The sequence below is a fragment of the Dasypus novemcinctus genome, chromosome 17, assembly GCF_030445035.2.
Source record: "Dasypus novemcinctus isolate mDasNov1 chromosome 17, mDasNov1.1.hap2, whole genome shotgun sequence".
In the NCBI taxonomy this organism is placed as follows: Eukaryota; Metazoa; Chordata; class Mammalia; order Cingulata; family Dasypodidae; genus Dasypus; species Dasypus novemcinctus.
This window is the reverse complement of record NC_080689.1, coordinates 66,490,290-66,954,002: the sequence shown is the minus strand read 5'-3', so window position 1 is coordinate 66,954,002 and position 463,713 is coordinate 66,490,290. Positions and strand designations below refer to the sequence as shown.

General features: G+C 41.4%; 2 protein-coding genes, 1 long non-coding RNA gene, 1 other non-coding gene and 2 pseudogenes across 9 annotated transcripts; 4 read left to right on the top strand and 2 right to left on the bottom strand.

Annotated features, from left to right (window-relative positions):
- Positions 1-23,878: 23,878 nt before the first annotated feature.
- ALMS1 (ALMS1 centrosome and basal body associated protein) lies at positions 23,879-339,003 on the bottom strand. 6 transcript variants are annotated; one of them, XR_011646196.1, is made up of 23 exons: positions 338,594-338,908; positions 267,215-267,337; positions 237,258-237,453; positions 236,079-236,196; positions 232,812-234,924; positions 222,727-222,886; positions 197,300-204,031; positions 195,143-195,276; positions 172,364-174,207; positions 146,002-146,243; positions 137,838-137,963; positions 125,392-125,562; positions 102,332-102,469; positions 92,353-92,523; positions 66,347-67,464; positions 54,872-54,965; positions 37,510-37,630; positions 32,264-32,470; positions 31,696-31,931; positions 30,835-31,018; positions 29,874-29,937; positions 25,292-25,391; positions 23,879-24,243 (listed from the first exon to the last, which is right to left on the bottom strand). XR_011646196.1 is itself a non-coding variant. In XM_058278919.1 (22 exons), exons 1-22 carry the CDS (start codon positions 338,888-338,890, stop codon positions 24,199-24,201), a joined length of 14,640 nt encoding a protein of 4,879 aa, XP_058134902.1. In that variant the 5' UTR covers positions 338,891-338,908; the 3' UTR covers positions 23,879-24,198. The 6 variants fall into 6 exon arrangements, 5 of the variants coding, with proteins under 5 accessions (XP_058134902.1, XP_058134903.1, XP_058134905.1 ...); XM_058278919.1 differs by lacking the exon at positions 54,872-54,965; XM_058278920.1 differs by lacking the exons at positions 54,872-54,965; positions 267,215-267,337 and having other exon boundaries at positions 338,594-339,003.
- Positions 80,666-81,359, bottom strand: LOC139436768 (acyl-protein thioesterase 1 pseudogene; annotated as a pseudogene).
- On the top strand, positions 138,038-140,163 carry LOC139436802 (four and a half LIM domains protein 1 pseudogene; annotated as a pseudogene).
- LOC111766984 (small nucleolar RNA SNORA51) lies at positions 191,000-191,134 on the top strand. The gene has a single exon (XR_002798895.1). It is a non-coding gene; the product is annotated as a small nucleolar RNA SNORA51 (small nucleolar RNA).
- Positions 339,004-339,131: 128 nt separating the features above from the next.
- Positions 339,132-340,818, top strand: LOC131274020 (uncharacterized). The gene is made up of 2 exons (XR_009181222.1): positions 339,132-339,539; positions 340,483-340,818. It is a non-coding gene; the product is annotated as an uncharacterized lncRNA (long non-coding RNA).
- Positions 340,819-444,916: 104,098 nt separating this feature from the next.
- EGR4 (early growth response 4) lies at positions 444,917-447,521 on the top strand. The gene is made up of 2 exons (XM_004465475.3): positions 444,917-445,277; positions 445,681-447,521. Exons 1-2 carry the CDS (start codon positions 445,142-445,144, stop codon positions 446,997-446,999), a joined length of 1,455 nt encoding a protein of 484 aa, XP_004465532.3. The 5' UTR covers positions 444,917-445,141; the 3' UTR covers positions 447,000-447,521.
- Positions 447,522-463,713: the final 16,192 nt, after the last annotated feature.

Here is a 463,713-nt window from a genome sequence, read left to right as displayed (position 1 = left end):
CTCTCTATGCTTTCCCACCCTCCTCTGTCCTGGGAGGCTGACCTGTACATCCCCTTGCTCCCTGGCCTCCAGAGCACGGAGGGAGGAAAGGGCTCCAGGGGAGCTATTCCCGTGGCGGGCCCTGCGAGTTCCCCTGGCCTGGCTGTGTCCCCAGACGCCTCAGGGCGGCCGGCTCTACTCAGCACCGTGGTCAGTTCTTGTAGCCTCTCTCTCTATCTCTCTCTCTCTCTCTCTCTCTCTCTCCTCCCCTCCCCCCCCCCTCTCCCCTTGCTCCAGGCTTCTGAGCAATAACATGCCTGGTCTCTGTACCATCCTTGTTCCTCAAAACGCACTCATATTTCCAAAATTAGCCCCTTTGATTGTCTATAGCTATAAAATCTGTTCAAATTATCCTAATTTGAGTGTTGAGAACTGATACCTTCTCCCTTTCTTGAGAAGTTGTTAAAAGTTGGGTTAGTAAATGTTTGTTCTCACTAGAGCGGGAGGCATTATCCTAGGATTTCTGAACATTTTGCCAAGGGTGACCTATCTGACTACTTTCTTCCCTCCTGAAATGATTTGCCATAATTTTTCTTCATTCATTGGGGTCCTGATCCGAGGCAGGGCAATGTTGAGAGATCTGATTAGAAATGGGGGAGACGACATTCTTTCCAAGAGCCTGACTTGAATGAACCTGAATTGAATTTTCTCTTTCTCTTCCTGAGGTTTCCAGAATGTACTGCCTCTTGATCTTCTACCTTCCATCTCATTGGCCCGTTTCTGGGCAGCAATTTAGGCTACCCCAGGTCTGATAAGGAGTGTTATTCCTAGAGGCAAGCATGGGATTTCATTGGCATGCTCCTTTCAAATCCCAGAAGTCATGGAATAATGATTCCAAAAGCATACTTAACTGCCTGAGATAATCAAATTCGTACAAACAATAGATGAATAAAATGGTTTATCAGGACACTTGTAACTTAATGTCTAGTCTAATTGTACCAACACTTTCTAAATAAACAAATGACAGTAAAGGGGTACTTAGGGAGACAGTGCAAACAAAGGCTGCTCCAGACGTCAAAGGTGGAACAGATCCACCTGGGAGTGACCACAAGTCTTTCTCTTTTTTTGACCACAAGTCTTGTTGAAGCAGGCAGCACTGAACTAGATCTTGAAGAAGGAACAGAACACTGGCCACATGCTGGAAGTTAGCCAAGTATTGCCTGACTGCTGCCAATAGGATGGGCACGATGGAGAGCTGGGCACCCAGAAATAGGCCCGCTCCTGGGGTGAGGCAGGGCCTCGGGGCAGACCCACCTCTGCGTGTGGGGAGTTTCAGTCCTGCAGCGCGCAATGCGTCTCCCAGCGCAGGACAGAGAGCAGTGATGGGGAACTAGGGCCACAAATGTCAGCAGTGGATAAGAAGACATATGGGCTGGGCTTGAGTTGAGGAAAACAGCTCAGTCTTGGGAAATAGTAAGAGCAAGACAAAGCTTCATTCTTAGGCACAAGACAAAAGCACTTGGCAGGGGGGTGGACGTGGCTCAAGCAGTTTGAGCGCCTATTTCCTACATAAGATCCCGGGTTTGATCTCCAGTGCCTCCTAAAAGCAAAAGAAAACAAAGACAACAAGCAAATATATGGAAAAAAAAACAACTCAGGGGAGCCAGTGTGGCTCAGTGGTTGAGTGCCAGCTTCCTTCCCACACATGAGGGCCCAGTTCAATCCCCGACCCTGGTTCCTTTGGGGAAAAAAAGAGCACTTGGCAGCAAAGGAGAGTTTGTGGGAGAAATAGGAGAAATAGGAAAGAGAGGAAACAGTATGTGCTTGTTTGGTGAACTGGTCATCTAATTCGACTAGCAGATAAAGGAAAGGATAAAAGATCTCATAGAAGAATAAATTAGGAAAAAAGAGAAAAAATTGGGATTCAAGAATCCCAATTCAGTTCAAGAATTGGTATCAAGGAACCCCAGCATGCCAGCTTCTTGATGTTCAGATCTGCAAAAATCCACACCCCAAGTGAATCCTTGTTTTAATCTTTGCTTACAATTGAATTAGCACCTACTGTGGAGCCTGGCACATCATATGTTTAATAAGTACTCATTAAGCAAATAAATGTTGAAAAACCAAAATGAAGCAACATGATTCAAAATCATTTTTAAGGCAAAAAGTCAGAGCCAAAAATACTATAAAATTTTAAAAAGCTGGTGATTGTTGAACATGATGTGCTCTGTTAAAAGAATATCCAGTGACACAGAGAGGTAAAAGATATATCCATTCAATGGAATATTATTCTGGCATAAAAAGGAATAAAGTTCTGATACATGCTACAACATTGATGAACGTTGAAGACATTATGCTAAGTGAAATAACTTAGACACCAAAAGACAAATATTGTATGAGTCCACTTAAATAAAATATCTAGAATAAGCTTGATATTGAAAATTCAGGGAAGCGGATTTGGCCCAATGGATAGGGCGTCCGCCTACCACGTGGGAGGTCCAGGGTTCAAACCCAGGGCCTCCTGACCCGTGTGATGAGCTGGCCCACGTGCAGTGCTGATGCATGCAAGGAGTGCCGTGCCATGCAGGGGTGTCCCCTGTGTAAAGGAGCCCCCCATGCAAGGAGTGCACCCCATAAGGAGAGCCACCCAGGGCAAAAAAAGTGCATCCTGCCCAGGAGTGGCGCTGCACACACAAAGAGCTGACGCAGCAAGATGATGAAACAAAATGAGACACAGATTCCAGGTGCTGCTGACAACAACAGAAGCGGACACAGAAGAACACACAGCAAATGGACACATAGAGCCGACAACTGGGGAGGAGGGGCAGGGAAGGGGAGAGAAATAAATAAAACACAAATCTAAAAAAAAAAAGAAAATTCAATATCACACTGACTTCCCACATACAAGGTCCGGGGTTCAATTCCCATGCCCCCTCACCTCAAAAAAAAAAAAAAGAGATTATAAAAGAATATTTAAAGGCACAGAAAACGTCTCAGATAGACTGTTATATGAAAAGCGTGGATGCCAAAATCCAAATGTGCAATATGACCCCAACTGAAAAGAATAAGTATTTATACATTTTAAAAAAATACGAAGGACGTCTGGCGGTAATTTGCAGGTGATCTCGCTCCTAGGTACCGCCTCCTGAGGCCGTCTTTTCCTCTTCAATGTGGACGGCTGCCCTCTAGCCTGCTGCCGGGCTGTCCCATGAGGCTTCTTTTCAGTACCCTCCTGAATTGGGCCCACTTTTCCTGGGTCCCTGTGGCTTTTCCTCCTTAATTTACTCCTTGTTTTGGTGGAATATCTTTAAGTAATTTCTAAAGAAAGGGACTGTGGAATATCACTTTAATTCCTCGTGAGGCTGGATAGAATAGGGGCCTAAGGAGGAGCGCAGAAAACCTAATACACTTCCACATGAACGCCACCCAGTAGAAAAACTAAAGCAGGCTCCTGTGGGACTCATGCAGGCAGGCGACTGGAAGGCAGCCAGTGCCTGCTGACATGCACAAGTAAGTTCTGCTGACGTGATGGGAACGCAGTTTATATCATTCACCCATCAGCTGCGGATACGTCAGCAGTGTGTGCCCATTGACTGCATAAACAAGTCATGGGAATGCAGCTTACAATGCCCACCCAGCAGAAGAAAAGGAGAATAACAGGATATTGCCATACTACCTACCTATTTTCACAAGCCGTTGTGGAAACAATAACCAAGAACCAATCACCACCGCATAGCAATCCCTAGCCCCAAAGAGAATCAAACAACTAACCAAGCTCCCCTGCTTTGTCTCAGATATGCCAATCAGAGCAGACCCTGGAGTCCTGTAACCCATCCCCCAAAAACAGGGATCCCAGGACAGAACTTTGCATTTTCTCTCTTGAAAATGCTGACCTTATTATACTCAAAAGGCCTATTTCTGTTCTCTTGCTTTACCCTCCAATAAATTCTCTTCTTGCCTGAATTTGTGGCTCATCCTTGAATTCTTTTTTGAGATGAAGCCAAGCCCTAGATACTGGATCTGCTAACATTGGGTGTCGGAACTATCTTTATTTCCTGCTAATAGTTGGCAGGATATAGGTTTTTAGATTGAAAACCATTTTCCCTCCTGTCTTAAATATGGTATCTGGTATTGTTATTGAAAAAAAGAAGGTTTGATTCCAATGGATTCACTGAACTTTGTGGGTGATTTTTAAATTTTGATTACTTTATAGAACTTTTAGTATCTTTTCTTTGTCCTTGATGTTCTGAAATCTCACAGCAATATGTGTAGGTGTGGCTTTCTATTTACCATGCTGGGCACCTCTTGAGCTCCTTTAAGCTAAAGATTTGTCTTGCATTTTGGGAAGTCTTAAATCATTGCTTGCTCATTTTCAGCCTTCTCTTTTCTCTTTCTGGAATTACTATTAGAGGAAGATTGAACCTCTTGGATGTACTCTCATCTGTTTATCTTTTCTCTTATATTTTTCCCTCTGTGTTTTTTTCCCCCTGCATTCTGAGAGACTTTTCAAAGCCAATCTGTGAATTGTCTCAGCTTTCCATGGGATCATTTTTTCTGGTTTGTTATTAATTTTTTTATATTTCAAAGTTTCCTCAAATATTTTCTGATCCTTAATCATATGTTCATTTCCAGGAACACAGGCTGTAGTCCCCCCAGCTGTCTGCCTTGAGGTTGGGGGTGGGGATGGTAGGAGCTACACAGAAGGGTGAAATGCACTGATATGGGCCAAATTTACCAGTCTCTTTATCCAGCTCTCCCCCAGATGCTGGAAGTATTCTACTGAATTCAGAGCTCCAAAATAGTTGATTCAAACAGTTGTAGCCAATTCCAACAGCTGTTTGGTGGAGGGACGGATTCCTGAGGCTTCCTACTCTGCCATCTTCCCCTGGCCTTCTCCTACTCCTCTCATTTGCCTGAGGTTATTGAGCCTCCAGGGCTGTAGGGTTCCAAAGGCTGGACTGGCCTTGTTTTAGTTTGCTAAGCTGCTCAAAGCAGATACCAGGAAATGTGTTGGCTTTAACAATGGGCATTTATTAGCATACATGCTTACACTCTAGAGACTGAGTAAAATGTGCAAACCAAGGCATCATCAGGCAATGCTTTCTTCCCAAAGACTGCTTGCCAGTGATCCTGAACTCCTCTGCCAAATGGCAAGGCACATGGCGGTGTCTGCTGGTCTCTCCCTTTGCTTCCGAGTTTGTAGCTTTCAGCTTCTTCTGTGGCTTTCTCTCTCTCTGTCTGAATCTCATTCTCTTATAAAGGACTCCAGCAAGAGGATCAAGAGCCACCCTGGGCCATGCCTTAACTGAAGTAACCTCATCAAAAGGTCCTGCTTACAACGGGTTCACACCCACAGAATGGATTCCCTTTAAGAACATGGTTTTCTGGGCACATACGGTTTAGACCACAGCAGGCCTCCCTTGGCTGTGGTCTCTGCACTTGAACTCCAGACTTCAGGGAGTACCTCACAGGGGCCTCCTGCCCTGGCTTCACCCTCTTCTCTGGTCCAGCTCCTCCCTTCCCACAGTCCCCTTAGGTTCTGCACCCCCTTCTGGCATCGCCAGCTGGGGCTGCAGAGCCAGGGCACCCCCAGAAACAGCTCTGCCAAGTAAGTCTCCAGGCCAGTAAGATGTTCCTGATTTGAAAAATCAGAGGTAGGCTAGAAGCGTCAGTCCATTTAACAGTCATGGACTAAACGCACACGTCTCTGAAACGTGCTCGCTCAGTGCCAATCCCTTCCTGATGGATAAGGCACGCCCCTGCCCTAAAGAGCCTCGGGGATGGGGGGGAAACGGGCACAGACAGGTCAGGGGTACCCTGTGTGAGGGCATTCATGGTTTGGCTGTTAGATTCCTGCTTTCCTTTTAGATAGAAATTGTCAAGCAAATACAAAAATAGAAGAGCGGAATGAATCCCCAGGTATCCATCGCCCAGCTCCAGCAATAGTCAGCTCCAGCCAAACTTGTTCAATCGCTCATCTCCACTCCCACCCCTACCTCTAGGGCGTTACTTTCAGCAAAACCTGTGTATATTTCAGTGCCATCCTCCTAAAAAGCAAGTAAAACCTCCTGCCGCAGTACCCTTCTCCTGCCCCCCGGGATGCCCACGGTGCCGGGCGTGCTCAGGTGCACAGTCAGGATTCCCCCTCCCGGGCCAGGGCTGTGGTGGGGAGGCTGGATCTCAGCTGAGCTGCGGAGCTGGGACTCAGGACCCGAGCTGCGCCCTGACGCCTGGGCAGGAATCAGCCAATCGCAGGGCTAGTGGGAGAGTGGGAGAAAGGGCTGCCGGGATGGCAGACGAGACTGGCGGGGAAAGTGCAGGGAACTGCAAACTATCACCTGTTCTTGGACCAGACCAAGCCTGGGCAGGGAGAAGCCCAGCGGTGGAGGACGCTGTGTGCCAGGCAAAGCCTTGGGCCCTGCCCGTGGTGACAGAGCCAGGGCGAGGGGTGCGCTCCCCAGGCTCCCAGCAGCTGTGGGGGGCCGGGTGGGGGGGACCACAGACCTGGGCCTGCCAGCTGGGAGATGCTCGGGGTGGGGACCTCGATGGGCCAGCGGGGGGGAGGGGTGGCAGAGCTTCCCAAGGGCAAGGCCCCCTGTGCTGTTCCAGACCTGCCGGCCCCTCTCGGCTCACCTCCCGTTTGATAGGGTTATGAGCTCCAAAAATAGATATTGGATTATGCTTGTAATCCGGTCTGTACCTGGGCATGACTGAGTTATGACTAGGGCTTTGACTAGGCCACATCATTAGGACATGGAGTCCCCACCCCTCGGTGGGTGGGGACTCACAGGTAACAGGCATGGCAAAGCACAGAGTAGAGGGGTTTTGATGTTGGAGTTTTGATGTTGGAGTTTGATGCTGAAGCTTTGAACTGGAGCCCCAGGAAATAAACACACAGAGGAGAGAGAAGCAAGCCCCAGGAAGAGAGGAACGCTGAGCCCAGGAAAAAGTAGGCCCTGGGAAGAGAGGAACAATGAACCCAGAAAGAAGCAAGACCCGGGAAGGGAGGCGCCCAGGAAGCCTGAGCCCTCGCAGGCATCGGCAGCCGCCTTGCTCTACCGTGAAAACAGGACCTTGGTGAGGGAATAACTTATGCTTTATGCCTGGTATTGGGCAAGCTCCTACTCCAAATAAATACCCTTTACAAAAACCAACCAGTTCTGTATTTTGCATCAGCGCCCCCTTGGCTGACTCGGGCACCCGGATCACACGGGAGGGCGAGGTGGGCTCTGGCTCCCTGACGGCCCAGCCCTGGGCTCGGGGGCGCTACCGGCAGGCGTGGTGGCGCTGCCGTGAGGGGAGCAGCATCTGCAGAGGCGGAGCGGGGCCTTTGCACCGTCTCTCTGGTCAGAGGGCTGGGGGCGCTCAGGGCCCTCGTGGCGGCGGGGGGCGCGGCCGTGGCGCAGCGGCGCCCCCGGGGCGGGCCGGAGCCCCTTCTGACCGCAAGGCGGGGCCTTCCTGGGCGCCGGGCGCTTTGGGGCGCCCTGAGGGCGCGGCCTCAGGATTCGCAGTTGTCGGGAGCGCGCCTTTGCTGAAGCCTGCGCTTGGGGTCACGGGTTTCTGTGGCGTTTGGTCCCCGGGAGATGACCACAGGGCTGGGGACACGTGTCGCTGGAACACGACGCGCGGCTGCGAGGGCCAGGAAAGGGGGGGGACGGTGGAGCGGAGCACGCTGGGCACGGCGAGCGCCGCCTTTGTGCGCCCTTCGCGCGCGTGTCCATCAAACGCTCACGCCCCGCGGCAGGGGTGCCACGAAGGGCCGAGGGCAGCGAGGCGCAGCGTCCCCGCCGGCGGCTCCCCCCGGGCACTGACCTGCTCCCTCCCGGGCAAAGGCCGAGAGGACCCCCGAGCGTGGCGCGCCCGTTCGTGGGAGGCAGGGGCACAGGCCCGGGGGCCTCACTCGCGCTTCTCCTCCACGGGCTTCCAGGAAGGGCGCCCCCGCTGAGAATTCCGACCCAGAGGTCTCCTCAGGGCTCCTTATCCCGCCCGCAGACAAGGGAGGGTGACCGCAGAGGGGCCTGGGCTTGTCCCCAGGGCTGGCCGGGCACGGGCCGCCACCTGCTGCCACGCGGGAAGCTGCCCCCGGGCCCCGCGCTCCTACCCGGGCCCCTCGCCCTGCTCCGGCTCCGGGCTCCCGGAGCGCGGGCGCTCGGCCTCGCGCTGCTCGTTGCCCAGGCTCCCTGGACCCAGCGGGAGGTCAGGACTTGGCACGTGGACGTGGCTGCGCCGCCGAGTCCTCCTGGGGTGCGGCTCCTGCCTCTGGGCGCTGCGCCCGAGGAGCCGGCGCTGGGCCGGGGGGGGGGGGGCAGGCGGCCGCCGGGAGTCCCCGCGTGTGGAAGCAGCAGCTGCCCCTGCTCCGCCTCGTGGTGTCCTTGGAGCGCCGTGGTCAGCACTGTCTTCCAGCCCGGACCAGGGCCGGGACGGAGCCGTCCTTTGCGGCAGCAGCCTGCAGCCCTGCGCCCTGCCTCGCCCAGGGCCTTGGCTCTCAGCAGCTGCACCAGCCCTTCCTGTCGTGGCTGGAGGGCGCCGCGCCTCAGTCCACCTCATCTCCTGTCTGCCCCGCTCTGGTCTGTCACGCAGGGAGGAGGCCCGCGGCCTGACTCCTTGTGCGTTAGCCGTGACAGGATGGCCTCTGCAGCAGTGGCGAGCAAACCCTACAATCTCAGCGGTGTTACTCAACAAACGTTTGTTGCTCATTCACATCAGAGTAGCCCCATGTGGTTGCTGGGATGGCAGGGAGCCTCTGCTCCATTCGGTCTTTTGGGGTTGCCTCCGTTTCATTTATCTAGTACCCACAAAAGTGCTGCCTGAAACACAACCACAAAGCAGTAATAAACATTTAGTTAGCTTGGAGATAAAGCCCCAGTGCAAACAAAACAAAACAAAATAAAACATTTAGTTAGCACACGAGTCTGCTGGTCAGCAACTTAGGATGTGTGTGGCTGGCAGGTCTTTTGGTCACAGATAGCCTTGCTTGTATTCTGGGGGTTGGCCAAAGGGACGGGGCGACTGGGCCTGTCTCATTTTCCACCAGGCGAGCTCAGGATTGTTTTCCTTTTTTTAAAACAGGGAGACAAACAGTCCGTTTTTTTTTTCCTTTTAAAGCAGTTTTATTGAGATATAGTCACATACCATACATTCCATCCAAAGTGTACAATCAATGGCTTCAATATAATCACAGTGTTGTGTATTCATCATCACAAAAAAATTTAGAACAATCTTGTTACTCCAAAAAGAAAACGTCTCACCAGTCACCTCTCAGTCCCTCTGTCCTCACCCAGCCCTGCATAAGCACTAATCTAACTCCATGTTCATAAACTGATGTGTATCATATCAATGGAATCATACAGTATGTAGTACTTTGTGTCTGGTTTCTTTCTCTTAGCATAATGTTTTTTCCTCTGATATTAACATCTTGTAACAATGATATACATTTATTCAAGTTTCAATGAAAAACAGTCCTATATGCAATTAAACCAATATTAATATTTCACATGAGGTTTTTTTGAATAAAAACATACCTTTCTCAATTAAATGTACTGGACATATAAATTTTTTTTGAAGCTTACAATAGGCTACACAATACATTTGTTTCATAGTAATGCATACAGTATTTATCCTTTTGTGTCTGGCTTGCTTTGCTCAACACAGCGTCCTCCAGGTTTATCCATGTTGTCCTCTGCTTCTTTATTTCTTCTTATAGCTGTATAATATTCCATCGTATGACTAGACCACAGTTTGTTTATCCATTCTTCTGTTGATGGACACCTGGGTTTTCCCAGCTTTTGGCAATTGTGAATAATGCCGCTGTGAGCATCGGTGTGCAGATGTCAGTTCGTGTCACTGCTCAGTTCTTCTGGGTATATACCCAGGAGTGGTATTGCAGGGTCATGTGGCAAGTCTATATTCAACTTCTTTAGGAACTGCCAAACACATGAGGTTTTACTATGCTATCCAGTCCCGCGTATATTTTTATGTTTTCCTTCTAGTAACATACATGACCTTAGAGTTTCCCTTTCAGCCACTGTCATACCCATGTAATAGCTCTGCTAGTTACAAACACTATGATGTGCTTTCGCCTTTTCTATTCATTTCCAGAGATTAATAAACAACCTTTTCAATTCTGCACAGATTAATCCTCAGCTTTCCATTCCCTAGCCTCATTCCATTTTCTGGTGACCCATACTCTAGTTATTAACTCCATGAGATTATACAATATATTTATTTCATAATATCACAATCATACAGTATTTATCCTTTTGCGCCTGGCTTACTTCTCTTTCCTTGATGTCCTCCAGGTTCATCCATTTTGTCATATGCTTCAGGACTTCATTTGTTCTTACTGCTGCATAATATTCCATTGTGTGTCCACACCACGATGTTTTTATCCATTTATCGGTTGATGGACACTGGGCTTGCTTCCATCTTTTGGCAATCACGAATACCGCCGCGATGAACATCAGTCTACAGCGTCTGTTCCTTCACTGCTCTCAGTTCTGGGTATTTAGCTAACAGTGGTGTTGCCAGGTCATGTAGCAAACCTATATCCAACTTCCTTGGGAACTTCAGGCACATTTTTAAGGTAATTGCAGAGGAGCAAAAATGAAAGCAGAAACAAACAAGTGCTTGTTCCAGCCTCTGCAGATGTCACATTTGCCAACATCGCAGGCTCAAGAGGGCAGAAATAGATGCCACCTCTTTAGTTAGAGGTGCTGCAAAGTCAAGTAGCAAAGGGGAAGGGATACAGGGAGGGGAGAAGAACTGGGGCCAGTGGAGCATCATTTACTAAAGCCCTCGGGGCTCTGCCGAAGGGGAAGAAGGCGGGCCAGGGACAGAACTGAGGTTTGACCATGGGCCAGGCCTGGAAGTGCTGGGACCATGCTGCCACCATCCCGCTGGCTGGGCCCGGGTCACGGGGCCCCAGTAGTCCTGCAAGGGAGGCTGGGAGCTCGGTCTCCTGAGTGCCCAGGAAGAAGAAATGGGATTGGAGAGTTTCCCAAGCCTATCTGGGACCCAGCCTCTATTTCCCATGCTCAGAAACTCCCCATTTTCATAGGTGTCACCCTGGCCTCTAGCACACTGGAGAGTTGGGGCTCTGGCCCGTGTGCCTCCCTTACTGCCTTCCCTTTCCCAGTGGGCCCACTGCCAACACTGAGGCTGCCCGTGGCAGTCCAGAGCCTTCCCCTGGGTCCCCCCAACCTGGAGGCCGAGCCCAGGATCCGGTGAGTCCCCGGTGACGGTGTGAGTCCAGACGCCTTTCAGATGGCAGGCCACACGGCAGTGTCCTGCACCTGCTTGTGGCTCGTCCCCTCTGAAGGGCTCAGGCAGGCCACATGCTAGGCCTGGTCCTGCAAACTGGTATTATCACAGGCCAGTGTCTCCTAAACAGACACCGCACCAAGTGCCCGAGGAGCGGCAGGCGTCCGGGGTTGGCGGCCTGCCCCGTGGGCCTCAACTCCATCCCACAATATTTGGTCTCTTTTCTCCCTGGCCTTGTTGGCCACCACAAGGGCATCTGTCTCTTTCCTACCTTCCCCTTGTGCCTCTCAGAAAATTCAACCATCCAAAGCACCTGATAAATTCCCCCGTTAAATCACACTTCTGTTGCTTCCTGAGTTGTGGTTCCAGCTTTTTAAAAATAAGAGATGTTGTAGGTTTGCAGAAAAATCATGCATAAAATGCAGAGTTCCCACCTACCACCCTATTATTAACACAGCGCATTAGTGTGGTGCCTGTGTCACAACTGATGAGAGAACATTATTATAATTGTACTTGTAACTGTAGTCTGTGGTTTACATCAAGGTTCACTGTGTTGGACCGTTCTCTTTTTTTTTTATTCTAGTAACATATGTACAACCTAAAATTTCCCATTTAATCACATGCAAACATATAATTCAGTGCTGCTAATTACACTCATACTGTTGTGCTACCATCACCACCATCCTTACCAAAACTTTTCCGTCCCCCCAGATAGAATACAGTTTAAACATTAACTCCCCATTCCCTAACCCCACTCTGGCCCCTGATAACCTGTATTTTAGCTACTGACTATGAATTTGCTTATTCTAATTATTTCATAGCAGTGAGATCATACAATATTTGTCTTTTTGTGTCTGACTTATTTCATTCAACATGATGTTTTCAAGGTTCATCCATAGTGCTGCATGAATCAGAATTTTATTACTTCTTACAAATGAATAATAATATTCATTATTCATGATATACAAATGTGATGTGTGATACATATGCTCTCACCACATTTATATATTTCTATACCATATAAGTATATAGCACATTTTATTTACCTCGCAACTGTAAATAATGCCAACATAACTGTTGGTGTTCAAATATTTGTTTGGGTCCCTATTTTCAATTTTTGGGGGGTATATACCTAGAAGTAGGATTGCTGGGTCCTATGGTAATCCTTTACTCTTCAGAGGATCTGCCAAACTGTCTTCCACAGTGGTCGCACCATTTCACAATCCCACCAATGAATGAGTGTTCCTATTTCTCTATATCCTCTCCACACACTTTTTTTTTTTTAAATAGTAGCTATTCTAGTGAGTATGAAGTGGTATCTCACTGTGGTTTTGATTTGCATTTCCCTAATGATGTTAAATATCTTTTTATGTGCATTGTGATCATTGGTTAATCTTCTTTGGAGAAATGTCTATTCAAGTCTTTTGCCCATTTTTGAATTGGCTGTCTGTCTTTTTGTTGTTGCACTGTAAGAATACTTTATATATTCCAGGTATTAAACCATTATTGGATAGGTGGTATCCAAATATTTTCTCCCACTGAGTAGGTTATCTTTTACCATCAAGATGAAGTACTATGATGTGGACCATTGACCATGAGGTGCAGCGATGCCCAGAGATGTACTCACCAGATGCAATGGATGTGTCATGATGATGGGGGAGAGTGTTGCTGTGGGGGGAGTGGTGGGGTGGGGGCGGTGGGGGTGAATGGGGACCTCATATTTTTTGAATGTAATATTTTAAAAAACTGAATTAAAAAAAAAAGATGAAGTCCTTTGATGCACAAAAATTTTTAATTTTGATGAGGTCTCATTTATCTGTATTTTCTTTTGTTGTTTGTGCTTTGGTGCAAAGAGACCTTGCCTAACACAGGGTCCTGAAGATGCTTCTCCAGGTTTTCTTCTACGAGTTTTATAGTCTTAGCTCTTATTTTACGTCTTTGATACATTTTGAGTTAATTTTGTATATGAGTGAGGTAGCGGTTAATGTTCATTCTTCTGCATATGGATGGTCAGTTTTCCCAGCTCCATGGGTTGAAGCGACTATTCTTTCCCAATTGAGCGGACTGGACACCTTGTCAAAAATCAGTTGGGGGAAGCAGATGCGGCTCAAGTGATTGGGCTTCTGCCTCCTAAAGAAGACAGCAGGTTGTCATGACAGGCAGGTACGGCAAGCTGACACAACAAGCTGATACAACAAGAGACCCAAGAAGAAAAAACATAATGAGAGACACAACAAAGCAGGGAGCCAAGGTTCCTGGTGCCTGCTAAAGAGGATGAGCAGGATGGCGAGCTGGAGCAGCAGGCAGGTGTGGCAAGCTGATGCAACAAGATGATGCAACAAGAGACACAAGAGGAAAACCACAACGAGACACAAAAGCAGGGAACAGAATGAACAGGCACCTCCCTCCCACATCGGAGGTCCCGGGGTTGGTTCCCAGTGCCTCCTAAAGAAACAAAGAAGACAGACAGACATAGCAAGTGCAAAAAATGAGAGGGTGGGGAGAGATAAATAAAATAAATCTTTAATACAAATTAAAAAAATCAGTTGACTGTAGATATGAGGGTTTATTTCTGAACCCTCAATTTGATTCCAAGTCTTTATGCCTATCCTTGTGCCAGTATCATCCTTTTAGTATTACTATGGCTTTGGGTTTTAAGATCGGGAAGTTGAAGTCCTCAAACTTCATTCTTTTTCAAGATGACTCTGGCTATTTGGGGCCCCTTATCCTTCCATATAAATTTTTTTTTTAAGATTTATTTTATTTATTTCTCTCCCCTTCCCCTCCCCACCCAGGTGTGTGTTCTCTGTGTCCATTCACTATGTGTTCTTCTGTGTCCACTTGCATTCTTGTCATGCAGTACGGGAAACTGTCACTTTGTTTGTAGTTGTTGTTATGTCATCTTGCTGCATCAGCTCTCCGTGTGTGCGCTGCCACTCCTGGGTGGGCTGCGTTTTTTTCGGACAGGGTGGCTCTCCTTGCGGGTGCACTCCTTGCACGTGGGGCACCCCTATGTGGGGGACACCCCTGCATGGCACAGCACTCCTTTTGCTCATCAGCACTGCATGTGGACCAGCTCACCACATGGGCCAGGAGGCCTTGGGTTTGAACCCTGGACCCTCCATATGGTAGGCAGACTATCAGTTGAGCCACAACTGCTTCCCCTTCCATATAAATTTGATTGGCTTTTCTAATTCTGCAAAGAAGGGTGTTGGAATTTTGATTGGGACTGGGTTGAGTCTGTAAATTGCTTTGTGTTGAACTTACATCCTAGCAATATTTAGTCTTCAAATCCATGAACATGGAATGTCCTTCCATTTATTTAGGTCTTCTTTGATTTCTTTCAGGAACGTTTTGTAGTTTTCCATCTTTGTTTACATATACTTCTAGTTATTAGATTCTTTTAGTTGCTATTGTAAATGGAATATTTTTCTTGATTTCCTCTTCAGATCATTCTTTACTAGTGTATAGAAACACTACTGATTTTTGTGTGTTGATCCTGTACCTTGCCACTTTGCTGAATTCATGTAATAGTTCTAGTAGCTTTGTTGTGGATTTTTCATACGGGGATCATGTCATCTGCAAATAGAGAAAGTTTTACTTCTTTCTTTCCCATTTGAATGCCTTTTCTTTTTCTTGCCTGATAGTTGGGGCTAGAACTTTCAGTACAATGTTGAATAACAGTGGTGACAGTGGGTATCCTTGTCTTTTTCCTGATTTTAGAAGGGAAGATTTCCATCTTTCATTATTATGATGTTAATGGTGGGGTTTTATATATGCCCTTTACAATGTTGAGGAAGTTTCTTTCTGTTACTAGTTTCCTAAGTGTTTTATCAAGAAGGTGTGCGGGATTTTGTCGAATGATCTTCTTTTTAAATGGTGGGGCCCTCAGGCCCAGCCTCTCTGAGGTGGGGCAGGAAGAGGGAGAGCCAGTCTCTGCTGCTGCTCTCACCAGCTCCCCTGGACAAGGAAGGCCGGTGCCCATCCCGAGGCGTCTCCAAGTGGGCACTAGGCTGGCACTGGAGATGAGGGAAGTCTGCAATGGTCCTGTGCTTTGAATTTTTTTTTAAGGCAGTACCAGAAATTGAACCCAGGACCTCATACGTGGGAAGCAGGTGCTCAACCACTGAGCTATACCTGCTTCCCCATGAGAGTTGGTGTTTTTTTAATCCCCCACCCCCTTTGCAGCTTTTTTGCTTGCTGTCTGCTTTCTGTGTCCATTCGCTGTGCATTCTTCTATTTATTTATTTATTTATTTTTATTTATTATTTCCCCCCTGGCTTGCTCGCTGTCTGCTCTGTGTCCATTTGCCGTGCATTCTTCTGCATTTTTTTTTTGTTGTTGTTGTTGCTTGTTTCCCTTTTTGTTGCATCACCTTGCTGAGCTGCCTCTCTGCAGTGCTTGCGGGCTGGTGGCACTCTGCAGACCCTGGGCTGCAGGTCTCTGCAGCGTGCGGGCGAGCCTGCCTTCACAAGGAGGCCCCGGGATGCGAACCAAGGGCCTCCCGTATGGTAGACGGGAGCCCACCTGATGGAGCCACAGCCGCTTGCCGAGAGTTGGTTTTGTTCATTTGGTTTTTTGTTTTTAGGAGGTACCAGGGATCAAACCTGGGAACTTGCACATGGGAAGCAGGCGCTCAACTTGAGCTACATCCACTCCCTGAAAGTTTTTTTTTTTTAGGAACAATGACTGGTTTTAGTAATCACAGGCATAGTCCTCCTGGGACTCATAGACTAGAGGGAGGTGAGAGATGGAGGAAGGTGCAGGCACGACAGGGTCATAGTGCAGCCCTGGGGGAAGAACACTGCAAGGCACCCGCCATGGGTGGAGGGGCTCACCTGAGAGCACAGGTCTCTGCTCCTGAAGACTGGGAACTAGGAATGGAGCTTGTCTGTTACCTGCGCTCATCCCGTGTGCACTCCCACCGCGCCAAGCTTCTAGTTCCTTCAATAACCTGCACTCCTTCGGCCTGAGGTCTTCGCACATGCCGTCCCCTTTGCCTGGAATGTTCTGCTCCCACCTTGCCCCCATCCACCCCCTTTGTTGGGTCCCTCCAGCTTTCAGCTGAGTGGTTGGGTTATTGGGTTGGAAAGATAACTTCTGAGTGGGAGGAAGCAGGTCATTCTGGGTCAAGATAGTGGTGAAGGGTAACAGCAAATTAAACTGGAACTTCAGCCTGAGGCATCAGACATGGTAGTAAGAAATTTCACAAAGTGAAAATTCCAGAGGCGGTCAAGGACCGTTTCCAGTGGGTGCCAGTGGCTGGGGGCTGGGGTATGGGGAGTGATGGCTCAGGGCTTCAGGGCATTCTTGTCGGGTCATGGGATGTTTGGGAACTTGACAGAGGTGGTGGCTGCACATCGTGAATGTACTGAGTGCACAGGTTGTACAGTATAGAATGGTTAACTTTATGCTAAGTGAATTTCACTTTAAAATTCTTCCCCCAAATAACAGTTCAAATGGCTCTAAAACCCAGAAGGAGGATATGAAAGGTTGGAGAGGGCAAAGATGTTGAGACATTTTCATGGAGAGAGTTGCTGCTGCGCCATGAGTTTGCTCCCACCCACCAGAGGGTGAGTGGGAAGGGGCCCACGGACAAGGGGCCTTGAGGGCACTTCCTGGGCAGCTGGCTATTCATGCCCCCTTCTGCTAGGTGGCAAGAATTCTGGTGTCGGAGGACTCTAATCGCCTGTGGCTACTGACCTGGGATTTTGGCAGAGGTAAGGAATGGCTGCTAGCCTTGGGAAGTGCCTGCAGCCTCTGCAGTAGGCCAAAGGGACACGGACCCAGCATGTGAGTGAGAAAGCCGGGCCGGGGCAGGACGCCCACCGCAACAGGCATATTTGTGGGTTGTGCAGAGATGCTTCTGGTCAAGTGTAGGAGACAGATGGTTTTCCAGCAACTAGGAAGGAGGAAGGGTGTGGCCTGAGATGATGTTAGAGGTCAGCAGGATGAAAATCTAGACTGCTGATTCCAACCCTAGCTAAGAAGCAATTAGTTTAATTTGAAAGATGAGAATTTGTTAAAATTCTGAAGACACTGAGAGTTCCTTTTATGTAACAGTGTACTCTAGACTCTTGTTCAACTAGAGTTAATTTGCTTTTTTTTAAAAAAATTTGTTCCACCCCCCCCCTTGCGGCTTGCTTGTCTGCTTTCTCTGTCCATTTGCTGCATGCTCTTCTGTTTTTTTTTTTTACTTGTCTCCCTTTTCTTGTTGTGTCGCCTTGCTGAGTCAGCTCTCCGCTTGCGGGTGGGCGGCTCTCCACGGAGTGTGGACGATCCTGCCTTCACAGGGAGGCCGCGGGACGTGAACCCAGGGCCTCCCATAGGGGGAACGGGACCAGCTGATTGAGCCACAGCCGCTTCCCTAATTTGCTTTTATTTTTTCTCCCCCTGCCCCACCCTTCCCTGCTGTTTTGCTGTGTCCATCCACTGTGTGATCTTCTGTATCTATTTCTCTGTCTTCTCATCTTTCTCCTCTAGGATTTACTGAGATTCAATTCTGGGGACCTCTGATGTGGAGAGAGGTTCCCTATTAATTGCGCCACCTCAGTTCCTGGTCTTTGCTGCGCTTCACCTTGACTCTCCCCTGTGTCTCTGGTTGCGTCATCATCTTGCTGTGTCACTCACTTGCACAGGCACTGGCCTACTGCGCGGGCACGCGTGTGGGCACTCGGTTTGCCACGTGGGCATTTGTACGGGTACTCAACTCACTGTGTGGGCACTTGGCTCACCATGTGGGCCGTTGTCTCGCTGCACGGGCACTTGGCTCACCACGCGTGCACTGGCTCGCCATGCAGGCACATTTTCTCTTCTTTTTCACCAGGAGGCCCCAGGGTTCGAACCCAGGTCCTCCCGCATGGTAGGCAGAGGCCTTATCACTTGAGCCACATCTGTTTCCCTAATTGCTGTTAAAACCAGGGGTGGGGGGGTTCATTTAAGCTAAAATGGGGACATAATTTTCAGTTGGGGGCGTCATTTTAGGGGAGTTCATGAGTTACTTTCTGTTAAGTGCTGAACAAAACCAGTGTGAAAATGTTCGGCTTTGTGTACTAGGGATAATTTAAATTTTGCTAAATATGGCTGTTGTTACAAGAAGTTTATTCTAGGAAAATCTGTGCAGGACATACAGGCTTCTGACCTGGTGGCAGTCTAGAATTTAAAAAATAACAGCTGCCTGGACAAAATGAGAGGCATCTACTTTAGGCATTAGAGGAAAATAACCAGAGCACAATGGGCCAAACTGCCTAAAGCCTGGGCTAGAGAAGGACCTGGAGAGGTTCCTCTTCAATGTCTCCCCTCTGGGGCAGAGCTGGAAAGGGGGAACCTTACCTCAGTGGGGTGTGAGCCAGGGAAAAGGGGCACCTGTTGCTCAAAGTGGCTGCTAAGTGAGCTGGGAAACAAGCGTTAGAGCAGCCTAGGGGTGCCGGCAGGAGGCTGCGCACCCAGGAGGGGTGGCTTGGCGGGAAGGTTAGCGCCAGGGCGGCTCGCACCTTGGGGCGCTCTGGGGAGGGGAAGAGGAGGAGGTCCGTTGGGGGCAATGGGGCATTCTCCTGCCCCCAGCCTCTTAAGGCTGGACTGACTTCTTGGAAGCACTGAGAGGTGGCTGGAGCTTCGCTGAAGACATTGGGCAACTGGGGATGCCTGGCCTTGAGCTTCACGTGGGCACGAGGGGCCCTGGAGTGGGGGGAGGCTTGCAGGGCTTGCTGGGGTTCCTGCGCCACCCACCTGCACACTCTTAGGAAGGCCATTCCTTGCCCAGCTGCCCCCGACGCATCACGCCTTTCATTCCCTTCCTTGTCACACTGTCAAGCTGCTGTATTGCTTTCCTTTTACATGATTATAAACTTAATGTGTCCTCATTGTGAACAGTAGGCAGTGTGCCTTTATGAATTTTTAGTTAAATTACTCTTTTCAGACTTCCTGCCCTTGCATTTTTATCCCCCTCCCCCTTTAAAAAGTTTATTATAGGTACATCACCCTGGTCTCTACACTCCTGGTTTCATTGTACCATTTAAAATATTTTTATTCCTTTTTAAAGTCATGCTTTTTACATTTTCTTTTCTGTTGGCATTCTAAATGTTTTTTAAGGTTTTTCAATTCCAAGTTGTATTTTCTACATTTCTTAATGTCTATGATTTTCATTTCTTAGAATTCCTTTCATTATATTTCATTTGATTCTCTTTTGCCCTTAACTCTCAAAGACTGTTCTAAAACATTGATCTTGTTGGATTTTTATTTGCATTAATTTAAAAATTGTTATTTTTGTAAGTGATTTTGCTCTGCAGTAGTAATGGGGTCACCCCGTTTGGAGGGCTGCCCTCCTGCCCTCCAGCTCTCTTTGAAGTTGCCTGTTAGGTACTCTTCAAAAGATCTTCTACCCCTTCACAGCTGGCTTTCAAAAGAAATCTTCTAGCTGACTCAAGAGACATTAAAAATCTTTCCCAGGCAAAAAGGACTCTCCTCCCTGCACACAGCACCTGGTGCTGCCTCCTTCTCCAACCCGGGGGCCTCTCTGGGCATCTTCTCCCCCTTCACGGGCAGCGTGTCTCTAACCACACGGCAATTGGAAGGCTGCATCCTGCCGTATCTCCTGGATGCGTCCCAGCTGCTGGGGGCTTCAGCGTAGACTGCAGCAAGATAAAATATGGGGTTTCTCAATACATTTGATTTTACATAAGAAATGGATAATTTTTTTAGTATAAGCATGTTCAAAATATAACATGGGACAGACTTAGAATAAGAATTGTTTATCTGACATTAGATGTAACCGGGCACCCTGTAATTTATTTCTTAAATCTGGCAGTCCTGCATGGACACCACCCAGAATTCCAAACTAGAGTGCAGCCCACAGGCGCCCACCCTGCTCCCCCGATGTCCAGGCGGCGGCGGGGCCAGGCCCTTCCCCTGTCCCTGCTCCCCCAGGCTCTAAAGAAAGTCCCCGCGGACTGTTCATTGACGATCGTTTATTTTCAGAAAGGATTACAACGTGGCACACCCGATTCCAGCTCTCGCTGACCTGGTGACTCTCTCTCGACTCTCACGAGGGAAGGCTCCGGGATGCGGGCCTCTGCCACCTGCACAGCTTGACCCGCATTCCCCGAGGCTGGGAGGTTCGGGGACTGAAGCAGAACTGGGCCTGACCCATGCCGGAGAAGCCCCGAGGGTGAGACGGGACTCATTCTGCTACACGTAGCTTTGGGGTTGGCCTGTGCTCCAGCTTTCACAGGGACACAGGATGGGCGAGCACTGCCCGAGTACTGGATTTGGGACACAAGTGCACAAGCGAGAGTGCTGGTCTGGAGCCATCTCAAATCTGCTCAAGAAGACTCTGTGAGTCTCTGCAGAGTGGCTGCTGGAAACCAGGTTTGGGGAGGAGGGCAAGCAGCAGGAGGAAAATTATACCACTGGAGTGAGGTAGGGTCCAGGATTCCAGGTGGGGGCCTCAGAAGAAACCTGAAAGCATCCAAGTGAGTGAAAATCCACTTGAGACAACTGCCAGGTGCAGAGAGCAGGAAGCCGTGCTACGGACGCCTCCGCCTTGCACCTCGAGACACACACAGCTGCACAGAGGTGAGCGGAAGCCCCTCCGGACCCTCTGGGGGAGGAGGGAAGGTCAGGCAAGGACAGGGGGAAGGACTGTGTTCCCTGGGGCAGCAAACAACAGGGCCCAGCCAGGGAAGAGAGCTTTTGGTTTTTTAGTTACTGGGGGCCAGGTATTGAACCCGGGACCTCGTATGTGGGAAGCCGGCCCTCAACCACTGAGCCATATCGGCCACCTGAGTTGATTTTTTCGTTTGTTTTGCTGGCTGTATTTTTTTGTATATTTTTTAAGGAACCTCCCATGTGAGAAACAGGTGCTCAACTGCTTGAGCCACATCTACTCCCTGCAGGTTTTTTTTTTTTAAAGATTTATTTATTTATTTAATTCCCCCCCCCCTCCCCCGGCTGTCTGTTCTTGGTGTCTATTTGCTGCGTCTTGTTTCTTTGTCCCCTTCTGTTGTCGTCAGCGGCTTGGGAAGTGTGGGCGACGCCATTCCTGGGCAGGCTGCTCTTTCTTTTCACGCTGGGCGGCTCTCCTTACGGGGCGCACTCCTTGCGCGTGGGGCTCCCCTACGCGGGGGACATCCCTGCATGGCAGGGTACTCCTTGCGTGCATCAGCACTGCGCATGGCCAGCTCCACACGGGTCAAGGAGGCCCGGGGTTTGAACCGCGGACCTCCCATGTGGTAGACGGACGCCCTAACCACTGGGCCAAAGTCCATTTCCCTCCCTGCAGGTTTTTAACTCTTACTCAAGTTGGGAGTTTTGATCATTATTTATAACTGGACACTTTTACTTAACAAATTGAGACTGCATTTTCAACGAAAAATGAGCACTGAAGGATATAAAATCCACAAGTGATGAGAAGAGCACGGGGGTTACCCGGGCTCGCAGGGACAGCACGAGGTGAGGAAGAGCCCGGCGGGCTTACAGGGCAGTGGGGACAGCTGGTCCTGACGCGCACTGCAGCACGTTCACAGGCGCTACGATCACGTCGGGCTCGTTAGGAGTCCGCTTGTTCAACAAACTGCTTATTGTAGGAGTATAAAATGTTTGTGACACATAAAACATCTTACATAAACGACAATGCATAATAAAATGAGCGCCTATAAGTTAACCACCCAGATGAAGAACAAGAAAGGTCTCAATATTTTTTCTATTTTTAAAAAATTTTTCAATATTTTTGACAAGACTTTTGAAACTGTGTCTCTTCCTCATCCCATCCAGTGTCTCCTTCAAGAGGTAACCACTATTTTGAGTTTTTTTTCATCTCTTTATCTATCATTTTAAAACCACACAGGTATTTATGTGTCCCTGAGCAATGTTAACCTGGCTTGGTTTTGAACTTTATAATGAGGATATCATTAACACTGTTTCTAAGATTCGTCCACTGATACGTGTGGCCACGTGTTTTAGTTTCCTGGGCTGCTCAAGCAAATACTATGCACTGGATTGGTTTAAACAACAGGAATTTACTAGCTCACAGTTTTGAGGTTAAGAGAAAGCCCAAATCAAGGCATCATTAAGGTGCTGCTTTCTTCCCGAAGACTGAAGTTCTGGGGCAGGCTGCCAGCGATCCTTGGGTCTTGGCTCCTGTCACCTGGCTATGGACATGGTGGCCTCTCTGTTCTCTTCCGGTACCGCTGAATTTCAGCTTCTTTCAGTCCTGTGGTTTCACTGTCTGAATTTTTCATTCCCTTATAAAGCACTTCAGTAATAGGATTAAGACCCATACCGGTTAGGTTGGGCCACACCTTCACTGCAGTCACCGCATCAAAAGGTCTACAACCACCCTGAGCTCTGGGGGCAGAGCAGATTCTGGGAGAGGGCTAGGATCCTCTGTGAGGCTGGCTAGCCTGTGTTTCAGGAGGTGCTTGGATTCTTGGGGCAGCACCCAGCCAGTCTATGGACCAGAGGGGAGGGAATGCAGACAAGACAGAAGATGCTGTTGTGAGGCCCGTCAGGTACCCCCTCCCCATGCTGTGCTTTGACCTTGCTCTTGACTGTGCCCTTAGCTGGTGGCCTGCGAGTCTGTAGATTTCCTATTTAAGAATGCAGTGGAGGAGCTAGCAGTTACTCCTAGTGTTCCCAGAGAATTCCCAAGGAGGTGTGTTCCAGGGGGGCTGGGAGGGGCTGGTCGCCAGCTGCCATCTTTGGCTTCCCAATCCTGAACCTAGATGCTCTGGGAAGCCATCTGGAAGACAAAAACCTGGGCCTCAAGTACTCCGCGCACTGTTCCTAGTCCGACTCCACCCCGCCCTGACTCCCTTGCAGATCCAGGTTTAGAGAAAACTATCACTTTCCGTTATTTCTCTGAATGATAACATCCCACAAGACTTGTAAATAGTCACAGCATTTTAGAGTTAAAAAGGGCATAAGGTACTGGACTTTTCATTTTCCAGGTAAGCTGGCCCAGACTGGTCAGCCCCCTTGCCCAGCGAGAAGGGAAGCTCTAGAGTGGCCCTCCAGTGCTGCGGGCTCTTTTCTCTGACTCGTCTGCACAGCCTCCTCCCGTGATGGGAAGAACCCGGGAAGTATGATTTTAAGCTCTCACCTGCACTTGGCAGCAGGGCCTGCCTTTGACTTGGGCCTCTCAGAAGCCCTCTGGGGAAGCAATGGGCTCCTGCCCGAATGGTGAGTCTCTGAACTTGGACTGAGGGGTGCTTAGCATCTTCCCCTCACCTTTGGGCCTTAGCTGAATTCCAGGCCAAAGGAAATAACATCCTGTTACACTCTGATCTAGGCACTGGATTAAGAGCTTCCTATACGCTGTCTCATTAACTCTGTTTTTCAGAAGTTGCTCTCCAGGCATATTTACTATGTACGATAATGAACGGCCTAAGGCTTCGGTCCTCAGGGAAATCCACTAGGAAGGCTGGCTGCTCCTCGTGGCGCAATGCAGGCGTGAGGCTGCGCGCTGGCCCCAGGCGCCTGTGACTGCTGCGCGTCCCTGGCCTGCGGGTGGGCACCCTCACTCTTTCCACAAAGCCCACCACGACTGGGCTGGTTTCTAAAGAAACATGCCGCATTCCCTTCTCTCAGCCCAATTCCTGAAGACTGCTTTTAGACAGGAAAGAAATGACCCTCTGCTGCTTGCTTTACTACAAGTCAATAATAAGTTATTTATTTTCTAAAAGTGTAAAAACACATACAAAAAGGGATTCACTTTAGGCTAGAATTAAGAGGCAATATCTTTGTAAGGACACAGTCATGTGGGCAAGGCCCCAAGGAGAAAGGATTGCTCCCGCCACCATTAATCATTCTAATCACCACTCTGCCCAAGACTTTTTAGGTTATTTCTGAACTACTCATGGACAAAGAGCAAGTTTTATTAAATTCAGACTCAGAAAAGTAAGGATTGTGTTTCTCCAGGTTCATAAAATATACTTCCAGGGCTCTGAAGAAAATAATTTTATGTCAGTCCCAGGGAACTTTCCTCCCCAAGAGTCGGTTGGTTACTTTCTGTGGAAGAAAAGAAAGGCAGGAAAGAAATTAGACACTCTTGCCTTCAAAGGCAGTCACGTAGCTAAAGACTGATGTGGTTACTCAAATCCAATTTATCTGCCTCAGCTACAGAAGCAACAGCTATACGTTAAAAACAAACAAAAACCTCCACTTCCTGAAAGGTTTAGGAAAGATGATTTAGAATCAATCTCCATTATTTCCTTATGGATGGAGATACTCTACATCTTTGTAGGTTACCAGATCCACCAGGTCCCAAACGCACCGGGCTGAGGAGAGGCCCCGGCTTGTGGTGCTGACATGCCCACGGGAGGGAGGGAGCCAGCCCGGGCCACGGTGCGTGCCAGAAAGCAGCAGTTCTCCAACCCCACACCGTGCAGTGAGCGTGTTGGGAAGGAAAGAAAAACAATGCTGGTTTTGCAAAGGATGTGGCCTTTCAGGCCCAGCAGCCAGTTTGGTTCCTAAGTGAATCAAAGCAAAACCCCTGGACTGTGAGGGTCTTGGATTTGAGCACCTGTGATTTCACTGTGGCTGTGGGCAGGAAACGGTGGCAGCTTGGAGGCTTCTGACTCCTCAAGATGCCAACTCTTAGGCCATATGGGGACATTTTCCAGTTCATTCTAAAAGCTCTGGAGGTAGAGGATGATTTCACCCAAAAGGGGCACAAAATCATCATTTAGAAATCCAGAATGAAAACCTAACAATTCTGGTAGATTTGGACATTTCCACCATGATATCTAAATGGACCCCTAAGTATAAAATTTGGTTTCATTCCAAATGTATGTATGGAAGATACCTTACATAATTAAGACTGAGGGGTCTGAGAAAAAGCATGGCTCTTATAGCTGAGGGGCTCTGATTTGAAATCTAATCACGGGCACCATTATTTTCCAAATGTAAGCAGTGCTATAAGACACTGCAAGCTTGTGTTTATTCCAAAGACTTGATGAAATCTGAATGAGTGCTCAGACAGGTCAGAGGTGTTTCTCTGTTTCTCTTTCCCTTCATAAGCTTGATCAATCCTGCTCTAGACAGAGGATCGACTGACCTTTTTATACAGCTGGGCTCGCAGCCAGTTTGACTTATATTCTGATCTCCTCTTCTCTTCTTCTCTCTTTTTCTGCACTTCTGGAAGCTGCTCATAAATGCTTAGGTGGGAAGAGAGAAAGCGGGAGGTTACGGGGGTTTGGAGGCACAGCCCCGCTCATTAGCGCTTTTCCTCACGCTCCCCACGCTCAGCCAACATGAGGCACTCGTGGCCTCGGCAGAGGCGCCCTGGACCCTGGGGTGCACCCAGCTTTGTGCTGACCTTGGGACACAAAGGTCCTTGGCCTGGGGTGTCATGATCTAGAAGGAGGGATGGATAAACAACATTACAAAATCCTGCTAATAGTGGTTACTTCTGGGAGAAAAGTGAGATAAAGGGGGCAGAGGTGAACTTCTGTTTTTACCCTATATGTAGAGATGCATTGTTTCAATATCAGATAATGAACATGTAATACTATTGTGTTTTTAAGTGCAAGGAAAAATAATGGGAAGGAAAGTACTAAAATGGTCTTTGGAGAAAATGCTACATTTGTTGGAGAAGAAACAACTTATTCTGACTGGAGGAGGGTCAGGGAACAGAGCCAGGAGATATAGGCTTGAACTGGGTCCTGAGGAGTAGTTAGGAGCAGGGAGGGAATGGGAGGAGAAAGGAGAAGGGGCACAGCACTTGATTTAGGGAAAAGTGAGAATGAAGTCACAGCTTACAAGAGAGGAGTGGAGAGAAATAGGTGGGCAGTGGGGGGGAGAGGGCGGCAGGGGGCTCTGGAGGGTTTCACAGCCAGATGAAAAACTTGGACTGTCCTGTCAGGGAATGGGTGCCTCTGATTTTAAGTTGGAAGGGACATGATCATATGTGCATTTTATAAGGATATCTAATTAGAAATAATCTAAATATCCAACAAAAGAACAGTTAGATTGGAAGCATCTAACTGTAATAATGGAATTATTACAAAGCATAAAAAAGATACTTTCAAGGAATTTTTGAGAGCATGGGAAAATGTTCATAATATAATGTTGAGAAAAATAAAGCAAAATACAAATCTATAAATACAGTCCAATCCACAGTTTGAAAAAAAGAAAAAGTATATGTTAATATAGATCTCTGCAACAACCCCCACACTCCTGACGGAAACAAAATTAGTTAGTTACATTTAGAAAGAAGGATTATGTGTGATATTTCCTTTCTTTCTACTTTTCTGTTTTCCAAATTTTTCTATGATCTGAAAAAAAATCATTGAAAATAATGCAGAGGCTCTATGGAAAACATACTAGAGAAGGTGAAGATGAGAAGCAGGACTTTGAGCGCAGAAGTGAGGAAAGTGGCTTCCACATGTGCGGGTGCTGGCTGGCGGTGCGTGTGGTGAGCAGTGAGGCACGAGGAGGTGACCCCATCCCAGCCTCCTGGCTGGGTGCATGGTGGCCCCTGCATGTGTGCGAGTAGGGAATGGGGAATTCTATCTTGGACACAGTGGAAATGATTAAAAATTGGAAACACAAAAGTGGAGGCCAGAAAAGAGACCAAAGAGAAACAAACGTACATTTTTAAAAGTAGATGTTGGAGAGGGGATAACAAAAGCTCTGGAAAAGAAGAGTTATTCTAAGAAGATGCAGTATGAAGAGAAAAATATGCTTGTTAGGCAAAAAAATTTTTGTATTCTAGGGCAGGAAAGCAGGGAGCCAGGCTAATCAGAGTAGCCAGAACTTATATTTTAAAAAAAAGGTTCCTTGAAAGCACTTATTACATATTATTACAGTTTCCTGTCTGCCCATCTGCTTGTGGTCTGGAGTCAATATATTTTATCCCTCATATACTCAAATCCATGTATTAAGAAATTATAATGAAATATCTTCTCTTGAAGGACACTCTTGGAGAAATGCTTCTAGATAAGTCAAGTTTTGTCTTCTCCAAATCCTCTCTTTTCAGTAGTCTGTAAACATCTTTGGTACGAGTAGGTGATAAGAAAAGCTGATAAGTAACACAGAGCTTCAGAAGTACAGATGTGGAGACATGGTACAATTGGAAGAATACTAGATGAGGAGCCCAAAGACCTGGTTCTAACCCCTGCTTAGCTCTAACTTGCTGGATGACTTCTCCCCTCTGGGTTGCAATTTCCTAAAAACTAGGAGTGGATGAGATGATCTCTAGGATCCCGTTCAACTATATGAGTCTCAGATGGAAATGGCTCACTTCCTTGAAGGGGGGGCCCACACCAGATATAACAAAGCATTCTAATATGTATCAGTTTAAAACTCGAGTCTTTTCCCCAGAAGATGGGTACTTAAATCTATTCCTACAAGTATATTTATATTTTAAAGCATTTATACAATTATGCCCCTGCCTGTCTTCCTGTAGGCAAGCTTCATAGTTCCTTACAGGAAGACTCCACTTGTTCAGGTGAGTGTAATTAGGTGCCACTCAATGAATATTGCATGACTTCCTCTAATTATATTTTGTGGCAGGGTTAGAATAAAGAAAGCAATGGTTCTTAATATTTTTGGAATCAGAACCCTTTGACACTTTTAAAAATTGAGGACTCAAATGTGAATTTTATCTATTGATATTTACTATATTAGGAGGGAAACATAAAATTTAAATGATCTAATTCTTAATTAAAGATAACAATAAGCTAATACATGCTAACATAAGTAACTTAATTTTTTAAATGAAAAAGTATATTTTCTCAAAGAAAAATAATTTTAGTAAGAAGAATGGCACTGCTTTACATTTTTTGCAAATTTTTTTAATGCCTGGTTTACCAGAAGAGAGCTAGATTTTTAATCTTTTTAAACTTTTGTTTTCAGTTCCTCAAAGAACATTTTTACATTTGCACTATTAACTACAATCATCTATACTAGGATTCACTGTGTTATACAGGAGAGATGGATTTTTATATCTGCTTCTATATTATTTCTGTTGTTAAATGTTTTTCAGGTTAAAGAATACATTACATAAATTCAGCTTATACAGATACGCAATTGGAAGAGATGGGAGTATTTTTTAAACACTTTATAATAGAGGAACATTCTTGTATTTATATTATTAACCACAATCCTCATCTACCACCAAAATCACTGTTATAAAGTCCCTAGATTATTCTCTAGCTGTCTTCCAATGAACATTAACGTCCCCAGACTACTATATTAATATCTTTTCAGATAATGTTGATCATCATCTTTGATATTACCCCAAAATTGACAAATGGTAGTTTCTTAAAAGTTAGTGTCAATGTGGAATCTGAACCCCTATCAATCAAATTTGTCTTCTGTTAACATAAAAATTTATCAGTCTATCTTGTACTTTGAATGGATCTTTTATCCAATGTCTATATCCTCCTAAACTATCAAGGACATTCTTAGGTTAGATTATAGATTCTGTTTTACACTCTTAGTACATAGCTGTGAAGAATACAGGCCTACTAGACATATACAGTTTGGTGTCAATATCTTGACAAGTGAGTGCTAAAGCACCAGAAGTTTTATCCCCTGTGCCCCCCAATCACTGCTTTGCAAACATCAGTACAAATGTCAATGCAGGGAGAAATGCATTTAGTATTATTAATATTAGTATTAATATTATTATTAATACTTAGTATTATTCAGAAACTAGTTTTGACCTTGCAAATTCCCTAGAAGGGTCTCAGCGACCTCCAGAGGTCCATGGACCATACTTTGAGAACCAATGGATTAAAGCATCCCTTTGGATTACCAATAAGGAAAAGGTTTACTAAATGGAGAATAAAAGCAAGAGTTCAAGAGGAATGCTTGCATCACTAAGATAAATTATTTTCAAGGACCATTACTTCAGAAGCAGTATGGTGTCTATAAAACTGTTCTTATTAAAGCCTCCAATGAATACCTAAAAGGTAACCATGGCATTCTCATGATCAAATATGTATAATTCTGATTAACTAATCAATTGATTGATTAATGAGTAGCTAACACAGGAATGGTACAAAATGCAAAAACTATAAAAGAGTAAAAAATCAGTCTTTCTCCTATCTCAGTTCTTTTTTCCAAAGGCAACCACTATTACCAGTTTTTTGGTAATCTTTCCAGAGATATTCTATGCATATAAAACTATATATAGAAGCATGAATATACACTTTTTAAAAGGTCACAGATGGTAGCAGTGTACCCACATTCTTGAAACTTGATTTTTTTCAAAAGCTTAACTTAATGTATCTTGGAAAGCATTCCATTTTTTCTCTTTCTATTACATAAATTTCTAGAAATGCGATTCCTAAGTCAAAGGGTATGGCCCCAAAGTAAATATTTAATTTTACTTCAAAATATTCTTTATTTATATTTACTTATATTTAGTTTTCTAATTAAGATGAGCTAGATTGATGCATCCAAATTAGTGAGGATTCTTTGTAGCATGTGTAGATAAGTCATTCAAACCACGATCTGCTAACTTTTTTAGTGCCATAAGTGAGAAACAACTTTTACAACTCATTTTCTCACAATGCATTTACTAAAGCAAAGAGCATTTATCCTGGGCAATGAGGGAAAAACCAAAGCCCCTGAGCACTCGGTGGTTTGATTTATACTTTTATACTTACTCTCTTTCTTTTTGGTCTTACCGTTTAGACCTCTGAATCATTTCCTTCTTTCCAACAGGTCTGTTCTTCTGGCCAGCCAGGAAGCCTAAGAAGAAGGGATTTTCAGTGGATAGTGACTTAATAAGGAAGGGTTTAGTATTCAAAATGGTCTCCACTTCTCCTTCTTTGCAGAGCTATGAGAGGCAGCTGCTAGGACTTGGTGGTGAGCAATGGCCAAGCCAGGGTTAGACGGCAGTGACTGTGACAGCAGCCTCAGGCTTCTGAAGACACACAGTCTGTGGCACATAACAGATAATGTGAATGCGTGAATGGAGAACTGAACAGTTCATAGGTAAGGTTGTTTCATGAACATTGCAGTTTTCACAGCTTTTGTACATATTATTGCTATCTTGGCAGAGTGTACTTGTTTTCAAATCCCAGCTCTTTCACTTATTAGGTGTGAAGTCTTAGGTGAGGTTCTTAATCTCTCTGTGTCTCAGTTTTCTTATCTGTCAAACTAGTATATTAACAGTACCTATACCTCAGAGTGTGAGGATGAAATGAGAATAGCGTCTGGGCAAGATGTAAGGGCTAATTAAGTGTTTGTTGTTGTTATCGCCTATCATCATCATCATCATCATCATCATCCTCACCACCAACCTGTGAGATAAGCAAGGCTGGAATTAGCCCCCTCTTTAAAGAAATAAGCATTATATTTTGGAACCAACTTGCTCACAAACACAGAGCTGGTCTATAAAAAAGCCCTTTTCACTGCACACTCCTGATTTTAAACCGCAGTAAGAGAACTAGGGTAACTGGGTTCACTCTGATTGCCAAAGTGCCGAGAGCTAAGTTGGGCAGGTGCTCAAGGTGGTTTGAGTCTCAATAAGCAAAAAGTTACTTCTGTCCACTTAGCTGGCCTGGCATTTAGTGGTGCTGGATAGCACAGAAGCAGACCTGCTTTTTCACTCCAGGGGCAGGAAAGAGAACAAGTGGGGTGTACCTCGCACATGTGGAGGATGCACAGGATTCTGACAGCCCTGCCATTCTCTCGCAGTGTTGAACAGTGCATCCCGCTCACTCTGTAGCACATTCTGTAGCTTCCTCTCCTGGACTATTAACTTGAGGCGCTTTATCCGCTCCCCAGAGCGGAAGATGAAGTCAGGTCTATGAAACTGAAGTGACTCCTAAGGAAGAGAAAGAGCCCTCGACCTCACATTAATGATACAGCCTGTTCTAAAGCTTGTTGCTATAGTGCAGAAAATGTCTAGATCTAAATATCCTCTAACAATTCTCTGTGGGGAAGAGATCCTGCAGGGAAATCAAGGGGAGCAAAGAAATGCCTTTGGAATAAGCCAAGAAATGAAGACTGTGACAATCACAAACCCCTCCCCACCCAATATCAACGGGCTAGAGCTCAGCCCATTGTGCTAATTTTAATTTCCCTTTACACGAATATATCATTAAAGAACACCTTCTTTATTCTCCAAGGAAAATGTAAAAAAGGAACTTGGTGTCTCTTAAATCCTGGGTTTAAGCAGGAATGGGAATTATGTATACAAGGCTGCCACAAGCATAAAACCACTGAAGCATGCAACACGCAGGTACTGTGTCGTAACACACTCCCCTCCACTGCTTTGTTGCCAGATACTGAGTTTGATTCAGAATGGTTAACAATAAGCAGCCTCTGATAATGATGAGAAACCAAGCCCTCCTATAATGAAAATAGGTATTGACCTAGGAAGAAGGGTCACTGTATGCCTGTCTCTCAGATTGCCAAGTCACAGATTTAACTCTTGTCTTGCCTCTCCCTCCCCCCACACCAAGCGTACGGCTAAAATTTTCTAACTCAATGTCACTGTACCTGTAGGCTTGCTCTCACAAACGGTCTCAGTGGAACCTTGTCAAAATCTCTGCCTGGACCTGCTAGGGACCCCTGACTATCCATTTGCTGTCCTTGCCAGTTCTTTTCCCGTAGTGGCTCCCGCCAGGGTTTGGTGTTGGTTATTGGTTCAAACCAGGAGACACCAGGGCCACAAAGCAGGTTTTCCTTCTTATATCCAGACTTCAAATTTTCAACAGGAATAAACCATGAAACTCCTACAGGAAACATTTTTGGAAAAGGAAAAAAAAAAAAAACCAGACTTTGTTTTTCATAGCCAACACAGTTCTCAGCAGAGACATGCACATAATAAATGCCCTTGTGGAAACCACCTGCCAAAGGTCACCAAGACACCCTTGAATTTGGCCTAAGTGCATGTATGATTCTGTAATTGTACTGTTAGATACTGTGACAATTTGTCAAGATGGTGGATGGGGATTAGGTGGTGTTGGGGTCAACACAGAGTCATTCTTAACAAAGAATGTTAGTATTGCACGAGACTTGAAATTCATTGGTTTTTCTGCTGCAGAACCAGAAATTCAAAACCGACCTTCATAGGAATTTGGCTTGTTCTTCTTTAATTTTTTGTCTCTCAGATAAATGGTAAGGATCTTCTTCTCTTCATTTTTTCCTTCTGACCGAGAAGAATTCACATCACTGTCTTCCTCTAATCTAGCTTCACTAGAACTTGGAGTTGGGAAAGTCATTCCAACATCTCGAGTATGTTTTTTGGCACCATTCACAATCTCCAAGTTACCTGAGGGGAAAGATCACAGATGTTTCTGTGAGCAATCTTGAGGCTTAGCAGGCAGATTTATTCAAGTCAGTAAGGGAAAACTTTTTAATGCTTCAGAATCAAAGGCTACTGCCTCCGTGGGGCAGGAAGAGATAGAGTGAGAGAGCACAGAGGGAGGAGGGGAGAAGAAAAGGGAGGGGAGGGAGAAGCAGAATGAGGGAGGGAACAAGCAGTGTATTGGTGGCTGCACCTTACAATCATATGGAAGCCTTTGAAAAATACTAATATCCAGCTCTCACATCTATAGATTCTGATTTAATCAGTCTAGGCTATGGCTCAGACATTTAAAGAATTTGTTTTAAAGCATCTGGATTCTCATTTGTAGCCAAGGGTATGAACCACTTGTCTGATTATCAAACAGAGAGTGATCCGTGAATGATATTTTCCTTAATATGAGTTAAGAGTAGATGTTCTGAGATTTGCTGACTATCAGATTAATCAGTATAGAAATACCACTGGAATGTTTACAACTCTAAGACCTAGGAGAATCACATAAAAAATGGAACCGCGTGCATGATCAGGATAACTCGTGTGGTCTCCCAGTACTTCTGAACACAAATCTGACACCATCATTGCCTGGCAGGGGGCACATCTGTAGCAGAATATCTCAATTCAATTCAAAACCCAAGAGCCCTGGCACCTGAGAAAGTAAAAACTATCTTTTTTTTTTTGTTTTTTTGTTTTTTTTTAATATTTATTATTATTTTTTTAAATTACATTAAAAAAAATATATGAGGTCCCATTCAACCCCACCGCCCCCGCCCCCCACTCCCCCCACAGCAACACTCTCTCCCATCATCGTGATACATCCATTGCACCTGGTAAGTTCATCTCTGAGCATCACTGCACCCCATAGTCAATGGTCCACATCATAGCCCAGACTCTCTCACGTTCCATCCAGTGGGCCCTGGGGGGATCTACAGTGTCCCGTAATTGTCCGTGAAGCACTATCCAGGACAACTCCACGTCCCGAAAACGCCTCCACATCTCATCTCTTCCTCCCGTTCCCCACACCCAGCAGCCCCCATGGCTACCGTTCCCACACCCATTCCACATTTTCTCTGTGGACATTGGATTGGTTGTGTCCATTGCACACCTATGTCAAGTGAGGGCTTAGATTGCACATGGGTACTGGATGCACTCTTCCCGCTTCTAGTTGTAGACACTCTAGGCTCCATGTTGTGGTGGTTGACCTTCTTCAACTCCATGTTAGCTGAGTGGAGTAAGTCCAATAAGTCAAAGTGTAGGAGCTGAAGTCTGTTGAGGCTCTGGGCCTGGGTGTCATATTATCAGTCCAGAGATTCAAATCCCCTACATATATCTTAAACCCAGCACCAACTACAATTCCAATAAAGTAGCATGCAAGTCTTGTGAAAAGAGATCCCCTCTGAGTCCATTTCCATCACGCAGAAACACCAGCTCCAAAGAAGGGCCATCTGTCATGGCAGTTGGGACTATAAACATCTTCCCTGCCATTTATCGGCTGGGAGAACAGATATAGATAAAGCCAGCTGCAAAGTTAACAGGAAGAAAGATTTTTCTCAAGGCATACTACAACTGAGAACATATCATCATCCTTCTCTGAGTGACTGCTTCCTTACTCACTGAAAATCCTAGTTCTCTAAATTGATAATCAGAAAGTTTGCTATTTGAAATTATATCAGTAAGAGTGAAACATTCTACTCTTTTCTAGAGGATCTAAGTCACCTTAACACTTTTACAACCCAGGTGTAGAGCTAACGTAAGAGAATTTGAGATGCAACATTTCATATTATCTTTTTTTTTTCCATTTTTTTAAACCTTAATTTTGGGGGGGGGGGGATTTATTCATTTATTTCCCCCTTGTTTTGTGCTCATTTGTCTGCTCTTTCTGTCCATTTGCTGTGTGCTCTCTGCTCTTCTTCTCTTTAGGAGGCACCAGGAACCAAACCTGGGACCTCCCAAGTGGGAAAGAGGCACTCAATCACTTGAGCCACCTCAGCTCCCTGCTTTATTTTATCTCTCATTGCCTTTCCTTTTAGTGTCTCCTTGTTGCATCATCTTGTTGTGTCAGCTCACCGTACCTGCCTGTCATACCAGCTAACTGTCTTGCTCGTCTTCTCCAGGAGGCACCAGGAACCAAACCCAGGACCTCCCATGTGGTCGGCAGGAGCTCAATTGCTTGAGCCACATCTGCTTCCCCATATTTATCTTATTTGTTACAAGGAAAAAGGAAGGTGGGTCTACTTCATAGTTAGACATGATGTTGACCTCTTTACACACAGCCCTACTGTGCTCTGAGACTATCACAGCACTGTTTCATTTAAATTTCACTTAGCTGACTCCGTCTTCAATATCTTCTACTATCTTTTCCTTTGTTTGGTGAGATGCTCCATAGTTCTTTTTGTGGTTGCCCTTGTTCCAAAGAGTCAATAAACCTTTGTCTGACTACAGGTTTGTTCCTGGGTGGTCTTAGGCTGAGTGGGTTAGAGCATACCTCTCATCAGTATCCTGTGTCCTACAGCAAAAAGCCTTAACTTATGTCCATGCTTCTAACCTCTTTCAAAACTTGACTTATAAGGGGATAAAAGGCAGTTGGAGATCACACAAAGGGTACTCAGCAAAGCAGACAAGGTGAGGAGAAGGCAGACCACCAAAGAGTTTTTATTTCCAGGTCATTCATTTTTATTAGACATTAAAGGGAAAGAAGAATTAACATAGGTAAAAAGTTCTCAGTTCTAATATGAGTCAATGCTTATAGTCCAGGTAAGGAAGAGGTTGACAGAAGTAAAGAGAGGACTTGAGGGGAAAAAAATTAAGGGGAACATTTACTTGTTTACCATTATGAAATAAAAAAAATACAGACCAGCAGGAAGTGAAAAGTCACCTACCCAACTCTGTTCTCTATTTGCTCAATTTACAACCCCAAATGATTCCAGATAAATTTTTTTTGCATATTCAAGTAATTCTCTTTCCTCTTTTAATTTTTAAACTATGTTTAGTAGCATTCTAAGCACATTGTTTTGTCCTTTGCTTTTTTTCCTAAATTGTTTATCTTGGAGATATTTCTGTATTATTACAGAGAAAGCTTCCTCTTTCTATGTAGGATTTCATTATATGGAGGTACAATAATTTATTTAACAACTCAGCTATTGATGGACATCTAAACTGGTTTCAGTCTTTTGCTATGACAAACAATACTACAATGGTTTACTTTGTACATTAATCATTTTGCACAGAAGCAAATATCCGTATGTAGGTTAAATTCCATATAAGCATAGAATATCAAAAGGTTAAACTCCAAAAGTAAAAATGCTGGGTCAAAGTAACTTTGCCAAACTGCCTTTCAGGGGCTGCAGTGAGCCAAACTCCCACTAGAGTGTATGAGTACCCTTTTCCCCAGACTCTTGCCCACAAATGTGGTATCACACTGGGATTTTGTTAATCTGGTAGGTGAAAAACGGCATTTTAATAATCCTTCTAAGGATTATTAAGAATGTTTAAGCCTGCTGTCGTGGTCCCTAGGGGAGCAGTGGTAGTCCCCCAGGTGCAACGGTAAGGACCAGGAAGGAAGGAGGGTCCAACAGTGAGCCCCTGATACTAATGACTATGCTTGTGAGCCTATACGCCTGAAATAAGAACAAGGCCTAGAGCAGCACTGTGCCTAGGAGTTTCCTCCTGACAGCCTTCATGTTACTCAAATGTGGCCAGTCTCGAAGCCAAACTCAGCATGTAAATGCAATGCATTCCCCACAGCGTGGGACATGACACCCAGGGATGATTCTCCTGGCACCGAGGGATCACTACCAAGTACCAGCTGATGATGCAACTAGAAAATGACCTTGAATTAAAGGTTCAAAGCGGACCAGCAGAATATCCCTGTCTACATATAATAACAGGAGTTTAAAATGCTGTTTGACCTAATGTAAGGGGGATGGAAAGGAGAAATGAGTTTATATGGCTATGAGTCTCTAAAAAAGAGTCTGGAGCTTGTCAGAAGGATTGCCCTTATGCACAACCTGAGCAGAGTCTCAGAGACAGATAAAGTAGATACAACCCCAGGTATTGGTTCTTTTGAGGGCTAAAGAGACCCACAGGTTCTATGGTCATGGCAGATGGGGTTCACTGCCATGTCAGTTGGCCCTTCTTTGGAGCTGGTGTTTCTGCGTGATGGAGCTGGACACAGATGGGATCTCTTTTCATGAGACTTTCATGCTACTTTACTGGAATTGTAGTTGGTGCTGGGGTTTAAGATATATCTAGGGGATTTGAATCTCTGGACTGACAATATGATAGCCAGGCCCTGAGCCTCAACAGACTTCAACTCCTACACTCTGATTTATTGGACTTACCCCACTCAGCTAACATGGAGTTGAAGAATGTCGACCACCACACCATGGAGCTTAGAGTGCCTACAACTGAAAGCAGGAGGATTGCATCCAGTATCCATGTGGAATCTAAGCCTCCTCTTGACATAGATGTGCAATGGACACAACTAATCCAAGGTTCACAGAGAAAATGTGGCATTGGTGTGGGAAAAGTGGCCATGGTGGCTGCTGGGTGCAAGGAATGGGAGGAAGAGATGAGATGTGGAGGCGTTTCGGGACTTGGAGTTGTCCTGGGTGGTGCTTCAGGGATAATTACCGGACATTGTAGATCCTCCCAGGGCCCACTGGATGGAACGTGGGAGAGTATGGGCTATGATGCGGACCACTGACCATGAGGTGCAGCGATGCCCAGAGATATACTTACCAAATGCAATGGATGTGTCATGATGATGGGAGAGAGTGTTGCTGTGGGGGGAGTGGTGGGGTGGGGGCGGTGGGGTTGAATGGGACCTCATATTTTTTGAATGTAATATTTTAAAAAAATGAATAAAAAAATTAAAAAAAAAAAAAAAAGAATGTTTAAGCCTGACACAACAGATTCATTTCCTTTATTATGAGTGAGATTGGGTATATTTTCATTTGTTTAAGAGCTAACTGTATTTCAGTGGGGAAGTTTAAATTCAAGTAACTCACCTGCTTGGATACCCTTGTTTAGCATATGCACATTTTGCTTGCTGCTAAGGGTAGGGCTTGGGCTCCAGAAACTACTGACAGAAGATGAAACAGAGTCAGAAGAAATCATATGCTCTTCAACCTGAAAAAATAAGAAACCCTGTTATCTTAACCAGCAATCAATGGCATAGTTCTCCACATGATAAGAAAACTTGCAAGTCACCAAGAGCTCCTTTTAATTTCTAATTGTTGAAATGAAGTTGTTAGGAAGCTTGAGATAATGTGGAACACTCCACCATATAGTTTGTGATAGTGAGAAGAATGCTATTGTAGTTGGATAAGGGCTTGAACTATTTCAAAAAGATAAGACAAAAAAGCTGGTTGTGCTCCCAGCCCAGAAAAAAATCTGAAGAGGGTATTAGTCAAAGATCAGCCAAATGGGGGTCTTTGAAATGAAATTCGATGTGACACAGGGATATAATTTTAATGAAAGATAAAGAGGGCTGGGAATAAAGAAACTGATGAGCTGCAGAAAGCAGTCTCCAAAAAAATCAGACTCAGATACTTAGACAAACACCCAAGAGCCATAGAGCCCCAAAGGCCTTTTTACTTCATTGCAAGCAGAGCCATGAAGGGCTAGTTCACACATTGAGGCTGATGATGGAAAGTTGATGACGAAAGATGATCAAACACAGAACAAATATAGTTTGAAAGTGTTTTTTTTGTGTGAAGATTTATTTATTTCTCTCCTCCTCCCCCTCTCCAATCGTCTGCTCACTGTGTCCATTTGCTGTGTGTTCTTTGTCTCCTTGCATTCCTGTCAGCAGCACCTGGAATCTGTGTCTCATTTTGTTACGTCATTTTGCTGCGTCAGCTCTCCGTGTGTGCAGTGCCATTCCTGGGCAGGTTGCACTTTCTTTGGTGCTGGGCAGCTCTCCTTACGGGGTGCACTCCTTGCACATGGGGCTCCCCTATGCCAGGACACCCCTGTGTGGCACGGCACTCCCTGCGTGCATCAGCACTGTGCGTGGGCCAGCTCATCACATGGGTAGGAGGCCCTGGTTTTGAACCTTGGACCTCCCATGTGGTAGGTGGATGCACTATCTGTTGGGCCAAATCCGCTTCCAAAAAGTGTTTCTTAAACTTGCCTGCTCATAAAAATCTCCTGGGGGCCACTACCCCAGAACATTGAATTGGAATCTTCTAGGGAAGAGCCTAAGCATCTTTATTTTGAATAAATGCCAGATTTTCTATTCAAGCAAGTTTGGTAGAGGTGAAGTGAAGCCCAAGTCAAATGAGGAAACAGAGCATCTTCTCCCCAGAGCTAGATAAACTATATTCCAGGGCCCTGGAAACTTAAAACAGAATCTTGGGGAAGAGTAGCTATATGAGATATCTGGAAACTGGAAATGTTTTGATTTTCACAAAGGTGGCTATAAGGTATGCTTTGTAAGCTAGTATGTTTAACACTGATGGTCTGTAAAATTCCAGAATGGATCAACAATGTGTTTAATTAGTAATCATTTGGAGGTGAAAGAAAAGATCAGTAAATTTCAGGCAGGGCTCAATAAAGTATAACAAGTCCTCTCAGGGTAGCCTTATTTTCCCTATTGCTTGGACTGGAAGACCAAAAGAATGTGTAATAGAGGACACCTAGATTTGAACAAATGACAGAAGTTGCTCAAGGCATCTTTGATAGAGATGGAGTTATACGAGTTAAATGATAAAAGTTGGTAGAACCGTAATTGGTTGAACCAACCTTATCCAAATATTATTGTCAACACAGAAAGAGGCCTCTAAAGAGTAGTACATCTTACAATTTCTTAAGTACCAGTGTGTCAGGCACTGGGTGTAGCTCTGGCTAGGCTTGCTTTACATTTTATATTAACGTCCTGGAGATATGGAAGTCAGGATAATTCACATATAATGCTCACCTGGAAGGGCCTGAATAGCTGACAGGATTCCCAATAATAAAAGGAATGATGGGCCAAATCAAACTAGTAGGGATAATTGTCAAGCCCTGTGCATTAAGAAATAGGAAAGGCAGCAATTGTGATGCAGTGGAGAAAGCTCTGGGTCTGGATTCAAAGACCTAAGACAGTCTCAGTTCTTCCCTTTACTAGCTGTCTCTACTTGAGCAAGCTACAACCTCTCTGTTTTCCCATCTAGAAAAGGGACATTAGCTGTATGTATGAAAGTATACAAGTGTTAGAAAGAACAAATTATTTAGATTGTAAACTGTAAACCAAAAACTATGACACTGTTATGTTAAAAAAACAAAAACAAAAACAAACACAAAGTGTGCAGCACAGAAATGACTGGCAATTCACAAAAAAACACCCAACCATACAAACTTCTGCAATTGTAAAAGAGGGAGAAACGGGAAGCCGATTTGGCTCAACGGATAGAGCATCCGCCTACCATATGAGAGGTCCGCAGTTCAAACCCAGGACCACCTCGACCCAGGACCACCTCGACCCATGTGGAGCTGGCCCACACGCAGTGCTGATGCGCACAAGGCGTGTGCCCCATAAAGAGAGCCACCCAGCACGAAAGAAAGTACAGTCTGCCCAGGAGTGGCGCCGCACACTGATGCAGCTGCATCAAGATGACGCAACAAAAAGAGACACAGATTCCCAGGCTGCTGACAAGAATAGAAGTGGATACAGAGGGGGAAGGGGGAGGGGAAGGGGGAGGGGGGGAAGGGGAGAGAAATAAATAAATAAATCTTAAAAAAAAAAGACAAGAAAGCACTTTAGGTATTGGAATGGAATGACTTTTAAGATAAGTAAAAAATTACAGTGTGTCAGCATTTTTTCTGTGTGAAAAATATATGTGGGTATTTGCTTTTACATATAAAGAAAAGAAAAAGAAAAGAACCCTGACTGGAAAGAAAGATGGAAAACTTTTTATTTGCAGATGACATGATCCTGTCTGTAGAAAATAGGAAGGAGACTACAAAAAAACATACTAGAACTAATAACTTTAGCAAGGTCACAGTATCTAAGATAAATATACAAAAAGGAGCTATTTCTATATTCTAACAATGAGCAATTTGAAAATTAAGACAATTCCACTTACAACAATATAAAAAGAATAACATACTTTGCAATATATCTAAAACATTTATTTTATAAATTTGTACACTGCTAAGGCTTGCACACTGAAAACTATAAAACACTGCTGGGAGAAATTAAAGATCTAAATGAATGACAGACCATCCACATATATGGATTGGAAGACTTAATGTTGTTAATATGGCCATTCTCCCCAAATTAATCTATAGATTCCAGATTCCAAGAAATTCCAGCAGACTCTTAAAAAGAAATTTATAAACTGACCTCAACTTATAAGGAAATCCAAAGGACCCAGAACTGAAAAAGAAGAATGAAAAGGAAGGATGGGAGGACTTACATTTCTTGATTTCAAAACTTACGATAAAGCCACAATGACTAATATAGTGTGGTATTAGCATTAGGAAAGACATATAAATGGATCAGAATTCAAAGTCCAAAAATAAACTCTTACATTTATAGTTAATTGATTTTCAACAGGTAAGGCAATTCAATGGGGGAAAGGAGAGTCTTCAACAAATGATGCTAGGACAATGGGGATATCCACATACGAAAAGATGAATTTATACACCACTGATTCCAACTGATTTGAAAGGGATCATAGACCTAAATAAAAGAACTAAAACTATAAAAATTCTAGAAAAAAATCTAGAAGAATATCTTTGTAACCTTGGGTAGGCAAAGAGTTCTTAGACACGAAAGAAAGCAAAATTTATTAAAAAAAAAACATTCAAAAGCAGACTTTGGGAAGTGGACTTGGCCCAGTGGTTAGGGCGTCCACCTACCACATGGGAGGTCCATGGTTCAAACCCTGGGCCTCCTTGACCTGTGTGCAGCTGGCCCATGCGCAGTGCTGATGCGTGCAAGGAGTGCCATACCACACAGGGGTGCCCCCGTGTAGGGGAGCCCCATGTGCAAGGAGTGTGCCCTGTAAGTAGAGCTGCCCAGAGTGAAAGAAAGTGCAGCCTGCCCAGGAATGGCACTGCACACACAGAGAGCTGACGCAGCAAGATGATGCAACAACAATAATAGAAACACCGATTCCCATGCCGCTGACAACAACAGAAGTGAACATAAGAACATGCAACAAATAGACACAGAGAACAGACAACTGGGGCGAGGGAAGGTGAAAGGGGAGAGAAAGATATAAATCTTAAAAAAAAAAACAACAAAAAAACTTTTGTACTTCAATAGACATTGTTCATAAAAGGAAAAGATAAGCCACAGACTGGATGAAAATATTCACCAATTATTTTCTAATGAAAGACCTGTATTGAAAACTCTTACAACTCCATAAGCAAGCAAATGACCCAATTTAAAAATGGGCAAAAAACTGGAAGAGATATTTCTTGAAAGATCTAAGAGTGGCCAATTGGCTAATAAGAATATGAAGAGATGCTCAACATCATTAGTCATCAGGGAAATGCAAATTAAAACCATAATGAGATACCATTTCATATGCCTTAGGATGACAATAAAAAAGAGGGACTATAGAAAGTATTGAGAAGAATGTGAAGAAACTGGAATGCTCACAACATTGCTGGTGGGAATATAAAATGGTATAGTAACTTTGGAAAACACTGGTAGGTTCTTAAAAAGTTAAACATAAATTTATTAAATGACCCAGCAACTCTACTCCTGGGCATACACCCAAGAGAAATGAAAACATACTTCCACACAAAGACTTTTATATGAATGCTCATAGCATTATTCCTATTATAAAAAAAGTGAAACAATCCAAATGTCCATCAACTGGTAAATGGATAAACAAAATATGGTGTAGCTATGTAATAGAGTGTTAGTAATAAAAAGGAGGAAACTACTGATTCATATTACAACATGGATAAACCTTGAAAATATTATGGTAAACAAAAGACACTAGATGCAAGACTATATATTGATGATTCTATTTATATGAAATGCCAGAAAAGGCAGAAAGCAGATTAGTGGTTCGTTGGGGCTGGGGGTTAGGAGTGCCAACTGATTGCAAACAGGTACAAGGGGCCTTTTTGGGGTGACACAAATGTTCTAAAATGGATTGTGGTAATAATTACACAACTCTGTAAACTTACTAAAAATAAATGAGCACAGATTAATTTTATGGTATGTAAATTTTCTTTAATAAAGCTGTTAAAAAAACTAAGGATGCAGGTACGCGAGACTGGTAATGCTACCTCTGGAAAGGAGAATTAAGTGCCTGGGGGACAAGAGTGGGAGGGACACTTGATGAAATACTCTTATAAATTTGGCATACCATGTGATTGTATTACCACTTTAACAAACGAGAACAAAACGAAATCTTATGGGGATAGGACACTGCAGTAATGATTCAATGGCTCTGGTGAGTTCAAAAGAACTAAAACAATGTTAGGCTATAGAAATGTTCTAGCCACAGAAAGGAAGATGATAAATCTGCTTTGCCAACATGCTTATCACCACCTTAAGTATAACACGCTTAAGTGCAAAAAGATGTTGCACTTGCTTTAAAAATATATCAACAAACTTAACAGATCCATGAAAACTGCCAAATTAGGAAAGAGGAATGGAAATTGCAATCTGTGATGAATGGTTCAGAGTGAAGACCCGAAAGAAAACACTTCAGGGGAGGAAGTAGAGGCCTGAGAAGTAGAAGATTAGACCAATTTTCTGTGTAGAACTAAGAACAGGGATAGGAATTCCAATCTAGTTAGATTTTGGATTTTAAAGAAAAAAAACTTTGGTCACTACAGCTTCAGACAAATGGAACGAGCTGCCCCATCAGCTTGCAGGGTGAAGTTGAAGAAGCTGAGGCTGGTGGCCGTGTTGTGCAGACACAACAGAGATGCTTGTGTCATCGTCGTGGGCAGGACCAGAACAGCTGCTACGATCTGTTCCAATCCTGAGACTGCGAACTTCCCGTACCTCCCAAAGTACACAACCAGATGTGCTATGCACCACTGGGAGTGAAAAACACAAGTTTACATCTGATTAGATAGTGAGCATAATGTTTTTGTTTGTAGTTCAAATCCCTCACTTGGATTAAGTAATTCATGTCTATAAAAAGGTAAGCATTTAAGCATTTAAAATAGAAAAAAGTTTAAAAATAAAAATTCTCTCTCTCTAAAAAAAGTATTTGATAATCTTCTGGGATGACTAAATTCAAAAGGACAGACAATAACAAGTGTTGGCTAGGATAAGTGGAAACTGGAGCCCTCAGACATTAGCGATGGGAATATAATATGTGAAGCTGCTTCAGGAAAGAAATCTCTTAGTTCCTCAAATGGTTATAGAGTTACCATATGACCCAGCATTCCATTTCTAGATGGATTCCCAACAGAAATAAAAACATACATCCACACAAAAACTTGTACACAAATGTTCATAGTTTTGTTCATAACAGCCAAAAAGTGGAAACCCAAATGTCCCTCAACCAATAAATGGATAAATAAAATGTGGTACATTCATACAAGATATCGTTTGATAATAAAAAAGTATGAAGTACTGATAGATGCTACAATGTGGATGTTAATTGAAAGAAGTCAATAACAGAAAGACCATATAACTTATGATTCATTTTATAGGAAATATCCAGAATAGGCAAATCCATAGACAGAAAGTAGATTAATGGTTTTACCTAGGGACTGGAGCAGGGGTGGGAGGTTGGTGGGAATGGGGAGTGTCTGCTGATATGTACAGGGTTTCTAAGTTATTGAGAATGTTCTAAATGTTGATTGGGGTGTTGGTTGCACAACTTGGTGAATATGCAAAAAAAACCCACTAAACTGTATACTTTAAACGGGTGAGTTATATGGTATGTTAAATATCTCCATAAAACTTTAAAAATGTGTTTATTCATGTCTGCAAAAAAATAAATGTGGATATTATGAAGTCTTCCTTGTTTGAAGAAAAAAGATTATCATGCTCCACTGCATCTATTATGCATTTCCTGTTACTGAATCAGGGACACAATAACAAAGGAAGGTAACCAACAGTGTCACTGTCATAAAATTATGGACAATCCTGGAGTATGTATTCTACAAAAATATGGACAATGGATGCTGTTGACATGTCACTACAAACATTCAAAGGCTAGAAGCAAGTGCAAACCATCAGAATCATGCCATATATTGCTGACTTCAACAGATTTACAATAATAAGATTGCACAGGCCTACTCTATTTCCCAATTTGTGGTGAGGACCTGTCATGGAATAGAATATCTTTATTTGCTTAATTTATTTAAGGTGCTATCAGCAAATGACAACAGTCCACTTTCCTTAGTTCCATGGGACAATCCTGGATATCTCCTCCAATGATCTCATCATCCCTCAGGGTCTGGGTGTGGATTAATCCACTTAGTACTCTTGCACTGGGACTTACAAGTCAATCAATGTTATCAGCTACCATGGTTTATCCTATCTGTGCATGCAGTCTAGGAGGGAGATACGTGCTACATGGCTGCTTCTGTTTTAATTTCTATTATGATGACAGCAAACTCACCTGCTGATTGCCTTATGTAACAAGAAAGTAAATGTCACCATCTCAGAGATGCTTTAGGCTTTTTGTTCACCTTCTACTTTAATTAAAATCGAGGTGAGATTTATTTCCATATTTATTGATCATATACATCATCAGCCCCAAAATTAAAAGCTATTTTCACGCGGATGCTCTGGTCTAACTTCTAGTTTAATAAATACAACTTTTCTTCATATTTTGGTCAGAATTAGTTTCCTCTTCAGATCTCTTTGACAAGGTGTCCACAGTTTACAGTTGATTTTGATATAAATTTCAAAGAACTATGTCAATTAATAGCCAAATCTTACAGACTATAAAGTCCAGCTTAAGGAAAGAAAATTAGACTTTTCTAATACATTAATTTATGGATTTTCTTATTCAAAAATATCTTGACAATGAACTATTTGGAAATAAAGTTAAACCTAATCACAGACAAAATAAATTTCATATTGATTAGAAGTTCAGATGTATTGCCCACTTCCCCACCCCTCCCAAATATTTAAAGGAAAACAAGACAATATTTTTATAATCTTGAGGCTGGGAAGACTTTTTTCTTTTTAACTTTATTTTTTAAATAATAGACTTTAAATTTAGAGCAACTGGGAAGATAGCATGAAGAAGTGAAGTTGACTATATAAAAATTGAAAAAGATATTTAATGCTTAAGAATTAACAGAAAAAAACCTTCAGATAAATATGGACAAAAGATACGAAAAGGTGATTCTCAAAAAAAAAGAAATGAGTGTCAACTCCTAAAACTTATTTATAAAATACAATTTAAAGCAACGCATTTTTCCATATATCAGATGAGCAAATATAAAAAGACTGATAATACTCAAGAGTTGGCAAGGGACTGAAGAAACCACATACCCACATACTTTGTTAGCGCTAACATAAATTAGCACAAATTTTCTGGAGGGGATGCAGACTGGTGACAGTTTTTCAATTTCTTTTGCTAGCAGTTTTCTTTTATCTACAAAATCATCCTTCTAGATTTCAAAATACATTGACCTAAAGTTGTATACAACAATCTTTCATTTTAAGAAAATGATTTCCTTGTCTGTGACTATATTCTTTTTCTCTCTTAGTCAGAATACTCAGATTGGTTTATTGTTCTTCTGAAAGAATTAAATCTTGGGGATAATTCTGGAGACTGATTTATTAGTTTATATATTTTCCATCTTCATTAATTACTTATTGTTTTGCTATTTTTTTAGTCTTTTTTCCTAACTAGAATGTTTAATTCAATTATTTTCCAATTGATCTTGCTCAACAAAGATATAATTTAAGGCTATACATTTTTCTCTAAAGTATTTCTCTTACCCTCCCCCCCACCTTGTCTGCTCCCTGTGTCCATTCGCTGTGTGTTCTTCTGTGACCGCTTCTATCCTTATTAGTGGCACCGGAATCTGTTTTTTTTGTTGCGTCATCTTGCTGTGTCAGCTCTCGGTGTGTGCGGCGCCATTCTTGGGCAGGTTGCACTTTCTTTCGTGCAGGGTGGCTCTCCTTACAGGGTGCACTCCTTGCGCATGGGGCCCCCCTATGCGGGGGACACCCGTGCGGCCCGGCACTCCTTGTGCGCATCAGCAACTGTGCATGGGCCAGCTCCAAAAGGGTCAAGGAGGCCCAGGGTTTGAACCATGGACCTCCCATGTGGTAGACGGACGCCCTATCCATTGGGCCAAGTCTGCTTCCCTATATCTAATTTTTGTAAACAATCCATGGGCATTTGGAACAACTGTGGATGTTGTGATCTGGGAATGAAGTTTTATATGGATATTTTAAATCAAGCTTAACACTGCTACTGAAATCTTCCATATATGTATTTTTACTATGTGATGTTAAATTCTGAGAAATGCATATTAAAGCACCCCACTCTTATTGTACTTTTGTCACATTCTATATTGTAATTATGTTTGGATGCATGAACTAATGAATACATTCTCATTGAAAGCATGGCTTTCATTTGGAAGTCTCTAAAATAATCTCCTTTCTTGCAAATTAAGTGTGGTGGATGTGATGTGTATCAATAAATTAATTTGTTTAAAATAAATAAATAAAAAAGTGGTAGACAGGGCAGAAGCTCAAGACAAGGACCCAATGTCTGAAAAACTTATCTTCCCTTGGTACAGAGACTTCCAATCTTCTGGCATAAACTAGAAATTATTGGTAGAGAAGTAGAGCAAGAGGAATTCTCATGCATTGCAGGTAGGAATGTAGACTGGAGAGTGACTTGGTACTAATTAAGGAAATAAAGTATACACATAACCTGTGATGCAGCAATTCCACTTCTGGGTATGTACATCAAAGACAGACTCACACAGGTCCACAAGGGGATATGGACAAGGACAAGGATTTGCATTGGACCCTTATTTGTGGTTCTGGGGGTTGACAGCAACCTGGGTGGCTAGCACAGGGAAAGTGCATAGGTAAACTGTGGAAGACATACAGAAAACTGTATTAGATGTACCTATAGCAATGTAGATGAATCATAAAAATATAATGCTTAGAGAAAATAAGAAAAAATGATGGCCTATACCTTTCACATCCATTGAAAATACATGCACACATACAAAATACACACTTTGTAAGAATTCATGTAAACCAAATGATATTAACATAAAAGGATCAGTTGCCTATAGGGGGATAGGAATGGGGATGGGCTATGGGGATATAATTTTAAAGAGAGGAGCCATGAACTGAAAACACATTAAACAAAACTACTTTATATTAGAATAAAAACATCTTGTTTATAATACTTTCCCAATCCTATTCTTTCACTATACTTATAAAAGGATTCACTATGACTAGAACTGGATTTCAGTCTAGTCTTGTAGGCAGAAACTAGGAAACAATGAGTAGCTCGAGAATTCTCCTTCCTAGCTTATAACATCTTCCTAGCTTATAACTAACATCTCGTGCTTGCTTGATCAGTCTCGCCTACTTCACTCTTATTAATGCTAAGCAAAACCAACATTAATGGTTTATCAGAAAATACATGCTGTTTGTAAAAAAAAAAAAACAAAACTAAACCAAAACATCCTTTTCCAGTCATATAGACATAAGCTTCTATTTTATTTGGGATTATAATTGTTATGTTAGCTTTGCTATTTTGCTTTTTTCCTCTTAAAATATAATGTAATTTATCTTTGGGGTCCAAGATACTGCTTTTGACTTCTAACTTCTTTCCATATATGGTGTTATTGTAAAAGACTTATATGAAATCAGTCTGTGTTATAAAAATGTAAGAAATATTGGTAAACATTTAATTGAACACTGCTAAAGCTCTCATTTTATTCTTTTCATGGAAGTCTCTGGTAGTCAGCTTGTACTGTTCACCCAGCTGCTGTTTCAAAATATGGACAACTGGAAGTAAAGACAGGTAAAAAAAAACACAGAGAAGTCATTTGCTTTCTTTAGCTTTTTTTCCTCCATACACAAAAACTGATAATCTTGACATTTTTCTTTTTTTTTTTTAACTGACAAACTACATCTCCTTCTACCCTCAAGAAGACACAGAGAAAAAGAGATGGGGAAGGGCAAATGGAAAGAAAGAGAGAGAAAACACACAGAGACAAAGCACAGAGGCAAGCACAGCAAGAATTTGAAAGAACAGGGTGGGGTGGGAAGGGGAGTAAGACTCAGAAAAAAAAAGACACAGGAGTGACAGTGAGAAGAGGAGAACACAGGTGCATATTTGCAGGTGATCAGAGGCACAAAGAACACAAACCAGCAGGGAGAAGAAAGAGCTGGAAATTCAGGGATGGAGGGTAAGACTACACAGAGAGAAGGGCAGAAGGAATGAGTCAAAGAAAGAATAAGTGTCATCAAAGCAAGGAGGAAGGAATGGACAGGCAACTACAGTTATCCCTCATGTTAACTATTAAACCTTCAAAATATATCATGAGGAAAAAAATGCCTTGGGTAGACATGTCAGGAAAAAAAGCACTGACAACTAATGAAACCTGAGTTAAAGACAATAAAGGCAGTTCAAAAAGGAAGAAATAGGGAAGCGGATGTGGCTCAACTGATAGAGCATCCACATACCATATAGGAGGTCCAGGGTTTGAACCCAGGGCCTCCTGGCCTGTGTGGTGAGCTGGCCCACGTGTAGTGCTGCCGTGCAAGAAGTTTGCCCTGCAAGGAGAGCCCCACCGCACGATAAAAGCGCAGCCTGCCCAGGAGTGGTGCCGCACACATGGAGAGCTAATGCAGCAAGATGACACAACAAAAAGAGACACAGATTCCTGGTGCTGCCGAGAATGCAAGCAGACACAGAAGAATACACAGTGAATGGACACAAGAGAGCAGACAACGGGGGTGGGGGTGGGGGGCAGAAATAAATAAAATAAATCTTTAGAAAAAAAGGAAGAAATATATATGGCCAATGAATATACAAAAGAAAATAAAAATCTGGTGGGTTTCTGGCCTATCAGATTGGCAAATGTTAACAAGAATGCTACTGCCAAATGTCTGACCTAAGTATTATTGTACATTATTGGCTCAACCTCCAAACAATTTAGCAGCATGGATTAAAATTTTTAATGTGCACACTTGGTAATTCAGCAATTTTGCACTCAGAAATGTATTTCAAGGAAATAGGAAAAGTCATGAAGTGGTAACAAGAATATTCATCAAAGTGCAGATTATGATAAAAACTCAAAATAATCTAAACAGTTGACATTAGGGAACTAATTAGATGAATAATACTAGAGTTACACAATGGAATCCACAAAGCCATTAAAATAAAAATATGTATCTATATTTATTGACATACAAAGAGGTCTTTGATGTATTAAGTGAAAAGAATAGTTTCAAAACAATACACATGGGAGCGGGTTGAGTGCCTGCTTCCCATATACGAGGTTCCATGTTCAATCCCTGGTACCTCTTAAAAAAAGAAAATACACATGATATGGTTTCATAAAATATAAACCTGGAAGGTTATATGTTAAAATGTTAATCAATTATGTCAGGATGGTAAGAATTCTGGGTGATTTTCAGGTCTTTACATTTTCTGTTGTTTGAATTCTTAGTTATCTTTACACCTTTATACTCAATAAAAGAGAGACATTTGTTTTTGACAAAAATATATGGCAGTAAAGAGAAGAGAAAGACATAGCATCAGCAGGAACTATTGTGACTTTCCATGCCCATGATGAATTAAAACTTAAGCAAGGTTCTAGTTGAGAAGTCAACAGAAAAGGAGAAATTGAATTTAAAAAGAGATAAACCTAGAAAATAGACACATAAAATCCTAAAATAGACTTTAGGAAATATGATAGTATAGAGATAGGCCTAATGACACTTCTTTAGTAACTGAAAGATATAAACCAACAAAAGCAAAAAAGGAATATTCAGAATCCAGGGAAAGGCTCAGCTTATACCACAAACTTCCAGAAATGTTTCTAGAGAAACAAATGGGACTAAATTTAAGGAGCCATCACAAAGTTTCTCCTACACAAAGGACCACACAGAAGAGAGAAAGGTAAGTCAACTAAACTCAGAATGTCCCATTTGATAGAAAAGGGGCTGAGGTAATAAGTGGCTCAGGAGAAAGAGATAAAGGTCCCACTTGAAAATATGGTCACCCCCCCACCATCCCCGCCCCCTGCCCCAAGCCTTGTCCCCGTGAAAAGAGAGCACTTCTGCCCTAGCCAGAATGAAGATTTACTCTATATCACCCCCTGGCAGGAAGAAGTCAGGAAAAAGGTCTGTGAAATAATCTCTTAAGTATGATTATCTTCGCTGCAATACAAAGACTTGCAAGAAAAAAAGGCCATTGCTATATCACTGCCCATAAGGCAATGCCACCAAAGCAGCCACCAGCTGACTCTAAAGAAGCACAATAACAGAAACCCAAGGGCATATCTCCACAGAACTAGATAGTTCCTTTCCTCATTCCCACACTTGTTAGGGGGTTTTTAACACAATTATAGAGAAAAATATCACTTATTGTTGCTGTCTAGAGCCCTAGAATTAACCTACTGCCTCTCTGGCTTTCTCAGACTCTGATGGGCAAATAAAATAAAAATAAAAGCCATTCACAATTAGCTCTCAAGCTCAGTCCTGGGAAGAGGATTCAAACAATACTTTGTAAACAGTAAGACAGAATTTATCCACTTTACTAAGGGGCAAGTAAATGGCTTCCACAAAACTAAAGACAAAAGATAGGTAATCTGAGAACAAAAGAGAAGGACCTTAGTAAAAACTCTACAGTATTAAAGTGGAAGAAAAGAAGGGGAAGAGGAAGAATTTATGTTGTAAGAAGGCTTACCCATTTTATTCAATAAATAAATTCACTTTCAAGAAAATAAAAAAGAATATGGACCTAATTAAATAGATTCAGAATAAACTAAGACAGTAGAGAGAGATTAAAAGGTAGAAGATTAAATGGACACATTTAAAAAAATAATTACTAAGTATCTGCTCTGCATCAAGAACCAACACTAGGAACTAAGGAAGAAAACCGAGGACAAAAAATAATACCACTCACGAAGCAGATGTGGCTCAAGCAACTGGGCTCCCATCTACCATACAGGAAGTCCAGAGTTTGATATCCAGGGCCTCCTGGTGCAGGCAAGTTGGCCTGTGTAGCGAGCTGGCCTACGCAGAGTACCGTGTACTGCATTGGCCGCAGGAGTGCTGGCCAATGCAGAGCGATAACACAGCAAGATGATGCAACAAAAGGAGACACAGGGAAACGGACTTGGCCCAGTGGATAGGGTGTCCGTCTACCACATGGGAGGTCCAGGGTTCAAACCCCAGGCCTCCTTAACCCATGTGGAGCTGGCCCACATGCAGTGCTGATGGGTGCAAGGAGTGCCGTGCCACGCAGGGGTGTCCCTGCGTGGGGGAGCCCCATGCGCAAGGAGTGCACCCTGTAAGGAGAGCCGCCCAGCGTGAAAGAAAGTTCAGCCTGCCCAGGAATGGCGCCACACACATGGAGAGCTGACACAACAAGATGATGCAACAGAAAGAAACACAGATTCCCATGTCGCTGACAACAACAGAAGCGGACAAAGAAGATGCAACAAATAGACACAGAGAACAGATAACCGAGGTGGGGGGGAAGGGGAGAGAAATCAATCAATCAATCAATCTTTAAAACAAAAACAGACAGCTATAGAACACACATCCAATAACAGGGAAATTTATCTGTGAATACATATATTAAAAGAATGTCCTCAAGTCTGTAAGTTCAGCTTATACCAAAAGAAACAAGAAAAAGAGCAAACTAAACCTAAAGCAAACAGAAGGAGAGAATAAAGATTAGAATGGAATGAAATGAAATAATTAGAAAAAAGGAGAAAAACCAATGAAATCAAAAGTTCTTTCTCTGTAAATATCATCAAAATTGACAAACTTTTAGCTAGACTGACTATAAAAAAAAAATACTCTAATTTCTAAAACTAAGAATGAATGGAGAGGAGTTGGATGCTTCCATGGTGACTGAGTCAGCAAATTGTTCCTAATTCAGGTTCTTGGATTTGGATTTGGGGTTTAGGGAATATGGGATGCCTCGCCCTTTAAACTTTGCACTGCTGGGAAGAGGAAAGGCTGGATCACACACCTGTGTGTGGCTGGAGAGCAGCTGTTGTCTGGGGAAGCTCCAGGCTGAGGAAGTATTGGCAGTTGCCATCAACCACCAGGCTGTAGCTATTCTCCCTGAAATTTAAGATTCGGAGTGGTGAGAGACTCCAGATTTGAGCATTATCATTCCTGCAGCTCATGAGCAGTTCCCTCTTTGTGAAATGGGGGTAACACCTACACAGAGCTCTATGATAAGCTCGAATGAAATAATAAATGCAAGTGTAGATTAAAAAAAAAAAAAAGAATGAAGGGATATTATTACTGACCAAGCAGAAATAAAAAGTATTATAAAAGGAAGGGGGTGTAGGTCAGTGGTTGCACACCTGCTTCCCATGTACAAGGTCCCGGGTTCAATCCCTGGTACCTCTTTAAAAAAATGTATTATAAGAGAATACTTTGAACAATTCTATGTCAACAAATGAGATAATTTAGATGAAATGGGTGTTTCTAGAAACACACAAACTATTATAACTGACTCAAGAAGAAACAGAAAATCTGAATAGACCTATATTTGAGTAGAGATTTAATGAGTAATAAAAAAATTTCCCACAAAGAAAAGCCAAGGACCAATCTTCACTGTTGAATTCTACTAAACATTTAAAGACTTAACATCAATTCTTCACACAAACTCTTCCAAAAAATAGAAGAGGGAACACTTCCAAACTATTTTATGAGACCAATAATACCCTGATACCAAAATCAAAGACATCACAAGAAAACCACAGACAAATATCCTTGAAGAATATAGATGTAAAGGTCCTCTATAAAATACTAGCAAACCAAATTATGCAGCATATAAGAAGGGATAAACCTAACTACCCAGTGAGATTTAGCCCAGGAATGCAAGGATGGCTTACCTATCGTATATATATATATATATATATTTTAAAGATTTATTTGTTTATTTACTCCTCTCCCCTTCCCCCCCTCCCCCAGTTGTCTGTTCTCTGTGTCTATTTGCTGTGTCTTCTTTGTCCACTTCTGTTGTTGTCAATGGCATGTTGCATCATCTTGTTGTGTCAGCTCTCCGTGTGTGTGGCACCATTCCTGGGCAGGCTGCACTTTGTTTCATGCTGGGCGGCTCTCCTTACAGGGCGCACTCCTCGCGCATGGGGCTCCCCTACGCGGGGGACACCCCTGCGTGGCACGGCACTCCTTGCGTGCATCAGCACTGTGCATGGGCCAGCTCCACACAGGTCGATGAGGCCCGGGGTTTGAACCGCGGACCTCCCATGTGGTAGACGGACGCCCTAACCACTGGGCCAAGTCCGCCACCTCACCTATCAATATTGATCAATGTAATACACCATATTAACATGATAAAGAGGGAAAACTTATGATCATCTCAATAATACAAAAGCTTTTTATGAAAACAAAACAACAAAACAGTAAAAAACTAGGAAGGAAAAGGAACGTCCTCAACCTGATAAAGAGCATCAAGGAAAAACTCACAGCTAACAACATACTTACTGACTAAAAAGCTTTACACTAAAGATCAGGAGCAAGACAAGGATATCCATTTTCACTTTTGCTCAACACAATACTGAAGGTTCTAGCCAAGGCAATCAGGTTAAAAAAAAAAAAAAAAGCAATAAACGACATGAGATTGGAAAGGAAAAAGTAAAACTATTTCTACAGTAGATGACCTAATATTATATAGAGAAAATCATAAAAATACACATGCACACTATATGAGTTTATAAAAGAGATCAGCAAGGTTGCAGGAATGAAGATAAATATTAAAAAATCAGTTTTATTTCTACACACTAGCAATGGACAATTTGAAAATAAGTCAACAACCCTATAGCATCAGTAAGAATAAAATCCTTAGGAATAAATTTATCAAAAGAAATGCTGAATTACAAAGGAATGAAAAATACAGACATCACTGAAATAAATTAAAGAAGACCCAAATAAGTAGACATATACCATGTTCATGGATTGGAAGACATAATATCGTTAATATGGCAATGCTCACAATTATCACAGATTCAATGCAATCTATCAAAACTCAAATTGTGCTTTTTAGCAGAAATTGACATGTTGATCCTAAAATTCCTAAGACCCCAAAATAGCCAAAACAATCTTGAAAAAGAACTAAGTTGGAGGATTCACACTGCTCAATTTCAAAACTTACCACAAAGCTATAGTAATTAAGACTTGTGGAAATGGAATAAGGACAGACATATAGATCAAGAGAATAGAGTACAGAAATAAATCCTTACCTTTATGATGAACTGCTTTTGACAATGGTGCCCAGACAATTCAATGGGGGAAACAACAGTCTTTTCAACAAATTGTGCTGGGATAAGACGATACCTACATGCCAAAAAAATGAAGTTGGACCCTCACAACATGCCATATAAGCAAATCACATCAAAATGGATCAGAGGGAAGTGGACTTGGCTCAATAAATAGCACGTCTGCCTACCACATGGTAGGTCCACGGTTCAAACCTAGGGCCTCCTGACCCGTGTGGTAAGCTGGCCCACACACAGTGCTGATGTGTGCAAGGAGTGCTGTGCCACAGAGGGGTGTACCCCGTGTACGGGAACCCCACATGCGAGGAGTGTGCCCTGTAAGGAAAGCTGCCCCATGCAAAAGAAAGTCCAGCCTGCCCAGGAGTGGCCCTGCACACATGAAGAGCTGATGTAGCAAGATGACACAACAAAAAGAGACAGATTCCTGGTGCCGCTGACAAGATACAAGCGGACACAGAAGAACACACAGTGAATGGACAGAGAGAGCCGACAACTGGGGGGGTGGAGGGGAAGGGGAGAGACTAAAAATAAATCTTAAAAACAAACAACAAAAAAATGGATCAAAGACCTAAATATAAGAGCTAAAGATATGACTTGTAGAAAAAAGAGCAAATTTTTGTTACCATGGGTTAGACAACAGTTTCTTAGATAAGACACAAAATGCAAATCTATAGGGACAGAAAGTAGATTAGTGGTTACTGGAAGTTGAAAGAAGGGGGAAAGATAAGGAATGACTGCTAACGGGTGCAGGATTTCTTTTAGGATTGAAAAAATTTTCTGGAATTAGATGGTAGTGATGGCTGTTCAATTTTGTAAATTAAAACCCACTAAATTATACACTGTAAATGGGTGAACTGTGTGGTGAGTTGTACCTTTCAATATAGAATTTTTATTTTTATTTATTTTTTAAAGATTTATTTCTCTCTCCTCCCCCCACCCCAGTTGTCTGTTTCTATGTCTATTTGCTGCGTGTTCTTTGTCTGCTTCTGTTGTTGTCAGCGGCACGGGAATCTGTGTTTCTTTTTGTTGCGTCATCTTGTTGTGTCAGCTCTCCATGTGTGCGGTGCCATTTCTGGGCAGGCTGCACTTTCTTTTGCACTGGGCGGCTTTCCTTATGGGGTGCACTCCTTGCGCGTGGGGCTACCCTGCGCGGGGGCACCCCTGCGTGGCAGGGCACTCCTTGCACACATCATCACTGTGCATGGGTCAGCTCCACACGGGTCAAGGAGGCCCGGTGTTTGAACTGCAGACCTCCCATGTGGTAGACGGACGCCCTAACCACTGGGCCAAGTCTGTTTCCCTCAATATAAAATTAATATTGACCAACACTAGACATACCCTAGCAAGCTAATTAACCTTATAATTTAAAAATCAATAAGGTTGCTTATATTGTCTTTGAGCTTGACTAGCATATCCTCCATTCCTCACTCCTAACCAACAGGAACTAACTACGGAAAATGGAACCTTCACCCGTTCTCACATTTGCTGCTGCTTTAAACTATTAAAATGGAATTTTCTTTCTTTGCAGAAACAAGGCTTACCTCTCCTACCTTCCAACTGGACAGACTTATGCTCACTAGCCTACATTGCTCCCTCCATATCTTATGGACCTGCCAACCTAGCTCTCTCATTCTCTGTGTTCTTAACCTTTCCTGGCTCATACCACTTTTAGGTCCACTCTCAACCTTTCTCTTTAGTCTCCTACAGGTCCTTTTGTTTTTAAAGCCCCGGCCAGGTTTACCTCTTTTAGATTGGATGCTTTACAAAGCAAATGAATGATCATGCAAGGATGCCAGCCAGTTCCAATCACTGTCCCAAGAGTATCTCCCCACAGCCTCAGTAGAATAGCCATAGAGTTTTACACCCTGCCAGAGAGGGACTACTGCCCCTAACCAGCAGGAAGCAGCTACAGAAAAATGACCATTTGAGGAAGTGGATGTGGCTCAACTGATAGAGCGTCCACCTACCATACAGGAGGTCCAAGGTTCGGTACCCAGGGCCTCCTGACTCGTGTGGTGAGATGGCCCACACGCAGTTCTGCTGCATGCAAGGAGTGCCATGCCATGCAGGGGTGTCCCCTGCATAGGGGAGCCCAACATGCAAGGAGTGCGTCCTGCAAGGAGAGCTGCCCCATGCGATAAAAGCACAGCCCACCCAGGAGTGGTACCGCACACACAGAGCGCTGACACAGCAAGATGATGCAACAAAAAGACACCGATTCCTGGTGTTGCTGACAAGAATGCAAGCGCTGAAAAAAATCAGCTTACCTTTATTTTCTCTGACTTCTAACTGAAAGCTAGCATTTCCTTCATGTATGAATGTATGCAATAAATAAATAAATTTCACCCAAAAAAAAAAAAAGAATGCAAGCGGACACAGAAAAACACACAGCGAATGGACAGAGAGAACAGAAAACGGGGGCGGGGGCGGGGGGGGGTGGCAAGGGGAGAGAAATAAATCTTTAAAAAAAAAAGAAAAAAATCTAGGGAGTAGGTATAGCTCAGGTGGCTGAGCACCTTCATGTACGAGGTCCTGGGTTCAATCCCTGTGTACCTCCTAAAAAAAAAAATCTAGTCAACCAATAAAATTACTTAAATTAACAAATTCAAAAATAGTTAATGAAAAGACTCATGGTGATTAACCTTATATTTATTTTATTATTATTTTTAGAATGTACCGGGGATTGAATTGGGACCTCGTACATGGGAAGCAGGCACTCAAACCACTGAGCTACAACTGCTCTCCTTCCCTATATTTAAAAACATAAGTTACATAAAATTGGTGATTTTGCTTATAAATAGAAGTAAAATGTTATAATTCTTGAAAGTAAAGCTAGTCAATGCAGTAACAGCAGTACTAAAATGAACTGGGACAAAATTCACAAAATACGAAGACTGATAAATTGGAGAAGTATGTATGAGTGGGGGTGGGGTGAGGAGTAAGAGGGTGAAGTAGGACAAGTATAACCAGCTATTTAATTTTCATATCATGGAGTTAACAGATTCTATTTCATATCTTAAGGGAGACAGCTTGAGAAATTAGTTTAAACATATTAATTTAGAGTACGTGGGTGCTAAATTATCAGAAAAAGAACTCAAAGAAAACCAATCATGTAGCAAAAAATAAAAAGGATTAGAAATAGCAAGAAAGAACTGAATGATAGGAAAGATGGTAAAGTTTAAACCAAACATATTTGTTAAACAACAAAGAACTTAGGTGGAATAAATTTATGTCAAAAGAAAACCCTAATATTGAGTGGCAAAAAAGTTAAGTTCAGTTTGAAACTTCTTGCAACTAAGCAATGTAACTTAGAAAACTTAAAAACAAATGGGCAAAGAGCAACTGTGCAAATGAAGTGACGTCAAAGGCAAAATGTGTTAAAAATGTAAATGATTTATGATACAATTCACAGTGAATAAAATACTATCATGTATATTTACGTACCAGGTAAAAAGTTAAAATATTCATAAACTTTCAGTTACCACAAGGATAAAACAATCTTTAAATACACTCCATGAGGTCCTGAACAGATCAAGGAAATCAATATTCAAGAGAGTATATAATTAATGTAATTAATAAAAGTGAGTTACTAGAAATTATTAGAATACTATAATAACCTATACAGAGATTCTACTTACTTTTTAACACCTATGGAACACTTAATCAAATATTAAGTCAAAAAGAAAAATTTCTTTTCTTAAAACAGAAATAGTGTATAGATTCTGATCACACTACATTAAAATCACAAATTGGTAAGTAGTGACAATAAATCCAACCTTATGGAAACAGAACAACAACAACAAAAAACCTCCCCTAAATTCATCTTGGGTCTAACAGGAAACCCAAAGCTGTAATTTAAATTCACCATAGGTAAAAATCTATTGGATATATGTCTGGTTCCCAAATTGAGGATTCAGAGAGCTAGATATAGCATTGCTCCCATCCTTGAAACAACAGAGTGTACGAACTGCAAATTTATGACTTTTCTTGAAGCCATCAAAAAGTTGAGGTCAGAGGGAAGCCAACTGGTCAAAATCTAAGGAAAGCGTGCTGCCTACAGGAGAGGGAGAGGAGACATGGTACCAGATTAACTAGAGATGCAACTGGACACCAGTAAGAAGAGTTCAGCTAGGCTGGAGTCTTGGCTGGGTGGTGAAGCCAAGAGTATACTGGCAAGAGTATGAAACCTTTGGGGGCTACAGAAATTGGGGAGTCCACACTCTCTTGCAGGCTGTTTCTCCATGAACTCCATCAGGAAAAAGACTAAAGAGTTTAAAGAAAGCATCCATCAAAGTACAGACCAGGGTAGAAGAATCATAGTTGTTGTGGGAGGGGCACAAAATTACTGGGAGTGATGTCAGTGAACATGGTGGGGTAGGGACCTCCAGGGGTCCCTCCCTCTCCAGAAATACTGAATACCCTGGCAAAACCCATCAGAATCAACCTCATTGGAACTTGGCAAAACAGTCAAAGATTTGTATAGCAACCAAGCAAATGCTTAACCAAGTGAAATATCACTGAAAAAATGTAGGACAGCTTTATGGAGATTTAATTTAGCCTTACCCCCAACCCCTCCCCGGGGCTGTGGTCTTGAAGACAGTAGCCTATATTCCTGGTAGGGGTAACTGGTCTCAGGGAGAACAGAGTGGATCTTGTTCCCAAGGAATTCTATTTGTTTTGACCTGTATGAGGGTTCTGAAGGACTGATATAAGGACGTTGATTTTATTTTGCCTAAAATGGAACTAAGGATGGAGAAGAGGTTTTGTAAAAGGTGTTCTTTGGGAATACTGAAAACTAAAGGAAGAAGCCACTGCTGTCTAGGGCAAATAATAATAGCTGAGGCAAATAACAGTGATATTGAAATATGAGGAGAAAATCAATAAGATTCTTGGAGGAATAAGGGGTTTTAAAATTTTTCACATATGCTGGGGAAAACAGAAAGCAATGCCCGTGACCAGGAAAGTATATGTGCATAGAAAAGACCTGCGAAGACCATAATCTTTTAATGCTGATAATTAGGCTCAGTACAAGTAGCCAAGAACTGAAGGCTAGGGCAGAGTTGTAAACAGCCTGGCTAAAAGTGCCCCACCATAGAAAATCTGCAAAAACTAGAAATGTTTCTGTTTTTCTTTTTCGGCTCCAGGCATTTAAGAGAATCTGTCAAACAATTAGCTGACTACTAAACTAAAAGAGAAATACAGGATTGATAAAGAATATACAGAACAGTTTAGAAAAGTCATTAAACAAACAACTTTGACCCACAACGAACAGTAACAACAAACTCTGGGGAAGGTAGGGGGAATCCTAATTTCCAGAATTATCACATTATATTATTTTAAAGGCCTGGTCTTTCCAAAAAATTATGAGGTATGCAAAGAAACAAAAAGCATTGCCCATTCACAGGATGAAAGGAAATGAAGAGAAACTGACCCTGAAGCAGTAAAGATATGGGACTTATTAGACAAAGACTTTAAATCAATTGTCATAAATATGCTCAGAGAGCTAAAGGAAATCATGCACAAAGAAGTAAAGGAAACCACGAGACCAATGTCTCACAACGAGAGGGTAACAATATAGATGCAAATTATAAAAAGGAACCAAACAAAATCCAGAGCAGAGAAGTACAATAACTGAAATGCAAACTTCTTGAGAAAGAAGAAAGGAGTGAATATGAAGAGAGGTCAAATTAAATAATCTAGTCTGAGGCACAAAAAGAAAAAAGAATGAAAAAAAAAAAAACCTGAACAAAGACTAAGGGGTTTGTGGGACACTATTAAGCATAGCAATAAATACATAAAGGAAGCCCCAGAAGGAGAGGAAAGGGGCAGAAAGAACATTTTAAGAAATAATGGTCAGAAACCCCTCAAATTTGATAAGACATAAATAAATGTACACATCTAAGAAGCTCAGTGAACTCTCAAACAGGATAACTCAAAGAGATCCATACAAGACACATTATAATCAAACTGTTGAGAACCAAAGATAAAGAATCTCGAAAGCAGCAAGACCAAAGTGCAGAAGGAATCCTCAATAAGATTAATAGTTGATTTCTTGTTAGAAATCATGGAGCAACAGACAGTAGGACAACATATTTAAAATGATGAATGGAAAAAACTGTAAACCAAGCATTCATTATCCAGCAAAACTATCCTTTAAAAATTATGACATCCTAGATAAAAGCTAAGGAATTATTATTATTATTATTATATATTTTTACTAGTAGATCTGTCTTACAAGAAATGCTAAAGGGAGTCCTTCAGGCTAAAATGAAAGTACACTAGACAATAACTTGAAGTCATACAAAGAAACAGAGAACAATGGTAAAGGAAATTATGTAGATAAACATAAATGTCAGTATTATTGTATAAAAGATTTGTAACTGCTCTTTCTTTCCTATATGATTTTAATGACAAATGCATAACATGACTATAAATGTATGGTTTAAAATATAAATGGGCAGACAATCTAAACATGTAACAATAACACTATAAAAAGAGAGGGATGGAGATATATAGGAGTAGAATTTTTGTATGCTATTGAAGCTAAGTTGGTATTATTTCACTGTTATAAGCTTAAGATGTTAATTGTAATCCCCAAACTAAGAAAACAACTGAAAAATATACGGAAAGGGAAATCAAAAAGTATACTACAAAAATCAGTTAAAACTCAAAAGAGGTAGTAATGGAGGAAGTGAGGGACAAAAAAGATAACAGCAAGATGGCAGAAGTCCCTCCTGATCAATAATTACTTAAAATGTATATTAATTAAACTCACTAATTAGAAGGCAGAGAATGGCAAAATGGAAAAAAACCATGGTCCATCTATGTAATGTCTATAGAAGAATCACTTTGTTCTAAAGATGCAAAGGGTAAAAGGAAAAGTATGGAAAAAGACATTCTACATAAATAGTAAGCAAAAGAGAGATGGATTGGTTATATTAAATCTGACAAAAGAGAATTTTAAGTTAAACATTATTACCAGAGACAAAGAAGGACATTATATAGTGATAAAAGATCAATCCTCAAGAATACATCAAAGGGAAGCGGACTTGGCTGAACGGATAGAGCGTCCACCTATCACATGGGAGGTCCACGGTTCAAACCCAGGGCCTCCATGACCCATGTGGATCTGGCCTGTGCGCAGTGCTGACATGCGCAAGGAATGCCGTGCCATGCAGGGGTGTCTCCTGCGTAGGGGAGACCCACATGCAAGAAGTGCGCTCTGTAAGGAGAGCTGCTCAGCGCGAAAGAAAAGTCCAACTGCCCAGGAGTGGCACCACACACACAGAGAGCTGATGCAGAAAGATGATGCAACAAAAAGAGACACAGATTTCCGGTGCTGCTGACAAAAGTAGAAGTGGACACAGAAGAACACACAGCAAATGGACACAAAGAACAGACAACTGGGGAAGTGAGGAGGGGAGAGAAATTAAAAAAAAAAAAAGAAGACATCATAATATAAACATATATGAGCCTAAAAACAGAGCCTCCAAATATATGAAGCAAAAATTGACAGAATGAAAAGAAAAATAGATAAATCAACAATAGTTAGAGGCTTTAATAGTCCACTTTCAAAAGACTATTCAAAAGACAACTAGACAGAAGACCAATAAGAAAACAGAGGACTTGAACAATACTATATCCACATACAGAAGAATGAAATTGGATCGTTACCTCAGAACATATACAAAAATTAACACAAAATGGATAAAAGACCTAAATGTTAGAGGTAAAACTATAAAACTGAAAAATTATAGGGGTAAATTTTCATGAACCTGTATTTGCAATGGTTTCTTAAATATACACCAAAAGCATGAGCAACAAAAGAAAAACTGGATAAAATAGACTACTTAAAAATTTAAAATGTAGTGCATTAAAGGACAATACCAAAAGTGTGAAAAGAGAAGAAAATATTTTCAAATTACATATCTCATAAACATATAGTTCCCAGTACAAAGAACTCTTATGATTCAATTGTAAGCATTCAAAAACAAATTAAACAACAAAGACAGGGAAGCAGATTTGGCCCAGCTGATGGGGCGTCCGCCTACCACATGGGAAGTTCAAGGTTCAAACCCAGGGCCTCCTGACCTGTGTGGTGAGCTGGCCCATGCGCAGTGCTGATGCACACAAGGAGTGCCCGCTGTGTATGGGAGCCCCACACGTAAGGAATGCGCCCCAAAAGGAGAGCTGCCCAGCATGAAAAAAGTGCAGCCTACCCAGGAATGGCGCTGCATACATGGAGAGCTAATGCAGCAACATGACGCAACAAAACGAGACACAGATTCCGGGTGCCGCCGACAAGAACGCAAGCGGACACAGAAGAACACACAGCGAATGGACAGAGAGCAGACAACCGGGGGGTGGAGGAGGGGGAAAGAAAAAGAAAAAAAAAAGACAAACAACCCAATTAAAACGTTGTCAAAATACTTGAATAGGGAAACAGACTTTGGCCCAGTGGTTAGGGCGTCCGTCTACCACATGAGAGGTACGCAGTTCAAGCCCCGGGCCTCCTTGACCCGTGTGGAGCTGGCCCATGCACAGTACTGATGCGCGCAAGGAGTGCCCTACTACACAGGGGTGTCCCCCGCGTAGGGGAGCCCCACGCGCAAGGAGTGCACCCATAAGGAGAGCCGCCCAGCGCGAAGGAGCAGCCTGCCGAGGAATGGTGCGGCCCACACTTCCCGTGCCGCTGACGACAACAGAAGCGGACAAAGAAACAAGACGCAGCAAAAAGACACAGAAAATAGACAACTGGGGGAGGGGAGGGGAATTAAATAAATAAAAATAAATCTTAAAAAAAAAGAACAAAAAACACTTGAATAGACATTTCTCTAATACACACACACATATACCTACACATGGCCAACATCACATTAAAAGATGCTCAACATTATTAGTCATTAGGGAAATGCAAATCAAAACCACAATGAGATACAGTTTCACATCCACCTAATGGCCCTAATTAAAAAAGAAAACAACCTGTAAATAATATGTGTAGGTGAATGTGGAGAAATTGAATCCCTAATAAACTACTGGCAAGACTGCAAAGTGGTATAGCCTGTGGAAAACAGCTTGGCATTTCCTTAATAAATTATACACAGAAAATATATATGGCCCAGCAATTCCACACTTAACTATATACCCCAAATAAATGAAAACAGGTGTTCAAATAAAAATTTGTATATGAATGTTCCTCATACAACTTATGTTGTGAACAAAATGTACATCCTTAAGAAGGAATAGTATTCAGCCACAAAAAAGAATTAAGAACTGATACATGCTACTACAGGGATGAACCTTGAAAACATAGTGCTAAGTGAAAGAAGCCAGACATGAAAGGTCATAAATAGTATGATTCCATTTATATAAAATAACCAGAATAGGCAAATTGAGACAGAAAGCAGATTAATGGTTGCCAGGGGTTGGGAAATCTGGGTATATGCCCTCCACAAATGTTCCTAATCATCCCATTACCACCCCTAGCTAAAAACAGAAGTATAACCATTCCCTTATGAACACATGCTACCCAGTTTCTAACTAAAATAGGACTAAAGAGTAATGATTTATAAAGACTAAATTAATTGTTTTAGGGACACATGTAAAAAAAATTGAACGGTTTTAGCACTAATAATCCTAAATAGAAAATCAATTCATTAAATTCAACTAATTTATATTGCAAACTTCATCAGGAGGTTATACTGGACAAAGTTAGGTATCATTTGGGTGCTTTCCTGAGACTTATTTTACAGTCAAGGAGACAGTTTAAAATATGTTCTAGACTAAGTAATAGTGGTCAAACTTTAAATGCATTGCTTTCTGAGGAAAATTCTGGTCTTACCCTGTATACTGCCTTTGCCATCTCTGGATAGAGGTGGAGTGGGCTTAAGGCATCTATCTTGGTAAGGCCCCTCAATTTTCAAATAAGATGATATCAACCTACCTCAGCTCTAAAGGATAAGTGTTCTTCAAATTTTTTTTTTTTTTTAAAGATTTTTAATTTATTTATTTAATTCCCCCCCCCCTCCCCTGGTTGTCTGTTCTTGGTGTCTATTTGCTGCGTCTTGTGCTGCGTCTTGTTTCTTTGTCCGCTTCTGTTGTCGTCAGCGGCACGGGAAGTGTGGGCGGCGCCATTCCTGGGCAGGCTGCTCTTTCTTTTCATGCTGGGCGGCTTTCCTCACGGGCGCACTCCTTGCGCGTGGGGCTCCCCCACGCGGGGGACACCCTTGCGTGGCACGGCACTCCTTGCGCGCATCAGCGCTGCGCATGGCCAGCTCCACACGGGTCAAGGAGGCCCGGGTTTTGAACCGTGGACCTCCCATATGGTAGACGGACGCCCTAACCACTGGGCCAAAGTCCGTTTCCCTCTCCAAATTTTTTGATCATGGAATTCCACTGACAAAATATTTTTGAGCAGAAATCACTAAAATAGGTATTTGTTAATTATGTTACTATTGTACTCACATATTAATAAAACATATACTAAAATACACATTTTTAAAGGTATATTTTAGTAAAGGTATAAAATGAATATAAATTCTAATATTTTTCTTCCCATACTTCAATGGATCATTATGTAAGCATCCTTCTTTTCAAGAGGTTCTAAATTTTATCTTGGATTAAATAATGGTCTTGCATTTGTGGAACCTTTGAGAACTACCTTTACTGAGCTTCTTAAACTAAGGCATGTCATTATAGACTTATGGGTACTGCTACTGAGCCTATTACAAGAATTTTTTTGAGAAGCCTGTCTGTTACACTGTGGTGCCTTCATTACGAGAACAGAGAAGAGAAAATTGGTTTGTTTTTATATTACCAACTCATAATTGATCACAAAATCTAGTAACATTAACTACTAAAAAACACAAAGGCAAATTTGTGGCTTACTTCTAGCAAGCATATCCACAAGGTATATTTATTTCCCCTCTGGCTTTAACTTTTTTCCCATCACTCAAAATTCTTTATTTTTAAAAATCATGTTGTAGCTTAACCGTGGCTTCAATTTAGTTTTCTGTCATTCCCAATTCTCACTTTTCCCCCCTATTTATATTGTATTATTTATATATATGTGTATGTTTAAAGGGATCTCAAATATTTCTTGAAAGAAGGGGAAGAATGAATAAACAAAAAAAACAAGCAATAGTGTAGAATGGAGGTTATTCTAAACTCGAAGCTCTCCTATGCCAGAGCTATAATTTGCAGATTCTGAAGCATCTAGGAGCAAGACACTTCATCCAAAGGGTAATTCATAAATGAGTGTTGATGAAAAGAATGACAACTCACAATCACACTGTACTACACTTTCTCACTCTTTTCCAGTTGGTCAGAAATGTAATAGTGAGGAAAGGGCAATTGGCTTTTTTCACCTGTGTGCAAAGGTTAACTAAAAAGTCCATGAAAAAGGCAGTTGCAAGCCAGTTGGAATTTGTAGCCATGTACCTGGATGTTTTTCCTTCTGGTGTGCTCAGAAGTCATTTGGAAATGACCTGTATTCACTTTCTTGCTCTGCTTGATTCGCTTTTCAAGGCATCTCCTCTGTTGGTTGGTGATGCTGCTATATAATTTAATTTGCCTGGGTGACAAACATACTCTTTCATGGCCAAAAGCCTGGACCAGTCGGGCAGTGTCAATGGTGGAAATTGAGCTGCTCCTCTCAGGAAGGAGCACCTCTTTATCTGTTTGAGTCAATGTATCTGATTCCCCAGGAGAAGTCGTGGTGGAAAGGATGTTGGTGGCAGTATCTGTGAGCAGCTCACTGTCCTCTGAGGGTCTAGAATCTGAAGAAGTGTTGCTTATGTAATTAAAACCTGGCTGTTTACTCACAATATATTGATCAAACTTAATCTGCTCAATATTTATATGACTGGACCTCCCAGCTTGATGAGGATAAAGCACCTTGGTTTTTTTAAAACCTATGTTTTTATGGCACTTATCTAAGCTTTTAAACCTCTTCTTTTTCTGAAGCTTGTTTTTATGCTGTTGCTGTCTACTACTCCATTCCTTCACACTTCGATCCCCTCTGCTATTATCATATGTACATTCTGATGCCTGGAGGGAATGTGTGATGGGATTTTGAAGAATTTTAGCCAAACGATCAAGTCGCTCCACCAAGGACAGTTCTTTCTTGTCTCTGATCTCAGGTGGTTTCTGTTGCTTCTGGCGTTCCTGATATCTGTTCCAGAGTTCATTCAAACTCGTAGTTCGCCGAGTTGTTGGCTCTGGGATGACCCTATAATCCCTTTTGGGATCATTAGTTTGTCTGTTATATTTTGGATGGTCTCTAGTAGTCTGGCTTTTAGTATTATGCATTGCTTCTTTGTTCCCCACATTCACATTGATACCGGGGCTTTCTATTGTAGTATAATCCATCTTTTCGGCCTTGTCCACATTTTGATAAGGTGGAGAAAGGTAAGAATGCCTCATGAAAACACCCCTTCCCAAGGATTCATGGGAAACATCTTGATCACTTGGTAGGAGCACTGGAGGATGAAAGTAAAACTGAGCTGACCCGAAGACAGAATGTGCAGTATTTTCAAATTCTGAATGACCTCTGGATTCTGAAAAGGAGGAAAAAAAAATTTTTGAAAGACATTCAAACACATTATCATTTCCTTTAGAAATACTATTCACATTTAATTCCTTAGAAATAGAATGAAGATCAAAGGAAAGACAGCTTACATGAAGTTTTAGAAAATTCAATGCCTGCACAAAAGTTTCATGCCTTGTGATTAACAGCCAGATTGGCATGGTAAACTTTTAAAGAACTCTGGGTCAAAAAGACCTGGATTCAGGGCTGGACTCAGACTAACTCAAGGATCTATACACTTTTTCTCAGGCACGGGGGTCAGGGATTGAACCCAGCGCCCCACATGTAGGAAGCTGGCACTCAACCACTGAATTGGTTATTCTGATTGCTTGCTTGTTATTTTTGTTTGTTTTTAGAAGGCACTGGGAACCAAACCTGGGACTGCCCATGTGGGACACAGGCACCCAACTGCTTAAACCACATCCACTCCCTTCACACTTTTTTGGAGTTCCAAGTCATGTGCAGAAGCAAAGACATACATTCAACGAAATACCACTTGTTACTATGGGATCCTTTTCTTCCCTCCCCCCAATACAGTAGATAATTTGCAACTGGAATTTTTACGTTGGGAATCCCTATAGATATTTCCTCAGTGCCCAGTGGGATATATGGGAACTGCTTACTCTACTCCTTAAAGTATAAAAGACTCTATAAAACTTCAGAATTATCTAGCAACATTTAAAAATGCAAAACTTATGCTTAACTTCTAAGGTTCTTGAGATTACAGCTCCTGCATTCACCAAGTACAAGCAAATATATAAACTGTGTTAAGGGCTATGAAGGACAAAAACAAGGCAGTGTGAGAAAAACTTTAACAGGAAGTGGCAGTTAGAGAAGGCCTATCTCTGAGGAGGCTGAAATAAGTAAAAATGAGAACAAAACCAAAAAATGACATAAGAGGAACATTCAGTGTGAAGGGATCAATTATCATGTGTGAAGGCTGGGAGGCAACCCTACCGTGACTTCTGCCAACCTACCTGTACCTACTGCCTTTTTGGGTATAGAGGCAGAACCACCTCGTCTTCTTTTAAGCTTCTTTTAAAGGCGAGTCTCTCCACTGGGGGTATGGAGAGCCCAGTTCATCTCCTTTTCAAGGTCTTGGTTTTCCCCTATCACATCTCTCTCTTATTTTCAGCCTCTCCTGCTTTACTGGATAGTTTCCAAGTATGTCTTAATATATCATATCTTTAGAAAACCCTCCTGTGACTTTCAGATAATGGCCCATTTCTCTGCCTCTCTTCACAGTCAAGCGTCCAAATTGGAGGATACATATTTCCCTCTTCTTTATCTCCTTTCCACCCAATTGATTCTCCAAATTACTCTAATCAGTACAGCCACACCATTGCACCATAATGATTTTTGCTAAGATGATTAATGATTTCATGTGTGGTCAATTCCAAGGGAATATTTTTATTCTATGCTCTTTTTAGGTGATCTCATCTCTCCCTATAGCTTTTAGTACCATCTTCATATTGTTAACCACTCTCAATTTTACATTTTAAGATAACTTCTCTCTTGAGCTCCAGATTCATATATTCAACTAGATAATTGACATATTCACCTGGAAGTCACAGTCAAATTTTAAATGTCCCAAACCGAACCCTTTGTTTTAGCCCCCTCTAAAACTATAACTCAATCTTCTACATCCCTATAAGTGGTACATCATTCTGTTGCCCAAACTGAGTTATTCTTGACCCTTCCCATCTCCCTTCCTTTCCTGCTTCTTTCATTAATCCCTCAACAAACAATGCAAAATCTGTCCACTTCTCTCCATTTCCTCAGCCATAATTCTAGTAAAACCACCATCATCTTTCAGTCTCTAATAGGTCTCCTGTCTACTCTTGTTCTCTTCCAATCTATTCTTCATACATTAATCTTTTAAAAATGTAAATTTGGACCTGTTATTTTCTATTTAATATATTTCAATGGCGTTCTCTTATTTAGAACAAAACCCAAACTCCTTACCAAAGTGTACACAAGTAATATGTAACTTTTCTACCTCATCTTACAGTACTCTCCTCTTTGATAACTATATTCCAAGCATGTTGGCCTTTTCTTTTAATAACACTCTTATTCTCTTGAGCAGTTATAGGTTTAAAGAAAAAATATGCAGAAATTACAGAGTTCCACATACCCTGTGTTTCCACCCCCAAACACTACTTTTTTTTAGTAGTATGGTAGTATGTTTGTTATAACTGATGAATCAATATTATTCTATTAATATTAACTAAAGTCTGTGATTACAGAGTTTACATCAGGGTTCATGCTTTATGTTCTATGGGTTTTAAAAATATTTTTTTACTGTGGTAACAAATATACAACATAAAAGTTCCCATTTTAACCTCTTTCATGTATACAATTCAGTGGTGTTAATTACATTCACAATGTTGTGCTACCATCATTACTATCCATTACCAAAATTTTTCCATCACCCCAAATAGAAATTCTGCACCCATTAAGCATTAACTCCCGGGCGGCGGACTTGGCCCAGTGGTTAGGGCGTCTGTCTGCCACATGGGAGGTCCGCGGTTCAAACCCCGGGCCTCCTTGATCTGTGTGGAGCTGGACCATGCACAGTGCTGATGTGTGCAAGGAGTGCCATGCTACTCAGGGGTGACCCCACATAGGGGAGCCCCATGCGCAAGGAGAGCCCCCATAAGGAGAGCCACCCAGCGTGAAAGAAAGTGCAGCCTGCCCAGGAATGGCGCCGCACACACGGAGAGCTGACACAGCAAGATGACACAACAAAAAGAAACACAGATTCCCATGCTGCTGACAACAACAGAAACGGACAAAGAAGACGATGCAGCAAATAGACAGAGAGAACAGACAACCGGTGGCGGGGGTGGGGGAGGGGAGAGAAATAAATAAATCTTAAAAAAAATAAAATAAAAATCTTAAAAAAAAAAAAAAAAGCATTGACTCCCCATTTTCCCACCTTACCCCCCAGCCTATAATCTACTGTCTCTATGAATTTGTATATTCTAATTCTTTTCTTATATTTGAGATCATGTCTAATTTCACTCAACATTCAACATGATGTCTTCCAGCTGTATCCATGTTGTAGCATGTATCATGGCCTTTTCCCCCCACCTTCATCAAATAGCATGAGCAAAGGTATAAAAGTGGGAAAGCACTGAGCATGTATAAGCCACACATGCTCAGTATGTGTGGTTTATACAATTTATAAAGGGGGAAAGGTTGTTTGGTGCTGAATTCTGCAAAGCCCTGAACACTAGACCAAAAAAGGTCATAAAGAGCCAGCGCACCATTATAAGCATGGGATAACATGATTATAGCTAATTTCAGAGAATACCTCATCCAGGATAAAAGAAACAAATCTTGGAAGGGATATCTAGAATACACTAAAAAATAAAGCAGTATGTAAAAGAATATGGAAATAGTTAACTTTAGTCTAATATATATTTCCTAGTATCCGTATTTTCAATCAAAACAATCCCGCTGGCTAGAAACTAAAGTAAAATGAAGAGTGAAATAGCAGAAAATGAGTAGGATGAATTCACTGAGTACAAAGGGACCTGTAGAAAAATGGGATTTGATAATCACTCTCTCATGGCACTTTATTAAGAGTAACAGTCACATTAATTAAGTCAGTCATCTACTTACTTTTGTAAATGAAACATTTTATACATAGCATTTGCAAAAAAAAAAAAAAAAACAAAAACCCAAAATACATTACTTTAAAAATATGATTTACTGTTGTTTTTGTTTTTTTAAATGAAGTTAAACACATTATAAAATACTCAAATAATACAGAAGAATTTAAGGTGAAAAGTGGGACTCCCTTAGTCCCTTTAACACTTCCAGTGATAGCCACTCTTAAACAGGTTTCAGTATATCCATTCAGATACAGTGCTTGCCAAGCAAAAATATTAGTACAATGAAAGAAATAGTCTATGTTTATACAAATATTTTATATTAACTGATTTGATGTACCATAATTTAAGTAGCCTGGATGTTTAGGTTGTTTCTAATTGTATATAATCTTCTAATCAATGCTACAGTGAATCTCCTGTACATACAAACACACACATATACATGTGTGCGTGTGTTTTTTGTTCAACTGTATCTGTATAGTCGCAATTCCTCCAAGTGGAAAGGTTGGGTTAAAGGAACATTCATTTCAATTTTTGTTAGATATTGACAATCTGCCCCACCCCCTCAAAAATGTTGCAATATTATTTACACTTCTAACAGTAGTCTTATGAAAATATATGTATTCCTATATATTCAACAATACAGACAATTATCAAGCCTTTTCTGTCTACTATTCTGATTTTTAAAAATCTGTGGTTTTAGTATGCTTCTTCAATTATTAAAAAGGTTTAGCATTGTTTCACATCTTTACAGGCCATTTTTCTTTCTTTTACCATAAACTTTCTATTCACATACTTTGCCAATTTTTCTATTAGATTAGGGGTTCTTCTTAACCTGTTTTTGTTCCACAGACCCCTTTGCCAGTCAAAGGTGAAATACCGTAACTTTATTTCACATTGATAGAAACTGTGAAAAAGATTTACATTTTCCCACACTACAGCAAAACTTTTCAACGGAATACGACATCTTACTATAAATAAGATACTGCTGATTTGTATAACTACATATAACTGTCCCCTGCTTCCACCCTGCCTTTCGCTTCCTTACACTTTGCCCGCCTGTTCCTCGTAACCTCCCTGTATTATGGCCCTTCTCAGCAGCAGTTTGTGCTGCTGCCTCCCTCCGCCCCTCCTCCCAGCCACTGTTATCTTCCCCCTCCCAGCTGATCGCTGTTCTCCCCGCCTCATTTCAACCGCCCTCATCCCGTATCCGCCCCGGCACAACCTCGGAAACAACCCCCTCTGCCATCAATGGCTTACGTCATAAACCGCAGGTCCGCCCTTGCCTCTGCAGCCAATCCTCAGCTGCCCCGCGGACATGCCCCTCCCACAGCCTCCCCGCCTCCATGACACTATAAAACCTCATGTACTTCCCGAATAAAGTCAGACCTGCGCATAGACCCCGTCTCCGTGGTTTTTCTTTCATCGAACCACGCGTCCCCCAAGCCTTGAGCCGCCCGCTGCCGCCCCGGTCCGGCCGTGGCGTAGGCCCGATCCCCGGCAGCGACTCGCCTGCAGTGACCCGCCTGCAGTGCCGCAGCGGCGGCCAACAGTTGGCGCCCGAACAGGGACCCCAGCTACGGCCCCTCGTCTAGCCAGCCCGTTGCTGAACCTCGCACGGGACCCATCGCCGTCCTCCCGTGCCGCCGCTCAAGGTAGGGACTCTCCGGCGTTGCTCCCTTCACCCCCCTCCTGAGCCCTCTGCCGCGATGGGGGCCTCCCTCTCATCCCGTCAGGTTCCTCAAGTCCGCTTGCTCGCGGCCCTTTTAGAGACTCACCACGTGAAGGTCTCTCTCCGTCAGTTACAGCGGTACTGGGACCTTCTCCTACCCCTTAATCCTTGGCTCACCACCTGTGCTCTCTGGAGCCCAGAGACCTATGAACGTCTAATTCAGCGGGTGACGTCCGCTATGGAGCACGATCGCAAGCAGTTTCCCCCCGGCCTTATCCCGACCCTCGTCGCTATCCGCGCCTGTCTCCAAGGTGTGCCCTCCCCTGCCTCTGCTCTCGCCTGTGAGCCTAGCCACCCTCTCACCTGCGATCCTGATGGAGACGACGATGCTCGTTCTCTGTCCGCCCAGCTAGAGGCCGCGCTCAAACTGGATCCCCCCACAACCTCCGATCCGGACCCCAACCAACATGGCGACCCCCTGCCTTCTCCCCCCCCCACCGCGTCCTGCAAACAATGCCAACATGGCGCACCTCCTCCTTCTTCTTCCTCGGCGCCCTCTTCCCGCCTTTACCCACCTCTTCCTGTCTCGTCGCCATCCGGTCCCGTCCCGGATGCCTGCCGATCGCCATTTTCGGCTAAACCGGCAGAGCCTCCGGTGCCATCTTGGCCTGTACCTGGAAATGACGTGGCCACTCCTCCATCTTGGCCCGAGGCCAGAAGTGATGTCAGGCGTGATGTCACCGTGCCGCCATCTTGGCCAATCAGGAACACCGTTGCCGCCCCGCCCTCCTGGCCGGCGCCCGGTGGCACCGCCCATGCCTCACCTCCATGGCCCGCTTCACCTCCCGCCTGCCCCAGCAATAGCGGGAGCATCGGGAATCCTCCTCCACCAGCGTACGACACCGCCTTTCTCACCTCCCCCACTCCGCCTCTGGCTCAGATGTTCCCCCTCAATCCCGCTCGCACTCCGCAGAGCCCACAAGCGTGGGTCCCCTTTTCCCCCAAAGACATCCAAATGCTCCGCAACGCGATAAAAGAGGATGGCCTTGCCAGCCCTCATGCCCAAGACATTCTCGAGCGTATGACCATCCCTCGCTGCATCCCTTACGATTGGATCTCTCTAGCCCGAGCGGTTCTCTCCCCCGGGCAATTCATTGACTGGCGAGCCCATCTCGGTGTCCTGATCGACAATCAGATTGCCGACAATGCTCGTCAGGGTGTGCATTACCCTGCAAACGCATTTCTCGGGTTCGGCCCTTACGGCGATCCCAGCGCCTACACTGCCACCCCGCCTGGGTTTTTCATCCAGCTCCGTGACTGTGTTTTTCGAGCCTTCCGTTCGTGCGCCGCGGCCGCCCCAGAGCCCCTCGTGAAGCTTTTCCAAAAACCCGAGGAGCCGTTTAATGAGTTCGTAGCTCGTGTGCAGGCCGCTGCAGAGAGGCGAGTTGTCGGCAATGCAGCCCGCGAGTCCTTCGTTAAGGACATCCTGCAGGAGGGGGCTAACCCAGCTTGCAAAGCCATCATTCGTCCCCTTCGTGACAAGCCGCTCCAAGACTGGGTCCTCGCATGCTCCGGAGTTTCTGGGCAAGCATCTGCGCTTGCAGCGGCTATTGTCGCGGCAGTCCAAACAACCAACACCTGCTTCCGCTGCGGCGAATTGGGCCACTTCGCTCGGGAGTGCCCCAACCTTCCGGCTCCGCCGCAACCCGTAGTCCAGCCTATGGTGCCACCACCGCGCCCTGTTCCTGCCGCCCGGCCGCCCTCCACCCCCTGCCCGCGCTGTGGAAAAGGGTATCATTGGGCTCGCGATTGCCGTGTTCCGAGACAGCCTTTAAACGGGCAGCGGGGCAAGCCTCAGCCCCGCCACCAAGAGGCTCCAATCGCCCCGCGCCAGCCCCGCCCGTAGGCATCCACTGGACCGTTCCCATGTCGCCCGCTTCACAGCTGCGCCTCACCATCAAGGTCAATGGAAAGTGGATGGACGGCCTTCTTGACACCGGCGCCGAAATCTCCTGCATCCCACTCTCCCAAGCTCGTGACTTCCCACTCACAGCCGGACCCGTCATCGTAGGCGCCACAGGCCAGTCCTCCTCGCAACAGGTGGCTGAAGATCTTGCCTGGCATGACACCGATGGACAGTCAGGGTTCTTCCGTCCCCTGGTTCTCAGGGATATCAAGCAAGTCCTTTGGGGGCGCGACATTCTTCACCAGTCAGGCGCCGTTCTTTTTACTTCGCAGCCATCGCTGCCCCCCCAATAGTTTTGGCCGTTGCTCGCGTTCGACCTCCAGCACCCGTTCCTCTGCAATGGGACACAGAGGAACCCATTTGGGTGGAGCAATGGCCTATGACTGCCCCGAAACTAGCTATTCTTCAGGACCTCGTGGAAGAGCAGCTCCGTGCTGGCCATGTTGAGCCCTCCACCAGTCCATACAATACTCCCATTTTTTTCATCATCAAAAAATCTGGCAAGCCACGCCTCCTCCACACCCTGCGAGAGGTTAACAAGCACATCAAACCCATGGGCTCTCCTCAGCCCGGCATGCCTCACCCGTCAGCCTTCCCGCGAGATTGGTATGTGGCAGTCCTCGACATCAAGGACTGCTTCTTCTCTATCCCCCTGCACACGGATGACCGCCCACGGTTCGCCTTTACTGTTCCCCGGCCCAACCACCACCGGCCTGCCAAACGGTATCAGTGGAAAGTCCTCCCCCAGGGCATGAAGAACAGCCCTGCCATCTGCCAGCTGTTTGTGGCTACTGCTATTGAGCCCTTAACCTCCGAGGCCACTGTCGTGCATTACATGGATGACATCCTTGTAGCCCATCCGAGCGAGCCAAAACTGCAAGCTATAGTTGCCAGTCTTCTCTCCAATCTGAAAGATATCGGTCTTCAGATCAACATAGAGAAAGCCGTTTTCCACCCACCGTTTCAATTCTTGGGCTTTGAAATCTCGGAAACGGTCACGCCCATGGCGCCTCTTATAAACGTCCCCAAAACCATGACGCTCCATGATCTCCAACAGCTTTGTGGCCAGCTCAACTGGCTGCGCCCGTCGCTGCCAGTCACCACACATCAGCTGCAGCCTCTGTTCCAGCTCCTTCAGACCACTGGCCCACCATCACAGGCACCCACAAAGAGGGTCACCCTGTCGTATGAAGCAGAGTGCGCCCTGAGCTGTGTCAACTCTGCCCTAATGGACTGCTTGCTCCAGCGAATAGACCCAGACAAGCCATTCGCAGGACTTGTCCTTCCCACCCGTGGGACCCCCACTGGCCTCATCTGGCAGGACGGTCCACTCCTGTGGGTCCATTTAGCCAAAAGCAAGCTTCGCAAAATCACCCCCCAATCCGTCCTGTTCGCTCAGCTCGCCATCGCCCTTGTTGAGCGCTCCACCCACCATTACGGGCGTCATCCAGATGTCATCATTTGGCCCCTTACAACTCAGCAGGTCACTCACTTGCTAAAGGACTCCATAGATATGCAGGCACTGTTCCTCCTATTCTCCGGCCCATTCGATAATCACTTCCCCCAGCACTGCCTCATACAAGGCCTCAGCACGCTCCCCGTCGCAGCTCCTGACCATTTCCCGTTCCCGTCCTCCAAGCCACTCCCCAACGCCGCCATCGCCTTCACTGACGCCTCCAAGCACTGCCTTGCTATAGTCCTCTACAAGCCCAAATCCACACAACCCCTCTGCCACACCCGCCGACATAGCAGCTCTGTCCAAGTGGCCGAATTGAAAGCCGTCACTCTGGCTCTCCAATACCTCCAGGACCAGCCAGTAAATATCTTCACGGACAGTCTCTACTGCCTGCAGGTCTCTCATATCCTTGCCTTTGCGGCCTTCCTGCCGCCTGCTAGCATCGGCAACCGGGACATCAACCTGGCCTTAGCTGACCTTCAACTCCTCTTAGAGAGGCGGCGACAACCCTGGTTCATTGCCCATGTTAGGAGCCACTCAGGCCTCCCAGGCCCCTTGGCTCACGGCAACCATCTCGCTGACCAGGCCGCCCAAGGTGCTTCCATCAATGCCCTTAGCCCCGCAGCTGCCGTAGGAGACATTATCAACCAGGCAAAGACCTTGCATGCGCGCTTCCATCTTGGTGCGCCCGCCCTCCATCGACTCCTCCCAGAACTTCCCATCGAGACATGCAAACATCTGGTGCGTGCTTGCCGCTCCTGCGCACCTTTGCTGCCCCTGGGGCCACTCCAGCCCCAGGGTGTCAACCCGCGCGGACTGCGGCCCAACTCTAGATGGCAATTAGATGTCACACATGTCGCTTCCTTTGGCCGATGGAAGTTCCTTCATGTTGCCATCGATACGTTTTCGCACCTCTGCTACGCCGTCGCCCTCCCGGGAGAGTCTGCCAAGTATGCCACTCAAGCGCTCCGGGAAGCCATCCTCTTCATGGGAGTCCCTTGGGACATAAAGACAGATAATGGCCCCGCCTACCGCAGCGCCGCCTTTGCCGAGTTTGTGAAGCTCTACAACATCACCCACCACTTCGGCATCGCATACAACCCGCAAGGCCAAGGACTTGTTGAAAGAATTCACCAAACCCTCAAGATCCTCGTCCAGAAGACTAGAGAGACTCAACCCCGTCTCACCCCGCGTGAAACAGTCACGCAGGTGCTCATCCAGCACAACCTGATGACCTTTGACTCTGAGGGGCTTTCGCCCGTCCACAAGCACTGGGGGCCCTCTTACCGGCCCACTCCGGCCCATCTCGTCCTCTGGCGCGACCCGCTCACTAGCAAGTGGACCGGACCAGCACCCCTTCTCACCCAAGGGCGAGGATTTGCCTGCGTCTTTCCGGAATCTGCACCCCAGCCTGTCTGGATCCCTGCTCGTCTTGTTAAGCCCTTCACTCCACACGGCCCTGCCGACCTTCCACCTCCCGACCCCCTTCCCCCTGATGATTCCCCCCTGCCATAATGATGGCCCCTCTCCGCACCTCACCCCCCCCGTGAGGTTTTTCTCCTCTTGTCATTGCAGATGACGCCTCCAGTCGCCCAGTCGAGCCCGCCTGAGTCTGCCCCTCCTGCGCCATCACCCGCAGGGACCACGCCAGCTCTCTCCCGCCGCGAGCGACGTCGACGTCGTCTTCTTGTCCGCCGCTTGAGCCGTCTCTCCCTCGAAGATGCCTCCATCGAGCAGCAAATTCTCCAGCTTCTCCGTCGTGCTCGCGCCCTCCCCTGCCCCGCGCCCTCCTACCACCCCCCCTCCTACACCTTCTCATCATTATGCTCTCCTTAGCCTCCTCAGCCCAGGCCACGCCCCTTTGGGCCACCCTTCTTCAACCGCCTGGTTTCCTCTTTCTCTCCCCTCACTCCCCCACCTTCCCCACCATGTACTCCCCCAACTGCGACTTCCTCCCAGAAAGCTGCGACCCCCTCGTCCTTCCTGTCTCCTCGTCGTTGCCAAATGTCTCCATCCCTATTCCCCTCGCACAGCTGTCCTAGTCCTCTCCCAAAGCCATCCCCTTCCCGAGGAGGCCCGGCACGCCCAGGTGTGGCTCACGGAGGTGGCAGGAGGCGGCCATCGATAGGGCCCATCGTGGTCGCCTCGAGCTGCGGGTACGGGTTCTCTGCCCTCCGCATGGGGAATCGGGCATTTCAGCCGCCCTCCCCTCTGCTCACGCCCTCCTCGTGCCCCCACGCCCCCTGCCGGTAGCCCCTCCTCGTTCCTTTCTCTCCTATTTCCCCTCCTCTCACCCCCCTCATCTTTCCTCCCTACAAAATGTCAATCCCACAAAACCTGTGCGTTCTTATTTTCAAAAGAGGGAGCAATTGTCCCCTGCTTCCACCCTGCCTTTCGCTTCCTTACACTTTGCCCGCCTGTTCCTCGTAACCTCCCTGTATTATGGCCCTTCTCAGCAGCAGTTTGTGCTGCTGCCTCCCTCCGCCCCTCCTCCCAGCCACTGTTATCTTCCCCCTCCCAGCTGATCGCTGTTCTCCCCGCCTCATTTCAACCGCCCTCATCCCGTATCCGCCCCGGCACAACCTCGGAAACAACCCCCTCTGCCATCAATGGCTTACGTCATAAACCGCAGGTCCGCCCTTGCCTCTGCAGCCAATCCTCAGCTGCCCCGCGGACATGCCCCTCCCACAGCCTCCCCGCCTCCATGACACTATAAAACCTCATGTACTTCCCGAATAAAGTCAGACCTGCGCATAGACCCCGTCTCCGTGGTTTTTCTTTCATCGAACCACGCGTCCCCCAAGCCTTGAGCCGCCCGCTGCCGCCCCGGTCCGGCCGTGGCGTAGGCCCGATCCCCGGCAGCGACTCGCCTGCAGTGACCCGCCTGCAGTGCCGCAGCGGCGGCCAACATATAACAATTTCTAATCCTCAAAGTAAAGGACAATGCGTTTGTAAATGATTGTTAAAAAAATTTTAAATCCAGACATAAACATATGGCTTAACTATTAACATTCTATATTCTACACTGCCAAATTGTTTCAATTTATAAAGATGCAATTCTACCATTGTTTTGATCAGTTGGAATACAGCAAAAAAATGAACAGTTCAAAAATACCAAGCACACATTTTCATTAAATATTAAATCACATGGTAATTATATCATACATATCAAGTTTTGACTAACCTTTATTACCAGAAATTTGTTTTCAAATAATTTTTTTACCAGTAATCTTAAAATTCTCACTATATGAAAGAAAAGATCCTAGTTTTATGTTTGCACAAAAATTAATTAAAAAATCTTTTGAAGGAGAACAGGTGTAAGCCCAGTGGTTGAGTACCTGCTTTGGGTGTATGAGGTCCTGGGTTCAATCCCCGGTACCTCCTAAAAAAAAATCATTTAATAAAGTCAAAATTTCAAATAAATTAATTGGCAGATAAAAATAAAGCAAAATTTTCTGATGGATCTAATTTTTCACAGTAGTTGGTTTCAAACCTATACAAAGTAAGTAAATAAACTATGCTACAATGATAATCATCTTAGAAATTACAATTGTTAAGATCAAGTATTTTAGAACATATTAGAGTATGATCTAATTATTCTTCCAGTTGATTACAGAAAATTAAAAAGCCACAGAATTATTCCTGTTACTGAATTAAAGGTTCTAATAACTGAATAAGTCTAAGTTTGGACTAAGATAGAGTTGAAGAAATAAGTAGTACATAAGTTTTAAGTCAGGTCTGATTTTATTATACATATAAATACATCATCAATACCAAATGTCTGTGATTCAGAATGTCAAATGCAGCATTTATTAACACCAAACATCTATGCAGGGAAGCAATATTGGTCTCCTATGAAGGATAATAAAGGAAGAACATGTCTTTTCTAGAGAGAGAAGAAAAGAATATTAATTGGAAATGATAGTTAAAAAAATATATATATATCTGTCCCCCAAATAAAAGGGCCATTAATAAAGGAGAGCAATAATATTACCCTTCCACTAAAAGTATTATTCCTGTAACTAGGAATAATAAAAGTATTATTCCTGTAACTAGGAATAATACCATCTTATTCTTATTTTACATTACAACTATTATGTACATATGTAATACATATATTAAAATATGGCCATTGTATGGTAACTAGGCAGTTTTGGAATAAATCCATAGTCTAAGTCACAGCATACTCTAATCACTTATATCTCAACTGCTCATTTATACCTGAACAAATTTTCATTAAGCATAAAAATAATTTTCAAATGAGGTAATAAAAATTCTTATTGCTATATTTCATTTTTTTTCTGAATTACATTTGAGATAAAGAAGTTAGCTCCTTCACCTATTTTTTTTTTTTTCTCTCGCTTTACCTATTTTAATACTAGAATACTCTGGTGGGATCATACACAAATACATGTATAGAACTTAAAAGAACATACATTTCCCAAGAGGAGACATTAATGTAGTCTGTGTCATTGGTATGTATTTGTAAAACACTCTAACACTGCAAAAAAGAAGTTTCAGGATTGGGCACATTTAAAGGTTTCTACTTTACTACAATGATGCTGGTGTACTTCTACACAAGGCCTCTCAGTGATGTCAATCAACTGATGGTAGGACTTTATCAATGAATTGTTTGATATCCATCATTTCCTGGTGACATGAACTGTGCATCATGCCCTCACAGGTTTTGAAAGTTACATTGGCCGGATTTGTCAAAGTTTTTAGCCTTTCAGCAGTAAGAGAACCAAACAGGAGAACTAAATGGTAGCAGTCTCCATGGCACTGGAGAATAGAAATATCTTTAGTAGCGCCACTGATAGGACCCTGTGCAAACGAATCCTGAAGCAGAAGCCAGCAACTGAGTGCAGACACCTGCCAGTTTCTGCAGTTTGGTAGGAGCAATATGTAAAGGATAAAGCTCCTCCCTGAGAAAATCCTCCCAAAATAATCCTGTTAGAAGGAATTCCATTCGCCTCTTGGTTTATCAAAGTTTTGATGTTTTCTGCTGCCTCCTTGATTCCAGGTCCCTCCTCCTGTCAAAGGGCGGTATCAAACCAAGAAGGTATACTCATGTTCTTATTTAATGTAACAGGCCTAACTGGCACATGCTGGCCGATATATTTGACATGTGAACTTCTAATACCTGCAAAGGCTTCTGCTCATCCATGCCCTGTACTTCCCAATCCATGAGGAAATATAATCGCTGCAGGGTCTTGTGGAGGGCAGGCACAATGGCTGACAGTAGGGCTGACATGCTGTTGCCACACAGGCACTGGTCACGGCCCTGGACTAGAGAGCAATGAGTGGGCGTTCCACCTGCTCCCCTGGCGTGGCTCAAGCATGTGAGCCCAAAATGTTCTTTACAACAATTTTTTTCTTGGACTTGAGTCTAATCTAGACTATGACTGCACTCAGCTGCCATGTCTCTTTAGTTTCCTTTAATCTAGAACAGTTTCTCAGGTTTTGTCTTCCATGACACTGTTTTTGAAGACAGGTCAGTGGATTTGCACAACAACCCTCAAGGCGAGTTTTTCTGCATTTTATTGTGATTAGACTCAATTTATGCATTTTTAGCAAGAACTCTATGTAAGTAGTGTGTCATTCCACACCCCCTACCCTCAAACCCATGGCTCCCTCCTGTTTGCTTTTTTTTTTTGTTTTCTTTAGGAGGCACCGGGAACCCAAACCAGGACCTCCCATGTAGGAGGGTGCTCACTGCTTTAGCCACATTGGCTCACCTGTGATGTGTCGTTTTAAGTGCACCACATAAGGAAGCACATGGTTTCAACTTGTCCCATTACTGATGTTAATTTTGATTACTTGGTTAAAATGGTGTCCAGAGTTCTCTAAATAAAGGTAACTTTTCTCCTCATTGTAATTAATGAGTAATACGTAGGAAGATATTTTGTAGCTGTATAAATATACCACTCCCCAACAAATTTTCAGTCAATGGTTTTATGATCCATTGATTATTCTTGCTTAAATCTACTGTTGTTGTAACAATGATTGTTATAATATGGATATTTTCTCATTTTATTTTTCCCTCTACAATTAATTGGCATTATACTGTAGAGAAGACCTTCTCCTTCTCTTATCCATCCACCCATCCACCCATCCACCCATCCGTCCATCCGTCCATCCTTCCTACCTACCTACCTACCATCAGCTTAGATGCATAAATTTTTAAAAATAAAGTTTTAAGTTTGGAACAGTTTCAGATTTATAGAAAAACTGTTAATATAGTACAGAGATTTCCCTTATGGCTCACAATTTCTCCTATTAACTTCTTCTATTTGTATGGTACATTTATCATGAACCAGTATTACTACATTATTATCTGAAGTCTATATTTTATTTCAATTTCCTTGGCCTAATGGCTTTTTTTCTATTCCAGGATCTATCTAGGATATCATATTACATTTAATTATTATGTTTCAGGCTCCTCTTGGCTATGACAGTTTCTCAGAACTTTGTTTTTGATGACCTCGACAGTTTTGAGCAATAGCGGTTCAGGAATTTGGAGAATGTCCCTTAATTTGGGTTTGTCTGGTGGTTTTGTCATGATTTGACAGGGGTTATAGACTTTCAGGAGGAAGAGCACAGTAGTGCTTATTATATCACAGCATGGTAACACTATCATATCAGTATGTCTTATCACTGTTTATGTTGACCATGATCACCTGGCTGAGGTAGTGTTTGTCAGGCTTCTTCAGCATAAAGTTTCACTTTTATTTCTCTTTCCTATATTGTATTCTTTGGAAGGAAATCACTATGAACAGCCTACTTTTAAGTGGCATACATCATCTGAAATTCTACACAGGAGACTTATTTGCTCTCAGTTTATATATTTATTAAATCATTTACTTAGAATAGATTTATTATTTATCTCAGTATAGACCCATATTTATTTTACACTTTTTTTGCTCAAATTGTTTCAACTTCTGCCATTAAGAGCTCTTTTAGGTGGCTCTTATGCCCCTTTGACATATCCCCTTGCCCGCTCCCCTACCCTGCACACACTTTCCGGCATTGCAAGATGATCCAGGCTCATCTTGTACATTTCCTTGCTCCAGTTCTAGAATCTGTTCTTTTCCCCAGGAGGCCTGAAGATTTGTCTTTGCTTCTATTTCAGAGTGCTTTGACTATCAGACTGAGAATTTGGGGAATATTTTGAGGCCTAGGTTTAACTTTCTTCAGAGAGATGTGCATTTGCTTCAGCCTGGCAGTTATCACTACCAACCTGGACTATTTTAAATTAAATTTTGGGTGTGTTTTTGAGGACACACATGTAGTATGAGTGATAACTCTAAACCTGTGTGAGAGTTGGTTATAAATTCTCAGGATAAATTCACCGCTCTCTTCCTTTCCCAAACTCATCACTAAGGATAAGGCAGCTATGTTTCCTTGCTGTCCCATTCTGCATGGATGTGTTTATTTCACTTTTATCCATATAGTGAAAATGTAACCCTGTATAGGCCCAGCTTTATGTAGGAGTTTCTTTTATGATTTTTCACTATGGGTGGGCTTTAGAGTTTTATATTTTGTTCCCAGCTTAGACAGACATGAAATATAAAGTCCCAATCTGCAGAATTCAGCTGAAACCAGTAGAGTGACAGTATGCTTTAGTACTCATTTATCTCCCAGATTCTTGCTTTCACTCTATTTTTGGGGTCTGAAAATGCTTTATTCATTAAGTCTAGGATGAGTTTATAGATATGTTTTAGATATTTTCATTCAGAATTCTAGTTAATCAGTGGAGTCTTTCAGGATAGGTAATATACCATATCATCAGAAACAGAAGTCTTACCTGAATCTTTAAACTAATTCATTAATAACATTATAAAATTAAAATAAAAAAAGTAAATTAAAAAAAAGAAACCAGCAATTCAGTTAATCAATTTGACTAGCAATGTTTCTGAATTTATCGATAATTCTAATTCAATATTGTTTCCATTCTTCGTCTACAGCTTTAAAAGGTCAAAAACCAATAAATTACACTATTTAAAAATTATTATGAATATATAAATAATATTTGCTGAAGAGCCAAGTAGAGGACTTTACATTTTCTTCTCTCTAGTTCCAGTGTTTGGCCCCTATGTTGCCACTGTCTGAAAAGAATGGCAGTTTCTTATACTCTCCCACTTGCTCAAAAATCATACCATATTTTATTCTGCTTCATACCTGGACCATGACTTGCATGGAGTTTTTGATCAGTATTCTTTTTTTATTGCAAGAAGTAATATATTCCTTCTTCACTATGTCCCAATAGCTACCAGTTTTGTTTTTTTTGAACTTGGAATACACATTTTTAATTAGAGTAGTTGTGGGCTTATAAAACAATCATGCATAATGTGCAGAATTCCCTTACATCACCCTTACACCAACACCTTCTTTGTTGTGAAGCATATGTTACAGACTTCATCAGACTATTACCACTATGGTCCATGGCTTACATTTGGTTTATTTTTTCCATACACCCCCTATGATTAATACCATGTATTTATTATACATTTATTATAGTTCATGAGAGAACACTCATATTTTACTGAGCCACCTGCTTTTTATTAATTCTACAGCTTGGACTTCATTTGAGTCTCCTTAGTTCACTAGCACCCTATAGAAATTTTTATCATTTATTTTATATTTCAACCAGGACTTTCTTTCCATTTTTGGAGTTTCTAGTTGTCTTTTTTATTTCTTACATTTTGTACTTTTATCATATATTCAAGTTCTTCAAACACTTCAGTCATATCAGTTATTTGAAGAAATTATTGTTCTATTCCTGGAGTTCTCCATTCTTCTTCTCTGATCTGTATCCTTGCTCTCTAAACTTGCTGCAGAATTGTCATTCTGAGTCTTATCTTCACTGCTCTACTTTGGTTAGATCCACTATTTTCTAGATTCTATGCTTTTCTTCTTTATTTACTGAAATACACCTTCAAGCAAATTCTTTTTTTTTTAAGATTTTATTTTTTGTATTTATTTCTCCCCCCTGCCCCCGACCTCCCGTTGTCTGTTCTCTGTGTCCATTCTCTGTGTGTTCTTCTATGTCTGCCTGCATCCTTGTCAGCAGCACCGGGAATCTGTATTTCTTTTTGTTGCATCATCTTGCTGCATCAGCTCTCCATGTGTGCGGTGCCACTCCTGGGCAGGCTGCCTGTGTGGCACGGCACTCCTTGGGCGCATCAGCACTGCACGTGGGCCAGGTCACCACACAGGCCAGGAGGCCCTGGGCTTGAACCCTGGACCTCCCATGTGGTAGATGGATGCTCCATCATTTGAGCCAAATCCGCTTCCCCAGCAAATTTTTAAGAAAGGGCATGTAGAGAGTAAACTTTCTGAATTCTTATATTTTTGAAAATGAGTATATTACTCTCTTATTTATCTGGTAAATATATTTTATTGGTTATAGTTTCAGAATTATTATTGCTCAGAGATTTATAGACTTTGCTATACTCTTTTCCAGTGTACATTACTGCTGATGAGAAGCCAGATGCAAATTCATTTATAGGTGACTTGTATTTTTTTGCTTTTTTATCCTTCATAATTACGTGTTTGTAAGTGAATTTCTCCCCATTTGTTCTGCTGAGCATTCAGTAGGCCCTTTCCAGGTGAAGACCCACATTTCTTTTCAGCACTACAAAACTGGTATTATTTTTTTGAAAACTTCTCCATTATCTCTTTCTGACATTCCTATCAGAAATGCTGGATCTCATGAAATGATTTATTTTTTCTCTTGCTTTTCGTCATTTTATTCTATGTTCTCGGCAATTTTTATTTTCTATTTTTTTTTTTTGAAGATTTATTTTATTTATTTATTTAATTCCCCTCCCCTCCCCCGGTTGTCTGTTTTCTGTGTCTTTTTGCTGCGTCTTGTTTCTTTGTCTGCTTCTGTTGTCATCAGCGGCACGGGAAGTGTGGGTGGCGCCATTCCTCGGCAGGCTGCTCCCTCCTTCGCGCTGGGCGGCTCTCCTTATGGGTGCACTCCTTGCGCGTGGGGCTCCCCTACGCGGGGGACACCCCTGTGTGGCACAGCACTCCTTGTGCGCATCAGCACTGCACATGGGCCAGCTCCACGCGGGTCAAGGAGGCCCGGGGCTTGAACCGCGGGCCTCCCATGTGGTAGACGGACGCCCTAACCACTGGGCCAAAGTCCGTTTTCCCTTATTTTCTATTTAAACACCTTTTAAAACTTTCATTTTGGCTCCTCATTATGCTGTGATTTTTTTTCTACCACAGCCTATTCACTATCATGTCATACTAATTAGAAGAGGTTCTCTTATTTTAATTTTTTTTTTAACTAATTCTTTTTCTTGTTCCCTAAATTATCTGTTTTCTCTAGGGTCAGTTTTTATTCTAATGGTTTATTTTTTTTTTTTCGGTAGTGCTGTAGATTTATTTCAAATGCCTGGAGGCTCTTGGATAGCTATTCATATTTAAAAATAAGGCAAAAATAAAAGAAGAAAAAAAGGAAAAACAAAATTAAAAAAAAGGAAAATAATAGAAAAGAAATAAAAATAAGGCAACAGAAAGACTGCCAGGATCTTTATAAAGCTGAGGTTTGCAGACTGACAGTTTCCTCTATGATGAGAATGGTCATCCTAATGCTAGAATGTGAAAGTCTTTAATCTAGGGCATCATCAACATTAGCTGCCCTATAGGTAAATAAATTTCTTGGGAGTTTGAATCCTTAAACAAGTTTAAAATTTTTAAAGCTGAGAAATAGACACCTTACTGTTGGTCCCATTCTATGCATGGGAAGGTCGTAGTTAGTTTCCTTATACAGACCTTAAATGAGTTCTTCTCCCACACTGCTGTTTTCTCTCTGTATCTAGAGCTTCAATAGGATTACTTTGGGCAGGTAAGTCATCTTCTTTGCTGAACCATTCACAATATTCTAGACTAAGGCTTTCTAAACTCTGCCTTTTGGTCAACATTTTGAAGTTTTCTCTAGGTTTTATTTTTAATGTACTGGGGTCAGGGATTGAACTTGGGATCTCATATGTGGGATCTGGCGCTCAACCACTGAGCCACAGTGGCTCCTCTAAGTTGTTTTGTTTTATTTCTCTCTCCTTCCCTCCCAGTTGTCTGCTCTCTGTGTCCATTTGCTGTGTGTTCTTCTGTTTCCACTTGGATTCTTGTCAGCAACACCTGGAATCTGTCTCTCCGTTTTGTTGCATCATCTTGCTGCATCAGCTCTCTGTGTGTGCGGTGTCATTCCTAAGCAGGCTGCACTTTTTTCATGCTGGGCGGCTCTCCTTACGGGGTGCACTCCTTGCACGTAGGGCTCCCCTACACGGGCAACACCCCTGCATGGCACGGCACTCCTTGTGCACATCAGCACTGCGCGTGGGCCAGCTCACCACACCGGTCAAGAGGCCCTGGTTTTGAACCTTGGACCTCCCATGTGGTAGGCCAAATCTGCTTCCCCCAAGTTGTTTTTTTCCTTTGTGTTTTTTAGGAGGCACAGCACTGGGACCGCCCGTGTGGTAAGAATGTGTTCAAATGCTTGAGCCATATCTACTCCCTCCTCTAGGTTTTTTTCTTAATAATTATTTTTTATTTATTTCCCTCCCCTTCCCCACTACCCCCAGTTGTCTGCTCTCTGTATCCATTTGCTGTGTGTTCTTCTGTGTCGGCTTGGATTCCTGCCAGCAGTGCCACTTCTGGGCAGGCTGAGCTTTTTTCTCACAGGGCGGCTCTCCTTGAGAGGTGCACTCCTTATGCATGGGGCTCCACTAGACACCCCTGCGTGGCATGGCACTCCTTGTGTACATCAGCACTGCACGTGGGCCAGCTCACCATACGGGTCAGGAGGTCCTGGGTTTGAACCCTGGACCTCCCATCTGATAGGTGAATGCTCTATCAGTCCAGCCAAAACTGCTTCCCTCCTCTAGGTTTTTGATACTTTGTTATTGTTATTTTCTAACTCATTCATGTAATTTTGATTTTGGCTTTTTTTCACAAACAAAATTTGAGGTAATTTTTATATTTTCAAGTTTTTCTCAGGTTTTCTCTCCCCTTCAACAATTTCTAATTTTGTTGTATTGAAGGTCATAAAATGTGATCTGTACAAATTCTTTTTTTTAAATTAACAGATTCATTTATGACCTAAAATGTGTTGATTTAAAAATAAATACCAAATGAAGAAACACCTAATCAAGAAATTCTATGAAGGTTCAGTAACAGAGAACATGTGGTATTTGAACTAAGAGTGCTCCCTGGGTACTCACTCCCAGCTCAATAAGCAGAGATTCCATTCTAGACTGCTGCAGCCAATAACACAGGACTCTTTGCCACCCAGCTCCCCATCAGAGGACTTAATTCTTAGTGAGGCCAAGTCCTGGTGACAGTGGTTAAGAGATGGGAGTTTTCTTTTTCCATCCAGGCCCCACCTGTAATATGGAGGCTCTCCCTTGGGGGTTAGTGCATGGAGAATATTGAAGCCCTAATCAAAAGGTCCTACCTATAATAGGTTCACACTTACAGGAATGGATTAGCTCCAAGGACATGATTTTCTAGGGTCCATCTAGTATCACACCACCCTACTGGTTCTGTTTCTTTGGAGAACCCTGTCTAATACAGACTGTGGTACAAAGAGTGGTTCCTTTTTTTTTTTTTTAAGATTTATTTTATTTCTCTCCCCTCCCCCCTCCCCCCCACCCAGTTGTCTGTTCTCTGTGTCCATTCACTGTATGTTCATCTGTGTCCGCTTCTATTCTTGTCAGCGGCACTGGGAACCTGTGTCTCTTTTTGTTGCATCATCTTGCTGCATCAGCTCTTCGTGTGTGTGGCGCCACTCCTGGGCAGGCTTGACTTTCTTTCACGTTGGGCGGTTCTCCTTACAGGGCGCACTCCTTGCGCGCATCAGCACTGCGCGTGGGCCAGCTCCACATGGGTCAAGGAGGCCCGGGGTTTGAATTGTGGACCTCTCATGTGGTAGGCAGACGATCTATCCGTTGAGGCCAAGTCCGCTTCCCCAAAGAGTGGTTCTTGAGAAACAAAATCTTAAGGATGAGATATCTGAGCTGGTTCTGGGGTTTTGGGAATTGTATCCCTAATCAGATTAAAATAAAAGACATTAATGACTCTATTCCTAAAGATAGAGAAGATACTGATAGTCCATGGCATGAACTGGCAATAGAGATACGCAAAATATCACTAATGGATACTATGACTCAAAAGCATTTAAGAGCAAGGCTCTGGGTAATGGTGTATTTGATATTTTAACAGATGTACTAGTTTTCCAGCGGCTAAAACAAACAGCATACAATGGAATAGTTTAACCACAGGAATTGACTGGTTTACGGTTTCAGAGGCTAGAAGACTTGTTTTCTCCCAGGGTAAGTATGGGTTAGCCAGCCACCTTTGGGTTCCTGGCTTTTCCGTCACATGGCAATGTCTTCTTTCTCCTCTGGGTTCCACTAACTTCTGGTCGTGGCTGTTCCCCATGGCTTCTCTTCATGTGGTCTTCTCTATAAGGCCTTCAGTAATAGAATTAAGACCTACCCTGATTTAGTTGAGCCACACTTTAACTGAAGTAACTTTATCAAAAAGTCCTACTTACAATGGGTTCACACCAACAGGAATGGATTAAGGACATATTTTTTTTTCTGTGGATGATAACTCCAAGCTGCCACAACAGAGTTTTCTGGAGTTAAAAAAAGTGTATGTTGGCTGGTTGTTTCTAAATATGGTGGATACAGTTGTTAAAGTAAAGTATGAGCTGAGGTCTTCAGATTCCCAGCTCAGAGGTCAGTCATATGAAGGACATGACACTTTCGATGCGTGCCCTGAAAGAAACTCTTATTTCCTTAGCCACAGACTTGAGATTTCTGAAAACCAGACCCAGATCTCATTATGTGAGTGGCTGAATTATAATGTAAATTGAATTCCCAACCTTGCAGGGTATCTATTGTTAAAATGAGGGCATTAATTGGGAAGGAATAGGATCCTGAAAATTGGAATGATGATGTATGGGCTGCTAATAACATGGTGGGGCTACTGAAACCCTAGATTTTGCTGAAGTCGTTGCCAAATAAACCTGTAATCATCTGCCCTGAGGAATTAGCTGTCCTGCCTCCATCTGAAAAGATTAACCTCTCTGTGCCTGATAAACTTGTAATTTTCTCCCCTGAAGAAACAGCCTTCATGCTTCTATCTGAAGAAATTAAGTTTTCACTAGATGAAACTGTAATGGGATACCCTGAGGTAGGTAACTTGCAAGACACTGCTAATTCCTCTTATGACCCATTCCACCACTGTTTTCTTCCAGACCTATAATTAGACTTTAGTCCCTATAAGCCCTGAAAGGTGAGGTACAAAGTGTGATCCTTGAGAAGGTATGCAATACTCTAAAAGAACTGCATTTTTTTCCAATTTATATAGATTAAAATCAGGGGGATATGTATGGGAATGGATATTAAAGGTAAGATAATGGTAGAAGGAACATAAAAGCTGGATAAGGCTGAATGGGCCCACTAAGCAGAGTCAATGGATACAATGCCATAGCTTGAGGTTAGAAAGGACTCTTAACAGTTTGTTTGGGTGGCTGGCTGAAGCATGGACCAAAAGGTGGCCTACAATGCCTGATGTTGAAATGCCAGAACTGCCCTAGTATAATGTAGATGAGGGGATCCAAAAGCTTAGAGAGACCGGAATGTTAGAGTGGATCTGTTATGTAAGACCTGCTAACCCACCCCAGGAATATACAGAGGAAACACCTTTTCACTGGGACTGTGAGGAATAAATTTGTGAGAGCAGCTCCATTATCCCTGAAGAGCTCTACGGTCTTCTCTGTAGGTCAGATAATACTGTGGGAACTGCTGTCATTGAAGTTGGATGCTTAAACAGAAAGGGGATGATCAGATCCCAGATTGGCAGGAACCAAGTGGGGGCATAATCACCAAAGGTAAGGGAAGGTAGGTAGAGCTACCACAATGAACAGTAGACTCAAAGCAGCAATCAAAATAGTTTGACTCGCAGGGACATGGTGTTGGCCAGTTGATCATGGGGTACCTAGAAATGACATTGATGGACACTCTGCTAAATTTTAACTTGACCTGTTTTAGCAGAAGGACTCTTGCTCAAGTGAACAAAAGTTTAACTTGAATCACAGAAACAAAGAGTCATGGCCTCTCAATCAATTCCCAGACTTCAGACAGTTTATAGACCCAGAACTCCTTGAATGAAGGGAAGGCCTGGTCTCCTTGAGGAAAGATGCTGCTACACTGCCAAAAAATTTTAATACTGTTAATATTCCTTTCATCCTTCCACAAAGGGACCTGCAGACTTTCACTAGTAATTGTGCATCAGGGAAAAGAAAACAATCGGACATTCTGGGGATTATTAGACACTGGCTCTGATATGACATTAATTCCAAGAGACCCAAAACATCATGGCAGTCTACCAGTCAGAGGGGATGGGGGTGCTTATGAAGAAGTCAGGTGCTCACTAGAGTTTTAGCTCAGGTCCATCTCACAGTGGGTCCAGTAGGTCCCTGAACCCATTCTATGGCTATTTCCCCCGTTCCAGAATGCCTTAAGTGGAAAAAATATACTCAGAGTTGGACTATTTTCAAGAGAGAAAGGGTAGATTACTTCTTTAACTTCTTTCATAATCTTGGTATTGTTCTATCTTCCCCTCAGAAGTCAAGCTTGACAGCTAGGTATTACTGGCATATGTTCTATCGGCTTTTCTTTGATATCAAAGAAAGGGGACCATGGACAAACATAAATAGATTTGATTTTGGCTCTTTTTTAACTGTAATTTTTAAAAAGTCTTGTATTGAGGTTCTCATTGTCTTGTTTTTGTCATAGGCTTGTGGAATGTCTTTAAAGTTTTGGGTTTTTCCATTTTAGTATAAGACATGAAGCTTCACTTCTGATACTATCAGACTTAAGTAATTATTTGTAATCCTGTGTTCTATGGTAGTTTGATATCATTTTCCAGAAGTAACAATTATTTAACAAATCAAAATAAACACCCACATAGACAAAGTAGCACTAAAGTGATTCGCATAAGCAAAAAAAAAAAAAAAAAAAGAAAAAAAAAGAAAAGAAAGAAAAAAATGAAAAAAGAGATCTGTTTAAACTTGAAGCCATATTCTCATCAGAATCAAATGGAAACACACACACCAATCCCATTACCTGCAGTATCTCTCTTCATGGATTCTTTTTCTTCTGGCCAGGCTACCTTAGGAACTGCCCTCTTACTAGACATTTTCTCCTTCTCTTTAATGACTTTAGTGACTGGTAGGTTTTCAATCTTTGTGTCTTCTACTTGAGCTGAGTGTTCTGCAGCAGAAGCATCACTGTAACCTACAGAGAGGAAAATTAACACAGTAGACAGGTAAGAAGTTGACACAATATTGAAAACTCCTTTAAAACACTATGTGGAAGGCATTATTACTGGTGTTAAAGAAAAAGTAAAATAATAATTATAAGTATGTTTATTATTTATTTTTAAAGATTGATTTAATTTATTTCTCGCCCCTCCCCACCCCCCGCAGTTGTCTGTTCTCTGTGTCTATTTGCTGCATGTTTTTCTTTGTCCGCTTCTGTTGTTATCAGCGGCACGGGAATCTGTGTCTCTTTTTGTTGTGTCATCTTGCTGCGTCAGCTCTCCGTGTGTGTGGCGCCATTCCTAGGCAGGCTGTACTTTCTTTCACGCTGGGAAGCTCTCCTTACGGGGCACACTCCTTGTGCATGGGGCTCCCCTACACAGGGGACACCCCTGCGTGGCCCGGCACTCCTTGCGCGCATCAGCACTGTGCATGGGCCAGCTCCACACAGGTCAAGGAGGCCTGGGGTTTGAACCGCGGACCTCCATGTGGTAGAGGGACACCCTATCCACTGGGCTAAGTCTGCTTCCCATAAGTATGTTTAGAAAACAGTTTATCTAAACTAAGGCTCAAAACATGTACACAAACAGAAGTTATATAAAGTAAAAGAATTACACCTATAAGAGATACACAGATAAAGAGGTATAAGAACTCAAAGGAGGAGAATCTACCTCCAGTAAGGAGGATCATGGCAGAACTCTGGAATAAACAGCAGTTGATATGGGTCTTAAAAGATAGCTAAGTGGATGTGGCTCAAATGATAGGGCCTCTGCTTACCATATGGGAGGACCTGGGTTTGATCCCTGGGGCCTCCTGGTGAAACAGAAGAAGAGAAATTGTGCCTGCGCGGAGAGCCAGTGCCTGCGTGAGCGCCTGTGTGGTGAGCTGAGTGTCCGTGTGGTGAGCTGGGTGCCCACGTGGTGAGCCGGTAACTGTGCAAGTGAGCCATGTAGCACAAGATGCAACAAGAGAGAGATGGAGGGGAGTCAAGGTGAAGCGCAACAGAAATCAAGAACTGAGGTGGCCCAGGTGACAGGGAACCTGTCTCCCCATCAGAGGTCCCCAGGATCGAATCCTGATGAATCCTTGAGGAGAAAAAATGAGAAAAGAAGACAAAAAGAAATAGATACAGAAGATCACACAGCGAATGGACACAGACAGCAAAAACAGCAGGGCAGAGGGAGGGGGAGGGGAAGAGGGGGAAAATAAATAAATCTTAAAAAAAAAAAGAGCAAAAATGGTATACATTGAGATGAGAAACAAGGCATTTCAGGCAAAGGAATCAGAAAAACAGAGTCAAGGAAAGTAACTGCAAGCCTAAGAAAGAGCAAGTACATGGTTTATGTGATTGTAGGTTTTAAAAGGAAAAGGGGTGGGAAATAGCATTTGAGAGGTTGCTTGGGAGCAGATTCTATGGTTCTGGAAGACCATCTACACTAAAGAGTTTAGATTTTATTCTTAAGGACAATGATAACAATGAAAGTTTTTGATTAGGAGACTAACATGATAACTATGTCCAAAACAATTATTTAACAAGAGCATAAAGAGGGTAAATTTTTAAAGTACAATAACATAAAAAAGCAATAAACAGAAAAAAGAGAAATGGCTAATTATGCTCTAAACTATGTTTCTAGCTTCCAGTTATGGCAAGGACTACCAGCTGCCCCTTAATATCCAGATTGCATTTCCTCTGAAGTAGAACCCTAACTTTATAGGCATATGGTTATCAGAATAAAGACTGCATATCCTAATTTCCCTGGCAATCTTGCTTGGTATGACTATGTGACTAGGTTCTAGCCAACAGGATGTAAGAGGAATAGCACATACAACTTCCTTAAAGGGAAGAATAAGCTATTTTCTCTTCCCTTTGCTGCAGCCAGTTATGATGAATGCACCTTGAAGAATGGAAGCCAAACGTGGTGAAGCAACAGGACAGAAAGAGCTTTGTTCCTTGTTGAGCCTGGATACATACTTCTGGATTTTTAGGGGAGGAGAAATAATTTCTAGGCCAAAGTTATTTTGTTTTCAACACTAAGAGACAAAACTACTCCTAACTGGGAAGTGAGTGTAGCTCAAGAGGTTGCGCACCTGCTTCCTCTGTGCAAGGTCCTGGCTTTAATTTTCAGTACCTCCTAAAACACACACACACACACACTACTCCTAAAGAAATACATTATCAAAGGCATTTTTAACCAGCATAGTCCCACTGATATAAAATAATTGGATAGGTAGCTGAAACTAAACAAGCTGAATTCCAAAAGAACAAAGTAACAATGTTGCAGGGTCAGAACCTCAAGGCATTTAATTTCCCTTTTGTGTCTAGCTTACTTTGTGCAACATATTGTCCTCCGGGTTCATCAATGTTGTCATATGCTTTATGAGTGCATTTCCTCTTACAGCTGTATAATATTCCTTTGTGCGAAAATACATTTTAAAAATCCATTCATTTGTTAATGGACACCTGGGTGGTTTCCAACTTTCAGAAACCATGAATAACAATGCAATGAACACAGGTGTGCAGATGTCTGTTTGTCTTACCACTCTCAGCTCCTCTGGGTATATACCCAATACAGGTATTGCAGGGTCAAGTGGCATATCTATACCCCACATCTTTAGGAACTGCCAAACAGTCCTCGACAGTGGCTGTACCAATCTGCATTCCATCCAACAGTGAATAAGTGTTCACATCTCTCCACATCCTCTCCAACATTTGTAGTTCCCTGTCTTTTTAATTAATAGTGGCTATTCTGATAAGTGTGAAATGATACCTCATTGAAGTTCTGATTTGCATTTCTCTAATCATGAGTGATGCAGAACATTTTTTCCTGCGTTTTTTGCCGTTTGTATGTCTTCTTTGGACAAATGTCAATTCAAGTCTTTTGCCCATTTTTAAATTAGGCTGTATTTTTATTCTTGAGCTATAACATCTCTTTATACGTCCTGGATATTAAACCCTTACAGACACGATTTCCAAATATTTTCTCCCTGTGAGTGGGCTGCCTTTTCACCCTTTTCATAAAGTCCTGTGAGGTGCAGAAGTGTTTAATTTTGAGGAGGTCCCACTTACCTATTTTTTTCTTTTGTTGCACGTGGTTTGGTGCATTGGGTTAAGGTCCAAGAAACCACCAACTACTACAGGGTCTTTAAGGTATTTCCCTACATTTTCTTCTAGTAGTTTTATGGTCTTGGCTTTCATAAATCTTCGATCCATTTTGAGTTGATTCTTGAATAGGGAGTGAGATAGGGGTGCTCTTTCATTCCTTTGGTTATAGATATCCAGTTCTCCCAGAACCATTCCTTGAAGAGACTGTTCTGCTCCCATTAACATGGACTTGGTAGCTTTGTCAAAAACCAGTTCAACATGACTATGAAGGTTTATTTCTGGACTCTCCTTTCGATTGCACTGACCGATGTGTCTATCTTTATGCCAGTAGCGTGCTGTCTTGACTACAGTAGCTTTGTAATATGTTTCAGGGTGAGACAGTGAAATTCTTCCCATGTTGCTCTTCTTTTTTAGAATGCTTTCGGCTCTTTGGGTGCTCTTACCCTTCCAAATGAATTTGGTAATTACCTTTTCTATTTCTGTAAAAAAGGCTGTTGGAATTTCGATTGGTATTGCACTGAATCTATAAATCAGTATGGAGTAGGACTGACATCTTCACGATATTTAGTCTTCCAATCCATGAACACGGAATGTCTTTCCATTTCTTTAGGTCATTTTTTTACTTCTTTCAACTACTGTTTTATAGTTTTCTGCATATACTTCCCGTACTTCTTTGGTTAAATTGATTCCTGGGTATTTGAGTCTTTCTGTTGCTATTGTAAACGGAAGTCTTCCCCCGATTTCTTCCTCGGATTGTTTAGTACTAGTGTGTAAAAATATTACAAATTTGTACTTGTATCCTGCCACTTTGCTGAACTCATTTCTTAGCTCAAGGAGCTTTGCCACAGACAGTTCAGAATTTACTAAATATAGGATCATGTCATCTGCAAATAGTGAGTTTTACTTCCTCTTTTCCTTTTCGGATGCCTTTTATTTATTTTCTTGTCTAGTGGCCCTAGCTAGAACTTCTAGTACAATGTTGAAAAACCATGGTGGCATTGGGCATTCTTATCTTGTCCCCAATCTTAGAGGGAAAGCTTTCAACCTTTCCAAATTGAGTATGATGTTGCCTGTGGGTTTTTCATATATGCCTTTTATCATGCTGAGGAATTTTCCTTCTATTCCTATCTTTTGAAGTGTTTTTATCAACAAAGGACGCTGGATTTAGTTGAAAGCCTTTGCTGCATCAATTGAGATTGTGGTTTTTTTCCTTCAATTTGTTAATGTGGTGTGTTATGTGGACCGATTTTCTTATGCTGAACTAGCCTTGCATACCAGGAATAAATCCGACTTGGTCTTGATGTATGTCTTTTGATAAACTGTTGGATTCGATTTGCAAGTACTTTGTCAAGAATTTCTGCATCTATGTTGATTAGAGCAATTGGTCTGTAATTTTCTTTTCTTGTAGTGTCTTTATCTGCTTTGATATTAGGGTGATGTTGGCTTCATCCAATGTGATGAGTAATTTCCCCTCCTCAATTTTTTGGAAGAGTTTAAACGGACCGGTGTTTATTCTTTTTGAAATATTTCATAGAATCCACCTGTGAAGCCATCTGGTCCTGGACTTCTCTTTGCTGGGAGATTAATGATGACAGATTCAATCTCTTTAATGTGATGGCTTTGTTAAGTTCTTGTATTTCTTGTAACATCAGTGTGGGTGGTTTGTGCATTTCTAGGAATTTGTCCGTTTCATTTGGGTTGCCTAGTTTGTTGGCATGTAGTTTCTCATAATATCCTTATTATCCTTTTCATTTCTGTGAGGTCAGTGGTAACCTTCCCACTTTCATTTGATTGTATTTATTTGTATTTTCTCTCTTTTTTTGTTAGTTTATCTGCGGTTTGTCAATTTTATTGATCTTCTCAAAGAACCAGCTTTTGGTTTTGTTGATTTTCTCTACTGTTTGTTGTTGTTCTCAATTTCATTTATTTCTGCTCTAATCTTCATTATTTCTTTCCTTCTGCCAGCTTTGGGATTGGTTTGCTGTTCTTTTTCTAGTTTCTCTAGTTCAATTAAATCTTAGAGTTTAGCTGCTGCTTCTTTTTTAAGGCGTTTAGGACCATAGATTTCCCTGTCAAGACTGCCTTCACTGTAACATGTAAGTTTTGATAAGTTGTGTTCTCTTTTCATTTGTATCAATATATTTACTGATTTCACTTGCAAATTCTTCTGTGACCCACTGATTATTTAGGAGTGTGTTATCAGCCTCCACACATTTGCAAATCTACCTTTTTCCTTTCTCTTATTAAGATTTTCAGTTTCATTGCATTATGATCTGAGAAGGTGCTTTGTATAATTTCAATCTTTTTCTCTTTATTGAGAGCTGCATTGTGCCCTAACGTGAGAAAGATCCATGAGCACTTGAGAAGAATGTATAACATGCCAATTTTTTTTTTTAAGATTTGTTTTTATTTATCCCCCCCCCCCCCCCCCATTTTCTGCTCTCTGTGTCCATTCGTTGAGTGTTCTTCTGTGACCGCTTCTGTCCTTCTCAGCAGCACCGGGAATCTGTGTTACTTTTGTTATTGTTGTTGCGTCATCTTGTAGTCAGCTCTCCGTGTGTGGTGCCATTCTTGGGCAGGCTGCACTTTCTTTAGGACTGAGCGGCTCTCCTTACGGGGCGCACTCCTTGCGCGTGGGGCACCCCTACGTGGGCGACATCCCTGCGTGGCACGGGACTCCTTGCGCACATCAGCCCTGCTCATGGGCCAGCTCCACATGGGTCAAGGAGGTTCAGGGTTTGAACGGCAAACTTCCCATGTGGTAGGCGGACGCCCAATCCATTGGGCCAAGTCCGCTTCCCACCTGCCAAGTATTGATGCAACATTCTGTATATGTCTGTTAGGTCTAGCTTGTTTTTCATAATGTCCAAGTTCTCTGTTTCCTTGTTGATCTTCTGTCTGGTTGTTCTGTCTATTGTTGTGAGTCTCTGGTTATTGTAGAGATGTCTGTTTCTCCCCTCAGTTTTTTACCAGAGTTTGTCTCATGTATTTTGGGGCACCCTGGTTAAGTGAACAGATGTTTATGACTATGTTCCCGGTGGACTGTCCCTTTTATTAATAATGGCCTTCTGTTTTTCTTATCATTTTTTTGCATTTAAAGTCTGTTTTGTCAGATATTAGTACAGCTACCCTTGCTCTTTTTTGGCTCCATGTAAAAAGATACATGGAGTATCTTTTCACAACCTTTCACTTTCAGCTGGTTTGTATTCCTGGTCTAAGGTGAGTTTCTTGTAAGCTGCATATGAATGGCTCACGTTTTTTTAATCCATTCTGTCAGCACATATCTTTTGATTGGGGTGTTTAATCCATTCACGTTCAATTTACTGAAAACGCATCGTTTACTTCCACCATTTTAATTTTTACATCTATTTTCACCATTTTCTTCTTTGGTTTTCATATGTCATGTCGTATTCTCGTCTGTCTTTTTACTCTTTCTGCTATTCTTTCTTCTGTACTCTCTTCCAGGCCTCTCCTCTTTTTCCTGTCTTTTACTTTCAGGTTCTAAGGCTTCCTTAAGGATTTTCTGCAAAGGTGGATTCTTTTTCATGAACTCTCTTAGTGTCCTTTTGTTTGTGAATATTTTATACTCACCTTCATATCTGAAGGACAGCTTTGCTGGATAAAGAATTCTCTGCTGGGTGTTTTTCTCTTTCAGTCTCCTAATTGTATCACACCGTTGTCTTCTCGCCTCCATGGTTTCTGATGAGAAACCCACACTAAGTCTCACTGGGTGTCCCTTGTGTGTGATGGTTTGCTTCTCCCTTGCAGCTCTCAGAATTTTCCTTTTGCCTTTGACTTTTGGCAGGCAGTCTGAGTAGTAAGTGTCTTAGAGTAGGTATATTCAGATTTATTCTGATTGGGGTACGATGTGCTTCTTGGACACGTAAGTTCCTTTCTTTCACGAGCTATGAAATTCAGCTATTATCTCCTCAAAAACTCTTTCTGCCCTTTTCCCCATCTGTTCTCCTTCTAGAACCCCCAGGACATGTATATTGTTGTGTTTTATGTTGTCATTCCACTCTCTGAGCCCCTGCTCATTTTTTCCCATTCTTTCCTGTTCTTTCTTCTCTTCAATTTCAGCTATTCTGCCTTCAGTATCAGTTATTCTTTCTTCTATCATTTTGTGCTGCTATTGTATTCCTCTAATGTGGTTTTTATCTCACCTATTGTTTCTTTCATTCCCACGAGAGATGTTACTTTACCATTCAGGATTTAAAATTCTTGCTCACTGTCTTTTTAAAAATATTTATTAGTGCAGCGGACTTGGCCCAGTGGTTAGGGCATCTGTCTACCACAGGGGAGGTCCGTGGTTCAAACCCTGGGCCTCCTTGACCTGTGTGGAGCTGGCCCATGCGCAGTGCTGATGCGCGCAAGGAGTGCCCTGCCACGCAGGGGTGTCCCTGCGAAGGGAAGCCCCACGCGCAAGGAGTGTGTCCCGTGAGGAGAGCCGCCCAGCGTGAAGAAAGTGCAGCCTGCCCAGGAATGCTGCCACACACACGGAGAGCTGACACAACAAGATGACGCAACAAAAAAAAGAAACACAGATTCCCATGCCACTGACAACAACAGAGGTGGATTAAGAAGACGTAGCAAATAGACACAGAGAACAGACAACCAGGGTGGGGGGAGGGGGGGAAGGGGAGAGAAATAAATAAATAAATCTTACAAAAAAATTATTTATCTATTCATTTCTCCCCCCTCCCTCCATTGTTGGCTCCCTGCATTCATTTGTTCTGTGTTCTTCTGTGTTTTCTTGTATTCTCATTAGGCGGCTCTGGGACCCTCTGGAGTGAGAGGGAGGCAATCGCTCTCCTGTGCCACCGCAGCTCCCTGACCTGCTGTGCCTCTTATTATCTCTCCTCTGTGTCTCTTTTTGTTGTGTCATCTTGCTGGGTTAGCTCACTGCAAGGGCCAGCACTCCTGTGCGGGGCAGTACTTCATGCGGGCCAGCATGAGCCAGCTTACCACACCGGCCAGCTTGTCATATCAGCCACACTGCTTTCACCAGGAGGCCTTGGGCATTGAACCCTGGACCTCCTCTATGGTAGATGGGAGCCCAATTGCTGGAGCCACATCTGCTTCCCTTAATTCTTCTTGATGTCATTCATCTCTTTAGCCATATTGTCTTTCAACTTATTGATTTGATTTTGGAAATTTGTGCACATCTCTTTAATTCTCTCAAATCCCACATCTCTTCTGGTTCTTTGATATATTCCTTTTCCTGGCCATGTCTTCCATTTCTTAGTATGGAACATAATATTTTACTGACTTCTAGGCATCTGATTAGGATGGTAGTTTACTCAGATGCTCAATTTCTTTCTCTTTCATAGGGATTTAGTGGTGGGTGGCTGTGTGTTACTGCTGCTCTTTGATTCTTGGTTTTACCTGGATCGTTAGGCTTGTTCCTGTTGGTTGCTCAAAACTGTGCTCTGGACCTAATAATGGGTTATAGACCTGCTTCCTAGGGTTTTGGGGAGGGAGGCTGTAAAGACTGGAAAAAACCTCTCTAAATTTTCTCACGTGCACCTCCTTGCTCTGCGAGCAGGAGGTGCTCTTTGGCAGCCCTCTCAGTTCAATGCCTGGTTGCACTGTGTTTGTTGCAACACATACCAGATCAATGTGATAGACGTTCCTACCTGGAGGCTAAGAGCCCAGTAATTCAACTTTTTCAGCGACAGTACTCCAGCCTTCTCTGGCCGCCATCTCCCTCTTTCTGTCAGGAAATATTTCCACTCCTCTCTCCATTCTCAACAATCAGTCCTGGTTAGTAGAGGAGATTGGGGTGATCGTATATCTTTAGTCCCTTGCTGGCTCCCAAGGCAAATAATCGCACTGTCCCACCTGGCCAGGAAGGACTCATGGGAAGTAGCAGAGTAAATATGTGGGTCAAAACCTGAGTCAGCCTTAGGCTGCGTCCCTGTCTCTCCCCTTTCTGGAGACGTGCATCCTTAACTGTCAGTCCCAGGCAGAAGAGGAGATTGAGGGTTGGATTTCTCCAGGCCCATGCAAGCTCCCAGGGCAAACAACAGCACGGTGCGCCTAGTCTGAAAGTCCTGGTGGGACACAGCAGATCAAATTTGTGGGTCAGAGCTGAGTCAGCGTCAGGCTTGTTGCTCTATCCCCGCTTTCCTGGAGTGGTGGATCCCTGGAACCCCCTTGGTCTGTATCGACAGGCCCAGAAGCCCTGAGAATTCTAAAGTTTCTTTAGGGTGGGGGAGGTGATGGCAGCAGCAGCAGCTGGTTTCAACTCACAGTTCTGTTGCTGCAATTCCCCTCCTTTGTCCCTTTCTCCTCTGGGGGATGTCCAGCCTTTGCCTGGTGTCCTAAACCCTAGAAGATCTTTTTCCAGGCTGTTTCAGTCTGTCCTCTAGCTATTTTTCTCATGGCATTGAAGTTTTTATTAGCAGAGGTAGAAAGTTTGCTGTGTAAATTTTTGGCAATGAAATTAATTTGTATACTTTATTCACAGTTCTCAGAAATATCTCAACGAACTTCAAAAATGTCAACATTACCTGCCAATGTATACCAAAAAGTGCAGCTAAAAATACTTAATTTCACATATATGATAGATGGAGGAGGGCTGAAGACAGCAAGAAGAGAACACAGAATACATTTCTGTTTATACTCTAAAGAGTAGACTCATTTGAGAGGACCAGAAGAAAATTATATGCAGAGATGCTACCTGCAGTGTCTTTCTGCAAGGATTCTTTGTCTTCAGGTTGGACAGCCTTAGTCACTGCTGTCTTATTGTAGATATTCTCTATCTGTTTTTCCCCTGAGAGGTTCTCATTTCCAGTGAAGGACACCTGAATGGTCGCATCTGAAAATAATGATATTATTTGATCACAAAGAGAAGGAAAAGATAATAAACACAATAGAGAAGTAAAAACAAACAAAACCTTGATACATTAGGAAAAAAGCACCTCCCTGGCCCCACAACTATGTAAAAGCCGTGATTTCTATGGTAGGCTTATAACTTGAATTGGAAAGCTTTCAGTATTTTCCTGTATTCAACAGTTTAAATAACAATGTAAATAAAATCTGTTACTTGGTAATTTGATGTAACAGTCAAAAAGAAAGTTGAGATAAGGTTTCTTTTTCCAAGTAGAAATGAATAACCCTTTTAAGTTCTTTGTGGTCTATTAAAAATTTTTTTAAATCACTGTTGGAACCAATTTTGGTATTTCATATAATCCCAGAAAAGTACCTATATCACCCAGATTCTATATTCTAAATGGCTCATGCAATTTTAAAAAACACCCTGTAGTTCTATCCTTTTTAAACTCGTCTAATAATTTCTATTTCTCTTTTCCTTCTTTTTTTTCTTTCGGTCAATTTGCTAGAGATTTTTCTATTGGCTTAAAAATTGGCTCTTTTCTTAAACAGGTGCAAAATAATACGTTAATAAACAACAACTAGGATAAAGGCCATAAAACAGTTTATGACATTTATGTTTGAGTTGACAAGAGATTCCTTTCCTATGTCTAGGCATGGATATTTTCATAAAGATATCAAAAAGGCAATAAAGATTACTAGAAACACAACAAAGAGCCATTCTTAGTTTTATTTATCTTGCTCCCCTTTTTTCTTTTAAATTCATTATTTTTTCTTAACCCCTTTGATCGCCTTCTGAAATGTTTAGGTCATTTAAAAAATTTTTATTATGCTAATAAAATTTTTTAGGTAACCTAAAAGTAGAACTACTATACTGAACAGCAATATTATTTACCTCAGAGCTTAAGCTTAAGAAATAAATCATTACAGATACAAGTATTTCCTGTGTAAGCCTCAGTTAGGCTACTCTTTCTGTGCTCAGTAGAATCCATTATAATACTGAATTTAACCTATCAAGCCCATAGGTGTTTTACTGTAAGGTATACATTTATAAAAAATGTACAATATCAGGAAGTGGATTGGCTCAAGCAGTTGGGCACCTGCCTACCACATGGGAGGTCCCAGGTTTGGTTTCCAGTGCCTTCTAAAGAAGACGAGCAAGAGCTGATGTGACAGGCTGATACAACAAGATGATGCAATCAAGAGGTACAGCAAGGAAACACAATGAGATATACAACAAACAGGGAGCAGAGGTGGCTCAAGTGATCAGGAGCCTCTCTCCCACATGGGAGGCCCTGGTTTTGGTTCCCGGTGCCTCCTAAAAAGAAGACAAGCAAACAGCAAGTGCAAACAAGGGGGGAGAAATAAGTGAATAAATCTTAAACAACAAAAAAAAGTACAATAGTGTTTTGCATGTCTTTAAACTTTATGTAAAGGATATAATACAATACTCCACATACCTTTATAACAACAAGCTTTTTTCACTCAACTTGATTTTGAAATTTAGGTGGTGCTGATGAACTGATTTTCAAGGTTATGTAGTACTGTTTTATGAACAGATCATCTGCCGATCAACTTTAGATAAACTATAAACTATAGTCCTTGGCTAGCTCAATGCTTCAACATTGTGTTTATGTGTTTATCACACTAATGAAAGATGCTGTTAATGCGAGGAAGTGTGGGAGGGGAAAGGGATGGGGTATATGGGAATGCCTTATTATTATTAGTTTTTAAAGATTTTATTTCTCCCCACCCCCTGGTTGTTTCATTTGCTGTGTTTGTCTGTCTTCCTTTATTTAGGAGGCACCAGGAACCAAACCCAGGACCTCCCATGTGGGTTGGAGGTGCCTAATCATTTGAGCCACCTCTGTTCCTGATTTGCTGAGTCTCTCAATGTTTTCCTCCTCGTGTCTCTTATCGTGTCATCTTGTTGCATCAGCTTGCTGCACCAGCCTGTTGTGTCAATTCACTGTCTTGCTTGTCTTCTTTAGGAGTCACTGGGAACCAAACCCAGGACCTCCCATGTAGTAGGCAGGAACTCAATTGCTTGAGCCACATCTGTTTCCCCAATCCCCTATATTACTTTTCTTTCTTTTTATAAGATTTTATTTATTTACTCCCCACCCCTCCCCCATTGTTTGCTCTGTGTTCTTCTGTGTCTGCTTGTCTTCTCTCTTAGCTGGCACCAGGAACCGATCCCGGGACCTTCTGGAGTGGGAGAGAGGTGCTCAATCACCTGCACCATCTCAGCTCCCTGGTCTGCTGCATCTCTTATTGCCTCTCCTCTGTGTCTCTTTTTGTTGCGTCATCTTGCTGCACCAGCTCTCTGCTGGGGCCAGCTTGCCATGCAGGCCAGCACTCCGCTCGGGCCAGCTTGCCGTGTGGGCCTGCACACTCCTGCATAGGCCAGCACTCCGCAAGGGCCTGCACTCTGCTTGGGCTGGCCTGCCTTCACCAGGAGGTCCCAGGAATCAAATCCTGGACCTCCCATATGGTAGACGGGAGCCCAATCACTTCAGCCATATCCACTTCCCCTCCATATATCTGATGTAACATTTATGTAATCTAAAGCTTCTTTAAAAATAAAAAAAATATGGGAAATTCCCATTTCTCATATATTTTGTAAAGTTACAATGGTGAAATGACAATTATGAGCAAAATGATTCTCTATATTAATTGTCCTTTAATACATAATGTATACCAATTTTATAATCATTTTTTCCATATGTTTTTGGTTTTGATTATGTTTATCAATGCAATTTTGTCTGTTAAACTTAACAATAAAAATTGGAGATTAAAAAAAAGTATTGCAGGGAAGTGGACTTGGCTCAACAGATAGAGCGTCCACCTACCACATGGGAGGTCCATGGTTCAAACCCAGGGCCTCCTTGACCTGTGTGGGGCTGGCCCATGCGCAGTGCTGATGTGTGCAAGGAATGTCGTGCCATACAGGGGTGTCCCCCATGTAGGGGAGTCCCACGCACAAGGAGTGCGCCCTGTACGGAGAACTGCCCAACATGAAAGAAAGTGCAGCCTGCCCAAGAATGGCGCCGCACACACGGAGAGCTGATGCAGCAAGATGATGCAACAAAAAGAGACATAGGTTCCCAGTGCTGCTGACAAGAATAGAAGCAGACACAGAAGAACACACAGTGAAAGTACACAAAGAGCAGACAACTGGGGAGGGGCGGCAGGGGGGCGGGAAGAGGAAATAAATAAAATAAACCTTAAAAAAGAAAGTATTGCAATGAGCATTAATATAAAATTTCTTTGAGGTTGTGTGAGTTGCAAATATCTTCTCTCAAGCTGTCACTTATCTTTCAATTGTTTATGATATCTTTTGATGCACAAAATTTTCCTTTTAACGTCACATTTATTTTTTCTTCCCCTTTATGGTTTATGACTTGTGCGTCACTTAAGAAATTCTCCTCTATCTGGTGGTCATAAGGATAATTATCTAAATTCCAAAAGTTTAAAGTCTTCCTTTTCACATTTAATATTCAACATTTTGGAATACATTTTTGTTTATTGTGTGGTAGGAATCTGATTTTTTTTCCCTACATATAAATCTAGTGGGCCAAATACTACTGACTAGTTCATCTTCTTTCCATGGATTGTTATGCTGTCTCTAACATAGATTATGTTTCCACATGAATGGGTGTGCTTCTCTTTCATTTTTCTACTTGTTTATTCCTATGTAAATGTCATCTTAAGGTACACATATAGTAAGTCTTGATATCTGATTTAGCAAAGTCCTTACCCTATTCTTTAAATATACTTTTTCATTTTCCATAAAGATTTTAGAATATACCTGTCAAATTCCTTAAAAAATACTAGTGGAATTTAGAGTAGCAATGCACTGAATTTAGAAATTAAGTTGATGAGAATTTTTGTATTTATTTTTAATTATAGAACTCTCCAATTATGTAGGTCTTTAATATTGTATTAGTTAGCCAAAGGGGTACTGATGTAAAGTAGCAGAAGTCCGTTGGCTTTTATAAAGGGTATTTATTTGGAGTAGAAGCTTATAGTCGCAAGGCCATAAAAGAGTAAAGTTGCTTCCCTCACCAAAGTCTGCTGCCACACGCTGGAGCAAGATGGCTGCCGACGCCTGGGAGGGTTCAGCCTCCCTCTCCCTTCTAAGGCTCCATGGTCCCAGCTTCTTCTGATCCCAGCTGTAGGCTGAAGGACTCATCTCTCTTCCTGGGGCCTCTGCTGTGTCTAATGGGCTGTCTATATTCTTCTGTGTTCCTCTTCTGTGTTCTCCTCATGAGTTTACTTCTGTGTGAGAGCATTTTATTCCCACAAAGTGGGCGGGGACTCAACCCTACATACCCTAATGATGTGGTCACATAAAAGCCCTAATCTTGATTTAATAAAGTAAAAATCTAATACAATCTAATAAGCCCAAAGGAACAGATCAGTTTACAAACACAATCCAATACCTATTTTTGGCATTCATAAACAATAATTGCTACAAATATATATTAATGAATTTTTATAATTTTCTCTCAATCTTTTCTTTATAGAAGTATAGCCTTTGTTAGATTCATTTCTAAGTACCTTACTGCTTCTTGTCTTGTAAATGGTATCTTAAAAAAATCTTCCTAACCAACAAGGAAGGATGGTCCAATGATGAGTCCTTGATACTGATGACTATGCTTATGAGGCTGTGTGCCTGAAATATGAACTATGCCTAGAGCTGCAGGATGCCTAAGAGTTATCTCCTGAGAGTCTCCATGTTGCTCAAATGTGGCCACACTCTAAGCCAAACTCAGCATGTAAATGTAATATTCTCCCCAGCATGGGACATGACTTGCAGGGATCAGCCTCCCTGGCGCTGAGGGATTACTACCAATTACTAAGTGGTGATGCAGCTAGAAAAGAGGCCTTGAATAAAAGGATCAACTCAGACCAACAGAATATCTCAGCCTACATGTACAATCATGTGTTAAAAACGTTTTTTTGACCTTGAATAAAAGGGGGAAATGGCAAAGAGAAATCAGTTTATATGGCTAAGAGTCTTCAAAAAAGACGGGAAGTCATCAGAGGGGTCACGCTTATGCATGCCTCAGCAGGACCCCAGAAACAGCTTAAATAGATACAACCCTAGGTACTGGTTCTCCTGAAGGCTACGGAGACCCACAGGGTATGTAGTCATGGCAGATGGATTTTGAGTTCTATGCTATGTCAATAGGTCCTACTTTGGAATTTGTGCTCCTGAGAGTGACGGAGCTGGACTTAGTTGTGACCTTTCTACACATGCCTCTTCTGTCACTTTTAATTAACCTGTGGTTGGTGCTAGGATGGTGTATACTCAAGGGACTTGAATCTCTGGACTGCCCATGTACCAGCTGGGCCCTGAGCCTCAGCAGAGTTGCAACCCCTACTCTCTGGTTTGTTTGACTTACCCAGGTCAGCTAACAGGGAGGTGAAGATGGCCAACTACCACACCAGGGAACCTAGAGTGTCTACAACTGCAAGCAGGAGAATTGCATCCATCAGACATGTGGAATCTAAGCCCCCTCTTGATACAGAGGTGGAGTGGACATCACCATACCAAGGTCCACAGAATGGAGGGATAAAATATGGATTAGAGTGGACTTACTGATATTCTGCTATAAAACTACAATGACAAGTAATAGAAGAAATTGTATTATTGACGGGGAGAAAGTGGCCACAGTAGTTGCTGAGGGCAGGGAGTGGGAAGAAGAGATGTGATGAGGGGACATTTTTGGGCCTTGGAGTTGTCCTAAATGATATTGCAGGGTCAGATGCTGGACATTATATATTCTGCCATAACCCACTGAATGTACTGGCATAGAGTGTGAACTACAGGGTAAACTATTACCCACGTGGTGCAGCGGTGCTCCAAAATGTGTTCGCCGAGTGCGATGAGTGTGCCACAATGATGGGGGAGGTTGTTAGTGTGGGAGGAGTGGGGTGGGGGATGAGGGTATATGGGAACCTCTTAGGTTTTTTTATAATGTAACCTCTTTTGTGATGTATGTATCTTCAAAAAAATACAATTTACAAAACTGAAGGGGGTAGGGGGTGGGTTATATGGGAACCTCTTACTTTTTTTAACGTAACATTCTATGTGATCTATTAACATTAATAAAAAAAAATCTTTCTAAATGTGTAGTAGAAAAGACATAGAAAATATATAGAGAGCTCAGTGAATCATCAAAAAAAAATGAATATTTGTGTAACCTTGCCCAGGATAATAAATAAAAACTGGTGAGAACCCTAAATGCTCCCCTCATTCCCTCTAACAATCTCTGCTAGGCTGAGGGTAACCAATTACCTGATTTTTAAAATAGCAGATTATTTTTGAACTTTATATAAATGGAATTGTATAGTGTGTATATATATATACTCTTTTGTGTCTTGCTTTTTTTCTCACGTTTGCAAGATTCATCTAGCATTGCTGCAAATTCATTCATTCTCATTTCCTGACTAGAATTAAATAGTGAGTGTGAATATTCCACAATTTATCCATTCTACTCAGCATCTGGGTAATTTCCAGATTGGAGCTGTGTTACAGATAGTGCTGTGACAAATATTCATGCATATGTCTTTTGGTGCTTGTGGGTATCCATTTCTGTCGAGTACATAGAAGCAGAACTGTTGAATCACAGATTACACTTTTGTGCAACTTAAGGAGATTACGCCAAAATGCTTTACATTCCCACCAGCAGTCAATGAGTTCCACTTATGCTACATCCTCAACATTTGGTATTTTCTTTTTCATTTCAGCCACTCTAGTGGGTATGTAAAAGTACCTTATTGTGGTGTTAGTTTGCAATTCCCAGTTGATTAATGAAGTTCAAATATTTTGGATATGTTTATTGTCACCTGGGTACTCTCTCTTGTAAAATATTTAAGTCTTCTGCCCATTTTTCTATTGCATCAACTAACTTTTTCATTGACTTGTAGTTACTTATATATTCTAGATATGAGTCCTTTGTGGGTTATACATATTGCAAGTGACTTCCCCACTCTTTGGCTTACCTTTTACTCTTAAAAGAATTTTTTATTAGCAGTCACAAAAGTTTTATAGTATAATATCAGTAAGTCCACTCTAATCCATATTTCATTCCTTCATTCTTTGGGCCCTGGGATGGTGATGTCCACTCCACCTCTGTATTGAGAGGCGGCTTAGATTCCACATGGCTGATGGATGCAATTCTCCTGCTTGCAGCTGTAGGCACTCTGAGTTCCCTGGTGTGGTGATTGACCATCTTCACCTCCCTGTTAGCTGACCTGCATAAGTCCAACGAACCAGAGAGTAAGAGTTGCTACTCCACTTAGGCTCAGGGCCCAGCTGGCACATGGACAGTCCAGAGATTCAAGTTTCCTGAATATACACCAACGCAGCACCAACCAAAGTTTCATTAAAAGTGACAGAAGAGGCATGTGTAGAAAGGTGACATCTGAGTCCAACTCCATCACACTCAGGGACCCAAATTCCAAAGTAGGGCCCACTGACATGGTACTGAACCCCAGAGCTATCTGCCATGACCATATTCCTGTGAGTCTCTGTAGCCCTCAGGAGAACCAGTACCTGTGGTTGTATCCACTTTTGCTGTTTCTGGGGTCCTCCTGAGTTGCCTTTTACTCTTATTTGGTGACTTTAATGAGTAGAATTTAATTGTATGTGCTAATTTATTAATATTTTCCTTTGTTGTTACTGAGTTCTTGTGTGAGTGGCCTGTTTAATACATCTTTTTCTATCCCAATATTATGAAGACATATCCTTCCGTTTTCTTGTAGAAAAATTCTATCTATCTATCTATCTATCTATCTATCTATCTATCTATCTATCTATCTATCTATCTACCTACCTACCTACCTATCATCTCTTTGCCTACTTCAATTTGCCTTTCATATTGAGATCTACAATTCATTAAGAATTGATATTTGTGTATTGTGTGATGTAGAGAATCAATGTTTTTTTTCCCCCAATGTGACTATCCAACTGACCTAGCACTATTTTATTGAAAAGACTCTTCTTTTCCCACTGACTTCCACTGGCACCTTTATTATGAATCAGGTGCCATGTATGTGTTTCTGGACTCTATTCTGTTCTATGGCCAGTTAGTTTATGCCAACTTCATACTTTCTTAATAACTGTAGCCTCTTAATAATCTTTAATATCTGATGTGTAAATCTTCTAGATTTATTCTTTTCAAAACTGACTTGGCTATCCTTGGCATTCTGCATTTCTGTATAAATTTTAGAGTAACCCTGCAAACTTCTTGGGGAGTAAAACCTGCTGGGCTTTTAATAGCACCTTTCAGTTTTTAAAATATTTATATATAAGGGTATAACTTTATCTCTAAATATCACTTCAGCTATCTTTCCTAAGTTTTCATATCATATTTTCATTATTCAGTTCTAAATATAATACGATTTCCATTATGATTGTCTAACTTTTCTGTTATTTAGAATTACATTTTTGAATTTTCAAATATATATTTATTAAGGAGGTACCAGGAAATGGACTTGTGACTTGTACATGGGAAGCAGGTGCTCAAACCACTGAGCTACACCCACTCCCCTATAGACGGGTTTTTGCTTTGTTACTCCACATTTTTATTGTTGAGTTCTAGTTAGGTATATTGTGGTCAGAGAAGCTCATCTGTCTGAACAACAATTCTTGTAAAATCTGTTAAGACTTTGTCTGTGACCAACAATTTCATCATTTTTTCTAAATGTTCCAGGTGTTATTTATTTATTTATTTATTTTTATTTATTTTTTTAGGAGGTAGTAGAGCTTATACATGGAAAGCAGGTGCTCAATCACTTGAGCTACATCTGTTCCTCCAGGTATTCTTTAAAAAATGCAAAGTTCTCTATACATCTTAATTGTAAGTCAAATTTGTTGATTCTGTTGTATAAATCCTCTCTAGCTTTATTAATTTTTAAATTTTTATTTCCTGATCTCTCAGTTTCTGACAGATTTGAATTGCTGAATTTACCTACATAATCTTGCCATTTTTTGGCATATAAATTTGAGGGTACAAATATAAGCTTTGTCCAATTCTTCTACCAATTTTTCTGGGATCACCATTTTTTGACCATTATCTTTCTGGTACATCAATCCTTTTGCTATGGGTAAGGTAAACTTCTATATTTACGGTTTTCTTTTTTGGTCTGGAATTCTATTTTGTATGATATTAATATTGCTCACAGCTTTTCTTTGGTTAATATTTTGCCACATGCATATTTTCCCATTTCTTTCTTTATTTTATGGGGATGAAAGATAATATATTTGCAATTTAATCAAAGAAAGGTTATGAATATGGCTTTGAAAGTCAAATAGTTTTACGGGGCTTATAACAGAAATCAGCAGTTCCTTACTTACTCCAGATCCCCAGTTTTCAAAGGTCACCATTTTAACTGCTTTAGGTGTTTCTTCTGGTATTGATATCCTCATTTCTAAATAATATGCTTTATGATGTTGCATCTCTTTTTTCCAGAAAAATCTGTTGACTTCTTATTATAACCAATCTTGGCTTACATCTTAAAAACGCTGCCACACACAGGTACCCTCATCCTATCTTCTGAACAGTTTTAGCCCTACATTACTATTCAGTGTTTACATATTATGTTATATAACTATTATTTACAGCTAAACCAACTACTATACTCTAATCACATTTATTTTCTGGTACAAATTTCTGCTTTACTTGAAGAATTAATAATTGACTGTTTTTGCATTTGCTAAGTTTCCAGGAATGAATCCTTAGTTATCCTCAAAACTGTACATAAAGTTGGAAAATCTAAATACAATAAAATACGTAAGGTAATCTACCATTTTGACTTTTTTCTTGCTGCCTCAGTCTACCTTTAAAGCTGGACTGGTTCTAGGCCTTCTGTACCATTGCCACAGTGGGAATTCCTTTCCCCTTTCTCCTGTGTTGACCCTTATTTCCTTGATCCCATGTTTTCTTTCTTTTTTTTAAATAGCACCCTTGCTGTTGTGGTTTCATGGCTGCTAAAACAAATACCATATGACAGGCTGGCTTAGCAACAGGAATTTATTGGCTAAGTTTCAGAGGCTTGAAGGCTAGTTTCCTCCTAGGTCAGTATCTTCTGGCTGGTCAGCAACCTTTTGTGGTTCCTTGGTATTACAGTTTTCCTAGACTACTCAAGCAAATACCATGTAATGGATTGGTTTAAATAATGGGAATTATTAGCTCATGGTTTTGAAGCTAAAAGAAAGTCCAAATCAAGGCGATGCTTTCTTCCCAGAGACTGATGTTACAGGGCTAATTATCGGCAATTCTTGGTCCTTGGTTCACATGGCGGCCTCTCCTGGCCTCTTTATTCTCTTCCAGGTTCCCGGTTCTGTTGAATTTCAGCTTCTTGCCTCCCATGGCTTTCTGTCTGAATTTCATTCTGCTTATAAAGGACTCTGGTAATAGGATTAAGACCCATCTTGTTTGAGCTGGGCCACATCTTCATGCAAGTAACTTCACCAAAAGGTTGTACTTACTACAATGAGTTGAGATCCACTGGAATGGACTAAATTTAAGAATATGTTTTCCTGGCATACATATAACTCTAAACCATTACACTTGGTTTCTCTGTCATACGGCAATGCACATTGTGTTGCCTTCTTTCTCTTCCAGGTTCCTTTGACTTACAGCTTCTGGCTGCTTCCTGTGGCTTCTCTGTCTGACTTTCACTCTGCTTGTAAAAGACTAAAGTAATCCAGATTAAAAGCCCAGCCTGATTCAGTGGGGTCACATCTGAACTGAAGACCCACACTGAAGAGATCTTTTTACAATGGGTCCACCCCCACGAGAATGCAGACCAAGACCAAGCACATGCCCAAACTGGAGTACACACCTGAATCTACCACACTTGTTTTAGTGAAATAACTTTCCTTCAGAATTTCAAGATACTACTCCTTCAGATTCTCTTCATGTATTGCTTTAGAAAAGTCTGATGTCAGATTTGCATTTTTAAAAAATTTTAAATTATTTTTAAAAGAGATATAAATCACACAAAATATATGAGGTTCACATATACTCCACTCCCCATACCCCTGATTTCCATTTCTTTGTATGTGACCTGTATTTTCTTTTTAGAAGCTTTTCAAATTTTTCTTCACAATGTTCTCAAATTTCAATGTCATGTGACTTGGCCAAATTTTTATGTATGTAACAGTGCCTTTTAATATAGAAACTCATTTCATTTGGTTCTGAGATTTATTTTCTATATTAATACTTTGATTCCTTTTCTATCTTCTCCATTGTCTTTATGATACACTTGGTTTTGGATGTTGAGCCTTTGGGCTCAATCTTGAATTTTCTTCTCTTTTTTCACTTTTTCCTTTTCTCTGTGATTTGTTTTCTAAGAGATCTCTAATCTTTATATCCCAACCCTTTCACTGAGATTTTCATTTCTTTTAAAATTAATTAATTTTTTAATACCTGGAAAGACCTCAGGCAAACTAGAATGAGTTGTTACCCTACCTGAGGATCCATCTTTTTTTTTTTAAACATTTTATTTTTTATATCTCTCCCCTTTCCCGCCACACCCCCTGGACCCCAGTTGTCTGCTTTCTGTGCCCATTTGCTGTGTGTTCTTTTGTGTCTGCTTCTATTCTTGTCAGCAGCACCTGGAATCTGTGTCTTGTTTTGTTGCGTCATCTTTCTGCGTTAGCTCTCCATGTGTGCAGCACCATTTCTGGACAGGCTGCACTTTCTTTCATGCTAGGCAGCTCTCTTTACAGGGAGCACTCCCTGCATGTGGGGCTCCCCTACGTGGGGGACACCCCTGTGTGGCACGGTACTCCTCACGTGCATCAGCACTGTGCGTGGGCCAGCTACACACGGGTCAAGGAGGCCCTCGGTTTGAATCTTGGACCTCCCATGTGGTAGGCGGATGCCCTATCCATTGAGCCAAATCCACTTCCTTGAGGATCCATCTTAAGAGGTTCTGTACCATATACTGCTGGTGGAGAACTTGGTCCCCATGGGAAGGCCGCAATCAACATTTTGTTTGAAGTGTTCTCAGGGAGTTCTGATCTCCCTTCTGAAACTGAAAGGAGGAAGGAGACTTCTAGCCCAGTTGCTAGCACAAGTCCTGACCAACAAGGGGAGTATGCTTCAGAAGACAACAACTTTTAAATATTGAATTTGTCCCTGAATCAGCCCTGGGAAAAAGGAGGTGGCCAGGCACAAGAACTTCAAACAACAACACAAAAAGCAAGATTTTCATTTCTGATACAGTATTTTATAGCACCACTTAGTTATTATTTTTTAAAGATTTACTTTATTTATTTCTCTCCCCTCCCCACCCCATAGTCTGCTCTCTGTGTCCATTTGCTGTGTGTTTTTCTACATCTGCTTGTATTATCAGGCGGCACCAGGAAATTGTGTCTCCTTTTTGTTGCATCATCTTGCTGCATCAGCTCTCTGTGTGTGTGGCGCCACTCCTGGCCAGGCTGCATTTTCATGCGAGGTGGCTCTCCTTGCGGGGCACACTCCTTGTGTGCTATAGCACTGCATGGGGCCAACTTAACACATGGGTCAGAAGGCCCTGGGTATAGAACCCTAGACCCTCCATATGGTAGGGGGATGCTCTGTTAGTTGAGCCACGTCCGCTTCCCACCACTTAGTCATTATTAAGATCACTGTTGAGTTTCCCCAGGTGGGTTTTCTCCCCTCTACCCTCCTTTATTCTTCAAAGGTGAGAGGTTCTGAGGTTGGACTTCTCCCAAGGTGAAGTGATGGATAGGACTGAGCCAGGAGGAAGTCTCTTCGATAAGAGACAGTCAGAAGTAGACCAGCAGGTGGGAAGCAGGGGGTAGTGGTCCTCAGGTAACAAAGCCTGACTTTATACCACACACCACTCTAACCAAATGAAGCCTCAGGGATCTATTAGAGCGGTGAGTTCATTGTGCTGACTTCTGGTGGAGTTCTCAGTTCAATTTTTCTGTATCAAACCTCATTTTCCAAATATCTGACAATGGGATCTTAGGATTTTCTATGTCTGACTATTGGCAAGCAATTAAAGAATTCCCTAGTATGAGGGTTTTCATTTATGAAGTATATTTTATAAGAATATTTCTCCTTTTTATTTATTGGCAGTTGCAGTATTAACTGTCAGATACCCCTCTTTTCTCGCATTTCAAAAGGTATTTATAAGCTGATTTCAAAATGCTTTGCAGTGTAAGAAGGCACATACCCTTTCATTCACATTCCTCATATACGCACTAAGGCCATCACATGGAGTTATTAACACAAAGTAAAAAACCAGAACACAGAGCCATGCTGTATTCTGAAACTCGGACATGGGAACACTAGCACCCATCTGGCGTCTAGCTATGCATGGGAATAAAAATGTGTAAGTGCAACAAAGCAACACAGGCAATTATACATAACTGCCATTTTCAGCAGCTATTAGAGTTTTCATTTAATAAATGCTACTATGTATCAACGAAAGCAGTATAATGTCAGGGATGCTGTTTTAGTTTGCTAGGCTGCTGAAAGTAGATACCATGAAATGTGCTGGCTTTAACAATGTGAATTTATTAGCTTACAGTTTTGAGGCTGAGAAAATTTTAAAAGCTTACAGTTGTGAGGCTTGTCCAAATCAAGGTGATGATTTCTCCCCAATGACTGGCTGCTGGTAATCCCTGGCTCCTCTGCCACATGGCAAGGCACATAGTAACGTTTCCTGGTCTCCCTTTACTTCCAGGTTTTGTTGCTTTCAGTTTCTTGTTTCCGTGGCTTTCTCTGTTTCAATTTCACTCTCTTATAAAGCACTCCAGTAAGAAGATTAAGACCCATCTGGGGAAGCAGAAGTGACTCAACTGATAGAGTGTCTGCCTACCATGTAGGAGGTGGAGGGTTCGAACCCACGGCACCCTAGCCCATGTGATAAGCAGGCCCATGCACACTGCTGCCACATCATGCAGGGGTGTCCCCTGCATAGGGGAGCCCCACGTGCAAGGAGTGTGTCCAACAAGGAGAGCTGCCCCACACAAAAAAAGCGCAGCCCATGCAGGAGTAGCGCCGCACACACTGAGAGCTGACTCAGCAAGATGGTGCAACAAAAAAGAGACACAAATTCCTGGTGCCACCGAGAATGCAACTGGACACAGAAGAATACAGAGCAAATGGACACAAGAGAGCAGACAACAGGGAGGGGGAGAAGGGGAGAGAAATAAATAAATCTTAAAAAAAAAAAAAGACTCACTATGGGCCACACCTTAATTGAAGTAACCTCATCAAAAGGTCTTACTGTCAACGGGTTTACACCCACAGGAAAGGATTTGTTTTGCTCTGTTTTTAAAAATATTTATTTCTCTCACCTCCCCCCTCCCTGCCATTGTCTGCTCTCTGTGTCCATTCGCTGTGTATTCTTCCATATCTGCTTGCATTTTCTCAGCAGCACCAGGAATTTTATCTCTTTTTATTTATTTATTTATTTTATTTTATTAGATTTTATTATTTATTTATTTAATCCCCCCTCCCCCGGTTGTCTGTTCTCTGTGTCTATTTGCTGTGTCTTGTTTCTTTGTCCGCTTCTGTTGTCGTCAGCGGCACAGGAAGTGTGGGCGGCGCCATTCCTGGGCAGGCTGCACTTTCTTTCGCGCTGGGCGGCTCTCCTTACTGGGCGCACTCCTTGCACGTGGGGCTCCCCTACACGGGGGACACCCCTGCGTGGCGCGGCACTCCTTGCGCGCATCAGCACTGCACATGGGCCAGCTCCACAAGGGTCAAGGAGGCCCGGGGTTTGAACTGCGGACCTCCCATGTGGTAGACGGACGCCGTAACCACTGGGCCAAGTCTGTTTCCCTGTCTCTCTTTTGGTTGCATCATCTTTATGTCAGCGCTCCACGTGTGCAGCGCCACTCTGGGGGGAGCTGCGCTTTTCTCCTGTGGGGCGGCCCTCCTTGTGGGGCATACTCCTTGAGCGTGTGGTCTCCCCCATGCGGGGGACACCCCTGCATGGCACGGCACTCCTTGTGCGCATCAGCACTGCGCATGGGCCAGCTCACCATGTGGATCAGGAAGCCCTGGGTTTGAACCCTGGACCTCTCAAGTGGTAGGCGGATGCTCTATCAGTTGAACCAAATCTGCTTCCCAAGGATTTGTTGTAAGAACATGATTTTCTGGGATACATACAGTTCCAAACCCCACACTCCACCCTTTGGACACCCAAAGGACATTTTCTTTCCATATGCATATGCAAGCACCACCTGCTCGCAGACCAAGGAAGTGCACATGAGAAAATTGAGAGGCTTTTTCCAGTGTTCATAGCCTCCCTCCCAAAAGTCCTAGGAAGCGGGTCTACAACCCACTACTGGGTCCAGAGCTCAGTTTTGAGCAACTAACAGGGAGAAGCCTAAAGATCTAGGTAAAACCAAGAATCAAAGAGCAGCAGTAACACATAGTCACCCACCACTAAATCCCTATAAAAGAAAGAAATTGAGCATCTGAGTAAACTACCATCCTAATCAGATGCCTAGACATCGTAAAAAATTATGATCCATACTAAGAAATGGAAGACGTGGCTAGGAAAAGAATATATCAAAGCACCAAAAGAGATGCAGGATTTGAGAGAATTAAAGAGATGTGCACAAATTTCCAAAATCAAATCAATAAGTTGAAAGACAATATGGCTAAAGAGATGAATGATATCAAGAAGAATTGAGGGAAGCAGATGTGGCTCCAGCAACTGGGCGCCCATCTACCATATAGGAGGTCCAGGGACTGATGTTCAGGGCCTCCTGGTGAAAGCAAGCTAGAACAGTGTGGAGAGCTGGCTTAGGCAGAGTGCTGGCCTGCATGGAGTACTGCTCTGTGCAGGAATGCTGGCCCACACAAAGAGCTGGCGCAGCAAGATGATGCAACAAAAACATACACAGAGGAGAGATAATAAGAAGCACAGCAGATCAGGGAGCTGAGGTGGCACAGGAGAGTGACTGCCTCCCTTCCATTCCAGAGGGTCCCAGAGCCACCTAATGAGAATACAAACAAACACAGAAGAACACAGAACAAATGAATGCAAAGTGAAAACAATGGAGGGAAGGGGGAGAAATGAATAGATAAATAAATATTAAAAAAAAAAAAAAAAGATAATGAGCGAGAAGAATTTTAAATCCTGAATGGTAAAGTAACATCTCTCGTGGGAATGAAAGAAACAATAGGTGAGATAAAAACCACATTAGAGGAATACAATAGCAGCACAAAATGATAGAAGAAAGAATAACTGATACTGAAGGCAGAATAGCTGAAATTGAAGAGAAGAAAGAACAGGAAAGAATGGGAAAAAATGAGCAGGGGCTCAGAGAGTGGAATGACAACATAAAACACAACAATATACATGTCCTGGGGGTTCTAGAAGGAGAACAGATGGGGAAAAGGGCAGAAAGAGTTTTTGAGGAGATAATAGCTGAATTTCATAGCTCGTGAAAGAAAGGAACTTACGTGTCCAAGAAGCACATCGTACCCCAATCAGAATAAATCTGAATATACCTACTCTAAGACACTTACTACTCAGACTGCCTGCCAAAAGTCAAAGGCAAAAGGAAAATTCTGAGAGCTGCAAGGGAGAAGCAAACCATCACACACAAGGGACACCCAGTGAGACTTAGTGTGGGTTTCTCATCAGAAACCATGGAGGCGAGAAGACAACGGTGTGATACAATTAGGAGACTGAAAGAGAAAAACACCCAGCAGAGAATTCTTTATCCAGCAAAGCTGTCCTTCAGATATGAAGGTGAGTATAAAATATTCACAAACAAAAGGACACTAAGAGAGTTCATGAAAAAGAATCCACCTTTGCAGAAAATCCTTAAGGAAGCCTTAGAACCTGAAAGTAAAAGACAGGAAAAAGAGGAGAGGCCTGGAAGAGAGTACAGAAGAAAGAATAGCAGAAAGAGTAAAAAGACAGACGAGAATACGACATGACATATGAAAACCAAAGAAGAAAATGGTGAAAATAGATGTAAAAATTAAAATGGTGGAAGTAAACGATGCGTTTTCAGTAAATTGAACGTGAATGGATTAAACACCCCAATCAAAAGATATGTGCTGACAGAATGGATTAAAAAAACGTGAGCCATTCATATGCAGCTTACAAGAAACTCACCTTAGACCAGGAATACAAACCAGCTGAAAGTGAAAGGTTGTGAAAAGATACTCCATGTATCTTTTTACATGGAGCCAAAAAAGAGCAAGGGTAGCTGTACTAATATCTGACAAAACAGACTTTAAATGCAAAAAAATGATAAGAAAAACAGAAGGCCATTATTAATAAAAGGGACAGTCCACCGGGAACATAGTCATAAACATCTGTTCACTTAACCAGGGTGCCCCAAAATACATGAGACAAACTCTGGTAAAAAACTGAGGGGAGAAACAGACATCTCTACAATAACCAGAGACTCACAACAATAGACAGAACAACCAGACAGAAGATCAACAAGGAAACAGAGAACTTGGACATTATGAAAAACAAGCTAGACCTAACAGACATATACAGAATGTTGCATCAATACTTGGCAGGTGGGAAGCGGACTTGGCCCAATGGATTGGGCGTCCGCCTACCACATGGGAAGTTTGCCGTTCAAACCCTGAACCTCCTTGACCCGTGTGGAGCTGGCCCATGAGCAGGGCTGATGTGCGCAAGGAGTCCCGTGCCACGCAGGGATGTCGCCCACGTAGGGGTGCCCCACGCGCAAGGAGTGCGCCCCGTAAGGAGAGCCGCTCAGTCCTAAAGAAAGTGCAGCCTGCCCAAGAATGGCACCACACACGGAGAGCTGACTACAAGATGACGCAACAACAATAACAAAAGTAACACAGATTCCCGGTGCTGCTGAGAAGGACAGAAGCGGTCACAGAAGAACACTCAACGAATGGACACAGAGAGCAGAAAATGGGGGGGGGGGGGGGGATAAATAAAAACAAATCTTAAAAAAAAAAATTGGCAGGTTATACATTCTTCTCAAGTGCTCATGGATCTTTCTCACGTTAGGGCACAATGCAGCTCTCAATAAAGAGAAAAAGATTGAAATTATACAAAGCACCTTCTCAGATCATAATGCAATGAAACTGAAAATCTTAATAAGAGAAAGGAAAAAGGTAGATTTGCAAATGTGTGGAGGCTGATAACACACTCCTAAATAATCAGTGGGTCACAGAAGAATTTGCAAGTGAAATCAGTAAATATATTGATACAAATGAAAAGAGAACACAACTTATCAAAACTTACATGTTACAGTGAAGGCAGTCTTGACAGGGAAATCTATGGTCCTAAGCGCCTTAAAAAAGAAGCAGCAGCTAAACTCTAAGATTTAATTGAACTAGAGAAACTAGAAAAAGAACAGCAAACCAATCCCAAAGCTGGCAGAAGGAAAGAAATAATGAAGATTAGAGCAGAAATAAATGAAATTGAGAACAACAACAAACAGTAGAGAAAATCAACAAAACCAAAAGCTGGTTCTTTGAGAAGATCAATAAAATTGACAAACCGCAGATAAACTAACAAAAAAAGAGAGAAAATACAAATAAATACAATCAAATGAAAGTGGGAAGGTTACCACTGACCTCACAGAAATGAAAAGGATAATAAGGATATTATGAGAAACTACATGCCAACAAACTAGGCAACCCAAATGAAACGGACAAATTCCTAGAAATGCACAAACCACCCACACTGATGTTACAAGAAATACAAGAACTTAACAAAGCCATCACATTAAAGAGATTGAATCTGTCATCATTAATCTCCCAGCAAAGAGAAGTCCAGGACCAGATGGCTTCACAGGTGGATTCTATGAAATATTTCAAAAAGAATAAACACCGGTCCGTTTAAACTCTTCCAAAAAATTGAGGAGGGGAAATTACTCATCACATTGGATGAAGCCAACATCACCCTAATATCAAAGCAGATAAAGACACTACAAGAAAAGAAAATTACAGACCAATTGCTCTAATCAACATAGATGCAGAAATTCTTGACAAAGTACTTGCAAATCGAATCCAACAGTTTATCAAAAGACATACATCAAGACCAAGTCGGATTTATTCCTGGTATGCAAGGCTAGTTCAGCATAAGAAAATCGGTCCACATAACACACCACATTAACAAATTGAAGGAAAAAAACCACAATCTCAATTGATGCAGCAAAGGCTTTCAACTAAATCCAGCGTCCTTTGTTGATAAAAACACTTCAAAAGATAGGAATAGAAGGAAAATTCCTCAGCATGATAAAAGGCATATATGAAAAACCCACAGGCAACATCATACTCAATTTGGAAAGGTTGAAAGCTTTCCCTCTAAGATTGGGGACAAGATAAGAATGCCCAATGCCACCATGGTTTTTCAACATTGTACTAGAAGTTCTAGCTAGGGCCACTAGACAAGAAAATAAATAAAAGGCATCCGAAAAGGAAAAGAGGAAGTAAAACTCACTATTTGCAGATGACATGATCCTATATTTAGTAAATTCTGAACTGTCTGTGGCAAAGCTCCTTGAGCTAAGAAATGAGTTCAGCAAAGTGGCAGGATACAAGTACAAATTTGTAATATTTTTACACACTAGTACTAAACAATCCGAGGAAGAAATCGGGGGAAGACTTCCGTTTACAATAGCAACAGAAAGACTCAAATACCCAGGAATCAATTTAACCAAAGAAGTACGGGAAGTATATGCAGAAAACTATAAAACAGTAGTTGAAAGAAGTAAAAAAATGACCTAAAGAAATGGAAAGACATTCCGTGTTCATGGATTGGAAGACTAAATATCGTGAAGATGTCAGTCCTACTCCATACTGATTTATAGATTCAGTGCAATACCAATCGAAATTCCAACAGCCTTTTTTACAGAAATAGAAAAGGTAATTACCAAATTCATTTGGAAGGGTAAGAGCACCCAAAGAGCCGAAAGCATTCTAAAAAAGAAGAGCAACACGGGAAGAATTTCACTGTCTCACCCTGAAACATATTACAAAGCTACTGTAGTCAAGACAGCACGCTACTGGCATAAAGATAGACACATCGGTCAGTGCAATCGAAAGGAGAGTCCAGAAATAAACCTTCATAGTCATGTTGAACTGGTTTTTGACAAAGCTACCAAGTCCATGTTAATGGGAGCAGAACAGTCTCTTCAAGGAATGGTTCTGGGAGAACTGGATATCTATAACCAAAGGAATGAAAGAGCACCCCTATCTCACTCCCTATTCAAGAATCAACTCAAAATGGATCGAAGATTTATGAAAGCCAAGACCATAAAACTACTAGAAGAAAATGTAGGGAAATACCTTAAAGACCCTGTAGTAGTTGGTGGTTTCTTGGACCTTAACCCAATGCACCAAACCACGTGCAACAAAAGAAAAAAATAGGTAAGTGGGACCTCCTCAAAATCAAACACTTCTGCACCTCACAGGACTTTATGAAAAGGGTGAAAAGGCAGCCCACTCACAGGGAGAAAATATTTGGAAATTGTGTCTGTAAGGGTTTAATATCCAGGATGTACAAAGAGATGTTATATCTAAAGAATAAAAAGACAACCTAATTTAAAAATTGGCAAAAGACTTGAATTGACAATTGTCCAAAAAGCAATACAAACGGCCAAAAACACAGGAAAAAATGTTCAGCATCACTCATGATTAGAACTTCAATGAGATATCATTTCACACTTATCAGAATAGCCACTATTAGTTAAAAAGACAGGGAACTACAAATGTTGGAGAGGGTGTGGAGAGATGTGAACACTTATTCACTGTTGGATGGAATGCAGAATGGTACAGCTACCATGGAGGACTGTTTGGCAGTTCCTAAAGAAGTTGAATATATATTTGTCTCGTGATCCTGCAATATTGCTACTAGGTACTGTAGCAGTTGATATTGTTTATGAATTCAAAAAATAGATATTGGATTATATTTGTGAACTGGTCTGTTCCTATGGGCATATTAGGTTCTATTGGATTCAGAGGTCTTACTTTTACTTGACTGAGTTGTGAATTAGGGCTTTGATTGGGTCATTTCATTGGGATGTCAAGTCACCAACCCCTTGGTGGGCAGGGACTCACAGAGAAATTTACATGGCAAAGGAATTAGTTGGAGTTTTGATCCTGGAGCCCAGGAAATTATCACATGGGAGAAGAACACAGAGGAAGACAGAAGGCTCTGTTAGGGCACTGGCCTTGGGGAGAGAGTCAAGCCATTTGCCTGACAGTTTACAGCTGTCCTTGTTGAGAGACCAGAGCAGCTGAGCCCAGGGAGAAATGAGTCCCAGGAAGAGAGATGAGACTTATGCCAGCCTTAAAAGGAAGAGGAAGCCTGAACTCTTGCCGACATTGGCAACCATCTTCCTCCAACACATGGCAACAGACTTTGGTGAAGGAAAAAACTTATACTTTATGGCCTGGTATCTGTAAAGCTTCTACCCCAAATAAATACCCCTCATAAAGTCAGGAGATTTCTGGTAATTTGCATCAGCATCCCTTTGGCTGGCTAATACAGGTTTATACCCAGAAGAACTGAGAGCAGTGACACGAACAGACATCTGCCTACCTATGTTCATAGTGGCGTTATTCACGATTTCTGAAAGTTGGAAACCACCCAGGTATCCATCAACCAATGAACGGATAAACAAATTGTGGTATATTCACACAATGGGATATTATGTAGGTATAAGAAGAAACGCACTTGTAAAGCATATGACAACACTGATGAAATTGGAGGACATTACATTGAGTGAAGCAAGCCGGACTCAAAAGGACAAATACACTATGATTGAGTTACTATGAAATAAATATATTGCGTAATATGATTCAATTTATAAAATGTAAATATAAATTAGTTTATAAAGAAAATAAAATAAGTAATTATACAAGAATAGCCAGAAATGGGTATTTCTTAGCAAGGGAAGCATAGAGAGATTAAGAGGTGATGGATTTCCTTGTTTGTTTTATTTTTATAGTTATTGAAATAATGAAAATGCTCTAATGATGACTGAGGTGATGAATGAACAACTATGTAATTGTGCCGAATAGCACTGATTGTGTACTTTGGATGAACCGTATGCACTGTAGGTATATATCAATAAAATTGTTTGTTTAAAAAAAATCTTACATTTGATATTGATTTATACCCACAGAATGGATTAGCGCTAAGAACATGATTTTCTAGGGGGTACATATTGTTTCAAACCAACATAGATGCAGAGAAAAAAAGCAAATGCATCCTTAAAGAGTAAAAGCTTTAAAAATAGTAGGACCTTTGTCTGGGGCCAGGATACAGACTCAAAATACTCAGAGCGACCAGACAGATAAGGTAGATGAAGGCAGCACACTAGACGCAAGAGTTGTGGGGCCTGGAGGAAACAGGACAATGCATGTCTTACTTGTAGGTGACAGCCATGCCTCAGCTGCAGTTGATTACTACCATGCCAGAATGCAAGCTGAGTGCAATCAGATATTTTGACTTGTCAAGGGAAGTTGAAGTCTTATTTTTGAATGTTTGCAGCAAAACCAAATTTTTAATAAAACACCAGGTGAGTCACATATTGCCATGTAGAATCTGGTCTATGAGAAATTAGTTTGCAACATTTGACAGAGATAAATTCCTGAGGCAATTTAATCAAGATTTGTTATGGATTTTAGTCTCTAAAACACACCTGGTTGGCCATTATTTCATTTTAAACATCTCATCGTTTTATTTCCCATGATGAAAATAAAGTTTCAGTTTTTAAAAATCTGCAACATTTCAAAGAACTTTATAAATGTTTTACCTTCTTGTATATGTCCAACAAAATAGCTAGGAGACAAGTTCGTATAACAAAGCAGAAAAAGGATAAAGACTAAACAACATTCTCCCTTAGGATGAACAGAAATAAACAAATAGCAAAATACACAAAGCCAATGCAGTTACCTGCAGTTTGTTTCTGAAAGGGCTTTTTCACCACTGACCAAGTCGTCTTATTCACTGCCCTCTTACTGTAGATGCCCTCTTTATGTTTAATGTTAACAGTATCTGAGAGGTCATCATCCCTCGTGCCCAGCACCTGAGCTGGGAAGTCTGGCGCAATGGCATCATTAGATCCTAGAGAGAAATGGGGAAGTAATATAATTAACACAAATATAGATATGAAGTTCCAGAAAGACTTTTTAAAAAGATGGCCTCTTATAACATTTTTATACAAAAAAAAAAAAAAAAAAAAAAGGCAGTAAGATGGGAGTTTTGTAGGGTGATCAGAAGGAGATAAACTGAAGTTTTAAGACATGTATAACGAATTGCAACAATATAAGAAAGAAGCAGCAAATGACCTAAGAGAAGACATAAAAAGGTGATCATTAGGAAGACTATATACAGCTCAGGAAGGTTTTTGGAGAAGAAAATAAATTGTACATTAAAAAAACATAGGCTTTTTATATATGGACAGAAAGGAAGAAAGGGAGGCAGGAAAGCAATGAGCATATAAGAGAAACAGCAGACACTCTTAGGGGGAAAAATGTATTAAAGGAAGTGGTGGGAGATATTAAAAACTAATTGTTCAGGGTAAGCGGACATGCCTCAAATGATAGAGCATCCGCCTACCATATGGAGGGTCCAGGGTTCGATACCCAGGGCCTCCGTGAGGTAAGCTGGCCTATGTGCAGTGCTGCCGCACGCAAAGAGTGCCATGCCATGCAGAGGCACCCCCGCATAGGGGTGCCCCACGCGCAAGGAGAGCTGCCCCACATGAAAAAAAAAAGTGCAGCCCACCCAGGAGTGGCGCTGCATGCATGGAGAGCTGATGCAGCAAGATGATGCAACAAAAATGACGCAGTTTCCCGGTGCCACCTGATAATGCAAGCAGACTCAGAAGAACACACAATGAATGGACAGAGAGCAGACAATGGGGGTGGGGGGTGAGGGTGGGAAATAAAAAAAGAAAAAAATTGTTTGAGACAAAATAAGCAGGGCATGGAATCCCAAGCTTTTTTTTTAAAAGGTTTATTTATTTATTTCTCTCCCCTCCCCTGGTTGTCTGTTCTCTATGTCTATTTGCTGTGTCTTGTTTCTTTGTCCGCTTCTGTTGTCAGCTGCACAGGAATCTGTGTCTCTTTTTGTTGCCTCAGCTCTCCGTGTGGGTGGTGCCATTCTTAGGCAGGCTGCACTTTCTTTTGCGCTGGGTGGCTCTCCTTACGGGGCGCACTCCTTGCGCGTGGGGCTCCCCCACGCAGGGGACACCCCTGCGTGGCAGGGCATTCCTTGCACGCATCGGCACTGCACATGGGCCAGCTCTACACGGGTCAAGGAGGCCGGGGGTTTGAACCGTGGACCTCCCAAGTGGTAGACGGATGCCCTAACCATTGGGCGAAGTCCGTTTCCCTGGAATCCCAAGCTTTAATGCAAACTTTACGGTATGTGTAATGGAGTATGATTCAAGATATTTTAAAATAAAGGGATAGTATAAAGGAGAAAACACTGAAAGGAAAATGACACATGATAAAAATAATTTGAAGAATTTGATTTTTTAGATAACAGAGAGTTATGTTTCTCATGGCATGTCTAGGATGCAAAAAAAAATGTCTGGACATATAAAGGTGTGTAGAAAAATTATCTTCTATAAAAATGTTTTTTCTTTCTAATCCAGGATCTTATATTTCATGTATTACTAACATTTTTATGGTAGTAAGAGCTGGTTGAGCATCATCACAAATAAAAATAACCCATAAAGGGCTTTTCAGGAAAGATTATAAGGATCCTAATAAGTCTTCTGGATCAAATCTATAGATTATTATTATTGGTTTCTTCCCAGCATTTGTGTATTGTTTTCTTCTATTTGTCTCCTTAGGTGAACCTAAGAATACCTGGCATTGATTACCAAGGTTTGGAAGACTGTATGTTGATAACCTCCAAATACCAATTTCTTACTAAAACCTTTTTCTGAGCTTTGGACTCTAACATACAGTGACAGAGCTAGCCCTTACAGTACTTTTGTGGAAATCAGAAAAAGATTGCCCTTCTTCAGTTAAAAACAAAGCAAAATGAAACAAGGAAGCAGATGTGGCTCAAGTGATTGGGCTCCCGTCTACCATATGGGAGGCCATGGGTTTTATTCTCGGGGCCCCCTGGTGAAGGCAAGCTGGCCCATGCCACGGAGAGCCAATGACAGCAGCACAGAGAGCTGGCACAGAAAGATGATGCAAGAAAAGGAGACGCAGAGATGAGACAGTGAGAGATGCAGAAGATCAGGGAGAGGAGATGGCTCATGCAGTTGAGTGCCTCTCTTCCACACTGGAAGTCCCAGGATTGGTTCCCAGTGCCGGTGCCTCCTAAAGAGAAAAAAGAAGACTAGACAAGCAGACACAGAAAGAACACACAGCAAATGGACACAGAGAGCAGACAGTGAGCACAAACAACAAGGGGGGGAGTTAAAAAAATTAAAATAAAATGTGTATTTAAAAAACAAACAAAACAATTAAGTTACTATACGTTATGGTACAACACAAGCAACTGTACATGGCAATCATCTCCTCAAAAACATCCTCAGATTTCCAAAAGTACATGGAAGCAGCAGCATACACAAAAACACTGTAACTCCACCTCTTGTTCTCCAAGAGAGGTGACTATGCCAGTTCAGTACCAGGTAGATACTGGTAATTAGGTCTCTGATAGCACTAGTTGGGTGAGCAAGAGAAGTGACTTTAGTGCTTAGCTGGAGTGCAGTTGAAAGAAAGAGCAGCCTCATGGATGGATACTGCCAGTGAGCATGTATGTACTTACTTCCTGTTTCAGCACAGCTGTAATACACACATAGATTTATGTCTTCCCATTCCCTCAGGATCTGATGCTCATAGATAGAAACACTTGCACTTTTAAAATTCTCTGTCTCCTTATCTAGAAGGCACCAGGAACCGAACCTGGGGCTTCCCACGTGGCAGGTGGGTACCCAACTGCTTGAACCACATCCGCATCCCTCTTTTTTAAAATAACCATTCTAGTGGGTATAAAGGTATGTCATTGTGTTTTTTTTTTTTAAGATTAATTTTTTCTTTCTCCCCTGCCCCAGTTGTCTGTTCTCTGTGTCTATTCGCTGCGTGTTCTTCTTTGTCTGCTTCTGTTGTTGTCAGCAGCACGGGAATCTGTATTTCTTTTTGGTGCGTCACCTTGCTGTGTCAGCTCTCTGTGTGGGCGGCACCATTCCTGGGCAGGCTGCACTTTCTTTCACGCTGGGCGGCTCTCCTTATGGGGTACACTCCTTGCACATGGGGCTCCCCTTCGCTGGGACACCCACGTGTGGCATGGCACTCCCTGCGCGCATCAGCACTGCGCATGGGCCTGCTCCACAAGGGTCAAGGAGGCCCGGGGTTTGAACCGAGGACCTCCCATGCCAAGTCCACTTCCTGTCATTGTGGTTTTGATTTGCATTTCCTTGGTTACTAATTATGCTGAGCATCTTTTCATGTGCTTATTGGTGGTCATTTGCATATCTTCCTTGAGAAATGTATATTCAAGACCTTTGCCAATTTTTACATTAGGCTATTTGCCTTACTGTTGTTGTATTGTAGGAGGTCCCCTAAGAGATTTATGTTTTGCAAGTATATTCTTGCATTCTGTGGGCTGTCTTTTTTTGGTGGTAGTTCTTTAACACAGAAAAGTTTTTCATTTTGATGAAGTCCAACTTGCCTATTTTTTCTTTTGGTTGCTTGCACGTTCAATATTCTAGGAAAGCTCTGCCTCATCTGAGGTTAAAATAATTTATACCTGGTTTTTTTTTTTCTAAGACTTTTATAGTTTTAGTGCTTACATTTAGGTATTTGATTCATTTTAAATTAACTTTTGTATATGCTGTGAGGTAAAGGTCCAACTTCATATTTTTGCATGTGGATATCCAGTTGTCCCAGCAGTATTTGTTACAGCAACTTTCTCTAATGCACGATCCCGACACCTTTGTCAAAAATCAACTGACAAGAGATGTTATGGGTTTATTTTTGGACTCTCAATTCTATCACAATCATCTAGATGTCTATACTTATGCCAGTGCAATACTGTTTTGATTAGTTTTTGTACCTTTTTATGGCAAGATTTGAAATTAGGAAATGTGAATCCTCCAATTCTATTCCTTTTCACCTTTTTTTGGGGGGGGGGGGGGGGCGTGGAGGGGAGGCTACTCAAGGTCCCTTACAGTTCCACATGAATTTGAGGATTTGCTTTTATATTTCTTCAAAAACGGTCATTGGGATTTTGATAGGAATTGTACTCAATCTCTGGATCACTTTGGGGAATATTGCCATTCTAGTAATAATAAGTCTTCTAGTCCATGATCATGGGATGACACTCTATTTATTAAGGTCTTTTTAAATTTCATTTAGCAATGCTTTGCAGTTTTCAGTGTACAAGTTCTCCACTTCTTTTGTTAAATTCATTCCTAAATGTTTTTTCTTTTCAATGTTATTGTAAATGCAACTGTTTTCTTAATTTCATTTTTGGATTGTTCATCGCCTAGGTATAGAAATATAACTGATTTTTTGTATATTGATATAATAACTGCAATTCTGCTGATTTCATTAATTAGTTCTAATGGGTTTGTTTTTGGGTATTCAACAGGATTTTCTTACAGATCATGTAATCTCAAATAGTTATAGTTTTACCTCTACGTTTTCAACCTGGAAGTTTTTAATATCATTTTCTTGGTCATAATGTATTCTCCTTTTCATATGCTACTGGATTTGATTTACCAATATTTTATTGAGGACTTATGCATCTATATTCATGACATTGGCCTAGCATTCTTTTTTTGTGATATCTTTATCTAGCTTTGGTGTCAGGGTAAGGCTGGTCTCATAGAATGAGTCAGGAAGTGTTCCTGCTGCTCATATTTTTTTGGAAAGAGTTTGTGAAGAATTGGTATTAAGTAATTCTTTAAATGTTTGGTAAAATTCAGTGGTGAAGCCATAAGGGCCTACCTAGGCTTTTCTTTATAGGTAGTTTTTTTTGTTTTTCACTGATTCAATCTATTCACTTGTTAAAGGTTATTCAAATCATCTACTTCTTCTTGAATCAGTTTCAGTAGTTTGTGTTGGAATTTGTCCATTTCATCTATGTTACCTAATTTCTTGACATACAATTGTTCATGCATACCTTTATAATTCTTTTTTATTTCTGAAAGGTAGCAAGGTCCTCTCTTTCATAGTGACTCTAGTAATTTGAATCTTCTCACGTTTTCCCTTGGTCAATCTAATTAAAGTGTTGTCAATTTGTTAAAATCATCATTTCAGAGAGCCAGTTTTAGTTTCACTGCATTTTCCTATGTTTTTATGTTATTTCATTCATTTCAGGTCTAATCTTTATTATTAACTTCCTTCTGCTTACATTAGGTTTAGCTTACTCTTTTTTCCCCATTTTCTTAAGGCAGATTGTTAGGTTACTGGATTAGACAGTTCTTTTTTAATGTACCCATTTATAGCAATAAATTTTTCTTTGAGCAATAAATTTCTCTCATAAATTTTGGTCTGTTGTGTATTCAATTTTCATAAATCTGAATTTCCCATGTGATTTCTTATTTGGCACACTGCTTATTTAGGAGTGTGTTTTTAAATTTCTACATATTTATACTTTTACAAATTTTCTTCTCTTATGGACTTCTCATTTCAAAATGGTAGGAATGATATACTTTGCATGATGTTATTATTTTGGATTTACTGAAGTCTTTAATGTTCTCATTTGGTTTATCCTGGAGAACAGTCCATGCGTATTTGAGAAGAATGTGTGTGTGTGTGTATATATATATATATATACACACACTACTATTGTGGGGTAGAGTGTCTATAGGTAACTGTCAGGTCTAGTTGGTTTAAAGAGCTGTTCAAGTCTTCTATTTACTTGCTGATAATCTGTAAGTTGTTCTATTTATTATCGAAGTCTCCAAATATTAATATTGAATTATATATTTCTCCCTTTATTTCTGTCACTGTCAGTTTGTGTCATATATTTGTGCTTCTGTTGTTAGATGCATATATATTTATAACTGTTACATCTTTCTGATGGACTTACAATTTTATCATTATAAAATTCTGTTGTTGGTTATAGTAATAATTTTTGCTTTAAAACCTATTTCATTTAATATTAGTACAGACACTTCACTCCTCATTAGTTACTATTTGCATGGTATAGTTTTTCTTTTCCATTCTTTTATTTTCAACCTATTAGTGACTTCAGAAATAAAATGAACAGCTTGTAGTTGTGTCATGTCTTTTGATCCACTCTGCCAATCTCTGCCTTTTTATTGGAAATTTTAATCCATTCACATTTAACATAACTACTAATAATGGAGGATTTATGTCTGCCAGTTTGTTATTCTTTAGTACATGTCTTATATGTTTTTCATTCCTCTGGTGTACTTTTAGGGTCTCTTTTGTGTTAAATAGATATTTACTAGTGTAACACTTTTAATTTCTTTGTTATTTCATTTCCTATATATATATATATAATCATTTTAACAAGCTTTATTTGCAGTCTTTATACAGTCTGCTATTATGGTGTGGTTCTCAAAATGCAAACAACATGATTACAAAGCTGAATCTGAGGGAACTCTCTGTGTCATGGAAGTATTTACAAAATTATATTTTATCATTAAATCTTATTTTATTTTTCTCATTTTTTTATCTTTTTTAAAAGATACATAGATCACACAAAATATATTTTATTTGCTAAAATGATGTTCAATTGTTTTTAAGTAACAATTTCTTTTTTTTTTTTTTTTTAAAAGATTTATTTATTTATTTAATTCCCCCCCCTCCCCTGGTTGTCTGTTCTTGGTGTCTATTTGCTGCGTCTTGTTTCTTTGTCCGCTTCTGTTGTCGTCAGCGGCACGGGAAGTGTGGGCGGCGCCATTCCTGGGCAGGCTGCACTTTCTTTTCACGCTGGGCGGCTTTCCTCACGGGCGCACTCCTTGCGCGTGGGGCTCCCCCACGCGGGGGACACCCTTGCGTGGCACGGCACTCCTTGCGCGCATCAGCACTGCGCATGGCCAGCTCCACACGGGTCAAGGAGGCCCGGGGTTTGAACCGCGGACCCCCCATGTGGTAGACGGACGCCCTAACCACTGGGCCAAAGTCCGTTTCCCAACATTTTCTTTTTTAACAAATTAATTTAATAGATATTAATAAAGCACAGAATTCATCCAAATACAATTTTTAAGTTATTTTCTTAGTGACTGTCCTGGGGATTATCAGCCACATCTTAATTTATAACAATATAGTTCAGATTAATATCAATTTCAATGGTATATAAAAATTTGCTCCAAATATCTGACTACCGATTTCTTTTATGCTTTTTTTGGGTCACAAACTACATCCTTATACATTTTTTGCCCATCAACATAGATTTATAATTATTGCTTTATACAACTGTCATTTACATCAGATAGGAAAAAAAAAGAATTACAAACAAAAAATACATTTATACTTTTTGCCTATGAATCTCTCAGGCTCTTCTTAATTTTTGAAGGATAGCTTTTTAAAATATAGAATTCTTGCTGAGAGTGTTTTTACATTAAGCACTTTAAATGTCATTCTACCACTTTGGTGTTCTTGGTTTCTGACATCCGCTATTAACCTTAATTGATCTCTTGTACATGATGAGTCACTTTTTTTTGCTGCTTTGATTCTCTGTTTGTCTTTGGCTTTTGATATGTCTATATGTGCATGTTTTACAGTTTATCCTGCTAAGAGTTCATTTAGCTTCTTGGATCTGCTGATTAATGTTTTTCAACAAAGTTGGGATGGTTTTGGCCATTATACCTTGAAATATTCTTTCTGCCCTTTTCTCTTTCTTCTCTCTTGCTAGAACTGCAGTATGTATATGTCAGTACACTTAATGGTGTCCCACAATTGTATGAAGCTCTGTTCATTTTCCTTTAAAAATTTTTCTAGTTCTCATACTGAATAATCTCAGCTGACCTAAATTCAAGCTTGCTGATTTTTCTGCCTCCTCAAATCTTCTGGTTAGCCCTTCTAATCAATTTTTCATTTTGGTTCTTATACTTTTAAACTCCAAAATTTCTATTAGGTACCCTTTTATCATTTCTATCTCTTTATCAATATTCTCTATTTGGTGAGACATTACTCACATGCTTTTGTTTTGTTCTTTGGACATGATTTCCTCTATTTCTTTGAATATATTTAAATAGCTAATTTAAAGTCTTTGTCCAGTATGTCCCTGCTCTCCCTCAGACACAGTTTTTATTGATTGTTTTCCCTCCCTGACATCCCCCAATGAATGGGCCATACTGTCTTGCATTATTTTTTTCCAATTTCATAACTTTTTGTTGAAACCAGACTCTTTAAATAACATAATGTGGCAAGTTTGGAAATCACATTCTCCATCCTCCCAAGGGTTTGCTGTTGTATCTTTTGTAATTATTTGTTTAGGGACTGTGTCAAGTAATGCTGTAAAGTCTGTATTCTTTGTCATGTGTGGCCACTTAAGTCTCTACTCAGTTAGTTTAGTGGTCACCTAATGACTGGACAGAGATCTCCTGAACATCTTGAACCAAAAAAATCTCTCATTATTTGCTTAGGGGCTCTGTGTTTGTGTTGGGCATGACTTCAACACTCAGCCAGGCAATTTACAAATCTTCCTTAGCTTTCATTTCCTGTTTGTGGAGAGCCTTATGGTCAGTCACAGGTGAGAAAACAGGGTCTTCTCAGGTCTTTCCTAAGAATGTGCACAGTCCTATGCATCAGAATGGTCTTCTAGGTTCCTAGAATACGGTGAAGGTTTTTTTTTTAAGCCACTATGGACATCACATTCCTCAGTTTTTCCTTTTAAGCTTTCTGGTTAGTATATTGTTTGCCCCAACTATTACCAATCACCTTAGGCAGCTGTGAATTTAAAATACTTGTCAGACTCTCAACCCTGGGAAGAGGCTCTAAGTACTGGCTCATTTTTGAGTCAGGTCATTAGAGCCAAGCCTTCTCAGGGAATGACAAGATACGTTAAATAATGACAATTCTTTGGAAATGAGGTTTAGAAAGTGCTCCAGCTTTGTTCTACTCTGTCTAGTACCAGGAATGCAGGCTGTTATTTTTCAAGGCTATCAATGATCAATTGGATAGTAGAAGATGGGACTAGGGCAAGTTAAAACACCACAAAGCTCATTCTTCTTACTGAGAATCAGTTTTTATTGAAAAATGCATTCTGGATTGCTGCACGCTTTTGGTTAATTTCCAGAGTTTTGAAAAAGTTGGTTCTATTTTTGTCAGTTTTTCTGTTACTTTTATGGAGGGGAAAATTATAACTCTTGATGCCAGTTTTGACTGATCTAACTTGCCCTCTCCCTTTCTGAATCTCAGCTAGTTCTCATCCTGGGAGTTTTGCTCTTATTTAGAGTGACTTATTATGAAGAGTGTCAACATGAAGTATAAAGTGATTTCCGAAAAAAAAAAAAAAAAAAAAAAAAAAAAAGACATGATATCTATTTTCGCTGAGCGTGTAGCCCAAAACCATTGGATTCTGGTATACTACTTGAGAACATTAATGTACCTATTAAGTAAAATTCTAAGCTCTTCACTTTTTTGGGGAGGTTGTTTCCTTTGCTTTGTCCATGTTATTAATATTTTTAAAATGGATCTTATGTTAAATTTTGTTGACATCCATTCTCAGTCGAGGGGAAATCTATTTGGTCCAAATATTTGCTAATGACCCCATACTCTGAATTCTGCTCTTATCTATAGATGCATCAGTTGCTAGAACAATGATTAGGTTTTCATCCAGTATAGCTCTGCTGGTTATAAAAAAGGTCTGTTTTCTAGTCCCAAATGACTATCAGAATAGATGGAAAACCCGAGAAACTACAATCCCAGTTTTTTGTGTTTTTTTAAAAATTTCTCTCCCCTTTCCTGTCTCCCAGTTGTTTGCTCTCTGTGTCCATCCGCTGTGGGTCCTTCTAAAATTTATTTATTTCTCTCCCCTTCTCTGCCCCTCTCTCTACCCCCCCAGCTGTCTGCTCTCTATGCCATTCACTGCGTTTTCTTCTGTGTCTGCCTGTATTCTTGTCAGCAGCACCCAGAATCCATGTCTCCTTTTGTTGTGTCATCTTGCTGTGTCAGCTCTCCATGTGTGTGGCGCCATTCCTGGGCAGGCTGCACTTTTTTTCACGCTGGGCGGCTCTCCTTAGGGGGCGCACTCCTTGCGCGCCCCACTGGTATTAGTCAGCCAAAGGGGTGCTGATGCAAAATACCAGAAAACTGTTGGCTTTTATAAAGGGTATTTATTTGGGGTAGGAGCTTCCATTTACAGGGCCATAAAGAATAGGTTACTTTCCTCACTAACGGCTGTTGCCACATGTTGGAGCAAGATGGCTACTGATGTCTGCGAGTTAAGGCTTCCTGGGTTCCTCTCTTCTCAGGGATCTTTCTCTCTGGGCTCGCTGCTCTGCTCTCATCAGAAGGCCAATTGTAGACTATCAAGTGATCGGCTCTTCTCTCTTCCCGGGACCTCTGCTGTGTCTAATGGAGCCCCTCTCCTTCCTCATGCATCTGCTTCTTTGCGTGTTTACTTCCCAGGGTGCCAACACTAGAACTCTAAACTTTGTCCTCTGCCATGTCTTTGCTCTGTGAGTCTCACCACCAAAGGGGTGGGGACTCAACAACCTACTGACATGGCCCAATCAAAGCCTAATCATAATTTAATCATGCCTAGAGGAACAGACCAGTTTACAAACATAATCCAGTATCTATTTTTGGAATTCATAAACAATGCCAAACTACTATACCCCGTATATATAGCTATTAGAGCTCTTCTTGTCTTACTGATGCAGTACTTATCTAAGCACAACATTTCTCAGGATACAGTGAACCACCCCTCTATCATTTTTTCATTCTATCACCCTCTATCTTTCTGCCCAATATTTTTCTAAGTTAATTTTGTCTCCAAAAAATTAGGGAAGTTAGGAAAGAGAGTGCATGGCAGGACACTAGCTGCTTTAAAAAGTATTGGGACAACTAACAAAATTTCTGTTGGTATAGACCTTCTGCCTTCTGAACTAGTGGCTGAGAGAAAGAGGATTAAAATTTTTCTTGCCTATAATCAGTTACTTGAGCATGTTTTATTTTTGGTAGCCACTGTGTTTTTTAATTCAAAGTCTTGCAGGTAGTGGAAATTTCTTCGGGCTTCTGCTACAGGTTTAACAAACAATTCTAACATTTGGTAATATAAGCATTTTTGTGGTTCCATTTTTCCTATGGCATCAAGGCGGGAAGTTAGGAGAAGTTATATCAAGGTCTTTTACCCAGTTACCATTAGAAACAGTTTGGTCTTCTTTCATATAAAATTAATAAATAAATCTATCTAACACCAAGGATAACTTTCACATTTCTATGCAGTTTTTACTCACAAAGACTTCTGCTGAAAATTGTTTCTAAAGAAAATAATTCATCTCTAAACCAAACTAAGTAATCTCCTGTGGACCACTCAAAAAGCTGTGCCAATCAATGAAAGCCCCACACCATCACAACTCAGTACCTTTATCTTAAAATCCCTTAGGAAAAACTTACTGAGTTCCTTTGCGGGGTCCAATCTATTTCCTAGATCTGGACTTCCCCCGCAGTGAACTCACAGGTTACTGCTAGGTAATTTTAAATTCTAGGGAAAAACACATCGATATCTGATACTTAGTATACACAACACAAACTACTGAGCTCAAGGTACCTCAAACTTTCAACACTAGATCATGTTACATTCTTTTCAATGCTGTCATCTTTGCGAAACTATACTAAAATACAGGAAATAAGGGTGGCTGTGTCCAATCTTATTTTGAGATTTGAGAAGTTATACAGAGTCAAGAGCAACTCATGTTCCCTTAGTAAGTGTGGTTATTTAAGAAAATAAAAATACCATTTTTCTTTTAAAATAAATAAAAAATACCTAGTTTTATTAAGCTGTTAGATCAAAATCATAAGTATTTATAAACTAATGACTTAGTAACTGTTTGAAAAAATAATATATATAAATATCTGTTGTTCAGATATAACAACTTAATAAGCACACCTATTAGATATTTCCTTTTGGTCCAGGAATGGCAAGAAAACAATCACTGAGAAATGAAAGATACTGTGGGCCAAGAAAACTTGAAAACTTTTGTATAAGATGGAGTCCACTAACCCAAACAAATGACTATCTATACAATTTTCTTTATCAAATATTGAAAACTTATGTGTACATAAATCTGATCAAATAACCCATCTATCTGAAGCAGATATTGAGGCATGAACAGCTCCATATTTTATTGAAAGATTAAATTATACCAAACTTGTAATTCCAGAATCAACCAATCAATAAAAACATGATTTCATAAAGTAAAGTTTTGAATAATTTCTGCATAATACCTGAGTGAGAGCTTTCAACAGTGGTGTCTGATTTGGCATCCAGAAATTGAGGAATTTTTCTTAATTGTGGAACATAGTACATCTCTGTACCTCCAGAAGGCTTATATGGCAAAAGCAAAGGCTGGGCTAAGGAAACAGAGATCAGAACAATTAATAAGAAAATATTTTTCAGTCCATTCAACAAATCTTAAGTGTCTACTATGTTCCAGGTACTGCTCAAGATTACTGGAACATATCAGTAAATTATCTCTGCATAAATGAGGAACTAGCATTCTAGAGGGTGATATATGGTAAACAATTAACATAATAAATTATCTAGTATTTAAATAAATTATAAGTGATATGGAAAAAAACAATTAGAAACAGATGGGGGAAGCTAGGTGTACAAGGGGAATTAGGGCAGGATGCAGTTTTTTAATAAAACTTTGTTAAAGTATATCACTGTGCAAGAAGGATACGGTTTTAAACAGGGCGGTCAGGGTCTGTTTCATTGCGAGATGAGTTTTTAGTAATCTTTTATATACATTGCTCTAGCCAAAAAAAATTTATTTTATATTGAACCTGGTCAATTTTAACCTCTACTATTGGTCTTATGATCTTAATTCTGTCTCCGGAGCCATAGAAAATTAATTCCATGTGACAGATCTTTAATACAAAGTTCCTAAAGTTTTCATTAAAAAAGTATTAAATTCTCAGTATTAGGAAAACATATAAAAGCGAAAAAGAAAATCCTAGCACTCAGAGATGACTGTTATTAACATTTTAATATATTTCCTTTCAGACTTTTCTGTTTCTTAGTTGTATATATGGTATATTTAATTTGGGGGCTTTTTGTTTTTTTTTTAAGATTTATTTTATTTATTTATCACCACCCCTACCACCACCACTTCATTGTTTGCACTCACTATCTGTTCTCTGTGTCTGCTTGTCTTTTTTTTAAGGAGGCAATGGGAACCAAACCAGGACCTCCCATGTGGGAAGAAGGTACCCTATTGCTTGAGCCACTTCTGCTCCCTGCTTGTTGTCTCTCATTTTGTTTCCTCCTAGCCTCCTCTTATTGTGTCAGTTCACCACACTAGCCCATCATATCAGCTTGCTGTCTTGCTTGCCTTCTTTAGTAGGCACCAGGAACTGAACCTGGGCCCTCCTATTTGGTAGGCAGGTGCCCAACAGCTTAAACCACAACTGCTTTCCTAGTATGTACAATCTGAAATTCAGCTTTTTTTTTTTTTAAAGATTTATTTATTTAATTCCCCCCCTTCCCCTGGTTGTCTGTTCTCTGTGTCTATTTGCTGCGTCTTGTTTCTTTGTCTGCTTCTGTTGTCATCAGCGGCACGGTAAGTGTGGGCGGCACCATTCCTGGGCAGGCTGCATTTTCTTTCGCGCTGGGCGGCTCTCCTTACGGGTGCACTCCTTGCGCGTGGGGCTCCCCTATGCGGGGGACACGCCTGTGTGGCGCGGCACTCCTTATGCGCATCAGCACTGCGCATGGGCCAGCTCCACATGGGTCAAGGAGGCCCGGGGTTTGAACCGCGGACCTCCCATGTGGTAGACGGACGCCCTAACCACTGGGCCAAGTCCGTTTCCCTGAAATTCAGCTTTTCTACTTTATATCTGCAATAAAATAGTCATGCTATTTCCTTTTTTTCTTTACAATTTTAAGGCTGTACAAATGATTACCTAAATGCCATTAATACTTCTAATATTGAAAATTTAGGTTGATTTCAATTTTTCAAATATAAAGAATTCTGTGAATAAAGATTTTCCTGTTTATAGCATATCCACTCTTCCCCTGCCACCCCATCTTAGTAAAATTCTGATTACACTATAAAGTCAATTACTGGAGGAGATCAAAATGTGGAGTACCAGGGGACCGTCTGGCACAAAGACTGCTTCATGTGCAGCTACTACAAGCTTCTTCCTCATAGGAGAGGAGGACTTCTACTGTCTGACCTAAGGTCAAATTTGCCAAGTACTGTGTGACAAGGAACAAGGCCATCACTTCTGGAGGAAATACTTACCAGGATCAGCCCTGGCACAGCGAGTGCTTTGTGTGTGTTATCCGCTCTAAGAAGCAGGCTGAGCAATTTTGCACTGCTGTGGAGGCTCAGTATTACTGCTTGGATTGCAACAAGAACTTTGTGGCCAAGAAGTGTGCTGAATGGAAGATCTCTATCACTGGATTTGGTAAAGCTCCACTATGGTGGTCTATGAAAGACAATTCTGGCATGATTACTGCAGCTACTATTCCAGGAATCTGGCCAACAAATGCTTTGTTTTCCATGAGGAGCCAATGTACTGCCCTGACTGTACCAAACAGCAGTAAACTGAAAGAGTACCTGTCCTGTAAAATGGAATTTGATTCTTGTTCTTTGTGTCCTCTCTGCCCTGTACCATCCATAGTGAAAGGGTGGTATTTCATCTCTTCAAAATTTCTCTGTCTTTGCTCCTGTTTTACAATATTATTCCTAAAAGGGCATGACTTTCCAGAAAATTAACTTGAACTTAGATACTGATTCTAAACTGACCTTGTTCTGTACTGACGTTTAATTTCTCTGTGTGGTATATTCTCTGAGTATTCTGACTTTTCAAGCGTGGAACATCCAAGTGATTTGGAAAGGATAGGCTGATCTGAGAAAATGAACCTGTTTCAGATGGACATGATCACAACAAATCCTTTTGGAAGCTTAACTAAATGAACCCTGCTGTCCTTTTCATGTATTTAAAAAAAAATTAATACTTTTTTTGTTTGACCTCATAGCAACATAGTTTGAGTTTTGAAACTTGCATGAAGAGGTTTTATTTTGGCCCCCCTCAAAACTGAGATGCATCCCACAGAAGTAACTGTAAAACTCTAGAGGAATAGCTGAGCAGGCTGCCAGAGTGATCACTGACAGGACATGGCAAAGAAGCAGTGAGTTGGATCCTTTATAAGACAACAGTTGTCTGCTCTTCGTTCACATGTTAATTAAGGTGGACCGTAGAGTCCCTTTGCTTGTGATTTCTAGGATTTTTCTTCAGTAGCTTAGCTGGAACTCTGGAGGAGTGGGGAGGTCACCGTCCTCACAGGTAGAACCAAATTTCCACCTACTGTTTATGAGAAATGCAGGACCACCAACTTACTGTATTCTACATGATTATGTTATCCAGTATTAATCAGACAATATCAACAGTAAATGTGTAGTAACAATACATATTAACATTGTTAGAAGTGGTTAGAGAAGCTGATGCCTCATTTCTACATTTTGTCCTTACCTATTATCATATAACTTTTCAATGTATCCTTATAGAAAAAAAGCAATATGTAAATTTTAAAAAACACACAAAATCTTTCCTAATGGGGGTAAATGGAATCTCACTGTCTAAATTTGTACTTATTTGACTATTATAGAGGTTGGACCTTTTTTTATATACTATCTATGTTGCCCTTTTAGTAAAGCAACTGTTTATGCCCTTTGCCCATTTAGTGGAATATTGGTGCTAAACTGCTAAATGTTCTCTGGTGTCCTTTCTTTCCTTCTTTCTATTAGTAACAGAACTCCACAATCTTTAGATGGGCACATAGCCACCAATCTGTTTTTATTTCCTAACATCCCTTACAGTCATGCATGGACATGTGACTAAGTTTGGGCCTGTGGTATGTACGCAACAGCAATGGATACAACTCCCTGGCATTCATTGAGCCCTCCACTCCCACTCGCACTTCCTAGGGACTGGAAACCATGATGACTACAGTAGCCACTCTGGAACCAGAGATGGAAGCCACATTATAAAGAAGTCAGAGCAACCAGACATGAAACAGAACTACCTGCTGTAGATCATCTATCTATACTTTGGAGTTTTGGTGATGGAATAGTTTATTCTATACCCCCAAAACAAATTCAGTAAGAAATCAGTCAATTAGTTTAAATTTACCAGGGCCATCCCTTGCTATCTATTTGACCTTGGAAAAAATTAACCTTTTTTTGGCTTCAGATTCTTCACCTGCAAAATGGGCATGATAATAATACTTAACTTTTAGGATTGTTGTAAAAATGTAAATGGATTTAAAAATTTAAAGTGCATCAAACAGTAATTTTGATATGTATTAAGAGGCAAAGTGCCGAATTTTTCCAACCCTCCTTTCTCCTAATAAGGAAGCAATTTATTCTAATCACACTTAGATAATCCTTATTTTTCTTCATTGTGATACCTCCTTTATCACAGATTAACTCAAGTACAACAGGGATCATTTCTGTGCTTTCTATTCTATTACATTAATGTATTTATATATATTTGGGCTAGTTATTACTCTAAATCTGGCTGCTGCTAAAATTGGTCTTCCCCATTAGTCTCCTTTTTTCAAATTGTTATTCTTCCTGATGAATGTAGGATCATTAAATAAGTTCAGAAGAATTTTTCACTAAAATTTTGAGCAGAATTTGTTAGTGTATAATTTAGAAGTGTAATTTAGGGACAAATCACATTTGTATCCTTTTCTCAATTTAGACAAGTTTTCTTCTTCTATCCCTGCAAAAAGGATTAGCATTTACTTCATGTAGGTCCTATAAAATTCTTGCTTAGGTTATTCCTGAATATTTTATGGGGTTGTATTGCCCCTAGGAATAGAATTTTGAAGATAATAATTATTTCTCCTAGCAAAACACTTCTAGCTCCTTCAATTTACCCTTGTTGACCATGGTTTTCTCTCACACCCTGTTACCACCTCTAGAGACTCCTAGTTGCCCATGGCCAGTTTATAAAAATAAAAATATTCCATGTCTGTTAGTTCCTGTTGTAGAATGAGGCCTCCTTCATTATTAAAACTTTTGTTACTTAGATTTGTGTTTCATTCTTCTGGCTTATTTTGGCACCCCTCTTCCAACCAAAGAACTTATTTTACAGTGAAGAAAAGGAGACAAAACGTCAATGCCTAAGGGTATTCACTGCTTTTATCACATGCATTATCACCCAAAAGTATGCTAAACTTACTAAACTTTTTTTTTAAAGTGAGTTACTAAAAAATGTTATGGCATAAGCAGGGGGCCACCACTTTCTGATGCTGGAATGCTATCTTACAGAATATGGCATATGCTCTGAACCATATATGATACTTGCCTATCCCACAGACAGAATGCACGCATTTGGAAACATAGGTAGAAGCTAATAAACAACTTTTAGAATCTTCTGCTTTCAATCTATGTGACTCTGAGCTTTGTTAGATGAAGGAGTTTTGAAACTAGAGACTGACACCACTTCCGTTAGGAGACAGGAGTCTTCTAGCCATTTTACATGCTTCATATCACTGAAGTGACACATAGAAAAGGATGTCACAGTATTGACTGGAACTATGATTACCTGAACTATTCGGGAGAAATAAAATTATCTTAATGAAAAGAGGTCAGTAGGCATATGGCTAACCACTAGGGACTGACCATGCCTGGTGAAAGTTAACAAAAAATTACTCTAACTCTATATATGTGAGGCTACCATACAGTCTCAGACTACTTATAGGAATATTATTACTCCACAAGGCCAAAAAAACCTAAACCAGTGAGATGCTGGATGAAGTCAAGGGGAGCAAAAAGCCTCCCACTTCAATTTGGTCAAGGCTGTCATCATTATTGTTAGATTAATGATGTATTAATTTTCTTTCTCTACCAGTGTATATAAAGTTTGCTAAGTGTAGGTAAATTCACCATTTAGTCCAGAGGTTGCAGTAAGAAAGTAACAACAACTGGGAAGATTTATAATGGACCCAGAGGAGGAGAAGCATCACAGGGAGAAGAAAAATTCCGAGACAGATGAATGGCTTTTTGAAGTTATCAACAACTTTTGTTTGGATTAAGCAGTGTTCAGGTTACTTTGGAGTGCCTGTCTAAGGGGGAACAAATGACTATAAATGACAACAACAAAATCCCTTGAAAATAGAACAAAACATAAAGTTTATAACTTTGAATTTGTTCGGAGTGGTGACTATATAGTCAAGTGTTTTACTATAACACTCTTTGTACTTTAAAATTTTTCATACAAACCCTGCCCCCAACCAAATTAATCCCTTAAAGAAGTCCTTTCTCTTAAGTTCCGGAATGTAATGGTAAAACAATTAATCGTGGCCCCTCTATCAACAGATATGTTTGGTATATATAATATCCTTCACAGTTGGGTTTCCCCTCTTGTGCTTCTGCTACTGTCATGAGAACAATATACCCCAGGTAGCTATTGCCTTTTAGCTTCTTCTCAGAATGAGGCATGTGGAAAAGACCCCAACCATTCCTGCAGCCTGGAGCCAAGCCCAGCTAACCTCCAACTGACCCACAAACCAGTGAGTGAGAAACACGAATGTCTGTTGTTATGAGACACTATGATTTTTGAGATGGTTTGCTATGCAGTATCATTTGTGTCACTAGCTAACTGACACATGAAGGTGTTCTTTGTGATCATTTATTAACCTGTACTTTTGGTTTGTATACATGCATTTCACAATAAAAATCAGTATGAACATTTTAACTTATACATGCACTTATTTAAATTAAATTCAATACACTTTGAACACTGAACCAAGAAATTTTCTTTACATTTAGGCATCTCCTATTTATGTCTGCAGATTGATAGGTTTTTGTAGAAGAAAATTTAAAATATATTTTGCATAGGTTTGTGTAAAACATTACTTTAAAATTAATAATTTCAAGTTACTATCTTCATTTGGAGAAGATGGGAATTTAATTTGTTATTTGAATGAAAAGGAAAATAACTTCCTCTAATTCTAGATGTTATAAAATATAAACACTATCAAAATATCACTAAAACTACAGGATATAAAACACTCTAATTGTAGATCTTACGGTAGCCAGCTGTTCACCAAAATCCATGCCTTCTTCCTTCTGGAAAACACAAACTATATTCCCAGCCAGTGGAAAGTAACTTGGGTCACTGTTGAATAATAAAGAATTTGACTAGCCTTTGTTTCCAGTTCCTTGGAGATACCAGCTAAATCCTTGGACTTTTTCAACTGACAAGAATGTCTTTGATATTCATGATGCCCTGCCCACCCCCCACACCTGTTCTTTTTTGTTATTGAGATGGTTCAGGGTAGAGCCTGCCAAGCTAGTAGTCCGAGGGTGGGGGCTAGCCACACCATGAGACCAACCATGGGATTAGAGTCAGAGGGCTGGGGTTTGGCTTCAGGGAACTGGGGGGGGGGTGGTGGTGGTGAGGGACTAGAGACTGAGTTCAACCACTGATTACAGCAACCACACCCACATAATGAAACCTCAATAAAACTCTGGACACTGAGGCTGGACGCTCAGGGGATCATCCCCAGTTGGTAAAACACATTACTGAGTTGAGAGGGTGATGTATCCTGATTTTGTAGGAAGAGGACACTGGCAGTTTTGCTTTTGAGACCTCATCTTATGTATCCCTTTCTTTGGCACCATCTTATTTGTATCCTTTTCGCTATAATAAAACTTAATGGTAAGTACAGAGCTTTCCTGACTTCTATGAGTCATTCTAACAAATTGTCAGACCTGAGGGGGTAGTGGAAACATGTGAATTTGTAGTCAGTTGGTCGAAAGTGAGTGTGATCCTGGTTACCCCCAGAATCTGTGGGTGGTGTCTAAAGTGAAGGCAGTCTAGAAGAGGACAGTGCTTTGAACCTAGAGTATCTTCTAGGTACTTAGTGCCAGAATTGTGGTACAGCTACCTCCAGGCCTGGTCCACAAAAACCTCACACATGTGTTCTTCCATGCTCTTAATTTTGGGTTCCATATTTTAAAGATGGTAGGGCCAAAGACAACCTGGGTCCCTGGTGACTGTTTTAGGAATGAGAAATAAACTGCTATTGTGATTATGCTAGGATGTATTTTTGCATCTATTTATCATAGCACCTAGCATTACTATAACAACATCACAAATAATTTATCTGCCTACTTCTATAGTTTTTATGAGTAGCTTGCATTATTATTACAAGTACCATGAGATGAAAATATAATTTAAAAATAATTTAACTGCAACATAGCTATGTAAATAGCAGATACATAGAGTTATACTAGACCCTATGCTTAAATTAAAATTAGGTTTTCTGACTTCAGAAAGCCACAAAAATCTAATAAATTACAAAATCTGGAGATAATTACATATAAAAGCTGGTAATCTGAACTACAATAAAATTACAGTCTCTTACCATCTGTGCCATGAGAAAGAGCAATCTGTTGGACTGAAGATGATGAAGCAAACTTGACAGGAACTCTGTAAACCTTCCGGGTAAAGGGCCCTGGAATTTCATGTCCACGATCTTCAGCATTAATAAAAATCTCAGATGAAAACGTGGTCTTTTCTGGACTTTCTGTTGTAATCTGAGTGACTGCATCTGATAATAATTTTCCAGAGAAGGCAGAAAATAGGGTCTTACTCTCCTCTGGTGGCCTGAATGTAAAAGAGAAAGGACGCAACAGGTCACATCCTTGGTCTATCAAATATCGTGTTCTCTCCAAAAGTGGCTTCAAGGAATACTTAAGTAGCTACAATGGATATTTTATGGCAAAACAGCAAACTCAATCTAAGACACTTCATACACACTCTTGGCTTTCTGTCTTTAGATATTTATTACAGTTCGACTGTGCATAAATTTACTTTTATTTTTAAACCATATTAAAATTTGAATTTAGAATGCTAATATGTAATTTAGCTGAGGAAAGAGTACTTATGAATTGAAATGAAAATATATTCATTTATTTTTTTAAATTATTGGAAGTCCATTATAAATGAATGGACTATGCTAAAGCATAGAGTGCACACAAAAAAATAAGAAATAGAGCCTTCTCTCAAGGAGTTCACATGCCAGTAGGGGAACAAGAGATCATCAAGGTTATAGTAAGCACATAGATTTAAAACTATAAAGTATCCAAAACAAAATGGATTACTTAAATCATTGAATACATACATAATTGGGGAGATGAGACAAATCGTGTTTACAGAAAAATTCCAAATACCATATGCAGACACCATTCGCCCTCTAACTTCCTGAGAAGGTGGAGGTGAAGCTATTTCCCCCTTGCAACCCCATCCCGTAAGTATGGGCTGTAATTAGAGACAAAGAATAGAGTTTAAAATAAGAAAAAAGGTAATTTTACAGTGGATAAACCTGGCAAACTCTGTCTTATGCAAGTGATTAAAGTTAACATCACTAGTGAGGACATGTGAATATCATGTACAGCCAATTTTAATGTAAAGAGAAGGGTACTTTATCTTTATGGTACTCTTCCAAAACCTGTAACTGCAGTCTAATCATAAGGACAAAAAAATCAGACAAACCCAAACCAAATTGAGGAATATTCTACAGAATATGTGACTTTAAAATGTTAAGGTCATGAAAAACAAGGAAAGAATGAGAAACTATCAGAGATCAGGAGAGACTAAGGAGACATGACAAGTAAATGCAACATAGTACTCTAGATTGGATCCTGGAACAAGAAAAGGACATTAATGGAAAAACTGGTTAGAAAAAAAAATTCTGTAGTTCAGTTAATATTATTGTATAAATGTGGTTTTTTTGTCATGTAAGATGTTAACAAGAGAAAGTGAGTGAGGGTATATGGGAACTCCATGTTCATAACCTTTCTGTAAATCTAAAATTATTTTAAATATAAACTTTATTTTTAAAAATGGAGTAATAGTGTATTATGTTAGAGTAATAGTTATATTACAAAAACAGAAGGACTTGTAAATCTCCACCTTCTGCCAATCATGTGTTAATTGAAAAGGACAATTATGAGAACAGAAATAATATGCCAATCTTCCTTAAGAACACAGATGCAAAAATCCTAAATGTTAGCAAACCAATCTTTTGTGCCACCTCAGCTCCCTGGTCTGCTGCATCTCTCTTTTTCTTTCCTCTGTGTCTCTTTTTGTTGCATCATCTTGCTGCACCAGCACTCCACATGAGCCAGCACACCTGTGCAGGCCAGCTTGCCTTTCATCAGGAAGCCCTAGGAACTGAACCCTGGACCTCCCATATGGTAGACAGGAGCCCAATTGCTTGAGCCACATCTGTTTCCCAGACATTTCTTGATGAAGATGTCAAGGTGGCTAATAAGCACATGAAAAGATGCTCAATATTATTAACCATTAGAGAGGTACAAATCAAAACCATGAGTAGATGCTGCCTCATATGCCCCAGAATAGCTATGATTTAAAAAGCAGAAATAACAAGTGCTAGCAAGGAGGCAGAGAATAGCTTGATGGGTCATAAATAAGTTAAATGTGGAGTCACCATATGACCCAGCAATCAGAATTCTAGGTATTTACCCAAAAGAATTGAAACCAGGGACTTGGGACAGATATTTGTTCATAGTAGCTTCTTTCATGGTGGCCAGGAGGTGGAAGCAACCCAAGAGTCCATCAGCAGGTGAAGAGACAGGCTAAATATATGTACAATGGAATACTATTCAGCCATAAAAAGGAATGAAATTCTGATGCATACTGCTCCATGGAAAAATCCTGAAGTTCAGGTTGAATGAAACAAGTCAGACACAAAGGGACAGATATTGTATGATTCCACTTATATGAAATAGCTAGAGTACGCAAATGTACAGAGACAGGGAGTAGACTACAGTTTACCAGGCAGGGTTGGAGGGGAAAGGGGAAGTTAACACATAATGGGTGTAGGATTTCTGTTTGGAATGATGCGACAGCTCTGGTAACAGGTGGGGGTGATTAATCACACTGTGTGATTAATCTCACTAATTTGTATAATTGGGAATGGTGAAATGGGAAAGCTCATTTTGTATCTATTTCCATAATTAGAAAAAAAGAGAGAAAGGGAATAAAGAGACAATAACAACTAAAGCAATACATGATCCCAGAATGGAACTTCTAATGAAGAAGAAAATGCCCAAAAGGATATTATTGGAACATACAAAAAAATTGGGGTATAGGATGTAAGCGTTATGTCAATGTTACATTTCTTGAACTTGATTAACTGTATCTCAGGTGGTTAAATAAGTGAATATCCTTGTTCTTAGGAAAGGTACGTGTATGTGGAAGTATAAAATGTCCAAGGAGCATACTATAAACAACCTACTCTCAAATGTTTAGATACTTGATAACTAGAAAGACAGAAGAATAGATAAAATGATATGGCAGATGTGGGAAAATGTAAAAAGTTGGGGAATGTGGATTTCTGGTTGGGGAAATGTTATAGTTCTCTCTGTATGGGTTTGTAGTATTTTTGCAACTGTCATATAAATTTGAAATTATTGCAAAATTAAAAATTAAAAAACTTAATTGAAATGATTCATCATATCAAAAGAATAAAACAGAAAACACATATGATCATTTCCATATAGGTAGAAAAGTATTTTATAAAATTTTAAAATTATGCATGTTAAGAAGTCAAAGCAAAGGAAAACTACAAAAAAAGTCATATATTCATTTAGGGCAACTATCATATTTAATAGTGAAATGCTGACAGTGTTTCCTGTAAGATTAAGAACAAAGAAAGAATGCCAAATCTTATCACTTCTATTCAACAGCTAAGTAAAGGTCTTAATTGGTATTAGTAGTAAGGCAGGAAAAAAAATGAGGTATAAGAAAAAAAGTAGTATATTGTTACTTTTCATAGATGACATAGAAAATCCAAAAAGATTTATAGATAACTTATTAGAATATAAGTTTAGAAAAGTTAACAGGTATGAGATCAAATTTTAAAAATTCCGTTACATTTTTCTGTATCAGAATATTAAAATCTAGAAACTATGCCATATACAATATTATCTAAAATATCAAATATCCAATAATAAAATACCAAAAGGTACAGGAACTCTAAGGAGAAAATGATACTACAGTATGGAGAGAAGTTAAATGATTTAAATAGGACTTCCACAGGTAGGATGTAGTACATTCTACTGGTTATCAATCCTGTGTTAAACGAAATCAAATAAATTACAAAAATGATAGTTTATAAACACGAAACTAAACAAAAACAAACCAAAAAAAAAATCCCAACACCCAGAAGTATGGAAGCAATCAAACAATATGCCAGATAAAGGGCATTTTAATGATTCTAAGCAGGGGCTAAAAATTGAGCTTGGTATAGGTAGACTGACACCACTAAGGAAAGAAAAGTCATCAGAGCTCTTGATGAACTTATGGGCTGGCAAGATGGACTGGAATCTAGTAGAAGTACAAATGACTAGACGATTTCTCCCATAGGACATTTCCTGAGTGTTGAAATGGTACAGGAGGCTGAGGCAGAAAAGGGGAGTAAAATCTCCTGCACAGTCAATCACGGCCCTAAAGGAGTCCAAGTTCCCCTGGACGAAGGGGCCTTAAGCAAACACATATCAGGTCTTCCACTGAAGATATCTGCCAGATTTTGAAGCCTAGGAGGGGTACTCCCAAGAAGGGGGAATAGGTCAGACAAATAGTGAAATCACTTGTAATTTCTGGGTACGTAGAAGATAAATTTCTGGCAGTGGACTTGGCCCAGTGGTTAGGGCGTCCGTCTACCACATGGGAGGTCTGTGGTTCAAACCCTGGGCTTACTTGACCCCCGTGGAGCTGGCCCATACACAGTGCTGATGTGCACAAAGAGTGCCCTGCCATGCAGGGGTGTCCCCACCGTAGAGGTGTCCCCCACGTAGGGAAGCCCCACGTGCAAGGAGCGCGCCCCTTAAGGAGAGCCGCCCAATGCGAAAGAAAGTGCAGCCTGCCCAGAAATGGTGCCGCCTACACGGAAAGCTGACACAATAAGATGATGCAGCAAAAAGAAACACAGATTCCCGTGCCGCTGACAACAACAGAAGTGGACAAAAAAGAAGACGCAGCAAATAGACACAGAGAACATACAACCAGGGTGGGGGGGTGGGGAAGGGGAGCAAAATAAATAAATCTTTTTTAAAAAAAAGAAGATAAATTTCCATTAGGAAAGTTTAACTGCAACTAATACATGATTGGTCTTCCCTTTCAACGTTTGCAACACTAGAAAGTTGCAAGGGCTGGGAGTCCAGAGACCTAATATAAACATCTGAAAGTTAGAATTGAATGTTCTACTATTTAATTACTAAAGAATCAAAGATCGGTCAGGCTGTAGAGCAAAATCCAGGAAGGCCGTGTTCAAAGAACTAGGACAAACCATAGGTGCAATGGGTCACCAGAACCTTCAACTCAGGTCTTTCTCAGTTAAATTTCTGAAATGATTCAGATGATCAGCCATTTTATCTGATTTACAGAGAAAAGGGCAAACCCTCTCTGGTGGAAAGTAATATGATCTTTAGATTCAATGATTCTTTAATTTCACATGATAAAAATTATAAAATATATAAAGCAATAAAAAGTAACCAAAAACTGAGAGAAATAATAGACAAGAAAAAGAACTCACAGGTTTAGAAACCAGACTTAGCAGAAAAGGGCTTTAAAGATAAAACTATTATTAGTAGAGCAAAAGATGGGGGACTGTGGATAAAAAGAGGGACAGCCTCAACAGAAAATTGGAATTTAAAAAACCAAATGAATATTTTATAATGTAAAAAATACATGATTAGAAATAAATTGATTTGATTGTTTTCAGAATAAAATGGAAATAGAAAACGGGATGAGTAAACTCAAAGAAAGATAAAAAACCACCAAATGAAAAGGATAAAGAATGGAATAAGTAGACAAGAGCATAATAAACTCAAGGGACTCAGTATTCTAATCTAATCTATGTGTAATTTCGTTTCTGGGAGAAAAGAAAACATTACACAGAAGCAAAATTTGAAGAGCTAACGGAAAAGAATTTTCCAAACAGATAAAAGGTTTCCCAGGCTGGCTGCCTACCACCTAGTGCCAGACCATCTAGGTAGAGAGGTGTGTCCTGGTGCCAAGGAACCTGCCTACCCGCAACTTCTACTTCCTGAGAGCCAAACTCTGCTGTGTCCTGTGCATCTGTACCTCCAAACTCTACCCTCAAAGGTTGTGTACATCTAGGATGATCCCAGTTTTGGTATTTAGCTCTAGTCAGCAAAGGACACAATATGTGGAAAATGCATGAAGTACAACACGGGAAACTATATCTCCTCAGAGTAGAGGGCACTGTTTGTAAAGCTGCTGTCAAAGACCTTTTACATTGTCTTGTCAAAAAAACCATGAAAATCCACTAAGTTAAAGACCCCAGTTACCACAAATGAATGCAAAGAAAAACCACTCCTTGGAACCTCAGAGCCAAACTGCCAAAAACCTAAGAGAGAAAATATTAGAAGCAGGCCAGAAAGAAAAAAAAAAGATTGTTAACTGGTCAAAGCAACAATAATAAAGTTTTGTAGGGATTTATAAAATGTTGAACAGAAATATAAGACAACAAAAGCACAAATAGTAGGAGGGAGTAAAAAGGGTTAAATTGTTTCTAAGTTTCTTCATTGTAAATAAAGTACTGATTTGAGGTAAACAGTAAAGTCAAGGGAGCATATTATAATCTCTAGGATAATCAGTAAAAGGCTGATAGAAAAAAGTAGAATAAAAAAGCCAATAAAGATAACATAAAATAAAAATAATTGATCAATTTTAAATAATACAGGACAATGGATAAAAAACAGCAAACGTAAAATCAATTAGCTCAATAATTATATTAAATGTAAATGGACTAAATCCCCCAATTAAAAGACAGTGATTAAGAGACAATATAAAACAAGATTAAGATCCAACTATGTTATTTACAGAAGGCACACTTAAAATATAAGGTCATAGATAGGCTGAATAGAAAAAGATATACCATACAATAAAAAATAAGCTTCCCTTTTTCTTTTCCCTCCCCTGACTTTAGATTTTCCACTTCCTGAACAATCTTAAAACCATCAGGTGGGCAGAAGAAACTAGGCATTGTTGGGGGGTAAGGCAACAATAGGCTAGGACATGAGGAGGGTGCCTATGTAAAGGAGTATCTTAGCAGAGGATATCAAAATCCAAACAGGGTAAGGAGAATATCTCTGTGAAGGTACTGCCTGATATGCAATTATCAGATACTGAGCAGTATGAGATGGGCTTTCATGGAGGGGCAGGTTCAGCCTAGCCTGGGGAGTCAGAGCACAGTAGAGTGATGAGGCAGCCTAACATGGAATGGCAGAGCTAGATTAGAGTAAAGAACATATCTACATACAGATGCAGTCTGATTTGGGAGGTAAGAGCCCCTGCAGAATGAGAAGGGTATCATACAGCGCTAGGAGGTGGTGAGTCAGAGGTCAAGCAGGTTGAGAAGTGCACCCACTATATGGGGGGAGAGGAGACAGCCCACCTGGAGTGTCAGAGTCCAAGCAAGATGAGAAAGATGTACATGGCGGGGGGGCATTGAGTGAAGGGTGTTAGAGCCTATGTGGGAGAGCAAGTATGTCCATTTGAAGGAGAGGTGAGTAGTATGAAGGAGGTAAGTCAGAGGTAAGTGTTCATGTTGAGGGGTGGCCTAGCATGCAGTGTCAAAAGCAAAGTGGGGGGCGGGAAGCAGATGTGGCTCAAGTGATAGAGCTTTGCCTACTATATGGGAGGATCTGGGTTTGATCCCTGGGGCCTCCTGGTGAAAAAGAAGAAGAGAAAGTGTGTCCACGCAGCTAGCCAGTGCCTGTGCAGGTGCCCATGTGGTGATCCAATGCCCGCACAAGTGCCCGGAGGGTGAGCCAGTACCTGCGCAAATGAGTCATGCAGCAAGATGATGACACAACAAAAGAAAGACAAGTGGAGAGTCAGGGTGAAATGCAGCAGAAATCAGGAACTAAGGTAGCGCAATTGGTGGGGAACCTCTGTCCTCATCAGGAGTCTCCAGGATCGAATCCTGGTAAATCCTAGAGGAGAGAAAATGAGAAAAGAAGACAACACAGACAGGAAAAACAGCAGGGCAGGAGAAAAAAAAACAACAAAGTGGGGGGAGTGGATGTGGCTCAAGTGATTGGGTGCCTGCCTCCCACATGGGAGGTCCTGGGCTTGGTTCCTGGTGCCTCCTAAAGGCAAATAACAAACAAAACAAACAAACAAACAAACAACGAGACAACAAGCAAAAACAAAAAACCCCAGCAGGGAGTGGATGTGGCTCAAGGGGTTGGGCATCCGACTCCCACATGGGAGGTCCCGGGTTCAGTTCCAGGTGCCTCCTAAAAAGAAAACAAACAGACAATGAGTAGAAAACAACAAAACAAGCAAACACATGAGGGAATCATCTCAGGGGGGAAATAAAAAACAAAGCAAAGTTTGTGAGGGGGTGATCCAAACAAGGAAGTAGTCTGAATATAGAGTCAGAGTCCAAGTAAAAGTAAAGGTCGCCCTAACTGGTGGAGAGTGGCAGCAGAGAAGGGAGATTAGTTACATATTGGAAGACTGACCAAATAAATATATTAATATTAGAAGTGAGGTAGCTCAATATTGGACAAGGGAGTTACAAATACAGAAAGAGAAAAAAGTAGAATGAACTTGTAGATTTGCATGTTTCAGTGGGAACTTCTGTTTTTCAATAAGTATACCTTTAAATGAGTGTATGTATTTATATATATCCACAGAGAGAACTGGAAAAAGAGACATCACAATAGTAAGGTGCACCCTTAGTACATGATAGGGATATGTAAGAAGGAAATACAAGTCAGTATGAAGGGAGCTGTCAGTAGCCACCCAGTGACATTTTAAGCATCAAAATTAATTACAACAGTAATACTGGATATAATAAGCATGATTTTGTACAGATATGAATATTTGTAAATCTGATACCAAAAAAAGACTTGTATCCAGAATATATAAAAATCCTTTAAATCCAAGAGTAAAAAACAAAAACAAAAACAAAAAACAATCCAAATAGACAATGAGCAAAAACCCTGAACTGACACGTCACCAAACCAAATACAGATATGGCAAATAAGCACGTAAAAAATGTTCCACATCAGTAGCCCCTGGGAAATGCAAATTAAAATGACAATAAGATACTATTACATACCTTTAAAAATGGCTAAAAAAAAACCTGACAGTACCTAATGCTTGTGAGAATATAGAGCAATTAGATCTCTCATATATTCCTAGAAAAAATGTAAAAAGGTATAACATGCTGAAAAATAATTTGGCAGTTTCTTATAACATTAAACATATATGCCCAGCAATCACCTTCCTGTGCATTTATCCTGGAGCAATGTTTCTCAACCTTGCTGACATTAAGAAGCAAATAATTCTTTGTTGTAGGACATTCTAGGATGTCTAGCAGTGTTCCCTGGGCTCTACCCACTAGACGCTAGTAGTAATCCCACCCCCTTAGTTGTGACAGTCAAATATATCTTCAGGATATTGCCAAATGTCCCTCCCAGCGGCAGGGAGTGGGGAGGCAAAATCACCCCTGGTTAAGAATCACTGTACAAGAGAAAAATGCATGTTCATACAAAAACAATTACCACATGAATGTTCACAGGAACTTTATTACTCATAGACCCAAATTGCAAAGGATCCAAATGTCCTTTGATGGTTGAAAGCATAAACAAACTGTAGCACATCCATACAATGGATATTACAAAGTAATAAAAAAAAAAAACTACTGATGCACAGAACACCTTGAATGTTGGAAGTCATTATATTGAGTAAAGAGCCAATCTCAAGGATCACATGCTATATGATTCCATTTATATAACATTCTCAAAATGACAAAATTATACAGATTAGTGAATAAAAAGTCAATAAAGAGAATAAATAGAATACTAAAAATATACTTTATTAATACAAAAGGAAGGTAGCAATGAAGGAACAAAAACAGATGGGATAAATAGAAAAATGCAATATGGTAGATTTAAACCAAATATTATCAATCCAATAAGAACTCTTTCGGAAAACAAAAAAGTAAGCATTTTCTTTTTTTTTAGGCCAGCATAACTCTGATAGGGCACCAATGTTAGTAAATTGAATTCAGCAATATATTACAAGGACAATATATCATGATTAAGTGGGGCTTACCCCAATAATGCAAAATAATTTAACATTCACAATCTAATCAATGTAATTCACCACTGTGGTAGTTTGAAATTATTTTATGAATCCCCAAAAGGGAAAGATCATATTTGAGTGAGCTGATCCATTCCTGTGGGTGTGAGACTCTTTCACTAGAACCCAGGTTGAGTCTCTGCCCACTTGCTCGTCTGATAAAAACGGAGGCACAGAGAGAAAAACACACAAAGAAAAAGGAAGCCACCATATTTGATCCTGCTATATGAGAGAAAAGAGAGGCCCAAAGAGTTAAGGCCCAAGGAGAGATGAGCCATATGCATGATTGCTTGCAGCTGAACTCAGGAAGGAAGCTGAGCAGCTGAGCCTGGGAGAGGAAGTCCAGTAAGAGACATGCCTTATGCCTGGCTGCTCACAGCTGAGTTTCAGAGATGGTAAAGCCCAGAGGGGAAGGCAGAGACCTAGGCAGAGATTGGCTGACATCTTGCTTCACCATATGGCAGGTGGCTTTGGTGAAAAAGCACCTCTTATGGCACCTTGAGTTAGACTTTTCAGACCTTGGAACTGTAAGTTTTTACCCCAAATAAATCCCCATTATAAAAACTAATCCATTTCTGGTACTTTGCTTTTGCAGCCATTTGGCAAACTAAAACAATCACTTTAATAGGAAAAAAGAGAAAAATGCATATGACCATCAAAAGAGCAGGAAAAGTATTTAACAAAATCCAACAGCCACTCATAATAAAAACACATGGAAAACTAAGAACACATGAGGACACCCCCAATCTAATAAAGGGCATCTAAGAAAAACCTATAGGTAAAAACCAAACAATGATGAAACACTAAATTTTCGGCCCCCTCCAAAAGATGGGGAGCATGGCAAGAAGTTTCCTCTTATTACTTCTATTTGTTAAATTGAATGTCTTAGCCAGTGCCTTAGGCAAGAAAAAGAAATAACAGGCATGAAGACTGGAATGGAGCAAGTAAAACTGTCCTGCTTCCTGGCAACATGACTGTTAAATCATAATGAATCTATGTATCTATCAAAACCAAAAAACTATCAGAATTAACAACTCATTTAGCAAGAATGCAGGATATAAGGTCAATTCACAAAAACAAATGTATTTGTAATAACGTCTGACTCCATGTTTTTCTTTTTTTTTAAAGAAGGTATGGGGGATTGAGCCCAGGTCCTGGTACATGGGAAGCAGGTGTTCAACCACTGAGTTACATCTGCACTCCAATGAGAGTTGTTTTTTGTTTTGTTTTGTTTTAGGAGGTACCAGGGCTCGAACCAGGGACCTTGTACATGGAAAGCAAGTGCTCAACCACTTGAGCTACATCTGTTCCCCATCCCATTTTTTTGATGTTTGACAGGTGACAGCTTTTAAGCCTCATCCCTCTGACCTTCTGACCCATCCTTCTGACCCAGTTAATATTCTGAATTAACTTTAATGTCTGCTGAAATGCACCAAGTAGTAAATCTTCATGCCTTTTATCACTACTGAGGCTCAAATTATCATTATACCTGGGGATTCCACTAAATTTAAACAAAACAAGGTACTTTCCTAAGTCTTGGGGGGGGGGTCACTGAACCCAGAGATGAAAAAGGTACACCTCAACTTAACCATATGAACTATTGCCTTACCTAATTAAACTCCCCTATGGTCAAAGGACCTATGTCCTAAAACACTGCACACTGGGCATGGATGCTCTGACCCAATAAATAATACATTAAAGTAAAATTAACCCTTTGGCACTCACAAGTTGGCTTGACAAAAGGGAACCCCATGGACCATCACCCCAGTTAAAACAGTTGATATGGCCCAACATAAATTAAAACACAGCTGTGAAAGACTGAAACTCATTATATAAGAGGTATTTAGACAAGGGGTGATCATCCTCACTGCTTCTCCATTTAGAAGTACAATTTTGTCTGTTCTTAAACATGGAAAGAATGAATGATGTCTAATGGTGTCTCATACTGCATCACAATGTTGTGGCACCACACATTAAGGCCCCCATACCTAATATTACTGACTCTATCCAAACAGCAACTGCTAAATGTTCCACTACTACAGATTTCACTAATATATTCTGTTCAGTGCCTATTTCAACAGTCTCTCAAATTCACTTTCCCTTCACCTCCGAAGGGACAAATTAAATGTACTGGGCTACCTATGGGAGTGCCTCAAAAGCCTTGCCATTTCACATCAATGCTGAGATGAGACATTGGAATTGTATGACGAAGAATTTAAAGCAGTCATTACCAAATCTCCAACAGGTAAAGATGGACACTCGAGACAAATGGAAAGACAAAGTCTCAGCAAAGAAAAAGAAGACACTGTAGAAATTTTAGAAGTGAAAAATGCAATAACTGAAATAAAGAACTCACTGGATGGACTTAATAGCAGAATAGAAATGACAGAGGAAGAGTCACTGAATTCTAAGATAGATCAATAGAAATTATTCGGTCTGAACAGCAAGGAGAAAATATATTAAACAAAAAACAAAAATAGATTTGGGAAGTGGACTTGGCCCAGTGGTTAGAGAGTCCGTCTACCACATGGGAGGTCTGCGGTTCAAACCCTGGGCCTTCCTGACCTGTGTGGAGCTGGCCCATGCACACTGCTGATGCGCGCAAGGAGTGCCATGCATGCAGGAGTGTCCCATGCGCAAGGAGTGCGCCCCATAAGGAGAGCCGCCCAGCGTGAAAGAAAGGGCAGCCTGCCTAAGAATGGTGCCGCCCACACAGAGAGCTGACACAAGATGACGCAACAAAAAGAAGCACATATTCCTGTGCCGCTGACAAGAGAAGCAGACAAAGAAGACCACGCAGCAAATAGACACAGAGAACAGACAACCACGGTGGGGGTGTCGGGGTGGAAGGGGAGAGAAATAAATAAATAAATCCTAAAAAAAAAAATTTGTGTCATCAGAGTCTCAGGAGAGGAGAATGTGTGTCGTAGAAAATATATCTGAAGAAATAACAGCTAAAAACTCTCCCAAATTGGATGAAAGATATAAATGTATAGATTTAAAAAGTTCAGTGAATCCAAACAAGATAAACCCAAAGAAATTCATGCTTAGAGATATATCATAAACTTCTGAAAACTAACAAGAAAAATAAAAAATATAAAGCAACCAGAGAAAAATGACACATTACTCATAACTTACAAGGGAACAATGCCAGAAACCATGTAGCTCAGAAGGAAGAACATTTTAAAAGTATTGCAGTAAAATAACTGTCAACTGCAAATATACAAACCACATAAGAAAAAAAAAAAACAATTAACTGGACTATCAAAACTGACAAACTTTTGTTCTGCAAAAGACTATTAAATGGATGAAGAAACAAACCACAGGTTGTGAGAAAATCCTATATGCAAATCACATCTTTGACAAAGGACTTATATCCAGAATATATTAAGAACTTTCAAAACTCAATAGTAAGTAAAAAGCATGGGAAGCAGATGAGGCGCAAGCAGCTGGGCACCCGCCTACCACACAGGAGGGCCCAGGTTCAGTTCCTAGTGCCTCCTAAAGAAGTTGAGCAAGATAGCGAGCTGACGTGACGAGCTCACCATGGAAGGCTGATACAACAAGACGACACAACAAGGAAACACAATGAGGAAAACACAACAAGAGGCACAACAAGCAGGAAGCGGATGTGGCTGAAGTTCCCTTGTGGCTCCCACACAGGAGGTCCTGGGTTTGGCTCCTGGTGCCTCCTAAAAAGAAGATAAGCAGACACAGACAGCAGACAGCATGTGCAAAACAATGGAGTTGGGGGTGGGTGGGAGGTGAATAAAATAAATCTTTAAAAAAATAATAAAAATAAAAACAAATTTTAAAAAACATTTCACCGAAGAGGACAGTAAATAAGCACATGAAAGGGTGTTCCACATAATTAGCCATTACAAATTAGAACCATTATGAGATACCATGCTGCTCTTATTAAGATGGCTAAAATATTATACACTAACAATACAACATTTCAGCAAGAATGTGGAATAACTGAACTCTCATACATTGCTAGGGGGAGTGCAAAATGAAACAGTCACTTTGGATAACATTTTAGCAAGTACCTATAAACTTATACATACACCTACCATATAAGATAGCAATCCTCTCTTGGGTATTTATCCTAAAGAAGTAAAACTCTGTATACAAATGTTTATAGCAGCTCAAATCATAAGTGCCCCAAAATGGAACAACCCAAATATCTTTGAATGGGTCAACTTATAAAACTGTGGTAATTTGTAAAATGGAATACTATTTAACAATAAAAGGAGCAAACTACTGATTTACGTAACAAAATAGATGAATCTTAAAATGAATTTTGAAATGAAGTGAAAAAAGCCAGACTCAAAGGCTATGAGATACTGTATGATTCCCTTTATATGACACCCTGGAAAGGCAAAACTGACCAGTGATTGCCAGGGATTGGGGGAGAGAGGAGGAACTGTCTCTAAGAGAGTGGCATGGGGGAAGCTTTGGAGTGATGGAATTGCTTTTGTATGGAGCTGTGATGGTGTACTGCCCAAAACAATAGACCTGTATACCACAAAAAGTAAATTTTAGAGTATGAACATTTAAAAATAATTAACCAGGATGTGAAGACAAAGATGGAATGCAGAACATTTACAAATGAAATCACAGACCTACACTAAAGAGAATGCAGAAGAAAGAAGCTGATTCAAGGAACTTTAGCAAATAGTGTTTTGACTGGCTACTGCAAGGCTAACATTAAAAATAACTGTACATAAACACTGTATTCTAGCAGGGGTATTTGTTTCTCACACGTGAATAGGTTAAGGTTTCTAAAACAACTTTATTCATATACTAGGGCTGGACAACAAAAAAAGTAATTATATGGAAGAGGAGGAGAGGTTTCTCACTATTGAAGAAAGAAGTTACAGGTAAAGAAAAAGAGAAGGCTAAAATGAACCCTGTGATTCTGGTTTCGAATCTGCAGTATCAATATGGACTTAGTTTAAAATACACATACACACAGATTAATACATATAGAAACAAATATAATGTGGGTGTATGCATAAGTTAATATATATCATACATTTTTTATTTATTTATTTATTTTTAAAGATTTATTTATTTATTTAATTCCATCCCCCTCCCCTGGTTGTCTGTTCTTGGTGTCTGTTTGCTGCGTCTTGTTTCTTTGTCCGCTTCTGTTGTTGTCAGCCGGACGGGAAGTGTGGGCGGCGCCATTCCTGGGCAGGCTGCACTTTCTTTTCACGCTGGGCGGCTTTCCTCACGGGCGCACTCCTTGCGCGTGGGGCTCCCCCACACGGGGGACACCCTTGCGTGGCATGGCACTCCTTGCACGCATCAGCACTGCGCATGGCCAGCTCCACACGGGTCAAGGAGGCCCGGGGTTTGAACCGCGGACCTCCCATATGGTAGATGGACGCCCTAACCACTGGGCCAAAGTCCGTTTCCCTATACACACATTTTAGCTTTATTCACTAGGAAGGGGTAAAAGCAGTGACACTACAGTAGCAATGAACAAACCTGGTGCTAGATCTTGGCTTCTAAATACTATTCTCCAAAAAGAAATGAGGGAAAAGGAGGCAGGGAAGCAGAGATGAGAGGAAAGGAACTCCTAGAATTGCTAGCAGCCAGTACCAGAATGTTACAGACTTCGGGGAGAAAGCATCACCTTGCTGACACCTTAATTTTAGACTTCTCCTAGCCTTAAAACGTTTTCCACAACTATTGCGCCAAAAAGCGCAAGAGGCACACAGCCAACTTCCCGGGTTCTAGACCTAGTGCTCCTTACCTCTACTGAGTAACAGTATAAGAGAAGTGACTGTTTTGTCTGCGGTTGGGTGAGTCGTACAAATGCTCAGAATCGCCATGGAACAGCCTTAGCTTCTAATTCAACAGAATCAAAACTGAGCTGCATAGACTCTCACATGTTCAGTAAAGTGATTTTTGACAAAGCTGTCAAGCTCACACAGCTGGGCCAGAATAATCTATTCAACAAATGGTGCTGGGAGAACTGGACAGTCATATCCAAAAGAAAGAGGATCCCTATCTCACACCTTATAGAAATATTAACTCAAAATGCATAAAGGACCTAAATATAAAAGCAACAACCATAAAAGTCATAGAAGAAAATTTAGGAAAACGTTTTCAAGATCTTGTGGTAGGTGGCAGTTTCTTAAACTTTACACCCAAGGCATGAGCAACAAAAGGAAAAATAAAAATTAAACACTTTTGTTCTTCAAAAGACTTTGTCAAAAAAGTAAAACAGCAGCTTACTCAACGAGAGAGAAAATATTTGAAAACCACATACCTGGGAAGCGGATTTGGCTCAACTGACAGAGCATCTGCCTACCACATAGGAGGTCCGAGGTTCAAACGCAGGACCTCCTGACCCATGTGATGAGTTGTCCCATGTGTAGTGCTGACATGTGCAAGGAGTGCTATGCCATGCATAGCCATGCATAGTCCCCCATGTAGGGGAGCCCCACGCACAAAGAGTGCACCCCGCAAAGAGAGCCACCCTATGAGAAAAAAGCACAGCCTCCCCAGGAGTGGCACCACACACATGGAGAGCTGATGCAGCAAGATGATGCAACAAACAGATATAGATTCCTGGTGCCACTGACAAGAATGCAAGCAGACACAGAAGAACACACAGCAAATGGACACAGAGAGCAGACAATGGGGGGGGCGGCGGGCGGGCAGGGGAAGGGAGAGAAATAAAAAATAAATCTAAAAGAAAACCACATACCTGATAAGGGTTTGATATCCATGTTATATAAAAAGATCAAACAAATCAACAATAAAAAGACAAGCAGCCCTATTTAAATAACAGAAGTGATAAATAAAAGGGGAGAATGGGCCCCATTTCATTCCAGAATTCCAATTAATAGATGTAGAAGACATGAAAGAAGTAGAAAAACACAAGTAGACCATCACATTAATAACTGCTCGAGGCAAGATCTACTGTTGGATACTAAAGTTAGTGGTGAAAAGTTTAAGCAGAAACAGGGTATCTGCATAGTCGAACATTCTCTCTCCAAAATATTTAGTAATTGCAAAGGAAAAACGGGAGGATTTTGGTAAACATAATTTATCCAAGTGATAAAAGTTAACATCACCGTGTCATACACTCTGACGTGATCTAATCTTGAGAAAGCATCAGATAAAGCCAAACTGAGGCACTTTCCCGAAAATAACTGCTTAGTATTCTTCAAAGACAAGGAATGACTCAGAAATTGTTTTGACTGGAGGAGGTTAAAGAGACATGACAATTGAATGCAAGGTGGGATCCTGGATTAGATCCTGGAAAAGAAAAGGATCAACTGTGGAAAGATCAGGTGGAATCCAAATCAGTCTGTATTTCAGTTCTAGATTTGTACCAAGGATAATTTCTCAGTTTTGATAAATGTTTTATGGTTATATAAGATGTTAACATAAGAGATGTTAGGTGACTAGTATATGGGAAGTGTGGGAGGCAACCTTTAAGATATCCCCCAATGATCTCTGCCTCCTAGTATGTATGTCCTTTTTCTTATCCCCTTTCCTTGAGTGTGAGCTGGATTTAGGGATTCCTTTCTATAGAATATGATGTAGACACTGGTAATAAAGGTCACTTCCAAGATTAGGTTATGAAAAGACTGGTTTCTGTCTTGGGCATCCTCTCTTGCTCTCTCATTTGCTCACTCTTTGGAAAGCTGGATGCCATATTGCAAACTGTCTTACAGAGAGGACCACATAATCAGGAATTGATATCTCCAGCCATCAGTCATGCAGGGCCCAAGTCAGCCAACAGCTATATGAGTGAGCCTGGGAACAGATCCTCTCCAGTTGAGTCTTGAGATGAGATCACAGGCTGCAGCCACCACCTTGATTGCCATCTTGTGAGGGATCTTGGACCAGAAGCATGCAGATAAGCAATGCCTGGATTTCTGACCCAAGGAAACTTTGGGATAATAAATGTTAATTGTTTTTATGCTACGAAGTTTGAGGTAAATTGTTACACAGCAACAGATACAGGAACTCTCTATACCCTTTTTGCAAATCTTCTATAAGTTTAGTAAGTTTAAAATGTTCTGAAAACAAAAGTTTTTAAAGTACTTTAGCCCCCCAAAAATTTTTTTTAAAAAGCACTTTACACATATTATGTGTATATATACAGTTTGAATTACTTATGGATTCTGGAATTAAACAAAACTATATTCAAATGCCAACTCCAATATTCAATGGCCATGCAATCTTGGGAAAAACACTTTCTCAAATTCTGAAGTCCTCGAAATCTATAAATTGAGGTAATCTCTTTTTTTTTTTAGGTGGTACTGGAGATTGAACCTGGGACATCATCCACACGAAGCAGGCACTCAAGCACTGAGCTATACCTGCTCCCCAAATTGAGGTAATAATATCAATCTCTTATGATTATACTAAGTACAAAATTATATAAGTATCCAAGAAAATGTCCAGCATTTAGTACCTTCTCAACAAATAGTATTTATTAATAGTTCATATTTATACTCATTTATTATTTTTCTTCTCATTCAACAGCTTTTTTAAAACTTTTTTTCAGCTCTAATAGTTTAGCATTTTATCACTTTGAAGAGTTTAAATATTGTATATAAACTTGTCAATCTTATAATATCATCTCCCACATACGCGCCAAAGTTGTTAAATGACTTGTCCAAGATAATGATTGGTAGAAGAGTTGGAAATAAGGCTCAAAATTCTGGGGGGACAGTACCATGTAGGGGAAAGAGCTCTTGAATATATAGACTACATCCGATATCCAGTTGGCTGCTTAAAAACAGAAGCCTTTGATGCAAGTAGCAAGCTCAGTGTCTCAGTTTTCCAGTGGGAAAAATGGGGATAATAACATCTACCTCATAGGGCTGTCATGAGGACTAAATGGGATAACATATATTACACTGCAATGACTACCACCTCTGGATAATGAATAAACACTTATTTCCCCTTCCTCCCTTCCAAGCTCAGTGCTCTCCACTATGGTATGCTGCCTTCTCAACTGAAGATGAAAATATTAAACACACAGGGTAATTCTGTTTAGCCATACTGTAAAAGACCCTATCAATATAAAATTGAATTAATGACAAAGTTCTAAAATTAGGTTGAATAAAATATCTAATGCATTTATCCTTTATTTGGGTTTTTCCTTCCCTACAACGTATTTTAATATAGGGCCCTGGGACAAAAATAATTTCTACTGATGTGGGCTATGGGTGGGAGGCTCTTTGTCTCTTCAGAGATAACCTAAACTATCTGTGACTTGTGGGTGTGGGATGATGAAAGGCTGCAGTCCTGCCCTTGGTGAGCAGGAAACAGTTTAACAATGCAAAGTCTATAAACTTTAAGTATTCAGGGGAAATGCAAACCAAATATGCTAAAAGCTTATCTAGAATGTCTGGAGTCCATGCTAAAAGCTTACCTAAGATGTGGAAGATATATATGCTAATTCAAGCCTATTGAGAACTGAAACAAAGGGACCATTTGGCCTTTCCTCTCTGTATAAAAGGGACTAAAAAATCTTGTTCGGGGCTTGGGATTCAAACAGAAAGCTCCCGAGTCCGGCCGTCCGTCAATAAACCATTTTTCCTTCTCAAAATTATTCCTGAGTCCTGGCCTCTCTATATGCAAATAATTGAACCTCTCTCAAATTCTACATTTTTGGCGACTCTGCCGGGACAACAAATGAAGGCCAGAGATAGTAGCATTTTGCTGCCCCTTCCAAATCCCCGAGGAAGCCAGGAGGACTCGGGTGAACCCCAATTCTGGGCGCCCCTGGATTAAATTTAATCCAGAAAAGATGTGGGCTCCGCCAGTCTTCCCGACAAAAATCGAGGGCAATGGAAGGTCTGAAGAGAAAGATTCTGGGAACGAAAAAGAACTCTGAACATGGAAGAAGGTAAGACTCCCCGGGTGAGCACAGTCTGGAAAGCCCTAGCTTTAATTGCTAGGAAGGGGAGGCTGATCACCTCCCGAGAGAACGCTAGTAGCCCCAGAAAATTGGGGGGAAGCCATTCTCTCTAGGCCTGGGAAAAGGAGAAAAATCGGGGAAAAGCCCTGGTGTTTTAGGTTTGTCTAACTGCATATTAGAATCTGGTACTAGTCTTATATCCACTAAAGGAGTGGAGGCTTGATTTTAATAGGAAGGGCTATTTATAGGTTTGAGTCCTAACGTCCTGGAAATTGGTCTAGATTGAAAAAAAACCCAAAAACTTGGTTACAGAAAAATGGATCGGCTTTTCTAGTGGAGCTTGGTCTGGGTGTAAAGTTAAACAGTGGAAAAAGTCCAGCTGAAATCTTTTCTTATGGTGCTAAATTGTGAATGAATTCGCTTTATACCAAATGTTAAGTGTTCTGAGGTTTGTGATGGCTGTGAGGGCAGCCATGGTGAAAATATATATATATAAACTTGTGGGTCAGATTAGTGACCTTTGTCCTTCCGTCTGTGTCAGCTCAATGCTAGTGTTGGAATTGTGTGGTTATGTAAAGAAGAATTCAGCTGAGCTGGAACCTCCCCTTGCCATTGGCAAGGGGGTGAAATGATTATGGGGCAAAACTGAGGAGTCTGGATGTTTGCGGAGTCTAGATGTTTGTGCATGCTCTGCTGTCTTGTCTCTGGTCTGCCCCTTTGCTGGGGCTTGGAGGCCATCTGTGTCCACGCCATGCACCCAAGTTTGTTGGGGATGCCCCAGTCAGGGTGGCTGGGTCCCTGGGAGAGTTGCCGAATTTGAGTAGGTTCTGTCTGCCCATTTTGGCTGAAAGCTGGAAAGGGGGGAGCGGCTTGCCCCTTTCCAGTAAGTCCACACCTTCTATTCATAAGCCGCATTCCTGTTTGACTGTTGTGTACCTGACTGCCTGGAAGGGGGGCGGGGAGTGAAGGGGGTGAAAAGCAGAATCAGAATAAATGCAGTAAAGTTCCCTCCATTGGGTGTCAAAGCCAAAATATGTTTGCATTCTGCCCAGGTTCTTAGAAGGTATTGTAGGAACTTTAAGTAAGAGAATGTGTTCTGTGAAGGTAAAATTTGTCTTAAAGGTATAAATAATTATAAAAGTTTAACAAAGCATTGCTTAAATTAAGGTATTTAAGTGGCTAATTGCAGAAAGTCATTATTAAACAAAAACTGAATTGATAATAATAACAATAAAAGGTAATTTTATAACAGCCTCCCCTGCCAACTTGCTTCCAAAAAACCTGTGTCTGGTATTTACATGCTACTAAGTATTTAAAGTGAAGAAAAGTTCATTATTTTAACAAGCTTGTTTAGTATTAATGGCAATTATATGTTGTAAGAAGTTTGCCTGGTAACTTAGTATGTGGGATATATGGAATGTGTTTTTATTGTAAAGGAAACAGAAGATGATTTTGTCCTAAGATAAAATGACTGATTATTGGAAAGAGTAGAGTATGGGACAAAACCTGAATGACTACTGAAAGTGTAGAAGGTTTGTGGAAGGAAAATTTTATGATTAAAATTGAGTAAGATCAGTATACGAAGAAAATCTGTTTTATCAGAATAGCTTCTTGTGCTTTAACCTCATCATTTCCTCAGTGTTTGAAGAAATGGTTTTATCTCTTTTAAAAGAACATTATATTCTAGAAATCAAATCCTGAAAAGTAGCTTTTTATTTCAAACTAACTGCAAGAGATTTATTCTTTTACCTTAAAAGGAAAATTAAAGTAATGGTTAAGTTCATTTCGTATGTTATAAGTAGAATAAAGTGTTTAAAGGTGTTATAAAATTAACAGGTTTTAAAAAATAAACTGTAACTAAGTTAAAATCATTTATAAATGCATTTATATTATAAAACAGTGGAAAGATAATAACTGAAATTATAGCTGGGTGAATTTAGCCTGAAATTATTATTTAAGTGTAAACTCTAAACTTAACCTTTCCTTATTTTATGGTTACTTCAAGCCTAACCTCACCCCTTGCCTTTGCCTATGGTTATTTCATAATAGCTTCTGCCCCTACAGGCTACAGAAGAGCTGGGACATCACTGTCTCCTGTCCTGGTATTAGTAACCCTTTCTCTCATGAATTCAAGTGTAAACTAAATAAATTGCTGTCTGATGGAATAAGGTTAAATGACCACTGGAGTTTTATTATTTCCAAAATCAAAAAGGGGGGTGGAGGGGGAGAAGTCTCCTGCCTTGACGGTCAGTGTTCCTAAGACTGGCAATTCATGAGAGAAACCAGTCTGTCTCCCTGAGGCTTCAAATAGCCTCAGTAAATATACATAAAATTAATCTTGTTGCTTATCCAAAATTCTGCTAAATTCAAAGTAAAATATAAAGTTCTGAAACAAAAAAAAAATAGTGCTAAAGCATTGAGAACATTTCGGTTACAGTCCATTAATTAAGAAAGAAAATTCTTGTGTAAAACTGCATGGTCATAGTGTAAAACTGCACAGCCATAGTGCAAATTTAAAAAAGTTTCAGGAGTCTTTGAAATGTTTTGCAGTCACACTTGTTTTGTAAAACTTAGAAGTTTAAAGTAACTAAAGTTATATTTTTGTGTCAAACTATTCATGTCTGCCTATTTGCTCAAATTGTTGAGGTTAAATATGCAGTTATAAGTAATATATATTTCGGGACCCCAAATTAAGCTAAACAGTATATAAAATAAAGCAAATTATAAGTAATATCAATGAGTTTTGTTTCTGTGTCTAACTCTTTGTGTCTGCCCATTTGCTCAGTGTATGTTTTCATACATCAGGATAATAACATCAAATTAACAAATGAAAATTCTTAAAAGAGCGCTATTCAAATTGTTAATTAAATATGCAGTTATATATGTAAATATTCTTAAAGCCCAAATTAAACTAAGCAGGATGAAAAAGTCGTATAGAAATCTGATTATAGAAACAATTAGGAAAGGGCCTCTCTTTGCAAGAGCTTTAAAGGCAAGATTAGGTGTGGCAGATTAAACCTATCTACTAGGCTAGGGAATTAAGAATCAGTTTGCCCTGTAATTTCCCAGTTTAAACCTTTTGTCAGCCATAAAATGTAAAAAAAACAACAAAGATTAGGTTAGTTTTCACATTTAAAAAAATGTTGATTGGTGGAACCTGGTGGCCTGCTGCCTCAGTCTCCCACTCCCAGGTTGGACAGCAGTGGAGGAGACCAGCTTAGGCCAGTCCTATGGGCAGTGAAAGGTTGCCCAAGAAGGAGCTAGGTCGGTGCCATTTCAGCACTAAATTCTATTCCTTATTTAACAAAGGGGAACAGGTAAAAACTAAAATGATTAGAATGTAATAGAGGAAGCAGTTAAATCACAAACTTTTGCGCGGGAAAGTTAGATCTTCTCAGATAACCTGTAACTTCTGAAGTCTCCAATCTATGGAGAGATCTTTCCTGGATTATGATTAAACAAATTAAGTAATTGTGTAATGTGTTTTAAAACCTGGTAGTCAGTATGCTTTTAAATTATTCATTTTCATAATTTAAACAAAGAAAAGAAGTTTTTAGCTTCCTGTAAGGGAAAAAGAGAACATTCCTTGCATAAACTCTAATGGTTTCAATTTTATTTAACTTGAGTGTAATCTCCCATAGTTAATTTATAAACTAAATTAACATTATATGTATGAAATCTTTAGAGTAATGAAAATTGTAAGTTCACATTGGTGAAATTAGGCTAAAAGAAAAAATTGTTGATATGCTCTCTTAAATAGAGTAAATTTGTTTGGTTGGAAATTGTATTTTAATAAGTTTATTTAAACATGAAGTGGCTAGTCAATGTGGTTATAGTCAATTATAAAGAGTTTGTAAAACATCTTCCAAACTGAAAATGTTTAAATAGTTCTAGTTCTAGAAGTCATTGTTAACTAAAAAACTTAGATTGGTATTGGTAGCAGAAATAACTTCATGATAATAAAACCTGTCTGAAGGCCACCGCAAGGTACATATTTAAGTAAATGGTAATAAAAAGTTGTCTTGATTCTATGAGAAATCTTCTGTTTTCATTTTAACAATGAAAAATAATTTTTTTCCTCTATTACTAAAGTACCTACTGTTATCTTCATGGTAAATTTGTGTAAGTAAACAGTCATTTGATATATGATGTGTTGCATTAAATTGTTTAAAATATATATATATAAACAAGGAATAAACTTTAACATTATCAAACTGTTTAGTGCATTCAAACCAGGCCTTGCATACATTGCATTTTGCCTCTCCATGTGAGTTATTGGCTAGGCTGGTCACTGACCCCTCAATTAAAATATTTGCTATATCAGCCTCTGGTTCTGCTCCTGAAGTCAATGGAAACTATGTTGCAGTTTCAAGCTCCTGCAGCAGCCAATGATGACTCAGTACAGCCAAGTGTACAATGGACATCGCCTCCAGACTGGCACTGTTCCATAGTGCCAGAGAACACTATGCACCAGGCTAGGAGAATACTGGAAAATCTTTCTAGGATCAATGATGCTGCAACTTGATCACTGTGTGAAGAACATGCTAAGTGGAGCCATGATACCAGGATACTGTAAATGAAACTTAAACACAATTGGCATTATGGCCTGCTCTCATGGAGAGAGAACATGTAAAGTATTACAAACCTGAAACTCAAAACTAATAATTGCAACTCTGGATCCTTATGCATTAAGTAATACATTAGTTAATATTAAGTGCTGTGTACTTTTATCCTGCACTAAATATATGCCTAATAATTATAACGTTATCTTTTCTATTTTGGATCAAGTGCAGAAGTATATTAGACATGTTAAATTCCTGGTAAAATCATTTTCTAAAAAGTTAATAAACATGTCTATAGAATAAGGTGGCAGTCTCAGCCAGTCTCAGTCAACTTCTATATTCTATTGTACTCTGCTGTGTAGCAAAGGTGAGGCTTGCTTGCTGATGGTGAGTCACCTATTGAACAAGTCAAAATTGCTAGAAATTGTACAATTAAAACCAAGGTGTAAAAAAACCTTTATTCTGTAGTTCTGATCACTCCCACAGGTGAAAACTAAGAGAATTTCCAACTTAGTGTTCTAATCCTGAGTGAAGCCAGTTGCCCAAGGAGTGCCAGTTCACCAGGAACATCTGATGGAACGAATGAGTGCCAATCATTCAACAGCTTGGAATGTGTCTTCAGACAAAGCTAAGTGTCTGTTGCAATTTCTTTCTAAAGACAAATAACTTAAAAAGGAATATATATGCTGTTCCCACCAGCTTTTAAGGAGTGCCATCTTTATAGGCACCTAACCTTGTCTACCTCTGTAATCCAATGTCCTCTTTTAAAAACCGGTATTCTAATTTTTTAATTAAGTTTGTTTCTTTCAGAGTGAACATCTTATTAACCATATGAAAACTTCATCCAACTTCGTGCAGAACGCCAGATCCATCTTCCTCCAGTTAAAATAAATAAAGAGTTTTATACCTTATTAGGCAATGACTACAGCCCATGGCCAGCAGGAAGCAGTTACAGAAAAGAGATCGTCTCCCTTCAGCACCCCTTTTAAATTAAAGGTGTAAACTCTTCAAGGGTAAAATAAAATTAATAGATGGATCTGGAACCTGACTGGAAATCCACGTGAGCGCCGGTGGCCGCAGGATGACTGCAGGAGGCCCCCGCCGCAGGATTCTGCTGTCCAGGATGAAAACTTCTGAACTTTTAAAAACAGTCCTGGATGCTACACTAAAGATTGATAAATAATCAATCAAAACAACAAACAGCCATCCACCTCATAGCTCCAACAATAATTATGCCAAAGCTTAGCAAGTTAAACTTTGGCAAAGGAGGGAAATGATGTGGGCTATGGGTGGGAGGCTCTTTGTCTCTTCAGAGATAACCTAAACTATCTGTGACTTGTGGGTGTGGGATGATGAAAGGCTGCAGTCCTGCCCTTGGTGAGCAGGAAACAGTTTAACAATGCAAGGTCTATAAACTTTAAGTATTCAGGGGAAATGCAAACCAAATATGCTAAAAGTTTATCTAGAATGTCTGGAGTCCATGCTAAAAGCTTACCTAAGATGTGGAAGATATATATGCTAATTCAAGCCTATTGAGAACTGAAACAAAGGGACCATTTGGCCTTTCCTCTCTGTATAAAAGGGACTAAAAAATCTTGTTCGGGGCTTGGGATTCAAACAGAAAGCTCCCGAGTCCGGCTGTCTGTCAATAAACCATTTTTCCTTCTCAAAATCATTCCTGAGTCCTGGCCTTTCTATACACAAATAATTGAACCTCTCTCAAATTCTACAACACCACTATTGATATTAGGTTGAGCATTGTCAATTCCACAAAATGAGAGAGAATACCCCGCCAAAGTCTGATCTACAGCATATCTCCAAAATAATAAAGCATTAGTAAATTACACCACTAAATGATCAATTCTTCTCAAAATAACTCAATGTTTTTAAATACTTGATATTAAGTCTTGTCAAAAGTCCTTTGAAAGTATAAATACATAACTTTCACATGTTCTCTTACTCATATTTATTCCTGAAAGACTTCTAGCAGATTATCAGATACAACTTCCCCTAAGAGAAACCTTACTTTTAACCCAAGAAGTTACATTTGCTTAAGTATTTTTAAACTCTCTTAGCACAAATTCCATCAGCTTGTTTATTACAATGAGACTCACCGATCTGCAGATACTGGAGTCCCCTCTGGACTGGAATATTCTTCCAAATCTGAAAAATTCACTTGTATTTGCCTTGAGGTTACTATCTGGCTATTCTGAGCAGGTATGTTTTTCAGGTCCTGAGTAACAGTACTATTACGAACTGGAAGAGAAGACTGTACAACTTGGATGTCCAGTGAAGATTTAGGTTCTAGAAAACCTAAAAGTTCTTGATCCTGTGCTACAGGTTTAATGGTCAATAATTTTGAGGTTGGTTCCAATGATCTTGAAGATACAGTTTGTAGGCCATAGTCAAACTCACTATTCATCCTTGTTTTAGAAGCAGGATCCAATGAATGCAATCTTTTATCTAAGGTTCCACTATCCAAGTTGGAAGGAGACTTGGGAGAAAGAGTTATATGAAAACAAGAAAGTATTTTCCTATTTTGAGGTGGAGTAGACGCAGATGTTACTAATGTACATTGATTTGGGGCTGACTGGGAGACCACATTTTTAAATTTGGCTTCAACATTTATCAAATTAGAAATGGGTGATTTAAGTATATGTTGGTTATCCTTTTCTACTACCCGGTCCTGACCTTGAGGAAGGGGAGAAGGGTGTTCTTTCAGATGGTGATCTACATGTGGTGCTCTGCTTTGTTCAAAGAGCTCCCGTTGTTCAAGGAAAATAGGAGAAGGAAGGTCTGAAGCCATATAATCCTGACCTTGAGGAAGGGGAGAAGGCCGTTCTTTCAGATGGTGATCTACATGTGGTGCTTTGCTTTGTTCAAAGAGCTCCCGTTGTTCAAGGAAAATGGGAGAAGGAAGGTCTGAAGCCATATAATCCTGACCTTGAGGAAGGGGACAAGGGTGTTTTCTCACATGGTGATCTGTATGTGGGGCTTTGCTTTGTTCAAAGAGCTCACGCTGTTCAAGAAAAATGGGAGAAGGATGTGGCGTTACAGTTACAGTCTTCTCTTTTACTCCTTGTGTGGAACTCGGTTTGCCGATGCTAATGAGGGTATGGTTATCAGAAAATTGAATTTCCTTGACATTGCTACAATTTGCACCAGGACTGGGCTTGGAATTATTGACTTTAAAATCTGATATTTCTAACAATTTTTCTTCTTGGTGAGAATGCTCAAAATCAATAGGTAATTTTTGGTTTTGCCTACCACTTTGGGCTAAAAGAGTCTGATCTTTATCTGGTGAATGACTAAGCATTTTAAATGACGAAGGGGAAGAGGTTCTTGGTTTTAGGTCTCTAAGAGGATTCTGCTCTTCAGTGACATGAGAATTAAACACCCCTACAGATGCTCCAGTACCTTCAGTAACGCCAACCTTGAAAACAGAGGAACCTGAAAAGCATTTAGAATGTCGGTGAGATGAAAAAGTGATGGAAGTAGTAAACTTTTTCACAGGTTCTGGGGGCAGTATTTGTGATGAAGAGTGAAAATCCATTTCTTCAGGTGCCACACAAGCAGGTTCTACTAATTCTGACAGCCAAGGGTCCATCTTTTCATGGAATGGCACTCGTAGATCCCGGCTAATTTTAAAGTCATCAACTGTAAAGTTCTGAAATGGGGAATGACTTCGTAACTGCAAAGAATTCCAAACTTTGAAATGGGAGTTGTTATGGTCTAGTGATTTGGAAAGATTGATGTTTCTGGCTCTCCATGATGATGGGCTCCACCGAGCACTGATCATTTCTGGGGGTTCAGCAGATCTGAAGATGCAAGAATGGCTTTCCAATTGCGGTTCTTCTGCAGTTTGAGTCCTGAAACATCCTTTTTCATGGCCCTCAATAATAATATGACTACATACAGCTTCTGGCTTGCATCCTATTTCCTGTGGACTCTGTAAACCCTAGAAGATATAAATGGGTTCTTACTTGAAATAGCTCCAAATATTAATATGAAAAAATAAAAACAAAAACAAAACAGCTTTATATCCAGGTTTATATTTGAACATGAAGGATATGCCATTCATTTACAATAAAACAGCAAAAAAAGACAATTATATAATAAAATGGCTCATGATACAAAATGGCTCATGATACCAAGCAGTTTGGTTCTTTTTAAAAAGTTTTCACTAAAGTAACCATAACAAAGAATGCTACTGTCCCCCAGAATCTACGCCCTTATTCTTTCTTTGAGTATACAAGCCAAGGGAGTGAAGTCCCTCACTTCAACTACTGCTGACCATATGACCACCAAGCTGGAGATATTTCCAGTTTCCTTTGTAGCTAGGTGTGACCAAAGGTTTAGGCCGAAGGGAAATGAACAAAAGACGTATGTGCAACTTGTTTCCTGTCCTTAAAAACCAAGGTCTTGACCTCCACGTTTCCTGACTACCAACATCAATATCATCACCATTACTCTTGCCAGCCAAACATGGTGATGCCTGGAACAGCCCTGGATACCCTATATAAGGACAGTTTTGTTGCCAAGCCAGCTTGAGTCCTTGATTACTGTAAAGAGCAGAGCTTGCTTTCCTACCTCGAACTATGGTATGAAAGAAACATTAACTTCTATCTTATATGAGCCACTATATTTTTGGGTCCCTTTGCTATAGAATCTTGGCCTATTACCCTAATATTTACCCCTAAGGAAAGGAAGTAGAACTAATACCTGGGGCATAGGACCAGTGCCCAAAGCTGACAACATAAAGTTTCTTTGAGGTTCCTCTGTTTTACTTATAAAGGCATTATAATTTGGCATTCTATTTGATTATATATCTGCAGGGTTGTTTTAAATATAAAAATATTATAAATTAGGCTGCTATACCCAGGAAGATAGAGTGTATGTACTAATTTTCCCAGGTTCCTCTCTGGACATCACATATAAAAGAAACGTAAGAAGACTGAAAGGTGTAGAGAAGAAGACAGATCAGCTGGAGGACCTTGTGACCTGAGGGATGATGTGGTGTTGAGATCCCTGGGTTTTCTTTTGCCTCATATGTCCCAGAATTGGAGTGGAAGAAGCTGGCAACCTGGGAACAAAGGACAGACGAAAAAAGCCCTAAAAAAATCTCTGCTCTCACTAGCTAAAAAAAACAGTAAAAGCACAGCCTAGCAAGACAGAAAACTTTTAGACTATGCTCTATTACAGTTAAACATAAAAAAACAACTGTGGCCCCACCCCCACTTCCATCGCCACCCCCACCAGCAAAGTCTAAGTGGGGATCCTAGACTTCTATCGTCACAAAACTGTAATGAAGTGTCCCAACACCCCTGCTGGGATGGTGTTATAGAAGACCAAGCAGGAGGTCAGGACTTTCATCCTTGCAAAATGGTAAGGAGCCAGTACACCCCTCTGGCACCAGTAGAGACCTTGTGGGTATACTAAGCACATTTCTAGCTTCTGTAAATTGATGCTGCACCATCTACAGGTATCCCCAAGTAGCCAGACCTACCTATAATCTGTTACTCCTAGATAAGTCTGACCCTAGCTTGCTTATAAGTACACAATCTCCACTTTGCAGAGGCAGGACTTTCAAATACAGCCAGCCAATCCCACACTAGTATGTCCCTGTCCCACCCTTGCACAGTAAACACAATAAAGACACTTTCTCAGTCCTACTTGTTCTCTCTGCCTTGTGATCGACCCTGATGTTTTCTCTGTGTGGCCCTGTATGGCATGCTACCCATTTCCCAGGGAACTCTGAGCATGATATATCCTTCAGATTCTCCTGGTCTCTCTCTCTTGATCTGCATCTGGCCTTATCATACCTCACACAAGGAAATAAGAACAGAACACTGGGGAGCCTGGACTTCCATCCTCACCCAGCAGTAATGAAGTGCCTTTCTATCTTCCAACTACAGACTGGGAGAAAATATTTGCAAACCTCATATCCAACAAAAGACTTGTACCTAGAAAATATAAAAAGAATTCTCAAAATTCAACAGTAAAGGACAAGGACAATCGAATCAGAAAATGAGCAAAAGACATGGGCAGTCATTATACTGAACAAGATACAGAGATGGCAAATAAGGACATGAAGATGTTCAACATATTGTTACAAATTAGGGAACTGCAAATTAAAACCACAAGTCATCATTACATGCCTATCAGAATGGATAAAATAAAAAATAATGACAATACCATATGTTGGCAAGTACGTGGAGAATTTGGATTACACATACATAGATGGGAAGAATATAAAATGGTATAACAACTCTGGGAAAGATTAGCAGTTTCTCAAATCTAAACTTAGTCCAGGATGGACTAAGTCTCATCAACTGGACATGATGAGATTTATACTCACCACTAAAGATATTTTTTTCTCTTCCTTTCCAACAATCCATATCTTACAACCTCTTGGTTTTTTTTTTAAAGGAGGTACTGGGGATTGAACCCAGGACTTTGTGCATGGGAGGCAGGTACTCAAACCACTGAGCTATATTTGCTCCTCATCTTACAACTTAACACTCTAAGCCCTATATCCTCCCATCACATCTTTCATAATAATCATGAACATTATTCATAATAAACTTTCCATTTTAAAAATTCTTATAGCACTTTGGTATTTGGCAAATAATTTTTAGTATTTAAATGTTAAACCTTTTCAGATAAACTGTAAAAAGTTTTGTTACATCCCAGCAATATATCACTAGAAATGTGAAAGGCTCTTAAAAGGTACTGTTTAACTCAACAAAATCCAAGACCCTTTCATGATAAAAAACAGTCAACAAAGTAGGAATGGAAGGAAACATTTTCAAACAGATAAAAAGTACCTATGGAAAACACAAAGCTAACATGGTTCTAAATGGTGAAAGACTGTATGTTTTCCCATTAAAATCAAGAACAAGTCAAAGATGTCAATTCTCACCATTTCTATTCAACATCATACTGGAATTCTAGCAAAGGATAGCAAAAGAAATCAAGATAGGAAAGTAAGAAGTAAAATTATCTCTATTCACAGATATATTCTATAGAGATAATCCTAATGCATCCACATAAAACCAACTAGAACTAATAAATTCAGTAAAGTTATAGGATACCAGGCTAACATATAAAAATCTATTTCATGTGTCTATAAATAGCAGCAAACAATCCAAAACTGAAATTAAGAAAATTCCATTTAAAACAGCATTGTAAAAAATTTTCAGGAACATAACTAACAAAATAAGTGTAAGATTTATACACTAAAAGATATTGTTGAAAGAAATTTTTTTGTTTAATTTTTTTATTTCGTTGTAAGAAGTTAAAGATGACAATAAATAGAAAACTGGCCCATGTTTATGTATGGTAAGACTTTATTATGTTAAGATGGAAATACTTTCCATATTCCAGATTCTATGCAATTCCTATTAAAATCCTAGATAGTTTTTCCACAAACTGACAAGCTTAAAAATTCATAAAGAAATTCAAGGGACCCAGAATAGCTAAACCACCTTGAAAACGAAAAACAAAGTTGGAAAACTCATTCTTCCTGATTTCAAAACTCACTACAACACTATGATAATTAAGACAGTGTGGTTTTGGCATAAGGACAGACATACAGGTCAGTGGTATAGAATTGAGAGTCCAGAAATAAACCCTAACATGTATGGCAAATTGATCTTCAAAGGTCCAAAAAAGTTGAATGGAGAAGCAATAGTCTTTCCCACACACAGTACAGGGACAACTAGATATTCAGAGAAAAAAGAATACATTTGTACACTATACACAAAAGTTGACTCAAAGGAGATCATAAACCTAAATGTAAGAGCTAAAATTATAAGTCACTTAGAAGAAAACTCAGGAGTAAAATCTATGTGAACTTGGTATGGCTATGATTTCTTAGATATGACAATATAAAAGCACAAGTAATTAAAGACTGATGAGTTGGACTTCATCAAGAAAGTAAAAAGAAAATTTAATACAATTCCTATCAAAATTTGAGCAGCACTTCTTGTAGAAATGGAAGAACCAATTCTCAAACTCATAAGGAACTGAATGAGGCTCCCTAGTAGCCAAAACAATCTGAAAAGGAAGAAGAGGGCTGGAGGGTTCATACTTCCTCATTTCAAATTGTAATACAAAGTGACAGTAATCAAAACAGTGTGGTACTGTCACAAAGACAGACAAATAGATCAGTGGAACAGAACTGGAAGTCCAGAAACGACCCACACATCTATGGCTAATTTGCTTTTTAGAAAGATACTAAGGACATGCAGTGAGAAAAGAATAGTCTCTTCAATAAATGATGTTGGGAAAACATAACCACATGCAGAAGAATGAAGTTAGACCCCTAGCTTATAACATAAACAAAATATCAAGCCAAAATGGAACAAGGACTTAAACAGAAGAACTAAAACATAAAACTCTCAGAACATAGGGAAAAATCTTTATGTTCTATGATTTGACAATGGATTCTTAGATATGACACCAAAAGTATGAGAAACTAAAGAAACAATACAGCAATTTGATTTCATAAAAATTTAAAACTTTTGTGCACTGAAGGAAATTATCAACAAAGTGAAAAGATAATCCACAGAACTGGAGAAAATAATTTCAAACCATAGATCAGATATAGGTTTAATATCCAGAAAATATTAAAAAACGCCTACAATTCAACAATAAAAAGACAATCAGCCCCAATTTAAAAAGAGGCAAAAGACTTGGATATTTCTCTGAAGAAGATGTAAGAATGGGCAATAAACACACAAAAATAGGCTCACCATCATTAGTCATAGGGAAATGCAAAATGAAACAATGAGATACCACTTCACACAACAAGGACAGTTATTGTTTAAAGAAAAGAAAATAACAAGTGTTGGAGAGGATAGAGAGAAACTGGAAGTCTAGTGAACTGATGGTTGGAATGTAAAATGGTATAGCCACTTTGGAAAGCAATATGGCACTTCCTCTAAACATTAACTATAGAATTATCATATGTCCTAGCAATCCCACTACTACATATATACCCAAAAAGAGTGAAAACAGGGTCACAAACAGTTACTTGCACACCAAGGTTTACAGCAGCATGATGCACAACAGCCAAAAGCTGGAAACAATCTAAGTGTCCATTAAAAAATAAACAAAATGCAATTAACACACAATGGAATGTTACTTGACCACAAAGAAAAATGAAGTTATGAGGCAAATTGCAATGTGTAGAAAACCTGTGAACATTATGATCAAATAATCATAATAATATAAAGCAAGGCATTTATATTGTATAGATATCACTTAGATGACTAGAAATACCAAATTCATATAGATAGAAAGCAGATTAGAGGTTAATCGGAAAGGTGGGAAGGTGGAAGGAAGGAGAAAGGGAAGTGTTTCTTTGTAAAATTAAACATTAAAATTAAAAGTTAAGGAAAAGAAAGAAGGGAGAAAGAGAGATGAAGAAGGCAGAAGAAACCATCAGCTCTGCATGCAGGGATGTGGAGAGGTGATACCCCCAACTTCCCCTGGACCATCTCACTTGGTTCTGGCACCCAAGAGTGAGGCCAGTCTTACAGAAACAAAAAAATAATAGCTAATTTAAAAAGTAAAGTGAAAAGACAAGCCACAGAATATGAGAAACTATTGGCAAAAAGGGTCAAAAATACTGACCCTGAAAAGGGTCAATATCCAGAATATATAATAACTTGAAACTTAAGAATAAAAAGACAAAAAACAATTGAATACAGTCAAAGAATATGGAGACATTTCTTCAAGGAAGAAGACCAAAAAGGACAGAAAGGACATGAAAAGATGCTCAATAGTATTAACCATTAGGGTAAAACAAATAAAAAACACAATGAGGTATCATTTCACAATCATTAGGAAGGTCATAAACAAAGTCTTTAAAAATGTTGTAGATGATGGACAGAAATTGGAACCCTGAGACTTTGCTGGTATGAACGAAAAATACTGTAGCCAAGTTGGAAAACAATTTGGCTGTTCCTCAAATTGTTAAACATAGAGCTATCATTATGTCACAACAAGTATACTGTAAGGTATACACAAGAGAAATGACAACATAAGTCCACACAAAAACTCACAGCAGCACTATTTACAATAGCCAAAAATTGGACAATCTGAATGTCCAATTGATGGACAAATAAAACAGTTTATCCTATTATTCAACAATAAGAGGAAAGAAGTATTGATTCATGCTACAGCATAGGATGAACCCTGAAAACATTATGCTAAGTGAAGCAGCCACAAAAGATCAAATTTATATGAAATGTCCAGAACAGGCAAATATATAGGGAGAGAAACTGGATTAACTGTCCCCTAGGGTTGGGGGAACTGGTCAGGGTGAATGAGAAGTGCCTGCTAACAGGTATGGAGTTTCTCTCTGGGGTGATAAAAATGTTTTAAAATTAGATTATGGTAACATATGCAGGGAAACGGACTTGGCCCAGTGGTTAGGGCGTCCGTCTACCACATGGGAGGTCCGCGGTTCAAACCCCGGGCCTCCTTGACCCGTATGGAGCTGGCCCATGCGCACTGCTGATGCGCACAATGAGTGCCGTGCCACGCAGGCCCATGCGCAAGGAGTGCGCCCCGTAAGGAGAGCCGACCAGCGCGAAAGAAAGTGCAGCCTGCCCAGGAATGGCACCGCCCACACTTCTTGTGCCGCTGATGACCACAGAAGCGGACAAAAGAAACAAGACGCAGCAAATAGACACAGAGAACAGACAACCAGGGAAGGGGGAGGAATAAATAAATAAATATCTTAAAAAAACAAAACAAAACAACATATGCATAACGTTCTAAATAAACTAAACTGAATTATATACTTTAAATGAATAAATTTACGGTATGTAAATTACATTAAGATAATGCTGTTTTTATGTGTGCATGATTGTTTAAGTTCACAACTTCTGTAAGAAAAAAAAGATAAACCTGTTTTTAAAAGACTACTTAGTTAATATATGTCCTTTATTAATCTCCAGAGACTATTTCTCAATTAAAATTCTCTCTTCTCCACAGATCAGCTAGACTTTCATCAGGTTGTATTATTCTCTCAATTCTCACTTAATACCATGCCAGATTTTACGTAATAAATCAGAAGATAAATAGGAAGCAATTCTCCTCAGTCACATAAAACAAAATGAAATTAAACAAAACATACAAAGTCACAAAGCACTAAAAGTAAAAGTACATCCACTACAAAGAAATGCAACTATTTGATGCAAGCTTACTTGAAAATGAATAAGCCTCTGAAAACAAATGCTATAAAAATAAATTAAACAAAGATTACCACAAGCCACAAGGCAAATCCTAGGGAAAAAATCATAAACTACCACAAGATTATGTGTCAGGAGTAGTATCATAAACTGATGACACTTTTATATTTTAACAAGAAAAAAAAAAGTTTAAAAAGAAAAATCTAGTTAAAGCTGACTAATTTAGAGAAAGCATTTTCTACTTTTATCAGACTCAACAAGAACTCTAAATATTCTTTTAAAATATTTTCATGAAAAATAAAAAAAATAAAAAAAATAAAAAATATAAAAAATATATATATATTTTCTTGAAAATCTTGAAAGGCTGGTTATATACTTAAAATCAACCTTAATCCTATGCTGATGAACACAACTTATATTAAAACCACCTAAATAAATATACAACAGTAAGCCTAATCAAAAATACTATATATATTATGGAACTTCAAAGTAAGTTCTTTAGGACAAATGTTTAGTGAAAAATAAGTGCAACATAAGCAAAAGATAAAGTAGGATATAAAACATATTAATCAACTATATGCAAATGATTTTTACTGAGGTAAATTTCACATAATATACAATTAATCATTTAAAATTATACAATTTGGTGGTATTTAGTATCTTAACAGTGTTATGAATCCATCACCTCCATGTAGTTCCAAAGCATTCTCATTAACCCTAAAAGGAAACCCCATGCCCATTAAACAGTCTCTCCCCCTTATACCTCCCCCTCAACTCCTGATAATCATTAATCTGCTTTCTGTCTCTATGTATTTATATATTCCAGATATTTCAAATAAATAGAACCATATAGTTCTGCGTCTGGCTTCTTTTACTTAGAATAATGTTTCTGAGTATCAGTTACGCTTTAGCATGAATCAGTACTTCAATCATTTTTACAGCTGGATAAAATTCCCTTGTATAATTATCCATTCATCAGCTGATGGACACCTGAGCTGGTTTCACCTTTAGGTTTTTGTAAACATTGCTGCCATGAACACCGATGTACAAATTTTTATTGGAACACCTGTTTTCACTTCTTTTGTGTATATACCAAGGAACAGAACTGCTGGCTCAGGTGGTAATTTTATGTTAAACTATTTGAGAAATGACTAAGCTGTTTTTCACAAGGGCTGTACTAGTTAATGTCCTTGTCGCAATTTAAGAGGGTTCCAATTTACAATTTATCCACATCCTTGCCAATACTTTCTTTCCTTTTTTTTTTTTAAGGAGGTACTGGTGATTGAACCCAGGACTTCATACATGAGAAGCAGATACTCAACAACTGAGCTACATCCGCTTCTCTCCATTTTTTAAATTATAGTGAGTGTGACGTGGTACTACTGATTCTTAATTTCACTGTGTGGCTTAGGAGTATTATCTAGTGCCCTTTCATTTCTGCCTGAAAAGATTCTCCTTAGCATTTCCTATAAGGTAGGTCTACTAGAGCTAATTCTATCAGCTTTTATTTATCTGGGAATGTCTTAGTCTCTCCATTTTTCAAGGATAGTTTTGGCAGATAATGAACGCTTGGTTGAAAGACTTTTAAAATCAGAACTTTAAATGCCAACCCCCCCCCCCCTTCCCTTCTGTCCTCAATGGTTTCTGAACAAAAATCACCATCTATCTGATCAAGTATCTCTTTTTTGGTGTGTGGCCAGTTGCTTGTCTCTTGATGCTATTAAGATTCTGTTTTTGGCTTTCAGCAATTTGACTATAATTTGTCATGGTGTAGATTTTCTTTGTATTTATCCTGCTTAGAGTTTACTGAACTTTTTTTCTCTCCCCTCCACCCCCACGCCGAGTTGTCTGTTCTCTGTCTGCTTCTTTTGTTGTCAGTGGCACGGGAATCTGTTTCTTTTTGTTGCATCGTCTTGCGATGTCAGCTCTTCGTGTGTGCGGCACCATTCTTGGGCAGGCTGAACTTTGTTTCGCGCTGGGTGGCTCTCCTTTCGGGGCGCACTCCTTGTGCGTGGGTCAGCTCCACACAGGTCAAGGAGGCCCGGGGTTTGAACCGCGGACCTCCCATGTGGTAAATGGACGCCCTAACCACTGGGCCAAGTCCACTTCCCTCACTGAACTTTTTGGCTGTGTAAATGTATGTTTTTCATCAAATTTGGGGAGTATTTAGCCACCATTTCTTCAAATATCATTTCTGCCTTTCTCTTGACTCTCTCTGGGACTCCCATAATGCATATATTGGTATGTTTGGAAGTAGCCTACAACTCTATTCATTTTTCTTCATTCTTTTTTCTTTCTGTGCTTCAGAATGAATATTAATTTACCTATCTTCAAGTTCCCTGATTCTTTCTTCTGCCTTCTCAAATCTGCTATTGAATCCCTACAGTGAATTTTTTCATTTCTGTTATTGTACTCTGCAGCTCCAGACTTTCTATTTAGTTCTTTTTTATAATTTCTATTTCTTTATTGCTGTTCTCTACTTTATAAGACACCCTTCTTATGGTTTCCTTTAGTTTTTTTCTGTATGGCTTCCTTTAGCAGCTCTTTAAACATATTTAAGATGATTGATGTAAAGTCTTTGTCTAATAAGTTTAATTCCTGGGCTTCCTCAGGGACAATTCCCGCCCCCCCCCCCCCATGAATGGGCAATACTTTGTTTCTTTGCATGCCTACAATTTTTGTTATTGAAAACTGGACATACTGAATATTAAAATGTGGCAACTCTGAATATAAGATTCTCCCTTTTGCCCCTTGAAGGTTTTTTCTTACTGTTTATGGTGGGTGGTTGTTGTTAGTGACTTCTCTGTCATTTTGTAACATCTGCATTCTTTGCTGTGTGTAACAACTTGTCTGTGTTCTATTAGCTTCATGGCCAGCCAGATAGTGTTTTGACAGCTACCTTAAGTATATAGAGCCAAAAACAAAAAAGGAAAACAAAAAAAGGAAAAAAGAAAAAAAGGTCTTCTGTTTTTTCAGATTCACTCTATGTTGGGGTACTCTTTCAATACTTAGCCACGCCATCTGCAACTGTCTTTGCCTTAACTTCCTCCTTGGGCAGAGCCTGAAGGTCTGTGAGATAAAAGCTTCAAGTCTTCTCAGGCCTTTTCTGAACATGCATCCATCCCTGGGCATGCATATGGACTTCTTGACTCCCCGATAAATGCAGTAACTTTTAAAAATCCTTATTCCCTGGGGAGCAGGTGTAGCTCGGTGGTTGAGCACCCCCTTCCCATGTGTGAGGTCCCAGGTTCAATCCCTGGTACCACCTGGAAAAAAAAAGTTTCTAGGCTTTTCAGTTTGTCTATTGATTGTTTCTTCTGTTATTACTACTAATAAAGAAAACCCAGGTTGCTCGGCCAATATTTTTGTCTTTAAATGCTTTTTAACAAACATCTCTCAGGAAGCTGCTCCAGCCCCAGCAATGCTCCTAGAGTGGCAAAACAAAGGCAAGCCCGAGTGGATCCTTCAGGGAGTCACCACATGGATCAAAACACTCAACCATAATCCTTTAGAATAAGGTCTGTAATGCTTCCTCTGGCACTAGCAACCTGCACTAACAGTGCAGGCTGCTGCCAATCTAGAGAATGGGGATGGTAGGCAGGCTACTTAAAACACCACAATGCAGCAGCTTCTTATTTTTTCCTCTCATTGTTTTAAGGTTTTGACTAGATTCCAGAGTTTTGCAAAAGTTTATTTAGATGGTTTTGCCAGCTTATTAGCTGTTTTTCGGTGGAGGGTTAGAGCCCTGCTGTTCCCTACTTGGTCTTTTTTTGTTATGTCATTCACAAATGATTTACATGCATGAACATGTTAAATATGTGACTTTTGATCAGATGACTGCTAATTTCAAATACATACTCTTTATCCTATTGAGGTATTATTCTTCTACTCTCATTAAAAATTATTTTTAATTTGGGACAGATTTTTATTTATCAAATTCCTTTTGGGAACCTAATGAAATATTAGTTGTATTCCTCATTTGATCTACTAACGTAAAATTTATGTTTATATACTTCCTAAAATTGAACCATTTGCTTTGCCAGATCAAGCCCAATCTGCTCACCCTATGTAATTTTTGTAATGTTTATTATCTATTGTTAATATTAATTTTAAACATTTTTACACCTATGTTTATCATGTAAGAATATTTTAAAATTTTCTTTTTTGTGTGTCTGAGGTGTCTATACGATTTTTTTTGCATCAGAATTTTGTTAGCATTCCCAAGTAAATTGGAAACTATCTAGACAGTAGCTTGAAAGACTCGGATATCAATACCTGAACCGGGTATTTTTTTCCTATGAACATTTTGCTATGAACATTTTCAAATAAGCACTTCAAAAATGCAAACATAAAACACTTGAACACCTTATTCCAAGATTCAACAATTTTTTAAGTTTCCATTCTCTATATGTACTTCCTAACACTTCCCCCTAAATAATTCAGAATGTATCATCTAAGAAGAGGGGATATTCACCCACTCACCTAGAATATAATCACAATACTGCTACACAAGGAAATATTCCATAATATTACCTAATATCCAGCTAAGTCTTTTTCTAATAAATTAGCCAGTCTTTGGTCAATAAGGTTTTTTATCTCATATATGTCTAATCTAGTAGGGATTTAAAAATTTTTCCTTTTTAGAAAACCTAATGAGCAAAGTTACAAATACATTATCTTATTTAAAAATCTGTCAGTGTTATGTTTAGCATACTTCAATTCAATGTTATCTATCTGCTGTTTTTGAAGCTTCTAACTAGAAGTTGCCTCTTGACTTGGAAGTTTTCCAAAGATCCAAGTTTAGGTTTTAATGACCAATTTTATCATTTTTCTGTTTTCTAGCTCAGTAATTTATACATTAGATTTTTTTTATATGTATATTAGAGTTTATAATTTCCTTGTAACTACTTTCCTTAGTTTGGCTTCTTATTTTTAGTCTGAAATTTATTTTATGGTTTTCTTTCTAAACTTAGATTCCATAAACCATATAACATGATGGTATAAATTATTCATTTCACACTTTTCCTGTCTTCAGAGGTTACCAAATAGCACAGAGGAAAAAGAGGAGATAGCACCCTGCTAAGCACAATCCTTGGGTACAAAGAAGACTTTATTCTCATTGTCTGAGAGGGGTCAAACGATCTGAATAGGTTTTGTTAGCAATCAGTCTAGGAAGGTGCATTTCTAAGTCTAAAATATGATATTGTCTCCATACTTTTGTGGGATAGAGTACAGTAGGATAAGTAATGATTGTGGTATGGAGTGATACTAGAAAGTAAAATCCAGTGCCTTGATTCTTTAAAGCAGATTGTACTAGCTGGATATAAAGGGACTATAACACACACCTGGAAAAATAACGGGTGATACTACCTCATCTAGTTACCCTGTGACTCTTAAGAGGGCAAGGAAGAAACCCCCCAAATTTTAATTTCGTGCAAGTGAGCACAGAAGATAACACAGTGGTCACTCAGATGGCAGATAGGCCAAGTAATGAATCTTACAACCCAGCAAGGAAATAAGACTGTGCCTCTTGCATGGGTTGTGCCTTTTGGAGGGGGCCAGGTTGAAAGTGGTTCTTTTGTTCCCTGTAATGATTATAGTGTCTTAGTCATACAAACATTTACTTTATTTTACTGAACTAGGTAAAGGTTCTCTTATAGCTTGCTTTTAGAGTTTTGCTTAAAAATTTAGAATTTGCTTCTAAAACTTAGGTTTGCTTTTCACATTTAGGTGTGCACTTTATTTTTTTATTTTTTAAGATTTTTTCTTTCCATTCCCCCTGCCCCCACCCCCAGCTGTATGCTCTCTGTGTCCATTCGCTGTGTGTTCTTCTGTGACCGCTTCTATCCTTATCAGTGGCACTGGGAATCTGTGTTTCTTTTTGTTGCGTCATCTTGCTGTGTCAGCTCTCCATGTGTGCGGCCCCATTCTTGGGCAGGCTGCACTTTCTTTCGTGCTGGGCGGCTCTCCTTACGGGATGCACTCTTCGTGCGTGAGGCTCCCCTATGAGGGGGACACCCCTGTGTGGCAGGGCACTCCTTGCGCGCATCAGCACTGCGCATGGGCCAGCTCCACACGGGTCAAGGAGACCGGGGGTTTGAACCGTGGACCTCCCATGTGATAGGCGTAGGCCCTATCCATTGGGCCAAGTCCACTTCCCAGGTGTGCACTTTAATCATCAGTGAGTCGATTGCATAGATGGCTGGTTACATGTACAATCAACTGAATAGACTGTTGTCAGCAGTGAGTGATAACTCAAACAATCAATTGGAGGCCTAAAAGGGGAAATGATTTCAGCACTCAGAGAGAGAATTCCCATCTCTACTATGGACAGCCAGTGTTTCCAGGGGGACTCATTGAGGACCTTCATTGGAGCCCCTGGTTTGCAGCTTGCCCTTCAGAATGTGGACTTGTATATCTCTCCACACTCGTGAGACAATTTTATAAAATCTCATATTACTTACAGACATCTCCTGTTGGTTCAGTTTCCCAAGAGAACCCTAATACACCCTCTCATCAGCAATAATGAGTGTTCCAGTTGGTCCACAAGTAAACCAATATATAGTATTATTCTCTTTTCTAATTTTAGCCATTCTCAGGTGAAGTAGTACCTCACCATGGTTTTCATTAGTTACCCTAATGGGTAATGATATTGAGAACCAATTCAAATGATTATTGGCTATTTGGATATCTTCATTTGTGAAATACCCATTTAAGTCTTTGGGGAGGGGGAATTGATCTGCAGAAGTTCTTTATATATTCTAGATTAAAAACCTTTGTCAAATATATTTATTATATTCTTTTCCACTCTGTGCCTCGACTTTTTATTCTTGATGGTTCCTTTTGATTACCAAATGTTCTTAAATTTAATGAAGAGCAAGCTCTTATTAATCCTCCCTTTTACGGTGTCTTTTTGTATCCTGGTTAAGATTACGTTGCCTAACCCAACTATATGAAGAGTCTATACTTTCTTCAAGAAATTTTGTCATTTTACCTTTCATAATAAGGTCTATGATCCACCTCAAATTAATTTTTTGACACAGGGGACAGAGTTTTTCATTATTGTTGTTGTTACCTCATATGGATAGTGAACTGATCCAGCAGCATCATTAAAAAGACCATTCTTTCCCTACTGATTTGTAGTGGTTCCTTTGCCAGAAATCAGATGATCTTTTAGGTACTACTCTATTTCTGGAATCTCTTTTTGTTTCACTGTGCCATTTAACTAGCCTTGGGCCAACAACACTGTCTTAATTACTGTAGTTGTACAGTAAGTCTTGATATATGAGAGCAAGTCCTCCAACTTTGCTGGTATTCTTCAAATTGTCTCAGGCTTTCTAGTGACTTGGCATTTCCATATGTATTCTAGAACTGGAATGTCAATTTTTAAAAAATCCTATTTTCTTTGATTCGGAGTTCAATCTATTGATGGATTTGCAGAGAAATGGTATCTTAAGGATAATGCATCTTTGAAACTATAAACATAGAATCTTCCTCCATTTGTCAGGTCGTCTTTAATTTCACTTAGCATTTTTTGGTAATTTTGTTATTTTTCGTGCAGAGGTCTTGCATATCTTTTATTCCTACATATTCCTAAAGCTTTGGGTTTTTTAAAATGCTTTCTAAATGGTACCAGTTTTAACAAAGCATATATTAATACAACTGATTTTATTAATATTGACCTTGAGTATTTATGGTGACTTTGCTAAATTTACTTAGTTCTTAAAGTTTGTAGATTATTTTCCTCGCCTGGTTATGTTTCTCATTCTTGCCTTTCTTACTTTTTGATTACGGAAAATTTCTCTCTCATGCATCATTTCCACATATTCACTGAAAATTAAAAACTCACTTCTATTCTTTTAGTGATTATCCTACAAATTACAACACATATTTATCAATCAAAAGTAACAATAGTCTACTTTCCTTCTGAACAGTTAAAGAACTAAGAATTATTATCCCATTCATCAGCTCTGAACCTATAAGATAATGTAGTCATATATTTTAATTTTATACTGTGTTTTATTTTAGCCTTGAAGAACCTATTATTTTTGTTTTATACAAGTTAATATTTGGTCACATTTATCTGCACATTTAGCTAACATCTCCCTTGTTCTTCTAAAACTTCCTGCATCCCAAAACTTCCATATGGGATCATTTTCCTTCAGGTTGAGGTACATCTTGTAGAATTTCTTTTAATGCATGTTGAATGCTGAGTTTAAGGACTCTCTGTTTTACATAAGACTGTTTTTATTTTTGCCGTATTCTTTTTTTTTTTTTAAAGATTTATTTTTATTTTTTATTTATTTAATTCCCCTCCCCTCCCCCGGTTGTCTGTTTTCTGTGTCTTTTTGCTGCGTCTTGTTTCTTTGTCCGCTTCTGTTGTCGTCAGCCGCACGGGAAGTGTGGGCGGCGCCATTCCTTGGCAGGCTGCTCCCTCCTTCACGCTGGGCGGCTCTCCTTATGGGTGCACTCCTTGCGCGTGGGGCTCCCCTACGCGGGGGACACCCCTGTGTGGCACGGCACTCCTTGCGCGCATCAGCACTGCGCATGGGCCAGCTCCACACGGGTCAAGGAGGCCGGGGGCTTGAACCGCGGACCTCCCATGTGGTAGACGGACGCCCTAACCACTGGGCCAAAGTCCGTTTCCCTTTTGCCGTATTCTTAAAAGGGATTTTGATTTGGTATAGAATTTTAGTAGTTATTTTCTCTCAGTACATTGAAGATATCCTAATTTTTATGTCTTTCATGTTGGAAGAAATCATATCTTGGTTTCCAAATGACATTCTAAACAGCTAAAAGGAAAGAGGATTCCATGGAGAAATGGTAACTCCAGGGATCGGGCAGAGAGAAAATAAATGATGTGCCTGGAATAATATGCTTGTGCTAGAAAATAAATGAATGTGCAAAGAATAATGGGGAAATGTGAAAAATACACAGGAGCCAGCTTAAAAGAGCTCCCACTGGCAATTACGGGATAATTTAAGTACTGAAATAAACAATGATAGTAACAGATCATAACTCTTTAAGGAAAGAAGCGTCCATACTGATATAAATAAAACTGGGGGTGAGGTGGGGGGAGGGGGAACGGAAACCTCTCACTTGTAGCATAATTCCAGCTAATAAATGAAGACAGAATGGTGGGATTAAAAAAAAAATCACCAAATTGCAGCTATCTTAACAATAAATTATCCAGACAAAAATCAGATGCTAAAAGAGATAGGTAAAACTTGGATAAGAAACAAGGTATTTTAATAGTCTCAAAGTATCTCTCCCCCTACACTTGTTATTTATTAATTTATATGTAAAACACACTTACAATAAATTAACTTTAAAGTCAAGAAACCTGGCAGGTACCATCTAAACTAAGTGGTACAAGATGACATTAACAGTAATGGGACAAAATGTAATGAGCCTTCCAATAAAATATACCTGGAAAAGCACAGTGGCACTTCTGTCATGCCCTCACACAAAAATCAAACCTGAATCTACTCATGACAAAACATCAGATAACCAAATTGAGAGATATTCTGAAAATAAAATGGGCTGGAACTCCTCCACACAGGTATTTACCAGACTGTTCTTTCACTGACTGTCTAGAAAGAGGAGGCAGAGTGACCCTACCCCATAGACACCTCAACCCAGGCCCTGTGCCTGGTCTGTATTGTGAATGGGGGGAGAGGGTGGTGGTATAAATGGGTTGTACTCTTCAGAAATGTCAAAGTCATTTGAGAGGAAACTGAGAGGAAATGTTCTAGACTCAAAGAATCTAAAGAAACATGACAATTAATGCAACACTCAATTATACCATATTTTTTACCTATGCGAATATCTAAAGGGACATTTAAAAAGTGTACATGAAAAAAGAATTCATTGTGTGGGGCTGCCTTGTGCATTGGAGTACTTCCACCACTGCTGACATCTATTTACTACATGTTAGAAGCAACAGCCAATGACTGTGACAACAAAAGCACCCATATTAAATTTCTAAAATAGTCTTTTGAGAGGCATTTACTGCCATTTTCCTCCCCAATCTGATTCTCTTTCTCTCTGCTCCCATCACATTGGCCTCCTTACTATTCTTTAACACAACAAGTAAACTCTGTCCTCAGGGACTTTGTACTCGATATTCTGTCTGGAGTGCTACTAGCACTGATATCCAAATAGCTGCTCCCTCACCTTTTTCAGACATTTGATCCAGTAACTTCTCTTCAGGTCCTTCCTTGAGCATTCTATTTTAAACTGCAAATAGAGCCCAACCAACTACCAGCACTCTAGCCTCGTTTACTGATTTGTCTCCCTGGTACTTAATCTACCAACTGACATAAAGTACTTATATATTTGGTTGCTGCCTCTATTCTCTCACTGTAATGTAATCTTACTTAAAGAAGATTTAAATTACATAAATATTACATAAAAAATACAAGGGATTCCTTTATACCCCACTTCTTCCTCCTCCCACACTTTTTCCCAATAACAACATCTTTCAATTAGTGTGGTACCTTTGTACACTAATGACAAATAAATATTTAAGTATTACTACTAACTGTGGTCTATAGTTTACATTATGGTTTACACTTTGCACCGCACAGTTTCATAGGCTTTGACAAAATGTATCACGGCCTGTATCCATCATTGCAATATCATGCAGGAAAATTCCAATGTCAGAATGTAATCCGAAAGAGGGAGAAATTTTTGTCTATTTTGTTCATTGATATGTCCTCAGTATATGCCTTAGTGCCTGGCACATATTATGAATTCAATAAATATTCATGGAATGAATAAAATGTTCAACAGAAGCATGATTAAGCACTGCTATATTCAGATGACAGAATATTATGTACATATGAAAAATTATGCTTTCAGAGAAGTTTTAAAGAGAAATGATCATACAGTTAAGTAGAGAATATACATACATATATATACACACAGAGCTGTGGCCAATGAAATGTGTTTTCTAAGAACAAATCATACTAGACAAACTATATTTCATAATCAATGAATTAAGAGATTGAAAAAAGCCAAATATAAGATAGTGAATAGTAAGTTGAATGATTGAAAAAAGGCAAATATAAGATAGTGAATAGTAGGTTGAATGATAGTATGGTAATGTACTCAACTCAGCAGTTAAATCAAATTTATTTAAAAAGTTTTCATTCTTTTTCCCATAACCATGTCTTAGTAAACATTTTATCAATAACTTGGATAAAATAGTAGCAAAATATATAGAGGATACAAAGCTGAAAGGCATATTTAATATGAGACGACCAAACTGAGATTCAAAATCATTCCAATAGACTTGAACACTTACATGAAACCAGCAAGAAATACAACAGAGTTAAAAAGTATTATATACAGGAAGCGGACTTGGCCCAGTGGTTAGGGCGTCCGTCTACCACATGGGAGGTCTGCGGTTGAAACCCCGGGCATCCTTGACCCATGTGGAGCTGGCCCATGTGCAGTGCTGATGCGTGCAAGGAGTGCCGTGCCACGCAGGGGTGTCCCCATGTAGGGGAGCCCCATACGCAAGGAGTGCGCCCCGTAAGGAGAGCCGCCCAGCGTGAAAGAAAGTGCAGCCTGCCCAGGAATGGCGCTGCACACATGGAGAGCTAACACAACACGATGACACAACAAAAAGAAACAGATTCCCGTGCGGCTGACAACAACAGAAGCGGACAAAGAAGAACACGCAGCAAATAGACACAGAGAACAGACAACCGAGGGGGAGGGAATAAAATTTTTTAAAAAAGTATTATATAAGGAAGTGGATGTGGCTCAAGCAATTGAGCTCCTGCCTACCACATGGGAGTTCCCTGGCTTAGTTCCCACTCTGCCTCCTATGGAAGACAGTGAGCTTGTACAATGGGCAGGTGCAGCAAGCTGATGCACCAGGATAACACAACGAGATACAAGAAAGAAAAAAAACATAATGAGAGACACAAAAAAGCAGGTTGTGGAGGTTCCCCATGCCTCCTAAATAAGACGAGCAAGACAGCAAGCTGATGCGACAGGCAGGTACAGCAAACTGATGCAACAAGATGATGCAACAAGGGACACAAGGAGAAAAACACAACGAGAGACACAATAAAGCTGGGGATGAAGGTGACACAAGTGATTTGGCATCTCCCTCCCACATTGGAGCTCCTGGATTCAGTTTCTGGTGCCTCCTAAAGAAACAAGGAAGACAAACAGACACACAGCAAGTGCAAACAACAAGGAGATGAGAAGAAACAAATAACAAAAATAAATCTTAAAAAAAAGTATTATATAGGCACAGGAAATGGGAATAGAGATTGGAAATGGTTTATCCCCACCAAAAAAGAGTACAATATGACCATTAGAAATCTTAAAATACATTAACAAAAAGAGAATTACTAAGTATACTTCATGCTGGTCAGACTGCATGTGATGTTTTATATTTAATCTAATTCAGCACACCATATTTTAAAAAGAATACAGACAAACCGGAGCCTACCCAAAGGCAGGCAATTTGGTTGCTGAAGAATCTGGAAACATCACCGCATGAATATTAAAAAAATAAGACAGTACAAACCACTGGGAAAAATACATACTTTTAAATAAATGGTCCTAGGACAACTAATTACCCATTTTATTATTTGTTAATCTTGCTGCTTACAAGCATATATGCAAAACCTAAAATCCAGCTAAATTTATACTTTTTAAAAAATTTCCAAAATTTAAGAATGCCAAATAATCCTTATCTCTGAAGTAAGAAAATATATCTAAGACACTCAGAATGAATCAGGCCATAAAGTCCACGCATGGAATAGCTGTATCAATTCTTATAGGATTAATCATAATCATAATCATAGATGCCAGGCACTGAGCACCACACAGATACCACACATTCTACGAAGTATGTTATATAGGCCTTATCTCATGTAATCCATACCACAACCCTTTTAGATACCTATTATTATCCCCTATTATTATCCCTAATAGCAAAAACTATTAACAATCCAAATGCCTTATCCACAGGAGAATGGATAAACTGTGATATATTCACACACTGGAATACTGTAAAGCAGTAAAAGAATAAACTAAAACTATATACATTTTCATGGATGAATCTCAACCACATTAGACTGTGTGTAAAATGCAATTCTCAGTACAATATACACCATGCTGATTCCATCTACAGAGTGATCAAAATCATACTGAAAAGCAAGGAAACCAACAAATATCATGACAGGAAGGGAAAGGGACCTGACGAGGAAGGGGACACAAGGGGCTTCAAGGATATTTGATAATGTTCTATTCCTCAAGGTGTATGGTCAATACATGGGAATTCTTTCTCTTTATTCTTTACACACATATTGCATAAATATTCTTTCCTATGAAATAGATGACAACAAAAGAAATGAACTAATTTAAAGAAAACCATTTATACATGTGACATTTAGTTAGTGTCTGTTCTAACAATACACTGATGAAACAAGCAAATACACTTTTATTTTTCTAAGATACATTTTTTTCTCAATGTATGAATTTAGAATTAATCAAAAGTTACAGAATCTAATCCTTAAATATTAACTTTTATAGATTCAAGACTCCTAACACTTTAGCTGAAGACCATAAGTAACTCAGAGTCAAATACCAAGGTGAAAGATCTAAATTCCACTACCATTTCTTTCCCATTTTTCCATTTTCATTTCCAGGTTTCTTTTATACCTTGGATAAGTCTGTTGTTCTCCCAGGACCAAACAACTTTGCCTTGATTTCTTCTACTTTCCTCCTGTCATCTTCGTTCAATGCTGAAATGGAGTATCCACACTCATGAGCCAAATTAAACTTCAGATTCCACGCTGGAGAGAAAGTAAAAACACTTGAAGATAACACAGTGCAAAAGCGATAATTTGTCAGTGATTACAGGAGCACTGAAGATTAAAAAAATCCTATGTAAATGCCTACCGCAAGGCTTAGCAAATAGGATACGCTCTCAATTATGTAACAAAACTATTAGAAATGGTTGAGAGGCATCATTTCACTGTAAGTCTGTTCTTTTTTTTTTTTAAACCATACTCTAGATACTCCAGAGAGTCCTCTTTAAATATAATTATTTTTATCTTAATCTTCATTCCAATCAAGAGTCTCTGTCTCCCTTTCGAGCTCCTGCTACAGTTATTGCAGATTCCATTACAGGCGATATTTTAAAATAATGAATAAAATTTTGGGTTTTATGGCAGTTAACACTAAGGGAAGATTCCCAGGTAGGACTGGATTGATATTTATCTTTGTTATTTTTTGGATTGTTTTTAAAAGTGGCCCCCGATTTATATGGCCTAGAGACTTCAAAGTGAGCCAGGAGGTCATTCCAGAGGTTACACTTATGCATGTCTCAGCAGGATCTTTTTGCCAAAATAGATACTACTCCAAATAGTGGGGCTCCTGAGGGCTCTGGAGACATCCAGACACTACAATCAGGGTAGGTACTCCAGGAGTTTGATGCCTTGCCAGTAGGCCCTACTTTGGAATTTATGCTCCCCAGAGTGACAGAGTTGGACTCAATAGTGGTTTCCCTATACATGGCTATTTGACCCTATAATTCTGTCCTTCTATTTGACCCTATAATTAGTGCTAGAGTTAGTAGGTGTATTTCTAAGAGACTTAAATCTTTGGGCTGTCCATGTGCCAGCTGGGCCCCGAATCTCAAGAGAGTTGCAACACCTACTCTCCAGTTTGTTGTCTCACCCAGGACAACTAATATGGAGGTGATGATGGACAACTACCATACCAGAGAACCGAGAGAGTGCACAACTGCAAGCAAGAGAGTCTCATCCATTGACCCTATGGGATCACACCCCCCTCTCGATTAGAGAAGGAGTGGACACCACCATCCCAGAATCCTCAGGATTGAGGAATGAACTATGAGCCAAAATAGACTTAATGGTATTCCACTACAGACTTATTGTGATTCTGGCAATGGAAGAAATTATATCATTGATGTGAAGGCAGTAGCCACTAGAGGTTCTGAGGGCAGGGAGAGGGAAAAACAGGTGTAACACAGGGGCATTTCTGGAACTTGGGAATTGTCCTGAATGACACTGCAACGACAGATAGAGGCCATTATAAATCTTGCTATAACCTACAGAATTGGGTAGGAGAGAGTGTTAACTACAATGTAAACTTTAATCCATGCTTAATGGCAATGCTCCAAAATGTGTTCAACTGCATTGACTGTACCTCACTAATGAAGGATGTTGTTAATGTGAGAAAATGTAGGAGGTGTGAGGAGCAGGGCATATGGGAATCCCCTATATTTTGCATGTGATATTTGTATAATTTAAGTATCTGTATTAAAAAACAAACAAAAAAACTGTCCCCCAAAATACATTGAAAGATGAACAGGATTAATAAGTATTCTCTTACACCTCTAAATCAAGTTTTAGCGTAAAACTCTTAACGGTTCCCCCCCTCCCCCAAATGTCTATCTGAGAATTTTATGAGAAAGGGGAGAAGGCAATATAAATAGTTTTAGGACCCAGATCAATTTAGAGCACAGAGGAAATTAGGGACTTTTTCTGTACCCAAAATAAGGGTACTATAATGAGAATCTTAAGAGAAACAAACAGGAGAACTTCAGGAGCTTAGAAGCCCAAGCTATCTCTTTCCTCTCCTTCAGACATGAGAACCAACTTCTGCTAAGACCCTAAACTCAGACTAACACTGATTATACTATGACTTGGCTACATTATTGGTTAAATGGGCTTTCTAGGGATTGCTGGTAGAAACAATTATTAGAGCTCCAAACACCTAACATTAAAAAATTATTAAACTATAACGTTTATAAACCTGAATCTGCCTTTATGACAAAGCATCAGTTTTTACCTCGTGTGCGTACCCGGCATTCCTCTTCCTCTGCATCTCTGAGTATTTGTTTAGCATGATTTAATGAGGATTCACATTCCAAGAGGTTTTTCACATGTGCAGCTAGTGAATCTACACTGCTACCACCACCATCATCACTCTCTGACACAACCTCTTCCTCTCTGCTACCTGTCATACTTGTATTGGGTGAAGCATCTGGAAAGAAGTTTAGAAGAACATCGGAAACTGAGCCCAAAGACTCTGGAAAATTACTTTCCCATGAGCAGGAACCATTTCCATCACTTGTGTCACTACTTGAATCACTTTTTCGGAAAGTCATCATAGGGAAAACAATTTTATTCCCAATGGCTCTACTATACCCTTCAGGTTCAGACCTCATTACGTATTTGGCAGTTTCATATTGTTTAAGGGTTTCTTCTAATGCTGTTCTGGCTTTGCTTTCTGCTTCCTGTAGAGGACTTCTAACTGTAGTTGAACTAATAAACTCCCAATTTTCAATGCCTCTCTGACATTTTGCATTTGTTTGTGTGCTAATAGCCTTCTGTATGCACCTGTTACTTGGGCTTTCCTCTAAGAATGGCTGTTCCTTAAGTGTATCACCATTAGATTCATCAGTTGTAGAGGGTTCTTTGAAGCAAACCACTTTCTTAGACTGTATATGTGAAATATCACAGGCATTTCTGAAAGGGACAAGGGGGGCAGGAACATTGCATCGTTTCAGTGCTATATTTTCTGCCTCCATTAAAAGTGTCTGAATCTCTTTAAGAGTTTTGGAACTACTGTCCACAGCCCGGGTTTCTTCAGAGTCAAAATCTCCAAAACCTAATGATTCTGGCTTATTTATTGTAATTCTACCATCTGCCTGAGAATTTAAAGGCCTATTTTTTGAGATAATACTGGACTTGGAGGAATCCAAAGTATCTATTAACCTTTGGACACGTTCTGAAACAACTTTGTATGTCTCACTATGTGAATAAGTACCAGGGGAAACTGTTGGCAACACAGCTTGCCCAAGAACACTGGAGACCTTCTGGGCATCTTCAGCTACATGACTATCTGGTAAATCAGGTTGAGAGAAAATACTAGGATTTTCTCTGTGTGAAGAACTAGGAAGGGCCTTTGGTAACACAGTTTTTTGGTCAGCTGGTCCAAGATGTGCTGAAATCTTCAGTGCATTTTCAATTAGATGCCTGTCTGGCAATTCCTGTGGGTCCACAATATTAGATTTCTCTCTGTGTGAAGAGGAACTAGAGAGAGACACTGGAATTTCAGTATTCCCATCTGCTGGTTCAGGGACAGTTGTTGAAACCTTCAGAATATCTTCATTTTGATGTCTATCTGGTAACTTCTGTTGAAATGAAACTCTGGGCTTCACTCTTTGAGGATAGGAACTAGAGTAAATTGTCAGTAATGGAGTTTTCTGTTCATCTGGTGCAATCAAAGATGAAACCTTAGCCTCCTCTCTATGTGAGCTGGAACCAGGGGGAGCTGTTGGCAACCCAGTTCTCTGGTCATCAGGTGTAATCACAGTTGAAATCTTGAGTTTCTCTTTGGATTCAAAGGGAGTGATTAATAACCCAGTATTGTGATCTGCTAGTCCAGGACCAGCTGAAGTCTTCAGGGCCTCCTCAGTTATAAGGCTGTCTGGCAACTCCTGTTGGTGTACAATAATGGGTTTATCTACATATGAGCTGGTATTAGGTGGTATTGTTGGTGTCTCAGGCTTCTGGTCAGCTGGATCAGGAACAGCTAGATCTTTCGGTACTGCTTCAGTTGAATGACTGTGTGGCAACTCCTGCAGGTAATATGAGGAGACACCAGGAGGTACTGCTGGTATCCTAGTCTTCTGATCATCTGGTACAGGAAGAGCTAAAACTTTCAGATCCTCATCAGTAAGATAATCATTTGGCAACTCAGTTTGGTAGAAAACATTGGGCTTCTCTCCGTGTGAATAGGAACTAGATAATATAGTTGGTATGCTACTAGTCTTCTGGTCAGTTGGTCCAGACACAGACAAAACTTTGAGAGCCTCTTCAGTTAGATGACCATCATCAAATGCCTGTTGGTAGAAAACACTGGGCTTCTCCCTATGTGGATAGGAACCAAGAGGTACTGATAGTATCCCAGTCTTCTGGTCAGCTGATACCGGAACAGCTGGAACTTTCAGAGACTCTTCAGTTAGCTGACTATCTGGCAATGCCTGTTGGTGGAGAATATTGGGCTTCTCTTGATATGAGTAGGAACTAGGGGATATTGTTAGTTTCCCAGACTTTTGGTCCACTGGTCCAGAAACAGCAGAAACTTTCAGAGAGTCTTCAGTTAGATGACTGTCTGGCAATGTCTGTTGGTGGAGAATATTGGCTTCATCTCTATGTGAGTAGGAACTAGAGGGTACTACTGATAATCCAGACTTCTGCTTAGCTGGTCCAGGAACAGTTAAACTTTTCAGAGTTACTTCAGTTAGATGGCTATCTGGCAATGCCTGTTGGTGATAACTAGAGAGAACTGTTGGTATACCAATCTTCTGCTCAGCTGGTCCAGACACAGACAAAACTTTGACAGCCTCTTCAGTTAGATGATTATCTGTCAACACCTGTTGGTAGAAAATGCTGGGCTTCTCTCTCTCTGAGTAGGAAATGGGAGGTACTGATGGTAACCCACTCTTCTGGTCACCTGGTCCAGGAACAGTTGGAACTTTCAGAGACTCTTCAGTTAGATGACTGCCTGGCAATGCCTGCTGGTAGAGAATACTGGGCGCCTCACTCTGGGAGTAGGAATCAGGAAGTAATATTGATGTCCCAGTCTTCTCATCAGTGGGTCCAGGAAGAGTTAAACTTTTCATAGCTACTGGAGGTAAATGACTATCTGGCAACACCTGTTGGTAGAGAATAATGGGCTTTGGTCTATGTGAGTAGGAACCAAGAGGTAGTGTTGGTATCTTGGTCTTCTGGTCAGTGGGTCCAGGTGCAGTTGAACTTTTCAGAATTACTTCAGTTAGATGACTGTCTGGTAACTCCTGCTGGTAGAAAATATTGACCTTCTCTTTATGGGAACAGGAACCAGGAAGTACAGCTGGTATCCCAGTCATCAAGTCTGCTGGATCAGGAACAGATGAACTTTTCAAAATTAATCCAGTTAGATGACTGTCTGGTGATAGCTGCTGGTAGAAAATTGTTGGCTTCTCTCTATGTGAGTAGGAATCAGGAGGAACTGTTGGCATGTGAGTCTTCTGTTCAGTTGGTCCATGAACATCTAAAACTTTCAGTTCTTCTTTAGTTAGATCGCTGTCTGGCAACACTTGTTGGTAGAAAATAGTGGGTTTATCTCTATGTGAGTAGGAACTAGGCTGTATTGTTGGTATCTCAGTCTTCTGGTCTGACTGTTCAGGAACAGCTGAGACTTTCAGGGCATCTTCAGTTACATCACTGTTGGTAAAGGTTTGTTGGTAGAAAACACAGTGTTCCTCTCTATGTACAAAAGAAACAGGAGGTACTGATGGTGTTCCAGTCTTCTGGTCAGCTGATTCAGGAAAAGCTATCATTTTTAAAGACTCTTCAGTTAGATGATCTTCTGCCAATACCTTTTGGTAGAGAAGCGTAGGCTTCTCTCTGTGTGAGTAGGAATCAGGAGGAACTGTTGGTGTCACAGCCTTCTGGTCAGCTGATCCAGGAAGAGCTATCACTTTCAGAGACTCTTCAGTTAGATGATCTTCTGGCAATACCTGTTGGTAGAGAAGCACAGGCTTCTCTCTGTGTGAGTAGGAATCAGGAGGAATTACTGGTGTCATAGCCTTCTGGTCAGCTGATCCAGGAAGAGCTATCACTTTCAGAGACTCTTCAGCCAGATGATCTTCTGGCAATACCTGGTGGTAGTGGAGAATGGGCTTCTCTCTATGTGAGTAGGAACCAGGAAGTATTGTTGGTGTCCCAGTCTTCTGGTCAGCAGGTCCAAGAAGAGCAGTACTGTTCAGAGCTTCTTCAGTTAGATGATCTTCTGGCAACACCTGCTGGTGGAGAATAATGGGGATTTCTTGATGAGTGTAGGAACCAGGAGGTACTTTTGGTGTCCCAGCCTTCTGGTCAGCAGGTCTAGGAACAACTAAACTTTTGAGAGCTACTTCAGTAATCTGACCGACAGGAAACACCTGTTGGTAGAAAAGACTGGGCTTCTCTCTTTGTGAGTAGGAACCAGGAGGTAAAGTTGGAGTCCTAGTCTTCTGGTCCGCTGGTTCAGGAAAAGCTGAACTTTTCAGAGCCTCTTCAGTTAGAGGAATGTCTAACAACTCCTGTTGGTAGAAAACATTGGGCTTCTCTCTATGCAAGTAGGAACCAGGAGGTTCTGTTGGTATCCTTGTTTTCTGATCAGCTGGTCCAGGAGCAGATGAAATTTTTATAACTTCTTCACTTAGATGGCTGTCTGGCAAACCCTGCTGGCAGATAATACTGGGCTTCTGGGTGTGTGTGTAGGGACAAGTAGGTATTGTTGGCATCCCAATCTTCTGGTCAGTGGATCCAGGAACAGACGAACTTTTCAGAGCATCTGCAGAAAGAAGACTGTCAGGCCAATGCTGCTGGCAGAGAATAGTGGGCTTCTCTGTGTGTGCGTAGAAACCAGAAGGTACTATTTGTATCCCAGCCTTCTGATCAGCTGGGTCAGAAACAGTTGAACTTTCCTTTGCTACTTCAGTTAGGTGAATGTCTGGCAACATCTGCTGGAAAAGAATAATGGGTTTCTCTCTTTGTGAGTAGAGAGCAGGAAGTCCTATTGACATCCCAGTCTTCTGGTCAGTTGGTCCAGGAACAGCTACACTTCTCAGACCAACTTCAGATACATGACTGTCAGGTAAAAGCTGTTGGTCAAGAACAGTGGGTGTCTCTCTAGGTGAGCAGGAACTAGAAGGTATTGTCGGTGTCCCACTCTTCTGATCAGTTGGTCCAGGAACAGGGAAAATTTTCAAATGCTCTTCAGTTGGATGACTATCTGGCAATACCTGCTGATTAAGAATAGGAGGCTTCTCTCTTTGTGAGTAGGAACTAGGAACTCCTGTTAGCATTCCAGTCTTCAGGTTAGCTGGTCCAGGTACAGCTGAACTTTTCAGAGCTACTTCACCTAGATAACTGTCTGTCAACTTCTGCTGGTGAAGAACAGTGGGTTTCTCTCTAAGTAAGTAGGAGCCAATAGGTCCTCTTGGCATCCCAGTCTTCTGGTCAGAAGGTCCAGCAACAGGTGAAACTTTCAGATCCTCTTCAGTTAGATGATGATCTGGCAATACCTGTTGGTAAAGAATAGTGGGCTTCTCTGTGTGTGTATAAGAACCAGAAGGTACTGTTGATGTCTCAGCCTTCTGATTAGCTGGGCCAGAAACAGTTGAACTTTTCAATGCTACTTCAGTTAGACAATTGTCTGGCAACAGCTGTTGGTAGAGAATAATGGGCGTCTCTCTTTGTGAGTAGAAAGCAGGAAGTCCTGTTGACATCCCAGTCTTCTGGTTAGCTGGTCCAGGAACAGCTAAACTTTTTAAACCAACCTCAACTACAGGACTGTCAGGCAAAAGCTGTTGGTAAAGAATAGTGGGTGTCTCTCTAGGTGAGCAGGAACTACAGGGTATTGTTGATGTCCCAGTCTTCTGATCAGTTGCTCCAGAAACAGGAAAAACTTTCAGATCCTCTTCAGTTGGATGACTATCTGGCAACACCTGTCCGTAGAGAACAGTGGGCTTCTTTCTATGTGGGTATGAACAAGGAGGTCCTGATGGCATCCCAGTCTTCTGGTTAGCAGGTCCAGAAAGAGCTGAACTTTTCATAGTTACTTCAGTTAGATGACTCTCAGACAATTCCTGTTGGTAGAATATATGGGGCATTTTTCTAGGTGAGCAAGAACTACAGAGTATTGTTGGTATCCCAGATATCCTTGATATTCCAGTCTTCTGGTCAGCTGGTTCAGGCACAGTTGAATGTTTCAGAGCTATTTCAGTTAGATGACTGTCAGGCAACTCCTGTTGATAGAAAATATTGGGCTTCTCTCTTTGTGAACAGGAAGCGGCAATTACTGTTGGTAATTCAATCTTCTGGTCAGTTGGTCCTGAAACTGCTGAAACTTTTGCAGCTTCTTCAGTTAAGTGATTTTCTGGCAACTCCTGCTGATAGAAGAGATGGGGCTCCTCTCTATGTACGGTGGAACTAGAGGGTACTGTTGATATCCCAGTCTTTGGTTCAGCAGATATATGAACAGTTGAACATTTCAGAGTTACTTCAGTCTGATGACTGTCTTGCTGGTACAGTGTACTGGGCTTTTCTCTATGTGAGAAGGAACTAGAAGATTCTGCTGGTATTCCTGTCTTCTGGTCAGGTGGTTCAGGAACAGCTGAAACTTTCAAATCCTCTTCAGTTAGATGACTGTTTGGTAACACCTGCTGGTAGAGTGTACTCAGTGTACTCCCATAAAAATCAGGAGGTTCTATTGGTATCCCAGTCTTGTGCCCAGATGTTCCAGGAACAGTTGAAACTTTTAGAGCTTCTTCATTTAGATGACTGTCTAGCAATGGCTGTTGGTGGAAATTATCAGTGTGTGGACCAATAGTCTTCTCTTGAAGATACCTTACAGCCAACTGAGGCAAAGCTTCAATGGGCAAGGATATTTCAGATTCAAAGTCTGAGTCTTCTGAATTGGCAGTGGTGCCTGTTTTCAAGTTGGTTTGAGTACTTTCAGCTATTCCTCCTTTAAAAATATGTCCTAAAGAAAAAGAGGATTTTTAATTTTATGCATCTATATTTAAATCTATATTAATTATTAGAAAAATTCACTCTCTGCATGCAAGAAAAATTACGCATTCCCTCTATTTGGTCTTTACTTTTCTAGTAATGAATCACAAGGAAATAATCATCAAATGAGACAAATATTTACACACAAAGAAATGAATTACAAAACCACTTATAATAGCAAACTAGTATGGAAACAATTCAAATATTCAACAGTAGAGTAATGATTTAGAAATAATAACATATCCATATGATGAAATATTATGTGGATCTTAAAATTTGCATTTTAAGATAATTTTCAATGGCATGGAAAAACGTTGTGTCTGAGATTTGATTTTACCCTACTAACAAATTAATAAGTAGGCCAGTTATTGTTATATGAATGCCTGCAGAAGGTATGAGATTCAATAATCAGGGACAAAAGAGTTTATTATCCATTACACAGCAAGCAAGAGGATCATCAGCATATTTTCACTGTTTCCCTTGCCTCCAAGTCCCACAGGGCATATGGACCAGATGGATGCTACAGTTACAATAGGATTGCATTCCAGTCTTAAGGTCAGTTGGTCCATGAATAGCTGAACTCAGTGCAAACACTGAGCTGGGGGAATCCACCACTTTTCTAACAAGCAGTAAGCAAGTCTACACTTTTTCCAGGAGAAGGTGTTACCTCATCTCTCCAGATACATAAACAAACATGAGAAATGGTCTGGGTATAAGAACTGTCAGAGCCTCACAGTCTTGGCATACCAAGCAAGATGTGTAAGAACATAAGTCCATGCAGAGATGTACCCTGTATAATATAAATTTTTTAAATATATGAAACTTTTGAAAAGACTTTAAAGGTTAAACTGAGGAGTGTGAAATTAATTTTATATGGCATGGAGGTTTGTTGACAGTTTTGATCAGAACGGTACTGTGGAAAGAGTTATTTCTGGCAGTGCATAAAATGAATTCAAGGTCAGTGAGAAGGGAAGTAAGCCTAAGCAGTACTATCGAATAGAACTTTCTGCAACAACAGAAATGTTCTAAATTTGCACTAATACAGTAGTTCTAAATGAAAAGTTCTAAATGGCAGTAGAAAGTGAATCATTGCAATAGTAATGACAGTTTGACAGCTGATACATTCATTCACTTGTTCATTAAAAAAATACTGAGTCTAGATACAGGAGACTCAGAAACAAACAGAAAAAATCCCAGCCTCAGTGCTTACATTCTAGTAGGGAGATGCAGACAAATAAATCAATTGGTACTATATATATATATATGTCAGATGGTAAGATGCAGCAAGCATTATCTATACCTTATAGATTGGGAAATAGGTTCAAACATGATTATATAATTGTGCTTTTGAGTGTGAGGATCTTGCTACCTTGCAGATTCTGATTCAGTAGGTCATGGAGTGGGACTGAACTTCTACATTTATAACAAGCTCCCAAGTAATGTTCAATGTTATTGGTTCTTAGGCCACATTTTGAAAAGCAAAGATATGTAATTTTTCAAGAAGTGTACAATGACAGATAAAACTGCTACTTGAACCCTTTAATTCTAATTCCAAATTTTGAACTTTTCCCACTTTGACAGCCTTTCTAAGAAAAGCTTCAAAAAAGTATCTGAATATAGATTGAAATGGGTTGATGAGTGAATTTTAAAGTAAAAAAAATAGAACTATCAATATTACCTTTTTTAAGGAAACTAAAAGGGAAGAAAGTAACCTACGTGTAACTTGAGAAGGAACATGAGCTATGGAAATTTTTGTGAAGAAACAAAACATGTTCAAGAAGTTAACAAACTAAAACCAATTAACAAAATAAAAACTTTTTTCGAATGATTCCTAATTTTTCAAAGTTTTTACATTGCTTTGACAATTACAAATTACTAGTGATACCCTGAAGAAGATAAATGGAATAAATGGCAAAGGGGTTAAGACATGCAGCCCAGATCCTTGAATTTTTATCCAGAGATTTACAAAAGAGAACAAGACCTTAAACTTAGAAGGAAGAGGAAGAGGAAGGATTAAGAAAGGAAACAAAAAGAAATACTATGGTTTAAGGGCAGGAAAAGGCCTTGGGTATTAAGAAGAAATATCTGACAGTTCTATGTACACCTAAGAACATACACGTCAATTCTTAGAAGCAACAGTGATCACAAATGCATTAATCATCATTTTTTAAATATCTCTGAAAAACTAAGTCCTACATTACAATTGATGGCACAGTTTAGAGTGCTTACTCTCAGCCCTGGGAGAGAAGAATAAATACAATGAGTATAGGGCTACAATATTACATACTTACTGAATCTTCGGAGACCTAGTTTTAGAATCAGGGGTGGGGTTGAAGAGAAAAATTTTGACCACAGACTGGAAGAGAGCTACCCAGGAAAAGACTATACAGTAACATACCAAAACTGTATATTGGTGAGAAATGTGTGCTACTTAGAGAAAAGATTAAGACCAACAATCTGGTCAGGATTTGCTGAAGATCTCTTCCCCATACCAGCCATATGCTTATTAACATAGAGGGTGAGTTTCCTTAGGAGACAAAGATAGCACATGTCAATATCCCAAATTCTATATAATCTGAGCTCCTCTAATAGACTATGATCTAATTTAAAAATAATAAGTAGCAGCAAATTCTTTCTCACAGACAATATGAGGTACTATTCCAGACTTTCATTTTTTATATGACTAATAGCTTCTTACTAGTAGCCATTTCAAGTGAATTATTATGGGATTATTAATATTAGCACACAAAAATAAGCTAGCATATATCTAGATTTTGAGGACTCTAATTCAATCACCATTAAGAAGTCTGGCTGGCAGTCCTAAAAAGTACCCATTCCGTGTACACAGCAAGTAGACTAAAATTCCTTAAGTTTTAATAATGACGTGATTTAATTCAGTCGGTCTTGCTTTTCAATGCTGTTGTTCTTGCTAATTATGAATCACTGAAACTTTACTATTTTTATAATTTACTAATTATTAATTAATTATAATTAGATAAGTATTGCAATTTTTTGTGGGTCATTTGGCTAATTCTTCAATAAATTGATGTTTGCATTATTTTAAAGCTAAATTCTCTCATAACGATTTTGTAATATATAAGCTCAAACTACAACCAATGTATTTTATTTTTAATTTTGTTGTTGTTGCTCTAAGTTCTTTATGAGCATGAAAATGAGAATAGATAAGGGCTACTGACCCTTCTTCACTCCTAAGTGGGGGGTGGTTTCATAAAGTTAAAGAAGAACTACTGGTGTTATGGAAAGTTTATTAACTCTGCACTCAGACTTAGATTTAAACACAAAATTCTCTATTTCCTAGTATAATAGTCCTGGGAAAGTTTACCTTCCTTATCATACCACCCTCACAAGTTTGTAGAGAAGAGAAAATGAGATAATGTATATAAAGTATCTTGCAAATAGTAAGGGCTCAATAAAAGTTCTGCACCCCTACTCACAGAAGTTCCCTCTAGGCAGGAGGCAGGTAGAATTTTGCATCTTGCTTCTAGGCCCCTCATCTTTGAGAGAACTCTCTAAAAGTCCTGCTCACAAACCAAAGTTCTCACTTACACTGGGCCACACCCAGGTTCCCTCCTGGCTCTTGGTAACCTGCATCTCTGAGGGTGAGAGATACCTAACAAATAACAAGCTAAGCTAGTGAGGCTAAGCCACAAACTGGTTTTTAATCACAACTATGGCAAGAACACTAATCACAACTATGGCAAGAACACAAACTGGTTTTCAATCACAACTATGGCAAAATCTATTTGGAAGCATCTGGGATAACAAACACAGACTCACCAAAAAAAAACGAAAAAAAAAACAACCAAAAAAAAACACCACCACCATAAATGCTATGCAAGTCACAGAGATGGACTCACATTAATCAGAAAGCAATATAAGCTTTAACATAGGGACAAGAAACAAATTCACAATAACTGATATTGTAATTTAACCAGATATGATTATCATTTTCATTTGATTCACTTTTTCTTGAGAACTGAGCCCAAAATGTACAAAGTCTATTCTCTTATTCTATCCTTCCCCATTAACTCTACCCAGACATTTTATTTCATTTAATGGTCAACAATCTATTTATGAAGTCACTCAATAGATACTTTTTGAGCACCTTTTATGACTGGATGCAGATAAAATATTAATAAAGCCCCAGCTCTGCTCTCCAAGATTGTATAGTCTAATAGGAGAGAGAGACAAGTAAACAATTACAATACTATGTTTTGAATGCAGTGATTAGGAAGGATGCTATGGGAACATACACAAGGAGCACCTGACCCAGTTTTAGGAAGCCATGGAGAGTAGTGAAATCAGTGAAAGATAGGAAGACTTCTAAGCTGGAAACAAAAATATGAATAGCAGGAGTTGGGCAAAGACAGGGTACAGGGGATGGGGGAAGTTCCAAGCAGAAAAACTATTAAAGCAAGAATATAAGAGGGTCTATCTAGCACAACGAAGAAAAGGCGGTAGTTCAATATAATCAAAGAGGCAAGTGGGAGGCTAAAGAGGTGAGCAAGGGCCACATCACTAAGGCCCTTCTATGACATACTAACAGATTCTGGAATTTTTCTGAGGTTAACAGTGGAAAATAACAGTTTTAAACTAAGAAATGACACTGACTTTGCCTTGTAAAAGACTATTCTGACTTAATACAGAGCATAAACAGGAGAGGGGAAAAGATAACCTGTCTTTTACTTTTAATTCAGTAATCCAAAAAGGAGAAAATGGGGATCTGTGAAGAAGAATCAGCAGAACCGGGTGACAAATTGGACAAGGGTAAGGGAGAAGGAAGAGATACAGGGCTACTGCACATCGGTTCATTCACTGAGAGGGAATATAGGAGAAGTAGAGTTGCAGAGATGATGACAGTTCCATTTTTGAAGGTCTGAGGTTAAGGTACCTATGTGACATCCAGATGAAGCCATTTTATAGGTAGTTACATACTTACTATATCTAGGAGAGAGTCTTAGATTTGAAAATTATCACCACAGAAAGTAACTGAAGCCCCAGGGGGTACATGACATCACCTCAAAAGAAGTTAAGATCTTCCTTGTACAAAGCACTGTTTACTACTATGTTTCTCCCACTGCTGTACACAAGCTGAGGAGAGCCAGTACCATACCACTGATAACTCTTAAGAGCACAATCATCAATATTCTTCCCTGGCTTTATTATGTACCGAGATTTGTATTAGACTCTGGAAAGAAATAAGACACAGTGCTCTCTCTGAGGAATAGTTTGGACAAATTATTGGTGCTATTAAAAATTATGGTGAGGTTACAGAGGTATTTAAAATTCAAAAATGGAGAACTATATGGAGTAAAGTAATAAAAAATGCTCTTAGAGAAAGTAGCACTTGATTTAGGCCTTAAATTATAAGTAGGATGTAGAGATATTCTGAAGTAGGGAAATGACATTACACGAAAAGGAAAATGTTTAAGTAGAATATTAGTATTTTACACATGAACATGATTCTTGAGGTAAAGATGTAAGCAACTACTACCAATAAAATGGCTTGCCTGGAATAATCAAAATGTGCAAGAAAAATAAGGTTGGATAAAAAGAATTTTAAAAGTCTTGAAAATCAGCCAGAGTTTAGATGTGACAGAGAAAGGACATTATCATCAATGTTCCAAGAGATCATGAGTTGTGTTTAGGGATAATGGAAGGTGACATAATGCAGTTATTACGAATGTAGGCTCTGGAGAAAGACAACCTGGTATCACAACTGGCACTCCACTATTGTACCAGCTATGTGACCATGGGTAAGTTTCTTAATCTCTCTCTAAGCATCACTGTGCTCAATTATCAAATGGGATAATAATAGCACCTATCCTTAAAGGCACATATAATGCATAACAAAGTAAGCAAGCAATAAATGTTAGCTGTTAATTTTTTTAAAACTTTATTTCAACTTCAAAAAATAAAATAGAAAAAAAGGCAGCTTAACAAATTATGGAAACAATAATTTAAAAAATCCTGTCCAGGTACATTTATTTAATCCTAAAAACAAATTCAATTGTTTCTCCAGTGTTCCAAAAGATGAATAAATAAGCACAGATTGGTTAGATGACATGTCCAGGGTTTCCTTGTTAATGAAGAAAAAAAGCTTGAGCATATTCACATTTATTATTATTTTTAGTTTGTGATGGGTTGTAGATTTTAGAAAATTTAACAAGGTGTCATGGCACAGATGAATCTACCATATGTGGCTTGATATCCCTGTTTATTCAATATTGTCTGAGAAAGAACTTTAACTTACTTCTCAGCACCCTTACATTCTCATTTGATTATCTCTACCAATAGTCCAGAGGAAATAACAAGCCAAAGTTAAATTTTCACGAAGTTAAATTTTCACATATTCAAAACTCCTGGTGTCTTTTGGGTCCTACACAAGATAGTACAGACTCACTTTTCAATGCTCCTCCCTGTGGCATAAGACCTAAAATTAAGGCTGAACATCACATGCTGCCTTGATATCTGGTAAAATTGGGAGAGCCTTAAATGGCCTAGTCATGAGCTTCCCTCCATACTCTGGTCCTGTGGATAAGATGCACTAGCTAAGCAACCCTCCTTATCAAAAGCACAATATGTGCTTAACCCTAAGTAATGGGTTTCAGTTCCTTGCCAGTCAGTGAAATTATTATTCACACAAGACAATTACAACCTCCTGCAGAAACCAGGGGGCACGCATCCTCAGCCTCCTTAGCTCCTGTTTACTTTGTTTCTAGACAAACTCTATGCGGTCCTGCATGGTGTGTGGTATCATCCTCCCCTAGGCCGAGAGTATATGTGATTAATAAATTGCTGTTAATCTTATTTGCCTAGTACTGAGTGTTGTGTTCTGGCCACCCCATAACCATAGAGTAGAAATACCTCACCCTCACAACAAGGTGAATAGGAGACCATCAAAACACTTGGCCACAAATATAATTAAAAAGCTCTGGAAATAATTCAGTAGGCAATCACAAAAAGACTGAGAAGTGAAAAGAGGAAAGTGGAACGGCTTAGGAATCTCAGCACTTGAGGAACAACATGGCAGTGAATTTCCCAGATTTTCTTTACAACTCTCATACATCCCATACTGGACCTTTGAGAAGCCTGCAATTGAAACTACCACCAGGCATAGACCAATAAATAAATACCTAAGAAAATCCTGTTCTTTCTGACCCAAGGACCAGAGTAGGGCAGCCTAGAAGACACTTAGCATAGTCGACCCAGCAGCAACAGGCGGGCTTGCTCTACCCTCACCAGCACTGCTAGAGAGGGGAGACAGGGACCCCATCCCCCATATGTCTTCAGGCAGCAGTGGGCCTAGCATCTCCTGGCCCTCTACCCAACAGTAGATGGCGACCCAGGCTAGTGTCTCCTGAACCCCAACCCAGACATAAAAGGCAGCCCAGGAATGCATTTTCCTCCACCAGTAACACCAAGAGAAATTGATCAGGAAGCCAAGACTTCCTCAAGGGTACTGGGAGGCCCAAAGACCAGGCCTAGTATCCTCTACTTTCCACCTAGATACACCAGAAAGCCTATGAAAGTGCTTTCTACCCACACGGGTAGTACCAACAAAAATGAAGCAGGAGACTCACTGGCACTGGGTGGCCCAGAGAGGCATTCTCTCCATCCTGTGGGACACTATCTCCCACTCTCCACCCAGTAGCAGAAGGAATGGGAAAAAGCATTCCACCCCCATGAATATCACAAACTGGGATCAAGAAAGAGTCCCAGCAACACCACATGAACAAAGCAGACCAGAATGCAAAGACTCTGAAAACTAAATTGTCTTTGGACCCACAGCTCACAGAAGTAGGCCAGAACCTACATACTAAACATAAATAGGGCAACTGCCTGCTAAAACAGAAGATTAAATAGGCTCCAAAGTCTCCTAACAATACCCAAAATTTCCAGGACACATCATTTTTTATATCAAGAACAAGGAGAATTAGACCTTAAACAAGAAAAGATAATCAAATGATGGCAACACCAAGACAAATCAGATGTTGGAATTATCTAACAAGGATTTTAAAGCTGCTATCATAAATATGCTTGAGCAATCTTTAAAAAATATATTAAACAACAGAAAATCTCATCAAAGAAACAGAAGCTATTTTTTAAAAGTGGAAATTACAGAACTAAAAAATACAATAACTGAAATTTAAAACTCCCTGGATGACTCCATAGTATATTGGAGATGACAGAGGAGACAATCAGTGAACTTGGGGACAAATCGCTAGTATCTAATAAGTCTAAACAATAATGAGAAAAGAGACTTAAAAAAAAAAAAGCAGAGTCACTCAGTGTAGCAGTTAGATATTACTGATGAATTCCAAAAAGAAATATTGGATGTTTGTAAACTGGTCTTTTCCTCTGGGCTTATTACATTATATTGGATTCAGAGGTTTACTTGATTAAATAATTATTCAGGCTTTGATTGGGCCACATCAGTAGGAGGTTGCATCCTCACCCCCTTGGTGGGTGGGGACTCACAGAGAAAAAGACATGGCAGAAGAGTTAGTTGGAATTTTTGAGCTGGAGCCCCGGGAAGTAAGCACACAGAGGAGCTTGGTCGTGAGGAAAGCGAAAAGGCCCCGGGAAGAGAAACAAGCTGTTTGCCTGAGAGTCTACAGCTGCCCTAATGGAGATAACAAAGGACCAGAGCCTGGAAAGAAGCAAGCCCTAGGAAAAGAGGAACCCAGAAAGCCTGAACCCTCGGCACACGTCGGCAGCCAACCTGTCCCAACACATGGCAATAGACTTTGGTGAGGGAAGTAACTTATGCTTTATGGCCTGGTAACTGTAAACTTCTACGCCAAATAAACACCCTTGGAAAGCACACAGATTTCTGGTATTTTGCATCAGTACCCCTTTTGCTGACTAACACACCCAGGGACCTGTCAAATTATAACAAAAAGTCTAACATCTTTATCACTGGAGTGCCAGGAGAGGAGAAAGAAGGGGGCTAAAAAAGTATTCGAAGAAACACTGACTGAAAATTTCTCCAGTCTGGTGAGAGACACAAAGCTACAGATTTAAAAAGCTGAGCAAACCCCAAAAAGGATAAACCCAAAGAAATCCATGTCAAAGCTCATCATAATTAAAATTCTGAAAACTAAAGACAAAGGAAAAAGTCTTGAAAGCAGTCAGAAACAACACATTACCTATAGGGAAACACCAACTTGAATGACAGCAGACTTCTCAACTGAAAACATGGAGGCCAGAAGAAAGTGGCATGATATTTTACAAGTGCTGAAAGAGCTGTCAATTCTATATATATATATATAGAATTTATAGTGTGTGTATATATATATATATTCTATAAAATAGAATTTCTATAAATTCTATATCCAGCACAAATATCCTTTAGGAGTAAAAGGGAATTAAAGGAGAAGTAGTTGTGGCTCAATCAGTTGGGCTCCTGTCTACCATATGGGAGGCCCTGAGTTTACATCCCAGAGCCTCCTGGTGAAGGCAAGCTGGCCCACATGCTGCGGAGAGCTGACAGCCCGTGTGCCGCAGACAGCTGGCACAGCAAGATGATGCAACAAAGGAAGCCAATTAGATACGGAAAAAAAAAAAAGGACAGCAAATGGACACAGAGAAGAGACAGCAAAGAAAGGAACAAGCCACAAAGGGGGAATAAATAAATAAATAAAATCTAAAAAAAAAAAAAAAAAGGAATTAAAGACATTCTCAGATTAAGAAAACTAAGAAGGGGAGTGGGTGTAGCTTAAGAGGTTGAGTGCCTGCTTCCCATGTACAAGTTCTGGATTTGATCCCTGGTACCTCCTAAAAATAAACAATAGATAATAGAAAAGAAAACAAAAGTCAGTTCTTTAAAAAGGAACAAAATTGATAAATATTATGGTAGATTGCCTAAGACTAAAAGAAGTGTACAAATAAATAAGAAATAAAAGTGTGTATATTACTTCCAATTTTACAGAAATAAAGAGATTATAAGAGAATACTATAAGAAAATGTACACTGGAATATTGGTAATATAGGTGAAATGGAAAATTTCCTAGTAACTCAAAAACTACAAAAACTGATGCTATTAGAGATAGGAATTCTGAATAGACCCATTATCCATAAGGAGATCCAAACCTCCCAACAAATGACAGCCCAATATCAGGTGGCTTCACTAGTGAATTCTACAACGAGCTAATGATGAACTAATATGAAACCTTTTCAAAATCTTCCAAAAATTTGGAGAGGAGGTCACTCACACTAACTCATTCTTTAAGGACAGCATTAACCTGATATCGAAACCAGACAAGGACATCATAAGAACACTGCTGGCCAATATCTCTTGTGACTATAATGTAATCATCTTCAAACTAAATATATTGTTTGAACTCATGGAGTTAATATTTAGAATATACGTCACCAGAAAATAGAAGGAGGGCAGAGAATGGAAATCTCAGGGTTAAACTGACCATAAATGGAATAAAGGTTGTTTGTAAATCTTTGGAAATGACTAGAAATGATTAAAGCATGTCATGGTGTTTGTAACCAGCAGTGCTATTGTGTGGGTATGACAGTGATGGAAAGGGAAAGCCTAAGGACATGTATATTATTAGAGTCATGTATATTGTGAAGTGGGACTGTCTAGGATAGCAAAACCTCCTGTAAAACATGAATATGGGAGATATTGCATATGTAAGACTGTTTTTACAAAATAGAAATACAAGTATATTAGGAGGAAAAAGAATAGCAGCTATATACGGCAGGTGAGACATAGAGAAATTGAGAGGTGATAAGGTTTGTTTTTTATTATTATTGGAATAATGAAAGTGCTGTGGGAATGTTGGGGTGATAAATGCACAAATACGTGATTAAACCAAATACCACTGACAGTTTAAAAAAAAAAAACAAACTCTCACTGGGGAGCAGAGGTGGCTAAGTGGTTGATTTCCTGCTTCCCATTTACGAGGTCCTGGGTTCAATCCCTGGTACCTCCTAAAAAAGAAAAAGAAAAGAAAACAGAGAAAATTTATTGCTAAACATCCACCTTCAAATAATGGCTGAGAAGTTCACAAAAGAGAAAGGAAATTAAAACAGAAAAAGTTTGGAAGTTCAGAAAGAAAAGAACAACAGAATGGTTAAAAATTAAAGTGACTATAATACACTATCATTCTCTTCATGAGCTTCTTAAATCATATTTGATGGTTGAGTAAAAACTTTAACACCATCTGATATGGAGCTCAATATATATAAAGTAAATATTCAAACAACTGCAGGTAAAAAGTAGTAAAAAAAAAAAAAAAAAAAAAAAAAAAGAGAAATTAACTACATTTAACTCCAAGTGGTAAAAAGTTGATACCAGTAGACTACTATAAGTTACATATAAATACTGTAATACCTAGAATGACCACTAAGAAAGCTTATACTAAGCAATATACTACAAAATACTCTGGATAAATCAAATGAGAATTCTAAAGGATGTCCAAGTAACACATAGGAAGGCAAGGAAATGAGAAACAGTGGGAACAAAAAGAAAACAAATAATAAAACAGCAAATTTAAGCCTTAACGGATCAATAATTTTAAGTGTAAAAGGTCTAAACATACCAACTAAAATACAGAGATTGAATTAAAAAAAAAACAAAAACTAACCCAACTACACACTGCATACAAGAAATACTTCAAATGTAAAGGCATATGAAGATGAGAAGTGGATGGAAAAAAGAAATAGCATGCAAACAATTTTTTTTAAAAGGCAGGAGTAGCTATAATAATATCAGATAAAGGAGACTTCAGAACAAAGGAGAATACTGAGGACAAAGCATTACTATATAATGATAGAAGGATCAATCTACCAAGAAGACACAGCAATCCTAAATGTATGTATAGAGATATATAGATATGTAACAAAATTCAGGTGTGAGGTGATGGAGGCACTTAAAAAAAAAACTGGAAATGGAAATTGAAAGGGGAAGAACTAATCTGAATAAGAATCTAAACGAAATATCTCTTTCTTTTCTATATTCTCTGCTGGCTCCCCTTTCTTCTACTGCATAAGGTCTATCCTTGGCCTTTTGTTTTTCTCTCTATCCCTTTGGCTCCCTCATTACACTTATTTTTATGGCATAATTTAACCATTGAATACTGAGGTCTTCCAAATTTCCATTTCCCTTTTTTTTTCTCAACTAGTATTGAGGACACATCAAACTGAATGATCTCCTGACAATTCAAACTCAGCATGTCCAAAACTAAATCTCTTCCCAATATACTAATTGTCACCAATTCCCAATAATCGAGACTCAATCTCATCATTTTATCTCCCATCTGTCCCATACTCGAATTCTGTTAAGTACAGCTGTTTCACCCCAGTTGTAAACTGTCTTGACTCACACTTTGGACCCATGTTGTCTCTTTTTCCCCTCATGACACAGGATGCCAATTAAAATATAATAATAAGCCATTGGAGTAACTGGTATAAGGCCCAATTCAATATAACAAATATTTAATGAACAGAGACTTTTACACTAACACTCAGGAGCTTAGGGTTTTATTGGAGAGAATGAGACCTAATGAAATAATCCATCATAATTAGGTGCATTCACAGAAACGATACATAATGCACAGAGGAAGCACAGAGGAGAGGAGGTAAGGGGACAGGTGCTTAAAAAGAAAAGCACGGGGAAGCACATTCGGCCCAACGGATAGGGTGTCCACCTACCACAGGGGAGGTCCAAGGTTCAAAACCAGGGCCTCCTGACCGACGTGATGAGCTGGCCCATGCGCAGTGCTGATTCGCGCAAGGGTGCTGTGCAACGCAGGGGTGTCCCTTGCATAGGGGAGCCCATATGCAAGGAGTGCGCTCCATAAGGAGAGCCACCTAGCTCAAAAAAGTACAGCCTGCCCAGGAATGGTGCCACACACACGGAGAGCTGACGCAGCAAGATGGCTGCAACAAAAAAAGAGACGCAGTTTCCCAGTGCTGCTAACAAGAATACAAGTGGACACAGAAGAATACACAGCAAATGGACACAGAGAGCGGACAACCGGGGGAGGGAATAAATTTTTAAAAATACATCTTTAAAAAAACAAGAAGAGCACAATTACCAGAAAAGAAACAAAACACTACAATCCAAAGTGAGAAATTTAGACTTGTGGTCAGAGAGGGCATTAACATTTGAAATTGTTTTAATGTTTTTTATTAAGCATATGTATGTATTAAGCATATGTATCACAAATAAAAATTAATGATGGAAAGCACTACTGGTGTTGCAGGATGAGGATCCATGGACTCTTTCCCCCAACAAACCAACCAAAACTGATGAAAATTATTTTAAAAACACAACTATCCAAAGTCTCTGCAAATTGTCCCAAGGACATACAGCAAATACAGAAACAGTCATTCAAGAACATCTTGAAATCTCAGTAAGAAGAAAGTAAGTCTGTGGCATCTGAATCAAAATCTGATCCCTTCTATCCCTCCAGCTCAGTGTGATGGAATCTCTACTTCAGAAGGTACAGCAAGAAGACTAGGCTCTCTCTCCTTGCAGCATCAGGATGGTTTGTATATAGAGGGACCAGCATTTCTCATTATGTTCAGCTCCATGCTGGAGAAACTCTTTTCCAGGATAGTGTGTCCAAGACGACTGGGGTACCCTTCCTCACCAAGCCCCCTTCATAGGGCAGAAGATCTGTTCCAGACATAGCAGTCTAAGAATACTAGACTCCAATTATGCCCACCCCAGCTTGCTCAAAGGGCACAGGATCCTCACCAGAAGAGGCAATCCAAAAAGACCAGTGGCTACCATCCCCCACCAGCTCCCAGCAAAGAGGGAAGAGGTGCTACTCCAAAAGAAATAGGACCTGCACCCACATCCAGCAGTTCTATAGGAGTAGCATAAAGTTTCTGCCCAGGACAAGGAGGCCGTAAGAACAGGGAGCTCCACAAGGAAACTGTTCATTTGGAACAGAGCCTAGGGAAGTGCCAACCAAATGGTGCAGTTGGAAACAACGGAGATCTTGGTATTGAGCAATTAAGAGGAAGCATACTGCTTATGGCAGATCAGCAAGTAGTTTAAAACAGAGACAACTATGAAAAGCCCTACTGAGCACCCTCCTGAGGTCAGTACAAGAATCAAACACTACCAAGTCCATTTGCTGGGGCAGTAATAGTCTCTTCAACAAACGGTGCTGGGACAACTGAATATCCACATTCGAATGAATGAAAGAGGACACCTATCTCACACCATATATAAAAATTAACTCAAAATGGACCAAAGATCTAAATATAAGAGTCAGGAAGAAAATGTAGGGAAACATCTTCAAGATCTTTTTTTTAAATTCAAACTTTGTTTCAAATTAAAAAAATAAAATTACAGACAAAAGGCAGCTCGACAAGTTATAGAAGCATTCTTCCTAAAAAGTTCTGTCCAGGCACTTTTATCTAACCTAATTCCAACTTAACTATTGGCTTAACTATTCCTCTACTATTCAAAAAGATACACAGATGAACATAGATTAAATGACATAGTCAAGGTCATCTTATTAATGAAAAAAAATGAAAAGGAAAAATGCTTAATCATATTTATATCTCACAAAACCAAGCCCCAAGGCTTTTTTTTTTACCTTTAGCATTTAATATAGTACCTTCTTTGCTTTTGATACAAAAACATTACAATGTTGTTTTTAACTATAGTCTATAAATTAATTAGTTATATTTTCCCATATATCACATTCTTGACACCTTATAGAAAATTCTAATATTTATATTAACCACAAGCCTCATCTATTGTTAAAATCACTGCTATATATTTCCTATATTATTCTCCAGCTGTCCTCCAACTAACATTAGCCTACCTCGACTCCTCATTTCAGCCACAATCACATGTATAAATCAACAGTGTTTGTTATATTTATTATAATGTGTTACCATCAAGTCCATCCATTAGCACATATTTACAATTGATCTTATTAAACATTCTACATACATTCAGGATCAGCTCTCCCTTCTCAACTTACATTCTGTCTCTTACCAACATACACTTTATAGTCCAACTCCATAAGTCTACACTCATTGTATTTAGTTCGTATCAGTGAGACCCTACAATATTCATCCTTTTGGGTCTAGCTTATTTCGCACAGTGTCCTCAAGGTTCCACCATGTTGTCATGTGCTTCCCCAACTAAATTTTTCTTATAGCTGAATAGTATTCTACTGTATGAATATACCACATCTTGTTTACCCATTCTTTAGTTGACGGGCACTTAGTTTGTTTCCATCTTTTAGCAATTGTGAATAATGCCTCTATAAACATCAGTGTGCAAATATATGTTTGCATCCTTATATTAGGCAATGGTTTCTTAGATTTTACACCCAAAGCACATGCAGTGAAAGAAAAAAATAGATAAATGGGACCTTTCCAAAATTAGAAACTTTTGTGCAAAGGACTTTGTCATGAAAAGGAAGACAACCTACTCAATGGGAGAAAATACTTGGAAATCACTTATCTGATAAGGATTTAATATCCAGAATACACTAAAAAAAAACTCCTACAACTTGAAAATAAGAAGACAAACAACCCAATTTGAAAAATGGGACAAAGACTTGAATAGACATTTCTCCAAAGAGGATGTACAAATGGTTAAATAGCACATGAAAACATGTTCAACATCACTACCTATTATGGAAATGCAAATTAAAACCATGATGAGATAGCATTCCACACCCAGTTAGAATGGTTACTGTTAAAAAAAAAAAAACAAAAAAACCCCAGAAAATTACAAGTGCTGGAAAGGATGTAGAGAAATACGAACATTCATTCTTGCTTGTGGGAATGTAAAACAGTACAGCCGCTATGGGATAGAGTTTGGCAGTTCCTCTGGAAGCTAAACATAGAATTACCATATGACCTGGCAATCCTGCTACCAGGTATTAACCAGAAGAACTGGAAGCAGGGACACGAACAGATATTTGCACACTGATGTTCAGAGCAGCATTAATCACAATTGCCAAAAGACCAAAGAAATCCAAATGTCTATCAAGCAATAAATGAATAAACAAAATATGGTCTAAACATACAATTGAAAATTACTCAGCTATAAAAAGGAATGAAGTCCTGATGCATTCAACAACATGGATGAACCCTGAGGATGTTGAGTGAAATAAGCCAGGCACAAAAGGATAAATAGTATGTCCTCATCGATATGAACTAATTATAATGACCAAACTCAGAGTCAGAATCTAGAATATAGGTCACCAGGGGATAGACTGGAGTAGAGAATGGGGACCTACAGCTTAATTCGTACAGAATTTCTATGTACGTTGATCGTAAAGGTTTAGAAATGGATGGCGATGATGGCAGCACATCATTGTGAGTGTAATTAACAGAGCTAAATTATGTATGTGAATGTGGTTGAAAGGGAAAGTTTTAGGTAATGTTCAAAGAATGAAAGCTAGAAGATAAGCATTAGACTATATTACACAATGACCCCTGTTGTGGATGATGGATTTGGGTTAATAGTAAAAGCATAAGAATGTTCTTTTGTGAACAAATGTATAACACTAATACACGGTGGTAATAACAGGGTGGTATATGAGAAAAAATACTCCTGGGAAGTGGATGTGGCTCAACTGATAAAGCACCTGCCTACCATACGGGAGGTCCAGGGTTCAAACCCAGGGCCTTCTGGACCATGTGGTGAGCTGGCCCACACTCAGTGCTGCCACGCACAAGGAGTGCCATGCCATGCAGGGGTGTCCCCCGCATAGGGGAGTCCCACGTGCAAGAAATGTGCCCTGCGAGGAGAGCTGCGCCATGCGAAAAAAGTACAGCCCGCCCAGGAGTGGTGCAGCACATACAGAGAGCTGACAAAGCAAAATGACACAACAAAAAAAGAGACACAGATTCCCAGTGCTGCAGAGTATGTAAGCAGACACAGAAGAATACACAGTGAATGGGCACAAGAGAGCAGACAACCAGGAAGTGGGGGGGGGGGGAAGTGGAGAGAAATAAATAAAAATCTAACAAAGCAAAAAAATACTCCTAATGTAAACTATGGACTATAGTTAGTAGCACTGGTTTAATATTGTAACAAAGGTACCACATTAATACAGAACGTCAACAAGAGAGGAGTATATGAGAACACTGTATTTCTTAGATATCTTTTCTGTAAAACTACAACTTCTCTTAAAAAAAAAAAAAAAAAAAAGGCCCACCAGTACCCATACATAAATGCCACAAGGGGAAACAGCTATCAGGCAGATGGGATAAAAAAAATATATGTGTATATATGTGTGTGTATATATATGTATATATGTATTTATATAAACACACGCATGCACACACACACACACCAAGGATGCAGAGCAATTGAAACTTTCAATCACTACTGGTAGCAGTGTAAATTGGTACAATCACCTTGGAAAACTTTTGGGCCACAATTACTTAAGTCAAACATTCATATACCCTGGAATCTGCAATTCCACTCATAGGTATAGTCTCAAAAGAATTATGTTCATATGTTCATTGAAAGACATGTACTACAGTGTAGAAAACAACACTATTCCTAATAGCCAAAGGCTGGTAACTACCCAAATGCCCCTCAAAAGTAGAATGGATAAGTAAACTGTGGTATAGTATAGTACAGAATACTATACAGCAATGAGACCCTGGAAATTAGGGGAAATAAAAGTTGGCATTTTCCTACTTCTCACAACAATTTTCTTACCATTATATTCCATTTTCCTGAAACATAAGAAAACAAGTAAAATCTCCTTTTTGAGGCTCATGTCATATACAACTTTTATACCATCCTCAACTTACCACTTGCTTTTTGCAATTCCCAGCCACTCCCATTCTTCTAGAGCTAGAAGTAACTCAGTCCCATCTCATCTATTCAACTCATAAATAAATCCCTCATCCTTCTATTTTCTTCCAGACTAAGAAACTCTTTTGGCTTTCCTTTTTTCCTTAAAGATGCTGAAATCTATGGCTGATCAACTCTTCTCTTCACTGAATTCCCTTCCACTGTTCTTCTTGCTCCATACCAACTCCACAAATTCCTCAACCAAGGATCAATAGTGTTAATTCATTTTCTCCATTCCTGAGATTTAGTAGAGAAAATCCACAGATTTTATAAAGGCTGACACCATTATAAAATCATTGTCTCCAATCTCATCTGACATCTCAGAACTACCTGCCAATCCTTTTGCTATCCTTGTTCGGCTCCATCTCCTATTTCCTTCACCCAAAAATCTGAGGCTTCACTAAGCCACTCCTCTCATATCCCCTAATCTACCCCCACCATTCCCTACCTCCCTTAAGGAGATAACATTGCTTTCAAGATTGATCTCCTTCAATTTCCTATCCACACCCACTCTCTCTCACTTTTTTCTTGTACATTTACTCTAGCGCAGTTTTTCTAGGTTCTCAAATAGTTTCTTTTCCCTTCAAGTCACAGAAAGGAATATCGAAACAAACTAATATCAGACTCCTCTATGTAATTTAGATCTAAACGCTGTCATGTAGACTGCAATGAAAAATTTAACAGATAAATTAAAAATCCAAGGACTTAAAAACATATCTAATCCAAAGCATTAACATTATGCAGGAGACCAAAAGTAAGAACTAGTCGTATCGAGATATTATCACAAGTTATCCATAAGGAGACATTTATTACCTCCTTTTTCTACATACCTCCTAAATGTTTGAGAGTCTCTGGCACAGTCTCAAGAAATATCCTCAACATTCTGAGATCTGAAGAGTGATAGTCTGGCTCTCTGGATGGCTCATGAGGAACAAATGGAGGTAATACAGATGAAAAAGTCTGATTAATGTCCAGATTAGAACCACCTACCTATGTAAAGAGGAACAAAATGAAGAAAGCAAAATAAGGTTATATTATTTTTAGACTTCATCTTCTAAAAATCAAAACACATTTTTATAAAAATTAATACTATGCAGTTATTCTTGTTATTTAAGATAATAAATTCAACTCAACTGAATGCATATACAAATCATATCTTGCTTGGTGAACTCCAAGAAGGCTCTTCAGATTATACTTAGAGCCTGGAAGGCTGGCTGACTGTGTACTAAGTATTACAGAAAGTAGGCCTAGAAGTGTTTTATTACTCAAAAGTTTGTTCCTTACAAGAGTATGATCTTTGAAGGGCTTGAACCATGGTATTATTCTAGGAAGGCTCAAGAATTTTTTTTTTAATCGAGAAGAGTATGTTGTGGGGAGGAAAGAGGTAAGAATAAGAGAAATTTTTTAAAGAAATCCAAAAATGTTTAGAGGAAATTTAAAAGAATCTAAGAATTACATCTGTAATCAGTTACCAAAAAACAGATCCATTCTCAAATTTCTTGAAACAAAAGTCAGAGGGAATATAAAATGATAGTGCAATAAAAGTACTAAAAGGGAAGTTACTATAGTTTGTTCACATCTCAATAAATCCTTGCTAGGAAAGAAACTAAAACTAATTATTGGTGATTTTAGTACATTAATGTGCAAGGCTCCTTAACCAAATTCACAGTATAGTCTTATATAAAAATGCATCATAAACATATGAAACAAATAATATTATGCTTAATTGGTACAGAGCTTCTGTCTGGAGTGCTGGAAAAGTTGTGGGATGGTGGTGTTGGTAGCATAACATTGTGAACATAATTAACATTCCATTGAGTTATATATCTGAATATGGTTAAAAAGGGAAATTTTAGGTTATATATGTCACTAAGATAAATTTTAAAAAAACTATAGGACTATACGACACATAGTGAACACTAGTAAAAGTTATGGACTACAGTTAATAGTATAATTAAAATAATGTTTCTTCAATTGTGAAAAACGTACCACATGAATGAAAGGGTTAATAATAGGGAAAACTGGGTGTATAAGGGAATATATGGAAATTCTATCTTCTGCATAATTTTTCTGTAACTATTTCTCCATGAAAAAATAATTTTAAACATATTTTTAGGTTTCTATATTTTCTTAAAAGGATTACTTCAGTCATACCCTCTTAGAAAAAGTCTAAAAATGAGAACCAGCAAGAAGGCAGTGGAGTAAGGTGCACCTAGAATCAGCTCCTGATAAAGGGCAGTTAGTAAACACCCAGAGCTTTCTGGAGCTAGCTGAAGCACCTGTTTGGGGGCTCAAGGAGACCAGAAGAGCATCCTGCAACATCCCGGAAGGAATGGAAGGAAGAGATTGCCCATGTGCAGAGAAGATTCTAAGTAGAGCGCTCCATGCCACAGAGGCCTCCACTGGAGGCACAAGCCACCTCCGGAGCTGTTCCACACCTGGAATTGAAAGCTTCACTTGCCAAACACAGGAGAGGAAGAGATGGTTGGGCACCAGCTTCAGCTACTGCTGAGTAAATTCAGTGAGCTAAAGCATAATCCTAAGAACAGCTGAAATTTGAGCCTGTCCAAGTCGGAAAGAGGCTTGAAGCCACCATCTTAACTCCATGCCTGGCACAAGGGGAAGCAGGGCAGACTGAAAATCCCAGTGCTAGTGGGGACTGGCTTCTTTCCATCCAGATCAGAATGCTGCACTAGCCTAGGCCCAGACCCACCTCCGGCAGAGAGCAAGCTGGGGGGACCTGTGCCAGCCTCTCTGGGAAATTACTAAGCCACGGAGGCTGGTGATGATCCTATTCTGGCAGCGCAAACCACCCCAGGAGCTACTCTGTGGCTGGACCTGGGAGCTCCATATCCCAAAAACAGTGAAGGAAGAGATGGTTGACTACCAATTTCAGCTACTGATTAGTATACTTGGCTGGTTAAAGTATAACCCTAGGAACAGATAGGGTGCAAACCTGTTCAAGTCAGAAAGAGGCAGGTAGCTGCCATTTTGACTCCACCCCCAGCATGAGGGGCAGCCAGGCTGACAGAAAATCACAGTGATGGTAGGAACCAGTTTCTTTCACCCTGATTAGCCTGAACCCCTAGGCTAGGCTTCAGTCCCACCTCAGGCAGGGAGGAGCCTGGTGGGCCCTGCACCAGCCTATCCAGTTAACTGCAGGTACCTTTGCCTGGCACAAACTGAATAACTGGAAGTCTATCAGGGCAACTGCAGTCATCCTGGGCCCACACTGCATAAATTGCTGTCCACACCTGCAGCTCCATCCCTGCCCCAGGCAGGGGAGAAAGGGAAGTGAAGCTTCATCAGTCTCTCTGGGCAACTACAGTCTAGGCCTATATGACTTGGATTATTCCACACAGCTGTGACTCTGTCCCTACCCCTGGCAAAGGAAAAAGTTGCAAGAAGCTTCATTGGTTCCTGGGGCAATGAGGGCAGCACGAGCCTCCACAGCTTAAAGCACCAACTACATCCTTGGCTCCTACTGTACAATCAGCAAAGGAGAAAGGGCAGGAAGGCCTAAACTAAAGGGAAAAACTGCATCCAGAATAAATACTCTAGTAAGCCAGATGCCAAGACACCAACAAAAAATTACAATCCACAGCAACAAACAAGAAGATATGGTCCAGTTAAAGGAAAAAGATAAGCCTCCAGATGGTATAAAGGAGTTAAGATAACTAATCACAGATGTTCAAACAAACCTCGATAAATTCAATGAGATGGCTAAAGAGATTAAGGATATTAAGACACTGGAGGGAAGCGGACTTGGCCCAGTGGTTAGAGTGTCCGTCCACCACATGGGAGGTCCGCGGTTCAAACCCTGGGCCTCCTTGACCCATGTGGAGCTGGCCCATGCACAGTGCTGATGTGCGCAAGGAGTACCATGCCACGCAGGGGTGTCCCTGCGTAAGGGAGCCCCACGTGCAAGGAGTGCACCCCGTAAGGAGAGTTGCCCAGCGCGAAAGAAAGTGCAGCCTGCCCAAGAATGGTGCCGCACACACGGAGAGCTGACGCAACAAAAAGAAACACAGATTCCCATGCTGCTGACAACAGAAGTGGACAAAGAAGAACACACAGCGAAAAGACACAGAGAACAGTCAACTGGGGGGGGGGGAAGGGGAGGGAAATATAAAAACAAAAATTTTTTTAAAAACCTCAAAAAATGGACACTTAAAAAAAAAGACACTGGATGAGCACAAAGAAGAATCTGAAAGCATACATAGAAAAATAGAAGATCTTATGGGAATGAAAGGTACAATAAATGAAATTTTAAAAACACTGGAATTATATAGTAGCAGATTAGAGGAGGCAGAAGAAAGGACTGGTGAGCTTGAAGAAATGGCCTCTGAAAATGAACATAAAAAGAACAGATGAAGAAAAGAATGAAAAAAATCTAACAAGGTCTCAGGGAACTAAATGACAGCAAAAGGGATGCAAACATACATGTCAAGGGTGACCCAGAAGGAGAAGAGAAGGGAAAAGGGGCATAAGGAGTATTTGAAGACATAATGGTCGAAAATTTCCCAACCCTATTGAAAGACACAGATAGCCATGTCCAAGAAGCAAAATGTATTCCCATCCGAAAAAATCTGAAAAGACCAACTCTGAGACTCATATTATTTAGAACGTCAAATGCCAAAGACAGAGAATTCTGAGAATAGCAAAAGAAAAGCAATGCATAACATATAAGGGATACCCAAAAAGATTAAGTGCCGATTTCTTACCAGAAACCATGGACACAATAACACAGTGGTCTGATATATTTAAGATACTACAAGAGAAGAACTTCCAGCCAAGAATCTTGTCTTCAAAAATGAGGGCAAGATTAGAATATTCACAGAGAAATAGAAACTGAGAATTTCAAAGCAAAAGACCAAATTTTCAGGAAACACTAAAGGGTGTGCTAGAGCCCGAAAAGGAAAGACAGGAGAGAGAGGCCTGGAAGAGTCTAGAATTAAAGATTATAATAAAAGTTAACTAGAAGTGGCAAAAAATAAAATATGACAGATAAAACTCAAATAGTCAGAAATAAACTTAACCAACAATGTAAAGCACGTGTATTCAGAAAACTGCAACTCGATGTTAAAAGAAATAAAAAAAGGCCTAAATAACTGGAAGAACATTCCATGCTCATGGACTGGAAGACTAAATATCATTAAGACGTCAATTCTATTCAAATTGATATACAGAGTTAATGTAATACCAATAAAAATTCCACCAGCATTAAAGAAAAAATTGAAAACATGATCATTAAATTTATTTGGAAGGGTAAGGAGTCCTGAATAGCCAGAAACATCATAAAAAGGAAAAGTGAACCCTCATCTCAACACTTTAAATCATATTATTACCTAGCTATAGTGATAAAAACAGCATGGTACTGGCAGAAAGACAGACACAAAGACCAATGGAACCAAACTGATGGTTGAGAAACACACCCTCACACATATGGTCAAGTGACTTTTGACCAGCCTTAAAACCCACACAGCTTGGGCAGAAGAGTCCATTCAAAATTGGTGCTGAAAGAACTGGATATCCATAGCCAAAAGAAGGAAAGGGGACCCCTATCTCATACCTTATCTAAAAATTAACTCAAAATGGATCAAAAACCTAAAAATAAAAGCTAGAACCATACAACTTCTAGAAGAAATTACAGGAAAATATCTTCAAGACCTGGTGGTAGATGGTGGATCCTTAAAGGAGATAAAAGATGGAGATGGACTACTGATGTTTAATGTATGTATAGAAGTTTTAATTAGCTTTACTGTGAAAGTGTGGCAATGTATAGAGTGGATGGTAACAAATAGTAACAGCTAGTTTATAAATAGGGATGTGGCTGAACATGGTAGTCTAGGGATGTAAATGCCAATTGACAGAATGCTAGAGAATAATCTAGGAACTGGATAGCACAGTAAACCAAGAGGTGGATGAGAATTGTGGTTGATGGTACAGATGCAAGAGTGTCCTTTGTGAGCTATACCAAATGTACATCACTACTGCAGGGTGTTGGGAATGTGGAGAAGCATGGGAAAAATATAACTGGAGTGACCTATGGATTGTGGTTAGCAGTAATAATATAATATTGTTGCACCTATGCCAAAGATGTACTGTGTTGATACTGGGGCAATATGGAAACGTGAGCCAAATGTACACCATAGATGTGGTAACTATCAGATGATATTATCTTATTTGTAACAAACATTCCACCACAGTGTGGTGTGTTGATGGAGGGGTGCTATTTGGGAATTTTGCACATGTGCATGATTATTTTATAAGTTTACAACTTTTGTCATAAAAAATATATTTAAAAAATAATAATGGGGGGGTTGGGGGAAAAGCACATCAAATGTAAGATAAGGACTATAATTAGTAGTAAGATTTTGACAAATTCTTTCATAATTTGTTACAAACGTCTCACCACAATGTAAGGTGTTGGTGAGGGTTGATGTAGGGGGCCCCTGTATGATGCTATGCATGTTTGCTTTGTAAGTTCACAACTTTTACTATACACTTAATTGTTTATGTATGTTCACATATAAATGATATAAAGATAATAATAATAGGGTGGGTTGGGGGAAAATACTTTGGATAGTAGTACTATTTTGACAATACTCTTCAATCATTAGTTTAAAAGATTTAACAACAATACAAGGTATTGGTGGTAGAGTTATGAGAGTCCTGTATGATGTTTATATATATATATATAAACATATATAACATATATAACTATTACTATATACTTACTGTTTATGTATATTTATGTATGAATGATATACTTCAATAAATTTTTTTAAAAGTCTAAAAATGCACATTAGCCTGAAATTTTCTTCGCTTTTTTTTGTCCCTGGTTTAACTTTTTTTCCTATTATGTAGTTAGCTTTCTTAGGAAGTACAGAATATAGAAATGAATAAATATTCAACTTGTACTGTTCATACAGATGTCTCTAGCCCAAAAGTTCTCATCCGGGTGAGATTCCCTCTCACCCCCACTCCCCTGCCAAGGGACATTCAGCAATGCCTGGAGACATTTTTTTTTTTTTTATCATAAATGGGTAGGGTGTTACAGGCATCTTGTGGATAGAGGTCAGGCATTCTGCTAAATACTTTGCAGTGCACAGGACAGCCCCCACAACAAAGAACTATCCAGTCTAAAATGACAATAATGCTGAGGTTGAGAAATCCTACACTAGACATAACAAGAAGTTAATAGTTTTCAATTACCCCATTCCTGAAGACTTTTTTGAAGTGCAGCTCATTAACACATGTATTACATATATTATGTATGTGCATTTCATAGCATTTTTCTCCCAGAGCTTCCAAATACAGGAAGAGAAAATTCTATTTCAATATTTTTTTAAAGTCTTCTAGGGAAGTGGACTTGGCCCAGTGGTTAAGGCATCCGCCTACAACATGGGAGGTCTGCGGTTCAAACCCCAGGTCTCCCTGAACCATGTGGAGTTGGCCCATGCGCAGTGCTGATGTGCACAAGGAGTGCCATGCCACGCAGGGGTGACCCCCGTGTAGGGGAGCCCCACGCGCAAGGAGTGCGCCCCATAAGGAGAGATGCCAGCGTGAAAGAAAGTGCAGCCTGCCTAAGGATGGCGCCACCCACACAGAGAGCTGACACAAGATGACTCAACCAAAAGAAACACAGATTCCCGTGCTGCTGATGGGAACAGAAGTGGACAAAGAAGGCAATGCAGCAAACAGACACAGAGGACAGACAACCGGGGCGGTGGGGAAGGGGAGAGAAATAAATAAATAAATCTTTAAAATAAATAAATTAAATAAAGTCTTCTAAAGACCTTTTATTTATTTATTTATTTTCTCCCTCCCCCTCCCCCTTCAATCTTGACTTCAATAAAATTTCATTATATCTAAGCCTGAAAATACAGGGCTAATAAAATAATAATACAAAAGAAAATGGACAATGAAAATCATGAGAAGTATTTATTTAAGAAATCCACAGAATTTCATCACTAATTGAAAATGGGAGGGAATCAGGGAGAAAAAAAATTAAGATTAGTTTATTTCCTACTTTTAAAATCAATAATGAAGAAAGAGTAAAAAATGACTAAGAAACTAAAAAACTGCTAATAAGAACTCAGAAAGTCTACATGTCACCACAGTTTTAGGAAAAATATGATTTATTCTGATACAGACAAGAAGTTGTATTTGAAGGGATAGATACATTCACAAGAAAAATTGCAAAATTGCATACGAGCCTAACTCAGAAGAAATATTAGAGTATAAAATACAGAGATAATCATTTATTCAGAAATAATTACTTAAGTCTTGAGAGGGAAACAGGTCTCTGAAGGGGAGAAAATATCACCAATCACAAATAGAAATCTGAAGAGTAAAACTTAAATAATATTTAGAGCTACATGACCAAAATAAGGGATACTAAAATAGTATTTTATCACAGAACCTACAAGAATATCATATGCTACCAAGAATAACAACAGACTAGGAGATCAATGGTAAAAATTTAGCTTCAGTGAAGTGATAGGGGAAGGGAACTAACAGAAGACACTGCATAGGTGCTATATACCTTGTTATATTCGGTATTCTTACTGAATATAACAATGTATGAAGTAGATTATTCATATTTTTATTTCTTTATGTAGATGAGAAAAGTGATCTTCCAAAGTCATTTGCCCAAGGCACAAAGCTAACAGGTGACTGACTTGGGTTTTGACTTCAAATATCCCATGCTCTTTCCACAGCCCCAAGCTGCATCATACTAAAGTAGGTGTCCAAATAATCATTTAAAGAATATGGGTACATAATATAGAAGACAAGCAGATATGGATGCATCCCCTAAGATACAGATGAGGAGAGGAAGAAAGAAACCAAGGAGTAGGCAATCCCCTGCAAGCACGCTGAGTCATGCCAGAAGGTAAATGCCGTATCTGACTCCTTGTTTCCCTAATACTGGCATTAAGTAACTCCCAGATCATAGGTAGAACACGGCTAAGAGTGAGGACAATACAAGGAACAGCAGCAGCATCTTCCCTAGGCTGAAAGAAGAAACTTAAAACTACAATTAGCAGCAGGTAAAGTTTGGAAGAGTGGTCAAAGCAAATGTCAGTACATCACCTTTAACTGAATTATACCTTTATTTCTTTAAATATATTTTATCTACTTGAAAAGCTGTCAGTAAGGCACAAAAGTGGTATTATCAAACAATTTAGAAACTCGAAGTTTAAAACAGATTATATTTTTTCAATTCATATGGAAATTTACTTTTAAGGATCTTCAAAACCTTCACTCTTGCCACAATAATGCAAATACTTTACTTGACCTACCAAAAACAACCTTGCTTTTACTGAAGAATTAGTTAAGTCAGAAGGTAGTTTATCCTATAATGGTTAAGGACACAGATAAGTATAGGTTCAAATCCTGGTTCCGTTATTTGCTAAATGATCAAGAGCCAAGTTCCTTAACGTCCTCAACTGTAAAATAAGGGTATTAATAATATGTACCTGATAGGAGAGATTGAAAGTTTGTATATATGCAAACTTCTCAGCATAGCATTTGAGTATAGAGTAATAAGCATTAGCTATAATTTTCATACTCATCATTATTAGATTGAAAGTCAGAATTAAACAATGCATGCTTTAGAATACTAAATAAAATAAAGCTTAACTAATGGGTTCTCTCTATTAAATAAATTATTTAAAAAACCAAAAGTTGATCTTAATATCTTTGTTCATTTTCTCTTATCAACTGTATAAAACTAAAGGACTAAATATAATAGCAACCCAAACTAGTAGCTTTTCAATGAGATACCAATCTTGTACATGAAGTAATAGGAAAAGGGAAGTAATATTACTGAGCATCTACTAGGTGCCAGGTGTATCACTAAGCACATCACCTATATCATCTAACATAATTAATGGCTAACAGGATATAAAGATATATGAAGAAGGGGGGCCAAGCTTGGAGCTGAGACTATTAGACAAAAGAGGACAGGCAATGGAACTAGAGAAACATTAAAGCCGAGAGAGCCAAGGATTTAGGCAAAAGCAGCTTTCTTTAAATACAGGATGACACAGAATTTTTTTAACATCCAGAATCACCATTTTTAGTACATTCATACAACAATAATAATGATAAAAAACAGAGGAAGGACTGTGTATACACACAGGTGTGCTGCTCATTTGGAAAGGGGATAGTTAGTTCCCTTTGGGGACACTGTCTAAGTTGGACATTAAATATCTCAGTGTCCTTCCTTGGAGAATACTGGCTCTTGTCATTTCTCAAGATACCTATGAACTAAAATCTTTCAGAAGCTTGAAATACTCTAGGGCCTATTCCAAGGCATGGATATATAAGGTTGAGGGGTGGGGAGTGGACAATCATTTGAATATCCCCATAAATGCATCTAATCTTAACACTGTACTGGCAAAACTCAAAAGAGTTAGGATACCTCAATATGAAAGGCCTTAGGAGCTCAAAGAACGGCCTTTTCCAAGACACTATAGAACTTACTAAGTCCTACGGTATGTGAAACATAAACATTTCTTTTATGCAAACTTCTAACAAATTAAGGGAGCTGATTCCTAGATATCAGATGAAGACCAACTTACAAATCACAAACTGGTATTAATTCAACTAAATTATTCCTTTCCCCACAATGTAAGAAGTGTCAAATAGAAAAATTCAGAGGTTGTTCAAGACTGCTTTCTTCCTTAGGCGAAAGATATAACATAGGTTTCCAGTGCAGAGAGCTATCGAAAATCTCTAGATTATCAAGCAATTTTTCTAAAGCTGCTAGCTCAGTTTATTCACTAGTCAAGTCACTCTGGTCACACATCTGGGAAATAATAAAAAGTAAAATAAAAACAAATCCATTTCCTGAAACACTACTGGAGAAGAAAATGTTTTCCCCATCATTTTCAGTGTATCTTACCTCTCTTATTAGTAGTTCAGCAATTCTCTCACTGCGTACAGCAACATGTTTGTCTACCGTGTAGCATTCAGTATCCGCATCTGGAGTAATGACGTCAGACTTGGCCTTCCCCTGCAGGCACTCTACAAAACAGGAGTCCTTTTGCATATTTCTATGTATAGTAATATGGGAACTGGCTTCTATACCTTGAGGAATTTCACCTTGGCCTATACCAGCTTTCGGTAATGATGCATCACTAGTCGATGGTGAAGTACTTTGTGATTTTTCATCACATGCCAATAAGTTTACTAATGAGCTGCTTCTTACAGCTGCAGACTGACCTTCAATGATGTTATCAGAGTCTACGTGCTTAAGCAAGATACAGTTTGAGGAATCTGAAATTTCTTCAGAGGTTGGCTGCTTTAAGTCTTGTACAAGTGAAGAATCTGAAGTAGCTACTTTTGGTGGATATATGCTTGAAGAGCCTACCTTCTCTGCAAGGTCAAAACCAGGATCAGACTTTATCTTCTCAATGGGAAGAAATGATTCGTTTTTTCTATCACACTGAAATAAAGGGGGCTGTGTTCTGCTAAGACCAACAGCCTGGTGGTTGTGAGATTTTTCACTTAAATAAGCAGATGACTTAAGCTCTGAAATGACAGAAAAAGGTTTAAGGAGCAGTTCCTGGAGAGCTGGGGGTGATTTTAAATTAGAATGCCAGTACAGGGAGCTGTCGTCAACATCTTTTTTATTCAACCATAATTCTGAAGCTGCTGGTTCAAATATCCCAGGAGTGGACTGATAGCGTGGATGACTGAGCTGATCAAAAAAACATTTTTCATTATTATAATTTGATGGGGAAAGACATGGGACTTTTGGTTCGCTTTCTTGGCTGGCATTTGTTAAAGATGTACTGCTATCAGTTTGGATCTCATTTAATGTATTTTCTCTCTTAAAAGGCTCAATAGAAGCAATAACTGCCTCAAAGGCTACATTTTCAGTGGCATCAACCACTGCACCAAAAGCAGAAGTTTCCTTTTGGCCTTTTTCCTCTTGGAAATTCAATTGTTCTGATATCGCACCCAAGTTGGATGGAACAGTCTGAAGAATACCACCAGAAGCCTCCATCTTAGAGGGATCATGTCTCCTGGAGAGTATAGGTGCTTCTGAAACTTTTATAGTATTATCAGAAACTACAACATTTCCAATATGCTGTATTTCTGAAGCTCTGGGATGTACATCTAAAGATACTAAATTATTCCTAGTCTCCTTTTGTTGGAAATGTTGAGATAATTCTTTCCCTGGTATGTCTTCATTTCTTTTGTAATCCTCCAAGGAATCCATTTTTTGTTTCACCTCATTCTCAGGTGTGGCCCTTAAATCAACACTCTCATTATAATGGCTATCAGGGGACAAGGGAACCCCTTTACCTCTTCTTTCCAACAAAGAAGGCAAGAAAAAATTTGATACTTTATTATGAAAATGAGAAGCAATTTCATGCGGAAATAAAACATGATCCTTACTGGTTAGACATGTTTCTGGATGGTGCGAAGCTCCGTGTTTCCTCCACGGCATATATAAACAAGGGGCACCAAAAGTGCTCCTACCCTTGGAAATTTTATTTTTATCGACTGTGTCATATGAATCTGAAAAACTGTCACGGTCCTTACCAGTTAAACATATTTCTGACTGCTGGAAAGTGTCCTGTTCCCAGCATTGCACATATGAACAAGATGTTTCCAAACTGTCACTTTCTTTGTTAGATATATTAGATGAAGTTGAAAAAGAAACTTGATCTTTAATAGCTAAATTGGTTTCTGGCTGCTCTATAACTTCTTGTGTCTTCCGTGACACATGTGAACAAAGAGTATCATTACTATCAGAGTCTTTAGGGGGTTTTAGTTGAGCAGCTTTATGTGATAAAATAGTCTCTTCTTTATTCCCTTGTTCAGGAGGTAAAAAAGAGGGTTGCAGTCCTGCATCTGTACTACCGATTATAAGTGGGTGGTGAGATACACTAAAGCAACTGTTAACTAAGTCTGAAACTACTTCTGAGGCTGCCTGGAATAAAGCTTCATTAACTTCTGATGGCCGAGAAAGCCATTCAGTGTCTTCAGACCTATCAGGAATTCCCCTGAAAATATACAATTAAAAGTCAATAAATTAATAAAATTTAAAACACTTAATTTTTAAATACTAATATGAAAAAAAAAATAGAAAATGGTTATGTCACTGAAATCAAGGCTATTCGAAGTGTGTTGAAAAACAAAATTCTCCTAATTTCAAATTCCTTTAAGGTGGCTAATTACAGAACAAAGCAAATTTTGTTCTAACCAGAAAGTGAGCTACCTCCCTATGACCCTGATATTTTCTCTAGCTTCTTCTAAAATAACAAATACAGAATTGGATTTTCATATTGCCAAAAAAAGGATTCGGTAAATAAGAAATTCTAAATAGCCTTTCATATTTTGCTAATTAAAATGTTTAGTTTATCACCTATCATGATTTTATATTCATTTAACCTGAATTCTTTCACTAAGCATTTATTAGCCTCTTGAAAATCACTCAAGAAGTGATGTACGCCCAAAATATAACAGTAACTTAATCACTGGTTGATGATCTAATGCAAGGGTTCTTAACAAGGAGTCTGTGAGCTTGAATTAAAAAAAAAACACTATTCTTGTGGGGACGTGCTGGTGCGAGTGTGATATATTTATTAATACACAGTTTAGTGTGGACTTAAAAGGGGTCCATGGTTTTCACTTGACTGGCAAAGGGGTCTGTGGAACAAAAAAAGTTAAGAACCCCTGATCTAATGTGCACAGAGTACTTCAAAAAAGTGACCATGAAGCAATACATAAAAGAAGAGGCAATCAGGAGTTACTTTTTACTTTCTAAACATCTGTAGTTTCTAATTCAAGATGTTTTGGTTTTTTGTTTGTTTTTCAGTTGTAAAACAGGAACACTTATATTCCTGGAAAATTCTAAAAATGTTTTTAAAAATTCCAGCCTTATCTCCCATTATGACTATTCTAAAGAACAATAATTTTAATTATGTTTAAGTAAACTTAAAGTCACCTGGTTCATTTCTGCATGTATATTACTATGGCAAATTAACATAAATCATGTCTCAAGTTGGGGCCTTGATTACTTTCAGAGTATGTGCTGAGAAGATCTAACACTCACCCCAGAGTCCCACCTTAACCTGAATCATTAACATTAGTAATTTAGAACAAGAAAAGAAAGAGCAGGAAGGTTACAAGCAAATAAAAAAATAAATCACCCAACCTCAGAGGTTCAAAATGTAGTTCACTTTGGTGAAATAAAGAATCAGGCCCAATTTCTTGATCTTGTGTCAGACATGTCAGCAAAGGCAAATCAGGAGAAGCAAAGCTGTCTTGTATGACTGCAAAGTTTCAAATATAAAAATGCTGGGTGTGCTGTAAATCAATTGTTTAACTTACTCATGTAATACTTTAAAGAACCTAAATATGCTACCATCTGAAAGTTTCTAAAAGCATTAAAACAATAAAATAATAAAAGAGCAGCAGCCGCAGCCACCACCGTTTGTTGAGAGCCTGCCATGGTCGAGGCATCTAATTTACATGATCACATAACAACTTTGAAAGAGAAGTATTATAACCATCTCAAAAATGAGAAAACAGGATTTCAAAGCTTGGGAAACATTAAGTAATCCGCCCACATTCAAATACCTATTAAGTGAGATTTGAACCTAAGCTCTCTAATTTTTTTTAGCAGGCACTCTTAACCATTATGAGTGTTTCTTTCCATCTTAAGTAATACATAAAAATCACACTGCTTCTATCAAAATGTGGACGACAGATCTCTGAACATCCCGAAGACACTCTCAAGGACATGAATAGGGTTCAAAATTACATGCAAAATATTAGGCAATTATTTGCGTTATTCACTCTCATCCTCTCAAAAAGGTACACTGAAATTTTCCAGAAGTTACATGATGTGTGATACTGCAACAGATTGAAAGTGGAAGCAGGTATGAGAATATAGCTCTCTTAATAGAGATATTAAAGAGATCATTTTTAAAAGTAAAACAATGCCATTCTTCCTGTTAAATAAGGTAATATGAACATCTGTTTTTTGTTGTTGTTGTTTTGGGGGATGGAGTCTCTGTTGCTGAGAGAACTGGTCAAAGAATAATATATAGTTTACTCCAAGAAGAACTCCTAGTCCACCCACAAGAGAGGAAGTTGTCACCTTTTGCTGCTATCTGTGAGCAACAGGAAATGATAAAATGCGGGTACCTGCACATTTAACATACAATACCAGCTGGCCAATGTGGAAAGCCAGAAATAATTTACTTTCTTTGATAGTGGCTCTATACAGCTTTTCAGCTCAACAAAGGACTTAGTTGTAAGACTTATAATCCACCAACAGTGTTTTACAAATGTGAGCTATTACTACTAGTTAAAAATAAAGAGGCATTACCTAGCAAGGGAGAACATAAGAAATCTCTGTTGTGTTCCTTTACTTGATTTTCTGAGTGGGTCAATGATCCTTCCTCCACAGAGGGGACGTCTGTAACTTCAGACCCTTCCTCTCTCACATTAAACCTCCTCTGGGAAGTAATCAAGGTATGGGAAGAGTCCACTTCTTGAGGAAGACAATGCCAAGATTCTGTTCTCTAAAACAAAAATATTGAAGAAAAACATGTTAAATCATTAATCAGGTTACCATGCATATTGACATTTAGATTAAAATGGCCACTCAAGCAAGATATAACTTCCTATATAATCATATTCTCATCAAAGTTTAGCAAAATTAAAGTTGTTCTTTCCCATGTTTCTCATGATATTAACTACATTTGAGAACTCTTCCCTTTACTACCCATCCTCTAAAAGTGCTGGATCATGCAGGCATTTCTGCTACACTTTAACAGTTAGGTCTCATCATTAAAACAATAGACTTGGTTTTACATAATGAAATTTTACAATTTGATTACAATAAAACTGGAAAAAGTGCCCAAAAATAAAGCTACAATATTCTTTACACGTGACCACTTTACTGAATTCTTATTAGCTGCATTATTTCCTAGTGGATTCTTAGCCCTTCTTAGTTTATAGTATTATATTATTCATGTTGTCGGTCTTAAATGTTTATTGTTACATCAGTAACACGTTTCAGAGCATCACTTCTCAAACTATTTAAGCGGACCAGTTTTTCCTACTTCCAATTCATTGCACACCAATACATTAGGTAAAATGGAGTAAAAATTACTAACTAGATAAATGAAATAAAAAGACATACAAACACAAACTATAAAACACAGGCCCAGACATTTGGTTTCTAGTTAAAAAACACACAAAATTACTGTCAAATTGCTATGTAAGTTTTTTAAATGCTTTACTCAATCTCTGTTCTTACTTCTTGGCAGTCCAGTAACAAAAAATTCATGGACTCGCAGAAATCCAGATACTAAGTAGCAATGTTACATTAAGAGCTTTCTGGGGAAGATGGAGTAAGGAGCTCTAAGACTCAGTTCCTCCACAGAAACAACTATTAAACAGGCAGGAACTGTCTGAAACAACTATTTTGAAACTCCAGAGGCCAGAAGAACACTGTACAACATCCAGGGAAGATGGTGAGGAAGAGGATGATAAATTATAGTAAAGAACAATAAACTGCTTTCTCTGCAGGCAGCTACTGGCACCCATGCCACATTCTCATAGCTGACCGCTATGGCGTCCAGCCCCTGGCTAGCTGCTGGTGATGGAAAGGGAGATAAAAATCCTCATCCCCAAGAACAAGGGTGAACATGGCCAGTCACTGATCATAACTTTTTTTATTTTTGAGTTACTGGGACCAGGGATTGAACCCAAGACCTCATATGTGGGAGGCTGATGCTGGACCACTTAGCTAAATCAGCTCCCCTGAGTTGGCTCCCTCATCTGTCTGCTTGTTGTTTTGCTTGTTTTCTTTAGGAGGCACAGAGAATTGAAACCAGAACCTCCCATGTGGGAGGTGGGTACTCAACTGCTTGAGCCACATCTGTTCCTGATCACAACTTTTGATTAGCAAAGTTGGATTGCCGGATCCCAGGTCTGGGGCAAGATTGTTTCAACCCACCCCAAAGGCAGCAGCAGCCATTGTGTCAATCCTCCCTGGACAGGAGCAGAGGCAGAGGAGATTTAAAGATGCAGCATTGGTGAGTGGATGTGGCTCAAGTGGTTGAGTGCCTGCTTCCCACATGTGGTCCCAAATTCAATCCCCAGTGCCTCCTAAAAAGCAAAAAAACCTCAGAACAAACAACAAGTAAGCAAATAAAAAAGCTCAGCGGAGCTGGTATGGCTCAGTGGTTGGGCACTGGCTCCCACACGTGAGGATCTGGGCTCAATCCCCAGAAAATTAGTCCCTCTAGTTTTAAATGCTGACATTTAAAAAAGAAGAAATACTTCAAATCAGAGACCAAATCTCAAAACAGGAAGAACTAGAATTAGAGAAGCGGAAGGATCACTTCTCGCCAAAAAAAATTGACAGAGGACAGGAAGACACTGGAGGGCTGCTCTGGGGCTTAGGACAGCAGGGGAAGGTGAGACACCTCCCAGAAGAGAAAGAAGTGAAGGAAAGGAGTCTAGACTGGCTGGAAAAATCCTGTGAAAAAGGATGCAGGAGTTGCTGCAGCACCCATCCCCCCAGCTTTGAAGCAAATGGCAATCTGCAGACGGCCGTGGCTGCAGATGGAGGGAATTACAGAAGTCCTTGACCCAAGAGATGAGAGAAGGAGGGACACAGCTGACTGCATATTCAGAGAATTTGGTCTGCTTCCTTGGAAGGGTCTCACACTTTCAGGCTGGATGGGGTTGCGACATTGTTTGAGCTGATAGCCAGCAGGGAGATAAAGGTAATTTGCCTTCTCAAACACCCTCCCTACTGCTTGGGCTGGATGCTGAGAAGGCAGTGGGAGGGAAGGTGCAGTCAGCCAAGAGAGGGGAACAGCTTCTGTGAAAGTTTGTTTGTGAGTCTTGGCACGCCCTAGGACATTATTTTTGCATGCATTTCCCCACCTCCACCCCTAGAATCTGGACTCTGACCTTCGAGATCTTCCAAAGAGCGCCATCTGCTGACAGACTGAAAAGTACACAAAAAGCAAACCATCATATACAAGGGATGCCAGGTAAGACTCACTGCAGATTTCTCTTTAGTAACCATGGAGACAAGAAGACAGTGGTATGATAAAATTAGGATACTAAAAGAGAAAAACTGCAAGTCGAGAATTTTTTATCCAGTGAAAGTGCCCTTCAAATATGAAGGTAATTTAAAAATATTCACAAACAGGAAAAAAGGTATTTCATAAAAAAGAATCTACCTTTGCAGGAAATATTAAAGGGAGCCTTATAGCCCAAAAGAAAGAGACAGAAGAAGCTTGGAGGAGAGTGTAGAAGAAAAGAAGAGCAGAAAGGATAACCAAATTAGTAAGACAGATGAAAATAAGATATAATATATGAAAACCAAAAAATAAAATGGTGGAAGTAAATGAGGCATTTACAATGATATCACTGAATGTAAGTGGATTAAACTCCCCAATCAAAACATATAGGCAGACAGAATAGATTTAAAACAAAAAACAAAAAACAAGAGCTATCCTTATGCTGCTTACAAGAGACTCACCTAGACCCAGGGATACAAACCGGCTGAAAAAATATACTCCACGCAAACAGTAACCAAAAAAGAGCAGGAATAGCTGTACTAATAATATTGGACAAAACAGACTTTAAATGCAAAAAGTTATGAGATACAGAAGTCCAATATATATTAATAAAAGGAAAATCCACCAGGAAAAAATAACAGTCATAAACACCCATGCACCTAATCTGGGTTCCCCCAAAATACATGAGGTGAACTCTGACAAAACTGAAGGGAGAAAGAGACATCTCTACAATAATAGCTGGAGCCTTTAACACATCTAGATAGAACAACTAGATGTAAGATCAACAAGGAAACAGAGAATCTGAACAATATGTTAAAGAAGCTAGACCTAAGAGATATAGACAGAATACTGCATCCCAAATCAGTGGGTTATACATTCTTCTCAAGTGTCAATGGATATTTCTGTAGGCTAGATCACATGTCGGGTCAAAAGGCAGGTCTAAATAAACATAAAAAGATTGAATTTACACAAAACACCTCCTCAGATCATAATGGAATGAAACTGGAAATCAGTAATAAACAGGAAAGGGGAAAATTCTCCAATGTGTGGAGGCTAAACAATGAGTGGGCCAAAGAAGAAATTATAAGTGAAATTAATAAAAATATTGAGACAAATGAAAAGGATAACACAACATCAAAACTTATGGGGTGGGAAGCGGCTGTGGCTCAATTAGTTGGGTTCCCGTCTACCATATGGGAGGCCCTAGGTTCGTGTCCCAGGGCCTCCTTGTGATGGCAGGTTCGCCTACATGTTGTGGGGAGCTGCCCGGCCCGCAAGCACCATGGAGTGGTGCCTGGCCTGCAGACACCGGCCCTCAGACGCCACGGAGTGCCACCCGGCCCACAAGAGCCGCGGAGAGCCAACTCAGCAAGATGCCTCAACCAAAAAAAAGGTAGACAAGTAAAAAACACAGAAGAATGCAGAGCAAATGGACACAGAGAGCAGACAGCAAGCAAGCTGCAAGGGGGAGGGGAATAAAATTAAAAATTAAAAATAAAAAAAACCTATGGGGTATGGCAAAGGTAATACTGAGAGGGAAATTTATAGCCTGAAATGCCTATATTAAAAAAGAAGAGCTAAAATCAAAGATCTAATTAAACAACTGTGAAAATTAGAAAAAGAACAGTAAACCATTCCCAAAGCAAGAAGAAGGAAAAAAATAATAAAGATTTGGGCAGAAATAAATTGGTAACAAAAAACAAGAAAGAAAATCAACAAAACCAAAAACTGGTTCTTTGAGAAGATCAATAAAATTGATAAAACCTTAGCTAAAATGACAAAGAAAAAATAGAGAAGTTACAAATAAATAAAATCAAACATGAAAGGGGGGAAGTTACCTCTGAATTCACAGAAATAAAAAGGATCATAAGAAGACAAAAAAGTAGAAAAAGTAGATGAAATGGACATTTTCCTAGAAATGAACAAACCACCTACACTGATACTACAAGAAATACAAGAACCTAACAGACTAATCACATTTAAAGAAACTGAATCTGTCATCAAAAAACTTCCAACAGAGAAAAGTCTAGGACTAGATGGCTTCCCAGGTGAATTCTACCAAACATTTCAAGAAGTAACATCAATCCTGTTTAAACTCTTCCAAAAAAACTGAAGAAGAGGGAAAATTACTCAACACATTTTATGAAACCTATATCGCCCTTATACCAAAGTCAGATAAAGATACTACAAGAAAAGAAAACGACAGACCAATCTCTCCAATGAATATAGATGCAAAAATTCTCAACAAAATACTTGCAAATCGGATCCAAGAGCATATCAAAAGACTTATACATCACAACCAAGTGGGATTTATTCCTGGTATGCAAGGGTGGGTCAGCATAAGAAACTCAATCAATGTAATACATCACATTAACAAATTAAAGGAAAAAAACACATGATCATCTCGATTGATGCAGAAAAGGCACCTGACAAATCCAGCATCTTTTCTTGATTAAAAAAAAAAAAAAAGAAAACAACAAAAGAAGGAATAGAAGGAAAATTCCTCAATATGATAAAAGGCATATATGAAAAACCCACAGTCATCATTATATTCAATGGGGAAAGGTTGAAAGTTTCCCTTCTACGATTGGGAACAAGACAAGAATGCCCACTGTCACCACTGTTATTCACTACTGTGCTAGAGTTATTACACAAGAAACAAAAAAAAGTATCCAAATAGGAAAAGAGGAAGTAAAAATCTCACTATTCTCAGAAGACATAATCCGAGATTTGGAAAGTTCTGAAATATCTATGACAAAGCAACTTCAGCAAATAAGTTCAGCAAACTGGCAGGATACAAGAGTAACATGCAAAAATCAGTATGTTTCTGTACACTATTACTGAACAACCTGAGAGGAAATCAGGAGGAAAAATTCCATTTACACAGCAAAAAAAGAGTCAAATACCTTGGAATCAATTTAACCAAGGAAGTAAAGACCTATATTCAGAAAACAACAAAACAATGTGAAAAGAAAGCAATGAAGACCTAAACATATGGAAAGACATTCAGTGTTCATGGATTGCAAGAATAAATATTGTGAAAACACAGTTTCAATGCCAATACCAATCAAAATTCCAACAGCCTACTTTACAAAAACAGAAGAGGCAATTACCCAATTCATTTGGAAGGGAAAGGGCACCCAAAAAGCCAAAAGCATTCTGAAAAAGAAGAGTCACATGGGAAGATTTCACTGCCTGACCTTGAAACGTATTACAAAGCTACAGTGGTCAAAACAGCATGATATTGGCATAAAAATACACACAATGACCAGTGGAACAGAAATGGAGGGTCCAGAAATAAACCCTCATGTCTACAGCCAACAAGTTTTTGACAAACCTACCAAAGCCATGTGAATGGGACAAAACAGTGTCTTCAACAAACGGTGCTGGGAGAACTGGATATTCATAACCAAAGGAATGAAAGAGGACCCCTATATTACACCCCATACAAGAATAACTTAAAATGGAACAAAGGCCTAAATATAGGGCAACATCTCAAAGACCTTATGGCAGGTAGTGGTTTCTTGAACCTTACACACAAAACATGAGCAATAAAAGAAAAAAATAGATAAATGGGATCTCCTCAAAAGTAAACACTTTTGCACTTCCAAAGACTTTGTCAAAAGAGTGAAAAGGCAGCTGACTCAATGGGAGAAAATATTGGAAATCACATATCAGGGAAGGTTTAATATCCATGATATATAAAGAGATGTTACATCTCAACAATAAAAAGGCAAATGACCCAATTAAAGAAGGGGCAAAAGACTTGAAAAGACATTTTTCCAAAGAAATACAAATGGAAATAAAAACTGAAAAAATGTTCAACATCATTAGCAATTAGGGAAATGCAAATCAAAGCTACAATGATATATCATTTCACATCTATTAAAAAGACAGAGAACTACAAGTGTTGGAGAGAATGTAGAGAGATAGGAACACTTCTTCATTGTTGGTTGGAATGTAGAATGGAATGGCCACTATGGCAGATTGGTAGTTCCTAAAGAAGTTAAATACAGATTTGCCACGTGACCCAGTAATACCACTACTGGGTATATATCCAGAAGAACTGAGAGCAGTGACATGAGCAGACATCTGCACACCAATGTTCATAGCAGTGTTATTTATGATTGCCAAAAGATAGAAACAATCCAGGTGTCCATCAACCAATGAATAGATAAACAAATCTGTGGTGTATACACACAATGGAATATTATGCAGCTGTAAGAAGAAAAGAAGTAGCAAAGCAAGCTAGACACAAAAGGACAAACACTGTATGATTAAGCTATTATGAACTAAAATTACTGTGCAAACTTACACAGTTAATAACTAGAGTATGAGTCACCTGAAAATAGAATGAGGTTAGAGAATGGAAAGCTGTGAGTTAACTTGTGCAGAATTAGTTAAAAAAAAAAAAAGCGTTGTTAATCTTTGGAAATGAAGAGAAAAGGTGAAAGTACAACATAGTGTTTGTAGCTAGCAGTGCTATCATATGAGTATGACAGTGGTTGAAAGGTAAACTTTAAGCTCATGTACAGGAAAGGTAAAAAATTTAATATGGGGCCCCGCTTTGCCTCGTGGAGCCCTTATCTACATCTTTGCCAAGAACTTAAAGGAATCCAGAATCTCCCAACTTCAATTGGTGAGTGTCAGCCAGGAATTCTAGAGGCAGGTTAATTCTCCCCAACACCTGGCAAGGATTGGTGAGTCTAAACTTTTAATTATAGCCTGTCTGTGCTCTCTTTTGCTTGTCTGCCATCCCCTTCTGCCATTTTAAATGGGTTCCTGGAGAAGCTCCCACAGGACATAAATTTATTCTGTCCAGGCTTCTGGCTGCCTTTTCAAAAGTGGCAGGGGCCAACGTCCATGCCGTGTAGATCCAAAGAAGTTATGGGTGGTGGGTGAAACCATTCTTGAGACCTGACTAGGAATGCGGCCTGAGCTGAGTAGTAGTTTGCTGGAAGCCTACCAGACCCTCTCTGTGATTTCAGAATGGCTATCACCTATTGTATCGTTTCCTTAGGCTACTAGTTAACTCCTTTTCATTAGAAATGCCTTTAATCTTCCAACTACTGCTGTCCTCATTTTGGGTCTGTGATATGCTTCTGAAAGTCTGAGAAACTGAAAATCCATTTGTCAGGGAGGCATGGGTCCCATCCTTGGTAGTGCGCTGAGGCTTTGTTCCCTCTCAGCCCTGGGGAGACCCTGAGAGGCCTTTGGGTCCCCCAAGGTTGTTTGCTGGCAAGCCACAAAACAATTAATCTCTAGTTGTTTTTGTTTTTTAATGGGCTTTTAATGTCAGGTTAACTGAAACTCAGTCCCTGGGATTGGCCATGAGATGAGCTCACTCACAGCTGTCTCCTAAGACCTCTGCAAAGTAGACTAAGGAAAGGTCCCTAGCCAGTCCCTTTCCTATGGAGAAAGCCCCACTTGAGTACTTTGGTCTGGGAGCCAGACTCAGATGTCTCTCAAGACCACTAGGACTCTGGGGACGCCCAGAGAACAGAAGTTCCCGATTCTGGGGGAAAAAAAAGGGGTCAGTGACTAGGATTCCCTATCTCCAGGGTGCTGGATTGGTGAACAATCCTTTCAGTCAGGTCTAGCAGTGGGATGCCATCAAGACTGACGAACGTGTTTATCCTCCCCTAGGATAATGGGAGGCTCTTCCAGTATTCCAGCAGACTCCGCATTGGGGTGTCTTCTCAGAAACTTGGATGACTTGCTTACTGATGATCTAATAAGGAAGGAGCTCTCTTTCTGCAACACCATGTGGTCACAGAACAAATTAAAAGAGCCAGGAGTGGCTACTAAATGGGACCCTCAATTTAAACCCTACATTCCAGACAGCCCTATTGTGTAAAAAGGAAGGAAAATGGGTAGACTTTCCCTATATTCAGGTTTTTACAGTCCTATCTCATAATAAGAGCCTAAGGATTTCTTTTTGGCTATGCTATGCAGAAGGAAACCCCAAACACAGAGTAAGCCCCTTCCCAAGAAATAAGAAGGTACCTTAGATGACCCCCTTCGTAGTAGCACACCTCACTATGAACCAGCCCTGGACCCAGAAGCCCCTTTAAACTTACTCCCAGCAGGACCTTCCTCCTCCATACGCCTTGAGGTCTAGAAGAAGTGGAGACTCATTCCACCCAACCAGGAAGTCTGAGGGTCTTCACCCTTTAAGGGAAGTAGCTAATGGGAACGCAGTAACCATTAGAGTACATGTCCCCTTCTCTATGGCTGACCTCAAAACGATCTATGAACTAACATGGGGTGACATGCACATTATTCTTTCAACTTGCTGCACCCCGAGGAAAAACACCACATCTGGACTGAAGCACAAGGGCATGCCGATAGACTGGCAGCCCAACAGCCTAACCAGTAGGAACAGTAGCAGTTCCTAATACAGTTTTCAGGTGGAGCATTCAAAGAGGACAGGAACATCTGAAGGATAGAGAAATATGGTCATGTGTTTGCTCGAAGGGATGAGGAAGTATGTTACTAAAGCAGTCAATTATAGTAAGTTCAGGGAAATTACTCAGGAGCAGGACAAAAACCTAGCTTTATTTCAAGGAAGGCTGGCAGAGATAATGAGCAAAGATACTCTACTAGATCCTGACTCTAAGGAAGGACAGATTCTCACAGCAACTTACTTCATTAGCCAGTCTGCTCTGGATATCCGTAGGAAGCTGCAAAAGCTTCCCATGGGTGCCCAAACTTTCATGAACACAGTTTCAGAAACAGCCTGCTCAGTCTTCAACAATCAAGACCTTGTCCCCAAGATGGAAAAGATAAAGAACAGTAGGCTGAAAGCCGGTAAAAAGGCTCACCTTTTTGTAGTTGCTATTAAATGCAACCCGAGTTCAGGCTCCAGGTCTGCAAGAATCTGCTTCAAGTGTGGAGAGGCTGGCCATTGGAAACATGGCTGCCTCATTCCACCTTGCTGCTGGCTTCCACCAGGGCCTTGCTCCAGTGAGGAAAGGACCAGCATTAGGCTGAGGAGAGGACTGCTCCCCAAAGAGGGAACTGGGCTCCCCCATGAGCCCTGTTTGCTACAACAGAGGAGGACAGAGAAGGCCCAAGGCCAAGCACGGCTCCTTGGACAACACTGTGAACCATCAACCAGGAGGAGCCTCAGGTGATCCTTGACATGGCAGGTAACCCTGTTAATTTCTTGACTGATACAGGAGCCACTTGCCCAGTCCTGACGTACCACTCTGGACCTCTTTCATCTTGGTCGTGCCCTATAGTAGAAGTTGATGGAAAATCAAGGTCTAGGCTGTTTACGAAACCTCTTCCCTGTAGACTGTGGGAGACCGTGGATACCCAGGGTTAGCAAAATAATCCAGCCACTGTATAGTGCTATTGCAGGGGCTGATAACAAACTCTTTGAAGGGGAACATTCCAAGAAACTGCCTCCCATTCCTTAAAACAGGCCTTAAATAGCCCTGCAACCTCAGAAATTCCTAACCGAAACAAGTCTTTTTGTCTGTATATAACTGAGAAACCAGACTTAATTTATCAGGGAAGGAATTAAAGGGCAGGTTAGGCAGTGGTCTCTCAATTTAAAACTCTGTTGCCTCAGGATATAGCAGTTGTGCATTGCCCAGGGCACCAGAAAACAGACACTGCTATAACTAGGGGAAGCATCGTGGTGGGTGCTTCCCAGCCACTCTGCTACCAGCAGAAGGAGAAGGTGCAAGATACTGAGGGGCCCCTCCTCCACTGTAGCCTTGAAAGAAGGGAGTGGCTCTAGGAAGGTTACTGCAGAAACTGGGTGAGATTTTTCCAACCCCCTGGATAACACAGCGCAGGGACAGCCACCTTGCCCGAGAGCAGTGGGAGCAACCACCCTTTTCTAACCCAGATATTCCTCCTAGCCCTTATCCCAGAACTTGTCCCATTACTTAAGGTTCCAGATTATACCCAGGATGAGCACACTAAAAAGACTAGCCTAGGGTTCACCCTGGAAGCTAGTGGGTGGATTGTTAAAGAAGCTCAAGTCTACCGGAAGCAATGCAGTGGAGGGTGATGGACTTCACCAGGCCACTCATCTAGGGAGGGAGAGCCTGACCAGCTTAGCCAAATGGGTTTTTGAGGGCCAGGGTCTGGCAAAAACAATCAAGGCTCAGCAGCCTAGAGGAGGTATAGTAAGGGACTCAAACACAACCCAGTACTGTTGAGGACACCCTTCTAGCTCTTGTAATTCTATACTACTAGACACAACTTACGCCAACCAACATACCCCACCAAAGATGCCATGGGTATGTCATTAACTAGACTCCTAAGGCCTGGGAGGAGAAGACAACCTTTCCTGGGGCACCCAGAGAACCCTCCTTTTTCATGACCCAGGGCCCAAGAGGTGTATGTCCATACTGTCTGCTAGCAGGTTAACCAGTGAGCTGTTAACTCTAAGCTCTGAAAAGGGCTCCAGCTCATGAATAAGTAATCTCACACTGGCTGCTACTTTAAACTATCAAGATGGAATTTTCTTTCCCTGCGGAGACAAGGCCTCCCTCTCCTTGCCTCCCATTTGGACTGGCTTATGCTCACTAACAAACATCACCCCCTCTATTTCCTACGGTCCTGAAACCCTCACCAAGTCATTTTCTGTATTTCCTCACCATAAAACAACTTAAAAGGGCAGCGCCTCTTCTCATTCCGCTCCTAGCTGTCAGAGGCATAACCACTGCCATGGGAACTGGGGTTGGTAGTTTACAGACCAGCAGGTCTACCACAATCTCTCCCTAGAGTTAACCAACAGCATAGAAGAAACAAGTTGTGCCTTAGAAGCCTTTAGACAGCAAACAGAGTCCCTTGCCACTGTGGTGCTGCAAAATCACAGAGCCCCAAACATGATAACAGAAGCACAAGGAGGAACCTGTCTGTTTCTCAGGGAGGAATGTTGTTTCTATGTAAATTGCTCCAGAAAAGTCCAAGCAGCATTCGAAACCTTGGAGATGAAGCCCACCAACTTCAAACAGAAGCAGCCTCTGGAGGCACCTGGCCTTTCTCACTCTCATGGTCCAGTATGTCATGGCTGGCCCCCGTTTTGGGACTCACCACCATCTTCTTTTATCCTTTTAGTGAGACCATGTTATCTTCAAAATTCTAATTAAGTTTAATTCTTCCAGAATCAATGCTTTCTAGAACAAGATATTAATCACACAGGGATTTTATCCAGTTCAAACCATGGTGCCAGACCCATCTTTCCTCAAACTCAATAGAATAGCCACAGAGTTTTACATCCTATAAGGGAAGAACTATTGCCCTACCCAATGGAAAACAGCTACAGCATAATGACCAAAACCCTTCAGAACCCCATAAGAATAAGGGTGTAAACTCTCTGATGGGGAAGTTGAGGCAAATAAAGAAAAGAGGAAACACAAGTCACAGCTGGAACTCAGCAGTGAATACAGCTGTTAGACCCTGCCACAAAACCCCCTGAGGGAAAGCTTCTACTAAAAACAAAGCCAGAAAGATCCCACTGAGACCATGGCCACGAGGTTCCATTTGGAACTCTTTCAGGGGTCAAGGGGAAGCCCCAAATAACTCCAAACAGATCTCTCCATTGGTCCCCTAAAAGCTAAAAGGTGGGGCAACCAATCAGAACAGCAAATAGCTGGGGCTCCTCCACCAACATTAGGAAAAGGGAGGAGTGAAGAACAACTTTAATAAAGGCAGTCTCCTAACCCCAAATGCCCCTCTCTGCCTGGAGGAGCTTGCATCCACATCTTGGGTTTGTACTTCGTTCCTTTCATCTCATTTCTCAATAAACTCTTTTTTATGGGTCTAACTTAAAAAAAAAAAAAAAGAGTAACACAGAACTGTATAGTAAAATAAAACCTCATGTGAAATATGAATGTGGGTAATACTGCATATATGACTGTTTTATTTGAAACTGAACAAACAAATGTGTTAATGTTACAAGATGTTAATATTAAGCCAAAAAAGTACAAAACATTATGCTAAGTGAAATAAACAAAACACAAAAAGTACATATCATATGATTCTATTTATATAAAATATAAATATAAATCAATTTATAAAGAAGAAACTAGATTAGTACTTACATAGGGCTGAGCAAGGACTGAGGGACTGAGAGGTGACTGCTAAGAGGTGTGGAGTTTTTCTTTTTGGAGTAATGAAATTGTTCTAAAATTTTTTGTGATGATGAATGTACAACACTGTGACTACACTAAAGGCCACTGAGTATACACTTTGGATAGATTGTATGGTATGTGAATACATCTCAATAAAATTGCTTTTAACAAAAAAGTTTAGGACCTAATAGGATAGGAAGGGACTGGTGTTTCCTCAGCCTCTCTGGGCAACAGCAGATACTCTCGGCCTATAGGGACTGAACTTTTGGGTACCCATGGATCCACCCCAGCCACCCAATAGGAGGATGGGTCTAGTGTTTCCTCAGCCTCTCTGGGCAATGGCAGGTACCTTTCAGCCTACACAGACTGAACTGTTGGGCACTGAAGATTCCGTCCTCACCCCGTAAAGAACAGAAGGGAAAACACTCCCTCAGCCTCTCAGGGCAACTGCAGGAATATTCAGCCCACACAGAATAAATTGTTGGGCACTCCAGAGAGTCTATCCTCACCCTCAGCAGGGAGTGGGAGCTGGTACTACATCAGTCTACTGGGCAACTGTGGTCATTCTGAACCCACACAGCATAGCTGCTACCCACCCCTGCAGCTCCATCCGTGCTTCAGGCAGGGGAGGAAGGGGCATGAAGGTTCATCAGTCTCTCTGGGCAACTACAGAAAGTCTTGCACTGCACAACTTGGATTATTACACACAGCTGCAGCTCTGTCCCTACCACTGGCAGAAGAGAAAAGTGAGAGAGGCTTCATCAGTCCCTGGGGTAATGTGTGTAGCTTCAGCCTCCACAGTTTACAGAAACAACTACTTGTCTCCAGCAAGGGAGAAAAGGCAAGAAAGCCCTGAATTAAAAAGAGAAACTGCATCCACAATAAATATATCTAGTAAGCCAGATACCAAGACAGGAGCAAAAAATTACAATCCATACCAAGAAACAGGAAGATATAGCCCAGTTAAAGGAATAATATAAGCCTCTAGATGACATAAAGGAATTGAGACAACTAATCATAGATATTCAAACAAATCTCCTTAATAAATTCATTGAGATGGCTAAAGAGATTGAGGATATTAAGAAGACACTGGGTGAGCACAAAGAATTTGAAAGCATACACAGAAAAACAGCATATCTTATGGGAATGAAAGGCACAATAAATGATATTAAAAATACACGGAATCATGTAACAAAGATTTGAGGAGACAGAAGATCGATGAGCTTGAAGACATGGCCTCTGAAAGTGAACATACAAAAGAACAGATGAAGAAAAGAATGGAAAAAACTGAACAGGGTCTCAGGAAATGAAATGACAGCAAGAGACGTGCAACCATACATGACATGGGTGTCCCAGAAGGAGAAGGGAAAAGGGGCAGAAAGAATAATTGAAGAAATAAAGGTAGAAAATTTCCCAACCCTATTGAAAGACATAGATATATGTGTCCAAGAAGCTAAACATACTCCCATCTAAATAAATCCAGACAGACCAATTCCAAGACACATACTAATCAGAATGTCAAATGCCAAAGACAGAGAGAATTCTGAGAGCAGCATGAGAAAAGTGATGCATAACATATAAGGGATACCCAATAAGATTAAGTCCTAATTTCTCATCAGACACTAGGGAGACAAGAAGGCAGTGGTATGATATTTAAGATACCACAAGAGAAAAACTGCCAGCCAACAATCTTTTTTTTCAAGATTTTTAAAAAATTTATTTCTTTCCCCTTCCCTGCCCCACCCCTAGTTGTCTGCTCTCTGTGCCTATTCACTGTGTGTTCTTCTGTGTCTGTTTGTATTCTTGTCAGTGGCACCCAGAATCTGTGGCTCGTTTTTTTGTTGCGTCATCTTGCTGCGTCAGCTCTCTGTGTATGTAGCGCCATTCCTGGGCAGGATGTACTTTTTTTGTCCTGGGCAGCTCTCCTTACGGCGCACACTCCTTGTGCGTGGGCCAGCTCATCACACAGGTCAAGAGGCCCTGGGTTTGAATCCTGGACTTCCCACGTGGTAGGCAGATGCCCTATCTGTTGGGCCAAATCTGCTTTTCCCAAGAATCTTATATCCAGCAAGATTGTCTTTCAAAAATGAGGACAAGTTCAGAATATTCTCAGAAAAAGAGAAACTGAAAGAGTTTATAACAAAGAGACCAGCTTTGCAGGAAATACAGCCTGCAGGGAGTGTTACAGCCTGAAAAGAAAAGACAGAAGAGAGAGCTTATAAGAGAGTCTAAAAATGAAGATTGCAATCTTAATAGTAATTGTTGAAAGAGTGATGAAAATGAAATGATAATTAAAACTCAAAGGTCAAAACAGGTGAAATAAGAGCTGCCTTTACAGGAATAACATTGAACATTAATGGATTGAACTCCCCAATCAAATGACATAGGCTGGCAGAATGGATAAGAAAATATGAGCCATCTATATGCTGTCTGCAAGAGACTCCACCTTAGACCCAAAGATACCAATAGACTGAAAGTGAAAGATTGGAAAAAGATATTCCATGCAAGCAATAACCAAAAAAGAAAAAAGCTGGAGTACCTATACTTAGATTGGATGAAACAGACTTTAAAAGCAAAACTCTTAGTAGAGCAAGGAAGGACATTATATATTTAAAAAGGGGGCAATTCAGCAGGAAGAAATAACATTCATAAGTGTATATGCACCGAACCAGGATGCCCCAAGATACATGAGGCAAACACTGGCAAAACTTAAGGGAGCAATAGGTATCTCTATAATAATAGTTGGAGACTTCAATATACATACCACTCTTCAGCATTGGTGGGAATATGTGGGCAGAGGATCAGTAAAGAAACAGAGAGTTTAAATAAAATGATAAGTGGACTAAACCTAATAGACATACACAGAACACTGTACCCTACAACAGAATATACATTCTTTTCAAGTGCTCATGGATCTTTCTCCAGCATAAACTACATGTTGGGTCACAAAACAGATCTCAATAAATTCAAGAAGATCAAAATTATACAAAGCACTTTCTCTGATCATAATGGAATAAAGTTGGGAATCAATAAGAGGTAGAAAAATGGAAAACTCACAAACATACAGAGATTAAAAAACACACTTAAATAATCAATGGGTCAAAGAAAAAAACTCTGAGAGTTATCAATAAATATGTTTAGAGGAATGAAAATGAAAACAAAACATACCAGAACTGATGGGATGCAGTGAAAGTAGTGCTGAGAGGGAAATTTATAGCCCCCAATGCTTACATTAAAAAAGAAAGAGAGCTAAATCAATGACCTAAGTACACCACTGGAAGAACTAGAAAAAGAACAGCAAACTATGCCCAAAGTAGAAGGAATGAAATAAAAAAGATCAGAACTGAAATAAATGAAATTGAGAACAAACAAAAAACAAAAAACAACAGAGAGAATTTTAAAAAAACAAAAGTTGGTTCTTTGAGAAGATTAACAAAATCGAAAAACCTTTAGTTAGACTGACAAAAGAAAAAAGAGAGACGATGCAAATAAATGAAATTAAAAATCAAAATGGGGACATTACTACTGAACTCACAGAAATAAGAGATCATAATAAGAGGATACTATGAAAAACTGTCTGCCAAAAAACTAGACAATGTAGACAAAATGGAAAGATTCCTAGGAATGTACAAATAACCTACATCAACCCTAGAAGAAACAGAAGACTGCAACAAACAAATCACAAGTAAAGAGACTAACATGGTCATCAAACAAATCCCCAAAATGAAAAGCCCAAGACCAGATGGTTTTACAGATGAGTTCTACCAAGTATTCAAAGAAGATTTAATACCAATCTTACACAAGTGCTTCCAAAAACTTGTGCAAGGAACATTACCAAACTCATTCTATGAAGCCAGTATCACCCTAATACCAAAGCCACATAAAGATATTATGAGGGAAGCAGACTTGGCCCAGTGGTTAGGGTGTCCATCTACCACATGGGAGGTCTGTGGTTCAAACCCCGGGTCTCCTTGACCCGTGTGGAGCTGGCCCATGCACAGTGCTGATGCGTGCAAGGAGTGCTGTGCCACACAGGGGTGTCCCCCGCATAGGGGAGCCCCACGCGCAAGGACTGTGCCCCGTAAGGAGAGCTGCCCAGCGCGACAGAAAGTGCAGCCTGCTCAGGAATGGCACCACCCGCACAGAGAACTGACACAACAAGATGACACAACAAAAAGAGATTCTTGTGCCATTGACAACAACAGAAGCGGACAAAGAAGAGAGATGCAGCAAATAGACACAGAGAACAGACAACCGGGAAGGAGGGGTGGAATGAAAGGGGAGAGACATAAATAAATAAATAAATCTTTAAAAAAAAAAGATATTATGAAAAAAGAAAACTACAGACCCATTTCTCTAATGAATATGGATGCAAAAATACTTGCTAATTGAATCCAACAATACATTAAAGGAATTACTCATCATGATCAAGTGGATTTTATACCAGGCATGCAAGGATGGTTTAACACAAGAAAATCAATCAGCATAATACACCTTAATAAATCAAAGAAGAAAAATCATATCCTATTGATTGACACAGAAAAGGCATCTGACAAAGTACTGCATCCATTCTTGATAAAAATACTCAAAAGATAGGAATTGGAGGAAACTTTCTCAACATGATGAAGGCATATATGAGAAATACACAGCTGACATTGTACCCAAAGGTGAAAGACTTAAAACTTTCCCACTGAGATCAGGAACAAGATATCGATGCCCACTGTCACCACTGTTGCTCAATATGGTGCTAGAGGTTCTAGCTAGAGCAATCAGGGAAGAAAAATAAATAAAAGGGGAAAGGAAGAAGTAAAACTTTCACTATTCGCAGATGATATAATCTTATATTAAAAGTCCCGAAAAGTCTACAACAAAGCTGCTAGAGTTAAAAAACGATTTCAGTAGAGTGTCAGGATTCAAGATCAAGACATAAAATTCAGTGTTGTTTCTAAACAATCCTAATGTGCAATTTGTACATTCCATTTACAATAGCAACTAAAAGAATCACATATTTAGGAATAAACCTTACCAAGGATGTGAAGCACTGTACTCAGAAAACTACACTGCATTGTTAAAAGAAATAAAAAAAGACCTCAATAATTGGAAGAACATTCCATGCTCATGGATTGGAAGATTAAATATCATTAAGATGTCAATTCTACCCAAATTGATAAAAAGATTCAATGTGATCCCAATGAAAATTTCACCAACATTTTTTAAACAAATGAAAAACACAATTATCCAATTTATTTTGAAGGATAAGGGGCCCCAAGAAGCCAAAATCTTAAAAAGGAAAAAGCAAAGTTGGAGGACTCTCACTTCCGGGTTTTAAATCATATTGCCTAGTTACAGTGGTAAAAACAGCATGGTATTAGCATAAAGATAGACACATAAACCAATGGAACGAATTGATAATTCAGAAACACGCTCACAGCTATGGTCAAGTGATTTTTGACAAGCCTATCAATCCCAACCAACTGGGCCAGAATAGTCTCTTTAACTAATGGTGCTGGGAGAACTGGATATCCATAGCCAAAAGAAAGAAGACCCCTATCGTACGCCTTATACAAAAATTAACTCAAAATGGATCAAAGACCTAAATATGAAAACAAGAACCAGTAAGTTCCTAGAAGAAAATGTAGGAAACTATTTTCAGGATCTAGTGTAAAAACTAAAAAACAAAAAACAATGTGGTATAGGTGATACATTCTTAAACATGGAAAGCAAACATGGATAAATTGGGCTCCTCAAATTTAAACACTGTTGTAACTCAAAGGACTTCTTCAAGCAGGTGAAAAGGAAGCTCACACAATGGGAGAAAATATTTGGAAACCACATATCCTAGAAGGGTTTGATTTCCATTCTATATAAAGAAATCATACAAACAACTCAACAATAAAAGAGCAAGCGATCCAATTAAAAAATGGGCAAAAGATTTAAATAGACATTTCTCCAAAGAGGAAATAAAATGGACAAAAAGAACATGAAAAAATGTTCCATATCAGCAGCTGTGGCTCAATTAGCTGGGTTCCCGTCTACCATAGAGGAGGCCCTGGGTTTGCGTCCTGGGGCATCCTTGTGAAGGCATGCTCGCCCATATGTTGTGGAGGGCCACTGGCCCGCAGGCACTGCAGAGAGCCAACTCAGCAAGGTGACACAACAAAAAGGGAGACAAGCAAAAATGCAGAAGAGTGCACAGCAAACAGACACAGAGAGCAGACAGCAAGCAAGTCGCAAAGGCGGGTGGATAAAAAAAGAAGTTCCATATCAAGGACATGCAAATCAAAACAACAAGATATCCTCTTACACTGCACAGAATGGCCATTATTAAAATACAGAAAACAGTAAGTGCTCAAGAAGATATGGAGACATAGAAACATTCCTTCACTGCTGGAGGGATTGTAAAACAGTGCCACCTCTGTGGAAGACAGTTTGGCGGTTTCTCAGGACTATAAAACTGCCATATGATTGAGAAATTCCTCTACTAGGAATATATCCAGAAGAACTAAAAACTGCGACACGAACAGACATCTGTGCACAGATGTTCAGAGCATTATTCACAATTGCCAAAAGATGGAAACAACTCAGGTGTCCATCAAGCAATGAATGGATAAACAAAATGTGGTATATACATACGACAGAATACTGTGCTATAGTAAGAAGAAATGAAACTGTGACATGTATGATTACATGGATGACTCTTGAAGACATTATGCTAAGTGAAGTAAGCCAGACACAAAAGGACAAATATTGCATGTTCTCACTCATTAATATGAACTAAATATGAAGAATAAATGCACAGTTAAAACCTAGGTTATAGGTAATTAGGAGAAAAGAGGAGGGCTGAGAAGAACTACTGATGCTTTATGTAGAAGTTTTAATTAACTTGATGATAAAAGTGTGGAAATGGATAGAGTTGATGGTAACACATTATATTGAAGAGCAGCCAGTTCACAAATGGTATTGTGGCTGAAAAGGGTAGTCTAGGGATGTAAATGTCAAGTGAAAGAAAGCTAGAGGCTAATCTAGGGACTGAATAACACAGTGAATCCAGAGATGGATAAGAATTGTGGTTGACGGTACACATGCAAGAGTGTCTTTCGGTGACCTAGAGAGGATGTATGTCACTATTGCAGGGTGGTGGGAATGTGGAGAAGCAGGTGAAAAATACAACTGGAGTGACCTATGGACTATGGTTAACAGCAATAATAGAATATTCTTGCATCAATACCAAAGATGTACTGTGTTGATAATGGGAGCTATGGAAAAAGTGTGCCAAATGTATGCTATGGACCATGGTTGGTGGTAACAATCTGATGATATTATCTCATAATCTGTAACAAATATTCCATCACGGGGTGGTGTGTTGAAGAAGGGGTATTGAATGGGAATTCTACACATGTGCATGATTGTTTTATAAGTTCACAACCTCTGTAATAGAAATATATTTTTTAAAAATAGGATGGGTTGAGAGAAAAATACACCAAATGTAGTAAGATAATGGACTATAGTTAGTAGTAATATTAATATTTTGACAATGCTCTTGCATAGTTTTTAACAAATGTATCACAACAATGCAAGGTGTTGGTGGAGGGGTGGTATATGAGATCCCTGCATGATGTTATGCATGTTTATTTTGTAAGTTCACAACTTTTACTATATACTTGTTAATGTGTGTTAATGTACGAATGATACACTTTAACAAGAAAAAGATAAATTTAAAAAAAAATGTATATCCTACTGTTTTGAGTTAATATCTAGAATTTAGGTTACCAGAAAAGAAAATGAGGATAGAGAATGCGGAGCTGATACTTGACTTATGCAGAATTTGTAATAAGGTTGATTATAAATGTTTGGAAATGGATAGAGGCAATAGAAACGAATTACAGTGAGTGTAATTAACAATGCTGATAGTGGGTGTGATTATGGTAGGGATGTCTGCATCACTAGAGGGATGGCTAGAAGATGAAATATGGGACAGTATAACATAATGAACCCTGTCATGGATGATGAGTGTGGACAACGGTACAAATACAAGCCATGAACTACAATAAATGTACATCATTATTACAAGGTATTAATAATAGGGTGGTATATGCACAAAAATACACCTAAAGCAAACTACAGACTATGGTGGGAGAAGGGTAAAGGGAGTGAGAAGTGACTACTAAGGGGTAGGAGTAATGAAAATGTTCTAAAATTGATTGTAGTGAAGAATGCACAACTCTGTGATTATAGTAAAAGTCAATGATTGTAGAGTATGAATGGATTGTACGGTATGTGATTATATCTCAATAAAATTGTTTTAGGGGAAAAAAACAGAAATCACTGACTTGATTGTTTCTGTGGATTTAAATCATTATGGATTTGATTACATCTATGACTACAATCAACAAAGGAAATTACCTTCAGCAACTAGAAAAGTCTCATCCAGCTAAAGGGGGAACTGATAATTTCAGCATTTAGAAAGAAGAGTTTCTATCTCTATTTCAGCCAGATAGCTTCTCCTAGGCAATACATCAAAACCTTCATCAGAGTTCCCAAGTTTCAGCCTACCCTACAGAATTTGGACCTGCCAATCCCCACGGTAGCAAAAGCCAATTCCTATAACAAATATCACAGTATTTATATACATACACATATATCTCCAATCCTGTTGATTCTGTTCCTATAGAAAACCCTAACTAATACAGTATTTGTGGATCACACTTTTAAGTTATATTTGCCAGGATATTCTTTGACATTTTCATATATACATACATAGTCATAAATAAGATAGGCTAATTGCCAATTTCAGTATTGAAACTTCACTAATCAAATGTTCTGACAGTAACTTTTAGAAAGGTACAAAACTATCCACTATATAATAATATCAGGTATATAAATATATACAAAGGAAAAGATGGGAAATATTCTAAAAATATTAACACTATTTATCTATGACTTGTAGGATTATGGAAAAATAGACCTTTGACATTCCAAAGTTTCTCAATCCTTCAATCTTGATTAAACCAGTCAATTCTATATATCAACTTGTTATCAGAAATATTATTTTACCTTTTTGAAGCAGGCTAGTAAGACAGCGAATCAATACACAGATCTGGAACCTGGCAAGAAGTCCACGTGGCCACCAATAACCCCAAGATGGCTACTGGAAGACCCTCCCCAAGATTCTGCCATTAAATACAAGACTTCCTCCAGAAGCCAGGAGAAGCCCCAGATATTCTCCAAGGATTTTACATTGGGCTTTGGGCCCTCATGGGATATTGACAGGAGTGATAACAAAAACGGTAAACAGCTGAAACTCCTCCCTGCCATTACAAAGGGGTAAGATAGTTAACAGTTCAAAAAGCAGGTGCCAGGCCTGAGTTCTCTCTCTTGTGCCCTCTCGTCTGTGGACTCCAGTCCTGCCCTCTGTGCACCGCTCTCGCCAATTTTCCTCTGCGATGTGGCCACACAAATAAAACTTGAGCATTTATAACCTATAATGGGGAATTATAGTCTGTAAAACAGCCGACTTTATCACTTTTGAGCCCTGAGCCCCTTCCTCTCCACCTGGGATCCCCGATCTATTACGTTCTCCCATTTCTCATTCCTCTCTACCTAAATAAATTACTGGCCTAACTTACCCAACGTGCTCTTGAAATTCATTTCTGCAGCATAGCCAAGAACCTAATCAAAATCCGGTAACATATTTATAATTGAAAATAAAAGAAAAATGAAGATGATTAACTTAAAGTTGTTTTTTTGAGTGCACTCCATTCTAAAGGGGATAGAGGACTGTATTAGTCAGTCAAAGGGTGCTGATACAAAATACCAGAAACTGGTTGGTTTTTATAACGGGTATTTATTTGGGGTAGGAGCTTACAGATACCAAGCCACAAAGCATAAGTTACTTCCCTCATGAAAGTCTATGTGGAGCAAGATGGCAGCCGACGTCTGTGAGGGTTCAGGCTTCCTGGGTTCCTACATCCCTGGGGTTTGCTTTTCTCTGGGTTCAAGATTCCTTCCTTCCTGGGGCTGGCTTCTCTTTCCTCTGTGAGCTTACTTCCCAGGGCTCCAGCTTAAGTCTTCAGCATCAAACTCCAACATCAGAACTCCAACATTGAAAGTCCTCAATTCTGTTCTTTGCCGTGCCTTTTATCTGTGAGTTCCCACCCCTTGGTGTGTGGGGACTCACACCCTAATCATAACTCAATCATGCCCATGTACAGATCAGATTATAAGCATAAACCTTTTTGGAATTCATCAATTATATCAAACTGTTACAAGGACCAATGAAGGGTTTTAAAGTAGGGGAATTCCAGTCATTTTATGACTCCAAGAACAATAAAATCTCTTGTCCCCTGACTCACCTACCAGCCCCTTTGACCATTCCTTTTCAGCCTGAGTCATTCTGCACTACTAATGACAGACTTCTCCATTTGTTCTCCTGTTCAATCCTCTGACCTCCACAGTTCACTTACTCTAATACCTCAATTGAAGTAATTTTTGAATCCTGTGAAGACAACTAATCCCATCAAATTTTCACTTTTCACCATTTCTTTTCTCTCATTATTTCCCTATTTAGTCCTCTGAGAGTCCAAGGTCATACCTGGAAAAACACTCTAAACTTTGCCTTTCTCTCCCACTATCCTATATGCCTGACAAAACCTCAGCTCTGACTGAACCCTCTCCTTACCTGAATTAAAGCAGCATTACATTGTTGGAGAGATCACACATCCAGATTGATTGGTTTTCCTTTAAATTAATGACATTAAACCTCAAGGGCAGTCAAAATTGCCTGGAAATACTACTTCATCGAAATGACTATTTCATACCTTCTCTCTTAAACATACCAAATTCTCCTTCCTCATTTTCAAGCAACGACTCACAAGAAGTGTAGAGCAATAAAGAGAAACTCCCTTATCTTCCTACCACTAGATCTGCAACCCCATTTTCTACCCAGATTTCCATCTTATGCCTTTTAAGAAAAGTTTCTCTACCTATCAAAGGTCTTCCCCTCTCATCCCATTATTAGCAATCATTTCCTTCCTATAGGTAATCCCCCTTTTTTTCATTCATTTCTCCCTCTTTACTGAATCATTTCTCTCCCTACACAAACATATTCTTATAATAATCTCCCATCACAAAAGAAACCACCTCTATTCAATTTCCCTTTTCTTTCTGTATTATGTATTTTGTTGCTATGTTTGTAATACATGAAGATTCCTTGCATTATACCTTTTTAGCTGCTATAAAAGGCTCTCAAATCTCTACTAATTTTCTTCAAACGTGATTGGGGATGACAAATAAGCAGTTGAATAAATGCAAGCAAAAAGGTTAAGAAAGGTTGGAGATATAAATTTGGGACTCATGACTATACAGATATACTGAAAGCCCTGATAGGAATTCTGAGATTCAAATACATTCCAACATTTCAAGCAGAGGTCAATAATTCAAACATCTATAGGGGCCAAAAAGGTAATAAAAAGTGTGAACCTGTCTAGAATTAGAGCATAATGGCAAATGTAACCAACTAGGTACTGAATGCTCACTTTCAAAATTTTAAAAACACTGTAGGGAGTGGATGTGGCTCAAGTGGTTGAGCACCTGCTTCCCACATGGGAGGTCCCAGGTTTAGTTCCTGGTGCCTCCTAAAAAATAAAACCACCAGCAATACAAATGAAAAAAAACAAAAACAAAACAAAACAAAAAACTCAGGGGAGCCAACGTGGCTCAGTGGTTGAGTGCCAGCTTCCCACTTAAGAGGTTCTGGGTTCAATCTCCAGCCCCAGTACCTCAAACACACATATGCACACGCACACACACAAAACAAAAAACACTGCATCAAAATTTTCTCTGCAGCCCACATTTGCGACATGTTTAGGTCCTATTTGTACCCAAACTACTAGTGATGACAAGGTATGGGTTATTACCATGGGATGGGTAAGTGAGGGAGCAGGAAGCAGATGGAAGGAGGTGAGGTATGAAGAAAAAGATCTCTGGAGGTTATATCAAAGTTTCAAGAGCTTCAGGAATTGAATGGCTATGTAAGTTGAAGTGAAAGGAAATTAAAGAAAGAAGATAGTATGGCAAAAAAGATAGTTTTCAATGAATAAGAGAACTAATCTGGATGTCTACAACAAAAACGACTAACAAACAGAATAATCAGAAGGAGAAAGGAGGAGAAAGAATTAAAAGTGGCATAACAAACACTACCAATTTGCAACTTTTAATATAGAAGTTTAACAGATAAAGGTATAACAGCAAATGATACTGAAAGAGAATAACCAGAGGAGTAGAAAGAAAACCAGGAAAAGCCAAGAAAATAAATGTTCTCAATAAGTATGCAATGGTTAATTATATCAAAGACTACTTATTGCAGATGAAAACAGAGAAGTGCTCATTCTATTCAACCATATAAATGTTGATGACATTGGTGAAAATAGTTTTGGGGTCAGAACACAAAAGAAATCTAGTAGAAGAAAGATCTGACCAAGTGTAATAAGGCAAGGAAAAAAATACAAAGGATATATTTCAAAAAGGAAAAAAAAATTAAAATGCAATTGACATAATTATCTACACAGAAAATCCTAGAGGAACAGATGTAGTTCAAGTGGTTGAGTGCCTGCATCCCACGTACAAGGTCCCAGGTTCGATTCCTGGTACCTCCTAAAAACAAACAAACAAATGAAAAAACCAACACTCATTGGAGAGCAATGTAGCTCAGTGGTTGAGTACCTGCATCCCATGAACGAGGTCCTGGGTTCAATTTCCAATACCTCCTAAAGAAAAATCCTAAAGAATCTACAAAAAAGCTACTAGAACTAGTAAATGAAATTAGCAAGGTCATAGGATTACAAGGTCAATATAAAAAGTCAATTATAAGGGGAATGGATATGGCTCAGGAAGTTGGGCACCTACCTCCCACATGGGAGGTCCCAGGTTCCATTCCTGGTGCCTCCTAAAGAAGACAAACAAGATGGTGGGCTGACACAATGAGATGACACAACAAGGAGGCACAACGGGGAGACAAAACAAGCAGGGAGTGGATGTAACTCAAGTATTTGGGCACCTCCCTCCCACATGGGAGGTCCTAAGTTCGGTTCCCAATGCCTTCTAAAAAGAAGACGAGCAGACACAGAGAGCACACCAAGAAGAGATACAGAGGGCTACAGAGGGCAGACAGCTAGTGCAAACAGCAAGGGGGGGAGGGGAGCAGAAATAAATCTTTTTTTTTTTTTAAGTCAATTATATTTCTGTATACTTGTATTGAATAACAGGAAACGGAAATTTTAAGATATATCAATAAGTCAAATGAAATATCAGTACACTGAAAACAAGAAAACAAAGAAATTAATGACAAATAAAGTGAAAAAAACTATCGTGTTTATAGAATAGAGGTCTCAATGCCGACAAGACATCAATTCTTTCCAAATTGATTTATAGACTCAATGCAATCTCACCCAGTAGTCTTTTTTCATAGAAATTGACAAGCTGATTCTAAAATTTATATGGAAATTCAAAACACTTATAATAAACAATATCATTTTTTAAGAGTGAACGAAGTTGGGGGATTCACACTACTTGATTTCAAATCAGTATAGTAATTAAAATTGTGGTATTAGCATGAGGATAGACATCTTCCTCAAGGAAGGAGAGAATTCAGAGACAGAACCACACATATATGGTCTTTCTATTTTTGACAAAGATGCCAAGGAATCCATTGAAGGAGTCTTTTCAGCAAAGGGTAATGACATAATGCTTAGATATCTATATGTAAGGAAATGACCCCACTTATTTCATACCATACACAAAAACAAACTCCAAGTGGATCAAAGAAATAAATGTGAAACCCAAAACTATAAAACTTCTAAAACAGTGGCTCCTAACTGGAGGAGATTGTGAACACCACCACTACACTAATCTCCCCAATGTTTGGAGACATTTTTGATGATCACAACTTAAGAGTAATGCTAGTGGCATCTAGTGGATAGAGCCTGGAATGCTGGTAAACATCTTACAATGCACAATCCCTTGCAACAAATTATCTAGCCCCAAATGTCAATAGGGTTATTAGTAACCTAGGGTTAGGCCAAGATTTCTCAAAGAGGACACAAAAAGTACAAACCATAAAAAAAAAAAATAAGCTGTTTTTCATCAAAACTAAAACATTTGCTATTCAAAAGACATTGTTGGGAGAAGGCAAAGACAAACCACAAAGTGGTAAAGAATATATCTGATAGAGAACTTACACCTAAAATTTAAAAGAATTTTCACAACTCAACAAATTAAAATAAATCACCCATAAAATGACAGAAGATTTAAGCAGATCTTTCAGTAAAGAAAGGACATGGACAGCAAATAAGCACACAAAAATATGCTCAACATCATCAGTCATTAGGGAAATGCAAATTAAAACCACACTGAGATACCATGATACACCTTCTAGAATGGCTAATATTTTTTTAAATTATTTTTAAAGCTGGCAATGCCAAGTGCTGGCAAGGATGCACAACAACTAGAATTCTCATAAATTGTTGGTGGGACTGCAAGAGTTTGCAGCCACATTGGAAAAATCTGGCACCATTCCTAGATATTTACCTAAGAGATATGAAACCATACAACTACTAGAAACATGTATAGGAATATTTAGAGCAGTTTTATTCAAAACAGCCCCAAACTGTAAAAAACTCAAACATTCTTCAGCTGACTAATAGATAAACAAAATGTGAATCATCCATACAATGGAATACCACTAGGCAATAAATAATAAAAGAAACTACTGATACATGCAATAACACAGATGACTCTCAAAAGCATGTGCCAAGTGAAAGAAGACAGTCTAAAAAGCCTACACTGTGAAATTCTGGAAAAGGCGAAACCATTGGGACAGAAATTAGACCAGTGATTGCCAGGGACTAAGGGATGTGGGGTTCGAGGTGAAGCAGAATGGAGAGTGACTAAAAAGGAACACAAGGGAACGCTTTTGGGATGATGGCAACGTTCTGTACCTCACATATGGTGTCTATATGATCGTATCTGTCTAAACTCATCAAACTGTACACCTAAGAGTAAATGCTACTATATTTAAACCATACCTTAATAGCCTGATTCAAAAAAAAAAGAAAAAGGAATGGGTAGGTAGGATATCAGGAACTGGAGACAGAGAATGTAGACAACTCTTGAAAATTTCACTGTAATGGCAAGCAGAATAATGGGGACAATAGGTGGAGAGAAATAAAGGATTAGACATTTATACTCAAACTACTGGTGATGTCTAGGTTATGAGACAGGATGGGGAAGTGAGGGGGTGGGGAGCAGATGGGAGAAGTGAGATATGGAGAAAAAGATCTCTGGAGTTTACATCAAAGTTTCAAGAACTTTAGAACTGAATGGGTTATATAAGTTGAAGTAAAACAAAATTAAAGAAGGAGAAGACAGTGTGGCAAAAGTGATAGCTTTCAATGAATAAAGAGAACTAATTCAAATGTCTTCAACAAGAATGACTAATGAGCAGAATAATCAGAAGAAGAAAGGAGGAGAAAGAATTAGAAAGTGGCATAACAAACACTACTGATACTCTGAGGTACCCAAGCAAAAGGAGGAAATGAAGAGCTACAAGACGGATTCACAGTTTGTATTTGTATTTTATAAGACAGGGACAAAAGGAAGACATCAGTTTTTGGAGTATGCTCTATCAAAAACATGCCCTGCAAGATATCAAACTATTTAGGAATATATCCCTTCCATAACTGGCCCGAGAATACTATGCTTTGTCTGTTAAGAGTTTTTCAGTGAGAGCAAATCTACATTCCTCTATATCTTGCATCTAATGGGTAATTACTATAATTTATGGAACACTGAAGGTGCCAGAAGAAACCTAACACCTGAATTATTAGGTAATCAACCTTATATATGTTTAGCATTTATGAGAAAGGCTGTATTTTCTCCCAACAAAGGTACATGAGCTTCTTCTCTTATCTGCTCAAGAGTATATCATTTCCTTTAAGTTTATACTATGTTGTAGAGCAGTAGGTCTCAAAATGTGATCTAAAGATTTCTAGAGGTCCCTGACATACTTGCAGTGGATCTATGAGGTCCTCCCTTTTCTAACTACATATCTAAGTGGGGCTAGCTTTTCTTCTTATACTTCAGACAAAACAACATACTGCAAACAGATTGAATGCAAAAGCAGATATAAGAACCCAACAGTCTTTTATTAAACTAGACATTAAAGAGATTTTATAAATTTAAAATGAAGCTACTCTTCCAACTAACTGGTTTTAGAATAAAACCATTTTTCATTTTAAAATATATTATTTATGTTAATACTCGGTCTAGTATTGTCAAATTAATTTAAAAATAAGTATTTCTAAATTTTGTTCTACTTTCTAGTGTGGTAAATATCACCAGATATAACCTACATAAGCAAAAGCACTTTAGAATAACCTTAAAAAATGTAAACAGGTCCTGAAAACAAAACAAACAAAAAGTGAACTGCTGTTCTCTATAATTAAGGCTGCCAAAAATTTGTTAGAAAAATGAAATACTAGGTGAGGCAGTTTGAGCTTTTATGGACCTCAGAAAAATCACAGTCCTTAAAGCTATCCATTCCTGTGGGTGTAATCCTACTGTAGGTGGGACCTATGGATTATATTAAGAACCTTTGGATTAGATTATTCAGGAAGGTGTTACCCAGGGTGAGTCTTAATCCTTTTACTGGAGTCCTTTATAAATGAATTTAGGATGAATACAGAGAGACAGAGAAAAAGCCACAGGAAGCCAGAAGCTGAAGCACTAAAAACCGTGGATGAGAAGGGTAAGACCAGTAGGCACCACCATATGCTTTGCCATGTGAAGGAGGAGTCCAGGATCACAGGCAGGCCGTCCTCGGGGAAAAAGCATTGTCTGACGATACCTCGATTTGGACATTTTTCTCAGTCTTTAAACTGTTAAGTTCGCAGACAAATAAATCCTCATTATAAAAGCTAACCGCCCCCAGGCAAAAAAAAAAAAGTCAACCCATTTCATACATATTGCATTTTAGCAGACTAGCAGACTAAAACATTACTTCACCTCTTTCCATTCTTCACGGGTAAATCAAATTTTTCATGCTACTTATCAAAAGAAAGATAGTTTGCTAATTACAAAAGATATACCTGATCATTCCCAGAACCCCACTGAGTTGTTTCCACAGAGACCACATCAGTATTGGAAATCTGTGTTCTATTATTGCCTTGATATAATGACTGTTGCCATACATGACCAGTCAATGGAACAACCTAAAAATAAAAAAAGACATAATCACTATGATTAAATAATAATAGAAATAACATAATATTTAGATCCTATGTCTCACTTATTATTCTGATATAAAGATAAAGAAATGGGGATTTATGGTTACAAAGTTAAGACTCAACAAACTTGCAAATAAATCACAGCGGTTCCTTAATATCCTATCCCCCTAGAGGTAAAAGAAGCAAGCAGAAACAATGGGATGTCTGTTCTAAAATCTGAATGCTTGAGGAAAACATTTGGGAAAATGGCCTAGTAGGGAGCTCCAGGGCTCGCTCCTCCTCCAAAACAGCTAGAGGACAAGCAACTGTTTGAAACAGCTGTTTTGGGGATCCAGGGGCCAAGGAAGTACTAGACAGCATCCAGGGAAGAATAAGAGGAAGATGCTGAGACACTGCAATAAATAACTAATTATATTGTTCACCCAGCCCCCACTCTAGAGGTGGGTCCAGTTGTCCCCAGGAAACGGGACAGGGGGATGGGGGAGGGGTCATGACAAAGTACCTATCACAGCTTTTGATCAGTGAATTTGGATTGCTGGGTCCAAGCTCTGAGCTGTAGTTTTAGCCAGACCTGAAAAGAAACTGCCACAACAATAATCAACCCTGCCCCTGATGGAAACAGAAATGGTGGAGGTTTAAAGTCACAGTACCTCCTTAGGGCTGTTGGGAACAGTTTGCTGAAAAGTTCCATCTGCTGGGCATGCTAGGAAAGTAAAGCTTTGTGGGCTGGTCAAAAAGGCTTCTGGCATCTTTCCTGATCCTCTCACCAGGGCTCTTTGCAGCTGGACTTTCCCCCCTCAAGTCCCTGGCCCTATTCTGGCTTGGAAATACTAACCTAAGAAAGTCTTCTCTGGGGACGCCCTCAACCCAGAATTTCCCCTGCAGCAACCCAGAATTTCCCCTGCAGGCAAAAGCAACTAGAGGCAATGAAAACAGTGTAAAACAGTGGTTCTTAACCAGGGGTCCAAGGACCCCCAAGGGGTCTGTGAACTTGAATTGAAAATTCAAAAATAACATTTTTCTTGTGGGGATGTGTTGGTGCAGGTGTGATATATTTATTAAATAATACACAGTATGTTGTGGACTTAGTATGATTTTAATTTTGATGTAGTGTGTTTCGAGTGCAATGGATAACTTCCTGCAAAAAGGCTGGTAAGGATAGCAGAGATGGTTTTATGATGCCATGGTAAGACTCAGATTTCTAAATGTTTGCTGAAAATGACCATGTGAACAGATATTGAACCATGCTAGATTATCAGGTATTGAAATTATGGGAAAGTTGTAAAACGTAATTTTGAATCCTAAAATTTAAAGATATGCCAATGTTGAGTGTCATAAAACCATCTGCCACTACATTCTGAAAGAAGGAGTCTGTGGTTTTCACCTAACTGACAGAGGGGTCCGTGGAACAAAAAAGGTTAAGACCCACTGGTGTGAAAAAAAACTATAGAGAAAGAACAAAAACAACAGAACAAATCAAGATTCCTGGAGAAGGAAGGGAGGAAAGAAAGTTTTCCTCCTGGGGGTAAAACAACTGCACAAATAGTGCAATCTTTAAAACTGTATTACATATCCAGGGCAAGAATCAGATGAAGAAGAGTTGGAAGAATATGTTCAAACAAAGGCAATTCTAAACATCTAGAATAAGATGAATCAATTATAAGAGACTTAAGACAAAACTAAAAAATAAAATAAAATCCTAGGCAAGAAAGAGAAACTGACCTTCAAAGAAAACTCATCAAAATATTCAGATGTTTAGACATCAGCAAAAAATTATAAGACATACTAAGAAAAGGAAGATATGGCCCACTCAAAGAACAAATTAAAACTTTGGAGGAGACACAGATTTTGAAACTAATCAATGATGTCCAAACAAATCTCCTAAATCAACTTAAGGAGATGAAGGAAAATATGGTTAAGGAAATAAAGAATATTAAGAAGATACTTGGGGGAAGCAGACTTGGCCCAATGGATAGGGCCTCCGCCTACCACATGGGAGGTCCACAGTTCAAACCCCAGGCCACCCTGACCCATGTGGAGCTGGCCCATGCGCAGTGCTGATGCACGCAAGGAGTGCCGTGACACGTAGGGGAGCCCCACACACAAGAAGTGCGCCCTGTAAGGAGAGCCACCCAGCACAAAAGAAAGTGCAGCCTGTCCAAAAATGGCGCCGCACACATGGAGAGCTGACACAACAAGATGACGCAACAAAAAGAAACAGATTCCCAGTGCCACCGATAAGGATAGAAGCGGTCACAGAAGAACACACAGCGAATGGACACAGAGCGGAGACAACTGGGGGGGAGGGGGAAAGGGGAGAGAAATAAGTAAAAAATAAATCTTTAAAAAAAAAAGATACTTGGTGAGCACAAGGAAAAATTTGAAACCTTGGATAGAAAAACAACAGAGTTTATGGGAATGAAAGACACAGTAAGTGATATTAAAAATACAATACAGTATACAACAGCAGATTTGAACAGGTCGAAGAAAGAATCAGCAAACTAAAAAACACATTTGAAATCTTACAAATAGAATAAGAGCTAGAGAAAAGAATGGAAATAATTGAGCAGAGTATAAGGGATTTCAATGACAGCACAAAGAACATAAACATAAGTACCATGGGCATCCCAAAAGGAGAAGGCAAGGAAAACATATTTGAAGAAATGACTGAAAATTTCCTAATTCTTATGGAAGACATAAGTATACATGACCAAGAAACACAGAATACTCCAAACCGAAAAAACCCAAATAGCCCTATTCTAGAACACATACTAATCAAAGTCAACTCCCAAAGATAAAGAGAGAATCCTGAAAACAGCAAAAGAAAAGCTACTCATCACATACAAGGGAACTGCAACAAGGGTAAGTACCAGAGCAGGTACAGCTCAGTAGTTGAGGGCCTGCTCTGCATGTACAAGGGTCTGGATTCAATCCGTGGTATCTCTTAAAAAGAGTAAATACTGGGAAGCAGACTTGGCCCAATGGACAGGGCGTCCGCCTACCACATGGGAGTCCGTGGTTCATACCGTGGGCCTCCTTGATCTGTGTGGAGCTGACCCATGCATAGTGCTGATGTGCGCAAGGAGTGCCCTGCCACGCAGGGGTGTCCCACGCATAGGGGAGCCCCACGCACAAGGAGTGCGCCCCATAAGGAGAGCCACCCAGCGTGGAAGAAAAGTGCAGCTTGCCCAAGAATGGCACCGCACACACGGAGAGCTGACACAACAAGATGATGCAACAAAAAGAAACACAGATTTCCAGTACCATTGATGAGGATGGAAGCAGTCACAGAAGAACACACAGCGAATGGACACAGAGAACAGACAACTAGTGGAGGGGGAAGAAAAACAAATAAAAAATAAATCCTTAAAAAACAAAAAAAGAGTAAGTACTGATTTCTCAGCAGAAACCATGGAGGCAAGAAAGCAGTGGTATGATATGTTAGTTAAGGAACTAAAAGAAAAAAAAAACTGCCCAAGAATTCTTTATTCTGCAAGAATTTCCCTTAAAAATGAGGGAGAGTTTAACATATTCACAGAGAAACAGAAACTCAGAAAGTTGAACCAGAGACTTGCCTTGCAAAAAATACTAAAGGGAGTTCTCCAGGCCAAAAGGAAAAGACAGAAAGGACAGGCTTGGTGTAGAGTGTAGAAATGAAGATTACCAGTAAGGGGAAACTAAAAGGGTAAAAAAATAAACAAAAAAGTAAAATAAGACATATAAAAACCAAACGACAAAATCGATGAAGTACTGATTTTACAGTAAAATACTGAAAACTGATGGATTAAATTCCCCAGGCAAAAGGATACAGATTGGCAAAATGGATTAAAAAGTATGCTCCACTTGTATGATCTACACAAGAGACTCACCTTAGACCCAAAGACACAAACAGGTTGAAAGAAGATATTTCACACAAACAAGTAACCAAAAAGAGAGCTGGGGTAGCTATACTGATATTGGACAAAATAGACTTTAAATGCAAAACAGTTATAAGAGCCAAAGAAGGACACTATATATTAATAAAAGGGGCTATCCACCCAGAAGAAATAACAATCCTAAGTATTATGCGTCAAACCACGGTGCCCCAAAATACAGGAGGCAAGCACAGGTAAAACTAAAAGGAGAAAAAAATGTCTCTACAGTAATAGTTGGGAGATTTCAACATTCCAGTATCACCAACAGGTAGAACATCTAGACAGAGACTCAATATGGAAAGAGAGATCTTGAATATGATAAATAAAACTAGACCTAACACATATATAGAGAACACTGTACCCCCAAAACAGCAGGATATACATTCCTATCAAGTGCATGGATCATTCTCCAGGATAGTCCACATATTGGGTCACAAAACAAGTCTCAATTTTGAAATATTGGAATTATACAAAGCATTTTCTCTGACCATACCAGAATGAAGTTGGAAATCAATGATTGGCAGAGAAGTGAAAAATTCACAAACATATGTAAGTTAAACAACACACCCAAATTAAGGGGTCAAAGAAGAACTTGAAAGAGAATTCAGGAAATTTCTCAAGACGAATGAAAAGAACACAAAATCAAAATCCTTTTGAATTTGAATTGATAATAAATATATTATCCATTCAATGAATATTAAAATGAAGTAGAAGGGAAAAAAAGAAACTTATTGGATGGAGAAAAGGCAGTACTGAGAGGGAAATTTATAGTCTTAAACCCCTCCCTTAAAAAAAGAAGAAAGAGTTCCAGGACGATGGAGGATTACAGAGAAACAAGAATCACTTCTCTCCCAGAAAAATGGCTGGAGGACAGGCAGAAATGGCCCAGGAAAAAAAAAAAGTTTTACAGTTTAGGGCAACAGGGGAAGGCTGGATACCACCCAAAAGAGAGAGAGGTAAAAGGAAAGAACCTTGACCAGAAAACTCTGTGACAAAAGCTGTAACTACAGGCACCCATTCTGCCACCTTCAGAGCAGACAGTTTTAAGTTCTCAGTCTTCTGACCAGCAGCTATAGATAGAGGGGTGTTTGCAAGGATCCACCTCCCCAGGAAAGGAGACAGAGAGGGATGCTGCCTAATGTTGATTTAGCTTTTGGCCAACAAATTTGGTCTGTGTGTTCCATGAGCCCTTCCAGGCTGGTCAGGAGCACATCATTGTTTGCCCTGGGAAACAGCAAGGCTCCCTTGCTGGGACTAAAGAGATCCAACCCTCTCGAACACCCTCCCTACTGACCAGGACAGGTTGTTGAGGATACAGAGTAGAGTGGAATTATTGTCTACTAGAGAAAAGGGAGAGCACTGCTCGCAATGGTTAGAGAAAAGCTAATGAGAAAGTTTGATTTGTGAGGCTCTGAATAGCCTCAAGGCAGGATTCTCTGTCACACTGTTGGGATCAGTGTTGCAGTGAAAACATTCCAACCGTGGTTTGAACTGAGAAGGCTTCTTAAGACCACCATCTGCTGACAGGCCAAGGACGTGCATGCAAGGAAATTAAATAAATAATAGAGGGTTTTTCTGGCTTTACAACCTCCCTCCCAAGGCCCTTGGAAGCAGGTCTGCAACCCATTACAGGGTCCATGGCCCAAGTGTGAGCAACTGAACAGGGATAATCCTAAAGAGCTAGAACAGGTTGAACAAAGAATCAAAGAAAGGCAGTAACACACAGCCTACTGCCATTAAATCCCTACGCAAGAGAAAGAAATTGGGGATCAACATAAACACACCATCGCAATCACAAGACTAAACATTAGCAAAAAATTACAAGCCATACTAAGAAAATGGAAGATAAGTCCCAAGCAAAGGACTATATCAAGGCCCCAGATGAGACAGAGGATTGTTCACAGCAGCATTACTGACAAGTGCCAAAAGACAGAAACAACCCAGGTGTCTCATCAACCAATGAATGGATAAACAAACTGTAGTGTATACACACAATGGAATACTATGCATATCTAAGAAGAAATGAAGTTGTGAAGCATATGATAACATGGATGAACCTGGAGGACATTATGTTGAGTGAAGCAAGCCAGACACAAAATGAAAATTCTGCATGATTGCACTATTATAAACTAAATATATTATGTAAACTCATGGAGTTAATAACTAGAATATGGGTCATCAGAAAATAGAATGAGGTTAGAGAATGGAAAATTGAGAGTTAATCTGTGAATAACCTCCCACTGGGGGGAGGGAAGAAGAATATACTAAGTGAAAAAACTAGGCAAAAGGTACTACATACAGTTTGACTCCATTTATACAAAATATAAATACAAATAAATTAGACAGAAATAGAATAGAAGCTATGTAGGGGAAGCATAGAGAGAGTGACAGGTGATTATTAAAGGATAGAGTTTTTTGTCTGCTTTTTAAATTATTATTGGAATAATGGAAATGCTCTAATAATGACTGAGGTAATTAATGCACAACTGTGTGATTACACCAAATACCGATGATTGCACATTTTGATAGACTGTCAATTTTATTAATATGTATAAAAATTGATTTTTTAAAAAGAAACATATATACACAAAAGAAACTGGAGGTAAAAGAATTAGGCTGGAACCCAAGAGAATCCACAAACAAACTGAAAGATGTAATAAAAGGGTTCAGTACAGAAAAGGAAAACATAAAAAACAAATAATGATGGTTAGTGACAGGGCAAGGGGAACAGGGAAGATTAGAACAGGGGTGGAAACAAGACTTCAATGTATACAAAAAATCAAAATCCTTTTGAATTTGAATCATATAAATATATTATCCATTCAGTGAAGATTAACATGAAGTGGAAGAAAAAAGAAGAAGAAAGACTTAAGATCTAAGACGTAACTGCACACCTGGAAGAACTAAAAAGAAAAAGAGGAGCAAACTAATCCCAGAGCAAGCAGAAGAAACAATAAAGATTAGAGAAGAAATAAATTGAATTGAGAATACAAAAGCAATAGAGAAGATTAACAAAGCCAGAAACTGGTTCATTGAGAAGATTAATAAAATTGAAAAACTCTCAGCCAAACTGAGAAAGAAAAAAAAGAAGATGGAAATAAATAGAATCAGCAATGAGAAGGGGAAAAGGACTACAGACCCCACAGAAATAAAAAGGACCATAAAGGGATACTATAAACAACTGTATTCCAGTAAGTTAGACAACTTAGATGAAATGAACAAATTCCTAAAAACACACAAACGACCTTCACTGACTCTAGAAGAAACAGAAGACCTCAACAGACGAATTACAAGCAAAGAGATCAAATCAATTATCAAAATACTCCAAACAAAGGCCCAGGACCAGATGACTTCACAGGTGAATTCCACCAATCATTCTGAGAAGAAATAATAGCAATCTTGCTGAAACTCTTCCAAAAATATGAACAGGTGGCAACACGCCCTAACTCATTTTATGAAGCCACCATTACCCTAATACTAAAGTCAGATAAAAATACGAGAGGGAGGCGGACTTGACCCAGTGGTTAGGGCATCCGTCTACCACATGGGAGATCTGCGATTCAAACCCCGGGCCTCCTTGACCCGTGTGGAGCTGGTCTACACGCAGTGCTTGATGCACACAAAGAGTGCCGTGCCATGCAGGGGTGCCCCCCACATAGGGGAGCCCCACGCGCAAGGAGTGCGCCCCGTAAGGAGAGCTGCCCAGCGCCAAAGAAAGTTCAGCCTGCCCAGGAATGGCACCACACACACGGAGAGCTGACACAACAAGATGACGCAACAAAAAGAAACACGGATTACCTTGCTGCTGACAACAGAAACGGACAAAGAAGAACACGCAGCAAACAGACACAGAGAACAGACAACGGGGGTGGGGGTAGGGGAGAGAAATAAATAAATAAATCTTTAAAAAAAAAAAAAAATATATATATATATATATATATATATATAGAAAAGAAAATGACGGACTAATTTCCCTAATGAGTATAGATGTAAAAATCCTCAACAAAATTCTTGCAAATTGAACACAACAGCACATTTTTTTAAAAGTATACATCATGACCAAGAGGGTTTTATCCCAGGTAGGCAATGGTGGTTAAACACAAGAAAATCAACTGGTGTAAGAAACCACATTAACAAACTGAAGGAAAAAAACCACGATCATTTCAAATGATGCAGAAAAGGCATTCCACAAAATCCAGCACCACTTCTTAATAAAAAACACTTTCAAAGATAGGAATAGAAGGAAACTTTCTCAGTATAATAAAGGGCATATATGAAAAACCCACAGCTAACATTGTACTTAATGGTGAAAGACTGAAAGCTTTCCCTTAAGATCAGGAACAAGACAAGGATACCCACAGTCTCCAGTTATTCAACACTGTAATGAAAGTTCTAGAAAGAGTAATTAGGGAGCAGGGGAAAAGGCATTCAAGTTGAAAAAGTAAAACCTTTCATATTTGCAGATGACATAATCCTTTACTTAGAAAATCCTGAAAACCCCATAAAAAGCTCCTACAACTGAAAAACCAAATTCAGCAAAGTGTTGGGATACAAGGTCAACACATACAAGTCAGGAGATTTTATTCAACAGTCATGAATAGATTTTATACAATAAAAACGAACAATCTGAAGAGGGATCCAAGGGAAGCAGATGTGGCTCAAGTGATGAGGCCTATGCCTACCATATGAGAGGACTCAGGTTCAATCCCTGAGGCTTCCTGATGAAAAAGAAGAAGAGAAAGTGTGCCCATGACGCAAGCCAAGTGCCCATGTGAGTGCCCGCATGGCGAGCTGAGTGTCCACATGATGAGCCAAGTACGCATGAGAGTGCCCACATGGTGAGATGAGTGTCCATGTGGTGAGCCAGTGCCCATGCAGTGAGCCAAGTGCCCATGTGAGTGCTCACGTGGCGAGCCAAGTGCCCACATGAGTGCCCATGTAGCAAGCCAGGGCCTGTGCGGAGAGTGAGTGCCCACGCAGCAAGATGATGACATAACGAAAGAGTGTTGAAGGGGAGAGTCAAGGTGAAGTGCAGCAGAGACCAGGAACTGAGGTGGCTCAATTGATAGGGAACCTCTCTCCACATCAGAGGTCCCCAGGATTGAATCCTGGTGAATCCTAGAGGAGTAAGACCAGAAGAAAAGACAAAAAAAAGAGGGAACCAAGAAAAAAATTTCCATTAATGATGGCAAACTAAGAGAATCAAATATCTGGGAATAAATCTAATCAAGGATATAAAGTATTGGTTCATGGAAAACTACAAAACATTGCTGAAGCAAATTAAGGAATATGTAAATAAACGGAAGGACCTTCTACATTCACGGACTGGAAAACTAGATATTGGTAAGGTATCTATTCTACCCAAGAAAAATTATAGATTCAATGCAATCACAATCACAATTCCAATAGCATTCTTTGCAGAAATGGAAAAGCAAATCATCAATTTTATGGAAGGGTAAGTGGTCCCAGATAGCAAAACCATCTTGAAAAAGAAGTTGGAAGACTCACTTCCCAACAGTAATGCTTACTACAAAGCTACAATAATAAAATCAGTGTGGTACTGGCATAAGGACAGAAATATAGACCAATGGAATCAAACTGGGAGTTCAAAAATAATACCTCACATCTATGGCCAACAGATTTTTGACAAGGATGTCAGGTCCACTCAACAGGATGAGTCTCTTTATAAAAAAAAAAAAAAAATGGGGCAGGGAAGCAGATGTGGCTCAAGTGATTGGGCTCCTGTCTACCATAAAGGAGGTCCAGGGTTTGATTCCCGGGGCCTCCTGGTGAAGGCGAGCTAGCCCAAGCAGAGGGCTAGCCCACTCAAGAGTGCTGGCCTGGATGGAGAGCTGGCCTGTGTGGAGAGCTGGCACAGCAAGATGACACAACAAAAAGAGGAACAGGGGAGAGACAATAAGACACAGCAGACCAGGGAGCTGAGGTGACTCAAGAGACTGAGCACCTCTCTCCCACTTTGGAAGGTCCCAGGATGGGTTCCTGATACCACCTAAAGAGAAGCAGACAAAGAAGAATACACAGTGAATGGAAGCAGACAGTGAAGGTGGGATGGGAATAAGTAAGTAAATCTTTTTTAAAAGGACAGGGTAGATGTTTCTCAAGTGGTTGAGCCCCTATTTCCCATGTATGAAGTCCCAGGTTCAAGCCAAGGTACCGCCTAAAAGCAAAAACAAAACAAGCAAAAGAACGAAAAAACCAACTTGGGGGAACTGGTGTAGCCCACTGGCTTCCCACATACAAGGTCTCAGGTTCAACCCCCAGCCCCAGGTACCTAAAAAAAAATAAATAGGCACTGGGAAAAAAATGGATACCCATACACAAAGAATGCAGATGGACCCTTCCCTCACAAAACATACAAAAATTCACTCAAAATGGATGAAAGATTTAAATTTTAACTGTAAAATTCTTACAAGAAAATATCAGGAAACTTTTTAGGACCTTGTATTAAGCAATGTTTTCTTAGACTTTACACCAAAAGCATGAGTAATTTAAAAAAAAAATGGGGGAGCAGTTATAGCTCAGTGGTTGAGCATCTGTTTCACATATACAAGGCTGCAGATTCAATCCCTGCAACAATCCTAAACAATCCTAAAAAAAAATTGTTTTAAAAGATAAAAAGGACTTCACCAAAATTAAAACAACAATCCATATAATGAGAGAAAATACTTGGAAACCACATATCTGATAAGGGTTTAATATCTAGAATATATTAAACACAACAACAACAAAGAAAACAAAATTTAAAAATGGTCAAAACACTGGAGTAGACATTTCTCCAAAGAAGATATACAAATGGCCAAAAAGTACATAAAAAGATGCTCAACATCATCCTGTTAGGGAAATCAAATCAAAACCAAAATGAGATACCATCACCCTTATTAGAATGGCTAAAATTAAAAATAAAGAAAAAAGGAAAAACACAAGTGTTGGTGAGGATATGAACAAAAAAGAACATTCACTCATTGTTGGCGGGAAAGTAAAATGTTGCAGCAGTTGTGAAAAACACTGGCCATTTCTCAGAAAGTCACGGATAGAATTACCATACACCAGGTAATACTACTTGTAAATATATACCCAAAATAACTGATAGCAGGGTCATGAACAGATATTTACACATAGACATTTTCTTATTACCTTAAACCTAGTCTTTTATCATAATGAATAATTCTTCAAATGAGCTTACCCTGTATAACTTACAGTTAAGGTTTCTATCTCTTGATTGGACCCAGACTACTATATAACCCAATTAAAAGGATGAAAGAGTCAACATGGATTAAAAAAAAAACCACAAGACCCAACTATACAATGATTACAAGAAATGAACTTTAAACAAACAAACAAAAAAAGTAAAAGAGTGGAAAAACTATACAATGTTAATCCCAGTTAAAATAAAATTTTTGAAAAACTGGCATGGGCATATTAATATCAGATAAAGTAGAGTTCAGAGCAAAATGTTACCAGAGGGATCAAAAAGGTCATTTCATAAAGATAAAGGGTCAATTCATCAAGAGGACAGAACAATCATCAACATTTATGTGCATAAAAATAGAACTTCATAAAACATGAGGCAAAAACTCAAAAAGCTGCCAAAACAGACAGACAAATCCAGAAGTATAGTCAGAAATGTCAAGACCTCCTTCTCAATTTGACGGAAAAAGAAGAAAGAAAACTGGCAAAGACAGACTTGATAAACAACTATCAACTAAATGAACCTAAATGATGACATTTATTGAACACTCCACCCTACAACAGAATACACATTCTTTTCAAGCGCACATGAATCATTTACCAAAACAGACCATATATTCTGGGCCATAAAAAAAAAAGACTCAATAAAATTAAGTATTCAAGTAATACAAAGAATGTTCTCGGAATTTAAACAGGAAATCAATAACAGGTAGCCATCTTGGAAATTGCCAAATATTTGGAAAATAAATTAGATGTTTCTAACTAATCTATGAATCAAATAAGAAATAAGAAAGCATTTTGAATTGAATGAAAATGAAAACACAACATATTGAAATATGTGAGACTTTATTAAAAAGCAACAAATAAGAGAAAACTTGAAGCGCTAAACAACTGTATAAGAAATTGGTCTTAAATCAATGATATCGGCTTCCCCCTTAAGAAACTAGAAAAGAGAAAATTAAATTGAAAGCAAGCACAAAAAAGGAATAACAGAGATCAGGGTAGGAAAAAATAAAATAAATAAAAAATGAAAAAATAAAATAAGACTTGCAGGAAGATAGTGAACTAGAAAGACATGAGACTTTCTTCTCTCCCAGAAAAATAGCAAGAGGAAAGGCAGAAATGGCCTGGAAAAAAAATCTTCTGGGGTTTAGGACAGCAGGGGAGGGATGGACATGGCCCAGAAGAGAGAGGGACAAACAAAAAGAGTTAAAAGTGGGTGGCGGACTTGGCCCAATGGTTAGGGCATCCGTCTACCACATGGGAGGTCCACGGTTCAAACTCCAGGCCTCCTTAACCCGTGTAGAGCTGGCCCATGAGCAGTGAGAGGAGTGCCCTGCCACACAGGGGTGTCCCTGCATGGGAGAGCCCCACGTGCAAGGAGTGCGCCCCGTAAGGAGAGCCGCCCAGCGCGAGAGAAAGCGCAGCCTGCCCAGGAATGGTGCCGCACACACGGAGAGCTGACACAACAACATGATGCAACAAAAAGAAACACAGATTCCCGTGCCACTGACAACAACAGAAGCAGACACAGAAGACTCAGCAAATAGACACAGAGAACAAACAACCAGGGTGGGGGGGAGGGGAGATAGATAAATAAATAAATACTTTTTTTAAAAAGTTAAAAGTGCAGCTGCTATTGCCTGCACCCTCCCTCACACTAAAGACTTTTTTTTTTAAGAGTAGAGAAGGGAGTAAAGAGTTTATTAAACAAGAAAATGAAAAAAGTACAAGGTTGGAGGCATGGACATCAGGTATACCGCAGGGTGAGTTGCATGTGTGGGATCCTAGGTCAGGGTTTTTTAAAGTATGTTTACTGTTCTGATTGGTTGCCCCACTAAAGACATATTTGAATTCTCAGTCATTAGGTCCAGTGGCTACAGACAAAGGGGAACCCAGAGATCCACATCTCCAGGAAAGAAGAGAGAGTGGGACACAGCCTAAGGCTAATGCAGCTTTTGACCCACAAATTTGGTCTGCTGTGTCACACAAGCCCTTCTAAGATGGGTGGGGCCACTCCTTTATTTGCTTTAGGGGCCAGCTCAGGACTAAAGAGATTGGGGGGGTGGGGGCACAAAAGAGAACCCACCCTCTCAATCTCCCTCTCTATTGACCAGGACTAATTGTTGAGAATACAAAGGGGCTGGTCAGAGCAGCAGGGCAAGTTACAACTAATTGATTACAGTCAGTTACAGATTACTTTGCTCATTCTCCACTTCCACTGCTTCACTTGACTAGTCTATTTTAAAAAAAAAAATACAAAGGGAAGTAGAATCATTTCCCTCCAGAGAAAAGGGAGGGGGCACCCAGAGAAGGCTGGAGAACAGTCTGTAAGAAAGTCTGAATTACAAGTCTCATCGATCCAGGCCACGTGGAAGCAAACACAACAAACCTGGCACTGAAGTGAGAGGGCTGCCAAAGAGCACCATCAGCTGGCAATCCAAGGAAGTACATGTGAGGAAATTAAAAGTAAATAAGAGAGGCATTTTCCGGCCTTTATAGCCTCCCTCCCCAATGCCCTAGGAAGCAGGTCTGCAACACATTACTGGGTCCAGAGCCCAGTTTTGAGCAACTAACAGGGACAATCCTAAGGACCTAGGCTGAAACAAGAAACAAAAAAACAGCTGTAAAACAAAGTCTCTTGGCACTAAACCCTACGAAAAAGAAAGAAACTGAGCATCTGAGTAGTCACCATCCTAATCAGATGCCTACAGATCAGCAAATAATTATGAGCCATACTAAGAAAATGTAAGACATAGTCTAACAAAAAGACTATATCAAAGACCCAGAAGAGATATACAAATTGAGATAATTAATAAGCTCCACATAAGTTTCAAAAATCAAATTAATGAGTTGAAAGACAATATGATTAAAGCGATAAACAATAAGGATAAAAAGATAAATGACATCAATAAGACATTAAGCAGGCACGAAGAAGAATTTGAAAATCTGAAAAGTAACAAAGCTCAAGGCAAAATAGGTGAGAGCAAAAACACATTAGAGGTATAAAACAGGAGACTCAAAATGACAGAAGGAAGAATAAGTGATACCAAAGACACAAAATAGCTGAAACTGAAGTGAGAAAAGAACAGAAAGAGAAAAGAATGAAAAACTGAGCAGGGGCAGAGGAAGATGAATGACAATACAAAACACAACAACATAAGTGTCATGGGAGTTCGAGAAGTAAAAGAGAAGGGGAAAGGGACAGAAAGAGTATTTGAGGAAATAATAGCTGAAAATTTCCCAACTCTCAAAAAAGAAATGAAGTTACATGTCCAACAAGTGCACCATACCCCTATCAGAATAAATCCAAAAAGACCTACTCCAAGACACATACTACTCAGAAAGTCAAATGTCAAAGAGAAAATTCTGAGAGCAGGAGGGGAGATGCAAACCATCAAATACAAGGGATGCCCAGTAAGACTTAGCATGGTTTTCTCATTAGAAGCCATGGAGGCAAGAAGACAGTGGTATGATACAATTAGGATAATGAAAGAGAAAATCTGCCAGCCGAGAATTCTCTATCCAGCAAAACTGTCCTTCAAATATGAAATGAGTATAAAATATTCACAAAAACGGAGTTTATTAAAAAAAAAAACAAACACCTATCTTTGCAGGAAATATTAAAGGAAGCCCTTAGAGCCTGAAAAAAAAAAAGACAAGAGAGGGAGACTTTGAGTAGAGTATGCTGCTCATAAGAGACTCACCTTAGACCCAGGGATACAAAGTGAAAGGTTGGAAAAAGATACTCCACTCAAATAGTAACTAAAAAAGAACAGCGGTAGCTATACTAATATTGGACAAAACAGACTTTAAATGAAAAAAGTTAGAAATACACGAGGCCATTGTATACTAATAAAAGGGACAACCCACCAGAAAGATATAACAGTCATAAATATCTATGCACCTAAACAGAGTGCCCCAAAATACTTGAGACAAACTCTAGCAAAACTCAAGGGAGAAATAGACACCTCTACAATAATTGTAGCAGACTTCAAAACACCACTCACATCATTAGACAGAACTAGACAGAAGACCAACAAGGAAACAGAGAACTTGAACAATATGATAAACTAGTTAGACCTAACAGACATATACAGAACATTGCATCCAAATTCAGCAGGTTATATATTCTTCTCAAGTGCCCACGGATCTTTCTCCAGGATAGACTACATGTTAGGTCACAATGCAGCTCTCAATAAATATAAAAAGATGGAAATTATACAAAGCACCTTCTCAGATCATAATGGAATGAAACTGGAATCAATAATTGATAGGAAAGAGATAAATTCACAAATGTGTGGAGTCTAAACAACACACTCCTAAATGAGGAGTGGGTAAAGAAGAAATTGCAAGTAAAATCAGTAAATATATTGAGACAAATACAAATGAAAATAAAACACAACTTATCAAAGCTTATGGGAAAAACATAGAAAAATTAAAATAAAACTTAGGGATACAGCTAAGGCAGTCTTGAGAGGACACGTATAGTCCTAAATGCCCATATTTTAAAAAAAAAAAAAAAAGAGCTAAAATCAAAGATCTAACTGAACTGGGGAAACTAGAAAAAAAACAACAAACTAATCCCAAAGCAAGCAGAAAGATGAAATAATAAAAACCAGGGCAGAAATAAATGAAATCAAGAACAACAACAACAACAACAAACAAACAAACAAATAGAGAAAAGCAACAAAACCAAAAGCTGCTTCTTCTGGAAGATGGTTAAAATTGACAAACCCCTAGCTAGATAACAAAAAAGAAGGGGAGAAAGAGAGAGAAGATGCAAATAAATACAATTAGAAATGAAAGGGGGGAAGTTACAGCTGACTCCACAGAAACAAAAAGGATAAGAGGATATTATGAGAAACAGTATGCCAACAAACTAGACAACACAGATGAAATGGACAAATTCCAAGAAATGTACATACCACCTACACTAATGCTACAAGAAATACAAGAATTTAACTATCCAATCACACTTAAAAAGATTGAACCTGTCATCAAAAATCTCCCAACAAAGAAAAGTCCAGGACCAGATGGCTTCACAGGTGAATTATACCAAACATTTCAAGAATATGTAACACAGTGGGAAGCAGCTGTGGCTCAACTAATAGAGCATCCACCTACCATATAGGAGGTCCAGGGTTCAAACCCAAGGCCTCCTGGCCTGTGCAGCAAGCTGGCCCACGTGCAGTCCTGCCATGCTCAAGAAGTGCCATACCAGGCAGGGGTGTCCCCCACGTAGGGGAGCCCCACGTGCAAGGAGTGTGCCCCACTAGGAGAGCCGCCCTGCGCAAAAAAAGCACAGCCTGCGCAGGAGTGACACCACACGCACAGAGAACTGATGCAGCAAGATGACACCACAAAAAAAAGAGACAGGTTCCCAGTGCTGCCGAGAATGCAAGCAGACACAGAAGGACACAAGAGAGCAGACAATGGGTGGGGGAGAGGGGAGAGGAGGGAAGGGGAGAGAAATAAATAAAAACAAATCTTAAAAAAAAAGGAATAAGTAACACTAATCCTGTTTAAACTCTTCCAAAAAAATTTAAGAGGAAGGAAAATTACCCAACACATTTTATGAAGCCAACATCACCCTAATACCAAAGCCAGATAAAGATACTACAAGAAAAGAAAATTAAAGACTAGGAAGCAGATATGGCTCAAGTGATTGAGCTCCTGCCTACCATATGGGAGGTTCCTGGTTCGATTCCTGGTGCCTCCTAAAAAAACAGCGAGCTGGCAGGACAGGAAGGCACAACAAGATGACGCAACAAGATGATGCAACAAGAGACACAAGAAGAAATTTTTAAAATCATAATGAGGGAAGCGGACTTGGCCCAACGGATAGGGCGACCGCCTACCACATGGGAGGTCTGCGGTTCAAACCCCAGGCCTCCTTGACCCGTGTGGAGCTGGCCCATCCGCAGTGCTGATGTGCGCAAGGAGCGCCGTGCTGCGTAGGGGAGCCCCACGCACAAGGAGTGCACCCCATAAGGAGAGCTGCCCATTGCGAAAGAAAGTGCAGCCTGCCCAAGAATGGCGCCGCACACACGTAGAGCTGACACAACAAGATGAAACAACAAAAAGAGACACAGATTCCCAGTGCAGTGGTCACAGAAGAACACACAGTGAATGGACACAGAGAGCAGACAACTGGCCGATGGGGGGGGAGGGTGTGGATGAATAAATAAATAAATCTTAAAAAAAAAAAAAAATCCTAATGAGACACACAACAAAGTAGGGAGCAGAGGTTCCCACTGCCTCCTAAAGAAGACAGTGATGTAATCTAAGTATCTTTTAAAATAAATAAAAAGTACATTTTAAAAAACAAAAACAAAAAAAATAAAAACAGTGAGCTGGTGCAACAGGAGAAGCAGCAAACTGACTCAACAAGATGATGCAACAAGATACAAGGGAAGAAAAACATAATGAGAGGCACAACAAAAGCAGGGAGCAGAGATGACTCAAGCAATTAGGTGCCTCCCTCCCACATTGGAGGTCCTGCGTTCAGTTCCCAGGGCCTCCTAAATGAAACAAGGAAGACAAACAAACACAGCAAGTGCAAAACATCAAGTGGGTGGGGAGAAATAAATAAAATAAATCTCAAAAAAACACAAAACCAATCTAACAAACAGATGCAAAAATTCTCAACAAAATACTTGCAAACCAAATTCAACAGCATATCAAAAGCTTATATATCATGACCAAGTGGGATTTGTTCCTGGTATGCAAGGCTAAGTTCAACATAAGAAAATCAATCACTGTAATATACCAGATTAACAAATTAAAGGAACGAAACTACATGATCATCTCAATCAACATAGAAAAGGCATTTGACAAAATCCAGCATCCTTTATTGATAAAAACATTTCAAAAGATAGGAATAGAAGAAAAATTCCTCAATATGATAAAAGGCATATATGAAAAACCACAGCCAACATTGTACTCAATGGGGAAAGGCTGAAAGATTTCCTTTTAAATTTGGGAACAAGACAAGATGCCCACTGTCACCATTGCTAGAGCAGTTAGAAAATAAATTAAAGGCACCCAAATAGAAAAGGAGAAAGTAAAAATTTCACTATTTGTGGGTGACGTGATCCTATATTTAGAAAATTCTTAAACCTCTACAACAAAGCTACTTGAGATAATAAACAAGTTCAGCAAAGTGGCAGGATACATGAGCAACAAACAAAAATCAGTAATGTTTCTGTACACTAGTATTGAACAATCTGAGGAGGTAATCAGGGGGGGAAATTCCATTTACAACAGCAAAAAAAGACTCAAACACCTAGGAATCAATTTAATCAAAGAACTATAGGACCTACATACAGAAAACTACAAAACAATGCTAACAGAAATCAAAGACCTAAACAAATAGATTTCGTGGTCATGGACTGGAAGACTAAATACCATGAAGATGTCAATCCTACCCAAACTGATTTATAGATTCAATGCAATACCAATCAAAATTTCAACAGCCAACTTTACAGAAATAGAAAAGGCAATTATCAAATTCATTTGGAAGGGAAAGTGCACCCAAATAGCCAAAAGCATTCTAAAAAAGGAATGGGAGGAATTTCACTGCCTGACCCTGAAACATATTACAATGCTACAGTGGTCAAAAAACATCAGGGTACTGGCATAAAGATAGACACAGTGATCAGTGGAATAGAATTGAGAGTCCAAAATTAACCCTCGCCTCTCAGCCAACTGGTTTTTGACAAACCTACGAAGTCCATGTTAACAAACAGACTCTTCAACAAATGGTGCTGGGAGAACTGGGTATCTATAACCAAAAGAATGAAAGAGGATCCCTATCTTACTCCCTGTACACAAGAACCGACTCAAAATGGATCAAAGACCTAAATATAAAAGCCAGGACCATAAAACTACTAGAAGAAAATGTACAGAAACATCTTAAAGACCTTATGGTAGGTGGTGGTTTCTTGGACCTTACACTCAAAACACACACAACAAAAGAAAAAAAAAAAAGGATAAATGGGGCCTCCTCAAAATTAAGCACCTTTGCACCTCACAGGATATTGTCAAGAGGGTGAAAAGGCCAATTCAATGGGAGAAAATATTTGGAAATCACATGTCAGATAAGGGTTTACTATCCATGACATATAAAGAGATATTATAACTCAATGATAATAAGACAAACGATCCAATTAAAAATCGGACAAAAGACTTCAATGGACATTTGTCCAAAGAAGAAACACAAATGGCAAAAAAACACATGAAAAAATGTTCAACATCACTCGTGATTGGGGAAATGCAAATCAAATCTACAATGATATATCATTTCATACCTATCAGAATGGCCACTATTAAAAAGACAGAGAGGGAAGCGGATATGGCTGAAGTGACTGGGCTTCCGTCTACCACATGCGAGGTCCAGGGTTCGATTCCCAGGCCCTCCTGGTGAAGGCAAGCTGGCCCTTGCAGGAGTGCTGGCCCAAGCGGAGAGCTGATGTAGCAAGACAATGCAACAAAAAGAGACACAGAGGAGAGACAATAAGAGATGCTGCAGACCTGGGAGCTGAGGTGGCACAAGAGATTAAGCGCCCCTCTCCCACTCTGGAAGGGCCCAGGATTGGTTGCCAGTGCCACCTAACGAGAAGACAGACACAGAAGAACGCACTGCAAATGGACACAGAGAACAGACAATGGGGGGGGGGAATAAATCTTTTTAAAAAAATGAGAACTATAAGTATTGGAGAAGATATGGAGAGACAGAAACACATCCACTGTTGGTAAGAATGTAGAATGGAAATGCTGTTTGACCTAATGTAAGGGGAAAATGGAAAGCAGAAATGAGTTTATATGGCTACGAGTCTCTAAAAAAGAGTCTGGAGGCTGTCAGAAGGATTGCCCCTGTGCACAGCTGAGCAGAGTCTGGGAGACAGATGGAGTGGATGCAATCCCCAGGTGTTGGTTCCTTTGAGGGCTAAAGAGACCCACGGGTTCTATGGTCATGGCAGATGGGGTTCACTGCCATGTCAGATGGCCCTTCTTTGGAGCTGGTGTTTCTGCGTGATGGAACTGGACTCAGATGGGATCTCTTTTCATAAGACTTTCATCCTACTTTACTGGAGTTGTAGTTGGTGTTGGGGTTTAAGATATATTTAGGGGATTTGAATCTCTGGACTGACAATAGGATAGCCAGGCCCTGAGCGTCAACAGACTCCAGCTCCTACAATCTGATTTATTGGACTCACCTCACTCAGCTAAGATGGAGTTGAAGAAGGACAACCACCACACCATGGAGCCTAGAGTGCCTACAACTGAAAGCAGGAGGACTGCATCCAGTATCCATGTGGAATCTGAGCCTCCTCCTGACATAGAGGTGCAACGGACACAACCAATCCAAGGCCCACAGAGAAAAGGTGGCATTGGAATGGGAAAAGTGGACATGGTGGCTGATGGATATGGGGAATGGCAGGAAGAGATAAGATGTGGAGGCGCCTTTGGGACTTGGAGTTGCCCTGAATGGTGCTTCAGGGGAAATCACCGGACATTGTAAATCCTCCCAGGGCCCACTGGATGGAATGTGGAGAGTATGGGCCATGATGTGGACCATTGACCATGAGGTGCAGAGATGCCCAGAGATGTACTTACCAAATGCAATGGATGTGTCATGATGAAGGGAGTGAGTGTTGCTGGGGGGGGGATTGGTGGGGTGGGGCTGGTGGGGTTGAATGGGACCTCATATAATTTTTTTTTTAATGTAATATTTTTACAAAATCAATTAAAAAAAAAAAAAGAATGTAGAATGGTATAGCCACTATGGTGGATTGTCTGGCATTTCCTAAAGAAGTTGAATATGGATTGGCCATGTGCCTCGACAATACCACTACTGGGTATACACCCAGAAGAACTGAGAGCGGCGACACAAACAGATAACTGCAGACCAATATTCACAGTGGCGTTAGTCATAATTGCCAAAAGCTTGAAACAACCCAGGCATCCATCAGCTGATGAATGGATAAGCAAATTGTGGTGTATTCACACAATGGAATACTTGCAGCTGTAAAAAGAAAAATTGTAAAGCATATGACAATATGGATGAACCAGCAGGGCATTATGTTGTGTGAAGCAAGTCAGACACAAAAGGACAAATACTGTATGACTGTATTACTATGAAACAAATATATTGTGTTAACATATTGTATGATTCCATTTATATATAATATAAATAAAGATCAATTTATAAAAATGAAATTAGATTAGTAGTTTATATAGGACTGGGGAAGGCATGCTAAGGGCTGTGGAGTTTTTCTTTTTGGAGCAATGAAATGTTTCTAAGGTTTTTTGTGGTGATCGATGCAAAATAGTGATTATACTAAAAGTCACTGATTATACACTTTGGATAGCTTGTATGGGAGGTGACTATATCTCAGTAAAACTCCTGAATAAATAAATAATTGTGCAAGAATCGCCAGTAATAGCAGCTCTGTACAACAGGAAACATAGAGCGATTGAGAGATTAAGAATTTTCTTGTTTGTCTGTTTTTTATTATTACTGAAATAATGAAAATGCTCTAAAAATTATTCAAGTGGTGAATACACAATATGATTGTATACTTTGGATGAACTGTATGATTTGTTAATATGTACCAATAAAATTGATTGGCTTAAAAAATATTACTGGAAGCAGATGTATCTCAATGGTTGAGAGCCTGCCTCCAACATGAGGTCTCAGTTTCAATCCCTGGTACTTAAAAAAAATGACAATTTCCACTCCTGCCCTAATATATATGTAAGACAAAAGAAAACCTATTTCACATGAATGCAATATAGTATTATCTTAGAGCTGTACATTCCTATAGAACTTTCTGTGATAATGGAAGTATTTTATATCTGTATTGCTCAATAAAGGAACAACTGGCCATATTTAACTACTGAGCACCTGAAACACAGCTAGTGCAATGAAAAATGATTATTTTATTCAACAAAGGAACAACTGGTCACATGTAACTAACTACCGAGCACCTGAAATACAGCTAGTGCAATGACAAATGATTATTTTATTATCATTATCAAATTAAAATTAATTTAAATTTAAATAGTTGCATGTGGGTATTGATTACCACATTAAACAGAAAGTGCAGTCTTAGAGTAAGCTCAGATTTTTCTAAGCACAGAAAAGAAGAAAACCTTAAATTCATAATGGTCAATCTCACTCTTCCGTATCTATTCTAACCTCCACATGGAACCTACCAGGGAAATGAAGGGGAAAATGTTATAAGTCACAGAAAGAATAAAAGTGAATTCTAGGAAAGTGGACTTGGCCCAGTGATTAGGGCGTCCGTCTACCACATGGGAGGTCCACGGTTCAAACCCCGGGCCTCCTTGATCCGTGTGGAGCTGGCCCATGTGCAGTGCTGACGCGCGCAAGAAGTGCCCTGCCACGCAGGGGTGTCCCCCATGTAGGGGAGCCCCACGCTCAAGGAGTGTGCCCCGTAAAGAGAGCCACCCAGCGCGAAAGAAAGTGCAGCCTTCCCAGGAATGGCACCGCACACACGGAGAGCTGACACAGCAAGACAACACAACAAAAAGAAACACAGATTTCCATGCCGCTAACAACAGGAGCGGACAAAGAAGGACACGCAGCAAATAGACACAGAGAACAGACAACTGGGGCGGGGGGCGGGGGGCAGGGGGCAAGGGGAAGGGGAGAGAAATAAATAAATCTTTAAAAAAAAAAAGTGAATTCTAGAGCCAGGGTCACAGGATTACTAAAAAAGTAAAATAAAATAAAATGAAAGGAGGAAGGAGGAAGGAGAGAGGAGAAGGGAGAGGATTAAAAGGAAAAAGAAAAGTTAAGATGCTCTGTCCTCCTCATTGCCTCCACCTTAATATTCCTTCCATTCTGCATAAAGAGTAGAGGGTTTTGGTATTTAGAAATCCAAATTACATTTATTTGAATATGGATTTTAAGCTGTTTTCCCCTCTAAACATGAAAAAAATTTGTTAATCAATAAACAGATATTACTCAAGGGTTGGGAAAACTGAGGATAATGTAGGGATGGATAACATGACTCTTCAACCTACATGAGCCCACTTCTTCACCTCCTCTGCAATTACTTGCATTAGATGTGGAGGATTAAAGGAAATTCATAGAGATTCTGAGTTCTGCACACTAGAACTAAGAGGTAGATACAAGAACTACTTCAATGATATTCCACCCTACCAAGACCTAATAATGCTTATGGCCAAAGCTGGACATCTTCCTAAAATAAACTACTCTGAACCGCACTTTTCCAGGTGTAGAAAATGGGCCAATCAGCAGCTGCTTCCAAAAGCAGAAAAGACTCATATCCTTCACTGAACCCAGGCTTTACTGAGTGTATACTATATGTTTCTAAACACTCTGCAGAACTATTCCATAAACCACCTCTCTGCCTAATCCTAAAGGACCAAATGGGCCAGGCATACTGTTCTACATTACTAAACCCAAAATTCTAAGCCATGCTTCTAGAAAGCATCTTAGGTAAGGAGGCAAAACCAAACTCTGGCACTCTACTGACCTTGATGTGGGCGATGGGTGGGAGGCTGTTGTCTCTTCATAGATCACCTAAGCTGTCTGTGTCCTGACTTGTGGGTGTGGGATGGTAAGAGGCTGCAGTCCTGTCCTTGGTGACCATGGCAACGACTCCAGTCCCGGGAAACAGTTTAGCAATGCAAACTCTATAAACTTTAAAAATGCAAACCAAATGTGCTAAAAGCTTATCTAAAATGTATAAAGTCCATGCTAAAAACTTACCTAGGATGTGGAAGATGTAGGCTAATCAAGCCTACTGAGCACTGAAACAAAGAACGATCTGGCCCTTCCTCTCGGTATAAAAGGAACTCAAAATTCTTGTTTGGGGGAAACGGACTTTGGCCCAGTGGTTAGGGTGTCCGTCTACCACATGGGAGGTCCGCGGTTCAAGCCCCGGGCCTCCTTGACCCGTGTGGAGCTGGCCCATGCGCAGTGCTGATGCACGCAAGGAGTGCCGCGCCACGCAGGGTGTCCCCCACGTAGGGGAGCCCCATGCGCAGGGAGTGCACCCATAGGGAGAGCCGCCCAGCGGGAAGGAGGGAGCAGCCTGCCCAGGAATGGCGCCGCCCACACTTCCCGTGCCGCTGACGACAACAGAAGCGGACAAAGAAACAAGAAACAAGACGCAGCAAAAAGACACAGAAAACAGACAACCGGGGGAGGGGAGGGAAATTAAATAAAAATAAAAAATAAATCTTAAAAAAAAAAAAAAAATTCTTGTTTGGGGCTTGGGTTTGAAACAGGAAACTCCCGAATCTGGCCAGCCGTCAATAAATCATTTTTCCTTCTCAAAATCATTCCTGAGTCCTGGCCTTTCTATACGCAAATAATTGAACTTCTCTCGACTTCTATAACAACCTGGCTACCAGAGGTGTTGCTCCCCTGACTGTGTATAGTTTCTGTCTGAGTAGAGACATGCACTCAAAATTATGAGGAACACAAGGCAAATGATAACTGACGCAGTCTTTAAAGAGGTGAACAGGAAGAGTAATTCAAATCCTTTACCTAGCAGCCTATTCATTATGCTTCCTAATAAACCAATTAATTAAGTGTGCAAGCTGCTGATAAAAGACAAAGTTCTTATCTAGCAAAACCACCACAAGGGAGCAGTAAAGAGACCTCCTGAATATTACCCATAACAAGTGTGTACTGATAAAACCTCCCTGGGCTTCCTTTATTTTTAAAGTCAAGACAGTTTGGGGGGCCAGGGGTGTGGGTGTCTACCCTCATCTAGAATTCCTTCCTTCAGTTTAATACCATGAAGCAAAATGTTTTACTTCTCACAAGAATCACACGCTTACAAAATATACCAAACACAACATCTGTACAGCATTTTATCATGCACAAAGCACTTCTTTGCATATCCTAATTCAGGTAACTAATTCATTCTTGCACACTGAGTCCTTGGGTAACTTCATAAGAACTCCTTAACAAAATTAACTTTATATTTCGGGTAAGGAAATCAGGGGTTGAGCCATTCAAATCATTTACAAAAGATTATTTGAGATTCATATTCAGATGTCTTGAAATTTCAAGCATGCTCTTTCCACTACTCTACACTGTCTCATAAAAATAAAAATTTATAAACAAATGACAGCAATTGTTTATTTTTTTCTGTAGAGTAATACAAGGCATCAGAGTCCAACTCTCTCTGTCCTAGTCAAAAGAATTCTTTCTGGATAGCAATGTTCATAAAAAGAAATGAAGTAGAGAAAGAGCTAGGACCCTAGGAAGACATTATCCCTCAATTTACATAACTGGCCCACTCTTTCAGGTTTAATGACTTCACTTCAATGCCAATCAGGCAATGATGTATCCATACTGTCTCTTACACACATTTTTCTTTCTCTAAGCTCTCAGAACACTTACTTTTTCAACCAATCTTATAGCTGTTTTAGGTATATATACAAACATATAGTTCTTGATTTCACATAATCTACCCAACCAGAAAGAAAGCAAGAATCACTTATTTTTCATAGCACCTATCTCAGCCTTTTATACCTAGCAGGCACCCAAATATTTGAAAACTGAACAAATGAATGAACATATATTATTCAAGTTCACAGGCAGACACCCCTTTAAGATTTCACCAGAAAGTGTACTAGCCCCATTGCTTACCTTGCAATCTTAGTCTGTAACCTCAACTCCATTTAGGAGCCTCTGAAGAAAACATAAGGTCATCAGATTTGTTTTGCAGAATTAAAATATTCTTACTATACTACAAACATTTGACAGAGCACTTTCTGTCAGAAAAAAAGCCAGTTAAGTTTTAAAATCATTCAATTATTAAAGAGATTTCTAAGATATCAACTCTTCTAAAAGGTTTTTCTCAAAAGGTAGAGCACCATGGGTCAAACCTATCTTGCTTCAAAAGCAGTTTTTTAAGGGGTAAAAAATAAAAAGCAGAGAAAATTATTCTGTACAATCATTATGGCAATCTAAAGTCCCTAGATATATAACAATATAGCCAACATTTTGGCACAGTTGGTCTTCTTTGAGCCCTCCAGGAGAAATGAATGCCAAAATGTTCAAAATGGCAATTCACTGCAGCTATATAATACTGGATGTGAGGCATGGAGTCTTGCCTTTGAAACTTAGCTACTTCAAAATAGCTTACAAAAACAAAGTTCAATTCATTAAGATATATACAGAAACCTAATGATACAATATAAAGACACTAGCACTATAACAACCAACCCAGGGACAGAGAGAATAGTCCCTTTTATCAACGCAAAAAAAACAAAAAGTTAAAATTCAACTGTATAAGGAACTTCTTATTAAAATATCCATTTCCCAGAAATTTTTAAAATTTCTTACATTAACATATATAAAACAGAAATTTCACATTTTAACTACTTTCAGTATACAACTCAGTGATTACATTCACAAGGTATGCTATCATCACCATCATCCATTAGCAAAACTTTTTCATCACCCCAAACAGAAACTCTGTATAAATAAAGCATTAACTGGCCATTCCCCACTACAACTCCTGCCTCTAATTTCTAATTTTCTTAATTTGCATATTCTAATTATTTGTCCTTTACTAGCTATTGGTCTATTGTGATATTCTATTTCTTCTTGAGTCAGTTTAGGTAATTTCTGTGTAGGGTTTTAATTATTTTAGTTATTTTGATTATTTACACTCTTTTTTGTCATTCTAGATAAAGGTTCGTCAATAATATTGATCTTTTTAAAGAACCAACTTCGGTTTTCTTGACTCTCGTGCTTGGAAAATGGCATAGTAGAGAGCTCCAGCACTAAGTCCTTCTACCAAAACAGCTATCAAACAGGCAGGAACAATCTGAATCACTGTTCTAGGAATTTGGAGGCCAGAAGAACGTTGTACAGAATCCAAGTAAGAAAGGGAAGAGGCTGATAAACGACATACACAGTAAAGAGTAGTCTCACAAGTCAGTCTTTTTTGGCCGAAACAGGGAGAGCCAGGGACCCGTCCCATGAAGGAGGCACAGACCGGCTCCAAAGTGTCCTGGGGAGGGGATCGGGGGGACCAAGAGCTTTTTCCATGACATCCCAAAGCTGATTTGGCCTGCTCAGCAAATGAAACCCTTCAATTAACTGTCCTCTGCAGCCCTGAGGACACCTAGGGTCTTTAAGTCTCCTCTGCCACAGTCGTTGTCCAGGGTAGGAATGAAAACAATGGTTGGCAATGCATTTGTCCATGGTGGGTTGAAACAATGGCCTCAAAGCAAGACCCCCAGTGATCTGTAGACACTGATCAGAAACCAAGACCAATGATCAGCCATGCCCAATCCTGGTTTTGGGGAAGGGGATTTTTATGTCCCTTTCTGTCACCAGTCAGTTAGTCAAGGCCTGAACCCCACGGTGATCTGTCCCAAGAGTGGAGGATGGGCGCCAATAGCTACCACTTGACTCTTCCTCCCACTTTTTCCTGGATGCCCTACAGTGTTCTTCTGGCCTCTGGAGTTTTAAATAGTTTCAGATAGTTCCTACCTGTTTAAAAGTTGTTTGAGTGGAAGGACTAAGTCCTGGAGTTCCCTAGTCCACCATCTTCCCACAGTCACACCAATATTAAATTTTTTGAACTTGCTAACTACACTAAAGGTGGTTACATAAATGAATACGCTTGTTCTCAGGAAAAGTACATGGTAATATTAAGTGTTCAAGGAGCATGATGCATTGATAAGGAGATAAAAAGCCAGATGGACAGATGGAAAGATGATGGATAGATAGACTGAATGATACAGCAAATGGGGCAAAATGTTACAATTGGTGGATGTGGGTATCTGAGGTAAGGGAGATATGATGAAGTTCTTATATAGGAGTTGTATTATTCTTGTAACTCACCTGTAGGTTTAAAAGTATTTCAAAATTGAAAGTATAATTTTTTTAAAAAAAAAAAAAAAGAGAAGAGCGACAAGGGAACCTGATAAATAAGGATATACTCTCTGAGGAGGGTGGTAAGTGGAAGAAAATATAAGAGGGACTCTTTGGGCAATAGGAACATTCTGTTTCTTGGCCTGGGTTTTGGTTACGTGGATACACTCACTTTTTGGAAACCTATCAATGGTATGTTATAATCCAATAAAGTAAAAAATGAGAAGCTATTTAATAAGTATTAAATTTTACACTTCAGAGAGAACACATCTTATTTTTAAGTGCCCACTGAACAAATGATCAATTTATTTGGCCACACAAAGAATCTCAAATTCCAAGAAGCAGAAATGGTATACCCTACTTCATCTGAGGAATAACAGAATAAAAGTGGAAATTAATAATAAAAGCACACACAATAAGTCAACCACTAATAAATTTATAAGCCTCTTCTTAAAATCTCAAGTAAAAGAAGTCTAATATTTTTAAAAATCAACTTAAAATAACCATGAGAACATTATAATATCAGAACCTAAGGCATGAAAAAAACAATAAGGGGAATAAAAGTCACACCATACACAATTTCATTATTAACCAAAAATATACTAAAAATGAAGTAAGCATTCAACTAAGTATGTCAGAAAAAATGCTATGAAAACTCAAGGAAAGGGAAAAGCCAGTTCAAATAATTAAAATGAGCCAGTATATTTTGGGAGGAAAAAGTGCCAACCTAATGAACAAAGACAAGCAGTTTACAAAATAAGATTCCAATTTTTTCCTCTCACAGGGTAAAAAGAAAAACAATGCCAAGTACTGTTAAGGGAACATTCGTATAAGCTGGAGGAACAATTTTTGTGAACAGCAATTTGGGTATTGAAAGCATGGCAATTTCAAGTCAAGAAATTTAACCTAAGGAAGCTTCTACTCATCCACCCATCCATTCACTCAACTAGCACTACACGCAACTACTATATGCCAGGAACTACACAAAATGCTGAGGACACAATTATAAACAAAATCAGACTAAATTCTCTTCCTCATGAAACCTACAGTACAGAGAAAAAAAGCAAGGCATATTCTATGAACAGTTAAAATATAAAAAACTTAAACAAGCATATTTCAGACTTTAACATACCTCAGATCACAAAAAGAATTTTAAAGAATACAAATAATAATACAACTATTAAATTAATGGTTATGTATCTTACTCTGTCACAAAGAAAGGCTACTCCATTTCAGTCATCTGTGAACATTTACAAAAACTGCTTCATATTAGGTCACTTATAAAATATCAACAAACTCCAAGATATAGAAATTGCACAAACCACATTCTCTGATCACTGTATATGAATAAAAAAACTTTCTAAAAGTTCAAAATCCAACTATTTGTAAATGTTAAAATGCTAAACGACCCTGGAGTCAGAGGAAAAATCAAACACAAATTTGCAGTTTCTAGAAAATAGCAATAACATTACATATTGGAAATCTATGGGATTTAGCCATAGCTTTATGAAGGAAAAATGTAAAATTACTAATTATCAAATGTTGGGGACAATGTAGAGAAATTGGAATTTTTATACACTGATGGAGAGAGGGTAAACTGGTTCAACCTCTTTGGGAAAGCGTTTGGCAGTATCTTTTAAAGCTGATAACATAAGTATCACATTGTATTATTCTATTTATATAAAGTTAAAGAGACAAAAATAACTTACGGTGGTTAGAAATCAGCCTAGTGATTAGCCTTGGGAGAGAGGGAGAGTAACCAGAAGGGGACGTGATTGTAGCTTCTGATGTCAGGGGTAGATTACACAGCTGTTCATTGGTGAAAATTCACTCAACTCTTCACATATGATTTGTACACATTCTGAACACAGGTATGTTTTAGTCTGCTAGGCTGCCATAATGCAATATACCAGAAATGGGTTGGCTTTTACAATGAGGATATATTTGCTTACAAGCTTATATTTCTAATGCCAAGAAAATGTTCAAATCGAGGCATCATCAGACAATGCTTTCTCCCTGAAGACCAACTGTTGGTGATCCTGGCAAGGAACATGGTGGTACTTGCTGGTTTCTCCCTTCCTTTCCAGGTTTTGTTCCTTCAGTTTCAGGTTTCCTCCAGCTTTCTCTCTCTGCTTCGAAATTCATCTGGTGTATAAAGGACTCTAGTAAGAGTACTCCTGGGGAGCAGGTGTAGCTAAGTGGTTGAGTATTTGTGTTTCAAGTACGAGGTCCTGGGTTCATTGACCAGTGCCTCCAAATAAATAAATAAATGAAATAAAAAACAATAAAAGGCTCTTAATATTAAAAAGAAATAATAAAAAATAAAGGACTCCAGTAAGAGGATTAAGAATTACTCTGGGTCACACATTACTGAAGTAATCTAAACAAAAGGTCCTTAACAGAAGGAACCTAATCAAAGGTCCCACCTACAATAGGGTCACCCACAGGAATGGCCCAGTTTTAAGAACATGGTTTCCTAGGGTAATACAGTCTCAAACTACTACAATGTTGAACTTCAGTGAAATGATTACTTAAAGCTTTTAGAAAAACTAATAGAGGAGGGCAAGATAGCAACAGAGTAGAGAGTTTTAAGAGTTGGATTTTCCTACAGGGCAGTTAGAAATCAGTCACATGTGGGAGGTAAGTACCCACCTCCCACATGTGAGATCCTGGTTCAGTTCTCGGTGCTTCCTGAAAAATTAAAAAATTAAAAAAATAATTTTGTAAAAAGCAAAACAAATGAAAAAACTAACTCGGGGAAACCAATGTGGCTCAGTGGTTGAGCACTGGCTTCCCACATATGAGATCCTGAGTTCAATTCCCAGCCCTTAGTAAAAGGAAGCAAGGAAGGAAAGGAAAGAAGGATCAGTGAGGATCTATCTAGATCACCTGTGTGGAGAGCTCCAGAAACCAAAAGAACATTGTGTACTGCCAGGGAAGAATGGAAGGAAAAGACTGGTCATCTGCAGTAAAGAATCGTGAGTAGATCCTTTCACCTTGTGGAGGCTGGTGCCCACTCCCCACTGGCAGGGAAAGCCACTTTCAGAGCCACTCTAGGGCTGTAACTGCACACTCCATTTCCCAAAAGCAGGGGAGGAAGAGACAGCTGGGCAGACATGACTATTTGATTAGCAAATTAGGTGATCTAAATTCCAATTCTAAGTACAGCTAAAATTTGAGCCCAGCCAAGTTAGAAAGAAACCGGCAGTCTCCATTTTAACTCCATCCCCAGCAGGAGTGAAAGTGGTGCTGATTGAAAATCAGTGACTTCCTGAAAGGTAGGTATAGCAGTTTGTTATTATTTATTAATTCCAAAAACAGATACTGGATTTGCTTGAAAACTGGTCTGTTCCTCTGGGTATAACAGATTGTATTAAATTCAGAAGTTTCACTTTTACTTGTTAAATAATGATTAAGGCTTTGATTGGGTCAGGTCAGTAGGACATTGAGTCCCTATCCTTTTGTTGGGCAGGGACTCACAGAGAAAACTAAAGGGCAGAGGAGTTAGTTGGGAGTTTTGATCCCTCCTGGGAGCCCAGGAGATAAGGTTACAGAGAAGCAGATGCATAAGGTTGAGAGAAGCCTCCATTAGACACAGTAGAGGCCTCAGAAAGAGAGACTGAGCCATCTCCCTGATAGGAGAGACGCGAGCCCTGGGAGAGAGACAAGATTTGTCCCGGTCTGAAGATGAGACTGGAAAAAGCTGGGACCACGGAGCCTTGGGAGAGGGAGGAAGACTGAACCTTCACAGACATCACCTGCCATCTGGCAAGAGACTCTGGGTGGGAAAGTACCTCTTATGGTAGCTTGAGTTGGACTCCTTAGGGCTTTGTGACTGTAAGCTTCTACCCCAAATAAATACCCTGTAGAAAAAACAACCAATTTCTGGTATTTTACATCAGAACCCCTTTGGCTGACTAATACAGTAGTGATCAGCTTCTTTCCACCTAGATCAGATTATTGCCCCAGCCTACGCTGGGAAGAAACCCAACCCAGTCTCTAGAAGGGGAGGAAAGGAGGAAGAAACCAATCAGTCTCTCCTCTCCAGGAAGCTGCAGACATTTAGAGCTGGCTCAGCATAATCTACTGTACATACCCCTGATGCCATCCCCATGGCAGGAGAGGAAGATGAGTAGAGATTCATCAGTCTCTCTGGACAGCTGCAGACAATATCAGCCAGCAAAGTCTAGACTGCCACCCTAGCCTGGCCTCCAAACCTGCCCCTGGCAGGAGAAGGTTGGTGGAGCCTCGTTAGACTCACCAGGCAACTGCAGACAGTTAGAACTGGAAGGACTTAATTTACTGGCCACACCCCTGACTCCGACTCCAATCCCAACCCCAGTGGGGGAAAGAGGTGGACAGAGCTTCATCATCATTTCTCAGGAAATGTAGGCAGTTTCAACCCAATCAACTACGAGAGCAATCAGATATATCTATCTCAACCCGGCTCTGAAATGGTAGGAATTGGGGCTAATTTAGAGAGACAGTGCCATCTTGGACCAGTGGGGAACAGCTTGTTTAAGGCTGCTCTTTCCCAAGAAAAGGTGGAGGGCAGGGCCCAGCACAGGTTGTGGCAGCTGATTAGTGATCTTAGATCTTAGATCACAGGGGCTGGGATCAGTACAAAAGCTTCATCCTGGTGTCGCTGGCAACCTCAGTCTCAACCACATCCCCCCCCCCCCAACAGGGGCTATATCAGAGAATTAAAGGAGCAGCACTATTTTAGGGCTGTGGGGAACAGCTGGCTGAAGAGTGCCACATGCTGGGGCAAACAGGAGCTGAAAAAAATCTGAATTGGTAAACTCTAGCTATTATAAAGTTCTAAATAAGTTGAACCAAGTATCAAAGAGGAGCTTTAGCATAAAGCCGATCAACAATAAAGCCCAAGGCTAATGAGAACCCACAATAAGGACTTCAAGAAAATCAGATGCCAAGACACCAGCAAAAAATTGCAGGACACACTGAGAAACAAGAAAGGAGGAAGAGGTGGCTCAGGTGATTAGGCTCCCGTCTTCCATACGGTGAAGGCAAGCTGGCCTGAGCCGCTACAGAGAGCTGAGAGCAGACAGCAAACACAAACAATAAAGGGGGGGGGCGGTACGAATAAATAAGTAAAAATAAATAAATCTTAAAAAAAAAAAAAGCAAAGCTGGAAAATATGCCCCGGTCAAAAGAAATTAAGCCTTCAGACAACATACAGGATTTGAGGTAACTAATAACAGATGCTCAAACAAATCTCCTTAATAAATTTAATGAGATGGTTAAAGAGATTAAGGGTATTAAGAAGACACTGGGAAGCAGATGTAGCTTGTAGCACTTTGATATAATTGATAAATTCCAAAAACAGATATCAGATTATGTCTGTAATCTGGTGTATTACTGGGCATGATTGAGTTATGACTAGGGCTTTGATTGGGCCACGTCATTAGGGCACTGAGTCCCCATCCCTTGGTGGGTGGAGACCCACAGATAAAAGGCATGGCAAGGCACAGAGTTGGAGCTTTTGATGCGAGGATTTCTGATGTTGAAGTTTGATGTTGGCATTTGATGCTGAAAGACTTAAGCTGGAGCTCCGGGAAGTAAGCTCGCAGAGGAAAGAGAAGCCAGCCCCAGGAAGGAAGGAACCTTGAACCCAGAGAAAAGCAAGCCCCAGTAACACAGGAACCCAGGAAGCCTGAACCCAGCAGACGTCGGCAGCTATCTTGCTCCAAATAGACGTTGGTGAGAGAAGTAACTTATGCATTATGGCCTGGTATCTGTAAGCTCCCACCCCCAAAAATTACCCTTTATAAAAACCAACCAATTTCTGATATTTTGCATTAACACACCTTTGGCTGACTAATACATGGCGCAAGGGATAAGGCCTCCGCTTACCACTTCCCTGAAGCCTCCTGGTGAAAAAGAAGAGAAAGTATGCCTGCATGGCAAGCCAAGTGCCTGTGCAGTGAGCCAAGTGCCCACACAAGTGCCCACATGGCAAGCCAAGTGCCCGCGTGGGGAGCCAAGGGCCCACACAGCCAAGTCAAGTGCCCGCACAGTAAGCCACTGCTGGTGTAAGTCAGTCATGCAGCAAGATGATGACGCAACAAAAGAGAGATGAAGGGGAGAGTCAAGATGAAGCACAGCAGAGCCAGGAACTGAGGTAGAGCAACTGACAGGGAACCTCTCTTCACATCAGAGGTCCCCAGGATCGAATCCTGGTAAATCCAAGCGGAGAAAGATGAGAACACAAGAAGAGAAAAAGATAGAGAAGATCACACAGCAAATGGACGCAGACAGCAAAAACAACAGGGTGGAGGAGGAAAGGGGGAGGGGAAGAAAAAACAAAACTAAATTAAAAATTGATTTTAAAAAAAGACACTGATATTAGAATAGCTACCCAGCCCTTTATGGTTACTGTTTGCATCATTTTCCAACCTTTCACTTGTAACCTATTTGTGACTATCTTAGTTTGCCAAAGGGCTGCCAATGCAAGGTACCAGAAATGGGTTGGCTTTTATAACGGGAATTTCATTAGAGGAAAATCTTACAGTTCCAAGGCCATGAAATGTCCAAATCAAGGCCTCATTAGAGATGCTTTCCCATCAGTCAACTTGGCAAGGCAAGATGGCAGGTCTGCCAGTCTCTACTTTCTCCTTGAGCTCAGCTATGGGAGAACCTGGAGTCCCCTTCCTCTCTACTTTCTCTTTTCTTTCACATAGCAGGATCAAAATTGCAGCTTCCTTTCTCTCTGTGTTTTTAATTTATGTAAGACCCATCAAGAGGGCAGAGACCCAACCTGAGTCATACCTCCCTCCTACCTCACTGATGCCCAATCGAAAGCGATCTAATAAGGTCCCTTAAATAAATCTAATGCAATCAAAGGGCCTCATGCCCGCAAGAAAGGATTAGTTCCAGAACATAATTGGGATTCATAAAAGAACTTCAAACTGTCACAGTGTCTGTATTCGTCAGCCAAAGGGATGCTGATGTGAAATACCAGAAATCGGTTGGTTTTTATAAAGGGTATTTATTTGGAGTAGAAGTTTACAGTTACCAGTCCATAAAACATAAGTTAATTTCCCGACCAAAGTCTTTTGCCACATGTTGGAGCAAGATGGCTGCCAAAATCTGCCAGGGTTCAGGCTTCCTGGGTTCCTTCCTTCCTGGGGTTTGCTTTGGGGTTCCTCTCTTTCCAGGGCTGGCTTCTCTCTGGGCTCAGGGTTCCTCTCTTCCCAGGGCTTGCTTCTCTTTCTTCACAACCAGACTCCTCTGTGTGCTTACTTCCCAGGGCTCCAGCTCAAGATTCCAACATCAAAACTCCAACATCAAAACTCCAACTCTGTCCTTTGCCATGCCTTTTATCTGTGAGTCCCTATCCAAGGGCCGAAGACTCAATATCCTACTGATGTGGCCCAGTCAAAGCCCTAATCATAATTTTAATCACACCCAGGTACAGACAAGTTTAGAAACATAGTCCAATATCTATTTTTGGAATTCATAACTATATCAAACTGCTACAATGTTCCTGGATTTAAGGTAAGCCTCTTTTAGACAGCATGGAGATGGGTATATTTTTTTATCCATTCTGATAACCTGTGTCTCTTAATCGGTAAATTTAATCCATTAAAATTCAACGTTGTTACTTACTATAAAGGCTGTGCTTCAGCCATTTTTTTCTCTAGGCTTATATTTATCATAGTTTCTTTTTATTGCCATATGATCTGGCAATTCTGCTAGTAGGTATATATCCAAAAGAACTGAAAGCAGGATTATGAACAGATATATGCATACCAATGTTTGTAGTGGCATTATTCACAAATGTCAAAGGATGGACGCAATCCAGGTATCCATCAATAAACTGATATATAGTGCAATATAGAGCAATATAGAGACAATATAGAGACAATGGAATATTATTCAGCTGTAGGAAGGCATGAAGTACTACCACACGCAACAACATGGATGAATGGCAAGAACCTTATGTGAAATAAGTCAGATACAAAAGTACAAATACTGCATGATTTCAATGATATGAACTAAGAGTAGTGAGCAGATTCATGGAGGTAGTGCTATGATATAGTTAAGATAATGAAAGAAAAAACCCGCCAGCCAAGAATCTTATTAATCCTGCAAAACTGTACTTCAAAAATGATGTGGAGTTTAGAATATTAACAGATATACAGAAACTGAGTGAGTTTGTCACCAAAACTGGCCTTACAAGTGATACTAAAGGGGAGAAGCAGATGTGGCTCAAGCGACTGAGCTCCCTCCTACCACATGAAAGATCAGTGGGTTCAGTTCCCAGTGCCTAAAAAAGAAGACAGGGAGGTGGCGTGACAGGCAGGCACAGCAAGCTGATGCAACCATATGATGCAACAAGAGACACAAGAAGAAAAACTTAAGGAGAGAGACAAAAAAAGCAGAGAGCAGAGGTTCCCAGTAAGACAAGACAGCGAGCTGACCCGATGGGCAGGTATGGCAAGCTGATGCATCAAGATGATACAACAAGAGACACAAGAAGAAAAACCATAATGAGTGATACAACAAAGCAAGGAACAGAGGCAGCTCAAGCAATTAGGCACCTCCCTCCACACTGGAGGTCCTGAGTTCCCCATGCCTCCAAAAGAAACAAGGAAGAGAAACAGACACAGCAAGTGCAAACAATGAAGGGGTAAGGAGAAATAAATAAATCTTAAAAAAAAAAGAAATACTAAAGGGAGTGTTGCAGCCTGAAAAGAAAAGACAGGAGAGAGAGGCTGGGTAGAGATTATAGAAATGAAGATTATCAGTAAAAATAACTAAAAGTATAAAAAGAGGGGTGAAAATAAGTTACGATAAACCCAATGGACAAAATGGGTGAACAAGTACTGCCTTTACAGTAATAACACCAAATGTTAATGGATTAATTTCCCCAACCAAAAGACAAAGAATGGCAGAATGGATAAGAAAATATAAGCCATCTATATGCTGTTTATAAGAGACTTGATTTAGACCCAAGGATACAAATAGATTTAAAGTGAAAGGCTGGAAAATCGTTATTTCACACATACAGTAACCGAAAAAAAAAAAAACCTCTCAGTTGCTATACTAATATCAGACAAAATAGACTTCAAAAGCAAAGCTGTTACTTCTGATCAAGATTCTGTGAACACTGTTGAAATGACAATGGATTTAGAATATTCCATAAACTTAGTTGGTAAAGCAGCAGCAGGATTTGAGGGGGTGACTTCAATTTTGAAAGAAATTCTATTGTGGGTAAAATACTATCAAACAGCATTGCATGTTACAGAGAAATCTTTTGTGAAATGAAGTCCATCGATGTGGGAAACTTCACTGTTGCCTTATTTTAAGAAATTGTCACAGCTAACCCAACCTTTAGCAACCACCACTCTGATCAGCATCAAGGCAAGACCCTCTACCAGCAAAAAGATTATGATTCACTCAGATTATGATTAGCATTTTTTAGTAATAAAGCATTTTACGTTAAGGCATGTACACTCTTTTAAAAGACATAATGCTATTGTACACTTAATAGACTATAGGATAGTGTAAACATAACTTTCACATGCAATGGGAAACCAAAAAATTTAATCCTTAGGTCGCTGGTTAAAAAAAAAAAAAAAAAGCAAAGCTGTTATAAGAGACAAAGAAGGATATTATAATTTATTAAAAGAGGGAATTCACCAAGAAAACATAACTATTATAAACAGCTATGCACCTAAACAGGGTGGCCCAAAATACATGGGGCAAATGCTGGCAAAATACAATACAATAATAGTAGAAGACATAAATAAATTTCAGTAGTAAGAGACTTGAATAGATAGAACACCTAGACCGAAGATCAATAAGGAAATAGAGAACATGAACAACATGATAAATGAACTAGATGTAACAAACATGTACAGAACGATGCACCCCAAAACAGCAGGATACACATTCTTCTCAAGTGCTCATGGATTATTCTCCAAGACAGACTATGCTGTGTTACAAAACAGGCTCAACAAATTTTTAAAATTTTAAATTATACAAAGCACTTTCTCTGACCATAATGGATGGAAGGTAGAAATCAATAACAGGCAGAGTACTGAAAAGGCACAAAGGTACGGAGTTTAGACAACACCCTCTTAGTGGATCAAAAAAGAAACTGCAAGAGCAATCAATAAGTATACTGAGATGAATGAGAATGAGAATACAACATATCAAAATATTTAGGAGGCAGCAAAGGCAGTATTGAGAGGAAAATTTATAGTGCTAAAAGCCTACATTAAAAAAGAATATATAAACAGTATAAACAAGGGAATTACTAGTACCACACATGCATTCCCCAAACAAGAATCATGTACAGTAAGGATTAAGGAAGCCCATACGCTTTGGCCTGGAGCTATTCTTATACAACCCACGTATGGATAAGCCCTGAAGGCACTTGTACAGGTCAATCTGCAAAGACTGGAAAGGTATTTTCTTTTCCCCTTCTTTTGTTTTGTCAGCTTCTGACATAAAAAGAAACATAACCCCTCAGAGTCTAAATTTCAGCGATAACACATTAAAATGCCCAGGTTTCAACAAAAACTACAAAACATATGAAGAAACAGGAAGTGATGACACAGGCAAAAGAGAGAAAGCATTAAAAACTATCAATGAGGAGGACCAAACCTGGAATATACCAGAAAAAGACTTTTGAAAAATGGTCCTAAATATGTTCAAAAAGCTAAAGGAAAACATGGACATGGAACTAAAGAAGATTAGGAAAACAAAAGAACATAACCAGAATATCAGTAGAGATGCAATCATGAAAAGGAACCAAAAAGAGCTGAAGACCACAGTAACAGAAATTTAAAAATCCCTAGAGGGGTTCAACAAGTAGGTTAGAGCTGGCAGAAGAATGAAATAGTGTAATTGAAAACAAGACAACTGAAATCACTCAATATGAGGTGCAGAAGGAAAAAGAATGAAGAAAAGCAAGAACCTTAGGAACCTGTGGAACATCATCAAGCATACAAATATATGCATTGTGAAAGGGAGAAGAGAGAATATTCAAAGAAATAATAAAATCTTCCAAATTTACAAAAATATATATATATACAAAATATGAATATACACATTCAAGATGCTCAATAAACTCCAAACAGGATAAACTCAAACAGATCCATGCAAGTGCATGCTATAATCAGACTGTCAAATGCCAAAGATAAAAACAGAATACTGAATGTTGCTAGAAAGAAGCAACACGTCATGTACAAGAGAGCCTCAATAAATTAAATACCAATTTCTCATGAGAAACCCTGGAGGCAAGAAGGCAGTGGGATGACATATTAAAGTGCTGAAAGTAAAAAACTGCCAACCAAGAATTCTGTATCGGCAAAATAATCTTTAAAAAATAGGGGTGCAATTAAGACATTCCCAGATAAATAAAAGCTGATGGAGTTGTCACCACTAAACCAGCCCTACAAGAGATCCAAAAGAGACTTCTGCAGATAGAAAGGAAAGGACAACAGACAATAGATAAAGTCATAGAAAGAAATAAAGAACTCCAATGAGGATATTGGGATGGTTAAATATAAATGCCAGTACTACTTAATTTTAATTTGTAACTCCACTCTCTATTTACTACATGATCTAAAAGGCAAATGCATAAAATGTAATGATAAAGCAGTGGTTTGTGACTCACAATGTATAAACATGTTATTTGTGACAAGAAAAAAGGAAGTAGCGGGCTAGAGGGGTAAAGAAACATTGTGTATGCTATTGAAGTTAAGTTGATATTAAAGCAAAATAGATTGTTACAGATTCAGGATGTTAAATTTTAGGCCCAGGGTAAATACAAAAATAAAGATAAAAATGAGAGAATATGCAAGCTTATAGAGTCAAAAAATAGAGTACAGGTTGCCAAGAAGGAGCATGGGGAACGGGACTTAATGCAAAATGGCTGTAAAGGTTTCTATTTTGGAAGACCAGCAAGTTTTAGTAATGGAAGATAGTAAGGGTTCAATATTGTCAATGTGATTAATCCCATTAAATGGTATGCCTGTAAGTTGCTGAAATGGGAAAGTTTATGTTGTATATGTTCCCACAATTTAAAAAAAAGGAATTAAAGAGACAGTAACAATTAAATGCAATACATGATCCTGGATGGGATCTAGTGAGGGAGAAGAAAAGGCTCAAAGGGACATTACTGAGACAGTATGAGAAAATTAGAATATACTGTAGCCTTTTTATCAATATTAAGTTGCTTGAACTTGATAACTGCACTTAAAGTGGTTACACAAATGAATATCCTTATTCTTAGGAAATGTAGCTGGCAGGAGCATGATGTATACAGGCATTCAAAAATGGACTGATAAATGGATGGAGGAATGGGAGGAGAGAGAGAGAGGAAGGAAGGAAGGGCAAATGTAGAAAAAGTTAAAACTGATGGATCTGAGTATCGGGGAGGCCTGGTTGGGATAAGTTGGAATTCTCATTGTGGGGATTAGTTTCACCACCTCGACAAAGACATAGTTAAATGATTTATAAAAGCTCGTCTGTTCTTGCTTCATAGCAAAAATAGTTCTGTCCTTGCTTATCTCTGCACAAGCTATCTTTTTTTGCTTGAAGTTTAAAACGGCTTCCTCTTGCATTTTCTGCTTCTAGATAGGATGTGAGTCTACAGACAAGTTTCTTGTTCCAAGACAAAAAATGCTTGAGAAATTTAACTTTAACCACAGCCCTTGGCCGAATACAAAAATACATGATACATAAGCAAGACAAATAAAGCAGATGGGGTCCTCCCTGCACATGAGTTTTGGTGTGTGAGTCTTTCATTCCCACGGCAACTGGTGCCCAAATATGGGGCATGTGATTATCCCCCTAGCTGAGGGGAGCTTGGGATGGCCCCCAAGAACAGCCCACTGTTCCCGGACGTTCAACAGTGCCAGCAATCACAGGCACCCTTGAGGTAAGATGCTTACTGGGTTCAGTCATAGACCCTTGTCTGCATAGTGAGATTGGTCCAGACTACACATCCTGCACAAACAGGACATCAGCTGCCCTGAGAGAGGTAAACTGACGACAGACACTAGTATAACATGAGAAATACATAATCAAAGCAACGTGAGATCTATCTCTTCACTTTATTACAACTATTGAAAGCAGCTAATTGTAAAGTGAAAGAAGAACAAATTATTACATTGCCTCAAACAGTACAGACCTTTTGTCTGTACTTCCCCGACGAGGGAACTTTAGATTTTGAATTATGGGAACTCTAAACCTAGAATTATGGGTCAAATTGCAAACTTTATTTTTCTCCTGGTGTGTTATAATTCTTTTTGCATTTGTCTGTCTGTTCAATGTTAGTGTTAAGAAAAGTGTGTTTTGTCCTAAAATAAAATGGCTAGTTTTCATAAGATCAAAATAGAAATATGCAGGACAAAACTTGAATGCATATAGCAAGTTGTAGAAAGTACTGTAGTAGCATTCAGTGAGAGAATGTGTTCTGTGAAGGTAAAAATTTCTTAAGATAAAGTAATTATAGTCTCTGTGGTTATCAATAATTATAAGAAGTTTGTATAAGTACTGTTTGAATTAAAGTGTTTAAATAGCTAATTCCAAGAAGTCATTATTAAACAGAAACTGAATTGATAATAACAAAAAGTAACTTTATAAGAGGAAAGCTTATTAGTGGCCAGCCTTCCCCTGCCAACTTGCCTCTAAAAACTGTTTCTAGTATTGCATGCTACTAGGTATTTGAAATAAATAAAAGTTATACCTGCATATAATCAAATTGGATCATTATTTTAACATTTGTTTAGTGTTGATGGTAATTGCATGTTGTAAAAAGTTTGCTTGGAGACAGTTTCCAAAATCATTTTAGTAACTTATGTATGCAGGGTGTATAGAATGTGTTTTTATTATTAAGGAAACATAAAATAATTTTGTCCTAAGATAAAATGACTACTTATTAAGAAAGAGTAAAATTTAGGACAAAACCTGAATGAACACAGAAAAGTGCAGAAGGTGTGTAGAAAAGGAATTTTTATTGTTAAAGTTAAATAAAATTTGATGCGTCTATTCATTAAGTTAAAGATTTTAGTATCAAATAACATATCAATACAAAATTAAAATTTTGTTCTTTCTCTGTTAAAGTAACGAAGTTTCTTAAATCATTGGTCTGTTTTAGCAAAAATTTACGAAGAGTTTTATTCCTGACTAATCAGCATACAAAAGTCTCTTTTATCAAAATAATTTCTTGTATTTTATTTATTTTTAAAGATTTATTTTTTTATTTATCTCCCCCACCCCAAGTTGTCTGCTCTCTGTGTCCATTTGCTGTGTGTTCTTCTGTGACCACTCCTATCCTTATCAGCAGCACTGGGAAACTGTGTTTCTTTTTGTTGCGTCATCTTGTGTCAGTTCTCCCTGTGTGCGGTGCCATTCCTGGGCAGGCTGCACTTTCTTTCACACTGGGCGACTCTCCTCACAGGGCACACTCCTTGCGCCTGGGGTTCCCCAACGCGGGGGACACCCCTGTGTGGCAGGGCACTCCTTGCGCACGTCAGCGCTGTGCATGGGCCAGCTCCACACAAGTCAAGGAGGCCCGGGGTTTGAACCGCGGCCCTCCCATGTGGTAGGCAGATGCCCTATCCATTGGGCCAAGTCCACTTCCCAGCTTCTTGTATTTTAGCCATATCATTTCCTTGGCTGTTTAAAAAAAAAAAAAAGTCATCATTTTCAAAGAAACATGTTCAAATCTGCTTTCTTAAAATCAAATCCTGGAAAGTATTTATTTCAAATTATTGCAAGATTTGTTCTTTCACCTTAAAAAGTAATGAAATAGTTGAGTTCATTTAATATGTTATAATTTGAATAAAGTATTTAAAAAGTGCTATAAAGTACAAGAAATTCTTTTACCTTCTGTTAATTAAAGTTGTATGAGTAAAGAGTTCATGTGACTACTTAAAGAGTATATAAAATTCCTGAAAATTTAATGTTCCAACATAATATTAAGTAAAAATATAGTGTTAATAATCATAATTTTAATTATTATTTAAAATAATATATATCATAAAAACAACCTTTCTACCTAAAAACCAAAAAATAAATGCTTTCATTCCTACTGGTCTAATTTACACTGAAAGATGCCACAGGACAAATACTTTAAGTCATATTTGTCCAATACACACTAAAAGCTGCTATAGGGTGATATTTCACAGTAAGCCATCAGAAATTCAAGTAACACCACTGCTGTGTATAGCAACCCTAAATATTGTTAGTTTATTACAAAAATTAATATCCAGTTATGTCACTATCACTTTGTTTTCAAACCTACTAAAGCTTTCTCTAGTATCTCCTTAGGCAAGTCAAGCCAGCCTGCATTCATATATGAACAAGCCAACAGTAAATTTTACAGCACTTTCCCAAAGATGTGTGCATAACCCTATCATCTATCCTAGCCTAACAACAAAAATCTAACTATTAAAAAAACTGTAGTTTAACCCTATTTCATCATATTAATAATATTATGTTAACGAACAATTTTTTTTTTTTACAGAATAATCTCATTCCAACATAAAACTATGCTCACAAAACAAAAATGGGAGAATAGGGTGTTAGGTCTAACCAGTTCAAAGGACATCATACAAATAGCCTTATATACTTTTTTTTTTTTTTTTTGACAGATTCAATCTTTTTTTTTTTAAGATTTATTTTTCATTTATTTCTCTCCCCTCTCCCCCTCCCACCCCGGCTGTCTGTTCTCTGTGTCCATTTTGCTGCATGTTCCTCTTCTTCTTTTTTTTTTTTTTTTGTCCACTTCTGTTGTAGTCAGCAGCACGGGAATCTGTGCTTCTTTTTGTTGTGTCATCTTGCTGCGTCAGCTCTCCGTGTGTGTGGCACTATTCTTGGGCAGGCTGCACTTTCTTTCGTGCTGTGTGGCTCTCCTTACGGGGCGCACTCCTTGTGCATGGGGCTCCCCTACGCGGGGGACACCCCAACATGCCACAGCACTCTTTGCATGCATTAGCACTGCGCGTGGGCCAGCTCCACACGGGTCAAGGAGGCCCAGGGTTTGAACCACGGACCTCCCATGTGGTAGGCGGATGCCCTATCCACTGGGCTAAGCCTGCTTCCCACCTTATATACTTTAAATTTTTAAAATTGCAATGGGGATGGTTTTACAACAGCAGAACAACATTTCTGGATACCAGCTGTAAAAATTTATACAAACCCCTGATAAACAAGAAGCTAATGGTAATTGGCATGGTCCAGTAAATTTACTAACATGGGGATCTGCATGTGTTCTCACCCCAGGATGACCTCTTTGGCTTCCAGCAAATCATGTAAAACCACACCATGGCCTGGTGGAATCTGCAGCACAACCAGATACCAAGCCTGGAAGCACTCAACCTGCAACCGATGAACATCCCCCTGAGGATTATCCAAGGAGCTGAACAAGTTACATGGGAGTATTAAAAAATTTGGGAAACCAAGCACAGGTTCTTATGGCACAAGCTAGGTGCCCTAAGATGCCTAAAAATACTTTTTTAGCTTATTTGGCAGTAATTGCTATTGCTTCTGCTAAGGTGGGAAAAAGGAAAATGTACATATTGCTCATCCTTATGTCTTTTAACCCCTGACTGCTAATTTCACACCTATTGGGCCCATGTAACAGATCCACCCCTATTTGCTCTCACCTCCTGGTGGGATCCTGACCCCTCATTCTTCTCAAACAATTCAACACAGACAAGAGGATACTGGGTTCCTCCTGCGGGGCTACTAATAAATGAAACTGACTGGATGCAATTAAATAGTTCTTATACCTTGCTAACCTCATTACCTCCCCGTTGTTTCACTGAAGAAATAACTAACAATAGCTTTTGTATACCAGTCCAGCTAACATGGCACTTGCATTATAGTCCTAAAGGACAAAGTGCTACTTACTGCCAACTTCACTTTTATCTCTGTCATTTCTACTAGTTCCTCTAATGATTCCAATGGTCCAAATACTACTACTCCAAATGTGCCCCTATGTAAAGTTTTTGTTCAAACCGATCCCAGTCACAAAGGTGCTACATGGATACCTTGTCATAGCAATAAACCTAAATGTGGTTCCCTTTTGAAGGCTACTTGGATTGATTATGGGCCTCATGGACATTTAACTTCTAATCTCCATGTCCTCAATTTTTCGTCACCCTCTAACCACTCCATTACTTGGACTGATGGAAGAATGTCTGGCCCTGTTACATCAGTAAAATTTCTAGAGCACTTCAGTCCATGGAACACTAACTCTTGGAGAATTGCTTTACCTTTCTTTCCTCATAATATTTCTCATGGCAACTATACCCATTCCTCAAATTATACCATGAACCTTACTCACAATCAATCAGACACAGTGATGATATCTACTACACATTCATATGTATATATGCTATGTACAGATACTCCTTCCATATTGCATAATGGTATGTCTTTCAACATTACCACTACAGCTCCATACCTCTCATCATGTATTATGCATCACAACATTACTACCCTTAATATTACAGCTATTTTTGTGCTCAGATGTAAAAGCTCAAATCTGGGTGCTTGTCAGTCTTACTTCTCTTTGGGAAGGATCTTCTTCCTTAGAATATTTCACAAGAGCTTTATCAAAAGTGTGACATAGGAAAGTGGACTTGACCCAGTGGTTAGGGCGTCCATCTACCACATGGGAGGTCCGCTGTTCAAACCCCAGGCCTCCTTGACCCGTGTGGAGCTGGCCCATGTGCAGTGCTGATGCGCGCAAGGAGTGTCATGCCACACAGGGTGTCCCCCCGCGTAGGGGAGCCCCACGCATAAGGAGAGCTGCCCAGCGCAAAAGAAAGTACAGCCTACCTAAGAATGGCGCCACCCACACGAAAAGTTGACACAACAAAAAAAAGAAACACAGATTCCCAGTGCCGCTGACAACAACAGAAGGGGACAAAGAAGATGACACAGCAAATAAACACAGAGAACAGACAACCAGGGTGGGGGAGGAGGGGAGATAGATAGATAGATAAATAAATAAAGGTGTGACATGAACACTTTCTGGGAATCTTACTAGCTTGCATTATCTCTGCTATTCTTATTGCTACTGCCACTGGAATAGGTGCAACAGCCCTTGTTCAATCTGTAAATACTGCTCTTACCGTCAACGCAGTAATGACTAATGTTACCAAACAAATGATCATTCAAACTACCATAGATCAAGGCATACCAGCTAGGCTTGACGCCTTAGAATCTGCAGTGCTTTGGTTGGGAGAAAGGAAATTATGAAAGTCAGACAGCAACTAAATTGTGACTGTAGGCATTCTAGCATTTGTGTCACTCCTTTAAAATGGAATGACACCCAACATAATTGGAACCAAATAAAAAACACCTTCAAACTGCCTTCTCCACTCATATATTGGATGAAATAGAGACTCTTCATCTCCAGTTAGAGTGGGAATTATGGAACTTAAAGAATAAAACTCAACAAACCACTAAAAATCTTAGCTGAACAGTTACAATGGCTAAACCCTTCAACATGGTTTTCTAGGCTAAATTTTATGGTGTGCAACAATAGGAGGATTAATTTGTCTCTGTCTTGTTATATTTATGGACGATGCTTCTTTCAACTATGGCAACGTACCACACAACGCTATGAGTACATGGCCACCATATACACAGCTACTCAAACAGAACCACCTGCTCATAAAAGAATGGGGGAGAGGTGGGGATTAGTTCACCACCTCAGCAAGGGCATGGTTAAATGATTTATAAAAGCTCATCTGTTGTTGCTTTAGAGCAAAAATAGCTCTGTCCTTGCTTATCTCTGCACAAGCTATCTCTTTTTGCTTGAAGTTTGAAAGCGGTTTCCTCTTGCCTTCTTTGCTTCTAGATAGGATGTGAATCTACAGACAAGGTTTCTTGTTCGAACACAAAACATCCTTGAGAAACTTAACTTTAACCACAGCCCTTGGCCAAATACAAAAATACATGATACATAAGCAAGAGAAATAAAGCAGACAAGGCCCTCCCTGCATATGAGTTTTGATGTGCGAGTCTTTCATTTCCATGGTACTCTGTATGGGGTTTGTATTATTTTCATAACTGTCCTATAAAGGCTTGGTAAAAGGCAATCTTTGAAAGGAGATTGGTAGATTCACAGCAGATATAAGCTAAACACTAAGCCAGCAAGTTTACAGAAGAGAAATGGAAAAAGAGAAAATCTGGGGCCAAAACACACCTCAGATACAGACCTGTGAGACTCTCCCTTTAAAGGAGGATATGGACATGAAAGATACTTCCATTGAGGCCTTAGAAGGAAATGATGATGTTTTATTGGAAACTAGAGGAAAGACGACATTTGTTCTAAAGTAGCAGAGAACTTGGCAAAATTATGTTCTGATGTTATATGAAAGGCAGAATTTGAAAGCTATGAACTTGATATTTATTTAGCTGTTAAGTCTGTAAGGCACCACATGATTTCTCCCCGCTGTTTATAGTGAAATGAGAGACGAGAAATAAAGTGAGGGTGGAACTGTTAAGCAACAAGAAAGTCGCAAATGCTGACTTAGAAAATTCCCAGTCTACCAGATAGTGTGCTCTGAGATAGTGTGCTCTGAGAGTAGGATCAGAAGCAGTACTACTAGGCCTTCCTGTAGCTCTGAGAGGCTAACTCCCAGAGAATAAGGACTTCTCTTAAGGGTGTGGTGAAGCAATCCTTTGCTAAAAAGAGTGTGGCAGAACATAGATCCAGTCAACCATCTTAGAGGACGTCAGGATTGGAAATGAATTTGTCTGGGAAGGCTCTTTGGAAAATCCTTTAGTCTGATGGCATGGACACCCCCTGAACTACATGCAAAGCCAACAAGGATTTTTAGAGTTCTGCATGAACAGAAGCACTGCCAGCCTAAACTGAGAGGGACAGAGATAGGATGAAATGATGGAAAAATGACTTCAAGGGCAGAAGATGGAAATTGCAGTCTGGACCAAAGAGCAAGAGACTCACCTTAGACACAAGGACACAATTAGGTTGAAAGTGAAAGACTGGAAAAAGATATTCCATGCAAATAGTAATAAAAAAAGATCTGGAGTAGCAATACTAATTAATATAGGACAAAATATATTTAAATGCAAAACTGTTTAAGAGATGAAGAATGTCATTATATAATAAAAGGCGCAATTCACCAAGAAAAAACAACTATAATAAATATTTACGCGCCTAACCTCGGTGCCCCAAGACACATGAGGCACACACTGGCAAAACCAAAAGGAGAAATAAAGACATTCCACAATAATAGTTGCAAGACTTCAACATACCACTCTCAACATTGGACTGAACATTTGGACAGAGGATAAACAAGGAAACAGAGCTTGCATAATATGATAAGTGAACTAGACCTCACAGACATTTGTAGAGCATTAAACCCTAAAACAGCAGGATATATATTCTTCTCAAGTGCTCATGGATCCTTCTCCAGGATAGACCATATGCTGGGTCAAAAGACAGGTCTCAGGAAATTTTAAAAGATTGCAATTATACAAAGTACTTTCTCTGATCATAATGAAATGAAGCTGGAAATCAATCACAGGAAGGAAAAGGGAAAACTGACAAATAAATGGAGATTAAACAACACATTTTAAATAATCAATGGGTCAAAGAAAGAAATTTCAAGACAAATCAATAAATATCTCTAGACAAATAAAAATGAGATCACAACATATCAAAACCTATGGGATAGGGAAGTGGACTTGGCCTAGTGGTTAGGGCGTCCGTCTGCCACATGGAAGGTCCGTGGTTCAAACCCCGGGCCTTCTTGACCTGTGTGGAGCTGGCCCATGAGTAGTGCTGATGTGCGCGAGTGCCCTGCCACATATGGGTGCCCCCACGGAGGGGAGCCCCACGCGCAAGGAGTGAGCTCCGTAAGGAGAGCCACCCAGCGCAAAAGAAAGTGCAGCCTGCCCAGCAATGGCGCCACACACACCAAGAGCTGACGCAGCAAGATGACGCAAAAACAACAACAAAAAAGAAACACAGATTCCCGTGCTGCTGACAACAACAGAACAGACAAAAAGAAGAACCCACAGCAAATGGACACAGAGAACAGACAACTGGGGCGGAGGGGGGAAGAAATAAATAAAATAAATATTGAAAAAAAAAACAAAACCTATGGGATAGGGAAGTGGATGTGGCTCAACCACTTGAGTGCCCACTTTCTACATGGTAGGTCCCAGGTTGGGGTCCCAGTGCCTCCTAAAGAGGAGGAGATGGCGCCTCCCACTGCAACAAGATAGACTCCATCCCCACAGCAATGAGCTAGACTCTGCCCTGGCCACAGTAAGCAGAGGTCACAAGCCAGCTGACAAAGCATCCCCCAAGGAGCAGATGTGGCTCAGTCTATTGGGCACGCCCCTCTCAGGTGGGAAGTGCCAGGTTCAGGTCCCAGAGCCTCCTGGAGAAGGCGAGCAAACAATGAACAGACAGACAAGAGAACCATCTGGGGCACGGGAGGGATAAATCTTCAAAAAAGAAAAGGAAAGTAAATAAAATATATAAATCTTCAAAAAAAAAAAATCTATGAGATACACCAAAGGCAGTACTAAGAGGGAAATTTACAGCCCTCAACACTTACATTTAAAAAGAAAAAAAAAAGAGGGACTGGGTATAGCTAAGTGGTTTGAGCACCTGCTTCCCATTTGCAAGGTCACAGGTTTAATTCTTGGAACCTCCTAAAAAAAAATCAAAGACTTAACTGTACACCTGGAGGAACTAGAAGAAGAACAGCAAACTAATCCCAAACCAAGCTGAAAGAAAAAAAAAAATAAAGGTTAGGGCAGAAATAAATGAAATTGAGAACAACAATAACAAAAAAACAGTAGAATCAACAACACCAAAAGCTGGTTCTTTGACAAGAGCAACAAAATCAACAAGCGCTTAGCTACACTGACAGAAAAAAAAATGTAAATAAATGAAATCAGAAATGGGAGGGGGGAACAACATTACCACTGACTACACAGAAATAAGAGATCGTAAGAGAATAACTATGAACAACTGTACACCAACAAACCAGACAACGGAGAAAAAATGGACAAATTCCTAGAAACACACAAACACCTACAACCTATACTGACCGTAGAAGAAATAGAAGACCTCAAACAAACCAATTCCAAGTGAAGAGATTGAAAGAATTATCAAATACTTCCCAAAAATGAAAAGCCTAGAACCTGATGGCATTGCAGGTGAATTCTACCAATCATTCAAAGATGATCTAATACCAATCTTGCTCAAGCCTTTCCAAAAAATGATACAGGAGGGAACACTACCAAACTCATTCTATGAAGCCAACATAATCCTAATACCAAAGCCAGATGAACATAATACAAAAAGAGAAAATTACAGACCAATTTCTCTAATGAATAATGCAAAAATCCTCAAAAAAATACTTGCAAACCCAATCCGAAAGGACATTAAAAGAATTATACACCACAACAAAGTGCATTTTATCCCAGGTATGCAGGGGTGGTTCAACACAGGAAAATCTACTAGTAAAATAAACTGCATTAAGAAATTGAGGACAGGAAACGGACTTGGCCCAGTGGTTAGGGCGTCTGTCTACCACATGGGAGGTCCGCGGTTCAAACCCCGGGCCTCCTTGACCCGTGTGGAGCTGGCCCATGTGCAGTGCTGATGCGCGCAAGGAGTGCCATGCCACACAGGGGTGTCCCCCGCGTAGGGGAGCCCCACGCGCAAGGAGTGCACCCCATAAGGAGAGCTGCCCAGCGCGAAAGAACATGCAGCCTACCTAAGAATGGTGCCGTCCACACGGAGAGATGACACAACAAGATGACGAAACAAAAAGAAACACAGATTCCCATGCCGCTGACAACAGCAGAAGTGGACAAAGAAGAAAGACGCAGCAAACAGACACAGAGAACAGACAACCAGGGTGTGGGGGGGATAAATAAATAAATAAATCTTTAAAAAAAAAAAAAAGAAATTGAGGACAAGGAGAGCAGAGGTAGCTCAGTGGTTGAGCACCTGCTTCCCATGGACAAGCTCCTGGGTTCAATATCCGGCACTTGTATATTAAAAAAGAAATTGAAGAAGAAAAAAATCACATGATCATCTTGTTTGATGCAGAAAAGGCATTTGAGAAAATGCAGCATCCTTTTGATAAAAACACTTCAAAAGATAGGAATAGAAGAAAGCTACACAAGTTTTAAAGCATATCTGAAAAACCCACAGCTAACATTGCACTCAACAGTGAAAGATGGAAAGCTTTTCTACTGAGATCAAGAACAAGACAAGGATTCTCACAGTCAATATTGTGCTAGAAGTTTTAGCTAGAGTTCTAGCTAGGCAAGAAAAAGAAATAAAAGGCACCCAAATAGGAAAGGAAGTAAAAGTTCAGCTCGTTGATGATATCATCCTATACACAGAAAACCCAGAAAAATCCACAACAAAGCTACTAGAATAGACAAGTTCAGCAAAGTGGCAAGATGAATATACAAAGATCAGTAGTATTTCTGTACTAATGAACAATGTGAGGAGGAAGTCAGAAAAAATTATCATTTAAAATAGTGACTAAAAGAATCAAATATTTAGGAACAAACTTCACCAAGGATATAAAGGACCTGTACTCAATGATGACCTAAACAAATGGAAAGACATTCTGTGTTCATGGATTGGAAGACTAAATATTGTTAAGATGCCAATTCTACCCAAATTGATTTACAGATTCAACGCAATCCCAATAAAACTCTGAAGAGCCTTTTCTGCAGAAATGGAAAATCCAATTATCAAATTTATTTGGAAGGGTTAAGGGCCCCAAATACCCAAAAATGCCTTAAAAAAGAAGAATGGGAGAGCAGGTGTAGCTCAGTGGTTGAATGCCTACTTCACATATATCAGGTCCCAGGTTCAATCCCCGGTATCTCCTAAAAAAGACGACGAGAAGGAGGAAGTGGAGGAAGAGGAAGAAGAGGAAGAAGAAGGAAGTGGAATAGGAAGAAGAGAAAAAGGAGGAGGAGGAAGCGGAAGAGGAGATGAAAGAAGAAAGTTGGAGGACTCTCACTTCCTGACTTTAAAGTATATTACTTGCAGTTTGATATTGGTTATGAATTCTAAAAATAGTTATTGGATTATGTTTGTAAACTGGTTTGTTCCTCTGGGCATATAAGATTATATTGGATTTAGAGGTTTCACTTTTACTTTATTAAATAATGACTGAGGCTTTGATTGGACCCGGTCAGTAGGACATTAAGTCCCCAGCCCCTTGGTGGGAAGGGACTCACTGCAGAGAGAGGAGGTGGGAGTTTTGAGCTAGAGCCCCAGGAAGTAAACACATAGGAGAAGAACACAGAGGAAGAGAGACTGCTCCCTAGACACAGCACAGGCCCCAGAAAGAGGGATGAGCTGTTTGCCCAATAGTCTACAGTTGACCCTGTGAAGAGAAGCAAGCCTGAGCCCAGAGATAATTGAGCCCCAGGAAGAGAGACAAAGCATAGAGAGCCTGATGGCCTACAGCTGATACTGGAAGAAGCTGGGACCACAGTTCCTTAAGAGAAAGAGGAAGGCTGAATGTTGGCAGCCATCTTGCTCTAACACATGGCAACAGACTTTGGTGAGGGAAGTAACTTATGCTTTATGGCCTGGTACCTGTAAACTTCTACCCCAAGTAAATATCCTTTATAAAAGAAAAAAAAAAGTATATTACTTGATGTTTGTTTTTGTTTTGTTGTTTTTAGGAGGTACCAGGAACTGAAACTGGTACCTCCATGTAGGCTACATCCATTCCCCTTGATGAATAATAATAAAACAGACATTTTAATTCTGAATTAAATTTTTAATAGACTTAGGGCTATTCAGATTTTCTATTGCTTATTGCATCAGTTTGGGTATTTTGAATCTTTCAAGGAATTTGTATATTTCACCTAAGTTGTAAAGTTTGTTGACAAAGTTGTTCACAATGTTCCCTCAATACTCTTTTTTTTTTTTTTTTTAAAGATTTATTTATTTATTTATTTAATTTCCCCCCTCCCCTGGTTGTCTGTTCTATGTGTCTTTTTGCTGCGTCTTGTTTCTTTGTCCGCTTCTGTTGTCGTCAGCGGCACGGGAAGTGTGGGCGGCGCCATTCCTGGGCAGGCTGCACTTTCTTTTCACGCTGGGCGGCTTTTCCTCATGGGCGCACTCCTTGTGCGTGGGGCTCCCCCACGCGGGGGACACCCTTGCGTGGCACGGCACTCCTTGCGCGCATCAGCACTGCGCATGGCCAGCTCCACACGGGTCAAGGAGGCCCGGGGTTTGAACCGCGGACCTCCCATATGGTAGACGGACGCCCTAACCACTGGGCCAAAGTCCGTTTCCCCCCTCAATACTCTTTTAATATGTTTAAAAGATCTATAGTAGTGTTCCCTCTTGTATTCCTAACACAAGTAATTGTGTCTTTTTTCTTTTTCTCTTAATCAGTCTACAAAGATTCTGTTAACATTGTTGATCTTTAAAAACAAAACAAAAAATAAAGTATATTACTTAGCTACAGTAAAAAAATCACCATGGTACTGGCATAAAGATAGCCATACTGAACAATGGAATTGAATTCAGAATTCAGAAATAGACCTTACATCTACAGTAAAGTGATTTTTTGATAAGGCTGTCAAGCCCACACAGCTGGATCAGAACACTCTATTAACTAACGATGCTAGGAGAAGTGAATATCCATATCATAAAGAAAAAAAGAGGACCCCTATCTCACACCCTATAAAAAATTAACTCAAAATGGGTCAAAGACTTAAATATAAAAAGCAACAAAGCAGGAGGAGTGCATCCAGTATCCATGTGGAATCTAAGCCCCCACTTGACATAGATGTGCAATGGACACAACCAATCCAATGTCCACAGAGAAAATGTGGAATGGGTGTGGGAAGGGTAGCCATGGTGGCTGCTGGGTTTGGGGAATGGGAGGAAGAGATGAGATGTGGAGGCGTTTTCGGGACGTGGAGTTGTCCTGGGTGGTGCTTCACGGACAATTACAGGACATTGTAGACCCCCCCAGGGCCCACTGGATGGAACGGGGGAGAGTGTGGGCTATGATGTGGACCATTGACTACGGGGTGCAGTGATGTTCAGAGATGTACTTACTGGGTGCAATGGATGTCTCACGATGATGGGAGAGAGTGTTGCTGTGGGGGGAGTGGGGGTGGGGGCGGTGGGGTTGATTGGGACCTCGTATTTTTTGAATGTAATTCGTAAAAATATATAATTTTAATTAAAAAAAAAACCCAAAAAAATTAAAAAAATAAAAAATAAAAAGCAACAACCATAAAACTCCTCAAACAAAATGTAGGGGAAACATCTTCAAGATCTTTATGGTAGGTGGAGGCTTCTTAAACTTATACCCAGAGCATAAACAATGAAAGAAAAAATAAATGGAACCTCCTCAAAATTCAACACTTTCATGCTTTGTATTAGTCAGCCAAAGGGGTGCTGATGCAAAATACCAGAAACTGGTTGGTTTTTATATAGGGTATTTATCTGGGGTAGGAGCTTACAGATACTAGGCCATAAAGCATAAGTTACTTCCCTCACCAAAGTCTATTTCACCTGTTGGAGCAAGATGGCTGCCATCGTCTGCCAGGGTTCAGGCTTCCTGGGTTCCTCTGGGCTCGCTCCTGTTTTCTCCACAAGGACAGCTGTAGACTATGAGGCTCTCTAGGCTTTGCCTCTCTCCATAAGGTCAGCTGTAGACTATCAGACGAACGGCTCTCTCTCCCTGGGGCTCCAGCTTCAGCATCAAACTCCAACATCAAAAACCCTCAACCCTGTCCTCTGCCATGCCTTTTATCTGAGTCCCCACCCACCAAGGGGCAGGTACTCAACGCCCTACTGACACTCTGAGTCCAATATAATCTCATATGCCCAGAGGTAAAGACCAGTTTACAAACAAAATCCAATATTTCTTTTTGGAATTCATCAATAATATCAAACTGCTACATGCTTCAAATGACTTTGCTAAGAAGGTGAAAAGGGGAAACGGGCTTGGCCCAGTGGTTAGGGCATCAGTCTACCACATGGGAGGTCTGTAGTTCAAACCCTGGGCCTCCTTGACCCATGTGGAGCTGGCCCATGCACAGTGCTGATGCACCCAACGAATGCTGTGCCACACAGGGGTGTCCCCCGCATAGAGGAGCCCCACGAGCAAGGAGTGTGCCCCGTAAGGAGAGCCGCCCAGAGCGAAAGAAAGTGCAGTCTGCCTAAGAATGGTGCCACCCACAACGGAGAGCTGACACAACAAGATGACACAACAAAAAGAAACACAGATTCCCGTGCCGCTGACAACAACAGAAGCGGACAAAGAAACAAGACGCAGCAAATAGACACAGAGAACAGACAACTGGGGTGGGGGGGAGGGGAGAGAAATAAATAAATCTTTAAAAAAAAAAGAAGGTGAAAAGGTAGCCTACTCGATGGGATAAAAATTTTTTTGAAACTACATATCTGATAAGGGTTTGATCTCCACATTATAAAAAGTGACCACACAACTCAACAATAAAAAGACAATCAACCCAATTAAAAAATGGGCAAATGGGGGGAGCAGGTATAGCTCACTGGGAGAACATCTGTTTCCCATGTACAAGGTCCCAAATTCAATCCCTGGTACCTCCTTAAAAAAAAGGGGGGGGGGGGACGGCGCAAATGACTTGAACATTTTTCAAGAAGAAACACAGATGGCCAAAAAAGCACAGGAAAAGATGCTCAACATCACTAGCCATTAGGGAAATGCAGATCGAGAATACAATATTATATCTTTTTGTGCCTTACAGAATGGCCATTATTTTAAAAAACAGAAAACTGTGAGTGCTAGAGCGGATGCACAGAATTAGGTACATTCCTACACTGTCGGTGGGAATGTAAAATGGTGCAGCCGCTGTGGAAGACAGTGTGGTGGTTCCTCAGGAAGCTAAATATAGAACTGCCACCAGCAATTCTGCTACTAGGAATATATTCAGAAGATGTGAAAGCAAGGATGCGAACAGACATTTGCAAACTAATGTTCATAGTGGTAATTCACAATTGCTAAAAGATGGAAACAATACAAGTGTCCATCAACCAATGAATGGATAAAAAATTATGATATACAGATAAACTATGGAAACTATTCAGCTGTGAAAAGAAATGAACTCAGGATATATATGACAATATGGCTGAACCCTGAGGATATTATTCAAATAGGCCAGACACAAAAGGATAAATACTGTATTTTCTCACTAATATGAACTAAATACAATGAGTAAATTCATAGAGTTAAACTCTAGAATATAGGTTATTAGGAGACAGACTGTGGGTTGAGAAGGAGGAGCTGAGTGTATGCAGAATATTTTATAAGGTGGAACGTAATGTGGGGAAATGGATAGAGTTGATAAAACATTACAGTGCATATAATGGAGTAGTCTAGGGAGGTTAATGACAATTTAAAGAAAGCTAGAGGATAATCTAGGAACTGTATAACAGTGTTTTCAATGGTAGATGATGATTGTGGTTAATAGTACAAACACAAGAATGTTCCTCTATTACAAGGTGTTAAGAATACGGAGATAAATGCAAAAACAAACTAACATAATATATAGACTATAGTTAGGAATACAGTAATATTTTTATAGCAATGGTAAAGAAGGTACAATATCAACGCTAAGGGTCAATAATAGGGGGATATAAAGGGGTATGGGATTTTTTTTTTTGGTGTAATGAAAATGTTCTGAAATGGATTTAGCTGATGACAGTACAACTCTGTGATAAAACTGAGAGCCACTGAAGGTACACCTAGGATGGATGGTACAAGCCAGGAGACTACATAACACAATGAACCCCATGGACTGTGGTTAACAATATAAATATGATAACATTCTCTCATGAACCATAACAAATATGCATTACTAATACACAGTGTTAAAAATAGGATGACTTGTGGGGAAAAAAATACACCAAATCTAAGATATGGACTATAGATAGCAGTAATATTAGGAGGACCTTCTTTCATCAATTCTAACAAATGTGTCCCAACAATATAAAGTGTTGTTGGTGGGACAATGTATGGGAATTCTGTCTGGAATGAATTATTGTTTTGTGAACACACACTTTCTCAAATTAAAAACAACAACAACTAATCAGTGATTGCTCATAGTGGGAGGTATGGACTGACAGGGAAGATGCACAATGGCATGTTCAGGAAAGATAAAAATATTGTTTGTCTTGATTAAGGTAGTAGCTACACTGGTGTAAATCCCTGTAAAAACTTAATTTATCATGTATAAATTATGCCTAAATAAATTTTATTTAAAAACTAAAAACAGGACTTGTGGGAAAATGGCAAACTAAAAAGTCATGGGACTCTCTTCTCCTCCAGAAAAATAGCTAGAGGACAGGCTGAAACAGTCTAGAAAAAGATCTTCTAGGGTTTAGGACAGGAGGTGAAGGCTGGACAGCACCCAGAGGAGAGAGGGACAAAGGAGGAAATCATGATTACAGAATTGTGAGTTGAAACCAGTAGCTCCTGCTGCTACGAGCACCATCCCCCACAATAAAGACACTACAATTCTCAGGCCCCTGGACCTGTGACTACAAACAAAGGGGGTTCCAGGCATAAACTACCCCAGGAAAGGGGAGGAAGAGGGACACAGTCTAAGTCTGACTCAGCTTCTGAGCCATAAATTTGGTATGCTGTGCCCATGAGCCTTTCCAAGCCAGGTGGGACCACACAGTGGTTTGCCCTGGAAGCCAGGGAAAAACTGGAGAAATTCGCCCTCGCAACCTCCCTGTCCTAGGTAGGACTAACTGTTGAGGACACACCAGGAAAGGGGAGAGAGAGGGACACAGCCTAAGGCTGATTCAGCTTTTGACCCATAAATTTGGTTTGCTGTGTCACAGGAGCCCTTCCAGGCCAGGTGGGCCTGCACCATTGTTTGCCTTGGGAGCCAGCAAGGGGCTAAAGAGACATAACCCCCCAACCTCCTCCTCTACTAACAGGGACTGACTGGTGAGGACTCGGAGAGGAGTAGAAATATTTCCAACCTGGCAAAAGAGAGAGGGCTGCCAGAGAAGGCTGGAGAACTGTCTCAGAGAAAGTTTGAATTACAAGGCTCATGGCCTCCAGACTCAAGACAGGAAGCTCTATCACATTGATGCGGTCTGTTTGCAACAAATACGCGCTCACCATGCATTGAACTGAGAACTGCCAAAGAGAGCCACGTACTCACAGATCAAGGAAGTTCATGCAAGAAAATTAAAAATAAATAGGAGAGGTTTATTCCAGCCTATATAGCCTCCCTCCCAAAGGCCCAAGGAAGTGACTCTACAACCAATTACTGGGTCCACTGCCCAGTTACGAGCAACCAGCAGGACAATCCTAACTATCCAGGTCAAGCCAAGAATCAAAGAACAGTGGTAACACACAGTCTCCTACCACTAAATCCCTACAAAAGAGAAAAAAATTCAGCATCTGAGTAAACTACATCCTAATCAGATGCGTATTCACCAAAGAATTAGGAGCATCCTAAGAAAATAGAAAACATGGCCCAAGAAAAGATACCAAAGCCCCAGAAAAGATGCAGAATTTGGGAGAACTAATCAGCGAGATGAGCACAAACTTCTAAAATAAAATTAATGAGTTGAAAGACAATATGGTCAAAGAGATAAACGACATCAAGACAACATTGAACAAGCGCCAACAAATTTGAAATCCAAGACAGAACTAAGAGCTCACAGGAATGAAAGACACAATAGGTAAGATCAAAAAAATACTTAATGAATATAACAGCAGACTCAAAATGATAGAAGAAAGAATAAGTGATACCAAAGACAGAACAGCTAAAATTGAGGAGAGACAAGAACAAGAGAGAAAAGAATAGGGAAAAACGAGCAGGGGCTCAGAGAGTTAAATGACAACACAAAACGCAACAACATACATGTCATGGAATTCCAGAAGGAGAAGAGAAGGGAAAAGGGGCAGAAAGAGTATGTGAGGAAATCATAGCTGAAAATTTCCCAATTCTCATGAAAGAAATGAACTTAACATGTCCAAGAAGCACACCATACCCCAATCAGAATAAATCCAAATATACTACTCCAAGACACATACCACTCAGAATGTCAAATGTACAAAGATAAAGAGAAAATTCTAAGAGCAGCAAGAGAGAAATAAACCATCAAATATAAAGGATGTCCAGTAAGATTTAGCACAGATTTCTCATCAGAAGCAATGGCGTCAAGAAGACAGTAGCATGATACAATTAGGATATTAAAAAGAAAAACTGCCAGTCAAGCATTCTTTATCCAGGAAAATTGTCCTTCACATATAGGTGAGTATAAACTATCCGCAAGCACACAGAAACTAAGGGCGTTCATGAAAAAGAATCCACCTTTGCAGGAAATATTAAAGGAAGCCTTAGAATCTGAAAGAAAAAGACAGAAGAGATAGGCTTCGAGGAGAGTATAGAAGAAAGAATTGCAGAAAAGATAACCAAAAGAATTAAAAAGACACACAAAAATAAGATATGACATATGAAAGCCGAAGAATAAAATGGAGGAAGTAAACAGGGTCTTTACAGTAACACCACTGAATGTGAATGGATTAAACTCCCCAGTCAAAAGATAAAGGCTGACAGAATGGATAAAAAAACATGAGCTATCCATGTGCTGCTTACAAGAAACTCACGTTAGACTCAGGGATACAAACCAGCTGAAAGTAAAAGGTTGGGAAAAGACACTCTAAGTGAATAGTAACCAGGAAACAGCAGGGGTAGCTAAACTAATATCAGACAAAATAGACTTTAAATGCAAAAAAGTTATAAGAGGTACAGAAGGCCATTATAGATTAATAAAAGGGACAATCTACCAGGAAGATATAATAGTCATAAATATCTATGTACCTAACCAAGAGTGTCCCAAAATACATGAGATAAATGCTAGAAGAACTGAAGGAGGGGGATGGGGAATATATGGGGACCTCATATTTTTTTAATGTTACATTAAATGTTACAAAAAAAAGAACTGAAGGGAGAAATAGACATCTCTACAATAATCACTGGAGACTTTAACACCCCACACACATCATTAGACAGAATATCAACAAGGAAACACAGAACTTCAACAATATGATAAACGAGTTAGATCTAACAGACGTATACAGAACACTATATCCAAACATAGCAGGTTACACATTCTTCTCAAGTACCCATGGATCTTTCTCCAGGATAGACCACATGTTAGGGCACAATGTAGCTCTCAATAAATATAAAAAGTCTGAAATTATACAAAACATCTTCTCACATGATAATGGAATGAAATTGAAAATCAATAATAAGAAAAAAGTAAATTCACAAATGTGTGGAGGCTGAACAACACACTCCTAAATAATTAGTGGGTCAAAGAAGAAATTACAAATTAAATCAGTACATAAATTGAGACAAATGAAAACGAGAACACAACATATGAAAACATATGGGATACAGCAAAGGCAGGCTTGGGAGGGAAATTTATAGCCATAAATGCCTATATTAAATAAAAAGAAAAAGCTAAACTCAAATATTTAACTGAATAACTAAAGAAACTAGAAAAAGAACTGCAAACCAGTTACAAAGCAAGCAGAAGGAAAGAAATAATAAAGATTAGAGCAGAAATAAATGAAACTGAGAACAGAAAAACAATAGAGAAAATCAACAAAACCAAAAGGTGGTTCTTTGAGAAGACCAATAAAATTGATAAACCCTAGCTAGACTAACAAAGAAAAAGAGAGAGAAGATGCAAATACAATTAGAAATGAAAGGGGGGAAGTTACGACTGACCCCACAGAAATAAAAAGAATCATAAAAGGGTATTATGAAAAAATGTATGCCAAAAAACTAGACAACCTAGATGAAATGGGAAAATTCCTAGAAATGCACAACCAACCTACACTGACACTACAAAAATACAAGAACTTAACAAACCAATCACATCTAAAGAGATTCAATCTGCCATCAAAACGGTCCAGGACCAGATTGCTTCTACCAAGCATTTCTAAAAGAATTAACACCGATCTCGTTTAATCTTCCAAAAAATTGAAGAGGAGGGAAAATTACCCAACACATTTTATGAAACCTACATCACCCTAATACCAAAGCCAGATAAAGGCACTACAAGAAAAGAAAATTAGGGAAGCGGACTTGGCCCAGTGGATAGGGTGTCTGTCCACCACAAGGGAGGTCCATGGTTCAAACCCTGGGCCTCCTCGACCAGTGTGTAGCTGGCCCACGTGCAGTGCTGATGCATGCAAGGAGTGCGCCCCATACAGAGAGCTGCCCAGCGCAAAAGAAAGTGCAGCCTGCCCAGAAATGGCGCCACACACAGAGAGCTGACACACAAGATGACGCAACAAAAAGAAACACAGATTCCCATGCCACTGACAACAACAGAAGCAGACAAAGAACATGCACACAGCAAATGGACACAGAGGGCAGACAACGGGGGAAGGGGGGAGAAATAAATAAAAAATAAAAAAAAAAAAGAAAAGAAAATTATAGACCAATCTCTCTAATGAACATAGATGCAAAAATTTTCAACAAAATACTTGCAAACAGAATCCAACAGCATATCAAAAGCCTTATATATCACAACCAAGTGGGATTTATTCCTGGTATGCAACGCTGGTTCAACATAAAATCGATCAACATAATATACCACATCAACAAATTGAAGGAAAAGAAAACACATGATAATAATCTCAATCGATGCAGAAAAGGCATTTGACAAAATCCAGCATCCTTTTTTAATAAAAACACTTCAAAGGATAGGAATAGAAGGAAAATTCCTCAATGATAAAAGGTATATATGAAAAACCCACAGCCAATATCATACTCAGTGGGGAAAGGTTGAAAACTTCCCCCTAAGATTGGGAACAAGACAAAGATGCCCACTGTCACCAGTGTTATTCAATATTGTACTAGAAGTTCCAGCTAGGGCAATTAGGCAAATAAAAAGAAATTAAATGTATCCCAATAGGAAAAGAGGAAGTAAAACTCAGACTGTTTACAGATGACATGATCCTATACTTAAAAAATCCTGAAATATCCATGACAAAGCTACTCGAGCTAATAAATGAGTTCAGCAAAGTGGCAGGATACAAGACCAACATGCAAAAATCAGTAATGGTTTTGTATACTAGTACTGAACAATCTGAGGAGGATATCAGAGGGAAAACTGTTTCAATAGCAAACAAAAATACGCAAATACCTAGGAATTAATTTAATCAAAGAAGTAAAGGACCAATATGCAGAAAACTACAAAAAAAAATGCTAAATTTTAAAAGACCTAAACAAATGGGAAGACATTCTGTGTTTGTGGATTAGAAGAATATTGTGAAGATGTCAATCTTACTGAAACTGATTTACAGATTCAATGCAATACCGATCAAAATCCCATCAGCTTACTTTACAGAAATAGAAAAAGCAATTACCACATCCATTTGGAAAGGAAAGTGCTCCCAAATACCCAAAAGCATTCTAAAAAAGAAGAGTGACCTGGCAGGAATTTCACTGCCGCACCCTGGAACATATTACAAAGCTACAGTGGTCAAAACAGCATGGTACTGCATAAAGACAGACACATCGATCAGCAGAATAGAATTGAGAACCCAGAAATAAACCCTCACCTATACAGTCAATTGGTTTTTGACAAACCTACCAAGTTAATGTGATTTTTTTGTTTTTTTATTTAAGATTTATTTTTTATTATTCTCCCTTTCCCTGCCCCCCCCAACTGTCTGCTCTCTGTGTCCATTCGCTGTGTGTTCTTCTGTGTCCGCTTGCATTGTTGTCAGCAGCACCTAGAATCTGTGTCTCTTTTTGTGGCGTCATCTTGCTATGTCAGCTCTCCATATGTGTGGCGCCATTCCTGGGCAAGCTACACTTTTTTTATGCTGGGCGGCTCTCCTTACGGGGTGCACTCCTTGTGTGTGTTAGGCTCCCCTACGCAGGGGACACCCCTGTGTGGCACAGCACTCCTGGCACGCATCAGCACTGCGCGTGGGCCAGCTCATCACACGGGTCAGGAGGCTCTAAGTTTGAACCCTGGACCTTCCATATGGTAGGCGGATGCTCTTTCCATCGAGCCAAATCCAACTCCCCCAAGTTAATGTTAACGGAATAAAACAGTTTCTTCAACAAATGGTGCTTGGACAACTGGATATCTGAGGGATGAAACGGGGTCCCTGTTAAGGGACGAGCGGGGTCCCTGTTGCGGGACGAGTGGGGTCCCGTTGTGGGACGAGCGGGGTCCCTGTTAAGGGACGAGCGGGGTCCCGTTGTGGGACGAGCGGGGTCCCTGTTAAGGGACAAGTGGGGTCCCGTTGTGGGACGAGAGGGGTCCCCGGCGTGGGGAAGAAAGCCTCGTACGGCCGCTGAGGCTTCCCTCGGGGGCTCCGAAGGCGTGGAGGGCGCACGACCCAGGAAGAAGTCGCAGAGACAGGCTGATGGCACAAGTCTGGTTTATTGCGGAGGGGGATGCAGATTTATAGGATTGGGGAGTGGTGTGGCAGGTTCTGATTGGCTAGGGCAAATGCTGTTTCCATATAAGGCAATGTTCTGGCATTGGGCTAGTGATTGGCCAGTAGAGCATGTGCTAACTCTTGATAGGCTGACACTGTTACTAAGCTGATAGGTGGTTGTAAGCTGTTGCTGGGCAAACAGCGTCCTAAGAGATTAGGTTTAAGGGAGGGAGGAGGGGAAGTGAGAGCTGGGCTAGGCGGGAGATAGGAAGGGGGAGGGCGGTGCCGGCTAGCCGTTAGCAGCAAAGGCCTAGTCAGGCGTGGTCACCTTGTCTAGGCCCAGTGGGCAGAGGCGGTGTCACCTCTTGCCGCACTGTTTGCCACTGAGGCAAGCCGGGTGCCCCTCCTCCCACAGATATCTATAATCAAAAGAATGAAAGAGAACCACTATCTCACTTCCTATCCAAGAGTCAACTAAAAATGGAACAAAGATCTAAATATAAAATCCAGGGCCATAAAACTACTGGAAGAAATCGTAGCAAAACATCTTCAAGACCTTGTGGTAGATGGTGGTTCTTGGGCCTTATACCCAAAGCATGTGCAACAAAAGAAAAAATAAATAAATGGCACCTCCTTAAAATTAAACACAGTTGCATCTCACAGACTTTGTCAAAAGTATGAAAAGGCAGCCAATTCAATGGGAGAAAATATTTGGAAATCACAAATCCAATGAGGTTTTAATATCCAGGATATATAAAGAGATATTACAACAACAATAAAAAGACAAATGACCCAATTTAAAAATGGGCAAAGGACTTGAATAGACATTTGTTCAAAGAAGGAATACAAATGGCAAAAAAACACAGGGAGAAATGCTCAACATCACTCATGATTAGTGAAATGCAAATCAAAACTATAATGAGGGGAAGCAGACTTGGCCCAACAGATAAGGCGTCTATCTCCCACATGGGAGGTCCACGGCTGAAACCCCGGGCCTCCTTGACCCGTGTGGAGCTAGCCCATGCGCAGTGCTGATGCGCGCAAAGAATGTCGTGCCACACAGGGATGTTCCCTGCATAGGGGAGCCCCACGCACAAGGAGTGCGCCCTGAAAGGAAAGCCACCCCACGCGAAAAAAGTGCAGCCTGCCCAGGAGTGGCGCCACACACACAGAGAGCTAACACAGCAAGATGACACAACAAAAAGAGACAAAGATTCCCGTTGCCACTGACAAGAATACAAGCGGACACAGAAGAACACACAGTGAATAGACACAGAGAGCAGACAATGGAGGGGGAAAAGGGAAAAGGGAAGAGAAATAAATAAAAAATAAATCTTAAAAAAAAAAAACTACAACGAGATATCATTTCACACCTATCAGAATGGCCACTGTTATACAGACACAGAACTATAAGTGTCGGAGAGGATGTGGAGAGATAGGAACACTTATTCACTGTTGGATTGAATGCAGAATGGTATAGCCACTGTGGAGGACTGTTTGGCAATTTCTAAAAAAGTTGAATATAGAGTTGCCACGTGACCCTGAAATACCACTACTGGGTATATACCCAGAAGAAATGATAGCAGTGACACGAGGAAACATCGCCACACTGATGTTCATAGTAGACATTATTCATGAATGAGAAAAGATGGAAACAACCCAGGTGTCCATCAAGAGATGAATGGATAAACAAACTGTGGTCTAGTCACACAATGGAATACTATGCAGCCATAAGAAGAAATGAAGTCCTAAAGCATATGACAACATGGATGAACCTGGAAGACATTACGTTGAGTGAAGCAAGCCAGACACAAAAGGACAAATACTGTATGATTGCATTACTATGAACCAAACATACTCTGTAACATATTGTATGATTCAAAAAAAAATTTATAGATATCTAGTACATTTAATTGAGAATGCTTTTATTCAACTGTTTTCCTTTTATTTTTTCTTTTTATATTTTCAATTATTAAATATACAAAAGTTTAAAAAACCAAAAATATTAAAAATATTTCACAAGATGAAATATATAATAGTATCAGTGCTCTTATGCCCATATTATTACTAACATAAATGGGAAAACTGCTAGAAATATTATTATGAAAACTGAATCAAAAAGAAATGGAGGGAAGTGGATTTGGCTTACCTGATAAGAGCGTCCGCCTACCACATGGGAGGTCCAGGTTCAAACCCAGGGCCTCCTGACTCATGTAGTGAGCTGGCCCACATACAGTGCTAATGTGCGCAAGGAGGGCTGTGCCACACAGGGGTGTCCCCCACGTAGGGGAGCCCCACGCACAAGGAGTGCATCCCGTAAGGAGAGCTGCCCTGTGCAAAAAAAGTCCAGCCTGCCTAGGAGTGGTGCCGCACACACGGAGAGTTGACGCAGCAAGATGATGCAAGAGAGACACAGATTCCCAGTGCCATTGACAAGAATACAAGCAGACACATAAGAACACACAGCAAATGGAGACAGAGAGCTGAGAACTAGTAGGGGTGGAGGAGAAGGGGAGAGAAAGTAAAAAGAAAAAAAAGGATAATGTAAACCATGGGTTACAGTTAAAAGCACAATTATAAAAATGTTCTTTCATCAGTGGGAGCAAATGTGCCACGCTAACACAAGATGTTAATAATAAAGTGGTATATGGAAGCTCTGTATTTCTGCATGATTTTTCTGTAATTCTACAACTTCTTTAATAAAAAAAAAATTTTTAAGAGCATAAAACCATCGTATATGGGAAGCGGATTTGGCCCAACGGATAGAGCATCCGCCTACCATATGGGAGGTCCAGGCTTCAAACCCCAGGCCTCCTGACCCATGTGGTGAGCTGGCCCACACGCAGTACTGATGTGTACAAGGAGTGCCGTGCCACGTAGGGATGTCCCCCACGTAGGGGAGCCTCAAGCACAAGGAGTGCACCCATGGGAAACGGACTTTGGCCCAGTGGTTAGGGCGTCCGTCTACCACATGGGAGGCCCACGGTTCAAGCCCCGGGCCTCCTTGACCCGCGTGGAGCTGGCCCATGCGCAGTGCTGATGCGCGCAAGGAGTGCCGCGCCATGCAGGGTGTCCCCCACGTAGGGGAGCCCCACGCGCAAGGAGTGCACCCATAAGGAGAGCCGCCCAGCGCGAAGGAGGGAGCAGCCTGCCGAGGAATGGTGCTGCCCACACTTCCAGTGCCGCTGACGACAACAGAAGCGGACAAAGAAACAAGAAACAAGACGCAGCAAAAAGACACAGAAAACAGACAACCGGGGGAGGGGAGGGGAATTAAATAAATAAAAATAAATAAATCTTAAAAAAAAAAAAAAAAAGGAGTGCACCCCGTAAAGAGAACCACCCAGCACGAAAAAAGTGCAGCCTGCCCAGGAATGGTGCCGCACAGAGAGCTGACACAACAAGATGGCGCAACAAAAAAAGACAGATTCCCAGTGCCGCTGATAGGAATATAAGCAGACATAGAAGAACATACAGCGAATGAACACAGACAGCAGACAACAGGGGGGAGGGCAGGGATGAGAGAAAATGAATGAAAAATAAATCTTAAAATAAAAGAATATGGTGATAGATGGGAAAAATAAAACTAATGTAACTTATGGACTATAGCTAACAATAAAATGGTAATATTTTGCAGCAAAGCCAAAAAGGCATTATATCAAGGGTAAAGGTAAAAAAAAATTAGGATTTTTATGGGATATGATTATAATCAATAAATTTTTTTTTCATTTTCTTCATTAAGAAGGAGACCTTGGTCATGTCATTTGACCAATCTGTGCTTAATTATCCATCTTTCAGAAAACTGGAGAAACAATTGTTATTTGGATGGAATATGATAAATGTGCCTTGACCTATTTTTTTTAAAGTAAAGCTTCCATGAATTGTTAAGCTGCCTTTTGTCTGTTATTTTATATTTTGAATGTTGAAATCAAGTTTAATAAAAAAATCAAAACAAACCAAGGAAAATAATAAAAGATGACAACACAATGAATTAGAATATGAAAAGTTGTAGAATTAAACTTAAATCCAAGAACAGTTTCCATGTATGAAAATAAATAAACTCCCAGGAGTCAAATGAAGAGAAAAATGAAGAAAACGTTAATTACACAAAATTAGGAATGAGAAATGGAAACCACCAGAGATGCAATGGAAAAAAATAAAGAATACAGTTTTATAATTAACTAAAAACCCTGTTGAAATGAATTACTTTCTAGGAAAGTTACAAATTACCAAAATTAACCCAAGTAAGAAAGCCTATAGACACTATAAAATCCTGGAAGGAATCTAGAGGCATAGTTTCACTGGTGAGATTTTTTTCAAGTATGCAAGAACAATTCCCATATTACTTAAATTGTTTCAGGGCATAGAAAAAGCTTTAAAATGTCCCAGTTCCTTTTTCAAAAAATAGCTTAATATTGATGTCACAAATCTGATAAAGACAGTTCAAAAACAAACCAACTTACAACCAGTTATCACTTATAAATGAAGTATCTGCATATAAAATCCAGCAGTTAAGATAAAAACACACTATAACTAATAGTTTTTATCCTAGGAATACAAGGACAGATTAATATCAAGAATTAATATAAATGCAGATTAAAAGGTCTAAAAAAGCTAAGAATTATTCACTATAGACAAATTTGGAAATGGTGAGCAGGAAGGTGAAGGAGTTCAGGCCTGTATTCTCTCCTTCCTTAATGAAATATTGTAAAGGGTTATCTGCTGATAGGGGAGAAACTGACCCAGCAAACAATAAAATTTTCAAGCACTACTGATGGTTCAATTAAAAATGGAGACCAAGAATTTCTAGTGATACTAGCCCACAGAATTTAATGGTTTTCCCTAGCACGACCCGGTGATTTATGTTTAGGAGTTACAAGGAGGTGTTTGAAATGATTCACCAAGAAGAGCATAACAAAGGTACTGAAACATTGTCTTCTCTGAACTCACTTAAAAAGACAAGGCTGTAACACTTTTAACTGGTCACATATTGCTTTGAATTTAAACTGTTCCATGGCTCAGGCTCATGACTAGGATTACAAACTCAGTCACTGCCTTATACATCACCATTGGAACACCCGTATCACCAACAAGAGATATATGAGGGAATCAAACATTACAATTTTGTCATTTAACTTGAGAGAAGACTGAATGAAATTAATGTTTCCTAATTATTGACTCATCCTTCAAATACTTTACACTGCATTAAATGATATACAAAACACATCTTTGAAAATATTCAAAGTTCACAAATTTCTAGCAAGGAACACGTTAAAACGTGTATTCGTTTAAACACTTTCCAACTTATACCCAATAAATTTTAATAAATTATGACCTCCAAAGAAAATTATCTTAATACTCATATCATCTTAAAAATATCTTTAATACAAAACACTATCTGCACCTCCACACATTCTCTAAGTAAATACGAACCATCAGATTTCACTTAAAAAAAAAAGAGCTCTAAGAAGTAAGATTTTCTATAACACACATAACATTTAAATAGAATAATTTTCTCACATTGGCTGTAATGAGAGTTAAAGCGGGTTAATAAATAAATCCAACTCTAGGCTTGAAGATACCAAGTTTAAAATTAAAAGTTATTCAAACAAGAAATCACAGAACAAATTTAAAGAGTTAAAAGAACTCATCCACAAATGTGACTTCAATTACTGTCTATATGTAGATAACTTGAAAGGTCCAGCGCAGACCTCTCTTCTGATCTCCAAAAGCAAACTCATAATTTTAACACTCACCCCAACCAATCCTATCACCTCCTACCACCACCACCCATGCCATAAATAAATGCCCTATCTAAATATTTGGCACAATCATTCATCCAATGACCTACACCTTGACACCTTCTTGCCCTCAACTCCAATCCATTATTAAGACTGATGATTTTACCTCTTAAATAGCTCTCAAGTCATCCACTTTCCCTATATCCACCAACACTTTCCGATTCCAAAATAGCATCTTTGCCTGGAAATACCCCAATGGTTTCCTAATTAGTATCCAGACTCTTTTGTTGCTACTCCCCACAGCCGCCCTGATGCTACTCTTCTCTACTGTTACTAATGTTTCTGAAACACAAATATTACCCTATGCTCCCTCGCTTAAAACACATTTTTCAGTGACTTCTCACTGTCCTCAGGATCAAATCCCAAATCCCTGATATGGCACACAAAACCTGCATTCTGTGCCTTTGGTTCCTTGAAAATGCCATGTTCTCGTTAACAAATTGGACCTTCCCATATGCTTCTCCTTCAACTGGAATGCTCTTTGCCTAGTTAACTTTACTTTGCCTTCAGACCTCGTCAATTACAACTACCTCAGGGATGCCTCACTGACAAGGTCAGATGCCCTTACTATACGCTTTCACAGGATGTTAGTACCCATCAGTTTTACTTTCATTAATGTAACCATCTGAATTTTGCTTGCCTCCCTCTCTATAGACCATGAATATCAAGAAGGCAGGGACCAAGGCTGTTTGGGTTCACCAAAGTTTCCTTAGCATCCAGCACAATGTCTGACACATGGTGAATGCTCAATAAATATATGTTCAACGAATTACGTACCCACTGAAATATTTTCCAGACAAAACAACTATTGCTCTTGGCCAGGCAACAAACTATAGCATCACAATATGAGGAACCATTCTGTATCTGCACTGTCCAATATGGAAGCCACTAGCCTCCATCAGTGGCTAGAACAGAGGCATGGAATTTTTCAAATTTTAACTAAAATTTACATTTAAAGGGTAAGAACTGGTTAATGGCCACTGTATAAAACAGCATTGATCTTTTTCTGTCTTTTCTATTGTTTCGCTCTTCACTATTTACATCGTGTTTCAACAGCAGGCCCAGGGAAACTTTAGGCTTCTGTTTGTCCCATATGTACCTTTTACACAGAGTAGAAATTTAATACATGTCTAGTGACTTGACATTTGAATTATATAGGAAACTTTCTTTTTTTGCCCCTGAAAAAGAAAAATAATTAAATGCAAAGCTATTTTCGAAATGAATTTTGCAGGCCAACCATAAAATCAGCTTTCTCCACCGTGCATTACCTTGTGTTTTCCAGTTTTTCTGAGGTTTGGAATACAGTATAAGCCGCCTTCAATCAAGCCCCTCCTACCGGCTTTATTTCACTAATGAGCAGTATTTCCCTTTATTGCTGCTACTAAATGAGGGAGCACAGAAGCACAGTCCGCCGGGAGCCTCTCGAGACGAACTGGTCACATTACTCGCTCAGGGTGAGCCCTGCACTTCAGGCAAACTAATCTAATCTTCTTCCCAACAAGATATTCCCTGGGCAACCACCATCTCCACTCCCACACTTGAACCGCGCTTTTGGGCATGACAAGCCCCGCCTCCTCCCCAAAGCGTTTCTTAACTACGCTCTCAGGGAATATGGGCTTCTGGGAACACCTGGTTTGTCCAAAAGACCCACGGTAGCGGGCACTAGGAAACAAGGAATGTCTTTGCCAGGAAAAAACTCGAGCCTTGGAGTAGTCAAGCAGAACCTGTGCAGGAGTCGGAGCGCAAGGGACGAGACGGTCCCTCCACGCTTTTAAAACCGGCTGTTACGCGACAGGCAGCGAGCGGGCCGGAGGCGCGCCCCCGCCGCCCCGGGTGCAGGAGGCAGCCGGGACGGAGCGCGCGGCAGGCGCTCGGGGGCGACCGACCGCCAGCCCGGCCCCGACGGCGGCCCCACGCCTCCCGGCCCCGCTCACCTCCTCCGGGCACGCCCTCTCTCCCTCCGGGTAGTGGCGCCTCGGGGGCGGCGGCGGAGGCAAAGCCCGGATGGGGGGCGCCTGCAGCCAGGCCCTGGCCTCGTCGTCCTCCTCGTCCACTTCTTCGTCCGTGCTCTCCCGACGCTGGAACTCGTAGTTAAAATTCGGGCCCAACTCCGGCCCCTCCTCTTCCTCCATTTCCTCCACCATCACCACGTCGTCCTCATCCAAGTTCTCCGGCTCCTCCTCCTCCTCCTCCTCCAGCTCGGCGGGCCACGGAAGGTCCTCGGGCTCCATATTGGCCTCTCGCTCCCCGCGGCTGAGGGGGGGGGGGGGAAGGGAGGTGGAGAGGGGAGGGGGGAGGAAGGGGAGGGGACGAGAGCTGACTGGCGGTTGCGGCCGCGCGCAGGCGCAGTGACCGCCGCCGCCTGGCGCCCCGCGCCGCGCCGCCAGGACGGGGCGGGGCGGGCGGTGAGCGCGCTGGTTGCTAGGGACGCCCCGCGGACGAGGGCGCGAGGGCCTGAGGTAGAGAGCTTGCAACCCGCAACGCTACCACCTTGTCCCCGTCACCGGCGGGGACCTGGCTCACAGTACTGTAAGCTCACAATAAACCTGGACTGGAGTCCTCCTAGGGCGCAGAGGGCTTACACGAGGAGAATCTGGCCCTCGGCTGGGCCGGGCAGGACCAAAACTGAATTTTGCCCCTGCAACGAAATGGAATCGGACAGTAGGACAAACTCATGATAATCAAGTTTGCAAATTATGAATTATTTAAGATTGCGTGCCTACACATGAACCTAACAAAGTATCAGGGTCGATAGAGGGGTTAAAGCAACAGTGTGGTTGTTGGCGTCTATAAAGAGAGGAAAATAAGCCTATTGTCTATATGGATGGATATCCGTATATATTAAAGGAGATATTCAATGTGAAGCTAAAGGACTTAGTGGTAAGTATTATTGACTATATTATACCGTAGAACTCATTAAATGCTCACAGAACTGTGAGATAAATATATTTCCGTTTCACATTTAAAGAATCTAAAACTCAAAAGTAACTTGCCCAAAGTCTCTTAACTAGTAAGTAGCTGGGTCCATATGCCATCCCAGTCCAGGAAATGCCTTCACTCAGGCCTTCCAGTTGACAAAGGGGAAAAAGAGCAAATATTTAGATTGGTAGTACACATGATTTGCTCTTAGTCAAGGACTTTGAAATTTTAGAAACACATTTCCTGACCACTTGAGGAACCTGCAGATGGCAAATTAAAGAACCCTGGGAAGCTTAGCTAGCACCTAAGGAAATAGCCATAGTAGAAGTGGAGTCCAGCAAAATTTCTTCATAGCAATGGCAAAGATAAATTGGCAATGATACTGAATTAACATTGGTGGGTTAATTTTAGGGGTACTGCCAAGTTTGCATGCCCTATCTGCCAAAAACCCAATCCTTTAAAGACCTCTAAATAATCTTAGGATTGGTTGTGGCTTTTCCTTCCTGGAGACCCATGGCTACAATGAGAGGAAAATATCACTTGATTTCATATTCCTGACTTGGGAAATCCCAATGTAGCTTTCCAGTAACATGGAGACACATTTCATTATTTCTTAAATAACTGTTTCTTAAATAAACTTTTACTTAGAAACTCTACTACCCTTATCATCCACAAGTTTCAGGAAAAATAAAATTAATGGAATTTTTCAAATAACTATCAAAACTCTCAGAAACTCTCAACTTTCAAGGCCCAACATACTTCCATAAGCTTTGATGGCAGTAAGGTCAGTCCATTCTAGAACCCATAAATTATCTCCTTCTGACTTAATACCAGGCTGCCTCATATATTTAGGAATTACTTCCAATACTAGATTCTTTCTAATTTCTTATTATGACTATTGCAGATGACTCATGGCAATGCCTGCTTTATCACCAAAAGGTAGAAGCTGCATTTCCAAAGCACTCATCTAAGCAACCTCTGCCTGACCTGAAATATAGAGATTTGGTCTTCTGAGAAATTATCAGAGAAAAACTTCCCTTGAGACTCACTGGAAAAGACCTTGGATTGATGTGACCCAACTAAAACTACATACATCATTTTCTTCTGGCTCTTGGACATCCATTTCATTAGAAACTTCAATCTAAAGATTCTTGGGAATTCTCCAGAAGCTACTGACTGTGAAAGTGGGTAGCTTATACCCAAAACATATAGAACAAGATTATTTTCTGATCTTTCAGCAGCCTTTACTGTACTGTTAATCTTGCCTATTATCGTACTTTCACATCCTCTATTAACTGGCAAAATGATTTCTTAATATGATCTTTTATCGCCATTCTATTACCTTTGTTTCCCTAGGGTCTTCTGTCACTTAAAAACAAATCTCTGGTAGGTTTTTCTCAAAGTGTAGCTACTGCTCTTAGTTTAACTAAATTGTTGACAAAATTTGATAGCTGTGCTTTTAAACACTTCACAAGGTAGATTTTCTTCAATAGTTCCCTTCTAGAACTTAAGCTTTTCTCACATAATTGATAACAAACTTCAATCATAATAATGGGACCTTGTTCCCTACCTCAACAAAATGTTTCTCTGAGGTCATTACAACCTTATCAGAAAAACCTAGCCCTTCAAGAATAGAAAATAATACAGTGGCTATCCCTGTTACAATCGTTTATTCTCTTTAGAGGCACCCCAGCTTGCTTCACAGAATTTATTTAACTCCAAGGAGTCTGCCCATCTAAAGGGATAAAATGTTGGCTCAATCCTGATATGCTAAGAGATAATTAACCTACAAAGATAGCCCATTCCCCACTAGAATATTCTTTTTATGTGAGCATTAGGCTACATCCTCCTACCACACTCTGGCTTATTCTGTGCATTAAAGCTAATTTTTAGAGACTCTTAGGTGTTTAAAATTATCACCCCTCCAATTGATCATGTTTCTCTGATGATCCCCAGAGACCAAAACTTGAGGCAAACACAGACTACTTGGAAAAACTCAGACGGATAACTCTCTTCACATGTACTCTGAATGAAATTCCCATAAATAGGATTATACAACTCGAAAAATGTGGTACAAAACTGGCCTCTGATCTTCACAGACATCAAAAATGACACTTCTGCTTTAGAAGCCTGAAAAGCCAGTTAAATTTGAATTCATTAGCCAGAGTTTTCTTGGGCAATCACATAGCCAATGATTTCCTCTTGATTAGCCAAGGGGGAGTTTGTGCTTAGCCAACAATTCTTACCGCACTTATATACTACAGGTAAGTAAAGCAGTTCATGACTTGGTGAAAAGAAAAAGCCACCCAACTCTGTAAAACAGACCCAGCTGGATTCCAGGGCATAATTTCATTGCCAGGGTGTTTGTGTGTGTGTGTGTGTGTGTGTGTGTGTGTGTGTGTGTGTGTGTTTGTTGAAGTACTGAGGCCAGTAATTGAACCCAGGACCTCATATGTGGGAAGCTAGTTCTTAACAACTGAGGCACATCAGCCCCATTGCCAGGGTTTTATAATCTGTGCCCCTCGCCTTAAGACTTATCATAAGTTGCTGAAGTTGACTGTCCAGAGTCCTAAATGTTATTGTGCAGGCATTGTCGTGTCATTATTCAACAACTCATGCTATGGCAGAAGGAGAAGAAGGGATAAACCTAGTCCAACTACAGGCGCGTTCTCTGCGTCAGCATAATCTCAGCAATAGTGAAAGCCTGAATATCATTGATTAATGTCCTGTGGCCTGACTTTGTCTGCCCTGGACCAAAATGGGCAGACTGAGAAAATCAACCTCTGGCATCTGGGAACTGGCCTGCCACTAATGGTTATGGCTCTTTTGTTAGGAACTAGCCTGGCATTCATAGCTCTGCCATGGGGTTCTCCTACTGAGCATAAACAAGCTCACGGAACACCAACATCATATGAAGACCCTCTGTGACTCTGATGAAGCAAGACAAAAAACCAAGACCACTTTATAATCTTGTCCAAACACAGGAAAAAAAAGTCACAGTGCAAACCACAAACAACACAAACACAACCCACGTCCAGCTCATTTGAATGACTGCTGCTTCTGTACCAATTTTAGCTTTAGCCTCACTCTTTTATTCTCTGCTTCTAGTTAAGATTCATTAACATTCCCAATCACAGAATTAACCCCTGTTCCGGACAATATCCCATTCAGAGTAAAGCTCTGCTTCCTTGAACCTTCCCCCAAATCACCTAACACCAGCCCAAATCCTTTAAATCCAAACATTCCCGGTGGTGTGTGTTCTCCCTTGTCACAACAAACAATAAATTCAACTTTGTTTAACAATAGGCGTGTTGCTGGTTATCTTTAGAGAGCACTGACACGTTAAACTAAAGATACCAACTGCTATGTTAGTTCTGGGCCCATTTTATACTTCCTAGGAGAGAGGTACATTCCCAGTTAATGAGAATTCTGGTGTCTGTTCTGAGGCATAGTGCCTCCTGGTCAAAGATTTATTGGAGTGCTTCTTAGTACCAGGCACCGTGCTAGGAAGGAGAAATGCAGCCTCCTCTCACCAACCTTCCTATGGCCAAGCTAGTGCACCTGATGAGGAAAGTGGCATGGCAATGGAAAGGACAGAGGTAAAAGCTACATAGAAGGTGAATCTATTGGACCTAGTGACTGGAAGTGAAGAGGAGAGATGGAGAGGAAGAAGTAAGATAAATCCCAGGATATGGCTTGGGGCAGCTGAGCTGAGGAAGGAAATACAGTAGTGGGAGCACAAAGGTCTGAAGGGAAAATCATGAGCTCAATTTTGAGCATGTTGAGTTTAAGGTACCTGAGAGATAACCAGGTAAGGATGCTCAGTTGGCTGTTTGACTCAGGAAAGAGGGTGGGGTGGGTTGGTGATATCCAACTTACAGGTGTTAGTAGAAGTCATGGGCTCAAAGTAAAACAGAAAAGGGGTAAGGCTGGAACTCTAGAAATAGAAATATTCCAAAAGAAAGAGGAGGAAACAGACCAAGAAAAAGCTGTGCTGCCAGAAAGATAGGAAGTGAACACAAAAAGAGTGGTATTCTGGTACACAGGAAATCAAAGGGTTTTGAGGAAAAAGAGGCCAACAGTATCCAATGCAGCAAAAGATAAAATGACAGAAAATTATCTATTAAGTTAGGCATTAAGATGTTATTGGTAACTTTGTGTTATGGGTTGAATTGGGTGCCCAAAAGAGATATATTGAAGTCTTAAGCCCCAGGAACTTGGAGTGTGACCTTTTTGCAGATGTAATTAGCTAGGTTAAGATGGCATCATACTGGAGTAAGATGAGCCCTTAATCCAATGTAACTGGTGTCCTTGTAAGAAGAGAAGACCAGGGAACTGGGAGTGCCTACAACTGCAAGCAGGAGAATTGCATCCATCAGCCATGTGGAATCTAAGCCCCCTCTCAATATAGAGGTAGAGTGGACATAACCATCCCGGGGCCCACAGAATGGAGGAATAAAATATGGATTAGAGTGGACTTACTGATATTCTACTATAAAACTTTTATGACTACTAATAGAAGAAATTGTATCATTGACAAGGAGAAAGTAGCCACAGTAGTTGCTGAGGGAAGGGAGTGGGAAGAAGAGATGTGATGAGGGGGCATTTTGGGGACTTTGGAGTTGTCCTAAATGATATTGCAGGGTCAGATGCTGGACTTTATATATCCTGCCATAACCCACTGAATGTACCAGGGGAGATTGTGAACTACAGAGTAAACTATTATCCATGTGGTGCAGCAGTGCTCCAAAGTGTGTTTGCCGAGTTCAATGAGTGTGCCACAATGATGGGAGAGGTTGTTGGTATGGGAGGAGTGGGGTAGGGGAATGGGGGGTATATGGGAACCTCTTATGTTTTTTATAATGTAACCTTTTTTTGTGATGTATGAATCTTCAAAAAAAATACAATTTACAAAAATGATGGGGGTAGGGGAGTAGGGATGGGTTATACGGGAACCTCTTATGTTTTTTTAATGTAATGTTCTGTGTGATCTATTAACTTTAATTTTAAAAGTTTCAGGAAGCAGACTTGGCCCAATGGATAGAGCGTCCGCCTACACACGGGAGGTCTGCAGTTCAAACCCGGGGCCTCCTTGACCCGTGTGGAGCTGGCCCATGCGCAGTGCTGATGCGCGCAAAGAGTGCCTTGCCATTCAGGGGTGTCCCCCGTGTAGGGGTTCCCACGCGCAAGGAGTGCGCCCCGTAAGGAAAGCCACCCAGCGCAAAAGAAAGTGCAGCCTGCCCAGGAATGGTGCCGCACACATGGAGAGCTGACACAGGAAGATGACACAACAAAAAGAAACACAGATTCCCAGTGCCACTGAGAAGGATAGAAGCGGTCACAGAAGAACATACAGTGAATGGACCCAGAGAGCAGACAACTGAGGGGGGGGGGAGGGGAGATAAATAAATAATAAATCTTTTTAAAAAAAGAAAAAGAAAAAAATTAAAAGTTTTATTAAAAAATAATAAGAGACATAAAGACAGACACACAAAGAGGAGAACATCCATCATATGAAGACAGAGACAGACAAAGAAAGATGATGGCCATGGCAAGATGGAGGCAGAGGTTGAAGTTATGCTACCACAAGCCAAGGAAAGGCAAGGATTGCCAGGAATCACCAAAAGCTAGGAAGGATTCTCCCCAAAGGTTTTCAGAGGGAGCATGGCCCTGCTGACATCTTGATTGCAAACATCTAGCCTCTGGAACAAATTCCTGTTGTTTTAAGTCACCTAGTTTGTGGTCATTTGTTACAGAAGCCCTAGGAAGTTGACTCACTTGCACAAAAAATTGTTTTGATGGAATGGTGAGAGCAAACTCCAGATGCAACAGTTGAGACATTAAGTGTAGAAGGGAAGAGTTTAAAGGAAAGGAAAGCCATAAAGTAGTAGTTAGGGTAGAAAAGGGAATCATGGAGTCGAGGGAGATTTTTTTTAACTGAAAGAGACTTGAATATGGTAGTATGCTGAGGAGATTGAGATTGGAAAGAAAGAGAGTGAAGCTAGAAATAAAGGTGTGTGGGTGGAGGGTGGAGAACTGATAAAGGCAGAGAGGATGGTGAATGATTCAGGTAAAGAGCTTATCCTCAGAGGAAGCATGTGGCTTCCTCATAGCGCAGAGCAAAGTGTTAATGTATGTTTTTCTTAGAAGAGTGGAGCAAGAGGTCGAGTGAATTCATGGTTTCTATCCATGTTTATCACAGTGCGGGCCTCAGACCACCTTCATCAGAACCACCTGAAGTGTATATTTTAAAGAATCCCAGCTCCTACCACCCAGTGAATAAGATTTAGGAAGTCTGTATTGGACACAGACACACGCCACTCCCAAGCAACGCTGATGCACGATGGTGGCCAAGTACCTCTCTTTTCTTTTATCTGTGAAATATCGAGGATTACCAACTTCTGAAAATGACAGGAAGGGTGGAATAGAAGGCTTGCTAAGATTAGAGAAGGCATGGAAGTGCTAGAAATCAACAAGGGCACACTGCAATAGGTGGATACCATCGCTCAGCAGAGCTCCAATCTAAACAACGTGTGACTCCCTATTCCTTTAACCCACCAAATGCATCTCAAATCTGCCTTCGTTTTTCCATATGCTCTGCTTCCTCCTAGTCCAGGCCACAATCATCTCTCAATGGACTACTGCTCCCTGTCCTCATTGATCTCCTTCCTTTCATTCTTGCCTTTACAATCCATTCTCCTCTCATTCCAGAGAGCACTCAAATATATATATGGATATATATGGTTTCTTCTCATGCTATTACTTAAATATCCTCCAATGCTCCTTATTATGTTCAAATTAAATTCCAAAGCCCTGAGCATAGCGTCCTGTGTGCTAGACCCACATCTACTTCTCCAATCCAATTTAGCACTCTCTCCACCTTGCTCAATCACCCTAGTCTCACTGGACTCCTTTTGCTTCTCAAAACCAAACCCTTCCTTGCCCCAGCCCTTTTCACTTGGTCCCTCAGCCTTAAACATTCTTCTTAGAGCTGTTTTTGTGGCCTCATTGTTCAGGTTTGAGCTCATCCTATCTGATGTAGCTGCCCCCAGGTCTTCATTGTCATGTTGTCTTCACAGCACTTTTGGCACTCTGGAATCATTTAATTTTCTCACTTGAGTATTGTCTGTTTCTTCCCACTATAAGCCACATGAGGGCTGCCTCCTTGTCATTTCTTTTTACCAATGTATCCCTCATGCCTGGCATATTATAGGAGTTCAGAAAATGTATATTAAATGAATGAATAGATTACATAGACATGGTGGGGTTGCAGAACAAATGCAGCAGAAGGACCAGGAGCAAGAGAGGGAGTAAAGTGATTTAACAGGGGTCTGGAGTAGATGTTTTACATTTTTTGGTTTTTTTTCTGCCCAGACTACAAATGCTCTTCCTATTCCCTTCTGGGACAGAGGGCTCCCCACTACACAGAGAGAAGGGAGAAGATCATCCCTCTCCCTGCCACCTAGTAGTCAGGGCATGTGACTTAGATTTAGCTATTTGGATGATCCCATCTGTGACTTTGACTCTTAAAGGAGAAGCAGGAACTTGTTATTCAAAGTGTAGTCCAGGGACTGGTAGCATTGATATCTCCTGGGGACTTGTTAGAAGTGCAGAATTTCAAGCCTATTTAATCAGAAACTGCAGTTTAAAAACACCACCTGGTGATTCTTAGCCCCATTAAAGTTTAACAAATACTGTTCAGGGCATATTCAGAGGTGATAGCCACATCAAATTTGGTGAAAGGAAATCAATATTGTTGAATATATATATACACATTTGAATATATATATGTATATATCTGAATATATATATACATATATATATCACCCATCCCTGCCACCAAGACCACTTGGTTCAGATGCCCATTTGGGCATGTTCCGAAATTTTTAAGAATGGAATTTGACAGACATCCACATAGTAGATCATCTTATCCACCTAATTATTAAGAGCCTCTTCTGCAGTGGGGGCCTATTGGTGAGCTTTTACCTGGGACAGAAATGACCTTGTACCCTGGGCACATTCAGAGAGGTCTATCCACAGATCTCTTCTTCAAATGTGCTTGTCACTAATTCTCCAATCTTTCACCTTCCCAGGCCATTAGCACAGCCCAGAAATCAGCATATTGCTGACTTGATGCCATCTCTTCTTCCAGGAGAAGCAGACACTGAGATTTCCCTCCTCCATGGTCAGTCCTTTCTATTGTTGCCAGCATATCATGTAGACTGTAAAGCCATCTATCAATTAGTTTCCATCTTAAAGCATCTCAATGAGGCTGTAGGCCTGGGCTGAGGCAGGTAAGTATTGTCATAGAGTAATTTCCACCTTCTGATTCTCTCTACTGCTGAAATAGCCCAGAGCCAAGATAGCTGACCCTACCAGGTGAAAGCAAATCACTTCTCATGTTCTCTGCTTATTAGGAGATAGAAAAAAAGGCAATTTCAAATTAATGGCTGCCAACTCGATACTAAGAACTAGGTTGATCTTTACCCAGAAAAATATCACATTTGAATCAGCAGGTTCAATTAAAGATTAATGTTACTACATGATTAAGCTTATGCTACTCTAATAAAATTCTCCAAGACCTACACCAAAAAGGTAAGTGAAATGGAGATGTGATGAAAATCACCACTCAGATCTTTCACATCTTTGATGGTGCCTCATCACCAAGATTCCCCCAATGTCATGATATTGTCTTTAGTTTATAATTTGGTAGAGAGGGGGGTCTCCAAAGACTTCCATATTTTCTACCATAGTAGACATAATACCCTGGGTCAGGAACCAGTGTATATTTTCTGCCAGTAGCTGAATATCTCTACTATAAACTCAGCAACTAGGAACATAAATACAAGATAGATTTGAAGATCCACTAGGACACTGTGAGGAAAATTTCTAGCCAGATCTCCATCACTGAGCTCTCATAAGCCCCCACCTGACTGGTAGACCAGAATCAAATTCTGGTTCCTTGGGGATTAGCATTGACTCAGGGCCAGTAACTAATAATGCCTGAGAGATCTGGATATTTCTCACCCAGGCTCAGTCTCAGTTACCATGGTTAATAGTTATGGGTCCCTTTGGGAAAGACTAGGAAGAAGATTTACTGTACGAACCTAAGTGATTGCAGGATACTTCTTTAAGGGAACCTGATCTCTTCTTCTTCTTTTTTCTTCTAAGATTTATTTTATTTATTCCTGCCCCCCCCCCCCTCCCAGCCCCATTGTCTGCTCTCTGTGTTCATTCGTTGTGTGTTCTTCTGCATCTGCTTGCATTATCAGGCAGCACTGGGAAACTGCATCTCTTTTTCGTTGCGTCATCTTGCTGTGTCAGTTCTCCATGTGTGCAGCACCACTCCTGTATGGGCTGTGCTTTTTTCACACAGGGCGGCTCTCCTTGCAGGGTGCACACCTTGCTTGTGGGGTACCGCTACGCAGAGGTGCCCCTGTGTGGCACAGCACTCCTGCTCATGGCAGCATTGCACATGGGCCAGCTTACCACATGGATCTGGAGGCCCTGGGAATCGAACCCTGGACCTTCCATATGGTAGGTGGATGCCCTATCCATTGAGCCACATTTGCTTCCCTGATATCTTCTTTATTCAAGAGGTCCCAGGACAGTAAACTGACTCTGAAGTGGGAAAAGGGTGAGAAGCCACTCTTCATTGAGATGGTTCAAGTCAGGACTTTTCTCACATCTATAGTTTCTTTCTTAGTTATATAGTTTAGGCAGAACCTTAGAGGGTGTGGCAGTGTGAAGCTTTTGTGGATCCCAGAAAATCCTTAGTCCTTAGGGCTAATCCATTCCTGTACATGTAAAGTTATTGTAGTTGGGATCTCTTGATTAAATTACTTCAATTGAAGGCCCTTGATTAGATTGTATGACCCAGGGTGGGTCTTAATCCTCCTACTGGAGTCCTTTATAAATGGAGGAATAAAAATCCACAGATACAGAAACCAGAAGCTGAGAGAGAAGGCCCCAGGAGCCAGAAGCTGAAATCAACAATACAGAAACTGAGGGGAAACCACTTTAGCCAGAAGCAGAAAACAAATATGCCTGGAGGAGAGAGGACAGATTGCCAACAGTTGCAATTTAGGGAGAAAGCATCTCCTGATGATGCCTTGATTTGGATGCCTTCATGACCTCAGAACTGTAAGCTTTTAACCTAATAAATCCCCATTGTAAAAGCCACCCCAATTCTGGGTTATTGCTCCCAGCAGCTTTTAGCAAACTAAAACAGTGGTTTGTCCACATTGACCCATGATTATTAGCCACCATCAAAGTTCCCTATGACAACTATTTGAGAACTATTCTGATTACCAGTCGAGCCTTGCTGCCTTTTATGGTAGCATGCACACCTTGTCTCCATTGGTTAAGTGTCTCTCTGGGCCTCTGCCGCTATGGAACAGGATCCTCTCCACTGAAATCAGGAATGCATTTCAATAGCAGAAACTCTCACCTTCATCCCCAGCCTATCAAGGACAGCCACCATGGTTTTTTTTTTAAGATGTGGGGTTCTTTTCACCAGTGTATTTCTCCATGCCATGATGGAGGGAATGTTCTTTTTTTTTTTTTAAAGATTTATTTATTTATTTATTTGTCTCCTCTCCCCCTCCACCCCTGTTGTCTGTTCGCTACGTCTTCTTTGTCCGCTTCTTTTTGTTGTGTCATCTTGCTGTGTCAGCTCTCCGTGTGTGTGGTGCCGTTCCTGTGCAGGCTGCACTTTCTTTTGCGCTGGGCGGCTCTCCTTACGGGGCGCACTCCTTGCACGTGGGGCTCCCCTACACGGGGGACACCCCTGTGTGGCAGGGCACTCCTTGCGCGCATCAGCGCTGCGCATGGGCCAGCTCCACACGGGTCAAGGAGGCCCGGGGTTTGAACCGCGGACCTCCCATGTGGTAGACGGACGCCCTAACCACTGGGCCAAGTCCACCACCCCGGGAATGTTCTCTGAGACTTTTTGGCTGATTAAATTGGAAAAGGAATGAGTGAGAGAGTCACATTTCATAAATCCACTTCAAAATTCCCGAATATCTAAGTCTTGTATTTCTTACAACATACCAAAGATTTTCTGGCATCTCAACTTCATGTAGGATAGATCATACTGATTTCAGATTTCAATCAACCAACAAAGCAATTAGAGTCTCTAAAATTCAATAAATTCAGGCCAATATAAAATTGCATCTCTAACCTCTCTGATTTAGCATCCTCAGAACACATGTCCAGTTATAATATCCAGGTTTTGTTGAAATAATTAGCCAAATCTTTGGTAAGTCTTTAGTAAGGTTGACTTTGTAATTGGTCTCTGGGGCATAGGGCAATATGACTATACATATGTGTCTGGATATAATGAGAGGTGATAAGAGGGGTATGAGAAGAACTGACATCCATTTGCAAAGAAACTCTCAGATGAGGTCACTAGAAGGTTAGCAGCAGGGCAGGAACAAGCACATCAAAGAGAGGAGGAAGGGCTTCTCCTGCCGTCAAGAAAGTCTCAGTGGGGCTTAAGATGCTTGATATCAGCCAGATGCTCCCAAACTTTCCCATTTCAATTTTCCCATATTATGCCCTTTTACCTAAAAGATCAGGCAAAGCTGTGGATTCAACCTATGTTAATCAGCAATCCAGTTAACCTCAGCCCTGTGGGACTACAAAGGAAAAGAGATTCTCTTAAGACAGGCATAAGAACTCCTTAGTTCTGTAGCCATGCCTTGAGGCAAAAAATTAAAACCCTAAGACTCAATGTAACTATACAACAAAAAGATAACCCAATTTAAAAAGAGCAAATGACTTGAATAAACAATTTTCCATATAAAATATACAAACGACCAATAAGCACATGAAAAGATGCTCAGCATCATTAGCCATTAGAGAAATGCAAATCAAAACCACAAAAAACTTCCAGCATAGCCATGGACACTAATGCTTCACTGCCACTAGAGCTTGTGGACAAGTGTATAGGATCAAGAATTCACACTGTGGGAAGCAGACTTGGCCCAGTGGTTAGGGCGTCCGTCTACCCCATGGGAGGTCCGTGGTTCAAACCCTGGGCCTCCTTGACCCGTGTGGAGCTGGCCCATGCGCAGTGCTGATGCACGCAAGGAGTGCCCTGCCACACAGGGGTGTTCCCCGCATAGGTGAGCCTCATGCACAAGGAGTGCCCCCTGTAAGGAGAGCCACCCAGTGCGAAAGAAAGTGCAGCCTGCCCAGGAATGGTGCCGCACATACAGAGAGCTGACACAGCAAGATGACGCAACCAAAAAAAACACAGCTTCCCATGCCGCTGACAACAACAGAAGCAGACAAAGAAGACGCAGCAAATAGACACAGAGAACAGACAGCCGGGGCGGGGGGCGGAGAGAAATAAATAAATAAATAAATAAATAAATAAATAAATAAATAAATCTTTAGGAAAAAAAGAATTCACTTTGTGATGAATAGTGATGAAGGAATTGTTGGCACTCTTCTAGGATTTGATGACTTTGTCATTATGGTACTGGAAGACATAACTGAGTTTGAAATCATACCAGAAGGAACAAGGATTACCAAATTAGAACAGATTTGCTAAATGGAAATAATATAACAATGCTGGTGCCTGGAGGAGAAGGACCCAAAGTATGAATGAATTTCCTTGATTTATGCTAGATTCTGTTTTGTTTTATAATGGCAACAAAATGAGTTTTTTTTTTTACCTTTTAGTATTTAGAGTCTATAAAGCTAAATTTCCTCATTAAAGAGAAATGCTTTGAAGTTGCCAGGTTTTGTAAATTAATCGTGATTATCTTGGTGAAAGAAGAAAACAGTTTGCTGTTTGAAGATTTTAAAAATAAAGCCATTTTGGTTAAAAAAAAGAAACACTTCTTCACATCCACTATGATGGTGTAGTAGTTTGATATTGTTTGTGAATTCCAAAATAAGATATTGGATTATGTTTGTAAACTGGTCTGTCCTTCTGGGCATATTAGATTATATTGGATTCAGAGGTTTCACTTTTACTTGATTAAATAATGATTAAGGCTTTGATTGCAAGAACAGGCAAGGAACTGTATAAAATGGCCAGTGTGCCAAACAACAAGAAACACTGACATTTATACTCTACACCTAACACACAGGTCCCTCTCCTGTTCCCCATTGATTGGGTACTTCAGGGGTTATAGCCTATCTGAGAGATCTAACTAACTTCCATGGTTCCCACTCTGAGTGGAGGCTCCCCACTCCCTACATTCTGGGCAGGGCAGGCTCTGGGCTGCTTTCACTCCTGCACTGCTTTTCAAATTTGGCGCCACTTTCACTATTGGCCCCGCCTTCGCTTCTCACATTGGCCACCCTCACTTTGGCCCTGCCCTCACTTCTCGCCATTGTCTGCTCTTGCTTTGGCCCCGCCCTTGCTTCTCACCAATGGCTGGCCTCACTTTGGCACCACTTTTCTTATTGTTGGTGCCAAAGCCGCTAGAATCCTTTTCCTTCCCTCCTCCAACTGCAGAGCCAGCTCTGGCTTCCACTTTATGTGAAAATTAAACTAACCCTTTCCTTACAGAAAGAAGGCTCAATTGGAATAGCAGAGACCCCGGTTAAGAGAGATGAGCCATTTGCCTGAGAGTTTTACAGCTGACCTTCTAGAGAGAGGAGAACAGTTGAGCCTGGAGAGAATCGAGCCCCAGGGAGAGAGACAAGGTATAGAGAGCCTGGTAAGTCTACTGCTGACCTTGTGGTGACAACAGAGCAGCTGAGCCCGGAGAGAACAAGCCCTGGGAGAGAGATGAGACTTATCCCAACCTACAGCTGTTATTGGAAGAAGCTGGGACCATAGAGCTTTAAAAGGAAGAAGAAGGCTGAATGTCAGCAGCCATCTTGCTCCAACATGTGGCAACAGACTTTGGTGAGGGAAGCAACTTACGCTTTATGGCCTGGTAACTCTACTCTTTTACCTCAAATAAATGCCCTTTATAAAAGTCAAAAGATTTCTGGTATTTTGCATCAGCACCCCTTTGGCTGACTAATACAGATGGCTATGATAAAAATAAAACAAAACAGAAAATAGCAAGTGTTGATAAGGATGTAGAGAAATCAGAATACTTGTGCATTGCTGGTGAGAATATAAATTGGTGCAGACACTGTGGAAATCAGTTTGGCAGTTTCTCAAAAAGTTAAATATAGAACTATCATATGATGCTAATTCCACTTCTACCCACAAGAATCAAAAGTAGGGACTATAACAGTACTTGCACACCAATGTTTATAGTTGCATTATTCACAATAGCCAAAAGGTGAAGTAACCCAATTATCTATCAACAGATGAATGTATAAACAAAATGTGGTATATATACACACAGTGGATATTATTCAGGCATAAAAAGGAATGAAGTTCTGATGGATGAACCCCAAAATCATGCTAAGAGAAATAAGCCAGACACCAAAGGACAAATATTGTATGATTCCACTTAAATGTAATATCTAGAACAGGCAAATTTGTAGAGACAGAAAGTAGATTCTAGACTCCCAGGGGCTTCAGGGAGGGGAGAATGGGCAGTCAGTGTTTAATTGTGTACAGAATTTCTGTTTGGGGTGATGAAAAACTTTTAGAAATAGATAATAGTGATGTTTGCAAAACATTGTGAATGTAACTAATGCCATCGAATTGTACACTTCACATTTTGGATAGTTAAAATTACGAATTTTATGTTATATATATATGTTACCACAATAAATTATTTTTTAAAAGGAAACAGCATCAGATCTATACAAAGAACTTTTGAGAAAAGGAAAGGAGAAAGAAAAACAAAAGTTTACTTACTCCGCCCAAAAATAATGCATCAGAAGGAACAAAAATTATGAGCACCAAATTTGGCCCCAAATTACAGCACTTAAGGAAGTCATCACCTTTACAAACATGAGACAAATGTAGAGATGCCAGGGCTGTGGAAAAGGAGGGCAAGACTACAGAAGGAGCCAAAATACACACAGCAGCATTCAGGAAACAACAACAACAAAATCTCTAAAAAGAAACGGCAAATGATGACAAGGGTTACATGTAGCAAAATGAAATGGGATGAAGGTAATTTATTTTTTTAAAAATGCTGATCTTCATTTTCTCTCTCTTTTTTTGTCTTTATTTTTTTAGATGTTACATTAAAAAAAATGAGGTCCCCATAAGCACTGTTACAGATAACCAACCCAAGCCACAACTTTCATATTCCTGGACCCTTCACAACGATCTATTACAGCAGTCCCTTCAATCACCAAAGCCTTATCTTCAGTAAGTGCTCAGCTCCAGGTAGCCACAGGTGGTAGTTTAGGTAATTGTTCACCACGGCATACCAGGAACTGCCAACAGTCCATCCACTGAGATAAACCCAGTCGTCACAGCTTTTGATAGCAAACAGATCAGATAACCAATCCCACCTTCCCATTTCTTTAAGGTACCGTTGCCTGCAACCACAGCAGGTATTGCTCAATATTGTTTTAGCCAATGGAATCTACTTGCATATTTTAATGGAAATGGATGTATTGTAGAATATTATATAACGTAAAGAAATTCCAGGATATTTTTGGGTGAGAAACAATACAACCCAAGGAGCACCAAACCACGCCATGGAAGGTCCTGATGAAAATGCCACTGCTTCCACCACTTTTATAGACATGAGACTGGAGACAAGACAGTAGGAACAAATGCCACCATAGCTTTCTCAGAAGAGCCAAATGCCTCCACCACATGATATACGGCCACTTACATTGCACAGGTCTAAGTCCTGCACAGGTGCATTTACTTGGCTGAACTAAGACCCTAATCCAACCGTGGGATTTTATTCTTTTAGCTTTCCATCCTCCCTTATATGGAAAAGCATGCTTTAAGGGAGGAAGCAAAGGATGCTGAACGTCCCAATCTTAATTCCTACAACAATCAGAAAGAGTTTTTGCCCATTAAATTTATCCCTGGGAGTCTATCCCATGGAAACAAAAGCACTTGCATGTAAGGCTCAGAATAAGGGTATTTATTACAGATGTTTTGAAGTGGCAAAAATCTGTAAAGCACGTGAAGGCCCAGCACTAAGAACATAGTTGAATAAAATACAGTTCATCCACATCACTGAATGTTATGCTGTCATTATAGAGAAGGAAATGGAGTTCTTTGAGGTGACTCGGAGGGATTTCCTTAGGATGTTGTTGACTAAGGAAAGCAAGGTGAAGAAAAATGTTAGGAGGTGATCTTGTTTTTTTTAAGAAAAATAAGCAGAAAATCATATGTCAGATCCATGTTTGTGAATATGGTAAAAACTGTAGAAAAATACCCTATGCTTAGAACTGGGTTAACTGGAGTGAAAAAGGGTGATATATGTGGGGTGGGGGAAGGCACCAGGCAGGGGAAAAGAAAAGGAAGAAGACTACATTTTAAAATTGCATATATGGATTCTGCAAGGTGGCAAAGGGAGGTGGCAAAGATTGAAATATAACTTTTTTTTAAAGTTCTTCACCTCTCCATCTCTCTCTCTCTTTTTTAAAAAGATTTATTTATTTATTTTTCTCCCCTCCCCTTCCCCCACCCCAGTTGTCTGTTCTCTGTGTCTTTTTGCTGCATCTTCTTCTTTGTCCGCTTCTGTTGTTGTCAGCGGCAGGGAATCTGCGTTTCTTTTTTGTTGTGTCATCTTGTGTCAGCTCTCCATGTGTGCAGCGCCATTCCTGGGCAGGTTGCACTTTCTTTCACGCAGGCAGCTCTCCTTATGGGGCGCACTCCTTGCGCGTGGGGCTCCCCTACGTGGGGGACACCCCTGCGTGGCAGGGCACTCCTTGCGCACATCAGCACTGTGCATGGACCAGCTCCACACGGGTCAAGGAGGCCCGGGGTTTGAACCGCGGACCTCCCATGTGGTAGATGGACGCCCTAACCACTGGGCCAAGTCTGCTTCCCGAAATATAACTTTTCAATCTGGTCTAGGACACAGCCCCACACTGAGGAGAAATTCCTGCGAGTGAAATCAAAACTGAGGACAAGGAAAACTGATCCGAAAGACAGACCAAGGCTAGACCGAAATGGGGGTGGAACAGTGCCAGCAAATCCCAAAGAGCAAGCCACCATAATTTTGATCACTACACAAAAACAACAGAAGAGGGAGCTCTGTGAAGTTAGAAAAGCTGTCCTGAACTTCATCTATCTTTGAAAGTCCAGGAAAACCAATTTCACACACAAGTAACTCACAGAAAAGTATCAAAATCAAATCCCATGCAAAATTGTAAGGAAAAAGAGGATAAGGAGCAGAATAACATCCCAAAAGACGATGAAAGCACGCCAAAAAGTTATGATCACAAAACAGATAGAAATTGTAACCTAACATTTTTAAATTACCTAAAAGGCATTTATAAAATGATAGAAAGAACATAAATCAGAAATAGAAAACTCAGCAATGATGTGACAAAACTATATAGAATAAGAATCAAAGGGAAAATATTACAACTGAAGACAAGCTCAAGTAAACACAAAGGTAATACCTGAAGAGAAAACAAAAAATGAAAAAGAGGACCATTTTTAGATTAAAAGAAACAGAGAAACAGAAAGAGACAAAGGTAAAAGCGATCAACCCACAGGTAATAGGAATTTGTGAAGGAGAAAACCAAAGCACAGGCATAGAACAAATGCTAAACCATATAATTTAAACCAAAACAAAAAAACTTTCCTGAAAATAAAACTGATTCGAAACTATGTCGAAAGGATACACCATGTAACTGAGGTTATAGACTCAGAACAACCAATATCATGGCATAGTCTCCTAAAATTATTGCACTTCAAAGAAAAAAGAAAACTCCTTTGGGCATCTTAAAAAATGCATGTGACTTATAAGGAAAATAAAATTAGATTATCACCAGACTTGTTGACAATAATGCTTTATGCTAGAAAAACAAAGGAGTGATATATTTAAGACACTCCAGGAAAGAAAGTGTGAAACAATGATTTTACATGCAGCAAAACAACTTTTAAATATAAAGGACACAGATAAACTGCTTTCAACATGCAAAAAAAAACTTTGAAATATTATGCCCATGAACTTTTCCTGAGAAATCTGTGAGAGAAATAGCTTCAGGTCACCAAAATAACCATTGAGACATGGACATAAGGACAGGAAGTGGCATTCAACACAGACTTACTTATGGAACTACAAACAAATGAGGGTTTAGAGACAAAGTGTTAGATGGAATGGTTCTGTGCCCTGACAACATAAATATGGTACAGTATTTTCTTTATTTTTCCTTTTTAAAGCAGCTTTATTAAGATATAATTCACACATCACACATTTCACCATTTAAAAAAACAAAAGCAACTCTAGTTTATTGTGTGGGTCTCCACCCACTGAGATAACACCTTGACGATATGAACACATTCGTATTTCATAGACGCATGCCCCATGTGCACCATTTCCCACATATTCCCCCACTGACGCCCTGCACCAGTGACCCTCACCTTCTGTATTAGCCAGAAGAACACTCCCACCATTGTAGATGCAACCACAGACCTACAAATCCCCAGAGTTCCTTCCTCCAGGCTTCCCCCAAGTTCCACGGACAGTCCAACCCAACCCTCCCCACCCTGCTCACCCTCACATTCCAGCATCATCAACCCCACTCACAGCCCTGCACCACCACCACCCCCATCCATTGCCCAAACACCCCCTTCCACCTTAGCATATGTTTTGCCCATATTGAGCCTCAGGTCACCACGCTCTACTCCCTTTCTGTCTCCTGATACCTTATTTTCTAGATTCTTTCTCTTTAAGTCTGTTCAATATGCTTAGGTCACATCGGTGAGGTCATGCAATATTTGTCCTTCAGTGAACTGGCTTATATCACAGAACATAAGGTCTTCAAGATTCATCATACTGTCACATATGTTAATACTTCATTCCTTCTTACAGCTGAATAATATTGCATTGTATATACCACATTTTGCTTATCCATTCATCTGTTGATGGACACTTGAGCTGCTTCCAGCTTTTCGCAATAGTGTAGAGTGCTGGTATGAACACTGGTGTGCATATATCTGTTCATGCCCTTGTTTTCAGTTCTTCTGGTTATATACCCAGCAGTGGCATTGCTAGATCATATAGCAATTCTACAGGCAGCTTCCTAAGGAGCTGCCAAGCTGTCCTCTGCAGTTGGCCGCACATTCTACATTCCCACCAGCAGTGGCCGAGAGTTGTCATTCCTTCACATCCTCTCCAGCACTTGTACTTCTCTGTTTTTTTTCATAGCCACCAATCTAATAGGTGTAAGATGATATCTCATTGTCGTTTTGATCTGCATTGTCCTAATAGCTAGGGATGTTGAACATCTTTTCATGGGCTTTTTAGACATTTGCATTTCCTCTTTGGAAATGTCTTTTCGGATTTTCTTGTGCATTTTTTTAAATGGGTTGTTTGTCTTTTTTTTCAAGATGCAGGATTTCTGTATATATGCTGAATATTATTACACCCTTATCAGATAAGTGGTTCCCAAATTTCAGAGGTTACACATAAGCGAGTCTCAGGAGGATCTCACTGACTGCCACAATAAACAATGCCTCAAACAAAGCAGGGGTGCTTCTGAGGGCTCTAGAGAATCTGGACACTATAATCAGGGCACACAACCCCAGGAAATAAGCACCCCATGAGCAGGCCTTCCCTTGGAATATATGATCACTTCTCCCCCCAGTGTAACAGAGCTAGACTCATTTATAGCTTTCATACACATGGTTCTTCTGCCCCTTTTGTTTGAACCTATAATTAGCACTATGCCCATTAAATATATGTTCTAGGGACTTAAATTTTCAGTTTGTTCATATGTCAGTTGAGCCCTGAATCACAGCAGAGTTGCAGCAACACCTACTCCCCAGTTTATTGGACTCATCCAGGACAACTAACAACAACAACAACAAAAAATGATGACCGAAAATGCCCATCCCAAAAAACAAGAAATCTACAACTGCAAGCAAGACAGTTCCATCCATCTGTCCATTGGGATCTAAGTCCCCTCTCAGTCAGAAGCAGAGTGGGCATCACCATCCCCAAATCCTCGATAGTGAGGAATGAACAAACATGGGGGTGGGGAGATGCAAATATGGACTAAAGCAGACTTATTCTTGTTCTAGTAATGGAAGAACTTGTAACACTGATATAAAGACAGTGGTCACCAGAGGTTCTGAGGAGAGAGAGAGGGAAGAATTAGTGTAGTATGGGACATTTTTGGAGCATTGGAATTTTCCTGGGTGACATTGCAATGACAAATATAAGCCATTTGACATTTTGTCAAAACCTATTAAAGCTGTGCAGTGCAAAGTATAAACCGTAATGTAAACTATAGACCATGCTTAGTAGCAGTGCTTCAGTCATTCTTTTGCCAGGTGATATCCAGTTCTCCTAGAAAAACAACTAAATTTTAAAGTGGTGAAGGGGAAGAGGGAAAGCATATATAAATTTTTAGTAGTTTAACAATCATAGTGGTGGTAGTCTCAGTATTGTTAGTCTCACGTTGTGTGTGAAATATGGGATAAAGCAAATGAGTAGATATGAGGTATTCTCATTCTATCATCTCATGCAGCCTCGAGAACCAGGATTCTTGATATAAAAGAAAGGAAGCACTGATGTAATGGAGAAGAGCTTAAGTAAAAGCTCTGAACAGCATGGCTGTTGGACTTAAAAATATTAATATGAACTCATGAATTATTTAGCTCTGTCCACTGAAAAAGCCTACAAAAATGACCAACCATGTAGCAATAAGCATCCCTTAGTACCCCGATTATGGTCTTGGAGTATCATTTCTCACTAAAAGAAACCAGGACTTTTGAAGAGATGGCTGATCCTAAATCTGGGATGGAAAATGTGTAAGATGAGCATGGAGTGTCTTGTAATACCAGCTTGTAAGGAAGCTATTGAAGACAACTAGGATTATGGTGAAAGGACCTGGGAACCAACTTGAGGAGGCTCCTACTGGCCATAGAGAGAACTATCTGAGCTTCAATAATGAAAATAATGACAATGGTTTAAAACTTATCAGGTATGTTCAAATCTATGAGTTCACAATGATACTTAACTGAAAAGGAATTGGTCACCTTCAGAGGATGATATGGGACCAGTTTATTATTTTCCAAACTGGTAAATAAAAGGAATAAATCTAATATTTGTCCTGCCTTTCCTACATGAAGTTTACTACTGGATAACAAAACAGAGGATGAGGAAAGGTCTTTAATAAAAGTATTCCAACCAATGGTACACGAATGACAATATCAGATATCAACATTTGGCGATCACCAATGAATGAATAGATATAGGCATTATGCATGTGATAAGATCACAAAAAAGACAACCAGACATTAACCTCCTGTAATCCTGCTGTACAATACCCTCAAAATTGCCAAAGGGATTGAACCTGTACCTGATCCAGGCTCTTGATAAGCTGTCAGTTTGCAGGAAATATAGGGGACAGAGGAACACATTGTATCAAAAACACAAGGACAGCACAGGTCAAAGGCCCAGGTCCTTCACAGATACACCATAAGCAAAAGAAAGGATGGAGGAGGAACCTACAGATTAAAAGATACGTATGAGATAATCATATTTTTTTCAAAAGGCAAGAGTAAACTATGGTGTCTGGCAATACACATTTGGGTGATAAAAATATAAAAAGAAAAATGTAAGGATGTGGTCATCATAGAATTCAGGATGGTGATTACTTCCGGGAGGCAGAGGGGATAGATTGGGATGGAGTGATTGGAAGAAGCTACTGGGTGGCTATGGTGGTGTGAAGCTGTTTGTACCCCAGAAAAACATGTTCTTGAAGTTAATCTCTCCCTGTGGTTGTGAACCCATTAATGAGGCTACTTCAGTTAAGGTGTGACCCACCTCAATCAGGACAGGTCTTAATCCTATTACTGAAGTCCTTTATAAGAGAATGAAATTCAGGCAAAGGAGAAAGCCATGGACAGAAGACACTGAAATCAGCAAAACCCGGAAGAGAAGGGAGAGACCAGCAGAAATCTCCACGTGCTTAGCTGTATGACGAGGGATCAAGGACTGTCAGCAGCCAGTCTCTGGGAAGAAAGCATCGCCTTATAGAGCCCTTGATTTGGACATTTTCTCAGCCTCAAAACCATGAGTGAATAAATTAACATTGTTTAACCCAACGTATCTCATGGTATTTTCTTTGAGCAAGCTAGGAAACTAAAAGAGTGGTTATCAACAGTTTCTTTTTTTGTTTTTAAAATCTGAGGAGTGTTCACTTTATGATAATTCATTAAATGATACACATTTATTTGCACGGTTTTCTGCACTGGTGTTTTATTTTGTAATAAAAAGATATTTTAAAATTTCTAATACCCAGTCATGCCCCAGATCAATCTAATCAAGTTCTCTCGAGGTAGAACCCAGGCATCAGTATTCTTTAAAGATCCCCAGTGATTACAAAATGCAGCCAAGTTTGAGAACCAGAGGAATGGCTCTTCACTGTGCTCAGCATCAAGGACCTGGGTTCTAGCCTTCATGTAGCCAACAATCCAGCTGTGTGACCTAGAGCAAGTATTTCAGCCTCTCTGGGCATAGTGGTGCACATCTGTTACATAGTGACCTACTCAAGGCAGAGAATTGGACCCTGGTGATTTTTTTCGGGGGGGGGGCGGAAATTGTGGGATGTTTGATTTTTTAGCCTCTCTATTCTAGAACTTAAGAGTCTAAGTAGGGAAACGGACTTTGGCCCAGTGGTTAGGGCGTCCGTCTACCACATGGGAGGTCCGCGGTTCAAGCCCCGGGCCTCCTTGACCCGTGTGCAGCTGGCCCATGTGCAGTGCTGATGCGTGCAAGGAGTGCGGTGCCAGACAGGGGTGTCCCCCCGTGTAGGGGAGCCCCACGCGCAAGGAGTGCGCCCATAAGGAGAGCCGCCCAGCGCGAAGGAGGGAGCAGCCTGCCGAGGAATGGCGCCGCCCACACTTCCCGTGCCGCTGATGACAACAGAAGCGGACAAAGAAACAAGACGCAGCAAAAAGACACAGAAAACAGATAACCGGGGGAGGGGAGGGGAATTAAATAAATAAAAATAAACCTTTAAAAAAAGAGTCTAAGTAAAAGGAAGTAGAAATTGTTTTAGAACAATTTAAAGTTTTACAATTTTCGTATCTGATATGATCACATTAATGAATCCATATGAAAAGTATGTGTGTATGTCAGTGTCCTGGCATGAAACAGAATTCACTGTATATGGCTTAATGAAGAGATTTAAAGAAGGGGCTACACAGAGGTGTGGGCAGGATCACTGCACTCACAGACTAGCAACAGTGCACAGCTATTACACACCTAAACCTGAAGAGCACAGGGAGGGAATGTAACTGAAGCCCGTGAGAGCTGGAGCTGTGGAGCGCCACCAGCAGGAGCTCAGCGGGTCCATTCACTTGCATGACTGAGCAGATGAATAAACCACAATGCAGTAATCCATCTGCTGTTGACGGACATTTGAGTTATGCATTAGTCGGCCAAAGGGGTGCTAATGCAAAATACCAGAAACTGGCTGGTTTTTATAAAGGGTATTTATTTGGGGTAGGAGCTTACAGATACCAGGCCATAAAGCATAAATTACTTCCTTCACCAAAGTTTATTTTCACGTGTTGGAGCAAGATGGCTGTCATCGTCTGCCAGGGTTCAGGCTTCCTGGGTTCCTCTGGGCTCAGCTCCTCTGTTACCTCCACAAGGTCAGCTGTAGACTGTGAGGCTCTCTAGGCTTTGTCTCTCTCCACAAGGTCAGCTGTAGACTATCAGGCGAATGGCTCTGTCCCTCTCCCAGGGGCTCCAGCTTAAGGCTTCAGCATCAAACTCCAACATCAAAACTCCAACATTAAAAGCCCTCAACTCTGTTCTTTGCCATGTCTTTTATTTTATTTTTTTAAGATTTATTTTTTAAAATTTATTTCTGTCCCTTCCCCGCCAGTTGTCTGCTCTCTGTGTCCATTCGCTGTGTGTTCTTCTGTGACCGCTTCTATCCTTATCAGCGGCACTGGGAATCTGTGTCTCTTTTTGTTGCATCATCTTGCTGTGTCAGTTCTCCGTGTGGGCGGCGCCATTCCTGGGCAGGCTGCACTTTCTTTCGCGCTGCGCGGCTCTCCTTATGGGGCGCACTCCTTGCGCGTGGGGATCCCCTACGCAGGGACACCCCTGCATGGCACAGCACTCCTTGCGTGCATTAGCACTGCGCATGGGCCAGCTCCACACAGGTCAAGGAGGCCCGGGGTTTGAACCATGGACCTCCCATGTGGTAGACGGACGCCCTATCGACTGGGCCAAGTCTGCTTCCCTGCCATGACTTTTATCTGGGAGTCCCCACCCAGGTACAGACCAGATTCCAAACATAATCCGATATATATTTTTGAAATTCATAACCATATCAAACTGCTACAAGTTATTTCCAGGTTTTTGTTACATAAACATTCTTTTTTTTGTCTTTATTCATTTTTTTAATATTACATTAAAAAAATATGAGGTCCCCATATACCCCCCACCCCCTCACCCCACTAATTCCCCCATAGCAACATTCTCCTCCATCATCATGAGACATTCATTGCATTTGGTGAATACATCTCTGAGCACTGCTGCACCTCATGGTCAATGGTCCACATCATAGCCCACACTCTCCCACGTTCCATCCAGTGGGCCATGGGAGGACATACAATGTCCGGTAATTGTCCCTGCAGCACCACCCAGGACAACTCCCAAGTCCCGAAAACGCCTCCACATCTCGTCTCTTCCTCACATTCCCCACACCCAGCAGCCACCATGGCCACTTTCTCCACACCAATGCCACATTTTCTTCGATACTGATCACATAAACATTCTTGCTAAGAATGTTCTTGTGCATCTCTCAGTGAACATATGCACATATTTCTATTGGGTATATACATACACGTGGATTTGCTGAGTAGCATATATGAGTCTTTGCCATATACTATCAAACTGTTGTTCAAATTATGTACCAGTTTACATTCTCACTAAAAGTACATAAGAGTTCCTTATCATTTGCTGAAGAAGAAAAACAAAGTGGGAAGACCAATACAACCAGATATTAAGATTTATTATAAAACTATAGTAAGTGAGACAGTGTAGTCTAGGTGAAAAGATCGATAAGTAAAACAATGGCAGGCAGACGAGAGAATCCAGAAACAGTTCCACACATATAAAGACACTTGATTAATGACAAAGATAGTATTGCAGAGGAGTAGAAAAAAGACTTTTTTTTGTCTTCAGTAACTGGTATTAAGTCAATTGAATATACGAGTCCAAAAAACTGGAACTTGATTCCACCTTACACCATACCCAAGAATCAATTCCAGGTGGATGGCAGGTCTGAATGTGAGAGGTGAAACGATAAAGGTTTAGATTAAAACATGGGAAATTATCTTCATGACCTTTGGATAGAAAAGAATTTCTTAAACAGAACACAAAAAGTACTTAGTCAAGAAGGATAAGATTGGGAGAGGGTGCAACTCAGTTGGTTCAGTGTCTGCTTCCTATGTACAAGATGTACAAAGTCAGGAAGTAGATGTAGCTGAAGCAAGTGGGCTCCTGCCTACCACGTGGGAGGTCCATGGTTCAGGTCCGGGTGCCTCCTAAAGAAACAAAGATGGACAGACACAGCAAGTATAAAAGACAAGGGGAGGGGGAGATAAATAAATACAAATTTTAAGAAATAAAAAAAAAATATGTACAAGGTCCCACATTCAATCCCTGGTACCTCCTTTAAAATAAAATTTAAAAAAGAAGAAAAAGATTAATAAATAGGATTTGATTACAATTAGGGACTATTTTTCACCAAAAGACACCATAGAGAATGCAGAAGGATAAGCCACATACTGGCAAAGATATCTACAACACATAAAACTGACAAAGGGCACTTATCCAGAATTACCCCCAAAGATCTAACCATATAAATGAAGACATTTCATCCAGAAATAACTTTTAGAATGAAAAAGACAGTAATCCAATGGAAAAATGATCAAGAGACTTGAATGGGCCCTTCACCAAAAAAATACACAAATATCAATAATCATATGTAAAATTATTAAAACTCATGAAAAATAAAACAAGACATAAAGTACAAGTTATTACTTCAAACCCACTAGTATGGCTAAAAAGGATTGACAATATAGTGTCATAGAGAATATGGAGCAATGGGAACTCTCACACATTGCTGGAGGGAGTATAAATTGATACAACCTCTTTGAAAGTGGAAATTAATAGAAAATATACTATGGCACAGCAATTCTACTTCTACTACCACACTTCAGAAATGCGTATATATTTGCACCAAAAGTCATGTAGAAGAATGTTCATAAACAGCATTTTTCTTAATAGACAAGAACTGGAAACCTCCCAAATGCCCATTAACAATAAAATGAATAAATAAATTATAGTGTACCCATGCAATGGAAGAGCATACAGCAACGAAGATGAACAAACCCATGCTACAACAGTACGGATCAACCTTATACCTAAAATGTTAAATGAAAGAAGCCACATACAAAAGAATACACATTGTAAGATTCCATGTTTACAAAGCACAAAACAGGCAATACTACTCTATGATGCTGGAAGTCAGAATTGTTACATTTGGAGAGGAGGGAAAGGGTAGTGATTGGGAGGAGCAGAAGGAGGGAATTCTAGGATACAGGTATTTTTCTATTTCTTGAACAGGGAGGTGTTGCCTGACCTATTTACTTTTTGATGGTTTATCAAGCTATACACTTATGATTTCTGCATTTTTGTACACATATGTCAGTTAACATTTTATTTAGGAAAAACTTATGCAAGAATGTTCATCATTACATTGTATATAATGTTACTGGATTCATCAGTTATGGTATTAGTTAAATAAATTTGGATGCATCCATTGATATTTAAAATAAAGTCTATGTCCAAATTAATTTATAGATTTAATGCAATACCAATAAAAATTCCAACAATTTTCTTTGCAGAAATGGAAAAGCCAATCATCAAATTTATATGAGAGGGAAAGGGACCCCAAATAGCTAATGCCATCTTGAAAAAGAAGAATGAAGTTGGAGGACTCAGACTTCCTGATCTTAAAAGCCTACAGTACAGATCTACAAAGCCACAGGAATTAAAACAGCATGGTACTAGCAAAAGGATAGACATACAGATCAATGGAATTGAGAGCTCTGAAATCAACCCTTACATTATGGGCAACTGATTTTTGACAAGGGGACAAAGACCACTTAATTGGGAAAGAATAGTCTCTTCAACAAGTGGTGCTAAACTGGATTTCCATTTGCAAAAAAAGGAGACTCACACTGTATAACAAAACATCAACTCAAAATGGATTAAAGACCTAAATATAGAGCTAGAACTGTCAAACTCCCAGAAGAAAATGTGGGGAAGCATCTTTAGGACCTTGTGGTAGGCAATGGTTTCTTAGACTACACCAAAAGCACAAGAAAAAGAAAAAGAAAAAAAAAACAAAACAGACCAGTGGGACCTCAACAAGATAAAAAACTTTTGTTTCTCGAAGGATTTATCATTAAAGTAAGACAACCTACACAATGGGAGAAAATATTTGGAAGCCACATGTATTAGCCAGTCAAAGGGATGCTGATACAAAGTACCAGAAATCTGTTTGCTTTTATAAAGGGTATTTATTTGGGGTAAAATCTTACAGTTACAAGGCCCTGAAGAGTCCAACTTGAGGTACCTAAGAGGTACTTCCTCACTCAAAGTCTGTTGCCATGTGTTGAAGCAAGATGGCGGGCAATGTCTGCGAGTGTCCAGCCTTCCTTCTTCCTCTTAAGGCTCCATGGTCCCAGCTTCTTCCAATCTTAGCTGTAGGCTGGCATAGGGTTCATCTCTCTTCCTCTAGGTTTCATTCATTTCCAGGCTCAGCTGCTCTGATCTCTTCACAAGGTCAGCTGTAACCTTCAGGTGAATGGCTCATCTCTCTTCCTGGGGCCACAGGATCGCCTCCCATGTGTATGGAACTCTCTGTCTTTTTTCACATATCTGCTTCAATGTTCTTGATTGAGTATCTGTTTATGCAGCCCACAAAGAGGTTGGGGACTCAAACTGAGTTGCCCTAATGACGTGGTCAAATCAAAGCCCTAATCTTGATTTAATCTAGTAAACGTAAAGCCTTTGAATTTGAATCAATCAAAGGGTATCATGGCCAGAGGAACAAACCAGTTTACAAACATAATCAATATCTCTTTCTGGAGTTCATAAATAATATCAAACTGCCACACCACATATCTGATAAAGGATTAATATCCAGCATATATATAAAGAAATCCTTCTACTTAACAACAAAAAGGCAAACAATCCAATTGAAAAACAGGCAAAAGACTTGTACAGACATCTCTCCAAAGAAGATATACAAATGGCGAGAAAGTACATGGAAAGATGCTCAACATCATTAGTCATCAGGAAAATGCAAATCAAAACCACAATGAGGGGAAGTGGACTTGGCCCCATGGTTAGGACGTCTGCCTACCACATGGGAGGTCCGCAGTTCGAACCCCGGGCTTCCTTGACCCATGTGGAGCTGGCCCATGCGCAGTGCTGATGCGTGCAAGGAGTGCCCTGCCACGCAGGGGTGTCCCCCGCATAGGGGAGCCCCACATGCAAGGAGTGCACCCCGTAAGGAGAGCCACCCAGCGCGAAGAAAGTGCAGCCAGCCCAAGAATGACACCGCACACACGGAGAGCTGACACAACAAGATGATGCAACAAAAGGAAACACAGATTTCTGGTGCCACTGATACGGATGGAAGCGGTCACAGAGGAACACACAGTGAATGGACACAGAGAGCAGACAACTCGGGGGGTGGGGGAAGGGGAGAGAAATAAATAAAAATAAATCTTAAAAAAAAACACAACAAGATACCATTTCATACCCATTAGAATGGCTGCTATTTTTAAAAATGGAAAACACCAAGTGTTGGAGAGGATGAGGAGAAATAGGAACACTCATTCATTGCTGGTAGTAATGTAAAATGGTGCAGCCACTGTGGAAGACAGTTTGGAGGTTCCTCAGAAATCTAAGTTTAGAAATGCCATCCTACTACTTTGTAAATATCCAAAAAAAATTGGAAGCAGATATTTGCACACCAATGTTCATAGTGGTATTAATCACAATTGCTGAAAGATGGAAGCAACCCAAGTGTCCATCAACAGATGAATGGTAGATAAAATGTGGTGTATACATACAATGGAATATTATTCAGCCATAAAAAGGAAGGAAGCCCTGATATAAGTGGACAACATGGATGGACATGGAAGACATTATGCTGAGTGAAATAAGCCAGACACAAAAGAACAAACTGTATGATCACACTGATTTGAAACATTTAGAATAAACAGACAGAGTCAAAATCCAGACTAGAGGTAACTAGGGAACTGAATAGGGATAGGAAATGGGAAGTTAAGGCTTAAAATGTACAATGTTCTGGGAAGCAGATTTGGCTCAACAGTTAGAGCGTCTGCCTACCACATGGGAGGTCCAGGGTTCAAATCCTGGGTCTCCTAGCCTGTGTGGCCCACATGCAGTGCTGATGAGCACAGAGAGTGCCATGCCACACAGGAGTATCCCTCGCGTAGGGGAGCCCCACGTGCAAGTAGTGAGCCCCATAAGGAGAGCCACCCTGTGTGAAAAAAGCGCAGCCTGCCCAGGAGTGGTGCCACACACACGGAGAGCTGACTCAGCAAGATGACACAACAAAAAGAGGCACAGAATCCCGGTGCCACTGACAAGAATACAAGCAGACACAGAAGAACACACAGTGAATGGACACAGAGAGCAGACAACGGGGTGGGCAGGGAAGGGGAGAGGAATAAAAAAATAATAATACCAAATATTTATAAAAAAGTGTACAAGGTTCCTATGTGGAATGATGGTAATGGATGGTGGTGATGGGAGCACAACATTATAAACACAAAGGCACTGAAATATTTATCTAAATGTCTTTAAAAGGGGCAATGTTAGATTGTATATATGTGGTAACAATAAAAAGATTTAAATCCATGTAACTAAACTACACAGTGAACCCTATTTAAACCATGGACTTTAATTAATAGCACACTTATTTAAAACGTGCTATCATCAATTCTAACAAATGTTCCACACTAATGCAAGTTGTTGTTGGTGGGGTGATATATGGGAATCCTGTATGATTGCTCTGTAAACCTGTAATTCTCTAATAAAGAAAAAAATAGTTAAAATATAATGCTTATGGGAAAAATTCACAACATTTTGCTAAGTGGAAAAAGGAGTTTATGAAACAGTCTCTTAAAAAAACAACAACCCAGTATCTTCAGGGCAAGTCCATTTGTTTTTTTCAAAAAGTGTGTGGGAAGTGTTTCTGGTGTGTGAGTGTGTGTATGCGTGTGTTCAAATAAATTAACTGAAAGGATTTGCTCCAAATTATTAATAATGGTTATCTCTGTGTGCTGTGATTACAGCTTGTTTGTGTGTGTGTGTATTTGTCTGTGTGTTGCCGTTTTCTGCTTTCTAAAGTCTTTAGTTTTCCTACAGTAAATATGTTCTTGTATTTTAGAAACATTAAAAAAATTTATTCAGAGCTTTGTGCACTTCATTCAATACAGTTTTATATATCCCTGATTCTATCAAAGTAATCTTTTATTCTCCCCATGATATCTGAATCAGGCAGAATGGCAAACTCAATCGCTAGGTAAAGCATGGAGCTGAAGATCTGAAATGGCTTTAGTTTCCAGCTTTCCTGTTGTGCGATCTTATTTCTCCCATCTGATCTCTCTGCATCTAATATTCCCCTCCCAAATGCTGTACTGGAACTCAGATTTAAAATCATTTTGTGGGAAGCAGATTTGGCCCAAAGGATAGGGCATCCATCTACCACACGGGAGGTCCAAGGTTCAAACCCCGGGCCTCCTTGACCCATGTGGAGCTGGCCATGCGCAGTGCTGATGCCTGCAAGGGGTGCCCTGCCATACAGGGTGTCCCCCACCCAGGGGAATCCCACTTGCAAGGAGTGTGCCCCATAAGAGAGCCGTCCAGTGTGAAAAAAAATGCAGCCTGCCCAGGAATGGCACCGCACACACGGAGAGCTGACGCAGCAAGAAGACGCAACGAAAAGAGACACAGATTCCGGGTGCTGCTGACAAGAATACAAGTGGACACAGAAGAACACACAGTGACTGGACAGAGAGCAGACAACTTGGGGGGGGGGGGAATAAAAAATAAATCTTAAAAAAAATCATTTTGTTTCTGAGTATATTTTCTCAACATTTGGATTTTTTTTGGTCTATAATAGACAAAGCCACACACAAAAAATCTCTAGGCATAAACCCAGGTAGGTGGTTTATAAAATAAGTAGTAATAATCAGCCCCCACACATGAAGTGCTTAGAGTTTGTCAGACATGGTGCCAAACACTTAACATGAATGGATCCTCACAACTTTAATTAGGTGTCAGTATATCTATTTTACGGGGGAAGAAACTGAAGCCCATAAGTTAAGCAGGTTGGCCAAGTCACCTAGATAGTAAGTGGCCAAGCCAAAATTCAAGATCAGGAGGGAGTGCCTCTAAAACGCACAGAGGAGAGTCTCGTGTAATAGATTTGGCTGCACAAATCTTCAGCCCCTCAAAGATCCCTCCATAAGGAGCTTTGATACTGGGACAATGAAAGTGAAAGATGTCAGGAATAAACAGTCAGTAGAATCTGTCAATCTTCAGGAATCTCTGGTTGTCTTTGACTAACATTGGGGGCCTCACTCCAAAATCAAAGGCCTCTTGTCTGGTAACTGCATACCATTTGGCTGGACAAAACATGACCCTGCAAACTCCATTTGGAACTACCAGACTTCCACTTCCCAGGGTTGGTCTGGAGAAAGGAATTTAGTAGGCACTGAGGACTGCCTGTAACATATGACAATTGAATGTCAGTTTTTGCATCAGGCTATCATACTGATGTATCACAGACATTCAAATTATTGACCATTAAGTGCCAGAAAATGCCCCAGGATCTGTCTAAACTATGTAGCACCATTGCGGAAATAGAATGGTCAAGTTCACCTAGCATGTCCTCTTCTAATCATTGTTTTCCCAGCTACTAATTGTACTTCCAAAGTTCTAAGCACACACATGAAGACATTTCAATCTGGGGTGGAGAGGTAGGAGTCAGAAACCTAAGGAAGTAGATCTCAAATGTGAACTCACATCCGAATCAACTGGAGGGCTTCTTAAAATACATCTTGCTGGAATCCATAGCCAGATTTTCTGATTCAGCAGGTGTTGGGGTGAGGCCCAAAAATCTGCATTTCTAACAAGTTCTCAGGTGATACTGAGGTGTCCAACACCACACTTTGAAAACTATGGGCATAGGGAATTTGTCCAAAAGGCCACAGCTCTGTAGACCTTTAAGATTTTAATGTCAGTCCTTTCCTTCTTGGCCAGGAGTGAGAAGGAAAATTTTAAGGGTGCTAAACTGGTTCAGGAGAGAGGAAACCAACAGTGAAGTATCATAGAAATCAAGGAACAAGAGAATTTCAAGAAGGAATAAAGTGAGAGGTCACATAAAGGAAAGGGTCCATTGGATGTGGCATCCAGAAAGTCACTGATGATCCCAGAGAGAATAGTTTCACTGGAGTGGTGGGGACAGAAAATGCTGGCAGTATTGTTCTGTTTTTTTATTTAATTTTTTTTCTGCAGTGGTTTTTTTTTTTAAGATTATATTTCTTTTTTCTCCCCCTTCCCTCACTGTTTTGCACTTGCTGTACACTCATTGTGTGCTTGTCTTCTTTTCAGGAGGCTCCAGGAACCAAATCTGGGACCTCCCATGTGATAGGGAGGCACCCAATGGCTTGAGCCACCTCTGCTCTCATTGTCGTGTCTTTCATTGTGTTTACTTGTTGTGTCCCTTTGTTGTGTCATCTTGCTGCGTCAACTCACCACGCCAGCCCATTGCATCAGCTTGCTGTCTTGCTCGTCTTCTTTAGGAAGCATTGGGAATCAAAGCCAGGATCCCCCATGTGGTAGGAGGGCCCCCAACTGCTTGAGCCACATCTGCTTCTCTCTACAGTGGTTTTGGGTAAAGTAATTGGGGGTTCTTTCAAGCACCCTGGCTATGAAATAATGAAGAGTTATAAACTAGTGGTCAGAGAGGTCATGATTTGAGCAGGTATTGAAGGAAATGCATCATGAGAAAAGAAGAGGTTGAATATACTGGGATTATCTAACAGGGGAGAGAGGAGCTGGTCTCTGAGCAAGTTCCTGAGAAGCTGAGAGGGATTCAGAGTCCAGTGGAAGGAGAAATCCCTTTCACTGAGGCAGGAAGGTAGGAAAAAGAATGGGTCAAGACAGGGTTAGTTTGTAGGTGGTTGAGAAAGAAGCTGATAATGTCTTGTCTAATGGTATCAACAATCCCAGTGGAAAAAGCACATCTTTAGTGAAGAGGGAGATGGGAATTTCAGGAAAGAGTAGAGAGGTTAAATTAGCTGCTGGAGAAGTGGGAAAGGCTGACATATAGAAGAATTAATGAGCAGGTATGGGGCCCAGATGAAGTTGGAGGCTATGATTGGAAATCAATCATACAAGATTTTCTCAAGCTGCATTCAGCTGAGAAATTGAATGCTTGCAGTAACTAAGGCTTGTGGTTCTGTAGGTCAAGTGCTCTGGCAGGACAGGGGGCAAGGGGATCTAGGGATATGGGAAGGACAAAGGGGAGATTTCTGAGGTCCAGATTCAATAGGAAATAAATGATGGCAAGAGGACACCAATTTCATTGGGGGAAAATGGAATAGTGCAAGGGGCTGATGTCGGATTATGGCCGAGATGGGAATATAGTAGAGTTACATTGCAGGAGGAACTGGGTTCTAAAGCCAGCACAAGGGGCATAAATCTCATGAGGTCAGATTTACCTTGAAATGTTTTGTCACCCTTTATATATAGTTTGTGCTGACATCCTAACACATTGTCTTTCAGTAAGAACAACGATGCCAGCATTGTACCAGAACTCAGTCTTGGGGCAATATATGAACTAGTTGGTATGCATTTAAAGGCCATATTGATAAAAAGAGTGGGGGTGCTTTTTAGACACTAGACTCATAGTGAGGGCAGTGGTGCTCCCATAATAAGAGGTACGAGGGTCCTGAGGTCAGTGGGGGAAAGGCAGATTCACATCTCCCACCTTACCATCGCTCCTAGGCACATGCTCCCAGAAAGGAAAGGCAGTGAAAGCAACTAACTGTGCTCCTTTGAACTGTTCTTTCTTTCCTTTTCTCATTTTTTCCAGCATATAGAATTGAATTTAAATGAGTTCAAAATATGAATGTGGCGATTCCACTATTTGAGTTTTAAGACAGTGAGTAAACCTAAATAACTGGAGGCTGTGGTCTGTGTGAATCACAAGTATTTATAATTTCAAATGTTCAGGGGATTGATAAGGCCAAAGCACAAGTATCCAATAGCTGCCATTATTAATCAATGCGTTGGCTCCAAAAACCTCAATTTTTGGATTGAGACAATTGTTACAAATTATGAAAGAATATTGTCAAAATATTACTACCAATTATAGTTCTCATCTTACATTTGGTGTGTTTTTCCCCCAACCCACCCCCTATTATTATTTTTTAAATATATTTTTTATGACAGAAGTTGTAAACTTATAAAACAATCATGCACATGTGCAGAATTCCCAAACAACATCCCTCTATCAACACACCACACTGTGGTGGAACATTTGTTACAGATAAGATAATAGCATCTGATTGTTACCACGTTCATAGTATACATTTTCCATACTGCCCCATTATCAACACAGTACATCTTCAGCATAGATGCAAAAATATTGTATTATTGCTGCTAACCACAGTCCATAGGTCACTCCAGTTGTATTTTTCCCATGTGTTTCAACACCCTGCAAGTAGTGATGTACATTTGGTATAGCTCAGAAAGGACACTCTTGCGTCTGTACCATCAACCACAGTTCTTATCCACCTCTTGGTTTACTGTGCTCTTCAGTTCCTAGATTATTCTCTAGCATTCTGTCAGTTGGCATTTATATCCCTAGACTACCATTTTCAGCCACATCCCCATTTATAAACGAGCTTTTACTCACTATTTGTTACCATCCATTCTATACATTGCCACACTTTTACAGTAAAGTTAGTTAAAACTTCTACATATGTTAAACATCTTATCTCTTTTAAAAATCTACAAGCCACCACTAGGTCTTAAAGATATTTTCCCACAATTTCTTCTAGAAGTTTTATAGTTCTTGCTTTTATTTTTAGGTTTTTGATCCATTTTGAGTTAGTTTTTGGATAAGATGTGAGCTAGGGGTCCTCTTTCCTTCTTTTGGCTATGGATATCCAGTTCTTTCAGCACCATTTTGCTGAATGGACTGTTCTGCCCAAGCTGTGTAGGTTGACAGACTAGTCAAAAATCACTTGACCATATATGTAAGGGTCTGTTTCTGAACCGTCAGTTTGGTTCCATTGGTCTATGTGTCTGTCTTTATGCCAGTACCATGCTGTTTTTACCGCTATAGCTAGGTATTATGATTTAAAGTCTGGAGACGAGGATTCACTTTTTCTTTTTATGATGTTTCTGGTTATTCAGACCCCTTACCCTTCCAAATAAATTTGATAATCATGTTTTCTATTTTATTTTTAAATGCCGATGGAATTTTTTTATCAGGATTGCATTGAATCTGTACATCAGTTTGAGTAGAATTGACATCTTAATGATATTTAGTCTTCCAATCCATGAGCATGGAATGTTGTTTAGGCCTTTTTTGATTTCTTTTAACATTGGGTTGCAGTTTTCTGAATGCAAGTGTTTTACATTGTTGGTTAACTATCTGAGTTTTATCTGTCATATTTTATTTTTACCACTCTTTTGATACTTTGTTACTGTTATTGATATAATCTTCATTTCTAGGTTCTCTTCCAGGCCTCTCTCTTCTGTCTTTTCTTTTCAGCCTCTAGCACTCCCTTTAGTATTACCTGAAAATCTGGTCTCTTGCTTAGAATTCTCTTAGTTTCTGTTTATCTGTGAATATTCTAATGTTGCCCTCATTTTTGAAGGACGGTTTTGCTGGATATAAGATTCTTGGCTGGACGTTTTTCTCTTGCAGTATCTTAAATATATCAGACCACTGTGTTCTTGTGTCCTTGGTTTCTGGTGAGAAATAAGCAATTAATCTTATAGGGTATCACATATGTTATGCATTACTTTTCTCTTGCTGTTCTCAGAATTCTCTCTTTGTCTTTGGCATTTGACATTCTGATGAGTATGTGTCTTGGAGTTGGTCTATTCGGATTTTTTTGGATGGGAGTATGTTGTGCTTTTTGGACATGGATACCTATGTCCTTCAGTAGGGTTGGGAAATTTTCTACCATTATTTCTTCAAATATTCCTACTGTCCCTTTTCCCTTCTCTTCTCCTTCTGGGACACCCATGACACATATGTTTGCACATCTCTTGCTGTCGTTTAGTTCTCTGAGAACTTGTTCAATTTTTTCCATTCTTTTCTTCATCAGTTCTTTTGTATGTTCATTTTCAGAGGCCATTTCTTTTTTTTTTTTTTTCAAATTCTACTCAGTTTATTCATTTTTTAAAAAGATATTACATTAGAAAAATATGAGGTCCCCATTCGCCCCCACTGCCCCCACCCCACCACTCCCCCCCCAATAACACTGTCCCCCATTATCATGTCACATCCATTGCATCTGGTGAGTACATCTCTGGGCATCGCTGCACCCCATGTCCTGTGTTCCACACCACAGCCCACACTTTCCCACGTTTCATTCAGTATAGAGGCCATTTCTTGATGCTCACCAATCCTTTCTTCTGCCTCCTCAAATCTGCTATTATATGATTCCAACGTTTTTTTAAAATTTCATTTATTTTGCCTTTCATCCCCATAAGATCTGCTATTTTTCTATGTATGCTTTCAAATTCTTCTTTGTGCTCATCCAGTGTCTTCTTAATATTCTTTTTTATTAAAAAATTTATTGTAGTATATCATTCATACATGAACATACATAATAAGTGTATAGTAAAAGTTGTAAACTTACAAAACAGACATGCATAACCTATAAGGCTCCCATACAGTACCCCACAACCAACACCTTGCATTGTTGTAGAATATTTGTTTCAAGTGGTATAAAAGCATCATCAAGATATTACTACTAATTATAGTCCATATATTATAATACATTTGGTATATTTTCCCCCAACCCATCCTATGATTAACACTCTATATTAGTATTATATATTTGTTATACTTCATGAAAGAACATTCTTAAACCACAGTCCATCATCCACCACTGGATTCATACAGTTGTAGAGGTAATAGTGGCCATTCCAATAAGCGTGAAATGCTATCTCATTGTAGATTTAATTTCCATTTCCCTAAGAGTTAGTAATGCTGAACATCTTTTTATGTGCTGTTTTTGTCTTTGTTTTTTTTTAATGTTACATTAAAAAAATATGAGGTCCCCATATACCCCCACCCCCCTCACCCCACTCCTCCCCCCATAACAACAACCCCCTCAATCATCATGAGACATTCATTGCACTTGGTGAATACATCTCTGAGCACCCTTGCACCTCATGGTCAATTGTCCACACCATAGCCCACAGTCTCCCACAGTCCACCCAGTGGGTCATGGGAGGACATACCATGTCCAGTAACTGTCCCTGCAGCACCACCCAGGACAATTCCAAGTCCCAAAAACGCCCCCACCTCATATCTCTTCTTCCTACTCCCTACCCCTAGCAGCCACCATGGCCACTTTCTCCACACCAATGCCACATTTCTTTGATTACTAATCACAATAGTCCATGAATAGAATATCAGTAAGTCCACTCTAATCCATACTCTATTCCTCCATCCTGTGAACCTTAGAATGGTTGTGTCCACTCCATGTCTATATCAAGAGGGGGCTTAGATTCCACATGGATGCTGGATGCAATTCTCCTGCTTTCAGTTGTAGGCACTCTTGGCTCCCTGGTGTGGTGGTTGACCTTCTTCACCTCCATGTTAGCTGAGTGGGGTAAGTCCAATAAACCAGAGTGTAGGAGCTGAAGTCTGTTGAGGCTCAGGGCCTGGCTATCACATGGTCAGTCCAGAGATTCAGGTCCCCTGGGTATACATTAAACCCCAGCACCAACTACAGTTCTGGTGAAAGTAACAGGAGAGACTTGTGGACAAAGATCACATCTAAGTCCAGCTCCATCACACAGCTTCTTAATATTCTTAATCTCTTTAGCCATCTCATTGAATTTATTAAGGAGATTTTTTTGAACATCTATGATTAGTTGTCTCAACTCCTTTATGTCATCTGGAGGCTTATCTTGTTCCTTTAACTGGGCCATAGCTTCCTGTTTCTTGGTGTGGATTGTAATTTTTGCTGGTGTCTTGGCATCTGGCTTACTGGAGTATTTATTCTAGGTGCAGCTTTTCCCTTTAGTTTAGGGCTTCCTGCCCTTTCTCCCTTGCTGGTTGTGCAGTAGGAGCCAAGGATGTAACTGGTGCCATAAACTGTGGAGGCTCAAGCTGCCCTCATTGGCCCAGGGACCAATGAAGCATCTCCCAACTTTCTCCTTTGCCAGAGGTAGGGGCAGAGTCACAGCGGTGTGGAATAATCCAAGTCGTGCAGGCCGAGACTGTTGTTGCCCAGAGAGACTGATGAAACTTCACACCCCTTTCTCCCCTGCCTGGGATGGAAATGGAGCTGCAGGTGTGGGCGGCAATCTATGCAGTGCAGGTCCAAGATAACTGCAGTTGCCCCAGTAGACTTCCGATTATTCAGTTTTGCCAGCCAAATGTGCTCACAGTTACCTGGATAGGCTGGTGCAGGGCTCGCCAGCCTCCTCCCTGCCAGAGGCGGGGCTGAAGCCTAGGCTAGGGCTGCAGGCTGATCTGGGTGAAAGAAACCGATTCCTATTGTCATGATTTTCAATCCTGCCTTCCCCTCACGCTGAGGTGGAGTCAAACCGGCCTCCTTCCGAGTTGGACAGATTTACACCCTGTAACTCTGTTCCTAGGGTTATTCTGTAGCCATCCAAGTCTATCAATCAGTAGCTGAAATTGGCAGCCAACTCTCTCCTCCTCCCCTTTTTTGGGAAATGGAGCTTCCAATTTGAGCCAAAGAACAGCTCTTGGGGTGGCTTGCACCGCCAGAGTAGGATAATCACCGGGCCTTGGCAGCTTGGCCAGCAGTTTCCCAGAGAGGCTGGTGCAGGTCCCCGCAGCTTCCTCCTGCTGGAGGTGGCACTGGGGCCTAGGCTAGAGCTGCAGTCTGACCTGGATGGAAAGAAGCTGGTCCCCACCCGCACTGTGATCTTCAGTCCACCCAGCTTCCCTTCATGCCAGGTGCGGAGTGAAGATGGCAGCTCCTGGCCTCTTTCTGACTTGGACAGTCTCAAACTTTAGCTGCTGTTAGGATTATACTGAATTTACTGCTGAATTTACTCATCAGTAGCTGAAGTTGGTGCCCAACTGTCTCTTCCTCCCCATTTTTGCGAAGTGGAACTTTCAATTCCAGCCATGGAACAGCTCCCGAGGTGGCTTGTGCCTCCACTGGAGGATGGGCACCGGCCTCCATGGCGTGGAACGCTCTACTTACGAATCTTCTCTGCAAATGGGCAGTCTTCTCCTTCTACTCCTTCAAGGATGTTGCAGGATGCCCTTCTGGCCTCCCAAAGCCCCCAAACAGGTGCTTCTACCAGCTCCAGAGAGCTCTGGGTGCTTGCTAACTGCCCTGTGGCAGGAGCTGACTCTAGTTGCTCTTACTCGGCCGCCATCTTGCCAGTTATCCTCCCCCTCCCTTGGTTGGCGGTTGCTGTCTGCCATCTGTGTCCATTTGCTGTGAGCTCTCTGTGTCTGCTTGTCTTCTCTTTAGGAGGCACTGGGAACCAAAAAATGGGACCTCTCATGTGGAAGAGAGGCACTCGCTCAACTGAGCCACCTTAGCTCCCTGGCTTGTTGCATCTCTCATTGTCTTTCTTTGTGTCTGTTTTTGTTGTTGTTGTTGTTGCATAAGCTCGCTGAGCCTGCCTGCCGCCCCTTCTCCAGTAGGTACCGGGAACCGAACCTGGGCCCTCTTGCGTGGTCGACAGAAGCCCAATCACTTGAGCCACATCCGCTTCCCTCCTTTTCCCTTAAGATCTTGTTCCTGCAACTATTCACTTGTTCTCCTCCATCATTAATTTCTCCCTCTCTACTGAATATTTCCCATCAGCTTATAGCATGTCCAAGAATCTCCTGTCTTTGAAAAGCCCACCTTTACTCCTAGATCTTCCTGTCCCATTTCTCTGTCTCTCTTCACAGCAAAGCTTCTCAGACAAACTGCCTAAGCTCACACTTACCAGTCCCTCACTTCCTATTTCCTTCTCATTAAAAAAGAAAAGCCACTGCCTGACAGTTTACTCTCTAGGAAAGCCGACAGTCCGCATGACTGTGGCAAGTCTGTAAGTCTGTGTTCTGTAGGGCAGGCTGAAACTGGGAACTTGGATGAAGGTTTTCAGTGGATTCTCCTGGAGAAGCTGGCTGGCTGAAGTAGAGATGAAAATTCTCCCTTCTGACAGCTGAAATCATACTTCTCCTTTTAAGGCCTTCAGCTGGTTAGATGAGACTCCTCTCACTGGTGAAGGTAATTTCCTTAGTTGATTTTAGATGCAGTCAGCCATAGATGCAATTGACCTATTAATGATTCAAATTCATGAAATACTCCCACAGTAACAATCCAGCTAGTGCCAGGCTAGTGCTTGCTTGACCAAACAACTGGACACCATAATCTTCCCAAGTTGACATGTGAACTTCACCATCCAACTGGGTTTTCTTTTTCTCCCTTTTAAACGTACACTACAAACTATTTAAATTGCAAATCCCTGGGAAACTGAGTATTTGCGCCTGTTACATTTATAGAAGCTGAAAACAATATGAACACATAGGGCAAGCTGCTAATGCCTCTCTATTTAAGAATGGACTTAACACTGGGTTTCTCCAACAGGACAAGGGGATGAGGCTGCCCATGATTTCCCCGAGACTCCCTTAGTACTGTGGCTGAGTAGAGCACAACAATTTCAAAGAAAATAAGAAGAGAGTCCTCCAGGATAGTAAGCCAGAATTTCTGGTTAGACCATTCTCTCACATAGGTATACAAGCATATTCAAACACCACGAGAAAAGAACCAGTGTGGACGTGGTGCCAGCTGCTAGACATTTGGCATAGAATTAGAATGGAACAGTGTCTTTGACTTTTCAGGTAATTTTATTTTTATTTAATTTAATTTATTTTTTTGTACTTATTTCTCTCCCTTCCGCCCCCCCCCCCCAGTTGTCTGTTCTCTGTGTCCATTCACTGTATACTCTTTTGTGTCCACTTCTATTCTTGTCAGTGGCACGGGAATCTGTATCTCTTTTTGTTGCATCATCTTGCTGTGTCAGGTCTCCGTGTGTGCAGCGCCATTCCTGAGCAGGCTGCACTTTCTTTCGTGCTGGGCAGCTCTCCTTACAGGGTGCACTCCTTGCGTGTGGGGCTCCCCTACACAGGGGATACCCCTGCGTGGCAGGGCACTCCTTGCACGCAACAGCACTGCACATGGGCCAGCTCCACACGGGTCAAGGAGGTCCTGGGTTTGAACTGCGGACCTCCCATGTGGTAGGCAGACGCCCTATCCATTGAGCTAAGTCCGCTTTCCTCAGGTAATTTTTTGTGTAAGAATATGGTTAGTTCCTTGGTTTTCAGGTGCTGTTAAAACAAAATAAAAAATAACCCCCTAAAGCAGGAGTTCTTAACCTTTTTTGTTTCATGGACCCCTTTGCCAGTCAGGTGAAAACCCTTACTAAGTCCACAATGTACTGTGCATTATTTAGTAAATATATCACACCCGCACCAACACGTCCCCCCAAGAATAATGCATATTTGAACTTCAGTTCAAGCTCACAGACCCCTGGTTAAGAATCCCTGCCCTAAAGAGAAAATGCACATTCTAAGAGACAAAACATTTTATCTGGGTAAAAGGATAATTTAACTCATGAAACTCAAGAACACACACAAAAAACAAAAACAATGACAACAATAAAAATAATTTCCTTGAATATAGTCAACTGGAAAGGCAAGGCATTTTCCTACACAAAACATTATCATTTTCTCACTACTCCAAAGGAACCCAATAAATAATTTTTTAAAAAGATTTATTTATTTCTCTCCCCGCCCCGGTTGTCTGTTCTCTGTGTCTGTTTGCTGCGTCTTCTTTGTCCGCTTCTGTTGTTGTCAGCGGCACGGGAATCTGTGTTTCTTTTTGTTGCATCATCTTGTTGTGTCAGCTCTCCGTGTGTGAGGTGCCATTCTTGGGCAGGCTGCACTTTCTTTCGCGCTGGGCGGCTCTCCTTACTGGGCACACTCCTTGCACGTGGGGCTCCCCTACACGGGGGACACCCCTGTGTAGCACAGCACTCCTTGCGCGCATCAGCACTGCGCATGGGCCAGCTCCACACGGGTCAAGGAGGCCCGGGGTTTGAACCGCCGACCTCCCGTGTGGTAGACGGACGCCCTAACTACTGGACCAAGTCCGCTTCCCCCAATAAATAATTTTATAGCAAAAGAACCCAGATCAGAAGCATAAGTGAAAACTTGACCTCGACACCTGGGGAACACAAGTTACAGCTCCCTCACAGAGACACAGATTGTGCCATCCTGGAGTGTCAACAGCACCCAAAGTTTGGTCTGTAGCTTCGATTTTTGCAAATGTGAATCCACGTTGTTTTACGGAACAGTTCTAACTGGTAAAACCTGGGCAATGAGGCCAGACAGTACAGACGAGGAATTTCCCACCAGGCTTTTGACCTCTGACCAGTGCACAGTTTGAAGGCTCAAGTCTGGCTTCAGGCCGGCAGCCCCTCAGCAAGGGCAGCTGCTCTTCTCGCGCTTGCTCTAAGTCTGCACCCAGCGCAGAGCGCAGAGCTCCCGCCACGGCAATCCTTGGCCGTGGGATCCCTGTGGGTGTTCTCATGCTGCACACTCAGGGACCAGGTTCTGCATTTAGCCAAACGCAGTTTAAAGTGATCTTCCGCCGCCGTGAAGAGGTTCTGGGATGCTGGGGGCCGGCGGAGGAGGCGCTCCAGGAGAGGGGCTTGCTGGCTGCAGCGGCAGGCGCCGCGGGAAGGCACCGTCCCGCGCTGTCGCTTAGGGCGAGGCGCGCGGACCTGACCACAGCTGTTCGCCAGCAAATCCTTCCTTTCAAAGCCGGTCCTTGTCCATCCGGCTGAGGCGCCGCCCTTGGACGGAGGACGGCACCGACTGCCTGGGCGACTGCGATTGCTCTGATTAAACTGCACTTTCCAGGGAATGGACCGATCATGGTCTTGAACCTGGAGAAGATGCTGATCTCTCACTGCCCTCTCCTCTTGCCTGAAGGTGCTGGTGAGGAAGGAGCTAGGGGAGCGCCCTAAGACCAGGGCGCGCACCCACCTCTTCCGCAGAAGCGGCACCGCGCTCTGGCCTCTGGGCTCAGCGTCCTGGGGCGCAGCCCGGGCTGCAGGGCCCCACCGACCCGGAACCCCGTCCCTAGCCACCCGGGCACGCTTGGCAACCCGCCCTTCTGCCAGCTGAAACTGCTTTTATCAGGGTCACCAGACCTCCACGTGGCTGAATCTAACAGCCACTTCTCTATCCTAACTTACTCAACCTCTCAGCAACATTCAGCACAGGTAACCATTCCTTTTTTCTCGATTCACCTTTTCTGCTGGGGTATCAGGACAGTCTGGTTACTTTTCTGTCTCCTCTGGTGGTTCCTCCTCCCCTGCCAACTGCCACATCTTGGTGTGCTCCAGCACTCAATCTGGACCCTCTCCTGTTCTCGCTCTTCACTCTCTGTAGAGAGCTCATCCTTTGCCGTGACTTTAAATGCCATCTCCCGATGACTCCCAAAATTATATTCAAACTCTTGATTTCCCTGACGCTCCAGGCGTGCATATATCAAGTTGCCTGCTTGACAGCTCACTTGGATGTCTAATAGGAAGCTGAAATTTAACATGGCTAAAAGAGAACTTTTCATTCCATACCATGTCACCAAACTGTTTCTCCCTGGTATTTCCTGTCTCCAAAAATGCTATCACCATCTAGAGTATATTAGTGTTCTATTGCAGCATAAAACAATACACATTCATTAGTTCTGTTTTTTGTAGCTTGGAAGTCTGGGCAGAGCTTACTGGGGTGCCTCAGGGTCTCCCCAGGCTATAATCCAGATGTCAGCCAAGACTGTGGGCTCATTAGACACTTGCTTGGTGAAGAATCCCCTTCAAGGCTCCTTCAGTTGCTGGCAGAACTCATTTTTTGGAGCTGCAGGCTGGAGGGCTTCAGATTCTTCCTGGAAGCTCTCCTCAGCTCCTGGAATCTTCCCGCAGTTCCTTTCCAAGAGAGTTCCTCCAACAGGGCCATTTACTTCAAGGCAACCTGTTAATTCAAAGCCGGTCAGGAGGGAGATTCTCTAGAGCGGGTCTGCTAGGAGATGGAGTGGTGTATGGCAGTGTAATCACAGCGGCAGCCTCCCATCTCCTTGGCCCAAGTCTACTAATCAGAAGCAAGTCACAGGTCCTGCCATGGAGGGGACTACACAAAAGTGTGGACTCCAAGAGGAGAGGATCATGACACCACCTGAGAGTCTGTGCACCAAATGGGGTGAGGTGCAGCAATTCCTTTTTTTTAATTAATTATTTACTTTTTTTAAATTAATTAATTATTAACTTTTTTACTTTTAAAGAAGCCTTAGATTACATAAATGTTACATAAAATATATAGGGGATTCCCTTATGCGCCATTCCCTCCCCTCCCACACCTCTCCCATAGTAACAACATCCTTCATTAGTGTGGTGCATTTGTCATAGCTGATGAATACCTTTTGGAGCATTGCCGCTAACTGTGGACTATAGTTTACATAATAGTTTACACTCTGTGCCACACAATTCTGTAGGTTATGACAAAATATATAGTGACCTGTATTCATCATTGCAATGTCATGCAGGATAATTCCAAGGCAGCTGTTCCTTTTTGAGTTCCTGATGCCCCAACCAATAATACTGATCAAACACACATACCTGCAAAATCATATATATCTCCCAAGGACAAATACTTATTTCTTAGAGACATTGCATTCTAAAATGTTTCCCGTAGCCCCACATAAATTTAACCACAGCCCGTATCATAACAAGGGAGAGCGTATACGACGTTTTGCACAGCAGCGTGAGTCCCCCTTACTCACCTCACTCCCTCCACCTCGCCCTCCCCCCTTTAAACTACAGCCTTCTGGGCCCAACACCTGGCCCGTTAGCAAACTGTCTACTTCTTCACGACTAGTGCTTAGCTACACAAAGACCTGTCTTTGGAATCGCCCCTTCCCTCTCAGCCAGATTAAAATACTGGCCACGGCCTATCCTCCCTCTACTCCCTGACAGTGAAAGAGAGAGTGAAGAAAGGTGTTTCCTCTCCCCATTACATAACCAATCCCCTCTTGATTGGCATTTCACATAAGTTTGATTTCCTTTTTTAAATCTGTACTCTGTTCTGTCGTAAGAGTTTTGCTGTTTTAATCCATCTCAAACTGGTTTTGAAAGTAGATGAACTGTAAGGGATCCACCAAAAGTAAATAAACATCTAGAGTCATAACGTCCTTGGGTCTCATGTGCTCAGGCTGAGGCCATGAAGGGGCGATCAACTGTGAAAATCTGTTGATTGAGATGGCAATGTGGTTAGGGAACTGCTGCAATTAATTGCTAGGGAAGGGGAAGTGGACATGGCTCAGCCGGCACAGCATCCGCCTACCATATGGGAGGGCCCAGGGTTCGATACCCAGGGCCTCCCGACCTGTGTGGTGAGCTGGCCCACGCACAGAGCTGCCACGCGCAAAGAGTGCCCTGCCACGCAGGGGTGCCCCCACGTAGGGGTACCCCAGGTACAAGAAGTGCGCCCTCAAGGAGAGCTGCCCTGTGTGAAAAAAGCAGAGCCTGCCAAGGAGTGGTGCTGCACACACAGAGAGGTGATGCGGCAAGATGACGCAACAAAAAGGAGACAGTTTCCTGGTGCCACCGAGGATTATCTTCATCTTGTTCCAGATGCTCTGGGTGACCAAAGCAAACGTTCTCTAGGATGGGTGCTTCAAGGGAAAGAGTCCTCACAGAAAGCATTTATGAATGTTCTCTGGGTCTCCTGGCTAACCCTTCTGAGAGAGAGGAATTTGGTGCAAGTCTTATGGTCATGCAGTCAGTTGTCTCCTCTAGCACCACACAAGTTCCCTCGTCTCACGCATCAGCTCTGTAGTAGTGTTGGCACTGAAAATATTTATAGCAATTTCCATGGTTTTCTAGACACCTTTCATTTGGTGCCTTGGACAATTCAGGAAAAAGTACCTGGAGGAAAATGATCATGCTCATTTTGGGTTGCCCTGCTGAGGTAATGTCTGACGGGCACATTTTTCCATGATAAAATCAGGAATACCATGGAAAGGAGATATTTCTGTTCTTCCCTCTTTGAAAGTGACTTTTCTGTGAACAAATTATCCCAGCAGATCCTCTTTGAGTTCAGTAAAATTACGTAATGGAGTATTTTCTTTTTTTGAAAAGTATTTAGATTAAGATAACAAAAAAATGAAGTCTTGTTGGTAATGGTAATCATGCTAATGAAGTTTGCATTTCTTCAGCTAGGAGAAGCTGAGATTAACAGCCATGGGACATAAAAGATTTTCTCTCCAAACTCTGCACTTCTTACCACTGCACAACCACTGCCCTTCCTTTAGGTTTCTACCTCTACAGTATGCATTTATCTGCCCCATTACCTCTTTGAAAGCAATGACATATTTTAATAAAAATGAATACATGTTCCCTATAAAAATTCCAGATGATATAGAAAAGTAACACATCACTCAAAATTACACTTATTTGGTGAATACATTTTTATGCATATGTAGAGTTTTTAAATAACAGCTTTATTAAGACATAATTCACATGACATGCAATTTACCTCTTCAAAGTATACGATTCAGCTGTTTTTAGTATATTCACAGGATTGTGCAAATACCACCATATCTAATTTTAGAATATTTTTGCCACCTCAAAAAGAAATCATATATCCATTAGCAGTCACTCCCAATTTCCTCTTGCCCCTTGAAGCACAGAATTTTTTTTACTTTGATTAAGTCCAATTTACCTATTTTTTTCTTTTGTTACTTATACTTTTAGTGTCATATCTAAGAAACCATTGCCTTGAAAATGATGATATACTATGACCAAGAAGGATTTGTCCTAGGAATGCAAGGTTGATTGAACATGCAAAACTTAATTCATGCTATATAGTTAATTAAAGGAACACAAATTTTAAAAAAATTAGTTGATATAATACACCATATCATTGGAATTAAGGAAAGAAACCACATGATCATTTCATTAGACACAGAAAAAGCATTTGACAAAATCCAATTCTTTCATGATAAAAACACTCATAAACCAGAAATAGAAGAGAACTTCTGCAAACTGATAAAGGGCATGTTTGAAAACCCATAGCCAACATCACATTTAATGGTAAAGACTGAATTCTTTCCCCCCTAAGATCAGGAACAAGGTGAGGACGCTCATTCTCACCACTTCCATTCAACATTATACTGCAGGTTCTAGCCAGGGAAGCCAAGCAAGAAAATGGAATGGCAGGCATTCAGATTGGAAAGGAAGAAATAACACTCTCTCTATTCACCAAGGATATAATCTTCTATATGGAAAATCCTAAGGAATACGCAAAAATCTATTCGAATTAAATAAATTTGGGGGGGTTGAAGGATACAAGATCAACATACAAAAATCAATTGCATTTCTATACCAATTGCAATGAACAATACAAAATGGAAAACCCTGAAAATCCACAACAAAGCTACTGGAGCTAATAAATGAATTCAGGAAAGCGACAGGGTACAAGATCAACATGCAAAAATCGGTAGTTTCTATACATTAGTAATAAACAATCTTATGAGGAAATTAAGAAAAAAATCTATTTTCAATAGCAACTAAAAGAATCAAATGTATGAGAATCCAAAAGAAACTACAAACTATCACTAAAAATCAACGAAGACCTAAATAAATGGAAGGATATTTTGTGTTCATGGGATGGAAATTTAAGTATTGTTAAGATGTCAAATTGGCCCAGAGATTTACAGATTCAACACAATCCCAACCAAAATTCCAACAGCTTTCTTTGCAGAAATAGAGAAGCCAATCTCAAATTTATGTGAAAGGGTAAGGAATCCCAAACAGCCAAAGCCATCTGTTTGAAAAAGAACAAAGTTGGAGAACTTACACTTCCCAATCTTAAAATGTATTACAAAGCTACAGAAATCAAAAGAGCATGGCAGGGAAGCGGACTTGGCCCAATGGATAGGGCGTCCGCCTACCACATGGGAGAGCCTCAGTTCAAACCCCAGGCCTCCTTGACCCGTGTAGAGCTGGCCCATGCGCAGTGCTGATGCACACAAGGAGTGCCGTGCCACGCAGGGGTGTCCCCTGCGTAGGGGAGCCCCATGCACAAGGACTGCACCCCATAAGGAGAGCCGCCCAGCATGAAAGAAAGTGCAGCCTGCCCAGGAATGGCTCCGCACACACGGAGAGCTGCCACAACAAGATGATGCAGCAAAAAGAAACAGATTCCCGGTGCTGCTGATGAGGATAGAAGCAGTCACAGAAGAACACATAGTGAATGGACACAGAGAGCAGGCAACTGGGGGGTGAAGAAGGGGAGAGAGATAAATGAAAAAAATAAATCTTAAAAAAAAAGAGCATGGCATGGGAAGTGGATGTGGCTCAAGTAGTTGGGCACCTGCCTACCACATGGGCAGTCCTGGGTTCAGTTCATGGTGCCTCCTAAAGAAGATGAGCAAGACAGCAAGTTGAGGAGACAGACTGGTGCAGCAAGCTGATGCAACAAGATGATACAACAAAATGACACGATGAGGAGACACATTGAGGAAACACAATGAGAGACATAAAAAGCAGGGAGCAGAGGTGGCTCAAGCAATTGGGTGCCTCCCTCCCACATGGGAGGTCTGGGGTTCGTTTCCCAGTGCCTCCTAAAAAGAAGATGAGCAGACACAGAGAGTAGACAGCAAGTGCAAACAAGAAGGGGAGAGGGGAAAAATAAATAAAATAAATCTTCAAAAAAAAAGTATGGCAAAAGGACAGACATATAGAAAATGGAATGGAATTTAGAGCTTAAAAACAAATACACACATCTATAGCCAACTGGCTTTTTTACAAGGGTGCTAAATCCACTCAATGGGGAAGCTTCTTCAATATGGTGTTGAGAAAATCAGATGTTGATATGCAAAAGAATGAAGACAGATCCTTACCTCACACTGTATACAAATCTTAACTCAAAGTGTTTCAAAGGGAAGCGGGTATGCCTCAGACTCCTGCCTAGCATAGGGGAAGTCCTTGGTTTGGATCCTAGGGCCTCCTAAAGAAGATAACAAACTGGCAAGGTGGGCAGGCATGGCAAGCTGACACAACAAGAGCTACAAGAGGGAAAAACATAATGAGAGACACAACAAAAGCAGGGAGCAGAAGTTCCTGGTGCCTCCTAAAGAAGACAGCGAGCTGATGTGATGGGCAGGCATGGTGAACTGACACAAGATGATGAAACAAGAGACATGAGGAGGAAAACATAATGAGAGACACAACAAAGCAGGGAGCAGAGGTGGCTCAAAAGATTAGGTACCTTTCTCCCACATCAGAGGTCCGGGATTTGGCTCCTGATGACTCCTAAAGAAACAAAGAAGATAAACAGGCACAGGTAGGGCAAACAACGAGGGAATGAGGAGAAATAAATTAAATAAATCTTATTTTTTTAAAATGTAATCAAAGACACACATATAAGTACCAAAAATATTTAAAAACTCCTAGGAGAAAACATAGGGAAGCATATTTGGGACTTCTGTTAGGTTTGGACTTTACACCAAAAGCATAAGCAACCAAAGAAGAAATAGATAAAAGGGACTCCATCAAAATTTAAAACTTTGTGCATCAAAGAACCTTATCATGAAAGTCAAAAGAAAACCGACACAATAGAAAATATTTGGAAACCATATACCCAATAATGATTTAATATACAGAATATACAATTTTGCAATTCAATAATCAAAAGCCAAACCACCCAATTAAAAGATGGGCAAAAGACTTGAGTAGACATATCTCCAAAGAAGATATACAAAATGACCAAAAAGCACATGAAAAAAATGTTCAACACCATTACCCGTTAGGGAAATGCGAATCATAAACCACAGTGAGATACTATCTCATACTCACTAGAATGGTGACTATTAAGAAAACAGAAAATAGAAAGTGTTGAGAAGGATGTGGAAATACAGAAATACTCATCCACTCTTGTTGGGAATATAAAATGATGCAGCCACTCTGGAAAACAATTTGGTGGTTCCTCAGAAAGTTAAACATAGAATTACCATATGACCTGGCAACCTCTCTTCTAGGTATATATACAAAAGAATTTAAGGCAGGGACTCTAATAGATATTTGCACACTGATGATCATAGCAGAATCATCTATAATTGGCAAAAGATGGAAGCAATTCAAGTATTCATCAACAGCTGAATGGATAAACAAAATGTAGTATATGCAAATAACCAAAAACATTCTAAAAAGGAAGAGTGATATGGTAGGAATTTTGCTTCCTGCCCCTGAAACATATTACAAAGCTACAGTGGCCCAAAAAATCATGGTACTGGCATAAAGATGACACATCTATCAGTGGAATAGAATTGAGAGTCCAGAAATAAACCCTTACCTCTCAGCCAACTGGTTTTTGACAAGCCTACCAAGTCCATGTTAACGGGACAAAACAGACTATTAAAAAAATGGGGCTAGGAGAACAGGGTATATATAACCAAAAAAATGAGAGAGGACCCCCATCTCACTCCCTATACAAGATCAACACCAAATGGATCAAAGACCTAAATATAAAAGCCAGGACCATAAAACTACTAGAAGAAAATGTAAGGAAACATCTGCAAGACCTAGTGGCAGGTAGTGGCTTCTTGGACCTGACACCCAAAGCATATGCAACAAAGAAAACATAAATAAATGGGAGCTCCTCAAAATTGAACACTTTGGCATCTCACAGAACTTTGTCAAAAGAGTAAAGAGGCAGCCGACTCAATGGGAGAAAATATTTGGAAATCACATGTCCGATAAGGGTTTAATATCTATGATATATAAAAAGATGTTACAACTCAACAATAAAAAGACAAACGACCCAATTAAAAAATGGGCAAAAGACTTCAATAGACATTTGTCCAAAGGAGAAATACAAATGGCAAAAATCACATGAAAATATGTTTAACAACACTCATGATTAGGGAAATGCAAATAAAAACTACAATGAGATATCATTTCACACCTATCAGAATGGCCACTATTAAAAAGACAGAACTACAAGGATTGGAGAGGATGTGGAGGGATAAAACACTTATATAGTGTGGTTAGGAATGCAGAATGGTAAAATAGCCACTGTGGAGGACTGTTTGGCAGTTCCTAAAGAAGTTGAGTATAGATTTGCCATATGACTCTGCAATACCACTACTGGGTATATACCCAGAAGAACTGAGAACAGTGACATGAACAAATACCTGCACACAGATGTTCAGAGCAACATTATCCACAATTGCCAAAGCTTGAAACAACCCAGGTGTCCATCAACCGATGAATGGATAAAGAAACTGTGGTGTAGTCACACGATGGAATATTATGCAGCACTGAGAAGAAATGAAGTCTAGAAGCATATGACAACATGAATGAACCTGGAGGACATTATGTTGAGTGAAGCAAGCCAGACATGAAAGGACAAATACCATGTGATTGCATTACTATGAACCAAATATATTGTGTAACATATTATATGATTCCATTTATATAAAATGTAAGTGTAGATCCATTTATGAAGATGAAAAAAATGTGGTACATGCATACAACTGAATGTTATTCAGCCATAAAAAGGAAGGGAGTTCTTTCTTCCTTTTTCTTCCCTATCTGGTTGCATTATTGTCTTGCTCAGGTGCGTGGTGGTGGTGGGGTCTTGCCCCTCTCCACACAGGCCTGGGACGTTCTTTTCTCCTTTTTTACCAAGAGTCCACAGGTATTGAACCTGGGTCCTCAACGTGGTAAGCAAGAGCTTAATGGCGTGAGCCACAGCTGCCACCCAGGAATGGAGTTCTGATACATGCGATAATAGAGATGAACCTTGACGACATCATGTTGAGTGAAATGAGCCAGACACAAAAGGACGAATACTGTATGATTTCACTGATATGATACAATTAGAATAAGCAAATCTATAGAATCAGGAACTGGACCAAGTTTACCAGGGTCAGGCATGTACGGAGGGAATGGGCAGTTAATGCTTAATTGGTACAGAGTTTCTGTTTGGGGTGAAGAAAGAGTTTTGGTAATGGATGGTAGTGATGGTAGCACGAAATTGTGAGTGTATTCAACACTGAATTATATATCTGAATGTGGTTAAAAGGGGAAATTTGAGGTTGTCTATATGTCACTAGAATAAAAATTTTAAGAAACTATAGGACTTTACAAATGAAATAATGAACCCTAATGTAAACTATGAACTATAGTTAATAGTATAATTATAATACTGTTTCATCAATTGTAACCAAGGTACCATACTAATGCAAAATACTAATAATAGGGAAAACTGTATGTCAGGAAAGAAATAATATGAGAACTCTGGATTTCTTTCCATGACTTTTATGTACACGTACAACTTCTCTAATAAAAACAAAAATTACAGATATCAAAAATTATAAAAGATAAATTATATTAAAATATCTTTTAAACTGTAATGATCAAACTATAGTTGTTACATGGGCAGACATGGAAACATCATGGCACTCAGAGAGAAATGAGGATACGTAGTTTAAAGCACTCGGCAACTGATCTGTAACATCCTGGACTTCAGATGAATAGTTAATCATTCCATCAGTTCATGGCCATTATCAGGCTTGTTCTGGGCAAGACATGTCTCTAGTTTATTTTTTTTCCCCATTCCTCAAACCCATCTTCCCCTTCTACTTAGGCAGTAATTCTAGTCAGTTTAGAGTATATCCTTTCATTTATATATGTTATATATTTATACACATGTATTTTGTTTTGTGTACATTTAAATATATATATATAAATATATTATAAAACTATGCCCTAAACCTTGTTCTGTTTCTCAAGTTCTTGACTTAGACCTTGATATTCATAGATCCATGTTGTGTTTGGGAACATCTAGTCTGTTGCTTCTATATGCTGCCTAGTCTTCCCTGGGGTTTATCCAGTGCATTTTGCTTATCCAGTTCCCCAGGAATAGACAGGAATAGACACTGAGATTGAAAGCTCCAGATATGCCCTTTCATGAGTCTGTATGAGAAATTTTCTAACTTGTATATGCAGAAAAGGATTACTAAACCACAAATTATACTATGTTTTATTTTGCTTAAGTAAGGCCAGATTGCTGTTTACAGTGTTTCTATCACTCTATACTAGAGGTCAGGAAACTATTGACTGTGATTCAAGACTGTACAACCACCAGTTTATGTAAATAAAGTTTTACTGGAACACAGCCACACCCATCGTTTAAGAATTCTCTATGGCTGCTTTCGTGCTACAATTGCAGAGTTGGAGTCCAATATATATTTAACAACTTGAGATTTTTAATGGTATTATTCAGATATTTATATCTCTGCTTATTTTTTGTTTGCTTGATCTATCAATTTGTAATCAAAATCTCCAACTATAATTGATGATTTATTTCTCTCAGAGTCTGTAAGATTTTATATTATATATTTTGTGGCTATGTTCTTACTGCATATATGTTCATGATAGCTATATATCTCTACTCTGTTCCTTTTCCCAGCATATAATGATCTTCTTTGTGTCATTTTAATTTTTTTCTAGGAATCTATTTCACTGGATAGAACTATTTCTACCCAATTTTCTTTTTGTTCTTTCTTTTCATATCCCTTAATTTTTTGTTTGTTTGTTTTGTTTTTAGGAGGTACCAGGGATAAAACCCAGGACCTCTTACATGGGAAGCAGGTGCTCAACCACTTGAGCTGTATCCGCTCCCCATCACTTAATTTATAACCTGTCAATCTTTAATTTCAGCATGCCTCATGTAGAGGTATTGTGTTTTTGTTTGCTTTTTTAAAAATCTTATTTAATAATTTTTGAGTTTTAATTGATGATGTTTACTAATTTATAGTTATTGAAGTTGCTGGACCTAATTTCATATTTTCTGTATACTGAATTTCATTTTAATTTCTTTTTTTCCTCTCCTGTTTTCCACCGGATACTTAAAATTGAATGCTTTTTTGTTGTTGTTATATGATCGCCATTAAGTTCTATACTTATGTCTATTTACTCCTATTGATTTATTTATAATATAACCCCACCCAAATAAAGCAATAACTTTACCATACTCTTATGGTCTACATGACCATGACCATTTTGCTATTGTGTAGAAAATTAGTTCCATGTTGTTATAGATACACTTTTTCTCTTTTTTCCCCTTTGATTGTTACATATTCAGATAATGATAGCATCTTATAAGTTATTTAATCACTCTTACATATCCCACATATCTTGCGGCATCCTCTTTGTTTTTTTTCTCTTCTTGTTCCAACACTTCCTCTAAGAGCATTTCCAACATGTTCTCCATGAGGCAACTTTCTAAGGCTTTTTGTGTTTGAGAATATCTTTATCACACTCTCACATTTAAATTATAATTTGGGTACATAAAAAATCTGTATTTGAAGTTATTTTCCTTCAGTGCTTCCAAAATATTATTCCATGTCTTGCCAGTGGGTCCTACTTTGGAGTTTGTGCTTCCCAGTGTGACAGAGTTAGACTCAATTGTGGTTTCCCTACACATGGCTCTTCTGTCCCTTCTATTTAAACCTACAGTTGTTGCTGGAGTTGGTAGGTATACATCCAAGAGACCTGAATCTTTGGGCAGTTCATGTGCCAGCTGGGCCCTGAGCCTCAAATGAGCTGCAACACCTACTCTCCAGGTCATTGAACTCACCCAGGACAACTAACGAGGAGGTGATGATGGACAACCACCATACCAAGGAACCAAGAGAGTCTACAACTGCAAGCAGGAGAATCCCATCCATCAGCTGTATGGGACTGAAACCCCTCTCAATTGGAGGTGGAGTGGGCATCACCATCCCAGAATCCTCAGGATTGTGGAATGAACTATGGACTAGAGCGGACCTACTGGTGTTCTACTATAGACTTATTGTGATTCTAGCAATGGAAGAAATTATATCATTGATGTGGAGGCAGTGGCCACTGGAAGTTCTGAGGTCAGGGAGAGGCAAAACATGTAATACGGGGGCATTTTCAGGACTTGGGAATGACATTGCAATGACAGATGCAGGCCATTATATATCTTGGCATAACCTACAGAATTGAATGGGAAAGAGTATAAACTACAATGTAAACTATAATCCATGCTTAGTGGCAATGCTCCAAAATGTGTTCATCAATTGCAATGAATGTATCACACTAATGAAGGATGTTAATGTGGGTAAGTGTGGGTGGTGTGGGGAGTGGGGCATATGGGAATCCCCTATATTTTTTATGTAACATTTTTGTAATCTAAATATCTTTTTAAAAATAAAAATAAAAATTTTAAAATTTTAAAAATTTTAAAATAAAGCATAGAATTTATTTTTAAAAAACCACAAAATATCACCCATTAATTTCTTAGATACACTATTTCTGTGAGAAAACTGATGTCAATATGGTTCTTGGTCCTTTGTCAGTGATCTTCTCTGCAAGCTCCTTGCCTTTGATGTTTTCTGGAAGATTTTAGAATTTTCTCTTTGACATGGATGTTCTTAAGTTTCCCTATGAAGTGTCTAAATTTGATTTTTTCCTCTTATCTTGTGGTTTGACATATAATAAGATGTTTTAATTCTGGGAACGTTATTATCATTATTACTTCAAGCATTACTTTCCCGCAATTTTATTCTCTTATTCTGGAACTCCTGCTATTTGGGTGTTAACATTTCTCCTTTTATTTTTCCTATTTCTTGCATGTGTTTTATGTTACATTTTCTGGGAGAATTTCTTACTCTTCTCTGCTGGCTCACTAATTTGTTCTTTGGCTGAATCCATCCTGCTATTTATCCCATTTATTGTTTCAATTATTATGTTTTTCACACCTAATATTTTATTCTTTATTCATATTACAAATTAACTTCTCTTATTTTTCCTCAATCTCCTTTTCCTTATCTCTTCTCCCTCTCTTCTTGAGAATAATAACTTCATTGCCATTAGCCCCACGCGCAAGGAGTGCGCCCGTGAGGAAAGCCGCCCCAGCGTGAAAAGAAAGTGCAGCCTGCCCAGGAATGGCGCCACCCACACTTCCTGTGCCGCTGATGACAACAGAAGCGGACAAAGAAACAAAAGCAGACAAAGAAACAAGACGCAGCAAATAGACACCAAGAACAGACAACCAGGGGAGGGGGGGAAATTAAATAAATAAATAAATCTTTAAAAAAAAAAAAATAATGACCCCTGCAACTCTTTAAATGCTGTAACACAATGAAAAGTAATCACAAAATCCTCAAGGAAAATAAATATAATTTTTATTCCAAGCCAAACTGTCATTCTAGTGTACGGGTTACAGATAAACAAACATGAACATTGAATTCCTATGAGTTTGAATTGAGAAATCTACTAGAGGACAAACTTTAGTTAGACCTACCAAGAGATGACTGGAAAAACTGCAGCCAAAGAGTTGGCAAAAAGCACTGGAGGGAAGCAGACTTGGCCCAGTGGTTAGGGCATCCATCCACCACATGGGAGATTCGCAGTTCAAACCCCAGGCCTCCTTGACCCGTGTGGAGCTGGCCCATGCGCAGTGCTGATGCGCACAAGGAGTGCCCTGCCACGCAGGGGTGTCCCCATGTAGGGGAGCCCCATGCGCAAGGAGTGCGCCCTGTAAGAAGAGCCGCCCGGTGCGAAAGGAAGTGCAGCCTGCCCAGGAGAGGTGCCGCCCACATGGAGAGCTGACACAAGATGACACAACAAAAAGAAACACAAATTCCGTGCCACTGACAACAACAGAAGTGGACAAATAGACACAGAGAACAGACAACCCGGGTGGGGGTGGGGGTAATAAATAAATACATAAATAAATAAATAAGCATTGGATTTATTTTACTATAGGACTGAGACAAAAAACGCACAGTGACTATGATGAAAGAACAGATTATAAATGATCTAGAAATTATATAACTGACCAAAATAGAGACGGAAATAGGAACAAAGGTAGGATATGATAGAAACATGTTGTGGTATGACTATGTTTCTTCAATTTTAATAGACTTGTCTCAAAATATGTGCTAGAAAAACATTCAAAGATTTATTCAGGCGATGACTGCTCAACTGTGTGATGAAAGTGAGAGCCACTTCGGGTAGATTGTACAAGGCATGGGACTGTGCAACATACTGAATCATGTGGTGGAAGATGGACTGCGGTTAACAGCATAGATATGAAGAGTGTTCTCCCATGAACCGTAATAAATATCCAATAGTAATACATGGTGTTAATAATAGGGGGTGTTTAGAAAAAATATTCCAAGTGTATGTTATGGACCACAGTTAGTGGAATAGTCTGATGATGTTCTTTCATAATCTGTAGCAAATATTCCCCAACAATGCAAAGTGGTGGTATGGGAATTCTGCACATTATGCATGATTGTGTTTTGTAAGCTCACAACTTCTCTAATAAAAATATATATATTTAAATAAATAAATATATCCTAGAAAGCTGCCAAATAAAGTGAGAGAAGGAAGAATATTTAATGATACAAAGTTCAACTCTGAGAAAATAAGAATATCAATTAAAATCAGGTGGAAGGGAGAGGGTGTAGCTCAGTGGTTGAATGCCTGCTTCACATGTATAACATCCTGGGTTCAATCCCTGATACCTCCATGGAAGGAAGGAAAGAAGGAAGGAAGGAAGGAAGGAAGGGAGGGAGGGAGGGAGGGAGGGAGGGAGGGAGGGGAGGGAGGAAGGAACTTTATATTATCTCATTTAATCTTCACAACAATCCTATATCTTAAAACTATTATTGGGGAGTGGATGTAGCTCAATGGATGAGTGCCTGCTTCCCATGTATGTGGTCCTGGGTTCAATTCCTAGTACCTCCTAAAAACAAACAAACAAAAAATGATTGTTTCCTATTTTGTAATTTCCTATTCCTTACACAAAGTAAGTTTGCTCTTCTCTATCTCCTGCAACTAAAATTGTATACCCCACTCCCCAACCCAGAATTAAGAATGTAAAAGGGGAAGAAGATGTGGCTCAAGCAATTGAGCTCCTGCCTACCACACGGGAAGTCCCTGGTTCGGTTCCCAGTGCCTCCAGGAGAAGACAAGCAAGACAGTGAGTTGGCACAATGGGCAGGCACGGCAAGCTGACACGGCAAGAGACACAAGAAGAAAAACATGAGAAGCAGATGTGGCTCAGCTGATAGAGTGTCTGCCTACCATAGAGGAGGTCCAGGGTTGAAACCCAGGGCCTCCTGGCCTGTGTGGTGAGCTGGCGCACCACAGTGCTGATGTGTGCAAGGAATGCTGTGCCATACAGGGGTGTCCCCCACATAGGGGAGCCCCACATGCAAGGAGTGCACCCCGTAAGAGAGCCACACCACGTGAAAAAAGCACAGCCCACCCAGGAGTGGCGCCGCGCACGTGGAGAACTGATGCAGCAGGATGATGCAACAAAAAGAGACACAGATTCCCGGTGCCGCTGACAAGAATACAAGCGGACACAGAAGAACACACAGCAAATGGACAGAGAGCAGTGACAATCTGTTCTACCACATTTGGGAGTCCCACAGAATGGGCCCTGACAATGTGATTTAAGGGATCCTCAATTTACTGCTGAGTGAAAGAAGCTGAAGAGGAAGCTAAGGGCTGGGCGTGTTCTCTCACAGGGGCAGAATAAGAGTGTGGCCTAAGGAAGACTCATCCCATAACTTTAAAGGGCTCAAGGCCATGTGAGAAATGAACAAGGACTGCTTTACCCAAAATTACAATCCTGAAGGAAAATAATGAGTAAATGCTGTTTTTTGAAAATCATTGGTAATTGGAATCACCCCCAAATCCTGATGGTCATATAGTTCCTCAATTATGGTAGTGGAGAAAAAAGGACGACATTCATATGTGTGGATTGCCATATTCTTAAATCAATTCCATATTTCTGAACTGCTTTTGGAGTGTTTGAGGATTGAATAATTAACTTTCCCTTTTCCTTTCCTTGAAAATACTAAGTTATGGCAAATTTTGTTCCTCTTACTCATTCCCACCTCTCACTATTGTAAGTGGGTGTGTAGGTGGCGGTTAAATTTATCATTCATTCCATAGCTTGAAGAATACTGGAATTATAATAGACTAGATGAGGAATGGGCATCACTGGAGACTGCAACCTCCAGAATTAACTCACAGTTCCAAAAGTGAAAGCCTGGGGATTCGGAGCAGGAGGTCGGGGAGCCACATGGTTCAAATCCTGTGTGCTCTTGTGAGGATTAAATGAGTTCATGCATATCAAGTACTTAGAAACCTGCCTGGCACCCAGTAAGTGCTCAAGAAGAAAAAAAAAATTAATGGCTTCCTGCTTTCATCTCTAGACGCTGAACATGACTTCCTATTGGCTCCCAGGGAGCTATTCATATTTTCTGATTAATGGTTTGAGGCAAGACACTTAATTGCCTCCCATATCCATAGGTATCCCTGAAACACTGGTCTGCCATTTTCTTAGTGATGGGGCACAAGGTGCAGCAACTTGCCTTTCATTTGGATGGACTATCTCCAACATACCCCAGGCCTCTGTGCACCCCACCCCACCCATCCAAGAACTTCTATAAAATGGAAGGCTGGGGCAGCGGACTTGGCCCAGTGGTTAGAGCGTCCGCCTTCAACATGGGAGGTCCGCGGTTCAAACCCCGGGCCTCCTTGACCCGTGTGGAGCTGGCCCATGCGCAGTGCTGATGCGCGCAAGGAGTGCCCTGCCACACAGGGGTGTCCCCTGCATAGGGAAGCCCCACGCGCAAGGAGTGCGCCCCGTAAGGAGAGATGCCCCGGGCAAAAGAAAGTGCAGCCTGCCCAGGAATCGTGCCGCACACGCGGAGAGCTGACACAAGATGATGCAACAAAAAGAGACACAGATTCCCGTGCCGCTGACAACAATAAAAGCAGACAAAGAAGAAGAACATGCAGCAGACAACTGGGGGGGTAGGAGGCGGAAAGAGGAGAGAAATAAATAAAATAAATCTTAAAAAATAAAAAAAGGAAGGCTGTATTTTCACAGGATTTATCCCTCTGCTTTGCTCCCACCACACACGTCTTAACACCCATGGTACTTGCATCATGGAGTATGATGCCAAGATTGTTGTAAAACAGCACATGGTCCTGGAGGTGGGGTCAGGGCCCTGCAGAGCTCCAGAGCCCCAGCGGGTTGCAGGGTCTCCGAGGCTCTGCTCCTGACTTGTCAGCTGCCCTGGGTTAGAAGACACCAGGTGCCTCTGGTTTAATTTCTCTATTTGTGAAACTGAGCAAGGCGGGTGTAGGGGGAAGAGAGAAAGGATGGGGAAAGACCCAGGAATGGCGGAGAGTCTTGGCAAAGAACGACAAATGCCTTGGATGACAGTGGCAGTATAAACACCATCCATGCCGCGCTTAAAAACCGGTGCTCCCGACAGACTGACTCTGTTTTCCTTTGGTTTTTTAAAAAGTGGCGATGGGGTGGGGGTGGTAAAGAACAACCAGATTGAAAAAGAATCCATCTTATTCCCTTTTTTCATGCAGCTTCTGGAATCCACTCAAGTGGCAAGACATCTTATTTCAAAGAAGAGAGTATTTTGTTATTTGGCAGTAAGCTGGAATGGCAATTTATTAGCATGTCTTTTAACATCCCGGGCATCTCAGGTAATGACAGGAGATACAGATCAACACTGATGGAGAAACGTTTTAGAACTTCCGTGAATCTGCATTGCCTGTACAGAGTGCCGACAATCTGGAGATGCGATGACGAAAATGAAATCTGTGTTTAGGAATTCCTTTGGCATCAGCCCAGGTTTGTCAGTGCCTCGGAGAGGCATATGGCTGAAGGCAGCAGTGATAATAAAACCCAAGGAGGCACAGCTCAGTCTCCCCGTCGCTTTGTTGCCCCTTGGTGCCTCTGTAACCCATCCTTCACATGCTGTCCAGGCCACTGGCAGGAAGTCTGTAAACGCCACCGTGAGAGGTTTCTGGTGCACTATTATAATGGGCCATGTTACTGCTTTTTTCTCTCTTAAAAAATATTTTGGCAAGATACCTGAGACTCTGGAAAGGGCCGCCAACTCTCAGCAGGAGTCCAGATGGTTGAGATTCCGGCTCCTGATGCCCCGAAGTCTCCTCCTCCCCACTCTTTTAGATATTTTCATTTGTGTTCTCCTGAGAGAGAAATATTTTCATATCAGCCAGCCTCAGTGGTGGTCATTATTTGACACTGCTGGGTTAACCCTGATATTACTCAGCTCAGGGGTATATACTTGTGACGTTTAGCCTCCCCCTCTCCCCTGTCCACTCTCCTCTTGCTGCTCGCAGCTTCCTCCTTCCCTCTTTCTCCCGCTGAGGCGTCCTGTGCAGACCTGACCTACTAAGACTCCCTCTTTCTAACCCCCATTTAACCGGCTGGTCCCTAGTAGGTGTTAAAGCATTCTCAGATTGATGTACGAGCAACTCTGCTGTTCCCCCTGACCTCTGCGATCTGGTGACTGTCCTTTCCTGGGTTCCCAGTGCACCTCACACGGGACTTTATTGTAGGAATAAAATGTAGAGGCTACACTCGTCGACTTTAGTCAGAACTGTCGGTGCGACTTCCGACTCTGTCACTTGTTATCTGGGTGACCTTAGGCAACTTAGGCAAGTTACTTAACCTCAGTTCCCTCATCTGAAAAATGGGAATAATAAAATTACCTTATAGGATTATTGTGAGGACTAAATGAAATAAGTCATGGAACATGCTTGGCATGATACCTGTACATAGTAGGTGTTCCACGAATATTTAACTAGTATCGTTGTTATTTTTGTAGGACTTTATTTCACGGTTAGGTGGGTGTCGGTCTTCTACTCTGGACTGGAAGCTCCTTGAGAGTAGGGACAGTACGTCTGACATCTCTGCTTCCCAACTCCTAACACAATAAGTATCGATAAAGTCTGCCTCGAAGGGTATTTGTACAGGTGGGACTGTTGTGAGAACTATGCCCGACGTAAAAAGGGTCACTTTTGTTTTGTTAAGGAAAATAAAATGGCTGTCTGCATTGGGCATTGATGGGACGGACCTCTTTTGGAGAAAGGATCTTCTAGAGGACAAAGTCAAGTTCACCTGCAGGGACTTTCAAGAAAATGAAACAATGGAACATACCCTACAGAACCGCAGATAAGCAACACCTGGTAATAAATTAACTTCGTCCAGTAGAACTAGCTTGTCAGCTTGGACAAGCACACCATACTAATCAAGGTACACCTGCTCCTTGCTTTGTAACATCCCCTCAGACCCCCTATGAAAAATGGAAATTGAACATCAGACAATCCGAAATGTCCTCACTTGCTTTTGCATTTGCTGAGTGCTCGCCCCCCACTTCTGTTTCCTCAGTAGTGCTCCTTTCCACATGCAGTTTGGATGCTGCCCAATCCATGAGTTGTAAACTGCTCAAATAAACTCTCACAAATAATACCTTGTCTAATATTTTAACACTTTAATAGAGGAAAACTCAATTATGTGTAAGGCAGGGATATTTCTACAATTTATTCCTATGTTCCTCTTTGTCCCTGACCCTGGCCACAGCCCTTCTGAGAAGCCTTCAGGACTAGGATGGAGACCATGGACACTCTCCAGAATCCCTGAAATGAGTTAGAACAGAGCCCTAATTAAATCCACTGCCAGCCGACTTCCTCCGAGGCCGAGAGTTCATTCTCCCTTTTATTTCCCATCCCAAATAATTCCCAGCCTCGTCTAACACAGCTGATCAGAAGTCCTACACGTAGACTCCATGACAATATTGAGATTCCCCAAGAATGAAATGCTGACTTGTAGTTGCCCCAGATATAAAACATAAACTGCTCCGTCATGAAATTCCCAGGGAGATCAAATCCCCTCCTTGCAAGTTAAAGTTCAAAGGAATTTAAAGACCACAACCAAATTCTCTGGTCCTTGTGTTCAAAGAATTGAAGTTCACAGCACATGGTCCCCTGGCTTCTCCTTGGGCTCAGCCTCGGCCTGCGCCTCGACACCGCAGCCCCTGCCTCCTGGGTGGAGTGGTCCTTCAGTGGGTGCAGCCTGGGTGCCTCCTCTGGACCTGGGTGCTGCTCCTTCAGGTCCTCAGAGGGTGAGTCATTGCAAAGGCAAGATGTGACGTGGGGGCATCTTCGGGACTTGGAGTTGTCCTAAATGATACTGCAGGGACAGATGCTGGACATTCTATATCCTGCCATAACCCGCTGAATGTACTGGGGAGATTGTAAATGACAATGTAAACTACAATCCATGTGGTGCAGCAGTGCTCCAAGATGTATTCACCAAACGCAATGAATGTGCCACGATGATGGAAGAGGTTGTTGATGTGAGAGGAGTGGGGGGGGCGGGATATGAGAACTTCTTATATTTTTTAATGTAATATTTTTTGTGGTTTATGTATCTTTTTAAAAAAAGATAATTTAATTTAAAAATTTTTTTTAAAAGACACATAATATTATCATCACGACATTGGCCCTACAACTACCAGATTTTAAGGAAACAAGCCCATTCCCTGTCCCTCAAGAGCAGTTATCTTGGACAAAATTAGGCTTCCTGAACCCAGTACTTAGTGTTTCCAAAGACTACAGCAGACTCTGAAATTGAAGGAAAGAGGTGGGAAAATTTCCCTTGGTTTTTGCTTAGCTAGGATTATGCCAGCTCTCCACAAAACATTTAAGTCTCTAAGCCTACGTACTTAAATTCAACTGGGAGAAATCTCCTAGCAAAAGGTGAACTTGGGTATGATGCACTTATTATCTCTGGTGGGAGAATCCACCTTCATACAAACACCTTCATTTCCATTTCTCCCTTTAGCCGTTCTTAGCTCAAGGTGCCTAGAAAACAGAACTGAAAGCCAAGCTTCATGCTAGTGCTTTACCGAGAGGGGCAAGGCCGGGGGGGCTGGAATGAGGGAGCATGGTGGGAAGTGCAGCAGGGAGGACGGCGAGGCAAGTACAACTGGGTGCCCCATGAAGCTGGTTGCAGCTTCTCGCGAAACCACAGCTGGTTACTCAGCCAGGCAGGATGTCTTCCAGGCGGGCCATGTGGAACCACCCTTCTTCTGACTAGTGCCTTGGGGGGAAAGGAAGAAACAGGCCGGGGTCCAGTAGTCTTTGGACTTTGTGTTTTAGCAAGTCCTTCTAGTGATTCTGATGCACGCTCAAGTTTGAGAACCACTTCTCCATAGGAAGAGTCACTCACCAGCGGACAAAACCTCTACAAGCTCCCGTCGCATTGAGAACCAAATACCACGGGGCAGCTGAAAGCCTGTCGCCCAGGTCATAGAACGAAAAGTCAACTGCAGAAAAAAGATCTTCTGTCTTGTAGTGGGTTGAATGGCGTCTCCCCAAAAGACATCTTCAAGTCCTAATTCCCAGTGCCTGTGAATACAACCATGTTTGGAAATAGGGTCTCTGCAGATATAATTAAGTTAAGATGCAGTCATGTTGGATTAGGATGTACCCTAAAGCCTTTGTCTTTGTGAGGAGAGGGAGATTTGGAGACACAGAGTCACAGTGGAGGTTATGTGAAGAGGGAGGCAGATGGGATTGATGCGGTCACAAGCCAAGGGACACTTCCACAGAAGCTGGAAGAGGCAAGGATGGGTTCTGCTCCAGAGCCTTCACAAGGAGCATGGCTTAGCTAACACCTTGATTTCAGACTGTGAGAGAATAAAATTCTGTTGTTTGAAGCCACCCAGTTTGTGGTACTTTGTTATGGCAGCTCTCAGAAATGAATAGATGCCTTAACAAACCACCACAACTAAAGTATGACACTCCAACCCACACATTCTGGCCCCACCAAAATCTTTTCCATTTGAATATTTTGATTCTCCAAATTCCATTGTTAGGTTTTTATTTCTTAATGTTTCTGTCCAAGGTACCAGATATTGAAGTTTCTGAGATTATACACTCCCAAACACTCCCGATACACCCCCAAGGAGCGGTGTCCCTTCCCCTATAAAATCCATGAGGGAGAACATTCAAAAGTACAGGCATCTGACGGCATCTGACTCCCAAGAGTAAAAAAAGCTAAGGTTAAAACAAGCACACTCACCCTCTTCTACCTAACTTTACCTATCATTTCATTCTCATTGGAAAAAGGATGGGCATTACATTAATAGATGTCCCTGGTCATGGAAGGAAAATGCAGGAGTGGAGAAGAGGCATCTGCCCAAAAGCAAAGGGTGGTAGCGAAGAAAAATAAAATGAGCCTGCATCTTTGATGGCTTCATCTGGCTATCAAACCATCCCTGATACTTCCTGCCTCTGACCTCTTGATATGTAAGCATTAAATGTCCTCTTGATTTGAGACTGTGGCCAGGTGGTCTGTTACTTGCTGCCCAAACATTCCTAACTGTTATACTGTAGATGTGTTTACATTATTATTAGTTAGTTATTGCTGTAAACAAATTAGCCTCAAATCTAATCACAGTTTCTGTGGGTCCAGAATTCAGGAGCAGTATGAACAGATGGTTCTGGCTCTGGTTAAGGTCTCATAAGGCTAAAGCCAAGATGTTGGCCAGAAAGCCTGCTGGGGCTGCAGGGCCCACTTCGAAGATGGCTCAGTCATGTGGCTGGTGCTAGCTGATGGCAAGAAGCCTCCGTTCCTCTCCAGGTGAGCCTCTCCCGAGGGGTGCTTGAGTGTCCTCATGACATGGCACCTGGCTCTTCCCAGAGCAAATGATCCAAGAGGGAGCAAGGCAAAAGTTACAACACCTTTTATGACCTAGCCTCAGAAGTCACACACCATCACTTCTGCAGTAGCCTTTTAGTTACACAGGTCAGTCATATTCAGCATAGAAAGGGTGTGAATACAATGAGGCATAGGCCACTGGGGCCTTGTCAAAGGCTGGCTACCACAATTTCCAAAGAACTTTTACATCTTCTATGTTATTGAACTAAATAAGATGCCATTTTAATGTTCTTTGTTTACAATTTACATTCCCATATATGGAAAATGGACATTCTTTTATTGCTTTGTGTTTTCATTCTCTCTGCTGCTTCCATGGTCTCTCTCAAAAGACCTTGCAAGGTCAAAGGATAGAACCTCTTCCTTTTGGCGAGCTAAAGCCTGAAAGGGAGTACAGTTGGGAGTATAAAGGTTCAGAAGAGGCAGAAATGTGAATTTGGTCCTGATAACCCAGATACAAAACTTGGGGTAGGAGTGGGTGGTAGCTAGAAAAATGATCAAAGAAATATAAAGCAGAGAAAAACCAACCCTATTGTAACCACTAAAAGCACAGAACTCGTTTCTATGAAAGACAATTCAAGCAGGAAAAGAAATACAAGAAATACGTAAGGAAATTTAAAGATGATTGGAAAAGTAAACAAATTGATAAAGGAATCTTGGAATATGATGGGGCTATGTCAGTTAAGAATTTCTTGGCTGCACAACAACAGCAGGCAACTTGTGCTAGCTTAAAGAGAAAAGGGAACTTTTTGGAAGGACATTGGACATCTCACTGAATCCAAGCCTGAAAAACGTAAGGCCCCAGGAAGCTCTGAAAACCTCATCAGTGGAGGCACATGGAGCTTCACTCTGGAGTGTCCCCATTAATGTGACTCAACTCTAGGAACTCCCAGTCCATGTGTCTCTCAGTTCCATCCCCCAGATCCCCTCCAAGAGAGACACTACGATTTGTCTCTCCTGGTCCAGGTCTCTTCCCATGGACAGTTGCCTGCCTGGGGAGAGATTTAAAGAGTCCAGACCTGGCTACTGGGCCCCACTACTGTGATTTGGGGGAAGTTCTCAGGCAAGGAGCATTTGGGAGCTGGGCACCATGGTGCCCACCATAAGCCAAGACATTTGCTAAGCTGAAAAGCTTCCCTGTGTTCCCCTGTTCTAATGTCCTATAATGTCTTGAGCAGAAAGGAAACCATTTTACCAAGTGGCCAGTCATGACACCCAAGGCCCAGAGAATGATGCAAAACATGTTCTTACTTTCACTTAATATAGTTCTCATGGTGGCGGACTTGGCCCAGTGGTTAGGGCATCCGCCTACCACATGGGAGGTCCGCGGTTCAAACCCCGGGCCTCCCTGACCCCTTGTGGAGCTGGCCCATGCCCAGTGCTGATGCACGCAGTGAGTGCCCTGCCACGCAGGGGTGTCCCCACGTAGGGGAGCCCCACGCGCAAGGAGTGCGCCCCGTAAGGAGAGCCGCCCAGCACGAAAGAAAGTGCAGCCTGCCCAGGAATGGTGCTGCACACATGGAGAGCTGACACAACAAGATGTCAGAACAAAAAGAAACACAGATTCCCATGCCGCTGACAACAACAGAAGCAGACAAAGAAGAAGACGCAGCAAATAGACACAGAGAACAGACAACCAGAGTGGGGGGGAGGGGAGAGAAATAAATACATACATACATAGTTCTCAGTGCAGACTGAGTCAACCTTGGGTGGGAGCCCCAAGTTCCTTCTTCCCCTGGCTCCCTCCCTTTTCTCTTTTCTTCTCCTCTACCTGCCCCCATCGCTTCACCTACTACCCTAACCTCGCCCTACTCCAGGCTCCAGACCCTGGATTCCATTCTAATGGAGCCTCCTGTGGTCAGTGTCTTGGAGACTGTCTTTCGGTGGTTGGTGGAGCCTCCTTTCAGTAATTTAAGTCTAGATGGCTTTAGGTCTTAGGTCTTAGTTCTTGCAGATTCTTAGCATAAAACATCCATAAGACAAACAGGCCTTTATCTTGATAATTCAAGTCACCTCCCATAATATTCTAAGAGCCCCTCTCGCTGCTATCAAGGATGAAAAGGAAAAGGGGTTCCATCCCACTTATTCTTTGTATCCCTTCTTCACGTTTGGGCGTGTGTCTCCTGACTCCTACTCCTTGCCTGTAACCACTCAGAAATGCAGAAACAAACTCAACGCTGGGAGGAGTGACTAACAGCAGCATGTGTCACTCCACGCACAGCCTCTGAATCCTGGGACTAGAAGGAGAATGTCACTCAGGAGCCCCTGCACCCTGCAGCAGCGGCTGAGGGAGAAACACTAATCAGTGGTGGAGAGGAGGTGGGCAGGTGGGGTGGGGTGGGGGTCTCTTAGTCAGCAGCCCTGGTCCTATCCAGAAGAAAGAATTTCTGGAATGTGACAAAGGAAGTTATATCCAGATCAGTGGGTGATGGCTTCAAGATGAATAATAGCTCCGCTATATTTGAGCTTTTCTTGAACACTGAAAAAAGTGCTATAAGAGGTAGCATTTAACCTGAGCTTTATGTTCTGCCAAGTGAGGTAATCTCATTTTAACACGATTAAAAATGTTAAACCTGACACAAAGGGTTTACCCTACTTCTAACAAAAAGGACAGAGAAGACAGTGATGTAAATGGACAGACCCCTGACTCCAAATCTGATGTGAATATAGCACAGAAATCACCGTAGCTGAGGAAGGTGAAGGGATGGGATGAAGGAGCCATACACTCGGATGAGGATTTCTGCCAAGGTCCTAGTTTTGTTTTGTTTTTAGATTTTTTAACTTTTTAGTTTGAAATACTTTCAAATTTAAGGGACAGTTACAAAAATAATATAGCCCCCTATGGAAAACTCCAACATACCCCTATTCTACCAGATACTGAGATCTGTCAATATTAACATTCTGCCAAGTTTGATCTATCTATCCATCCATCCATCCATCCATCCACTTCCAGAACACTTGTGAGTAGGTTGCATACCCACCACTCTTCCAGACCCCAGAGGTGACCTCAGTATGTTTGGAGTGGGCACTTACTGACTTATAAAATGGGGATATAATTGCGAGATCACCAGGTTTCTCAACTCTCTATTGTTACTGGATTTTGTCTAGGTTCTTGACTATGCTGCAGAAATGAATTTCCAGCGCATGTTGTTGGGTGAGTTAGGCCAGTAATTTATTCAGGTAGGGAGGGAAATGAAATGGGAGAAAATAACAGACTATGGGTCCCAGGTAGAGAGGAAGGGGCTGAAAAGTGATGAAGAGGGCTGATTTACATACTACAGTTTCCCATTATAGATTATAAATGCCCAGGTTTTACTTTTGTGTTGATCCATGCAGGGGGAGAAGGCGGCCAGAATTGGGGTCCAAAGGGGAGAGAGTGAGTTCAGGCTTTGTGCATACTTTTTCCCCCCTTTTTCTAAAAAATTTATTGAAATATATCACTCACACATAAACATACAGAAACAATAATTGTATAGGAATAGTTCTGAACTCACAAAACAAACCTACATAACATAATACAGGACTCTCATAACTCACCCTACCACCAATACCTTGTATTGTTGTTAAACATTTTAAACTAATGATTAAAGAGCATTGTCAAAATATTACTACTAACCAAAGTATTTTCCCCCAACCCACCCTATTACTATTATTATCTTTATATTATTTATATATGAACATACATAAACAATAAATGTATAGTGAAAGTTGTGGACTTACAAAGCAAACTAGCATAACATACAGGGGTCCCATACATCAACCCTCCACCAACACTTTGCATTGTCATGAAACATTTGTTACAAATTATGAAAGAATATTGTCAAAATCTTACTACTAATTATAGTCCTTATCTTACATTTGGTGTATTTTCCCCCCAACCTACCCTATTATTATTTTTTAAATATATTTTTTATGACAGAAGTTGTAAACTTGTAAAACAAACATGCACATGTGCAGAATTCCCAAACATCTATCCATCAACACCCCACACTGTGGAGGAACACTTGTTACAGATAACATAATATCTGATTATTACCACATCCATAGTGTTCATTTGGCACACATTCTCCATACTGCCCTGTTATTAACACAGTACATCTTTGGCATAGATGCAAGAATATTTCATTATTACTGCTAACCACAGTCCATAGGTCACTCCAGTTGTATTTTTCCCATGTTTCTCCACATTCCCACCACCCTGCAGTAATGATGTACATTTGGTATAGCTCACAAAAGACACTCTTGCACCTGTACCATCAACCACATTTCTTATCCACTTCTTGGTCTACTGTGATATTCGGTTCCTAGATTATACTCTAGCATTCTGTCAATTGGCATTTACATCCCTAGACTACCATTTTCAGCCACATCCCCATTTATAAAACTAGCTGTTACTCACTATTTGTTGCCATTCACTTTATACATTTCCACACTTTTACAGTAAAGCTATATAAACTTCTACATGCATTAAATATCAGTAGTCCATCTCAGACCCCTCTTATCTCCTTCAAGAATTCACCACCTACCACCCGGGCTCAAAGGTATTTTCCTACAATTTCTTCTAGAAGCTTTATGGTTCTAGGTTTTTGATCAATTTTGAGTTAACTTTTGGATAAGATGTGAGATAGGGTCCTCTTTCCTTCTTTTGGCTATGCATATCCAGTTCTTTTGGCACCATTTGTCGAATGGACTATTCCACCCAAGCTGTGTAGGTTGACAGGCTAGTCAAAAATCACCTGACCATACATGTGAAGGTCTGTTTCTGAACTATCAGTTTGGCTCCATTGGTCTATATGTCTGTCTTTATGCCAGCACCATGATGTTTTACCACTCTAGTTAGGTAATATGATTTAAAGTCTGGAGATGAGAGTTTGCTTTTCCTTTTTAAGATGTTTCTGGCTATTCAGGACCCCTTATGCTTCCAAATAAATTTGATAATCATGTTTTCAATTTAAAAAAATACTGGTGGAATTTTTATCAGGATTGCATTGAATCTGTATATCAATTTGAATAGAATTGACATCCTTATGATATTTAGTCTTCCAATCCATGAGCATGGAATGTTCTTTCAGTTATTTAGGCCTTTTTAAATTTTTTTTAGCACTGAGTTGCAGTTTTCTTTTTTTTTAAAGATTTATTTATTTATTTATTTATCCCCCCCCCCCCCCCAGTTGTCTGTTCTCTGTGTCTATTTGCTGCGTCTTGTTTCTTTGTCCGCTTCTGTTGTCGTCAGTGGCACGGGAAGTGTGGGCGGCGCCATTCCTGGGCAGGCTGCACTTTCTTTCGCACTGGGTGGCTCTCCTTAGGGGTGCACTCCTTGCGCGTGGGGCTCCCCTACGCAGGGGACACTCCTGCGTGGCAGGGCACTCCTTGTGCGCATCAGCACTGCGCATGGGCCAGCTCCACACAGGTCAAGGAGGCCCGGGGTTTGAACCGCGGATCTCCCATGTGGTAGACGGAGGCCCTAACCACTGGGCCAAGTTCGTTTCCCTGCAGTTTTCTGAATACAAGTGCTTTACATTGTTGGTTAAGTTTATTCCTATTTGTGTTATATCTGTCATATTTTATTTTCTCCACTCTTTTGACACTTTTGGTTACTTTTATTGATATAATCTTCATTTCTAGACTCTCTTCCAGGCCTTTCTCTCCTGTCTTTTCTTTTCAGGCTCTAGCACACCCTTTAGCATTTCCTGAAAATCTGGTCTCTTGCTTAGAAATTCTCTCAGTTCCTGTTTATCTGTGAATATTCTAATCTCACCCTCAGTTTTGAAAGACAATCTTACTGGATACAAGATTCTTGGCTGGAAGTTTTTCTCTTGTAGTATCTTAAATATATCAGACCACTGTGTTTTTGCCGCCATGATTTCTGGTGAGAAGTCAGCATTTAATCTTATTGGGTATCCTTTATATGTTATGCATTGCTTGTCTCTTGCTGTTCTCAGAATTCTCTCTTTGTATTTGGCATTTGACATTCTGATGAGTATATGTCTCAGAGTTGGTCGATTCAGATTTTTTTGGATGTGCGTACGTTGTGCTTCTTGGACATGGATATCTATGTTCTTAAATAGCGTTGGGAAATTTTCTACCATTATTTCTTCAAATATTTCTTCTGCCCCTTTTCTCTTCTCTTCTCCTTCTGGGACACCCAAGACAAGTATGTGGGCACATCTTTTGCTGTCTTTAAGTTCCCTGAGACTTTGCTCAATTTTTTCCATTCTTTTCTTCAGTTCTTTTGTATGTTCATTTTCTTTTGTATGTTCATTTCTTCAAGCTCATCAATCCTTTCTTCTTCCTCCTCAAATCTGCTGTTATGTGATTCCATTGTTTTTTTAAATTTCATTTATTGCACCTTCATTCCCATAAGATCTGCTATTTTTCTATGTATGCTTTCAAATTCTTCTTTGTGCTCATCCAGAAGGATTAATATCCTTAATCTCTTTAGCCATCCCATTGAATTTATAAAGGAGATATGTTTGAACATCTATGATTAGTTGTCTCAACTCCTTTATGTCATCTGGAGGCTTATCTTGTTCCTTTAACTGGGCTATATCTTCCTGTTTCTTGGTGTGGATTGTAATTTTTCGTTGGCGTCTTGGCATCTGCTTACTATTTATTCTGAGTGCAGTTTTTCTCTTTAGTTTAGGGCTTTCTGCCCTTTCTCCCTTTCTGGTTGTACAGTTGGAGCCAAGGATGTAGTTGGTGCTATAAGCTGTGGAGAATCAAGCTGCCCTCATTACCCCAGGGACCAATGAAGCTTCTCCCAACTTTCTCCTGTTCCAGGGGTAGGACAGAGTCACAGCTGTGTGGAATAATCCAAGTCATGCAGGCCTAGACTGTAGTTGCCCAGAGAGACTGATGAGGTTTCATGCCCTTTCTCCCCTGCCTGGGGCAGGGATGGAGCTGCAGGTGTGGGCAGCAATCTATGCATCCTGGATTCAAGATGACCACAGTTGCCCCAGTAGACTTCCAATTATACAGTCTGTGCCAGCCAAAGGTACCTGCAGTTACCTGGATAGGCTGGTGCAGGGCCTGTCAACCTCCTTCCTGCCAGAGGTGGGGCTGAAGCAGAGGCTAGGGCTGCAGGCCAATCTGGGTGAAAAAAAAAAAAAAACAGTTCCTAAGGTCACTGTGATTTTCAGTCAGCCTTGCTTCCCCTCAGGTGGGGGGTGTAGTCAAAATGGTGGCTACTGACTTGGACAGATTCACACCCTAGCTGTTCCTAAGGTTATTCCTTAGCCAGCCGAGTCTACTAATCAGCAGTCAAAATCAGTGGCCAACCGTCTCTTCCTCCCCTGTTTTTGGGAAATGGAGCTTCCAATTCCAGCCACAGAAAAGCTCCTGGGGCAGCTCATGCCACCAGAGTAGAATAATCACTGTCCTCCGCTGCTTGGCTGATAATTTCCCAGAAAGGCTGGTGTAGGTCCCTGCAGCTTCCTCCCTGCTGGAGGTGGGGCTGGGGCTTAGGCTAGAGCTGCAATCTGATCAGGATGGAAAGAAGCCGGTCCCTATCAGCACTGAGATTCTCAGTCTGCCCCACTTCCCCTTGTGCCAGGCATGGAGTTAAGATGACTGCTACTGGCCTCTTTCTGACTTGGACAGACTCAAACTTTAGCTGTTCACAGGATTATGCTTTAGCCTGCTGAATTTACTCCTCAGTAGCTGAAGTTGGTGCCCAACTTCCTCCCCCATTTTTGGGAAGTTGAGCTTTCAATTCCAGCCATGGAACAGCTCCCGAGGTGGCTTGTGCCTCCATGGAGATTGGGCACCGGCCTCCATAGCATGGAGTGCTCTAGTTATGTATCTTCTCTGCAGATGGGCAGTCTCCTCCTCCATTCATTCAAGTAGGTTGCAGGATGCTTTCCTGGTCTCCTGGAGTCCCACACAGGTGCTTCAGCTAGCTCCAGATAGCTCTAGGTGTTCACTAACTGCCCTGTAGCAGGAGCTGACTCTAGGAGCTCCTTACTCCACTGCCATCTTGCTAGTTCTCTGCGCTTACTTTTTAAACCATTAATTATTCCACCCCTTTGCTAATGGCAGGGGAGGAATTCCAGTTGTTTGCTGTTTTGATTGATTACCCCACCCATCAATTCCCCATGAAGGTCCAGTGATAAAGTCCTTGGGGAATATCCAGGGCTTCTCCTGGGTTCTGGAGGAAATCTTGTTCTGAATGGCAGAATCTTGTGTATGTGTAGGTGGGTCTTCGAGTAGCCATCTGGGGCTATTGATGTCCACGTGGATTCTTTGCCAGGTTCCAGATGCATCTATTGATTCCCTATCTTACTAGCTGGCTTCATTCCCCCTTCAGAGAGTTTACACATTTATTCTTAAAGGGGTGCTGAAGGGAGTTGTTCTTTCTTCTGTAGCTGCTACCTACTGGTTAGGGGCAGTAGGCCCTATCTCACAAGGTGTAAAACCCTCCTGCTCTTCTATCTCAGTTGGAGGAAGATGGATCTGGCATCCTGGGGGAAGCTGGATGAAGTTCCCATATGGCTAACAAGATGTTGATTCTGAAGAAATAAAATTGATTAAAATTTTGAGAATATATGATCCCACTAGGAGGATGCTGGACCACAAAAGTAGAAAAGGTCAGGTGCTTGCGAAGGCTGCATTTTTCTGAAGTTGGTGGGAAACAGTATTCTTGAGTTATTTTATGAGTTATTTTATGCTATTGATTAACTCTAGGGAGAGGTTGGAAAAGGCAATGGGTTTAGGTATAAATTGCCCATCCCAGTTCCTGCGGTAGGGGAGAGGAATGGGAAGAGGCATTGCCCTTTTTAGTTAAGTTACAGGAGATGAAAACAGACAAGATTTTTTAAAGGGGTGTCTGGTTTGCCCTCCCTCTAGCAATAGGCATTTGGGCTAGAGTTAGAGGGGACAGCTGGCTTTGACACAGACACTAGTTAGCTTTTTCACTTGAAGAGGTATTTCAGGCCATCCAATGACTGGCATTTGTGTATCCTATAAGGTGTTTTTGGTGAACTGGCACTTCCTTGGGCAGCTGGCTTCATTCAGGATTAGTGCACAAAGCTGGAAATTCCTTTAACTTTAATAGCTGTGGGAATGATCAGAATTACAGAGTAAAGTTCCTTACATTTTGGCTCTAATTGAGAGTGAGACATGTTTTCCAGCCAAATTGTGATCAGAACCTGGTTTCCAGGTCCTGGGTGAGGAAAGGTTTTCCGTGGACCATCTCAAAGGGGCTAAGCTGAAGTGATCCTAGCTACCTCATTTGCTGTTTCCCTTCTGGTGGGAAAGCGCTTAGCCCTGGTAGGATGGCCTGTGGGTCTGCCAGTCCTCCCCAGGTATGAGTGGGACGGGTTCTGGAATAAGGGCTAGGAGGGAGACGGGCTAAGCCTGTCTTCCACCTGGTGTGGGGTGAAGATGGAGAGGTCACCCCCAAGTTGATATGGTGGCTTTTTAAATTAAAAGGGCTGTTGCCCCCACTGGTCTCTGAGCAAGGTGGCCACTCCTTTGTCTTATAGGTACATTCATTAACTATTTAGAAAATGAAGTTTACCAGGACTTTTAACATGTTCAATGTTTTTCTGCATATGATCTAAAATAGAGAAGAGATCACCATAATCATCAGGCATTTACCTAGAATAGGATATAGGTATAGTACTTAATACTAATTAATGTACTACCCAATGCATAAGTTTTGGTTTTTTTTGGTTTTTTTTGCTGCAATGAATAGATGTAAGTCCCAGGTTTGCAATACCTTACTTGTTAACTCTCTGTAGGAGCAGACCATAAAGCCAATTTGTGTTTAAGTTCTACTCACTGTACTCTGGTGATCATTGCTCCATGTGGTATGTCCTTCACACAGCCAGCATGCTGCAGCACCATTGACCCTAGAGAGAAGCTAGGAAGGTAGTTTCCAGTATTTCAACAGCCTGGTGCATAGTGGCCTTTGGTACTATGAAACAGTGCCAGTTCGGAGGTGATATGCATTGTACATTTGGTTATATCCAGCCCTTGTTGGTTGCTGCAGGAGTCTGAAATCACAACGTAGTTTCCTTTGACTTCAGGAACATAACCAGAGATGTAGTAGATACCTCAATTATTTAAGGGGTCAGTGGCCAACCTGGTCAATAACTCAAATGGAGAGGCTACCTGCAGTGTATTGAAGGTGTGGTTTGAATGTACAAGATAGTTTGACAATGCTGAAGTCTATCTCTCAAACAACTTTGCAAAGTTTCTCTGCTTTTCTAATAGTTGCATTAATTCTACTTATGATTTATACATTAAATCCACTCATGTGACAGTAGTGACACTTAAAGATTCATTTTTAGGTTCCTTTTAAGCGTTATCCAATTTGTAACAGGTGAACCCCAAATCTGATTTCCTAGGCACAAGCAAACTGACAAAGTTAAACATAGATTAAAACAGAAGAGAGAATTTTATATCCTTAGCATTTCTAGGAACTCTTTGATCTCAATTGAGGGCATGTGAGGTTTCTTATTTTCCTGGAGAGATTTAGTAATGGGTCTGGATCTTGATCACTATTCACATTTTATAGGCACAACTGAGTTTAAATTGAGAATGCTGTTTCTAAAAGGGAGTTAGTCGAAGTTTGAGGTTTATTTCCTCATTTCTTTAAGGAGACATGACCTGAGGTTTCTGGGCCTCAGATCTATGTCCCCTCCTCTTTTCCTACACTGGTTTAACTGGAATTCAGGGTTTCATACAGAGGCTGCTCTTGACTATTCTGTGGCCACATGGGACCAGTAGTAGGCAAATTTTCCTGATTCTTTTTTTTTAATGTTTGTATGCATGTTTTTATTTTTTTATTATCTTTTTTATTTTTCTTATTTATTTTTTAAGATGTCTTTTTATTTATTTATTTATTTTCATTTCTTTCCCCTCCCACCCCCCCAATTGTCTGCTCTCTGTGTCCATTCGCTGTGTGTTCTTCTGTGACCGCTTCTATCCTTATCAGTGGCACCGGGAATCTGTGTTTCTTTTGGTTGCATCATCTTGTTATATCAGCGCTCCGTGTGTGTGGCGCCATTCCTGGGCAGGCTGCACTTTCGCCCTGGGTGGCTCTTCTTACGGGGCACACTCCTTGCACATGGGGCACCCCTGCGTGGCATGGCACTCCTTGTGCGCATCAGCACTGCGCATGGGCCAGCTCCACACGGGTCAAGGAGGCCCGGGGTTTGAACTGCAGACCTCCCATATGGTAGGCAGATGCCCTAATCACTGGGCCAAGTCCGCTTCCCATTATCTTTTTTTTAAAGATACATAGATCACACAAAATTTTACATTAAGAAATATAAGAGGTTCCCATATACCCTGTTCCCCACATCTCCCATTCCTCCCACTCTGATGTCTTTCATTAGTGTGGTACATTCATTGCATTTGATGAGCACATTTTGAAGCATTGCTGCACAGCATGGATTATAGCTTATGTTATAGTATATACTCTCTCCTATTCCATTCAGTGGATTATGGCAGGATACACAATGTCTTGCATATCATTGAGGACAACTCCAAGTCCCCAAAATGCCCCAATATCACACCTCTTTTTCCTTCTCCCTGCCTTGAGAAGATTCTGCTATGGGGAGTTTGCTGGTATGCTAGAGGCTGTGCCCATTATTCTAGGAAGAATGAAAAAACATTTTTTAGTTGACCGATCTGGCATCCCAGAGTCCCAGTCCACATAATTTGGAGCTGATGCTCTGTTCTCAGCGTCCTGAGCATTTTAATTTTCAGAGCCTGGCCTGCAGGCGTCCCTGTGGGTGACCTAGGTCCTGGGGGATGTCCGATTACATTGTGGAGATCAGACCAGTGCGCCCAGGCTGAGTTGGTGGGAGACATTCTGAGCAGTTACCCCAAATCAAAGCACCTGAGATAAGTCTCAGGGGATATTTGGCTGCCCTCTGAATGGAAGGGCCCATGGACTGGGGGCCATTGAGAGTTTACTGCTCTGGTTCTTGGCGCCCCTACAGCACCCCTACATTCCAGGGTCTGAGACTGACTGCACAGTTACCCAAACAGAGAAGTTCCTGAGTGAAATCTCAGGGAATGTTTGGCTGCTCTCTGATTTCTGCCACCCCAGGAATCACAGAACCCCTGAAGCTGGACGTTTCCGGGGCCGTTCTGGAATTGGGAGACGGGCTAAATGGATCTCAGGGTCAGAGATTTCAACCTGAAGCTGCCAAGCTGGATACTGCTCCTCCTTGGAGAAGGGGCAAAAGCTTCTTCGTCCTATTCTCTCAGAAGTTTTCGGCGCAGTCCTAGTTTTACTTTACTGTCTGATAGTTTCCAGTTAGACAGTCATCAAAAGACCAGTAAGTGACTAGAGCTCAAGTGTTCTAGCTAATGGGCCTTGGGGTCCTGAGGCAATCACTTCCTTGCTAGCAAAGGCATTTTTAGTTTTTAAGACATTCTGAAGCATTCTAACACAAACCTGTAATGAGAGATTTAGTAACCGGAAGTAGGGAGGTAAAACATGGGCAAAGGTTAATTATGCAAGTGTACCCAGGCCTGTGACCGTGTGGGGAAGGGAACTCCCACGCCATCCCTTGTGGCCCTGCCTGCTGCCTTCCTACCACCCGCGCGGCGCATAGAAAGGCAGGCCTGCAAAGGCATGGGCCTGAGAAGACCCCGGCTCTCTGGCTCTCCATCACGGCCATGCACCCCCCGTGGGAGAGGGTGGAGAAGGCAGTGGTCACCAGCCCCGAGGGCAGAGCCGATGGCTGCTAACAGGGCTTGAAAGAGCAGTGCAAGGAGCCCCTGTCCTGTGCCCCAGCCCTCACGGCTGGGGTCAGAACTAACAAGCCTGGGTATGAGATGTGGATGCAGAGAGTTCCAGTGCCCCTGCCTCTTCCCTCCTGGGATTACATTCTGTGGGGGCTCGTAGGTGAACTCATTTAAAATGGAGAACTAAAGGAAGGCATTAAACAGGCTGTAGGCCATAGTTTCACTCACCAATAAACTCCTGGCTGGCTCACCAAATGTGTTACCAGATTTTGTCTAGGTTCTTGGCTGTGCTGCAGAAATGAACTGCAAGAGCATGTCAGGTGAGTTCGGCCAGTAATTTATTCAGGGAGGGAAAAGAAATGGGAGAAAATAACAGATTATGGGTCCCAGGTAGAGAAGAACGGCATGAAAAGGGATAAAGTGGGCTGATTTACAGACTACAATTTCCTATTATAGATTATAAATACCCAGGTTTTACTTTTGTGTTGATCCATGTGGGGAAGGTGGCCAGAATCGGGGTTCAAAGGGGAGAGAGTGAGTTCAGGCTTTGCACTTACTTTTTAAACCATTAATTATCCCACCCCTTTGCTAATGGCAGGGGAGGAGTTCCAGCTGTTTGCTGTTTTGATTGATTACCCCACCATCAATCCCCCATGAGGGCCCAATGATAAAGTCCTTGGGGAGTACCCGGGGCTTCTCCTGGCCTCTGGAGGAAGCCTTGTTCTGAATGGCAGAATCTCGTGCGTGTGAGTGTGGAGGGGTCTTCCAGCCGCCATCCTGGGGTCATTGATGTCCAGGTGGACTTCTTGCCAGGTTCCAGATCCATCTAGTGATTCCCTACCTTACTAGCTGACTTCACTACCATGAGCTGCTTGGCAAAATAGCCCTCTAAATACCTGCAAAAGTGCTTACACACATATGGTTGCCATGGTGTGAGTCTAAGTGATGGGAAAAGTGAAGTGAATGGCCCCAGATCCTGGACGTTCCATGAACTTGTAATTTAGGAAAGATAAGGAAAGACTGGGAACATGCATTGTTAAATATACATGGAAATGTGAGGCAGAAGTCTCATTTGGTTCCAGCAAAAAAAGGTAGAGGTCATTAAATGACTGTCAAGTAAACTGTGGGGCCAGGAGGAGTCGAGCCCCTCTACCGAGTACTCTGGCCAGACATGCACTGTGTCCAATCTGTGTCAAGCCCAGGCTGAGCGCTGAAAGCTGTGCAAAGGTGAGCAAAAGCCAGGGCCTGGGAGAGTGGATGTGACTCAAGGGATTGAGTGCTGCTTCCCACATGGCAGGTCCAGGGTTCAGTTCCTCGTGCCTCCTAAAAACCAAAAAACTAAGCAAGCAAACGAATGAAAGAAAACCACCACCACCAACTCAGGGAGCTGATGTGGCTCAGGGGTTGAGCCCTGGCTTCCCACTTACGAAGTCCCGGGTTCAATCCTCAGCCTTGGTACCTAAACAACGAAAAAAAGCCAGTGCCTGCCCTCAAGGAGCTTGGGGTCTTGTAGGGGAAACAGGTGTGTACACAAATAGCTATTTTATACAAAAGTGTGGAAGGTGACCCAGTCTTCCACAGACGATGAGAGCACGGTGAGAAGGGGAGGGAGAGTCTGTCTGAGAACCTGAGTCCGGGAGGAAATGCCAGGAAGAGCCCCGTTGGCGAAGGCTGTGAGGGAGGGTCTGTGATACCTCGTAATAGAAAGCTACGAAAGGGTGGGCAAGAGGCAGCGAAGTCAGGAGGCACGAAGAAGACCTGCCTCTACATCCGAATCATGCTCCTGGGTTCCCCAGAAGGCCCCGAGAATCCCTAAGGAGGAGGCTAACGTGTCTTAAGTGACAGAAGGGGAGTGGGGTGCAGAGGCTGGTGCAGGAGCTCCGGGGGTGGGGCCGGGCAGGGGAAGGGCAGCCGAGGACTGTCCAGCCTGCCGCCCCGCGGCCGGCCCCTGGCGAGCCTGTCTCTGGAGACCTCGGTCTATCGCAGGGTGGGATGCTGCCTGCCTGGAGAGCCAAACCGGGGCCTGGTCCGGAGACCGACAGGGGTGTGAGGTGTCCAGATGTGAGGCGTTTAGGCTGGAGAGTGAAGTGCTTAGAGGCAACCCACTTCTGGGTTTCTATGCCAGCTTTACCACATCCTGTCTAATGTTGGATCAAAACTTAAAATCTCCGTTCCTCAGATGCCTCATGTATAAAATGGGGGCAATAAATCCCTTACCTCATAGAGGTGAGGAGGAAGATGAGTTGACACATGTAAAGTGCTAGCATAGTTAGCACGCACTAGTATTTTAAACAGGATTGTTCCCTAGGCATTTGCCCTGGGTGTCTGACCGTAGCTCTCCTCCTCAATTAAATATTTGTATCTATAGTCATTCCATGTTAATCCAGGTCAATTCATTCCCTGGGTCAGAACGTGGACTACTGAGGCCAATGATCAGGACTCTGTCTCTCTGTGGCTCCCCCAATGCTCCTTGGTTCTACATCAGAGATGGAGCATACCTCTGGCATAGACCCCGCCCATCTGCCTGCGCCAGCCTACTGAAAGCACTTGCCCTTGGTCATGAGCGGGGCCTGCAGGGAAGCAGGGGTGAGCCAGGGGCCCCCTCCTCCCCACTGAACAAACCCCACCAATCCCATCATTCTTTCATTTTCTAAAATCAGGAGAGTCTTAATATTTTCCATCCCCAGCCTCCATTCCCCTTCTTCCCACCCTCCTTCCCAACTGCTCCACCTCCTCCCACAAAACTAACACCCCCACGAAGAGAGGCTTGGCTCTCCTGCTGCTCTGATGAAAGGCTGGGCCTCTGGTAACACAAGAAACTTGAGGCTCTTTTGAAGGCCGCGGAACAGTCTCGCCTGGGGAGCTGGGAGGCACAGGGGCTGGCAGGAGGCATTCTGCAGCCTATATACGGAGCTTCCAGGAAAGCAACCGTTTCCAGGGTGAGCCGGCTCAGCCGTTAGGGAACCAGCAACTCAGAACGTAGCAACGTAATTGAAGGCTGCCACAGGCACCTCTAGCCCTCCGCCCCACCCCAGCCCCTGCTCCGTGCAGGGCTGCTTTGGGAGATTCCTTGCTAGCCTAACAGCTCGGGGGATTCTGCTCCCGTGTGTTTCCCAAACAGCCCTGGAGGAATCTGGCTCTTTGATGGTGATGGGGATTTGCAGCCTCAACAACAGGGCTCCAGTTATGGAAATAATAGCAACCCAGTGAAGAGAGAGGGACAAAAAATCGAAGAGACAGCACAAAAGCACTGTTCAGGAAAGAACCCGTCCAGGCTCCGGCGTTGGGGAATGACAGTGTGAAATTGAGATGGTGACTGGTTCTTCTCTTAATCACTGTTAGGAGAGCAAAGCAAAGCAAAGGGCAATGGCAAACTAAACAAGAGAAATTAAGGACCCAGTATACCAACAGGGTGCAATTATAAAAATACAGCAAGCTCCTGGGTCCTCCCAGCAACCTGCCCACACCAATTCTCAGAGCACCTCCTAACTCAACCCACATGGTGGCAAAATGGCTCCAAGGACGCAGTGGACGGGGCGCTGGTCTTTCATCACCAAGACCAGGGTGACAACCTTGGGTGATAGTCATGAGAAACACGGAAGGTCATGGATTTGGATTTAGGAGGCCAAGTCCAAAGTGATTTGCTTAGGGAGATGTCTGAAATTAGCATGGAGAAGAAACAGTTCAGGATAAGAAAAAAAATTTTTTTAAAAGATTGAGAGGCACATCAGACAAAGGGGCCGGACCTCCAAAGCCAGGCTGGGGCAGAGTCACCACACAGCAGCCCCCAAAGGCCATCCTGGCCACAGAGAGGGAATCCTCCTGCTTAGGGCAGAAGCAGCCTCAAACTGGCTTCTGGTGACTTTTTTTTTTCTTTCTTATTTTAACAAGGATATCCTTGAGTTTTTAGACTTTTGTTACAGTGTTATTTGAACGTATTTTATTATCTTGCTGTGGTTGTTTTATCCTTATCCTTATTTTATTGCTTGTCTTTCTAGTTTTCATGATTTCCAATCTCTACCTTCATTCTATTATTTCCCCTATCTTTACATCTTACATATTTAACTTCATTCTTTTTAAAATAGTAGCTTCTAGGTTTACTTTTCTATTTAAGGTTTGAAACTATTAAAAATATGCTTTTACTTATATTTTCTTAAATATCTCCTTAAAATGTTACTTGTTTATGCAAAAAAATGAAAGGGACCCCTACCTCACACCGTATTAAAAATAACTCAAAATGGACAAGCAACTTAAGAGCTAAAACCACAAAACTCTTAGGAAAAAACTCTTAGGAAAAAATCTTCAGGACCTTGTATTAGGCAATGTACTCTTAGACATGACACCAAAAGCACAAGAAAGAAAAGAAAAGAATAGATAAATTTGTCTTGATCAAAATTTAAAACTGCTGTGCAAAGGACATTACCAATAAAATGAAAAGACAATCCAGAGAATGGTAGAAAATATTTGGAAACCATATATCTGAGAGGGGTTTAATATGCAAGATATATAAAGGACTCCTACAACTCAACAATGAAAAGACAAACAACACAATTAAATAGTAAGCAAAGGGGAAGCAGATGTGACTCAAGTGACAGGGCTTCTGCCTACCATATGGGAGGATGTGGGTTCGATCCCTGGGGCCTCCTGGTGAAAAAGAAGAAGAGAAAGTGTGCCTGCATGGCAAGCCAGTGCCTGCGTGGCAAGCCAGTGCCTGCATGGTGAGCCGAGTGCCTGCGCGGCGAGCCGAGTACCCACGCAATGCCTGCGCAAGTGAGTCATGCAGCAAGATGATGACAGAACAAAAAGAGAGACAAAGGGAAGAGTTAAGGTGAAGCGCAGCAGAAACCAGGAACTGAGGTGGCACAGCTGACAGGGAACCTCTCTCCACATCAGAGGTCCCAGCATCAAATCCCAGTGACTCCTAGAAGAGAAAAAAACGTGAGAAGACAAAAAAAAAAAAAAAAAAAAGAGAGAAATAGATGCAGAAGATCACACAGCAAATGGACACAGACAGCAAAAATGGCAGGGCAGGGGGAGGGGGAGAGGAAGGGAGAAAATTAAATAAAATAAGCAAAGGCCTTGAATAGACATTTCTCAAAAAATATATATACAAATGGCCAATAAGCACATGAAAAGATGCTCAACATCATTAACAATTAGGGAAATGCAAATCAAAACCACAATAATATATCACTTCATGCCCACTAGCGTAGCTATTTATTTATTTAAAGGTACCAGGAACTGAACCCTGGGAAGCAAGAGCTCAACCACTGAGCTATACCCACTCCCTGTTTTTTGTTTTTTGTTTTAAAAGGAAAATAGCAAGTCTTGGTGAGCATGCAGAAAATGGAATTCTTGTATATTGCTGGTGGGATTGTAAAGTGGTACATCCACTGTGGAAAACAACGTGGCAGGTCCTCAGAAAGTTGAACCCAGAATTACCACATGACCTAACAATCCCATTTCTAGGTATATACCCAAAAGAATGGAAAGCAGGGATTCCAACAGGTATTTATACACCTACGTTCATAGCATGAATAATATTATTATTCACAATTGTCAAAAGGTGGAAGCACCCGTGTCCATCAACAGATGAATGGATAAACAAAATATGGTATATACGTACAACGGAATTTTATATTTATATAAAAAGGGATGAGGAGAGGATTGTGGGAAGATGGTGGAGTAGAAAGCAACACGGATACTGAAGTCGAAGTCCCGCCACCACCACAACTACTGAATTCGCAGGAAGTGTGGAATCAACTATTTTTGAGACTCCGGAACCTAGTGGAAGTGTGCAGCATCCAAAGAGGAGCAGGAGGAAGGGGCTAGTAAATTGCGATAAATACTGGTGAGTTTCACCCTCCGGCAGTGGCTGCCATCGCCCTCCCAAGTGCAGAGCGGGCAGCCGTGGGGACCGGACCTCGCCCTCCCTGCTCGGCTCGCTGTCGCCAGGGTGCAGCATGAAGACCTAGCCCGCCAAACTCTGCGGGCGTGGCTCTGATCGCCGCTCACTGCTTTTGAGCAGCTACTTCAGATTGCTGGGAGCCAGCTCTGAGGGCAGCCAACATTCCTTTTCCTTGGGAAAAGGTGGCAGAAGAATCTTAAAGACAGAAACTTTCCTCAAAGCTAAGGAAAGCAGTTAAAGGGCTGCATTACCCTGGTAAGACCTGATTCAAAAGAAAACACAATTTCAAAAGAAATAGCTCCTGGCCCTACCCCAAGCCCCTCCACAACGCAGGGTGGAGCCAGCAGGTAGCACTCCTATTACGGTGCAGTGCTAGAAAAACCCAGGATCGCCTAGATACAAAGGCACTGTACGGTGCCTTAGAGTTGTTAGAAAAATTCAATGTGACTCTTGCCCACATGTCAGGAGGCACACAAAACTACAGATTTAACAGTAACCAGATTTAACTCTACCAAAGAATGTACACCTGTGCACTCATTATCCATGCTGTCACATCCGTTGTTATCCTCACATCAGTCATCACCTTCACATCAGTCAGCATCTGTACCATCCTCACATTTTCCTTCCTAGCCTAGTTCAGTGTCTCCGTCTATTCTGCCACTAAGTGAAGGAATTCAGCTGAAGACTGTCCCCGTCCCCTTCAATGGGTCCCCAGCCCTGTTCCAGAGGGAGCAGAGTGGCTCTTGTGTGCATACTGGAGTGTGTGTATGCCAGTACCAATCTGTCAGATAGAAGTCTGAGAGATTGAGCAGGGGAACTTGTCTCAAGCTTCCCTTCCCAGTGTCTGCTCCGAAGGCAGAGAAGCAGCTTGCAGACACAGCCGGACAGTGTGAGAAACAATTAAGTTGAAGCAGCCTGGGGCAAAGAACTACCTGTGTTTAGTCACTCAAGAGAACCACTAGGGAAGTGGATTTGGCTCAACTGATAGAGCATCCGCCTACCATAAGGGAGGCACAGGGTTCAAACCCAGGACCTCCTCGACCCATGTGGAGCTGGCCCACTTGCAGTGCTGATGCACCCAAGGAGTGCCCTGCCACACAGGGGTGCCCCCCACCTAGGGAAGCCCCATGTTCAATGAGTACCCCCCATGTTGAGCTGCCCCGCACAAAAAAGCCTGCCCAGGAGTGGCACCGCACACATGGAGAGCTGATGCAACTAAAAGAGACACAGATTCCTGATGCTACTGAGAAGAATGCAAGCAGACACAGACAACACACAGCAAATGGATGCAGAGAACAGACAACGGGGGGTTGAGGGGAGATAAATAAATAAAAAATAAATCTTTAAAAAAAAAAGAAGACACTGGATGAGCACAAAGAAGAATTTGAAAGCATACATAGAAAAATAGCAGATCTTATGGGAATGAAAAGGTGCAATAAATGAAATTTAAAAACCTTGGAATCATATAACAGCAGATTTGAGGAGGCAGAAGAAAGAATTGGTGAGCTTGAAGAAATGGCCTCAAAGTGAACATACAAAGAACAGATGCAGAAAAGAATGAAAAAACTTGAACAAGGTCTCAGGATATTAAATGACAGCAAAAGGCATGCAGACATACATGTCATGGGTGCCCCAGAAGGAGAAGAGAAGAGAAAGAGGGCAGAAGGAATATTTGAAGAAATAATGGTAGAAAATTTCCCAACCCTATTGAAGGACATAGGTATCCATGTCCAAGAAGCACAATGTATTCCCATCTGAAAAAATCCAAATAGACCAACTCCAAGACACATACTCATCAGAATGTCAAATGCCAAAGACAAAGAGAGAATTCTGAGAACAGCAAGAGAAAAGCAATGCATAACATATAAGGGATACCCAATAAGATTAATTGCTGATTTCTCACCAGACACAAGAACACAGTGGTCTGATATATTTAAGATACTACAAGAGAAAAACTTCCAGCCAAAAATCTTATATCTAGCAACACTGTCTTTCAAAAATGAGGGCAACATTGGAATATTCACAGATAAGCAGAAACAGAGAATTTCTAACCAAGAGACCAGACTTTCAGTAAACACTAAAGGGTGTGCTAGAGCCTGAAAAGAAAAGACAGAGGAGAGAAGCCTGGAAGAGAGTCTAGAAATGAAGATTATATGAATAAAAGTAACCAAAAGTGTCAAAAGAGTGGTGAAAATAAAATATGACAGAAAAACTCAAATAGTCAGGAATATACTTAACCAATGATGTAAAGCACTTGTATTCAGAAAACTGCAACTCAATATTAAAAGAAATTTAAAAAGGCCTATTTAACTGGAAGAACATTCCATGCTCATGGATTAGAAGACTAAATATCATTGAAATGTCAATTCCACTCAAATTGATACACAGATTCAATGCAATCCTGGTAAAACTTCCACCAGCATTAAAAAATAATAAAAATTGAAAACACGATAATCAAATTTATTTGGAAGGGTAAAGGGTCCTGAATAGCCAGAAACATCATAAAAAAGAAAAGCAAACTCTCATCTCCAAACAGACACATAGAGCAATAGAACCAAACTGACAGTTCAGAAACAGACCCTCACATGTATAGTCAAGTGATTCTTGACTAGCCTGTCAATCCCACACAGCTTGGGCAGAACAGTCCATTCAACAAATGGTGCTGAAAGAACTGGATATCCATAGCCAAAAGAAGGAAAGAGGACCCCTATCTCACACCTTATCCAAACATTAACTCAAAATGGATCAAAAACCTGAAAATAAAAACAAGAACCATAAAACTTCTAGAAGAAATTACAGAAAAATATCTTCAAGACCTGGTGGTAGATGGTGAATTCTTAAAGGAAATAAGAGGAGGACTGAGATAGACTACTGAAGTTTAATGTACGTAGCACTTTTAATTAGCTTTACTGTAAAAGTGTGGCAATGTATAGAGTGGATGGTAACATACAGCTAGTTTATAAATGTGGATGTGGCTGAAAATGGTAGTCCTAGGGATGTAAATGCCACTTGACAGAATGCTAGAGAATAATCTAGGAACTGAATAGCATGGTAAACCAAGACGTGGATAAAAATTGTTGTTGATGGTACAAATGCTAGAGTGTCCTTTGTGAGCTATACCAAAGGTACATCACTACTGCAGAGTGGTGGGAAGGTACAGAAACATGGGAAAAATACAACTGGAGTGACCTATGGACTGTGGTTAGCAGTAATAATATAATATTCTTGCATCTATTTGAAAGATGTACTGTGTTAATAATGAGGCAATATGGAAAATGTGAGCCAAATGTACACTATGGACATGATAACAATCAGATGATATTATCTTTCCTGTAGCAAATGTTCCACCACAGTGTGGTGTGTTGATGGAGGGGTGTTGTTTGGGAATCCTGCACATGTGCATGATTGTTTTATAAGTTTATAACTTCTGTCATAAAAAATATATTTAAAAATTAACAGGGTGGGTTGGGGGAAAAACACACCAAATGTAAGATAAGGACTATGATTAGTAGTAAGATTTTGACAATATTCTTTCACAATTTGTAACAAACATCTCACAACAATGCAAGGTGTTGGTGGAGGGTTGATGTATGGGACCCCAGTACGATGTTATACATGTTTGCTTTGTGAATTCACAACTTCTACTATACTCTTAATCGTTTATGTATATATATATGATATATATATAAATTATATAAAGATAATAATAGGGTTGGTTGGGGGAAAAATACTTTGGTTAGTAGTAATAATTTGACAGCGCTTTAATCATTAATTTAAAAGGTTCAACAACAATGCAAGTTATTGGTGGTAGGGTGAGTTATGAGAGTCCTGTATGATGTTATATATGTTTTGTAAGTTCACAACTATTATTACACGCTTATTGTTTATGCATGTTTATGTATGAATGATATACTTCAATAAATTAATTTTTTTTAAGTAAAAAAAAATTATACACTATGATCAAGTGAGATTTATCCCAGGTATGCAATGTTAGTTCAACATAAGAAAATCATTTGGGAAGGAGATGAGGCTCAAGCCCTTGGGCACCCGCCTACCACATGGGAGTTCAGTTCAGTTCCTAGTGCCTCCTAGAGAAGACAAGCAAGACAGTGAACTGACACAAGAGGCTTGTGCAACAAGCTGACACAATAAGATGACAATGCAACAAGATGACAACACAACAAGGACAAACAATGAGAAATACAACAAGCAGGGAGCAGAGGTTGCTCAAGTGATTGGTCACCTCCTTCCCATGTGGGAGGTCCTGGGTTCCTGGTGACTCCTAAAAAAAAAAACGAGCAGACAGTGAGTGCAAGTGGGGGAGAAATAAATAAAATAAAAATTTTTTAAAAAGCAATTAATGAAAATACACCACATTACCAAAATGAAGGGAAAACCCACATGATCTTCAGCTAATGCAGAAAAGGCATTTGACAAAAATCTAGCACCTCTTCTTGATAAAAAACACTTGGAACACTAGGAATAGAATAGAAGAAAATGTCCTCAACATGATAAAGGGTATCTATGAAAAACCCTTAGCTAATATCATACTCAGTGGTGAAAACTAGAAACTTTCCCTCTTAGATCAAGTACAAGACAAGGATGTCCGTTGTTACCACTGTTATTCAACATTGTACTGGAAGTTTTGGCCAGAGCAATTAGGCAATAGAAAGAAGTAATAGCCTTTCAGATTGGAAAGGATGAAATGAAGTCTTCCCTATGTGCAGATAACATCCTATATACAGAAAAACCTGAAAAGTCCATAACAAAGCTAGAGGAACTAATAAAAAAGTTCAGCAATATAATTAACACCACTGAATTGTATACTTGAAAGTGGTTAAAATGAGAAAAAATTGTGCTGTATATATGCTACAAAAATAAATTTTTTAGGGAAACGGACTTTGGCCCAGTGGTTAGGGCGTCCGTCTACCACATGGGAGGTCCGCGGTTCAAACCCCGAGCCTCCTTGACCCGTGTGGAGCTGGCCCATGCGCAGCGCTGATGCGCGCAAGGAGTGCCGTGCCACGCAGGGGTGTCCCCCGCGTAGGGGAGCCCCACGCGCAAGGAGTGCACCCGTGAGGAAAGCCGCCCAGCGCGAAAAGAAAGAGCAGCCTGCCCAGGAATGGCGCCGCCCACACTTCCCGTGCCGCTGACGACAACAGAAGCGGACAAAGAAACAAGATGCAGCAAATACAGACAACCAGGGGAGGGGGGGAAATTAAATAAATAAATAAATCTTTAAAAAAAAAAAATCCTTTTTTTTTTCCAGGAGGTACCAGAGATTGAACCTGCGACCTCATACGTGGGAAGCAGGTGCTCAGCCACTGAGCTCCACCCACTCCCTAAAAATCCTTCTTAATAATTGCACCTGTCATGGCTCAGAGCAGCAATGGGGCAGACCAAGCTTCTGAAAAATAGCCGCATTACTTCCATCTCCCATGCTTTCCCAGAACTTTGCCACACACACCCCCGCCCCCATCAAGAAGTGGAGTCGTAATCCCCTCCCCTTGAACCTGGCTGGGTCTTTGTGACTCCTGGACTACTAGAATATGGCAGGAGTGAGGCGATGGGATTTCTGAAGTTCAGTGATAAAGATACTACAGCTTTTCTCTCCCTCCCTCCCACCCCCGCTCAGGGAGCTCACCCGGGAACCCAGCCGCCATGCTGAGAGGACACCCAGGCCACCTGAGAGACCCTGGTGGACAGCAACCACGGAACCCAGCTGGCAGCCGGCACCGACCCGCCCACTGCCTGAGTGAGCCCTCCTGGAAGTGGAGGCTGGAGCCTTGGCCCCCTCCAGCTTGCACTGTGGGAGCAGAGGTGAGCCTTCCCTGCCAAGCCCTGCCAAACTTGGGAACAAAATGCATGCTTGTTGTTTTAAGCCACTCAGTTTTGGGGGGTTTGTTATGCAGTAATAGATAATTGAAACAAGGAGATAGAAACCCCATTAGGTATTATTAGAGGAAGAGGTTGATGAGAGGACATTAGAACTATACAAAATCTCTAGAAGGTCTGGAATGAATCTCAGTTCAAAAATACACTGCAGTAGATGTAATCCACGGAAGCCGGGGGGCCCTGGGAGCACTACTGCATGTCTCCTCCACATGGTTCGACCGCAGCAGACAACCAGGAGAGACAGGATGATGGCTTCTGCCCCATACCACCTTCCAAATCTCACACAAAGCATCTATTTGGTATTATCTAATTTGCATTAGCTGCAGTTCTCAGGTCTTGAGCCTGTGCGGTACAGGGAGGCCCTTCAAAGCAGGGCGAAACAGAAATTCAGCAATCCTGCCCCAAGTAGCCACAACATCCACCTTCTGCCCAGTTGATTTCATCAAGGTCCATCTTTTTAAACAAAGCTTTATTTCATTTTCATCTTTTCTCCTCTTGTTGTTCTGGAGTTGGTTCTGTGCTGGCTAGGAGATCTAATGAATGTGGGAGCGATAGCACTGAGAGACTGCACACTGCAAACAGAGAGGTTTAAATCCTTCTTCCCCCATCTGCAGCCCCCATCTGGCCTCTCCTAACAGGGATCCAACCTCAGGGCTGGCTTCCCAATTATGCCTGTCTTACATCCTCCTCTCAGTCTCGCGTTAGAAAGGTTACCACTGCTAATACCCTCAACATATCCATCCAGTCATTTTTCTACACTAACATTTTTATACTCATAAAAAATTTAATGGGCTCAAAATGCATACTGTTCTGCAATGAGTTTTTGTCATGTTATGATTTAGCAAAACATCTTTCTAACAGTGCATAGGGAGCTATCTCATTTTTTAACAGCTACAAGGTTTTGAATTGCAGAAGTACCATATTTATTTAACCAATCCACTTTTTTTTCTTCCCCCACACCCCGTTGTTTTGCACTCACTGTCTCTTCTCTGTGTGTTCTTCTGTCTGTCTGTCTTCTCTTAAGGTGGAACTGGGAACCAATCCAGAGACCTTCTGGAGTGGGAGAGAGGTGCTCAATCTCTTGTGCCACCTCAGCTCCCTGGTCTGCTGCATCTCTTATTGTCTCTCATCTGTGTCTCTTTTTGTTGTGTCATCTTGCTGTGCCACCCCTCTGTGCGGGCCAGCTGTCTGCATGGGCCAGCATTCCTGTGCGGACCAGTACTCCATGTGGACCGGCTTGCCTTTCACCAGGAAGCCCTGGGAGCCGAACCCTGGACCTCCTATATGGTAGATGGGAGCCCAGTTGCTTGAGTCACATCTGTTTCCCACCAATCCACTCTTGATGGATATGAAGTTGTTCCCAATGTTTTCCCATTTCAATCAATGCTATAACTTCATGCACATCTACATTGTGGGAAGTTTTGTTTGTTTGGAATAGACTCCTGGAAATGTAGCTGTTGGGTCAAAAGGCATTCATATTGTTTAACAAGAAAGAAATACATTTTTCTTGTAAAAAATTCAAACAATACAAACAATAAGGAGTTACATAAAGTACATGCAGAAATACCTCCTTACCCACTTCCCCAGAGTTAAACACTCTCAATAGTTTAATGTTATGTCCTTCCAGATCTTTTTCTTGCATACACAAACATATGCATGCACATAACCAAACCCAAATACAATTTTGTTTGATTTTCAAAATTGGGATTACATTATGCATATGCTTTTAAACTTAACAATGTAATAAAATTGGTTATAAAGCATTATCATTAGTAACTTTTTATGATTAGATACATCTCTTTTTTTATACCAATATTGAATATTATTAACCTTTTAAACTTTTGGCTATCTGAAAAGGTAAAAACTTTTATCTCATATTTCATTTGTACTTCTCCTTTAAGTTCTATCTTTATAGCTTCTGGCTATTTTTCCATTGGGTTGCTTGTCACTTTAAATTAATTTGTAGGTGCTCTTTCAATATTAAGCCATTGTGTTTAGAGATTTTTTTCCCCCAAGACAGTCCTGTTTTTTTAATTTTATTTATGATGACTTTTGTTGAACAACATTTAAAATTTTTACATCGACAAACTTGCCAATCTTTTCCAATGTGGCTTCTGCTTGTAAAGCCCTTCCTCAACCCAAGATTATAAAAATGTTCCCATATACATTTTTAGGTTATTTTATAGGTTTAGATTTATTATTATATTTTTATACATCTGAAATTTACTTTTGAGTGTCATGTGAAATATGTATTCTACTTTTTCCCCATAGGCCTACTCCATTCTTTCAATACCGTTTATTCAATAATCAAACTTTTGCCACTTCTGCAAGAGTTTTTTTTTATCATATTCTAAATTCCATATATATATGGATTGGTTTCTTTTTTAAAAAAAAATTATTTATTTCTCCCACCCCCTCGTTTGCACTTGCCGTATCTGTTCGTTGTGTGCCTGTTCTTTTTTTTCAGGTGGCACTGGGAATGGAACCTGTGACCTCCCATGTGTCTCTCATTATGTTTCCCTGCTTGCGTCTCTTATTGCGTCATCTTATTGCATCAGTTTGCCATCTTGCTTGTGTTCTTTAGGATGCCCCAGGAACTGAACCTGGGACCTCCCATGTGGTAGGTGGGAATCAAACCCTGAAGCCACATCTGCTTCCCTGGGCTGGTTTTTTGACTCTATGCTAGTCCCGTGATCCATTTAGGTATTCCTTGCTCTAGCACCAAACTATTTTAATAGGTGCTGATGTTTAATAGGGCATCACTCATCATTTTCAAAATTTTCTTGCTTATTCTTTCATAGTCTTCCAATTACACTTCAGAATTAATTTGTCAAATTGTACCTCAAGGCCTCAAAACACCCATACCTTATTGACATTTTTATTGGAATTGCATTGAACATACAGATTTACAGAGAGAACTGGCACTGGTCTCTGTGAAGATGTGTCCCTCAGATCTCCCTTTAAGGAAAATCTTGCCTGTTCAGCTGTAAGGAATGCACTGAGCTGAGCCTCCAGCTGTTGACACCTTTCGGGTACACCTCAGTTTTCCAGCCAAGGCCGTGCTTTCCAGGGACTCACCCGCCTGCCAATGGCTGATTAAAGAAGGTACTAGGTCCCAACCACAGTGGTCTTCTAATGGGCAGTTTTTGCTCTGGATCTCCCCACTGGGTTGACTGAGACTTTGCCAGACCTCTTTGTAGTCTTGCCCCCTCTTGCCTTTATCTTTCACCTGTGTTATTCCCAAATAAACTCTCTGCATTCCTAACCCCATCTCAATATCTGCTCAGTGGACCTGCTGCATCAACTGATATTTAATATTGAATCTCTCCATCCACGAAAGCATATCTCCCTACTGATCCTATTTTTTAATGTCCTCTGGGAAAATTTTATCATTTTCTTCATACTCATCCTGCATATTCTTGAATTTATTGCTAGATATTTTAAAATTTTTTGCTGAAGTGAATGATATCATGCTTTTTACTTATATATTTTTAAGCTATATAGTAGGCACATAAGGATTTATAACTGTTTTGTCTTCTCGCCATTTATTTCTAAATCACCTTCCTTTTGGCTTCCCCAGAACAAACAAATATAAAAACAAACAACATGGGAAGTGTATGTAGCTCAACCAGTTGGACACCCTTCTACCACATGGGAGGTCCCAGCTTCGGGTCCTGGAGCCTCCTAAAGAAGACAGGCAGGTGCCAGCACCCACTGCAAGGAGAGTCTGATGCCACACCCCTCTGCAATGAGACCTAGATGTCGCACCCTGCTGCAACAAGCAGATGCCTAAACGAGCAGATGCCATAAGCCAGCAGATGCCACAGCCTGCAGAGAATGAATGTGACTCAGACCATTGGACATTCACCTCCCATGTGGGAGGGCCCGGGTTCGATTCCCAGTGCCTCCAGGAGAAGGTGAGCAAACAATGAGTAGACGGACAAGAGAACCATCTGGGGGAGGGAGGGGGAATAAATTAAAATAAATAAATAAATCTTAAAACTCATCAACAACAATGTACTTAACATCAGTTTAACATCAGAATGGATAAACAAACTGTGATAATTTCAAACAATGGAATATTACTTAGTGATTTTAAAAGGCGGGAGGGATAAACTACTGATACCTGCAAAACATGGAGTAGATAAGTCTCACAATTTATGCTGAGCAAAAGAAGCCAGACACACAGAGCACATACTGAGTTATTCCATTTATATGAAGTTCAAGAAGCAAAACTAATCTATAGGGAAAGAATTGAGAAAAATGATTACCTCAAAGAGGGGCTGTCTATTGCCTGGAAAGGAGCACAAGGGAACTTTCTGGGGGAACCAAAAATTATGTAAAAATTTATCAAACTATAGGCTTAAGATTGTAAATGTAAATTATTACATTATTACAATGTAAATTATAGTTCCATAAACAAAACATGGTATGTGTGGGTGGGAAACCCTTCCATGCCTGCTGATTCTTCACCTAAATAAATGACGATTGTCAAAACCAGAGCCCCAGAGTCTGCCCTGATGCCTCCCTCTCCTGACATGTAGCTGGTCCCCCAGATATGTCCAAGAGAGAATAGCTTCCAACTGGCCTTGACTCTGAAAGCTTCTCCAACCCCTTTGCCATTACCATGTTTTGAGCCTCTTTCTCCTCCATCACCTGAATTGCTACAACAGTCTTCTAACTGGGTTTCCCTTCCAGTTCACACTCCATCCCAGAGCCAACTGGTCTTTCTAAAATAAAAACTGCATCATCCTATACAGCGTAAACTTCTTCAATGGCATTTTATGCCCAGGGATAAAATCCAAATGTCTAAACCTGCTGAAATGTGCTCTGTGAACCTGACCTTGTCCATCTCTCAGCCTGACTCTGCTTCTCCTTTTTAGCACCTTTTATTTTGAATAATCCAGCCATCATGTGCTTCCTTCGGGTCCCTGAATCCATTTCTCTCTCTCCCATGCCCTTCTCTCTTTCTCTTACCTGGCCTTTTCCTAGAATCTTCTCCCTACTTAACTTTTCCTCTTTTCTTGGTCAAGTTTTTACTCAATTTTCCAATATGGATTCGATTGTCACTTTCTTGGAACGGCCTTCCCTGAATTTCACGAATCGAAAACTAACCTCCTGGGAAGCAGATTTGTCTCAACTGATAGAGCATCCGCCTACCATAAGGGAGGTCCAGGGTTCAAACCCAGGGACTCCTGACCGGTGTGGTGAGCTGGCCCATGCGTAGTACTGATGCACGAAAGGAGTGCCGTGCCACGTAGGGGTGTCCACCCCCGCATAGAGGAGCCCCACACCTAAGGAGTGCACCCCGCATGGAGAGCTGCCCCATGAGAAAAAAGAGCAGCCTGCCCAGGAGTGGCACCTCACACAGAGAGCTGACGCAGCAAGATGACACAACAAAAAGAGACACAGATTCCTGGAGCCACTGACAAAGAATGCAAGTGGATAAAGAACACACAGCGAATGGACACAGAGAGCAGACAATGGGGGAGGGAGGGAGAAAAAAATAAAAAATAGTGCCATGTCAGTTGGCCCTACTTTGGAGTTTGTGTTTCTGTGTGATGGAGCTGGACTCAGATGTGATCTTTGTCCATAAGCCTCTCTTATTACTTTTACCAGAACTGTAGTTTGTGCTGGGGTTTAATGTATACCCAGGGGACCTGAATCCCTGGACTGACCACGTGATAGCCAGGCCCTGAGCCTCAACAGACTTGCAACTCCTACACTCTGGTTTATTGGACTTACCCCACTCAGCTAACATGAAGGTGAAGAAGGTCAACCACCACACCAGGGAGCCAAGAGTGTCTACAACTGAAAGCAGGAGGATTGCATCCAGCATCCATGTGAAATCTAAGCCCACTCTTGATATAGATGTGGAGTGGACACAACCATTCTAAGGTCCACAGGATGGATGAAGAGAGTATGGATTAGAGTGGACTTACTGATATTCTATTCATGAACTACTGTGATTAGTAATCAAAGAAAATGTGGCATTGGTGTGGAGGAAGTGGCCATGGTGGCTGCTGGGGGTAGGGAGTAGGAGGAAGAGGTGATGTGGGGGCGTTTTCGGGACTTGGAGTTGTCCTGGGTGGTGCTGCAGGGACAGTTACCGGACATTGTATGTCCTCCCATGGCCCACTGGGTGGACTGTGGGAAAGTGTGGGCTGTGGTGTGGACCATTGACCATGAGGTGCAGCGGTGCTCAGAGATGTATTCACCAAGTGCAATGAATGTGTCATGATGATGGAGGAGGTTGTTGTTATGGGGGGAGGAGTGGGGTGAGGAGGGTGGGGGGTATATGGGCACCTCATATTTTTTTAATGTAACATTAAAAAAATAAATAAAGACAAAAAAAGATTAACTGTAAACCAAAAAAAATAAAAATAGAAAAAAAATCTTTAAAAAAACAAAAGTTAAAAAAAAAAAGAAAAAGAAAACTAACCTCCTGCCACATTCTGTGTCCCTGAAACATGCTGTTCTTCCCCCACTCCCACCTGCATCACACCCTTCTGTAATAAGTTGTTGAACTGACTGATATAGTAAATCCTCAATACATATCTAGATGAATAAATAAATGGGAGAATGAAAGCAAGACCTGGAAGAAAAAAGAGGAGATTCAGGTTGTGATGACCAGTCTCATCCCATATGAGGAGGTGCCCAGAAGACACAGGGAGCACAATCGGGGTGGGGAGGGTTAACTGAATAGATTGCTTCTCACGTCACCTCTCATTCCTACAGCAAGTGCTTGTGCTTTAACCTCTTAAATAACTTCCAACCCTGAGGCTGCAAGTAAAGCAGACAACATGCCCCCATTTCACAGGTGAGAAAATCAAGCACAGAAAGGATTAATGATTTGCCCAGGGTGATGGAGCAAACTCACATCAGAGCTGGGATGGATCTGGGTGCCCTGACTTGGCCCTGGCTTGGGGTCTTTTCCTGTGACCTGCCAAATGGGGCAGGGGGTGTCACTTGTTTGGCCTTTGTGGGAACTGGAGTTCAGAAGTTCTGTTGAAGTTCCTCCCGTTCCCTCCCTCCCCTGTACCAGCAGCTCGCTGCACACCACGACAAAGCCACTCTGTTCTGGGTCCCTGCTGCCTGCGGAGGGGACGCCTGGGGCCCGCCCCCTCCTGCCCTGCCTGATAAAGGTCCCTGCTGGGGCTCTCACAGGCTCACATGGCACACTGCACCGACACGTGGGACCCACTGGTTGCCAGGCTGAATGTGGCTCCAGATTATTCTAGGAAGCAAATAACTTGTTTTCCTCTGGATTGCAGGAATTGCTAATTAGGGATTTTTATTTTGGGCAGTGTTCCTTGGAGCTGGCAGACAGATGGAGTAGGCGACTTGCTCCAGGGGCATTGCTAAGCAGAAGGAGCCATCCATTCCTGGCCCTGGTGGTGAAAACGTGCTGGAGCCCGCAGCAGCCCAGCCCTGCCCTCGGGGACAAAGGCTGAGGCTTCTTAGGAGGCTTCCAGGACACAGGTACAAGCCCTGAGTGGTCTTGTCAGCTGCGTATTCTCCTGCTTCCTAGCCAGATAATCGTCCTAGGGAGGACAGCAGAGATCTCTCCTGGGATTTCCCACCTGGATCAAAGGAGAAGCCATTTATCACAGCAGACTGAGAGGTAGAACCCAGAATCTGCTGGTGGCCAGATGAAAGAAAAGAGGGATAAGGGGAGAGCACCCTGAAAACTCTGAGTCCCGGGCCCACCAGTTCGTGACACCCAGCTGTGTCCCCGACTCCCTTGCATGCTGGTTGGTTGACACCACCTTGGAGTCTGTGAGCCTGTCATTTTTTTTTTCCCAGTCAAAGCTAATTCAGGTTGCATTTCTGTCACTTGCAACCAGAAGCCCAGCCTGCTGGCGGGCAGCCAGGATTCAGGGACCTGGCGCTCGATGGAGACAGTCTGTGGATAAACTGCCTGGGCATTTTGGAGTCATGTGGTCAGGCCCCGGTACACAAACCAGTCCCCTCCAAAGCAGCTGAAGGAAAACTATCACAAGCCAGGGAAGGGGAGAGCGTCGGGGAGAAGAGAAATATGCCAGGTAGGTTTCGCAGGCTCGTTTCTGATCCCAGTTCTGTTCTGGAGCGATAGGTCCTCAGGTCACACTCTCTAAGGGTCCTTTTCAACTTCTCGTCACAGGCCTTGAGAACCGATGCTCTGGACATTTATTTTATTTGATCAACTAAAAATTTTATCGAGATTCTAGTCTATTATTGCCCAAAGAGAGAGAACCAGTGGACACACAGGGACAGTGGGAGGTGGATTCCCAACCGCAGCGAGGAGAGCCGCGCCGTGCCCATCTCCCGGCTCCCACCCTCCGGGAAGCCACCCTCATCACACCGCTTCTGTGGCCTCTCAGCTCTGTCCAGTGCTGACTTTGTCCAAGGAGGGATATAGAATGGAAGACAAGAAGAAGACCCTCTGCCTTCCGTGGGAGAACCCCTGAGAAGCTCCTTTGGAAGAATCCAAGAGTCTTTTCCTAAATGGTTTGCAGGCCCCTGTTCTCTTCCTCTCCACCTCCTCCTGATGACCCAAAATTGGAGGAACAGAGGAAAGAACAATGCAGAAGCCCACACATTCCTTATCCCCACCCCACGCCCTCCCTCCAGTCCCTGCCAGAGCAACCTCACCTGCAGGGATGGAGACGCCTGCCCACGGGAGGGGACACGGGAAAGCGCCCCCTCAAGGTCTTGTTCTCACCCGTGTATTTTGGGGACAGCTTTTAGGCTTTATTCCTTCGGGTGAGGCATTAGGTGCCCAGATCGCAGAAAGGGATATACCCAGGCACTATGAAAAGATTCTTGTCCTTCCAAATATTTTTATAATGCAAATTAAAATATCACTGGGATACCTCGTTCTGCTTGTCAGTTAGCTGTCATGCACTGCTATTTGGCCGAGATATTGGGGCAAGCTTTTTAGAGGAAGCTTTGATACTATATACGATTGTTTAAAATGTTTGGACCTTTGACCTAGGAATTCCACTTTTTGGAATCGAATCGATGGATACACTGCAGTTTCAAATCCTGGTGCCATCTCTTACTAACCATGTAAGCTTAGGCAAGTTATTTAACCTCCCCTGCCTTAGTTTTTCATCTGTGAAAAAGAGGTAATATCACTCATCAGTTTTTTTGTGAGCTTTACATGATCAATAGATGTAAAGCTCTTAAAATAATACCTGGCAAATAGTGCCCAACATAAGTGGTATACAAATGTTAGCTGGCATACTGTGTTATTAGCCCCACCGTGTACCAAGAATACATAAAAGGGTCTGCACAGCCAGATTCTTTATGGTAACAAAAATAGGAATCGATCAAATTCAAAATTATGTACATCTACATGATAGAATGCTCTGCAGCAGTGAACACAATAGATCAGTCTGTATCATGATGGAAAAAATAAAAACCTTTCAAGGTACAATGTTAAATTAGCTCCAAGAGTATAGTATCATGTCATTTGGCTGACGATGATAATGATGATGCTACCGTTTAGAAGAGGGATGTTGAATGGATATTCACGTGAAGAAATCTACAGGAACAGATCCGAAACTATTTAAATGTTTATATCTGGGTACAGGATTATGAAAGGTATTTTCATTCTCTGCATTACAAATGTTTAATGTTTGTCTTTTCCAGTGCGTCTGCATTACTTTGGTGGACATTGGAAAATAACAGGGGAAGCGGATATGGTTCAATGGATAGAGCATCCACCTACCACATGGGAGGTCCAGGGTTCAAACCCAGGGCCTTCTGACCCGTGTGGTGGGCTGGCCCATGCACAGTGCTGACGTGCACAAGGAGTGCTGTGCCATGCAGGGGTGTCCTCCGTGTAGGGGAGTCCCACGCGCGAGGAGTGCTCTGTGTAAGGAGAGCTGCCCTACATGAAAAAGTGCAGCCTGCCCAGGAGTGTCGCCGCACAAAGGAGCTGATGCAGCAAGATGGCACAACAAAAAGAGACACAGATTCCTGGTGCCTCTGACAAGAATCCAAGCGGACACAGAGGAACATGCACAGTGAATGGACACAGAGAGCAGACAACTGGGGAGAAGGGAAGGGGAGAGAAATAAATAAATCTTTAAATAATAATAATAATAACAGGGAGCGGATGTGACTCAAGCTGTTGAACACCTGCCTCCCACATGGGAGGTCCCAGGTTCGGTTCCTGATGCCTCCTGAAAAAACCAAAAACAAACAAGCAAAATAAATAAATAAATGAACCAACTCGGGGAAGCCAATGGGGCTCAGTGGTTGAGTGCCACTTCCCACATATGAAGACCCGGGTTCAATCCCCAGCCCCTGGTTCCTCAAAAACAAAGAAAAGAAAGAAGAAAGATAGCAGGAGCAGGTATAGCTCAGTGGTTGAGCACCTGCTTCACATGTACAGGTTCAATCCCCAGTACCTCCTAAAATAATAAAAATAATAATAATAATAACATCAGTAAAGAAAAACCCTGCCATCCCAAACCATTAGCCCATGTCTGGTCATGGGCAGAAAGGAAGAAGGACCCTGACAAAGGGTCCCTTTCCTCCGGGTGGGCACTGCAGAGGCTGCAGTTGGAGGCAAACGTCAATCTCTGCTGCGGCCTCGTTGACTTGGGTGCTAGTCTGGTGGCAGGACCCTGTTTCTGCTCCTGCTTTTTAAATAAGTCCATTAGGAAGAGAAAAAGCAAGGGAGTAGATGGGGAGGATGTGAGAGAGGGGAAGAAAGGCGTGACATAGGGAGAGAGGGAGAGGAAGCAGAGGGGCTGGGTGGCAGTGTCCCTGTGTCCCGTGGCCCCGGGAAGTGGGACGAGCGACTGCTCTTCAGCTCTTTCTGACAGGAGTCGCCATGGAGACGGAGCGCTGGCCTCTTCATGATTAATACTCCGAGGCAGCTGTCTTCTTGGAGTCTTTTAAAATATATACACTATTATTTGAACACAATGATATTTAGAGCAGAAAGCCCAGGGTGGGGCCTGGGGGAGGAGGCAGGGACAGGGGAGCTGTGACAGGAGACGGGCCCTTCCCAGAGGAGAGAGAAGGGAGGGGGGACCCCGCCAGCCCTGCCCACCTCCCCCCACCGGCCCTGCCCGCACCGCCCCCCCCCCCATCCAGAGCTCTCGGGACCATGTGCTGAGGCCTCAGCAGCGCCTGGTACAGGGCTGGGCTCAATGAACATTTGATGAATGAATTCATTCATTCATTAATTCATTCAGCAAATGTTTGTGCAGTGCCTCTCTGGTAAGTAAAATCTCCTTCTTCCCCTTTTCCCCGTGGAAATAGGAAATTTCCTCTCACCCTCTCCAAGGCACACACCCCCCCCCCCATCACCAAGACCTTCCACAACAGGCGCCTCCTCAGCACGAGTGTGACATGGCACACGGAGCCCTTGTCCACGGTGGTCACTCCAGGGAATTCTTGCAGCAATAGACACCAGCCAGCCCGAGCTGGCACATGGCACCCTCATTGAAAAGCTAGAGGGAGATCCTCCATCTAGAGCCATCTTAGAGCGAATCCTTTTGTAAAATGAATAATCTTTTCCTAAATTGTCTTACAGAGTAAGAGAGCCTGGGCTTGGCTCTCAGGCCCCCTCCCGCCCCCCACGGAGTAGAAGCCTTGGGTCAGACCTTCAACCTTCCTGGGTCTATTTCTTTATCTGTGAACTGGGTCTCCAGTTCCCTACTCCATGCGACTTTTGTGTTGATTAAAGATGTTTGCAAAGCGCTCAATGTATGAGTTCCCTTTCTGCAAATTTGTGTTTTTATATTTGAGGTGTGACTGAAGTGGGGCTCAGAGATCTAAGCTCCTCTCTCTTCCATCCTCTCTCTCCCCCAACCCCCAAAGAAGACCTATACGCTATCTTGGCCCAGAACTTCCTGTTAAGATGTTAAAAAGAGATGAAAGAGGGATGAACTACAAAATGCTCCCCTCCTCAAGGAACAAAAAAGCAGACACAAATCGGCCCCCAGAGGTAACAGTCCTGAGAATGCGTGTCCTGAAACAGGGGCACAGAGAAGGGCTGGGCCAGACCCCACCCAGAGCACAAGCTGTCTTCTCCATCTCCTCTCCTACCCACTCGGCCACCCCCCCTGGCCCCCAAGCCTGGCCTCTTGCAAGAAGAATTGGGGGCAAATCAGATCTTTGTCCTAATCCGGACCTGGCCCAAAGACCCCTTTGGCAGTGAGCAGCAAGGGCCTGGCAACTTGCCGCGGGAGGAGGGCAATGGTCCATAGCTGAGGAGGAGGAATGCTGCGGCAGAGGGAAGGAGAGCAGAAGGGACAGGAAACCTGCGGCTGGCCAATCTGGCCTGACGGGGCCACCTGGAGTGCCCTGGCCAGCGGCCCAGTCAGAGCGCTCTCCTCCCTCCCTCCCAGGCAGCAAGATGCCAGCATGGATTTGAGACATGTGTGCCCTGCGTGTCTGGGGTGGGCTCACCTGGCCTTGGCGACGCTTTTGGATTAGACTCAAACCCGGGTCTGAAACAGAGTGCAAGGCAAGCAGCATTGAGTGTGTCTAATCCTTACATATGAGCGCCGCGTTTCTGCCTCTTCTCCATGCAAATATATGTGCTAACCTAGAAATACACCCGTGGCATGTTAGGACACGCTGCACACATGTGACTCAGGAAATCTTGGTATGGTTTGCAGACAGGGGCAAGGAGAAGCTGCAATCAAGTGTGTCCACATGTGTTTTGCAGGCAATTGTGCAAAGGGACATATTCCATGAACACACTTGTAAGATGGTTGAGGGGTGGGGAATGGGCAGCAAGCGATAGAGATGGCCTCAGGGTCCCAGTGTAGAATAAAAATCGAACTTGCACTTAAGGAATGAATACAATGAATGGACGTTGAGAAATTGGATGAATGATGAATGTGTATTTGGACAATGGACAGGGTGAAGGGATTGAGGACCTGATCAGGTTTGAATATTTTGGGGAACTCTTCTTTGAAAAGGAGAGTACAGGAAGCAGAGAGGAGGCTGGAATAAACTGCCATTTATGTTGGAGCCCATCACTCCCAAACGGCTTTGCTTCAATTTCTAGAAAGTAGAGAAAAAAGAGCAAGCCCCAGCCCTGCCTCTCCACCTCCCAGCACCCAGAGTCCCAGGAATTGCGGCTCTTTGTAAAGAAAAACATGATATCCCATGTATTTATTTACTCCCTTAATTTAGTTCCAGAAATGAATTAAGGGGGCTTTAACACAAAAATAAAATGAAAAAATGTAAAAGAGGATGAGAAAATGACATAGGGGGAAAACTAGAGCAGAAGAGAGATGAGACCAGGAGAGTAGGCAGACTTCTTTGCTTTTTTTGCTCTATTTCTGCAGCCAAGATTCACAGCCTCCTAAGGTTAGTGGAATTTTTTTATTAAGTTTTTCAGAAGCTCGATTATTCCAGATACCTGATTCCATACAAATATTTCCTGTGGATTCTCTGTGCTCTGCTGAGAACAATGCCCCCAGAGTCAAAGTCATTTCCATGAAGGCAGAAGGACTGTCTACAGAGGATCTCCCACCCCGTGGGGGAGGATGTACTGGGTGAGAATTGGTCCTATTTATCTGAAGGACAATTTGCCAGTGATGTCCTTTGACCCAGAAATGACACTCACTGGAATTTATTCTACAGACATATTTACATTTATGTAGTCAAGGATGTAGACTACAATATCTGTAAAAGTAAAGGTTGGAAACTACCCACAAGCTCATGGATAGAGGACAGATTGACCAAGTGTTGGCTCTCCTTTATGACTGAGTACTTTTAATAAGATGAGGAGGAGAGCAGGTGTAGCTCAGTGGCAGAGGGCATGCCTTGCATATGTGAAGTCCTGGGTTCAATCTCCATTGAAAAAAAAAATGTGTAGAGAGCAGACAACTGGGGGGAAGGGGAGAGAAATAAATAAAAAATAAATCTTAAAAAAAAAATTTTAAATGTGGAGGCTTGTTATGTACTGAGATGACACAGTCTTACCTATTTTAAATGAAAAAAAAATCATACTGCTGAACAGTATGTATGCTTATACGTGCATATTGTATGAACGGATAGCCAAGAAACTTCAGTATGGCTATCTCAGGAGGTAGAAATGGGGTGGGGAAAAGAGGAATTTTTACTTTTTAATTTAGAATAAATCCTTTTATACTTGACCTTCTCCCCAGCATTAGCAACTATCACTGTACATGTTAATTGAAACAAGATTTCTTCCCTAGCACAAAATGAAAACAAACAAAAATAATTAAGTAAATGGGAAAAATACCGGTAAAAATTTCTATGGTTTACTGAGTGCCCGTATGCCTGGAAATTCATGTGCTCTAATGCAATTACTTTCCATAGCAAATTTTTAAGAAAAGAGTAAATCTCTCCATTTTACAGATTTAGCTAGTAAGTGGTGGAGGGAGGATTAGAACCCCAAACTGTGGAAGCCGACGCCCACGCGGGCTTTCCTGCCCGCCCCTCGACCTCTGCCTCCAGGCAGGAGGTGACCGCCCTGAACCCCAAGACCTCACACTGCCCGTAGCCCCGGCCCCGCGCTCCCGCGGCCCCAGCGCGCACGGGCCTCCACGCTCGGGGAGCGCGCGCGCACGCAGCGGCGCGGGCCCAGCGGCGGCGGCGACGTCACAACCCGAGCTTTCCTTTTCGGGAGTCCCCGGCACACATCCTGTGTCCATGTTTGGGCATTTACGTCACGGCGGCAGGGCCGGGGCCTCCCGAAATGGCAGTGGCCCGGGGAGTCGGAAGCCCGGAGCCAGCGCCGCCGCTGCTATATAAGTGGGGGGGCCGCGGGTTGGGGGAGCCCGGCTGCGCCTTGGAGAGGCGAGGAGCCGCCGCCCGAGGCCGGCCCCGGCGAGCGAGGGCGCCGCGGCCCCTTAGCCCCTTGCCCAGAGGTGAGCTCCCGGAGCTAGGAACCCGGGCGCCGGGGTCTGCGCGCCGCGGGGCGCACCGGCCGCCCGCCTCCCCGCCACCTGCGCGCCCCCAAACCTAGCGGGCGAGGCCCCGCCGCCGCGCCATGCTCCACCTCAGCGAGTTTTCCGGCCCCGACGCGCTCCTCGTCAAGTCCAGCGAGGGCTGTTGCGCGGAACCCGGCACCGAACTGCCCCGGCTGCCCGTCAGGGACGCACCCGCGGCCGCAGGCTACCCGGGAGGTAAGGAGCGCGGCCCGAGCGCTCAGACGGCGGCGCAGCGCGGGGGCGCCCGCTGCACGCGAGCGGGCAGGGCCGGGGACGCTGCTGCTGTGGGGGTAGGGACGGTGGGAAACGCGGGGTCCAGGGGTGCGCACTCCCATTCCCACCCCCCACCGGGCCGCCAGCGCCTCTGCAGGAACCCGTGAGCGGATCAGCGCGTCCTTTTGCCTGTGCACGTGTGTTTTGCGTGTGCATGTTTGTGTGTGCGTCTTGGAGCATATGCTGGCCCCCGACTGGGTCGGAATGTGCAAAAACGCACTGTGAATGCATCCGTGCGCACCCAGGGCTTCGCGGGCAGGGCCTGCGGTCCCAGGGGTGCGCCCTTTGAGGTACCGAGAGCTGATTCCTGCTCCCTCCTCGGCAGGCGACTTCTTGAGCTGGGCTTTGAGCAGCTGCGGCGCCGCCGGGGGGGACTTGGCCGACTCCTGCTTCCTGGAGGGGTCTGCGCCCACGCCCCCTCCCGGCCTCAGCTACAGCGGTAGCTTCTTCATCCAGGCGGTACCCGAACACCCGCACGACCCGGAGGCGCTCTTCAACCTCATGTCGGGCATACTAGGCCTGACACCCTTCCCCGGCCCCGAGGCGGCAGCTTCCCGGTCCCCGCTGGACGCCCCTTTTCCCGCGGGCCCAGACGCCTTACTGCCGGGTCCGCCGGACCCTTACTCCGCGGATCTGGGCGCTGCCGCCTTCCCAGAGGCCTTTTGGGAGGCCTCGCCCTCCGCGGGCGCCCCCTCGCAGTGCCTGTATGAGCCGCAGCTCTCCCCGCTCGACGTCAAGCCGGGTCTTCGGGCGCCTCCGGCCTCCCCAGAGCTGGATACTGCCTCAGCCTTCAAGGGTCCCTACGCGCCCTGGGAGCTGCTCTCTGCCGGGGCCCCGGGGAGCTGTGGGTCACAGGGAGGCTACCAGGCCACCCCCGAGGCCCGTTTTCCCACGATGGGGACCAAGATTGAGGACCTGCTGTCCATCAGTTGCCCTGCGGAGCTGCCGGCCGGCCAGGCCAGCAGACTCTACCCCACCGGGGCCTACGACGCTTTCCCGCTGGCCTCAGGTGACTTAGGGGAGGGGACCGAGAGTCTCCCGGGGCTCCTGACTCCTCCTGGTGGGGAGGGAGGGGGTAGCGGCGACAGCGGAGAGTTTCTGGCCAGTACGCAGCCCCAGCTTTCCCCGCTGGGCCTCCGCAGCAGCGCGGCGGACTTCCCGAAACCTCTGGTGGTGGACATCCCCGGGAACAGTGGCGTGTCTGCACCTCCTGGGCCGCCGCCGCCGTCCCCCTTCTCCCCAGCCAAGGCACGGCGCAAAGGGCGCCGGGGCGGCAAATGTAGCGCGCGCTGCTTCTGCCCGCGGCCGCACGCCAAGGCCTTCGCTTGTCCAGTGGAGAGCTGTGTGCGCAGCTTTGCACGCTCCGACGAGCTGAACCGCCACCTGCGCATCCACACCGGCCACAAACCTTTCCAGTGCCGCATCTGCCTCCGCAACTTCAGCCGCAGCGACCACCTCACCACGCACGTGCGCACCCACACGGGCGAGAAGCCCTTCGCCTGCGACGTGTGCGGCCGCCGCTTCGCGCGCAGCGACGAGAAAAAACGACACAGCAAAGTGCATCTCAAGCAGAAGGCTCGCGCCGAGGAGCGTCTCAAGGGTCTCGGCTTTTACTCGCTGGGCCTCTCTTTCGCAGCCCTGTGAGCGGGCGATGGCATTGTAGATTGGGGCAACGCTGTCATGCGCGCCTGTAAAGACTGGCCCGCCCCGCTCCTCGCTGCCCTTCCCATCCCTTCCCTGCGCGCCCGGGGACAGGCCTCTCCTCCCGCCTCCAGTTCCCTCCAAGCTGCCGCAGCACAGGCCTGTTCAGCACCAGCTCCATGGACAGCTCCCGCGGCCCCAGAGCTGTGTGCCCGGCCAGCTTTGAGGGAATTCCGCTCAGGCCACCCACTGAGTAAGCACTTCCTTGGGACTCAAGAGGTCTTTTGTACGTGGCGCACGACCCACGCCCTTCCCTAGCCCCCCCAGAGACAGGCTGGGGCAGCGCCGAGCCGGTCTCGCGCGGGACTTTGTACAGCAGTGTCGTTTCCTGCAGCCATTGGATGTAACGTTTTGCTTTGGGGTTATTTCCTTTTCGTTGTTGCTGATTTTTGTAAAGCAGACGCTATTCAAGCAGGTCACAAAACTGTTTATTTTTGCAATTAAACTTACTGTGCTAAAAGCTTATTGAATCTGCCATCCAAGCTGCTGACCGTTCCTCCCCCCTCTTCCCCAGGAGAAAATGCCAAAAGAGAAGGAAGATCTCCACGCTCGTGGAGTCCAGGTCCTGAATTGAGGGGAGGATACAGATGGGACACATTACACATCTACTGTCAGGGACACCTTCAGGAACGGTGGCATATAGTAAACATTCAATAAATATGTATTGAATTAATGAATGGATTTTATCCAAGCTGACCTAAGGGGCAAAAGTGTTTCTGGAAAGTGGGAGTGGTTGAGAGGCTTAGATATAAATCTTGTGCATATATTATACTCCTTATCCTTACAACCTGGACTGAAGCAGGCATGTACACCATTTCAAAGATGCAGAGACAAGGTACTGATGAGGTAACTTGCTAGATAACTGAGCTAGGAACAGGCAGAATCAAACCCAGATCTGTCTGACTCCAAGACCAGTGCTTTTTTCCAACCCTTGAGAGAAGGCATTTGAACCTAATAGCACTGTTTAGAAAGACTTCCTACCAGGAGGTGTGAAACAGGTTCTGCAACTAGAGGGAGCCCCCGGCAATAGCAACAGCAGCAGCAGAAGACTGCAGTATTTCAGTGCCGCTTGTGAACACCCAGAGTGTTTGGTGTCACAGAGGCTCCAGCCACTCCCTAAGCCTCTGCCCAAGAATCACATGCTCTCAGGGCCAGAGGGTCTAGCACACCCAAGTCTGACTGATGGCAGAGCCAAGCCCAGCAAGGAACAGGTGCTTGCCAGAGGCTCAAAGCCACTTTAGTTGCTCTTCCTACAAAGGACCTTCTCAAGAGGTAGGTAGCCTACTTACTGCCTACCTACGCACTTGCCAGGGCTTCTTTCCCCTAACTCCCCTTCCAGGTGTACCTTTCATGGCTTTGGGCGGTGGGACTGTGGGGGGTGGTGAGCATGACCCTGTGATAGAGGAAAATGGGGATGAGCCCCCACTTTCTCCCTGAGCTCCCTATCCCCAAAATTTTACACTCTTTCTGGCTTCCTTGGCAGACCTTGGAGCATAAAAGGTTGCTCCCCAACTCCTCTCTACTAAGCAAGGATATCAAGTGATATCCTTCTTTTCTCTTCTGAATTAGAAAAGTGTACAGCCCTATGATGCCACATCAACCCAACTTCTGGCTTCTGATCTAGATTCTTCATCCCTTCACTCTCAGATATACCTAAACTCCACCACACAGTCCAGTTGACCAGAAGCAAAAATTATCAAGACAGAGAATTCTATTCCTTCCCTCTCCCATTTAACCCCCAGGTGCTCAGTGCTTTCATGTGGCTGTGTATCTGGTATCAAATAAACTCATTTATTGTTAAGCATTTGATATTGCCTCTTCTAGAAGAGTTAACATTTTAAGAGGCTCCTGTAGAGGGCAATGTTCAACCCCACTGAAAGGCTCAAATGATGGAATATATGTTAGGTAAGTGGTAATTCATGGAGACATAAAATAGTGGTGACCCTCATCTTGTTAATTAAGTGACCACTCTTTGCATTAATAGGTATGGATCACCTGACTTCACTTTCAATGCAGAGAAGGGGAAGAAAGAGCACAAAGTCCAAGAATATAAGCAATTGGCCCCAAACCATACAATCTAAACAAAAGAGGAAAGGTAGACAGGCTATGAGTGGTTGGTATACGACCACCCCATTGCTGACCCTCCAGCAGCATTTCAACAAGCACACTCAGAGCTCCTGTGCCTCACCTTGTCCTAACACCCACCTCGGCCTAGCATCACTGATGAGAAAATTGAAGCCCAAAGAAGTGCCTCAGGCTGGGTCTGGAACTTCCTCCTCTTCCTCCCATGGAAAACTGCCTCATACCGGAGCTTCTCCTAGGGTGTTTAAGGGAAGGGGTGTTAGACCAGGGATGGAAAGGGTTAAAATCAAATGGGATCAGAAAATCAACCCAAACCTGGGGTCCAAACAGAATCAGGGACTGACCAAGCACTACCACTCAGAACTGCTCGATCTTACTGAAATTCTGCAAGGTTTTATCTCTCACTCATGGTGCATTGTTTCCTTTTGTGTCTTGTGATTTTTAGTTTGTGCATTCATCTTCTGTAGGGATTTACTTGGCGGTAATCCTCTACAGCCTGGATTGAGGGCCTATTTCTTCTGAGAAGTTTTGGGTTTGTTTCTACCAGGCATTCCAGAAGTTATCACCTGATGCAGACCAATCTTTATGTTAATTTCCTGGCTTGGGATTCCTGTATCATGCAGGTATTGTGAGTTCAAACTCCAAAACTCAAGGAGTTATAAATTCTCACAGGAAAGTCCCCTATTCCAACTAGGGCACAGGTCAAGACAGACAAGCAATAGACCTCCCTCCCCATACCTTCTGAGGTTAGTCACAGAACATCTCATGCTTACATTTCTTGGTTTCAATTCCCTTGTTTTTCATCCATGTAGATTTTCCTTATCTTCTTTCAATCTCAGCTAAGCATTTCAAGAGATAGAAGGAGGGTCTTGGTGTTATCTTGTCCACAATATTGCTGAAAACTGAAGCCAGATAATGTTGTCTCTTCTATTAAAATATTTCCAACATTTATCCTCTCTGTGTCTAGCCAACACCCCCACCCATTCCCACCCCCACACCTTGGCAATGACAACCACTTAGAATCACATATTAACATTATATTTGGAAGGAGCTTATGAGAACATCCTATCCAGACCCATCATTGTATAGAGGAGGAAACTGAAGTCCAAGAGATTTGGGGGTTTTTCTTATGGGCATGCAGATAATGAGAAATTCAAGTGGGCCTTAAACCTGTGTCTTCCAGTTTTAAGGCCACACATCCATATATCACTCATTCCTCAAATATTTATTGAGTGCCTACTATGTACTGGGCCAGTAGCATCCAACTCTATTCCTTACCAGTGCACCTAAGGAATTTGACACACTCATCAGTAACAGAAGCTCACCCAAGTCCAGATTCTCATGCTGGAGAATTGTGGAAGAGTAATAAAAAACTTGACAAGGTGGTACATGGGAGAAGAGTTTGGCAACACAACTCAGAATGTCTGTATTTCCAGCCCCTTCATGCCAACACTTGTGCCCTGTTTGAGACAAGCCTGTCCTACACCAAACTTCCTGTGGTCCCTCTCTCTCCATTCCCTATCCCTCAATTTTCTCTCCCCTCCATTCTACATTGCATAGCACTACCAATGTAAATTCTCTCAAGCACCATTTGTGGCACATTAGTTCTTCATCCCAAATTGACCATGGCTTCCACCTTCCTACAAAGATGTATTTTTCACCCTTTCAGTTAAAGCCCTCCATATCTGAACTAAACTCATAACCTGAGCTCCTTCAAGGGCAGAGCCCTTGTCTGAGCCACTTTTGTGGCCCCCAAATGGCCAGTCATACTGCTCGTCACACTTAAGTGCCTAATTATTGTGTTGATTGACTGACCAAAAAAAGGAGGAGAAGGGTAAAGAGAAGAGGGACTGAGGAGAGAGGGAAGATGGCTGGAGAGCATGAAACTGGGAAAGAAAAGATGATGGAGGCTGAAGGATCAAGGAAGGAAAGATAAGTAGAACTGAGGCTCTGATCCAAGTCAGAGGGTCCTTGAATGGGACCACAGCTCTGGCTGGTCTAGGGCTGTTCAGGTCTTGCTGAACCCACGATTTTCTCTGCCTCGGCTCTGGGACCCCCAGATGTGTCTGTTGCTCAGCTCTCCCACTCTCTTTTGGTTTCTCTGGCCCACATGGACTGGGAAAGAGTTTAACATTTTTAGAACTGTGGTTCCCATAACAACCAAGCAGGAATTGTTTTCTGTGAAATGTAGCATGGGCACACATGCGCACATGAACACATGCATGCGCACACACGCACACACAACTCACACATATAAGAATGCATGCATGCACACACGCCTGCAATCACACATGCACATGGGCATATACTCATACATGCATGCACTCACACATGCTTGTGTACACAGATACACACATGCACTCACACATGGTCATGCACACACGTATACACATGCGTGCACTTACAAGTGCACACTTGCATACATGTGCACATGCATACACATAGACACACATCCATGCATGCACACATACCCAAGCATGCCCGACATTATGTATGCACATTTATAGGAAGCAGAGAATAAGGATAGACAAACATTACAACAGCAAAGGTGGAGCTGAGACATATATGGATATCTTTCTTGTCTGCAAAAGCAGGTGGATTTAGTGAGTCTGAGTTTTGGCAGAAGGCTCAGTGGGCTTTATTACAGCAAAGGAGTGGCAGGAGGGCACTGTGGTTTAGCATAACTTTGGAGTTCAGTGACGTGGGTTCAAAGCAAGGCTGTGCCACTTGTTGAGCTCTGAACTTCCCCATTTTATTGGGGATAGTAATTATACCTAGGTCTTAGGAGAAATGTTTTCTCCTTCACTTAAACTAAGATTTCCTGGAGGAAGAAAGAAACTCAGGAGTTACTGGAATGAAGAGAAGATGCTTAAAAAGAAGAGGGGGGAGTTTGACCTGATTAGTCACTGTTCAGTCTTGGTCCTTATTAAAGTTGCCTCTCCCCAAACGCCATCTGACAACATGACCACAAACTTTTTTTCCTAATTCCGAATGCCCTCACAGGTCTGAATTCATAGAAGTAGGGCGAGGTCAAGGAAAGTTCCAATCAGCCTCAGATTTACTGGAGAATCCTGGGGCTACGCTAGATTCTTGCTCTGCGCAGCTTCCTGCACAACCCTGCCCAAGCCAGTCTCTGTATCTTTGCCCAAGCTTTACCCCCCAGCCTGAAACGCCTTCTCCCCTTGTCCTCATCCAAGGCCCAGTTCAGCCCTAGTCCTGGCAGCTCCCAAACGGTCTATGACTTCTCAGACCCCACCACAGCCCTGCGGATCTCCTTCGAACTAAGTGGTTCTTGCCTCCCCAGCAGATAGGCCTTAAGGAACAAGGGCCAAGCGCTCTGGGTGCCCCTGTCCCAAGGAGCACCTAGCCAGCACAACATGCCAGCCGGGCTTCTCTCCTGGTCAAGCTCGAGGTAAGGACTGGTGCGTGGGAACCAGGGCAGCGGCGGCCGCTGCTCCTTTCCTCCCCCCTCTAGGTCGGAGACGGGACTTGCGATGAGGCCACGTGCTCCTAGACCGCGCCCTCAAAGGCATGGCTGGGTCCAGGGCCACAAGGGAGTCCGGCCGCAGCCACGCCTCGGCTCGCCGGGTTACGCCTCGCCCCAGGAGGTCTCCACGGCGACCACGCATCCCGTGGCAGGTCGCCGAGGGCACGACCCAGCGCACCGCCCACGAGGCCGCTTAGGGACGGTGGCACAGGTCCCAGGAGCAGCGCGGCGCGCCCTCCCCTTTTCCGCCCCGCAGACCCGCCCACCCCGGGATGTGCCCTAGTGGGAGCAGGCCCGAGCCAGCGCGGGAGGGTTAGGGCGGAGAGGCTCGGGTTTGGCGACGGCGCCTAAAGGTGGGCGGCAGAAGCCCCAGCGGGAGGTACCCGGGGTGGGGCGAGCGCGCTGGGCGGTGCCGGCAGCCGAGCAGCAAGGATCCGGAGGGAGCGCGGCGCCCGCCGTCCCTGCACCCTCCGGGCGGCGCCGCGGACCCCTCCCCCATCGCAGCCACCTTCCCGGGAGAACGTGGGGTCCCCGCGCCGCCGCTGGGCTCTGCATCTGCCGCTCCCCAGCTCGCAGGAGAGACCGCCCCGGAGGAGGGGCCGGCTCCGCCCCACCTCCTCGCGCCCGCCCTCCCCCTTCCCTTCTTCTCCTCCGGCCGCGCGCCCCCTCCTCCCTCCAGCTCCTCCATCCTTCCCCCACCCGGTTTGTGCGCCCCTCCCGCTGCGACTGGCTGGGAGGCCCGGCCGCCCCCGCCCCGACAGGGAGGCGGGGGCCCGAGCCGCGGCGGCCACCCGAGGCTGCGGAGGGAAACGGGATCCGAGGCCCCGAGGCGGCCCTGCGTTGGACCGGGCACCCGGGGCCCGCCTCTGCACCCCCAGCCGAGGGCCTTGTGGCCTCGCCTCGCCGCGGGGTGGAGGAGGTAAGGGCGGGTCGCGGGCGCGCTGCGGGACTGCTCCCGGAGAGGCGAGACCCAGAGGCCCCCGAGCCGCCGCCTCCTCGTTGCCTTCCTTCTCCTTCCCAGCCCTCCGGAGGCCCGCGAGGCCGCCGGACCGGGAGGAATTATGGACAGGCCTGGCCAGAGGCAGGGAAGGGGTTAATTTAGGGAATTAAAAACAGAACCTTTTGAGACCAGGCTTCCCCTCCCCCCCCCCTTTCGCTTATTGCTCCCCGAACCAGGTTGGGGAGCCGGGGCGGGCTCCAGAACCCCACCGAGACTGGGGTCAGGGGGCAGAGGCAGCGAGGAGGGGGAGCGCCCCCCAAACTCAGCCCTCCCCACCTGCGTCTGAAGGGGTGGGGGAGGGGCGTGGTGCCGAGGCCTGCCTGGGCACCTGTGCGGGTGTCAGCGGGTGGGCGGGTTTGGGTGTCCCCGTGTGTGCTGGTGCGCACGTGTGGTCGTCTGGATGGCCTGGAGGTGTGCAAGCGTGTGCCCGCGTGTTTCGGAGTGCACACAGGCCCTGGTGGCTTGTGCCCCCACTGCATTGCTTTGCATGCGAGTGCGTGGCCTCCCTGCCTGCGTGTGTGGAGTGGGGCCTGCCGTCTCTCAGGCCGAGTCTGCGGAGCCGGGCCCAGATGGTTTTCCGGGTGTGGGATCCAGGTGCTAGAGCCTGTTACTGTGACCTTGGGAGGAGTGTGTATGTCTGCTGGAGAGTGAGGGGAAATCTTGAAACAGAAAAGGCAGTGCCGGGGCTGCCGGGAGGCAGAGGGCTGCACCTGCTGACCCCTGTGGGTCTTTACCAGGCTGGAGAGAAGGCTCTGGGATGGCCACAGCCCCCAGGTATGGGGAACCAGGACCCCAGCCTTCTTGGGGGTGGGGGCTGTTCGTGGGGCTGTTCATTTAGAGAGGCAGGGGACATTTCCTTATTCCTAGCCCACAGGGATATAATGGGATTGGAGTCAAAGGAAATCTCTTTTCCAGAGCCAGGGAAGAGAGAACAGAGCTGAACTCAGCCCCACCTCTTGGAGGAAGGAGGTGTGGGGGGGACAAGGAAAGGAGCTGATATCAAGGGGGCACAGCTGCCTCCAAGTCCTGAAACATACTCCACTGCCAGCAGATGCCTCCCCAAAACACTGAGCTTCATTTCTTTGGCTGAACGTCCAAACCTCCCTCCCCCTTCTCTGTAATTTCCACCTTCTCTGCTCCTTTCCTGCGGTGGGTTTCATATAGAAAGAGGGGAATGAGCTCTTGGACCCTGAAAGCCAAGTGGGAGGGAGGGGTGGCGCCAGGGGCCTGGGGGGAGGGGGACATGACTGAGAACATCAAAACACAAACTCTGCTATAACTTGTAAAATTTTGCCTGATCTGAATTTAAAAGAGTGAGAAAGTCAGGGACAGGCAGAGAGACAGGGAAAGAGGGAGTTGGGGAACATCCCCACACTGGTTTCGGGATTTAGAGAGGTCTGGCTTGGGTTTTGTTTTGGTTTGGGGAAATGTGTGAAACAGAAGGGGGTGATGGTTGTTGAAAGGCTATTGCCATCCTGCCTTTGAATTCTCTGCCCTTCCTTCCTCTCTGTTGGTCTCCCATACCCTTTCCTCATTCATTCACCCAATATTTATGGAGTGCTAGTGGGGATATTTTAGTTCTGGTGCTACATTCCATTCCCCACCCAAAGGGGCACATTGTGGAGACTAAGAGCAGGGATTTTGAAGTCAGTTGGTACTGGGTTCAAATCCTGACTTGTCACTGTTTCAGTTTTTCACTGGTGTATAACAAACCACCCCCGGGCTCGGGGGCTTAAAACTGCCGAGACTTCTTGTCTCTCCTGGTCTGTAGGTCCGCGGGGCTGTGGGCTCTGCTGGTCTCACCGGAGCCCCTCACACAGCTGCATTTAGCTGAGACACTGGCTGGAGAGGAACATCAAAGAGCCTTTCACTCTCCAAGGTCTCCCTACACATGGCAGCTCATCACTCAGGCTAGCCCAAGTTTCTTACGTGGCAGCTGGATCCCAAGAGGGTGTAATCCAAGAGGAACAAGCTTCTCCAGCCTCTTCCTGCATCAGGCTTGCCAGCATCCCATTGGCCAAAGCAAATCGCATGGCCAAGCCCTGAGTCAGTGTGGGAGGGGGCTGCATAATGCTCGAGAACCAGGAGGCATGGTTCATTGGAGGCACCAGAGCAACAGTCTGTTTCCCTACTTACTAGCCTTGGGCAAGTGCTTTGGCCACTCTGAGCCTCAGTTTCCTCATCCTAAAATGGAGACAACACCACCTACTTAACATTGTCGTCAGACTAAATGAGAAGCATCATGTCTGACCAGAATACTTAGTAGTTAAATGGTCATTGTTTCATTAGAGTGTAAGCATCCTGAGGGCATGGCTGCCTCATTCATCTCTGTGCCCCAACACCTGTCCCAGACCTTGTGCTTGACAACTTTTTGCTGGGTAGAGAGTGAAGAACAAGCCCCAAAAGTTAAAGCTCAGCCAGAGCAAGCTCATACCTCCCAGTGGGTAACCAGCAGAGCCAAGGAAGCACCTGTTATTCCAGGTGATTTGGAGATTGATTTAAATGTGATGAAATTCACTGAGTTCCAAGGTGGGTGGTGGAAACTGCTTTGGTGACATGAAGTTAATCAGTTTGGCCATTATTCAGTGTGATTCCTTTAACAATACACTGATGCCTACTGGATGCAGGAAAGGTGTGAAGTTGAGCCGGTTTGGTTGCCCCTGCCCTCTGGGGTGTGTGTAGGGCGTGATCTGATGTGCAGACAGATCCATTGCTGTCCCAGCGCGTGACACCTGTTACCGTACACGAAGAGCTGCGGTAAGGGGTGGTTCATGCTGTTAGGCGATTTACACTGGAGGTGGGGGTCAGGGAAGGCATCGTGGAAAAAGTGACATTTGAGCTGGACCTGCAGAATTCACCAATTGGAAGAAGGAAGTTCCAGGAAGAGGGACCAGCATGAGCCTAGACGGGGGGGGGGGGGGGGGGGGGGGGGGGGGTTTGGTGACATGTGCCTCTTCCCAGTGAAGCTCAGCCCCGTAGAGCTGATTGAGGATGCATGTGGGAAGCAGTGGCAAAGCTGGAGGTGGCCACACTGAGTGCTGCTCAGAGGGTGGCAGCTTTGAGGCCAGGAGGACAGGGTGGACTTCTCAGAGAGAACTCTGAAGTTGTCCTGCTTCAGAAAATTTTTAAATTATTATGACTGGGTCTGTATGTGCAGAAAACTTGAGAAGCCATGAGAATCCAAAGCTGGAGGAATTAGAGACAATGGTGCCAAAAGAAGGGGATATCGGTTGGTACTGGGACAGTGGCTGTAGGAGAAGCAAAGAGTGAACAGAGTCCAGAAATGTTTACGAGGTGGTATTGGCAAAAAACAGTGATTGGTGAGATATGGGGTAGGAGGGACGTTGAGAATCCAGCAACACCTTGGGGGCTGCCAGCTGGGGTGCGGAGATCAGCATGGCGTTTTGGTTGAGGTGGGAAACATGAGAAAAAAGCAGGTCTGGAGGTGGGGAACGGTGGCTTTAGTATTGGCCATTCTAAGCTCTGAGCCGCCAACACTGAAACACTGCCTTTTTCATCCTCGCTCTCTCTACTGGCTGTTTCTAAGAAGCAATAAAAAAAAAAAAAAAAGGAACAAGAATTGCTATAAATTTCAGGTCTAAGGCATTGCGTTATCCATGCCTCGGCCCAGTGGAAGTGATGCTACAGAGTAGAATTAGGTTATCTCTAAGAAACACTTAAATATGTCCATGCCTCTCCCATCCTAAAAACTTCTGGATTCTCCCATGCTGCCTCCTCCCTACACAGCTGAGCTACTTGTGTCCACTCACTGCCCCTGCTCATACCCTCCCTGGGCTCAGCAGAGCAGCCCTCTCTAAAGTCGCTGGTGGACCTCTTCCGACCTGGCTCTCCTGAGTTGTCACCATTATTTGTGCTGTGGCCCCCTCCTCTCCTCCTCGACCTCCTCTCCTTCCAGAGGCTTCCTCATCACCTGCCTTCCCTTTGGTCCTGCTGCTTCTCCCTCCTCTGCTTCTTCTAAGGGTCCGTCTTTACTCCCTGCTCTCCTCTGTCTGCACCCTCTCCCTGAGACTGGTCATCCACTTTCGTTTTTAGGTTTAAGATGGCCCAAACTGTATTTCTGACCCCATATGATAAACTATTGGCAAATATCTCTACTAATACATATTTGGAACCTCAAATGCAGGGAATCACAGTAAATTCATGATCTCTTCCCCATACCTGTCCTCCTTCACTTTCCCTTTTGACTGAGCCCCAGCTCCATCCACCCAGTTGCTCAGTACCCAAACCTGGGCCTCATCCTTGACCCCTCCCTTTCTCATCTGTCACCCAGCCTTCCGCCTCCTTCCTTACCTGCTCCCATACTGACCCTTCTCCCCATTGACATTCCTGCAGGTGGCGCCAAGGTATGGTCCACAGATTCCATCTCCAGTGTTCCAACTGCCTTCTTGACCTTGGCCCTTACATTCCACTCTCCCCTTCCTCTGGCTCTCTTCCCTACTTGCCTGCCCTGAGGCAAAGCTTCAAGGTCCTGCTGATAGTCATTCCTCAGTTGCAGCAGATGGATGGAAACTGTGGGGCACACAGGCCTGGGGTAAAGAGCCACCTGGACCCCTGAAGCCCCTTCCTTACTCTGCCTTACACATCCAGGCACAGGTCTGCACACCACCCTTGCTCCTCCCCTGCTGTCTTGGAGTCAGCAGGGTGCTGTGCTGGTGAAGCATGCTGCCAAGGTGCAGTTGGGGGCGGGACACAAGAAGGCTGGTGACTGCTGAGGTCCTGGGAGGGGCTGCCATAGGAGGAACCAGCATTTGCTGTGTCCTGACACCTGGCTGACCTTACATTACAGAATAACCCTGTTCTGTTTGTGTGTGACCTGAATGCTATTTGTAGTATCTTTGGCCACTCTGCCAACTTCTTCAGTTTTGTCCACAGTTATGAGGCTATTCACGTTTTCTATTTCTTCTCGAGTCAATTCTGGTAATTTGTGTTTTCGTAGGAAAGCATTCAGTTCATCCACATTTTAAAAATTGGAGCCAAAGATTATACCAGGTAGTATTTTAGACATTTTAAAACATCTGTGTCAATGGTTATATCCCTTTTCTCAGAGTGTTGTGTATTTGTTTCCTTTCTTCCTTCCTCCCTCCTTCCCTCCTTCTTTTTTTTTGTCTTTGAATAGATTTTCTGGAAGGCTGTTTATTTTATTGAATTTACTTCTCAAGTTTACTTTTTGGGTTTTAATATATATAGATATATAAAGGATGGTCATGTTGGAAGAAATACTAAATACTTATTTAATGAAAAGAAAGTTAAATCCCTGTCTCATACATACTAAGGTATTTAATGGATGAAGTAGTATACAGGATTTGCTGAAATGGGGGGTGGGGTGGTACGGTGTGTGAAGCAGGATCTAGATGAAACAAATTGGCTGTGAGTTGGTAATTGTCTAATTGCTGAAGCTGGCTGATGGGTACACAAGAGTTCATAATATTCACTCTATTTTTGAATATGTGTGAAAATTTCCATAATGGTTTGTTTTTAAATCCCTGTCTCACTGTGCACACCAAAAATTTCTAGATGGATTAAACATTCAAATGTTTTTTTAAAAAAAGTACTAAAAGCACACACAGTACTGAAGGAAAACATGTAGCTGTTTATATAATCTTTGCATAGAGGTGGACTTTCTAAACATGACCACAAAATCAGACATCATTCAGGAAATGATTGACAGATTTTACTGAAGCAAACTTTACAACTTTAATATGCCAATAAGACCATAAACAGAATTAAAAGCGAGTCGACAAATTTAAGAAAAATATGTGCAATATATAAATAACAAAGGATCAATATTAAAAAAGGCCTTTGCAAAACAATAAGAAAATATGAATGCTCAGTATAAAAATGGGCAAAGCAGTGCGGAGGCAAGTGACCAAAGAGACACAAATGACTGGAAAACATTAGAAAAAAATGTCCCATCACAGTAATCCGAGAAAGGCAGGTGAAACAGCCTGGCCCTCTTTCACTGTCAAATTGGTACCAGTACACCGAGGCCGAGGGGCAGAGCCGAGGAGTTTGCTTGTAGTTGATGGACAGGGGTGCCATTGAAGGAGCCGGAGCTGGGGTCATTTGTAAACACAGGAATGTGGGACCTGAGAGAGGATAGAGCAGAACTGGGAGACGGAAGACTGAGCCAGCGCTCCAGGTGTGGGGAGGCAGTGGTCCGGAAGAGCACAAAGTACAAGAAGAGAAAAGAATGGTTCCGCTGAAGGCCTCCTGAAAGAAAAGCCAGCAGGTCTTGACAGTCAGCAGAGAGAAACTGCAATGGCCAGTGGTGTGGGTGACAGGGAGAACAATGGCTCTGATGAAGGAAACAGGGATGCTGGGGTGTGCGGCATAAGAGGGGAAGTCCAGGGCTTGTTTTTTTGACACTGTGGGTCATTGCATCTGTCTGGAATCTCATGCCTTGGCTGGAAACTGACTCAAAAGAGTTAAGCAACAAAAAGAATTTGCTGCCGGAAGTGGATGTAGCTCACGTGGTTGAGTGCCTGCTTCTCATATACAAGGTCCCTAGTTTGATCCCCGGTACCACCTAAAAACAACTCTCATTGGGAAGTGGATGCAGCTCAGTGGATGAGTGCCTGCTTCCCACGTACGAGGTCCTGGGTTCGGTCCCTGGTACCTCCTTTAAAAAAAAGCTGCCTCCCATAACTGAAAAATCCTGGGTGACAGCTTCAGGCACATCTGGATCTGGGGGCTCAAATGATATCATCAGGAGTTTTCTTCTTTTTCTGTCTCAAAGAGAGGAGAGAGATGGTCACAAACAGCTCCAGGAGCATATCCTACCTGCTAGCATGTGTCCTGGAGTGGCTACACTGGCCTGAACTGGAGGACATGCCCATGAGGGAACCAAATGCTCTGCCTCTGAACAGACTGAGGTCACTTATGCTTCCCTGGAGCCAGGGAATGGCATCCGCCCAACCCGGACAACATAGGTTAAGATTGAGGGGAATGATTCTCTAAAGGGGGAAAAACGGGGGGTTCCCTACACAAAGAGGGAAAGAGGCTGGGCAGCCAAATCAACCAGTGCCCACTACCCTCCCCACCTCGGCTCCCCGAGATCTACACAGACCCCACTTCCCTCCACCTAGCAGACTGCAGCTACCCCCACAACACTCAAAATACACTCTCCCCACCTCCAGAGGGAGAGTCAGTTCCCACCCAGTTACCACACCCAGCCCTGAACCTGAGGTCTCGAGGAATTAGTGCGCTTGACCTCTGTTGGGTGAGGTGCTAAGCCAGCTCCTCGTTCTTTCAATTTAGGGGCAGACTCCAGTGATGGGGGAAAAGGAGGTAACTGCAAAAGCAAAGCAAAATGGGAGAGGGCAGCTGGGGAGAGACCCTCAGAAGCCACCGTCCCTTCAGTGGCCCTCCCACGCGGTCCCCAAGGATGACGGACAAGGGAGACGCCCGAGGCAGCAGGGCAGCTGATGAGGGTGAAAGTCACCTCCCGCTGGTGTCGGTTCTGGGGTGCTTAGGGATTGAGGAATCTCTGACCTTTAAGTCTCCAGGGTTTGTTTTTTTTTCCTGGCAATAAATTCCCTTAATCACTAGGAAGCTTTCGGTCAGTCTGCTTCCAATTTGGTCATTGACAGCTGTGATTCTTAAGTCTGGTCCCTGTGGTGGTTTGGGGCAGGAGGAAGGGCTGTCTCTTAGCAACAGCCTCCACCCGTTGTCCCAGGAGCCTTTAGTTGTGTGGCCGCTCGCTGGTCCTCTGCCGCAGAGCAGTGCCAACACGGCGTCCTGGGTGGGGGGCAGAGCTCATTGGCCCGCAAGCGGCGTCCCAGCGGAAGGCTGTTGACGACAGGGGGACTGGGAGGGCACGCAGGCGGGGTTCAGGAGAGCCAGACACCTGTCTGGCCCCGGGCTCGCCTCCCTCAGTGTTTCCAGCCTCCCTGTCTTTGCTTGAGCTGGCTTTAGCTTGAAGCCGGGAACTGGCTCTTAATTACCCCTCTCAGCCCGATTGGATTACTGGCCTCAGGCAGAAAGGGCCTCTCTGGACCAAAGCACATTTGCTTCCTCTCTGCTTTCTGATGGGCCTCCTTCAGCCACCAGGTCTCCTTCTTGTGGGCATTACTGAAGGCCCTGGGAAAGTCCACACCCCAACATGCGGGCATTTTTCTACAAGTCCCCTAAAGTTCCAGCCTTCATAGGGACATGGTCTGAACACCCAAGTGGGAGACAGTAATCGGCTGCTTTGCTGCTGCAGGACAGGTGTCACCAACTTCTGAGTGGGGAGTGGGGGAAGCGACCCTATCTTGTACCCCCACCTTAGTTCGGCTAATTCTTTCTTAGGGTCTATTACTTGAAAAAAAAAATCCACTTGTAATTCTAATTTCTTGGTGAGGACTTTTTCTTGGTGCAAGTAACAGAGACCCAACTCCAACTGGCTGAAGCAAAAGAAAAAAAAAAGGGATTTGATTGACTCATGTCATTAACAGACCAGGATCTCAAAACAGGTCTGAGGATCTCTTTCTCCATCACTGTTCTATGTTGGCTTTTTTCCCCCCGAAAGGAGACAAAGATGGCTCTAGCAGCTCTAGTCTTCCCCACCAGCTTAGAAACCTGAGCCCAAACGGGATGCTCTTTCAATAGTTCCAGAAAAGTCCTGGGGCTGGCTCACTGGCTCAACTTGGATAATCTCTGCCCATCCCAGGACTCTGACTGGCCAGGACTTTGCCACATTTTTACCCCAGAGCAAAGGGTAGCCCCCTCCCCCGCAAAAGTGGACTGAGAAAGTCAGGAAGGATGGTTCTCCATGGTCAAAGCGGGCTGCTGTCAGCAGGTGCTGGGCTGGCAAGGGAACAGCTGTCCCATCCCTACATCCATGTGTAAAGGAGCAGAAGGCAAATGGAACTCAGGAGCAGGGAAGGATGGAGAGAGTGGAGTCAGTGGCTAAAGGTGTGAGTGCACAGTCTGCCTGGAGAGGACTGCGGCAGAGACCTTAGAACACGCCAGCAGCAGACGGCAAGTTCAGGGAGGCAGCGGGAGGAGGACGGTGGAGACCCAAGAGAGCCCGAACGGGCAGCACCATGGCTGCCTGCGAAAACGGAGCGGTCAAGACTGTCAACCAAGGGACAGTGGGTGAGAACCCCAGATGGCAACTGGATGGCTGATCAGCAGGTCGTCTGTGACCTGCACAGTGACAGCAGAGTGACTAAAGTCCACCAGCAGGCAGCGATGACCAGGGTGACAGGAAGCTAGAGATGGGGGGGGGGATGGTCAGCGGTGGCTAAGCCTTGATGAGGGGTGGGAACCCTGGGGGGGGGGGTGACAGCTTGTGCCAGAAGGGCTTGGTGAGGACAGTGAGACCCTTGGGGTGAAGGATGGGGCAGGGACACTTATTGGAGGATTACCTAGTGAGGAAATCTGCATAAAGGCCCTAGATCCCTGGAGTGGCGCAGAAGCAGGGAAAGGAACAAGCAGTGACACACACACATATCATCAGGTGGGGTAGCATCTCCATCACTGCAACGTGGTGGATCAGTCCAGCCTATGTGGTGGGTGTGATCCGCATGAGATGGAAATAAGCATATTCCTCTTAAGGATTTTTTTTTTTTTTTTTTTTGCTGTAGAGTGTAATAACCCTAAGACTACAGCTTGATGAGTGCTTATGAGCAAATCCACCTGTACAGCCACGGCTCAGCTCAAGATATAGAACGTTCTCAGCAATGCCCCTCCCCGGTCTGTATGGCCCCCTGGGGTAGACTCTTCTGAGTTGGGTCATCCTCAGTTGTGTGTGTTGCAATCCTGCCATGTACACGCTTTGGTCCGGCTGCTGTCATTCATTGTCCTAGCAGATGGATTCGTCAGTGTTGCCGCATGCCCCTTTCCTGTTTGCTGGGTAGTACTCCATTAGGAATATGCCACGATTTAAGATTCCACTGTTGATGGGCATTCTTGTTTCCAGGTTGGAGCTATTTTAATAAAACTAATGCTTCTTTTGAGAAATCTCACTCTCCCACATGAACAGGCCCTCGCTAGGGTACCAGCGCCCCCTCTGGGAGGTCAGGCCATTGGTCTCCCCTAATCCCTCCATTCTGGGCACGCGTTTCCTGGGTGGTCAGTTTCCT

Excerpts from the sequence above, each read along its gene's own strand:
- ALMS1 (XM_058278919.1), bottom strand. The coding sequence starts at position 338,890 with ATGGAGCCCGAGGACCTTCCGTGGCCCGCCGAGCTGGAGGAGGAGGAG. Across the intron at positions 174,208-195,142 it reads GAACAACAGACTTATCCAAG|GGTTTACAGAGTCCACAGGA; the intron begins GTATAAAAGAAA and ends TATATCTTCTAG. Across the intron at positions 31,932-32,263 it reads CAAGCCAAATTCCTATGAAG|GAGTTTCATGGTTTATTCCT; the intron begins GTCGGTTTTGAA and ends TGTTTCCTGTAG.
- EGR4 (XM_004465475.3), top strand. The coding sequence starts at position 445,142 with ATGCTCCACCTCAGCGAGTTTTCCGGCCCCGACGCGCTCCTCGTCAAG. Across the intron at positions 445,278-445,680 it reads GGCCGCAGGCTACCCGGGAG|GCGACTTCTTGAGCTGGGCT; the intron begins GTAAGGAGCGCG and ends CCTCCTCGGCAG.